The 566,729-nt window shown below is 37.2% G+C and overlaps 5 protein-coding genes, 3 long non-coding RNA genes and 2 pseudogenes across 47 annotated transcripts, besides 20 other annotated features; 6 read left to right on the forward strand and 4 right to left on the reverse strand.

Moving 5' to 3' along the window:
- On the forward strand, positions 14,159-241,623 carry UNC80 (unc-80 subunit of NALCN channel complex). Of its 3 annotated transcripts, NM_001371986.1 has the most exons (65): positions 14,159-14,491; positions 15,421-15,469; positions 18,216-18,372; positions 19,585-19,886; positions 28,393-28,516; positions 31,859-31,932; positions 36,047-36,186; positions 55,907-56,168; positions 57,584-57,718; positions 59,236-59,452; positions 60,139-60,279; positions 61,320-61,588; positions 62,638-63,006; positions 68,234-68,380; positions 71,559-71,706; positions 73,770-73,918; positions 76,329-76,495; positions 77,239-77,337; positions 81,549-81,757; positions 82,869-82,975; positions 84,677-84,773; positions 91,778-91,950; positions 115,085-115,297; positions 120,281-120,416; positions 123,288-123,421; positions 130,422-130,587; positions 136,490-136,693; positions 138,640-138,740; positions 147,092-147,292; positions 154,887-154,994; positions 156,129-156,267; positions 160,104-160,285; positions 160,859-160,990; positions 163,827-164,013; positions 164,579-164,710; positions 169,170-169,313; positions 172,198-172,298; positions 173,295-173,381; positions 176,149-176,332; positions 178,041-178,135; positions 179,171-179,260; positions 179,856-179,957; positions 181,799-181,979; positions 183,548-183,816; positions 185,707-185,841; positions 187,378-187,516; positions 188,174-188,270; positions 196,427-196,597; positions 199,971-200,063; positions 201,446-201,481; positions 201,816-202,034; positions 209,764-209,964; positions 212,095-212,218; positions 213,159-213,284; positions 214,528-214,651; positions 215,391-215,597; positions 218,446-218,630; positions 219,240-219,405; positions 220,856-221,035; positions 224,506-224,644; positions 227,183-227,239; positions 234,493-234,574; positions 235,642-235,753; positions 236,392-236,591; positions 237,656-241,623. In NM_001371986.1, the coding sequence occupies exons 1-65, from the start codon at positions 14,400-14,402 to the stop codon at positions 237,920-237,922; spliced, it is 9,975 nt and encodes a 3,324-aa protein (NP_001358915.1). In that variant the 5' UTR covers positions 14,159-14,399; the 3' UTR covers positions 237,923-241,623. The 3 variants fall into 3 exon arrangements, with proteins under 3 accessions (NP_001358915.1, NP_115893.1, NP_872393.3); NM_032504.2 differs by lacking the exon at positions 136,490-136,693 and having other exon boundaries at positions 81,549-81,763; NM_182587.4 differs by lacking the exons at positions 136,490-136,693; positions 227,183-227,239 and having other exon boundaries at positions 68,234-68,365; positions 81,549-81,763.
- Positions 15,718-16,219: an enhancer, noted in NCBI's record as "NANOG hESC enhancer chr2:210638115-210638616 (GRCh37/hg19 assembly coordinates)". NCBI's record gives its function as "activates a minimal SCP1, AML or CMV promoter by ChIP-STARR-seq in naive H9 embryonic stem cells {active_cell/tissue: H9 hESC(naive)}" and the evidence as "EXISTENCE:reporter gene assay evidence [ECO:0000049][PMID:30033119]".
- On the forward strand, positions 51,051-52,751 carry SNAI1P1 (snail family zinc finger 1 pseudogene 1; annotated as a pseudogene).
- Positions 60,212-60,506: a silencer, noted in NCBI's record as "tiled region #8450; K562 Repressive non-DNase unmatched - State 24:Quies". NCBI's record gives its function as "represses a minimal TATA promoter and a strong SV40 promoter by Sharpr-MPRA in K562 cells {active_cell/tissue: K562}" and the evidence as "EXISTENCE:reporter gene assay evidence [ECO:0000049][PMID:27701403]".
- Positions 106,828-107,365: an enhancer, noted in NCBI's record as "OCT4-NANOG-H3K4me1 hESC enhancer chr2:210729225-210729762 (GRCh37/hg19 assembly coordinates)". NCBI's record gives its function as "activates a minimal SCP1, AML or CMV promoter by ChIP-STARR-seq in naive and primed H9 embryonic stem cells {active_cell/tissue: H9 hESC(naive and primed)}" and the evidence as "EXISTENCE:reporter gene assay evidence [ECO:0000049][PMID:30033119]".
- Positions 107,366-107,903: an enhancer, noted in NCBI's record as "OCT4-NANOG-H3K4me1 hESC enhancer chr2:210729763-210730300 (GRCh37/hg19 assembly coordinates)". NCBI's record gives its function as "activates a minimal SCP1, AML or CMV promoter by ChIP-STARR-seq in primed H9 embryonic stem cells {active_cell/tissue: H9 hESC(primed)}" and the evidence as "EXISTENCE:reporter gene assay evidence [ECO:0000049][PMID:30033119]".
- Positions 115,012-115,306: an enhancer, noted in NCBI's record as "tiled region #8902; HepG2 Activating non-DNase unmatched - State 3:PromF". NCBI's record gives its function as "activates a minimal TATA promoter and a strong SV40 promoter by Sharpr-MPRA in HepG2 cells {active_cell/tissue: HepG2}" and the evidence as "EXISTENCE:reporter gene assay evidence [ECO:0000049][PMID:27701403]".
- Positions 160,014-161,213: an enhancer, noted in NCBI's record as "P300/CBP strongly-dependent group 1 enhancer chr2:210782411-210783610 (GRCh37/hg19 assembly coordinates)". NCBI's record gives its function as "activates an origin of replication core promoter dependent on BRD2, BRD4, P300/CBP, MED14 and CDK7 cofactors, with strong dependence on P300/CBP, by STARR-seq in HCT116 cells {active_cell/tissue: HCT116}" and the evidence as "EXISTENCE:reporter gene assay evidence [ECO:0000049][PMID:35650434]".
- Positions 244,965-264,587, forward strand: RPE (ribulose-5-phosphate-3-epimerase). 17 transcript variants are annotated; one of them, NM_001278283.2, is made up of 8 exons: positions 244,965-245,110; positions 245,765-245,795; positions 251,984-252,063; positions 258,300-258,439; positions 258,531-258,584; positions 258,834-258,968; positions 259,800-259,886; positions 261,996-264,587. In NM_001278283.2, exons 4-8 carry the CDS (start codon positions 258,302-258,304, stop codon positions 262,116-262,118), a joined length of 537 nt encoding a protein of 178 aa, NP_001265212.1. In that variant the 5' UTR covers positions 244,965-245,110; positions 245,765-245,795; positions 251,984-252,063; positions 258,300-258,301; the 3' UTR covers positions 262,119-264,587. The 17 variants fall into 17 exon arrangements, 16 of the variants coding, with proteins under 16 accessions (NP_001265212.1, XP_006712740.1, NP_001265211.1 ...); XR_001738880.3 differs by lacking the exons at positions 245,765-245,795; positions 258,531-258,584 and having other exon boundaries at positions 261,996-262,276; positions 263,294-263,903; XM_006712677.5 differs by lacking the exon at positions 258,531-258,584.
- Positions 244,974-245,023: an enhancer, noted in NCBI's record as "active region_17053". NCBI's record gives its function as "activates an Ori minimal core promoter by ATAC-STARR-seq in GM12878 lymphoblastoid cells {active_cell/tissue: GM12878}" and the evidence as "EXISTENCE:reporter gene assay evidence [ECO:0000049][PMID:35858748]".
- Positions 245,064-245,233: an enhancer, noted in NCBI's record as "active region_17054". NCBI's record gives its function as "activates an Ori minimal core promoter by ATAC-STARR-seq in GM12878 lymphoblastoid cells {active_cell/tissue: GM12878}" and the evidence as "EXISTENCE:reporter gene assay evidence [ECO:0000049][PMID:35858748]".
- Positions 263,748-415,087, reverse strand: KANSL1L (KAT8 regulatory NSL complex subunit 1 like). Of its 19 annotated transcripts, none has more exons than XM_047443489.1 (15): positions 413,910-415,087; positions 395,822-396,938; positions 371,358-371,499; positions 346,431-346,628; positions 340,413-340,534; positions 317,879-318,083; positions 286,266-286,431; positions 282,747-282,854; positions 273,748-273,873; positions 272,130-272,245; positions 271,172-271,296; positions 269,623-269,677; positions 267,431-267,543; positions 266,360-266,528; positions 263,748-265,506 (listed from the first exon to the last, which is right to left on the reverse strand). In XM_047443489.1, the coding sequence occupies exons 1-15, from the start codon at positions 413,971-413,973 to the stop codon at positions 265,276-265,278; spliced, it is 3,057 nt and encodes a 1,018-aa protein (XP_047299445.1). In that variant the 5' UTR covers positions 413,974-415,087; the 3' UTR covers positions 263,748-265,275. The 19 variants fall into 19 exon arrangements, with proteins under 19 accessions (XP_047299445.1, NP_689732.2, XP_005246387.1 ...); NM_152519.4 differs by lacking the exon at positions 413,910-415,087 and adding an exon at positions 413,476-413,736; XM_005246330.4 differs by lacking the exon at positions 413,910-415,087 and adding an exon at positions 413,512-413,602.
- Positions 272,249-306,683, forward strand: KANSL1L-AS1 (KANSL1L antisense RNA 1). Its single transcript, NR_110291.1, has 5 exons — positions 272,249-272,325; positions 273,794-273,834; positions 274,490-275,251; positions 277,483-277,571; positions 306,111-306,683. It is a non-coding gene; the product is annotated as a KANSL1L antisense RNA 1 (long non-coding RNA).
- Positions 289,170-289,896: an enhancer, noted in NCBI's record as "NANOG hESC enhancer chr2:210911567-210912293 (GRCh37/hg19 assembly coordinates)". NCBI's record gives its function as "activates a minimal SCP1, AML or CMV promoter by ChIP-STARR-seq in primed H9 embryonic stem cells {active_cell/tissue: H9 hESC(primed)}" and the evidence as "EXISTENCE:reporter gene assay evidence [ECO:0000049][PMID:30033119]".
- Positions 330,553-331,391, forward strand: RPL6P6 (ribosomal protein L6 pseudogene 6; annotated as a pseudogene).
- LOC107985977 (uncharacterized) lies at positions 372,783-382,495 on the reverse strand. Its single transcript, XR_001739866.3, has 2 exons — positions 380,705-382,495; positions 372,783-379,448 (listed from the first exon to the last, which is right to left on the reverse strand). It is a non-coding gene; the product is annotated as an uncharacterized LOC107985977 (long non-coding RNA).
- Positions 412,761-413,395: an enhancer, noted in NCBI's record as "H3K27ac hESC enhancer chr2:211035158-211035792 (GRCh37/hg19 assembly coordinates)". NCBI's record gives its function as "activates a minimal SCP1, AML or CMV promoter by ChIP-STARR-seq in naive H9 embryonic stem cells {active_cell/tissue: H9 hESC(naive)}" and the evidence as "EXISTENCE:reporter gene assay evidence [ECO:0000049][PMID:30033119]".
- Positions 412,761-414,031: a biological region, named in NCBI's record as "H3K27ac hESC enhancers GRCh37_chr2:211035158-211035792 and GRCh37_chr2:211035793-211036428".
- Positions 412,823-413,002: an enhancer, noted in NCBI's record as "active region_17055". NCBI's record gives its function as "activates an Ori minimal core promoter by ATAC-STARR-seq in GM12878 lymphoblastoid cells {active_cell/tissue: GM12878}" and the evidence as "EXISTENCE:reporter gene assay evidence [ECO:0000049][PMID:35858748]".
- Positions 413,193-413,502: a silencer, noted in NCBI's record as "silent region_12292". NCBI's record gives its function as "represses an Ori minimal core promoter by ATAC-STARR-seq in GM12878 lymphoblastoid cells {active_cell/tissue: GM12878}" and the evidence as "EXISTENCE:reporter gene assay evidence [ECO:0000049][PMID:35858748]".
- Positions 413,396-414,031: an enhancer, noted in NCBI's record as "H3K27ac hESC enhancer chr2:211035793-211036428 (GRCh37/hg19 assembly coordinates)". NCBI's record gives its function as "activates a minimal SCP1, AML or CMV promoter by ChIP-STARR-seq in primed H9 embryonic stem cells {active_cell/tissue: H9 hESC(primed)}" and the evidence as "EXISTENCE:reporter gene assay evidence [ECO:0000049][PMID:30033119]".
- Positions 413,623-413,952: a silencer, noted in NCBI's record as "silent region_12293". NCBI's record gives its function as "represses an Ori minimal core promoter by ATAC-STARR-seq in GM12878 lymphoblastoid cells {active_cell/tissue: GM12878}" and the evidence as "EXISTENCE:reporter gene assay evidence [ECO:0000049][PMID:35858748]".
- Positions 414,032-414,665: an enhancer, noted in NCBI's record as "H3K27ac hESC enhancer chr2:211036429-211037062 (GRCh37/hg19 assembly coordinates)". NCBI's record gives its function as "activates a minimal SCP1, AML or CMV promoter by ChIP-STARR-seq in primed H9 embryonic stem cells {active_cell/tissue: H9 hESC(primed)}" and the evidence as "EXISTENCE:reporter gene assay evidence [ECO:0000049][PMID:30033119]".
- Positions 419,714-420,215: an enhancer, noted in NCBI's record as "OCT4-NANOG-H3K27ac hESC enhancer chr2:211042111-211042612 (GRCh37/hg19 assembly coordinates)". NCBI's record gives its function as "activates a minimal SCP1, AML or CMV promoter by ChIP-STARR-seq in naive H9 embryonic stem cells {active_cell/tissue: H9 hESC(naive)}" and the evidence as "EXISTENCE:reporter gene assay evidence [ECO:0000049][PMID:30033119]".
- Positions 420,216-420,715: an enhancer, noted in NCBI's record as "OCT4-NANOG-H3K27ac hESC enhancer chr2:211042613-211043112 (GRCh37/hg19 assembly coordinates)". NCBI's record gives its function as "activates a minimal SCP1, AML or CMV promoter by ChIP-STARR-seq in naive H9 embryonic stem cells {active_cell/tissue: H9 hESC(naive)}" and the evidence as "EXISTENCE:reporter gene assay evidence [ECO:0000049][PMID:30033119]".
- Positions 423,289-423,934: an enhancer, noted in NCBI's record as "OCT4-NANOG-H3K27ac-H3K4me1 hESC enhancer chr2:211045686-211046331 (GRCh37/hg19 assembly coordinates)". NCBI's record gives its function as "activates a minimal SCP1, AML or CMV promoter by ChIP-STARR-seq in primed H9 embryonic stem cells {active_cell/tissue: H9 hESC(primed)}" and the evidence as "EXISTENCE:reporter gene assay evidence [ECO:0000049][PMID:30033119]".
- Positions 430,250-467,774, reverse strand: ACADL (acyl-CoA dehydrogenase long chain). 3 transcript variants are annotated; one of them, NM_001608.4, is made up of 11 exons: positions 467,514-467,774; positions 462,974-463,129; positions 460,292-460,429; positions 458,674-458,838; positions 452,523-452,589; positions 447,959-448,123; positions 446,908-447,009; positions 445,658-445,771; positions 437,538-437,665; positions 435,131-435,217; positions 430,250-431,381 (listed from the first exon to the last, which is right to left on the reverse strand). In NM_001608.4, exons 1-11 carry the CDS (start codon positions 467,588-467,590, stop codon positions 431,288-431,290), a joined length of 1,293 nt encoding a protein of 430 aa, NP_001599.1. In that variant the 5' UTR covers positions 467,591-467,774; the 3' UTR covers positions 430,250-431,287. The 3 variants fall into 3 exon arrangements, with proteins under 3 accessions (NP_001599.1, XP_005246574.1, XP_047300059.1); XM_005246517.5 differs by having other exon boundaries at positions 466,726-467,774; XM_047444103.1 differs by lacking the exon at positions 467,514-467,774 and adding an exon at positions 466,642-467,469.
- LOC124907972 (uncharacterized) lies at positions 470,909-476,305 on the forward strand. Its single transcript, XR_007088064.1, has 2 exons — positions 470,909-471,416; positions 472,610-476,305. It is a non-coding gene; the product is annotated as an uncharacterized LOC124907972 (long non-coding RNA).
- Positions 489,050-489,617: an enhancer, noted in NCBI's record as "OCT4-NANOG hESC enhancer chr2:211111447-211112014 (GRCh37/hg19 assembly coordinates)". NCBI's record gives its function as "activates a minimal SCP1, AML or CMV promoter by ChIP-STARR-seq in naive H9 embryonic stem cells {active_cell/tissue: H9 hESC(naive)}" and the evidence as "EXISTENCE:reporter gene assay evidence [ECO:0000049][PMID:30033119]".
- MYL1 (myosin light chain 1) lies at positions 532,477-557,501 on the reverse strand. 2 transcript variants are annotated; one of them, NM_079420.3, is made up of 7 exons: positions 557,238-557,501; positions 544,815-544,842; positions 540,747-540,890; positions 536,572-536,745; positions 536,050-536,127; positions 533,359-533,401; positions 532,477-532,794 (listed from the first exon to the last, which is right to left on the reverse strand). In NM_079420.3, the coding sequence occupies exons 1-6, from the start codon at positions 557,367-557,369 to the stop codon at positions 533,373-533,375; spliced, it is 585 nt and encodes a 194-aa protein (NP_524144.1). In that variant the 5' UTR covers positions 557,370-557,501; the 3' UTR covers positions 532,477-532,794; positions 533,359-533,372. The 2 variants fall into 2 exon arrangements, with proteins under 2 accessions (NP_524144.1, NP_524146.1); NM_079422.3 differs by lacking the exons at positions 544,815-544,842; positions 557,238-557,501 and adding exons at positions 545,095-545,119; positions 545,869-545,942.
- Positions 557,502-566,729: the final 9,228 nt, after the last annotated feature.

Genomic DNA, 566,729 nt, shown 5'->3' on the forward strand with positions numbered 1-566,729 from the left:
ATCAACAGAACACTCCACCAACAACAGAGTATACATTCTTCTCATCTGCACGTAGCACATACTCTAAAATTGACCTCACACTCATCCATAAAGCAATTCTCAACAAATTTTTTTAAAAATCATACAAACCACACTCTCAGACCACGGCTCAGTAAAAATAGAAATCAATACCAAGATGACATCTCAGAACCATACGATTCCATGGAAATTGAACAACCTGCTCCTGAATGACTTTTGGGCAAACAATAAAATTAAGTCAGAAATCAAGAAGTTCATTGAAACTAACAAAAATGAGGATACAAGACAAAAGAACCTATGGCATACAGCTAAAGCAGTGTTAAGAGGAAAGTTTATAGTGCTAAACACCCACATCAAAAAGTTAGAAAGAACTCAAATTAACAACCTAACATCACTCCTAGAGGAACTAGAAAAACAAGATCAAACCAACCCCAAAGCTAGTAGAAGAAAAGAAATAACCAAAATCAGAGCTGAACTGAACTAAATGGAGAGGTGAAAAACCATGCAAAAGATCAACAAAATCAAAAGTTGTTTTGTTGAATGAATAAATAAGATTGATAGACTGCTAGCTAGACTAATAAACAAAAAAAAGAGAAGATCCAAATAAACACAATCAGAAATGACAAAGGGGACATTATCACTGACCCCATAGAAAAACAAAAAAGCCCTAAAGACTATTATGAACAACTGTATGCACATGAACTAGAAACCCTAGAAGAAATGGAGAGATTTCTGGAAATATACAACCTCCGATGATTGAACCAGGAAGAAATTGAAAACCTGAAAAGACCAATAGCGAGTTCTGAAATTTAACAGTAATAAAAAGTCTACCAACCAGAAAAAGCCCTGGACCAGAATGACTCACAGCCAAATTATACCATATATATAAAGAAGAGCTGGTACCACTCCTACTGAAACTATTCCAAAAACCTGAGGAGGAGGGCCTCCTCCCTAACTCATTCTACGAAGCCAGCAGAATTCTGATACCCAAATTTGGCAGAGATACAACAAAAAAAGAAAACTCCAGGCCAATATCCCTGATGAATATAGATGCAAAAGTCCTCAACAAAATACTAGGAAACTGAATTCAGCAGCACATCAAAGAACTAATCCTCTATGATCAAATAGGCTTTATTCCTGAGATGCAAGTTTGCCTCAATATATGCAAATCAATAAATAGATTCATCATATAAACAGAACTAAAAACAAGAACCACATGATTATCTCAATAGACAGAAAAAAATGCTTTGGATAAAATTCTACATCCCTTCATGTTAAAAACCCTCAACAAACTAGGCTTCAAAGGAACATGCCTCAAAATACTAAGAGCCATCTATGACAAACCCATAGCCAACATCATACTGAATGGGCAAAAGCCGGAAGCATTCCCCTTGAGTACCAGAACAAGACAAGGATGCCCATTCTCACCACTCTTATTCAACATAGAACTGGAAGTCTATGCCAGAGCAATCAGGCAAGAGAAAAATAAGCATCCAAATACAAAGAAAGGAAGTCAAACTATCTCTATTAGCAGATGATATGATTCTATGCCAAGAAAACCCCAGAGTCTCTGCTCAAAGGTTCCTAGACTGATAAATAACTTCAGCAAAGTTTCAGGATACAAAACCAATGTATAAAAATTAGTAGCATTTCTATACACCAATAACATCCAAGCTGAGAACTGAATAAAAAATGCAATTCCATTCACAATAGCCACAAAAAGAATAAAATACCTAGAAGCACAGCTAACCAGATAGATTAGAGTCTCTACAATAAGAATTACACAACACTGCTGAAAGAAATCAGCAATGGCACAAACCAATGGAAACACATTCCATGCTCATGGATAGGAAGTATCAATATTGTTAAAATGACCATACTGCCCAAAGTAATTTACAGATTCAACGCTATTCCTATCAAACTATCACTAATATTTTTCACAGAATTAGAAAATAAAATTCATATGGAACAAAAAAAGCCCGAATAGCCAGAGCAACCCTAAGCAAAAACAATAAAGCCATAGGCATCACACCATCCAACTTCAAACTATACTACAAGGCCACAGTAACCAAAACAGCATGGTACTGTTACAAAAACGGACACATAGACCAATGGAACAGGCTAGAGAACCCAGAGATGAAACCACACACCTATAGCCATCTGACTTTCAACAAAGTGGACAAAAATGAACAATGGGGAAAGGACTTGTTATTCAATAAATGGTGCTGGGATGACTGGCAAGCCATATGCAGAAGATTGAAATTGGACCACTTCCTTTCACCATATACAAAAATCAACTCAAGATGGATTAAAGACTTCAATGTAAAACCTAAAACTATTAAAAGAAAGTTCAGAAGAAAACCTAGTCAATACCATTCTGGACACAGGAACAGGCAAATATTTCATGAAGAAAACTCCAAAAGCAATTTCAGCAAAAACAAAAACTGACAAGTGGGACCTAATTAAACTAAAGAGCTTCTGCACAGCAAAAGAGATTATCAACAGAATATATAGACGAATGACAAAATGGGAAAAAAAGATGTGCAAACTATGCATCTGACAAATGTCTAAGATCCAGAATCTATAAGGAACTTAAACAAATTAACAAGTAAAAAACAAACAATCCCATTGAATAATGGGCAAAGGACATAAACAGACATTTCTTTAAAGAAGATGTACATATTGGAAGGAAAAAAGTATATATACACACACATATATTTACACATAAGATTGTAAAAACAATAGAGAAGAAAACTAGTACTCACAGGTTGAATCAACATCAAAAGCTCCATATCTATGTAAGCATTGAGCACATTCAAAAAATATAATTAAAGTAGGCAAAGTAGATTTTGAATTACTTCTCAAAGGAATCAAAGAACACTGATTATTACACACTATGATACATACTTTGTGTTAGTCCTGTTCCATGTTCAAATGTTAATTAAAGGCTTGATGGTAGAAATTGGTAGACTGTCTGTACTTTGATGGCATCTTTTTCTGCTTTTCCTGGTGAAAAAAAACTCCACTTTCTTGGCTAATCCTTTTTATACAACAGTTAGAATAGTTTACATCTATTTTTCAATTTTTTTATGTAGCCATGTTTTCTATACTAAAATAATAAAAGTCAGATAATTATCATTTTGTTCCTTTAACATATTCAGCATTTACCTTTGGGTGGGGCTACTTACCTGCTTTTTCTACTGCACATTTATTTTGGATTCAGTTGGATTTAGGATGCCATGGTTCATTCTGTTTGCACATTATCATCATCTGCAGAGCTTTGTAAAAATATTCGGAAGCTTGCCCACCCTCCAAAAATTCTGATTTAATTGATCTGGGCTAGAACTCAGATACTCATACTTTTTAAATTCCTCTGGTAAGATTCTAATGACTAGGATTTTGAATCATTAGTTTTGAGAAGCCTACCCAACCTCTTCTAGATACCTAGTTATTCAACATGAAGATTGATATGTGGCTTAGTTCTCATTGACATAAAATAATATTGATCCAGGTGCACACCACTTTGAATCATGAAACAGAAAAAGAGATGGGTCTTGGTATATTGGTAACTCAGAGGTGCCATGTGAAATGGCATTTCACAGAGGGACTTAGGAAAGCTTATGAGATCTTGATTTCATCAATTGGAAGGATAATGCTGAAAAAGCAGAATTAAAGTATTCCAAACCAATTAATATTTACTTGTGTTAGTAATACTTCCCAATCATAATCACTACTGTTACTCACTTTCAATGCCAGGTATCTTCAATTAGTTCTTTGGTTCTATTAATAGTTATTGCTTGCCTCTTTAAAAGAGAAAACACTAACTTTCAGAGTTTGATGATATTTGAAATCAAATTGCAAATGCTTCTGCAGATCAGCTTCCCCTCCTTTGGGGAGAAAGCGCCTCCCATGATTATACTGTTGGATTTTCTGGAAGCAGACTCCTGGATACACTTATGGGTACAAAAAATAATAGTTGTATTCACTGTGGAATGAGAAATTTCTCTCTACTAGGGAGAGGTCAGGGTCTGGGGTCAGCACTGCTGTCCTATGGCTGAGTCATAGACAGAAGCTGCCATTCTGGGAGAGAGCACAAGTGAAGAATGAGGAGTAAAGAGACAAGAGCAGCAGCAAGGACGAAGTGCTTCAGCAAGACCTTCTCTCCCTGTTTCACAAGGCAGCTTAAGCATTACAGGCTCTCTTCACCAATTAAGGTATTTCTGAAATTCCAGCCAGTCACACACAAACAAACATTTCATGAATAGAAATATGTCAATAGAATATTTAAGTGCAAATATTGCATTTCCACATTTTACAAGAATACACTTTCTAAAATAAACTATTTAATTTTTTATAAATTGGCTCCTCTGCAGAAATGGTTTAAAAGCTAGGAAAACATGAATTGCAGCATTTTTTTAACAGGTGGTAGTATAAAGAAAGTTTTTAAAAAATTTTTTTCTATACTTCAGTGCAAAGATTAAATTGAGATGTAGTTTTCTAAAGGGCAGTTTGGCATTTTTCACCTTAATAAAATGAAGCCTCCTCCATTATGACATAATACGAAATGAAAGCTTGAACATTTTCATCACATCATATGACAAATAGTATATATAATAATGAAGGCTCAGGATTAAAAATGTTTCAAACCATATTCGTGTCGAAGGAAAATGAATACTGGGTGACTCAAAAAATATGGCTTCTAGCATCGTGAACCAACTTAAACACTGAAAGATGTGATTGTCTATAAAACAAGAAACAAATTAAGGAGGCTTTGAGATATTGAAGTCTACCTGAAGTACAATATATACATTTCTTTTTGCCTTCTTAAATCTCTGTAGAAGAATAAGATTTTGTATTCCTGAAACAGACTGTGAGACAATTGATAGGAATCAGATATCTGGTATAAATTTTTTTGGTGAAGCCACTGAAATTAAAGTTAAAACAGATATCTGGCCAATTAAAGAACTGACCATTCATGTTTTATGATTTCAAATATGTGAATCCTAAAATGGTGTCAGGAACTAGCATCTACCTCTGTACTGTACAGGCATCAGTGTGTGATGCTGAGTCACTTAACCCTGTGCTTCAGGGATGTGTTGACTAATAAGCCCTAATAAGAAGTCAAGTGAAAAAAAATGTAAGTGCATTGGATTGCAATATTAAGACAAGATGAAAAAAAAACACTGAGCTACAGAAGAGTTCATTTGAAAGGCTAAAATCTATGTCATAATGTGAAAAGAATATTACTAATTACAGAGTAGAACAGGCACTGTTCCAAGTGCTTTATCTATACTGTAGTAATTTTAAAACTTGTCCAAAATTTCTTTGATACTCCTCCTCATTGAGATTTGAGGTTTATATCGCTTTCTCTTGACTCTGGAGCCACCTTAACGACTTGCTTATAACCAATAAACTGCAGCAGAAATGTTGCTATGTGACTTTCGAGACTAGATAAGAAAAGACTGTGCAACTTCCTCCTGGTTCTCTTGGGATGTTCACTCTGAGTGAAGTGAGCTGTAAAAAGTCAAACTACCCTGAGACTGACACTTAGGAGAGGCCCTGTATATTCACTCCAGTGGACAGTCCAAACTGAGCTCCCAGTTGTCAGCCATCATCAACTGTCAACATGTGAGTGATTCATCTGCTGTACATGGCCCATTCAAGTCTTCAAAATAACAACAGCCCCAGCCACATCTTACTGTAATCGCAGGAGAGACTCTAAATGAGAACGTCTTGCTGAGATCTCCCAAATTCCTGACTCATAAATCATGAGCACAACAAAATGGTTGTTTTATGCTGTTAAGATTTAGACTAACGATTTGTTATACAACAATAGTAACCAAAAAATATATTAACTCTAATCCTCATAACAACCTTACAAAATAGCTACTCTTATTCCCATTTCTTGGATAAGGAAATTGATTCCCATTGATATTAAATGGCATTCCCAACGTTACATGGCTTGTGAGCAGCAGTGCTGATATCTGAACCCAGGTAGTCAGCCTCCAGGGTCATTTCTCTTAAGTATCTCGAAATGGATATTGTCGTCTCTGAACTTTTGTGCCATCTCAGATCCTTTTGGCGTCACCTGACTCTGGAGCCAGTCACCACTTCTTTCAGCTGCAGTCACCTCTACAGAGATTAATGCTAAGCGGACTGTTGCCAACTTCATCTTGCCTAATGCCCCTGCTACCTACTGTCAGCTAGGGACCCAGAAATTCCCTGTATTGATGCTAAGACATGACATGCTGTAGTACCCTCTTTGAGCCCACACATATGTGTCTAGGCACTGTGGAAGAGCTAACACCCCATAAGGCAAAATGTACCTCCAGAAAGAACTCTTCTACTTTTCTTCTGTAGACAAACTCTCCTGAGAAGCAGTAGTTTCAAGAAGTGGGCTCCTAGAAGGTAGTCTCCAGATCAAGTAATCAACTGCATTTGATACCAAGTAGCACTCAGTCTGGTAATGCACCATTCTATTAGCTGTGCCTTCTTTCCCACTTCTGATTTCTTCACTCCTGCCCCCTTAGATTGTTCTCACCAATAAGAACTAACACATAGGCCAGTGTTTCCAGCCCTGCTTTCTGAGAAGCTTGGACCAAGATAATGTCCAACCATGTTTTTATTAAATTATTATGCCTATATATACCTAAAATATATAGCATTGTTTTGCATATTTTAAATTAAAATAAATATTATTATACCATAAGATCATTTCACAAGTTGTTCACTCAACACTGTGTTTTGGAAATTTCCCTATGTAGCTATATGGAGCTCTAATTCATATGTGTTAAATGTTAAATATTATGTCATTGTGTGAATATGTTACAGATAATTTATTTCTTCTTCTGTATATGAATATGCATAGGATCCCTAGAATTCACTACTAAAATGTTAGTGTAATGAACAACTACTGTTCTTCTCTTTTTGTGTGTGCATGTGATAAGTCCTTCAGGGGCTACTTAGAGAATTGTTAGATTGAAGTATGCACATGTTTCAATTTTACTAGATATTTTAAAATTTGTTTCTAAATGATTTTATAAAGTAAATCCTTACTGGCACTTCTACAAATTCTTAACAAAGCTCGGTATTATGAGTCTTTTAAAAAAACTCGTTTAATTTTGTGTAATTGGAAAATAGTGAAATTGTTGGTTTTAATTCCCTTTCCCAGATTATTTATGAGATTGAACACGTTGATTATTATTGAGGCTACTGATGAGATATGAGCATGTTATCATTTCTCATTTTTTTCACTTTTTGTCTTTGATTTTTGCTTTTGCAATAATTCTTGATATATTCTGGGTCCTAGATCTCTGTTGATTGAATGTATTGCAAATATCTTTTCCCAGTATAGAATATCTACTTTCATTTATTAGGGGTCTTTCACTGTAGAGACTACTTAATATTTTAAAAGATCTATATTTTCTTATGTAGCTTTAACTTTTTTATCTTTTACAAGAAAAACTCAAATAATTTATAAGAAACCAGGAGTTTAAACAATCTGTTTATCTTTAAAAATTAAGTTTTACTTTTCAAATTTAGGTCTCTAACTCATGTTAAACTTATTATTTGGTACTGTTTCACATAGAAATCTTGTTTTTTTTCTCAATAGATACAACACATCCCACTGTGTCATGTGATTTTCTTAGATTTCATTGTTGGACATTTTATTCTTTTCTACTCGTTAATTTTCTATTCCATGTTATTATCACATTGTCTTAATTACCATACAGCATTATAATTCATCAACTAGTTTCTTCTTTTTCAAACCTATCTTAGCCATTTTTGATTCTGTACTTTTCTATCTGAATTTTAAGAACAGCTTTTTAAGGTTGCATTAAAAATCACAAAAAAAATTAGATTTAAAGAATATCAAAATATGTCTTTACTAAAATGACTCTTCCTCATTTTTGCAAGTCTTTATACCTTTAAACAATTTATTATGTTTTTTTCCACAAAGGTATTAAATAATTTTTGTTAGACTTATTCCTGGTTACCTTATAGACTATTATGCTATTCTCTAGGCTTAACATAGCAAACTTTAAAACAAATAAATATGATATATTCAGAGAATGATGAATTTTATGAAGTAAAACACAGAAGAATGTAATAGAACATTTCTGGAACACGATAGGGTGGACTATTAAGAAAATGTGGCACATATACACCATGGAATACTATGCAGCCATAAAAAATGATAAGTTCATGTCCTTTGTAGGGACATGGATGAAGCTGGAAACCATCATTCTCAGCAAACTATTGCAAGGACATAAAACCAAACACTGCATGTTCTCACTCATAGGTGGGAATTGAACAATGAGAACACACGGAAACAGGAAGGGGAACATCGCACACCAGGGCCTGTTGTGAGGTGGGGGGAGCGGGGAGGAATAGCATTAGGAGATATACCTAATGTTAACGAGTTACTGGGTGCAGCACACCAACATGGCACATGTATACATATGTAACTAACCTGCACGTTGTGCACATGTACCCTAAAACTTAAAGTATAATAAAAAAAAGAAAAAAAAAGAAATAGCCTCATATGAGGTGAAGAGTTATAATTAGGCTGGTGCCAAGCCACATGAAGATATGAAAGAAAAAATGCAATACAATGTCCTCAAGAAGCCAATTTGTATAGAGTAAAATGGAGCAGAAAGAGATGTATGAAATGATGTCAGAGCATGGAGAGCCTTATCAGCTAGTGTAAAGCGTTTACATGAGTATAGGCCATGGAGGCCATGGGCTTTGGAGCTTTATTCTGGCACTGAGATATCACTGAGACTGTCCTCTTCGGACAGATCAGCTATTTGGGCTAAGGATGAACAAGACACATGGGATGTATCCACCTCTGCATAGTGGGAGTGACCCCAAGGTAAGTGTCCCCTTTGTAATCATGCTTCACCTTCAACTTCTAATGGGTTGCCATAGAGTAATCATCATACACTCCTGACTGATGCATGATATAGCAATCATGCTTCACCTTCAACTTCTAATGGGTTGCCATAGAGTAATGGTAATGGTAGGCTTTTTTCAAAAACTGCTTTTATTAACTACTATGACTGTTTATATTATTAGTAGCTTTCATGTACTTACAAAACATTCCAGATTCTGCTTACTATAGCAATATTTTCCAAAACCCAGCCAGAGTTCTCCTCTGCTCAGCCTATCTGCCAAGAGTATTTTTATACACATCTGGCAACTTGGAATCTGGTCACTATGAAAGTGTGCCCTTCCGTTAAAAAAAGAAGATAACCTTGAGGGCTGACATACCTTTAGCTACATCTGTCTAGATCTTACAGTTTCCTTTCACATGCTTCCTAAGTTCCAGTAACCAGTTTTCTCTCCTGGCTCAAGGCCACTACATCATTGGGCACCATCACTGGGAAAGGTTCACATCCAACCCAATGTCTTGCACAGTGAGATGGTAATAACATGCAGTGATTACCATAGAGCTGGTTCATTGACTGTGGTGGTGTAATTTACCAGACCAATTCAGTTCTTAACTTTCCTCCAATAGTGCTTACCTGAATTCAAAATGAGACTTATGACAGAAGGCAATGTAGATAAAGCATTTAGATAGGACATGTTTTTGTTTCACACGTAAAATATTTGGGGGTTTTCAGTGGGTACATGAGAAGTAAACCACAATGGTAATATTGATTCTCCACTGAAAAGTTATTTTAAAAACTGATATTGACAATGCTTATTATTATAGATTTCCCCACAAGACTCACTGCCTCAAGGGAATTTGGGAATGGAAAGGGACATTAGCTCTTTTTTATTTTTTACCATCAATGGAGCGATTCTTTTCTGTCCTTGAGCAGTTTTCATTCACATGACTTACAGCACTTCTTCCAAACCCTCACAACTAACAATAGTCAGTATTACAGTAGAAAGTAGGAAGAGAACTTTGAAGTCAGGCTTCCCAGTTTCCTTCATTTATTGTATAACCTCAAGCAGGTTATATAACCTTGCTATGTGTCAGTTTTCTCCTCTTTAAATATTGTTTTAATCGACTGATGTGCTTAAAACAGACCTTGACATATAACAAGTACTCAATGTAAATTATCTGTACATTATCTATTAATATTTTTCTGAAAAATGCCATACTCCTCTGCCTTCAAATCTCACTCTTAGAAAATTACCTTGTCAATTCCTTCACAGTTTATGTAGGACATTAAGCCTGAACTCTTCTATTCTCATCCTTCCCCTTTTCCTGCTAATTTAGCCTCTACCATTATTACTTTTTAATTTCCCATTGTAGGAATTATTCCTCCAGCCAAGGATGATCGGTCCAACTATACATAAAACATAGTCTCTTTCGGAGTCTTGTTTGTTAATTATTCCCCTCTCTGAATTATTCTTAGCATTCCTTTTCTTAATGACCCTCAATTTCTGGCCCATAAATATGTCCAAGTCTCTTATCTTAAAAAAATATGTGTTAGAGCCATTTGGAAGATATTTTGGCATTTTTTACAAAGCTAATCATAGTCTTAGTATACAATTCAGATATTATGCTACTAGGTGTTTAACCAAATGAGTTGAAAACTCACATTCACACAAAAACCTGCGCATGAATGCTTGTAGCAGATTTATTCATAATTGCCAAAAATTGGAAGCAACTGAGATGTCCTTCAATAGGTGAATGGATAAATAAATGGTGACATATACACATAATGAAATATTATTCAGCAATAAAAATAAATGAGCTATTAAGCTACCAAAAAACATAGAGGAAACTGAAATGCATGTTGCTAAGTGAAGAAGCCTGTCTGAGAAAGCTACATCCAATTGATTCCAATTATATGATATTCTGGAAATGGCAGAATATTGAGATAATAAAAAGATCAGTGGTGGCCAGAAACAGGGAGAGAGGGGGAAAGGGGTGACTTGATGGAGCACAGGAGACTTTTAGGGCAGTGAAACTATGATACCTTCATGATGGATTACATTATTTGGCAAAATTTATAGAATTATATATTACAAAGAGTCAACTCTAACATAAACTATGGACTTTATAATAATAGTGCATCAATATTGCTCAATATGAGCAATATATTGAGCAATATTGCTCAATATAACTCAATAATGATGTTAATAATAATGCATCAATATTGCTCATTAATAATAACAAGCATACTACACCAATGCAAAAATGTTAATAACAGAACAAACTATGGGCTAGAGGAAAGAGAGTGTTTATATACTGCAAACTTAAAGCTGCCCTAAGAAATAAAGTCTATTAATAATAATTTTTAAAAACTCAAGAAGATTCATATATATCATTTCACAGCAGCACCTAGATTAGTATTTGCTTGAGTAATTGGAGGAAGGTGTGTGCATATAACAGGACATGGGAATCTTGGGGGCCGTCTTAGAATTCAGCCTATCCCACTATCTTATTCTATCCTGTCACCCATCAACAGCATTTTTTGTGACAATAAAGTTGATGTCCCCTACACTTCCAAAATGGGGCCTTTCTTTTCTCTTTCCATTTATTTGTCTGGATTATCTACTTCCAAGGTTTCAACTACTTTTTATACAGTGTTAACTACAAAATCAATCTCTTCTACCCAATTAACTCTTCTAAACTGCACACAAATATTTCTAGCTACCTCCATTTCATATTTCCAAAAAAGACTCAAGGAAAACTCATGAATGCCATCGTACGCGCACATAAAATAAGAACACGATTCTTTTTGTCAACTCCTTTTCTTTGAATGAGATCACCACTTACTCAGTTGCCCAAAACAGAAAACTTGGAGCTTTTGCTGACATTTATTGAAAGCTTAGTATAGATCTGAGACTCCCTTAAATTCTTTTTTTAAATTTTTATTTTAAGTTCAGGGGTGCATGTGCAGGTTTGTTACATAGGTAAACTTGTATCATGGGGGTTTGTTGTATGGATTTATGTATGTCATCCCTCAGGTATTAAGCCTAGTACCCATTAGTTATTTTTCCTGATCCTCTCCCTACTCCCAGCCTCCACCCTTTGAAAGACACCAGTGTGTGTTGTTCCCTTGTATGTGTCCATGTGTCCTCTTCATTTACAAGTATTAACATTCAATCCTCACAACATCTCTATAGGGGAAGGTATTCTTTGAAAATCTTAGCAGTTTTTTCACTTTTCTAGGATATTATATTTAGTTAATGGTAGGGCTAGAGCCAAAACTGTCTGGCTCAAGACCTAAGCTCTTAACCAATGTGCTATTTTTCTTTTCCCATACCCACTTGGTCATCATATCCTATTAATTCTACCTCTGCAATATTATTCAAACTCACCCCCTTGTCTGTAGTTCTGCTATTATGATCAGGGTTCAGGATCTCATAAAACATTTCTCTAATCTTCATACTGGGGTTCCTAATACAACTTTTGCCTGTTTCAAATAATCCCTACATTCCTGTCATGTCATTCACACTTAAATGGATATGAAGTTTCTACTTCTCTGCTTAAAGGCCTTCTAGGAAAACTTTCTAGCCTGTCATACAAAGTCTCCATCTGATTCCTACACATAATTTCTGCCTTGACCTTTTGTTCATAACTGAATCTGCATTCGTATCTCCCATGATTCTTTTCTCTTTTCATGTCTGTCTTCTCTTAATATTCAGACTTCCTTGTGAGCAAGAGTCCATATAGCTCCATAGAGCTATGAGTATATAAAATACACTCAATAAATATGCCTTGAGTAAACTGTACTTAGAATCTTTCTTTGTTTCAAGATCCATATTTGAGATCATAAGATCCATATTTTTGAGATTCATAATAAAAGATAACTTCAAGAAAGTAAATGAAGAATTTATTTCTATGGCAAAAAATATTGATATATACTATGCTGTTAATTATATATGAAATATTACATCTGTTGAGATTAGGACCTGGAGTCTGATTCTTCATTTCATGGATTACACCAATATCTTTGCTCTAAAAGATGAGGCCAGGCATGGTGGCTCATGCCTGTAATCCCAGAACTTTGAGAAGCCAAGGTGAAAGGATTGCTTGAGCCCAGGAGTTTGAGACTAGCCTGGGAAACATAGTGTGACCCCCATCTCTACAAAAATAAAAAATTAGCTGGGAGTAGTGGTGCACACCTGTAGTCCCAACTGTTGGGGAGACTGAGCTGAGAGGATCTCTTGAGCCTGGGAGGTCAAGGCTGCAGTGAGTCGTGATCACACGTCTGCACTCCAGCCTGGTTGAAGAGCGAGATTCCGTCAAAGAACAAGAAAGAAGAAAGAAGGAGAAGGAGGAGAAGAGGAGGAGGAGGAGAAGGGGGAGGAGGAGGAGGAAGAAGGAGAAGGAGGAGGGGGAGGAGGAGGAATTGCAGGTAGTTACTATTCCGATTGCTTCACCCCACCTCACCCCCCTCCCCGGCCTACTTGTTTTACTCCTAGATAATATATCTAACAGCAATCCAACTATAAAATATTAATATATGTAACATATAAGCATTTGACTATTACAACTGAAGGAAAATGGTAGCTATCACTGGGGGCGAACAGGATCACCCAAGTGCATTTAATGGACTGTAATAAACCACATTTCCTCACAGCATGATTCAAATGTTCTTCCTCAATTTGCAATTAACTGATATCCACAACTGGTTACTTTGGGAACTTTGTATTCCTGCTTTAGGAAAACAAACAAGGTTTATTTCTTGTGGTTATCATATAAAAATAACTTCTCATATCTAAGATCTTTCAAGCTTCCTCTCACTTGCCAACCTTGCCTCACCTTCCTGGTTTACACTTCTAATAATTTTCATGTGTTCCTCCGGCTAACCCCTGGACTCCTGATCTCCTTGCTGGAGGTGAGAATGATGCCAGGGTTAGCGACTGCTCTGCGGTTCCCCAAAGCTCCTCCTACCCAGACGGCGACAGTTTGGATGCTGAGGTTGGAAAGCAGGACAGGGGACACTCCTGAGTGCAGCTCGGAGCGGGGAAAGCCGAATTCCGGGGGCTGAAGAGGCCGCGCAGGGGACGAGCGCCTGCGATGCGGAGCGTGGACTTCTTGGGCCGTACCCCTGCGGCTCAAGCTGCCCCGGATTCGCTTCTCCGGCCGTGCAGCCCGGCGCGGGCCGCTGTCCACAGTGGGAGGTGCTGAAAGCAGGGAGCGGGTGCGGGGGCGGCGAGGCGGACCGCTGCTCCGAGCGCCCCCCTCCTCGCTCCGCGGCTCCTCCAGCCCTCCCCTCCTCCCGCAGCCATGTTCCACGCGCGGGGAGGGGTGGGGGGAGGGGAGAGGCACGGGGGATCAGGGCGGAGAGAGCCGGCTCTGCCTCGGGGAAGGAGGGGATGAGAGTTGGGAGCAGCGGGAGGAGGCGGCGGCGGCGGCTAGCGAGGAGACAGAGCTGGGTCCTGCAGTAGGACTCCCGGGAGCCACCATTATGGTGAAGAGGAAGAGCTCCGAGGGCCAGGAGCAGGACGGCGGCCGCGGCATCCCCCTGCCCATCCAGACCTTCCTGTGGCGGCAAACCAGGTGAGGGGCGCAGAGGGCGCACCGCGGGCCGCCCTGGGCTGGGGGCGCTCCTGGGGCCGCCCGGGTCGCCGCTGCCGCCGCCGCCGCTGAGGCCGCGCCACAGCCTGCAGCTCCCTCTCTGGGGCTGGAAAACAAGCCCTCTGCACCAGCTTAAAAACACGCATTAAAATATGTATATATATGTATATATTTCAGTGAAGTTTGACGACAAGCAGATTGGCAGTTGTCGCATAAATGTATACATTATTTTAGGGGGTGGGAGGGCAGAGAGCCTGGGAAGAGGGGGCGGGGAGCTAGATAATTATGACTGGTTGTGCTCCTGCGTCCAATTCCCCCTCCATCTCCTGCTGTAATTCTAGCCCAGTGACCTGTTGTTTTTCCAGCTCCTGTTTGGCGAATATCTGCTATGCCCACTTGTTAACCGTTTTGCTCAGATTAATCTCCCCAGTTAAATCTCCTGAGGATTTGTGATAAGGGACCTTCCCCCACAACCCCGGAAAGGCCTGACACCTATTCCAATAAACAGAAAAGGTTTTCTTTATTATTGTTATTTTAGAGATTTATCAGATAAGATATTAGATTCTGGAAATTATGACCCATAAGCCGTGTTCAATTTTCAGTTTTTATTATGACTGTACACGTAAGTAATGCACCACTTCTGACCACTGGCGATTTAAAATCTTAGAAGTCTTCAGATTAAGAGTGGATACCGAAAACCATCGAGATCCACTTCTCTTTCATATATGCAATTACACGTGTAAAAGAAAATGTCATCAGCTGTTCAACACCTGCTCATTAAAAAGCTATAAGGAAGCATGAAATTTGAATTTCATAGCATCCTGTCTTATTCATTGAAAAATACGTCACAAGGATGCTTTAATAATAATTTTACTTATGTTTATTAACAAATATCTCTATTAATTTTTCAGTGCATTTTTGAGGCCCAAACTGGGGAAGCAATATGAAGCTTCTTGTGTGGTATGTGATTTTCACCATTTAATAATTATTTCCCTATTCTGTGTGGTGGTTTGAACCCAAAGACAGATTTTAAATCAAACGGACTATATATATTAATTCACTTGGCAAATATTATTGATCACCCACTCTGTGCCAGGCACAATTCTCTGTGCTGGAATAGAACAATGATAAAAACAAATACAGTGTTTACATCCTAGTAGAAAGGGGACAAGCCACAAACAAATAAGTAAATACATAGTAAGCCAGATGGTGGTAAGCACTATGGAGAAAAATTAAGCAAAAAGAAATACTAGGAAGCACTAGGGAGGGGAGTTTTATAAGAATGGATAGATAAGGCTTATCTACCCATTAATGTGAACCTTGGCCAAAGACACAAGGGGAAGGGAGGGAAGGACAGCTGAGGGAAGAGCAGAGGAAACATGTTAAAGGAAATTAGCACCTACTGGGGAATAAGTGAAAGGGTGGGGCGGGATCGAGTGGTAGAAGAGAAGGCAGAGAGATAACAGGGAACCAGGTGGTGTAGGGTGTTTTTGCCACCTGCAAGTGTGAAGTCGAATCCTTAATCAACAAAACTGAGACTTATAGTGGAAGTTCATATGATGGAGTGCCTGTGAAAGAACTACTTGAACAAAATATATGCATTTCTGCACTTTTATGTCTTGCATATGTTCTCCAATTCTAAAAATGAATAATATAAAATAATTGTGAAAATAATACTGTTAATATTTATACAAAATAAAATGCATTTGTCCTGAGATTCTAAGGGAATCTTATATCCCTACAAATTCTTGTTTCACAAATTGAGAAAATAAGACATGAAATCATGAAGCAAAATTGAAATGGACTTTTCACAGCCTTCATTAATATTTGGAGCTTACCTAAAAGTCTTTACATTGCATATATTATAACCTAAAAATGGAAATCTACCAATTTGGATATTGCCATGCATATTTACAAATAGCTATGTGGATGACCTTGTGGTAAGGAGCTCTGAGATGTGTTAGGGCAAAAAATTCTGATGGAAGCCAACTGGAAAGTTAAACACATACATGCCCACTCACGTAGGAATTTGTTTTGTTGCATCTCCTATCTTTCAATGTTGTCACAAACACATTTTTTAAAATATAACTTTCTTATAAGGACCTTTTAATGGAATTTGTCATTGAATTTAGCTTGTTAGAGTAATTTGACACTTGAAATCTCAGACTTTCTTAACCATGCTGACAATTATACTAGCTTAAAATAATCCTGACTTTCTCTGTTCTTGGCGAAGATATTTTTGGCATTTTTAATGCAGTCACACAATATCAAAAAGTTACGTTAATAGATAGGGATAGATATATATATATCTCAATATAGAAAACAATTTCCCAAGTTTTAAAAAAATTATTAAAAGTTGTATTAGTGACACTTAATGAGAAAATGACATTACCCGGAATACTCTGAGATTATGAAATGCATAACTCATCCTCTACAATATATTCATTAGAGTGTATAAATTCTTTATAATCTTTTAGTGTCTAATATATGCATCCTTTACTTAATGAATACTTAGATATCTGAGGGCTGATGATTTTATAATATTTGTATTTATATCACCAACATATCTAAAGGCCTTTATCTAGTTTCTTAAAGCAAAATACTACATCTCTCATTATGCTCTTTACCAAAACCTCAGTGTGCCCTTCATTATAAAGGTGAATTTCTTATTTTTCTTTTTTTGAATCAAAAAGTAAAAAGTTTTCTTTGGATATCTCTGTAGTAAGCCATATTAGGATACCTGTCTTTCTCACATTATTGGTATCCTAATAATTCCAATAATACAGTTTGAACACTTGGGACTTGTTTATGATTATTATATAGAACATTTATACAATTTTATTGACTGGGGCATCAAGTACCAATCCTGTTCTTACATGCCAAATGTTTATTAAATTTATTCCAATATTTCGTAACTACATTTTCTCCAACACCTTACAGTGATATTCTCTCCTCCCTCAAAAGAAAAAACAATAATTAAGTAGGTCAGAGTTGTTACTTGTTCCGGAGTGCTACACTCTCTGATACTCTCTGAGTATCCCTGGCAAGGATAGAAAATTTAATAACCAGCAAAGTAAAGATGGCTTATTTTCCTCCTCCCTCCCTCCTTCCTGCTCTCCCTTCCTTTCTTTCTTTATTCCACAGATATATTAAGTATCTTTTATTGTTCCAGGCATTAGGTAGAGAGTGTTCTGTGCCGGGTCATTGCTAAGCCATGAGATAAATCAGGGATTCCAAAGTTGTATCTTAACACCAGTTGAAGAAACTGACATAAATTCTATTTCTCAAGACACTTTCACAAAAAACTTATTTTGGTCTGCAGTTGTGACAGTCTTTTGGATGACTCGGCAACATTTTATAAAATATACATCCAAAAATCTCATGAGGTTAAATGTTTTGTTCCTATTTGTTAGAGGAAGCTTATTTTAACAGAAATAAAAATCGTTTTGTTAATTCAAGCCATTTACTTTGGCTCAAAAGCCTGCAAATGGGTAGATAATAGAAAATTATTACTGACCCATTGCACATCAACATATACAAGAAAATGCAATGAGTTCTCCCTAAAGAATTTGGTCCAGTAATTTGCATCTTTTAAGGGGTACAGTACCTTGCTGTTCATTTTTTCACTAACCAGAATCTTCAATTTCTTAGTTTACGTGGTTTTGGATTTTGGCTTTTCTTATTGTTTTTGTTTTTGTATTTACAGTCCTTTGAGCGAGTGTTGGTAGAAAACAAGCTGCATGGCCTCTCTCCAGCTCTCTCTGAAGCCATCCAGAGCATTTCCAGATGGGAACTGGTGCAAGCTGCTTTGCCTCATGTCCTCCACTGCACTGCAACCCTGCTTTCAAACCGAAACAAGCTAGGTTGGTGCCCCGCATTACTTCTTTATTGCATGTGATTGCCCTTTGTGTTCAACACTCATCATAATAACCTGTACTGAGTAGTTTCTGTTTTCTCAAGCACTGTGCATATATTATCTCATTTAATTATCACAAAATCCTCCTCACACTTATACTCATTATTTTCATTTTACCGATAAAGAAACTGGCTGTCTTGTTTTTAATTTTTTAATTTTACAAGTAATATATGAATATATTCTCCTTTTAACATTAAGATAGGCTGGGTGTGGTGGCTCATGCCTGTAATCCCACCACTTTGGGAGGCCGAGGCAGGCTGATCACCTGAGGTCGGGAGTTCGAGACCAGACTAGCCAACATGGTGAAACCCCGTTTCTACTAAAAATACAAAATTACCTGAGCATGGTGGTGCACACCTGTAATCCCAGCTACTCGAGAGGCTGAGGCAGGAGAATCACTTGAACCTGGGAGGCGGAGGTTACAGTTAGCTGGGATCGCACCACTGCATTCCAGCCTAGGTGACAAAGTGAGACTCCGTCTCAAAAACAAACAAACAAAAACAACACAAAAAAATTAAAATATTAGAGGCAAGCTAAGACCTTCACCTGCCCAAGATGAGTCCTAGCCAAGGTCATCCTTTTTGTTCTCTCAGTTCCTAAAGCAACCACTCTCATGAACTGGGCATATTTGCCTCAGACATTTTCCAGCTTTGTAGTACTGTGTATGAGTATGTGTGCACATGTGCATAAGAACTATTTTTTAGAATATTTTACAGATTGCTTTTTTCATCTGGCAATGTGTCCTACCCATGTACCCCACGTTAGCGTACATACTCTTCTCCATCCCATTTCCTCCCCTTGTTTGAGCCTCTGCTCAAATATCACTCCTATAGAGGGACCTTTCTAGGTCACATTGTCTAAAATAGGATTGCTTTTATCTTCAGAGTCTATATTTTTAACCACTACGCTGCCTATTTGGAAATATATTTGGGTACCTAACTGAAGAAAAGTGATTCAGCAGTTTCTGCCCCCATGGCAGCATATCATTCTGCAGAGATTGCGGCCAGTAGGGAAGTCCAAAAAGCAAGAATGAGCCCTGCTAGCAGTGGTTGTAAGAAGTATAGAGAAAGGAGGGATATTCTTCCCAGACCCATTGTTGACATCTATTGCCCTGGTCACAGAGTTTTTCTTAACCTGCCTGTGTAATTGTCCCATGCAGGCCACCAGGATAAATTGGGTGTTGCTGAGACAAAGCTCCTTCACACTCTACACTGGATGCTTCTGGAGGCCCCCCAGGACTGCAACAATGAGCGGTTTGGGGGTACAGACCGAGGCTCCAGCTGGGGTGGAAGCAGCAGTGCTTTCATCCACCAGGTTGAAAACCAGGGTTCTCCAGGGCAGCCTTGCCAAAGCAGCTCTAATGACGAAGAAGAGAACAACCGAAGAAAGATCTTCCAGAACTCCATGGCTACTGTGGAGCTCTTCGTGTTTCTGTTTGCTCCCCTGGTACACAGGATCAAGGTAAGCAGAAACCCAGTGTTAGAGCTGGAGTGGGTGGAGATGTGGTGAGGGTAGACTTCAAATGATATTTCCATATTTGGTTGGGCATGTCTTTGTATGACCTTACAGCAAGTCAAGGCATGGAGAACTTTATTTCTGTGTTAAACTACTGAACATTGCTTCAAAAACACAAATTTCCACAAAGCCTTTACCTACTTAAAAATCTTCAGTGGTTCTCCCTCTGCCTCATGATAATGCCCAACATATTAAGCATAGAATAAAAGGTCAAGCATGATGTAGGGTTTAAATTGCTTTCTTGATTTATAGACTGTTGGTCCCTACTGGCCACCTCATGATCCAGCATTTGAAACCATGACAGCCATTCCCTGAATATGCCCTTGCTGATTGCTCTATTCTCCTTTCCCCGCTCTATTCCTGTCATAGTCCTCAAAATGCAACTTTAATATCATATTTAACATGAAGCTATTCCTTAGACCTCACCATCTAGACTTCATTCCTACCCCCTTTGCATTTTTATAGCATCTTGTAACTACCTCTCTTATAATACAGGGTCTAAGTTTTAGCCAGGCGCGGTGGCTCACACCTGTAATCCCAGAACTTTGGGAGGCAGAGGCAGGTGAATCACTTGAGGTCAGGAGTTCCAGGCCAGCCTGGCCAACATGGCAAAACTCCATCTCTAATGAAAATACAAAAATTAGCCAGGCGTAGTGCACATCTGCAGTCCCAGCTACTCGGGAGGCTGAGGCAGGAGAATCTCTTGAACCTGGGAGGCACAGGCTGCAGTCAACCTAGATCGTGCCACTGTACTCCAGCCTGGGTGACAAAGCGAGACTCTGTCTTAAAATGAAAAAAAAATAAGTTTTAACTTTTTATGTTCTATGGACTTTTAGACAGTAGGGTATAGCCTAAGAATTGCTTTTTAAAATATTTTTAAATGCTTAAAATACAAAACATAGGATTACATGGAAACCAGTTATCTCAAAATACAATCATATCCACTTGGAGGAGACAATATAATTTGAAATCACTGTGCCATCACTTTTTAGCTGTGTGATTTTGTTGATATTACTTAACCCCTCAGTTGCTCTAACACGGGGTGAATATATATGTAAGACACACACTGCAGTTCCAATGCATGAAAAGAAATCAAGAACTATTCGTTACTTCTGTGAATGAATAAATTAACAAATTTCACTTAAGTGCTAAGATAAGAATTGACATGTTCATCTGCTCTTTAATAGAATATTATAACCCAGTGAATGGATCAAGTTAGCAGTGGTTCAAGTTAGTAATATATTTATGAAGGTGGTTGTGAACATTAACAGTCACCATGAAGGGAACAGACTAGTGAGTATTTTCATTCATTTTTAGTTTCCTAAAAAATTCACTTTCCATTAACTCTGTCCATTGCTAGGAGAAATAGATTTGAAACCACCTATAAATTCCCAAAATGCAACACATACACTGGCCACATTGCCCATCAAACATACTAAACTCTTTAGGTGTCAAGTCAAATTAACTTGCCATTTTAAAATCTCTAGCTTCCCATTTTAAAGTATTTTATACAGGTGATACTTAGTAGGAAGCACTGCTTTAATAGGGACTGTCCACCTGGCCTGTGAGCTCTGCAGGACCTACCCCTGTGCACCTCCTGGGCCTCATCTCCCTCTATCTCACTGGCCTTTCTCTCATTCACTAACCATCTTCAGGCTTGTGGGATTCTCACCCTCAAACTTGACAAGTGCATTTTTGTGTTCAGATCCTTACACTGTTTTTTTCAACTTGAAACACTGACCCTACCTTCTACACTCAGATTTTCACATAGCCATGTACTTGTCATTGGTTTACTCAGAACTCAAATGGCAACACTTCAGAAAGTACTTCCCTGGCTACTCTCGAGCAACTAGCATGCTATCCTACATTTTTTTCCTTGTTAGCACTTACAAGTACCTGGAATTATTTATGCATTTGTCTGCATGTTTGTTGCCCTTCACCCTCACTGAACAGAGGTCCTTGAGTGAAGGGAGTCTGCCTGTCCTGGTGACAGCTGTATCTCTAGTGTCTCAAATAGTGTCTGTCATATATGAGACTCTCAATAAATATTTAATGACTGACACACTGAGTAGACTTGTCATTATTGGAAGCTGATCCAAGTGCTAAAAACAGCATTTTTAGAAATGAAGCCTTTAAAATGGAGAGGACAGGAAACAAGTCTTCTTTAAAAGTAGCCCAAAAAAGATGTTTATATGTTGACAAATATCACCTGGAAAAATGTGGGAATATAGGAGTGCCCAGGGTGGATGTAATTTTATTTTTAAGACATAGCTGTGAGTCTAAGTTTTGGAAACAGATAAGCCTGTATTTGAATCCAGTGCCTGCTGTGCTCTACTGTAAGACATTGAGCAAATAATTTATAAGCCTCCATTTTCTCAAGTATAAATTGGACCTAAGAATAAATTTATAGGGCATTGTGAAGATTAAACAAGTTATAGTATTCAACTTGATACAAAGAAATTCATTAACAAATGTTAGTTGTCTTTAGTGTTGGTATTTTATTGCTGCTGGTATTATGTATTATTAGTAGAAAAGGAGCAAGATCTCCCTTCAGGAGTGACTACTCAAATAATTCGAAAAGCTGACTTAAGACCCTCATGTTTAACTTATGGCTTGGGAATGGAGCATTTATAAAGGAGTAAGACAATTCATACAAAATACTACACAGTGATTGATATAAATAAACAATTATAGTTAGTGGTAATAATATATTTATCATTTTTATTATATTATCATTATAGTTTAATCATTTTGTCATTGCTATGGGGAAAGCATTGTTCTTGAAGCTGTAGAGAATAAAAAGCATTCAGTCAGTAATTTTGGCCACAAGGGCTTTTCTGTTTGAGAGATGTCTGGTTTTTTCAAGTTGTTGGGGAATGTACAATCTCTAGATCAGGATTTCTCAGCCTTGGCACTGTTGGCATTTGGGGCCAGATAATTCTTTGTTATGGGACACTGTCCTATGCATTGTAGGATATTTAGTACAATCTCTGGCCTCCATCCATTAGATGCCAGTAACACCCCATTGCTCCTGAGTTGTGCCAACCACAGATGACTCCAGATGTTGCCAAATGTTCACAGGTGGGTGTGTGGGAGGGAATTGGTCCTGATTGAGAGCCACCGCCTTACATCTTTCATTTGCCTGCCGTTATCAGGTTCTGTTGGAGCCTATGGTCTTTCCCTACCCATGTAAACTTCCCCTCACCAGCACCATTAACATCCTTTAATCCCTATGCTTCTTTGCAGTTGCCTTTCATGACTCCAACTCCAGATCAAGACCAAAATTCACATTTTCTATCCCTACCCAGAAATCTGCATGCTGCTGGGGAAACCACACAACCATTCAGACTAATGTTTCTGCAACGCTGTAGTCTCTAAACCCAGTGTGCTGCGCTGCCCAGCTTGTCAGTCCTTTCCTTGATTTTTCCCCTCAGGTTCCCACTCAGCACTTAGTGTTGCAGGATGGGGCTTGTATAAGACATGGTGCTATAGGAGGCATGGGAAGCCAACATGTAATCAAAGCATGAACCCATGCCTCCATATCCTCACCTCCCATTTACTTACTCTTCAATCTCTTATTCTTGCTTCTATTTGCCTCTATTATGTGACAGAAAATTTTCACTGCCATTTCTAATTTTTACAACTACCCACAGGGATGTGTGTATCTTTGTCTCCATTTTACCAAGAGGGAAATTGAGATCCAGAGAGATAATAGTAAAGACTGTGAGTAACCAAGATGGAATTCAAACCCAATCCTATCTGATTTTCTACAAAACTACACTGTTTTTTAGGTTTCTGTACCAGAGTTGTTTTTCTTTTCCACTCAGGTCATGAACAACTTCTGAGTTGTTGAATCTAATCTCTATTTGCAGCCCTCATTTCATTAAACCTCAGCTGCATTTAAAACTATCATCATGCCCTCTTCTTGAAAGGTTCAGTTCTCCTGATGACACCACACCCTTCTGGTTCTTCTTGCATCTCTGACTCTGTCTGTTCTATCTCTATTGAGAGCTCATCTTTGTTGTCTGCCGCTTTAACATTGGGGGTCCCCAGAGATGCATTCTTGACACTTTGTTCTTCTCACTCTCCTTTCTGCTAGGAAGACTTCCTCTGACTTCATTTACCATGTGTATCCTGCAGGCTGAGGTCACCTAATTATATATTTCAAATCCAGGCTCCTATCTTTGCCTCTAGAACAAATTGTCAAATGACTTTTCCAAATAAATAATCCATGGGAAATTCAAACTTCACCTGTAATGAGCCCCGTCCCTAGATTCTATATTTTAGATAATGGATGTATTCACAAAAACTCAAACTACCTTTCACTATCCCTCATCCTTACTTGCACATTCCACTAATCACAGAGTCCCACTCATTTTTTCTCCTAAATATTGCCCAAATTTATTACATATTTTTCATCCCTACTTACTACCTTAACCCAAGCTTGTATCATATCTTACATGGACCCTTTACTTGAGCCACTTTCTAACTAGATTCAGTCTCCTGGCTTGTCTCATAAAATCTAACCTCAACACCAAGGTGACCTATCAAAAATGTAGACAATATCACCAACATACTTAAAATAATTTGTTAATTTCTCGTCATACAGAGAGTACAACTCCAGCTTCTTAGTCTGGTAAACTGGGCCCTCTATGACCTGTCTGACTACTTCTCCTGTCTGTGAACTCCAGATGTTTGAAGTCTCTCCAAGAACATAACATACTTTTTTTCAGATCTTTTCTCATGTTGTTCTTGCTGACCGGAATGCCCTCATACCTCACTTCTCTTTCTAGTAAACTCCTACTTATCCTTTAGGACTTCATTTGAGATCCATCTTTCCCTCTTTCTCTATTTCCATAATATTCTAGGTACAGCTTTATTGTTATACTTTGTTTATTATCATCCCTTTATGTGGCTTTCTCCCCTACTAGATTCTAAATGGTCTGTTTGTAGGAATTATCATTGTACCCGTGGTAGCTAACATAGTATCTGTGTTTAATAGGTATTTAATTAATATTAAGTGAATAAATTAGTTCACTAATTTGTAAATAAATCTAATATAAATGACTCATCCTTTTGTAACACAGTGTATTATTCAATGCATATTTTATATTTTTTAATTTATAATTAGCTCAAATAGTTTATATAAAATTCAGTCTGAAAATCCTGTTTAATATATTATTAATTTTAGACCAAATTTAATTTTATCAGTGAAAAATGACGAATATTTGTTAAACTAAGGCATCTTCTTTAAATATGGTATCAACATTGTCATGATTTTGCCACATTCACTTATTTTTTTTTTTTCAACAAATTCTTATCAAGTGCCTGCTGTATGCTAGCTACTGTTCAATGTGCTGGAGAAACAGCAAGAAATAAAACAAAAAGCAAGCCCTTCAGGGGATTTTAACCAATCCATATGTGTAAAGTAAACAACTTTAAAATGGAACTTAAAATAATAGTTGTTTCTTTAAATCTCTGTAAGCTACTAGTAAATACATTCAGAATTGCTTTATGACATCCTGGAAACAGATTCTCAGTGAAAGCAAGAAAAGCATCTGAAATGTGGGGATATTGCCTCTACGTGTACTTACACTTCTGGTTTTCTCAGGATCCTTCTAGACTACCTGCTTTACAACTGTTTGAATGATAAAGAGTGTCCTCTCCAGTTATTGAGTTTCTGCTTGTGTATGTATACATAGCATTGTGTGTTCCATTAAAAGAAACTCTGGAAGAGACATTAGAGGCCCAGAGTTTATACATTTATCCAAGTTAGGAAGACTTACAAAGGAAGATACCAACACAAGAGAAGGCCACAGGTGCTACAGGCATTCAGGTCTGAAGAGTGATTGGATTTATTTGGAGAAGGTAAAACATGTTCAATTAATGAACATATTAGTTTGGTATTGTACTGATGCTCCAGGAAATGCACAGAAGAAGGAGATCTCAACTTGTATTCAAGAAATATACAATCTACTTGGAGATGTATTTAGTAAAACAAAATGATGACCATGACAGTCAGTGAGTGCTGTGTCATGCTAATAGATCAGATGTTAAAGCCCAGGATTTCAGTATAAGAGAGATCACTCCCTGCTGCAGTTTCCACAGGAGTTTTACTTGTGTTAAGATTTCTCATGAGAAACATGGAAAAGGACTGAACTCAGAAACTAATCAATAAAACCAGGTCAATTGAGGTTTGGCTTCCTGTATTTGTAGAGACAAATCTGATAAGATTTGCTTAATGTTAATTTCCTGCTTCTACATACAATACCATGCAGACCTCCTCGTGTCCATTTCAAGGGAATTTGGGTTACTCTTCTCTTAACTCCACAGCTGTCTGTCTAAGTGCTTACTCGGTATCTCTAGCTTAATGTTCAACAGATATCTCAAACTTAACATGTCTAAAACTAGGCTTCTGAAATCCCCAAACCTGCTCCTCCTTCATCTTACCTATCTTTCTTAATCGTGAAGCCAAAAATCCTTGACAACTTTTTCTCTCACACTCCACTTCCAGACTATTAGCAATTTCTGTAAGCTGTGTCTTCAAAATGCATTGAGAATCTACCACTTCTCATTTTGCCCTCTATTAGTACCCCCATCTAATCATCTTTCACCTATATAACAATAGCTTCCAAAATAGTCTATTCTTTCACTGTTGCCCTTTCTCAAACTATTCTCAACAGCCTGAGTGAACCTATTAAAATATATATCCAGTCATGTCACTCTGCTACTTGAAACCTTCAGTGGCTTCTCATCTTAATAATTGCTAAAGTCCTTATCAAGACCTATCAGGCAGTATATTATTTGACACTCAATGACTTCTCCAATTTTATTTTTTTTTCTGCTTTTCTCACATTCACTTGACTCTGGGCACACAGTCTCTTGGCTGTTTCTGAACACACTAGGCACACTTAGGGCCTTTGTGTTTGCTGATCCTCTTTCATGGAATACTTTTCCTGGAGATAGCTACATGACAGCTCCTTCATTTTGTTCAGAACTTTACTCAAAAGTCACTTTCTCAATAAGGCTTCACCTGATCCTCTGGTCTAAAATGACAACACTTTGTCTGACACAGCCCTTCACTTCCTCTCTGCACTACGAACAGAGATTTTTGTATGCCTTGTTCACTGTTGTATTTAAAACCTAGAATAGTACCGGGTATATGGTAGGTGCTCTATAAATGTTTACAGAATAAATGCAGAATGAATTTAGCCAAATGCTTTATGTGCTTTTCTAATACTTCCACAGGGAATTCTAAAGACTTTCCCATTGTGGGAACCATGTGGCTCTGTTGCCAAGTGGTGTCAGAATCCCAGTCTAGCCTTTAGGTTTCTTTTCACTAGGTACAGAGTTGCTTTTGTTTTTCTATTTTTCCAGTTGCTTCTGAGTTCTTTTCCTTCCATCCCAATGGTTTTCAACCTCAGCTATGTGTGAGAGTCATCAGGGGGATCTTTAGAAAATCTCTCAGGATTCTAATTTAATGGGTCTGGGTAGGAGAGGTAAGTGATACCTGGGCCTCTTAGATTTAAAAGCTCCCCTGGTGATTATAATATGCAAGCTGGGGTTGCAAATCACTGCTCTAAGTGAGTTCCTGGGTCTCAGATGTATTCGTTAATCTGTGATCACATTCTCTGCTTCTATCTTTACATTGTTTTGAGAGACTGAAGTGTTTAAGATATAATCTCAGAATGTCATGTATTTGTACTTATACAATATGATAGCAGAGGATATGCTCTTGAAAGATACTTTAAATCATAGATAAACTGAGTGAGCATGGGTTGTAAAGTCAGCCCTATTCAGCAAGTATTTATTGAGTATCTGTTGTGTACCCAGTTCCTAATGCTATGTTAAACATTGTGATGATGCTCGGGGCTGAGAGGGAAGGAGGATGCTTGATTTATCCTTGCCCTCAAGAAATTAAAGGTTGTTAAGAAGACAACATTACAAAATAATACACTATGAAGGGTCAAATTATATGTGCCTGATTCCATAAAATGTAAGAAAAAAGATGGACTGGACAATAGAATGTCAAAATAGCCAGTATCTGAGTATTTTGCCTTATGAGGGAGAATAAGGACAACTAAAAAATTAAGAGGAATGATAATAATAACCAAAGTGAAGAGATCTGCCAAGGCTCCTGAAATAAACAAGTTTCAATCACTGCAAACACAAAACAATAGTTTGTGTATCCCATGCTTTGCCCAAAGCTATGTTTTGATTGGTCATTAATTTTGGATAAAGCAGACAGCTGGGATTTTCATAGTAATTGCAGTGATAACTTTGGGTCATTGGTTTACTCTAGAAACATTCATCTGACTAATGAGAGAAGGTTTGGCAGATAAATTCACTCTGAAAATAACCTTGTGAGTGATGTTAATCCTTGCATTGATTGGTCCCTTTAAGCAGCTGTTACATGTCAGTTATTGGACATATATCTTCTCCTCCCCCCTAGGAATCTGACCTCACCTTCCGTCTGGCCAGTGGGCTTGTTATATGGCAGCCCATGTGGGAACACAGACAGCCCGGAGTCTCTGGCTTTACCGCACTGGTGAAGCCCATCAGGAACATCATTACAGGTTTGTAACTTGGACACTCAGTAGGACAGTATTAGCAGATTCCCTCACACACAGTAGTTAGAGTGATGGGATAATTTGCCCCTAAGAAGTCAAAAAGAAGCAAATATCTACATGTAGTTATTTAAGTGTCCTGATATAGGGCTTACTCACATGAGGAGAAACTACTCTGAATCAAGAGCATGGACTTTGGGCAATTCATTTAGACTTCCTGTGCCTCAGCTTCCTCATCTGTAAACTGGGAATTTAAATATCATATTAATACTACTTACAAGATTGTTATGAGGAATGGAGCTAATATATGTAAAACTGCTTAGAAGAATGTCTGGCACATAGTAAGTGGCAGCTGCGATTATTATTATTATTATGTTATCATCATCATCATGGTAAATGGAGCAGGGGCTCCTTAACAAAATCATCTTAGTGTTGTATTGTTATCAAAGCATTTCTCTTCAGGAATTATCTAATGAAATAGTCCCACTGTTCAACTGTAGAAAGAACACAACATCATAGATTGAAAAGTGCATAGCAGGCTCACACTGTCTACCTCCAAGTCTCCAAATCTATCTCTTACTATGTATATAACCTAACTTTCCTAAGCATTTCCATTTATGTAAAATTGAGGTGATAATGCCACCTTATAGGGCTTTTTAGTAAGAAGTAAATGAGAGTGCATTAAGTGCCTGCTTTATAGTAAGTGCTTAATAAATTCTAGTCTTCTATTCCCAACTCTATTTTTAGTATTAATAATAAAATTTAAAAAGAAATAAATTATGTGGAAAATCTACAGAAGCATATATATATATATATATATATATATATATATATATATACCTATATATTTTTAAAATACACCACACACATATATATAATTTGCTTAATTCATAAGGGTTTTGTGCAGACAATGGACAATCTTTTTTATTAACATATAAGCTATAATTTAACACATATATAAAAACTACTAAGAAACCAGACTCAGCTTAGACAGCATGGCCAGAAGAAAAAGCAATGGCACATGGTGATCTTGATAAATCACCTTCCTTCTCGGCACCAGTTTACTCACAATTTGAATGAGACATTGCCATCTTAGTTTCCCACTGTTCCTGGTCCTCAGATAAAGATGTAACTGATTTGAATTTTACCTCCAGGATAGCTTTATGTAATAGTTAAAGCACAGACTCTAAAGTTAGTCTGGGCTATAACCTTCATGCAAGGGTCAAGTGACCTTGGGCAAGTTTAACTCACTGTGTCTTAGTTTCTTACCCTGTAAAATTGGCATAATAATATGGTAGTATTATTGAGTTATTTTAAGGGTTAAATGAGTTATAGTTTTGCGCCACATAACAGCATTTTGGTCAATGACTGTGTTTACAACAGTAGTCCCATAAGATCATAATGGAGCTGAAAAACTCCTGTCACCTAGTGGTCTCGTAGCCATGGTAACATAGTGCAAGGCATTACTCATGTGTTTGTGGTGATGCTGGTTTAAACAAACCTACCGCGCTGCCTGTTTTATAAAAGTATAGCCCATACAATTATATACGCACATAATACTTTATAATAATAACCAACAAGTATATAACTGGTTTATGTATTTACTATACCATACTTTTCATTGTTATTTTAGAATATATTTCTTCTACTCCTACTACCTATTTTTATTATTTTTAAAAAGTTAACTGTAAAACAATCTTAGGCAGGTATTTTAGGAGATGTTCCAGAAGAAGGCATTGTTATCATAAAAGATGACAATTCCATGTGTGTTATTGCCCCTGAAGACCTTCCTTTGGGACAAGACATGAAGGTGGAAGACAGTGATACAGATGATCTTGATGCCGGGTAGGCCTAGGCTAATGTGTGTGTTTGTGTCTTGTTTTTAACCAAAAATAGGAATGCCTGGCACATAATGAGTAAGCAGTAGCTGCACTTGTTTTAAAACAAAAAAGTTGGCCGGGCGCGGTGGCTCACGCCTGTAATCCCAGCATTTTGGGAGGCCGAGGTGGGCGGATCACCTGAGGTCAGGAGTTAGAGACCAGCCTGACCCACACGGAGAAACCCCATCTCTATTAAAAATACAAAATTAGCTGGGCTTGGTAGCGCATGCCTATAATCCCAGCTACTTGGGAAGGCTGAGGCAAGAGAATCGCTTGAACCTGGGAGGTGGAGGTTGCGGTGAGCAGAGATCGCACCATTGCACTCCAGCCTGGGCAACAAGAGCAAAACTCCATCTCAAAAAAAAAAAAAGTTTTAAAAAAAAGTATAAAATAAGTACATACGTTTATAAGTATATAAAAAGCATAAAATATACTTTTATACTTTTTAATACATACTATACATACTACATACTAGTATATATAATAATATATACTATAAAATATATTAAAAGTATAAAATATAAAAAATATACAAATAAAAGTAAAATAAATATATAAATTTATAAATATATGACTATATTAAAAAGCTTATAGAATAAAGTTATAAAGAAATCACATATTTTTGTGCAGCTGTATTATGTATTTGTTTTAAGCTAAGCCTATTACAAAAGAGTCAAAAAGTTTAAAAAACTAAAAAGTTTATAAAGTAAAGTTATAGTAAGCTAAAGTTAATTTATTATTAAAGAATAAAAGCTTTTTAAAGATAAATTTAGCATTGCCTTCATATTCACTCACTACTCACTCACTGACTCACCCAGAGCAACACCCATTCCTGCAAGCTCCATTCATGGTAAGTGCTCTATATAGGTGTATAATTTGTTATCTTTTATACTGTATTTTTACTGATATTTTCTATGTTTAGATACACAAATACCATTGTGTTATAAATGCCTACAGGATTCAATACAGTAACATACTGTACAGGTTTGTAGCCTAGAAGCACTAGGCTATGTCATATAGCCTAGATGTGTAGGTGGCCATACCATCTAGGTTTGTGTAAGTAAACTCTATGATGTTTGCACAATGATGAATTTGCCTAACAACACATTTCTCAGAACGTATCTTTGTCCTTAAGTGATGCATGACTGTATATGTAAAATGCTTAGGAACTTTGCATATATTAGGTGCTGAGTAGGTGTTAACTATTATTGTTATTTTCAGTATTGCCAACTTTTTAGCACCTTAACTTACTGAGTCAGACTGAAGAGATGAATATCTACATCAATAACCAAAAAAATGCTAAGATTTTTGAATTGGTTATTTGAATATCTCTTACAATATGCGTTAATGTCTTCTTTTAAAGTAATAATGTTCTATTAAAATAGCTTTTCTATTTGAAAATGAAATGAACTTATGAAATAAAAAGAACTTAAAACCTTACAAAACGATGGAACTTCTTCCGTCTTTTCAGCTAAGAGAAGTTCTCCTATCAACAGTCAAAGCCGGACCTGTGAATCACCAAATCAAGATGCAAGACACTTAGAGGTTAGTTTATTATAATCATAAGAAGAAGGGAGGCAGAAAGTCCTTGGACATAGTGTAGTGTGAAGGGAAAGACATGAGTTCTAGAATCACTACCAGGCTCAAAGCCACTCCTCCTTTCTGAATGTGCAACTTTTAACAGCTTCAGGTTTTTTATCAGTCGTATGAAAATTAATTTTCTGTATCTCCCCAAAGCGTGCAGGTGTGGAAATAAGACCATATACGACTAGTATTTTATCTCGGTGGTTAGTGTGTAATGAGTTGTGCTTTATCTCAATGGCTAACATGTAACACTCAATAAGTGTTAGTTATCATTACATCCCAGATTAAATAACATATCACCTTGTTCTCAATTATTGCATCCCCTAATGCTTGTTAAGTAACTCTAATGTAGGTAGAATAATGCTGCCGGAGGTCAGAAAGAGGGAGTTGGAAGGAGTTATAAGATAGTCCTACCCCTTAAGGAATCTAAAGTTTAATGAGGGGTCAAGACTAACCCACATAAAACGGAAGATGCAAAATATGATATAAGATGCAGAATGTAATTCAGTGCAAATTTGTCATGTTTGATCAAGAAAAGAAAGGAATGAAGTCCGGAGTAATTGAAAGCTACATAGAAATCGATACTACCATTAACTTATGGCATTAAATGACCTGCTTTCACTTTCAATTCAACACGTGCAAAGTGAAACTTGCTGCCTTCCGTCAAAATTGGATCCTCTTTCCAACTGTTATTACTCAGGAAGATTATCACCCTTTTTACCCTCCAACCTGGAAATTTTGGAGTCCTATTACATCTACCATTTAGTGAGCAATTACTAAGTACAGACGCTGTGATTTGTATGCTGTAAGATGTATATATTTTTCACATTTAACATCTTTGAAATTGAGTATGCTTGACAATCTTTGGCCCCTTATGATCTCCCTACTGGTAGCTGTCTTGATATGGTTGTAATTCTTGTGCAGCATGAATTTGGTCATTTCCAGCATCTAAATTTGCATCATCAGGGTCAGTGGATTATAAGCATATGTCAGAGGGAATAGTGGAGCAGTATTTTAAGAGATAACACTCTTGATACAGAGGAGGTTATTCTTTGGAAAAACTCAAGTATTAACAATTCTGGGTTGAAAATTTTAAATGTGAAGGAGTTTTAGGAATACCTACACCAATTTATTTCACTTATACTTTCCTCTTACATAGACACAGGATGGAAATATAATTAAAAAGCTGTGCCTAAATAAATGTAAAATAGCTCTTTCAACTAGTATAAAATAAAAAATCCTCAATGATACAAGTAACATGTCCTAGTTTAATTAACAGGGTATTTTTTTCTTAATGTTACGTAAAATAATGGTATGTCTTCTAAATGATGACATCTTAGATACAATGAAATACATACATCTCATATTATGTTATACTTAATCCTCTCGATTTGATTTCCTGCTAAGTCATATTGTCTTCTTTTCGTTATGTTGCTCAGATGTTTTCTTTATTGTTTATGACCACTACTATCCTCTAAATCCAGGCCCTCATGACTAAATTGCAGCTGAACCTACCTAATTGAGTTTTATACTTCTAGACTTTTCTTCTTTGCATAAATACCACTAATAATTCCTGACTAATTTTCCTAATACATCATTTATTTATTAACTCACCATTCCACATAAGGCATTTTATGCAAATGCCATCTTTTGTCATGTCGCTTTCTCCTTAGGAACCTATAGTGGATCCTATTGACTGTCGCTGCAAGACCAAATTCCTCTCCCTGTTTTTTTTGTGCCTCCCACCACTTGGCACCACCTTTGTTAAGTGACCCTGTCTCTGATTATCCCTTCAGTCAGTTATCTATTATCTCTAACTTATAGTGCCTGCTCATTTTAGCCTCCAAATCCTTGCTCAAATTGTTTCCTCTAACTGGAATCTTCTCTTTCCTTCGTCTAAATTTTATCCTTTTAAGGACCAATTAAGATCTCAATTCAGGCTGAGGCGGGCAGATCACAAGGTCAGGAGATCAAGACCATCCTGGCTAACACGGTGAAACCCTGTCTCTACTAAGAATACAAAAAAATTAGCTGGGTGTGGTGGTGGACACCTGTGTCCCAGCTACTCAGGAGGCTGAGGCAGGAGAATGGCGTGAACCTGGGAGGTGGAGCTTGCAGTGAGCTGAGATCGTGCCACTGCACTCCAGCCTGGGCGACAGAGTGAGACTCCGTCTCAAAAAAAAAAAAAAAAAAAAAAAAAAAAAGATCTCAATTCCCAATTCCCCCTAAACTCTTGTCTTATTAGTCTAAGCCTGCACTGTCCAATATGATAGCCTCTAGGCCCATGTGGCTATTGAACACTTGAAATACAGCTAGTCTGAATTGACACTGTAAAATGTACATCAGATTTTGAAAATATAGTATAAAATAGAATGTAGACTTGGCATGGTGGCTCATACCTGTAATTCCAGCACTTTAGGAGGCTTAGGCAGGCAGATCACTTGAGCCCAGGAGTTTGAGACCAGCCTGGGCAATATGGCAAAACTCTGCTTCTACTAAAAATAGAAAAATGAGCGGGACATAGTGGCACATGCCTTTAGTCCCAGCTATTTGGGAGGCTAAGTGGAGAGGATCACCTGAACCTGGGACATGGAGGTTGCAATGATTCAAGATCACACCACTGCACTCCAGACTGGGTAAGCGAGACCCTGTCTTAAAAGAAAGAAGAAAAAAGTAAACATCTTAATACTTTTTTGTTTTGTTTTGTTTTGCTTTGTTTTTGAGACGGAGTCTCACTCTGTTGCCCAGGCTGGAGTGCAGTGGCGCGATCTTGGCTCACTGAAAGCTCCGCCTCCCGGGTTCATGCCATTCTTCTGCCTCAGCCTCCCGAGTAGCTGGGACTACAGGCGCCCACCACCGCGCCCAGCTAATTTTTTGTATTTTTAGTAGAGATGGGGTTTTACCATGTTAGCCCGGATGGTCTCGATCTCCTGACCTCGTGATCCGCCCACCTCTGCCTCCCAAAGTGCTAGGATTACAGGCATGAGCCACCGCGCCCGGTTCCATCTTAATACTTTTTATATTGATTCTATGTTGAAATGATAATTAGGGGTTAAAAAGAATATATTATTAAAAACAATTTCACCTGTTCCTTTTCACTATTTTTAATGTGGCCTCTACAAAATTTAAAATCAGATATGTGGCTGTTTGTGGCTTGCATTATCTTTCTATTGGACACGCTTCTCTGACCTATACTTACCTGTCTTGAGACATAACTGTAAGCTCATGAGTTTAAGGGTCAGATTCATCTAATTTTTTAAATCTCTAAATCACCTAACATTATGCTAAAGAATTTTATGGTCAACTTCAGAAGACTTAATTCATGAAATTTCTAGCTGTATTTATCTCTCTGTCCATCATGATTGAATAATGCCTTATTTTGTGTGTAAAAATTAAAATCGTAAGGGCTAACCTTCCAGATAGATTGTTGAGGGTCTTTATACTTTAGTAAAGAATTTCACCTATAATGCCTATGGAAAAATATCTCACATCACCTGGGCAGAATTACATTTATCAGCTAAATGTAATTAAAATAAGCTACCTGGTAACAGAACTGCTGAATGTGTACTTATAAATCAGAATAAAGGTCATTGTGTCCGATTAGAAAAGTGTATTGCATCTCTCCACTGATGAATGAAGGAAAAGTTAACCTTGTACTTCTGTTCTCATGTTCTGGCTTCAATCTGATTAGGTACTACTAACCTGGTGCTTCTATTTTAGCCTCATGCTTCTATTCAGTTCACCTCTGTATGATGAATTCTTGATGTGTAACTCTCCTATAGATACTGGGTATGGAGATGAAAAAGAAAATAATTAAGAATAAAATGAAATAAAATATATGAAATTACTTTGCCTGATGCTTGAAATGACACAGGTGATCCCTAGAAATCTGTTTCTATTCTCCCTGAGATGAAGTCAAAATCCCTTGGCCCATAATATCATAATTAACTATAGTGAAAAAAAGCCCATATATGGAACCATGTTGTAATATGGTAGCTAATTCTAGATGATATAGCTACAGGGGAAAACAAAAAACAAAAAACAAAACCTAATCTGCTATCTCTGCCTCCAAAAGGGACTCCAGGTGGTTTGTGAAACATTCCAGTCTGATTCCATCTCACCCAAGGCCACCATTTCAGGCTGTCACCGAGGAAACTCCTTTGATGGAAGTCTGTCCTCCCAAACTTCCCAGGAAAGAGGCCCATCACATTCCAGGTACCTGATTGCAATGTTAGGGACAAAATGTGTCACTGGTCACCAAAAATCAAATATGCATTTTTAACTACTTCGATAGCCTCTGTTCCTTAAAATATGTATTTGCATAATATGTGTATACATATTCTTGGTCAAAGTATAATTAATAATTGTAGAAATATGCTATGAATGGCTCTCCTTTAAACAAACTAGGGCGAAAGTGGAAAAGATGCTTCTGATTTAATGAGATGTCTGAATTAGGTGTTACTTAAAATGTTTAAGTGCAGAACTCAAATGATGCTATCAGAAGATTATGTTGCAGAGATGTTAAAGGATCTGTTTTAATATATAAGAATATTTTATACCGCTAGATCCTTGTATTAAAATTAGTGCTTCTAAATCACATAGGAATTTAAAAGTCTATTCTTTGTAAATATTCTAACCCTACCCTTGTTATTTGGTGCACATAGTGAATTTGCTTATAAACACCTTCTCCAGAAACAAGAAATAGTCTATTTCTTCTTATTACCAGTTGAAATTATGGACACCTGGAGTCATGAGGTTTGACACTCCACCTATGGGGCAAGAGCTCCTGAGACTATCTGTATATCCCTACTTTCAAATAAAATTATAGCCTAGTAATACATAGTATTTTAAAAGGGAACATTTTTAAGACTAGTTTTATTGAGGTGTAACTTACATACTATAAAATTAACCTATTTTAAGTTTACAGTTTTGTATGGTTTGGCTGTGCCCCACTAAATCTCAACTTGAATTGTATCTCCCAGAATTCCCACGTGTTGTGGGAGGGACCCAGGGGGAGGTAATTGAATCATGGGGGCCAGTCTTTCCCATGCTATTCTCGATAGTGAGTAAATCTCATGAGATCTGATGGGTTTATCAGGGGTTTCCACTTTTGTCTCTTCTTCATTTTTCTCTTGCCACCACCATATAAGAAGCACCTTTCACTTCCCACCATGATTCTGAGGCCTTCTCAGCCATGTGGAACTGTAACTCCAATTAAACTTACTTATGTTCCCAGTTTGGGGTATTTATCAGCAGCAAGAAAATGAACTAATATAGTAAATTGGTACCAGTAGAGTGGGGCATTGCTGAAAAGATACCCAAAAGTGTGGAAGCAACTTTGGAACTGGGTAACAGGCAGAGATTGGAACAGTTTGAAGAGCTCAGAAGAAGACAGGGAAGTGTGGAAAAGTTTGGAACTTTACCTAGAGACTTGTTGAATGGCTTTGCCCAAAATGCTGATAGCGACATAGACAATAAAACCAGGCTGAGGTGGTCTCAGATGGAGATGAGGAACTTGTAGGGAACTGGAGCAAAGGTGACTCTTGTTATGTTTTAGCAAAGAGACTGGTGGCATTTTGCCCCTGTCCTAGAGATTTGTGGAACTTTGAACTTGAGAGAGATGATTTAGGTTACCTGGCGGAAGAAATTTCTAAACAGCAAAGCATTCAAGAGGTGACTTGGGTACTGTTAAAGGCATTCAGTTTTAAAAGGGAAACAGAGCATAAAAGTTCAGAAAATTTGCAGCCTGACTATGCAACAGAAAAGAAAAACCAATTTTCTGGGGAGAAATTCAAGCCAACTGCAGAAATTTGCATAAGTAAGGAGCAAGGAGCCTAATGTTAATCCCCAAGACCATGGGGAAAATGTCTCCAAGCCATGTCAGAGACCTTCACAGCAGCCCCTCCCATCACAGGCCCAGAGGCCCAGGAGGAAAAAGCAGTTTCGTGGGCTGGGCCCAGGGTCCTCATGCTGTGTGCAGCCGAGGGACTTGGTGCCGTGGGTCCCAACTGCTCCAGCTGTGGCTGAAAGGGGCCAATGTACAGCTCAGGATGTGACTTCAGAGGGTGGAAGCCCCAAGTCTCAGTAGCTTCCATGTGGTGTTGAGCCTGCAGGTGCACAGAAGTCAAGAATTGAGGTTTGGGAACCTCCGCCTATATTTCAGAAGATATATGGAAACTCCTGGATGCCCAGGCAAAAGTTTGCTGCAGGTGCAGGGCCCTCATGGAGAACCTCTGCTAGGGCAGTGCAGAAGGGAAATGTGGGGTTAGAGGCCCCACACAGAGTCCCTAATGGAGTGCTGCCAGGTGGAGCTGTGAGAAGAGGGCCACTGTCCTCCAGACCCCAGAATGGTAGTTCCACTGACAGCTTGGATCATGCACCTGGAAAAGCCGCAGACACTCAACACCAGCCTGTGAAAGCAGCCGAGAGGGAGGCTGTACCCTCCAAAGCCACAGGGTGGAGCTGCCCAAGACCATGGGAACCCACCTCTTGCATCAGTGTAACCTGGATGTGAGGCCTGGAGTTAAAGAAGATCATTTTGGAGCTTTAAAGTTTGACTGTCCTGCTGGACTTTGGACTTGCATGCCCCCTGTAGCCCCTTTGTTTTGGCCAATTTCTCCCATTTGAAACGGCTGTGTTTACCCAATACCTGTACCCCCATTGTATCTAGGAAGTAACTAACTTGCTTTTGATTTTACAGGCTCATAAGCGCAGGGACTTGCCTTGTCTCAGATGAGACTTTGGACTGTGGACTTTTGGGTTAATGCTGAAATGAGTTAAGACTCTGGGAGACTATTGGGAAGGCATGGTTGGTTTTGAAATGTGAGGATATGAGACTTGGAGGCGCAAGGGGTGGAATGATATGGTTTGGCTGTGTCCCCACTAAATCTCAGCTTGAATGTTATCTCCCAGAATTCTCATGTATTGTGGGAGGGACCCATGGGGAGATTATAAAATCATGGGGGCCAGTCTTTCCTGTACTATTCTCATGATAAGTCTCAGTGAATAAGTCTCACGAGATCTGATGGGTTTATCAGGGGTTTCTTCTTTTGCTGCTTCTTCATTTTTCTCTTGCTGCCACCATGTAAGAAGTGCCTTTCACATCCTGCCATGATTCTGAGGCCTCCCCAGCCATGTGGAACTGTAAGTCCAATTAAACCTGTTTATATTCCCAGTTTCAGGTATTTCTTTATCAACAGCGTGAAAACGAACTAATACACAGTTTAATGATTTTTAGTAAATTTACAGAATTGTGCAACTACCACTACAATCCAATTTAAGAACATTTTCATCACCCGAAAATGTCCCTTGTGCCCATCCCTTGTGTCACTCCCATTCCCACACCCAGCCCCAGATAACCACTAATATACTTTTTATTTCTATTGGGTTGCATTTCTAGACATTTCATATAAATGAATTCATACAGTCTGTGGCCTTTTGAATCTGGCTTCTTTCACTTAGCATAATGTTTTTGAGATTTATCCACATTATAGCATGTATTAGTAATTCATTCCTTTGTATTGTTAAACAATATTCTTTTTTTTCCTTTATTTCTTCTAAAGAAACAAACAAACAAAAAAAATGAGACACGTGCAGAACATGCAGGTTTGTTACATAGGTATATGAGTGCCATGATGGTTTGCTGCACCTATTGACCTGTCCCCTAAGTTCCCTCACCTCACCCCCAACCCCACCACAGGCCCTGGTGTGTGTTGTTCCTCCTCTGTATCCATGTGTTCTCAATGTTCAACTCCCACTTATGAGTGAGAACATGTGGTGTTTGGTTTTCTGTTCCTGTGTTAGTTTGCTGAGGATGATGGCTTCCAGCTTCATCCATGTCCCTGCAAAGCACACGATCTCTTTCCTTTCTGTGGTTGCATACTATTCCATGGTATATATGTACCACATTTTCTTTATCCAGTCTATCATTGATGGGTGTTTGGGTTGGTTCCGTGTCTTTGCTATTGTAAATAGTGCTGCAATAAACATATGTGTGCATGTGTCTTTATGTTCCTCTGGGTATATACCCAGTAATAGGATTGCTTGGTCAAATGGTATTTCTGGTTTCTAGATCTTTGAGGAATCGACATGCTATCTTCCACAACGGTTGAACTAATTTACATTCCCACCAACAGTGTAAAAGCATTCCTATTTCTCCACAGCCTCACCAGCATCTATTGTTTACTGATTTTTTGAAAATCGCCATTCTGACTGGCATGAGATGGTATCTCATTGTGGTTTTTATTTGCATTTCTTTGATGATCAGTGATGTTGAGCTTTTTTTCATATGTTTGTCAGCTGTGTAAATGTCTTCTTTTGAGAAATGACTGTTCATATCCTTTGCCCACTTTTTGATGGACTTGTCTGTTTTTTTCTTGTAAATATGTTTAACTTCCTTGTAAATTCTGGATATTAGACTTTTGTCAGATGGGTAGATTGGAAAAATTTTCTCCCATTCTGTAGGCTGCCTGTTCACTCTGATGATAGTTTATTTTGCTATGCAGAAGCCCTTTAGTTTAATTAAATCCCATTTGTCAATTGTGGCTTCTGTTGCAATTGCTTTTTGCATTTTAGTCATGAAGTCTTTGCCCATGCATGTGTCCTGAATGCTACTGCCTAGGTTTTCTTCTAGGGTTCTTATGGTTTTGGGTTTTACATTTAAGTCTTTAATCCATCTGGAGTTAATTTTTGTATAAGGTATAAGAAAGGAGTCCAGTTTCAGTTTTCTACCTATGGCTAGCCAGTTTTGCCAGCACCATTTACTGAATAGGAGATCTTTTCCCCATTGCTTGTTTTTGTCAGGTTTGTCAAAGATCAGATGGTTGTAGATGTGTGATGTTATTTCTGAGGTCTCTGTTCTGTTTCACTGCTCTATATGTCTGTTTTGGTACCAATACCATGCTGTTTTGGTTACTGTAGCCTTGTAGTATAGTTTGAAGTCAGATAGTGTGATGCCTCCAGCTTTGTTGTTTTTGCATAAGATTGTCTTGGCTATACGGCTCTCCTTTATTTTTATTTTTATTTTTTTATTTTTATTATTATTATTTTTTTGAGATGGAGTCTTGCTCTGTCACCCAGGCTGGAATGCAGTGGTGTGATCTTGGCTCACTGAAAGCTCCACCTCCCAGGTTCACGCCATTCTCCTGCCTCAGCCTGCCGAGTAGCTGGGACTACAGGCGCCCACCACCAAGCCTGGCTAATTTTTTTTTTTTTTTTTTCTTAGTAGAGACAGGGTTTCACTGTGTTAGCCAGGATGGTCTTGATCTCCTGACCTTGTGATCCGCCCACCTCGGCCTCCCAAAGTGCTGGGATTACAGGCGCGATCCACCGTGCCCAGCCTATGGGTCTCCTTTGATAGTTCTTTGATACCATATACAATTTAAAATAAATTTTAAATTTAATTTATTTTAAATTCATTATTTTAAAAAAATAAAATAAGTGTTTTTTTTTTTTCTAATTCTGTGAAGAATGTCAATGGTAGTTTGATGGGAATAGCATTTAATCTATAAATTACTTTGGGCAGTGTGGCCATTTTCACAATATTGATTCTTCCTATTCAGGAAGATGGAATGTTTTTCCATTTGTTTGTGTCCTCTTATTTCCCTGAGCAGTGGTTTGTAGTTCTCCTTGAAAAGGTCCTTCATATCCCTTGTTAGCTGTATTTCTAGGTATTGTATTATCTTTGTAGCAATTGTGAATGGGAGTTCATTCATGATTTGGCTCGCTGCTTACCTATTGTTGGTGTAAAGGAATGCTTGTGATTTTTGCACATTGATTTTGTATACTGAGACTGCTGAAGTTGCTTAGCAGTTCAAGAAGTTTTTGGGCTGAGATGATGGGGTTTTCTATATAAAAATTATGTTGTCTGGACACTTGAGACAACTTGAGTTCCTCTCTTCCTATTTTAATACCCTTTATTCCTTTCTCTTGCCTTATTGCCCTGGCCATAACTTCCAATACTGTGTTGAATAGGAGTGGTAAGAGAGGGCATCCTTATCTTGTACCAGTTTTCAAAGGGAATGCTTCCAGCTTTTGCCCATTCAATAGGATATTGGCTATGGTTTGTCATAAACAGCTCTTATTATTTTGAGATATGTTCCATCATTACCTAGGTATTGAGAATTTTTAACATGAAGGGATGTTGGGTTTTATCAAAGGTCTTTTCTGTGTCTATTGAGATAATCATGTGCCTTTTGTCTTTCGTTCTGTTTATGTGATGAATTACGTTTATTGATTTGCATATGTTGAACCAACCTTGCTTCCCAGTGATGAAGCCAACTTGGTCATGGTGGACATCTTTTTTGATGTGCTGCTGCATTTGGTTTGCCAGTATTTTATTGAGGATTTTTGCATCAATGTTCATCAGAGATATTAGCCTGAAATTTTTTTTGTTGTGTCTCTTCCTGGTGTTGGTATCAGGATGATGCTGGCTTCATAAATGAGTTAGGGAGGAATCCCTCCTTTTTAATTGTTTGGAATAGTTTCAGAAGGAATGGTACCAGCTCTTCTTTGTATTTCTGGCAGCTGTGAATCCATCTGGTCCTGGGCTTTTTTTGGTTGGTAGGCTATTAATTACTGCATCAATTTCAGAGCTTGCTATTGGGCTATTCGGGGATTCAAATTCTTCCTGGTTTAGTCTTGGTAGGGTGTATGCATCCAGGAATTTATCCCTTTCTTCTAGATTTTCTAATTTATTTGCATAGAGGTGTTTATAGTATTCTCTGATGGTAGTTTGCATTTCTGTGGGGTCATTGGTGATATCCCCTTTATCATTTTTTACTGTGTCTATTTGATTCTTCTCTCTCTTCTTTATTAGTCTAGCTAGTGGTCTATTTGTTTTGTTATTTAAAAAAAAAAAAACAGCTCCTGGATTTGTTGATTTTTTGTAAGGTTTTTCATGTCCCTATCTTCTTCAGTTCTTCCCTGATCTTAGTTATTTCTTGTCTTCTGCTAGCTTTTGGATTAGTTTATTCTTGCCTTTCTAGCTCTTTTAATTGTGATGTTAGCAGGTCAATTTTAGATCTTTTTAGCTTTCTGATATGGACATTTAGTGCTATAAATCTCCCTCTAAACACTGCTTTAGCTGTGTCCCAAAGATTCTGGTACGTTGTCTCTTTGTTCTCATTGGTTTCAAATAACTTCTTGATTTCTGCCTTAATTTCATTATTTACCCAGGAGTCATTCAGGAGCAAGTTGTTCAATTTTCATGAAATCATGTGGTTTTGAGTTTCTTAATCCCAATTTCTAATTTGATTACACTGTGGTCTGTGAGACTGTTTGTTATGATTTCAGTTCTATTGCATTTGCTGAGGAGTGTTCTACTTCCAATTATGTAGTCGATTTTAGAATAAGTGCCAAGTGACACTGAGAAGAATGAATATTCTGTTGACTTGGGGTAGAGAGTTCTGTAAACGTCTACTAAGTCTGCTTGATCTAGAGCTTAGTTCAAGCCCTGAATATCCTTGTTAATTTTCTGTCTCATTGATCTGTGTAATACTGACATTGGGGTGTTAAAGTCTCCCACTATTACTGTTTGGGAGTCTAAGTCTCTTTTTAGGTCTCTAAGAACTTGTTTTATGAATCTGGGTGCTCCTGTATTGGGTACATATATATTTAAAATAGCTCTTCCTATTGAATTGTTCCCTTCACCATTATGTAATGCCTTTCTTTGCCTTTTTTGATCTTTGCTGGTTTAAAGTCTGTTTTGTCAGAGACTAGGATTGCAACCCCTGCTTTTTTTTTTTTTTTTTTTTTTTTTGACGGAATCTTCCTCTGTTGTCCAGGCTGAAGTGCAGTGGCACAATCTCGGCTCACTGCAATCTCTGCCTCTTGGATTCAAGCGATTCTCCTGCCTCAGCCTCCCGAGTAGCTGGGATTACAGGTGCCTGCTACCACGCCTGACTAATTTTTGTATTTTTAGTAGAGATGGGGTTTCACCATGTAGGCCAGGCTGGTCTTGAACTCCAGACCTTGTGATCCACCCACCTCGGCCTCCCAAAGTGCTGGGATTACAGGTGTGATCTACCATGCCCGGCCAACCCCTGCTTTTTTTTTTTTTTTTTGCTTTTTATCTGACTTACCTTTTCATTTGATAATTTTTAAATGATCTACCTCCAACTGGCACTAGAATCAGGCTACATGGGTGCATTGTTTTTGAAAGATTTCTTAGAATTGTTTAAAGCACAGTCATATTAATACAATTTTTTAACCAAAATACTACTATCTTGCGCTTTAAAAAAATAATATGTAAATAATGTATATGTCTTTGTGTCTTTCTTTGGACTTTAAAAGCAAGTGGCCTAGTTGAATAATCTTCTGCTGGTAGAGAATATGAAATTTTGATAGCAATTTTGGTTGTGTAAACAGGGTTGTTTGTATTTATCCACTGATTTACTGTCCCAGGTCAATGGCGATAAGCATTTAAAATTATATAATATACATGGAATCTTAAAAAGTGTTGAACTTGTAGAAGTAGAGTAGAATGGTAGTTATCAGAAGCTGGGAGAGGGGGATGGATGGGGAAAGGGAGATGTTGATCAAAGGGTATAAAATTTCAGTTAGATGAGAGGAAGGAGCTTTAGTGATCTGTTGCACAGAGTGGTGACTATAATAAACAATAAAGCATTGTTTATTTCAAAATTATTAAAAGAGCAGGTTTTAAATATTTTTACCACAAAAAAAGTATGTGAGATGATGATGAATCTGTAACTTAGTTTGAGTTAATCATGCCATAATATGAACATATATTAAAACATCACATTGTACTTCATAAATATATAATATTATCCATCAATTTAAAACAAAAATTTGAAAGTTAAAAATTTTAAAAGTAATATGGAAGGAACTCTGTGAGGATAATCAATCCCATCTCCTATAACTTAGCTAATGTACTAACAACTTTAAGCAATGATCAATTTAGTGCTCCCTCTTGAAGTTTGTTTTAGTTTTAGGTAGCTCTGTTTAGTGGAATGTCCTTCTTATACATCATCAAAATTTGTTTTTCTGTAGTTTCTGTCTATGGTTCTTGCATTTTTTTTAACTTCTCTGTAACACACATTTATTATCTTTCGATTTTAGGGGAAAACCCAGGCACAAGTTAGTTGAGTTCTCTGCTTCAGGGTCTTACCAAGCTGAAATCTAGGTGTTGGCATGGACTGCAGTTGCCTCACAGGCTTAACTGGGGAAATATCCAGTTACAGTTTCTCTCAGGTTGTTGACAGAATTCATTTCCTTGCAGTTCTAGGACTAAGGTCCTTGTTTTCTTGCTGGATATTGGCTGGTGACTGGTCTTAGTTTCTGAAGCCTGCCCACAGTTATTTTCCACATGGCCCTCTTCATAAGCTACCTCAAAATATGGTAGCTGATTTGTTCAAAACCAGCAAGGGAGAGAAATCCTCTCTAATTCCAGTCTGCTAATACAGTGTTTACAATGTGACACAACCACAGGAGTGATGTCTCATTACCTTTGTCATATAAGGTAACCTAATTATGGGAGTGACATCCCTTTACCTTTTCCATATTTTATTGGTCATAAATACATCACAGTTCCTGCCTGCACTCAAGAGAAGATGATAAAGGGTGTGAACACCATCAGATGGGAATCAAGGGCGTTTCTCCTAAAATCTGGCTACACAGTTCTTTTGAAGATGTACAAACTCTTCCTATATTAGCCTTCCACTGACTCAAAAGTAACCATTATGACCACCAGCACCTCCACAAGGGTTTCATTTTATTTGATGACAACAAAGTTATCAATGACATAATTAAATCAGATTTGGGGAAAGGTAGTTACTTAGGACACAGACTAAGAGAATAACAATAAGAACTACCTTTTTGGATATCTATGTGTACAAAATTGTACTAGAGTCTCTACATTTATTGTATTATTTAAATATTCATATATTCATTTATTTCTATGTCAGTATATGCCACCATTATTGGCCTAGATATTCTAGTCAAAAATATGAGGTTCACTCCACATCAAGTCCTTTACATTCTGCCTTCTTAATGTCTGTCAAATCTTTTTTCTCCAACCTCATAGTCACTGGCTTGGTTCATATCCTTATCATTTCTTACTTGGATTTCTTTTTTTAATTTAATTTTTTAGAGACAGGGTCTCACTCTGCCACTGAGACTGGAGTGCAGTGGCATGATGACAGCTCACTGTAACCTCAGACTCCTAGGCTTAAGCAATTCTTCTGCCACAGCCTCCCAAGTGGATAAGAATACAATGTGCACCATCAAGTCCCACTATTTTTAAAAACATTTTTTTTGTAGAGACGTGGTCTTGCTATGTTGCCCAGGCTGGTCTTGAACCCCTGGCCTCAAGTGATCCTCCTGCCTCAGCCTTTCACAGTGCTGGGATTACAGGTGTGAGCTGCCATTCCCAGCCTTTATTTAGATTTCTGCAACTGCTTCCAAACAAGTATTTCTACATTAATCATTACTTCCTACTCATCTATTACCTATGAGATGTTACCAAAGTGATTTAAAATACCTGTGGACTAAAGAGATATGGTTATCTGCACCAAACACGCCCAACATACAGTGGTAAAATAGGCATAGGATACCTGCTCTGGACATGTATAATCAAAGAGAGAAAATGAGAGGCACTCGTCCTTATTAGTTTTGAAATTAAGGTGGAAAAATATTGGAAGGTCCTTGATTAAAACTCAGTGCTATTCCTGCCCATGGTTCTTGGCTCCACCCTCTGGGCTATTAATTCTATCCTCCAAATCAGCTTTCCTTTTTCAAAAAAGATTGCATGTGTTTACAGCTGAGTAGTTTCCTCAGCTTGCTTCCTGCCAGTAAAGTTTTGGGAGTCTAATAGCCTCTTTTTTCCTCTTGTACTGTCTCTGGAAGTGTTTTTGCTGATACAATTATTTTTAAAACTTTGTGGGTTCACTGTGAATCTTTTTAGGGTCCACTAGAATGGAAAAAATCCACATCTACAAATCTCTGAGATAATCTCATTTCTATTTTGTGCTTCTGTTGAACCTCTAAGAAACTTAAGTGCCCTTAAGTTTCTTAGAAGTTATATATATATATATGTAAAAAAGTTATAAATATTTGGATTTGAATCACACTCTCAACATTTAATTTAGAGAGTTTTTTTTTTGTTTTGTTTTGTTTTTTTTTTGAGACAAAGTCTCGCTCTGTCACCCAGGCTGGAGTGTAGTGGCGCAATCTCGGCTCACTGCAAGCTCCGAAAGGGCCTTTTATCTAATGGAACGGTATTCTTGGGTATGGCCTGAGATCATTCTGAAGTCAACAAATGACTGTGCAACTCCCACCCTTGGCTTCATCTTTAGACCACATTTTTCCAAAAGTTCTTTATATTTGATGTATTATCAGAAGCCATTTCTTAATTTTAGCATTATTTCCCATCTGGAGAAGCTGAGATTTTTCAAAATCAAGTTCCAGCTCATTAGTCTTTAACAGTTCTTCCTTTAGTTCATAACTTTTCTCCCTCAACTTACTATAAGAGCAAGAAGAAATTAGAAGGCACCTTCAACATTTTATTTGGAAGTCTCCTTTGTTAGATCACCCAGTTTGTTAGGCACTTATTTTTTAACTTTCCACATCACAGCTAAGCAACTTTCTGTTACTACATAACAAGGATTCTCCTTCTCCAGTTCCCAATAGTACACTCCTTACTTCTTGTTAAGAAACAATTTTCAAAATTAGGGTTTTATCTTGGTTCCAAAATCTGTATTAGCTGTCAATTTCTATGTAACAAATTATCCCAAATCCTAGCAGTTTAAAACAAAGGACGTTTATTTTTTTGCATAGTTTCTGAGGATCATGAATGCTGAAACAGCTTAGCTGAGTGATTGTGGCACAGAGTCTCTCAAGCTGTTGGCCAGGCCTGCAGGTATCTGAAGGCTTGACTGGTCTGAAGGCTTTGCTTTCAAGCTCACTCAGATGGCCATTGGCCAGAGGACACAATTCCTCACCATCTGTGTCTCTCCATAGGGCTGCTCATAACATAGAATCTGGTTTCCCCAAAACAAATTATTCAAGAAAGAAAGGGAGCATCAAAAATGGATGCTTTTATAACCTAATCTTCTATAACCTAATCTTCTATAACCTAATCTTTTATAACCTAATCTTTTATAACCTAATCTTTTACAACCTAATCTCTGAAATGACATACCATCAATTCTGCTATACTCTTTGGATCACACCAACTAATTTTAGTGCAGAGTGGGAAGGGACCACAATAGAATGTGAATAGCAGGAGGCAGGGATCATCGGGGGCTATGTTGGAGGCTGGCTGTAATAATGATAATGTCACCATCATTTAATATATTAAAATTTTTGTGGCTATTTCTGTACATATTTTTTCACATCAATTGTTGAGCATTCCTTGTCCACTAATTCTGTTTTATACAAATTCCAAAAAGTTTAACTTAATTTCAAATAAGAGTAAGTAATCTTTTACTTCAAATGCTACGCTTCTGTCTGACTTTTAAACATATCATAAAAACCAAGAACAGTGTAAAATCCTGAGGTCATAAAAATATTCATTAGCTTATATTTCTTATATAATCTTTCTCATCCATAATAAGCATAGAAATTTACAAATATAGACATGTAGACAGTAAATGATGTTTCTTTTCTCTGACAAAATCAAGTGTTAATGGTTCCATTCTGATTTGCCAGTAAAAACAAAAGCCAGCTATAATGTTCAAGACTACTATTTGTGAACAGATATTTTTTTCTTATTCTCTGATATGTCAATACTCAAGCTCTCTCTCTATATATATATTTATATGCATTCCCTGACATATATGTGCGTAGTCGCCCACAGCAACGTACACCCACATGTGTTAATTAGACATGAATCAGTGGCACTTTGGAAAAATGAATGAGGTTTTCTCTCTGCCCAGCTGCAGTGGTTGGTTGCCATGGAAATGATGCAAAGTAAAACTTTCAGAAAATACAAATGTTCATGTGTCTTTATTGGAAGAGCTCATGCATTAATCAGAAAAGAAGAGAACTTTAATAACAAAACAATGCCAATATCCTAGTAACAAAAGCTGTCTGCATGTATCAAATACAATTCATTATCTCTTTTGCTCTGAACTTAAGTGAACTGCACATCAGTCTTCTCTGCACTCTGCAATAAGTAAACAGGTAGCTAGTTTTTAAATTAATGTTAGATTTCATCTTTAATTACTATATGCAGAGAGTTGATTTATGCTTCAGTAAATACTGCATAGAGTCAAGACTGACAGTTCTTTGCTTCCATAGATTGTTATTTCCGGAGTGCTTATCTGCCTTCAATACTTTCTGCTATCAGGTCTCAACCCTAATTAATGATAACTTGACTTTCCAAAGCCATAGTTGCTTGGAAAGTAGACTAAAGAAATTCTTGCCAGTTTTGAAATTCTTTTCTGTCATAACATGTTGTTTATTCTTATGCATATAATTTTGTATAGGGTCAATTACAGAAAAAATGTAAACACATACAATATTTTTAAAATAAGTGAAAATCATCCATGAGCCATCAGGTAGCTATAAACATTAATAACTTTTTATATATGTGCTTTTCTTCATTATTTTTACATATATCATTTAGAAGAAAAGTTGTATTCATATTATTTTATAACATTTTCATTTTTAATTTTTTCCAGGAAATAACTTTTAGATTCAGAGGATATTAGAGTTGAAAAGAACTTTTCTATCACATGATCTAAGAAGCTTCCCTCATGTCATTTTTTTTTTTTTTTTTTGAGACGGAGTCTTGCTGTGTCGCCCAGGCTGGAGTGCAGTGGTGCTGTCTCGGCTCACTGCAAGCTCTGCCTCCTGGGTTCACGCCATTCTTCTGCCTCAGCCTCCCAAGTAGCTGGGACTATAGGCGCCCACCACCACGCCCAGCTATTTTTTGTATTTTTAGTAGAAACGGGGTTTCACCGTGTTAGCCAGGATGGTCTCGATCTCCTGACCTCGTGATCCGCCTGCCTCAGCCTCCCAAAGTGCTCAGATTACAGGCATGAGCCACCACACCTGGCCTCCCTCATGTCATTTTTATCCAGTTGTGAAAATTTATTTCTCACATGTTAGTCTGCTGGTTAATTAAAATGACTTTTATTGGATGGTGATACTTTGATCGTACCTGATAATACTATCTTAAATGAAATAAAAATATTTATTGATAGTTCTTGCTTTTTATTGAATATTAAGTGCAGTACAGCTCACACATTAAGTCAAATAAACTAGTGATTGGATAACACCTTAAAGGGAGGTACTTAAATATTTGCTACTGAACGTCTTGTTAATTTATTGATATTTTCAAATGGAGTCTCTTTCAATATCAATCAATTGAAATGTGATTTTACTTAACAAATTTTGATTACATAAGATACGGATATGTTTCTAGTCTCTGATCACAGCCTTATGTTGTTGGAGTCTTGCTGTTCTGCAGCCCATCATCTGCTGAACTAACATGCCCTGTTAGAAAATAGTTAATGCTTATGGGACTCAACTGTACAGTTGGTAATTACTTTCAAACAATACATTTTGTATATAGAGAAAGATACCAATTTAGTCATCTGTTGCCCTCAGGGACAACACCGTCAGCGTATCTTCTCAGTTACGGTGATTCCATATAGGATTATTAAGAGTGTTCAAGGCTGGGCGTGGTGGTTCACGCCTGTAATCCTAGCACTTTGGGAAGCCGAGGCGAGTGGGTCACCTGAGGTCAGATGTTCGAGACCAGCCTGGCCAACATGGAGAAACCTCCTCTCTACTAAAAATACAAAAATTAGCCAGGCGTCGTGGCGGGCACCTGTAATCTCAGCTACTCAGGAGATTGAGGCAGGAGAATCACTTGAACCCGGAAGCGGAGGTTGTAGTGAGCCGATATCGCGCCACTAAAAAAAAAAAAAAAAAAAGTAAGGCGGGCCCAGGCTGCTACTGCGCGAGCCCAGCCAGGCCCGGCCCACTTGCTCAGAGCGTGGCCTTAGGGGGAGGCACGCCTCCAATTGGCGCGAAAGTGATAAAGAGGCGTGGCCGGAAAGGTCCCACCCTGCTCCCCTGGAGTACTTAAGGGAGTTGGCGGAGCGGCTGCACTCATTGCTCCAAGGCTCGGCCTAGTGAGTGGGTCGCCTGCGCTACTTCTGCGCTACTCAGCGACCTCGTTGCCTCTGCCACCATGCCGCGCTCTTTCCTCGTCAGGAAGCTCCCTGACCCTGATCGGAAGCCCAACTACAGCAAACTGCCGGACTCGAATCCAGAGTTTACCTTCCAGCAGCAGCCCTACCACCAGGCCCACCTTAACTCCACTGCTTTGCTGCCAACACTCATCTGGGACGCCTTCCTGGCGCTCCAAGCACAACCAACTGCCAGGGCCTCCCTCCAACTGAGACTCCCCCAAGAGAGTTTCAAGGCGGCAGAACTGACCTCACTGTCGGATGAGGACAGCGGGAAAGGCTCCCAGTCCCCCAGCCCACGTTCACAGCCTTCTTCGTCTTTCTCCTCCACTTCAGCTTCTTCCTTGGAGGCGGAGGCCGATACCACCTTCCCAGGCTTGGGCCAAGTGTGCAAGCAGCTGGCCCAGGTCTCTGAGGCCAAGGATTCCCAGTTTCAAAAAGCCTTCAACTGCCAATACTGCAATAAGGAATGCCTCAGCCTGGGTGCCCTCAAGAAACACATCCGAAGCCACACGCTGCCCTTCGCCTGCGAAACCTGCGGGAAGGCCTTCTCCAGACCCTGGCTGCTGCGGGGCCATGTCCGGACCCACACTGGTGAGAAGCCCTTCTCCTGTACCCACTGCAGCCGTGCCTTCGCCGACCGCTCCAACCTGCGGGCCCACCTCCAGACCCACTTGGACGTCAAGAAGTACCAGTGCCAGGCGTGCGCTCGAACCTTCTCCCGAATGGCCCTGCTCCACAAGCACCAAGAGTCGGGCTGCTCAGGGGGCCCTCGCTGACCCTAGAGGCTCCCTCTTCCTCTCCCTACCAGACACCCTGCCCCCGCCAACCAACAGCCTCCCCAAGCTCCAGAAGGAAGGAGTACACCATGTCCTCATGCCACAGAATTCCCTCCTGAGCGCCCCCATTTCTGGATGCATCAGCCGCACGGGACTTTGATGAAAACCATTTTCCGGTTCTGTTTCCTCTGCTGGATCCTTCAGTGGACTCTGAAAGAGGCCTTCCCGTGGCCATGTCTGTGGATGGCTGGCGGGAGGGCAGCTGGCAGCCCCAGCTTGGGGGCATTCTTGAACTGGCTTTTCTGCATGTGTTTGTGTATTTAGAACTGTTTGGATACAGCTGTTTGAGCTACAGGACAAGAGCTGACAGACAGTGTCCACCCCAGTCAGGGGACCCTCCCCACTCCTTCCCCGAAGGAGCCCTCAGGCCACCCTCCGCGAGGTTTGACTATGCAATAATCCACCCCCAGTTTCAGCCATGGGGCCTTCGAAGGCGGTGGCTGACACCAGGACGTGTCAGAGCCTAAGATGCTCTGGGCCTGAGCAGCTATTTCAGCTTCCTGTTTGGTGTGGTTGGCACCTGTTTCCCAGGCAATTTAACAATGTCTCAAGAGGGACTGTAAGTAATGGTTGTCACTTGTCGGTGGCCTAAGTGGGGTGCTCTGGTCTGCCCAATGTATCTCCCAGAACTATTTTGGGAACCCAACAGGTAGGCCTGGGAGGAAGATGTTTACATTTTTAAAAGTACATTGGTACTTATATTTCATACATTTTGTATCAAGGAAACGTTTTGTATAGTTAATGTGTGCAGTTTATTGATATCCAATAAAGCAATTTGTGTATTTTTTAAAAAGAGTATTCAAGGAGTACCTGAGAATGTTGTTTAAAATAAAGATTCCTGGACCTCATCCTCTGAAATTCTGGTTTAGGAAGTCTGGGGCAAGACCTGGTGCCTGCGTTTTTAACAACCTCCCTCCTTCGTATCCTTCTTGGAAGGAAGGATTCTCATGAACGTGGTTCATGGTTATCTCATATGGAGCACTGCTCTAGGGATTTGAAGTAATTTATGGAACTCCCTAATCTAATTTACTAACTAGAAACATTTGGGGACTTTAAAGTGTGGGGCAGAGGGTAACGGGTGAAGAACAACTACCAGCTATTCCAATGGGGAGGAAATAATTTGGTCGAACTAATAATAACTGTCTTAACCACAGCAGACTAGTCAAGAAAACAACAGTTTCACAGGCTCTTATAATAAATCAAATGATTTTCACAAAGCCTTGAGGACCTAAAATTACCCAGCTGGTAGCCAGCCAACCCTATACTTTGTCTTTTGTTTATAAATCCAAGATTACAGCATGGGGGTGGGGGGAAGGAAATCCTGTCATCTGAGGTATAAATGATAGGCTGAGAGGAGTGGGTTGCGTGCGTCATTCATCTTTAAGAAGGAGAAATGGGATGGGTGGGCGAAGGGAGAGCAGTGAAAGCCTTTTAGGAAATGGGTAGAAATGAAAATCAAAGTTTTTAGTTTCCTTCAAACTGGGTCTCAGGATACACAAGTGGCACTCAGGGTCTCAGGAGTAATCAAGTGGCATGCTGGACAATTTGAGAAAATATTAAAACAGGGCTTTTTACCCAAAAATGTATTTGGGGCTGAGAGGCAATAAATCAATAACTGGCACACCAGGGCAAGCATAATAGAGAATGAGTTTGGAATGGTAAACCCAGCCAGACTATTCAGGCCTGGTTCACTACTGTAAGGGAGCTTGCATTTTATTCTAAGGGGATTGAATAATATATTGAAAGGATTTGAGCCAGGGAGTGGAGGAATAAGAGGAAAAACTAGTAGATTAATAGGAAGTAATTGCAATAAGCCTGATGAGAGATGTTAGTGGCTAGAACTAGGGTGGTGTCTGTGGAACTGATGAGAAGTGGTTGGAAGGAGATTCTGTAAGACTTTATGATAGATTAAAAGTTGTCACAAAACGGATGTCCAAAGAATATTCTAGGTCTCTGGAAAAAGGATAAACTCTGGCATAGCATATACGGGAATTTAGGGATTGTAGAAGGCTTCTTTTCATATGACTGCCAACTCACTTCTGTGTTTGAACTTCAGTTTATATTTATTTCCTACTTGTCAAAATATTCAAGAATATTAGACTGTAAGATAGCATTGAAATTCAAAACCATTGTGTACACAGGCAATTGTACCTCAATCCATCAGACAATGCTATTAACAAGAGAAAAAATAATAAAGTATGGTATGTGCTTCGATAGGGAAGTAGAAGAGCTGTAAAAATAATTTGCAGGGCACAGATACGGTTTGGATTTGTATTTTTGAACTTTTTACTGAAACCCACAGTCAGAAATGTATTTTACCAATGACTCAAAACAAATGGTCATTAAGTGAGACAAAAGTTTCACCAAACATCCAAGTCCTTACTCCATAGTATTTTTGTTTTTGTTTTTGTTCTGTTTTGTTTTTTTGAGATGGAGTCTCGCTCCGTAGCCCAGGCTGGAGTGCAGTGGCGCTATCTCGGCTCACTGCAAGCTCCGCCTCCCGGGTTCACGCCATTCTCCTGCCTCAGCCTCCGGAGTAGCTGAGACTACAGGCGCCCGCCACCAAGAGCGGCTAATTTTTTTTTTTTTTTTTCTATTTTTAGTAGAGACGGGGTTTCACCGTGTTAGCCAGGATGGTGTCGACCTCCTGACCCCGTGATCCGTCCGCCTCGGCCTCCCAAAGTGCTGGGATTACAGGCGTGAGCCACCGCGCCTGGCACCATAGTTTTTATTCTAGTTAATAGGTTAAAATAGTAGCTGTGTCCTATGGAATTATTTTCTTGAACCACTAGTGAGCCGTAGATTTTTTAATTAAAAAAATATGAGCCTAAGAAGTTTAGGAAAATCCCTACTCACTCTCTGTGGCTGCGTTTTTTGTGAGAGCACTTTGTATGTGGGTAGCATCATTTGCTAGTTCATGGTAGGGTACAAACATCTCTCTTTTGCATCACCTAAATCAGAAGGAAATTGTGCTTGGGAGTTAAGTTTAGATTTTAGATTTAAGATACCATCTTGGATCCCGGAAGTTCTAAGTTTATATTTTGTCACTTATTGTCTGTCTTTCTTACCAGACCACATGTTCAAGGTGAGAAAGTTAAACTTACCTTTAAATCTGAATTTTGTGGGACACAAACATTCAATTTGTTGAACCTAAGATACATAGGATGGTGTATTAATCTGAGTAATTTCTTAAAACTACTTTGTAGTAGAATTAAATTGAACACTAGGTAATGAATATATTATGTGTTCAAATTGAATAATAGAATCCCAGGAACTTGAGATTTTTAAAAAATTAGTCTTGCTCTCTTGCAAGGATATATAACTTTAGAATTTTCAAACTTATTTTATTTATTTTCCTCATAGCAAAACTTCTGTTTCTTAGCATTTTGTAGCTTTTCCTTAGTTATTTTACATAATATTTTCACAACTGAAATTAAAATAGCTCAATGAAGTAGGCAAGGCAAATATCATTTCTGTTTCTATCAGGGTAAAAGTCAAACCTGATCTTAGCATAAAGGAAGCATTTTAATCTGAACCTCATCTATTTCTATAGCTCTCACTCTCATCATTGTCCATCACCCAAATTACTCACCAATTACTTAGGGTCTCCCCTTCAAACTCGTGGTTTTTAAAATTCATGCCTTTGTAGGCATTGTTCCCTCTGACAGAAATGCTAATCCTCCCTCCTGCCCAAACCTCAACTTTGCCTTGCTAATTCCTATCCATCCTTCAAAACTCTCTCAATATCTCTACTTTCAGGAGATGTTTAGTGAAAGTGGAATGAGAGAGACCAGTTGGAAGGATATTAGAGTAAACTACGTAAGAAACAAGTAAATGAATAACTAAACAAATGAGAAAAGTAGAGCTATAAGCCATGCTGTGCTGCCCCTCTGAAAGCTTGATTGTCAGTATAATTATCTTCTTTCTGCCATGGAACAGGGCCTCTCTTGTGATACCTCCGTGCCAAAGGTCCCGCTATGCCACCTACTTTGACGTTGCTGTTCTGCGCTGCCTACTTCAGCCCCATTGGTCTGAGGAAGGCACTCAGTGGTCTCTGATGTACTATCTACAAAGGCTGCGACACATGTTGGAAGAGAAGCCAGAAAAGCCTCCGGAGCCAGATATTCCTCTCCTGCCCAGACCCAGGAGTAGCTCCATGGTGGCAGCAGCTCCCTCACTAGTGAACACCCACAAAACCCAAGTAAGAAAAACCCGGTTCATTGTCATTCAAACCAGCAACTTTGCCATAATGGATTCTTTTTTTCTCTGTGCATCCAGCTCTTAGGTACTCTAGTGCTGACTTTTTGGTTGGTGGGTTACACTGTTTCTATTATCTTTTCCCTTCCATCTTGCATGCTTGACCCTTTGCTGGCTTTAGCACTTAATCATTTGAAGAAGTGCACCTCTTGCACATGCTAATTTAGTATAAGTCTTTGTTTATCTGGAATAGTGGAAAATTGGGTCTTCTGGATAATCAAAGTAGTAATTAATAGAGAGTTCTGACATTAAATCTGTTGATTACCAATATCATAAAATCTGTAACATAGGATTTTACTAAACGTGATGTAACCTCTTTTGCATAACTCAACATTTCCAGTGTCTTTTTTTTTTTTGAGATGAAGTCTCGCTCTGTCGCCCAGGCTGGGGTGCAGTGGCACGATCTTGGCTCACTGCAAGCTCCGCCTACCGGGTTCACGCCATTCTCCTGCCTCAGCCTCCTGAGTAGCTGGGACTGCAGGACTACAGGCGCCCGCCACCACACCCGGCTAATTTTTTTGTATTTTTTCAGTAGAGACAGGGTTTCACCGTGTTAGCCAGGATTGTCTCGATCTCCTGACCTCGTGATCCACCTGCTTTAGCCTCCCAAAGTGCTGGGATTACAGGCATGAGCCACCGCGCCTGGCCAACATTTTCCAGTGTCTTAATGTCATCATTAGGAATATTGCATTTTGATAGTCTTGCTATTTATTATAAATGTTTAGAGAAGTAAACTGAATGTGTACTGATATGGTGATATCTTCATGGCAATTGCTTTTTGGTAAATGAATGACCTAATACCAGCTTGAACACTTGTTCTTGCCCTCTTTCTCGTCAACACCAGGTGTTGAAAATGTAGAGAAAAATGTGACTTGTAGTGTGTTCCAGTTGTTTGGATTTACTTAAATGTGAATTGGCTGAGTCTGAAATTTTTTTCTGCATATTCTGAAAACAAACATGAGCAATAGCAGAGTTAAAAGGAAATATAATCTGTTTTAGTAGTAGATATTCTGCCTAAGTGGATATCTGCTTTACTGAATCATTCAATGGAAAAAACAAAACAAAACACTCTTTTTAATTAAAAAAAAAAGAGAGATCCATCTTCTCTCTATTTTCTTAGCATTCTAAATCTGGGGCTACATGACCTCACTACTGAAAACTTCAAACAGAAATTACAATTAATATGAAATATATATTCTCACTAGCAGAATTTGGATTCCAGAAGTCCAGACATACAAGTTCAATTGTTCAAAGATGTCAAAGCTATAGGCGCATCCCTATTAAAAATGTGACATTTCAATAAGAACAGTATTTGGATGTAAAGTCCTAAGTCCTTGATCACTGTCTACCTTTATTAAGGATCTCACCATGAAGTGTAACGAGGAGGAAAAATCTCTTAGCTCTGAGGCCTTTTCCAAGGTTTCACTGACCAATCTGCGTAGATCTGCAGTCCCAGATCTTTCTTCAGACCTGGGCATGAATATTTTTAAAAAGGTGAGTAGAAATGCTTATGCTCTTTGATATTTTGGTAAATAAAAAATGTCAGTGGGACATGAGATGTTTCTGATGATACTGCAGTATGGGGTGAGGTGGGAAAGGGAACTTAGAAACCGAAGTCAGCTCCTAGATGTGACACTGACTTGCAGCATACCCCTGTGCAAGTCCCTCTGTGTGAATGAGTGAACTTCCTATTCTAAATGCTCCACAGGGTTGTCATGAAGCTCAATTCTGATCATATGCATAAAGCAGTGTAAAGTAGTGTGGTGGTGGAAGTAGTTGTGGTAACGATGATGGTAACTTTCAACTCATTTTTGGTTCAACTCATTTTTATCAAGTACTTTATATAAATAGTTCTCATTTAATCCAATGACATCCTTATTCTCCTCATTTTGCAGGTAAGAAATTGACCCTTAGAAATTTTAGGTAGTTTGCCCAAGATTGAGTCCAAACTCAAAAGTAGGTCTTCTAGTTAAATACGTTATATTTTTCTGCCATTACTCTGCCTCTCTTTTTTGTAAGTAATTGGAGATAAACAGAAAATAATATGTGTAGACCTGTGTATATGTATATATATAGTGGTTTGCTTTCTCTTTTTCAAAACTGTTAGTTTAGTTATGCCAACAAAGAACACAGAACACGATATTAACTTATTATGAGCTGAAAGTGTTGCTAAGTAAGCAGTTTTCTGCCTTTGTTAATGATGCAACAAAAGACAATGGCTATCAATTTTCTTAAAACATTGATCATTTGAAAGGAAAAAAGTGGTTTTCAATACAGGCTGCATATGATAATTTTTAAGGAGCTTTAAAAAATACATCTTCAGATTCAATCCCAGACCAATTAAACCAGAATTGCTGAAGGTAGGCTAAGGAATTGTTATATTTTAAAAGCTTCCCTAGCAGTTCTAAACTTTTAGTTGCACTTGGTTTTGAACTTGTTTGGTAGGAATGATGGGTTTGTGGCAATGTATGGTCTGTATCTTCTTTGACTCTTCTTACGAACAGTGGCGCACATTTAAAGTTGGCTAACTGAAACAATGGATCACCATCATGAAAAATGAAACAGAAAAAGAGAGGCTGGTTCAAGTAGTGACTCTAACCTTGTGATTTGCAAACTTTAGTGTGCATCAGAATTACCTACCAGACTTGTTAAGACACACATTGCTGGACCTCAGCTTCTGAGGGTCTAATATAATATGTCTGAGAATTTGCATTTCTAATAAGTTCCCAAGTGATGCTGATGCTGCTGGTCCAGGGACCACACTTTGCAAACCACTAGTCTAACCAAACCCAGGAGAAAGGCCCACGGAATACATGGCCTTTTACTTAGTTTCTTTCACTCTTTTAATGTGAAATTTCTCCCATTTTTATTGGATGATATTCAGTGACTTTCTGGGTCTTCTCTTCCTGGCACATTTCTTGTATTTTACTGCAGATCATGGAGCCCCTTGGGAAGCAGATTGTAACCTTTTCTTTGCCCTGTGCCTAATTCTACACCTCTCATCACTGTAGTTCAAGAGCCGCAAAGAAGACCGAGAGAGGAAAGGCTCCATTCCATTCCACCACACAGGCAAGAGGAGGCCACGGAGAATGGGAGTGCCCTTCCTGCTTCACGAGGACCACCTGGATGTGTCCCCCACGCGCAGCACATTCTCCTTTGGAAGTTTCTCTGGGCTGGGAGAAGACAGGCGAGGAATTGAGAAAGGAGGCTGGCAAACCACCATTTTAGGTGACCACAAGGCCTTCCAAAATAGGGCAGAGTTTAAGTGACCTGTTTAGAACTGGATCTAGGGCTTCTGGGCAAATCTGAATCTTTCTTGAACAATTCAGCCAAGAAATTTGGGGCTCAAATTCAGGTTCTCCAGTACCAAAATAATGCTGTGTTTTCACAGCCAAATAAATCCAGATAATTGACGTAATTATGCAAGAGTTCTGTGAAATTGGACAGGTAACAATCTTATTTCTTAGATCATTCTAGACAAAGAAACATGGCCTTAGGGTGCTCTGTGCATTAATTTCCATTGTGAATCTACACAGCAGATTTTTATTAAACTTGGATTTTTTTTGAAAAAAGCAAAGCAAAGGAAAAAAAATATATATATTATATATATTTTCTTTCTGGATTGCATACTAAATAGGCCAATTTAAAATTGGGAGCTGACAGCTAGCTGGGCCACAACAGACGGTTTCTGACATTTGGCTAAGATTGGGGCTGACCTTATCACAGGCAGCTTCATCAATCATCCTGACCCTGAATATCCCCATGGCAAGTTCAGTTCTTGCTTTTTTTGTCTGTGTTTCACACTTTTCCTAACAGCCCCACACTCTCCCTGCTGTCCTTGGGAAAGACAATATCTTGGCAGAATAACTTTCAGATTTTAAAACCCTCTTGTGGGGTGCTCTTATTCATCCCAGGGAAATTGACCCGGCGAGGCAGTTCAGATGCAGCCACTGAGATGGAGAGTCTGAGCGCCAGGCATTCCCACTCCCATCACACCCTGGTAAGCGACCTGCCGGACCCCTCCAACAGCCATGGAGAAAACACCGTCAAGGAAGGTGGGTAGGAGGTGGGGCCTACGGGCAGGAGTTCAGAGTTCTTTTTTTGTTTTCTGTCCTTACACCATGTTACTTTCCCATTGTAATCCGCTTCCTGTGTTTTCTGAAAACTGGCATTCTTGTGCTGAATTGCTTTTGTTAGCCATTCTTAGCATATCCTTAGTAGCAAGAACTATTTAACACCGCACTGTAAACACCATACCTCTCACAGGGAGAGCAAGGACAAGCCATTCATATTTCTTTTCAAAAGCTCATAGACCCACAGGGCTGAAAGAGACCTTGGAAGACATCTAGATTCAGTGCTTCGATTCCCTCTATGAGATCTCTCTGAAGGGCTTGTATACCTTCAGCGGGAGGAAAGTCACTGCCTTCCAAGGCCACCAATTTTTTTTTTTTTTGAGACAGCTTCTATTTTAGATAAGTTCTTGTGTGTTTTGTGTGCAGCAAACATGTGTCTCTGGGTATAATCCAAGACAGGTTCTCATTCTGTACTTTTAACAGAATAATTGATTTTTTTCTTATGTTCTCATAGAAGCATAAATTTAGTCCCTCTTTGATCTGCACTGTATTTCAGGTATTCAATGATATCTGTTAGTTACCACCACAAATTTATTTTCAGTTACTTTTAGCCAAAGGAGAAAAAAATTATTCATGTTTGTTGTTCCTTAATATACTGGATAAAAATGCTATAAACAAATAGTTTATATCAGTATGATCTATCATCTAACAATGGGTAAAATTCATCCATTCTGATCAACTAAACTAAGTCAGTGTTAGACAGAAGTTAAATCCTAATCTCAGCCTTAAGGAAGCCAGTTATAATTCACATTTTCTACAATCTTTAATATTTTCCACACATCATATGGCCTTAGTAGCTTCAGTAGTCCCATGAGAGCTGAGACTAGCTTTGAGACTATAAGTTAAATATTTTCAAAAACTACAGCTGTTATTGTGGTCATGATTGAAGTAATAGTATAACTGTCTAACTGGTATTGTAGGTTAATGTAGGGAGAACTAAGACATTGCTTTCATTTTATTAGTGCGATCTCAGATCTCCACCATCACAGTTGCGACCTTCAATACCACTTTGGCGTCATTCAACGTAGGCTATGCAGACTTTTTCAATGAGCATATGAGGAAACTCTGCAACCAGGTGCCTATCCCGGAGATGCCACATGAACCTCTGGCATGTGCTAACCTACCTCGAAGCCTCACAGACTCCTGCATAAACTACAGCTACCTAGAGGACACAGAACATATTGACGGGACCAATAACTTTGTCCACAAGAATGGAATGCTTGATCTTTCTGTAAGAAGCAAGAATTTTTCTTACCAAAGTTAGACAGATATTAATTATTTGGTGCATTTTTGCAATGTTATATAAAATGGGCATATAGATTCTTAGAAATATCAAACCTTGAAATGAAAAAGCCACCCACTGAAAAAAATTCACCAATGTTTCAACCATCATAGGTGCACCTTACTTTTTTTTCAAGCATTGCATTAGATTTGATCTGATCTCAGAATATTTTTATAATCCAAAACCATTAGTGAATCCTGAATATACATATATAAATACACATACGTGTGTGTTTAATAAGTCTGTTATGTCTAGAATGAGGGCAAAAAAATTCTTCACTTATTTTATTTTGGTATTAACAAGACTACAAACCTCCTGTGTAACCAGAAAAAAATGAATAGAAATTCTTAAAAGTTTTAAGCTTGCATTCTCAAGAGTGCCTGTCTCAAGTATAGTTATTAGCAAATGAAGGGGTTGTTGTATTTTACAATTATATTTCACAAAATTTTATTGCACATTAGGAATCCTGGCTTAGCAAATAATTTACAATATTAAAACCAATAAAGGAACATAATTTAAACATGCAAATATTTTGTACTTTAAATGAAATATGAATAATGATACAGTCATGAACGAGCAAAAGGAAATCATTGTTCTTTATCCATTATTAGTAATGAATGAAAGACAGGAGATTAAAACATTTTTATTTTAAAAAATCAATAGAACAAGTTTCCATTTGGACAAATAGTTACTCTCTCATTAACTCACTGTGCTTCAATATCCCCATTAACTGTTGATATCATAGCATGTTTTGGAAGATGTACATGAGATAATACATGTATATATTTTTAATACTTTGGGTGACTTACACGCTCTATTAAGTAAATACACAAGATTCCACAGCAACTTTTATAGGAAAATTTGACAGTTGTCTAAATTATTTCTACCCAATTTCATAGACTAGCCTAAGGAAATGGGTTAAACAGAATAATCAGATCTCTTTAGGAAGAGGGAGTGCAGGTAACTTAATCATGCTGTGTTTATCTTGTTTTCCTCAGGTAGTTCTGAAGGCTGTTTATCTTGTCCTTAATCATGACATCAGCTCTCGTATCTGTGACGTGGCGCTAAACATTGTGGAATGCTTGCTTCAACTTGGTGTGGTGCCCTGTGTAGAAAAGAATAGAAAGAAGAGTGAAAACAAGGAAAATGAGACCTTGGAAAAGAGGCCAAGTGAGGGAGCTTTCCAATTCAAAGGAGTATCTGGAAGTTCCACCTGTGGATTCGGAGGCCCTGCTGTTAGTGGAGCTGGAGATGGTGGAGGAGAAGAAGGAGGAGGTGGAGATGGAGGAGGTGGAGGAGGTGATGGAGGAGGAGGTGGAGGAGGTGGAGGCGGCCCTTATGAGAAGAATGATAAGAACCAAGAGAAGGTATGACTGAACCACCTTATGTGTCCTCATGAAATGTCATACCTAATTTCTTTCTAAAGCTTGCTTGCCAGCAGTTTATTGAATCTGAACAGCACCTAGTCACTAGAGCAAAAAAGTGGAGAGTGGAGAAATCTCTTCATTAGGTTCTCAGTAGGCATTAGCAGAAACAGTTGAATGCAACTGTACTCTAAATCCAATATCTATTGCCATCCAAGCAGTGTTAGAGCTAATTCTCTAGTCGTTATTTCTGCAAGAGAACATTTCAGTTATGCTATGTTGCCATAATTCTCAGTCTGACGCCAAGTATAACCTTTCTGAAAACTTTCAGACTCTGACCTAATTGAAGAATGTCTTAGTCTCCTCAAGCTGCCATAACAAAATACCATAGACTGAGTGGCTTAAACAATAGAAATTTATTTCTCATGGTTCTGGAGGCTGGGAAGTCCAAGTGCTGTCAGGTTTAGTTTTATTCTGAAGCCTCTTCTCTTGCCTTGTAGGTGACCACTGTCTTATTGTGTTCTCATGTGGCCTCTTCTTTGTGCATGCAGAGAAAGCAAAAGAGAGAGAGCAAAAGAGCTTCCTTGTGTTTCTTCTTATATGGGCCCAATCCCACTAGACCAGGCCCCACCATCATGACCTCACTTAACCCTAATTACCTCCCAAAGACCCATCTTCAAATACCATCGGATTGAGGGATTACAGCTTCAATATGTGAATTTTGCTAATACACAAATATTCAGCCCATAACAAGCAATATAATTTTTCCTCAATGTAAAATTATTTCTTTTAAGTAACACATTTTTGGCAGCCAGCTTCAACCACAGTTAAGGGGAAAGCAAGAGAAGAATTTTGCTTGATTAGTTTGTGTTGGTTTGAAGTGGGACTAACTCTCCTAGCCTCATTCAGCCCTCTCATGTCTCAATGTGGCACATCCCCATGGCTTTAGTCTTTCTATTATTAATTGTTCCTAAATTTAATTCCCTCTGCCTTGTCAACATCTGGTATATGATTTCTTAACATCAAGAATTGGTTTTCTTTTTTAATTTTAAATACAAATTACTACAGCTTAAATTCACATAACTTACACTAATCTCAATTTATGGTTTCAGCTAGGAAATGATATTCAGAAATTGAAATCAACAAGAGATTTTAATCTCTAACAAATACTCTACACATCATGTCAAGTGTTTACACATGTGAAGTTATACTGTGTAGAGTTCTAGATATATACCATCTAGATATATATTGTATAAACTATAAATTGTCCATTTTTCTTACATGTTATCATATTTTCACATCTGAGCAAGCGTTGCAATACTCCTTCCTCTTTCACAATTTCTTCCTCATTTCTTTCGAGTCCCACTTGACACATGTTTAATATGCATTTATCATCTGGTTTCTTCATTTTATTGTTTACTCTTTTCTTCCCAATATTTGTGGACTCTGATCCAAATATCCTTGCTCCGATAATCTTGGTTGCTGAGCCTTTTCTATACGATTTTCTTCTCTTGCCTTGAATGTATTAATCATAAGGCAATTCTAACAAACTATTGGATTTTAAGTTTCCCAACACCTTAGCACCTTATCTATCACTGAGGACAATGCAAGGAACTTCAGATCTGACTGTAAATGAAAATTATCTAAATAATGGTATAGATCACAAGAGATTTGATTGCATATGCTAAGATCTAAAGAATCATTCAGTGATCAGTTACTTAGGAATTAACAAACAAATACAAGTTATAAGGCCCAAATTTATAAACACAGAAACTGGTGAGATTCTTACTGAATTTCCATTTTTTACATATCAACTCTGTCTGGACAAAGAGATTAGAAGTGGTGTTTTGCCCATTATAATATTCAAGGGAAATTAGAAACCAAAAAAAAGAGAATATTATGAAATATTGATAAGCTTTTATCAGCAAAGCTTAGATGTTCCAACTAAACTGATAGGTTTTGTATGTATGCTAAAGATCTCTGAGGTTTATAATTAGTGTTTTGTTTTCATTTTTGCTTTTCCTTTTTTAGCTTTGAAATTTTATCCAAGTGGCATTTTAACCACATTTTTATTGAAAACCTACAAGTATCTTGACTATTTAGCACCTAGGTATTATCTAGACTATATAGCTTGATGTAATAGATGTTATTTTGACCAGAGTTATCACTTTTGATCAGTATGGGATTTTTAAAGTCAGATTATGTGGTCTCCAATACAGCCACCAAGATAGATATGTTTTATAGTTAGTTACCAAAATAATATTCTTTTTAGTACAAATAATTTATAAAATAAAACCTGATGGTGGGTCAAATGCCTTCTTTCTGTGATTCACACTGGTTTGTTCTGCCCCAAACCCATCTGTTATCTTCAGTGGAATCAGAAGGTTTATCTAATTTTGCAACTTAGTAATAACAGAAGCATAGGAATTGATTAAGATAGAAAGGAAGATCTAATTTCCATTTCTATATTTGCCACAACTTGTACTGAGAGCTTGGAATGTTATTTAATATCTTCAATTTTTTTGCCTGTAAGTTGCTACATCTTTCTGAATGTCTCCTATGAAAGCAACCTGAATCCCAAGGACATCTGAAGGTCTAAAGAAATAAAAACCTGAATAGATATTTACAAAGAGCTTCCAGAGCTAGAAAAGTTTTAAAGGAGCTTATAATAATTTTAAAATATGTGTAAACCAGTCTTCCAAATAAGCCCTTGCTCAGGATGACCTTTTCTGAGGCACTGCTGCATAAGGCTTTGTAGCCTTTACAGAGCCCTCTACACAAAGGCCCTTGACGAAGGAAGCCAGTGAGGATTGAAATCCAGTCCAACCTCTGCTTTCGGAACCACTCACCAAAGGATTACTACCATTCAGAGGGTTCATCTTCTTCTAATTCTCCACCTAGAGGGGTGCCTTTTCTAATTTGCATAAAGGTGCTCCAGAGGAAAGCAGCGCCCCACACATAAAAATAATTAATTTTATCATTATTTTAATTAATAATTATTTTTGCTATTATTAATAATAATAATTAGTTTTTCTATTATTATATGCCTTTCATGTTTTGACTCTAATTCTCACAACTCTATGAAATAGATATTATGATTCCAATTTTGTAAGGCACAGGTAGGTTAAGTAGTTTGTCCAAGGTTATATAGTTAGTAAATGTTGAAGCTAAAATCGGAATTCAAACTAAAAATCCAAAAATCTGAAATCTAAAATGCTCCAAGATCTGAAACTTTTTGAGCTCCAACATGAAGCCACAAGTAGAAAATTCCATACCTGACCTCATGTGACAAGTCACAGATAAAATGCAGTCAAAACTTTATTTCATGCACAAAATTATTAAATTATATAAAATTATCTTCAGCTTGTGTATATAAGGCCTATGTGAAGCATACATGAATTTTGTGTTTAGACTTGGGTCCTATTCCCATCTCATTATATATATGCAAATATTCGAAAATCTGAAAAAATCTGAAATCCAAAATACTTCTAGTCCAAGCATTTTGAATAAGGATAGTCAACCTATATACATACAGTTCTGTTGATAAGTTTGAGTCTTCTGTTTGCAACCTTCTGAGCTGTCTTAAGTAGGGGTCCCTGGAAACAGGCTCCAATATGAAGATATGCGTGCAGGCAATTTACTGGAGTGTCTTCTCAGCATTAACCTCTGTTAGGTATGAAGAAGCAGCATGGGGCATAGGGAGAAATTGAACTGCAGTGTAGTTGTAATAGAGGCCTAAGCTAATCACAGAGGGCTTTGAAGCTGGGATGGCTCTTTAAGTAGTCCCCAGGTGAGGCAAAGAGACCTTTTTAGCAAACACACCCCAGGTCCCTTTATGGCCCTGTCCAGTCATTAGAGGTAGACTGCCTCCAGGAGGAGAGTATAATGTTGGGTGAGGCAGCTCTCTAGCTGTGGCCTTCAGAGGCACTCATCTGAGGGCAGTGAGCCATCAGCACTTGGAATAGCTCAGAGAATGAATGCTGCAGTGCCAAGGGGAATATCTGGAGTTCAGCACCACCTCCACTACAAGAGCTTACAGATAAGAAAAGGGGGACCAACTCGATAACATTAGGGGAGGAGAAAGTCAACCTTATCATAGTAAGGCCCATGCTAATGTATAGATAAGCCCCTATTCCTTCCATACCATGCGCACATTTGAGTACTTATATCTGGTTCCAAAGTTTATGCGTCAACCCAATCATGTGGCTATGGAAAAGTCCCTTACAATTTGCAGAACAATTCTCATCCATTATTTAATTTGCTCTGCATAGTAAACCTATGAAGTAGGAAGGGCAGCTATTAGAATCCTAAATTCACAGGTAAGGAAACAAAAACACAAAGAGATTAGTTAACTTATCTAACATCATATGTGGTTAAGGAACAGACACTGGAATCCCAGGTTTGTGGTGTGTGTGCTGATGGTGGAATGTGGTAGAAGGACTGAGACAGGCTGCAGCTTCCCAAAGAAAGTGACTCTTCCACACTGGGCTCTGCATCATTCCTTAGCAACTGCTTCCTTATGCTTCTTTGGAAATAATTCAAGGAAGTTCCTTTTTTGGAAGCCATGTTTTCCACTAACAACAAAGATTAAATTGGGCAAAAGATAGGATGATATCAATTCTCATGATTCATCTCAGGGGGCCTTCCTATTTAGCCTTAAGGGAAGAATCAAGCTGAACGTGTTTATAAAGTTCTGTATATTCTCACCTTGTTTGTGCATATGTATTATAATACAGTGAAAGTATACAATTAGAAATAAAAGCCCTCAAAAATGTCAGAAGTTGCCATGAAATTTCGAAGCTCCAGACTTTGATCAGTTGCAGAAACTTGGCAGTAATCCTTTCCTGGTGTATCAGAAGCCTACTGATGAGGGTAGTTTCTAATAAAACTTATTCGCTTTCATCACTGATAGTCTGCACTGTCTCTCTTTAGGTGGTTGTCTAACAGCAGTCAAGGATATAAAAGCATGTCTTCTAACAGAGAAGTCTATACTTATATTCTCTAGCAACAGAGGGTGTTCAAAATACGTAGATTTTTTTCTTTTAAATCATAGACTAAATTTTAGAAAACTGAGCGTGTTTGTTGAGCCCGTTACAATTCTGTTTTCCAAATTGCAGGTGCTCCCTGTAAAACATATAAACTTGATTTAATCATACAATAGAATCTTAGCAAAAGGACCTCAGTGACAAAGTAAACAGACTTTTCTTTCTTTCTCATTCGTGGGTACCAGGATGAAAGTACACCTGTAAGCAACCATAGGCTTGCTCTAACAATGCTCATCAAAATAGTGAAGTCTTTGGGATGTGCCTATGGTTGTGGTGAAGGACACCGAGGGCTCTCTGGAGATCGTCTGAGACACCAGGTATTCCGAGAGAATGTAAGAGAATTAAAGTAGATTCCATTTCCTCTCCCTCTTCCTTCCCTTCTGTTTAAGAATGAGTCCTTTGACAATGAGGGTCAGTGTTCCCTGAAAAATATTGTATTTTGTAGGAATAATTAATGCTGTTTTGGTGTGAGGAGATTCTCATGAGATATCTCAAGCCATCTAAAACCCAGGCTTAGGAAAGTTTAATTGGGAAAACATTTCTGCCTCCTGCCTAGGGCAGACCAACTCCCAATTAGTGAAAATATATATAATTGGAATGTGTGAATTGCAGCTTGAAAGAACTTTTGCACAGATGAATACATTTAGCAAGCTTTTGATGGCCTGTAACAAATGACTTTTTAATCATCTGCCTGGGTACTGTAGAAACATATTGCATATTGGAGAAAGGGGTCAAAGTTTTAGGACCTGGTTTGTTGTCCTGCCTAAGATATGGAAAATGGCCCTTATTGGGACAAAAGAGGACTGTAAAAGTAACCAGTCATTTTCTGGCTGCTTTATTTGAGAATGAACCTTGCCTTCTGAATATTTGAGATCATGTCCTTGTCAACTGTGTGAAACTTGAAACTCTGCATTTGGGCTTGCCAAACGTAATTCTGTACTGGAAATGGTCTTCCAGCTCATTTTTATTTGCCTCTGCTGACTGTTAATTTTCTTTTTCAATTTGAACAATAACCTACTTCCACAGTCTGAGCTGGGATGGTTGCTTCATATGTATGTTTGAATTGAAATCATACGAAAATATTCTCTTAAAAAAAAGGAGTTTGATGCAAAGTTGAGTTCCAGAAATCCTTTGGCATATCTTGACAGAGTTTTAGGGTCATGTCAAAATCTAATGCCAGCCCATTTTTCCTTGATATTAGGTTTTGTCATGAAATGTTCACACAGTATTAGCATGCTGGGTTTCTTGCTTAATGCATCATCTCTCATCTATCTATCTATCTATCCTTTTCTGTTTTGCTGTTTTATATTATATTGTGTTGCGTTATTTTAGTTTATTATGTTTATATGGGGGTTATATTTGCACTATTAGCTTCTAAATTTTGAAACTTGAAACTTTTGACCAAGATCTAGATTTTGAGGCCAAAATTTGAAAATAATAATTAATAAGGCTATAGAAAGCTGGCATCTCCCCCATCTTTGCACATGTGTATATGATTTTTTATCTTTGATTTTAAATTGTATTACAGTATGAATAAATGCCTTCAAAGACAAATAAACCACATCACTCCCCATGCAGAAGACCAATTTCATGACATGAAACACTAAAACATAATAAACAAACATAATAAAAAGCGTCATGCTTTAGTTGGAAGTATAAACTGGCTCCGATAACCAAGATTTGTCTTTCTGGATTCACAGAAAGCAGGGTGAGTTGGATCGGAAGCCATTTGAGGAGCTGTTGTTATCACTTAGTTCATCATACTTTCCTCCCCAGGAGCACCGAACACTTCCTATGAGGGCATCCAGCCAGTGTTCTGCCTGTCTAATCAATTTGACTTATGGGATAATTCCTCTATTATCTCCTTCTGTTTAATGCTCATTATTGATATTATATTTGCTTATTTAGTTCAGTAAACACATTGTCCAAGAGATATAAATATGGGAAATTTTCCTTGAGAAATATCCAGTTCCAGAAGCTAAACATTTTCAGATTTCTCTACCATTGGCCTTTCAGAAACTACTTAAAATACTAAGAATATTTCTCACCTTTACCAGACAAGGTCCTTTCCCTAGCCTTTTTTCTTCCAAGAAACAGAAGGTTATTCTAACGATATTTGTCAAACTGCCCAGCAATTTCATCATTTAATGCCTCAGCGTATCTTAGAGTATTAATCTAATCATTAGCTGGTAGTCTCCAATTATTGAAAAGGAATTCATTTCTTAAAAGTTTTATATCTTTTGAAGAAATTCAGGATATTCATTCAGAATTTAAGTATTTAAAGTTTGATATTCTTAGGCTTGCTTAAACTTCCCACTGAACTCATACAGATGATACAAACATTTTAATATCCTCTAAAGAGAAGATTTGAAATTATGCCTTTTTTGGTGTATTTTATAGAAAACACAGAATAATTTGTACTTCAGGACCTGCCAACTCAGGGTTTTAAAGAGCTTTATAAATGCTGCAATAAACATCTTCACAAATTCTTTATAGAATGACAATTAAATACTTCTTTATGCAAAATATATTTTACCTAAGTGCTTTGCAAACTTCATTTTATAGCTAGCAGCATTTATTTTGCAATAAAAATGAGTTTGTTCAATATCTGGAAACTTGTAAACTCCCTGGGAATAAAAATACCTAATTTCAAATCTAGGACATAATAAAGGAAAAATGAAAAATGTATCAATCCATCTGACTTTGCAATACAGATGGAGAGATTATAACAAAGTTATACCAAGAAGCCTATTGCTAATTCCAAGTTTCAGTCTTTTATAATCTTTTTTTTTTCTCTCTCAAAATTTCCAAGAATTTTTTCCTGGGCCTTGATTTGTCAAAATGATGATATAACTAAATTTTCTTCTGGGCCACAATTAAGGACACTAATACAATCCCAATTCTCAGGAATTGCCTTCCCTAATCTGACTTCAATGCCTGTGCCTGGTTGTCCAGAGTTCTTCATCCATAATTAAGGTGGCCCTCACTCAGCCACCCCTTCTTTCTTGATCCTTATCCCTTTTCCCCTCAACCCAGAGACTTCGGTCATTGTCCCATTTCATTCCACTGTATAGACATTCTTTTGTCTCTTTTATTCAGATATAGTGTGGCATGCATCTTCCCATTGCACACAAAGCCTTTGAGGTTTTCTAAACATGGATTGTCAATTCTATCACTTATCTAAATTTCAAACTTTTTTTTTCATTAAGATCTTAAAATCTCTATCTTGGTGAAAATACTGAACTCTTTCTGAGACCAGCATTAGACCTTAGCTTTGAGCTTTGGGGTTTTTCCTATGGAGCAGTTGTTCTCAATGTAAACACCCTCAGACTTCTCAGTCTGTCTGTGCTCACATCTTACTCAGACAAGAGGGGCTAGCAGGGTTGCCTGTCACCAGCGAGTGGGGATGGTTGGAAACCCTTGCCTTCTGAAGGCTTCTGTCTCAGACTACCAGTATCCATAGCTTAAGCTGGTACTTGTGACTTTTTCACTTTTCTTCCTTCATTGCAGGCCCAGAACTGCCTCACTAAGCTATACAAGCTAGATAAGATGCAGTTCCGACAAACCATGAGGGACTATGTGAACAAGGACTCTCTCAATAATGTAGTGGACTTCTTGCATGCTTTGCTAGGATTTTGTATGGAGCCGGTCACTGACAGTAAGTAAAGCTGCACCCAAGTTCTAGGAGAAGTCGTTGTGAGGTGAATCAGGTAGTGTTTCAAGGGGACACTAAATTTGTGGAGGTAGAATTTAGAGGAAAAGATACGTATGTGTCCATGCATGTGTGTGGGTGTGTGTATAGAGTATAAACAAGAAAAGCTTGCACATTATCTCTGATGACACATTTTGGAGGCTTTCTGAGGACAACTTACCACAGTAAATGAAAGTTTGGTAAAGCTTGTGGAGTTCTCACCTAGCCCTTCAATTTTTATACTACCACTTATGGGACTCCTCTCTCTCATATAACATTCTGTTATATGACCTCTGAGGCAGTGATCATGTTCATTAGTTCAACGGATGTGAAATGAGTATCTATAACGTACAGGCATTATAGTGGCACAGTGCCTGACAATTTTTTCACAAAGTAAAATGGGAGAAAAAACCTTACGATTGCAGTAAACATAGTAGTAACACAATTTTGACACACACATACTTAATTTTTTTTAAAAAGGCAAATGGATGCACAGATAAACCTACAAGCTATTTTATAACTTAATGGCTTTCAGAAAACTCTAGTATGAAGGCCTAAGTTACAGGGGGAGACCAATAAGTGTTAACTGCATTTATAGTAAACCAAAGACTGGCAGTCCAGTGTGAATGCAAATGCAGCAATGCAAGGAAAATAATGCATGAAGCCTGAGTTGAATAAAATACACATTTTAATTAGAGTCTGGGAAGGATAGCTTTGTAGTATAGGCTTTTATTGTTTATATAACAAATGTATGATCACAGTTGATTAGTTTATAATGAAAATATATTTGCTAGATTTAGAAGCAGTTTTCCTGGTTGTAACCCAGGAATATTGTTTGGTTTCACATTAAAATAAAATATTGCTCCTCTATAGAACCCCTCAAACAATCTATTAGCAGAGTTGTTTTAAACCAAACACAATATAAATTAAAAAGACAATAAATTAGGATGGCAGTTGAGACAATGCTAGAGAAATTCTTGATTGCAAATGATTTTTTTCTCCTTTTTAAACTATTTGAGATAGAAATTATAAGCATAGACTAACAGAAATCTTTCATCAATGTGAAATCTAGAGATCATCCCCTGTCAATTGGCATAGACAGTGAGAGGTTGGTAATAAAGTATATTACTTTAAGGTGATAAATTCCTCCTGCGTTGCTTGAGATGTGGGAGTGGATCACAGTGAATCAGCCAGGCAGACATAGGTCCCCATCTGGTGAATATTGGAGCTGCCCATGCCCTTTGTCACATTTCACAGGTAGTTCACAGGCCATGAGAAATCCTCTGGCACGGGCACAGGATACCTATGAAAGATCCAGTTTTCTGTGAAAAACTGGCATAAAATGCCACGGAGGTCGAAGGCTTCCATTCACGGGCATTTCACATGTGTGTGAGCAAGAAGGAGGTGGCTCTGAGGAAGAGGGGAGGTTTCCCCTCTCCACCTGCCCAAGAAATTTCTGGGAGAACTCTGCAGTTCTTGGCAGGACTCTGTCTTTCCCAGGGCCTTTGAGAGCTTCCCTGCAGGGCTCCTGCCTGACTCTTTCTTCTCCCTTCCCAGCTACCTGGTTGGCCCCACCTTATTCCACTTTAGACAGACTGAACAATTTCCTTTGAGAAAGTAGCATTTCTCACCACCAGAAAGCTTGAAAATGAATTCTCCATTGAGGGGTTATTTAGGAGCTTTTTTTTTTTCTTTTTTTTTCTGTAAGTGATCACCTATTTAAAAACTACTCTAAGCCTAAAAATCTTTCCTAAACTTAAGAGTTGGTTTCCTTTCCTTTGCTAAGATTTATCAATAAAACCATTCCGGAAATGCAATTGGTTTTATCACAGTAAAGGCTCTGAAGGAGACTATGACTCATTCATTTCCACATCTGCCTAGAGATTATTAAACCTGGGGCATCTTTAATTCCTTGTTTCTGTATTTCACATAGCACTTCACTAATTCCTGGGTGCCAAGTACTGCCTTACTCCTACCCATTGTGTAGCTTAAAGGAAACATTGTCTTTAATTTGTGCCTTTGCATTCCAGACAAGGCTGGGTTTGGAAATAACTTCACCACAGTGGACAACAAATCCACAGCCCAAAATGTGGAAGGCATTATCGTCAGCGCCATGTTTAAATCCCTCATCACACGCTGCGCTTCAACCACACATGAATTGCACAGCCCTGAGAATCTGGTGAGAAGCTCTCCTCTCTTCCCACAGGAGCTCTCAGTCTCTGCCCTGAGAAAAGTACTCATTGTCGTGGCCATGAGTAAGAGAAGCTGAAATCTAAAAGTCTACACTTTAAAGTTTAAATATCTATTTTCCCCGGTGTCACCAGTAAGTCATAATGGAGCCTTAACAACACTTTTCTTCTCCTTGTTACTCATTATCCTATTTGCAAATTCAGCTATCTTCCTCTCCCATCTCAAAGGTTATAGAGTGTTTGGTGAAATAATTGTAAAGTATGCTGAGCCCTTCAGAAAGTTTCTAGAGCACAGCTTGTTGGCTCGTAAAATACTAAAGAATGTTATCCCAAGTATTATTTGAAGCCATATTTACTTTAAAAATTAATGCAAATATGTTGCTGAAATTGGTTTTGTTTTCTTTTATTAAGTACTGTCTGTAATCTTTTAGCTACTTGTCTTGAAAGACTGTTAATTAAACCACTGAAGTCACAATAGGATAGGGAAGAACCAGGTTATAAAAGGCTAGTGCTAAAGGCATTAAGAATGACACAGTAGACTTTGAGGACTCAGGGGGAGGGTGGAAAGGAGTTGAGGGATAAAAGACCACAAATCGAGTTCAGTGTATACTGCTTGGGGGATGGGTGCACTAAAATCTCACAAATTACCGCTAACGAACTTACTCATGTAACCAAATATCATCTGTTCCCCAAAACCTATAGAAATAAAAAAATTAAAAGGCTAGTGCTTAATTACCACCAAGAAGATTGTGGTTTTGGATACGAAAATGTAGATTAAGGCTGAAAAATCTAACATGAATAGGTGAATTCAGGTATCTTTGGGAGGCAAAGAAGCATTTCTCTATCCTACCAGTCTGTTAGATATTATGACTCCTATGCGGAAATCATTCCATTTGCACATGTGGACCCTATCAGCTAATGTACTCAAATCAAGGAAATTATTTTAAGCTATTATAACTATTGAAACAATTCACTTAACTTGAGATAAAATCCCAAACTAAAGGAGTTGAACTTTGCTGACAGCCAAAGCCAACCCAGCAATTTTCTTGGAGCTTGAGTGTAGCACAGGTACCATCCATGCATACAATTTGGTCATAGCAAAAGTAATTTAACAGGTTGGTTATAATATACACGACTGCTTATACATCTTTTTTTACAAACTCATGTATAGAAAAATACTATATTAAAAAAGAAATCTTGAGTTTGACTTTGAACTCCCATCCCATAAGAACAGTGGGACATCAAACTTCTGTCATTTTTGGGGTTCCCCACTTCACAGTGTTGTGTAAAGACCCCCAAGTCTTAGGAAGCATCTAGAGCCTGGGGAGGTTCCACAGGTCTCAATGATTAGCCTACACCTCTGATTTCACATAGTACTCTTTGCTGTGTGCTTAGGGCTGGGCACTCTCTGGTGAGTTTGGAATCTTTCCTTTTTGGAGTCTTGCCCCATTCCTAGAGGAACTACTGCAGAGCAGAGTGAGGGGCACAGCGCCCTGCTTCCCACAGAACCCAAAGCGTTCTCCATCCGTGTTTTCTCCAAGGGTCCTACCTTCTACTTTCCTAAAAATTATGGACATAATTGTCCCAGTGGTCTCAGGTTTTGAAAACCAAAACTATGAAGGTAAGTGTTCTTTAGGCTTCTGCATTCTGCCTTGCCATGAACTTTTCCTAAGGCAAAAAAAAAAAAAAAAAAAATACAGTAACTACCTTCTTCATGAGCAGAGAGAGAGGGGAAATGCTGGATCCAAAGCTTAATTTCTCAAGTAAAAGTCCAGCATATATTTTTAAATATTGATTCACCAATATATTGGTTTTAATAGCCCTACGTCACCTTCAGTTTGTAGTCGAGTTCATGTTCAAATGGGCTACAACATATATGTACTTTGCTAAATCTGTCCAGCAAAACACATCATCCTTTGAATAATCTGTCTTTGGTAGAAGTGTCTGGAGGACTTAACATATTTTGTCATAATGTTGCAGAAAATTTGGAGAAGCTGAACAGGGACCAAAATCTCTAATGTAAACAAATTTTTGACTACCTTTTTCTTTGCAGGCATCTCTTCAGAAGTTACAATTAAAAGAGAAAATTAAAGCTTGGGCATCCAATAGTTTAAAATGTAAATTAATGTCTTTCTAATGATGCAGCCAACTTTCTGAATGAAGCACGATAACCATCCTTTTTTATACCAAGGATGACCAGCAAAGGCCTTGGTAATGTTCTTCTATAGGAACATTGTAGAGGGAGTATACCACCAGTTTCATCAATAGTAAACTGTCCTGTCTTAATGATTCCAATGCTCATCTAAGCCTAAGGAATTACTTTCTTCCTCTCTACCTGGAAAAACTATTTAATCACACAGCTATCTTTCTTTCTCCAACTTCCTTCTTGCCTCCAAACAGGGACTGTATTGTGACATTCGTCAGCTGGTCCAGTTTATCAAAGAGGCTCATGGGAATGTCTTCAGGAGAGTGGCCCTCAGCGCTCTGCTTGACAGTGCCGAGAAGTTAGCACCAGGGAAAAAGGTGGAGGAGAATGAACAGGAATCTAAGCCTGCAGGCAGTAAAAGGTTGGAAGCTTGAACTCTCTGAATATTACTGTTTGCCTTAAGTCAGTAGAATAAAATCTGTTGTACTGTTTGTGTGGTTCCTGTGCTGAAATGTCAGCATAGGAATGGTAAAATTATCTTGCGTAAGTGGTTTCACTGGTGTGGTGTAGCTGCAGCTTAGAAAATGAATGAATTTACTGTCAAATAAATGCTGCCTCTAATATGAATTAGAGCTCAGTTGTTCTTAAATTTTCTTGTACTTGAACTACACGTCATAGCTCTTAATTAAATGGTAAAACGCTACCTGTTTTAGTCTCTTCTGTACATAATTTACACTTTTATTCAGAAAGGCAAAGCAATTACTGATGCCATATGATCCTGTTCAGTAAATTCTACTCTAAATGTGGTAAAAGACAAATGATTAAGTAATAGCCTGTTGTTTTTCCTTCTAGTAAACATATATTTATTTTATGCCTATTGTATATTAAATGCCACTTAAAAATTAAAATAAACTCCTAAACTTAAAATCCTGCTTGCAGTTAATGACTCTGTTTGCAATAATGGTGATATTGTGAAGCAAAAAGGCTGCTAAGTCATGAGTTAATGGTGCGGTATAAATTCTAAACAACATAGACTCCTGGTGACATAAAGTTCACAAGCTGCAAAGTTGTCTACAACAGAGTGTTTTGTTTTATGAAGTGTATGAAGTATTAAGACTTGCTATCCTGCTCTGCTGTAATTGTTGGAATGCACCATTTGCATAGGTCAGAGGCGGGAAGCATTGTGGATAAAGGCCAGGTATCCTCTGCACCTGAGGAATGTCGCAGCTTCATGTCTGGTCGCCCCTCACAGACTCCAGAGCAGTAAGTAGCGTTGGTTTTGTCTCCAGTGCAGACGGCTATGCACTTCACTCTGGAAGAATTTCTATTTTCCAAACTGCTATTTGTTTGTTTTTCATCTCCTTTGAATTTTGCCTTGTTTCTACCCTTTACATTTCATTCCCAATGCCACTAACTCTCCAGGCCAAATCACAAATAACCAGTCTGTGCCTATGAGAAGCCTCCCTAACTACATTTCCCATCTCCAGTCTCTCCCTCACTTCTGCTTTTCATGCACACTACTGAAGATACACCTTGAAAAATGGCATATATACCAGGTGGGCTGGGAGTGTCCTCCAGTTTCTTGCTTAAAATCACTTATAATTTTTTAAAAACTTAAATGTATGAATGGCTGTCAATATACTTAATGAAGCTTTTCCCAAAATAAGTATCAAAAACTTCTCCAGTTCTCACCTTTAGCTGAAACATAGACTGTACCACATTGTACCTTGGTCCTCTCTTGAGATCCATTCCAGTGTCCTCCGACATCAGTTAATCTACACTTTTCATAATGGAAAAATCAAAAACATCTTTAAATTAGTGCCCCCAGAAAATATAAGGGTTATCATAGACACTAATTGTACAGCCTAGTTCTATGCAAGTTTTATTTGTATTTTTTCTCTTTTTGAGAACTACTAATCCACAAGTGGAGTGTAAACATGTACTTCGTTTTAGGTATACCATTCTGCTTCCCCAAACCTTACTCAGTATTAAGTGATTTTTCTTCCAGGAATCCTGCAGAATATTCTAGGTATTATGGTATCCTTTCTTCACAGTCAGGGAAATCAAAGTGAGAAGCACACAGCTATCAGATAGGACCTTGGTAATTCATAGCAAGCGAACAAAATCTTCAAAGAAAAAATGCCCACAGAGTTCTTGTAGCACTTCAAAATCTTAGAAATTTTGTAGTAAACACAAATTTGTGATAAACACAATTTTGTGTTTATTTAGTGTTCAAGTAGATCAATTCCATGGGCTCAGGGAACATGTGAGTTTTTGCATATGGCTATAGCCCCAGTATGGAGACTAGGCTTGCTCATACTAGGCACTTAATCTATATTTCATGAATGAATGAATGATTCAATCAATCAATGAAAGGATAAAAGTGTCAGATTATTATTAAGCTTTTGTTTTCTTTAGCTTCCTTTCTTAAAATTCAGTTTTAGTTTTCCCTTTAAGGTAGTCTTTAAGTACATTTAAGTAAAAATTCAAACATAAGCTCTAAGGAAAAATAATCAACGTGAAAGACAAAGTTCTGTGACTAGCCATGAGACTAGTTAAAAGGCTTTATACTCAGAAAGTCTGCCCAAAAAAGAAGAGATTTTTTTTTTCTTTTCAAATAACACCAGCAACTATTGAGCTAATCTGATCAATGAGAATGATCGAATAGCCAAATTGGACTTAAAAAATAAAGCCATTCACTGTATATTTCTAGGTTATTAAGTTTTCTAAATTCCAAAATATTCTTTTTGTTCAGTGTTCTGTAAACACCACCTAATTTCTTAGCATTTAGCACATCTATTCTTTCTTCTTATGTGAAGATACATGTTTCAATATGCCTCTACATAAATATTTCCACTTAGAGAGATGTCATAAAATGTCAAACATGGAACTTTTTCATGATCCCAATAGGCCTAGAAGGTAAGCATGTCAAATGTCCCCTAGTTAGCACTGGAGAAAGATGGGTGGTTACTTCAGATGACACTGGCTCCTCCTCTAGCTTCTCTGTCTCTTTCCTTCCCTCCCCTTCTGGCCCTGTGTCCTCTTCCTTCTTAAATAATAGTCACATTCACTGAGTCATATTAAAGCAGTTTTATGCACTAATTTCTTTGAAACTCAATATTGATACACACCATTGGACAAAGCCGATGTAACATTTTATTGAGGAAATTGAGAAATTATAGCCTCCCCAGATGTTTTTCCAGCCAGACTACATAGTCATACACGTATCATGCCATGCATTTACCAAAAGTGAGAAATGCTTCATACCCTGTAATCATTTGGTAAAAAGTAACTGAGAAATCAAATTTTAGAAAACTGATTTAAATTCATACCATATTTGGTAAACAGAATACCCTATTTTTTAAAAAAAGAACTTAAAAATATTCAGTACTCTGATGAGATTTTAAGAAATTCTGGATACCCATATAAATATCTGTAGAAAATAATTGCTTTACACAGTACTGTCAAATTTTGGGTTGATTCAGCCCCAAAACTTGTAAGCAAATCAATAGCTAAAACCCCATAAATAAGTTTCATCAAATATTATGTATTTTCTCTACCTTGTACTTTCCAAATTACTGCAGTAATATATGTTGCTCAAGCTGACAAATGTAGAAAACACAGAAAAACATAAAGGGAAAGTAGTTTAAAAATGGAAATACCACCAACTAGAGATAACCTCTGTAAACTCTTGGTGTATTATGTTGGAGACATTTTTGAGCATGTGTGCACACAAAACCACACTCAGACATGTGGCCACATGTGTACTTTTTTCCCCCAATTAACCTGGTGATGTTCTTTTTAAACCATTTGATTGTTACCTTTTCACTTTGCAGTATATAGTGAATATTTTTCATATAATAGTCCTCTAAAATAAAATTATAATGACTACAGAGTATACCACCATATGGAAATCCCATAATCTATTCAACTGTTTCCGTGGTGTTGAACATTTAGATTGTTTCCTCCTTTTTAAAGTTGACCAATAAAAACTCAGTGAGTTTTTGACCTTCTTGTACCTACATCTTTTTTTTTTTTTTTTGAGACGGAGTCTCGCTCTTTCGCCCAGGCCAGAGTGCAGTGGCGCTATCTCGGCTCACTGCAAGCTCCTCCTCCTGGGTTCACACCATTCTCCTGCCTCAGCCTCCTGAGTAGCTGGGACTACAGGCGCCCGCCACCGCACCCTGCTAATTTTTTGTATTTTTAGTAGAGACGGGGTTTCGCCGTGTTAGCCAGAATGGTCTCGATCTCCTGACCTCATGATCCGCCTGCCTCGGCCTCCCAAAGTGCTGGGATTACAGGTGTGAGCCACTGCGCCCGGCCTTGTACCTACATCTTAGTACGTTGTCCCATAATTTCCATGAGATTACTTTCTGGAAATTGAATTTCTCTGTCAAGGGCGGTGATATAAGCTTTGGATATCGTATTGCCACATTACTTTAAAGAGAGGTTGGATCATTTTACCTCCCCACTGGGAGTATAATAGTAACCATTGTTTTCTCTCCTCCCCACCCCCCACCCCGCACCCCTCATGAACTCCCTTAATCACTGCTAATTTATTGAGTAAAAATAAAGATCTTACTTCAGCTGCCTATGTTTTTTAATTTCTGGTGAGATTAAATTCTGCATATTATTGGCCACTGGTCTTTTTCCTGTTGTGGAATGCCCTACTCAAAAATCCCCTTGCAGGTATTTCTATTTGTCCTACTGAGTTGTACTTATTTTTTACTTGCAAGCCCTACCTAAGTTTCTTTGACTTACTGGTTGTAGGATAATGCATTTCCCGGGTGTGGTGTGATGGCATTCCATGCATTTAAATATTTTTTTAAGAGTATTTGGTGTTCAAGTATGATACTATACTGGGGTGATGCGTGGGGAATGAGGAACAGTGCTGCACAAGCCTTAGGGATCTTTAATAAAAAGTTAAATATTGGCTGGGCACGGTGGCTCATGCCTGTAATCCCAGCACTTTGGCAGGCTGAGGCAGACGGATCACGAGGTCAGGAGATTGAGACCATCCTGGCTAACACGGTGAAACCCCATCTCTACTAAAAATACAAAAAATTAGCCGGGTGTGGTGGCATACGCCTGTAGTCCCAGCTACTCCGGAGGCTGAGGCAGGAGAATCACTTGAACCTGGGAGGCGGAGGTTGCAGTGAAATTGTAAGTGCTTCTGGTATTATGACTCACACCTGCAGATGAATACCTGCAATAATATTTAATGTTTTTATTAAAGTTGAAAAAACCTGACCACCTCATGTCATAGCAGAGACATGACTATTTTCAAGAAGAGCTCAGAAGATGAACCTTGATCTCTTTCCTCCCACTTCAATGCCCACTCTTCCCACATTTCAGCCCATCAAAGATCATTTTGCATGATTTGCCTAAATATCATTGACAGGAAGATGAAAGAAATTTAGGAGAATTTCTCAAGTGTTGTCAGAAGTTTAACCCTATCCTCTGCTTGCCTACAGCGATGAACAAATGCAAGGAGCCAACTTGGGGCGGAAAGATTTCTGGCGTAAGATGTTCAAGTCCCAGAGTGCAGCAAGTGACACCAGCAGCCAGTCTGAACAGGACACTTCAGAATGCACGACTGCCCACTCAGGGACCACCTCTGACCGACGTGCCCGCTCACGATCCCGCAGAATTTCCCTCCGAAAGAAGCTTAAACTCCCCATAGGTAAAAGTATGTCTGTATTTGTTTATGGATTATCTTATTACCAACCATGTCCTCAGATCAACTCAGTGATGCATAGTAGGGCCGAAAAAGAAGACCTTCAAGTCATAAGACCTAGACTGACTTCATTCATTCATTCATTTAATTTTTCCCACAGTATTTTTCAATACCCTACTATGTGCCTCTTCTGTGTGCAATCACTACACTAGCCATCAAGGATTAAATAGCAAGCAAATACACACAGCCTCCTAACTTTGCTAAACTTGTAATATAGTAGGAGCCCCAGTCATTAAAGCGGATAATCATACAACTAAGTGTAATTGCAAACTATGAATTTTATGAAGGAAATATACATAGTTCTACGAAAGCATGCAACAATGAGACCTGACCTGAATGTGGGGGAGGAGGCAGAAATCAGGGAAGGCTTCCTAGTGGTAGTGGCATTAAGATCTCCGGGATACTTGGGAGAAGGAAGGAGAGCACTCCAGGTAGCCATTATTTGCAAAGATATTAGGAGGCTGAAGGGAAGTGAAGGAACTGAAACAAGGGGACAAGTGGCGGTATGACTATAGTAGAATGATAGGGGCCAGATCAGGTTGACTCTTCATTCTAGATCCCTAGATAGCCAAGATGGGATGTTGAACAGGAGAGTAACTCAAGCAAGTAAACTTTTTGCAAAACTTCACTGCATGGAAATCATACTGGAGGGAGCATAAGTAGATAAGGGAGACCAGAAGGAAAGTTAGCTAGTAGGTGAGGTATAAGTAAATGGAAGCTTGGACTGGGTGGTGGCCATGTAGGCAGAGATAAATGAACACATTTGAGAAGTATTTAAGAGGTAAAATTCACAGGCTTTAATGAGAGATGTGAAGCTGGATAGATGATGGTTTCCTTTCAACCCAGATTCTTTTCGTCTTGGTCCCACATGCTTATGCAATTTTATAGTCTAACACTGAACATTTTTATTCAAAGCATGTACATTGAAAACAATTTGTTTTTCTATTTATACCAAGCCATGTAACTTTCATCGCTTGTTGGGCTTATGTTGACATTTCTGTTTAATTGATTGGATAGAAAATGCTACATTGATCTAAGTGATTTAACTATTAAATAGGGAACTGGCTGAAGAGATCATCCCTCTCAGGCCTGGCAGATGGTGTGGAGGACCTCCTGGACATTAGCTCTGTGGACCGACTCTCTTTCATCAGGCAAAGCTCCAAGGTAAACAGGACATAACTTGTGTAAGTGACTGTTGAAGTCGCTGATACAAACATGTGAAGGCTGAGAAATAGCAAACACCTGCAGGGGCCAAATAAGGAAAAGCTGAAGAAACTCTCCAGATGAGCTAACTTTGGAAACTTAGATAAGCAATGGAAACTAAATTGTTTAAGTAGTAGGCTATCATAGGAAGGGAAAAAGAAAAGTGTGGTCAAAAAATTATATAAAATTATAATGCAGATATAGGGATGTATATAGACATTATTTCCCAGCTATTTTTAACTTTTAACACACCTATGAAATGACTGACATCTCAAACTCCTGTCCAAGGATCTGGTAATTTTACAGTGATCCCTTTTACATATTAAGACACACATAATTCATCCTTTTCCCACTACTTTTGGCACCATGTGAACCACTGTCTGTATTGAAAAGAAGAAAGAATCTCGGGATGACCTTTTTCACTACACTCCTCCTTCGTAATACTGTGAAGCACTGGAGTAACGTAAGGTTTCTTCTGAGAGTCCACCCTGTGGTTGCTTCATGGCCTGGTCATTTGTATGCCTAATTTTCAGCATATGATAAGAGTTATGTTTCCTTTTATGTGTACAAATTATTTGCTTGCATTCTTTTGTTTTCTAATCTCACTAAAACCAGGGTTGTTTTTGTTTTGTTTTGTTCCTTGTGGGTTTTTGTTGTTGTTGTTGTTGTTTTTGTTTTGTTTTGTTTTTGATGGAGACTCGATCTGTGGCCAGGCTGGAGTGCAGTAGCACAATCTCGGCTCACTGCAACCTCCGCCTTCTGGGTTCAAATGATTCTCCTGCCTCAGCCTCCCGAGTAGCTGGGACTAGTGCGTGCCACCATGCCCAGCTAATTTTATATTTTTAGTAGAGACGGGGTTTCACCATGTTGGCCAGGATGGTCTCGATCTCTTGATCTCGTGATCCACCTGCCTCGGCCTCCCAAAGTGCTGGGATTACAGGTGTGAGCCACCACGCCCAGCCAAACCAGTTTTCTTTTATCTAGTCTGTTTTAAAAGTGATATTTTGAAATTACACAAATAATATGCAAGACTATAGCATATTTAGAAAATATATGTATCATTCCTTCCTTACCTTCTATTTGCTAAAAAACATAAGTCATGTATTTGAGTTTGTGTGGCCCATAGCTTCCTTGCTGTGCGAAAAATTTTGAGTACTGCTGAGCTAAAAGCAAGATGAAGAACATATTTTAATTCTTAGAAAGAGAAACATGTTATTACATTTTTATTATAGTACACTCTATAAATTACCTTATACTGATTCTTTCACAGAGATTTAAAGTATTCTATTTAGCTATCTTTCACTTTGGTCTGATTCTCAATTGTGGTATTTGTAAAGAATGACTATGTCTCGCTATTCATTAATTTCAGTTTGGACTTTATCAGATTTAAACTCTAAGAATATCTCAATTATTTTTATAGCACCTGATTATTTAGCTTTTAATCTGGGACCTGGTTCCTCCTTTTAGTTACAGTGATGTCTTTTTTGGCACATGGGAATGAACTACACTGATGACCAAACTAACCAGATGTGGAAGCCAGAAGAGCAAAGTAATAGTATGAAAATGAGTAAACAACTCATTTTCAAGTCAAGAGTTGATCTAACCACAAAGATTTACCTTTGAATCTTATCTCTCTACTTTCCTTTTTTTTTCTTTTTTCAGGTCAAATTCACTAGTGCTGTGAAGCTTTCTGAAGGTGGGCCAGGAAGTGGCATGGAAAATGGAAGAGATGAAGAGGAGAATTTCTTCAAGCGTCTTGGTAAATGTCATGCATCCTAAGAATTCTATTCAACTTTTATCACACAGAACAAAAACTTGATTAGATTAAGTGGTCCATTTTCTATTTTCATTGGTTTTTCATTCATTTCTTTCTCATACATGCCTTTTACCACTGTCTATAGCTTCTGTTTTTGCAATTTGATTCAACAGACATTTATGGAAGCCTTACTGTGTTCCTCACTCCATGATGGGCACTGGGTTTTCAAAGAGTAAGATCCAGCCTCTTCTGCTGTTCTATCCTTTATTAAAATCTGAGAACTTTACAAAACTTCCAGAGATCCTTTTATCCACCCACCTATCTACTTACAAATTCTGCTCAGTATATCCCTGAAAGGTGGCCAGCCACCCTCTGCACACTTCCACTGAGGGGGAGTTTATAACTTTACAAAGCAACCTGTTCTAGAGCAAGACAGCCTTAATTATTAGAGAATTTTTCCTTACATTCTGAAGACATACTTATCCACAAATTTGCTTCATTTGTCCTAGTTATGATGTCTGTACCAAGATGCACACACATACACATCACATACACTCTCACACACACATATCATGCAAGCTCCATATGTTATCCATTTCGTGTTCTCTCTTTTGATCTCACTGCTGCTAGTTAGAAACATCTTTGATTTCTTTACTTTTCCTTATGTGGAAGTGTCTCTAGATCCATCACCATTCTGATTCCTTTTTATTATGTATTTTAGTTAGATGATATGCTTTTCTACAAAATGTGGAACTTAGGATGGAATGCAATATGCCATATTTAAAATTAATTAGTATAGTAGATAGTGTAACTATTAAGCTTGAGGACTACATGAAGTATATGAACACAATTTAAAATTACATTTTCTGTTTTCATATCACATAATTGGTTTGTATTGATTAATTTTTGCTAGCTTTTTTTCACATGGATGAATATCATGGTATACTTTAATATAGCCATTATTTGTTCTTCATTTCAAAAATGATGAAAATTTATTATTTCATTAACTTAGGAGGTAGTTAAGTCACTCCCCCAGGAAGGAAATTAAGAGACAGAATCAATAATTTTGAGGAGAATCCATTTTCAATCCTTTTACACTCTTTCCACTCCTCTTTGAGATTAAAATATAAATAAATAAGCAAATGAATGAATGAATGAATGAAAAGAGAATCAAAACTAAATTGAACTCTGTCTTTTCTTCTTTGTACTATAAAGATCTGTCTGCAGAGACATGCACATTCCCCTGTTCTCACCCAAGTTGTTCATATTATTACTGAACAGGACAAATGCAAAGATGTAACTCTAAGAATACTTCTACTTGACTTTGATTAATTAATAATTTGTGGGTACAGATTTTTAGTGAACCATACAGTTAATTTTCTAGTGATCAGAGAACTTTCCCATATCACTACAGAAACATCACCAGAATTTAGCAAAACATGCCTATGATATCCTTACAACTCTATCAAAAAGAACATGACTTAGTTCAGCATAATGAAGTTACAGTGATTCCTATGATACTTCTCTTTTGAAAATGTTCCTATCTATTTAATTATCTCTTAAAGAATTTGGCGAGGGCAAACATCAAGTTTATTAGTCTCTGTGGTTTTAAGAATCTTCCTAATAACCAGGACATTTGTCATTTTCAATCCTTTTACACTCTTTCCACTCCTCACGATATTTTGGAGACAATATGTCTCACGGTCAGACGTCAGTATTATAAAGAAATTTTCTTGTGCTTTTTTGAGAATGAAGTGTGGAACTAAAGTGTGTTCTCCAGGTATGTGTCATGCTAACTGGATGTCATTTGACTGGAGCTGCAATCACATCTTTAAGTTCTCTTTATGCACTAAAGTATAACTGAGGCTTAAACTCAAAGAATGTAGGGTCTCTCACATTTGGTGAATATTTCTTCTTTTTTCAAAATTCCTTCCTTCCTTCCTTCTCTTCTCTCCTTCCTTCCTTTCCTTCTCTCTTTCTTTCTCTTTCTCTTTTCTTGCTCTTTTCTTTTCTTTCTTTCTTTCTTTCTTTCTTTCCTTCCTTCCTTCCTTCCTTCCTTCCTTCCTTCCTTCCTTCCTTCCTTCCTTCCTTCCTTCCTTCCTTCCTTTTTCTTTCCAAATCTCCTTCTTTCTTTCTTTCTTTCCTTTCTTCCTTCTTTCTTTTTGAGACAGGGTCTTCCCCTGTCACCCATGCTGGAGTGCAATGGTACAATCATAGTCCACTGCCGCCTCAAACTCCCAGGCTCAAATGATCGTCCTGCCTCAGCCTTGCAAGTAGCTAGGATTATGGACATGCACCACCATGCCCCACTAAATTTGTTTTACATTTTTTGTAGAGATGGGGGTGGGGGGATCTTGCTATGTTGCCCAGGCTGGTCTTGAACTCCTGGCCTCAAGTGATCCTCCTACCTCAGTGTCCCAAAGTGCTGGGATTACAGGCATGAACCACCATGCCTGCCCTAATATTTCTTCTTAAGTGAACTTTTTCTGTCTGCTGCGAACTGAATGTGTATATCCTCCAAAAATTTGTCTTGAAGCTCTAATCCCCAAAGTGATAGTATTTACAGGTGGAGGCTTTAGGAGGTGATTAGGTTTAGATAAGGTCATAAGGGGAGCACTTGTGATGCGATTTTAATGCCCTTCTTAAAAAAAAAAAAAAAGGAGGAGACATAAGGTCTCTCTGCATGCATACACCAAGGAAAAGCCACATGAGGACATAACCAGGAAGAGAGCCATCACCAAGAACCCGAACATGCGGACACCCTGATCTCAGACTTCCAGCCTTCAGAACCGTGAGACATAAATGTTTGTTGTTTTAAGTCACCCAGTCTATGGCATTTCATTGTAGCTGACCTGATTATGGCACTATGCTTCCCCGTTTGTAGATTTTTCTCCTTGGTGGAAAAGATAAAAGCATAATTGACTTGTTTACACTCTCCTTTTAATTCTCCTACATTCTCTTCTTATTCATGTTCCAAACACATTATCATTACCATTTCTTACAAATGTTAGTTCATTCTGGACTTTGTGTTTTTATTACCACGATTCCTACGGATTTTAGCCATTGCTTCGTATATTCTTTGTATTCCATTCACAGATTCAAAAGATCTGATATGGAATATTCATAGAGCCAGATTCTACAATGAGTTTGTGTCAACAATACCTGAAATGCAGTTTATTTTTGCATGTCTAGAAAACAAAGCCATAATATTTGAGATTGTTATCTGGAATATTTTATGTGCTTTGGGCTGGCAAGAGAATATAGCTTGTATATCACTATTCTTTGCCTATGTTCTCTTGCTTTTTAAAAATTATAAAAAAGATATTCCTTTGGAATTGCTTGCAGAAAATGAGTATCTCCAGCTTAAACAACATTATCTGCTTATCTAAGTACATTGTATTTTGCAACAACTACTGCCCTTTATTGCGCAAACATCATTCTATTTTTGAGCCTGCTTTTTTCCTTACTTCCTTTTCTGATTCCTTCCTTTCTTTCCTTCTCTCTTTTCTTTCTCTTGATTTCTTTCTTGCTCTCTCTCTTCTTTCTTTTCTTTCTTCCCTTCTTTCCTTGTTTTTCTTTCTTTCCTTTGCAATCTATGTGTATAAATGATTCGTACCCAACCATGATAGATGTGTTGTCTTTTCTCATCTAAATTATCTTAATTACAGAATTTCTTTGTTTCTTTCTTTAAAGTTGTTAAAGAGAACAAACATCAAACCTTCTTACCCTCAGTTTAAATGCAGTACTTTAACTTCACTGATTTGAGATGAAATGCCAATAGAATTTCTTTAAAATTTAAAAGTTATTCAATAAATAAAAACTGTATCTGGTGAACATGAAATAGAATTGAAATTACATTCAGAAATCAGCTTTTTCTTTTGTGTTTTCATATTCACTGAAATTATTTCATTTTAAAAATCATGTTGTCTCTATTTGAGGGAAGGTGTTTGATCAATTAAAACAATTTTTTTCAAGTAATCAACACGTTTACTGCACATCTTGTATGTTCTCAGCTGTGCCATCAACACAATGGGAAATGCTGCTTAAGGAAATACTAGATTTCATATGTCTGAAACTTTGTACCCATAAGTGTATATGATAATGATTTGCCAACTAAAAATAATATTAAAAAACAAGTAGGATATTTTTATACATCCCTTATTGGATTTAAAAGCTTATAAAAATGCATTCTACGTAAATAGAATTATAATTACACCTCAATATACACCTCAACATAAAAAATAAATATTAAACAAATGCAGCTAAAATATACTGAGGCTAAAAAAGTAATCGTTATGTCTAAGGAAGCCAAGAGGCATTCTTACATCCTAGTGTATTGCTATAAAAAATTGATTAAAAAATACATTTTGCAGCCAAATTACTTTTTGACATTTCTTTTAGTAGTACAATATGGAATGCCAGCAGGATACAATTTTATCATCAGTGTATCATTAAAAATACAGGAGAAAACCCAAGAAATATAATATGTACAATGAGGAATTATTTCTTACATTAAGTTTTTCTAACATGATCACTACCTTCAGCAGAGTATAAAAGTCTGACCTTCTTCCATATAAACATTTGGTATTTTAGAGATTACATTGTGGCATTGTGGTAAGAGTGCAGGTTTGTGCACTCTCAGTGGATCTGAATTTAAATCTTGCCTTTATAACTGTCCATTGTATAAACAGATTGGGCTACTTAACCTGTTCCTTCACCTGTTCCTTCTCTCTTTATCTCTCTGTCTCTGTCCACCACTCTCTCCTCACCAACAGACCCATACACCCCAAAAATACATTCTCTTTTAAAATAATTTTAAAAACTTATCTTATAGGGCTATGGCAAAAAATAAAGAAAATTAATTATAAAATATTTCATACAGTACTTGGGATATACTAAGTGCTCAAAAATAGTACCAAAATATATCAAAAATATATTCTTATCTATTAATGCTATATAAATACAATGCTATATAAATACAATGGAAAATGTCCATTATAATTAGCTTTTATTAATAACATGATTCTTACGTCCTGTGCTTATAGGATTCTGCTGATCTTCTGACCTGTAATAAATATATATTATTCTGTGAAGCAAAGAATATAGGTTCTTGCTGTCAGTGAATGTTTTGATGACTTCTCTCTTCATTATTTTACCTACATCCCTTAACTGCATTATTTCTGAAATTCTTGCAATTAAAATGGCATTTCTTTTAGTAGTATTGAATACAATTCTTTTGAAATTGGTAATCTTGTCAAATAAAAATTGAAGAAATTTGTGAAATACATATTCTTCATGCTTCCTTAAATAAAATGATCTCAACTGTTCTTAATAAATTTGATAAATAAGAATAACTTCATTGATCATCTATCTGGTCTTATATATTAATTCCATTACAAATTTTAGGCAGTTATTACCTAATGTATTTTAAATCTTAATTATAGCAACAAATAATAAAACAACTGGATTCACAAAAAAGAAAAATCTTATTATTTGAAATGTCTCTTTAATTCAAAGTTTAAGGGACTGTTTATACTTTTTAACAGATGAGAATCCTTTGGTATACATATTAGTATACTTTATATACTATTAAAGGGGTATATATAAATGATTAATAAAGTGACATATAGTTATAAAAAATAACAGGAATTTACCTGTTCTAGTAGCTTTGGTAATGTCCAGTGAGGAAATAGAGTAGCATTTTGAAAGGGAGCTGCTTGAAAACAAGGCTCTCCTGGAATTGTTTGTTCCTCGTCTATAGCTTTTCTTCTTTGTATCATTTGAGATTTTGTCTTTTGAATTTTTTCCACCATCAGATTCTTCTCATGGTAGTTCCTTTTGCATATGATAAAAAATATGCTATACTAACTGGAAAAAAACACTGAAGGTATTGAATTTTGAACTTTTGAATATGGAATATTTGCATCTGGAAAAGAAACATAACCATAAAGAATGAAATATAGGAAATTTCAATAATGATACTTTATCTTCTGAGCCATTTTTGAGCTTATGAAAGTGTTCAAACGTAGGCAAAAAGTAAAGAGAATGGTTCAATGGATGCAAAATATTCATCACACTTGCAAAAATAATTTAGAAATGGCCATATTTGCTTCATCTATCTTTCATGCTCTTTTAAATGTATTGTACAACAAATCACAGACATCATGTTATTTCATACTGACATACGTCAATACGATTGAGTCATTGTGAAAGTTGTAGACCAAGATTGGTAATTATTTTTATGCCTTGCCATAATTTTTAAATCTGGTGGTAATAAAGTCTAAATGAATCTGTGTCCCAGGCTTAAACTGCTTCCAAAGGATGTGTCCCCTGATAGAGTAGGTTCCCGCATTTTTCCATTAGTGGATATAGTGGTTGACATCCTTGTATGTGGTGCACTGTCATGGTAAACCCAGGCCCATAACTGTAAACACCCCCTTTTATCTACTATGAATGCAAATTGTTAGAGTGGTAACCCTAACTCTGGACCTCCAGTAGCCAGTGATTCTTTGCACTGTAACTGAGAAAAGGTTTTTCCTTTCACCACAGTGCTGTACCAATTTGTACAGCATGCTGTACCCAATGTACACATTATACACAATGCTGTACCAATGCTGTATCAATTTGTTGTAACAGATCTGAAATTGCACAGTGATTGCAACTTCCATAAAAACAGAAGTTGTTGATTACAGGAAGAATAATTTTAAATACACCAAAAGCTCTTACTAGTATTCAAAAGAAGACCTGCAAGTAAAATGATCAAACACTGTATTTAAATATTTAGGTAAAATCTTACATTTTCATATGTCATGTGTCACCAGATTCCCAAAAGTCAGGATGTGTTTAAATCAAACATTAGGGTGGAGAGCAAGGAAGTGGAGTGAAGGAGAAAGTTTTCTGGCCAACACTGTAGAAAACACACTGTTATATCTTTGAAACTCTTTTTAAACCTGTGATCCTTTACGTTCTCTCTCTTTCATTCCTCCACCATGGCACCACCTTTACAGGTTGCCACAGTTTTGATGATCATCTCTCTCCCAACCAAGATGGTGGAAAAAGCAAAAACGTGGTGAATCTTGGAGCAATCCGACAAGGCATGAAACGCTTCCAATTTCTGTTAAACTGCTGTGAGCCAGGGACAATTCCTGATGCCTCCATCCTAGCAGCTGCCTTGGATCTAGTAAGTTGGTGAAAGAATTTTCCCACCCTGCCCCCCATCCCAAGTAGCACTATTAACAGAGGTAAGCATGATTCCCCAATTGTAATCCTCCTGTGTTTGTTTGTTTGCTTTTTCAGAATTAGTGATAAAAGGGGGAAGAAAGATGGTGAAAAAGGGAGAAAAATCTTAATTAATATGCCCTGGGAAATAGACTGTCTAAATATGTGAAGGCTCTGGAATCAGACTGACTGAGTTAAAATCACTCTGACATTTACCACCTGAACCTCTGTAAAATGAGTGTAAGAGCAATAACAATACTATAGCTTCCTCCTCGGGCTAGTGCGAAAACTAAATGAGATATTAGATATAAAGCCCTCATCACAGTGCCTGAAATACAGGAACTACACAATAAAGTGGGCCATTATTATTATATTATTGGTCTTATGTCTGCCATGTATTAGTCCTTTAAGCTCACCAAGCCTTGATTTCATTATCCATCAATTGGAGGAAAAATATGAAGCAAGATCAATTGAAATGAATTGCACAAACACTTTGAACATTGTGTGCTATTATACACGTGTAAAGGATTAAAGAGTATGAAGTGGATCTTGGTTAGAAAGTGTTTTTATCAGGTAAATTAGGCCCACATGTGAGTTTTGAACTCAGCCTCTCAATTTATTTATCTTTATTTATAAAGTCTTCATATGATGCATAAACACTGGGTACAAAATACCAAGTAAACATCAGGAAAAAAAGTATTTTATTTTAACTTTTAAAGAAGACAAACTGAAATAGATTTTTATTAGAACAAAAAACTTTAAGCCTGCCAATAAATGATCCTTTTTTCGGGTTTTATGACACATGAATAAGTGACCAGTGGTCACTCATATTTTACCTTGGAAAATAATCCAAGCCTTATAATGTAATTCATGAAATTTCTCTGTGACATTTGCAGCTTTTGCTCTAAGGATATTTAGTGACCAGCAAGGTATGTGGCTTCACTTAAGGCTGAAATATTAATACCACTTATAATCACCCAAAATGATTGCTTTCCGTTATATAAGATTTTTTTCAGTCAGTTTCTCATTATTGGGTAGTGACCTTTGAGAATTTTTTAAAAATTGCATCATGTTCAATGTGTGTTGATATGTGCCATGGTGACTGTAAAATGTAGAAAATCACAGGTCTCCAGGAGAGCTGGGGTTTGTGGCAATTAAACAATCAAAGTACAGTGAGATGTCTGTCTAAAGCAGGAGAGCTTGACAAGGCAAGGAGCCAATCCCCTGTTTTCTAGGTGGGATAGTGGAAACTTAGCTGTCACTCTTTTGAGTCCTGCATGGTTTGTCTTAATCACATCTTGCTCTGTTCCCAAAGGAGCAGATTAAAATAAATAAATGCAACAAATTCATTAGAAAAGAACAAACAAACACTTAAACAATGGAAAAGTATATGAACAGCCAGTCACCAAAAATACTAATAGTCAGTAAACTACACTTCATCTTACTTGAACTTAAGAAATGCTCTGTTAATTTACAAGTTAAAAAAAAGGAAAAAGAAATACCTATTAAAATAGCCACAGATTCCTACTTTATAGCTCTCAGGTTGGCAATGATTTGAAAGTGCTGATATGAGTGGAAGATATCAGACACCACGTGCAGTGTCACTACTGGTGTAAGCAGCAGGATTTGATTAGGGGACAGAAGGAATTCTTGGACTAACTGGTTAATAATGAGAGCAGTGATGGTGAGTGGAGCACTCCTCAGCTCCTCCCTGAGTAGTAAGTAATTTTGGACTGTATATAATCGGGGAGGGAGAGTAGCAGTTCTTTACATATCAAATACATCAAATGGAAAGGGTGGTGGTATTTAGAAGCCCAGAGTCAATGTGAGTTATAAGATACTCACCATATAATAATTAATTAACTCAGCAAATGTCTTTTGAGGGATTCCTATGTGACAGGCATGGTTCTCTTAGTGATAACACAACAAAACTCAACTGGAGGGCTGCACCTATTTTTCCCTTTTTCCAATGAAGATTGTGTTTGTATAGTGATTTTTTTTCCGGATGTCTTAGTGTACAGCATTCTAAGGTTGATTGATGAATGATTAGTATTTATTGTATGCCCACCGTGTTGCCAAAGGAAAACACTGAAGCTCAGAAAGACCGATTAATAGGCAGGACTACAAAGTCAGCAAAGGATGGAGCCAGACTGGAACCCGGGTCTATCTTCCAAGCCCTTCAGTTTTGTATTCTACCATACTGACTCTCTTATTAAAATATTATGTGAGACCATTTACTTTAAAGCATGCAATAATAATAAATTCCATATTTTATACCCAATAGCTTAAACGTGGTTAGGAAAGTGAAGGTGACAGAGGCTGGTTGATCTCATAAGTCTCATGGTAAGAAAGAAAATGAAGGAGCGCTGGAGCTTATAAGCAGTGTCTTTTGAGCCATCAAGTAAAGAGGCATTTTCTCATTAGCATATGTGTCCACTGACTGAGTAGCCTGCATCTGGAAGTAATGAGGTCTTTGCCACTAGACTGGATCCAGTAGGGGTGAATGTACAGGAGGATCAAGCAGTGTGTGGGTAGTAGGAGTTCCTTTCATACCTGACAGTCTTTGATTCAAGGTCAAGGTCAAGCTGTGTGTAGTGTTCAGAGGTCCAAATTCCAGAGGTCAGAATCAATCAAGGGTTAAAGGAGCTCAGTAGTTCCCATTATGAGGCAAAAAGAGAGAGAATCTGGGTAGACATGATTGGTTGGATAAAAGGCATAGGTGATGATGGTGGTGGTGGTGGTTGGCAGAGGTGTTGGTAGAGAATAATACTCATAACATTTTCATTATGCTTGATGGTTTATAAAGCACCTTCACATTCATTGTCTTATTTGTTGGTATGAGAGCAAAAGAATTAAGCCAAGAGATGAACCCCAAATAAGGACACACTTACAATCAGTTTCTCAGCTATGGAAAGTGAAGGAACTAAAGGGGCTGGTGAATTCTGACAGACTGAGAGGAAGGTAATGCAGCTATATGTCGTACGTGCTTGAATCAAAGCAGCATTTGGTGTTTACTGTCATTTGTACAGATGTGATAACTGCAATTGTTCATACCTATTGATCTGGGTTAGGGGTTCCTCAGGGTTATGCTAACTTTCACTGATGTTTTCTGCTAAAGGTATTTTTAGCTTTTGTTTCCTTTGTATTTGGTTTCATCCAATATGTGATTCACCAACTTCCAATCTTTCAAGAATGCCTCAGTTTTTAAGTATGTTTTACGTGTTTTTCAATGCATTGTGGTTTTATTTAGATATATGTATATAATATAAATAGATGTAAATATAGAAATAAACATAGATGTAGATATGTTAGGTAGATATGCAAATGAGGTACACATGTGGATCTAGATATAGGCACAGATACAGATATAGATATAGATAGATATACATATACAGAGATAGATATACATATACACAGATAGATAGAGACATAGTTATAGATTCCGCCATTTCATCAAATAGAATTTGGAGGAGGAGGGGAAAAATGAATGTGCTCAATTCATCATCATATTTCAATCTTGCATTTTCTCCCACCTCTCTTTTATTGTTTTGCTTTGTTACATTTATTTTTTAAGTGCAGCTTAAATACAATTTTTGCATTTTGACATAATTTTATATTAGAATAGTTTCATTGTTTTATGTCCTTAAAAATAGAATTTAAATGTGATTTTTTTAAGATTGTAATTTTCTTCAGAATTAAAAAGAATTGTTAGATGAAAGAAATACTAGAAATGTCAGTGTTCAAAGTTTTGCTGACCTGTTTTTTTTGTTGGTTCTAAACAATGCTACTTTTATTATTGCTATGACCACTAAATGTAGGGATAATTGATTCAATTTTAAGTCCAGTACAGCTTTTCCTCACAATCTTTCTCTTTAGGGTTAATTTAGCAGATGCAACTGTAAGGCATTTTTTAAAAGACATATTTTAGAAAGGATTGATTTCATCTCTAGATTTATATAATCTGCAAGTACAAAACTAAAAAGAAAATAAAAAGAAAAATTAAACAGTTCAAGCAAAAGGTATGTCTACTTCCTATATTTTTCAAGTGAAATAGTCTTTTCTTATTTATCCAGTTGAATTTGTAACATGCACAAGCAGTGATTTCTAATTTTTTGGTAATTTATTAGCATGAATAACACTAATACCAATGCCAGTTTGCTTTAGGAACAATTCCATAAGTATAAGACCATCCATAGGATCATAGAATTCTCCCTAGTCTGTGAGTGGAGGAAATCTAATGTTAAATTATTGAGCCTCATAAGTAGACAGTTTTAGAAGGAGTGCATATATAATTCTTTTTCAAAATAGGACACTTTCAAGAGTGAAAGAGTTATCAATAATTATGTGAGGAAAAGAGACATAAACCAGGACTCTCCCAGGAAAAGACCTTCAGTTACCATAGGTCTAATTCACACTTACTTCCAGGCTTATTGCATCAAATATAATTCATATTGGGGCTTAACATCACAAGATATTTAATGATCAATGCAAATTAGGTCCTTTCAAGGAGATAGGAATGCATGAAAGAGGAAATATCTTATGATTCTCGTTTGAATCATAAGAAAATTAGAAATAATTTAGTAATAACAAAACTAAACTATCAAATTGTCCTCTTAATCTAGTGGTAATGAATTTTTTAAAAAGAGTCTAACTATGAAATGTAGCATAAAAAAATGCTTGAATAGTATTTCATTGTTTTGTATATGCCACATTTTCTTTATTCATTCACCTATTGATGGATACTTGGGTTGAATCTATGTCTTGGCTATTATGAATGGTGCTGCAATGGACATGAGAGTGCAGATTTTAAAAATGAATATACAGCAAAAGAAACTATCATCAGAATGAACAGACAACCTACTGAATGGGAGAAAATTTTTGCAATCTATCCATATGACAAAAGTCTAATATCCAGAATCTACAAGGAACTTAAACAAATTTACAAGAAAAAAAACATTAAAAAGTGGGCAAAGGATATGAATGAACCCTTCTCAAAAGAAAACATTTATGTGGCCAATAAACAAATGAAAAAAAAGCTCAACATCATTGATCATCAGAGAAATACAAATCAAAACTACAATGAGATACCATCTCACACCAGTCGGAATGGTGATTATTAAAAACTCAAGAAACAACAGATGCTGGTGAGGCTGTGGAGAAACAGGAATGCTTTTACGTTGTTGGTGGGAATGCAAATTAGTTCAACTACTGTGGAAGACAGTGTGGTGATTCCTTAAAGACCTGGAACCAGAAATACCATTTGACCCAGCAATCCCATTACTGGGTATATACCCAAAGGACTATAAGTCATTCTACTGTAAAAACACATGCACACGTATGTTTATTGCAGCACTATTTACAATAGCAAAGACATGAATCAACCCAAATGCCCATCAATAATAGACCGGATAAAGAAAATGTGGTACACATACAACATAGAATACTATGCAGCCATAAAAAGGAATGAGATCATGTCTTTTGCAGGGACTTGAATAGGGCTGGAAGCCATTATCCTCAGCAAACTAATGCAGGAACAGAAAACCAAACACCACATGTTCTCACTTATAAGTGGGAGCTGAACAATGAGAACACATGGACACATGGACACAGGGGAACAACACACACTGGGGCCTGTCAGCAGGGTTAGGGGGGCAGGGGAAGGGAGAGCATCAGGACAAATAGCTAATGCATGCTGGACTTAATACCTAGATGATGAGTTGATAGGTACAGCAAACCACCATGGCACAAGTTTACCTATGTAACAAACCTGCACATCCTGGGCATGTACCCAAGAACTTATAAAATAAAATAAAATAAAATGAAACAAAATGAATATATATCATAAGTACATAGAATTTAAAGAAAAAAATCTAAAAATCACATATCCATGACACAAAACATTTCCAGTTTCTGTGTTCCCTTACCTAATCACACACCTTTACCTCTGAGAAGATACTGCTCTTCTGAACTTTATTTTAATATCTTTCTTGTGCTTTATTTTACCACATTGGTATGTGTCTTTAGAGAATATATTATTTTATTTTGTTTTCATTTGTTTTGTCTGGTTTTGAAATTAACTTATAGGAAGTCATGCTATCCTCTTTCTTATTTGTTTAACATTATGTTTGAGTTCCTCCTTGTTGATGCATTTAGTGTTAATATGTTAATGTTTACTCATGAATGGTATTCATTTGTTTGAACATACCACAATTTATATGTCCACTCTATGTTAGGTGAACATTTTAATTTTTTTCAAAATTCTGGCTAATTTTAGCAATGCCCTTATTAATATTTTTCTGTATGGGTCTCTATTCATATATAGTTTCCTAAATAAACCTATGAGTAAAATTATTGAGTTACAATTTTACTATATGATACCAAATTGTATTTCAAAGTAGTTTCAAAAATTCCAAATAAGTGCCAACGATATAATGAAAACTCCTGTTTCTCTATGTTCTTGCCAACACTGTATTGTCCAATATTTTTATTTTTAACAATGTGGTGCTTTAAAGTAATAACCTTTAATCTATATTTTAACCTAAAGCTTAAGAAGTCTTGTCATCAGTTTATTTACTATTTCTGTTTCTGCTTTGGTAAAATATTTCATTTGTGTCTTTTGTTCATTCTCTTATTGGAAGATTATCTTTTATTGCTGATATTTAAAAGATTATAGGTGATGTCAATATTAATCTTTTTTCTGTTCATTACATTGCATCATCTCCCAGTGTTCAGCTTGTTTTCTTCTTCAATTTTTTCATACATTTTAATGAAGAGATTTTAATTTAATATAATTCATAAAAATTATCCTTCATGGCTAGCACTTCTGTCTTGAAATTCCAAGGTAGCAAAGACATTCTTATATTTTTCTCTAAAAGTATTAAAGATTAACTTTCACAATTAAGTCTTTATGTTTTATGTGAATAGTATAGGATAGGAATTCATTTTCTTTATTTTCTTTCATTCTCGTGGAAAAATAATTATCCTAGCACAATATATTGACTAGTTAATGCATTCTTCTCAGATGTGCATTTCCATCTTAATCAAATGTCAGGTGTCCTTATAAGCATGATGTAATTCTGGGTTTTGGTTTTTTTGTTTACTTATTTATTTATTTATTTATTTATTTATTTATTTTTTCGTTTTTGAGATGGAGGCTTGCTCTGTTGCCCAGGCTGGAGTGCAGTGGCATGATCTCAGCTCACTGCAACCTCCACCTCCCAGGTTCGAGTAATTCTTCTGTCTCTCAGCCTCCCAAGTAGCTGGGACTACAGGCACCCGCCACCATGCCTGGCTAAGTTTTGTATTTTTAGTAGAGAAGGGGTTTCACCATATTGGTCAGGCTGATCTAGAACTCCTGACCTTAGGTAATCCACCCACCTTGCCTTCCCAAAGTGCTGGGATTACAGGTGTAAGCCACCACGCCTGGCCTGGGTTTTGTTTTATTCCATTTTCCATGTATCCTGAGTCAACCTACTCTGTATTAATAGTTAGAACTTAAACATCACTTAGGCTAGTCGAGGCTCTTCGTTCTTCCACATGAAATTTTATAGTTAGCTTATCAGAGTCCATGAAAAATCATTTGATTTATACTTGGAATTGCATTGAGTCCACGGATATATTTAGAGATGATCGAAATTGAAATCTGAATTGATTATTGAAAAGTTCTATTTCTTCCTGAGACAGTTTAAGTAATTTTAATTTTTTCAGTAGTTTATCAATGTAATCTATATTTTAAGGTTTGTTGGCATAAAATTGCTGAGAATACATTCTTATTAGTTCTAATCTTTGCAGTATCTGTAGTTACCTATTTCTATTTCTAAAATTGTTTCCAGTTTTTTAACTAGATGTACCAGTCATTTGTCTATTTCATTTTTTTAATCTTTCTATTGTATGTTCTCTAATTTATTAATGCTTGCTCTTATTTTTATTATTTTCTCTCATGCTTTGGGCTAATTGCATTATTCTTTAGTTAAGTTGATTACTTAGTTCATTGATATTCTTTTCTCTATTGTAAACTAAGAACTTAGCTATTAATTTTCCTCTAAGTACTACTTTAACTGCATACCATAAATTTTGATAAGCAGTATTTTTGTTTTAATTTACTTTTAAGTACTTTCTAATTTCTTTAACTATTTCCTTTTTGACTCATAGGTATCTATATATGTGTGTGTTTTAATTTATAAAATCCAGGGTTTTGTTAGAAATCAATTTGTGTTGTTAATTTCTAAGTTACTGATTCTTCAGAATTAATTTAGACTTCCTTTATGACCTAAAATATTATCAGTTTTTATAAATGTTCCATGTGTTGTCAAAAAGAATTTGTATTCGCCACTTGTAGAACACAGTGATTGATATACGTACGATCAAACTCATTAATTGGGTTATTTGAATCTACTTTCTGATTGTTTTCTCACTGTTTGATCTATCAATTACTGTTAGTTGTGTTGAAATCCCTCACAATGATGACAAATACGTTCATTTGTATTTACAGTGATGACATTTTTTGTTTTATTTATTTGGAAGCAAACAGGTTTAGAAATATTACGATTTCTAATGATTTGAACCATTTATTACTATCAAGTGGCACGCTGATTTTTAGTAATACTTTCTACCTTAAGATATGTTTTTCTACAAGGCTAATAGATAGCTACAACAATTTCATTAGGTTAGTATTGGCTGGGCATGTCTTTTTGCCAATCCTTTACTTTCAACTTTTCTATCTGTTTGTTACTTAGGTGTATGTCTTATTAAAAGCATGTATTTGGGCCGAGCATGGTGGCTCACACCTGTAATCACAGCACTTTGGGAGGCCAAGGTGGGCGGATCACTTGAGGTCAGGAGTTCAAGACCAGCCTGGCCAACATAGCGAAACCCTGTCTCTACTAAAAATACAAAAATTAGCCATGCCTGTAATCCCAGCTTCTTGGGAGGCAGAGGCACAAGAATAGCTTGAACCCAGGAAACAGAGGTCGCAGTGAGCCCAGATCACACAACCGCACCCTGGTCTCGGCCACAGAATGAAACCCTGTTTCCAAAAAAAAAAAAAGAAAGAAAAAAAGAAAAAAGGTTTATATTTAATTTTTTTCATCATTTAAACAATTTTTTTCTAGAAAATTTAGTCTATTTGTGCAGATTGTGATTACTGACATATTTAGATTCACTTCTGTCATTTTTGCTTATTTATTACACTTTTTATTTTTTCATTGTGTGTGCATGTGTGTGTTTGTTTCAATTTCATGCCTCCTTTTAGATTGTGTTAGGGTTTATTTCTCTTGCTTTGGTATAGTTTCACATTTTAAAAGTTATTTTCCTTTACTGGTTTGTAGATTATTATATTCCCTTTATGTTTATAGAAATCACATACATATTTAACTAAAAGTCTAAAATCAATGAATTTCTTTTTTTTAAATTTTTTTCTAAAAAAGAAGGATACATGTGCAGAATGTACAGATGTGTTACATAGGTATATGTGTGCCATGGTGGTTTGCTGCACCTATTGACTCATCCTCTAAGTTTCCTCTCCTCACTCTCCATCCCCCAACAGGCCCTGGTGTGTGCTGCTTACCTCTCTGTGCCCATGTGTCCTCATTGTTCAACTCCCACTTATGAGTGAGAACATGCAGTGTTTGATTATCTGTTCCTGTGTTAGTTTGCTGAGGATGATGGCTGCCAGCTTCATCCATATCCCTGCAAAGGACGTTATCTCATTTTTTATGGCTACATACTATTCCATGGTGTATATGTACCACCTTTTCTTTATCAAGTCTATCAGTGGTGGGCATTTGGGTTGGTTCCATGTCTTTGCTATTGTAAATAGTGCTGCAATAAATATACGTGTGCATGTGTCTTTATAGTAGAATGATTTATATTCCTTTGGGTATACCCAGTAATGTAAATCCTGGGTCAAATGATATTTCTGGTTCTAGATCCTTGAGGAATCACCATACTGTCTTCCACAATGGTTGAACTAATTTACATTCCCATTGACAGTGTCAAAGTGTTCCTATTTCTCCACAGCCTCACCAGCATCTATTGTTTCCTGACTTTTTAATAATCTCCACTCTGACCAGCATGAGATGGTATCTGATTGTGTTTCCGATTTGCATTTCTCTGATGATCAGTGATGTTGAGCTTTTTTTCATGTTTGTTGGCTGCATAATGTCTCCTTTTGAAAAGTGTCTGTTCATATCCTTTTCTCACTTTTTGATAGGGTTGTTTTTTCCTGTAAATTTGTTTAAGTTCCTTGTAAATTCTGGAAATTAGACCTTTGTCAAATGGGTAGATTGCAAAAATTTTCTCCCATTCTGTAGGTGGCTTGTTCACTCTGATGATAGTTTCTTTTGCTGTGCAGAAGCTCTTTAGTTTAATTATATCCCATTTGTCGATTTTTGCTTTTGTTGCAATTGCTTTTGGCATTTTTGTCATGAAGTATTTTTTGTCATGAAGCCTGTGTCCTGAATGGTATTGCCTAGGTTTTCTTCTAGGATTTTTATGGTTTGGGGTTTTACATTTAAGTCTTTAATCCATCTCGAGTTAATTTTTATATAAGGTGTAAGGAAGGCGTCCAGTTTCAGTTCTCTGCATATGGCTAGCCAGTATTCCCAGCACCATTTACCGAATAGGAAATCCTTTCCCCATCGCTTGTTTTTGGCAGGTTTGTTGAAGATTATATGGTTGTAGATGTGTGGTGTTATTTCCGAGGTCTCTGTTCTGCTCCATTGGTCTATAAGTCTGTTTTAGTACCAGTACCATGCTGTTTTGGTTATTGTAGCCTTGTAGTTTGAAGTCAGTCAGCATTGTAGTTTGAAGTCAGGTAGCATGATGCCTCCAGCTTTGTTCTTTTTGCTTAGGATTGTCTTGGCTATATGGGGTCTCCTTTGATTCCACATAAAATTTAGAATAGTTTTTTCTAATTCTGTGAAGAATGTCAATGGTTATTTGATGGGAATAGCATTGAATCTATAAATTACTTTGGGCAGTATGGCCATTTTCATGATATTGATTCTTCTTATCCATGAGGATAGAATGTTTTTCCATTTGTTTGTGTCCTCTCTTATTTCCTTGAGCAGTGGTTTGTAGTTCTCCTTGAAGAGGTTCTTCACATCCCTTGTTAGCTGCATTCCTATGAATTTTATTCTCTTTGTAGCGATTGTGAATTGGAGTTCATTCATGATTTGGCTCTCTGCTTGTCTATCGCTGCTGTAAAGGAATGTTTGTGATTTTTGCACATTGATTTTCTATCCTGAGACTTGGCTGAAATAACTTATCAGTTTAAGGAGTTTTGGTGCTGAGTTGATGGTGTTTTCTACGTATAAAATCATGTCGTCTGCAAACAATGACAAGCTGACTTCCTCTCTTCCTATTTTAATACCCCTTATTTCTTTATTTGCCTGATGGCCCTGGCCAGAACTTCCAATACTATGTTGACTAGGAGTGGTGAGAGAGGGCATCCCTGTCTTGTACTGGTTTTCAAAGGGAATGCTTCCAGCTTTTGCCCATTCAGTATGATATTGGCTGTGGGTTTGTCATCGATAGCTCTTATTATTTTGAGATATGTTCCATCAATACCTAGTTTATTGAGAGTTTTTAACATAAAGGGATGATGAATTTTATCAAAGGCCTTTCTGCACCTATTGAGATAATCATGTGGTTTTGGTCTTTGGTTCTGTTTATGTGATGGATTACATTTATTGATTTGCATATGTTTAACCAGTCTTGCATCCCAGGGATGAAGCAGACTTGATCGTGATGGATAAGTTTTTTGATGTGCTGCTGGATTTGGTTTGCCAGTATTTTATTGAGGATTTTCACACAGATGTTCATCAGGCTCATTCTTTTTATATTGTGTCTCTTCCAGGTTTTGGTATCAGGATGATGCTGGCTTTATAAAATGAGTTAGGGAGAAGTCCCTCCTTCTCAATTGTTTGGAATAGTTTCAGAAGAAATGGTACCAGCTCCTCTTTATATTTCTGGTAGAATTCAGCTGTGAATCCAACTGGTCCTGGGCTTTTTTTGGTTGGTAGGCTATTAATAGTGCTGCAATTTCAGAACTTGTTATCGTTCTATACAGGGATTCAACTTCTTAGTGGTTTAGTCTTGGGAGGGCATATGCGTCCAGGAATGTATCTGTTTCTTCTAGATTTTCTAGTTTATTTGCATAGAGGGGTTTATAGTATTCTCTGATGGTAGTTTGTATTTCCGTGGGGTCAGTGGAGATATCCCCTTTATCATTTTTTATTGTGTCTATTTGATTCTTCTCTCTCTTCTTCTTTATTAATCTAGCTAGTGGTCTATCTATTTTGCTTATTTTTTCAAAACACCAGCTCCTGGATTCATTGATTCTTTTGGAGCATTTTTCATGTCTTTATCTCCTTCAATTCTTCTCTGATCTTACTTATTGCTTGTCTTCTGCTAGCTTTTGGATTAGTTTATTCTTGCCTCTCTAGCTCTTTTAATTGTGATGTTAGGGTGTCGATTTGAGATCTTCCTAGCTTTCTGATGTGGGCATTTAGTGCTATAAATTTCCCTGTTAACACTGCTTTAGCTCTGTCCCAGATATTCTGGTACATTGTCTCTTTGTTCTCATTGGCTTCAAATAACTTCTTGCTATGTGGTGCGGAGAAGAATGTATGTTCTGTTGATTTGGGATGGAGAGTTCTGTAGATATCTATTAGGTCTGCTTGGTCCAGAGCTGAGTTCAAGTCCTGAATATTCTCGTTAATTTTCTGTCTCATTGATCTGTCTAATATTGACAGTGGGGTGTTAAAGTCTCCCACTATTATTGTTTGAGAGTTTAGTCTCTTTGTAGATCTCTAAGAACTTGCTTTATGAATCTGAGTGCTCCTGTATTGGGGGCATATATATTTAGGATAGTTAGCTCTTCTTGTTGAATTGTTCTGTTTACCATTATGTAATGCCCTTCTTTGTCTTTTTTGATCTTTGTTGGTTTAAAGTCTGTTTTGTCAGAGACTAGGATTGCAACCTCTGCTTTTTTTTTTTTTTTTTTTGCTTTCCATTTGCTTGGTAAATTTTCTACCATCTCTTTATTTTGAGCCTATGTGTGTCTTTGCAAGTGAGATGGGTCTCCTGAATACAGGACACTGATGGGTTTTGACTTTTTATTCAATTTGCCAGTCTGTGTTTTTTAATTGGGACCTTTAGCCCATTTACCTTTAAGGTTAGTTATTGTTATTTGTGAATTTGATCCTCTCATCATGAGGTTATTTGGTTTATTTGGACACTAGTTGATGCAGTTTCTTCATAGTGTCATTGGTCTTTATATTTTAGTGTGTTTTTGCAGTGGCTGGTACCAGCTTTTCCTTTCCATATTTAGTGCTTCTTTCAGGAGCTCTTGCAGGGCAGGCCCGGTGGTAATGAAATTCCTCAGCATTTGCTTGTTTGGAAAGGATTTTATTTCTCCTTTGCTTATAAAGCTTCATTTGGCTGGATATGAAATTCTGGGTTGAAAATTCTTTTTCTTAAGAATGTTGAATATGGCCCCCAATCTCTTCCGGCTTGTAGAGTTTCTGCTGAGAGGCCTGCTGTTAGTCTGATGGGCTTCCCTTTGTAGGTGACCTGGCCTTTCACTCTGGCTGCCCTTGACAGTTCTTCCTTCATTTCCACCTTGGAGAATCTGATGATTATGTGTCTTGAGGTTGATCTTCTCATGGAATATCTTAATGGTGTTCTCTGTATTTCCTGAATTTGCATGTTGGCCTGTCTTGCTAGGTTGGGGAGGTTCTCCCGCATAATATCCGGAAGTGTGTTTTCCAGCTTGTTTCCATTCTTCTCATCTCCTTCTGGTACTCCAGTCAATCGTAGGTTCAGTCTTTTTATGAAGTCCCATATTTCTTGGAGGCTTTGTTCATTCCTTTTCATTCTTTTTTTCTGTAGTCTTGTCTGCATTCCTTATTTCAGCAAGGTGGTCTTCAAACTTTGATATCCTTTCTTCTGCTTGGTCGATTCAGCTATTGATACTTGTGTGTGCTTCACGAAGTTCTCATACTGTGTTTTTCAGCTCCATCAAGTCATTTATGTTCCTCTCTAAACTGGTTATTCTAGTTAGCAATTCCTCTAACCTTTTATCAAGGTTCTTAGCTTCTTTTCATTCCATTATAACATGCTCCTTTAGCTCAGTGTGGTTTTCTATTACCCATCTTCTGAAGCCTACTTCTGTCAATTTGTCCATGTGATCTCGGTCCAGTTCTGTGCCCTTGATGGAGAGACGCTGCGATCATTTGGAGAAGAGGCACCCTGACATTTCGGGTCTTCAGCATTTTTTCGTTGATTCTTTCTCATCTTCGTGAGTTTGTCTAGTTTCAGTCTTTGAGGCTGCTGACCCTTGGATGGGGTTTTTGTGGGGGCTTTTGTGTTGTTGTTGATGATGATGCTGTTGTTGTTGCCTTCTGCTTGTTTATTTTTATTTCAATGGTCAGGTTCCTCCTCTGTAGAGCTGCTGCAGTTTGCTGGGGCTTCATTTCAGGCCCTATTCATCTGATTCACTCCTGTGCCTGGAGATGTCACTCAAGGAGGCTGGAGAGCAGCAAAGATGGGTGTCTGCTCCTTCTGGGACCTCTGACCTCGAGGGGCACCAACCTGAATGCCAGTAGGATCACCCCTTTATAGGGTGTCTGACAACCCCTGTTGGAGGGTTTCACCTAGTTGGGTGGCACGAGGAACAGGACCCATTTAATGAAGCACTTTGTCCTTTGGTGGAGGGGGTGTGCCTTGCTGTGGGGAAACCCACCCGTCTGGGCTGCCCGGATTCCTCAGAGCTATCTCAGGGATTCCTCAGAGGAAAGGCTAAGTCTGCTGGCCCGAAGAAGAGACTGAGGCCACCCCTTCCCCAGGGTCTCAGGCCCAGGGGGATCCAGATTCTGTTCCTGAGCCTCTGGCTGGAGTTATTGGAGTTCCTGCAGGGAAACCCCACCCCATTAGAAAAGAGGGGTCAGGGTCAGTCCTGAAGAGGCACTCTGGCCGCAGACTGCCACAGCTGGTGTGTTGGGCTGTGGGGGACTTGTCTTGGGACCAAGCTGTGCAGCTTCCCTGGCACCAACAGGGGAAAAGCACAGCCTTGGGCTATAGAGATGGGTGCCACCCTTCCCCTGCCCAGGGAGCTTAGCATGTTAGGTCATTGCGAGTCCCACTGCTGGCTGCTGCCCCTCCCACAAGGAGTTCAAATGGCTTAAACAGCAGGCAGCCAGTGCTGGTCGCTTCTCCCACCGGGAGTTCAGTAGGCTTAAGCAGATTCCAGCTGAGAGGCTGTTAAGAGTCTGCGCATTCTGGGGTTGCGATGCTAGGCTCTGGTGGCGTGAGTTCGTGAGGGGCATCTTCGGATCTGTGGGTTGCACAATTCCATGTTAAAAGCACGGCTTCTCTGCCTTTGTAGCATGCTCACTCACTGCCTCCCTTGGCTTGGGGGAGGACACTCCCTGGCCCTTTGTGGCTCCCAGGTGCGCTGCCGCACCACACTGCTTTTCTTTCTCTCCACGGGTCACGGCAGCCTCTTAGTTCTGACGAGAGAACCTGGATACCTTGGTTGCCGGTGAAGGATTCACACGTTTATTATGTTTTTTTTTTCAATGGGAGCCTCCGAACGCTGCTGTTTCTAGTCCATCAATGAATTCCTTTACTCTTCCCTCAAAAAATAAGAGGGTTTCGGCCGGTCGCGATGGCTCATGCCTGTAATCCCAGCACTTTGGGAGGCCAAGGCAGGCGGATCGCGAGGTCAGGAGATCGAGACCATCCTGGCTAACACGGTGAAACCCCATCTCTACTAAAAATACAAAAAATTAGCCAGGCGTTGTGGCGGACGCCTGTAGTCCCAGCTCCTCGGGAGGCTGAGGCAGGAGAATGGCGTGAACCCGGGAGGCGGAGCTTGCAGTGAGCCGAGATCCCGCCACTGCACTCCAGCTCCGTCTCAGAAAAAAAAAAAAAAAGAGGGCTTCAACCCCAATTGTTGTTCCTGTTGTTCAAGATTTAGTTCTATCTTGCTTTTGCATTAATATTCACAAATTAGACATTATTTGTATTGATTTTTAGGTAAATGAGTTTTAAATTTACTCCCCAAATTTAACATATTCTTTGTTCACCATTTTCCTTGCATCTTAGATATTCCTCCTAAGATTATTTCAGAAGTGTCTTTAGTGACAATCAATTGGCAGTAGATCTCTCAATTACAATTTAATTGAAAATCTCTTTATTTTGATCTCAACTTGAAGATACTTTTGCTAGAATTGTATTTATAGGCTGACATTTTCTTTCTACACTTCAAAGATATTATCTCATTCCTTTCTGGCTTAATTGACAATCCTTTATAGGTAATCTGCCCTCCTCCCACTGTAGTCACTTTGAATATCTTCTCTTTATTGTTTATATTTTGCAGTTTTACTAAAACGTTCTTAGCATTTTTCTTATTTGAGGTTCATTAGGTACTTGAATTATGTAATTGAAATACGATATTTATTCTAAAAATTCTCAACTTATCTTTTCAATATTGTGTCGTTCACATTTTCTTTAATCTTTCCTTCTGTAAATTGAAAATATATAAGATAGATCTTTTCATTTTATTTTCTGTTTTTGATAACCTCTCTTTCATATTTTTCATCTCTTTGTCTCTATGCTAAACTCTGGATAATTTTATCAGATATATTTTCCACTTCACCTTTTCTCTTTTCAACTGTGTCTGATCCCTTGGTTCTCAACAAGGGGCAGTTTTGCCCATCAGGGAACATTTGACAATGTCTGGAGGAATTTTCAGTTGTCACAACTTGGGGATTGGGTAAATACCAAAGATGCTGATAAACATTCCATAATACAAAATGCACCCCCACACACACACACACACACACACACACACACACACACACACACAGAGAGAGAGAGAGAGAGAGAGAGAGAGAGAGAATCATCTGACCCAAATAGTCAATAGTATTGCAGTTGGAAAAACCTGATATAACCTGTGTTTTAGTCTATCCATTGAGTTTTAACTGTGTTTTAGTCTATCCATTGAGTTTTAAGTTTCAAGTACTACATTTTTATTTGTAAAAATTCTATTTAAATTTTGTTTTAAAATTTCCTAATCAACTTTCATCATCTAATTCCTTCATCATACTTTCGATACTCACATTTATCTTTAAATGTGTTTGATACACTACGATTCCAATCGCTGTAGTCTTTGTGAACTTCATTCTGTACTTTATTTCTTCTGACTCTTGTTCACAGTGGATTATTTTATGTTGTACTTTTTATTGACACATAATAGTTGTGCACATTTATGGAATACTTGTGATATTTTGATATATGTATACAATGTGTAATGATTAAATCAGGATAACTGGAATATCCAACACCTCAAACATTTATCATTTATTTGTGTTGGGAATGTTCCAAATCTTCTCTTCTAGTTATTTTGAAATATAATGTAGCTCATTCCTTGGCACTTTATCTGTAGGAATTATTTAAGACCTGTGTTAGAAGTAGTGTTTTTCAGTGGACCAGCAACATCAGCATCACTTGTGAGCATGTGAGAAATGCAAATTTCCAGGCCCTACAATGGATCTACTGAATCAGAATATCTGGGGATGGAGCTAAGGAATTTATTTTATCCATCTTCCTAAGTGACGCCTAGGCTCAAATATGAAGGTTTGAGAAGTGCTGGTTTGAAGTATTTCTCCAGAGAGAATTTCCATTTATTTTGTCAGACACCTGGAAACATTATCAATCTAAGAACATTTTAAAAATTATTTTTGGGGGCTGGGGGGCATGGAATTAGCCCATTCTCGGTGCTCCAAACTTGTATGAGAATGTGGGATTTTGTTAAGCATTCTCGTAAAAGACTTTTTCCTTTTGTTTCTCCCCCTCTGTCCTACCCAGAGCCAAACCTTGTCAGGCAAACCAACTTCTTTGGGGCAGATTTTTTCTTATTCATCCACTGAGGGTGGCTCCTTCCTGAGATCCTGGCTTTATGTCAGAGGAGTACATGTCCTGACCACCGACCCACTTGTGCCAACTTTTAACTTGTGGCCCATTGGAAACCCATCCGGTCTCTCTATAGTCAGCAGAAACCTTCAGGACAAATATTTCTATCTAGTTTATCCCTACCCCCACCCTCAGAATTGCACTTTCTTGTAATTTCTACTCTCCAGTTGTCTTCGATCTCACTTTAGAAACAAAAGCAAAATAAAAATAGACATTTTTGGATATTTTACCCACCATTTCAGGTGTTCTAAATCAAATGAATTCTTCACTCTTACTTGATCATATTGTCAGAAACAGAAGTCCTCATTTGGTTTTTAAAATACCCAAAATATTAGCATGATCTGAGTAAGTGCTAAAATGACTAGCCTTCCAGACCATGTGCTAACCTGTAATGTTGGTCTTCAGCCTACCCACAGCTACTGTAGAAATAGGCAGGGATGGAGGCAGCCTGTTAGCTAGTGAGTCAGTTATTTATTGATCTCAGTCTGGCAGAGAATTCAATACAGCTAAGTAATAAATACTGACTCAGAAGTATATGCCCCCTAGCAAAGAACTTTGGAATGCCTACTAAGACCCCAAATAACTGCTTATTTCCATTGGTTGTAGATAAACAGGTATCCTGCACCAGCAACAGCTTTATATTTTATTTTGTAAGGCAATAAAAAATATGTAATTCCCTAGGGGCCCACATAAAATATTTAGTCTTTAAAAACAGTTAGTTTCTATCTAGTGTTATATGAGTTTTCAGGATCAGTCAAGATTTCTTCGCACATTGTAAGCTTAGATATAGTCCTCCAGGGAAAGGAAGGCATTGCAATTATAAGCTTCAATTAACCATCATATCTTGGCAACAATATTTTTTAGGTCCCCAGGCAAAATAAAGCACAGCTATCGAAATTAGTATCTCAATTCTCTGCCTCACTTTCATAAAGGAAGTATTCAATATACATAATGATCTTATAAAATTCAAGGAAAAAATGGCAAAGAAGTCAAGGAAAGTAGCCAGACTCCTGATGTTTTCTACCTGTAGACTGTAAGAGACTCCCATGCTGTGCAATGACATTCATTAGACTTTTTGTAGTTTCAACTGGACAACCCTGTAACCCATGCAGAGAACACCTCATACAAGATTGAACTATATGAAATTGCTGATACGACTATTTTTGACCTTCGAATTTAGAAATTTCATAGGTTCAATCTAATATTTTGCCTTCCCAGTTAAAATCGATTCTTGCTTGTCTGGAAACTACGAAGTTATAATATAATGGAATAGAAGCCTCTCTGTGACATTATGGAGCATAAAAAGGGATCTGGGCAGACATGTTAATAAGAAAGAAGAAATTTAAATATGCCTACTTTTCTTTTAGGACCACCAGCAAATTCTCTGTGGTATGCCAGTGGTGTCAAATTTTGTTTAGATGTTCACCTGTAACTGTGCCTCTGATACTCTGTGGTTCTTTTCAGCTATGCGGCATTCTTCTGATTCATTTTTCTCCATTTGTGCTGTTTTTCTCTGTGATGTGAATCCATCCCTATCCATTATGTCATGCCTCCATCTTTTGCTGCTTCTTCAGATTGCACTGAGCCATAAGAGGTAAGCTCCATCAAAAGAGGGAAAATTGACTTTCCTTTATGCTCAGGAAGAATCCTTTGTCCAAGGTATTCCATAACCCTGCCCCTGAAATCAATACTCTCTAAACTACCTTTTAAAAGGAACTGAATGAAAACAATTCCTCATAGCCACACTCACACCAGAATTCCTTGAATGCTGTTGCACACACATTGCAAACTCAGCAAACTTAATTAGCTGTTGCTTACTAATGATCTTGGACATTATTGCCCGTAGATTTGTACCTTAGCATCACCCTCAATTTTCAGTATAGTAATATATATACTAAAATACCCCAGAAATTGGTATTATTTACTGCCATCTTAAATATAGAATTTCTAAGCCTGCCATCATCCACCAGGCTAATAATGATTATAATAAAAAGGCAATATTTGAGTGACTCTATGTCATCATCCTTGATGGAAACAGTGACATTTCCAAACATGAATGGGTTTGGCTATTTACATGCATAAAATTCATCAGATAATTACCAACCTCCCCCTTATGTTTTACCATATAGTTAATGAGAATTATTTTCATATTGATCTCAATTGCATTTCCAAACTTGGATTAGAATTTCCCACAGCCTGTAACTGATAATATCTCAGTTTTATCCTGAGAAGTTTTTGAGCACAGGAGAATTGAAATTGGTTTTGATTCAAAAATGCCTTGGGCTTCTTAAGCAACTAAAGTAATTTTTCAGCAATATATTTTTAAGAATTCTTGTATCTAAAGAAGGCAAGCTAATCCATATAAGAAGCCTTACATATCACTATTTAGATTGTTCATTCATCTATTGTTAATCCTCTCAGTTGCCATCTAACACTTAGAGGCAATAAAATGATCCTCTACCCCATACATATGGTCCACGTTAAGTTTCAACCTTGTTAATCCTGAAGGAGCCAGGGTTCACAATATAATGCTATTTCAGCAGTGTTACCTATGTCTTTCTGTCATTAAGCTTTGAATCCACATTGCTTTATATTGGCAATGTGTCATATTGTGACAGGCTAAGAATAAATTTGCATCACTTGCCTGACCTCTAAACTGACATTCTGTTTTAGAGACAAACGTTCCAACCTTTACCAGACACAGATTTGCATATCTGAACTGTTTAGTGAAATGAATACTTAATACAAGAAAGAATGTAGATATTTAGTCTATATGGCATGGCACTGCAATACTGCTGGGTTTAATGCAGAAGATCATCTGACTCCTTGCAATCTCAAGTTTTTCTATCCCTGTGACCTGCTTCCTAGTCTTGACCCCATGCATTGATGAGATAGATTCTCATCATTAGTATCCACCTTTTGTTAAGGATAGATACTCACTATTAGTGTTCATCTTGCATTCTGTCTTTCACATAGGTTAATTTTTCATGTTGTGGTAATACATAATATTCTTTGTAAAATTAAGTACCTACATAAATATATTTTCATTGTAATTTTTGATGGCTGCATTTAAGACATATACAATGAAGAAAGGCTTAAGGAACTAACTTACTTGAATCATCCAGTGTGTTTGGGATACTTTGGTACCCAAAAATGTAAAGTAACCAGCTCTGCCTGTCCAGGGAAGGGATTTAAGAAGGGTTCTCAGAGGAGGTAACTAACTGAATCCTGAATCTTAAAAATGGGAATTTTCTGGATAGAAAAGGAGTTTCAAGGCTCTGCAAGCCGTGAGACAACATGTGGAATGGCAGAAGATGTCATATTTGGGAGATAGCAACTAAGTTGACATAATTGGACCATAAAGCACTTGAGATGGGCATAGAAAAGGAGATGACCCAAATCACAAAGCTTGGATATCTTTATTTGTTTTATGGTTGAGGTGGATGGAGGCTATAATAGATATCAAATGGGGAAATGATATGTTTATATATTTATGTTTTAGAAAACAATAGTACATGGGACTAATATCCCACTTTAAGTATTAATAGTTAATTTCTACTTGCACTCTACAAATTATCTTTTACTAAGATTTATGGGAGTATAAATTAAGACAATGTAAATGCCAAAGAGAAACTAGCATAGGACCAGCATCAATGAGACCTGGGTTGAATTTTATGTTCCTATATTCACCCCTTTCATGCTATATGATAGTGAAAAATTATACCTCATTTTAAAAAATCTTAAATGGGGGACATTATTTATAGATCACAGGGATGTTATATATTATAATTCTAAAAGTTAACTGACATGTAATTGACAGTCTATGTTAGCCTCTATTTTAACTTTATGGATTGATACATTGTTAAGAATACTACTGCTTACCATTATTAAAAATTATTTCAATTTGAAAATCTGTGGTTACTGAGTAACCTATGGTTATTAGTAACCCTAAAATGATAAATAATATTGTGATGTATTTTTTAAAAAACTGACACAAGTCAAAATACACATGAATAGTTGATATATATTTTCTTATGATCTATTGACCTTCTATGGAAAACTTCTCATTACTTCTTTCCTTAACTTTTTTTAAAAAATCTTTCAAAGATTTCAGTAGAGTATTTGATTCTTACCAGATTCTGGATATCAGCTAAAAGATGTTTCTTCTTTTTTCTTTTTTTTTTTTCAAGCACATTTTGACATGACAAGGTGGAGCCATGTCTTTCTGAAGAAATGCTCTATCATTTATCAATTAATCTCCTCTTTATCAAACATTTTCAATTAAAACCATGCCTATTTAAGTATAATCCAGTCAGTTATTTATGACAAAATAAAAAAAAAAAGACTAACTCAGCAAGATTGAGCTTCCTTTTCTTTTTTGAGGTGGAGTCTCACTCTGTCTCCCAGGCTGGAGTGCAGTGGCGCGATCTCAGCTAACTGCAACTTACACCTCCCAGGTTCAAGCCTCAGCCTCCTGAGTAGCTGGGACTACAAGCACGCTCCACCATGCCTGACTAATTTTTTGTATTTTTAGTGGAGATGAAGTTTCATCATGTTGGCCAGGCTGGTCTTGAACTTCTTTTTTTAATAGCCAAAATGTGCAGAACCAATTTTACCTCTTTGGAACATATGGATGGTTATAGACAAAAGACTATTGCTGGTACAAAATTACTTCTGACGCTCTTGGTTAAAATAAGACTGGTTCTAGAAATGGAATATTTGTTTGCTTCATGTAAAATTTAGGGTTCAAAAAAAGATTCATCTTTAAGACCTCACTAAAAGCTCTTTCACTCTACACTCAAATCGCTGTCACCCTTAAATATACAAAGTTGGAGACATGTAATTACTTGAGATTCTTGAGAAGAAGGAGAAAGCAACACAGAAACCTACCTAAAATGTCTAATCCTTCAAGATCCACATTTTTGGGGGGGATTTTGCTTTCCAGATTTCTCACTACTGTGTTGGCCATACTGACACCACCCTGGGAAATATGGCCAATATAAATCAAAACATGAAGAGGAAAATAAACTAAAAATACACAGTAATTCCCTTTAAGACCAATTTAAAGTTATTGTTCATTAATCCCACATTATTCTTTCCTAAACAACCCTACACAGGAAGCCCCTGTGGTGGCCAGAGCAGCCTTGTTCCTGGAATGTGCTCGTTTTGTTCACCGCTGCAACCGTGGCAACTGGCCAGAGTGGATGAAAGGGCACCACGTGAACATCACCAAGAAAGGACTTTCCCGGGGACGCTCTCCCATTGTGGGCAACAAGCGAAACCAGAAGCTGCAGTGGAATGCAGCCAAGCTCTTCTACCAATGGGGAGACGTGAGCTTTCGGTTTTCTTCTATAACAATTAGGTTGCTTAAGTGAAGTGGAGTCATTTTTTGATTGATTGTGTTTGTTTTGAAGACAATTTATTGAGTGTTTGTTATGTACCAGGTACTGAAGGAAACACTTTGGGAAAAAATAAGCAACTCATTTAATCGTCCCAATAAATCTATGAGGTTAGACATTACTATCTCTGTTTTACAGTTAAGAGAACTGAAGTTTATACAGGTCAAGCGACCTACCAAATTTTACATATCTATTAATAGTAAGTAGAGGAACCACTATTCCATCTCACAGATTAGATTTCAAAGCCTTGCTTCTAATTGCTATATTCATCAAGAATTATCTTTTTGAAAGTCATTGTTATAATTGTAAAATACACCCTTATTTCAGTTTCTATTCTAATTTATATTTTGTAAGGCATGATTTTTTCTAATTTCTTAGTGAAATTTTCTCTTTTGTTGATGTGCCTCCTTTAAGTTGCCTGAAAGCCTTTGGAAATTGCACTCACATAAACACATATTTATGTATGCATATGAGTAAGTGAATAAATTTAAAAGTGAATGAATGAAACTTCTTTAGGAATTCTAACAAAATGGACCCTTAAAATAACTACAACTTCTTTACCATAGAAGGAAAAAAGGTGAAGAATAAAAGGAAATTCAAGAGGACCAAGTTTCTGCTAATTTTAGACAGAGCTGAACATAAACACACATAAAGAGGTTCCATATATTCCTCTTTTCTTAAAGATTACTTGGAATAACTGTTACAATTTCCGTTAATAATTCAGCTGAATGTGTCTACCAATGTGCTTACCAACTAAGGTATTCTTCCTCCAGTTTTACCCATATCTTTTTTGCAAAGTGCCAAAGTTATTCAAAAGGCATGAATTGTATTTAGTATGTGTGCAGTCTTTCTGTATCAGTCTTTCCTTCTTTATTTGCTGTTCTTTGGATTTTCTTTCCTATATAAAAACATCCTGTTTAAAAAGATACACGTATGTATGTGTGTGTGTGTGTGTGTGTATGATATGTTGGAGTAGAACACTTTATTAATGCTAATGTCAATGATCAACACTTAGCACTGCCCTTTTCAGGCTTCGATTGCACATTATATATGAGAAGACACAGTTTCTCCTATGTAATATCTATTTTTGTAAATCGTTGAGATAAGTTATTATGTGATTCCATTGTACTTATCCTTCATTTAATTATATTCGGTTTTAACCTTATGAAGGTTTATACAAGTCAAGCAGTGTCAATGAAATGCATATCATGAGATACATAGAGGCACCAGTAATCTCTTTAATGTGGAGAGATGTTCCAACCCCCCATTTATTACCTGTCTCATTCAAGGAAGGTCTTATTGAGAGGCTTCTCTGAAACAACAGTCACAATTGATAATCCCATTGGCTTCCTACAGGAGAGGAAAACCATTAAGTGCTACACATTTGAGAGTTTCAGGTTTATAGGGAGATTGTCACCAAGAGATTTCACAAACAAGTGTTTTCAGGCCAAGAGTCTTCTGACTTTCTTGCAGCATTTGACACTGCCAACTGCACATACCTCTGTCTTTTGTCCTTTGTCTTTTTGAAACCATCATGCTTCAGAGTTTCCTTGCACCTCTGTGCCTAATTCTCTGTCTCCTTTCCTGGTCCTCTGTCTCCTCCCTCGTCATAAACAGATATTCTCCAGGATCTCTCTTAATTTCTTCCAATATAACTTACTTCAGGGTTACATTTATTCTTATATTTCCAACTGTAACCTGTAAGTACAGACTTCCCTAACCATAGCAGTTTTCAGATCCCAGACCTACATTGCCAGCTGCACTTTGGAAACATTCATTTAATATCCTAGAACTCAATCTTCCAAAATAAAACCCTTCTCCTCAAGTAAACACATTGCCACCTACAACCCTTCTGAGCTTTCTATTCTTATTGATACCACCGTCATCTGAGATGCCAACCTTTGAGCATATCCCAATCTCCTCCCCTATTGATCCCACCTCTTTCATGTCACTGAAGCCCCTTAGGCCAGATCCCCATGACTTCTCATCTCGATGATTAAACTTTTTTCCTATTTGGTCTTCTCCTCACAGTCTCCTCTCATTTAATGCATCCTACACACTGTCAGTGAAAAGATCTTCCTACAGCCCAGCCCACCCAAGATATGACATTCATCCTCATCTCCCAGCCTCCAGACTTGCACCCTCTAATTCATTCTCCAAACTGCTCTCAGAGTGATTAGGCTACAATGCAAATTAGAGTGTGTTTCTTATCCACTTAAAATGCTTTCAGTGGCCCTCCTTTTCCCTCAGGATAAAACCCAAACTGCTTAGCCTGCCATCACTGCCCTCTCCACGACCTTTGCTCAGACCATTCCAAGATTATGAGTGATGAACTGAAATGAGCTAATGTACCTAAAGAATATGTATTTAAATACTTTCCTCCTAATGTATGTTCAATAATAATCAGTTCTGACATGAATTTTTGAAAGCAGAGTCCATGCTTGTCTCAGCATTCCTGGGTAGCTAGTACAACATCCCTGGCATAAGTGATCAGGTTACTTCTCCCACTCAGAAACTACCTTTCATCCTTCTCAAGAATGTGAAATGAAGTTCAACTTCAAGAACTGTAGGATCTGATCCAAATCTACCTTTTCAGCCTTCCTGTACATTATTTCCTCTCACAAAATTGAACTTCAATTATGTGGCCCCTCTGTCAGTCTCTCAGCACATAGTGCATTTCCATGAACATAAATCTTTCAGGACCGTCCCCTCGAATGTCTGCTCTCCCCATTCTCCATCAGTCAAAACACCAATTTGTCAAAGTCTACAAACTTTGAGACCTTCTGTGAGATTTTCTGTGATCCTCTGAACTAAATTTTCTCTTTATTTCTTTATTTTTTTATTTCAGTGGCTTTTGGGGTACAAGCAGTTTTTGACCACATAGATGAATTAATTTTATAGCAGTGAATTCTGAGATTTTAATGCATCCATCATCCGAGTAGGGCACGTTGTACCCAAAATGTAGTTTTCCAGTCCCACAGCTCCCCGACCCTCTCCCTCTCTGAGCTGAATTTAATCTATCTTATGAGCTAATAAAGTGTTTCTAGTCTCTTTAGCCAGTTAATGAGTTGTTTCGTTATGTTATTACATCCCTCAATAGACTGTAAGCTCGTTGAGAGGAAGAACACAGACATAGACAGTCAGACATCCTATGTTTGAATCCTGCTGAGCAACCTTGGGCAAACCTCCTAGCCCCTCTAAACTTCCTATTTGCCAAACAGTAATCTTTCTTATGTGGGCTTATAATCTACCAAGGCACATTAAACAAAGGTACTAGTGTACTATAACAACTTACTCAACTTTATGTTCTATTTAAAACCTAACAAATTACCTCACTTAATAAATATTTGATGAATGAAGGAAGAGACGAATAAACATAGCCCTGAGGCATTTTTCTAGCTTTGGGTGAGACATAGAGATCTAAATTATTATTTAGACATATAGTATTACACCAGACAAGTTCATTTTTTGAGCAGCCCTTTAAGCTTTATAAACTGTGGACTTAATTTAAGTTGCTTAGTTACAACATCCTGGAATGGTCAATGTAGATATTTTTCCCTTTTGAGTCTCACTATTTAGTTTGTTGGCTCCATTCCAGACTCATAATTGTATGTCACCTCCTTAACAGAGGATCTCCAAAATAGCAGCACCAAGATAAGTCTTTTTGTTGTGGTGGTGGTTTTGTTTTTACGATTTGTATCATTTGCTTAAAACTTACCCGGTTAGCAGCTAAAATTTTAGAATCCCACATACTGCATTCTCCTTGGTATAGTTTTTGCTTCCTGGTTTTTAGCTCCTCACTTAATTCCAGAGTTTAGGGAGACCTTTCGGTTTCCAGATATCTAAGACACTCAAAAATGTCTTTTCATTTAAAGAGTATGAGCATAATCTTCACTTAGAGAGCTTGAGCATGTTGGTTTTCAGTAGTAAGTATATTTTCTTACTTGCTGAGAATTTAGTAACTTTTCTAAATATTTGCAAAGTATGATACAGAAAGAAAGAAGAAACTTAGCTGGAATTTTGCTCTTACTTAAACACAGAGTATCCAAACTGTCAAACCCCAAGTTCAGTGATCTGTTTAACTTTTTCTCTCTCACTCCTGAGCCTGTGTCTCTTCTATTGTTGCATGCAGTATATAATTGGAAATAAAATGAATTAGATAGAGATAGTGTTTTTTGTCTCTTCTTGTGGCAAATTCCTTTGATAAACCAGACAATAGTGCCTGATGATTCAATAACAGATAGCAAGGATGTTAGTTCTAAGAATACCGTGTAAAAACCAATATTATCCACGTGCTGAGTTATTAAAACTCATATTTCTAATGTTGTTGGGCACTCTACCAAAAGAAAAGTTAGCATTTCTTACTAATTCATAGAGTATTATGGAAAGAGGAAAAAGGTCTATAAAAGAAGCCAATAAGTACATATATAATGACAGATAGAAAAAAATTGCAGCAACAGAATTCTTGCCAACTTCTAAACTCATTAGCATGACAGTGACATTCTCATTAAAAATAGCATAATCAGAAGCACTCTGAGGAACTGTGCCTTCTGATGTTTTACTGCAACAAAATCCTCCATTAAAAGCAATTGTGTACTCCCTTGTATCATATCTATAAAATAAATAACCTTTGAGTAAATGGAAATATTTTCAGAAAAACTTTTGTACAAATATACAAAGGTGTCATTCCAGTTTTTACAAGTCTTTAGACTGAATGACCTTGGGGATAGCTGTTTCTTCCATTTCTGGTTTCCATACTGGCAAATATGGTGGAAACAACACTGTGGCATACAGAAGAGGCTTATGCTGGAAATAATTCTCATTAATTGGTTGCTTATGTCTGATGTAATGTGAGAGCCTATTTTAGAGTTTGACTTAGTTTGTGCTGTTTCATTGTTTTCCTTCCCATTTTAGGCAATTGGCGTCCGATTGAATGAGCTGTGCCACGGGGAAAGTGAGAGCCCAGCCAACCTGCTGGGTCTCATTTACGATGAAGAGACCAAGAGGAGACTTAGAAAGGAGGATGAGGAGGAAGACTTTTTAGATGACAGTAAGGAGACTCCCTTTACTACAAGAACCCCTGCTTGTAAGAACCTCTGCTTTAGGAGCACTTAATACTTCTCTTTTCTCCTTCATATTCTTACCACCTCCCCATGTCTTTCCACTGCTCCTTCTCCCCTTTTCCCTGTGCATGGGTGTAAAGCATGTGCATAAAGCCACACAGAGACAAGGCAAGAACCAGAAAGAGAAGACAGAGAGGGGCAAGGAGCTGCAGGCAAGATGGAACATTTATTCTTTTCTTGTCTTTGACAAAACAAATATTGGTATTAGACTTCTCTGAGAAAATATCTCTGAGGCACTATAGTTGTGGAAAATTTACTGTCCTAGAAGAGATTTTGTCAGGTTTTGTGTTTTTTATATTGCTCCAGGAAACAAAATCAGACCAAATAAAATTGAATGTGAAATATTTTCCAAATCACTAAAATATTGAAAATTTTAAACAGAGTATATTATAGTATTTAACATGACACTTAAATATTAAAATATTCAGAGGTTGCTAGAACTGTGAATGTCTGCTGTACTGTACCTATTTATTAAATTTATAATAGAATTTCATCATAGAAAAGTAGAGACAAAAAGATTCCTATTACATCCTTCTTCAACATCATTTTGTGCATACGTGTGTTCTATACCATACAAGCTTTTGTGTATATGTACCACTGCCTTTTATGGAATACAAAATTCCAGTTATAGTTATGGAATTCGTATCTTTATATGATGAACATAGTGAGATCTCTTCCTCCTGACCTTCCCCTGTGGTTTGAAATTCAAGCTCCCTGACTACATGTTAAGAGTTGTCCTTCATTAGATGATTCAGACCTACTGCATTGTTGCAGTCATGAAATGTAAAAGAATGGATGGGGCGTAACATTAGGCAGGACTAAATAAGAATCAAAGAAAACTCTTATGATCTTCCTTTCCACGTTCCTTCCAAAGTTTTTTTTTTTTTGCATTTTTAAATCATGTTACCCCTTCTAAGACCTTATCAAATCAGAGCAAATCTTCTTGACGTAGCCATTGACAAAACACCAAATTATTATGTCAGTCTTTCAACCTAATAATGAAGGTTGGCCCCAAAGATATCTAAAGTAGCCTAGACTATCTTAGAATGAGGTTTATCCAACAATCACGGAACCTAGGGAAGGCCCACCATAAGACCCATCTAGCCAGAAGGCATTCTAAGCCATCCTGGAACTTCCAGGGGCCCTTCAGAACAGAGAGAAGTTGAAGCAACATTAAATGCGTGCATCCTCCTAGGCCAAAACAACTTGAATCTCCATTAGACTGCATAAGTGTCATTTACCAATATGTTCTGCCTAGAATATTAGTTTTTTGTTGAGACTAGGTAGAACTCAATCCTTGTTTATTATAACAGGATATTTAATATGATAGCCCTGAAAGAGCCTAGACTAAGACTAAGCTCATTGTCTGCAGGACTGGTAAGAAAAGCCTGGATGATAACCTTAGGAGTGAAACGGCAGACCCAAAAGTCTATACTGAATGTCTAGTGTTCAATTATTTTTTAAAAAGTGTTGCATATCCACACAATATTTAGTCAAATAGCCCCTATAAGACACATATAAGATTGATATGTCTGATTTTTAGTTCCACTTTCAAGTCAATACACAGCTCATCTTGCATTTAAAAGCTGATTATGGTGCAAGCAACTTTCGGGCTGGAAATTCTACAGAAGCTTGTCTTTTCCATTCTTGATGAGAGGCAAAGTCCCCGGCAACAAATTAACTCAGGAGAGAAAATGGTTTTCCTGAAAAAAACGATAGCTTAAATATCTACAGAAAGACCGTAATTTCCACCTATTTTCAAATGAAATCGTGAAGTATGTATTCTATTCAATTAAGAAAGCCTAACACCCAGGAAACATTTTAGAGATATTTTTAGGACTGTTCATATGTAATGATATTGTGATTGCTTGATGACTTGATTCATTTAAAATGGATAACCATTTCCTTTCTTTTATAAGAGAAAGAATTCTACATGGCTTTGATTTTTTCTGAACACGTAAATAATATATTTCTACATCATCCTGTGTCATCAGTTGTGATGACACATATCTGAGAACTAATTCTGAGAATTAAAAAAATCACTATGGTGTTACCATGGCCATTATCTGTCTTTAGAGCAAAATCTATTAGCTGGCTTCTAGTGGATACAATGCTTTATTAATTCAAAGGTCAATATTCTGCAGAGCAAAAGAGAATATTTGTACATTTCTAGTATAGCTATGCCTTAATTTGACAGGCTAGCTTGCACAAACTGTATGATATATGTGATCCAGTAAGTATGTCTTGTCTGTGTTGCAGAAACACATTTGGACTAGAGCTGAAACAACTTCACTGCCCTCAAAACAGCAAGACAGACATCCCTCATAAAATGAACTGACAGAATTTTTATAGCTCCAAATCTAGTTCACTGCCATATACATAGTCTAAATCTGATTGAATAGCAGCGTAGAAATCTTGCGAAATTACTTCCCATTTCTGTTTTCGTTAAAAGGTATTCTAGTCTAGTTGGAGCTGCATTTTGTTACTCTATGATGCTTTAAGGAAAATAATTTAGTTCTGCTTGTTCAATATTTTAATACTGAAGCACTCTGTAGAATTTGCAAAATGGAGGGAGAGAGATGCTTATGTTAGTGCATAAGTCATGCTAAAGGAATAGGTAAATTGAACTTACATAGATATAGATGAAGTCCTCATATGTAATTGGATGTTGGACATATATAGGTAACATTCTCATATGCAATTTGATTCTATACATGTGTAGCTATGTCCATCAAACTATGCATTTCTGTATTTTTTGTTGATTTGTCTCCTTATGAAAGAACACTTTCATTTCCTAGGTACTGTGAACCCCTCTAAATGCGGTTGCCCCTTTGCCTTGAAGATGGCAGCATGTCAGCTTCTTCTGGAGATTACCACCTTCCTGCGAGAGACCTTTTCTTGCCTGCCCAGACCTCGCACTGAGCCTCTGGTGGTAAGTTAAAGCATGCAAGTTAATAATCAGGTTACTCGGAGAGGCCAGGCGTGTGTCTGGGTTTCCAAGATTCACAGTTTTCTTAAATGTTCCATGGCTAGTGTATCACATAATTTTAAAAATTCAACCAAGGGATTTTGAAACATAAAAAGAAATGCTCTTTTCCTCATTACAAATAATAATAACTCCAAAGTCAATCTAGAAATCAGTGAAGGTTTTCCTACTGGATACAATGTTTATTTGATCACTATCAATTATGCTGGGAATATCTAGGAGCCTTTAGCTTCCTTTACTCTGAAAATATGAGGAGTTTTATGGCTAATGTTTTCCAGAACTCACCAACAAATTTTTTTATACCAACTGCTCATAAATCTGTATAGAAATTTGCTTCTTAATGAGTGTTCTCTTTCAAATTATGGTTGAAAGTACTCCAGTATTTAGTGTCTAAAATCCCCAAACGTACATTGTTATTTCTGTAGCATTTCCTAGAGATTATGGATAGACAGAAATAAGACCATGCATGTGTGCATGCACACACACACACACACACACACACATGCGTGCATGCATATACACTCCTGTGTGGTATACCATGAAGGCCTGATTTGTTTAACCAATGATATAAATATAAATACTATGCAAGAACCAGGCATGTTCACAGAGTGTGTGGCACGGGGCACACCTTGGAGTCAATTTTCCTTCACTCCTAGTTCTCTAATGGGCACCAAGTTTCCAGTGGTTCTTTCATCACAGGCATCATCCAGCTGGAGCTGAGGAACCAGACTATCTCCCAGAGCAATCGTTACATAAACAATCTATGTGTTTCCATTTAAGCAAATTTTACAATCCACAATCCACCACCTCTCCTTCTTTTTTTTTTTTTTTTTTTTGAGACGGAGTCTTGCTCTGTTGCCCAGGCTGGAGAGCAATGGCGCGATCTCTGCTCACTGCAAGCTCTGCCTTCCCAGTTCACACCATTCTCCTGCCACAGCCTCCCGAGTAGCTGGGACTACAGGCGCGTGCCACCATGCCTGGCTAATTTTTTGTATTTTCAGTAGAGACGGGGTTTCACCATGTTAGCCGGGATGGTCTCGATCTCCTGACCTCATGATCTGCCTGCCTTGGCCTCCCAAAGTGCTAGGATTAAGGTGTGAGCCACCGCGCCTGGCCACGTTTCCTCCTTTTTAAACCAAACTCGGCATGAGCAAGGCCGTGTCCCAAGCAAGGCCAGGCGGTGTGGGGAGAGGAGTGAAAGAATGGGGGTTCCGGTGTCACTGCATGACACCTCTGCCTCTGGTTTTCCGGAGTTCTAGGAAGACCATTCATTGCTTCACACTCTAGAACAGAAAGTGGATATTTTCAAGTTAGAAATATTTATGAGTAAACTGTCTGCTCTCAAGAGAAACACCCACATTTGGACTGTGACACTACCATTTGGATATTGAAAAGAGAAGTTTCTTCTACTGCCCTTATGTAATTTCATAATAACCTGAATCTTTAATTTTCTGAATTGTCACTTTCACTATTATATTGAGACTACTCTGTAAAATCAAATCAAGGCCACCACTCAGCACTTCTATAGGCCTCTATCAGTATTATCCCTATCAGCATTCTAATGATGTTGAAGTCTTCATAAAAGCACAAAGTACATCTACTTTTAAGTTTTCAGATTGTTATTGGTCACCATTTTGATCCACTGTAATAAAAAAAATAAGAATCCTAAAGTTTGACTAGGTTATTTTTGTTTTCCCTATCAATTCTATAAAACTAGAGTTTAATGGTCCTTATTATTGTAACAAATTTATTTTTAAAAGATCAATCAAATCTTCTAAATTTGATTAATATAATTTGACTAACCTACAGTTAGTTAGCAAGAGGAAAATTTTTACTTTATGTCACCTTTAATTGGGCCTCTGAAATCTTTTATTCATTACACTAGGATTTTCATTGTTAATGTGTACGTTTGTGTATTGTGTCGAGATGTGGCCTTTATAACATAAAGAGGGAAAGGACCTTTTTCTCACATTTCAGCTATCTAACCCTAGTTGGTAGTAAAGAAAACTCAAGCCACATTCTAACTTATTGAAATGTTTTACCAACACAGAAATTCTTACAATTGTTTTCTATTTTTAAATTGTGGTAAGAGCACCTACCATTGGATTTCTCCTCTTGATGAATTTTTAAGTGTATAATATGTTATTGTTGACTGTAGCTATAATGTTGAACAGCACATCTATGGAGCATCTTCCTTGACTGAAATTTTATGCCTTTCTATTAAGTAATTCCCCCATTTTGCCCTCCCACCAAGTCCCTGGCAACCACCATTCCACTCTTTTTTTTTTTTTTTTTTTTTTGAGATGGAGTCTTGCTCTGTTGCCCAGGCTGGAGTGCAGTGGTATAATCTCGGCTCACTGCAAGCTCTGCCTCCCAGGTTCACACCATTCTCCTGCCTCAGCCTCCCAAGTAGCTGGGACTACAGACGCCCACCACCATGCCCAGCTAATTTTTTTTATTTTTTTTAGTAGAGATGGGGTTTCACCATGTTAGCCAAGATGGTCTTGATTTCCTGACCTCATGATCCGCCTGCCTTGGCCTCCCAAAGTGCTGGGATTACAGGCGTGAGCCACAGCATCTGGCCCCCACTCTTTGATTCTATAAATTTGACTATTTTACGTACTTACTCATATAAGTGGAATCATGCAGTATTTGTCTTTCTGTGACTGTGTTATTTCACTTAGGATAATGTCTTCAGAGTTCATCCATGTTGTCACATATGTCAGAATTTCCTTCTTTTTTAAGGCTATATGGTTTTTTAAGAAATGGCACTGAACAGTAAATCCACAGAGTAAGCATAAATACAGCCAAAATGACATTTTTTCACCAGATAGATCCTTAAATGTAACTTAATTAGTGTGCTTCCCCCCCTCCCCCACAAAGAAACAACTTCTGGTAGCATTTTGTAAACCGTGCAATTAAATTATGTCTAAAGAAAGGGAAGGGCAGCATTTTTATAAGATTTATAGTCTAAAACAGCATAAGCAAATTTTTTCTAAATATTATCTTCTAAACTTGAGAACAACAAAGGAATATTTTTTAAACAAAATTTTGTTTATAAAACTGCTGGTCTACTAAAATGTTTCCCAGTTGAATTAGTGAGACCAATCGATGATGACTAAGCAACATGTAATGAAAACAGTAATTCCCATCAAATGCATAGATGAGTCTATAATAATAAAGAGGAAGGTGGTAAGGAGGTCTCTGTATGTCTACATTCGTTTGTTACAGAAAACAGCATATTGGGTCCTTTTGTGCAATATTGTGCTAGAGGCTGTACCAACCATGCCAACGGAATTTAACAAATCAGGTTATAAAAAAATATACTGCTGAAACTTGCTTAGCCATATGCAGAAAATTGAAATAGGACCCTTTCCTTACACCTTATACAAAAATTAACTCAAGATGGGTTAAAGACAAATGATTTTATCATAAAGATACATACATGTGTATGTTCATTGCAACACTATTCACAGTAGCAAAGACATGGAATCAACCCAAATACCCATCAATAATAGACTGGATAAAGAAAATGTTGTACATATACACCATGGAATACTATGCAGCCATAAAAAGGAATGAGATTATCTCCTTTGCAGGGACATGGATGGATCTGGAAGCTATTATCCTCAGCAAACTAACGAAGGAACAGAAAACCAAACACCGCATGTTCTCACTTATAAGTGGGAGCTGAACAATGAGAACACATGGAAACAGGGAGGGGAACAACACACACTGGGGTCTGGTGGTGTGGGGGTGGGGGTTGGGAGAGCATCGGGATAAATAGCTAATGCATGCAGGGCTCAATACTTCAGTGAGGGGTTGACAGGTGCAGCAGACCACCATGGCACACGTTTGCCTATGTAACAAACCTGCACGCCCTGCACATGTATCCTGAAACTTAAAATTAAATTAAATTAATTCTTTTTAAAAAAAGAAAAAAAAAACACTGGATTTCAAAGGTTTCTAAAGTTAAAAAAATCAGAAGCAAAATACAATTCATAGCTACCAAGACAAAACTAATGAATATTTATTGAGAATAAAGTATGAGCAAGGTGGTGTGATGGTTGCAGGGGTGGGGATGAAGGTGATACAGAAATAACTATACTGTAACAGGAGAACCAACATACAAAAAATTACTTTCTGAAGCAAAATGTAAGAGGGTCCCTGAGAAAGTAGCAGAGAGCCACGGCTAGCCAAAGAAGGGGCTGAACAGCTCTGATGAACCTTCTTGGAAGAGGGCACATTTGAATATAGCTTTGAAAGACTACGTAGGATTTGGACAAGCAGATAAAAGAAGAAATTGGAAGGGAGAACTACTTTTGTGAATCAGAATTATTATATGATTGCTTCTTATCCCAACTAAGAAATTTCCCTCATTAGATTTGGCTACCACAGTGGAAGGTAGATTAGGTTATTTTTTTTTCTCAAAGGGATTAATTTCAGGGAAGCACTTACATTTATAGAATATTCTTGATGATGGTAAAATAGATTCCATGTAGTTCCTATATTTTTCTGGGTGTGATATAATTTTCTGAGTCAAAATGTAACTTCTGTTCTTAAGCCAAAAGGACAAGAAACAAAATGTAGAGTCTAAAATGTTAACTTTTTTTTTTTTTTTTTTGAGATGGAGTTTCACTCTTGTTGCCCAGGCTGGAGTGCAGTGGTGTGATCTTGGCTCACTGCAACCTCCACCTTCCAGTTTTAAGTGATTCTCCTGATTCTCCTGCCTCAACCTCCTGCATAGCTGGGACTACAGGCACCTGCCATCACGCCCACCTAATTTTTGTATTTTTAGTAGGGACGGGGTTTCACCATATTGGCCAGGCTGGTCTCAAACTCCTGGCCTCGTGATCGGCCTGCCTTGGCCTCTCAAACTGCTGGGATTACAGGTGTGAGCCACTGTGCCCAGCCTAAAATTTTATCTTATTGATGAGAATCAAAAGCATAAGATTTTAATCTTGGTGCAAACTTTTTAAAAATCTTTTAAAAAATTACAAAATATTTTTATTTTTTATATTTATTTGAATCTAAGGGTTTATTATGTCATAATTAGAAAAATACAGTATAAAAATAAAATTAGAATTTTATATATATTTTTAGGTACTCCAAAAGTGCTTTATAAGTTAATAATTACATATGATCTTGACCAGGCACAGTGGCTCATGGCTGCAATCCCAACACTTTGGGAGGCTGAGGTGGGAGGATCACTTGAGGTCCAGAGTTTGAGACTAGCCTGGACAACATAGCAAGACCCCATATCTACAAAAAAATTAAAAAATTAGAAAATTAAAAATAAAAAAGAATAAATATGATCTCTAGGATAAACAAATCTCTATTCACAGGACAAGTCAAATTCTCAATTTGGGGCCTCAGAGACCAAACTTCTATTAAGTAATTACTTTCCTCGAGGCTTACTTTATTATATGAGATCATTGTGTTCAGCCTCAGATGGTGATGGAACTCCTGTCATACTTATATCCTCTTAGAAGGGAGTAAGAAATTCCCCCAATGTGTGATACTGCTTTGAGCCTCTGGCCTTCATGCATGAGGTTTCTTAAGGCTGAACTGCCTTTCCCCACTTGTTTGCCAAACTATCTTTACTTAATCCTCAAGACTTAACTCAAACATCAACTCTTTATTCATTTTATATTTCTGCTGTGACAAACTACCAGAAATTTAGCTGTTTATAGCAGCACAAACATGTCACAGTTCTGGAGGACAGAAATCCAAGGCAGGTATTGCTGGGCTAAAATCAAGGCATTGGCAAGGCTGCATCCATTCCTAGGGCTCTAGGGAAGAATCTGTTTCCTCACCCTTTATTCATCATCTAGAGGCCACCCACATTTCTTGGCTTATAGCCCTTTCCTTCGTCTTTTTATTATTATTATTTTTTATTTATTTTTTGACAGAGTTTCCCTCTTGTTGCCCAGGCTGGAGTGCAATGGTGCAATCTCAGCTCACCACAACCTCCATCTCCCAGGTTCAAGCAATTCTCCTGCCTCAGCCTCCTGAGTAGCTAGGATTACAGGCATGCGCCACCTCGCCCGGCTAATTTTGTATTTTTAGTATAGACGGGGTTTTTTCTCGATGTTGGTCAGGCTGGTCTCAAACTGCCGACTTCAGGTGTTCTGCCCGCCTCAGCCTCCCAAAGTGCTGGGATTACAGGTGTGAGCCACCGAGCCCGGCCCCTCCATCTTTATAGCTAGAAACATCGCATCTCTCTCATCTTTCTTTCATAGCCACAGCTTCCTCTGACTACAGCCTGGAAAGGCTCTCCACTTTTAAGGATTTGTGATTGGGCCCATTTAGCTAGCCCAGAATAATCTCCCAATCTTAAGGTCCTTAGCCTTAATCACATCTACAAAATCCTTGTTGCCATGTAAGGCAACATATTCACAGGTCCCAGGGATTAGGGCATCTTTGTGGGGCTGTTATTCTGTCGAGCACAGTTCCGAGTCTGATTTCCGAGCTCCTACTCTCAGTCTTAAAATTTATCACTTGTTTGCCTTCTCAGTTTCTATCTTGGGATTCTGAACTCCTTTAGAGATTAAAAAAAGTTCCTTATTTATCCTTCAGTACCTAACACATCCATGCTTGATGCATGATTTTTAAATAAGAGATAAAGGCCAAAGATGCAGCCAAAACTGTGGACAAAGAGTTAGAAGGTAAGGAAGATAGTTTTGGATTTGGATCAAGGCCTATGCTTTTGGAAGGTAAAGCATGTGAGGAAAAGGGGAAAAATACTATGAATTAGGAAAGATTTTATTTATTTTTTAAGTCAAGAATAGATTTGCATGGTCACAATCTAAAATTAGCGTCAGATAAAGGAATCTGGCTGTTTAAACGCAGTTGTGTATAATTCAAAATGGTGGGAGGCTTGCCGCGAGACCAATGCAGTGCTGGGGAGATGCCAGCACTCATGTGCTCCTCACTGGCATTTTAGGACTTGGAGAGCTGCAGACTTCGTTTGGATCCCGAGTTGGACCGGCACAGATATGAGAGGAAGATCAGCTTTGCTGGGGTCCTGGACGAAAATGAAGACTCAAAAGATTCTCTCCACAGCAGCAGCCACACTCTCAAATCAGATGCAGGAGTCGAGGAGAAGAAAGGTATGGAAACACAAAGGTTCCTTCATGTTTCAGGGTTTCTTGTTTCTCATAGGATATTTGCACTAGGGTCTAAACTACAAAATTGTGTACCCAAATTGTTGACTTCCTACAATACTGACTGTGTAGGCTTTATGATGGAAAATCATGCTTGTTAGAAGTTGGTCTCTGCAGTCAGAGAGGCCTGGCTTCCAATTCCAGCTCAGAAACTCTCCATATTCCATTACAGCTATAAGATGAACCATTATTTGATTTACCAATAAGGAAAGAAAAATACTCCCAATTGAACTTTTACATAATGCTCTCTTATCACTTAGCTTGTCTTTTATTGGTTTTTTTTGTTTGTTTGTTGCTTTTTTATTTGTTTGCTTTTTGTGAGACAGAGTCTCACTCTGTCTCCCAGGCTGGAGTGCAGTGGCACAATCTCGGCCCACTGCAACTTCCGCCTCCCAGGTTCCAGTGATTCTCCTGCCTCAGCCTCCCTAGTAGCTGGGATTACAGGTGCCCGCCACCACGCCCGGCTAATTTTTGTATTTTTTTTCTTTTCTTAATATGCTTTTATTAAAATGTAAAACATAATAAAATGAGAAAAAATAATATTATGTTTCTCAATTATCTTAACATCAATGGCATCTATTCGCACGAAATTCTTGGGGACCATTACTTAATGTGAAACTAATTTGGTAAATAGAATCTCGTTTTAAAAACTACACCTCTGCTAAACACTTGTAGGGCTAATCTCATCAATTAATAAAGCACTAGGCTTATTTAATCATTTTTGTGAAACTATGAAGACAGAAAGAACAGCTACAGTCTTTCTGCATTGCTAAATGCACATTAAACAAGTTCCCTAACCATGGAATAGACCAGATATTAACCAGATATGAAGTTTTTATATTTGATTTTTTAAATGGGAGACTACTTTATGAGTCTTCAAGTAATATACTCAGCCTACAGGTTGCTTGTAATTTTTTCAATAGATAAGAATGACCTAGAAAAGTTATTTATGGAACCATGTTATTTAAGAAAGATAAAAGTGTTACAGCGTTTACAGAATTTCTTTTGGCCTGGCTAAGGATGTTTTCTAGACAGTGGTATTTTAAAAATAGTTCAGTATTTTCCATCTGTACATATCATTTCCATTATAATTAACTTAAATTCACCCACTTGTATGCACATACACACCTTGGCCTAATTTGGTCATTCATGTTTCTGTCCCTCTGTCCCTAGGTCTTTTTATTTTTATTTTTTATACTTTAAGCTCTGGGATACATGTGCAGAACGTGCATGTTTGTTACATAGGTATAGACGTGCTGTGGTGGTTTGCTGCACCCATCAACCTGTCATCTACATTAGGTGTTTCTCCTAATGCAATCACTCCCATAGCCCGCCACCCACGGACAGGCCCCGGTGAGTGATGTTCCCCTCCCTATGTTCATGTTTCTCATTGCTCAACTCCCACTTATGAGTGAGAACATGCAGTGTTTGTTTTCTGTTCCTGTGTTAGTTTGCTGAGAATGATGGTTTCCAGCTTCATCCATGTCCCTGCAAAGGACATGAACTCATCCTTTTTTATAGCTGCATAGTATTCCATGGTGTATATGTGCCACATTTTCTTAATTTTTGTATTGTTAGTAGAGATGAGGTTTCACCACTTTAGCAAGGCTGGTCTCAAACTCCTGACCTCAGGTGATCCACCTGCCTCGGCCTCCCAACAGGTGTGAGCCAACGTGCCCAGCTACTTGTCTTTTATTCTTATTGAAAAAGGACATTCAGACCTAATTAGAAGTAGTTTACTATTATTATTATTATATATCATTCTTGTGCAATCCTATATGTATATATATAAATAAAATTAACTGGTTAAGGTTTTTGTAAACTATCTTCAACTCAGAGTTTAAATGTCTTAATTACTTTTCAACTCACAGTTATCTAATATGTCTATGTTTCTATGTGTGATAATGTCCTCTGTGGCATCACAATGTTAGTGATGCATCATTTCTTAAATGGATTCATAAAAAAAGTAAAGTTTTTTGTGCTAATTACTTAAGCCAACTTGCACCCATATGAAGTTAGCCCACCTTTAGTCCCTCTTCAGCAATGTTGCTAAACACATCTGACTTACCCACCTCACCCACCCACCTACCCCTCACTATCACTTGATTCCTTAGGGTTAAAAGATCTTGTCACTCATTCTGTTTAACTTTTTGCTGGTGCTTTACATTTTCACACAGACAAGCAATAACAAAGGTGTCACAACTGCTACCTGGTGCAAGTGATCATAAGATGTCATCTCTTGCATGACAAATACCAATTTCCAGATATGTTAAAATGTGAACAAGTTGTGCATCTTAAAATGGGTGATATATAGTAACTCACTATGTGGCCTTGTCCAAGTTATTTACCTTCTAAGCCACAGTTCCCTTTTCTGTAAAACTGGGTTAACACCTACTGCATTGCGATGTTGAAAACTTTTAATAAGACAATGCAAGTGAAGTGTAAACTTAATACCTGGTGAATTGTAGGTACACAATAAATAGCTATTGTTGTTGGGTTTTTAAATATACATAATAAGCATCTAGATTAGAATCCACATAGAAAATCCTAATTATGAACTAAAGATTGCAAAGTTTTAAGTTGCCCTCTAGAGCCTCCTTTAAACTGCCAACTTCACTATTTGATTTTGCCATTTTAAAAATTCCATTACCTTTCCATGTTTTTCCAATGAATTTCAATTAAAAGAACATCTGCACATTTGCTAGAAGAGTCAAAAATGATTTTATGTGTTGAAGTATTTTCTAGCATCCTATAGACAATGACTCAATAAATTTTGGATAACAACAAATGAACGATTCTTAGAAGGAATAGCCCTGTATAGAGAAAACACACAATATTTAAAAGGGAATAGATATACATTGGGAAAAGTTTGAATAGTTCAAGATCAAAACGTTTTCACAACATTTTTAAAATACAGATAATCATATATCATATTCTATTGAATTTATGGCCAAAAGAGGCCATGTTGCAGGAAGGATAAGTCAAGTCTTGAGCAATTTTTGAATATGAAGAAGTATCAAATGAATATTTTTTTCAAATATTACTTACTTCAGACAATTATACTGCATATGATGAGAAGCTTCCCTCTTTTAAACATATCCCAAAGAGATTTTAATTTAGAAGGCAGTCTTTTCTTTCCTTATTCAAAGTTATTATGCTAATTATATTTAAGATAGTAGATAATTCCTAATATTACACAATTAAACTTCAGCAGAGTAAAATTTACACCATTTTATAAAATAAAATATCTGATTAATTTTAAGAACTTTAATTTGATGTGATTATTATTTATGTAAATTGGCTTTAATATTTCAACACTCAAATGCTGAATATTTTTTCTACACACAGAATGGTTATGTTAACATATGAAAGTTGTTTAATAAACAATGGAAAACTGCAGTTATAAGTTAAATGAGAATATATCCATAAAATGTCCTTAATCAGTTGACGAAAATCTTCCCAAAGATTCCTAAATATTCCTTAATCCATTTGACAAGCTGTCAGCTACTAAAGCCAATATGAAAATGAAGACAATAGAGACACTGCTAATTACAGTTTTTAAAATTTTATACCATTTGGTTTTGTAAAACCTTAAGATGCCAGTTCTTGAAATAAACACGCTGAGGACAATTCAGATTCTACCAGGAAAAATTCAAGTGAAATAATCATTTAGAATAGTAGGAGATGGGTTGGAAATGTATGCAAAGGGCAAACAGGGTCTGGTAGATGTGGTTAGAAATTTAATTTTGTTTTAAGTGCATTAGAGTTGTTGGTAGGTTTTACCAGAAATGTGATATAAGGTGTGTATTTATGATTTATGCATTTAAAAGATGACTTAATCTATGGGAGTAGAGGGAAAGGTGAAGCAGTTATGCAGTTACATTAGTCCAGGGAAAAGGGGATGGAGCTGTCAAAATCCTATGATATTTTGAAATGTACAGCCAGCAGGACTTGCTAATTGATACAAAGTGAGGTGAAAGAAAAGGCCAAAGATGTTTTATCCAATTTAGATGGATTTGTTTCACTTTTGTACTAGTTCTTGTTGTCATGGAGATAAAGGCTAAAATTCAGTGCTGCACAATCTCAACTGATGTTTTTCATGTACAATACCAAATATAAATTCTAACTGCTGTGCTCCTTGTAAATAACCAGTGCCATAATTCTGAACTGTAATTTTTCAGTGCTATAGGATATCTCCAACTATCCTTTTTGGTGGAACAAGCTCTCAAAATTAAATTTCTTTCTGATTACATTAATTTGAGTTTATTTTGCTGCATCTGTAGGCCAAAAAGTGTCATAAAATTGGGCAAAGAATATTAGCGTGTGCCTCTGTAAAAATCTAAGAATTATCTGTTTAATATTTTCTGTGCTTCCGAATCTACTTAGACATGAAATTGCACTCGTAGTCATTACAAAATTTTAATTATTTTCTGTTTCAAACATATTTCAGATAGGTGATAAAGTCTTAATTAAACATAAAAATAATATTGAAAAGTATAGTGTGTGAGTTTTGTGCTATAATTAAAATGCAGCTTTATGGTTCATAGCCTTTGTGGGATTTGTCTAACTGTGCTGCAAGAAATTCCATCCAGATGTGAAATTCTACTCAGATGTGTTCAGGGAGCTCCATGGGGCCTTTACCAGCTGCATGGTGATAATTTTAATCTTTCTCCATCACAACAGTAAATCAGAACTTTCACATTATTCAGCAGGAATTCTTCTGACCTCCTTTAAATGGCATTAAAAGTATACATTTAGCTAATGTTTTCGTTATACAAGTTCTATCACAGTCACATTAACTCTCTCATGAATGAGAAACCTGAAACTAACATGCAAACTTTCTGATTGGGAATTTTAAAATATTAATAACTGTGCCTTAAATAATTAGTAAGAAATCTTGTTCATGTCTTAAGAAGGTAAGCTTATAAAATTGGCCCCTTCCTGGTAATGGACTTTAAACCCTGAAAACTTACTTTATCCCACCTTTATAAAATCAGTGTGTGAAAACACCAAATCTTGAAAAGGAAGGAGGTGTGTATATGACTATGGAAAATAAGGATGCTGTTGATTTAAAGAAAGATAGGTTCAAGTTTAAATGCATTTCTTTTACCCGTTTATTTTCCTCACTGATTACTATTTCTTCCAGAACACTAAAGATGAATAATGCATATTCTTCTTGGTATGCATAGACTGTTTTAAGTTTGGCTCGGGGGGGTTGCACCATTTGGAATCACATCTCACCCAGCCTTTTGACTGAGAGGAGGATAGTATGAAGTCATTAAGTGCATTGAAAATGGAGCCATTTCACACTCATGCTCACCCAAAGCACCCCAGTGAAGACAGATTGTTTAGTGCCTTTTCTGAGGAGCAGAGTGGAAGCCACTGCTGACTATTGGAGAGAGAAGCACCTTTGGTTCTTATTTCTGAATGAGGTATTCCAAAATGAAGGGGTTTACGTGACAGCTTACAGAAGTCTGTAAGTCCCATTTCGAAAGGAAAGCAAAAACAAATGGTTTGTGGTTCTCTTGAATCAAGGAATCCCATGATAAAAGTGTACTAATAGTCCTAGTTGATGCTGCCCCAAAAGCACACTCATGCTAGTGAAACCTGGGCCAGAAAGAGAGCAGGTTGTTCCCAGTTCCGATGAGCTTTGTGTCCAAGAAATAAGCTGCACCAGCCCTTCCTGGTGGTTCCTGCAGGACTGGGGGCTTGGGAGAAGCTCCTTGTCCAGAGTGCTCATCCAGGCCAGCAGAGGAGGCTGATCAGGGACAAGTTGGGGAGAGATGGATATAACACTGGCTGGGGAACACTAGGGGGGAAAAAGCCCTATTTTATTCTTTTAATACAGTTCCCAGCAGGAAGATCAGGATAGGAGGTTCTCGCCTGCTCCAGATTAAAGGAACCCGCAGTTTCCAGGTGAAGAAGGGGGGTTCCTTGTCCAGCATTCGCCGGGTCGGCAGCTTAAAGAGCAGCAAGTTATCACGGCAGGACTCAGAGTCTGAGGCTGAGGAGCTGCAGCTGTCCCAGAGCAGGGACACTGTCACTGACCTAGGTAACATAGAGGAGTGGGGTGTGCAGGGACGTGGGGGGTAGGAAGACAGGGCCCAAGTCCCAAAAGAGCTGAAGTCCATTTTCTTACACATAAATAGATGGAGGGCAGAGCCATAGGATAGACAACCTGTTCAGCCTGAAAACCATACTACCCTTGGTAGAGCAAGGCAGCTCAAGCCTTGATGTGCATATGGGTCACTGGAGAGGCTTGTTAAAATGCAGATTCTGATTCAGCAGATCTGGGGTGGGGATCTGAGATTCTACATGTTTAACAAGCTTTCTGGTGGAGCCGATGCTGCTGATTTCAAGGACGACACTTTGAGCAGCAAGGATGTGGAGTATTCATTAGGGAAAGAAAACACTTTAATGAAAAGGACAGTCTTTGAAATTCCGATGCTTGTGTATTCATTCTTTTGATCAGAACATTCAATGTCAAATGTAATTCCCTTGGGGAGGACTACCTAAAGATTCTCTATATTTTAAAGTCTCTATTTACCAGTATGAACAACCAAAATCTCAGAGAGTAAAGATTGTCTAGACCTGACAATGAGTGATCTTCAACAAGTCATTTAGGTTCTCAGGGATTTGTTTTCTCTGACTACACAGTGAGAATAATTCTTGCCTACAATGCAAGGATGCTCTAAAGATAAATTAGAAGATGACCATACAATGTGTTAAACACCTGAGAATGAAATCAGTGTACAGTCAAAGCATGAGAGTTATAGATTGTCATTGTAGGCTCTAAAGAGATTTCAAATACCAAAATATGGCAGTCCAAAATATGGGCCCTAATTAGTATCTTAATAGACAAGCAAAAGATTAAGTAGGCATGAAAGTAGAACTCACCAGCTGCCTAACATTAAATATTAGGTAAAAGTTGAAGCACATTCACTTTGCCATTCAGTCTCTGTATGCAAGGCAAAATAGAAAGCTCTCCTTACTAGGTAAGTAGTTTCAAAAGTCAGCAAGAAGTGTGGATAAATTATCGATCAAGTCTGCTGAAATAAAAGCTGAGTATATTTAATCAAAGAAGGTTTAAAATAGAAAATGCTTCTGTATCCACCCACCCTCGCCTTTGAAAATAGCTGATTTATGCATTACTTAAGATTCAGCTTATTTCTTAAGGAGACTTTTTTTTAAAGTATATATGACTTCTTTTTTTACAAGTCTGAAGCTAGAGCATTATCATCAGTTAATTTGGGGAAAAATTATTGCAATTAATTATTTAAATTGATCGATTTATCCTGACCAATTGAGTCAAAATAGCCAGGTTGAAAACATTGTTTTGTCATTAAAAAGATCTATAAAAGATTTTAGATTTGAGGGGAAAGCTTTGTTGTGTAGTCTACCAAGTAGGGAATTCTTGAGAGATATTTCCTTTATACTTTCACACAGAGAGGAGTTTGGACACAAGGGCTGTCCACAGTTGGACATAATTGCTTCCAAATTTCCTTAGGTTTTCAGAGGTACCTGCCCATCTTTGAAATAGCTCTGGTAGCAAAGCCTGGTGGCTAGAGCAATAGCACTAGCTGCAGTCACAGAACAGTGGAGGCAGCAGTCACTGTGAGGCAGGTTAGTTGCTGTCCCTCCTTAAATACACCTGCAAGGTCTGGTCAGTCTGGAATGGATTTGGGCGCACTCAATCAATAACTGGCTCATCTCAGCAATTCAAGGACTTGACTCTGTTTTTTTTTCTCTGCTCCCATCTCTCAAAATGGAAGCCACCATAACAGAGATCATAAATGTCTTTGAAATTGCCAGTTCAGCTGGTGGTGAAGGGGACAGCTCCTGTTAATATTCCTCCAACAAAGTCAATGCTATGCCCTGTAACCCACTGGGCCATGGTAGTCTGCCCTAGGATTCAGAAGCATGGACAACTGTACCATACCAACATGCTCTCCAGGGAGACCGAACACTGAAACCTTTCTTGGTATTTTTCTTTTGAAGAAGGGAGTCCTTGGAGTGCAAGCGAGCCCAGCATTGAGCCAGAGGGAATGAGTAATGCCGGCGCGGAGGAGAATTACCACAGAAACATGTCGTGGCTTCATGTAAGTAGGAATCTCAGAAACAGCCCTGAGATCAATTTCTTTTGGCACTGGGGAAGATCCAAGGAGGGAGGACAAGAGATTATACTAAATCATCAATCCGATCTAGCCTCCAAGAGAAAGCAGGGGCTTATGTTTTACCTGAATATCTCAACACTCTCTAGAATTGGTATTCTGCTGGATTGTACTCATCTTAAGCTTAACTAAGACCAAGTTTTTTTGGTTATGGCTGGCTTGCAGGTCACCATAAATCAGGGAAAATCATGAGGCCAGGTTGGTGGTCAAGATAACCTGAGTGACACAGCGTAGGTATCACCATCAGTTTTAAACAGGTTACTGCGAATTTTGAGAGCACGGTCATGGTGTTGCTCTTGGGTGTGTATTAGATCAAATTTTAAACTGGGGCAAGGACACTCTAAGATGGTGAATGTCGTATGTCCGAGGGTGAGCCAGAGGGCACAGGCAGGAGGTGATCCCAGGGAAACTCTGGGCACGGGGTGGAGTCCAAGACTTGAGCTGAGCATGAAGAAAGAAGTAAGGAGAAAGGTAAGGGAATGTAACCTCAGTTGTACAAGTGGCAGGGTATCCCCAGGACCATCACGGGGGTCACCATTCACCCTGATTTTAATCTGACTTCCTGGAAAAGTCAGATGAGCACTAGCTGGTGCATAATGGTCCTCGGATATATGGTGGCTCACCTTCACTATGGAAGCAGTCACCAGAACTGACTGATTTGAGAATCTCTGAGGCAGCTGTTTTTTTAAGGTAAACTTTTTAGTGAACTCTAACCTACCCACTGAAAAGCATACTAAACCTATGTATACAGCTCAATACATTTTTATGAAGTAAATACACCTGTGTAACCACTGCCAGGTTGAGAAAACATTATCAACACCTAAGAAATCCTACGCAGGTCCTCTACCAGACGCTACTCTTCCCTGACGGTAACCACTGTTCTACCTTCTAACACCATAGATTCATTTTGTCTGTTTTTGAAATGCATGTAATTGGCATCATATACTACTACTCTGTTGTGTCTGGTTCCTTTTCCTCATATAAATGTAGGTCCTCCAATTTTGTTGTTCTTCTCCTTCACAATGGCCTGGTCTACTCTTGGCTAGACTCACATCCATTTAGAATCACCCTGACGATTTTAATTAATTTAAAAAAAAACTTCCAAAGCAGCCTTGAGTGTAATACATAGATGAATTTAAATGAATCATATCTTTATGATATTGAATCTTCCAATGTTTAAAATGGTCGCTCCACTAATGTCTGTTTCTCCATTTATTAGAGCTTCTTTAAATGTCTTTCAATAATGCCTTTTAGTTTTCTGTGTAGTGTTCCATAAATAAACACCTCTGCAAGCATTGTGTAAGAACAGTGCTATTTCTTCTTTAAATATTTGGAAGAAATCACTGGCCACGCCTTTTAAACCTAAAAATTTCTTTATGGGAGAGTTTTAAATTACAGATTCAGTTTATGTAATACAGCTAAGACCATTTAGATTTTATATTTCTTCTGGGAGTAATTCAGGTAAACTGATATTTTTTGCTAAGATTTTTTCATTTAATATCAATATTCAAATTTATCAGCAAAAAGATTGTTTATAATATTCTGTTAAGATCATTTTAAATTCTGTAGGATCTACAGTGATTTACATTTATTGTTTTTGATATTGGTGGATTGTCTTCTCTTCTTTTTTAAATAGTGTCTTTCTAAGAGTTTTTCAATTTTGTCTTTTAAAAGACCCAGAACCAGATTTTCATTTTGTCATTTTTAGAATGTTGAATTTTTGTTTTACTAATATTTTCTATTATCTTTATTACTTTCTTCTACTTTTTTTGAGTTTAATTTGTTTTTGTTTTTTTCTTAACTTCTTGACACGGATACTCAGATGATTGATTTGCAACCACTTTGCTAACATGAATTTAAAGCTATAAATATTATCTAGAAGCAGTTTTAGCTGCATCATGCAAGGTTGGATATATGTTCATATCATTCAGTTAAAATATTTTAAAATTTCCATTGTGATGTATTCATAATTGATCACAGATTTTTTAAAAAAAATTATTTTTAATTTTTGGGGGTACATAGTGTGTATATTTGTGGGGTACATGAGGTGTTTTGATACAGGCATGTAATATGAAATAATCACATCAAGAAGAATGGTGTATCCATCTCCTCAAGCATTTATCGTTTGTGTTACAGACAATCCAATTACATTCTTTTAGTTATTTTTAAATGTACAGTTATTATTGACTATAGTCACCCTATTGTGCTATCAAATAGTAAGTCTTACTCATTCTATTTTTTTGTATTCATTAACTTTCCCCACCTCTCCCTCAACCCCCTACTACCCTTGCCAGCCTCTGGTAACCATCTTTCTAACTCTCTATGTCCATGAGTTCAATTGTTTTGATTTTTAGATCATCCCACAAGTAAGTGAGAACATGTGATGTTTGTCTTTCTGTGGCTGGCTTATTTCACTTAACATAATGATCTCCAGTTCTATCCATGTTGTTGCAAATGACAGGATCTCATTCTTCTTTATGGCTGAGTAGTACTCTATTGTGTATATGTACCACATTTTCTTTGTTCATTCGTCTGTTGATGGACATTTAGGTTGCTTCCAAATATTAGTTATTGTGAACAGTGCCACAACAAACATGGGAGTGCAGATATCATGATCAAGTCCACAGCTGATAACTTCAATATATGAATCTATTTTCTTTACTCTTCTTGGTCCTGCTCCTAAAATGCCTTGTAATTATATTGACTAAACATGGTGTATAAAAAAAATTATAGAGGTGCAGTGGTAGATACATGTCATTATACATTTGTTAAAATTCACAGAATGTACAAAGCAAAGCGTGGACCCTAATGTAAACTGTTGACTTTGGGTGATAATGGTGTGTCAATATAAGTTCATTGATTGTAATAAGTGTACCACTCTGAGGCAAGGTGTTGATAGTAGGAGAGGTTGTCATGTATGCAGACAGTGTATATGTGGGAATTATCTGTACTTTCTGCTCAATTGTAATGTGAAGCCAAAACTGCTCTAAAACATAAAGTTTATTAATTTAAAAAAAAGCACCGGGGCTCTAGTTGATGTTTTCTCTTTCCAGAGAGGATTCACCCTGTCCTCTGGCAGACAACAAAGAAGCAGATCACCTCAGTCCAGTCAGGGACTATACTAGCTGGACTTGGACTATTTCTAGCCTGTCCTTCCACACCCTCTACACACACCTTTTAATATGAAGATGTCCAAGACTCCCAGTGAGAGTCTGGGGTATGTCACAGGGCCTCTCATTCTTGATGAGTCAGGAACTACAATTTGTGTTTCCCCATCACAATGAAATTTCCAAAGTCTCTACTCTGTTTGTCAGCTGGTCTTTGCTTCTCTTCTTAGCTACTCAATCAGCCAATGCCTAGAAGGGAAAACTGTCATCCAGTGTCAGTCGGACTTATTTGGACCTCATTTCTCTACAGGGACTAGACTATTCAGTTTCTCCCTTCTTTGGTAATTCCAAATTCTAATTTTTACCTCCTAGCCCCCATGAGATTGCCTAAGGCTCTGCCTAGCTTCTTGGCCAGTTATGCCTAAGATGTAGCAAATGTCTCAAGGAGAAATGTGATGTGTCCTCACATTGTCCTCACCTCAGCGAATATCCTTTCTCTCCACATCATACCCTTCATCCTGACTGCCTCACTGTCTTATGCATTCAAATATGTATATTTATGTATCATGTCTGTGTGTATACAGGCATACCTCATTTTATTGTACTTTACTCTACTGTGCTTTGGAGATATCGCATTTTTTACAGACTATAGGTTTGTGGCAACCCTGCATTGAGCAAGTCTGTTGGTGCTGTTTTTCTAATAGCATGTGCTTACTTTGTGTCTCTGTGGCACATTTTGGTAGTTTTCACAATATTTCAGGCTTTTTCATGATTGTCGTTTTTTATGGTGATCTGTGATCAGTGATCCTTGATGATATTATTGTCGTTGTTTTGGGACACCATGAACCACACCCATATTGATGTTGAACTTAATCAATAAATGTGTGTGTTCTCATTGCTCCATGGACCAGCTGCTTCTTGTGTCTCTCCCTCTTCTAGGGCCTCCCTATTCCCTGAGACACAGCAATATTGAAATTAGGCTGATTAATAACCCTACAATGGCCTGTAAGTGTTCAAGTGAAGGAAGAGTTGTGTGTCTCTCACTTTAAATCAAATGCCATAAATGATTAAGCTTAGTGAAGAAGATATGTTGAAAGCCAAGATGCACTGAAAGTTAGGCCTCTTGTACCAAAAAGCCAAGTTGTGATTTCAAAGGAAAAGTTCTTGAAGGAAATCAAAAGTGCTACTCCAGTGAACACACAAACAATAAGAAAGTGAAACAGTGTAATTGCCGATATGGAGAAAGTTTTAGTGGTCTGGACAGAAGATCAAACCAGCCACAATATTCTCTTAAACCCAAAGCCCAATTCAGAGACTAGGTTTTAACTCTTTTCAGTTCTGTGAGGGCTGAGAAAGGGGAAGAAGCTGTATAAGAAAAGTCTGAAGTTAGCAGAGGTTGCTTCATGAGGTTGAAAGAAAGAAGCCATCTCCATAACATAAAAGTGCAAGGTGAAGCAGCAAGTACTGATGTAGAAGTTGCAGCAAGTTATCCAGAAGATCTAGCCAGGATCATTGATGTAGGTGGCTATACTATAAAATGATTTTTAATGTAGAAGAGCCTTTTGTTAGAAGAAAATGCCATCTGGGACTTTCGTAGCTAGAGAGAAGTCAATACCTGGCTTCAAAACTTAAAAGAACAGGCTGATTCTCTTGTTAGGGGTTAATGCATCTGGCAGCTTGAAGTTTCAGTCAGTGCTCATTTGCCATTCTGAAATTCTAGAGCCCTTAAGAATTATGCTAAATTTACTCTTCCTGAGCTCTATAAATGGAAAAATAAAGCCCGGATGACAGCCCATCTGTTTCACAGCATGGTTTCCTGAGTATGTTAAGTCCACTGTTGAGATCTACTGTTCAGGAAAAAAAACAAAAAAAAATTTCTTTCAATAGATTGCTGCTTATTGACAATGTGGCTGGTCACTCAAGAGCTCTGATGGAAGTGTGCAAGAAGATTAATGTTGCTTTCATGCCTGCTAATGCAGCATCCATTCTGGAGCCCACAGATCAAGGTGTATTTTGACTTTCAAGTCTTATGATTTAAGAAGTTCATTTTGTGGCCAGGTGTGGTGGTTCACACCTGTAATCCCAGCACTTTGGGAGGCCGAGACAGGCGGATCACGAGGTCAGGAGATCAAGACCATCCTGGCTAACACGGTGAAACCCCGTCTCTACTAAAAATACAAAATAAAATTAGCCGGGCGTGGTGACGGGCACCTGTAGTCCCAGATACTCGAGAGGCCGAGGCAGGAGAATGGCATGAACCCGGGAGGCGAAGCTTGCAGTGAGCCGAGATCGCGCCACTGCACTCCAGCCTGGGCAACACAGCAAGACTCTGTCTCAAAAAAAAAAAAAAGTACATTTTGCAGGGGTATAGCTGCCACCACAGACAGTTATAGGGATTCCTGTGATGGATCTTGGCAAAGTAAATTGAAAGCTTCTGGAAATGACTCACCATTCTAGATGTCATTAAGAACATTTGTGATTCATAAGAGGAGATCAAATATCAACATTAACAGGAGTTTGGAAGTAGTTGATGCCAACCCTAATGGAAGACTTTGAGGAATTCAAGACTTCAGTGGAGGAAGTAACTGCAGATAAGGTGGAACTAGCAAGAGAACTAGAATTAGAAGTGGAGCCTGAAGATGTGACTAAATTGCTGCAATCTTATGATAAAACTTGAGTGGGTGAGGAAGTACCTCTATGGATGAGCAAAGAAAGTAATTTCTTGAGATGGAATCTACTTCTGGTAAGGATGTTATGAACATTATTGCAATGACAACAGATAATTTAGAATATTACATAAACTAAGTTGATAAGGCAGCAGCAGGGTTGTTGAGGGTTGATCGCAATTTTGAAAGAAGTTCTACTGTGAGTAAAATGCTATCAAACAGTATCACATGCTAGAGAAAAACCTTTCATGAAAAGAACAGTCAATTAATGGGCCAAACTTCTTCATTGTCTAATTTAAGAAATTGCCACAGCCACCCCAACCTTCAGCAACCACTTCTCTCTCTCATCAGTCAGCAGCCCTCAATATCAAGACCCTCCACCAGCAAAATAAAAATTATAACTTGCCAAAGGCTCAGGTGATTGTTAGCATATTTTAGCAATAAAGCATTTTTAATTAAGGTATGTACATTGGTTTTTTAGACATGATGTTATTGCACACCTAATAGACTATGGTATAGTGTAAACATGATTTTTATATGCACTGGGAAATAGAAAGATTGTGTGACTCACTTAAATGCAACATTTGCTTTATTTTGGTGGTCTGGAACTGAACTCTCAATATCTCCAAGGTATGCCTGTATACACGTGTGTGTGTGTGTGTGTGTGTGTGTGTGTGTGTGTGTGTACAGTCATCCCTTGGTATCCATGGGGATTGGTTCCAGGGCCTCCCATGAATACCAGGATACACAGATGAGCAAGCCCCTGGTATAAAATGGTATAGTATTTGCATATAAACTATGCACATCCTCCCACATACTCCAAATCATTTCCAGATTACTTATAATACCTAATACAATGTAAATTCCATATAAGTAGTTATTATACTGTATTGATAATGATTCCCAAAAATGTCTGTGCATTTTAGTAAAAACAAAATTTTGGGGGGATATTTTGGAATATTTTTGATCTGCAGTTGGTTGAATCCACGGATACAGAAACCATGGATATGGAGAGCTGACTTATGTGTGTGTGTGTATATACAATATATATATTATATTATATGTGTGTGTGTGTGTGTGTGTGTGTGTGTGTGGACAGTGTGGACTCCCTGCAGGAAATTGTGTATATATATTTATATATATATTATATATATACACATTATATATATTTATATATATACACATTATATATATTTATATATACATTATATATATAGTATATATGTAATATATATATTATATATAGTATATATGTAATATATATACTATATATATTATATATAGTATATATGTAATATATATATACTATATATATAGTATATATGTAATATATATATACTATATATATAGTATATATGTAATATATATATACTATATATATAGTATATATGTAATATATATATACTATATATACACACATGGTTAGAGGGGGAATGTATTAATTTTCTAGTGCTGCATACAAATTACCACAAATTTAGTGGCTTAAAACAATACACATTTATTAGCTTATAGTCTTTATGGGTCAGGAATTCTGGCACAGCTTAGCTAGGTCCTCTGCTTTAGGATCTCCCACATGGCTGCAATCAACATATTGGCCTTGCCCACATCATCTTGCTTTGTGCTCTCTTTGTGTTCAATATGGAACACAGTCCCTCACCGGTTAGTTGTTAAGGTGGGAACTATTATAGTTTCATGAAGGATGGAAGCATTCAGAAGATACTCTACACACTATTGACTGACCTTGTGGCTCTGCATATGCTATTGCCTTTTAAGAAAAGCTCCTTAAGAAGTTCCAAATGCAAGGGCCTTTATTCCTTATCTTAAAATAACCATATCCTTTAAATCAAATGAATTCCCTTCTGTAATTTTAATGGGAGAATTATAGGAGATGTGAGGATTTGATTTTGATTTAGCTACAAGAGAAGAGCTAGGATGTTCTAAAAGCCAGAGGAAAAATATCACTTTGCAGAGAGTGGAAATGAAACTGTACAGTAAGGTTCAAGTTCTAGTTGAAGATGATTGGCCAGAGGAGAAGAAGTGGAAATGTTTTCAAGTCCCACATGGGTGGGCTGGCATTAAAGGTGTCCCACAGCTGTCAAAGGTCAGCCAGATCCTCTGGGACAGAATTTCTCACCAGTCTATGCCCTTTCATATGGTTCCTTCCCCAATATAAGAGCTGGAAAAAAATTTAGTTTTAAGTTCAGAATCTCCATTTGAGAATATTTGGAAACCATACACTCCACAATAATTGTTTTAAGTTTTTGAAGACCTGTTAACCTTTTAATGTTTCAAAGAGATCCTTCTATCAAGTATGAATGGGGGGAGAACAAAAGGCCATGTGGATAAAGAACCCTTTGTCCTCCTTTGGGAATTATTGGACCATTGCGATTTCAAGACACATCCAGGGAAGCTGACATTCTGACTTCCCATCTTCCACCCCATAGATATGTTCAGTTTATCTGTACCCTGGTTGCCTGGCTGAGTCTCAGGAATGTTTGTATTCCAGGTGATGATCTTGCTGTGCAATCAGCAGAGTTTCATCTGCACTCACGTTGACTACTGCCATCCCCACTGCTACCTGCACCACAGCCGCTCCTGTGCCCGACTGGTCAGAGCCATCAAGCTACTCTATGGAGACAGTGTGGACTCCCTGAGGGAAAGCAGCAACATCAGCAGTGTGGCTCTCCGGGGCAAGAAACAGAAAGAAGTAAGTAAATGACCATTGAATGATATTCTAATACTAGAAACATGATGTCATAACAATTTCTTCTCTGGAAATAAGAATTTTCAAGCAAATGCAATTGTAACAATCAGGTCTGTGTGCATCTAAACATAAGCAGAAGAGATGTACAAGAAAGACAAATGTTTTGTCTTTCTTGTCCATGAGTAAACATGGAATCTTTCCTCAGGTTTTGTCTTATTCTGTAAATAAATATGACTGCATAGGGATGATGACGATGACGAATAAGTTATTGTGTTAGGCAGAATAATGCCTCTCCCACAAAGACATTCACATCCTAATCTCTGGAAATTGTGAATATCTTCACATGGCAGAAGAGGTTTTGCAGATGTGATTGAAAATTTTACAGTGGGCATCCAGCTGTGCTTGATGTCATCATAAGGGTCCTTATAAGTGGAAAAAGGAGTCAGGAGGGTCAGAGCCAGAGAAGGAAATGTCTTGAGAAAAGCAGAGGTCAGTATGATGCGGGGCCATGAGCCAAGGAATACTGGCAGCCTCTAGAAGCTAGATAAGACAAGGAAATGGATTATCTCCTAGAGCCTTCAGAAGCAACCACAGCCCCGCCAATCCGTTTTAGATTTCTGACCTCCAGAATTGTAAAATAATAAATTTGTGTCATTTTAAGCTATGAAGGTTGTGGTCACTTGTTACAGCAGCAACAGGAAACTAATACAACTATGTACTAAAAAATATGCATAAATAGGCCCACTGTTCACAGCCAAGTAAAAGAGTCATCTAGGTCAAATCAGACTAAAGGAAATTGCTTCAAGCAACTATTACATTTTTCAAGTATTCAGCTGCCCTCTTCTGAAAACTACCCTGAGCAGCTGAGCTGGCAGGAGATGAAGACAGTGACCAGGGCTGCTGTGCTTCTGCCAGGGAAGGCCTAAATTTTCCACCTGCCCCTGAACAGGCGTCACAGCCAAGATGCCTGACTGAATGTTGTGGCTGCCCCTGCAGCTGCTTTTCCTAAGTGGTTTTGCAAAGAGATTTTTATATAACACCTATTCATTTCAACGGGCATTTATTATGTGTCCTCTGTTGGCACAATATTAGGCTAGATATTCTGTTAAGGAAAAAAAAACTAGAAGCAGAAAATCTTTCTAAGGAATTTGCAAACCAGGTTTGGCCTGGGGAGGGGGTAAGAGATAATATGTACATCAAACAATGAGAGAACATGAGCAATAACAACAAAAATCCAGTTGAGTCGTGTAGCAATTTGTTATACCTTAGTGCTCACAAAGGGATTTTTTTAATTACAACTTTTTTATTATGAAAGCAATACATGTTCATTGAAGAAATTTTTAATAATACAAAATATTCTTTAAAAATTATATATCTGATGTACCTCTTAAGTGTGCAAGTTCATCCTATGGGGTATGATCTTTTAGTTTTTTTCTAAATGTATGTGTGAGGGTATAAAGTAAGTACATTTCATTGACAAGTGCCTTTTGATTCTTAAAAACCATTGCAAGAGTTATTTTATCCCCATTTTACAGGTTTTTCAACTGTGGGGGCTCAGAAAGTTGAGATTATCCACACTTTATATCTATAATGTATTTAGCTAGACTTTAACCTTAGAAATATGGAACATCAGAGTCAGGGCTTTTTAAACTAGACTGTTTTGCATTTCATGTTATGCAAATAATACAAATTCTGAGGGGAATGAAGGTGGAGAATAGACCAATGTGGGGTACAAATAAACTACTAAATAATGACATAAAAAGAAAAAAAGTAAATACGTTTGTGTGTGCATACATGTATATGTATATACATTGTATATATATTTCAAACATAAATGACACTGCATTTAAAGAAAATCTATTTTTATTTATGTAAATTCTTTCTTACTATAAAAACTCCCTTAGCTTTAGGTTAAAACCATATATGTTGAAAGTTTCAAAAATATGTGAGCCTAAATTATTGATCATTGTTCTCCATACACACTTCAGAATTTCTTACTGCTATATTTTTTGCTGGCACTAGGCCTCTAATCTAACATAGCCCAACCCAAACATTCTTTAAGATCCAACTTAAATGCCATCTCCTCCATGAAACTTTTTTGATTCTTCAAGTGTTAAGCACAGGGCCTACTGCAGATGGACACTAAATGTTATTTTCCTTACTTCCTTCTTCAACTAAATTATAATTGTATTTTACTCATGTTTTCTCATTCTTCTTTCAATTATCCATCCATCCATCCAGCCAGCCAGCCGTTCATCTATTCAACAGGCTTTTAAAGAACCTGTGGACCATGCTGAGCCCATACTTTGCGCTGGGTACAATAATGGGCAAAAAAAAAAAAAAAAAAAATACAGTTTGTACCCCCATATACTGCACATAATCTAGTCCAAGACAGACATTGATCAAATAAAACTCCCAAATTGATGTAAAATTACATCTGCAATAAGTGAAATAATGGAGAGCTACACCGTGCTAAGAGAGCTTATGAATGAGGCTTTGGTCTTGTAGGGGAAAATAAAAGACAGCCTTTCCAATAAAGTGACAGGTGAGCTTTAACTAAAGGATGCATAGATGTTAATTGGATACAGATTTGCCAACCAGCGAGAAGAGGTGAGTATGAAGGGCCATGGCTGGAGCACAGAGGACTGTGATGCATGATGAAGCTGCACAGGCGGCTCGAGACCAGACCATGTGGGACCATGGGAAGGCTTTCATTTTATCCTGCGAGCAGTGGCATGTTCTTACACTTAATTATAAGCTTTTTGAGAACTGAGGAAGTCTTTCACATTTTGTATCCTGCATGATAACCTAACAGAGTACTCACTTATGTAATAGTAGAGCAGTTATTAATATTAAGTGAGTGAGTAGAGCTGTAGTCCTAGGGTGTTTCATGAGTGCCCTCCACTCTGCCTCAACCAGGCCCCTGGCCTGAAGCAGTAGAAAAAGCTTACCAACCTTCTGCTATTGCTTACATTTCTGAAAAGGAAAGGGAAAGTAAAGCATGAATAAGTGCTTCTAACTTTAACATATTGTAATTAGTCATTCAGGTAGAGAGCTAAAAAGATGAATTGACTCCTCTGTGATAAACATTTTATTTGCAAAATGCTAGCCTCCTCCACAAGCTCTTTGCTTTCTCTCATGATACTTTTCATTTGCCTGTTGTGAATCTGCCAGATAAATGAACAGTGCCCACATTTCCAGATGAAAAATGAAAACAGAGTGGGCAATGAAGCAAGAGTAAAAGCAGTATTCTGAATAAAATCGTGTCTTATGAGCAATTGATATTTCATTCCTGTTTTCTTTTTAATTGGTTTTTTATGGCAGAGTATATTTGTGGCAGCTAGTACATTTTGTAACCCATCTAATTCTGATCAATTTGCTAATCTACATTTCAATGCTGAGGGACTCACTGTACAATCTGTTAGTCTATTTTAGTGTACTTCCAAAATTGAGGGTTTTTAAAAAACAAAATGTCATTCTACATGTATATATCACCTTTACCAAAGAATTCTGAGATTTTTCCTCTATGTCTGTACTTTGTCCAAAGCTATGTTATAAATAGGATAAATGTTTAATTAATGCTTGTTAATTTAAAAAAGGAGCAGATTAAATTCTTTCCTCTTTCAACCAAAAAGGAGAGAGGAACAAATTGTGATACATGCTCAAAAAAATAAAGGACACAGTGTGGGTAAATTCCATAAAGCAAATTCCAGTGCAAATGTCAAGAGGTCAACTGACTTCCTGCAGAACCAACATTTTTCCTAAAGCTATCTATGAGCAACATTATTGTAAGGCCAAGACCAGGCCCTGGATCTTAATTTCATGGGCCAGGATGACTGTCCACTATAACTTACATAATTCATGTGTTAAAGCCGTATGAGGCATAAAGAGTCTAGGTTACCTTTTGAGAAATACTGCATTTCTGTTGGCATAAACTTCTTCCCAGAAACGAGGAAATCCCTTTCTCAGAGAGCCCAGTAGGCTGACTTCAATTTCCACAAATTTTAAACACCTTATTACAGTGTTACAATTCTTTTAGAATTAAAAAAAGAAGAAGAAATATATAAATACCTTGTTATTTCCACACTGAGTCCTCCTTCATGCATGCATTTCCTTTTCTATTTATCTTGACTTTTCATTTGTTTACTTGTTTGTCATCTGTCTTTCCTACACTTCTCTAGGAGTGCAGGCACCTACTCCAGAAGTTAGTCTAGTTTCTGGCATATGGTTAACTCAAAAAATATTCTTGAATTATTCAATGAATAGGCAAAATTTTATTTAAAACCATTATTATTCCTCTCTAGTCAATAATTTTTGTTGTAAGGAACAGAAGATTGAACTTGTTCAAACAATTAGGGAGATTCTTCAAAGGATACAGTAGAATCTCATGAAACTAGGGACAGGAAAAGAAACAGCTAAGCCTCAGGGAAATGAGAACCAAAGCTGCTGTCCATTTCAGGATGAACATAGTCTTTCATCTCTGCTTCTTTCCGCATCATCTCCATCTGCACAGACATTTTATCCCCTGGCCAGCTCCTATTGCTGTACTCATCTTGTACATAGACTGAAAATTTCAAGATGGCATCATTATTTTTCTGCACAGCAACCATCACTAAATGATTCAGACTGTTTCTCTTAATTCCCTAGGACAGGAATTTGAGGGGGCCATCTCTTCCTCTTTTGGGCCAAACACCACAAGTGATAAATCCTTAGCCAGTCAAAAAATTGGTTTTGCATTGGTAATCTAATCAAAAGTGGTCAGGATGCCGAGAGGAGTCACAGAGTCAACTAGGATGGATTTTTCTAAGACATATACATAGGAAAAAATGTCATTGGTCCAAGTTCTACCCTATCCCATAGCAGGGATTCCCAAGTATCCCTGACAGAGCATGAGGCTGCATAACTGCCTCCCATTGAACACAGCTCCCTCTGGTAGAACCACCTCAACAATGACTGAGTAGAGGAATTAATCACTAATTTATCAATACCAAAGGACAGAATTTATCCCTAATCTCTATTTATCACTAATAGAGGCATCTACTAGTGGTCCTTTGAAGAGTTTGAATTTCACTGAACTGCAAGATACACATAGTGGTTGAAATTACACATCAAGCAGGGAACTGTAGAGAAACTCAAGACTAGTAACCCAAGACCAAAGGACAGAATTTATCACTCTTGTTTCCAGAATTTATCACTATTCTGTCCTTTGGTCTTGGGTTGCTAATCTTGAGTTTCTCTACAGATCCCTGCTTGATGTGTCATTTCAACCACTAGGTGCATCTTGTAGTCCAGTGAAATCTCTAACTCTTCAAAGGACCACTAGTAGATGCCTTTGGAACTAGTCTCCTGCTCCTTCCAGTAGTCTGAGTTAGGAGTCACACCAATAGAGGGACTTTAAGACCTTTACAAGAGTGTACCCAAACCCATCACACATATACCCCCATCTCTGTGATATCTATCTTCTAATCAAGTCATTAAAAAAGAGTTACTAGCTTATCACCTTGATGTGAAAGCCCTTGCAGCTTCCTTCCTTTTCCACTAAAACAAGCACCCTAAGTGTCATGAGGCCACCAGAACACACCATGCTTCCTAAGGTAACATGGTAGGATATTAAATATTTGAGGAACTTGACTTATACTTTGGTAGGCAGAAACACAGGGTATCAGGGACAAATATAAATGCTCATCTTTTTTTTTTTTTTTTTTTTTGGTGTGCTGAGTATTTTCCTGTATCTGCCTGGTTAAAATTCCTGTAATTTAATCAAGAAATATTATTCAAAAGAATTCCTGGAGAAAAAATGTCCAACCAAAAGAGAAAGTGGTAAAATATTTGCAAAATTTAAGAATCATATTTTCAAATAATTGTAATGGAAAAATACTCTTTATAAAATCATAGTAAAATGAATCATTTAAAATTGTGTGCCACACATAGCATCATCACAGTTGTGCTAAGATGCATGGGGGAAAAGGCTGAAAGGAACCTAATAATGGCTATCATTGGGTTGGGGATTGTATTAGTCTGTTCTCATGCTGCTATAAAGAAATACCCTAGACTGGGTAATTTATAAAGGAAAGAGGCTTAATTAACTCACAGTTCCTCAAGGCTAGTAAGGCCTTGGGAAACTTACAATCATGGTGGAAGGCAGCCCTTCACAGGGCGGCAGGAGAGAGAATGAGTGCAAGCAGGGGTACATTTATTATTTTATAAATATAAATAATAAAACAGAGAGGTGCCAGTTTTTAGTATCTTGACTCTTTTGCAAGGGTCAGATACACCTCCATATTAATGTGGAAAACTATTGCTATATATGATTTTAGAACAGTCTTCAAGTTATATAAAATGGGCATGCTATTTATGCTATATATTGCTTTCACATTCACAGGGGAAAAAAGCAAAGCAATAGTTATCTCCCCAAATAATATGTGTTCCCACATATGCACCTCCATGATTTTTTCTTTAGAAAGCACAACAAGAGCCCTGATTCACTTGTTTTGAAGTAGGTTCATTTTAAAAGTTGGTTCTATACTCGTCACATAATAGATGCATTTTCTTGGGTCGTTTTGTCAGAGTTTTGAAAGACTTTCTTGGAATATCCATGCACTTTTAGATTTGCCTTTTCTTTCAAAATATCTTTATCCATAACACTATGAAGCTCTGTTCAAAAATTCTTAAGAAGTTCAGTTTTTTTTCCCTTGGCTAGAGGGAGAAAGTGTTTCACTGACATGGCACTGGAAAAACAAATGAGCATTTATTCTGTTTGAGGAGAACGATTCCCTCTTTGCACAGCCTGGAGTGCAAAAATAGGAAGAATCAGGACTCTGGATAAATAAGCCTGCCTTCGTTAGGTTCAGTCCTTCTCCCAGCTGCATTATTCAGTCCATCCCTTGGCATTTAAGGAGTTAGAGGAAGAAATTGTCTTATTCGTCCTTATGTAGATGAATCTCCTGGTTGAGGAGACAATTTTTAAGAAGAGCTGCTGCCTCTTACAGAAGAGTATGGTTTTTGAAAAGAAATCATTTTACCTGTACAACTCAGTCCTTGATAATGGATACTATGAACTCATGCTTCCTTGATGGGTCCTGTATTTGACCTTTAACTTCCTAACACTTCTCTATGAAATGTTTTCTCTCCTTTATGACCAAGTCATTCAACTTGCAGCATCCAACCCTATGAAGGGACTATTGGATAGAGTGGATTTTATCTGACTAAATATTTTAAAAGATTTGTGTTTTTTAACTGCTTGATGAAATATAATTAGCCCTGAAATGGAAATGGGGAGATCCTTGTCCTTTCCTTTTTCTGCTGATAACTAGCTTTGCAACTCAGTCAAGTTCCTCCACCTCTCCAGATCCCAGTTTCCTCAAAGGTCAAAGAGGAATTCATTACTCAATATCTCTAAGCTAATTTTTTATTATAAAATTAACTGCTTTTATAAATAAACTGCTTTTATAAATTTTAGAAAATGTGGACCCACAAAAAGGCCTTTAATTATCGCTTCCACTAGAAGATGGTTGCCTGGAGAATTGCGGGGACATATAGCACTGTTGGGTTTTTAGAAAACACATCACTCTTCATTACATATCCCTGGTCTTTTCAGTGCTCAGATAAGTCATGCCTGAGGACACCTTCTCTAAAGAAGAGAGTTTCAGATGCCAATCTGGAAGGAAAAAAAGATTCCGGAATGCTGAAGTACATCAGACTTCAGGTATTGTTACCTGGATCAGAAGGATTCATGGAACTTTTAACAGGGAGGGGACTCCAGACAGCCTATTTACTAATGTTTGGGACATACAACATCAGTTGGTACAGTGTTGGCATAAAGCCCCTTCAGTTGGTGAGCAAGAGTGCCACCAAGTGTGCCAGGAAAAAAGAAATCTCTTCTTGCTATATAGCCAGCTTCCACAGACAAGGCTTGGGAACTTCGGTTCGAACCACAGCTCTCCCCACTGTCTTCACTGCAGGAGAGCTAACTTCCCACATGTGTGTAACAGTGACACTTACGGGTTTTGGAATGAGACAGTCTGGGTTCATATCCCATGTCTGCTGCTCTGGCTCTGGGACCTTGGGCAAGTTATTTAATTTCTCTTGATCTTAGTCACCTCATTTATAAAATGGGGGTTACAACACTAGACCTGTCCCAAGGAATTATGGCATGGATTAAAGAAAATGGTTCATGTACCTACTTATCCAGTGCTTGACACATTGTTATATTGTTATTACAACATGAGCTCTAAATCATTATGTTCTCCCCCCCAAAAAAATTGTTCATATTTTTCTGGAATGTGAAATGATGATGACTTGTCTAGAACCTATATTTGTCACCCAAATTGTCAGAAATAATGGATAAAGGATTTTGTGGTTTAATCTGGGGCAATAACCACAATGTATTATGTATTTCAAAGGGAAATGCCATGCATGTTCACAATGGGCTTTTTCATCAGTTACAGGCTGCTTATAGTTTTTGGTGGAAATCTACTATTAGGAAGGAAAACAGGATCCTTTAAAAATCTATGAAGACTTTTAACACAAAGATGTATTTCCTGGAGTCTTTCTTTTCTTGTGGAGTTGTACTCAATATATAGTTTACTCCTTGGTCGCAAAGCAATTTTGTGGTGAAAACGTCATAAAATTAGTGTATTTTTTTCTAATTATGCTTCAGTTATAAGGTATAAAGCTTATCTATCATATGCCATGTCAACTAAATATGCTCCCATTTTAGAAAGCATTTTAAGGTCACTTAAGGCAAGCAGAGAGAGGGGACGTGGCTTTTAAGTTTCAAGAGAAGTGCAGTATTCACTGTCTTAAAAGATTTTAAAACATGATTTCCATCTTTTCCCAGGTGATGAGCTTGTCGCCTGCTCCCTTATCTCTGTTAATCAAGGCAGCACCAATTCTGACAGAGGAGATGTACGGAGACATCCAGCCAGCTGCCTGGGAGCTCCTGCTCAGCATGGATGAGCACATGGCAGGGGCAGCAGGTAAAGAAAGACCACCTGGAACCCTGTGCCTGCTGCCACTGCTGTTACTGATCCAAGTGTTTAAATAAGAGAGGTGTTTCCATTCTATTTTTGCTCCTAGGTCAAGTTAATGGCAATTGCTATAACTGTAGACTCTAGAGCTGTGTGCTATAGGAAGGTAGACCCAGGGTTTGTGTGCTCCCTTCCAATTTCACCATATGGTCTGCACCATAGCATATGTCTCTCTCAGGGTGTTACCAAATTATAGAGAATGATTTTCCCCAGATCCTGCACTTTCACTATATTTCACAAGAGACAAAATTCTTTTTTGTGTCATCTCCTAGATTTAACATGCACCACTGTAATTTACTTTATCAAATCTTATGTGAGTAATGTTCTGTGTCCAAAAGGTAATATCAAAGCAAATGTATTAAAATGTAAGTGATTTGTCCAAGGCCACATAGCTAGTTAGTGATAGAGGCAAAATGTGTATTCTTCATTTTTCCACTTTTTATACAGATCGCTAAATTTGTATCTGGTTATTTTAATTTCAAAATACACGTGATAAAAATTCAAGTAATACAAAATTGTATGAAGCTAAAAGTATTGCCCTCTCTCCTATGACCCGCCCCCCTCTCCCCATCCCCCAGCCCCCTTCCCCCTCCCAGCACCATTCCTTTCCCCAGAGGCAACAATTTTTAAGTTTCTCAGGAATCCTTCTAGGGTAAACTGTGTGTGTGTGTGTGTGTGTGTGTGTGTGTGTATATAAATACACACATATATGTATGTATATATGTAAGTTGTGTATTGAATGTTTTGTTTTTCATGCAAATGGGACATGCTGTAAGTGCACTTTGAATTTTTTCATTTATATCTAGAAGACTGTTTTTAAATATCAGTTTATAGTTTTACCTCTTCTCTTTTTAATGGCTACAAAATGTTCCACTGAATGAATTGACATATTGTAATTTATTTAAACAAGATCTATTGATGAAAATTTAGGTGGAGTTCAGCCTTTTGCTCTTTTATACCATACTGCAATAAATATCTTGGTAAAATATCTTTGTTCACATTAAAGCTTAGGTTTTTGCTTCTCAGAGAGCGCTGTAGGAGTTCAGGGAATGGCACACTCCCCAAATGTGGGATAGTCATGGAAACTTCCATGGAAAATATAAACAGGTGGACGGGGCTTTAAAGAACACCTAGAAGTTAGCCAGGAAGGGAAGATGGTGTGTGCAAAACTGGGAGGCCGAGGCGGGCGGATCACGAGGTCAGGAGATCAAGACCATCCTGGCTAACATGGTGAAACCCATCTCTACTAAAAATACAAAAAAAATTAGCCGGGCATGGTGGCAGGCACCTGTAGTCCCAGCTACTCGGGAGGCTGAGGCAGGAGAGTGGCATGAACCCGGGAGGCGGAACTTGCAGTGAGCCGAGATTGTGCCACTGCACTCCAGCCTGGGCGACAGAGTGAGACTCTGTCTCAAAAAAAAAAAAAAAAAAAACAAAAACTGGGTGAATGTGGACGTGCACTGGGCTTTTTGGAAAGCCTGAGGAGACTGAAAACTAACATGGCTAGCATGGCTTTTGTAGAGGGGTCACAAGTCCATAATATTAGAAAGGTGAGTGGGACTCAGCTTGTAACCGACTTTGAATGACAGGCTTATGATTGTGGACCTTCCACTGAATTGTGAAAAACCAGTGGTGGTTTCTGAGCCATACAGCAATGTTGTATACAGAGTGTGAATTGTTACTAAGTTTGATACTGCAGCAATATGTGGAATACTTTGGTTTTAAAAATAGTGTTTTGTTGTAGAGGAAGGATGAGGAGAAGTTGGCTAATGGGTACGAACCTACAGTTACATAAAAGGAATAAGTCCTAATGTTCAAAAGCATAGTAGTGTGACTATCGTTAATAACAAAGTATTGTATATTTTAAAATAGCTAGAAGACAGGACTTGAAATGTTTCCAACACATGGAAATAATAAGTACTCAAGGTGGTGGATATTTTAAGTACTCTGACTTGATCATTACATTCTATTCATATAACAAAATACCACATGTACTCCATGTGTACAAATATTAAGTGCATATTTTTAAAATAAATTTTTAATTTTTTTCAAAAAGAAATAGTAATTTTTAGATGAAGGAGAGTTGGTAATATATGATTGGTGACATGACACTGAAACTAAAGAGGAAGGCCAAAGTTAGAGGTAAACATGGGGAACAAGTTGGTATACATGGCAGCTGAAATAGTGAGAGTAGATGGGCTCTCTGGGAGAGGGTCAGTAGAGAAGAAAGAGATGAGGAGTGACCACTAAGCCACTGGTCTTCTCCACATCTAGAGGACCAGAGGAAGAAGCCCAGCCAGAAAAAGTGATCAGAAAAGTACAGAACTCAAATAATCTCAAGCTGTGGAAGCAAAGGAAAATAATTCTTCAAGGAGATTATGAAGGTATTAAAAACTGAAAGGAAACAAATGGTATACAAATACCATTGGATCTGAGGATTCGTGAGCATTACAAGAAAACTTTTTCAGTAGAGATTATGATAGAACTCTGCAGTGACTTAAATAATGAGCCTAGTGTTTAAAAATTGAGGCAGGGTGGGTTTCATTTTAAAGAAAAGCAAGGAAAGGAGAAAGAGTGGAGACTTAAACACCTAGTAGGCTAAAGAAAAGTATTATCAAAAGATAATGATTACAATAACTAGCATTTGTTATAGAACTAGATCATATGCATTATCTTATTGATAAACCATTCTATAGATGAGCAAACTTGAGTCAGATAATTGAAAGGACTTATCTAAGTTCACACAGCTCAAAGGGCAAGGAAACCAAACCCAGATTTTCTGACTGCACAGATAGATGCCCTTCCCATTACAACTACATTGCCTCTATTTTTAAAAAACAATATACTTTAGAAATGCGTTGTACTTTTCACTTCACAAAGCACTTTCTCATATATTCTTTTATTTTATTCTAAAAACAACTTTGGAAGCAGGTATTAGTATTATCATTATTGTTCTTATTGGGAGGTTCACCAGTAAAGAAAATCGCAAGCTAAGAGAAGTTAAGAGGCTTGCACAAGATCTCATGGCAGAGAAGTATCAGAGCTACTAGGATTTAACCCCATTTCTTCTGGCACAACTGCCTAAGCACATTGTTAGGATCTGTGAAAGAGAACATGAGAGATTCATGACATACTCATGTAGGGTATGTTTTTATAACTGCCACTGGCTCCTCTATCTGTGTTATAAAGTGTATTTATAAAGCTCATTATTCATTAGCTTTATAACCTATCATGGAACCTGGCCTTTCACTTACTGATATTTGGCTTTTCACAATAATTTTTCATGGTATTATGACTCATTAAATCTCTTTTGGTTTCTCAACCTCTTCTATCTCTGGGAAGGATATATGTTTCTAATAGAGCCTATGATGTGGAATTTTTAAAGTGTAGCTAATGTAAATGAGGTAGTTTTTAAAGGATAACTTTATTTATTGTCCTCGGGTTACTAAGAGATGACTCTGGCTATCTCCTAAAAAACATATTTCAGGATGTACTTTTTTAATTTCATTTGCTTCCTCTGGCATTCACTTTTCACTGTGAGTCAAAGGAAACTTTGCTTAGAGTGAGTGATTCTACTGAAATGTCATGTTGTTGCTGCCCTCGCACCAGCTATTGGAAGGTTGTGGGTGGTACAAAGAAGGTTTGCTTTTGCCAGTGCTGGTAGCCTAGCTCCATATAGCTCAGGAGTCATTTTCAGAAGATAGAAGCAGTTTCCACTTCTCCCCAACCCCAGGAACTAAGCAATATTTTAAAAGCATAGCTGATGAATTGTTGACTGTCTCTAGCTGCCATGTTCCTGCTGTGTGCAGTGAAGGTGCCTGAGGCCGTGTCCGACATGCTGATGTCAGAGTTCCACCACCCGGAGACTGTGCAGAGGCTGAACGCTGTCCTCAAGTTCCACACGCTCTGGAGGTTTCGCTATCAGGTCTGGCCCCGGATGGAGGAAGGGGCACAGCAGATTTTTAAGGTGAGGGATACTTCTCACAGAGGAGTTACATTAGCAAACCCAACCCAAGGTTTGTTTAAACCGTTGAACCTCAAAGTCACAGTATGTGGCCAAAGATATTCTTCTTTTTTCTCTCTGATCATATAAGTAAACCTAACATACATGAATGCATTCCTACTGTTAAAAAATTAAAATATAGAAGAATATAGAGTAAGAAAATCAAGTCTCTATAAACCTCAAAATCTCACCAGCATTCCCAGAGGTAAGCATATGAAAGTCTGGGGAATTATCTTCTAAACATTTTGCTATATATAAACTTACAGGTATGTTTTGGAGGATGGGTTGATAAACTCAAATAGAGATCATTTGATTGAAAGCCTTTAATGAATTAGTAAACTGAGGCCCAGATAGGTTCATCTTGTGCTCTATAACAGAAAATCTTGGCAAATAGCCCTTTTCTAAAATTCTTGTTCATTCTGTGTGAAGTCACTTGGATGATTAACACTTCCTGAGACAGATTGTGTCATCATTATACTTCAGCCTCATTCTAGCTTATATTCCCTCTCACCTAATTTTTCTGATGTCAACTAACAGATTCCGCCTCCCAGTATCAATTTCACCCTTCCCTCGCCGGTGCTTGGAATGCCATCCGTCCCAATGTTTGACCCACCGTGGGTTCCTCAGTGCAGCGGGAGTGTCCAGGACCCCATTAATGAAGACCAGTCTGTGAGTAACAGACACTTCCAGGTTCCATGGTGTACGTGTAAAAGAGAACAATTAATATTTGTGGTAATTTGTTCATTCTCATCATAAGAATGTAATAATAACACAGAAAGTCAGCACAAAAGATCTTTGTCCTTGTGAATATAATAGAGAGAATAATATCGAGTAGTGAGTACTTGCAGATCTCAAAAAAAAAGTCTTGTTTTATAATCAAAGCAGAAGCCACCTTTAAAGCTACTAAAAGCATTAGGCATTGATTTCTTGGCCAAAGGTGGCCCTTTTGCCTCTATTTATTACAAACGAACATACTTATTTAACCAATAATACACAAGCCAAGTTAAGGACCCTGGCCCTGAAAAAAATAAGAAAAAGAAGAGAGTTGGCAGCTATTTACTTGTTTGAACCTTAGTTTATTCTTCATTTTGTTGATTATCAGTGTCATCATCACAGACATCACTCTGACACCCCTGCTCTTATTACTGCTATATGTAATATAACTCATAAACGGTCAGATTTAGAACACAGTCCATTTATAGACAAAAAACAAGAATATGCACCTTTTGAAAAAAATTCATCTTCAGAATATGCCTTTTTCACCTGTTTAATAGTATTTTTCTAAATTACAAGAGTAATGTAGAAAATTTGGAAAATAAAGCAAAAATAGAAAAAAGAACACCTCTTTGCACAAATTTATCATTGTTTCCTTGCATAAATTCCTATGGGATTTATGGCAATAATAAAATAATAACCATTAAAGGTTTTTGACGCATCTCACAAAATATCCCCAGAAAAGTTATATCACTTTGTCCTTATAGAATAGAATTGAAAAGTATCTTATTAACTAGTGTTATTATTTTAATTGCCACTTTGAATGGCCAAAACAACTTACTGTTTATTTTATTCATACTTCTTTGAAAAATTTAGTTGAATATATGAAATTAGTTTGAACATCTTTGCATATTACTCATAGTATTTCTAGGCATTTGTCGCTTTCTTTGGAGAACTGTTTTTTAAACTCTTTCCCATCACAATATACCTATTTTATTTTAATTCTACCTTCATATCTGATGGTACCTTGCCAAAGAGAAATACACACCTGGTTCTTCTCCCATATGTGCAGTAATTTCAGCATCTGAACCACCAACATAAAGTTATCTTTGATTTTTCTCCTGAAGAGGTGGTGGGTTCATCTGAGCCAGCCACAATCTGTATCCCAAGCTCACTGTGGATTTGAAATCAAGTACCTTGATTTTATATCCAGTTATCTTTCTCATTCCACAGTTCTTACCTTATGCCTTAATATAATAAACCAGCTTAGCTATCTGGCTCTGAAAATGGATTGTACTAAAAGTTCAAAAATTAGCTGGGCATGGTGGCAGGCACCTGTAAACCCAGCTACTCAGCAGGCTGAGACAGGAGAATCACTTGAACCCAGGAGGTGGAGGTTGCAATGAGCTGAGATTGTGCCATTGTACTCCAGCCTGGGTGACAAGAGCGAAACTCCATCTCAAAAAGAAAAAAAAATGCTCTTAATTGCTACTCTACCTTTCAACATAGGAAACCTTTAGTCTTATGTTAAGATCCTCCATAAAGGGATTATCTACAAATGCAGCCCTGTAGAAGAGTAATCAACATCCCCTGCCTGTCTCTTGAACCCTGTGTGACTATAAGCCAACAAAGAGTTCTGGAATTGCCATTGTGCATAAACATTACTTCAAGTGGATAGAGAAGAACTCCAGTGATCACTTCCCTGCTCAGAGGCCACTGACTCTGTCTCCAAAGCTCTTGGAGCTTGTCTGGGCATAAGCATCATAATTAAGACATGAATAGAATAGCTGTTGTACAGTGAATCTTCTTTTCTTCATTGTTCCTGATCCTTCATCTATGGAGGAGTGAGTTTTTCTTGGTATTTTTCCAGTATGCCTTGGCTACTGTTAAATAGAGTCAGATTTTACATTCAACCTTAGTAACACTATCAGCTCTCATATTTTTCATTCCATAACTTTGTTTCCACAAATATTATTAAGTGTTTATAGTGTGACAAATACTTGAGCTACAGAAATGAAATAAGCCATATAACTAACTGGCTTATATGAGAGATCTCTCTTTCTTTGTCCTTTCCATGATTCTGACTTTCAATTTTATTAACCTTATGAAATAAATGTTCTTCTTTTTTTTTTTTTTTGAGACAGGGTCTCGCTCTGTTGCCCAGGCTGGAGCGCAGTGGTGTGATCCCGGCTCACTGCAACCTCTGCCTCCTGTGTTCAAGCAATTCTCATGCCTCAGCCTCCTGAGTAGCTGGGATTACAGGCTTGCGCCACCACGCCCAGCTAATTTTTGTATTTTTAGTAGAGATGGGGTTTCACCATGTTGCTCAGGCTGGTCTCGAACTCCTCACCTCAAGTGATCCACCCGCCTCAGCCTTCCAAAGTGCTAGGATTACAGACGTGAGCCACCACACCTGGCCTGAAATAAATGTCCATTTAAAAACAGTTCAAAACATTCTAGAAAGAAATAGAGTACTTAAAAATTTTATTTGATCATAATATTTAAAGAGCAAATCATTGATATCCCTGCAAATCCTGAGATGAAATAGGATTCCTTCCAGAAATTATGTGTTCATGAAGAATCATTCTGATTGAATGAAAAAAAAATAGCTTAACCATACACAGCTTGGAAATTTGGTAAAAGGACAAATATCCATGAAACTGGATCATGGGTATCCTAACATTTCCTGAGGACAAACTACTACGTTTGTGTCATTCATTGGAACACTCTTTATGCCTGTGACCTTGCAGAAGAATTGCTATTAAATGAACTTGCCTTTATGTCTCCACAGAAATCCTTTTCAGCCCGGGCTGTGTCCCGCTCCCATCAAAGGGCAGAACACATCTTAAAGAACTTGCAGCAGGAGGAAGAAAAGAAACGACTTGGTAGAGAAGCCAGCCTCATCACTGCCATCCCCATCACCCAGGAGGCTTGCTATGAGCCCACATGCACGCCCAACTCAGAACCGGAAGAAGAAGGTGCCCTCTGCACACAGGACTTCTTGGGGGGCTGAGTCTCAGGGAAATAACGTGCTCTGAAATTAACATTGACAATTTTATGTGACATGAGGTGATATGCCCCCTTCCATCTCTCTCTCACTTCCTGACGCTAACCAAAGAAAGAGAAAAGTTGTTTTCTGAAGTTTAGAGTTAGCCATTTTCAGAGGAGGACATTAGTTACATTAAATGAATGATTCAGGGAACTGCTGAATCCAGTATGTGTATTAAAGTAAATGCAACCAATCTTTCATTAACTACTTTCAACCTTCACAAGTGCAGTTTGTCAGTTGGTATCAAAAATGATTAATTAATCATTCTGAATTGAGTGATTCTCTGTCCTGCTTTTGTAAAAACTTCGGGGGATATTTTCTGTCTTTCCTCTGTAGGGCTTTTTTAATTTTTATTTTTCCTTTTCTAAGTACACTCAAAATTATTTAAGCCTTATGGTCTGAGAGCAGTATGCATTTGTGATACAACAACAATGTGATAATAATAACTCTTTTGTTATAAAGCCAAAGTTCACATTCCCCATTTTGTTTGCCAGTAGAAGAAGTCACCAATCTGGCATCCCGTCGACTGTCTGTGAGTCCATCCTGCACCTCCAGCACTTCCCACAGGAATTATTCCTTCCGCCGCGGGTCAGTCTGGTCAGTGCGTTCAGCCGTCAGTGCTGAAGGTGTGTCCTCTTGCATACGTTTTATTTCTCCTGACTTATGTGTTTTGAAACACTTTCCAGTTAATATCATGATCTCACTTGATTACATTGTCTTCATTAAATAACTTGTCTCATGACTTGACATTCTAAAAAAAATTAGCATGGCATCCTTTAAAAAAAAATTGTTGATTTACCTCAGCAATTGTTATTTTTAAGTTGGCTCTATTTTAATTACATTGCATGTAATCATATTGCTGAGGGTTCAGAATACATCATTCTAGACAGTTAATAGTTCTCCACCTAGCTACAGTACATTACAACCAACTGGGAAGCTTAAAAAGAAAGTTCCTAAGACCAAATCAAAATCTCTGAGGGTAGGACTCATCAGTGTTTTTAAAACCTCCTCAGCTGATTTCAGTGTGTGTCACTAGTTTTTGTTTTTGTTTTTGTTTTTGTTTTTGTTTTTATTCATCCCTGTGGGTATAAAGTGGTAACTCAATGTGATTTTTATTTGCACTTCCCTAATGACAAATGGTATGGAGCATCTTTTCATATGCTTATTGACCATATGTATATCTTCTTTGTAAAAGTATTCATTCAAATCTTTTGCCCACTTTAAATTGGGCAATTTGTCTTTTAACTGTTAAATTATAAGAACTATTTATACATTCTGGATATAAGTCACTTATCAGATATATGATTTGCAAATATTTTCTCCCATTTCGTAGTTTGTCTTTTTACTTTCTTCACTTGATCTTAGCCAAAAGGCTGAGAAGCGAGTGTCTTTTTTATTTTCTTAAAGGTAACTTTGAGGCACAAAATTTTTTATTTTAATTAGGTCCAATGTGTGTGTTTTTCTTTTGTCATTTGTGCTTTTAGTGTCATATCTAAGAAACAATTGTCTAATCCAAGGTCGCAATTTGTCTAATCCAAGGTCACAATTTGTCTAATCCAAGGTCACAAAGATTTACTCCTATGTTTTCTTCTAAGAGTTTTAGCATTTATATTTAGGTGTGTAATCAACTTTGAGTTAATATGTGTTATGTTATGAGTTAGAATTTTGCATTTAGATAACTAGTTGTCCCAGCACTATTCATAGAAAAGACCATTTTCTCCATTGAATTTTCTTGGCACCTTTGTCAAAAAGCAATTGAACATAAATGTAGTAGTATATTTATGGTTTTTCAGTTCTGTTCTACTGATCTGTATGTCAATCCTTCTCTCAGTACCATGAAATCTTGATATGCAGATATTTGTATAATTGTTGTGTCTTTCTCATTGATTATTTTGTCATTATAACATGCTCTGTTTTGCCTGTGGTAAAAATTTTTCACTTACAGTATACTTTGTCTGATGTTAACATAGATACTCCACATCATTTTTTATTGCTATCTGTATGGCATATCTTCTTTCATCCTTTTCTTTCATCTTATTTGTGTCCTTGAAACTAAATTACGTCTCTTAAACATAACAGTTGATTCATATTTGTTTGTTTTTATCCATTCTGCTAATTTTGCCTTTTGATTAGTCAGTTTACATTTATTGCAGTTTTGGATAAGGTAAGATATGTGCCTGCCGTTTTAAAATATAAGATATGCCATGTGAAAGACACAGTTTTATTTATATCTTTATCTTATAATAACTTTATAAGATAATATGTTTTATATAACATAACATTATATTAAAATAAAACATTTATAATAGCTGACAAAATCTTTGTCTAGTAAGTCCAACATTTAAGCTTCCTCAGGGTTAGTTTATGTTGACTGCTTTTATTTCTGTATATGGGCAATATTTTCCGGGTTTCTTATATGTCTCATAAGTTTTTATTGAAAAATGGACAATTTAAATTATATAATGTGGAAACTCTGCAAATCAAATGTCCCCCTTTCCTCATCAGGATTTTTTATTATTGTGTTGCTATTTGTTTGTTTAGTAACTTTCCTTGACTAATTTGTAAAGTCCATAATAAGCCTTTGTTGAGTGTGAGCACTGAAATCCCTGCTCAGTTACATTAGTGGTCAGGTAATGATTAGACAGAGATTTTCTTAAGTGCCTTGAACTAATAAGTCTTCCAGCCTTTACTGAGGACCACTTTGGGTGTGTTGAGGCACATCTTCAGTGTTCCAGTAGTTTAAAACTCTGCCCTTCATTTTTGTACTTTCTGCTTGTGTAGAGCTTCAAGGTTAGCCAAACATGAGAGATGACGAATTTCTCAGGTCTTTCCTGGGCATGTGCACAACCTTGTACATATGTACAGCCATCTAGATAACCAGGAATATGTCAGTGATTTGCAAGCCCCCTAGAAATCTCATTCTCCAGATTTGCCTTTTAAGATTTTTGTCAGCCTCCAGCTTCTCCCAACTCATATGAGCACCTCAGACAGCTACAATGTTAAATAATTGTTGCTGATTTTTTTTTTTTTTTGGAAAATGCCCTGGGGATAAAGCTGTTTGCACTAAGCTTTAAGTCAAGCTAAATAAAGACAAACCTTGTGAACAGGGATTTTCCATGGGGTTCTAGATAGGTCAAGTAGTGACAATTCTCTGGTGTTGAGGCTTTTAGGGGGCTCCAAAACTGCTCTGCCCATCCAGTGGCTGCTAGGCTGCTGGTTTTAACAGCTACCATGGTTGCAAGGTTGTCAATTTTCAAGGCTCCTAAGGACCTAGGAAGACAGGGAGGTGAGTAGGACAAGTTAAAAAGCCAGAAATACCACTGGTCTTTTTTCCTTTTTTTTTTTGTTGTTTTTTTAATACATGCTCCTCAAATAGTTCCAAGCTTTTGGTAAATTTTGAAAGCTCCGAAAAAAGTGTATTTCACAGTATTCTCATTGCTTTTACGGAAGAACAGATTTCAGGGATCTATACTCCACTGTTGCAGAAGTGCTTGGTCCACTATATATATATACATTTTTAAAGATTTCCACATGCATCTACTACGAAGCTGTGTCCAGAATTTATTCCTTCCAGCGGGTTCTTGGTCTCGCTGACTTCAAGAATGAAGCCGCGGACCTTCACAGTGAGTGTTACAGCTCATAAAGGTAATGCGGACCCAAAGAGTGAGCAGCAGCAAGATTTATTGTGAAGAGCAAAAGAACAAAGCTTCTGCAATGTGGAAGGGGACCCAAGCGGGTTGCCGCTACTGGCTTGGGTGGCCAGCTTTTATTCCCTTATTTTATTTTATTCCAGCTTTTATTCCCTTATTTGGCCCCTCCCACATCCATTGGTCCCTTTTACAGAGCGCTGATTGGTCCATTTTACAGAGTGCTGATTGGTGCGTTTACAATCCTTTAGCTAGACACAGAGCACTGACTGGTGCGATTTTACAGAGTGCTGGTTGGTGCATTTACAATCCTTTAGCTAGACACAGAGCCCTGATTGGTGCATTTACAATCCTTTAGCTAGACACAAAAGTTCTCCAAGTCCACATCCAACCCAGAAGATCAGCTGGCTTCACCTCTCAAAGCCCAGACTGAGAATGACAGTATAAGTCTCTTAACCCTCTAGTCCTTCATAGGCCTTCTAAAATCCCAAATAGTCATGTAAGTTTTAATCTGAGAATCAAACACTCACAATTCTTTAGTGCTTTAGAAAAGTGACATGTATATTTTCATATTAATAAGCTGTTAAATACCTTTTCTACCTTCCTTGCCTACTAAATCTAACCTTTTTCCTTTATTCCTATATGCAATTATATTTATTTTTAATTTGTTATTGTATTTATCAATGAGGATGAAAACATTAATATGGGTGGGCTATGTCATTCTTATCCTAAATGCATGTGTGTTTTCTTCTACCCCATATTACTGCTTACTATCTCTCACACACTCACATGCACACAACCAGTTGCATCTATGAAAAATGTCTTAGTCTCCGCTTAGAATTTTATCTTCATTAATTTAATATTGTGAACCGATCCACTTGTCCCAGAATGTCTGTGCTTCGCTTCTCTACCAAACAAGAATAATAGTACTCGGAAAGTGGGCTGGTTTTTTTTATTTGTTATAAAATGAAGAGGCACTTTGTGTAACGTAATCTTTTTTAAGATGTTGGCATTTTCTCATTGCTAGGATTATGCTTTTAAATAAGTATGCCTTGAACTGAGAAATGTTGCATTAAAATTATATTACTGAGGCCAGATGCAGTGGCTTATGCCTGTAATTTCAGCACTTTGGGAGGTGGAGGTGGGAGGATTGCTTGAGCCCGGTAGTTCAAGACCGACTGGGGCAACACAGTGAGGACTCATCCTACAAAAAATAAAAAAATTAGTCAGATGTGGTGGCACACCTATGTGGTCCCAGCTACTCTGGAGGCTGAGACAGGAGGATCTCTTGAGCCCAAGAAGTCGAGGCTGCAGTGAGCAGTGATCATGCCACTGTACTCCAGCCTGGGTGACAGAGTGAGACCCTATCTCAAAACAACAGTAGCAACAAAGAATTACGTTACTGAGAAAAGCACCCTGATTTTGTCTCCCATTTTAGATGAGGAACATACCACTGAACACACGCCGAACCACCATGTGCCTCAGCCCCCACAAGCAGTGTTCCCAGCATGCATCTGTGCAGCAGTACTTCCCATTGTTCATCTGATGGAGGATGGTGAGGTGCGGGAAGATGGAGTAGCAGGTACAGTTTTGAACAGTCAGATCATCAGTGACATTCTTAAGCTGTTTATCTGATAGAAGACAGTAGGTTGCTCTTAAACACATTATCTACTGGCCACATGTTGAACTGTTTTATGCACATATTATAATTACAGATTTGTAACATACTGCGCTAACAGTATCACTCTCTCCACCTCCTTCTCCCTCTACCTTTATGGCCAAAAAAATTGCATTTAAAATAGGTAATTGGGTCCAGGAGCATTGTTCGTGACCAGAGAACAGAACAACACAATAATTATTTAGCCACATAGAAATCAAACCTTAGAAATCTTAGCTATTAGCTTGACACCACTAATACCATCTCTCTTACGTGATTACCTTTCCTGACGTGCTAACTACCTAAAAAGAATAATTGCAAAATGAAACGATAAACTAAGGGAAAAGATGAGTAACATTTGTGACAGACAAAGGTTAATTTCTTAACGTTACATTTTAAAAAGCTCTTATAACTCACTAATAATTTTTTAAAACCCCATTAGAAAACTGGGCAAAGGATATCAGCAGGCAATCCAATGGCCAGTAACACCTGGAGACAACATCGTTGTTTAAAACTGTAATAAATCTTACATTTCAGCCAGAAAGTCGGCAAATATTACTTTAAATGAAAATATCTATTGCTGGTGAAAAAGCAGGGGAAAGAGCATCCTCATACTTTGCTGATGAAGTATAAAACTCTGTACAAGCATTCTAGAACAGAGTTTCATGATATGTATCAAAAACCTTAAAAGTGTGAAAAGCTTTTGACACAGATTTGGCTTCTAGCAATTTCCTAAGACAATCATGAGGGCTGTATAAAGGACATTGTACACTGATCATTATTTAAAATAAAAAATATTTAGAAAGACTTTAAATCCCTAACAATAAGCAATTAGTTAATCATAGTACCTCCATATGATAACATTCTGTGAATGCTGGAATTGCATTCTAGATGAATATTAATATAAAAAGTGTTAATACATTGCTAAGTAAAAAACCGAATACCAGAGAATATTTTCTATATATAGTACTATTTTAAAATACATGTAAGTAGACTGGGCACGGTGGCTCATGCTTGTAATCCCAGCACTTTGGAAGGCTGAGGCAGGCAGATCACTTGAGATCAGGAGTTCGAGACCAGCCTGGCCAACGTGGCGAAACCCTGTCTCTACTAAAAATACAAAAATTAGCCAGGCGTGGTGGCACGTGCCTGTAATCCCAGCTACTCATGAGGCTGAGGCAGGAGAATTGCTTGAACCTGGAAGGCAGAGGTTGCAGTGAGCCGAAACCGCACCACTGCACTTCAGCCTGGGCAACAGAGTGAGACTCCATCTCAAAAATAAAAATAAAATAAAATAATGCACGTAAATATATATTTCATGTATGTGAAATGACATACTCCAAACTGTTAATAGTTGTTTCTGTGATGAGTGGACTTCCCAGTCTTATTTTTCTCTTTGCATTTTTTTGTATTTTTCATGTTTTAAGCATGAAACTGCCTTACTTAAGCAATTAAAATAAAAATAACATGAACATTTTTAAAGTTTTAATTGACACATAATAATTGTACATATTTATGGGGTACAGTGATATTTCAGTACCTGTATACAATGTGTAATGATCAAATCATGGTAATTAGCATATCCTTCACCTCAAACAGTATTTCTTTGTGTTAGGAACACTCAAAATTCTCTCTTCTAGCTATTTGAGAATATAGAATAAATTATTGTTACCTATAGTCACCCTACAGTGCTAAAGAACACTGAAACTTATTCCTGCTATCTAGCTGTAATTTCTTATCCATTAACCAACCTTTCCCATGCCTCCCTCCCGCCTCCCCTTCCTAGCCTCTAGTTAGCACTATTCTACTGTCCACTTCCGAGAGATCAACTTATTTAGCTTCTACAAATGAGTGAAAACATGCAATATTTGTTTTCCTGTGCCTGGCTTATTTCACATGTAAAGATATTTTTGCAATCAATATCAACCTGAGAAAAACTCACACCTATTTTAATTAGTTATAGAGACACATGAAAGCTACAGCTCTGGATTTATATTTTTGTTAATATTATTTATATGTCCTTTAACTTTAACTGTATGGCTTGTTTCTGAATCAAAATTTGGTATCATTTATTTGAAATAAATTTATGCTAAATTCTGTATTCCTACTTTTGAAAACCAATGGAATTGGGAAACACGTTGAAACTAAAGACCATTCAGTGCTTACTGGCCCTGTTTTTTACCCACTTGCTTTCTTAGTCTGGGTACTTCTAGACAATCTTAGCCTGACCGCTTTCCCCACAGAAATAGCACTTTCTTTCTCATTAGGATTAATTATTTATTCTTAAGACTTCTTCGTTAGAAGTGAGAACCTAATTGTTACTGGCTCAACTACTTTATCTTGCTGAAGGAGATACTGTTTGAAGCACTCATGTGGACAGAAAAAAAAATCCCTAATTCATATGCATTCTAAACCAAAACATATTTTCAAAATCCAAATAGTCTTTCATAGTTTCTCCATAAAATAAACAATAAAATATGACTGTAATTTAATAAGTGCTGACTGCTGCTATTATTGGGGTGACTTCCACAACAAAGACAATTGCATATATTCACAGAGATATTCTTTGCAAAAGCATTGCTGATACCTGAAGACAACTCCTACACTTTTTGGTAACCTGTTCTTTACATGTGAAAATGTTCAGAGACAACAACGAAGAGAACAAACACCTACGTTGCAAAAGAAAAAAGAGTTCACAGAGCCTTTTAAGGCAAAAAGCAGAGACTAAAGCTTGTAAATTGTCAAATACTTTATCTCATAGACTTAACTCCATTAAAGACAAATGTTCAACTTTCTTTCTCTTCTGAAGTGAGTGCTGTGGCTCAACAAGTCTTATGGAACTGTCTAATTGAAGATCCATCAACGGTTCTTCGACATTTTCTGGAAAAACTGACCATCAGCAATAGACAAGTAAATTCCTCTTCCTTTTTAGTGTAGCTCTGTGGCTACAAGTGTGAACACTGTTAAAATCATGCAAAGAACTTTATAGTGCAGTGCATGCAACTCAATGCCCTCCAATACACAACCAATAAGTACTTTTTAAATAATGATAATGATGAGCAATACTTAACTTTGCTGTTTTTAATTTCTCCATTAATTCATGTTTCTATATATATATATATTACATTGCTAGTGAGGATCCTAAAATACTGCAAGATTAAATTAAGTATAATGTTCTTACTATTGAGTACCTTCATTGAATTCTGAATGCTTGGCAGTCTGATGCAGGTATGATTATTAGAATATGTTAAAATTTTTCATTAACCAAAAACCTGATTTGTCAGACCACCTTGTAAGAAGATCATGCCAAATAAAAGTAGTCTTTCAAGCAGTGGCAAAATACAGCGATGATTAAAAATTATTTGTTCATTTCTATGCTATAGTCATATTCACTGGAAGGTTAAGTTTAGTTTCTGAAAGGTAAAGTTAATTATAGACATTTCAATCTAGTCTCTTGTAACCTCTCTTTTTCTCTTTGACTCAAAACCTAGAAAGCAGAATTAAGACATTCACAAAAACATGGTTTGTTTAATGATTTTTCAACATAGGTCCTCCTCATAGTCCCGTCATATCAGGCTACCATGGCCAATAGAGTTAACTAAATATACAGCTTTCCTGTGACTTGCCTGTGACCTACACACACAGTGTCAATTTAAAAAGAACAAAGTCGTTTACTGCTCAGTGATTTTTATGTGTTAGCTCCTAGGAGAAAGGTGTTCCAGATGGTTTAAATACTACTTAACAAGTATCACATATACTATATTAAAATGTTGAACATAATTGAAATCAATATGTGGGCAAAAGTAAAAAAAATCCCTCACCCAATCCCGAATTTTCAAGAAGTTAATTTTATTTTCTACAGCATGGCAGCTGAAGGAAACATTAAAAATTCTGTTCTTCTTTCAGGATGAGTTAATGTACATGCTGCGCAAACTTCTCTTGAATATTGGAGACTTTCCTGCTCAGACATCTCACATCCTATTCAACTATTTGGTGAGTTATAAATGTTCATTTCCAATTACGAAGCAGCACCATGATGAAAAGGTCTTAGAAGATTTTTTTCAATAAATTTCCATTAATTACATTACTAAAGGCAAATCCTGGTCAACTAAATTCTGTGTAGGGAAGCCCCTGCCTGGCATACTCTTTGACATATGGAGGACAGTCAATATAAATGTCAGTTCCTCTCTGTCTTCCTTTAGCAATATATAACTTTCTTATGTTTGTTGTTTATTTTTGTTTTCTGTTGAGAAAACATGTGTTCTTTTAGTATTTTTTCCTCTTTTCCTATCTCTATGTTTAAACACACACACACACACACACACACACACACACACACACACACACACACACACAGATGCAACTGTTGTCCTAGATGGAAAGTTTTTGTGTATATATTTTTGCATGGCAACTGTCTATGACAGTTTTAACTGCCCTGGCAGTTCTTTTCTGATCCTCTGAGACTTACCAATTTCTTCACATTCTTTTTTTAAACCCCAGATGAATATGCAGTTTGGGGACTAGAACCTGATGACTACACCTTGAAACTGCCCCTTAATCCAGGCAGACAAATAGCCAAATTAATGTCTGTGCTGAGCATACTCCTTCAGTTATCCATATGCATATGCATCCCTAGCAGGGTGATAAATTTAACTCCCACCACAACCCCCATGTGCAGAGAACATTTGTAATTCCTTTCTCTTGTCTAAGACTAATTTGGTCATCTTTCTTCCGAGTGCCTACTTGCTGGTTGGCAAAGGAAAAAAATATGAATAAATGTCCAATCCAGATTTAAGTTCAGACCGGTACCAAAACATAAACAGTACATTTTGGTGGTTTTCAGTCTCTCTTGGATAAAAATGCATAGTCTCTAGGAATTCTCCCTCCTTCACACTGCTTTTGTCTCTATAGCTATGTGGAGTTGGGAAGAAAAAAGACCTGTGTTCCACATCTCACCCCTTGCATTTTATCTGGGTCCTTCATTTGTGAGACCATGTTCTTAAGTCTGGCTGGTTGCTGGATATCTGGATGGGCACAAACTCAAGCCCATGGCTGCTGTCACTCAAAGCCTGTCTGCTCCTGGCACTGTTTGCCAGGAGACTCAACCTCCCCTTAGCTTCTGTGGGTGCTTTAGACCCCCTGAGTTCTTGCCATGAGTCCCATAGGGCTCTAACATAGGAAGTCCACCAGCTACAGCATCCTGCTCAGTGACAACAGCCTATGGCCGTTCTATCTGGAAAGCTTTCCAGCCAAGCATCCACTACTTCTGGGTTCTGTCTACACCACACGAAAACCAAAGGTGGATTTGGAAAGCCAAATGTCAGGGCCTCCCTCAGTTTAGGTGTGTGCCCTGCCAAATTTACACTCCATCCAGGCTGGTGTGGAAAGAGCCCAAAGAGGGACTGGAGATGAGAGCGCCTTCAGTGTTTCTTTCGCTTGCCTGTGTACCTGCCCCTTCCCCAGGTCACTGAATAGGAGAAATGCTTGCCCAGACCATTGCTCTCCTCCATCCTTTAGCTCCGCAACAAAAATATTTTTAAGGGAGCTTGATGCCCAGATAGTTTTAAAAGAAATAAATCTCCAAATACTCAACTTAACAGATATGCACTAACACTTGTTGAGTAAGTCTGCCATCTCAACCATTATTCTAGTGCACACAAGGAAGACCCAACCCATCATCCCAGAGATTACCAGGCTGCACTGACAGGCATGTAGGTTGGAGAAAGAATCTGAATTCTATGTTATTAGTAGTTTTAAGAAATCATCTTTTCTGATTGATCAATGCACTTTAACCCATAGGACTTTCTATCTGGTCCTATGTTTTATAAATTTCTATTAAGGGTGAGGGTTGGCCCTCCTTAGGGTGTCCAGCATTTAGAACACCAAAACAGATTAGGTTTGCGACACTGATTCTTTCAACATAACTACAAAGTTTTCCAGGACTACAAAATTTTTGAAGAAACAATGGTTAAAACCCACAAGAAAAAAAAATTTACACTATTTCTTTCTGAATATTTGCACATTATTGAATAGGATAATTGAAAGTTATTTCATCAAATATTCCAATTATAGTCAGTCCTCATCTTATTTCAATGTATAGAATGCTGAACATATTCTACCTCCTATTAACAAAAAATAAACTTGAATGAGGCATTTTAGATGTCAACTTTAAAAGGTGCAAAAGAGCACACAGTTTTTCAAAATTACATTAGAAGATATGCAAACAACCCAGCTGATAAAATAATGTAAGGTTTGTCACAACAAACCTCATGACACACATTTACCTATGTAACAAACCTACACGTGTACCCCTGAATTTAGAAACAAAAAAAAAGAAGACACACAAAAATTTTGAAGTTCATCAACTTAGCCAAGCAGTGTGCTCTTAGGTTTGAGACTATTAGACATAATCCAAGCTGCAAATAGTGCTTGGACAAACTTCTTATACAGATGAATTTTAGATGGCCCAAGTACCTAGCTACCAAGTGACATGATGCCTGGGTGGGGGGAGGGGGGAATGATCTGCTTTTTTCTTAAGAATTCGCCATTTTAATGATATATAAAAATGTACAGCAGCCTGTGTGGTCAGTTTTCCAGTTATGCCCTCTCCTGGTAACATTGAAAGTGTTAGAGAAGCATCTGAACAGAGAATATGAAGGCACAGAAGAAGGTCGAGTTTAAAACAAGAAAAGCTAAGGAAATGAGAATGTGAGCTCGGGATTATTGTAGCTTTGTGAACTCTTCTTATACTGACTTCTAGGTAGGATTAATCATGTACTTTGTGCGGACCCCCTGCGAGTGGGGGATGGATGCCATTTCAGCCACCCTGACATTCCTGTGGGAGGTGGTGGGTTACGTGGAGGGCCTCTTCTTCAAGGATCTCAAGCAGACGATGAAGAAGGAGCAGTGTGAGGTGAAGCTCCTGGTGACCGCTTCAATGCCAGGTAAGCCACTACTACTTTTTAGTAACATAACTTTAAAAAAAAATTATAAATAGCCCTTTGAAAGACTAAGAGTCTCTTTCATTCATGAGAAAATTTTCAGAGTTCTAACCCCCAGTATTGAGTGCTTCAAAGAATTTTTGTTTAATATAATCAGAGGAAATACAATAGACCCTTTAAAAAGTCAGCGGTTGCCAGCTGAAAAGGGAGACTCAGAACTGAGATCCGCATGAATCAGTCCTTGAAGGGCTGCCAAGGTTGAAGATTTATTTAAGTCTATTGCAGAGAGCCAGCTGAACTGAAAGCTTGTTTGAGTGAATTTTTGGCAGTGCAAGAATAATATTGTTTGTATGGCATGGACTCCAGTCTTTTGTAAACTCCATGAGTGAGGGCTTTATGAAAAATTGGAAAAGGGGAAAGCAGGAAGAAGGAGCATTACAAAAGAACATGAAGCGTGATGTAAACTCAAGATACGGTTCCTTTTCACTTCGGATAGCTTGTTTTGCCTTAAGACAAAGATTTGGACAATTCTTTATCCTTGTGCAGTGACTAAGAAAATTTGAGATGATACATGTATTGAAATAGAAGTGAAAGACAGAATTATGTAGAGATGAGAACACAGGTTCTCGCAGCAAAAAAGCCTGTGTTTAAATCATAGCACTGTCATTTATTAGTCACATAACTAGTATTAACTGTGAAGAAGTACATTATTTCTCAAAGCTTTCTTTCTTTGTGTATAAAATAGGGATATAATTCATACTTCACAATTGTGAGGAATAAATGAGTTGAGATATGTGAAATACTTGCTGCCATACCTGGCTCATGATAAGCATTCGATGAATGGGAATTGTGTATGTATAGGTTCTGTAGATTATCCAAAAAAAGTGATCAGTTTTTATTACAGCAAAGAAACTCCTATTTTTAACATACTTAAAAACAACTCACTAAAAATTGAGGTATATCATAATGTTCACAAAGATTTGTAATTAATGAATGAAGTAGAATAAATATTGTCTCCATCAGCCAAGAAGAATACAGAAAATGTAGCTTTCAGCTACATTTCAAGTACATGTTTTGGTTTTGCTAATATCCCTGTTTATATTTTCTTAACTTTTATTGCCTGGTCACCTCATCTAGAAAACAGGGATGTACTACTTGTTGAAATGCTTGAGGTTTGAATTCTAACTCTTCCACTAAATAAATATGTCTCTTAAGTTATTCCATTTCTCTTTTTCCTCATTTGTAAGATAAAAAATCATAACACCCACATCATGGGGTGGCTATGAGATTTAAATACAATTATGCATGTAAAAGACAGGTAGAAGTATTGAGAACTTGGCCTAGCGCGGTGGCTCACTCCTGTAATCTCCGCACTTTGGGAGGCCGAGGCAGGTGGATTGCTTGAGGTCAGGAGTTTGAGACCAGCTTGGACAACATGGCGAAACCTCGTCTCTACTAAAAATAAAAATTTTTTAAAAGTATTGGGAACTCCATACCTATCACTTTTAATAAGTGAATATATTTAAAATATATGTATATTAATCTTAAATTTCCAGGTTAAAAATAAATAAAATATATATGTAACTATGAATTAAGAATTGTAATTAACAGTAAAAACATCAGCTTATTGATAATATTTTAATATTTTATGCTTTAAAATACAAATTTTCTATAGTAAAAGTCAGTTTGTTATTATTTTTATCATCTGTAGGTACTAAAACCTTGGTAGTTCATGGACAGAATGAGTGCGATATCCCAACCCAGTTACCAGTCCATGAAGACACTCAATTTGAAGCCCTGTTGAAGGTAGGAATGACTTTTAACAGAAACAATTTTTAAGGACAATGCTATGGCCACCTCACTGAAGATCCATTTTAGAATAAAATGGCATTTTTCTGTCTTTAAATGGATGTATGCATTTCTTTACTCTTCTAAAATCTGCCCCACTATTATTTCCTTATGCTATTTCCTTCCATAATTTTCCCCACTTCTACTGACTTTAGTCAGTAAACTTTTAGTAATCTGATTTTCAGGAACATAGTTCTGGGCCCAGATGTAAGTAGAAGAGACCTTTGGAAAAAAAATCAACTTTTCCAAACTCGTGCATCTTATTTCAGTAGAAAGGGACATTACTACTCCTTTTGTCCTCATTCAGACATCTCCAGAGAATTTCTAAGGCCCAACTTCAACAAATACTCCATTTTTATACTCACGATGAATGGTAGGATAGCAGGAAGGCAAACAGAGTATATTCAAACGCTGCCTTCACCACAACCAGTGTGACCTAAATCAAGTGATAAGACTTCTCTAGTCTCAGTTTCATTTTCAACAGTACTGAGATACTAGTTCAGGTTATACAAGTTATCTATGCCTAGTATATAGTATATAATGTGCACAGTGCATGATAGTTTATATTATTCTTAAGTGTTTCTCAAACATGCTTTCTTCCTGATGCTGAGACCAGTAGGTGCCACTGTTCCTCCACAGTCCATCACTCAGTCTGAATTATAATTGTACATCTTTGGGCACTATGAGATCAGATGGTCCATATCACATTATCAGTCTTTATCGTACCATTCTTTGGATAGCTCTGTGTGGGTATATATGCAGCCATGGTATGTGTGTATATATATGTGTATATATATATGTGTGTGTGTATGTGTATACACATATACACACACACATATCTAACGTATACAGTTTACATAAGACATCAATATATACAGATAATTCTCGTAAGAGGTTACCTTGTTTTTTCAAAATTTGTATCTGTCACCTTACTACCTAGCACATAATATCTTCCTGATAAACATTTATTAAAATTTGTTGCTATTGTTCTAGGAGTGTCTGGAGTTTTTTAATATCCCAGAATCCCAGTCAACACATTATTTTCTTATGGATAAACGATGGAACCTTATCCACTACAATAAGGTGAGACACCAGTAGTGACATCCCCGTTGAGTTGTGCCAAAGGCTTATCATGCCTACCTGAGGGTGGCTCACAGTCAGGGAGGCATCGCTGTTTAGAAGGTAATAGTATGGCCACCTGGGTCACACCATCTTACTATCAATGGGGCTTTTGACTGGCGACTTCACCTTTCTACCCTTTGGTTTTCTTGTGTGTAAAATGAAGGTAATGATAATGGTATCCATGCTAGAGCAGTTGTAATAGTTAAATGAGATAAGCTAGATAAGACACTTAGGTATTGATCATTATTACATGAAAAATTACGTTGCCCGTATAATACCTGTGTGTGTCTATTTGGAATTTGAATGCTGTTTTGCATCTCTTTTCTACCATGTTAAACAAGACCATGCTGATCTGATCTAATGAGCAGAAGGGCCTCAGGATGCTCGCTGACATCACTTTACAGTGATCTTCCAGAGTGTTGTTTAGTACATTGCCTTTAGCTGCTTTTCTCCTGGCATAGCATCCTAGTGCTTAGATCTTTGGGTAAAGAAGAAATGAGAAAAGATGTTTAATCTTTTGAACTCTTTTTTTTGTCTCTTTATGTAATCCACACAGACCTATGTTCGAGATATTTATCCTTTCCGGAGGTCAGTATCTCCCCAGCTGAATCTTGTACATATGCATCCAGAGAAGGGACAGGAGCTCATTCAGAAACAGGTGACAGACCACGTCAGTTTTATTCCATGGTTTTGTCATGTTGTTGGAGTAGATATCTGTTCATACTTTGCCAACTTTGAGATTTTATGATTCCATTTTGACCCTCTCTGGAGACAGTAGTTGGCCCTCACTCAACAAATTATTCCCCTAAATAGTGTAAGATTTACAAATTGGATCATTGCTTAAAGGTAGTAAGAAACACTCACTTGGAGTAGTGTAATGATGAATTATTGAGTATAAATAATAGAAATCTCCTAATTATTTACCTATTATTTTCTATATGTAGATTTTCATTTCACATTTCTGTAAAATTGGATTGGAAATACACATAATGTAGCTATGTAAATTATCCCAGTGGTTTACACTAGCTGGCTACACAGTAAAAGGGGTCACTCTAGTATGCTTGAAAAAAAAAGCATTAAACTAAAGTTCAAAGATTTGGACTTCATCCCAGTTCTGCCTCTGACCAGGGATCTGACCTTGGGCATGTTATTAATTTCTCTTGAAACAGGAAGAGATATAGTCTAGCAGCTGTACTTAGGTTTAAGGTTGAAGAACAGAATAATATTCACATTTAATCTCAAATCAAACTTTGAGCTTAAGGAAAGTCACTATTCTGCATGCAAAATATAGCTTTAGTACACAATTCTAAAAATGATACAATTTTAATATTGCATATTTATTACATTCATTTTTAAATAAAATCTTTAAAGAATTTCAGGATACTTGATCATTTCAATTTTCTGTACATATCAAGGATAATAATTTGCCTTCAAAATATCCAAAAATATCTTCATGAAATGGGTGAGCATCGCATAGAATTAGACCACTTAAGTAATTAAAAATATAGCTACAATTAACTACCGACATTCTATTTAAAAGAAAGAAAATACTAAATGTGTTGCAAGGTGTGAGATGTTGGGCAAAACTATTAGATCTTAAATATAAACAATTCCTAAAACAATTCTCCTCAAATTACCCCAGCCCATGATTTTGGGGTAAGATAATTGAAACCCTAATCAATAATGGTGCTTGCCTAGTCTCTGTCTCTCTCTCTCTCTCTCTCTCTCTCTCTCTCTCTGTGTGTGTGTGTGTGTGTGTGTGTGTCTATTCATCATGTTTAAGAACAAGTTTTCAAAGAATGCCATCAAATGGAGTTCTTGCTCTGATGTACACTTCAAGTTAGAGCCTTAAGACTTCTAAGTTCCTCAGGGAGATTATAACATGGAGGCCTATGAGTCTGGCTCAGAAGTTTCCTCAGTAGCTACTCACTGCATATAAACTTCCTAATCATCAAGAGAAAAGGACCTAAGAACCAAGAGCCCCATGTGTATGCCCTCTAAACTCAGAGCACCAATCAAGGACCTATGAGCTTCTGTCCCAAGATAGGGTTTTCCTGGATCTCACATCAGTCTTTGTTTTTTTAAAGACAAACCCGGAACTCCCAGGAAACAGCTTCAGGCATTGGTGGCAATGGAACTGACTGACTCACTGACCCTGTTAGTGAAGGTCTTCCATATTATAGCATCCAAACAAATGGGCTCTATTTAATATTGAACTAATCTTGACAATGCTTGCCTTATGCTCCTCTCCAGCCTAAAACTCCATAAGGAACATTTCCTTCTGTAAAGCAGGCAGAAGGAAGTAAGAGGCAATTGAGAATTGTTTGCTCTTGCTTGTGGTAAAGGATAAAAACACATGTCTCCCTCATTTCACTTTTTCCCCTTTTCCGACTTTATCAACCCAGTTTGCCATTAAAGGTTTTCCTTTAGTTTTTTCAGTCTATAAATCTGGAGTTTCTAATACTCCTTTTTGTCTGCTCCTGCTTTTGTTTTCTCCAGGTGTTCACCCGAAAGCTGGAAGAAGTAGGGCGGGTGTTGTTTCTCATCTCCCTAACCCAGAAGATCCCCACAGCCCACAAACAGTCCCACGTCTCCATGCTTCAGGAAGACCTCCTCCGCCTGCCCTCATTCCCTCGTAGTGCTATTGATGCTGAGTTTTCACTCTTCAGTGATCCTCAAGGTATCAAACAAAGAAACATTGCCTCTCTGGGGCTTTTTCTAACACACTTGTTGTTTTTTTTTAAAATTTTATTATTATTATACTTTAAGTTTTAGGGTACATGTGCTCAACGTGCAGGTTTGTTACATATGTATACATGTGCCATGTTGGTGTGCTGCACCCATTAACTCGTCATTTAGCATTAGGTATATCTCCTAAACGCACTTGTTTTGTTCTCAAATGGAGAGCATCTGAATCAGCAGACAGTGCTGTAAAACCAGTGCTTCTCAGACCTGAGTGTGCACAAGAGACCCCTGAAGGACTTGTTGAAACACAGATTGCGGGGCCCCACGCTCCACCTCCGGGTTTCAGGATGGGGCTCAAGAGTTTGCATTTCTATTAAGTTCTCAGGTGATGCTGATGCTGCTATCCCAAGCACCACATTTTGAGAACCACTGCTCTAAGCTAGTCATCAGCAGTTGAAGCGTGGGTAGGATGGTGTTGTTAGGGTATGAGAATACTTGACTAAACAAAGACCGGGTATTTGTGTGAAGTTCAAAAAGAGGCAAAATTCATCTAGAATGACAGAAATCAGAATGGTGGTTGCCTCTGGATTTGGAGGGAATGAATTTCCTGGAAAGGGGCAGAAGGGTGATGAAAATGGTCTGTATATTGATGGAATGTTGTCTACATGAGTGCATAGTGCATATTTTTGTCAAAATTCAATGAACTCTAAAGATCTGTGCATTTTACTCTAAATAATACCTCAATTGAGAGAAAGAGAGACACAGAAGGAGACCCACTTTGGAGCCTCGCTCTGTTACTCAGTTATTAATTTGAGACAATTTACTTAAATTAGCATCTCTATGTTTTATCGCCCTCATCCAGAAGCTTCAGACAGGCTGGGCAAGGTGACTCATGCCTGTAATCCCAGGCCTTTGGGAGGCCCAGGGAGGCAGATCACTTGAGGTCAGGAGTTTGAGACTACCCTGGCCAACATGGCGAAACCCTGTCTCTACTAAAAATACAAAAAAAATTAGCTGGGCATGGTGGCGGGTGCCTGTAATCCCAGCTACTCAGGGGTCTGAAGCATGAGAATCACATGAACCCAGGAGATGGAGGTTGCAGTGAGCCGAGATTGCGCCATTGCACTCCAGACAGAACGACAGAGCGAGACTCCATCTCAAAAAAACAAAAAACAAAAAACAAAACGCTTCAGCTTCAGCAGTAGATAGAGCTCTAGCCTCTGACCATTAATTAAAAGACCAAGCAGTAGTCCCATCCCTGCTATTTTCTAGCTGAAATAATTTATTTTTCTCCAACAGATGTTTATTTAGCAGTAAAACACTGCCAATGCCTGCTCTGCCTTACCCACAGTTAGTTAAAGAGGTGATGATGAAAGTTCATGGAGAAAAGGAAGTGCTGTATCAAGGCCAGTAATATTGTGCTGGAAAACATTTCAGCAGTAGATCTTCACATCCTGGAGCTGGAACAAACGGAGAACAGCAGCGCCTTGGGTTTGATCACCTCTCATGCTGACAGGATTGGTGTGGGGCTAATTCTGTCTCTGCTGTTTCATGTTCTCACAGCTGGAAAGGAACTGTTTGGCCTCGACACTCTTCAGAAAAGCTTGTGGATCCAGCTGCTGGAGGAAATGTTCCTGGGCATGCCGAGCGAGTTTCCATGGGGAGACGAAATCATGCTTTTCCTCAACGTTTTTAACGGGGCTCTGATCCTCCACCCGGAAGACAGTGCCCTGCTCAGGCAGTATGCTGCCACCGTCATCAACACCGCGGTGCACTTCAACCACCTCTTCTCTCTCAGCGGCTACCAGTGGATTCTCCCCACCATGCTGCAGGTGCCCAGAACCTCCTCTCCCAACCAGAAAATTAACATGAGTACTGCTCATATCTAGCCGTTCAACTAGATCTATACTGAAACTTTTTAATGATGGTGTTATCATCTTCTTTTGTGACAACAGAAGGCAACAAATGAAATCCCCCCATAAATTTGCAAGAGTTCACAATGTTCCTTTCTACTCTGAGAGCCCCAGACTTGGGATATGCTTTCCCATTTCGTCTAGGACAGTGGTTCTTAAGTTGTAGTCCCTGGGCCAGCAGCATCAGCATCAACTGGAAACTTGTTGGAAATGTACATTCTGGTCAGGTGTGGTGGCTCACGCCTGTAATGCCAGCACTTTGGGAGGCCAAGGTGGGAGAATCTCTTGAAGTGAGGAGCTTAAGACTAGCTTGGGGAACACAGCAAGACCACATCTCTAAAACAAAAAAAAGTTTTAAAGAAAGAGAAATGCACATTCTTGGAGCCCATCCAGGTCTACTGAATCAGAAACTCAGGGATCAGGGCCCAGTAGTTTGTGTTTTTAACAAGACCTTCAAATGGTTTTGATGCCCTAGAACAGGAATCCTCTACCTCCGGGCCAGGGACCAGTACTGGTCTGTGGCCTGTAAGGAACCCCCACCCCTAGATTTTCATAGGAGCTGGAACCCTATTGTGAACTGTGCATGCAAGGGATCTAGGTTCCATGCTCCTGAATCTAATGCCTGATGATCTGAGGTGGAACAGTTTCATTCCGAAACCATCCCCCGCACTCACCCTGGTCCATGAAAAAATTGTCTTCCATGAAACCAGTCCCTGATGCCAAAAAGGTTGGGGACCACTGCCCTAGAAAGTTTGAGAACTTCTGTTCTTGAGTCACATGTATGGCAAGTGTTTAGCTGATGTTTCTCCCGAGAGATTCCCTGACCTCTAACTGAATAGAGATTTTCATTCCCAGTAAATGTGGTGTGTTGGGATTGGAGAAGGTAATTTAGCAGGAACAATTTTTATTTACTCGTGTCTAATGTATAGCTGGCTACATTTAGGAGTACTAAATAAAATCAGGCAGGGCCCAGGGGCTCATCCTAGTTCTCTATTTTTGAGGAAGTTTTGATAAAAATTATGATCACAACACATACAAAGTTAAGTTTGCTCAACCTATGGGGGCAAGAAAGTTACTATCACAGGACTCTCTTCCTCATTTTTAGATAGTTGCAATTTTCTCTATTTTTTTAGTAAGTATTTTTTTTTTACTGATTACCAAAAGCGATTATGTTCATTACAAAATTCAAAAGATGGAGAAAGTTTAAAGAAAAGATAAGGCTCACTTAAAATCCTTTCTCCCAGGTAATCATTGTTTATACTTACAAATCCTGGCACTCTTTCCTACACACACACACACACACACACACACACTCCAGAATTATATATTTTCAAGTTTGTAACCTAGTTTTTTCATATAACACTAAGAATATCATAGGCATTTTATATAGCTATATTTAGCCTTACAGCATTTTTAAAATTACTGCACAGCATTCTATGATTTGTATATACCATAATTCACTTAACCAAGATATATTTATGAATAATTTGTCTCATATTTTCCACTGTTATAGCCAGTCTTGCAGCAGGCCTTCTTATGTATGCATGTTTATACATGTGTCTAGTCCTTTCCTTGAGATAAATTCCTAGTCACAAACTTCCTGGAAAGAAAGTATGTTTAGATTTTCAGCATTTTGAGGTGTGTTACTAAATTTATCTAGAGAAAGTTTATGCCATTTTACATTCCTCTCTACCAGTTTACAAAGTTAGCCATTTCCCTCCAAGCTTCCCATGACCATGAGTTTTAAAAGCGAGTACAACTTTGATACTTCATTAAGGCATTTTTTGAATATCTGGCATTTTTCCATAGGTGTACTCCGACTATGAAAGCAATCCCCAGCTGCGTCAAGCCATCGAATTTGCCTGTCACCAGTTCTATATTCTACACCGGAAGCCCTTTGTGCTCCAGCTGTTTGCTAGTGTGGCCCCTCTCCTGGAATTTCCTGTAAGTAAGCTCTGTGGGAAAAAAAAATGAAGACCAACAAAATGAGAAAAGCAAAGGTTATTTATTAGAGCTTACTATGGCAAGGGAGTTGGCTACCATCACTTGTGTTTTGGCAGAGATGCAAAGGCAGGCAGAGGAGTCGAAAAACTGTATAGTGAAAAAAGGAGAAGCTTCAGGTATGTCCTGATTGGAGCTATTGGCCTGGGGAAGCTGCAGGTGAACTAACTAGTAGTTGGGCATCTTATATGATGGGTTAGGGGTGTATATTGGGCTTTCTCTGGTTGGTCCTAAGTTGGAAGCAGGGACAAAAATTAGGAAAGCTCTCAGTTATTATGCCAGTCCTGGTTACTTTGGGCCAGTTGTTACAGAGGTTATTGTTTGGTTACCACTGGAGGTAGTGGCCTGACTTCCTACAAGCCTGACTTAGGCTGGCTTCCTGAGCTGGTTATTGTAGACAATGGGTTGGTTTCCTGAGCAGGTTGTTGCAGGTTGTGGGTCAAAGTTCTATCTTTATATATGATTTAGTCATTGACAGTTTGTATATTCAGTCTCTGAGCTCTCTTTCTTTAACCAATGAGACATGCATACCATAAATAATATTTCTTTCAACAAGCATATCATTTCTCTTCAACATTCCTCTTCAGCTTTCATCTCAGCTCCTAACACATAAATAGACCAACTCTACAGTTTTTTAAATATTCAATTCATAAAAGAGATGGAAAGTAGAAAACGGTAAAAGGAAGGTTTCCCAATTTTCATTCCTTTTTGTCACTCTCTACCACCTACCCTGCTTTGTTTTTCTTTTTCTTCAGAGATTTTACCACCATATCACATGTTATATCTATTTGTTTCATTAACATGAATTTCTACGACACTCAACCAGCAGAATTTAATCTTCATGAAAGCAAGACCTTTGTATGCTTTTGTCTTTGCTTGTTTGTTTGGTTTTAGTTATTGTTGTATCGTTGTTTTATTTGCATTTTGTTTTTGGTTTTCTATAACCTCAGTGTGTAGCCTGGTGCTTGGCACAGAAGAACATCATAAGGATTTGTTGTTTCAGTGAATTATTTAAAGCCATTTTAAATAGATTTAAAATTGTAAGTATCTCCATGTGGAGATACATTATCAAAGAAGACCTGTGAAATTCCCAGCGTTGTTAGTTAAAATAAGCATACATTCCGCAAACATATTTGTAGTATTCAACCAATCAATTATAGAAATTTTCTTAGTTCTGCCATCTTCAATTAAAGGAACCATTGATATGAACTTTTTGGAAGTTCATATATCGCTGTATTTTTGTGAGCTTTTACAAATATCTCTTTTGTTCTATATTAGAATTTAATAGATCCCTTAAAAGTCAGGTGTACCACTCCAAAATCATACCACAGCATTGCGGGATCCAGAATTATGTAAGCTGAATTCCAGGTAGATGTTGTACTTGTTACTGGTAATAGCATTTATAAAATTTGAATTCCTGTCAAGTTATAGTTTTACTGTGGTGGGAGTCAATAAACAAAAATTGTTTTTCTTTATCAGGATGCTGCCAATAATGGGCCCAGCAAAGGTGTGTCAGCTCAGTGCCTGTTTGACTTGCTGCAGTCCCTAGAGGGAGAGACCACCGACATATTAGACATCTTAGAGCTGGTCAAAGCTGAGAAGCCTCTCAAGTCATTAGGTAAAAGCAAAACTTGCTTTGACATTCTTTTTCTCACTGCAGTTGTTAAATATAAATATATGTATTATACACACATACACGTATATTTATATGTGTGTGTATATATAACTAAATCAAAGTAGCAAAAATAAATGGAACAGTAGTAGAAATTGAATGAGTACATTTTTTTTCTTAAATTTCTTATGAATCCTAAAGAGTAAGGAATTCTCTGCCATGAAAACTATATTAAAATGATGCTCAGTAGACCACTGCTGTAGCACTGCAGTTTTCAGAAAGTTGGGTTATCTTGGGTAATTCTAAGTGAATAACTCTCCAAAATGGTCTTTTATTATCATGGAATGTGTAGAACTAGAGATAACTCCAGGGTAAAGCCTCAACCTTAGGCAATTTAAATGCCCTTCAGTGTCTTCTATTATCTGAGATTTTTTTAAACACTCCAGAAAAGTATTTTTATTTTACATCTGATTGTTCAAAACTAGAAAACAGAATTTCGTTCCCTTGAGATGAAGAAATTAATAGTTTTCACAGCGTAGGAATAAAATTTAACAAGAAAAGGCTACAGTATATACTGGAATGATAACATTAGGAGTAATAGGTGCTTCTTTATCTCCTGCAAAATCCACTCTGATAGTTTGCCTTTACTTTTTGTTCCTTCAGATTTCTGCTATGGAAACGAAGATCTGACATTTTCTATCAGTGAAGCCATTAAGCTCTGTGTCACTGTGGTGGCGTATGCTCCCGAATCATTCAGAAGGTATCTGCAGCCCTTTATTCTGTGCCTTGTGATAAGTAAATATGGCAGAGAAAATAAAATTGAATGAATACAAAGGTTATGCTGATTAATATCAGACTAACATTCTGACAAGTAAGCTTTTAGAAACTAAATTTAGGCCAGGTGTGGTGGCTCACACCTATAATCCCAGCACTTTGGAAGGCTGAGGCAAGAGGATTCCTTTAGCCCAGGAGTTTGAGACCAACCTGGGCAACATAGTGAGACCCTGTCTCTACAAAAATTTTAAAAAATTAAAAATTAGCCAGGTGTGGTGTTGCACACCTGTAGTCCCAACTTTTTGGGAGGCTTGAGGCAGGAGGATTGCTTAATCCCAGGCGGTCAAGGCTGCAGTGAGCTGTGATTGTCCCATTGCACTCTGGCCTAGGCAACAGAGTAAGACTTTGTCAGAAAAAAAAAAAAAGAAAGAAAGAAAAAAGAAAAGGAAAGAAGAAACAAAGTTTAGGAAACATAGCATAGGTTCTGGAAAACAATAGTAAATCTTCATTCATTTGAAATCCCTTAATTTGAATTTTGTGCAGATGCTAAGGTATTTAGTCTTGTTAGAAAATATTTTTCCTCACAAGTAATGTGAATTAGTAGCAAACAAAATTTCATAACAGATATTTATTTAAGAAAACTCCTTTCAAGGGGCAATAAGAATTTCTGTAACACAAAGGGCAAGAATATCAATCTTGCCTTCATTTTGCCAAGTACAGAGAATTCAAAGACTCACATGAAGAATGAGTCATCCCAATTCAAAGATGTTGGCTCTGGTCTGAGATTTAAATCTGATCTATTAAAAGTTGTACTCTGTTGACAAGCTCTTCCAGGAAGAAGGAAGGAGCCAAGCTGATTATGCCCAATATATCTTTATATATTTGCCCTGCACCTTAAGCCTGTTTCTCTCTCCCATAAGAGAATGAATAAGGGCCAGGAGGAGCGGGATTTATATTAATTGAACTCTTTTTACTGGAGGGACACATGAGGAATGAGTAAGAAGTGTTTTCCCCAATATTCTCGAATTTTTGTCTTCTGGAGCAATGGGGAGAAAAACAGTATGCCTGTGGTCAGGCACGGATGTGGCTGTGGCCTTCAGGAGAACAAAGCTGCAGGATGGTCTCATTTCTGATCTCAGGGTATGGAGGGGATTTCCTACTCCCATTTTCTTGCTGTTCCTATAATACCACTGATCTACAAAAAGTTCCAGAATGGATCAAATCCTGCATTAAGTTAACTCCAAATCCATTCTATACGTGATTGTAAACATCTTCTCTCTACTCTATTTGCCATTCCAAGTGTGTTCAGCTACGTTGTTAACCAGATATGTCAGATATTCTGCAATTGAGACACTGCAATAATAAAATGCATACAGATTCTCCAATATTCCTGCAACATAGAGAACACCTAAGTTTGACTAAAAAGTTCTCCCATTTCAAATTTTACCAAATTTCCATTGAGTCATAAAATTCTCTTTCAAGTCAAAATTCAAACACATTGAAATCAAAAGGTGTTAGAGTTCACAATCAAATTCCCTTGTCATTGTGAGTTAAAAGCCAAAGTCTAATATTGTTAAGTTAAATTAGAATTTTTTTTAATCCTCCTAATTTTCCATTCTGTCAGTTTAAACCAGATGACATCTTGATGTCTCAGTAAGGTCAGGGTTTCTTAAGTAGTGGTTCCCTGGGATATCTCTCATGGGAATAAGTAACATACCTATAGGACTTCAACATTTGTAACAGCAAGTCTCTGTTGTACTTAATTTTTTTTAAAAGTATTTTATTTAAGTGTAACATTCACATAAAACACTAAAAAAATCATAATTTTACAGTTCCATGAATGTTCATAATGTTATCACATCTACATAACTACCACTCAGATTGAAAAATCAGATAGAGGCACTACTATCCTGATTTCTAATATGATAAATCAGTTTTGCCTATTTCTGAAATCTGTTTAACTGAAATAGTATAGTAGCTACTTTTTAATGTCTGACTTCTGTCATTCAGTATTATTTCATGAGATTCATTCATATAAATGTGTGTAACAGTAGTTGATTCTTTTTCATTCACTTATAATAGTCATAATAATTGTATGACTATGTTACAATTTATTTATTTCTTCTCTTGTTATCAGGCATTTGTGTTGTATCTAGTTTGAAGGTATTATAAATAAAGCTGCAATGAATGTTTTTGTATATGTCTTTGTACACAAATATTTATGCATTTCTATGGATGGAACTGCTGGGCTAAGTCATGGACTATGAGTATTTCTTGCTTTAGTAGATACTACCAAAAAGTTTTCCAAGGTGGTTTCAATTTTCATTCCCACCAACAGTATGTAAATGTTCTAGTACCCTATGGCCTCATCAACACTTGTTATCTTCGGTCTTTTTATTTTAGCTATTTTGTTGGGTTGTAGTGACATCCATTATCATTTTAATTTCCATTTTCCTCTTTCAAATTAAAAGGTTTGGAAGCTTTTCAGATAAATGTTTATCAAAATTTGGACATCTCCTTTTGCAAAGTGCCTACTGAAGTCTTCTGCCCATTTTTAAATGAAGTTATCAGTATTTTTTATTTTATATGTGTGATTTCTTAGTGTTTTCTATTTAATTAATTATGTCATCTGCAAATCATGAGAGTTGTATTTTATCCTTTCAAATTCTTGTACACATTATTCCTTTCTCTGTCCTTAATGCACTGGCTAGAACCTTAATACAAAATGGAATAGAAGTGATGATGGTGATGATGGTGGGATCTTTGTTTCATTTCTGATCCCGGGGTATGGAGGGGATTTCCAATATTTCATCACTAAGAATAGTATTTGCTAAAGGATTTTGTTGTAATATACCTGTAAAGATTAAGGAAGTAATTTTATTACTCATTAAGAAATTAATTATTAAGGAGTCTGCCTTCTATTCTTAGTTTAGTTTGAGTTTTCTTATTGATGGATAATGAATATTACCAAATGTTCCTCTCTATTTATAGAGATGATTATATGATTTTTATTCTTTATTTTCTAAGTGTGATAGGTTACACTGATTTATTTTCAAAATTAAAACTTTCCTGTCTCCTTAAAAATAAACTGTAACTGGGTTGTATAATTATCATTTTTCAGTATTGCTAGATTTGGTTTGCAATTATTTTAGCATTTTTACAACTATGTTAATGAGAGCTATGTCTGTAATTTTTATTCTTTAAAAAGGTCTTATCTAATGAATTTTATTGCTAGGATCACAGGGAAGTTAGGAGTAGAAGAGATATTCTAGGTAGCTCTATGTCATTCAAGATAAACCAATTCTGGATACTTAAAAAAGTTACAAGTGCTTAAACAAAAAGGATGTCTTGCTTAGCTACTACTTTATTAACTACCCACTGGTAAACGTTTTAGCAGGTGTATTTGTAACCCTCCATTATTATAAAGTCCTTGTCAGGCTATAGTATCAAGGATATGAAGATTAAGCTGGACTCATAAGATGAAATGGAAAGTGTCTCTCCTACCCACCCCCCGCTTTTTAATTTTCTTTTATTTTTGAGACAGAGTCTTGCTCTTGTTGCCCAGGCTGGAGTGCAATGGCATAATCTTGGCTCACTGCAACCTCTGCCTCCTGGGTTCAAGCAATTCTCCTGCCTCTGCCTCCCGAGTAGCTGGGATTACAGGCACCCGCCACCACACCCAGCTAATTTTTGTATTTTTAGTAGACATGGGGTTTCACCATGTTGACCAGGCTGGTCTTAAACTCCTGACCTCAGGCGATCCACCCGCCTTGGCCTTCCAAAGTGCTGGGATTACAGGCATGAGCCACTGCGCCCAGCCCCCCACCCCTTTTTAAAAACTCCTATTCTCTGTAGAAATTTGGTATGGATTAGCTTTTTTTTATTTTTGAAACAGGGTCTTGTTCTGTTGCCAAGGTTGGAGTGCAGTGTCACAATCATGGCCCACTGCAGCCTTGATCTCCCAGACTCGAGCAATCCTCCCACCTCAGCCTTCCAAGTAGCCGGCACTACAGGCGGGTGCCTTCACACCCTGCTAAGTTTTTTGATTTTTTGAGAGATAAAGAAAGTCTCACTGTGTTGCCCAGGCTGGTCTCAAACTCCTGAGCTCAAGTGTTCCTCCCACCTCAGCCTCCCAAAGTGCTGGGATTACAGGCAGAGGAACTGTGCCTGCCTCAGATGAGCATTTTGTCTTCCCAAAATATTGAGTAGAATTTATACACAAAACTGTAAGTAATGTGGTTTCTTGTGGGAACATTTTAAAATTAAGATTCTTTATCCTGGTGGTGGCTTTGGTAAGTCACATTTTTCTAGGAATTTTTCTATTTAATTTAAGTACCTAAATTTATTGACAGAAATTTGTTCCTGATATGCTTTTTTTAAAAAAAAAATTTTAATGACTATGAGGTTTTTATTGAGTTCACTTTTTTATTTCTAATACTGGGAATTTTTGCTCCCTCCCTTTTTTTATTATTCTTTTCAGGAGTTTATCAATAGTTTTCCCTTTACGAATAACCAGTATTTGGGGCTTTGTTGATTTTTGCTATTGTAGTTTTATTGTCTGCCTTTTCTTTCCTTTTTTATCTTTATTATTTTCTACCTTTGGCTTTTTTTTTTTTTTTAACGGAGTTTTCGTTCTTGTTGCCCAGGCTGGAGTGCAATGGCACAATCTCGGCTCACAGCGACCTCCACCTCCCGGATTCAAGCGATTCTCCTGCCTCAGCCTCCCGAGTAGCTGGGATTACAGGCATGTGCCACCACACCTGGCTAATTTTGTACTTTTAGTAGAGACAGAGTTTCTCCATGTTGGTCAGGTTGGTCTTGAACTCCTGACCTCAGGTGATCCACCCGTCTCAGCCTCCCAAAGTGCTGGGATTATAAGCATGAGCCACCGCACCCAGCTGGATTTTTTTTTTTAATTTAAAGAAAATATTCAGGCCAGGTGCAGTGGCTCACGCCTGGAATCCCAGCACTTTGGGAGGCCAAAGCATGTGGATTGCATGATTTCAGGAGTTTGAGACCAACCTGGGCAACATGGCAAAACCCCGTCCCTACAAAAAATACAAAAATTAGCGGGGCATGGTGGTGCATGCCTGTGATCCCAGCTACTCAAGAGGCTAAGGTGGGAGGATTGCTTGAGCCCAAGTTGAGGCTGCAGTGAGCTGAGATTGCACCACCACACTCCAACCTGGTCAACAGAGCAAGACCTGTCTCAAATAAATTAATTAACTAATAAAATAAAATAAAAAAGAAAATATTCCATTTTCTACTGACTTATCATATCTGTTGAAAAATCAGCATTAGATCTTATTGCACATTTGAATTTAACGTGTCCTTTTTTTTTCTCTCTCTCTCTCTTTTGAGATGGAATCTCACTCTGTCGCCCAGGCTGGAGTGCAGTGGCACCATCTCAGCTCACTGCAACCTCCGCCTCCCGGGTTCAAGCAGTTCTCCTCCCTCAGCCTCCCAAATAGCTGGGACTACAGGCATGCACCACCACACCCAGCTAATTTTTTATATTTTTAGTAGAGATGAGATTTCACCGTATTGGCCAGGCTGGTCTCAAACTCCTGACCTCGTGATCTGCCCGCCTCAGCCTCCCAAAGTGCTGGGATTACAGGTGTGAGCCGCCGTGCCCTGCCCTAATGTGTCTTTTTCTCTGGCTACTTTTAAGATTTTCTCTTTGCTTTGGGTTTTAAGCAGTTTGACTGTGGTGTGCCTAGTTGTGATTTTTCTTTGTGTTTATACTTCTTGGGATTCATAGTGTTTCCTGAATATAAAGCTTGATAGCTTTCAATAATTTTAGAAAATTTGACTAATAACTCTTCACATATTACCTCTATCCCATTTTCCCTCCCCTCTCCATTTATGTATATGTATTTTTTCCTCCTTAACCACATGCTCTATATATGTCTCTTATGTTCTTTCCTGCATTTCCTATCATTTCTCCCCTCTGTTCTGTCTTGATGTTTTCCATTGTTCTTTATTCCAGTTCACACTCATCTCTTCCTGTGTCTAATCTACTATTAACACTTACCTTTCAGGTTTCTAATTTCAAATATTTTAGTGTTCAGTTCTAGAATTTCCACTTTTTTAATAGATTTCAGAGTTTTGATGAAATTCTCCATTTTGTTATCTCTTATTTAACATTTTAGTCATTGTTTCATAAAAGTCTGTGTCTGATAACTTTAGTATGTAGATCACTTGTGGCTCTGTTTATATCATCTGTTCCTTTCCTTGGATTTGATCATTTGGTTTTAGCAGGACTGGGTAATTTTGACTAGTGAATATTGCATTAAAAAAATTAGAAATGCTTTGAGGATCTACCCGATGTTATCTTCCTCCAAAAATGATTCATTTTTACTCTCTGACTAGCAATTGTGGTAGGGCAGATCATTTTAATTCAGTGTGTGATTGATTTGATTTAAAGTTGGGTTTCAGTCTTTGTAAGGGCTGTTCTATTTATTTCACACTGCTAGGATCAGCCTTCCATGGGCCTAACTCCTCTTTGGAAGTCCCTGAACTCCAATATATATTTCCTCGCAATTATGAGGCTACTGAAAATCCTGCTTAGCTTCATAGCTCTTAGCTGACATTTCTGCTTGGATTTCTCCTTAGCCTTTTGGCCCTAAGCAATTTACAAACGAGCAGATGCCTGGAAAAAAAAGAGTGCTGCACAATGGCTGGATGAACTGAAGAAGCTTTCTTTCTCCCAGAAGTCTGGTACCTCCAAAAGATATCTGCTAGCCTTAGCTTCTACCTGGTACCTTCGATGTGTTTTAAAAATTTTGTCCACCCTTTCTAGTAAGACAATTAGTCTGCAGCAAGGTACTTTTTATTGTTACAGAAAGCAGAACCGACTTCTTGCCTCCTTTTTCAAGTTGCCAAAAAAATAGGAGAACTCAAAAGAGTATCATAGTTCTTTCTCCGTACCCATGAAATTCTGATAATTGCCATTTCCTGCTTATAGAGCACATATTATAGGCAAAATTATATTACCAAAAACCAGTATTCAGTATTATAAAGAGCATAGCAAAAACTCATTGGTATCTGTAAGAAAAAGAATAGATCAAAGAAAATCTTGATTTCAGATTCTTTGGGATATCAACTCATCACTGCTGTTTTCTAGAACCCACAATCTTTAAACTTTAACACAATTGGGGAATCTCTAAACAAAAGATGGCAGGGTGCGGTGGTTCATGCCTGTAATCCCAGATCTTTGGGAGGCTGAGGCGGGAAGATTGCGTGAGGCCAAGAGTTTGAGACCAGCCTGGCCAACATAGTGAAACCCTGTCTCTACTAAAAATACAAAAATTATCCGGGCATTGTAGTGAATGCCTATAATCCCAGCTACTGGGGAGGCTGAGGTAGGAGAATCACTTGAACCCAGGCAGAGGTTGTAGTGAGCCGAAATCATGCCACTGCACTGCAGCCTGGGTGACTGACAGAGCAAGACTCTGTCAAAAAAAAAAAAAAAAAAAAAAAAAAGATTTATGTTGGTGGTGTTATACACTTACAACTTTAGAGGGGAAAACCCACTTTGCATAATAACTACTTAATCTCCATGTCCCCTTCAAGGTGTTTCTGGCACCCCAATACTAAATTGAGTGTGGGCCCTATCCAGTGAGTGGTGTTCACTCACGTTGGTAAGCAGGCATTGTCAGACTTCATCATAATGGCTGTTTCCAACATTTGTTGCTATTTATTTTTTTAAGTTCAGGAAGCCAGCCTCCCATGAAAGGGTTTTATGTTGTCTCAAAATTGTTGCAGCTGGAAAATCACTCTCAGCAAACTCCTGAATTGAATTTTTGTTCTGAAGCCTGTTTCTCTAGATGGACTATATAGCTCCACCTATTATCATTCTGTTATTCTTTCAACCATTTATTTGTATATATGGCTAATTCCCCCGACTAGATCACATGTTTCCTTAAGGCAAGATTCATCGCCTTTTAGCAGGTGGTTAGTGAATTAATAATTGTTGGTCAACATTTCCAGCAGCTTTAACTGCTTTTGATTAGGAGTGGCAAGGGGCCTTAGAATTCATATATCTCTAGATGCTTTTCATTGTTCTATGCTCTTAAGTGTGACACAACCAACAAAAGTAGAATGTAAAAGGTGACTCGGTTTTCTTTCTGTCGCTTAAAGTCTTCAGATGCTGATGGTCTTAGAAGCCTTAGTTCCATGTTACCTACAAAAGCTAAAGAGGCAGACATCACAGGTGGAGACAGTACCTGCTGCCCGAGAGGAGATTGCGGCCACTGCTGCTCTTGCGACGTCCCTACAGGCCCTTTTGTACAGTGTAGAGGTCCTCACCAGGTAATCCCATTGGCAGAAATAGCTACAGCCTTACATCATATGTTTCCACTGAAAAAAAAAAAATAAGAAAAAAATGTGATGGATAAAAATCTAAAACCCAATCTTTATTTACAGATACCTCCTAAACTCAGCCCTTTATGCCTTATAACTGTGAACAGTTCGTGAGTTATTTGAATAAATAATGTTAAGCATTCTGATTAGTAGTAGTATAATAATAGTAATAATATTCTTACTATCATTGCTAAACACACATTTGCATATAGCTTGCTGAGCTTCTCCAGCAGTTATAACCCAGTGGTAAACACATCTTGTGTAAGAGGGCCAATTTAGTGAATTTAAAGATGTAATCTACATTTTTATTAGTTATTATAGTATTTTATGAGACATGGAATGCCTACAATTCCAACTAAGTATTCTTTTATTATTTTACTGTTTGTGAAGTGTTGTGTTTTTAACTATAATTTCAGAAACTACATAACCAATATAAACAGCAGAATGTTATCCTACTGCTTGAATTAATAGATTCTCTGTGGGACAGGATTAAATAATGCGGAGAGAGGATTGAGAAATTTGGGAATGGTAAGGTAAATTGGCACCAGAGTTCAGCCCTAAACAAAGTTCAAGCAGTTAGTCCTGTCGCAAGATGCTTGGGTGCCGAAGCAGAGTCACTAAGCTGCCATGTGGCAGGAAAGGGGCAGGCAGGGAGCCCTGGATGAGACAAAAAAATAAAATGCAAGTGGGGAAGGTGGATGCAGGACACTATGCGTATGATGGGCTTTTCTGCTCTGTTCCCATCTAAATTAGCTGCCAGGAAATATTCTTCCCCAGGATAGGGATGGGGAAGCCTTCTTCCTGGGTTTAGTGTCTTTGCTCCTCCATTCCATTCTGCCATGCTGTGTGTCCAATCTAAAGTGCCAGATCCTTAGTGTGAAATTGTCTACGCCTCCACCAAAAGGCACCAACTCCCCCAGCCCCATCTTGCTGTGCTGGTAAGGGGGAAGCCCTTTAGTCCAGGAAGGACTTTTTCAGCATGCATCAGCAAGAAAAAGAGAGAGTGGGATTGTAATTCATTAGCAGCAACAGATGTTTAGTTTCTAATCATGAGCTACATTGCCAAACTAGGCAAGCAGAATATTGCCCAAAAGCCTTCTGTAGACTATCATCCTGAAATGTTCATATGCACCTAAACTAAGGAAATGGGAAGAGTTGGCACAGACAGCCATGACAAATTATCTCTTCCAAGGAGAAATAGTTTTCTATGCTATTGCTGATGGTTTCATGAAAGTCCCAGAAGAATATCCTAAAGAGAAATGAAAGACTTACACTCTTCCTTCTGTACCCATCTGGTTATGTCACTGGCCTTTTCCTACAACTAGAAGAAAGAAAAGCAGTCAATTGTTCCCAAATGCCACTGTATTTCTAATATATATATATATATATATATATATATATATATATATATATATATACACACACACACACACACACAGAGAGAGACTGACTCACTCTGTCACCCAGGCTGGAGTTCAGTGGCATAATCTTGGCTCACTGCAACCTCCGCCTCCCGGGTTTAAGCAATTCTCATGCCTCAGCCTCCCAAAAAGCTGGGATTATAGGCATGCACCACCAGGCCCCGATAATTTTTGTATTTTCAGTAGAGACGGTGTTTCCCCATGTTGGCCAGGCTGGTCTCGAACTCCTGGCCTCAAGTGATCCACCCACCTCGGCCTCCTAAAGTGCTGGGATTACAGGTGTAAGCCACCATACTCAGCCTATTTCTCCTCATATTACGTAATGTTAAAGCTTTCCTCATTTCTATACCTTTTTATAAGGATAAGTCAATTAACTTATCCAAAATTGACTTACTCGAAGTGTCACAAAGAGTTATGGATGGAGCTCTGGCATTTAAAATTATGTGGCTTTAAATATTCCAGTGCATTTAATATTCTTTTGGCAGAGAAGACTAGCTTCATTATTTGGTAGTAGTTACTCAAACCAAAATTGGCTTCACTGTATTTACAAAAAGAAGATAAGAATTCTCTGCTCAGGGTTTCTCAAGGTGGAAGTCAAGTTGTCAGCTAGTCTGAACTTTTATCTGAAGGCACTGGGGAAGAATGAACTTCCAAGCTCATTCAATTTTTTGGCAGAATCTAGTTCCATGCGGCTTTAGGTCTGAGGTCCCATTTCCTGGCTGGCTGTCAGCCAGGCACCACTCTGCATTGAGAAGGCACCTGCATTTCTTCTCACATGCTCCCCCTCTACCTTCCAACCAGCAATAGCATCTTGAATCCTTTTTTTTTTAAATTTTTTAATTTTTTTTAAATTATACTTTAAGTTTTAGGGTACATGTGCACATTGTGCAGGTTAGTTACATATGTATACATGTGCAGCGCACCAGCATAGCATCTTGAATCCTTATGCTTCAAATCTCTCTGCCCTAGCCAGAGAAGACTCTCTGCTTTTGAAGGGCTGGTGTGACTAGATTAGGCCTATGCAGATACTCCCCCTTTTTGCCGTATAATGTAACATAATCACTAGAGTAACACCAACGGGCAAAGATACTGGGAGCCATCTCTAAATTGTGTCTATCACAACAGGCACAGGAAGAGGAGATCTGGTGTGATCGTTAAAAGCTTACTTTCTAGCCATCCCCAGCAGACAGAAAGTGAGCAACAAAGAAGCAAACCTTGATGATTTCATAAAAGCAGTTGCTTTAAAAAAAACTGCATTATGCCTTTTTCGTCCTAGATGCCAATACAGAGGCAAATTTTACCTATTATTTGAAGTAAATCTGGCAGATATAAAATGAGATGATTCAAATCTATTACTAACGATCTAAATTACTGACTTATAAGATACTAACTTACTCACTTTCCTGGGTAGCCTTAGGTGTGATGTGACTAGGAGAATTCTTTTATTCTTTGATAGTTTCTCAGAAAAAATAGAGTAGTTGATAATGGTGTAGGTGGCCAAAGTGGTACATACATCCTTGCCTTTTACTTATTATCTAGAATGGTGAACTACCCAGTAGAACTGAAGAATGACCTCTTTACTCTCAACTGGTACAGACTTAGAAGTCTGTAGATATTTCATAAATGTCTTGTTGGAAGAGTCATTTTGACGAGTCTATTACTCAGAACAAAGAAGTGGAAGAACTTAAATCATGATGAGCTTATAAACCCCTGGGAATCAATGTTCTTTTAAAGTGCCTCTCAGAACAAACAGAAAAGCCCAAAGCTAGACAGCCTGTCTTTTGAAGACTCTAAAACTAACTTAAAACTTATGTGTGCTTCAGTAACTTGAGGATTTAATAAATGTTTCCATTTCTGTTGTTGTTGTTGTTTTGCTGTGGTGATTACTGTCATTGTTACAGGCCCATGACAGCCCCACAGATGAGCAGGTGTGACCAAGGTCATAAGGGAACCACCACAGCCAATCACACCATGTCGTCTGGGGTGAACACCAGGTAATTCACTGCGCCTTATTCTTCTATGGTCTCTCAATTTCATACAACCCGAATGTCAGCTGTTGAGAATGAAAGGAACCCTGAACATAGTCAATATTGAGTGTGAAAACCTCCAAGGAAAAGAAAAGAAGGTGAGAGTTTAGAGTTACAAGAAAATACCAAGGCTTCTTTTGAAATTGTCAAAGAGAAATCTAAACCAACTTCATAAATAGGCATTTGTGTTGTTTTGTTTGCTTGAGCATTCTAGATGTTCTCTGCCTCCTGGGTGGTCTTTGAACTATTCCAGTGTTGTTTCATTTACCTTCAACAAAAGGCAAATAAACAATAATAATCAGGAGGTGGTTTATCATTCCCAGGGCACTCAGAGTCAACTTACTTTCATCTGGACAGATTTTCTGCAGACATTTCATCCAAACTTTGACATATGCCCTCAAATGGTGCTTTTCATGGTTGTTAACTTAATCTCCTTCTCTTGTTGTGGTGTAACTCAGATACTGGCTATACTAGTTAATATTTTACCCGTTTCATTCCATCTGTGTTAGCTTTAAATATTCCGACATACACAAAAAGCCTAATTAGCTTCCTCCTACAAGGAAGATTTAAGATAGGGCAAACCCAAAATCAGCTTAAGAAAAAGTTCTTTTCCCAGTATGGAATAGTTGGCCTGGAAATCATAAGGAGAAATTCAATAATTTTTCACTCTCTCTGAAGCCTATTTTTAAGTGTGTATCATTATTCATGTAAAGTTAATTCCCTGCTCATCATATATATTCATATTAAAAATAAAACAAAAATAAATTCCAAACCCAGCTATAAATTGCCTGGTGTGATGGTTAACTTATGCCTCAATTTCCTATATTAAGGGAAAATGATATACTATAGCTTAAGTGATATTTAGGGACTTCTCTAGGCTCACTGGATTAAATGAGGGCTTCTAAAGAAGAAAGAGGGCTTCTAAAGTCTTAGTATCCATGAATCATAAAGCAATAAGTCTCCAGAACTGAAAGGAAGTCAGCCATGATTCTCCTTCCTGTCACTTAAGACAGAGCACATGGTATTAAAACTATAACTTAAATTTCAAAATGTCCAAAAATTTCTCTCATTTGGCTATATTCTATGAGTTTGTATATATTTTTATAATAGTCGTCTTTACCCAAATCACGCAACAATAAAACAACTTTTGCAGCAGCTATAATTGCAATATATGTGTTAGCCAAATGAAAGATAAAGCCTTTATGTTTTAGGAGTAATATATGTATATTTGTGAGCTTATCAAAATGTATAGCTTCAAGGGCTTTTCATATGAAAGTCGATAAGAAGCCCCAACCAAAGGACCCCGTTCTTGCTCTAATAGTTATGTAGACTGTTTTTCTGACTCCCAGGTACCAGGAACAAGGAGCCAAACTGCACTTTATCAGGTACAGAAAGACTTGCTCTAATTTCATACCAGTTCTGACATCTTGAGATGATTGCCTTTTAAGCTGGTTTATGGCTCTATTAGATTTCATTTGATGCATAACATACTATTTCTGGGTAAACCCCCAAAAGTGGGTTTACTACAGTTTGGGATGACAGTCTCTTCTAGGCTGCTAAGCTTTCTTTATCCTTCGGATGAGGTTCTCCTTGGCCTCACCCTACTGATTCATTAACTCATTAGGAATCTTATATTTTTCTTCAGTGTGATACCCTCTTCTCACAGCTGCTACATGAATACATTTTCAGACCCCTAGTTAATCTTTCACAATTTCCCAGGGAAAACCTTCATTTACTGGAGGAAGGGCAAGGCATTCCCAGAGAGGAACTGGATGAACGAATTGCTCGGGAAGAGTTCAGAAGACCCCGGGAGTCCTTACTGAATATTTGCACTGAGTTCTATAAGCACTGTGGGCCACGGCTGAAGATCTTGCAAAATCTGGCTGGGGAGCCTCGGGTCATTGCCTTGGAACTGCTGGATGTGAAGTCTCACATGAGGTACTGGCCTCGCTTTCCCTGCCCCAAGTGTGAACACAGCTTGGCCCATGTGTCTGAATGTGTGTGTTGGGTTGAGAGTGGGGGTTCTCCAGGAAAAACTCTTAATATAGAATGATTTGTTTCCGGTGACTTAGGTACACATCATACAGAACCCTCTGCTAAAGTGTGCATTAAGTCCATCAAACAGGATCTTAGCGTGGACAAGGGGAAAATGTTCTTAAGATAGAAAAGCACAGTTTATATATGTGCTTCTCAATAAAAGAGAAAGAAAGGGAAATTTTATCACCTGAATTCTTAGAAAAGTAGCCTTCTTCTCACTACTATTTACTGCCCAGATTCGAATTTTTCACAAGAATTGAATGTTTCTTCTCTGTTATTTTACATGAGGAATGCACAACTACTTTCTGCTTCTAGGGTCCCTAAAAAGCCAGTAATGAGCCCTGCAGGGAAGTAAGCAGTTTTAACTCAGCCAACTTGGCTTGGGCCTGAAATCCCCTTTATATAAACAGCCTTCCAACCGTTAAAAAAATGTGTCCTGGTAAAAATTCTGAACTAGATGAGGCCAGTCGTCATTTACATGTTTTACTCTTAGTGTGCTAGGGAAAGGCCCCAGAATTACTTCCCTGTGCACTCGTATTTCGTCTTCCTACAGAGATGCCATTTCACTTGAAATTCATGCTAAAGGCCGTATTTGTGTTTCAAAAGGAACGTGATTCCAGAGGACCTTCTATTCAGATTTGTAATTGTTTGTTAAGGGTGATAAAAATCCCTTCAAAGAAAAATGTCATGGGTAACAAAAGATTCACTTGGAAATTTTAACGTATCTATAAAGGTAAAAGTAGAGTTAGGTTCAGCCACTTCCAAATAACGTTGCAATTTCACAAAACTCACAGTTTCCTGGTTATTGCCTTTTTTTAAATTTAGAAAGTACTAAATGGAGGAAAATGAGAAGACAGAAATGTACAGTGAGCATAGATTCTTTTTCTTCCAGTGTAATTTCACATTCTTTGAATTGTGGGCACACACCCAGTACTGCCCTGGAGAACCCCAGAGCCTCACTGGAGTTCACACTCCCTGCTGTGCAGTAATGGGGAAGAGCTTATTTCACACTGAGAAGTTCAGCTCCTAGATGGGAGCCTTCAGAGAAAGGGGAGGGACATTTGGAGTGTTAAGGTACTGCTGTCATAGCAACTTAGGAATCTATTCAGCCCCTCCACTTCCTTTCCCGCTGGTCTTCTCTAGCTGACCTAAGCAATTCTGTGAACAGAGAAACATCACATTCCCAGAGTCAGAAAATCATTATGACCAATGGCCATTTTGTGAGAGAAAGGGAAAAATATTCCTAAAAGATGGATGTGTGTGTGTGTGTATGTGTGTGTGAGAGAGAGGGAGAGAGAGAGAGAGAGACTATGAGATAGTGACTGTCCCATAACCTGACTGTATTTATACTCTTCTTAGGGCATTTGGAGGGAGGGGACAGCAAGAGTCAGAGAGGCCTGGCGCTCCCTCTAGAGGCCAATACCTATTAAAGGTTAAATGAACTGGAAATGATTTAGCTCTGTGCCTGGCACAGATCTGGACACAATAGATACTAATGCTAATGAGAATGGTTCAAATACTATGTTAAACACTGGGGATGTAAACTAAGGTCCTGGTCTTCAAGATTATCACGGTTCAATGCAAGAGGCACATAAGAAAATAACTATGATACAAAGTTGTAAGTACTATAATCACATTTACATTTATGTATTATTATATAAAGGATTTGAGGAAACTCAGAAAATATTTGAAGGGAGAGTGTATACAAATTATAGAGTCAGGATAATGTGAAAGATTTTCAAGGAGTTAATTATTTTTATGATAAGATTAGCACGGGAAATCAATATAAGATCATATTAGATATTATTCATGAACCATAAATTTGACTTTCTTAGTTATCAAAGCAAAGAATGAAAAAAAGATTAATTACAAAATCATAATATAAATAAGTTAAAAACAAAACAGTTGCTCGGTGAAACAATACTTTTTTAAAATACGAAGAACAAGAAAAATCTTGTAGGGGCCAAGGGAAAATTTCCCCTTCACTCTCTGAAGGTTTGCTGAAAGTCAACTGATAAAAGGCAGATCATAATCAAAAAGCATGAAAATGTATTTGATCATAGTTTTACCTGACACAGGAGCCTTCAGGATGAAGACCCAAAAATACAGGGGAAGCTCTCCATTTTTGTTTAAGTTTAACAAAGTATGGATAGCCATGTATAAATATGACTGGACAAAAAGGGTATGATCCCATTCTAATAGACCAAGTGAGGAAACCCAGCATGGCCTGTATGTTTGGATTCTTCTTGGCCTCTCTGGTTAGCATTCCTTCCTTCTGGGAATGGGGCAAGACCCTTTCTGGAAAGGGGGCGTTGTTATGACCTACAATCAAACAAGATGGGTCAGGTAATTTCTTTATGGCTAGTTTTTACACAGAAAGATGGGGGAAATTTAGTGTAATATTTTTAAGTTTTATGGCTGGCTTCAGGAAAAAAGGTTCTGGTTTCAATGACTTGCTTTGAGGAAAAGGGTCTCCAGTTTCCATGGCTAGCCTTGGAAAAGAATGAGAGGCCACAGAGAGGAGGGCAGGAGAAGATCAGTGAAAAACCTTGGCTTCTGAGGTCTTCATTTTGGCGTATTGCTTTCTGAGCTTCAACAGTCTCCTGGTTGGTGTTTGTTAAAAGGGAAGAGTAGTATGATGAACAGAGTCCTCAACAACATCCCCATAGTAGATAAAGTGCTGGTTGTACATGGCTGGATGCCTGTTAGTATATAAAGTTGGCACAATGTCATAATGCAGTTCAGCAAGAGCAATTGATCTGAAGCCAGGATAATGTCATTCAAGAGCACAGCTATTTCATGGCCTGGATCAATAGGAGGGCAACATTTTTATTGCTCAGGGAATATTTAGACTAAATGCCCTTTATTAACGCAATTTCTCACAACAAGCTTTTGAAAAAGACAGGCCTGCCATAGTCTCTGACCAAATAGAGACATTCTGTGTTGCTGATTAGGGGCAGATCCAGATGCTTTGAACTTATACTAAGCAAAGGATGTAATTAAGGCTCTCCTATAAGTTAAGTGCGCACTTGAATATGTGTAAAAGTTGGAGCTTAATATATAAATTTGCGAATTGAGGGTAGTATTAAATCGTTCTTAAATTATAAGAATAGATAATGTCACCCAAGGATGAAAAGTTGATTTTTAAAAAGAGAAAGAGAAATGGGATGATATAAAAAATGCAAATGTTTGCCAAAATAATTTGAATCAAACCAACAAGTTAAGAAACATTGCTAAGGCAATCTATACTTCTGAATTTGCAGAATGTATGGTTGATTACAAGGCTCTTGAAGAAAATATTCTTGATTAGAGTCTCTGCCCTACAGAAATGTATTGCTTCATTTGTCCAACCCAGTGCTGCCAAAGCAGCTGGATAATAGAATCTGCAAATTCTCTCTCTTTTTCTCTCTCTTTCTCTGTCTGTCTCTCTCTCGTGTGTGGTCTCTATCTCTCTCATTCTCTTTCTCTCTTTCTCTTTTCCTCTCTCCCTCACCCTCTCAATGGGAAAATCTCTTGTGTTCCCACTGGGAAAGAACCATAGGAAAGTTTTTTGATTATACATGTGATAGTACAGCAAAGACTGTGGGAAAGGGAAATTTTGTTTTATGCACAAAGCAAATTTATTTTGTCACATGACCAGGAATTAGAGAAATTCAGGTAGTAATCCATAAAATGGCTCTTAAATTCAGCTCTACGTAGTCTTTGGAAGCTCAAAATAGACAGATTGATTATCTCACAAGCACTTCTCAATGTTATCTTTAAAATAATAAGAGAAAAGAAATAAGTGCATATAGATATACTCTTATTTGTCACACAAATAACCTGAGAAGTAAAGAATTATTTTCTGTATATCAAATTCATGAGAAAGAGATAAACAAAAGAATGTATAAGCTGTTTAAAATGATTTCTTTAAAACACCCACATTCACACAGAATTCCAGGACAATGTGAATATGTTCAGTTTGGAGAGAAGACAATGGGAATTAAGAGACAATAACTATTTCTTGATAATGAAGGGTCATGATGGAGAAGATGGATTGGATTTATGCTTTCAGAATTAAGCCTAGTAGGAAGAAATGAAAGGGAATTTGGAGGCCTAACATGAAAGGAACCTCTCACAGTGTGGACCTCCAAAGATGAAATAAGTTGCCTTGTACAGTAGTGAATTTTCTATCCATGGAGCCAGTCACATAAAGCAATTGTAGAACAATCTAAATAATCAGAGAGGTAGTGGCCTTGGCTGTGATTCCTAAACCAGGATGCCTATCAAAATCAGCTGAGGAGCTCTTACCCTCTAGATCCTTTCAAACAGTTATTCACTCTTCAGTTCTCTTGGAGTAATCACAATTTCTCTTTATTACAATGCTATAGTTAATATGTGAGACAAAGAATTACATGATATTACCACTGCACTACTCCTAATGCATCAGTGGATCTGTGCAGTGACTAAGAACAACTAATATAAAAAGAGTGACAACTAGGAATCCTGTACCTCCTGGCGGAAGTACACACCACATACACCACCTGCTAAGTACTCTTGCCAAAAATTCAAAACTGAGTCTGCAGATGTAGGCCCTGGATTTAACTTCCAATCGAATTAAATACAAAGGCAGTAGGATAGATTAAATTACACCGTGGAGATTCAATCAGCAAAATTCAGAGTGTTGCTACAGAGAATTTCTTTAATAAATAACAAGATAAGGCCGGGCGCGGTTGTTCACGCCTGTAATCCCAGCACTTTGGGAGGACGAGTTGGGCAGATCACAAGGTCAAGAGATCGAGACCATCCTGGCCAACATAGTGAAACCCTCGTCTCTACTAAAAATACAAAAATTAGCTGGGCGTGGTGGCATGCGCCTGTAGTCCCAGCTACTCAGGAGGCTGAGGCAGGAGAATCGCTTGTACCGGGAGGCAGAGGTTGCAGTGAGCCGAGATCGCACCACTGCACTCCAGCCTGGTGACAGAGTGAGACTCTGTCTCAAAAAAAAAAAAAAAAAGACAAGTACAGAAGGGGGGAAATCGACATATTAAAAGAGACTTAAGGACATATCAACAAATTGAAATTTATGGGCCTTATTTTTTCCTAATTTGTTAAAAAAAAGTAATTATGAGATAATGTGTGAATGTTGAAAACTGACTGAATATTTGGGTTTTTTAAAAAAGAATTATTTTTAATTTGTTAAATGTCATACTGTGTTGTGTTTAATTTTTCTGAGTCCATAAATTTGGAGACACATACTGAAATATGTCTGGGTAAATGATGTGATGCTTGGAATTTACTTTAAAATAGTCTAGGGTAGGGAAAAGGGGGAGTGTTTGGGGGTATAAGTAAAACAAGAGTCACTGTAGGCCAAGTACAGTGGCTCACACCTGTAATCCCAGCACTTTTGGGAGGCTGAGGCAGGCAGATTGCTTGAGTCCAGGAGCTCAAAACCAGCCTGGGCAACATAGCAAAACCCCATCTCTACAAAAACTACAAAAATTAGCCGGGCATGGGGCTGTGCACCTGTAGTCCCAGCTACTTGGAAGGCTGAGGTTGAGAGATGGGTATTTTGGGGCTTACTATATACTGATCTCTCTACCTTTTTATATGTTTGAGATTTTCCAAAATAAAAGTTAAAAATATACAGATTTCTGGGCCCAGACCAGACCTTAGAAGTTTTTTGTTTTTTTTTTTTTAGACAGAGTCTTGCTCTGTCACCCAGGCTAGAGTGCAGTGGCACAATCTCCTCAGCCTCCCGAGTAGTTGGGATTACGGGTGCCCACCACCACGCCCAGCTAATTTTTTTGTATTTTTGGTAGAGACAGGGTTTCACCATCTTGGCCAGGCTGGTCTTGAACTCCTGACCTCGTGATCCACCTGCCTCGGCCTCCCAAAGTGCTGGGATTACAGGCGTGAGCCAACACACCCGGCCAGAAGGTCTTATTTATGAGATTTTTGGAGGTCCTGGGAAACTGTATTTTTTCGTTTTCCTTTTAAGCTGTATTAGAAAAATAATAATAATAAGAGGTGCCAGTGTGAACCTGACTGCCTACAGGATATTATGACTATTATGGGCTCTTTCAACCCTAAGATTCCATGACTCAGAGAAGATTATCTTCAGAGCTTTTCCAGTACAAACTTGTCTCAAAAAAAAAAAAAAAAATCTTATTTTTCCATTTATCTCAAATCTCCTCCTCTCTTTAGTAACAATCCTGAAAACTTTCCATGTATGGCTGCCCCTGCTGATGCCATCCACACATGCATTCCTAGGTAACATTAGGCCTCTCTGCTACCCTCGTCCATCAGGAATCCTCTGTCCTACATTCCAGTTCCATAGGATCCTTTTCCTGCCTAACTCAACATGTACTGATTCAAGCCAAAGATTCAAATAATGGGTGGTAGTAACTTAATGTATTACCCTTCCTAAAGAAATTTGTTTTCAAATGAATTTTCACTATCTTGACAAAGAATATGAACATTTCAGCCACTGTGTCTTAGGAGTATTTTTTAGAATATAAGCTTTTTTTTGAGGAAAAAAATCAAGCTCGAATCATACAGAATAGTTGTAAGATATTTTTATGAATGAGTATACATTACCTCTTAATATTATCTTGTACACATTCTGCATCTACTCGGTATATTTTATCAGGAGCCACTGTAAAATGTTTAAATACTTTCTCCTTCATACAAAATTAAATTAAGTTGGCTTTAAGGCTATGTACATCATTGTATTTGTATTATTTGGAAATTGGTAATCCATATCTAGTTCTGAAGATTATTTCATTAACTATTACATTTACTAGAAACCTCATTTTCCCAATTAATCTATTTGGCCAATTCTCCTTCAGAAAATCTGACACTTAGGACATCAACACTTGGGTCTGGTGACTGCAAGCCTGGGCCAACCTTGAGAGAAGCACAACTTTCCCTCTGGCAGTTCCTGTATGGAACCGAGTTGGGAAATCTAAGAAGTAGAGGCGACCAAAACCAATGTCATTCAGACAGTACAACTGGGTCTATTATATGAAGAATCTCAACAGAGAGAAAGGATCCATGTATAAGATAACAAGAGAGGAGGAGGCTTTAAAGGAGAGGGATGGAAATGGAGCCTGAAGAACCCCTTGGGTTGCAACAAAAACCAAGAGCACTTTTTATAGGGTGGCTTTGACCTTGACTGTGGGTACTGAGGGAGTTCTGAAGCCATGAAATTTACAAGGACGTTTGATATTAGTAATTTTATTGTTCATTAAAGTTAGTTCTCTTTTATATGCATATATGTCATATTTATAATATACATGTATTTGTGTGTTTATATGCCTGTATATATACACATGCACATTCTCAGAAATGACATTCTCTAAATATATTTGGCCTATCCTTAATCTCTCTGGATTTTAGTTTCCTCATCAGATGCTCTTTACATGTTGTCTCTGAAGCATTCTATGATTCTCTATTAATATGCATATGTAGGTATCACTGTTCTGATGTGTGGGAGAGCAGAGGGATAGAGGATGTTGGGAAGAATGTTCTTAGTTCAGGGAGTTGGTGGTCTGGAAGGGGTGATTAACATGTTGCTGTGTAAAAAAATTCCTGTTGTGTAATTCTAAGCTTATACTTTAAAATATATATACATATATATATATTTTAGGTTGGCAGAAATTGCACACTCCCTTCTGAAGCTGGCACCATATGACACTCAGACAATGGAGAGTCGTGGGCTTCGGCGCTACATCATGGAGATGCTACCCATTACTGACTGGACAGCTGAGGCAGTGAGGCCGGCCCTCATCCTCATTTTAAAAAGATTGGATAGAATGTTCAACAAAATTCATAAGATGCCTACTTTGAGGTGAGAATGCCTCCGAGTTAGCTGTTGCTATCACAAATGTCAAAGTTAAGATTTGTCATTTTTTAAGATGGTGGATCATTCTGGAGTTGAATGGATGACTTGAAAGTTTTCTTTGGTATATGTGCATAGTTAATAGGGTCTATGAATGCCTAAGTAGCAAAGCCTACATTTTGAGAAAAATAACATTTTCTTTAAAAGTATATGTGCTCATCTTGAAAAAAATCTATCCATTTCTTAGCTATCATGCTCCTCATCTGACACATATAAAAATTTCAATTAGTACCCTTTAATCCCTTTTAAAATAAGGGAGGGTTGGCCTTATAAATGAAACAACTAATGAGAAAAGAAAAGGAATTTTATGTTCAAAATACTATATTTAACATAGCTAGTTAACATATTTAGGTACCAGTTTAGAGAAATTCCAAGCTTTACAATAATCGCCAAGCAGAAGCTTAAAAATTCGCAGGATTGAAAACAAACACCTAGTTTTCACTTTTTTACCTAATTCAGTGTGGTACTAAATGAACACTATTAATGCTTGATCTTTGTTCAGTGACCTGGGAAATATTAATTGGTAGCCTACATATTAGCAGATGTTTTTGAACCACTCTACTTAGAGATGTGAGCCGAGTTTGGAAACTGTAGTGATAGTGAGCAGATAGTTCAACAGATTAACACTGGTAAACCCACTTACTCGGAAATTTCAAGTTTAGGTTAGTGAGAAAATTTTCTGTCCTTTTAAACTAAACCCAAAAATCAGTGTGACTCCTTCCCAAGAATTTATAGCACTTAATGTTCAATTCATCAGAATTTTTCAGGTATTAGTCCATAATCTCCTTCACACTAATCCAGCTTTCAGGAGTCATTAAAAAAACAAATGGAAAAGTTTTATTCTAATAATTGATTATTTGTTTTTATATTCTTTTATACCGTGGTGATGACTACCTATACATTATTTCAAGGTTATTTATTTCAATGGCATGGAAATGCTTGTTTTAAAACACTATTTCTTTAGTGATCCCAATAGAACATTTGTGTCTATCAGCAAATGGCTTATCAAAGATTTATAACTGTCTCACAAGGGTGCGTCAAAATAAATTCCTTTCTTAAATACTTCATATCTAAAGACGTTAAACATCTCCAAAAATGACCCATTTATGCTTCCCGAAAGTAGATTTCTGGATTAGTACATAGGCTTGGTCAGTTATAGGCAATTTTCTCGGGAGATAGGCTATGAATATGGAGTTGGCTTGGATTTAAATTCATTAGGTGATCTCAGTTCAACACAAGAAATGTTGACTGAACCTGACCTGCATATTACCTTCAGTGTCGGAGATGTCACATAGCCTCATTTATGAATACATTTCCATTTGTCATTGCAGATTCCATTTCGCTAGAAAATATAAGCTTAGAAAGTATTGCCAGGAAAATATAAGGAAATACTGTTAATATCAGTAAAGCCCAAGCTGTTTATTTTGGGGCCACAGGGATGAATCAGTACTAGAAGAATTATGAAATGGATTGACTTTTATTACAGAAAATCCCATATTCATTTAATTGGGTTATGTATACAGTAACACCATTTATACTACCATAGAAAGTAGCCAAAAAATACATATCATGTCTTGGGAGGCCAAGAAAGAACATTGTTTAAATAAACTATTTTCTTCTAATGTGATCTTCTTGGCAGGAGTTAAGCTATATAAATCAAATTAGTGGTAGTCTGGTGTAAAAACTGATGGGCGTGTGTAATCTGATAAACAGGTTTCAGAAATGTAGCTGGGGTCAGATTAGTTCTATTGGGAGTAATTACCCCTGTGATCAGTTTTCTATGATGGTAGTCTTAGGACCCTCTGTCAAAGCTAAAACCAGGGAAATTAAAATGCAACCCATTCATCATCTCTGTTTTTTCTTCAATAGATTTAGTCGAGTGGGGCAGGCCTGCCTCTGCTACGTTTTCAGTATCTTCTTCCCCTCCCAGTATGCTCTGTGCTTTTGGAACAATATGGGTAAACTTCATCCCAGAGACACATCCTGTCTTAGATGGCATCAGAATCACTGTCTCATTCACTTGTTTCAGACTCTCCAGAAGGGAGCCAAGACGCTAATGGCGCCTATATTGTATTCCAGGCGACAGGTTGAGTGGGAGCCTGCCAGCAATTTGATTGAAGGGGTTTGTTTGACACTTCAGAGGCAGCCAATCATATCCTTCCTGCCTCACCTTAGGTCACTGATCAATGTCTGTGTCAATCTGGTGAGTAGCCAAGTGGCAATCTTATGAAACTTTGCACAATGTAACTCTGCTATTGACTTCTCTGAATTGAAGATTTACAGGTCAACCACTTTGTGCCCCTATCTGCCCATGAAAACAGACGGCTCAGGTGACACTGAAAATAGTGAGGTACATTTCAAGGTGGTGTGTGGGGAGATCCAGGAACCCATCCCTACACAGAAGGGATTTTGGTGTGCTGCTTCCCATGCACTACTTTGACAATTCACCTCTTCAAGTTGCGCTGAGAGTTGAGGGCTGCCAGTTGGAGAGTGGGGTGGCGGAGCCTGCACAATTGGCTAGAAGTTGAGGTAGTCTGGGGTGGGGAACTTAAAATGCAAAGAGGATATTTTTCTCTTATGGTGCAAAATGACACTATGAGTTGGCCAGTCTAGGATTTATGTGAAGAAAAAAAAATTTAATTGTTTATGTAATATCTAGAGTCTGGTCCTGACAAGGTTTTGTAAAATGTGTGGAAACCATCTTAGAGCATCTCATTAAATAGGACCTGCTGCTTCACTAGTTGAGCAATAAGTCTGTAGTTGGAATGCCTAGTGCAAATAGAGCTGTTGCCATCATCATTGTTGTCAGTATTTGCTCCATCAAGGAATGTTGACCGCATTCCTTTGAATTCACAACTAAGTGTCCAATCTCCTGATTAGAATAGCTTTTTGGTTCATCTCTCATTATTTACATAGTTAACTATAAACAACATTCTACAAAACCTTGGCTGAATTCAGTGTAATGTTCGATCTGACTCCAGACATTACATGCCTTCAGAAGGCAACAAGAAAGAAAAGATTGAAAGTAACATGTCCAACCTTCAATTTATCATTTTTATTATCATCATCATTGAGACTCCTTTACTACGGTTGCATGAAATTGCAATAGTCAAGGCTGGTCATGTGCTCTGTTTGTATTTCAGGTGATGGGAGTGGTAGGACCTTCCAGTGTTGCTGATGGATTACCCCTTCTTCATCTCAGCCCTTATCTCTCACCACCTCTGCCCTTCAGCACAGCTGTTGTCCGGCTTGTAGCATTGCAGATACAGGTGTGACTGCCTTACCTGTTTGTCACGCTCATTAAGTTGCTGGTTGAGGCACCAGATCATGGTGTTCTCGTTTTTTTCTGCAAAGGCTGGGCAAAATCTGTGAAACAAAAGTGTAAACATCTCTAAACTTTTATAGATTTGGAGCTTCAGCCCTGAGCTTGGCCCTAAGTTGTGCTTCTGTAATTCTTCTTGAGATCTCAAATATAGCAGAGTCATTTAGTCCTGCCACAACTTCAGGAACCACTTCAGTCATTGAAAATGTGTGCAAAATAATGGTTCACAGATAATCAGCTCACAATTGTTAATTAAAAGGCAGTAATATTCACAATCTGGTTTTAAATTATTTTCAGAAAGAATTGCAATATAAAATTCTTTCAAATGTTATCACTAGACTTTGAATATCTTAATTTTCTTTAATGATTGTGGGTTGAATATTATGAGTGCTTTTTTAAAGAAAGTTCTCCCCCTTTATTTATTTCTTAAAATTAAAATAATCATTCCCAAGGCAAAAAAAAAAAAAAAAAATTGCAGAATCCCGTCTCCTGAGTATTTCTGTGTGTCACCCAGTTTTAGAGAATGGTAAATCACTGGAAAGCTCCATAATCAATGGAAAGTACACAACTGATGTAAATGGATAACTGACCCATCCGTCGTTTGACAACCAAGCTTGATGGCTCATCATCCAGAGAATGGGTAGATGGTAGAAAAGAGATCAAGTAAGAGCTGTGGCTACTGTGCAGAAGAGAAACAGTGACATCCCTAAAGTGATACACTTTAATAACTTGCGTACAAAGATCACATATTTCTTTGTATATTGCATATTGTTTCCTGGCTTGAAGAAGGCCTTTCATGGCAGGGGCCAGAGGAATAACTACCAAAAGGAGCAAGTGAGAAGTTCTGATTTTCTTCCTTCTCCTTTGTTGTTAAAATATTTATTGGTAGAAAAATAGAGAAAATTAATGGGGACATGAAGTTGTTTTTGTACCTGACCATAAGTATTCTAATTTTTCATTTAATATTCAAGATGTTACTATCTTTTTAGGTGTATAGCTCTCAATTATATCAAGACAATGGTAAAGTATCAGTTTTGAGTGAAGCTTGTATGCTGTACAGACAACAATTGAACTCATAGTTTACAGGAGCAGCCAGCAGGGAGTCACCGTCTCCATCATACTGTGTAAAAACAAACATACTAAATGGGTGTGGTGGTCAATTAATCTTTTCTTCTATTATTGCTGCACAGGCTTTAAAAGAAGATTTTCCTTTAAGCCATGTGATCTCCCCATTCACCAATCAAGAGCGAAGGGAGGGGATGCTTTTAAATCTGCTCATCCCATTTGTGCTCACAGTAGGATCTGGAAGCAAAGGTCTGATTAATTTAACTAAAGGAAATTTATCATTGTTGTTGTGTTCTCTTAAATGTCAGGCTGTTATTTCTTTTTCCTGTTCCCATGAAGGCTATCACTGAAGTCAGTCTGAATGATTTAAATAGGGTCATCTTAGGAAATAAGAGTTTTTCTTTCTTTTCAGTTTAGCTACCTGGGACCAGAGTTTCTCTGCTCTACTTCTTAGGAGATACGTCCTATTTAAAGTCATTTCAGTACAGCAAAAATCAGGGGAACAGTCATTCAATTCAGTTGAGAAAATGGTATTCGTTGAAGTACAATATAAGAATTGACAGGTGAACAAACTTGTACAACCTACGTGGACACTGGGTTTAGCAGAAATCCTGCCACTGTCATTAAATTCCAATGTATTTTCATTACTCTTTCTTCTTAGGGGTAGAGGGATTCTTTTAGGAAAAGTTTGTCTCAAATGTAAGTACAGTGCATCATGAGTATTTGCAAAAAGAAAGGAGATTGAAATGGTAAGCGAGACATTTGGCTAAGACCACAGGTTGTTGGGTACCCACTATGGAGAAAATACTCAGGTGCCAGGAACACTGTTTCTGTCCATTGGTGAAGCTGTACTTGATGGGAAACACCTGAATTTCTAGGGTGTTGTAGTTTGGACTTGGAAAGAGCTGAGTTTTTCTGTATCTACTGTGGACAGTCTACCTTGTGATGTTTTTCTTTCCACTTCCGTCTTCCAAATTCTGCCCCTCAGATAGCCCATGGCTGGAGCAGCCTGAGGTGCAGCTGCTGCTGCAGACAGTCATCAATGTACTCCTCCCACCGCGGATCATCAGCACATCCAGGAGCAAGAACTTCATGTTAGAGAGCTCCCCAGCCCACTGCTCCACCCCTGGGGATGCGGGGAAAGACTTGCGCAGGGAAGGGCTGGCTGAGTCCACCAGCCAAGCAGCATACTTGGGTTGGTACTTTCTCTCTCTCTCTCTCTGTTTGTGCATGTGTATGTATATGTATGTGAAAATATATGTGTAGATAGATAGATAAATAAATAAATAGATGTACTTAGTTAAGTTCCAACTTAACTCAGAAAGAATTTAGAGAGACCTCAAACCAGAATGTATTTAAAGAGACCTCAATCCAGAATGTATTTAAAGAAGCCACTTGAACAAGAAACATTACCCTTGCAAAAAAAGTCTGGTTTCCTTCAGTAAACATATGCCAAAAAACAACGTGGTTTCACATCTGCCATGCCTAAATTACTTGGCTGTTTTATATATGAGTGTCTGGGCTTGTAAGGAAGGCATCTGCAGTAAAGATTCTTCCATGCTGATTAAGTACCAGATCACTAGTGAGGTTCAGTAGCTGTTATAAGATCTAAACTCAGTCTAGTATACAAAGACACAGCATTGCACAACATGTGGGGCTCATTGATCTGTCACCTATATAAATGGAGTTCTGTATTTGGGCAGTCTACATCCTATGCTGCAAGATTTGGTGACCTTGCAATATGCTATGCCCCTACTAGCTCTTTTTCCTCCCTTAACATGTCTTTAATCTCCATTTTGATCATTACTCTAGTGAGGCCAGTCCAGTCCTGCTCCCATAGGCTTCCCAATCCCTTTCCCTCTTTGACTCCTACTTTCCCGTTATCCTATGCTGCCTTTAACCTGGTCGTGACCCGGGGAGCAATGGAAAGCCACTCTTTGGCCCTGAATGAACTGGGCCAGCAGGAAAAGACCACTCTTGCCATAGCGCTGAGAATAAGTGGCACTGGCAGTGGGGAATTTCAAAATGAGAAAGTCTTGCCTGATATTTTTCAATTCACCAAAGCAGATATTGGTGAGAAGTATAAGATGAACACAAACACACTGATGAAAATGAGTCCTTGGAGTTTGGAGTATGGAGGGGTGTTTGAACTGCCTTATAATGGGATGTGTTTGAAAATGAGGGGATTGACAATGAAAATGAAAAAGGAGAAAAAGACACAAGGAATGCATGTACCTAGGACTAACCCATATGGATGCTCAGTTGGCCAAGGTATACAAAAGTAGAATTCAAATCTAAGCTCTATCATAGAGCCCTACATGAAGTTTAGGATTGCACAGAGGATGATGGAGGAAAGGGGCTCACCATGTACAGGAAGGATATGAGAAGACACTTGATGAGTTTCTGTCCTCTCCACTGTCTGCCTTTTCAGTAAAGAGTTGTTTTTACTTTGTTACATGGCCAGGCTACTGAACCTGTATTTTAAGTTTGTTTTTACATTTATTTTGAGCACTTACTGTGCACCAAGCAGTTTTCTGTGCTTTACACTATTACCACATTGAATCCTCTCATCTTCTCAATAACTCTAAGAAGTTAGTGTTATTCTCATTTTAGGAGTGAAGAGGCTGGGGCCCAGAAAGGTTGAGTAACTTGCCTGAAGGCATATATCTTAATAAGTGACAGAGCTAGAATGAGTCTCTGTTCTTGAGTCACTTTTATACACTGCTATGTCTTAGGCTGATGGAGGTTTAGGTGGAAAGTAGAATGGCAGAAAGCCAAAGTCAGCCAACAGGCCTAGTAACAGTGAAAACGTCATCAGAATTATGGTAGAGAAAGAGGAGTGTTGTTTTTTATTTGTTTGTTTGTTTGTTTAGTTGAGGGAAAGGAATTGAGATAAGCAATTGCTGTGAAAAGTGAGACTTTGAGGAGGAATATGGGTAAGAAGGAATCTTGCAATCTCTCTCTCTGTGTTACATGGCATGGTTCTCTCCTGGAAACATCCTAAAGATGGTAAAGGCATATGTGACTCTTGAGGATTTTAGAGAATTGGATTTCTGTGTGCATTTAGTCACTCAATGCACTTAAGAAAGATTTTTGTGTTTTCCTAATCAGAATCAAAATGTGTTTAGTATACACATTTTTTAGATGCTGAGATTCATGGGCCTTAAGAATGATCAAGAAGACCCAGGTCACTTGACTGCCCCATGGCAGACTCCATGGTAAAAGCTGTAGTGGCAGAGGGAGCTCCCGTCATAATCTTTGATGTCTTCACAATACTCTGGTTTGTCCTGACACACGGTTTGGGAAATCTGCTTCCTGAAAAATAAAAATAAATGTAGATTGTGAAGGGCTGCTGGAATCTGAGAGGAAAGAGATATGGACAAATAAATCCAGTAGGGTTTAGTAACAGACGTAGTGTGTGATGAAGGAAGGTGTTTTTTATTTTTGGAAAGATACCCTGCACGCATTTACTGGTTACCTCTGGGGAGCAGTTTAGTGTGGGGTCAGGAAGGGAACTGGGAAGGAAAAGGACTTAATATTTTTTAACTTTGTGCACTTCTTCATGGTTTTATTTTACTTTTAGTAACACAAATATTTATTTTTATGGTTAAAAGAAAAAAGGAAAAGATTTTTAAGATCCATGTTTTAGCTAAGAATGTGAGTGATATGTCCGTATTACCATAAAGTTATTATGATAAAACTTTTGGAAGGTAAAACGTTAGCCACACATCATGTTTATGAAACATTTTCCTTTCAATTCAGTGGACCACATTGCTCTATATTTTCCAAGATAGTAGTTCTTAAGATGCACTTAAGAAAGATACTTGAGTAATCTTCATCAGAATCAAAACACTTAGCATACACGTTTTTGTCTCGATGTACAGAATACTCTTGCTCGGGAATACATACGAAGTTTTTAGAAACATGGAGAGAGCTTAGAAATTTAGAAAATTTCTAAAGGTGCATAAAGGGCTCTGGATGTAGGTTGGGTTCCTCGGAAGCACACGTCCGCAGGCTCATTTTTCTCTTTTCCCGGTGTGAAGCGCTGAAGGTGATTCTCGTCTGCTTTGAGAGGCAGCTCGGAAGCCAGTGGTACTGGCTGAGCCTCCAGGTGAAGGAGATGGCTCTGCGGAAGGTGGGAGGCCTGGCCCTTTGGGATTTCCTCGACTTCATCGTGCGGACCCGAATACCCATCTTTGTGCTTTTGCGCCCTTTCATCCAGTGCAAGGTGTGGTGTGTGCTTCTCCTCCTGAAAGTGGCAAGCTCAAATGAATGTGTGGCTCTCTACTGAGGCAGGAATATGGCAGGAGTGCTCATGGTACCTACTGTTGCCAGTTAGTAGGGCCTGTTAATACCATGCTTGATGAGAAAACCGCCCAAAAATATATTCCAGAGGATAAAAATTTCACACTAGAAATGCCTTCACAGTAAGAGCTTTGTTGGAGTCTGTAAAACTTTGCCCGCTCCCTACTAATCATCCCCCACTCTACCCACCCAAAAGATTGGTCCAGTGGAATAGTTTGGAGAATCTTCTATCTTCAGTGACATGACTGAGATCTGATTTTAAATAAACATAAGAAAAACATAGGATACTTAACGTATGTTTTTCCTCCAAGACCCTCGGTACCCATCTACACTTGGTCTTTTCATGCCTCAGTTTCTTAGGGCAGTGATTTAAAACGATGTAATTATTAAGCACTTCCTGTGTAAAGTGCCGTTCTAGGAACATCACATGCATTACCTTATTTATTCCTCACAACAATGAAATAGGTACAGCAATTAGCCCATTTTATGGATGGAAAATTGAGGCCCTGAGAATGTTATGCCTTCCTTTCAGCTGCTGGCCCAACCAGCAGAGAATCATGAAGAGCTTTCCGCCCGGCAACATATTGCCGACCAGCTGGAGCGGCGCTTCATACCACGCCCTTTGTGTAAGAGCTCGCTCATTGCTGAGTTCAACAGTGAACTAAAAATTCTAAAAGAGGCAGTTCATAGTGGATCAGGTGAGTGTGCATGAGAGTGTTGTGAATTTGTTTGACTAATGGAACTCACAGCCTACAAAGAATCCCTCTGTCCAGGTCACCACACTTTTTGGAACTATGAATATGTTAGCCATTTTGGTACACTGTTAGATTTGACCATTTCTAATAAGTTAGCCATTTGACCACCACTAGATTTGACTTCCTCTTTTGTCAGTAACAAAATAGAAATCAAAAGGATATCATAAGAATTTAGTTTTCCTTTTCTATATATTTTTTAATCTTCATTTTAGTAGTTAATCTCTTTCTTGAGTATTTAATTGGAAGAAAAATGGTTTAAATCATTACCTTTATTTCCTTTTGGAAAAAGAGAAGGGGGACATTCATTTATTGAGCTTCTATTTTATGGTAGATTATTTCCTTTAATCTATACAAATACCTTCAAGGTATATAATTGAAAGTCCCTGTAAAAAATGAGGAAACAGACACAGTAGAAAATAGATAAATAATTTACAAGTAAATAACTTACTACTGTCACATAGAAAGTGATTATTGTAAGGGGATTTTTCAGCCAGATCTCTGTGATTGATTTATAAAGCCTTTAACTTTAACTTTTCACACATTGGAAGGGGAAGGATTCCCTTAGAGCTGGCAAACTAGGAGGTACTTTCTTTACATTATTCTAAAGGTATTCTTTGAGAGTACATTGCTTTCTTTCTTATAACTATGTATTAGCAGCAAATTACTGAGGAAGGAAAATAAATCATTATTTGCCATTAGAGGGCAGTCATTACCCACAAGTAAAATGTAATATGTGATAGGTTTTCTTTTTTGTGGGAGGGAAGGGTTATTTGCTTTCTTTTGAAAGCTTTTATTGTTCTTTGCAGACAATGTGGTAAAAACAAAAAATTGACAGGTATAATCCTGGTGAAGTTTACACATTATCATTCAAATATTCTACTTTGTAATAAAATAACCTGACATAGAACTGAGGGATATTTTATAGGTTGTAATTTCCAGAAAATGAGAATAAGAACAGTTTTGATTATGCATCGCGGGGTTCACATCAGACAACTTATTTATTACTTTGATATGCTTGTGTCAGATAAGATATATTTCTTAGTAAAAATTGCCAAGTTGGAAGCTACAATTCAGGTCAAATTTAATTTGCATCCTACCAACCTTGGAAAATAAAATAGAAAACCAATAAGAAAGGCAACAATGTCAAAGCATTTAATATTGTTACAGATGTTATGTTCTGGCAAGGGAACTATTTAATTATATCAGTGGCCAATATTGATTCTTTAAAATAAAAAATCCCCACTTTCATTTGCAACTTTGTTATAAAGATCATTTGTCTGGGACACATTATTTAACTAACCTTTCCTAAAAAATACAAGTGGTCAGGGAGGACTTTGAAGTGGACATTTAAGATTCTCACCATGCATTTCCTTTGGTCTCTCGCATCCTCTAGCCTACCAAGGCAAGACATCCATCAGTACCGTGGGCACCTCCACCTCTGCTTACCGCCTGAGCTTGGCCACCATGTCCCGCTCTAACACGGGCACGGGCACTGTCTGGGAGCAGGACAGTGAGCCATCCCAGCAGGCTTCGCAGGACACCCTGAGTCGGACTGATGAGGAAGATGAGGAAAGTAGGTCATTCCAGAGAATCTGGGCAGTAGACATGGCCTGGCCATACGAGCAGGGGCTTGGGAAGGATTACTGCCCTTCTGACCTTTTCCGCTTCTGATCCCCTAGTCATTTTTACAAAAGGAGTTCTAGGGGAAATGTGACTGATTCCATGATTCCTAATGCCTGCATTTCTATAAATTCCTTGATACCCTTTGGTCATTTAAAAAGAATTCAGGGAAAAAGTAAATATGAATTTGAATACATTAATTTCTGCTTCTGGCTGGGCACGGTGGCTCATGCCTGTAGTCCCAGCACTTTGGGAGGCCGAGGCGGGTGGATCACCTGAGGTCAGGAGTTCAAGACCAGCCTGGCCAACATGATGAAATCCCATCTCTACTAAAAATACAAAAACTAGCTGAGTGTGTTGGTGTGCACCTCCAGTCCCAGCTACTCTGGAGGCTGAGGCATGGGAACCACTTGAACCCGGGAGGCAGAGGTTGCAGTGAGCCAAGATCGCGCCAATGCACTCCAGCCTGGGCAACAGAGCGAGCCTCTGTCTCAAAAACAACAACTCCTATCTAAAAACTCCTAAATTTTCTTTAAACCTATATAGTCAACTTTTTCCACTAACTCCCATTTAAATTGTGGATAACTAACCAAGGAAAGCACTTATTCTCCTTTTTCCTGGACATCTTGCTTAGAGGGTTGATTGGAACTTAAATGGCCTCATTAAGCAAGGAAAAGTGAGCCGTGTATATGCCTAGGACTCAGAAAAGACCAGTTGGCTCTACCAGCCGGTATGTAAACCAGCAGGCTGTCTTGAGGGAAAGTACTCCAAATTTGAGTTAAGAGAATCCCCAGTGACTAGGTCAGCCCAGAAACTTCTAAGGCATGTGCTAGAGATTTGGTGTTATGACATGAGGAGAAATACTACATATGTATGCTTCACAGGAGGTTATAAAAAGTAAAATTAGGGTGAAAGATTCCATTAAAATGCTACTGTCATTTCAGGGGTCTTAATATTGCATTAATTATTTTCCACTTGTGTGTTAAGATACTCTGATATAACGTTTATAGCAAAGTTGTGTTGTCAATGCCATATGAATGAGAACAAAATTTAGATCTTCACTCAGAGGCTCTCCATACCAAACAACAACAAAAAGCTCTACTCTGAACTAAATTAAGTAGAAGAAACGAGAGTTGAGGTTAGAATTTTAATTAACTAAGATGAATAAAAGTGTTTTAATGTCCTACAACAGTTGGGAATGTAAGAGAAGAGAAAAAATAAATGCTTTGTCAGTACTTACCAGTAATATTTGCAGTTAGCTTCAGCATTGGTCAGACAAGGGAAAAATCATATTGTCCTGTGCCTGGCCTATAGACACATTTCTGTCTAAATCACCCTGGTGACTGCTCATGAAAATACACCTAAAGTTGTAATTAGGGAAATCTTGACTGAGAAAACACCATGAAAGAGAAAAGGATCAGCAGTTTAAATATCCACTAAGTATGGGTAAAACTTAAAGAAAATCAATTTTTTCTTTAATGCTTGAAGTAGCCTCTCCCAGCAATTCTTATTAATTATAGGAAATGATATCACCTATTTTTGTAGAGCTAAATATATTTTGCAGGTAACCTTATAAATAATAGATGACCTAACCTGTAGGAAGGAGCAAGGAAAGAAAAGTAAGTAAGACTTAAACAGGGATATCACTGGCCAAAAGCCAACACTAACATACTGATGAGGCAGCAGGGGGACTGGGGAGCCATGCAATTTTTTGCTTATATCTCTGATCACAGACATCGTAACCATCCCAATGAAAGCAAGATTGCTAACAAATGGTATTGTGTGTTTGTGATATGGGTGTGTAGTAATTTAAATAGGGAGGGGTATGAAAACCAGATTGTTGTTTTGAATTAAACTTTCTTACATTCAATAATCAGACTTGTATTAAGGCCTATCGGGTATAAGATAAGGAAGAAGGAAGTATGAGAAAGATACATTCTCTGCTTTCTAAGATCTTATAATAGATATAGTTATGTAGAGGAGATGAGAGACATTTACAATAAAGAACACCTAACAAAAGAGTTACTGGTAGACAGCACATGATTCATCACCAAACAAATACTGGGGACATAAGTGTTAAGTGATATGTGAATACAAATAAGGGGGAATAATCAATAGGATTTGGGAAAGGGCTCTGTAGAAATAGCTGAATCTATCCTACCACATTTTTTATATTTTTAAGACACATTTGTTTATTCTCTTTCCTGTGGACATATCTAAAAAGAAAATATCATTCTATAACAAGAATCAATTTTAAGTCAGTGATTATATAGCAAATTAAAATTGCTAGCACGTTTTATATTCACCTTTTGATTTGAAATAAGTTCAATTAGAAATATGATTACTTTGATATTTTAAATAAATAGTATCAGATGGTCTTACACAGTAGCACACATTCTCCAAAACTCAATATGTTTATCAAAGAATATTAGTGTTCATCAACAAACAACATTAGCTCATTTAGAATTAAGTCACTTTGTCATAGATACTGTGCTAAAGTTAATTTTCATATGAATTTGAATACATTAATTTCTGCTTCTCGCTGGGCACGGTGGCTCATGCCTGTAATCCCAGCACTTTGGGAGGCCGAGGCGGGTGGATCACCTGAGGTCAGGAGTTCAAGACCAGCCTGGCCAACATGATGAAATCCCATCTCTACTAAAAATACAAAAACTAGCTGAGTGTGTTGGTGTGCACCTCCAGTCCCAGCTACTCTGGAGGCTGAGGCATGGGAACCACTTGAACCTGGGAGGCGGAGGTTCAGTGAGCCAAGATCGCGCCAATGCACTCCAGCCTGGGCAACAGAGCGAGCCTCTGTCTCAAAAACAAAAAACAAACAAACCAAAACAAAACAAAAAAAACTCTGCTTCTATGGAGAAAACAAAATCACATACTTAAATTTTAAAATTTCGGTTAAAATCAGCATTTATTTCTTAACTTTATAGCTTTCAAATATTTTTCCTAAAAATATCTGAAATTGTCTTTCCCTCAGCAGTCTAGAAATTATTAACTGTACTGAATGTGGTTTTTGAATGTCAAGGAAATGTATTTGATTCATTCAATAACAAAGTCTCCTGAAGTATTTATGGAATGTTTTTAAAAAATTATGTGCTAGCTTTTCTCAAATCTTAAATTTGCTGATGCCTGTTCACTTTCACAAATAATCTACTTGTAAAAATTTACATTTATTTCATGAAGGATGTTCTAGTGTGGAAGGGTGGGAGATGTATAGACACGAAGAATTATCATTACCCCCAAAGGTCTAAGTTTTTTTATCTGTATGAAGGGACCAATGATAATTTAGATTTACACACAGCCCTAAGTTGTACACAAGCCAAGGACAGAACCCAAGTACAGCTTTGGTTGGGTTTTTCTGATCAGTGTCATAGTTTTTGTAACACTCTATTCCTTTGCCCCTTTTAGATGACTCTATAAGCATGCCCAGCGTGGTAAGTGAACAAGAAGCTTACCTCCTGAGTGCCATTGGAAGGAGGCGATTCTCCAGCCATGTCTCCAGCATGTCTGTACCTCAGGCTGAGGTGGGCATGCTACCCAGCCAGAGGTAAACAGCTATGGTTATACTGTACTCTGCATTTGGGGGCAAAGTTAGAAATTCTGAAAATACACTCCTGTTATTCTACAAAGACAGAAAGAGAAGCAAGCAATGGTAATGTTTTTAGATAGATCATTCCACAAAGGATTTGTCAACTAGGTTCCTGCAGGCAACACTTTGCAGTTTTCTAAGCCAAGCTAGTAGAAGGGATCCCAATTTCCAAGTATTGTCTCTCCTTAAAAATTTTCCATAGACACATGGTCTTCTTTCTGTTGTCAAATGGCATTCTTGTATTTCAGATTTATCATTAGCTAAGCTAATGATGGGTACTTGGCAAGAGTTTGGACCATCTTTATGTTTTTGGTAAAGTTTAGGCTTCTGATATATTATTAGTATTCAGTTGTAGGTAGTGACACTTAACCAAGCAGAAAAGGATCTATGCCACTGAGTGTGACCTTGGGCAGGTCATTTAACCGTAATCCACAGTTCTCCCTCTGTAAAATGAAGAGGTTTGCTAAAATGATCTTTAAGATAACTTCTCATCTATAGTTCTATGATTCCATGACAAAACCCCTTTAAATATTTTGTGTGTTCTCTGTCTCTTAAGAATATAAGTAAAAAAAAACTTCCCATGTATATATATATATACACACACACACACACAATGAAAGTATAATGAAAATGATCTCACATGAGTCAAAACATTTATCTTAAGTAGATAAATGTTTTGGAACCAATGATATTTTCACTTTAGGAATTGAGTTTTTCAAGGAATTGACCTTATGTGATTTTAGTGTGTTGCTTATTTTTAATACCTATAGATTCATTGTAGTACAATTCAGACATGGAAAATAATAAAATTCAGGGCATATTCTGATGTTCACATAAAACCAGTTTATATGTAGGAATAATTACCCTGTACCCAAATCCTTTCGCAAATGGTTCGTGAACTACACAGATGAAATAAAATTTGTGAAATAAAGCCCAAGTTTGGAGAATATCAAAGAATAGGGTAAAATGATAAATCATTAATAAACAAGTTGCATACTTTTTAAGAAGGCAATGTTTTATATAAGTACCATTTAATTATTACGAAGATTAATACTATATAAAGGTTTGTATCATTGTAAGAAATTGTTTTACCTACCATTTGGTAATTTTCCTTTGAAAAGAAAGTCTTATACACAAAAAGTGTGAACAAAATCAAAGCCAAACAATAACATGTCCTAAAAAAGATATAAAGCCACACAAGCAGCTAATATTGGTAGCTATCAGTTATTTTTAATTGCTAGCAATGTGCATGGTTCTATGAAGAATATTTTTAAAAATCAATTATTTGAAAGTTTTATTTAAATTATAGAATTGTAGAAATTTCATAAAGAGGTTTTTCATTGTTATTTACCTAAAATAACCAGGCCATCAATTTCCTTTTTACATATTCATTAAGGGGTCAAGTTGTTTGCAGGGAGAAAATTTGTCCTATTATACATATCTTGATTGTACATTTTCTTGATTTCTAGAAATCAAGAAAAAATAATATAGTTAAATAGTTTGGGCTTCATTCATATTTTGGAAGACTAGCGAAGGTAATAATACTGTCTCTGTACATAAGGGAAAGTGAGTCTCTTCCTAGGGACAGAGGCTGTTTTTATAGTGAACTTTTAGGTGAGCCTCAATTCTTTGGGGCCAGGCACTCCAGTTTTCTAAATGGTTTAGTTCTCTCCAATTTAACGAGTATTTATTGCCTCACAGATGCTTAGCTCAATGCTAGGCACTGAAGGAAGGACAGATAAAGCATGACAGTTTCTGTTCACAAATCTCAGTTCAGCTACATACATATCAATCAATCGATAAACAATTTAATTATTCTCTCACCAACCTGACAGGTTTCTTCTTTTGGCATTTACAATTCAGTCACTAGAGGATGGAGAGTAAGGAGGTAAATGCGAGTTCCATGTGAATTTTCTAAGATATCTTCCTTCCGTTTGTTTACTTGCATTTTCACTGCAAAATTAGCAGGGAAAGTTGTGTTCTTTCTTTACTTTTCTTAATGGCATCAGTTCCAAGAGCTTGGTTGTGGCAGTTCATGGTAAGTGGTTTCTGTGTGCTAATGTTAGAATGCACAAGAAAGAAGCAGGGTCCTGGTCAATGAAACACCATGTACATAAGACAGGTTAAAAATAATCACCACCTAGCCAAATGGTTACCAAAGGAAATGGTAGTTTCATCTTCTACAGATTCATTCTGCAATGTGTTTCAGAGCCTATGGGCCCATTCGGAGTTCATTTTAACTCTTGACCAATAAATAGGTTACTCCTCTGAGAGTTGTATCCATCCAAAGCCCTTCCTCCCCCATTGCCTTGAGTCCTATGTCTTGACAAACCCAGCACAAGGTGAAATGGTTGACTGTCTCCTTTTCCTTCCTTGTTCGGTTAAATCTATTTATTTTTGGTTCTTGGAAGCAGAAAATTGCATGCCTTTTTTCTTTTTTCTTTTTTTTTTTCATTTTCTTTCCCTAAATGCTTCATCTCCCTACCCCTCCTGCAGTGAACCTAATGTCCTCGATGACTCCCAGGGCCTGGCCGCCGAGGGCAGCCTCTCTAGGTACAGTGTCAATGCTACCTGTCTATTGGTGTCTGTGCTGGGAAACTAGCTGTTCCCTGTCTCCTCTGTCTCTCTGTCTTCTCTGTCTCTTCTCGCCCCGTCTTAATATCTATTTCCATTCCTTGCCCTTTGTTGTTCATGAACATATGAGCCTGGAAGTCAAAGGTGTAGCAAACCCTCCTTCATTTTCAGCTTCAGAGCTCAATGTCAATCAAGTAAGCCTGAAAAGCTTACTTTAAAAAAATTATAGAATTCTTTATGGGGCATTTCCCACGGATGTCTAAAAAGTCTGGTATGCCAAATGTTAAATTTATCCCATCTAATTATTCCCTCCCACACTGATATTTATTAAGAATTGTTTTTCAGAGGCCCTTTAATACATCATCAAGAAGCCCCTTATTAAATCAAGACAGGTCTTTTAGCTAATACCATTGATTGTAAGAAAATAGACAATGATGTTATAAAAAGAATAGTAATGTGGATACAATTTATATACTATAATTCCTTCTCTTTGATGCATGCTATTGGGCAGACTTCTATAGTAGCTTGTTCCAGCAACACTTATACAAAGAATGTCTGTTCTAGCACAAAGGTGACTCCAAAACTTGCATGAAATATCAGACACAAACAGTTCTTGGTAAGTAAGAGAAGTCTTATGATGCAAATAATGTAATGTCTTGGCTATTGGTTTAAAGCTTCAGAAAAGGGGACTGCACCTTTAACACTCAGATAAACCACGTCAAACATTCCTAATCTTGTGCTGTTGATTCACACCTCTCAACTAATCCTCATTAGGGGTAAGGCTTCTTGTTCATCCTTAGAGTATCTTTGTGCCATCTCAAGAGATAACATTCCCTTTCAGGTTTGCACTATCTAGTGAGTACAATACACCCGTGTTTATTGCTTTATCACAAAGATGAGGAAATGTTGAGAGGCTGTTCCTGTGAAAGGTTGTCTTTTGTTTTCTTTGCATCTTGTTCAGATTTCACATTTTCTTTTGCAATTGAAAATGGGAAATTTAGTCCATCATCGGGTGTATTTTTTTTTTAACCAGACCCATAATTCATGACATTCGTGTTTGCCAGCCCTTGCCTTGACAGATCAGTCTCTTATTGGTGGTAAATGTGGAAGTGCTGCAGAATGCAGACTTAATTCCATTAGCAGGAGCTTTGGGGGCAAGGAGGAAGTTGAGAAACAAAACAGTCCTCAAGAGGGCTTCCCTTTATTCACGGTGTTGGAAGAGATCTGAACCAAGTCTAGCAGAGTGTTCATTCTTTCAAAGAAAGCAGGTATTTAATGTTTAAAATTACATGTGTGATGGGAACCTTGATTAGAAGACAATTTCAGTGGCCTACTGAGAGTAGAGAGTATTGAATCAGACTTCCACTTAGCTAGCTTTGTGCTGGGGCTTTTCTAATTAGGCCAAATTCTACTCTTGATGAGTAAGGATTGGTGAGAGAAGGCAGGAGTTTGAGATTGTTTTTATGAACTCTCCCAAGTATTTGGCCCTCTCTGGTAGGCTCAGGGTTCAGAGGACCTATTTGTAGTTTTCTAAACCAATTCAGTGTGTCCTGGTTCCAGTGTCAATGGAAATATACACAAAGTTTTTGGTAGGTGAGACTGGTTCAGAGCCAAAGCTATTGATTTGTCTACAGCTGAATTAGTCAGTCATGGTAGTACTTTGATGACTGTCTTAGATCAACTGCCGTTGATCCGTTGTTTCTGTGACCATTGTGTTTTAGTTCTGGGTGTGAGTCACCCAGACCCAGTTGTGGTCATTAAGAAATGGGAAGATGAGGCATTCACTTTGGCTTCTGAAATAATTCTAATAGCACAGAGGCTTTCTACCAACCAGTAGCACATCCACCTTTGCCATACCCTGCAAATTGTATCTCTTGAACTACATCACGTCACCAAGTTCTCTTTGGAGGAGAGGAACTTTTGGCATTTACTAGGAGGTTGGTTTACAAAATAGGATATATACTTTTTATATTTAGTTTCCAGACTTTCTTATTTTTGGCATGAACTTCCTTTAAGCTGCAGACTCTTAAAATCCTGAAGTAGTAAGGCATTAACCAGGTAATGACGCTTAACATACACTCCAACACTGAGGACCTAAAATACACCCAAAGTAGTCCTGATGAAAATCTGGCCTTAAAGCTTAGAGAATATCAGGAAGCATATCTAAGGGAAAATAATAAACTCTGCTGCTCCCATGCTCTTACAACATTTTACCAAACTTGCATGAGAATTTCCTTTTGAAAGGACATTTGTTTTAGACAAAAGGGGTAAGTTGGATGGAGTGGGCTAAATAAGGAAGAGACCAAGATAACCTGATGAATAGGTGGAAATCAATAAAAATTTGCCATACCTATAGAAAATTACTTCTAGGATTTTTTTTTAAATGTGCTAACTGGTTTCTTTTAGATTCATCCCCAGAAATAGCCTATTAGAAACACTATGCTTTGCAGAAAAGATTCTTTGTATTGGAAATTAATAAGATGAAATCATATTCCATGGGAGAATTCTCTTCTCTAGAGACTGTTGCTCTTAGAGATATAGAAATTCATTGTAGATGTTCCTTCTCTGTCTCTGCCGTGAAACACGCACACATATCCATGGACATGTTTTCTCTCCAGAAGAATAGAGACATACAGAGGCTATTCAAGAACTTATGGCCAGATGTTTACACCAAAGAATTAGATTTTGGTTGGACATGTTAGAACATTTTGAAAGGCAGAAATTGACAGTCAACTCTAATTTTTTTTTAAAAAAAGATTATAATGCTACTTGAATTTGCAAGGATACTTTTAATCACAGTGAAAAATAAAAATGTTTGAACAAGACTATATAGTCTAGGTGAAAAGAAAGAAAAATAACCTATATAGTGGAACCCATCTCATGATTATACACACTTTCAAAGCATAAAAACTTGGCAAGTACTCTCAAAATACCAAAAAATAAAAAAAAATAAAAAAACCTTTTTAAGTAGCTGAGAATTAATGACTAAGAAAATATGTTGTGATACACAGATATCTACTTTGCCATTGCTAAATCAATTCTCACAGGATATCTAAGATCCAGATTATTCCCCCTTTCAATGTGATTTTTAGCCTGTAATCTCTAAATTATGTGGCACTTAAGATATAGTTTCTCAGATGTTGTTGAGGTTAAGTAAATTTTAAACAATAATCTTTTATTGAGAAAAGGGGAAGTAGGATTTAGTCTACTGCGTATTTCCCTGCTCTCTACAGATACCTTATCGCTCCCGTGAAGTGCTGGCTTCATGCATTCCTATCACAAGGCAATCACTCAGGGTAAACGATGATGCTGCATGTCTTTTGTGCCACCTCTACATTTCTCTAAACCATATTAAAATTGAAACCAAAAGCACAGATAAAAGCAATGAAAATATGAATTCACTTTTCCATGTGCTGGTCTCACCTAGTGCTTCTACTTAAATTTTTAATTTATGGGAAATATACTTCAATCTATAATTTTTTTGTAATTTTGAAATGAGCGATATGAATTTTTATTGCATTATTGAATGGCCCTTGTTTACCTATCCTTTATACCTTATTTATAAAGTGCATCCTTTATAAAGGATGAAGTGTATATAGTGCATAAAAGATATACTTTATAAAATATATCCTTTATGCACTATATGCCTCCATAGTATCAGGTATATATTTCATTAGGAGATGCATACATATTTATATACTGCAATCCAGGCCATTATACTGATATAGGAGAGAAGAGGTCATCTATGTCAGAATTGTTTTCCTAACATTCTCTAAATTTCCCTAGCTTATAAATTACTTCCTTGCATTTCAAAAAAGATGCTTTTGGTTTTTGTAGATAATATGGGTCACACCAGTTCTGCTGAGCCCCAGTTGCATTTACTTCTCTAAGACCTAGATTATATGGTTTACCATAGTGATATTTTTCATTGACTCAAAAATATAAGAGATTATTTACTCCTAAATATATCGTAAGATGTTAGCTTCAATTTAGAAAACTTTATTTGCTTATATCCTTATTGTTCCACCTTATTACTTGGCCAAAACTATGGAAATCAGTCATATCTCATTCCCAAGATTAAAAATTTTAGGAAACCTGACTGGGCACCGTGGCTCATGCCTGTAATTCCACCACTTTGGGAGGCCGAGGCAGGCAGATTGCTTGAGGCCAGGAGTTTGAGACCAGCCTGGACAACATGGTGAAACCCTGTGTCTACAAAAAATACCAAAAAAAAAAAAAAAAGTATTCAGGTGTGGTGGCACATATCTGTAATCTCAGCTTCTTAGGAGGCTGAGGCATGAGAATTGCTTGAACGCAGGAGGTGGAGGATTCAGTGAGCCAAGATAGTGCCACTTCACTCCAGCCTGGGCAACAGAGCAAGACTCTGTCTCAAAAAAAAAAAAAAATTAGAAAACCAGTTTTCTCTATTGGACAATTATAAGAAGTTGTCCCACTACTCTGACATATCTCGACATATAGTCTCAACTTTTCAGAGCATGAAATACACATTTCACTTATCTGAAAGGATTCAGTTGTCTATTGGAGTATGATATTTTGTGACCATAAAATACAATATAATATTTTAAAATTTGACTATCAAATATAACATAGTATTTCCCTAAAGGGAAAAATAATTTTGATTACTGCAGTTGTAGTACGTAGGGACTATGGTGGGACTGTTTCAAAAAATTTAAATAAAAACTGGACATAACATAGAGAGGTGCTTAGTGAAAACCCCTTAGTCTTCTCCTGGTTCATTCTAGTATTGCACATCTTATAGTCATACATCACAAATCCTGCAGATGACTGAAATATTACATGATGTGGAGAGAAGCTAAACTGAAACTTTTTATATGCAACTTCAATTTGATATAGACCCCAGAAAAAGAAACATGTTCTGTATAAATTATCATTGTGAATTTTTTGGCTGCTTATTCCTAACTGTACAGAGTTAAGCCAGCCTTCGATATTCCAAATATAAACATGTTAGCAATCACATTTTTAGAGCGAGTATAATTTATAAGCTGGGATATTTCCAAGGATATATTTTGTAATTTCATCTTTGATGGGTGCATTCCATGATGAAATGCTGTATCATTTACAGAACAGCTAAATACTAAAGCTATAAACTTGATACGTCTCTTAGATATAAGCCTCTCTATCCATAGAGAAAATTTCGATGCTTATGATCCTCTCCTGGAATAATCATCATGAAATTACCATTATGTTTTGACATTTAACACTCCCTGAGTAACATGCATTTCTTTTCTTTTCTTACACCATTTTTCTCACAATCACAGATTCCTGAATAAAAATGAGACAAGTGGACTGCCTCAATTTCATTTTCTCTGCCCTATTATTTTCAAAACATTTTATTACCTGCTTCCTTTTAGTATTCTAGAAGCAATAAACTCATTACAACATCAAATGTAAAACAAGAAAGCATGCTATGTACCTCACTTTTCATGTTCAAACCATTGTACATCAACTAACTTCTTTTCTCTACCTTAATGGGAGGTAGTTGGTAAGTATTAACCTCCTCTTAATGGCCAAGGGAACTGAGGTAACATTTAGATGTCAATGAAAAATCCATTCCAATGAAAGCTTTGCTTAGTATTAGGAGAAGCTTGTTTCTACTTTTGTGCATATGGTTATTGAATACTCTTTCCAATTTAACAGACATGTTAACATGTATAATTAATAAGGAGATGTCATTTCAAACATGCCAGCAACATTGTCTGGATTGCTTATCAGAATTTATTGCATTGTTCCTTTGGGGTAATTTTCTGTCTTCATGGAAAGGTCGCATCTGTTTCAAGGTTATATATGTATAAGGATAATGCACATGGATATTTTTGAAGTTGACATTCAGGAGAACAAGAAAGTTTAAAAAGCACCTGTTTTGGTACTCTTTATGAATTTCGTTATTGTGAACCCCAAATGGTGTAATTACATCCTTATTTCATAAAAACCGTGATAAACCCTATTTGGGAATCACATTGATTTTTTAGTGGAAGTGTAAGACTTTTAAAAAATGACAAATGTGACTGTGTCAACTTTGTGATGATTAACCAATTATTAACACAAAAGGGGAAACATCTGATTGCCTGTCTCACCACCAGTTTCTCTCCTTACTACTGCAGCTGGGTATTTAAGTAGCTCTTTATTTAAAAAATGGAAATGAACAGATATAGTCTTTCTTTTCCCTGGGCAGTTGCTGACTCTGGATTCCTCTGTGGAATATTATACTCTTAAGAACTATCTGTAGATGACTCTCCTTTTGCAAAGGCAAAGCAGAAATTAATTAACCATTAACCAAATAATCACATTGGCATCATCCACAGAATTGTAATATTCTCTGGGGCACAGGATACTTCTTTTTTCATCCCCACGCCCATTATAAATACCTTTTATACATGCATGCAGAATGAAAAAGGACCATGGGCCCATGTCAGTATTTTCAGCTTCACCCAACACTAAAATAGCAACTATTTCCAGTCATTTTTTGCATACAAAAGACACACATACACAGTAAATTTGGGGGGAGCAGGTTGTTGCTTTTATAAACTGCATGGTATGTTTGAGTGCAGTTACTCGATTTTAAAGCTCCTGAGTTGTAATGATAGCTTAACTATAGCTATACTTTGCCAGCCTTTTAAATCTAAAACCATTTTTAAAAAAACATTTGTTTACCCATGTGACTATTCATTTACTCAGTAGTCACAGAGACTTCAGGCTGCAAACATGTGTTGAATGTGCCCCTTCACCCAAATAAATTCTGTGTCTGATGTGTTCGATATTTGTCCATCTTATTTTCATTTAAATTGAAATTTTAAAAAGATGTTCCCATCCATGTGATAGAGTTGTTTGTGTTTGTTTGTCACCACCGTTTCCCTTCCCCTTGGAAAAAAAATTGAGATTAGAATATGACATCTTATACCTTTTGGTGGCTTCCAAACCAGGGGTGTGATCAAACCAATGTTTTCTGAATGATAGATACGGCATCAGTGATTGAAAACAGAATCTCAATTTTGGCAGCTTGGGGCTACAAGGCCTTGTCCTCCCTCCCAAACATTTGAAAACACCCATCCCAGGGACTCTCCCAACCATCCTTCAAAGATAATGGTATCTTTGAAGTGACTGTATCATACAAGTGATTTTGGCTAACACCCACCAGAGGACAGTCTCCTGTACTCTCTCCGGGGTACACTAACACTGTTGATGCTTGGCAGGGTGGCAAGTATACAGAGTGAACCTGGTCAACAGAACCTCCTTGTTCAGCAGCCGCTGGGGAGGAAGAGGGGCCTGAGGCAGGTAAGTAGACCCTTAAAGCGCAAGAGAACCATCCTACGAATTGGAAGCTCTGTGTGATTTTTAATGCCCATGTATATTAAGATATTTTGCTGCTGGACGTGCCCGGAATCCCAGCTACTGGGGAGGCTGATGTGGGAGGATTGCTTGAGCCCAGGAGTTAGAGTCCAGCCTGGGCAACATAGTAAGACTCTGTCTCTAAAAAACTAACTAAATAAATAAAACAATGTTTTTTTTTTAAAGTTTATATTTTGCATTCACCCTACCTAAAATAAGCAGCACAGAGCAACTTTAAAACGTGGTAAGTACTTAGGCAAGCCAAATGTTTCGATCTTCTATTTTAGCTCTGAATTTTCTTATTAGCAAAGCTGATTATGTGGTAAAGTAAGTGGGGCTATAATTCTATTTGTTCCTTACCCAGAAACTTTCTTTACCAGCCAAACTTATTGATAGAGGAAGATTTGTTATACAGTTGATTTAAGGCCTGTTTCTGCATAAAGGCAAAGAAAAAGAAGTCCTTTCTTTCTCATTTCAAGATTATTTAATTTAAAGCAAACTGAAGTAAAGATCATCTTTAGAGATTTCCTTAGGTGGAGTTCTTTTACATTACTTTCTAAATAAAAGTCTGAAAGCAGCTTATCACTGTTGCTTCCTTAGGAGCTTCCCATTATTGATTCAGGTACCAGGCACTTGGCCAGCATCTGAGGTTTTGAAAATAAACTTCCCCTTTGAAAGCATATGTCCAGCTATAAGTTTTAAATGAGCAAAGGTTGATCAGTAAGCAATAGTTATTCACTTTGCATCCTAAAATTACTGAAATTCTCAAGTTTATGATCTAAATTATGTTAGTCAATGTTCTTGGCATATATAAAGGACTAATAATTGGGAGATGAACTAGCTAAAGGGAATGTCAGAAGAAAATACTTATAGTTAAATATGCAGAAATAAATTTATCAGCTATAAATGTAAGGAACAACCATAAGAATCCACAGAAACATATAAATAAAGAAACAATTTCCTCCTAGGCAGTTAGACCCTCTTGCAAGTTTTATTCTGCCTATTCTCTTTAGCTAAGACGTCCTCTACTATCACGTCAGAAAACTCAGACTGAACCCAGAAATCGCCAAGGGGCTCGGCTGTCAACCACTCGCAGGAGCATTCAACCTAAAACGAAGCCGTCTGGTGAGGCCTCCTGTGTCCCTTCTGACTATACCATTGACATGATGCCATGCAACTCACCCAGGAAGGCTTACAAAAACCAAGCTGATGGAGATAAGCACACCTTTGGGGAGGTGCTAACATAAGGGAAGGAGTTTCCCAGAAAACTGTAGTGTCTTTTTTTTCTTCTTGCCTTCCCCAGTCCCTGTCTGTACCCCCATGAACCTATAAAAAATGGAAGAGCCCAAGGTAAACCACTAATACTGGGAAATTTGACTATAAAAGGATGTGGCTTCTTTACTGAAGCCAAGGACTGGGTTTGCTGTATGTCTCACTGAAGGTAAAGCTATGATGAATAATAGGGACTTTTAAGTCCTGTTGGCAGTTGTTATGAGGAATGATCAACTTCAATTAATATTCTATACAAATGTTATTTTAGGCCATTTACGTGAAAATGATTTTTCTACGTAAGTCTTACTCTTTGTAAGAAGATAAAATCAAACATGCGCAAAATGTTCAAACGTGCTCTCATTTATTAATAAACCAGCAATGTTTTTATTTTAAAAAATCCCCAGGAGACACTGGTTAATACCAACTATTAAGCATTGACGGTCCGTTTCCACCAACTCCTCCCCAATTTACTGTTTCACCTCTACCTGCAGCGGATCAGAAACGATCTGTGACCTTCATTGAGGCTCAGCCAGAGCCAGCAGCTGCCCCAACAGATGCGCTTCCTGCAACAGGCCAACTACAGGGCTGTAGCCCAGCCCCTTCTAGGAAACCAGAAGCAATGGACGAACCAGTCCTCACATCTTCTCCCGCCATAGTTGTTGCGGATCTCCACAGCGTGTCTCCCAAGCAGGTGAGGGCACTAGAGAAACAGGCAAGGCTTGCTCCCTGTGTACTTACTTCTAGCAGCCACTTGGATATGCACATTTATTCCATATAATTAAGTCCAGGTCTGCAATGCTTTGTTATCCAAACAGATACTGCTCCTGCCATCATGAAAGAGAAAAATCTATATAAAGTATAGCCAGGCATATATCTGCTTAAGAAGGACCAAGAAAAGCCTTGCTATTTTTACCTATGAAAAACCTAAGAGGAAATACTTTGCAGCTAAAACAGCTCTTTAAAACAGGTTTATACAGGTTGAGCATCCCTAATACAAAAATCTGAAACTTTTTTTCAGAAAAATTTGAAACTTTGTAAGTGCTGATGTAATATTCAAAGTTCATGCTCAAAGAAAATGCTTATTGGAGCATTTTGGATTTCAGATTTTTGGATTAAGGATGCTCAACCAGGTAAGTATATAATGCAAATATTCCAAAATCAGAATCCAAAGCACTTGTGTTTCCAAGCATTCAGATAAAGGATAGCTGAAAGATAGTTCAATTTAAAAAAATTAAGTTACCAGTTTAGATAAAGCCTCTAAATATAGAACCTCTATGTCCTATAAGATGAAAGGAACTTTTTGTTTTCATCTTTTTCCTCATTGTTTTGCTATTTTTCCTGTTGATATTTTTCTTGTTTTGGTATATTTTTTCTTTTCATTTTTATAAATGAATTCTTAGAGTGTCAGATTCTTCTCATGTGGTATTTAAGGAAAACTAAAGGGCAATGTTACTGTATACATTTGTATAGTCTTTAATGGTTAAAAAACATTTTAACACTAAGCATTATTATCTCATTTGATCCTCACAGTCTACAAGATAAGCAAGACAAAAAATTGTGTTCATGTTACATGTTCAAAAACTGAGGGTTAGAAAGTTGGAAAGGCCTACGTAAGGTCCTACCTATAACAAAGGCTGGAACTGGGACTAGCCATCTGATTCCTTTTCCAATTACCACTAGACAACAACATTTTTTGATGTTCTTCTCTGGTACCCATCCTATCTTTCCATAATGTTATGATCCTTTTGATCACAGAGTGAGAACTTCCCCACTGAAGAAGGAGAAAAGGAGGAGGACACAGAAGCACAAGGTGCTACTGCACACAGTCCACTCTCTGCCCAACTCTCTGACCCTGATGACTTCACAGGCCTCGAGACATCCAGCCTCCTACAGCATGGAGACACTGTCCTTCATATCAGTGAGGAAAATGGCATGGAGAACCCGCTACTATCTAGTCAGTTCACCTTTACTCCCACTGAGCTGGGGAAAACGGATGCAGTATTAGATGAGTCTCATGTTTAATTCTGTATCTTGTAAGCTCTGCAGGTATAGAGAAGACATGAAAGTGATCTCTCTACTACAAGTTCAATACTTTTGCTTGAAAAAGATTAATTACAAAATAGCACTTTACTTCTAATGGGTGGCACAAATCTGAATAGGTTTTGCTGCCAATACACATGATGTTTCATAAACATCTTAAAAGTCAATGGCTAAAAGGATTTAGTTGTGTGAAAATCACAAAACCAGGGAGGAATAAGGGGAAAGAGCCATTTCACTGCACATTGTTTATGATTCAAGAAGCCTTCAGCAGTTAAAAATATATACTATTCATTGCTGCTTTCATAGAAATATTAACAAATGATATGATCTAAAAATAGAATGCAATTTTTTGAGATTACTCACATTATACATCTCATGCAAATATTTATTTTTATAGTTTAAAAAATATCAATTCAGGTTGGCTATACAAGTAGCAATTTACATAAAAAAATAATTAATAGGAAAAATATTACTTTGGGGAGACTAAATAACAAGCCTGCAGCCATTTTTGTTTTGAGTAACAATACAGCCATTTAGAAGAAGAAAAAAATACTATATAGAGAGCTGTGGACTTTTAGATATTTATTTTTCAACTATCATTTTCATTGCATGTTGTAAATCAAAATGCAGATGGCATAAGATCATCCCATTTCATAATCTATCACATTAGAATATTACAGAATATTCTAGAAATCATCAGAAATAATTCTGAATTAAGAACCTAAACAGCCTATACAATTATAAAAACTAAATGTATATATAATCACTTAAAAGAGATGGTATTCCTATTCCTAGCCCTGACTACATCAATACCAAGATTAGAAGCTATTGGAAAATGTGATTAGTAATACTTTTCCTTATAGTATCCTGTGCCTGCCCTGGAGGGCATATTTTCAGATATTAAGGTTAGTGTTGTTAGAATCGGTTTAATAAAATAACATTTTCCTAATAGAAACAATATTCTTATGATACTTGGAACATCTAAGTTTATAAGGAAAAATGTATAAAGTAAGCAATTTCTTCATAGACACCTCCAGTTTATATATTTTGCAAATAGGCCTTTAACTTGAAGTTCAATTACTTCAAGAAAAGTGTAACACTTAGAAGGCTTGTGAGGCCAACACCTAGTGTGTTACTGATCCTATGGTAGGGCTGTGCATCACGTGGTTCACAATTGAATTTCAAAATTTTAACAGTTTACATTAGAAAACTGTTACCTAACAACCAAGCATATACAAACTCATATACATACTTAAATTGGTACGGTGGTGTATGTGTGCGTGCGTGTGTGTGTGTATGTGTTGTAGTCCTCAAGATGAAGTTAAATATAGACTTTAATTACCCTGCAATGAATTTAAAACACATTCTGTATGCTTAAACTTTGAGTGCGTTGGCTGTGAAATGTATACATATATAAAGAGGATACCTACTAAACCCACCTTAATCATAAAGGAAAATTATTTTTTGTTAGAATTGCTTATTAAATAGGCATACTTTATACTGTGGTTTATAATTTCAAATATAACTTGGGGTTATGGTCCTATTCACTAAGAGAATGAAAGATATCCATGAGTTAAAAGAACAAAACTAAAAATTTCAGATCTAACAATTGAAAGAAAATTGAGGCAGTAAATGACCTCTTTTACTCTTTTATGTTTTACAATATTATCATGTTATTTACAGTTAATGCTGAAATAATTCTCAAGTGCAGGAATATAAATGTTAAGTGGTTTTATGATTCCAAGCTGATATATTTCACCTGTTAAAAATTATGCTGCTAAATTAGCATTAGAGGCCTTATGTTTGGTAATTACAAGTGTCTGGGCTATTGGCGCGTCTCTATATATGTGTGTGCTTTGTTCCAGTTTCTTCAAATTATCTATGTATAATTGTATGAAATATTTAAATAGCAAAGAAGTCAAAGAAGATTGTTAAATATTCAACAAGAATCATAAATACCTTTATATGTATTTTAAAAGTATTGGGCTGTTCTGAACATGATTATGCTGGTCTGTCTGTCTTTTAGCCTGACTCCTTCACTCTTGTGTGTGAAGTCTATTAGCAACTTTCAATAAGCTAAGCAATGTTGTAACTTGCAAAAAAGCCTCCACTCTGAGAAACAGGGCCTTATAGAGTAGGAATGTTTTCATACTGGGACTACTGAAATTTTGCAGATGTGTGCATCTGTTCCATTTAAGGTGCCCTTAAATGTGTTGAATGTAATGTGTTGAATGTTTATGTGTAATGGCTAAAGTATCTATATGTATGTGCATAAAACTGTCACAAGATGTATTCTCAGGAATACTGTTACCTGGAGTTTGAAAGGAATAACTATTAAAAAAAAAAGTTGGGGAAGATTAGAAAAAAGCTCAAGATAAATGTTCAAAATATTATTAAGTACATGACTAAAAGCTAATTACTACATATGATAAATGCAGTGTTGGTAATAGTAGATCATTTCTTAAGCCATGATACTTAATGATATTTATCTTATTCAGAGGAAAAACAAAAAAGGTACCCACTTCCCATGTAGAAAAAATTAGACTCAGCAAAGAGGTTGCTTCTTCTGAAATTAGCTTTTGAGAGACCTTGGAATAAACCATGTGTTATCCATGATAGTATGACTCAGATCCAATTAAAACAGTTTAAATTCTGGATATAGGATCTCCTATAGCAAAACATTTTACTTTCATTTTTCAGTATTTGCTGCTTTCTAGAATTCTATTAGATAAGCTATGTCATTTTTCTGAAAAAGAAACTGAGTTATTGAGTGTATTAAGACAAGGCACTGAGAACTACAGTGTCAAAATCAAAGGGCATAAATGGGCATGGCAGTGCTGGTGGAAAAATCTGTGGTACTGGTGATCTGGTTAGGGCCTGTTGCACAGGCTGGGAGTAACTGGTTTGCTGTTTCAAGCCTCCAAGAGTACCTTAAACAAGGTGATAGCTCCTCTCTTCTTTAGCATTATATTCCTTTAGTCAACAAAGAACTTTCTCCACTCTGCTGCCCAGCTCTGAGAGTATCTGAGATGAGAATAGGATGTGTGTGGAGGGGCTTTTAGGGAAGAAAGGGTCATAAATGAATAGAAGTACAGTCTGAAACATGAATTAAATATCCTTCCTCAAGTTATAAAGGATACTTTAATAGAACACAGTCTCCAGAATTCGCTGCTATCACACCAAGTCATGCTGTTGCCCTGTGACCTCACACTTCCCATTCCATGGCCTTGTCTTGGCAGGGAGTAAAAAATCCCACTTCTTTTTACTTTAGTGGGTCTCAACTGCAGCATTTCAGAAACAAATTTTGATTTGACACTCAGGAGAATAAAAACAAGTTGAGGGCAGAATGTATTTGGAAAAGCTTAAGACAAATTTACTGATATTATTTTATGATCATTTAGGATTACAGATCAATTTACCTCCATAAATCTTTGAATTGTCACTGTGACCACAGGATGAAAATCCTTTATTAGCCATTTTATAGGTTAAAACAAAAAATTGACTACACAGCCGACTTCCCTCAGATAACTATGAAGTCTATTATGAGTACTGAATGACCAAAGAACATGGAAAAAATGCATATGAATAAATACTGAAATGTTTATGAAAGATATTTATGAAAGATATTAAGACTTCTGTGTTTAGGTATGCACATATGATAAAATAAATCTAAAAACATTAAAGATGCCTAAGTTTCATTTCTTAATGTAGGTAATAGCTTGACTCCTTCAGGAAGATGTTCATTTTGGATTCCTGGGGTGTGCCTTTGTTAATGCCTTGCTGTCCATCCTCAACCTCCCCAGTCTGGCCTGAGGTCACCATCCAATTAGACACCTCCAATACACTCTCCGTGACCCCTCCCCACAAACTGAGCTCTACTCTACTCATGCTTTGCAAATCTACCTTTAAAAAATAAAAATAAACTTCTCTGCCCAGGCTTTCATCTACTGGAATAACTGGTAGATTTCCCAGTGGGATTGTTAAAGATCTGGTTGCCCTCACAATGTGGCCAGAAATACGTGGTCCTGTGTCAGGAATTGGTGGGTTCTTGGTCTCAATGACTTCAAGAATGAAGCCACGGACCCTTGCGGTGAGTGTTACAGTTCTTAAAGGCAGCGTATCCGGAGTTTGTTCCTTCTGATGTTCAGATGTGTTTGGAGTTTCTTCCTTCTGGTGGGTTCGTGGTCTCGCTGGCTTCAGGAGTGAAGCTGCAGACCTTCGCGGTGAGTGTTACAGCTCTTAAGGCGGTGCGTCTGGAGTTGTTCATTCCTCCCAGTGGGTTCGTGGTCTCGCTGGCTTCAGGAGTGAAGCTGCAAACCTTTGTGGTGAATGTTATAGCTCATAAAGGCAGTGTGGACCCAAAGGTGAGCAGTAGCAAGATTTAGTGCAAAGAGCAAAAGAACAAACATACCACAGCTCAGAAGGGGACCCAAGCCGGTTGCCACTGCTGGCTCAGGCAGCCTTTTCTTCTCTTATCTGGCCCCACCCACACCCTGCTGATTGGTCCATTTTACAGAGAGCCGATTGGTCCGTTTTGACAGGGTGCTGACTGGTGCGTTTACAATCCCTGAGCTAGACACAAAAGTTCTCCTACTAGATTAGCTAGATACAGAGTGTCCATTGGTGTATTTACAAACCCTGAGCTAGACACAGAGTGCTGATTGGTGCATTTACAAACCTTGAGCTAGATACAGAGTGCCAATTGGTGCATTCACAATCCCTTAGCTAGACATAAAGATTCTCCAAGTCCCTGCCAGATTAACTAGATACAGAGTGCCCATTGGTGCATTCACAAACCCTGAGCTAGACACAGGGTGCTGATTGGTGTGTTTACAAACCTTGAGCTAGATACAGAGTGCTGATTGGTGTATTTACAATCCCTCAGCTAGACATAAAGATTCTCCAAGTCCCCACCAGACTCAGGAGCCCAGCTGGCTTCACCCAGTGGATCCCATACTGGGGCGGCAGGTGGAGCTACCTGCCAGTCCCCTACTGTGCGCCGGCACTCCTCAGCCCTTGGGCGGTCGATGGGACTGGGTGCTGTGGAGCAGGGGGCGGCGCTCCTCAGGGACGCTGGGCGCGCAGGAGCCCACGGCATGGAGGGGAGGCTCAGGCATGGTGGGCTGCAGGTCCCGAGCCCTGCCCCGTAGAGGGAGGCAGCTAAGGCCTGGCAAGAAATCCAGCACAGCAGCTGCTGGCCCAGGTGCTAAGCCCCTCACTGCCCGGGGCCAGCAGGCCAGCCGGCCCACCCAAGTGCGGGGCCGCAGAGCCCACGCCCACCTCGAACTCGCGCTGGCCCACAAGTGCCTTGCAGTCCCAGTTCCCGCCTGTGCCTCTCCCTGCATACCTCCCCACAAGCTGAGGGAGCCAGCTCCGGCCTTGGCCAGCCCAGACGGACTCCCACAGTGCAGCGGTGGGCTGAAAGGCTCCTCAAGCGCGGCCAGAGTGGGTGCCAAGGCCAAGAAGGCACCGAGAGTGAGCGAGGGCTGCCAGCACGCTGTCACCTCTCAGTCCAAGTTACCACTTCCGTCTTTTACACAGAGTACAAGTGCTCTATTCTGACCCCTTAAGGATTGCTCTTGCTAAGTCCATTTATCCCCGCCAAGTGGTTTTACTTCTGTCTCTTTTCCTGACCCTAGGCACATTTAGCATCAGGATACTCATCCATTTCTGAACTGTGTGTGAACAGCACACAAACCTATCACAATTTGTGAATGAGCATTGGAGAGGTGTAGGGGCCAAGGGAAAACTTTCCCTTCACCCTCCAAAGGTTTGCTGAAAATCACTGACAGAAAGAAGATTAACAGGAGAAAAGGCATAAAAACTTATTTGATTATAGTTTTACCTGACACAGGAGCCTTCAGAATGAAGACCCAAAGGTACAGGGGTGATTACCCATTTTTATACTTAGGTTCAACAAAGTATAGACAGCCATGTAGAAATACGATTGGACAAAATAGGCGATCTAATGCTAATAGACTGACCTGGCCTTGGCCAGTCTAGTTTAGATTCCTGGCCTCTCTGTGCAGCATTCCCTCCTCCTGGATATGGGATAGAACCTTCTCTAGAAGAGGAGTTTTATAACCTACAGTTGAGATGGGTCAAATAATTTATGGCCAGTTTTTACACAGAAAGGTGGAGGAAAGTTAGAGTAATGCTTTTGGGTTTTGTGTCTGGCTTCAGGGAAAGGGGGTTCCGGTTTCAATGACTCTTCTTAGGGAAGATGGGCTCCAGTTTCTATGACCTGCCTCCTAGAATGAGACTGAGAAGAGAGCAGGGCAGGAAGTCAGAGAAACACTGTTGCGTCTGAGGCCTTCACTTTGGGCTATCATTTTCTGAGCCTCAACAGAGGGAAAAACAAAAAAGGTAAGGAGGAACTGCAAAGGCAGAAAAAGAGGGTAATATAATAATAACTACCATTTTGTACTGAGCACCAGGCATCCTGCTGGGCGCATTACCTGGCTTCACTCATTTAATACAACCCTAAAGCTGGGCACTGTCTTTACAGATGAGAAAACCGAAGTTAAGAAGTGATTTGCCAGGTCACCCAGCTAGTATCTGGCAGAGCCAGGGTTCCTCCAGCTCAAAAGAAGAGCTCTAGGAGAAATACGAGGAAGAAAGGTTTTTAATTGTTGTTTTAAAGGGCCAGCATAGGCGCTGGAGAGGAAAGAAAGGCATATGCAAAGGGTGGAGAAACAAAAAGTGATGTTAAGTCAAGAGCCGAGGAGAGGGAACTGCAGGAGAAGCAAAGTGAAAAAAGGTTAAGAAACGCCTTGAGTACTGCGAGGACGTTAAGATCCAAACAGCACAAGAAGGAAGGTCAAAATCAGGTGTACGAGGCCCGTGTGCCCCGCCCCGCCCCAGGCGGACGGCTGACAGCGCCCCACCCCAGGAGGAGGCGGGACTTCCTCACCGCAGAGTGGCTGCTTCCGGTAGAATCCGGAAGCCTGTACGGAGAAGGGGCGGGGCCAAAACTGCGCGCCCAATCGGGGTGACGCTCTAGCCTTGCCGGGGACTCGTGGGTAACTTGCTTTTGGGAGCCAGCGGTATGGCGTCGGGCTGCAAGATTGGCCCGTCCATCCTCAACAGCGACCTGGCCAATTTAGGGGCCGAGTGCCTCCGGATGCTAGACTCTGGGGCCGATTATCTGCACCTGGACGTAATGGACGGGTAACTCCTCCGGGCTCCGGTCGGGCTTGCCGCGCGGCGGGGCGGATCAGTGCACCTTTATTGACTGCTTGTTGGATGTACCGCGTCCCTGTACCACCGAGCGCCTCACTCTGAACGCGATGCTAGAAGGGGTGTGGGGTAGGAGCCCTGGAGGCTCTAGCAGGAGCAGAACCGACGCGGTATCCTGGGTTGCGGCCGGGTCCCAAACCTCAGTTCCTCCCCTCCCCCCACGTAACGTGTGGTCTTCCATCACTTAGGACCCGGAAGCGACCTAAATCTTTAGGACATTTCTTCACTTTCAGCTAGAGAAACTGAGGCCCAAGGGGAGAAGCATGACTTGCCCAAGCTCATATAGCTAGTTAGTGGCAAAGCTGGGGAAACAGACTTCTCTAACGATTTAAGTTGGCACCTGCGGTTAGGTTCCCGAGTTCTGCCACTTGCTGGGTTACCTTGGACAAGCCACTAACCTCATTGAGCTTCAGTTTCATAATTTGAAAAATGGAACTACTAACAGAACCTACCGCTTAGGCATCTTGGAAGATGAAATGAGCGAGTACATGAGAAGTTTACAGTGCCTGGCGTATATTAAGTTCTCTATAATTGTTAATTACATCATTATTACAATTCTGATTTTCCTGTCTATTTTCTCTTCAGGCACCCTGCTCTTCAGGGAGGTCAGTTTTTTGTAAGTAATTTTTAAGCACCGTAGTTACAGCACATAATATTGTTTGGAGTCAGGATATTAGTTTCTGAAGTTGGTTACAGAATGAGGAAACAACCCCAGAGAAAGCAGTAAGACTCCCTCAAGATTACAGAAGATTGTGACAGACTTGCAACTTGGCTCTTCCTAGGTTTGCCAAGTAGTTCTCTGAGCCCCACTGTTAACTGACTATAAAAATCATAAATACCATTATCTTGAGTGGGGATGGAAAAATAAATTTATTTTAAATAGGTAAAAACCCTGTGTTCCCTCATTCAGTTTGCAAATTGGTGTTATTTTCTAAAGGTGATGATTTCCTTTTCTTTTTAATGTTAATCTGGCTTTGAAGAGTTTTATCTTCCATTGCTCTATGTGGTTAAATGTATTGTTTCTCTTTGGCATTTTACCCAGTTACCTTAGGAGTCCACCCAACTGATAATGACAAAACTTTGACCATAGAGTACTAAAAATAATAGGCCAAATGTGTAAAAAGTTTAGTAAATATTACCTCTCACAAAGGTTGGCTTTTAATTGGCCATTATATGTAATTATACTTATATACTTTATTTTTGACATCTTTGCTTGAAAGCCCTAAACTGTCACAGGTAATAATACCCTGAGTGTCTACCTCAAAGGTAAGTAGCTACATTTTTGTGCCTGAGAAAATACCTAGAGGGTCACAGGATGGAACAGCTATGTGTATATTTGTGAGTCTATTTGAGCAATTTGGTTTTAATTAAACTATGTTTGAGTAAGTTAATGGTTGGGGAAAGTAATTGTTTCGGTTCACCAGTCAGGATTATTAATGATAACCATAGTAGCAATGTTTATGAGCACTTGACTGTTTCTGTTCTGGAGTTTTTTTGTGAATTAACTCAAACAACCGTTTGAAATTGGTGGTGTTATTACCACCAGCATTTGACAGCGAGGAATTGGGCACAGAGAGGTTAAGTCATCTGCCAGTGGTCTCATAACTAGGAAATGGTGGAGCCAGGGTTGGAAGCAATGCAACAGCTTGTGTTGTCTCAAATGAAATGCTTTCTGTGGTTCCTAGGCTTACAGGGAATGACTAAGACATTGTTTGGCCTCAAAAAAGCAACTAATAATTTGTGTATTTATTTCTGTTAACTGTATACTTATTTTTGTTAACTTATTTCATGTCTCTCCTGCTACCCTATAAGCTTCCTGAAAGCCAAGTTTATCTTCTTTTTGCTCACCTATATATTCTTTGCTGGAAAAGCACCATAAGGTGCTTAGTTATTGTTGGCCGAATGAATGAATAGCTTAATCATAATAGGAGAAGTCTCTCAGAAGTCACTTTTGTCCCCTTGCAGCTCTATGGCAGACTGAGCTCAGTAAGGCAAAGTATTTACCATGGATCAGAGTTTTGGGAACAAAAAAATAAAAAATGAAGTATTTGTTTTTTATTGATTCCTCTTCCCCTTTGCCAGGAGATACTTTGGTTTGGAAAAACTGAATTCTGCATACACAATTTTAAAATTATTTCCCTTTTAATCTTCTCTACTTTCTGAGTTAAGAGCTGTTTCTATTCCCCTTTTGCAAAGGAGGAAACCAGTGTAGGGAGATTCAGCTTCTTCCCTGATGTCTCACCAGATTCAGCAGAGCCTGGCAGAGTTGGTGCCAGTGCCCCTACGTGATGTGCTGTGGTGTCTACTAGGCTAGGGCTATGAAAGTGGGCTGTGGACTCCTTTTTGAAATGTGGCCAGCCACAATGTCCCTTCCCTCCCAGGACTGCCTTCGTGTTTTTTTTTTCCTGGCCCCTTTTAAAAATCTCATCCAACATTACACTTTGGATGTGCTTATTGTTTTCTAGTCTCCTCCCCACTAAGACCTCCAATTTCTCCCCTGATTACAACTGAATTTCTTCATTTAGAAAGTCAGAAACCAGTCTGGGGAATACTGTGGAAGGTGGAGCACTAGCATGACTGGATATGTGAAACAAAGGACAAGTGGATTCTCTGGGGGAAAAAAACCCTAGAAAACACATAAATGCATCATGACAGGACAGTGACTAGAATGTGTTCATCCTAACCATGGGAACAGAGCAAAGAATTAATTTCTAAATTCGCTACCAGGATTTAAAACTGGGACGATTTCACATTAATACTGCATTTCTGACTTTTGGGGGAAAAAAAAAAACAGTTCAAAGACTTGCTAGCACTGGGCCCTCAGTCTTACCAGGTGACATGCGCTGGAGCTGACAGGGGCAGCCTCACCTTTAGTCATGTGGGGTGTACTTCATTTGGCCCCTTTCCCTATCTGCTCTGTTTTGCTCTTTGATGTTACCTAACTCTCAGCAGCATTGAGTTTGTGATTCCTGATTCACAGGAAGATTGTGTTCTAGTTACAGTCCTGTACCTTTTATAGCAACTCTAATCCTCCTCTTACCATCTTTGCCTTGTTGGGAGATAGGGTAAATGGCTTGATCTGTCTGCAGTAGATTGTGTTAGAATTACGTAAGTAAAGCTTAGGAGTGATGATGGAACATGAGAGAGAAAATTGTATCCTTGTATTACAAAAAATTATAGTGTAATTCCAGTAAGTCCCTGGAAGAAAGGGATACCTTTTTATTTTATTTTATTTCTTTCACACTTAACTAACTCCAGGAAATAACTTAAAGGAAAAAGAGGCAGAATAAGATAATGATGAAGCAGACTTTTTAGTGAAGTTTCTCTCTGTTAAGTGAAATAATTAAGTGTTTTCCAAGCTGGTCTGTTAACTCCCTCTGGCATTTGTTCAAAATTCAGATTCCCGGTCCTCTTTGGAGTCAGTAGGCTGAGGTAGAGACTGTAAATACATTAGAACTGCTCTCATGGTTACTGTTTGGCAAATTTGGGACACCCTGACTTCGTGCTTAGGATTGTAGCCCCTTTTTGTTATGGCTTAGCGTAGCCTTTGGGTTTTTTTTTGAGACTACTGATGCATTCTTGTTCTTCCAATATACTTCGTGAACCTAGTGCATTGAATTGATTTTCAAAAGCACAAATTAAGTCACGTAACTTTGGGGTTAGTATTTTTATACGTTTTGTTTAGGTTTTCCCAAAAAAGTAAAAGTGTATTTTTTTTGGTTCTTTTATTTACTCGGGAGGTGGTTATTATACTTTTATTTTCATAATAAATGAAACCTACTGTTAAGACAACGAAACTATTTCCCAGACTACACAGCAAATTAAAAGAACAGTATGTGAAATTCAGATCTTTAATTCCAGAATTGTAAAACATTCAATAGGCCTTACTGCCTGCTTCTGTGACCCTTATTTCAAGTTCTAAGTAAACACATGCATCTTATCCACAGCCCTGACAATCATTGCTCAGGCAAATGTTAGAATCACTTTTTTAATGATAGAAATTAAACCTCCAAAGACCAAGGTGTTATTGAGTGAAAGTGTCTGTTCCCATCCACCTTATGTGTCCCTCTCAGATGTGTCCTGAATCCTTACCTCTCTCTCTTGAATCTCTTCTCCGCTAGACTTTTTCCCCTTGTTTGTTTCGTTTGTTGTCATTATAGGGACAGATGAGCATAGTAGTTAAGAGTCTGGACTTTGTAGCCATAGTGCCTATGTTTAATTCCTGCCTCCAGCACTTACTGGTTGTGTGACCTTGGGCCTCTGTTCCTCATCTGTAAAATACAGTTAATAAAAGTACCTACCTCATAGGGTTGTTGTGAGGTTTTAATGATTTAATATACAGAAAGTCTTTAGAACTGTGTGTGGCCCACATATAAGTTTGGTTTTTATTAGCACTCATTCTACCTGTCATCTAACTGTGAGACCTTAAACATAGTTTGTATTTTAACTCCCCTCCCACACACCTAATCATTTAACAGATCCAATCAGTTTTGCCTGTCTTGTCATTCTTAGTGTTCCTTGCCACTTACCAAGTGGCAATTGCAGTCACCTACCCTCTTGTAATTTATTTCCCATCCTATCTTATTTATTAATATTTCTCACTTTAAGATCTTACTTCATATTTACAGCAGGACAAAAGTCCAGACACTGAGCTTGGCATTTGACACCTTTAATGTGATACTACCAACCTCCCATCTTTTTTTTACACTAGCCAAAGTTGGTCAATACCACTCTCCACGTCTTTGACTGTAACTTGCTTATTTCTGCTTTTGCTTCATTTTCAGCCTTTGTTTCTTTTCCCATCTTTATAAATCCTATTTTGTAAATCTCATGAACTTCTTTCTTAACGTTCTCTAATACTTGCTCTTATTTTATGTATGTTTTATCTATAATCACGTTACCTGCCTGTTATTGTATAGCTTTTCTTGTAATCCTCATATAGGATAATACCTGCTGCTTTAACAAAGCCCAGATTTCAGTAGCTTAGCATTCTAGTTTCTCATTCATAAAAGAGTTCAGTGTGAGTGTTATTCCATTCTGTGGCTCTTCCATTCTGTAAGGGCTTTGTTGGCAGAAGGGTAAAGTGGCAATAGGAAAGGAATTCTCCTTAACCTTCTGAGCTCTGCAGTGACACACTACTTGCACTCACAGTCTGGTGGTGAGAGTCACATGAGCCACTTGGATGTAAAGGGAACTGGGAACTGGGATGTAAAGTCACATGGGCCACTTGAATATAAAGGGAACTGGGAATGAAAAGGTTTGACTGAGTTGACATCCCACTGACAACTATACGATAGCAGTAGGGTTGTGAATTCTGGTGAGTCATTCATTAGCTGTCAATCTCTGTCATAGGAACTGTAGCGTATTTCCTTTACAAAACAGTATTCTGAAGCACCTAGTATGGTACTTGCATATAGGGGATTTTTTTTGTTTGTTTTTGTTTTTTTTTTTTTTTTTTTTTGAGATGGAGTCTTGCTCTGTTGCCCAGGCTGGAGTGCAGTGGCGTGATCTCAGCTCACTACAGTCTCCACCTCCTGGGTACAAGCGATCTTCCTGCCTCAGCCTCCTGAGTATCTGGGATTATAGACGCACGCCACCACACCCAGCTAATTTTTATATTTTTAGTAGAGACGGAGTTTCACCATGTTGGCCAGGCTGGTCTTGAACACCTGCCCTTGTGATCTGCCACCTTGTTCTCCCAAAGTGCTGGGATTACAGGTGTGAGCCACCATGCCCGGCCCCGGTTTTGTTAAAGATTTAAGTGAACTAGTGATAGAACAAAAAGATTAACTGGAGTAGGGTAAAGGATAAGTACCGTGGGTCTGGTAGACTTGATTTGTTTTTGTTTTTGTTTTCGTTTTTGAGGTAAGTCTCGCTTTGTCGCCCAGGCTGGAATACAGTGGCACGATCTTGGCTCACTGCACCCTCCACCTCCCAGATTCAAACGATTCTCCTGCCTCAGCCTGCCTAGAAGCTGGGATTACAGGTGCATGCCACCACTCCCAGCTAATTTTTGTATTTTTAGTAGAGACAGGGTTTCACTATGTTGGCCAGGCTGGTCTTGAACTCCTGACCTCAAGTGATCTGCCCGCCTCAGCCTCCCAAAGTATTGGGGTTACAGGCGTGAGCCACTGTGCCTGGCTGGTAGACTTAATTTGAATCCACTTCCACAAATTATTAACTGAGTTACTTAAGGATTTTATTTATCTTGTGCTCTTCAAAGGGGATAATAATAGCATCTACTTTGTAAGGCTGTCGTGAAGATGAAATGAAGTAAATTACGATGCTTGGCATGTAGTAAACCCTCGGTGAAAGGTGGTCGTTACTAATAAACACATCATGTTTCTTTATTAGTCATCTTTAAGAAAGTTTAAAGAAACTGTCATTTAGTGCCTTGTGATAGAAGTGATTAGAAGTAGCCACAGGCCTCCTGAGATAGACTAGGATTCAGGAGATCAATATTAGAGTCCAGAACTTACTAACTAGTGTGTGACTTGGGCAAGTCATAAAGCCTGAGGGTTTCTGATTTTATCATCTCTCCATTTCTACTTGTCATGGGTCGTGAATTACGGAGTCAAATCATTATGAAAATATATGTGACGTGATTTGTTGAAATGTCAAGGAGACATTGCCTAGTAAAACCAAAATGACCCATTATTTTTAGTATTATTTAATACTGATGATTAAGTATTAAATTGAAAAACATTGCAGACAATCCCCTCAACCTGTGTCAGAATTCATATTGAGAGAGATACAGAAACTGAATTGAAAACATTTTCAGAGTAGATTTTGTTTGTCTTGTAGGCATTTTGTTCCCAACATCACCTTTGGTCACCCTGTGGTAGAAAGCCTTCGAAAGCAGCTAGGCCAGGACCCTTTCTTTGGTAAGTGGGTGTTACGCCATCTGAAGCTGGATGTGTTGCTCAAGTAAAGGAAAACTGGATGGTTGATTTTAACTTCCAAGTTCATCTGGCACCCTTTCCCCAACTTTCCTATCCTGGGTCTTCATTGGCCTGACTCCAGTAACAAGCCAAACTTCTTCCTGCCTCTGGGCCTTGGCTAATCTGCATGGAAAGGTAGTAGCTTGGCTGGCTGCCTCATCTTTGGGCCTCAAGTCATTTGTCATTTCCTCAGAGAGGCCTTTTTGAGCGTCCTCTCCCAAATTAACCTTTATCCAATTATCTTATCACCTGTTGATTTTCCTCTGAGAACTTCCTTTGATCTGCGATTACTTTTATTAGACTATAAACTCTCTGAGGGCGGGGATTGAATCCAGTTTGTTTACTGTGGTTTTCCTAAAGCTAAGCATAGACATGATCAGGGCTCAGTGTAATTGTTAAGTGAATTTATGAATCAGTTGATTTATGGTCCAGAAGCCATTTATTTTGTGCAAATTGGAGCTTTCTACAAGTGGTGCCTAAATATTCACTCCAATGTCCTAGTACAATGTAAATTAAGATTTTTAAGATTACTTAGTGGCCTACAAGTGATTTATGTTAAGTTAGCAATGTCTCACCTGCCAGATCTCTTAAACATGAGAAATTTTACACATTTTTATAAATAGTGTTATTTATTTTTTTCTTTTTTTTAAAATAGAGACTGAGTTTCGCCATGTTTCCCGGGCTAGTCTCAAACTCCTGGGCTCAAGCAATCCACCTGCCTTGGCCTCCCAAAGTGCTAGGATTACAGGCTTGAGCCACCAGCCTAGCCATAAATAGTTTTTTTAACGTAGCTTACAATTTAGTAGAACTTAGATTCTTTTTAATCAGCATATTGCTGACCAGTTTTATGAAGGACTCTGTGCTGTTCACTATGGTAGTCATAAGCCACATGTAGCTATTAAAATTAAATAAACTTAAGTTCATGACCAGAATGGCCAACATGGTGAAACCCTGTCTCTACTAAAAATTCAAAAATTAATCAGGCGTGGTGGCAAACACCTATAATCCCAGCTACTCAGGAGGCTGAGGCATGAGAATCACTTGAACCTGGGAGGTGGAGATTGTAGTGAGCTGAGGTCATTCCACTGCACTCCAGCCTGAGTGACAGTGTGACACTCCATGTCAAAAAAAAAAAATTTTTTTTAAATTAAATAACATAAACTTAAAAATTCGGTTTCTTATTCACGTTAATCACATTGCAAGTCTTCAGTAGTCACATATTGTACAGTGCAGCTATGGGACATTTCCAATATCACAGAAAATTCTGTTGAATATAGTCTCCAGCCTCTGTGTAGGATCTATCTACTTTGAGTTCACCAAAGAAAATGTACATTATTACCTCATTTATGTGGCATGAGGAAACAATGTTCCACCAATATATTCACCATTTTGAAATTTCCATATAATGGGATATAGTCCTCTGATTATCTAAACTTTCTTTTAAGCCATGATTAGCTTATATAGCAGATACCGTGACTTTTCCTATGAATTACGGTTGTTCTCATGACCATGAGAGGTAGATGAAATAAATAGCATTGTTTTCTCCCACTGTACAACCAATGGCCAGAATCCTCGCTTCTGGCTTGCTTGTGTGAATTTTTTTAATGCTTGCTTTTTTTCCCCTTTTCGCTCCCTTTTATTTGGGCTCCCATTGTCACACCATACTATTGTCTATATCCCTTCCTGTCAGTGCCTTTCCTTTTAGCAATCCTGTGTTGCTGCCACCACACACAATCTGCTTTTTCTTCTTGTTTTTAATTTGTTGATAAACTTGCTAATTAATCTTTCTAGAATTTGGTCTAAAAGATAAATGAACTCCATTCACTTTAATGTTTGGGTTTTGTGACCCTTGTTTTTTGGTTTTTCGCTTTTTGTTGTTGTTGTTGTTGTTGCTTTAAGAGACAGACTCCGTCTATTACCCAGGCAAGAGTACAGTGGTACAGTCATAGCTCACTGCATCCTTGAACTCCTGGGCTCAAGCAATCCTCCCGCCACAGCTATAGCTAAGACTACAGGTGTGTGCCACCACAACCGGCTATTTTTTTTTTTTTTTTTTTTTTTTACTTTTTGTAGAGATGGGATCTCCCTGTATTGCCCAGGCTAATCTTGAATGCTTGGGCTCAAGCCATCCTCCTGCCTTGGCTTCCCAAAGTGTTGTGATAGTAGGTGTAAGTCACTGAGCCCGACTACCTTTGTTTTTTATATTGAGAAACATTTGTTTAATTCTTGGATTTTGGTTGTTGGATAATTGATACATGAATGTATTCTAGGACCTAGATTACATGTTGTGTTGTATATGTAACGCTAACATTCTTAACTGTTCAGTTTTCATATTGAGTAGAAATAAATGTCTAAGAAATACAGTGATGGGAAAAGTCTGTTCCTGTTATTGTCTAAATCAGTGATCCTCAAGTATGTTGTATAAGGACCCACACAAATCCTTAAGACCCTTTCGGGTCATCCATGAGAGTATATCAAAACTATTTTCATAATCCTAAGAAATTATTTGCCATTATTTCTACTGATGGTACAAAAACATTGATGAGTTAGTTTGCTGGTGCCTTAACCAACTCAAGGCAGGGACTGTATCAGGAGTTATTCTTCATCATCATGCATTTGCAATAAATATCCTTGATGAAGCAGTAGAAATTAATAAATCTTGGTCCCTGAATACATGCCTTTTTAATATTTTGTGTGGCAAAGTAGGAAGTGCATATAAAGTGCTTGTGCTGCATTGCTGCATACTGGAACATAATGGTTTTCTCAAGGAAAACCACTTGCACCATAGAGGTGTGATCTGAACTAGCTGCTTTCCTCCAGAACACTATGTTTGTTTGAAAGAACAACTGACAGATCAACTATGGTTTTTCAGACCTGGCTATTTTAATGACATTTAAAAAATATTAACTAAATGAGGCTGTCTCTTCAAGGAAAGATACCTTGTCAGTTTTTGTTCCCAAAATTAGAATTTTAAAAAACTTGTGTATCTTACCACTCTGGGTTTGATAGCGTCCCAACAGTTAACAAGCTTTTCTGATGAGATCTGTAGTTATTTTACCAAATGTGATTTTGGGGTACTATGGAATGAAATCTGTCACTATTTGTAAGATGTGTGTAACTCAGTAAATCAGTACTTAAAAGACCCATTCAAAATACAAGACAAACAATGGGTTTTAATGTAACAAAGAATGAAAAGCTCATTGATAGGGTTTACAGAGTGCACACTGCAGCTAACCTTTATAAAATTACCACCCAGCACATTTAAGATAGGCTAGGCTAAGCTATGATGTTTGGTGTGTTAGGTATATTAAATGCAGTTAGAGATAACAGTATTTTCAATTTAGATTGAGTTAATTGGGATGTAACCCCATTGTAAGTTACAGAACATCTGTATTACAACAGATTAGATACAGAACAGATGTGAGAATATAGGTGTCTTCTGTTAAGCCAGACACTGAAAACTTGCAAAAATGTAAAACAAATAATACCACTCTTAATTAATAGGTAATAGAGTTATCCTTTTTTTTTTTTTTTTTGAGACAGTCTTGCTCTGTCACCCAGGCTAGAGTGCAGTGGTGGCCTTCATACCTCACTGAAGCCTCAGTCTTGATGGGCTCCAGCAGTCCTCCCACCTCACCTCTCCCCTCCAGTAGCTGGGACTGCAGGGGCACACTACCATGCCTAGCTAATTATTCTGTTGTTGTTGAGAAGGAGTCTTACTATGTTGCCCAGGATGGTCTCAAACTGGGCTCAAGCCATCCTCCCTCCTCAGCCTCCTAAGATTATAGGTGTGAGCCACCAAACCCGCCAAAAATTACATGCTTTAAAATGTCTTAGTTTGAATTTCTCATACATTAAATATCTATAAATATAATCCATATCAACAGAAGTTTCTTGGGGTCTTTAATAATTTTTAAGAGTGTAAACTCCTGGGCTCAAGCAATCCACTTGCCTTGGCCTCCCAAAGTGCCAGGATTACAGGCTTGAGCCACCGCACCTAGCCATATATAGTGTTTTTTTAATGTAACTTAGAATTTAATAGACCTTAGATTCTTTTTAATCAGCATATTGTTGACCAAGTTTATGAATAATAGATTATGATTATAATAGATGATAGAATGATTGGGAATTGCTGATCTAATGTTAACTATGCACAGATTTGCTGAACCATTGACTCCCTGAACACCATAGAACTTCTCCATTGAGGGTTGCTAGTGGTTACTGGATGCTAGAGGTTGAGTAAGGATGACATAGCTAGCAGTCTGGTAACTTAAGGAATGAATAGAGTAGGTTTTTTTGTTTTTTGTTTTTTTTTTGAGATGGAGTCTCGCTCTGTCGCCCAGGCTGGAGTGCAGTGGAGCGATCTCGGCTGACTGCAAGCTCCGCCTCCTGGATTCACGCTGTTCTGCCTCAGCCTCTCGAGTAGCTGGGATTACAGGCGCCCGCCACCACGCCCAGCTAATTTTTTTGTATTTTTAGTAGAGATGGGGTTTCACCGTGTTAGCCAGGATGGTCTCGATCTCCTGACCTCGTGATCCACCCGCCTTGGCCTCCCAAAGTGCTGGGGTTACAGGCGTGAGCCACCGCGCCCGGCCTGGAGTAGGTATTTTAAACCGGCTTGAATTTTCCTTGTTTATGATGCAAAGAATAAGAAACACCAGATTTAATACATTTTTTTAAGAATAAAGTTTTACCTATTAAAATATGTTCTAATTTAGGCCGGGTGTGGTGGCCCATACCTATAATCCCTGCACTTCGGGAAGCCAGCGTCAGAGGATCACTTGTGGCCAGAAGTTCGAGACCAGCCTGGGAAACAGTGAGAACTCATCTCTATTAAAAAAAAAAAAGTTCTCATACAATTACTTTTGCTGGATTAGAAATACAAACGTTAATCTTGACTTTATTAGTCAAGCTTTATACTTTCTTTTTCTGACTTTTTTTTTTCAAGGCTTTATTGTATTTCATAATTGTTCTGAAATGTTAGAATTTTTTTCTTAAATATAGCTTGGCTGTTTCAGAAATGTGCTTCCTCTAGCAAAATAAAAAACTTAAAACCTCTCCTCACTACCATCTATCAAACACAGGATTCTTCACAGTGTTATTTCTTGGTTTAGCTTGTTTTAAGCTGCCCTCTCCTTCTTATGAAATGCTATTATGTTTTAAATCAAGATCTTTAAGAAGGCCATGCCCATTTTCACCTTATGTGTTTATATGAATCAAGCTTTAGAATTAGGATGAATATCAGGTTTCTTGCAGTCAACATGTCCTTCCCCCTAAATTTGTTCTTGCAGTCTTGCCTCTCAATTAATGGCAGTTCCGTTCTTCTAGTTGATAAGGTCAAAATCCTTGATGCCATCTTTATTTTCCTCTCATCTATCTATCCATGGAGGATCCTCTTATCCTCCACATCTCATCTATCCTCAGCTCTCTTTGCTCTTATTTAAGAACATATCCATCCCGAATTGCTGCCATCATTTTTCACCTGGGTTATTGCTATCGTAGCTTCCTCAGTCGATAGTATCTTGTCACTTCACTGTGGTGGTTTTTCCCAGTGGCCTGCAGAATGCTGAAGGGTTTCTCCTCACCACATGCTTCCCTGACCTCTGACTGGTGTATCTCCTTCCCCAGGCACACCAGCCATATTAACTGCCAACCTAGTGTGCATTTTACTTACTTATTTTGTTTATTGTTTGACTCTCGCATTAAGAATGTAATCCCTATGACAGGAGAGTTTCATGTTTTTGCTCTAACCCTAGGACCTAGAATAATTAATGATGCAGCAATAGCTCGATAAATTGAAAGAATAAATGAAAAGGATCACTTAATTTTTCCTAGAGGAAACTAGTTTGCATGGATAGTATGACTTATTCTTTAAGTTTTTTAGAGTGGCATTTCCTGGACCTGGACCTAGATTTCCTGATTTTTAGATGTTAACTTTTTATATACAGCACTGTATGCTTTTTGTGGGAAAATAGTGTTTTTTGTAAATGAATTTAAATAAATCCTTGTCTTCAAAATAAGAGGAAACTACCTATACTGAATTAGAACTATTTAAATAATGATTTGTGTGATGGCCAAAGAGTTCTTATCAGAAGTGGCAAAAACTACATACAGGTTGGCTTCCAATAACATGAGCCAGGTATTTTTCAGTAATATTTTGAAGTGTCTTTTCTTTCTAGACATGCACATGATGGTGTCCAAGCCAGAACAGTGGGTAAAGCCAATGGCTGTAGCAGGAGCCAATCAGTACACCTTTCATCTCGAGGCTACTGAGAACCCAGGGGCTTTGATTAAAGACATTCGGGAGAATGGGATGAAGGTAAGAAATCGTGATGAGAGTGTTTTGTAACATTCACTCTCAGTTGGGAAGATTTGCGGGAAACAGGAAATTTTCTCTTTTTTTGATACAGTCTTGCTCTGTCACCCAGGCTGAAGTGCAGTGGCACAGTCAGGGCCCATTGCAGGTAAAGAATACCTTACTTAAGCAGCTGTTCTTCAGCTATGATGCCAGGATTTAACTTCTTTGTCACATAGCATTTATGTATTCCACTAAAGTTTTCTGAAAGCTACTGCTTGTTGAAAATACTTACATTTAATAGTCTTGTTAACTTTTAAAAAATAAGAACAGATATTTCTACTGGGCCTGCTATGCCACAATAATATAATACAGAAGTAATTGTAAATGTGATATAGCATATTTGTGTCTGTTACAGGTTGGCCTTGCCATCAAACCAGGAACCTCAGTTGAGTATTTGGCACCATGGGCTAATCAGATAGATATGGCCTTGGTTATGACAGTGGAACCGGGGTTTGGAGGGCAGAAATTCATGGAAGATATGATGCCAAAGGTAAAAGAAGTATTTGATTTTGGGGTGAGGCTTTTACAGTGTGTTCATTCAGTAAGCATTTATTGAAAGGCTTGTATATTTAGGCATAACCTGTTCTGAAGGTGAGGAGATGGGGATGCTTACAGATCATTCTAATACAGTATAATAAATGCTGTAATAGATTTCTGATTTGGAAATCAGAGAAGTATTACATCTTTATCTTGAAATTTTCTCTTTCTTTGAGACAAAGTCTTGCTCTGTCACCTGGGCTGGAATGCAGTAATTCAATTAGGGTTCATTGCAGCCTTGACCTCCTGGACTCAAGAGATCCTCCTGCCTCGGCCCCCTGAGTAGCTAGGACTACAGGTGCATACCACCATGCCCGGCTAATTCTTACACATTTTAGTAGAGAGGAGGTCTCACTACGTACCCAGGCTGGTCTTGAACTCCTGGGCTTAAGCTGTCCTCCCACCTTGGTCTGCCAAAGTGTTGGGATTACAGGTGGCAGCCAACCACGCCTGGAAGTCTTGAAATTTCCTTTTGAAACTATTATCTCTAACTTTTAGATCTCTTGGAAGTTGTCATTGACTATTGAGGATTTGTCTGTCTTGTTTACATGACAGTCTCTGCAAAGACAATACAGATTGCTGTTTGCCAAATAGAACAAAGCTTGCTATTAAAAACCAAGTGTTCCCCAGTAATATGTTGTATTGGTATAGTTATTGTGTGAGACAATTGGAGTTTTAATTGCTAATATTTGCTGTTGGATTTTTTTGTTTGATTGTCCCCCACCCCCACCCCCACCAACATACCCACTTTAGGAGTTACTTATTTCCTCATGTATATATCTAGGTTCACTGGTTGAGGACCCAGTTCCCATCTTTGGATATAGAGGTCGATGGTGGAGTAGGTCCTGACACTGTCCATAAATGTGCAGAGGTGAGATTGCTCTTCAACTATGACTAGACCAATTTCCCGTCAAATATGTCTCCAGGACATTGTCTCATGGGCCAGCGATTCCCTCTGTGGTTCCTAAGTTGACTTTCTTTCTTGGAAAAGTATTTTTTGTTCACATGTACAACTAGGAAAATAAACAGCCATAAGTGGATATGCTTTTTTTTTTTTTTTTTTTTTTTCTTTTTCTGAGACAGTCTCTCTTTGTGGCCCAGATTGGAGTGCAGTGGCGTGATCTCTGCTCACTGCAATCTCTGCCTGCCGGGTTCAAGCGATTCTCCTGCCTCAGCCTCCTGAGTAGCTGGGATTACAGGTACCTGCCACCATGCTTGGCTAATTTTTTTATTTTTAGTAGAGACAGGGTTTCACTATGTTGGCCAGGCTGGTCTCAAACTCCTGACCTCAAGTGACCTGCCTGCCTCGGCCTCCCAAAGTGTTGGGATTACAGATGTGAGCCATGGCGTCTGGCCCGTAAGTGGATATTCTAAAATCACATAAATTGTTAAAATTGTAAATCCTGGTTTTCTCAGGAAGGCTGAAGAAAGTTCTTTTTTATAAAAGAATATGTTGAATTTCAGCCCTTTGGAAGATCATTAAGTTTCACGGCCTTGGAAGTGAGAAATTTTTCCAAAATACGGAATTAAAAGGTACTACCAAGGGGGGAAAATAGATAAATCTAATTGACCTAATTATTACATTATTCTTTAGAACCTACATATTATTTAGTTGTTCCTTGTAAGAACTTGCTAGAACCATTTTTGATGAAAATCTAGGCCTGATACCTCTTTGGCTATCTGTATAGAAGTAAAAACTTTTTTTTACTTTTTTTTTTTTTTCAGATAGCTAGTCTAGCATAGTCAGGCTCCTGAGGATGCCAGCCCTTCTGGTAGCACTGCAAGTGATTAAAGCTTACATGACTGCTTTTCTTCCACAGTGTGATGTATCTACTTCCAGGTTCTTGTATAACTGCCACACGTTTCTGCTTGATATATACCTATCAAAAGCTTGACAGTAGTAAATACTTATGCAGGAGGGGCTGGCCAGATGATGAGTGAGCTCATATCCTTTTGATCGCTTGTGGAATTGCTTTGTACTAAACTGTGCTTTGCCAGTATACTATTCCTGCTTTTATGCCAGAGGTAGCAAATTTTTTGTGTGAAAAATCAGACCTTGGCGATGACCTTAAACAGCAGGATATGAAGAACTCCCACAAGCTTAGCGTTCCAATAATGGAACACTAGGCATAAATGGGTTAACTGAAGAGAATATTTGCAGTGTTAACCCTATAAAACTCACCTTTATAATTTCTGTGAGGAATATTGTTAGAAATGTTGTCATACATGAAGTGACACTATCTGTCTGGAAAAATTTTCCTCAGCCTGTGGTTCTCCCACTTCTCCCTCTTTGTTCTAGCAATGAATCACAAAACAGATTGGGTTTCCATCCTTGAATCAGATCCTAGGAAGATCAGAGTTAAATTTGGACCCAATTTTTTAGCTTTTCTTTTTCAATTTCTTTGCTTCCATATTTAAATGTATCTTAAAAACTTTTTTAAAGCCACTTCAAAACCATTCTGAAATGCAATGAAGTATAAAGAGACATTCTATTTTTTGACACAAAAACGAGAACTCACTTAATTTTGCCGTAGTTTATGGATAATTTTACATTTTTAGCAATAATTGTCCTTTCACACTCACAAATTCATATAAATATAATTCAAAGAATAAAAGTGTTTTTTTAGTAACTGTAGAGGCATTGGTGCATATTGGGAAAAACCTTAGTGGACTTGAGGAGTAAAGGCTTTTAAACCTTATCTAAAGGTCGCAAAGATACCATGTAGATTATTAAGAGTTGGTTTACCAGAAAGGTCAATGATTTCTTAGACACATTTAAAAATAGTCTGACATCCTCATCTGTGAACATTTTAAATTTTTCTTATTGAACTAGATTGCTTAAGTCTGCTTAATCTCAAAGTGGCTCTCATATGATTGAAATGTTGACAGATGCAAGGGTAGACACTCTAGTCCAGGAATTCTGTTTTAGGTTTTTCTACATTTTCCTTTGAGGCATAACCTAACTGTTTACTTCTTCCAGGCAGGAGCTAACATGATTGTGTCTGGCAGTGCTATTATGAGGAGTGAAGACCCCAGATCTGTGATCAATCTATTAAGAAATGTTTGCTCAGAAGCTGCTCAGAAACGTTCTCTTGATCGGTGAAACCATAAGGAGCCCAGTGTTCCTGTTCATGAAATCTCCCTTTTACTGGAAAACAGGAATATTGACTACCAAATCACAATGCAATTGAAGCCGTACTGCTTTTTTGAGCAGTTATTCATTCCAGTGATTAAAACTGATTGTGCAGAATATTCTAAGAGGTCAGAAATTGGTGTGTATAACTACATTTTTAGTGATGCAATTTATTGATTAGTGAGTAAGATACTGTTTTTATTGAGAGATTTGATTTTTATAAAGTAAAAATACGGCTGCATTAGGGTTACAAACAGAAAAGTGTCTTAATGTCTAAGGAGGGCATATTAGCTACACTACAAAAACAAATTTTGTCTGTACTTCTGAAAAGAATTTTGTTGTTTCTCAGCTGTTTTCCAAAAGCAAAGGAAGTCTTTATGGTTTTTTTCTATTTCATGTTATTGTGATTTGTTTATAAGTTTGGGTGGGGTGCATACCATATTCTTGGTTCTTAAAATCTATCACTTTTCACCTTACACTTGATGTGTGAAAACTATAAAAACAATGTGTGAAACCCAGGGGTTCTAAAATACAAGCATAGATTTTATCAGGGTGTTTTGTCAAAGCAGGTTATTCAGTGATTCCTCCCCACCATTCTTAAGAACGTTAAATAATGCTGTTGTGTTAGCTCTGAGTAGAAAGGAAAAAGTAAAACCTCTGTTTGGAGGTAATATTGGGTTGAATTCTGACTGCCCCTTTCTAGCTGGACCTTTAACAAATCACCCAATCTTTTTTGTGTTTCTCTAAAGTCATTTATACATTAAATGTAATTATAGCAACTGTGGGGTTCTGTTGAGAATTAAGAGCTAACACTATATATGTAAAGTTTCCAGTACTAGTCCCAGAATTTAGAATATGCTCAACACAAAGTAAACAGCATTATATAAGTTTATATTTTTGTGAGTTATAAAGTACTTTGATATATTCTCATTAAATCTGTAAATCACCTCTATAAGTAAGTGGTAATAATAAAGCAGATATTTTTGTCCCCATTTAAAAAATGAAGAAATTAATGCTTAATAGGGTGGTACCCTGGAAAGGATCTGGGAAGTGGTAGAATTTCTGGTCTGTACTTTTACAAATGGAGCCCTTGGGAGGTGGGTTAGGTAAAAGAAGCTTTTTACTTAACGTTGTCTTATTTCCAGTCTAATTTTACGCTGTAGCAGAACCAGATGGCTGAGAAAATTCTGGAACTATGGATCTTGACCCCAAGGATATATTATTTTATTCCAAGAAAGATCAGGTAGGCGAAAAGATGACAGGATACAGAGTCAATCCATAAACTAAATATTTATAACTGTTCTGAATTATACAGAGTCTAAAAATATGTGTCAGCTACTTCATTCCTGTAAATACTCTTGCTGTGTTATAAATATGGCAAGAAATAAACATGACCAATATCAATAGACTTCTTGAGGCTACTATAAGTTTTGAGAAATAAGGTTCAAAAAATAAGAATGCTAACACTTAAGCACAGACTAGAGCTTGCTTGGGTTTCTTCCTGCATTACAAGGTAAAAATTTGTTAATGTTTGTTTTTATTCAGCTTGGGAAAGCTTTGTGCCATGAATACGTCGCATTTAATAACAAGCAACACACGGCATATAGAAATAACTTTAATTAAAAAACTTACATAGAAGATTATAATATCAGACGTGACAAAGATTTGAGTTTATTTGCCTGGACAACTTGGGTTTGTCTGGCTTTTGTTTTCTTTTTCTTTAAAAATAAATGTACAGTAAAACTACAAGCAAAAGTTTGTCAGTATTGAATTGAATTTTTTACCCCTTAAAAGGACTAGTATAATTTCCAATCTCTAACAAAAACTTAGTGTCAAATCTCACAGATAAGGCCAAATGGCCAATATTTTCAGTTATGTGGGTAGTACAACTTGAGTAACCTTTTTTACATGACAAAAAGTGAGTTATATAAATTGTCCTCAACTTTCACATAGGAAAAAAATGGTTTAATAGCTTCAAAAGGAATTTTCTTTCATGTATACTCTTCAGTATCCAATATTGAAGCTTTGTTCTTTGAAAAATTTTAATTTCCAATCTAGGATGCAAGCAAGAATATATGTTTATTTGAATAGAGTAAGCTATGGCAAAGAATGACCAAATTAGCTAGAAATAGAAATCAGCCAGAATTAACTAATTTCTTGCTAATCTAGAAATACAATCATCTTTTTTTTTTTTTTCAAATTTTATACTGATAGGGCTTTACTGTTTGTGGCTCATTTTAAAACTGGTGTCTTCTCTTCATGAGACACATTAATTGGTAAAACTCAAATTGAGTTTTCAAAGATGTGATAGTATTAAAGTGCACCAATATTTGACTCAAATTTGCTTGCTTTATTTTGTTAGGAGTAAACAGAAAGTAGCCTGTGTTTAGTCCCAAAGATAGCAGTGATTTTGAATAAAGGAGTTTTGTGTTGCCTGGATATATGAATTTCTGTAAATAACTTCTGTTGGTTAAACATGTTAAAACAACAACAACAACAACAAAAAACTTCTGTCTCTATATTCAGGACGTTCAGATGTCTTTTATTAGTGGAAACCTGTGTTTTATCTATTCTGCAGCTTACATTTCATAGGGTAGTTCATACATGCATTTCCAAGGGGAGTGGGTCATTGCCAGTGTTTTAAAAACTACATAGGGGTGTGTGTGTGTGTGTATGTTTATTTTATACACACATATTTGTATATTCTAATATATTACTAAGGCAATTTTAATGAATTACCATGTATATAAAAAAATAGCTGTCACTTGGCACACAGGTTTGTATGTATGTGTATATATATATGTATGTATGTATGGTGTGGGTACATAGTCTTAAAAATTACCCAGTAATGTGATTTGACATCAAGTTGCAGCAATTAATATCTTGGTGTTTGTAAGTAAGTTGCATGATAAACACAAATGACTACCACTTGTCTGTAGATGAAAATCTGGTTACCCTTATGGTTCCAGAAGGAAAAACAGACTTATCTTGCCTGTTTCATAAACAGCATAAAAGATTAATACATGCAGAACATGCTCTTATTCTGGAGGGGATGGGGGATCCAGAACAGGGCTTTATTTCCTCCCATCTTTCCTACATTTACATAGTTTTCTTAACCTGTTCCCTGTCACCTATTTTTTTTAACATTAGTAAGTCCTAGACCAAAGGTTTTGTATTCTTCCATTCCATCTGACTGCTTTTTTGGATGGTGGCCATTCTCTGGTACACTGGTACCGAAGATTTCACCATGGAAAGCTGTGCTTGACCTTTCAACCTGATCCTTTTTTTCATCTTGACATAATAAGGCTGCCATGTCTTCACCCTTCAGTGGAAAAGCCCGTCGTTCCCACCACAAAGACTGAAAGGGGAAAAATTTTCAGTTAAGTTTCAACTAACTTGTTTTGTTTAAATTCATCTAACAAGTAATCTGTACATGTCTATATTGTAATAATTGTTCTGTTCTTTAGCACATAAATGTACAATTTTTCATTTCAACTTAAATAGCAACTCAAAATGGAATATATTGAGAATTGTTGAGTGACTTTTGGGATTTATTTCTTTACTTTGCCTCTGCCAAGAAGAGGAAATGCTGCCATAGGCAGTGGTCTTCATTTCCGACCTAAGAGTACTTTGGGAAAGTGTTCTTAGGTTTGATATACTTCTACAGTATCTTCATTTTCATTATTAAAGGTACCTATTAACTTTTTCTTTCCTGAGCTTTCTGCAACTTGCCTATTAATTCTATAATCTCCATTCCATTCTAGATCTAGTTCTTTTTCAGTATCTATTTAGGAAGAAAGGTGTAAGAACTTTATGGATGCAGTGTTAGAAAGCAGTCCCTTTAAAGTAGGAACTGGGTCTGTGGTGAGGCATGTAAAAATCTTAAGATATGAGGAGAAAGAAATAGCAGCTAACTTTGGCCATGTAGCAGGTGCTATTCTTCATTAATCAGGTTTGTTTCGTAATGAAACTTTGATAGTACTTCCACTCTCTAATAGATAAATAAGTACTTGGAAGTTCGTATTGACTTGTTACACAAGGTGATTATAGTTAGTAGTGGACACAAAATGCTGCAATACAGATCTTCTATACCTAACTTATTGAATTTGTTATGTAATGATGTAATAAACTTAATTTTTTTCAAGTAGTTTCTACAAACAAGTAGTTAAAAGTCAAGGAATGGGAAGTTTAATCATACATATTACACTTACCTTGGTTTCTTGACTTTGATTTAAAGAAGGTAAGCCATATGCACACAGATCCTGGTTCTCTGAAGGAAGCCCAGGAGGACTTGCAGCAGCACATTGCTGACTGCTACTGAAGTTATTAGGGTATTCTTTCAAAAGCAAGTCCTGTCCTTCAACATTTTTACTGTAAGCTCTAGCAAGAAAATCAGGAAAACACAATTATTTTTTATTTTTTGAGGTCTTGAAAATTTATGAACAACCCAAGGTATCACTGAGTCAAGTTAACTTGGTAACTTTAAACAGTTTTGCCCAAAGATTTTTAAAAATTCCCCTGGTGCTATTTATTATTTTCATACTCAGAGGATGAAATAGTACTTTATGAAATATTTTACCGAATTATAACAGTTGTGGGGGGAGGGTTATTCTTGTTTTTTATTTGGGTTTGCTTTTGTCTTTTGTCTGACTAATTAAATGAAAGATGCTCCTTAACTAAAGTGACTACCAGACTTCACACAATCTTGCCTTTTTGAGTTTTGGCTATTTTAAAAATGATCAAATGTATAATAAATATAAAATAGGAATTTTCTCATATATATAATAATTATGTCTGATTTATTTCCCCTTCCCTCAAAGCTCATTTGTGTTTCTAAAAGTATTTTAGACTTTTTGCATTTTAGATTAAACAGGTTTCTTGAGAAATTTTTTATTTTTTTAAAGAAAAACATATTTTGGAAGTAGTGATGTTAAAATGGATTACCTAAACTCCAGTCCCCAGTGTGAGGTCCATTATTAAAGTAGATTGAAATGACCTACTTTATATATACAGAGAATTTTCACATTATTTGTTAGTTAAATCCATTCCTGAGGCTGACAACATAAGAGAGGAAAATACAGAAACTAATTTCATCATTATATAATTAGCTCAAATATATTTTGAATACAAGCTCATTCTATGTAGTATTTTACTTCTGGTGCACAATAGCTGATGTTACAACAGCATGTTTTCCTTTTTACTGGTCTCACCCAAAATTCATGCAGAGGTTTTGTTCATTTCACATGGATTCTATGGCTTGGGGTTTTAAATTTGTAACCTGCCTGCTGTTTCTTCTGTGCCACTTGCTTTGCTCCCATAGTGACCACCTGGCTTGCTCTCTCTCTTCATATTTTTTGTGCCTTAGGGAGAAGACTTCATCAGAAAGATCTTCTATCTGGAATTAGAAATAAAGATTTTTGTTTTAATCAGAAACATTTTGAAATATAAGATCAGGCTGGGCACGGTGGCTCACGCCTGTAATCCCAACACTTTGGAAGGCCGAGGTGGGTGGATCACGAGGTCAGGAGTTCAAGACCAGCCTGGCCAAGATGGTGAAATCCCGTCTCTACTAAAAAATACAAAAATTAGCTGGGCATGGTGGCAGGCGCCTGTAATCACAGCTACTCGGGAGGCTGAGGCAGAGAATTGCTTGAACGCGGGAGGCGGAGGTTGCAGTGAGCCAAGATCGTGCCACTGCACTCCAGCCTGGGTGACAGGGCGAGACTCTGTCTCAAAAAAAGAAATATAAGATCAGGTTTCAAAGAGTTTCTCATGTAGAAAACAGTAGGAAGCAAACTAAAATAAATGCTATCTGTGTAAGTTGAGAGAACAAATGTTATGAGATGAACTCCAAATTCCTGTAAAAGGGGAGTCAAAATTTTTTAAAAATTATTTCATTATTGTTATTTTTAGACACGGGTCTCTGTCGCCCAGGCTGTAGTGAGTGCAGTGGTGCAGTCATAGCTCACTGCAGCCTTGAACTTCTGGGCTCAAGCAATCCTCCCACCTCAAAAAACTTAAAAATACTTGTTTCCTATTGGTTCATATTTGAAGACTTCGGTAGGCTACAGATGAGTTCGTAATACTTTCCATTTGCCATAGCTTAGTACCAGTAGTCTTAATGTTTTATTCATTCAGGAGTTTTTATGGATCGTCCATTGTGGAGTACATACTATTCTAAGAAGATGTTAATATCAGATAAAAGTAAAACTAATAATCTTAGACAAGTCAGCATTAATTTAATGAATGACTTATCTAGGTTTTGAACCTGGAATACTACCTTAGTTAGGGTGTTTAAGAATTTGGGTTTCTTGGCTAGGATCATTCAGAAGTAAGGAAGAATACATTAGAAGAGGAAAGGGCATTAGAAGGTAAATTTTAGTAGTTGAAAAACATGACCACTGGACATAGAAAGATTGTTACTTGACAGAAACCAAGTGTCTTCAACAGTGTCATCTTCTAGAGACCATCACCTTGGAATTAGTTTGGTTATACAGTATTTTTCCCTATAATCTTATCTTGATATAATTTTATCCATACCTATTCACAACCCCTTACCTGCAATTCCAAAATCCAAAAATCTGCAAAAACAAATTTTTCATAATTCATTTGGTGACATAGCCTGATCTGAAATGATGTGAGGCTATTTTTAGTGTTTATCCAACTCAACTATGAATATTTCACTACAGAAACATTAATGTCTGATTACTTTTACGCCCGAGACTCTACAGGTATTACGTGATATGTTTACCACATTACTTTTTTAAAGTCCAAAATTTTCTAAACCGAAGAGCAAATTGGTCCTAAGATTCTGAAAATGGCATTTAAACTTAAATAATGAGTGAGACTAATCTCATGCAGAAAAATATAATTAATACTGACAATGAATGTGGATATTCACGTAAATTCAGTATCTCAAAAACTCATAAACAAATGCTATATTTTCTTTTGGCTTTTTTTTCTTTTTGAAACGGAGTCTTGCTCTGTTGCCCAGGCTGGAGTGCAGTGGTGCGATCTCGGCTCATTGCAAGCTCCGCCTCCCGGGTTCACGCTATTCTCCTGCCTCAGCCTCCCAAGTAGCTGGGACTACAGGTGCCCACCACCACGCCCGACTAATTTTTTTGTATTTTTAGTAGAGACGGGGTTTCACCGTGTTAGCTAGGATGGTCTCCATCTCCTGACCTCGTGATCCGCCCGTCTTGGCCTCCCAAAGTGCTGGGATTACAGGCATTAGCCACCGCGCCCGGCCTTGGCTTTTTAAATTATTGTGTATTTCTATATTATGCTGGTAGTCAAATTTGCACAAAACATTTTTCGAATATTCTTTTAAAAGAACTTCCTTTTCATAAGTGAAAAGAAAAAAATCAGTGTAAGTTAAAGGGCTTATATATTCCTTTAGTTCCCTGAATGTCAAAGTAAGCAGGTTTCATAATACATAATGTGCAATTATCCCATTAAATGAAAGGCAGCTTACCTCTTCTTTGCCTAAATTATATTCATCCAAAGGCTGAAGAACAACCATCCTCCAGCTGTTGAAGATAAAAACCAATTTTAAACAGCTTTTATTTATTTAAATGTGGCAATTTTATACTCAGCACAGCTAAATGTATTAGTGTTTCCTTGGCACTTCCATGGTTCAAATTGTTGTATTTTAATACTTAATTTTTTAAAAGAAAAACATTTGTATTATGAGAAAAGGACAAAAGAGAAAATGAGACTTTATTTTTGGCCTTATGGTGAATAGTCTGTTCTGTATAGCTGCATTTTATACATAATAATTATGTACTGACTGAAGTCAGTGGTACGCTGATAAACTGGCCTGGCCAAAAAGTAACAGAGAAGGAAAAAAACCCTGGTTTGTATGTTTGCCAATTTCTTTGGTGTGAAAATACCTACCATAGCCCCTTTTGAGCCATCAGTAGTTTAATAACTGGCTCACAGAAGTCTTCTATATTTAACTATCTGCTCAGCCAGCTAGCTCCAGCCTACCATTGCAAGTTGAAATATATTTTTGCTATAGAACGTCATAGCCACAAATGTTATTACTTATGCAACAAGTATCCACAGATTGAGTTCTCATATAACTCTTCTAGAATATTATGCTCTTAATACCTCAAAGTAATTATGAAGTAGTAAAAGAAATGAAATTAGAATAGAGATGTATAGCAATTGACTGAAATTGTCACCCACCTGTCTCTGTTTGCAGCCTTTTCTGTCTCTACTTCCTGGTGTCATTTATATTCTTAAGAAGCTGCATTCATGATTTCTAAAAAGTTTGGCTAACGTTACTGCCAGTAGGGAGCAGATCTGTGTATGGCATTCAGGGACCTCCACAAATCTGGACCTAACTTTGTCTCTAGCCTTCCATTATCAATCTGGACCTAACTTTGTTTTTAGCCTTCCATTATCAACCTGCACAAAACAGTATCTGGCTAAGCCTTACACACTTGTCCTGTGCCTTTGTTGTCGTATCCCTATGTAAATACCTTCTCCACCTTCCCATTCCTTCATGGATGACTTCCCAGACCTTCCCACTCATCTTTTGAATGTGTTTATTGCTGACTTGGCAATGCATCAAAATCTTTTTTTTTTTTTTTTTTTTTTGGTCACAGGTATTACTGTCTTACAGTGTGAATACCCCATGAAAACGTAGAACTCTTTGCAACTTATGTCACACCTGTATCTTCAAGGGCAAGGATTATTTGTTGCTATAGTTTTTATGTCACTAAAGTACCTTTTAGTGTCATATACATAGTAGATAACACTGGATAATAATAATAAAAAAGACTAAGAATGCTAAAGTAGTCTAGGAATTCCTAAATCTTAATAAAAACTGAGAAATAAAGTTGTGATACTATATAACACTTAAGGCACGAGTAATTTTTTTTTCACCGTTTCCCCTCCATGGCTATGAAGGAACTGGGAGAAGGATGCTCCTTTCATTAATTAAAATTCTTCACTTTGAAAATTTAAGTTTATTAGGGAAGGAAGGAAGAAAAATATGAAGATGTAAGTATACATACCTTGGAGTAAGTATTTCCTTATATTGGAGTTTCTCTAATTTAGCTGGGGCTACTAATGACATGGGAATCACAATGTTATCTATGTCATAAGAGCTCTCACTTCTCAATCTCCGTCGTGCAGTATTCTGCAAAACAGGATTACAGTAGATTTACAGTACTGTCTAGTTACTTGTAATGATACCCTCCTTTCATCAGTTATGTAAATATGGCAGTACACGTTACATAATTTTTGTAAATACATTGTTATAAAGTCTGACTAAAAAATGTTAAGAAAACCAAAAAATAAAACATTTTTCTATCTTTTGTAAATCAGAACAATCTCTTGGTAGATGTGTAATGTGTATTTATGTGTGCAAGCATACAAGCTTATTTTTAAGACCACAAAAAATAGGTCTTAAATGCAAAACTCTTTATCAGAAAAGACCAACATACATCACCCTAAATGTCAATGAAAATGATCAGTAACCACTTTTTATTAGGAAAGGCAGTGAAACATTTTTGGTCAGCCCTTCAGTATACTCTTCATTTATGCATTCCTGGTTCCTGAGTTTCGGAATTCATTTCTAAACCCTCCCACCTTTTGACCTCTCTATTCCCTGGCCAGATAACAAAAAAACAAACAAACAAACAAAAAACAGGACAAGAACAAGAAAGTCCTGAATTCTCATTAGTAAGACTTTATTTAGCTTAATATGTTAAGGAATAGAGATGATCATGATAATGTTTAAATTTTTAACACATAAAAAGAAGCTATAACCAAATATTAATGAACTTTTAGCTTCATAGTTAAAAATAAGTTGTATGAATCAAATATATTGTTTTCTAACAAGATAGTTATAAATGTCTGTTAATATGTGCTAGTAAGGCTGTTATAGATTAGCAAAATATAAATTATTTTCAAAATCAGGTGTTTTTATTTTTAAAGCTATTTTAGAGTTCAACATATGGAAAAACCTACTCGTGATGAATTCTGGATTCTTGATAAAACGTTGACATTGGAAACAGCAGTAAAATTGCTATGGGATCCTGATTCTGTGTGTTGAAAATCAGATTCTTCAAGTTTAGTTCTTTCTCCTGCCATGGAAAGAACCATTGAATGTTACACATTAAACAAGTCTAATATCATTAGAATTACTTTCCTAATTAGATGACAGGTGATTGATTCCTTGTTTTGTGTGTGTGTGTTTAAATTCGTGTATTAGAAAACAAAAAAGGAAATGAAAAAAGAGGAGCCTTACTTGCAGTCATGCCACAAGTTATTTCCATTTTCTGGGGCTTTGGCAGTTTTTATCGAATATATTTCTTATTGTTCCCTGAATAATCCCTCATCTCATCCCTTTATTCTTGTTTCCTGTGACTCCTATTCATAGTTGAACCACCAGAACTATCTTAATTTTCTTATCTAATCTCATTTTTCATATCTGACTTTTTATCCTAATTTATGTGAGGTATCTGTCCTTGGTCTTCTGAACACTCTTAATTTTTTGAAAAAATTCTGCTATTATAAGTACATGTTTCCGAAAGTACTTGTTCTCTGGTACTCTTTTTTTAAAACAGCATCCTGTTCTTGTTTCATAGATGAAATTTCTCATATCTCTCAGGATATTGATTAGAAGTTTACTTCTGTTAGTATTTTCTGTATATCTTCCAAGTTCTTTTTTTTTTTTTTTCCTGTTTTGGTTCCCAGTTACTGTGTGTGTGTGTGTGTGTAGTAAATATATATATGTATGCGTTTACTTACTGCCCTTATTTTAGTACAAGTGTTTTAAAATGAGAATATTTCCTGCATAATATAAAATCTAATACCCAGTCCATATTTAAATATCTCCATTTGTTAAAAAAAAGTCCTTTATAGCTAGTTTCTTCAGATAAGGATCTATATATAAAAATTGGCCATTGTCTCCTAGGTTTCTTATAGTCTAGAATAAATCATTTTTCATTACATTGACTTTTGACAGGCTGGACCAGATGTCCTACCCTTTTGGAATTGTCTAGTTATTTATTTGTAGTATGACATTTCTTTATTTTATTCCTGTATGTACATCAAACTTGAAGTTAGATCTAAAGTGTCAGTCAATTTAAGTGAAACATTTTATATCTTAGGTAATGTATACTTCATGTTGCATCTTATTAGATGTTTTTAAAGCTTTATATATATATATAAGTTGAATCTTGTTGACTTTCTCAAAATCCTGAGGAATCTGCAGTGCATCAACATCTCCACAGTAGGTACCATAAATGGTTAACAGTTTCTGTAAGGCAACTTTGCACTAGCCTATTTTGAGCATAGAACACAACTTTGAAGATTAAATCCCATCCAGGGACTGATTGGTAGAAGACAACTAGTCAGGGAACATAGGAGGGAAATACTTAATTGCCATAAAGTGGGTAGATACCAGTCCACAAATAATTCTAAATTAACTACGAATATGCTGTTTCATGTTTGTAGACTCATAGATGTTTTGTGTTATTAGTGGCTGTTCTGGATTATAAACTCCCATGAGAGGTTATTTTAAAATCAGAATTTTTAATTTTTAATATTTATCACTACTGCTTATATCCTCACTTTAACCTACCTAATGCTGTTTCACTCAAATGTCTTTTCTTTCTTCCCTGTAACAGTTGTGCAGAAGATTCTGACCTTATTTGAGGCTTACATATAGGTGAATATCCATTTCTCCATTGATTCAGAGTACTATGTACTAAAACAAATGAAAAGGAAATATTAAGTTTTAGTTCCTTAACACAGACAGTGAACATGTCAATCTGTTTTTATTTGTAACTGCAGAATTTTAAGATACCAGTTCAAAATTACAGATAAACATAAATACCAAGACACACAACTCCAACTAAAAACATCCCCAGGAATTTCCAGTTTCTTATATTTTCTCCATTTTTTTGAGGGGGATGAAAAGGGAAGATGATCTGTTCTCAAAGTCTTCCAAATTACAGAAACTTGATAGAGTGAGGATTGGCTCAGATATATAAATCTTGGCGATCAGAATCTTTAAGTTCTTGCTTACCTTTAAATCTGGAAATAAGTTGGGACCAAGTAAGATTCAACATGGTCAGACTAGACTGTGCGAGCAAGAACCAGAATCATTTAATATCTCTGATGCCTTAGTTGCATCATCTGTAAAATAGGGATAATAGCAGCGACCTTGGATAATGATTACATGAGTTTATTCCTGTAGTAGTAAGTAAAAGTGTCTGATGTGATAAGTGTGCAGTAAATGTTAGCGTTATCATGATTGTATATCTGAACCCCCTTATTTCCAGCCTTGGTCTAACAACCAAATTGGCTTCTTTTTTTGAAAGGTTTGGAGATGTGGAAAGGAGTGGAAAAAGAAATATGTAAGCTGAAGTGCCAAACTCACACTGAAATAAAGGGCATGGCCTACCAGCTGACAAGGAGTGTCTGGTTTCAAGATGGCAAATGACCCTAAACATGATAGACAAATACGTTTTACATAGGTACATGCACAGATAGGCACATATAAATCCACATTTGCAAGCAAAAAGTGGAACCTGTAAAGCAGAATTTCTGAGGAATCTCTAAAAGACTAATACTATATGGAATTTGAAGAGGAAACCCAGAGCAGAAGCACATAGTGAAGTACTGCCACAAAGATGTGTGACGCCACTAAAGGTGCTCTAGACCCACAAGAAAGGAAAACTGGGAGCAGGACAACTATCTGGATATTGACTGCACATGCCAATATCTCAGTCAGACTAACAGAATCAGAGCTTTAGGCAGAGAAATGAATGGTTGGAGAGAGAAGGCAATGCCCAGGTGCCCTGCTTTGAAATGTCCCGCCCATCCCCAAATTAGTCTGAAAATTTCAAATGTTGTATAAATTCCCTTCCCATCAAAAGTGTCCCATAAACAGCAGTGGTAGAAGAGTTTTAACTGAGTATCACAGCTTCAATGATGAGTATAGAAAACTCCAAAAATCTGAATACCAACACAATCAAAAAAGAGGTACAAACCACAAGTGGAAGAACCATCTCAAGAAATAATGAAGCATTCATGGAATACAGATTAGCAACTCTTTAAAACAGTATTGCCAAGAGAAACAGGTAAGAGGCCCTCTGGAGAAATGTCAGAAATAGAAAATGTAATTGTTCAAATGTTAAAATCATCACTAGGCTAAGAAACAGAATGGACACAGCTGAAAATCAAAATCAGGGTCTGGAAGAGGAATTCCATAACTTGATGGAACAGAGTGATAGAAAATATGGAGGGAAAAAGACCGCAATGGGGTAACAAGATGAGACTAGAAAGAGTGAAAAGGAGGGAATAGTTGAAGAAGTGATAGCTGAAGTGTTTTCCAGAATCAATATTAAACCCTAAGATTTCAACGATGCACTTGCATGTCAAACAGCAAATGAAAAATCATAAATGCATCACAGATGATAATACCCTGAAAGTTATTAATACAAGAAAACAGCATGGCAGGAGTAATCTAAACGTACTAAAATGGTAACTAGAATTGTGAGAGGTGGATTTTAAAATGTATGTGTGTGTTAAAACGTGTGTAGGTGTTAAAAGTGTCCATTCTTTTAATAACATTTTGCTGTAGCATTTAAGCAAATCATAGACAATTAACGTTTCTCTTATTTTCTACAAGCAATTCTCCACTCTTCTGAAAACATCAAATTTTGTGAAGGAATCAACTTTCACAAAAGTTGATTTTTTTTTTGAGACGGAGTCTCGCTCTGTCTCCCAGGCTGGAGTGCAGTGGCGCGATCTCGGCTCACTGCAAACTCCGCCTCCCGGGTTCACGCCATTCTCCTGCCTCAGCCTCCCGAGTAGCTGGGACTACAGGTGGCTGCCACCACGCCCGGCTATTTTTTTTTTTTTTTTGTATTTTTAGTAGAGACGGGGTTTCACCGTGTTATCCAGGATGGTCTCGATCTCCTCACCTCGTGATCCGCCCGCCTCAGCCTCCCAAAGTGCTGGGATTACAGGCGTGAGCCACCGCGCCCGGCCAAAAGTTGATTTTTAAATTAAATTTTATTCAAATGTTTTTTTCACATTTATTTTCCTTCTAATTCGTTACTGTCTTGTAAGGTTTTCATGGACCCTTGAAACCGTAGGAAATGTATGACAATTCTACACATCCTCTTCACCTGTTCTATTGATAAACCTCCCAGCCTTTCAGTTCTTGCTCTCCCAATCCTCTCCTAGAGTTCATCCTAAGATCACACTTTCATAGCATTTCTCATATATCCTGTCTTTACTTCCTTCCCTTTTATTCATCCAACAACAACTTTACAGAGAACCAATTACATGGCAAGCATTATTCTAAACCCTAGGTAAGCAAAACTAGGATTTGTAGCAGCCCTTGTCGTTTACAGGTGTTAAGGAATGCAATTGTAATGTGATAGGAAAATATTCATTTCAGTTGTGAAACTACATGATGTTACTGAGAATGTATAAGAGTGCTAGTAAGAGCTCTAGGAAAGGCTTCCCCAGATGAAGTGACAGACTCCAAATATGAACAGAAATAGCTGATAGCTAGGGGAAGGAGGAGAATAGCATGTACAATGGCCCAAGGGAACAGGACAAATTTGGGAACTGAACAGCTATGTACTGTAGAGTAAGGAAGCATGGTGAGAAAGAATCATGAGGGAGGAGCCAGCCTATGTAGATAGGGCTTTAAGGTGTTAAGAATATTCCTTCTCGAATGATTTAAAGGGATGGGGTGGGGAGCAGGTGTGACATTAGATTTGCATTTTGAGGAGGTCACTGCCTACAGTGATTAAAGGGAAAAATGGATTAAAAGTCTATTTCAGCAGTATAGATAAGAGATCATGTTGGACTGTGAGAGTAGTCGAAGGCACAAAAGGAACTCAAACACATAAGATCATATTGACAACTTGGCAATTGGTTTAGACCAAGTTGGAGGAAGTGTGGGTGACAAAGACTGAGCTCTATGTTTCTGGCTTGCTTGTGTGGGTTATGGTGCTATTGTTCCTCCTCTTCCATCTATCTGAGACCTAATTTCAGAATTACAGAAAACTTGAAATAGAACAAAAAATTTCTGTATACCCTTTTCTGAAATCCCCCAAATGTTAACATCGTATCACATTTGCTTTACCTCCTTCTTTCAGACCACAAATGAAATTTAGTTGCTGACATGATGCCCCTTTAGCCCTAAATACATCAATGTGTATTTCTCAAAACAAAGGACATTCTCTTATGTAGCCATGCAGTTCAGTACCATTAGCTAATCTATAGACCTTATTCAGATTTCACCAATATCTCTATAATGTTATTTACAGATAATTTCAACTATTCATTGCAGATGGCATTGCAGTTGTCAGATCTCATTAAGGTCTTATATCTGAAACAGTTCCACTGTCTTCCATAACTTTCATAACTTTGAACATTTTGGTAAGTATAAACCCTTAAATTGGTTTTGTCTGGTATTCCTCATGATTAAACTAGTCATCCATTCACTTTTCAACCCACTACAGTTTGGCTTTTCTCTGCTTGTTGCCTGAAATCAGCAATGCCATTGTAAACTGCCAAATCTAATGGACCATACAGGATAAATCCAAGCAAAGATCTGTCTACTGCCTTCACACAACTTACCCTACAGGAATGCCAAGTTATTTGTAGATATTTGTTGTTGTTTGTTTGTTTTGAGATGAAGTCTCACTCTGTTACCCAGGCTGGAGTGCAGTGGCGCCATTTCGGCTCACTACACGTCTGCCTCCTGGGTTCAAGTGATTCTTGTGCCTCAGCCTCCCGAGTAGCTGGGACCACAGGTGTGCACCACCACCCTCAGCTAGCCTTTGTATTTTTAGTACAGACGGGGTTTCACCATGTTGCCAAGGCTGGTCTTAAACTCCTGACCTCAGGTGATCCACCTGCCTCAGCCTCCCAAAGTGGTAGGATTACAGGCGTGAGCCACTGTGCCTGGCCTTATTTATAGATATTTGAATATATCATACTGTGTCATGTCTCCATGACAAGACATATGTTTGTTTTTGTTATTTAAAGACTTGTTACTCAGTATGGGCCAACAGCATCTGAATCACCTGGGACCTTGTTAGAAATGCAGAATTTCAGGTCCCATTCCAGACTTACTAAATCAGACTCTGCATTCTAACAATATCCCCGAAGTAACTTGCTTACATTTTAAAGTTTGAGAAGCACTAATCTGGAACGCTCCACCCTTCTTTCTCTGTAAATTCCAATTAAGTAGTCGAAGCTGCACTTAGGCATCACCAACTTTCTGGAGTTCCTCTCCTTGCCCATTTCTCATCTCCCTGAACCTCTCTTTTTCTGCCTTCTAAGTAGTTACATACTCCTTATTTATATCTTCTTTATATAATTTCTTTTTAAGATAGAGTCTCACTCTGTCACCCAAGCTGGAGTGCAGTGATGCGATCATTGCTCATTGCAGCCTCAAGCTCCTGGGCTCAAGCAATCCTCCTGCTTCAGCCTCCTAAGTCCCTGGGACTACAGGCATGCACCACCATGCCTGCCTAATTTTTATATTTTTTGTAGAGACAGGGTTTTACCATGTTGCCCAGGCTGGTCTTGAACTCCTGGGCTCAAGCGATCCCCCTACCTCAGCCTCCCAAAGTGCTGGGATTACAAGCATGAGCCACCACACTCAGCCTTCAAAGGTATTTATCATCTATGTCCATTATACTATATAATAGTTATTTGTGTCTTCCTCCATTACATTATAATTTTGACTTCCTGTAATTCACCTTTGATTCTTCAGCACTTAATAGTCTGCCTGGCACTAAGTGCTCAATAAATTCTGAACTCAAATCACTAACAGCAAAAGAAAAATTAATGACCAGCTATTTAAGACAGATATATAGGATGAAATTTCTCATTACATTATTTATGCATTCCCCTTAATTGTGTGCCTAACACGTTTAACTGCCTTATTTTATTTTTTTACAAACAGGGTCTCACTTTGTCACCCACCCTGAGGTGCAGTGGTGTAACTATGGCTCACTGCAGCCTCAACCTCCCAGGCTCGGATGATCCTCCTGCCTCAGCCTCCCAAGTAGCTAGGACAACAGGTGCACGCCACCATGCCCAGCTAATTTTTGTATTTTTTGTAGAGATGGGGTTTCACTATATTTCCCAGGCTGGTCTTGAACTCTGGGCTCAAGCGATCCTCCTGCCTCAGCCTCCCTAAGTGCTGGGATTACAGGTGTGGGCCACCGCACCTGACCTGCCTTATTTTTTTTAAATCAAATAGTAGAACAACATTAAAAGAAATATAATTATCTAATCTCTAATAGCATATATTTTCATATTTGCATACTCTTTCAGTCAATAACGTTTTATATTTCATATGTATTTCAAGTATGAAATCATAATTTTAATTAAATGCATACTTATATTTTTATCACATACTCTATTACTTTTTCAGATGGTTATATAACATTCCGTGATTAGAAACAATGTTCTTTAGCTATTTCCTAGCTGTTGGCCATGATACTTATCATCATAATGATAATGCTATTAGAGACATTCTTAAAATAATCATCTTCATGGATGCATTTTTTTCCCTTTTGAAAACAATCTAGTCTCGGGACAAATTCCAACAAGTGAAATCGCATCATTAAAAGGTAACTGCACATAATACTTATATTTTTCTGTATTTCTTTAGGCTTTTCCCCCTAAGCATAGATAACTGTTCTTCATCCTTGGTGCCTTCATCTTTTTTCTCTTTAATTTTTACTGTGGAAAATTTTCAAATAAACACAAAGGAGACTAGAATAATGAACTCCCGTATACCTATCCTTCCGTCTCAGCAGTGAACAACTTATAACCAATCTTGTTTCATCTCTCCCACCAACATTTTTGCTAGAGTATTTAAAAGCAAATCCCAGACATGTCTTTTCATCTACATATATGTTAGTGTGAATCTCTAACAAACTGAAAAAGTACGTCTGGGTTTATGTAACCACAATGCATTATTACAAGTAGCAAAATTAACAATAATTCATTAATATCTAACAGCTAGTCCATGTTCAAATTTCTCTGTTTCAAAAATTATATGTGTGTCTATAAACAGCAGGCTTATTCAAATCAATCTCAACAAGGTCCATACATTGCATTTGATTGATATAACAATAAATATTTCTACACGACTATAATTTTACCAGATATAGAAGTAAAATATTTTTATCCTTTTATATCACAACATTCTTTGATAAGTAGGTTTCCATCCTTATATGAACTTTTAAGATATTTTTTAAGGCTGTATATTCCACTGTAATGTATTTAACCATATCCCTATTATGCTTTTCAAGTTGTTGCTAATTTTTCATTATCACAAAAACATGTTAAGATGAATACAGTTGCGAAAAAAGCTTTCATATTTAGGATTAGACTAGATTCTTGGAAATGGAATAGTTGGGTCAGAATGCAGGGTTAACAGTCCAGTAAACATTTATTGGGAATAGGTACAAAATAAACAAGGGAGTTTTTAAGCCACACTGAACTTATAAAAAAATACGTAGTTTAAACGCCTTGTAATGCATTTTGCAGAGCTCCTCAAAAGGCTTGTATCAATTCTTAATATCCAAGATATTTGAGGGTGCTATTTTTACTATAGTTGTGCCAAAATTGATGATTATAATGTTTAAAATCATTAATGTTGCAGGCAAAAGTAGTAAATATTTGCATAGTGTCTGACTATAAGCTCAGTTAATATTATTTTCATTATTATCATCAAGTACACTTACTTTTTCTTGTTATTCTTTTAAGACATTCATTTTTAACATTTAACTTTTTAATCCAACTGAAATGTATTTTAATGTTCATCCACCTTAAATTTGTTTTAAAGTGCTTTATGAGTTAGTGATATCAGTTTTTAATTCTTCCAAAGAGTCGTTATTTAATGCCTTTGATTACAAAGGAAACTTAGTTATATAGAGCATGGCTCCAAGCCAGACTGCTTGGGTTTGAATTCTGGCTCTTTTATTACTCAACTGTAATTTGGGGAAGATTAGTCAAGGAGAATAGTAATACCTACCTTATAGAATTATACAGACTTAAATAATTAAGTAATATAAAGCCCTTCAATCAGTGCTGACATATAAATGATGCTTCATAAGAATTTGTTGTTGTTGTCATTATTATTTATTGACTAAGCCATTTTATCAACATGGTAGGAAATACCACCTTCTGTCTCTAGGCTTTTTTTAAGCTCCCTTGATCTGCCTTCTATCAGAACCACCATGTTTTAGTGATTATAACTTCATAGTCCTGCTATTAATCTTCTAAAAATGTAATTGGCTATTCAACATTTTCTGTCTGAGATAAACTTCCAGAATAACTTCGTTCCAATAATACCTCTGATTCTGATTAGGATTATATTCTACTTGTAAATTAATTTGGGGAAAATTGACAACTTTAGTTATGATACTGTCTTCTGACAGGAACAGGATATTTCTCTCCATATAGGAATGTCCTCATGTTTCTCACTGAACTTTTGAAGTAGTCCTCATGTAGGTACTCGTTAAGTTTGATTAAAAATACTTTATATTTTCATTGTCAATATGTCTAACAGAATTTATTCCTTTACATAGGCTATCTAGTTACTATTGGTACTTATAAAAGCTGCTGATTTTTATAAATTTATTTTATAATAAGACCCCAGTTCTAACAGGTATTCATTTGACTCGAGTTTTTGAGGTAGATTATTTCATGTAGAAATAATTTATCTTAAATTTATATGACTTTTCTGATGTTTAGATTTTAACTTTGTAGATAATCAAAATATGTTGTTTTCTTTCTTCTTCTAATTGCTTCCAAGCATAGAACTCACCCACATTTACAGAACTCATAAACATTTCATTATAATTTCCTCAAGTTTTATTTTGTAGTTTTAATGTTTTATGTACAATTCTTGGAATTAACTAGAACTTATTCTGATTCATAGCATTAAATGAGTATGTAAAAGAATTTTACTGGGAAAGACTCTCTCCATGAGAACCAATGGTTCTCCACTTTCCCACTAATATACAATTCTTCCCTGATATATAATCAACTATAGAGTTTACTTCATTGATCTATTTTCTTAAATATAAACAAAATAGATTCTACATTATTATAGATTTTTGTCATGTTTCCATATGTGCTTGGGCTAGATTTTCTCTAAACTTTTTATAATAATTCCTTTTATATTTTCCCCTGTTTAGTCTTCCCATTGTGCTTTAGAATTATTTTAAGTTAAACAAATTCTATGAGAACTTCGAGTTACATTACATTAATCATATGAACTATTAGGAAGAATTTATATATTTATTGATCTTACCATACAGAAATGCTGTTTCTCCACATTTATTTAAATTTTTATTATATTTATCAGTAATAGTTCATAATTACAATTCAATAGGTATCGCACATTTCATGTTAAGATTGTTCTTGTATTTTATGTGTACATGAGTTGTAAAAAGTGAGTATTAAAAATTAAGGATTTTCATGTATTCTTTTCTTAGATTTTATTTTTCTTAGAATGCAAAAATAGTAAGTATAAAGACATAAAAAGGCATATAGAGTACAAGAACTGTAAATGTGACATACCAGGTGATGGAGATATGATATATTCATCTACAAATTTATTTTCAGCAAGATTGCCTTTTATTTCAGTCTTTTTTAACAGTGTTTCAAAGTGAAAATGAAGAGGCACATCTGGAAAAATAAAATAAAAAAGGTATTTTCAAATACCACTCTTTGTAATACTAGGATTACAGATTGTAACATTAAAATTGCTTTCTTTCTATAAATAGCACATAAGCTTAAGAAAATAAGCAAAAGTTTGAGATGTAACAACTATCGGAAGTGACAAAATACTCTTTCCAAGCATGTTGGTAGCAGTATTTTAGAAATTACTGGTTAGGTGCACTTAATCAACAAATTAAAAAGCTAACAGAGAAACAACTTCATGAACTTCCTAAAATAGTACATAAGATGAACAGTAATTATAAGTATTAATAAATACTATTCACAGATGAATGGAAACAAATATACCCAAGAAGTCTTTAAGAAAACCTACACCCAAATCTGGCTGACTCTAAATCCATTCCATCCCATCCCTACAAACTTTGCATTTGAAATAATGAAGCTTCCAAAAAATTACATGCTTTTAACGTCTTGGGAGAAAACCACTATAAGTCAGATGCAACCTTTTATGAAAACATCAAAGTTCACATTCCCTTAATTTACCATATTATATATCACAATGAATATACTTTTATAAAGATTAAAACCTATTGACAAGCTAGTTTTGTTTTTAAATAGAGGCTTGGAGACTTTCAATTTACTATGTTTATATTCTGTACTCTCACAACCAAAGAGGAGTTAAGCAATGAAGTAGTTATGCTTCACATTTACTAAAGGTTTTTTCTTTCAGCCAAGAATGAAAAAACAAAATCATCTTAAAAAGCATTTATTAAGAGACACCTAACTTTTCCTTGAGAACATATTTTATAAAGCAGTTGATAATAGTGAAAATTTGGCTACTGAAAGAAGGTACTTTAAGGAAACTCATTTGAATACATAAATGAGGATAGACCCAGAAAGGGCCTAGATTTTATTTTTTATTTGTTTTTATTCTTGAGACAGGGACTGGCTCTGTTGCCCAGGCTGGAGTGCAGTAGCATGATTCTGGCCCACTACATTCTCAATCTCCTGGGCGCAAGCAATCCTCCCACCTCAGCCTCTCAAGTAGCTGAGACTACGGGTGCACAACTCCATGCCTGGCTAATTAGAAAATTCTTTTCTTTAGAGACAAAGTCTTATTATGTTCCCAGACTGGTCTTGAACTCTTGAGCTCAAGCAGTCCTCCCACCTCAGCCTCCCAAAGTGTTGGGATTACAGGCATGAGCCACTGTGCCCACCTGGCTGGGTCTGGATTTTAAACAGAAAAAAATGATCTCTTCTTCAAATAATGTATCTTAGTGGCAGATCCATACTCAGGTGTGGAAAAATATGCAAAACAAAAATTAGTTCATGAGTATCATCATGGAGTTTGTACCAAGGGACAGAGGTAAGATGAGTTTGAATCTTGATATTATGATCATATGAAAATTAGGTGACAAAATGAAAATGGGAATAAAAACTAAATATTCTCCTTTAAAATGCTCCTTAAACATTTCAGGATTCTGATATTTTCCAATTACCTGAACATAAATTTGTTGCATTTGTTTCTCCAAAGCAATATTATACTTATGAGGAGAGTATCACCAATTCTACCACTGTTCTTTGCAATTTGTGGGAAAACATGATCTAACAAGAAAAGGTCCTTGTTCGGTCTATGTGCCTTTCTTAATACCCGCACGTGACCTGTCAGCTTTTGTAAAAATATTTCATTGCTTTGAAACATTACCTTTCAGTTGTTTTAAACTAGAATGCGAGTACCTTGAGGGATTTATTTGTATTTATACTCCTAGCATTTATTTAGTACTTACATATAGTAGGTATTGAGATTTTTATTGAATGTAAGAAGGAATGGATATCATGAAATAGTAGATAAACAATCTAATCTCATTTATTAGAGGGGGCATAAGAGTCTTAGGATAAAGAGTATTTATACCAGCTCTCAGGGTTATGTCATCAGAGAAATATATTTGCTAATAAGAAAACAGGCAGTAAAGTAATGGTGAGTAGTTTGGTTCTGGAGAATGACTACCTCAAATTCTGGCTCATCATTTATTAGCCGAGTAATCTTGGATGAGTAGTATCACGAAGCTTAGTTTTCTCATATGTAAGATGAACAGAACAAAGATATCTATTCTCATGGAGTTGTGGGAATTAAACAAGAAAATGTAATGTGCTTAATATATACAAGGCTCAGTATATGCTAAGACTAAATGTTAGCTACATTATTATTGTTATATGGATTATTATTTTATCATATTATTAAGGTTTCCTCAAATATAGAATAAAATAGTTCTTGTTAAAAACTTAAATCAAGGTAATGGTGTAGCTAAGAAACCACTCTACTACTGATAAAAACTAAATTGAGATTCAGGGCAGGGAGACAGGTTCAAAACATAGTGCTTTACAAATAAATCAGTCCCTTGATTTTGAGAATTTAAAAGACCATCAGAACCATAAGCGGAAAATGGAACAAAAGCTAAGTTGAGATATCCCCCAGTAAAGAAGAACCGGAGATAACCAATGTGAGGGATGTTTTCTTTCTCCCCTAAATATTTACTTTAGTTCCAATATAGACAAGAGTGTAAAGGTTCCACAAAAATCAAGAACTGAAAATTTAAAACCACCTAGAGTAATCCTAGCATTTTTGGGAGGTTGAGGTGGGAGGATCACGTGAGGCTAGAAGTTCAAGACCAGCCTGGGCAATATAGTGAGACCCCATCTCTACAAAAAAATTTAAAAATTAGCTGGGTATGGTGTCATGCACCCAAGTAGTTCCAGCTACTTGGGAGGCTGAGGTGGGAGGATTACTTGAGCCCAGGAGGTCAAGGCTGCAGTGAGCTATGTTCACGCCACTATACTCCAGCCTGTGCAACAGTGCAAGACCCTGTCTCAAAACAAAACAAAACAAAACAAAACACTTTAGAGATGTAAGGATGTATAAGCCTCATTTACTCAGTTATAAAGTACAGATACTCTTGAGGTTGACTATACTTATAGGTACGCAGTTTTCTTCCCTCTGCATTGAGAAATTCAATGCAGATTATAAATGGAGAAATATTTTATGACAGGGAAACCTCCATGTATAACAGCACATTAGAAAAAGAACACTGAATTACCATTACTCAGAAACATTTCAACAGCACAGCCATGTTACCAATAAAATGCTCAAAATTTAACAAGATAAAAACCTAGTAATTTCCCAAAGTAAATCAAGTTGGTTTAGAAGGAATTAAAGAATCAACTTACACAGATAGAACATTAACCGTGCATGTGACTAGATTAATTCCTCTACAACAAATTTAATTGTCAAGGCATTGCTTAGTTCTAATATCTACTGAAAAAAAATTGATAAAATAAGATTTATTAGATTCTCTGTATTTAGAGGATTAGATTTCAGTACAGAAAATATCGTTACTTAGAAATTGTTACAAGGAGGCTTACCTGATGGCAATGATAGAACAGAATGGAAAGAGGAATCTAACTCTGATACATGTTCTCTTAATAGGTAAGACTCCGAATTGTGTTCATAGCTACTCCAAGTTGAAGCTGATTGCAGGCAAGGCATTTGTGTAGTGTTTAAAAATGCTGTTTCTTTTGAAGGCAAAGTCTGCAAGGAAAAACCGTATTAGAATATCACAGCCAAAGCATCCATAAATGGCATATCTCTACATTTATTTAGGTTATCTTTAAATAAAATTTTCCAGTTCTACAAAAAGTTTTACAAATATTTTGCTAGATGTTTTCCCAATTAACTTTAATATTTATTAATTCAATCATAAAAGGGATGTAAAAATATAATTAACTTTTATATATTGAATATTCTACAACTTTGCTATAAACTTTCTTTTTCTAATAATATATAGCTTCTTCTAGTCTTTGATTATCTAAACATACTAGCTGGGAATGATAACTGTAATTTTTTTCCTTCAATCCTACTAGTTTTTTTTTTAGGGAGTTCCAACCATGCTGGATGGGTTCACCAATTCAATAATGAATAAAAATGATCAAAGGAGACATATGTGTTTTGTTCCTGATTGTAATGGGAATGCTTTTAATTTATCACAATAAGAATGATATGGATTGCAGGGTTTGTTTTTTTTTGGGGGGGGTATGGTTCTTTATCAGAATATATTCCTAGCTTGCCAAAAGAACTTGAAAAAAAATATATTAATGTTGAATTTAATCATATGCTTTTTTTGAACCTAATAAAATGATTACATGACTTTTCTTCTGTACTCTATTATAAAGTGACAAATTGCATTAACAGATTTTATTTTTTATTTTATTTTTTTGAGACAGTCTCGCTCTGTTGCTCAGACTAGAGTGCAGTGGCAGGATCTCGGCTCACTGCAACTTCTGCCTCCCGGGTTCAAGCGATTCTCCTGCCTCAGCCTCCTGAGTAACTGGGATTACAGGCACGTGCCACTGCGCCCAGCTACTTTTTGTATTTTTAGTGGAGACAGGGCTTCACCAGTTGGCCAGGCTGGTCTCGAACTCCTGACCTCAAGTGATTCAGCCTGCCTCCATCTCCCAAAGTGCTGGGATTACAGGTGTGAGTCACTGCACCTGGCCACATTAACCGATTTTTAACATGTCAAACCAAGCTAAGGTTATTCTTGAATAATCCTGCTAGGAGTTTATCAAGTTTATTAACCTCTTCAAGGAGCCAGTAACTGGACTTGTTCACTTTCTATATTGTGTGCATGTTTTATATTTCATTGATTCCTACTTTGCTTTAAGATTAATCAAATATTTTCTTAAATTTTTCCCATCTCTTAATTTTAATTTATTTATTCTTTTATTTTCTTTTAGTGGTTTCCATAGAGATTACAATGTGCATCCTTAGCCAGCTGGCCTTTACAGTATAATACAAATTATTCCTTTTACCATTTCCCTGGAAATACTAGGACATTAGAACTCCATTTACTCTCCTGTTTTTGCATTACCATTGTTAGGCATTTTAATTCTATATATATTTATGACCTCACAATATATTGGTGTTATTGTTTGTATCATCAACATTCATGAATACCACCCATATATTTATCTCATCTCATTGCTCATAGCTCTTTCCTACAGTTCCCTACTTCCATGTGGGATCATATTACTTCTCCCTTTGCTACTATCATAGTGTAGGTTTGCTTTCTCCGAATTCTCTCAGTTTTTACTTGTCTGAAACATTTGCATCTTACCACTTTTAAAGATATTTTTATGAATACAGAATTCTGGGTTGGCTATTTTTTTTCAGTACTTTAAGGATACTTTCATTCTTCTGGTTCTCATTATTTCTGGTGATTAGTTAGCTCTAGGTTTTATTACTGCCCCCACTTGAAAGCAATGTGCCTTTTTTGCTCTGGCTGCTTTTAATATTTTCTCTGTGTCTTTACTTTTTTAGCAGGCTTACCATAAGATTCTGTCTTGGTCCATTCAGACTGCTATGACAAAATACCATAGACTAGGTAAATAATAGAAATTTACTTCTCACAGTTCTGGGGACTAAAAAGTACTAGATCAAAGTGCTGGCAGATTTAGTGTCTGACAAAGGTCTACTTTCTCACTGATAAGATGGCTGTAACCTCAAATGATGGAAGGAAGAGCTTTCTGGGGTTCCTTTTATAAGGGCACTAATTCCATTAATGACCTCATGACCTATTAACTTCCCAAAGGCCCTATCCAAATAACATCACATTGGGAATTAGGTTTCTACATATGAGTTTTGGGGGAGACTCATTCAGTCTATAGCATTGCATCCAAGCCCCCCAAAATACATGTCCTTCTCACATGCAAAATATTTCATTCCATCCCAGCAGCCCAAAAATCTTAACTCATTCCAGCATCAACTAAAAAATTCCAAAGTCCAAAATCTCATCTAAATATCATCTAAATCAGATATGGGTGAGACTCAAGGTGTACAATTCATCCTGAGGCTGTGAACCTCTAAAACCAACATATTACATGCTTCCAAAATACTATGGTGGGAGAGGCATAGGATAGATATTCCTATTCCAAAATAAAGGAATAGGAAAGAAGAAAGAAATGACAGGTTTTGAGCAAACCAACCCAACACGGCAAATTCCATTAAACCTGAAGGCTCCAGAATAACCTTCTTCTGCTTGATGCTTTGCCTTCCAGACCCAGTAGGCTATGGTCCCATCTCCACAGCTATTGGCTGCAGTCCCAAGCTTGTGGCTCTTCCAGGTGGTTATTCTGCCTCTGCCATTCAAGGTGACTTGGGGTCAAGGGCCTGTGGCTCTCCTAGGCTAGAATCATGCATGAGTGGCTTTGCCACACATAGCCTAAGCCATGGCTCCCTAAGTGTTGGCAGAGACTGTGTAGACACCACCAAAATCTACCACCTGTGCTGCCTACAGGGTTGGCCATCACAGCCTAAACTATATCAGGCCCACCAGAGCCACACTTTAGAGAAGCCAGTGGTGGGGAGCAGAACCCATAATGTACGGTTCTATTGGGCAGTGCATGCTGAGAGGTCTCACAGGCTCAGGTGGCTCCATATTTGAAACTTCTTTGCCCGAAGGGACTTTGCACTCTGGGCCTATGCTGGGAGGGGCAGCCTCCATTATCTCTAAATTGCCTTCAGGGCCATTCTTCTATTGTCTTGGAGAATATCTCCTGGCTTCTGTAGAGAGGGCTGATTGATACTAATCTCTTTATCAAAAGGCTCCTTGGCCATACCCTCAGTGTTTTCTCCAAAGCAGGCTTTCTCTTTCTTTACAATATGAATAGGCTAAGACTTTTGTAAATCTTTTAAGTTCTGCTTTCTTTTTGATTAACAGTTCCTCTTGTAGTCATTTCTTCTGGCACTCTATCATAAGCAGTCAGAAGGAGGAACCAGGTTGGTCCTTCAGCAATTTTCTAAGAGATTTTTTCAGCCAAATAACCAATTTCATTGCTTGCAATTTCTACCTTCCACAAGACACTAGAACATGAATACAATTTCACCAAGCTCTTTGCCACTTTATAACAAGGATCACTTTTCCTCTAGTTTCCAATAACATGTTCCTCATTTCCATCTGAGGTTTTATCAGAATGGCTTTAATGTCTGTATTTCTACTAACACTCTGTTCAGGATTATTTAGGCATTCTCTAAATAAAATGCATTTAAAGGCATTCCTTTTAAATAATCATTTAATAGTTTTTCCCATCTAAATCCAGTATCAGAATCACTTGAGTATCTGTCTCTATTGTCTGTTTTTCCTCTTGAATTTTGGTCATGTAGTCCTTTTCACCATGCTTACTAATCTTTGATTCAATGACAGATGGTATGTTTTAAAAACCACATAGGTTCCAAAGGATGCGATCTTTCTCTAGTGGGGGTTCTCTATCCCCACTACTAGCTAGATAAAATAGAGACTTCTCTCCTTAATCTGAGAGTATGAGCAGTTAAATCTGGGTTGCAGCCCTAGTATGATTCATACATATGATTTGCCCCTCAAGGTTTTCAACCAAATATTTGATTTATTTTATAGAATTATCCCCAGTCATCCAGACCTCTAATCTTAAGAGTATACTGAACAATGCCACCCTGCTTATAAGGGACTTTTGCCATTTATGTGTTAAGCATCCTGCTCTGTGCAGCCTCAGTATTCATCAAATGTTCTGAGGAAAACATTGGTCAAAAATGCTCTGAAGTGAAAACTGGCCATGTGCTTCATGCCTCCTAAAACATCACCAAAAGCATCCCCATAACTATCATTACTGGCATTTGCATCCAATTTAAAAATTCCTGCCAGAGCTTCAGGGTAATAGTGGTTGCAGAAGCCAGCTTCTGGAGACCTAAGTTAGACTTTCTCCTCTAACCTTTATTTTTATTAATTCTTTTTTCATATTTTCCATTTATTATTTCTCTCTGTGCTGTCTTTTGTGTAATTTTATTAAGCTTGATCTTTCAACGCAATTCTGTCTTTAGCTCTGTCTATACCCTTTTTAATCATATTAGCAATTTTCTGATGTATTTTCCTTAAAAAAAATTAAACTTACTTATTTTTACATTTTGTATGGATAATTCTAATATTTGAAGTTATTTTGTAGGAATATGTGTGTGTATATATGTGTGTATATATATATACACACACACATACATATACACATTTTAGAGAGATTTATTTTGTATATTCATATGCATGCATATATTAATACATACGTGTATGGTTTTGTTTTTGTTTGTTCATTTCTACTGACTCTCATCATGTGGCCTTAGTGTTGTGTGTTCTGTGATTTTTTTTTTCTTATTGGGAATTCATTTTTGTTGAAATTTTGTTCATGGGACATTTGGAAGCTTCTGTTGAGAGTTTATTCCCCTAGAAAGGATGTCTATTTGTCTGAGCCAGCCATCTAGAACTACTGTTCTAACCTATTTTAAAACCCAATTCTTATCTTCAAAACAAAAACAAAAACACTTGAGTAGCATGATTTCAAACTTCAAAAATAAAAGAGGCCTGACTTATTATAAATTCTATGCAGGCACTCTATTTTCCCTTTCCAACCACAGCCCAAGGCTAAGAAAGGCAAGTTCTCTGCATCTCTGTACAGTAGATCTGAGTTCTAGTTCACCCATTCACAAAGTCTATAGCCGGCCATTGGAGACTCTTGGCTTTATGAAGGATTTCTAAAATGACTCCTCACATCTTCCAGGTTTTTGCCTCCAGTCACTCTCAGGAATATAAAATAAAAACTTCTATGGAGTTTAATTGGAAAATATTCATAAGAAAGCTTCAGAATTCAATGGGTCACTTATTTCTCTGGATTCTTAGTATGTTTCTCTTCCACCCCCCCACCCCTCCACCCACCACACTTCTCTTTCCTCTCCCTTTCTCTTATTCTGAGGATTTTTTTTTAACCAGATGATTTATGTATTATACAAAATATTCTTTATATTTTACATTCTATTTTGTGGTACCTGGAGGTTTTTCTATGGTAATGTTCCTACCATACCACTGGAGTCAGAAGTGCAGAATTGGACCTAGCAACTGAAAGGTCACTCTGACCTTTAAAAAATTGTTTCAGGGAGGCTGAGGTGGGAGGATCACTAGAGCCCAGGAGTTTGAGTCCAAAGTGGGCAACATAGTGAGACCCTATTTTTAAAAGAAAAATTTTCTTTCAATAAAATGATTTTGTTGGCTGCCATACTATAGTAGGAAATTAGAAGCTAAAATAAGAAACTAGACATTATAGTGTTTCTCAAGGAATGCAATGTGTGACAGATGATCACAGACACTTTCAAACTTGTTGTGAGAAAAGATATTAAGTAATAGCTACAATTGGAGTTGCTATTAAAAAATCAGTTTTGATAGTAGAAAAGGCATTTTCATTTCTGCCCATGAAGGAGAACAGCTATAGGACTGATGTCAAACAACTGTTTTCAGAACTTGGACAATAGGCAGCACATGAGTGTTATCTCTGGGAAATGAACAACAAATGAGGTGATCCTCTAAATCTACCAGTTTGTTGCATGGTGGTATATACCCAGACTTTGGCACAAAGGAGGTGGCTCAAGTAGGGAGTAGCAGTCTAGCTGACTGGCAGAGACAGATGTTTGAGTTGGGGAAGGACGAGGCAGCTGTCATTTGCAGAACAGAATGCCAGAAAAGAAGTTAAGCCTAGAAAGGCTCCAGAAATCCTCACAGGGTGTCTTTCAATCTTTTGCTAAATAATAATCTATGTATGCATAGAGTGAAACAACACCAGGCAAATTTAAGAACAATTAATTCCAGGGGGCAGAAAAAAGGCATAAGAAAAGAACAAAAAACATGGGAGAAATAAAAAACAAATGGCAAGATGGTCAATTTAAACCTAACCCTATCAAAATTACATCAAGTATAAATGGTCTAAGCACTTCTAATTAAAAGGCAGAAACTTCAGATTGGATAAAAAAGCCACACCCAAATATATAACATCCACAAGAAAACCACTTTAAATATAAAGTAATAGGTAAAAGCAAAAGTATAGAGCAGACATACCACTCAAGCACTAGTCGTTAGATTGCTGAAGCAGCTATATAAATATAGTAGTCTCCCTTATCTGCAGGGGATACAGTGGATGCCTAAAACTTTGAAGAGTGGCAGGTGCGTGGTTCACACCTATAATCCCAGCATTTTGAGAGGCCATGGCAGGAGGATAGCTTGAGCCCAAGGAGTTCAAGACCAGCCTGGGGCAACATAGTGAGACCATCTCTACAGAAAAAAAAAAAAAAAAAAAAAATTAGCTGGGCACAGTGGCACACACCTATATTCCCAGGTACTTGGGAGGCAGAGGTGCAGGATCACTTGAGCCCAGGAGGTTGGGGCTGCAGAGAACTGTGATTGTACCACACTCCACTCCAGGGCTCAAGTGATCCTCCCACCTCAGCCTCCTGAGTAGCTGGGACTATAGGTGCACACCACCACACCCAGCTAATTTTTGTATTTTTTTGTAGAGACAGGGTTTCCCCATGTTTCCCAGGCTGGTCTCAAACTCCTGCGACCAGCCCAAAGTGCTGGGATTACAAGAATGAGCCACCATATCCAGCCCATACACTCTTTTCAAGTGTGCATGGAATGTACATGATGAACATTCCATGGCAGGAGGATCACTTGAGCCTTTAACATATCTTAATATTTAAATCTACATAAATACTATTGCTATGGAGAACTCATTCTGGGCCCATTTGTTTATACTTGAGCTAGTTCCCACATACTTTATAACTGTTAAGTCAGTATCTGGTAGTCCTGTCTACCCTCCTTCCCTTCTCTTCATGGACCTTTATTTGTCCATATTCACTTTTGAATGTTAAGTTTCCAAAATAGACAGCTGGTATTTTGACTAAGATTACCTTAAATTCAGGAAACTGGATGTCTCCCACTTTTAAGTCTTTATATCCTATATAAAAGTTTTAAATTTGTTTCCATAGTAGTCATATATATATATAGTCAATTCTCAGAAAATTGACAGTATGCTTTTGGGAATGTACCTTGTTTTTTAATATATTTTTAATTGGTTATTACTAATGTGGAAAAATAGTATTAGTTCTAATAATTTATTGATTCTGTTGGATTTTCTATGAAATTACTTCATGTGAAAATAATGACAGTTTTATTTCACCCTTACAATCAAAAAAATTTTCCTTCAGAACTTTGGAGACATTATTCTATTTTCATCTGGAGTCATTAATGAGAATTTCAATGGCAATTTCATTCTTACCCATTATAGGTCATAGTTTGCTTTTGTTAGCTGTTTTCCCTTCGAAGCTTTAACATCTTATCTTCTAGATATTCAGAAATTTCATGAGAATCTGTTTAGGAGTGGGCTGTTTATTTAATTCACAATGCTCAAAAGTTTGTGGGCCTTATCAAACTGAAGACATCATGTCTTCTTTTTGGCTGTGGAAATAGTCATGTATAATTTCTCTTTGTGTTCTGGGAGATTTATTTGACTCTATTTTCTAGTTCTTATACTAAAAAATTTTAATTATAGCTATTTTATTTTAAATTTCTTTCTTTCTTCTTTCCTTTTTTTTTTTTTTTTTGAGACAAGGTATTGCTCTGTCACCCACGGTGGAGAGTGGTGGCACAATCTATCAAGACTCACTGCAGCCTCTACTGCCTGGCTCAAGCAATCCTCCCACCTTATCCTCTAGAGTAGCTGGGACTAGAGGTGGATACCACCATACCTGGATCATTTTTAAATTTTCTGTAGAGACAGTATCTCACTATGTTGCCTAGGCTGGTTTTAACTCCTGGGCTTAAGAGATCCTCCTACTTCAGCCTCCCAAAGTGCTGGGGTTACAGGCCTGAGCCACCACACTAGGCCTTATTTTAAATTTCTAAAGGCACTTTTTTTTTGTTTGTTTGTTTCATGATTGTTTCTTTAGTACAACAGGCTGCCCTGGAAGTTATTGTCTGTTCTTTGAATTATTAATTTCTACCAAGGTCAGCTATATTCTCCTTCTTGCTGATGGCTTTTCCTTAATATGTTTAATGACTCAGAAATACTGGAAATGCTTTAACTCTAAATCTCTGTGTGGTTTGTTCCCTCCTCACTTCAATCAAGTCTCTAATCTAACGTCAGTTATTCCAGAAAGGACTTCTGACTCTCCTATCTAAAATAAACTCCTTTTTCCTAGAATTTTCTATCTCCTTACTTTAGTTCTATTTTTTTCCCCAAAGCACAGCATTAGTTAACATTTACACTTTTTCTCTCAATTAAATATAAGTTCTATGAAGGTAGGAACCCTTTCTGTCATGTTCACCACAGTATCTCCAATGCCTAGGCACTGTGTGGCACACGGTAGGTACTTAATATTTCTTTACTAGAAGATAGGAGGAGGGAAGGAAGAAAAGAAAGAAGGAAAGACATAATAAGTAGGCTATTCTAAATAGTTGTATATGCCTCTGCTATTGTACATGAGGCTCTATTTCCTCAATAGGAGTCCTTCCTAAATGGAAAGACAATAAATTTTGCATACATCAGCTTTGCACATATGAACTGGACTTGTCAACTTGGCGGGCTTAACCTGGTGGAATTCTGCATCTCTCAAGTCTCATTCATGTTAAGCAGATGCTAACTAACCTTATGCTCATCAATATGAAAGGGAAGCATGAATGATAGCATACTAAGAACTATAGCCATTTAAATGCAATGTGTATAATGCTTTTATCAGGTAACTTCAAGTTTATTTAAAGGCCTGAAGGGAAGATAATGGTCCATTTTTTTTGGTCATAGGTGAAGTATCATTTGGATTACAATGGACTGTTTTGTCTTTTCAAACTTCTCCTGAACAAGTAATATTGGGCAATAAAATAATCTCTAGTGAAAACAAACAGGCCAGATGTGGTGGCTCATGCCTGTAATCACAACACTTTGGGAGGCCGAGGTGGCCAGATCATTTGAGATCAGGAGTTCGAGACCAGCCTGGCCAACATGGTGAGACCTTGTCTCTACTAAAAATACAAAAATAAGCTAGACATTGTGGCAGGCACCTGTAATCTCAGCTACTTGAGGGGCTGAGGCAGGAGAATTGCTTGAACCTGGGAGGCGAAGGCTACAGTGAGCTGAGATCACACCACTGCACTCTAGCGTGGGAAATAAACCGAGATTCATGTCAACACAAACAAACAGAAAAAAAATACAAGATAATTATTTTGTAACTCAAGAAAAATTTTAAATTCTGACTCAAAACCCAAAAAGTATAATGAAAAGGTTGATAAATTCAATCACATTAAAAAACAAATAACTTCTGCATAGAAAGAAAACATTAATTAAAGAGAAAAGACAAACTGTGAAAAAAAGTCATAAAAAACAAAGGGCAAATTTCCTTAATATATATGTATATATCAGAAAAAATGTAATAAAATATAATTTTCCTAATATAGATAAAGAGCTCCTACAAATCAATATGAAAAAGGCAACAAATCCTCAACAGAAAAATGGGCAAAGGATATAGTTAGTCAGTTTACAGAAAGAAAATATAATGGCTCTTAAACATATGCAAAGATGGTCCAGATCTAACTCATATTAAAATAAATGTAAATTGAAACTAGACGGCCGGGCATGGTGGCTCACACCTGTAATCCCAGCACTTTGGGAGGCCGAGGCCAGTGGATCACAAGGTCAGGAGATTGAGACCATCCTGGCTAACACGGTGAAACCCCATCTCTAATTAAAAAAAAAATACAAAAAATTAGCTGGGCGTGGTGGCGGGCGCCTGTAGTCCCAGCTACTTGGGAGGCTGAGGCAAGAGAATGGCGTGAACTCAGGAGGCGGAGCTTCCAGTGAGCCAAGATCACACCACTGTACTCCAGCCTGGGCAACAGAGCGAGACTCCATCTCAAAAAAAAAAAAAAAAAAATGGTAACTAGACTATAACACCATTTTTTACCTATTGTATTGGCAAAAAAGCCCAAAATTTTAATAATTTACTGTGTTATAAAGATGTTGGCAAACAGGCAGCCTCATGCATTGCTGGTGGGAATGTAATTTGGTTCAATTCTATTGAGGGCAATTTGGCAAAAAAAATTAAAATTTATAAATGTACAAACTCTTTGTCCCAGCAATTCAACTTCTGGGATTCTAAGAGATATACTCACAAACATGTGGACTGAACTTCCTCAACATGATAAAGGGCATGAAAAACTCACAGTTTATATCATACTCAGTGATGAAGACTAAAAGCTCTCCAAGATCTGGTACTGATATTCAACATTGCACTAGAAGTTCTAGCCACAGCAATTAGGCAAGAAAAAGAAATAAAAAGGGAAGAAGGAAGGGTAGGAAAGGGAAAAAGGAGGGGAAAGGAAGGGAAGGGGGAAAGGAAGGGAAATGGGAAAAGGAAAGACAAAAAGGAGAAAGAAGAAGAAGAAAGAAAATACTATTTGTAGACAACATGTTCCTAGATACAGAAAACCCCAAAGAACAAACAAAGTTACTACAGCTATTAAATGAATTCAGAAAAATTGTAGAGTACAAAATCAGTAGTACATAAAAATCAGTTGTGTTTCTATGTATCAGTGATACGGTTTGGCTGTGTCCCCACCCAGATCTCATCTTGAATTGTAGTTCCCATAATCCCCACATGTCATGGGAGGGACCCAGTGGGAGGTAATTGAATCATAGGGGTAGTTACCCCCATGCTGCTGTTCTTGTGAATTCTCACGAGATGGTTTTATAAGGGGCTTTTTCCCCTTTGCTTGGTATTTCTTCTTGCCGCCACGTGAAGAAGTACATGTTTGCTTCCCCTTCTTCCATGATTGTAAGTTTCCTGAAGCCTCCCCAGCCATGCTGAACTGTAAGTCAAACCTCTTTCCTTTATAAAAGACCCAGTCTTGGATATGTCCTTACAGCAGTGTGAGAACGGACTAACACAGTAAATTGGTACTGCAAAGAGTGAGGTGCTGCTATCAGGATGCCGGAAAATGTGGAAGTGACTTTGGAACTGGGTAACAGGAAGAGACTGAAACAGTTTAGAGGGCCCAGAAGAGAACAGAAAAATATGGGTAAGTTTGGAACTTCCTAGAGGCTTGGAGGCTCACAAGACAGGTAGATGTGGGAAAGTTTGGAACTTCCCAGAGAATTGCTGAATGGCTTTCATGAAAATGCTGATAGAGATATGGACAATGAAGTCCAGGCTGAGGTGATCTCAGATGGAGATGAGGAACTTGTTGACAACTGGAATAAAGGTGATTCTTGCCCTGTGTTAGAAAAGAGACTGGCAACATTTTACTCCTGGCCAAGAGATCTGTGGAACTTTGAACTTGAGAAAGATGATCTAGAGTATCTGGTGGAAGAAATTTCTAAGTGGCAAAGCATTCAAGAGGAAGCAGAGCATAAAAGTTTGGAAAATTTGCAGCCTGACAATGCAGTAGAAAAGAAAAACCCATTTACCAGAGAGAAATTCAAGCCTGCTGCAGAAATCTGCATAAGTAACAAGGAGCAGAATGTTAATCACCAAGACAATGGGGAAAATGTTTCCACCTCATGTCAGCAACATTCATGGCAGCCCCTCCCATCACAGGCCTGGAGACTTAGGAGGAAAAATGGTTTCGTGGGCTGCGCCCAGGACCCCCCTGCTCTGTGCAGCCTTGGGGTGTGGTGCCTGCATCCCAGCTGCTTCAGTTCCAGCCATGGCTAAAAGGGGCCAAGGTACAGCTCAGGCCATTACTTCAGAGGGTGCAAGCCCTAAGCCTTGGCAGCTTACGTGTGGTGTTGAGCATGTGGTGTTGAGCCTGTGTAGAAGTCAAGAACTGAGGTTTGGGAACCTTCGCCTAGCCATCGTGCACAGCCTCTCTTAGCTAATTTCTGTTCCTCCATTCTCTCCCCGCTGCAAATTGCACTGTAAAAGGAACCAAATTAATCTTTCAAAAGTAATACTTTTATCATTTCACTCCTCCACACCAAAACCATCACTGATTCCCTGATGTTGTGCTAATCACCGAATCATTATCATCATCAACGTCATTCACATTTGATGAGGATTTATATGCCAGGCACTGAGCTAAATATCTTTTTTTGAGACAGAGTCTCGCTCTGTCACCCAGGCTGGAGTGCAGTGGTATGATCTCGGTTCACTGCAGCCTCTGCCTCCCTGGTTCAAGCAATTCTTGTGCCTCAGCCTCCCAAGTAGCTGGGGTTACAGGCATGCACCACCATGTCCAGCTAATTTTTATATTTTTAGTAGAGATAGAGTTTCACCATGTTGGCCAGGCTGCTCTCGAACTCCTGACCTCAAGTGATCTGCCTGCTTTAGCCTCCCAAAGATTGGATTACAGCCATGAGCCATCGTGCCAGGCCTCAGTTAAGTATCTTTCAAATGTATTTTCTTATTTAATATCAACACACCTCTAGAAGGTAGCCTTTTTCTTCTTTTCTTCATTGCTGATTCAGCTAATGTCTTAATTTAGAGCTGTCCCTGTGTCCCAAAGCAGACGCCAAGGCAAAGATTGTTTAATATCAATGGTCACAAATTTCTTCAATCCCTGTGTGTATGCCCCTTTGCTGAAATTTCCCCTTTGCTGTAAATTCCATCCCTGTGTGTATGCCCCTATTTCTCCATCCCTTTGAATTTGGGCTGACCAAGTCACTTGCTTTGTCCTATAGAATGCAGTGGAAATTATGTTGTTTAAGATCTGGTGGGCTGGGTGTGGTATTTCACACCTGTAATCCCAGCACTTTGTGAGGCCAAGGTGGGCAGATCCCTTGAGGCCAGGAATTCGAGACCAGCCTGGCCAACATGGTGAAATCCCATCTCTACTAAAAATACAAAAATTAGGTGGGCATGGTGGGACTTGCCTGCAATCCCAGCTACTCAAGAGGCTGAAGCATGAGAATCACTTGAACCCTGGAGGCAGAGGTTGCAGTGAGCCAAGATCGTTGACACTGCACTCCAGCCTGGGAGAGAAAGTGAGAGTCTTTCTCAAAAAAACAAACAATAGGGCCGGGCGCTGTGGCTCACGCCTGTAATCCCAGTACTTTGGGAGGCTGAGACAGGCAGATCATGAGGTCAGGAGATTGAGACCATCCTGGGTAACATGGTGAAACCCTGTCTCTACTAAAAATACAAAAAATTAGCCGGGCGTGGTGGCAGGCACATGTAGTCCCAGCTACTCGGGAGGCTGAGGCAGGAAAATGGCATGAACCCGGGTGTTGCGGGAAGCCAGGAACCCTGAATGGAGGGACCGGCTGAAGCCATGGCAGAAGAACGTGGATTGTGAAGATTTCATGGACATTTATTAGTTCCCCAAATTAATACTTTTATAATTTCTTACGCCTGTCTTTACCACAATCTCCGAACATAAATTGTGAAGATTTCATGGACACTTATCACTTCCCCAATCAATACCCTTGTGATTTCCTATGCTTGTCTTTACTTTAATCTCTTAATCCCGTCATCTTCGTAAGCTGAGGAGGATGTACATCACCTCAGGACCCTGTGATGATTGCATTAACTGCACAAATTGTTTGTAGAGCATGTGTGTTTGAACAATATGAAATCTGGGTACCTTGAAAAAAGAACAGGATGACAGCAATGTTCAGGGAACAAGAGAGATAACCTTAAACTCTGACTGCCAGTGAGCCAAGGCGGAACAGAGCCATATTTCTCTTCTTTCAAAAGCAAATGGGAGAAATATCGCTGAATTCTTTTTCTCAGCAAGGAACATCCCTGAGAAAGAGAATGCGTCCCTGAGGGTAGGCCTCTGAAATGGCCGCTTCAGGGGGCGGCTGACTTTTATGGTCGAAGCTGTGGGGATGAAATAAGCCCCAGTCTCCCGTAGCACTCCCAGGCTTATTAGGATGAGGAAATTCCCACCTAATAAATTTTGGTCCGACTGGTTGTCTGCTCTCAAACCCTGTCTCCTGATAAGATGTTATCAATGACAATGCGTGCCCGAAACTTCATTAGCAATTTTAATTTCACCCTGGTCCTGTGGTCCTGTGATCTCGCCCTGCCTCCATTTGCCTTGTGATATCTTATTAGCTTGTGAAGCATGTGATCTCTGTGACCCACACCCTATTCGTACAGTCCCCTCTCCTTTTGAAAATCACTAATAAAAACTTGCTGCTTTTGGCCAGGCGCAGTGGCTCATGCCTGTAATCCCAGCACTTTAGGAGGCTGAGGCAGGTGGATCACGAGGTCAGGAGATCGAGCCCATCCTGGCTAACATGGTGAAACCCCGTCTCTACTAAAAATATTTTTAAAAAATTAGCCGGGCGTGGTGGCGGGCGCCTGTAGTCCCAGCTACTCGGGAGGTTGAGGCAGGAGAATGGTGTGAACCCGGGAGGCGCAATTTGCAGTGAGCTGAGATCGCGCCACTGCACTCCAGCCTGGGAGACAGAGCGAGACTCCGTCTCAAAAAAAAAAAAAAAAAAACCTTGCTGGTTTTACGGCTCAGGGGGCATCACGGAACCTGCCAACATGTGGTATCTCCCCCGGACACCCAGCTTTAAAATTTCTCTCTTTTGTACTCTTTCCCTTTATTTCTCAGACCGGCTGACACTTAGGGAAAACAGAAAAGAACCTACATGAAATATCGGGGGTGAATTTTGCCCAATATCTGGCTGAATTTCCCCCATACCCAGGAGGTGGAGCTTGCAGTGACCTGAGACCACGTCACTGCACTCCAGCCTGGGTGACAGAGCGAGACTCCGTCTCAAAAAAAAAAAAAAAAAAAGATCTGGAGCCTAGGCTTCAAGAGGCATGTAACTTCCTCCTTGTCATATTGGAGCACTGTCCTGAGGTGCCATGGAAGGAAGCCATTCTAGCTAATGCAGCATGAGAGGCCACAATGAGAACTGAGTTGCCCCAACCAACAGCCAGCACCACCTGCCAGAAGAGCAAGTGAGTCCCACTTCCGCCAGCACAGCTGGCCCTCCAGCTGAATGTAGCCATATGATGGTAGTCCTATTTTTATGGATGAGGAAAACAAAGTAGTAAGTAATTTGCACAGTACTGCACACTATTAAGTAGAACAAGGATTACAATCCAGTATGAAACCACTAAAATGTGCTGCTTCCCTACAAAAAATAACTTCTAGACTCTTTAATTTGGTAGCTTCCAAATTTATCTGCAATTATATAAAGCATATTTTCTCACAGGAATATGTTATACATGCTATAAATTTATCTCTCCAGTCAACCTATAGAAGTCCCTGGAGTACAGAATTGTTACAGCAAGGTAAGAAAATCCTCAACTAAGATAATTCCCATTGTCTAAAGCAGATGCTCCAGTAGGTGTGGCATGGAAGAAAGAGTTGGCTTCCCAGCAGCATAAAAATACTACTTAAGTAACTTTTTTTTTTTTTGAGATAGTGCAATGGCATGATCTCAGCTGACTGCAACCTCCACCTCCCGGGTTCAAGCGATTCTCCTGCCTCAGCCTCCCAAATAGCTGGGATTACAGGCACGTGTCACCACGCCTGGCTAATTTTTTGTATTTTTAGTAGAAATGGGGTTTCACCAAGTTAGCCAGGTTGGTCTCGAATTCCTGACCTCAGGTGATCCACCCACCTCGGCCTCCCAAAGTGCTAGGATTACAGGCGTGAGCTATCATGCCCAGCTTCCAGTAAGAATTTAAATTTCTATGAGATGATATCTTTATTTTTCTTTAAAATCTTCTATTATTTGTTCAAAAAAGTGGCCTGCATTCACATAAAGTTTACATACCTAATCATTCACATTTTAAAAAGGAAATGAAAACTTTCAAATGAAATTATTATATGTACCTTAATTCGTACCACTGGATTATTTTATTAAACCACTCAGCATTATGATTTGAGAATCTATGAAATAACAATGATGATACAGACTACAAACACTACTTTTGCAAATCTGCCATAGGAGACAGATAAAAGATCACAGATGAACAAATTAAAATAGGAATAGTTCTGCCTTATTTCATAAAGGTTATAATATTCATTATTAATGTTACTTCAATTTATACATGTTAGGTCACTACAGCTGTTTTCATAAATATGAAATGGCTTGTGGATTACATGCTAAAATTCATAAAAAATGAAAAAATTATCCTGCTCAAAATAGTTTCCCACCCAACATTCCATAATCTTAATAATGTGACCATTTTGAATTTAATTTACTACTTCTGCAAGACCAGCGTCTTGATATGCAAATAGCGTTCTTCAGAGTAACAGTATCATTGGTAAACAGCTTACCAGAGATTAGCAGGTCAACTAGTGACAAAACAGGCCAGTTATATTTGTATGGAAATAAGAAGAGGAAAAGAAAAGAGCTGGGTAATTTGAAGAATACCATGAGAAAACAGGAAGCATACATAACATCACTAGATACCAGAGGGGTGGGAACCACCATGATGGGGATAATACAAGATAAGTGAGTGTCCTGCAAATAAAGTTTCATTCATTTAAAACTTCTGCCCAGTTCATGTTTCTAATATTTATATCACATTGATTTATTTATTATTGCTCAAGGGCTGCAACTATTAATAGAGAAGAAGTAATCACCACTGCTACTCCCCACCCCCAATATGGAGGAGGGTGATTGGGAGCATGACCAAATAAAACTCTGGGCTTTTCCCTACCTTCAACCAACCATTTCTACTTTTATTAATTTCATATAAAATAACCTCTGATCTAAGTGATTGAATACACTTCTTGACTTATTCTTACTCAAACAATTAGGTTTATTAACTAAAATCTTATAATACAATAAGTAGACTGCCCTAACTCAAAATATAATTATTGTAACTATTAGCTTCCTATATAAACAATTTGTATGTCCAATTACCTACAACCCGCTTCTATAGAAAGTGTATTAGGAATTCTAATCTTGGATGCCAGAGGCCTCTGTTCACCATTCCCAGTGGGAAAGAGAACTTCCTTTGCCAGGAGTTAATCAGGGTGGCTTCTGTTGTCTAAGGCTGAGACATCAATAGTATAGGGCCTAACGTTGCACAGCAACTGGGTATAAAGACTATCAAGAAGGAGCTGAAGAAGCATATTATGATCAGATAAACATTTTTAAATTATTAATTGCAAGTGAAATTTTAAAGAATGCTATTAGCTACATTTATATTTTAAGAATTATACTAGAGTATTATTCTGAAAAACATTTTCACATCTAGCTATGCCTACCAGTGTATTTTCTGGATCTAAAGATACATCTATATTCTAGGTAGATAAAGCAACATTATCAAGCACAAAGAAGCATAGATTCTCCAAGCATAAACTAAAGTGTACCAGTAATGAATAAAGTGGCTTAGACAGCAAAAGATATGATTCTCTTAGAATAAGAAAGCCAAACATTCTTAAACAGCCTTAGAAACTACGTGAAGTTTTAACAATTGTTTATATGGGCTAGTCATAGAAAGAAACAGTCTGAAAAACTCATAAAAGATTCAAATCAGATGTAGAAATCAAGCTTATGAAAGATGTAGTGTTAAGATTCGGCATTAACATTTAAGAGAAAACTACCAAATTTGTATTTATATTCATTTAAATAGTGCTAAATATGTGTATCTTCTCATTCCACTTTGTACTTCAGTTTCTCTAAGTAAAATGGGGTATGAATATCAAATTAAAAATATATTTAAAGCATTTAGAAGTTGATATGGTTTAGTTGTGTCCCCACCCAAATCTCATCTTGAATTCCCATGTGTTGTGGGAGGGACCGGGAGATGTAATCGAATCATGGGGGTGGGTCTTTCCTGTGCTGTTCTTGTGATAGTGAATAAGTCTCATGAGATCTGATGGTTTTAAAAAGAGAAGATACCCTGTACAAGCTGTCTTCTCTTGTCTGCTGCCATGTGAGACGCACCTTTCACCTTGTGCGGTGATTGTGAGGCATCACCAGCCACGTGGAACCGTAGTCTATTAAATCTCTTTTTTCCTCCCAGTCTCGGGTATGTCTTTATCAGCAGTGTGAAAACGGATTAATACAGTAAATTGGTATCAATAGAGTAGAGCGCTGCTTAGAAGATACCCAAAAATGTGGAAGCGACTTTGGAACTGGGAGGTTGGAACAGCTTGGAAGGCTCAGAAAACAGAAAAGTGTGGGAAAGTTTGGAACTCCCTAGAGATTTGTTGGATGGCTTTGACCAAAATACTGATCATGATATGGACAATGAAATCCAGGCTGAGGTAGTCTCAGATGGAGATAAGGAACTTGTTGGGAACTGGAGCAAAGGTGACTCATTATGTTTCAGCAAAGAGACTGGTGGCATTTTGTCCCTGCCCTAGAGATCTATAGAACTTTGAACTTGAGAGAGATGATTTAGGGTATCTGGTGGAAGAAATTTCTAAGCAGCAAAGTATTCAAGAGGTGACTTGGGTGCTGTTAAAGGTGTTCAGTTTTAAAAGGGAAACAGCATAAAATTTGGAAACGTTGCAGCCTGACGATACAATAGAAAAATCCTATTTTCTGAGGAGAAATTCAAGCTGGCTGCAGAAAGTTGCATAAGTAATGAGGGGCCAAATGTTAATCCCCAAGACAATGGAGAAAATGTCTCCACTGCATGTCAGAGGTCTTCATAGCAGCCCCTCCCATCACAGGCCCAGAGGCCTAGGAAGAAAAAGTGATTTTGTGGGCTGGGCCCAGGGTCGCTGTGCTGTGTGCAGCCTAGGAACTTGGTGCCCTGTGTCCCAGCTGCTCCAGTCATGGCTGAAAAGGGTCAATGTAGAGCTCAGGCTGTGGCTTCAGAGGGTGCAAGCCCCAAACCTTGGCAGTTTCCATGTGGTGTTGAGCCTGCAAGTGCATAGAAGTCAAGAGGTTTGGGACCTCTGTCTAGATTTCAGAAGATGTATGGAAACGCCTGGATGTCCAGGCAGAAATTTGCTGCAGGGGTAGAGTGCTCATGGAGAACCTCTGCTAGGGGAGTGCAGAAGGGAAATGTGGGGTCAGAGCCCCCACAAACAGCCCCTACTGGGGCACCACCTAGTGGAGCTGTGAGAAGAGGGTCATTGTCCTTCAGACTCTAGAATGGTAGATCTGCAGACAGCTTGCACTGTGTGCCCGGAAAAGCTGCAGACACTAGACGCCAGACTGTGAAAGCAGCCAGGAAGGGGGCTATACTCTGCAAAGCCACAGGAGCCCAAGGCCATGGGAGCCCACCTCTTGCATCAGTGTGACCTGGGTGTGAGACATAGAGTCAAAGAGATCATTCTGGAGCTTTAATATTTGACTGCCCTGCTGGATTTTGGACTTGTATGGGGCCTGTAGCCCCCTTTTTTTTTTGGCCAATTTTTCCCATTTGGAATGGCCATATTTACCCAATGACTGTACCCTCATTGTATCTATGAAGTAACCAACCTGCTTTTGATTTTACAGGCTCATAGGCGAAAGGGAATTGCCTTATTTCGAATGAGACTTTGGACTGTGGACTTCTGAGTTGATGCTGAAATGAGTTAAGACTTTGGGGGACTGCTGGGAAGGCATGATTGGTTTTGAAATGTGAGGACGTGAGATTTGGGAGGGGTTGGGGTGGAATGATATGGTTTGGCTGTGTCCTCACTCAAATCTCATCTTGAATTCCCACATGTTGTGGGAGGGATCGGTGGGAGGTAATTGACTCACGGGGCCAAGTCTTGCTGTTCTTGTGATAGTGAATAAGTCTCACAAGATCTGATGGTTTTAAAAAGAGGAGTTCCCCTGCACAAGTTCTCTCTCTTTGCCTACTGCCATCTACGTTAAGACATGACTTGCTCCTCCTTGCCTTCCACCATGATTGCAAGGTATCCCCAGCCATGTAGAACTGTAAGTCCATTAAATCCTTTTTCCTGTATAAATTACCCAGTTTCAGGTATGTCTTTATCAGCAGCATGAATATGGACTAATACAGAAATTAAAATGATGCCTGACACATAATTGCTTAATAAATATTAGCTATTATTATTTGACATTATCATTAGTGTTGTAAAATGAGCAAAGTCAAGTAAAAATGCATAACAATCTATGCTTTTTATTAATCCTGTCTAGCAAAGGAATCATAACCTCTGCAAATAATTATTCTAAATAATTATTCCTATCAGTTTACCTCTACCTCTTCCATCTTACTGCTCTAGTAGAAAAATTAGGCCAGGGCAGTGGCTCATACCTGTAATCCTAGCACTTTGGAAGGCTAATGCAGGAGGATCATTTTTTGAGCCCAGGAGTTCAAGACAAGCCTAGGCAACATAGAAAGACCCTGTCTCTACAAAAAATTTAAAATTACCTGGGTGTGGCAGTACATGCTTGTACCAGCTACTTGGGAGGCTGAGGTGGGAGGACTGCTTGAGCCTGGGAGGTCGAGGCTGCAGTGAGCTATGATCGTACCACCACACTCCAGGCTGGGTGACACAGTGTGACCTCATCCCTCCCCCACCAAAAAAAAAAAAAAAAAAAAACACAGGAAAAAAAATTAGTGTAACACTTCCTTACAAAAAAGTGGAGTATAGAAGGAGTACATTACGAACTCATAGAGCTAGCTAAGGTTTCTAGGCAGAATGTGCAAAGGGCCAAATGGTTTCATTTAATTGCCTATGATAAAGTATGGATGGTGTAGGATGATCTTAAAAAGAAGCTGTTAGGCCAAGCATGATGGCTTACGTCTGTAATCTCAGCACTTTGGGTAGGTGGATCACCTGAGGTTAGGAGTTCGAGACCAGCATGGCCAACGTGGTGAAACCCCATCTCTACTAAAAATACAAAAACAGCCCTGTGTGGTGGTGGTGCCTGTAATCCTAGCTATTGGGGAGGCTGAGGCAGGAAAATCACTTGACCTCGGAGGCGGAGGTTGCAGTGAGCCGAGATCGCACCACTGTACTCCAGCCTGGATGACAGAGCACGACTCTGTCTCAAAAAAAAAAAAAAAAAAAAAAAAAAGAATCTGTTACATTTTCAAGCAGAAGTTAGAGAAAACAGAGCCAGTACTTCCCCATTCAAAAATAAGACTGTTTCTCATTTCCAGCTACTCCACACACCAAAAGGTTCTCACAGTTAGACATGGTATCAGTAAAAGATCAAATCCAGGGAACTGCCAGTAAAACTGTGGCCTCAGTGTCAAGATCTAAGGATGAGACTGTAAGACCCTTCATTAACACCTCAGAAAGGTTTGTCTACCTCTCAATTGAGGTGCCTGGACATGATTTTTTTTTTTTTTTTTTTTTTTTGATACAGAGTTTTGCTCTGCCATCCAGGCTAGAGTGCAGTGGCATGATCTCGGCTCACGGCAACCTCCGCCTCCCAGGTTCAAGGGATTCTCCTGCCTCAGCCTCCCAAGTAGCTGGGATTACAGATGCGCACCACCACGCCCGGCTAATATTTGTATTTTTAGAAGAGTAGGGGTTTCACCATGTTGGCCAGGCTGGTCTCGAACTCCTGACCTCAGGTGATCCACCTGCCTCAGTCTCCCAAAGTGCTGGGATAACAGGCATTTGAGCCACTGCACCCAGCCATGGACATGATTCTTGATGATGAGTTCCAAGACTTCAAGCCTGAGCCTAATGCCATAATGGGTTGAGACATCAGGGGTCTTGGAAGGAAGGTGTTCAATGGTTTTTACATATGAAAGAGGGAACCAGAGGATGGACTGTAGTAGTTTTCAATTACAGCCCCAATGAACCATGACTCCCAGTATTCTTGCCCTTGTATAGTCCCTCCTAAATTAAATCCTACACTGTATCACTTTAATAAATTAAACAGAAAAACACTGTGCTAGTTGTAGGATTAAGTCTTAAGAAGAACTCCTAGCTTCTATATTTGCATTTTGGGAGGCACAGAGAGTGAAGGAAGCCCAGCTATTCCAGCCCATCCAAGCATCCAGATGGCTAACCCCAGTCACAATCTTACTACAACTGTAGGAGAGACCTTAGGCAAGGCTGAAGAATAACTACTTAGGTAATCCACAGAATCATGAAAGATAATAGAAAATGGTTTTAAATCACTACGTTTGGGGATAGTCTGTCATGCAACAATAGATGGCCAAAACAACGGGGATAGGCTACTCTGAATGTGCAGCATGGGGCACATGCCCACTTCTATGGCAAAGATATACAGCATAATGAATTTTTACATAGGTATATGCCCTGGTAACCACCACCAAGGGTATGACACATTTCCAACTCAAAAACCTACACGGTGTCACTTTGTTGCCTAGGGTGGTCTTGAACTCCTGGGCTCAAGTGATCCTCCCCCATCAGCCTTCCCAAAGTGTTGGGATTACAGGCATCGGCCACCACACCAGGCCTGTTCTCACTTCTTTCACTCAACATATTGTCTGGGAGATACATCTTTGTTGTTTTATCAGTAGTCCATCCTTTTTATTGCTGTATAAATATACCACAATTCTGCTGGTGGCATTTAGATTACTTTGTATTTGGGGCTTTAATGAGTAAAGCTGTTATGAGCCCTGTGATGGTTAATTTTATGTGTCAGGTTGACTAGGTGAATGGATGCCCAGAAAGCTGGTAAAACATTATTTCTAGGTGTGTCTGTGAGGGTGTTTTCCAAACAGATTAACATTTGAATCAGTTGACTGAGTAGAGAAGATCACCCTCACCTAATCTGATGATAGCACGAATAAAACAAAAAGGCAGAGGAAGGGCAAATTCCCTTTCTTCTTAAGCTGGGACATTCATCTTCTCTGGCCTTCAGTGAGACATCAGTGCTCCTGGATCTCTGGCCTTTAGACTCCAGGACTTAATACCAGGCATCCTCCTCCCCCTGGTTCTAGGGCTCCAGCCTTGGACTGAATTACACCACTGGATTTCCTAGTTCTCCAGCTGGCAGACAGCATATTATGAAACTTCTTGGTCTCCATAATCAATCATGTGAGCCAATTCCCATAATAAATCTTCTCTTATATATCTATATATATTCTATTGCTCTCTTTCTCCGGAGAGCCTTTGTGTGTATATGTATTCATTATTCCTGGATGAGTTCCTAAGAGTGGAATTGCTGGATTATAAGAATAGATGTATGTTAGTCTGGGTGCAGTGGTACACGCCTGTAATCCCAGCACTTTGAGAGGCCAAGGTGGGCAGATACTTGAGCTCAGAAGTTTGAGACCAGCCTGGGCAATATGACGAAACCCCATCTCTGCAAAAAATATAAAGGAAAAATTGGCCAGGCATGGGGGCATGTGCCAGTCATCTCAGCTACTCCGGAGGCTGAGGTGGGGGTATTGTTTGAGAGCTTGAGCCCTGGAGGTTGAGGCTGCAGTGAGCTGAGATCACTTAACTGCACTGCACTCCAGCCTGAGTGACAGAGTGAGACCCTGTCTCCAAAAAAAAAAAAAAAAAAAAAAAAAAAATTGATGTAGTATTAATTGCATTTCCTTGATAAGCAATGATTTTAAACACATTTTCATATGTTTATTGGCCATTTGGATATCCTCTTTTACAAAAGATCTGTTCAAGTCTTATGCATATTTTTATTTTATTTTATTTTTATTTATTTATTTAGAGATGGAGTCTTGCTCTGTTGCCCAGGCTGGAGTGCAGTGGCACAATCTCAGCTCACTGCAACCTCCGCCTCCTGGGTTCAAGCAATTTTCCTGCCTCAGCCTCCCAAGTAGCTGGGATTACAGGCGCCTGCCACCACACCCGGCTAATTTTTGTATTTTTAGTAGAGATGAGGTTTCACCATGTTGGCCAGGCTGGTCTCAAACTCCTGACCTCGTGATCCATCTGCCTCAGACTCCCAAAGTGCTGGGATTACAGGCGTGAGCCACCGCGCCCGGCTGCATATTTTTTATTTAAAAAATTTATTGTGGTAAAATACATATAACAAAAGTTACCACTTTACTATTTTAAAGTATGTAACTGTATTTATGCCTATTTTTAATTAAGTTATCTCTTTTTTCTTGTTTTTTTTAGCCATTTAAAAATATATACATATATTCAGGATATAAAATCTTTGTTGAATATATACACACCCACACACACAGAGAATGCAAATCTCTTCAGTCAGTGTGTACTCTATTGTCTTAATGCTGTCTTTGATGAAAATTAGTTCATAATTAACAAAGCCCAAATTAGCAGTATTTTCTGATTAGTGATATTTGTATCCTGTTTAAGAAGTCAGCCACCCCGAGGACATGAAGACATTCTCCTGTGTTTTCTTCTAGAAGTTTATTGTTTTCCTGTCACATTTAGGTCTGATTTACCTTCCTTTTTATTGGCGGGTAATAAGTGTTTGCAACTGAGTTGTTCTATCAGTGCATTTCCTGCCTGTAAAATTTTGGGGGTCTGACAACCTTTTTCATTTTGTCTCGTCTTTGCCCCTTTTGGTTTAAGCTGGTAGTGTTGCTTCAGGTATAAAATTCTCAAAATCTTTGTGGGATTCTCACATATGTCAAGGGAATCCATGTCATTAAGACAGGAGTGTTCTCTCAAAATTCTTTCTGGATAACCTTATCTCTGTTCCTGGCTTCTGCTTAGATGATTGATTGGATCCATGAGTTACATACCTAACCTTCCCAGCAAAAGTTTGTCTCTGCTCTGGGTAATCCCCAGAGCAAGCTATATCACTTTTTGTAATAGCCTGAGAATTTTCCAAATCATCAAAGCTCTGGTTGCTTTTAACCTAACAGCTCCTTACTCACTTTATCTCTTTCCTCTCATATTCTACTCTAAAAAGCAAGGAGAAACCAGATAACAAATCCTACACTTTACTTGGAAATTTCCTCAGCTAAATATCCAAGTTCATTGCTTAAAAGTTCTATTTTCCACCTCACAGTAGAATATAATTCAGCCAAGTTTTCTGCCACTTTATAACAAGGATAGCCTTCCCTCCAGTTTCTAATAACGTGTCCCCCATTTCCTTCTGAAACTTCACTGAAGGCACCTTTAACATTCATGTTTCTAGCAAATTCTGTTCATGATGATATACATATTCTCTAAGATAACAGCAGCTTTGTCTTTCATTTTCCTCATTTCCTTCTGAGCTCTCACAAAACCTAGGCTTTTCCCTATCATGGACCTTAAAATTCTTCCAGCCTTTGCTCATTACCCAGTTCCAAAGCCACTTCCACCATTAAGTATTTGTTACATCAGCACCTTACTTCCTGGCACCAAACTCTGTATAAGTTTCCTAGGACTGCCATAATAAATTACCATAAGGTGAGTGATTTAAAGCAACAGAAATTAATTCTCTCATAGTTGTGAAGGACAAGTATGAAATTGATGTGTTGGCAGGGCTACACTCCCTCTGATGGCTCTAGGGGAGAATCCTTCCTTGACTCATTCAGTTTCTGTGGCTCCTGGCATTCTTTTTTTAAAATTAAATTAAATTTAAATTTTACTTTTTCTGCCAACACCTTGATTTTAACTTATTTATTTATTGCCCCTGACATTCTTTTTTTTTTTTTTTTTTTTTTTTTTTTTTTTTTTTTTTTTTTTTTTTTTTTTTTTTGAGACAGAGTCTCACTCTGTCACCCAGGCTGGAGTGCAGTGGTAGGATCTCTGCTCACGGTAACCTCTGCTTTCTGGGTTCAAGCAATTCTCCTGTCTCAGCCTCCCGAGTAGCTGGGATTACAGGCACCTGCCACCACACCCGGCTAACTTTTGTATTTTTAGTAGAGACAGGGTTTCACCATGTTGGTCAGGCTGGTTTGGAACTCCTGACCTCAAATGATCCGCCTTCCTCAGCCTCCCAAAGTGCTGAGATTACAGGCGTGAGCCACTGTGTCTGCTTGGCCCCTGACATTCTTTAACTTGTGGAAGCATAACTCAAATCTCTGCCTTCATCTTCATATAGCCTTCTCTGTGTCTCAAATCTCTTTCTCCGTTCTTTTTTTTTTTTTTTTTTTTTTTTGAGATGGAGTCTCAATCTGTCACCCAGGCTGGAGTGCAGTGGCGCGATCTCCGCTCACTGCAAGCTCCGCCTCCCGGGTTCATGCCATTCTCCTGCCTCAGCCCCCGAGTAGCTGGGACTACAGGCGCCCGCCACAACGCCCAGCTAATTTTTTGTATTTTTTAGTAGAGATGGGGTTTCACCATGTTAGCCAGGATGGTCTAGATCTCCTGACCTCGTGATCCGCCCGCCTCGGCCTCCCAAAGTGCTGGGATTACAGGCGTGAGCCACTGCGCCCAGCCCTCTCCTTTCTCTTATAAGGACGCCAATCACTGGATTTAGGACCCATTCTAAATTCAAAATGATCTCATTTCAGGATCCTTAATTGCAACTACAAAGACCTTACTAACAAAAATGTCCACTGTATTAGTTTGCTAGGTGTGTCATAACAAAATGCCACAACTGAGTGGCTGAAATAACAGTTCTGGAGGCTGGAAGTCAAATCAAGATGTCAGCAGGATTGGTTTCTTTTAAGGACTAAGAGGAAGACTCTGCTAGGCCTATCCTCTATCTTCTGGTGTTTGCTCTGTTATATGTATATGTAATATGTATTTTACCACAATAAAAATTTTTTTAAATAAAACATATGTAGCCGGGTGCAGTGGCTCACGCCTGTAATCCCAGCACTTTGGGAGGCTGAGGCGGGTGGATCACGAGGTCAGAAGTTTGAGACCAGCCTGGCCAACATGGTGAAACCTCATCTCTACTAAAAATACCAAAATTAGCCGGGTGTGGTGGCGGGCACCTGTAATCCCAGCTACTTGGGAGGCTGAGGCAGGAAAACTGCTTGAACCCGGGAGGCGGAGGTTGCAGTGAGCTGAGATTGTGCCAGTGCACTCCAGCCTGGGCAACAGAGTAACACCAATCTTTGGTGTTCCTTGGCTTGTAGAAGTGTCATTCTGACCTCAACTTTCATGTTTATGTGGCATTCATCCTGTATGCATGCATCTGTGTCTAAATTCCCCCTTTTCATTTTTATTTTTTTAATTATTTATTTAGAGACAGAGTCTCACTCTGTCACCCAGGCTGGAGTGCAGTGGCATGATCTCAGCTCGCTGCAACCTCCGCGTCTCAGGTTCAAGCGATTCTCATGCTTCAGCCTCCTAAGTAGCTGGGACTACAGGCACAAACCATGATGCCTGGCTAATTTTTGTATTTTTTAGTAGAGACGGGATTTTGCCATGTTGGCCAGGCTGGTTTCAAACTCCTGACCTCAGGTGATCCACCCCCCTCGGCCTCCCAAAGTGTTGGGATTACAGGCATGAGCTGCCATGCCCGACCAAAGTTACCCCTTTTTATAAGGACATCAGTCATATTGGATTAGGGCCCACCCTGATTACTTCATCTTAACTAATTGCATCTTTAATGACCCAATTTCCAAATTAGGTCATATTCTAAGGTGCTAGCTGTTAGAACGTCAATATAAGAGTTCTTAGGGACACAGTTCAACCCATAACAGTTACATTCCTAGGAACCAGGAGTTAGGACATAGACATATCTTTCAGGGTGGTGGTGGGGAGACACAATTCTGCCCACTACAGCGTTTGTTTTTGCTTTTCAATATTTTAAATATTTCACTCCCCTCTCTTTTTGGTTGCACATGGCTGGTACCATTCCAGAAGGGAAGTTTATTTATTATATACAATGGATGCCTTAGCCATTTTACCCTTAATATTTCAATGTGTATTTCATAGAATAAGGATATTTTCTTACATAACTGCAAAAACAATAATATTCAGGGAATTCAACATTAATAAAATATTTTGTCTAATCTACCATCAATAGTCTAGTTTCCTCAATTGTCCCAATAATTTTTTTTCCCTTGAAAAGAATTCTGCTCTAGATCATATATTCATTTAGTTGTCATGTATCTTTTTAGTGTCTCTTTCAATCTAAAACAAGTCCTTAGCCTTTCTTGGCTTTCATGACATTGACATTTTTAAAAGAATACTGGCCAGTTGTTTTTTAATACTGTATGTCTGATTTTGGCTTTGTCTGATATTTACTCATGATTAAATTCAGGTTATACATTTCTAGTCAGAATACTACACAGTGTTATCCTCCCTCACAGGTGACAGTAGTTTTGATCACTCAGGCAAAGTATTGTTTGTTTCTGTATATATAGTTACTATATGCCCCCTGGCAACTGGCAGGAGGCACTTTAAGACAGCAGTCCCCAACTTTTTTGGCAACAGGGACCAGTTTCATGTAAAGCAATTTTTCCACAGACAGGAGATTGGGGGTGTAGGAGATGGGGAGATGGTTTCAGGATGAAACTGTTCCACTTCAAATCATCAGGCTTTAGATTCTCATAAGGAGCACACAACCTACATACCTCAGATGCACAGTTCACAATAGGGTTTGAGTTCCCGTGAGTTCCCGCCACTGATCTGACAGGAGGCAGAGCTCAGGCGGTAATGCTCGCTCAGCTGCTGCTCACCTCCTGCTGTGTGACCTATTTCTAACATGCCACGGACCAGTACTGGTCTGTGACCAGGGGACTGGGGACCCCTGCTTTAAGATCATGCAAATCTTGTTCCTCATCAAACCTCTCCTCAATCCTGACCCCAGAGTTATACCCATTAATGATTCTTGTCCAATCAATCTTTACTATGATGATTGCAAAATGATTCTCTAATTTGACTGTTTATTCCACATTTATTAATCAGCATCCTAGCATATGGAAAAGTTTTCCTTTTCACCAATTTATCTATCATCAGTATGGACTCATGAGTTCCTATTTTTTCAATGGTTCAATATTGTCCTTATTTATTTTGATGCCAAATAGTCCTAGATTTGGCCACTAGGGGCCTCTTCAAGCTAGCTTCTGTGTTCTTTCAACATGTCTTTATCATTTTTTTAAACACTTCCTTGCTTTCTGTTAACATTACGATGTTCCAGGATAATCATACCTTTTCTTCCCCAGCCCTGGAGACCAGCCATTTCTCCAGAAATCCCCGATTCCTTTTAGTAGGAAATGGTATTAGAAAACAAAATATGAGTTCCAGACATACTGATTACTTATCAGGATAAGTCTGAGTCTACATCTGTGCTGTCCAGTTTGGTAGCAATTACCCATGTGTGGCTACTTAAATTAAAATAAAAACAAAATAAATTAAATATTCAGGATGGGCACAGTAGCTCACACCTGTAATCCCAGCACTTTGGGAGGCTAAGGCAGGAGGATCACTTGAGCCCAGGAGTTCAAGACCAGCCTGGGCAACATAGCGAGATGTCTAAAAAAAAAAATGGAAAAGAAAAAAAAAACTCAGTTCCTCAATTACATAAGCCATGTTTCATGTGCTCAATAGCTACATGTGTCTAGGAGCTACCATATTGGACAGTATAGATTTATAGAGCATTTGAATCATTACAGAAAGTTCTATGGTTCTCAAGACTTTCCATAAAGAAAAAAAAGAAAGTTCTATGGGATATGGAATATCACTATTCTAGACCACTGCAGTAGGCAAATCTAGGAAACACACAAACACACACACACACACACACACACACACACACAGTTCCAATTCTCTATTGCCTTTTAAATATTTTCCTATGTTCCACTTCGTTAATTCTTTAACACATTAAACAATTATTTACTGAGCACATTCTATCAGACAGGTACTCTTCAAGGCCCTGCAGATCTGGAAATAAAAAGATACAGCCCCTATTCTCTGAAAACATAACACACTTTTTTCTGAAAAGTCAGAAAAGAAATGATTATAAAATAGTATAATAAATTCCAGCTCAGCAAGGTTAAAACAGGGTGCTATAACAATATATATACCATTCTGGGCATGTCAAGGAAGGCTTCCTGAGAGAAATGACATTTAAATTAAGTTTAGAAAGGTAAATAATTATTGGGGTGACAATATGGGAGATAAGCTGAGGGTAACAGAATTTGCTATTCTCCATCACTTTTTTCATCTTTGTTCCAATTATTCACTTAAAATCCTTTCTTTCTCTTCACCATAACCTTCAAAACTCTGCTTGTCTTTCAAAACCCATCTTTTCTATATATTTCCTAATACCTCTAACCTTATAAACCCTGAAATATACTGTCTTTACTGACTTCTGGCTCACAAAAGGTTTGGTTTATTTTTGTTGCTATAAATGTTTATAAAAAGAACATGGGCTTTGGAATCAGATTTACTGCCTCAGCCTCCCTAGTGGATGGGATTACAGGCACCGCCACCACGCTGGGCAAATTTTTGTATTTTTCACGCTGGGCTAATTTTTGTATTTTTAGTAGAGATGGGGTTTCGCCATGTTGGCCAGGCCAGTCTCGAACTCTTGACCTCAAGTGATCCCTCTGCCTTGGCCTCCCAAAGTACTGGGATTACAGGAATAAGCCACCGTGCCGGGCAGGAAAAGTCTTTCAATGAAAGCTAATTTGTCAGAATCCACATTCCTATTTATAACTGGACCCTGATAAAAGAGCTTAAAATTGTTTCCTAATAAAACAAAGCATCTTTATTTTAATAAACATATTTAAATAGATAACGTAATGATAATCAGAAACAATATTAAATAGTAGTATCAATAATTTCTTTCCTTTGATATATTAAGAAATCTAACGTTAATTGTCAGGGGGAAGCATATCCAGCAAGAACTAGAGATAACTTATTTTGCTTTTCATCACAGCTGGTTTAGAAGTACACTAAAGGAAGTATACCCATTATTTTGTTCACACATGAAAAATATGTTTTACAAAATGAATGTTTCTAATGAAGTATACTTAATTTGTAAAAATTGTAAGCATGAGCATCTAAAACTGTATTGCTTATGTTCTAGAAGAAGGAAAAGGAGCACTCAACAAGATTAATAAATATCAAACCTAAAAAGGAAAGCAACGTTACTTCTTCCAAAATAACTGACAGCTGTGCAGATTTTCTTCTTCTGAGCAAACATTTATGGACAAATATGTAGTACATTTGTGTTACCCTCTTATCTTTGACAGTACATTTTAAAAATCATCTTGACATTTCATTTTCTCTCAAATTAGTTTAGGCATAATAGATCTTTAAAAAAACTGGGGATGTGAGAAGTTTCAGAGTACACTGCTTGCAATGTTTAAAAAATTACTAAAGCCCACTTTAGTATTATTAATATCTACTATATCATTTTTAAACTATATTTGTAAGTTTTCTACATGTAATTATTCAAAATAAGTGTTATGCTAAATAACAATCTACATCTTCTCATGCATGAAATATGCTGATGGTGAATCTTTGATCATGTTTTCTTCCCAAAGGCAGCCTTACCTGTGGAGTCCAATAAAAAGTAGGGCTCAATCTGTACAGTTTTCGTTTGTGGAAACTCTGAAGTGGCCTTGTTCGGGCTGATGTACTCATGAAAGTCAAGGATGAAGATTTCAGTCTTGTCCTGTCTTTTCTCTTTTTCTTACTGTGCTTCTGGTTAAGTAACCAGCTACTGGAGGAAGACAGCTCATCTAAATTCTCTGATGCACTGAAATGCCATGAAATAATTAGGGCGTGGGAAGGGAATAAAACAAAACAAAACAAACAAAAAAGACAAAGAAAACTAAATGTAAATTGCCTTGATCTATTATGACAGAAAAGTATTAATTTTAACCAATTTTGTGGTAACAATTGGTAAAATATTTTGTATTAACGGGAAATTACATATTCAAGTTGTGAAAACCATCTTTACATCTATTTTCTCCTGCAAAACAAATATACCATAAGTTAGAAAATGCTCATGAGTTTACTAGTGTAATGTAATTGCTCATTGTAAAACAATAATTCATGTCAATTACAGTATTTTAACTATTTACACAAAATTCTTTTTGTGTATGATGAAAATACATAGATTACAGGTTTTTAAAAGAACTAAAGTCATCACTCCATTATTAGTTTCTGTTTTTTTTGTTTTTTGTTTTTTGTTTTTTTGAGATGGAGTCTCACTCAGCTGCCCAGGCTGGAGTGCAGTGGTGCGATCTCGGTTCACTGCAACCATCGTCTCCTGGTTTCAAGTGATTCTCCTGTCTCAGCTTCCCAAGTATCTAAGATTATAGGCACCTGCCATCATGCCTGCTACCTGCTAGTTTTCATATTTTAGTAGAGATGGGGTTTCACCATGTTGGCCAGGCTGGTCTTGAACTCCTGACCTCAGGTGATCCGCCCATCTTGGCCTCCCAAAGTGCTGGGATTACAGGCATGAGCCACTGCACCTGGCTATTAGTTGCTCTTATATAAGCACTACATATTAATAACATTTCAGTGAATTTTGAAACAGAGCTGTAACCCTACTACATTTTAGCATTTTTTAAAAATTTCCAATGTTACAGAAACAACAACTATAAAATAATGAAATAGATCACCTAAGCTACACATGAAAAGAGCATAATTTTATATTTATTCTTTATATTATTTTTTAAAAATTATATTTAAATATTTCAAATATTTTACAATATCAGAACATCAGGAGGATGATAACCCTCGTTGCCACATAAATTTAACTTCATTTATACTATCATATTATATATACAATAATTAAGCTTTTCAGGCCCTACAAGGTACCAATTTTAACCTTAGTTATGTAGACAAAAGCTAGTCAATTTAGTATTCTAATATTAACAAATGAATCTGCTATTATGTGATACTGCTGTTCAATATATAAGTTCTAAATATGCTATTTGGTTCAAGTAGAATTGGTGTTTACCAGTAAATATAAAATATGGTTTTTCTATAGCAGTATTGTTTTTGAATCATATTTATGGCTACTATAAAATATTATATTAGCTTGTGGATAAAGTAAATAATTCAAGAATGCTTTACATAGTAATAAGAAACCAGAAATAAAGGTGTCTGAATGGCTTGTGTTGGTAAAACTAAATAAAATAATTAAATATGGCATTTGGTGACTATCATACATTCAACAAATACGTAATTGATTATGCACTACTGGCCAGACCAATATAGAAAAAAGGAGTTGATGACAACTACCTCACTTTTAAAATATTAAGTCTCCAGAGAGCTCTAGCAAGAATGCTTTAAGTCTCGGTAAATAAAAGGTTCTAAAAATCTTTCATCATGTTGATGGCTAGGAAAGATTTAGGGTATAATGCTTCTCTCAAATTAACAGGTCCAATCTCACAGCTAGATTTTATTTTCTGTCATATCAAGGGGGAGCAGAAGGCATACAGGAGAGCCAATATGAAGTTAGGCACTGAACAGGCTAAGTGGCTAGCATAGAAGTGAGTCGAGGTCAAGAAGAAGACAGGTTTCAGTAGGTAGCTGGCATTAGAGGCAGTTAAGTCAGGAGATGTAGGATCCAGGAAGTTAGGAGTAGATCCAGCACCAAAAGAGGTTCTTTGTCCAGCAAGTCAGAAGCACATTTAGGCAGAACTTACACTGGCTCTTAAAAGACATTGCTCAAGGATGTGTCTAGGGAAAATTAAAAGCTTATTCCAGAGCCTGAGACCTACTTAACTAACTTTTACCACTATTTACAACTCCAGTTGTTAATGAGATGTTAGCTTTCCCCTCCCCATGGAAGGCTTAGCCCAAAGAAGATGAGCCCTCATCTTATGAAATGAAAGGACACAACTTCTGAACTGGCTAGAGGCTCATAGGCTGGCTTAAAGATAATTGGAAAGCTTATCTTTGTGTCACTAAATGTTATACAGTCATGTGTCACTTAACAATGGGGATACCTTCTGAGAAATGCATCGTTAGGTTATTTTTTATTTGTGTGAACACCATTGAGTGTACTTACACAAACCTAGATGGTAAAGCCTATTACACACCTAGGCTATATGGTATAGCCTCTTGCTCCTAGGCTACAAACCTGTAAAACATGTTACCATACTGAATGCTGTAGGCAACTGTAACATGATAGACATGGTAAGTATTAGTGTATCTAAACATAGAAAAAGTAATGCATTGCTCTACAACATTATCATAGTTACAATGTCACTAGATAATAGAAATTTTTCAGCTTCATTATAATCTTATGGGACCACTGTTGTATATGTGGTCCTTCGTTGACTAGAAACATCATTATGTGGTGCATTACAGTATACAATTTTTAAATTTCTAAGGGGGCTAACATATTACCAGAGGAAAAAAAGTTCAGTTTTATTTCTTTTCTTATGTTCCCATCTGCAGGCAAATTATCCTTAGATTCTAACACTTTCTAATTAATAAGAATTCTTGCAAAGTATCATCAACATCTATCCTCAAATAAATGAATACATGGAAATTTAAAGATGTGAGATATGTTTATTTCACTACTAATCAATGTGCAAACTGCATATTCTCATCAAAGCTAATGTAGTACAAAATCATTTCCATAAATAATGGATGAAGGTTATTGTAAATGGTTATTGTAAACCACTGATAAATTCACTTATTTCACACATTAACAATAATGAGACGGCCCAATCAATTAACCTCATTGAAAGCAAAACATGAGGAAAATCCTGAGAAAATTTTGAGGAAGACAACACAAGCCTGATCCTGTGCCTCTGTAATCTAATGCTTTTTCCCCAGGAGATGATGATTCAGGTAATTAAGTATTGACTAAAATAGGAACCTAATGATATCTGTAAGACAAGGATATCATTAATAAATCAATATAAGAAACCATCATCACACGACATTCTTTTAAAAAAAAATAAGGTTTATCTCTTTTTAAAAATCTTTCTTTCTTTTTTACAGACAGGGTTTCCTTCTGTTGCCCAGGCTGGAAGGCAGTAGAACAATTGTAGCTCACTGCAGCCTCAAACTCCTGGGCTCAAGGGATCCTCCTGCCTCAGCTTTCTGAGTAACTAGGACTACAGGTGTGCACCACAACTCCTGCCTAGATGACAGTCCTTAAAAAATTTTTTTAAAGTCATAATAAGAAGAGGAGAAGGTCCAGAAGAAAAAGAATATTTCAATAAATGATAAAGCTTAGTGTTCCCACTGAGATTAAAGTGTATCTATGAAACCCTAGAAACTGAGGATGCAACAGGCCACCATCAAATATTGTTGTAGAATAATTATCAAAATATAATTATCGGCTGGGCGCAGTGGCTCACACCTGTAATTCCAGCACTTTGGGAGGCCAAGGCGGGAGGATCACTTGAGGTCAGGAGTTCGAGACCAGCCTGGCCAACATAATTAAACCCCATCTCTACTAAAAATACAAAAATTAGCTGGCCCTGGTGGCCCATACCTATAATCCTAGCTACTCTGGAGGCTGAGGCAGGAGAATCGCTTGAACCTGGGAGGCAGAGGTTGCAGTGAGCTGAGATTGAGCCCCTGTAGCCTGGGCAACAGAGTGAGACTCTGTCTCAAAAAAAAAAAATATGTATGTGTATATATATATATATATATATATATATATATATATATATATATATATATATATGTATGTGTGTATATATATATATATATGTATGTGTGTATATATATATATATATATATATATGGTTATCATTGTACTTCTAAAAAAGCAAGCTTACAAGTGGGAGAGAACCAGCTGAAGCAATACATTCCTTTTTTTTTTTTTTAGATTTCTAACTGGAAGCTGGAGAATAATAAAAATCTTCCAAATGATGTAGTTTAGATCCTTTGGGTTGCAGGCATATAACATAACTTGTTCTGAAAAGGAATTAAATAATTGAGGATGGGGAAGTAGTGAGAGTGGGTTTCAGGCTTATACCTTTCTATATTTCCCTGGCCTCCTCCCTAATCCAAGCTATCTTGTACCAGGGTTACTCAATAGCCTTGAAAGTGGTCTCCCTCATCCACATTTTCCCCTCTAGTCCCTTCTATACCAATTATTTGGAAAGAACAATCTGATCCTGTCATACCTGCCCTGCCACCCTACAACACACACACACGCGTGCACACACACACACACACACACACACACACTGCTTAAAATCTTCCAACATCCTCCCATTGCTCTTGAAAGACTTAAATCCTTAATCTTTTAAAAGGCCCTGATAGGTCTGGCCTCTTCCATAGTTCTCTTGCCTCATCTTGCATGATGCTTTCCCTTGTCTCATCTTGCATGATGCTTTCCCTTGTTCTCTGTGTTCTGAGAAAGAAAACAAATTTTTAATCTGAGAAATTCAAGTCCCTTTAAATTACCAGGCCCAGAGAAGCATTAAAATGTGACATGGCATGCCTATAGTTCTGGCTACTCAGCAGGCTGAGGCAGGAGGATCTCTTGAGCCTAGGAGTCTGAATCCAGCCTGGGCAACAAAGCGAGACCTTTTCTACAAAAATAAAAAATAAACAAACAAAAATGTGACAGCAGTCATGTCTTGCTCCCCGCTTGAGCTAAATACCTAACTCTTGAAGCCACTTGCTATGTGGGCTGTAGACTAACTGACACCAAGTAGCCAAAACATACCATACACTAGACACCTTAACAAACTATAGTTCAACAACATATAGCCAATTAGTAATCAATGTTACTTTTGTAAACCAGTAAGAATTCATGTCAAACATAAATTTGTATCAGCCCCTTTTGTGGTCTTAGACAAAGTCCCTTGTCCCTTTTTGCCTTATCTGCTTGTGGCTGGGCATGGTGGCTCATGCCTGTAATCCCAGCACTTTGGGAGGCTGAAGCAGGTGGATCACTTGGGGCCAGGAGTTTGAGACCAGCCTGGCCAACATGGTGAAACCCTGTCTGTACCAAAAATACAAAAATCAGCCAGGCGTGGTGGTGCATGCCTGTAGTCCCAGCTACTTGGGAGCCTGAGGCATGAGAATCGCGTGAACCAGGGAGGTGAAGGTTGCAGTGAGCCAAGACTGTGCCACTGCACTCCAGCCTGGGCAACAGGGTAAGACTGTGTCTCAGAAAAACAAAACAAACAAACAAAAAAACACCTGCTTGTAACAAGGCCAAATGGAGCACTTCCCAATGTTTCCCAGGCTGCAGTCCTCAACCTTGACCCAAATAAAGTCTCTATATTAATTCTGCCTCATTTTCTTTCCTTAGGTTGACATTTCCAACCATACTGCTTCCTTTCTTTATAAATAATTCACACTTCATACTGTATAAGATCTACATGTTATTTTTGCTTCCTAGAATCTTCACACATCCTCTTCACTACATAATTTCCAATAATCATCTAACTCTCAGATCCAAAGTCAGTTCCTTGGGGAAGTTTTCTAGCTCCTGCATGATCTCCCTCCAAAGACTAGGTCAAATTCCCTGAGCTCTGAAAGGTGAGCACTCACTGTTCACCTCTCCTTCCTAGCATTTTCATAGTGATAATTTTATATTTATTTGCATGATTATCTGATTAATCTGTCTTCCTTTCTAGACTGTCAGTAGTGCAGAGACTGTGTCTATTTTGTTTATCCTTGCATCAGAAATTCCTGATATTATGCCTTACATATAGCAGATACACCATGATTATTTGTTGAGGGAATGGAGAAATACTGTACATACACATATGTTGTCAGGTTTATCATTCCAGCCCTGGGTTTAGTACAGCATATGCATAACACACACTACACCTAAATAATTAGTTTGGTGAATAAGTAAATGTTAAACATTTTAGTCTAAGAGCCAAAGAAGCTCTATTAAATAGAAGGCTACAAGACAACTTTAAAAAAAGATATATATTTCCACTGCCTTGAAGTTTCCTTCTAAATCTGACTCTTTGGTTTACAAAGTTAGGGTTTTTTGTTTTTCAGAGAGAATCTCATTCTGTCTCCCAGGCTGGAGTGCATCTGGTATGAACACAGCTCACAGCAGTGTCAACCTTCTTGGCTCAAGTGATGCTCCTGCCTCAGGCCTCTGAGTAGCTGGGACTACAGGTGCATGCCACCATGCCTGGCTAATTTTTTATGTTCCATACAGACAGAGTCTCGTCAAATTTCTTGGATGGTTTGGAACTCCTGGGCTCAAGCGATCCTTCCGTCTCAGCCTCCCAAAGTGCATATTCCATTTTGATGAAATACTGTAATGCTGATAATTTGTAAGGATGCATTTACCATCCAATCAGAAAGATTACAACATGATAGATGACTGCTTTGGAAAATGCTGCTACTTAATGATATGTGATAAAAATGCTTTTAGACATTTGGAATCTAAGACATGTACTAAACTACATTCAGCACTCGATGTCAAGCACAGGAAAAGAAAATTCAAAGATCTTCAGCATAGGAGTGTGAAAGATCCATATCCTTAAGATATCCTCAAAAGCCAGGAATTACTCATAGTAAGAAGGTCATAATTAAAAATTTCCCTTGTATACCAGGACAATGATTAACTGAAGAGCTATACTTTATGGAAAAATAGACGAATACCAGCACATGCTAAACTAATGGCCTCCATCTTTTCATATTACCACTTCATGGTGCATATGTCCTGCCCTTTGCTTCAAAATACACTATGGAGCCAAGGAAACTAAGTTCAAGGAATAGCAGCAAATAGGGACTTATTCAACATACAATTTAAAACTATTGTTTTAAGTCAGTGGTTTCTAACATTTCCCCCACATTCACACCATTCTCAAATTAAACTACTTAAGTAAAAGTAGAAATAAACTCTGAAGAAAATTAGAATGTGCATTCTCACAGAGATTATGATAGTTTCCTAGGTGTCCCCCTCCACCCATAAAACTATACACAAATGCCCACACCCACTAAACTGGGTTGAATAGTGTCTCCTCAAAGCTCATGTCTACCCAGAACCTCAGAATGTAACATTATTTGGAAATACTTGGCAAATGTGATTAGTTAAGATGAGGACACACTGGATGAGGATGAGCCCTAAATCAAATCAGTGATTTCCTTACAAGAAGAGACACACAAAGAATGCCATGTAAAGATAGAGGCAGAGTTTGGAGTGATGTGTGTATGTCTTACAAGGAAAGTCAAGGAACTGCAGGCAACCACCAGAAGCTAGGAAGAGGCAAAGAAGGATTCCCTAGAACCTTCACAGGAAGTATGATCTTGACACCTTAATTTTGAACTTCTAGCCTCCAGAACTGTGTAATAAGAAACACCTGTTATTTTAAGCCACAAAATTAGTGGCTTAAAATACAGCGGCCCTAGGAAACTAATATATCCATAAACATATGCACCTAAGAATCATAGTTATTGCATGACTTGTAATCTCTATTTCAAGTTTCTCCTTTTCCAGTTGGAAGTCCTTTGATGAATTCAACCTATTGTAACTAAGGTAGGCAGCAACCTTTTCCATACTTTCCCTACTACACAAAGTCCTGCCAATATCTGAATTTATTACCTCCTTTATCCTTGATAGTACTGGGAGATACGAATGCATCACATATTCAGATAACCCAATGGCATTTAGGATGGCAGTAATCAAATTTGGGTGGATCACGAGGTTAGGAGATCGAGACCATCCTGGCTAACACGGTGAAACCCCGTCTCTACTAAACATACAAAAAAATTAGCCGGGCGAGGTGGTGGGCATCTGTAGTCCCAGCTACTTGGGAGGCTGAGGCAGGAAAATGGCATGAACCCGGGAGGCAGAGCTTGCAGTGAGCCGAGATCATGCCACTGCACTCCAGCCCTGGGCGACAGAGTGAGACTCCATCTCAAAAAAAAAAAAAAAAAAAAGTAAGAAACTAATAAAAAATAAGACTTAAACTTAATAGGAGGATTATTTATCCTCCAATTGGCAAAAGTAAATACCTCTCTCAAATGATCAAATAGATCAAGATCTGGCATTGCCTGGTATAGAGAAAACAGTTCCTAGACCATTTCCCTTACTCTGGGTAATAAGTAGAGAAACTACATCTCTTACTCAAAAATGGAAGTCTCTTCAACTCTAACAATAAGAAAATGTGTTGTAGTACACTGTAAAATGACATTCTTTAAAAATAAGATGTAGTATCTAAAAAAATTAAGGCTGGGCGCAGTGGCTCATGCCTGTAATCCCAGCACTTTGGGAGGCCGACACAAGCAGATTGCCTGAGGTCAGGAGTTCGAGACCAGCCTGGCCAGCATGGTGAAACCCCGTCTCTACTAAAAATACAAAAATTTGCCAGGTGTGATGGCGGGCACCTGTAATCCTAGCTGTTCAGGAGGCTGAAGCAGGAAAATCGCTTGAACCCAGGAAATGGAGGTTGCAGTGAGCCGAGATCGCACCACTGCACTCCAGTCTGGGCAACAAGAGCGAGACTCCGTCTTAGAAAGAAAAATTAAGATCCATCTTACTGTAGGTACTGAAGTGGGAAATAACTATTTTAAGTATAAAAAGCTTCAGATATAATATTAACTGAAAAAGATATAAAATTACTTCTAATAGATCTAAACTATGAAAAGACTATATTAAAAAGATGGCAAGAAAATATACTCTGAGCAATATAGTGATTTCTTTTTTTTTTCTCTCTCTTTTTTGAGACACAGTCTCACTTTGTCGCCAGGCTGGAGTGCATTGGCACGATCTCGGCTCACTGCAACCTCCGGCTCCCAGGATCAAGCAATTCTCCTGCCTCAGCCTCCCAAGTAGCTGGGACTACAGGTATGTGCCACCACGCCGAGGTAATTTTTGTTTTTAGTAGAGATGGGGTTTCACCATGTTGGCCAGGATGGTCTCGATCTCTTGACCTCATGATCCACCCGCCTCGGCCTCCCAAAGTGCTGGGATTACAGGCATAAGCCACCATGCCCAGCCTTTTTTTTTCTCTTTTATTAGGATGTCTAATACATTTTGAAATGGCTATTGAAAATAAAAGAGACTTAGGAGACATAATAACCAAATGTAATTTATGGACTTCGGATACAGGTTTTAACAAATTAATCATAAAAAGATAATTTTGAGACAAGCAGAAATTTGAATATGGATAGAGAATTTCAAGACTAACAAATTATGGTTAACAGTATTAAATGTGATAATAAAGTGGTAGGTATGTTAAAAGGCTTATCAATGAAATATAAAGAACTATTTATAGTTAAAATAACAATCACTAGAAACTGCTTTACAAATGCCTAGAAAAAGAAAGTGTGTCAGGAAAAGGAATAACAAAAGAATTAGCAAAATTTTGAAAACTGTTAAAGCTGAGAATATGTGGGTTCACTTTACTATGCTTTCTATATGTCTGAAGTTTTCCACAATAAGAGTAGATGGGGGAAAATACCAATTATTACAGAACTATCTGTCATTCTTATCTCTGGCTCTTAACTTAAAGTGGGACTTTTTAACACATAAAGGCAAAGAGACGAGGAAACCAATATGATAGCCATACTTTTCTACCTGATAATTGAGACATAAAGTTTGTCAAATATTTGTCTGATCTGAGGCACTTACAGATAATTTCTATTTTATATTTTAAGGAAAACAAAAATACAAAAAAACTTGAATAAAAGCTGAAATATTTTTCAAAATCCCATCTTCTCAACAGAAATATAGTTTTCATTTATACCCTTCACATCTTTTTTCTATAAAATCATACTGTACTATAATTTTAGTGTCCGCATTTTTCCACTTAATATTTCAATATAAGCATGTTTCCATATGATTATATATTTTCTACATACATAATTTTGTATAGTTACATGATATTAGATCTAGTGGTTGTACCACAATTTATTAATATATTCACTTATATAATATTAGGTTTTAGGCTTATATTAGAGTTATAAAGGAAAAAGTAAACTATGTATATATTTATTGTAATTAAATATTTATTAATAATTATTATATATAATATTGTCATTCACAGGAATCCAAAATTATACTGAAAACATCAACTTAGAATATGCTTCTAACAAACAATGTTTTCTCATAATTGAGAAGTGACTATTGAAAATATTGAGGGTAAAAAATTTACTTTTTATGTGATTAGTTTGCCAGCCTAACTGCAGTTTTTCAATTATGATATCCAATTAAGAAAGGATAGTTGCATGTCACATGAGATAATTATCATTAGTAGAAATAAATAGCATGGCAATAATTCATCGGAATTTAATTTCATGTCATATTCTGGGACTCATTAAAGCAAAAACAAAACAAACAATGACAAAAATCTAGACACTATTTCAAGTAGGAATTCACTTTCTCAAAGATAATACCCCATGGGATAAACAAGGATTAATTTATAACATTTTATCTTCATTTTAGAGTATGAGATCTGAAAACCAAAAACTATCCCTATGATAATAAAATGTAATGCTTCATTTGTTTGAAGACTCAATCTTCTTAGTTGCACAGTTCCTGGTGAGTCATCTGAGACCATACTGCCAAGATTAATAAAGCTAAAAAAAAAAAAAACTCTTGACACTTTTCTAGGCGATATTGTTATTAAATAAAAGATAGGAGTTAGTAATCAATAAATAGCAAGTGTGCAAACATGCCCTGGGAAATAATTAACCAGGTAAGTTTACTTTAAATGCACTGTGAGGACAGATCATTACCATTAATACTTAAAATTATGAAGAATTCATATTTAAGTATGAGTTAATACTTAAATACTTAAGAGAATTATATCAAACAAAAGTTCTATATGATCCACAAAAATTAGTATATAGAATGAGGCTAACCTTTAAAAATTAAAAATTTAAATTTCTTCTAACCTAATTATATACAAGAATTATGATATAATGTGATATAAAGCTATAATAAGCATGCTTTATTAGAAGAACTGTAACATTTCATTTATGAGTTTCCTTATCTGGCAACATCAACTATATATATAGAATGTAGCTGAAATGTTTAAAAGGCCTTTAAATAACAAAAAGAGATCTCAGTAAGTTTATGCATGAAAGTTCACTCCTGTTCCTTTTTTTATTTTTTATTTTATTTTTTTTTTTTTGAGACAGGATCTTGCTCTGTCACCTAGGCTGGAGTGCAGTGGCATGGTCACGGCTCACTGCAGCCCTGACCTCCTGGGACCAAGCAATCCTCCCACCTCAGCGTCCCAAGCAGCTGAGACCACATGCATCAACACATCTGGCTCACTTTTTTAATTTTTGTAGACATGGAGTCTTCCTATGTTGCCCAAGCTGGATTTGAACTGCTGGTGATCCTCCTGCATCAGCCTCTCAAATTATTGGAATTAACAGGCATGAGCCATCATGCCTGGCCATCCTCTTGTTGCTTTTAAGAGAGGCCTTCTCTCTTACAGATTTTTTTAAATATCTCTTATTACAGAGACATCTATGTCATCTATCACATTGGTTATCTGATTTTCTAGTCCAGAGTCAAATTAGGAAGAGAAGCAGAACTGCAGGAGACAGCCACGAAAGCAACAAATAGAATATCAATCTGACTATAGGGAAGAAAAAATACGTTAAGTACAAAATATTCCTTATGAATGCTGAGTATGGGCAAGAAATCATGAACAACATTTCATTCATTCAACAAATATTAATTCATGCCCATGATGTGACTCTCTGATCCAAGTACTAAGGAAAACAACAGTTCAGTAAGATAGACCAAAAAATTCTTACTCTCCTGAAGCTTATGTTCAAGTCCAGGAAGACAGATAATAAGCACGTAAAAAATTAACAAAATAACATCACATTTGTTACCTCATTTGATCTTCACAACACAACCCAGAAAACAGGCTGTTCTCATTCTATCTAATTCAGATTGCCGTGCAGGATCAATACTACCAATTGGTCAATTTGGGATTGAACCGTGATCTAATTCCAAAGTAATATTCTTAACAATAAAAATTTTCTTCATAGCACTTGATCAAGGTTTAAAATTATACATTTGTGTGATCATTTAGGTGGTGTCATTTTTTTTTCACAACTAGACTTTATATCACAAAGATAGAAATTCCATCTGGTTTTGTTCATTATCATATACCTGGTATCCAATCCAAATGCCTGGCACACAGAAGTCACTCAGTAGGTACTAGTTAATTATTCAGTGAATTGTTTTATAGATATACAGCTATTTATCTCAGTAACCCCTGAGAATGTTATCATGGTGGTGAACCTGAGTTATCAAAAAAATTAAGTTCAGCTCTTTCCCATCTTACAAGATGGCAGGTGAAAAAGTTGAGAAGCCGGATACTAAGGAGAAGAAGCCTGAAGGCAAGAAGGCTGACACTAGTGGCAAGGTGAAAAGGGGTAACTTCAAGGCTAAAAATCCAAAGGCCGAAATCCTGTCAATTGTCAGAAGAATTGGCAGATATGCCTGATCTGCTATGTATTCTAGGAAAGACATGCATAAAAGGAAATACTCACCCAATGAATCCAAGATTGAAAACAGAAAGAGGTTCTTGCAGCCATTAGAAAATCAGTTGGCGGTGACAAGAACAGTGGTACCCAGGTGATTAAACTTCACAAATTGCCTTGATATTATCTTAGGGAAGACGTGCCTTGAAAGCTGTTGAGCCACAGCAAATAACTGCAAGCCAGTTAGCATGTGAGAAAACTGCAAGCCAGCTCCCAGGAGCACTCTGATCATCCTCACTGGCCGCCACAGAGGCAAGAAGGTGATTTTCCTGAAGCAGGTGGGCATTGGCTTGTTACCTGTAACTGGATCTCTGGTCCTCAGTCGAGTTCCTCTACGAGGAACACACCAGAAATCTGCCATCGCCACCTCCACAAAAATTGCTCTCAGCAATATGAAATCCTCAAACATCATACTGATGCTTACTTTAAGAAGCAGCAGCTGTGGAAGCCCAGCCATCAGGAAGGTGGGGTTTTCAACACCAAAAAAGAGACATATGAAATTACAGAGTAGTGTAAGGTTGATCAGGAAGCTGTGGACCTGCAAATGTTACCAACAATCAAAGCTATTCCTCAGTTCCAGGGCTACCTGCAATCTGTGTTTGCCCTGATGAATGGAATTTACCCTCACAAATGGGTGTCCTAAATTTCTTAAGCAGAATCTCATTAAATGACTGATACATTTTGGGGAGAAAATTAAGTTCAATACCACCCAAAGAAGGCAATGTGTAATACATTTTATTTAAACAATTCTTCCCAAACAGTTTAATTGAAAAAGTTTTTGGAACTTAAGTGGAATCCACAATCATCTTACTGTCACGGATACCTCTTTCCATATAGTTTCTAGGGTAGGGTTTGAAGTCACTAAGACACATTGAGTACAGTAATTTCTCTCTATTTACCAGTTCTCTTGATTTAGGCTAACAAAATTATTACATCCAAAAGAGCAAAACAGTGATGTTATAAAGATATACATATTAGGTTGGATTGGAACCCTTATGTTTTTACTGTGTATTTGTTTGAAAAAATAGAATTCCTTAAAATAAATATTTAAAATGGAAGAATATTAACACTAGTAACTACTTTAGAAAATACGTTCCATTAAATTTAAAATAAAGAAGTGAGGTGTAAAGAGATTAACACACCTGCCCAAGTCACAAAATGTCTAAGTAAACAAAATATATAAAAGTTGTGTATTCTCATAACTACTTTGCCCTGAAACCACTAAATTATAAAAACACTACAATTGATTAAAAATAAAAAGTTAAAATCTTTTTGGGGGGAGGGGCATGGGGGAGATTAAATGTCCCAAGATGGTCTTTTGAGGAGATAGATTTTTGTATGAGAATAAAACCCAAAGGTGTGTTTATGCTAATTTTTAGAGTGCTTGATTTAGTTACGGAGTCCCAAAGGCAAGTAGACCAAAGGCAAGAAAGAAAACAACTTCCCAAGAGATGACGGAAAAATAGTGCCTCATTGACTTCTAGTAACTGTATAATGAATGTCTTTAGTAACAGCTGGCCTACTGTGCCATCTACACAGTTGTGTGCAAAGGGATACCTACAAATGCCCTCAAATCCTTATCCTAATTCAGGCCACACTAAAGCACTTTTTTTAAAGAGTAAGAATAGCTGAATCAACGACTAGTATACTATCTAAGATAAGAAATAAATAAGACTATATCTAAAAGTTTAATATACTTTATGTCCTCACATTACAATATCAATGGCTAACATTATTAGGCTGTTTCTTATGTGCCAGGTTTTGTTCTGAGTTTTTATAAATGTTTTATAAAAGTTCTGAGTTTCATTTACTTCTCACACAACCATATACTGTCTCCCAATATCTGGTATGCTTACTGTAAGACATACATTTGAACTCTTGGTCAGTGATCTGTTGAGTAGCATACTACATTTTAACAGGCCCAACATTTACCCTTTAAGATAATATTATTGTAGAACTTGGATTAGAGGGGACACTGAGTGATTGTCAAATGTGGGTTAAGACTATAAATTTTTTGGAACAGAGAATATAAATATTTAGGCACCACAATAATTTTTAAAATCATGTAAAACAAAGTATATATTATCACAGTAAATTACCAAATGTCCTGCTTTGTTGTTTTTGGGGGGTTTTTGAGACAGGGTCTCACTCTGTCACCAAGGCTGGAGGGCAAGTGGCATGATCATGGCTCACTGCAGCCTCAACTGTCCTGGCTCAAGAGATCCTCAGCTTCCTGAATAGCTGGGACTACAGGTGTGTACCACCATGCCCAGCTAATTTTAAAAAAATTTTGAAGAGATGGGGTCTCACTATATTGTCTAGGCTGGTCTCAAACTCCCGGGCTCAAGCCATTCTCCTGCCTTAGCCTCCCAAAGTCTTGGGATTACAGGCATGAGCCACCATGCCCAGCCGTGTTATTTTTAAATATATCTTTTTACCTATATCTATAAACATTCTGCAACTTCCTATTATTATATTGCTACTATAATATCTAATGTTTGTATTAATTTACACGTTTCAGCTCAGTGTGTACCTCAAAATTCACAACTAATTTTCAGGTCACAGAGGACAATTAACTGTAGCTATTGGTCCTTTCCTTTAGACATTTTTCATTGCCTTCTAAAAGTATGTAAGATGACTTTTATCAGGAAAGACAGAATAGACATCTGAGATTAAGACAGATTTGACAGATAAAGGGTAAGGATTATTAACTCAACAACTAGATCAGTACCCATCACCAAATTTTAAGGTAACATGAAATAAGATTTAATTCTTTTTGTTTCCATACCAACAAACTAAATATCACATTCCTGTGGGACTAGTCAAATTTTGTTCATAGGTTTAGGATGAATAATGTCATTTAAGTATTTTTTCAGAACTATGAAGGCAAATGTGACCTCCTATGTGACTATTTTCTATTTATCCTTTTTGAAGTATATAGTTTATATCCTATTTTCTTAACCTTTTAAAAAAATGAAATATAAGATACATATGCATAAGTACTTAAAGCATTTATCTCATGTTTAGCTTGTAAATATGAAGCAATAACTCCCCTTACTCTTCCACTTTCCCATAACCACCACTCACAGGTCAAGAAACAGAGCATTAGCACTCAGGAAATGCCCCCTCTTATGTGAAGCTCTTCTATTATACTTAATTTAGGAATAATGAAAGCTAAATCAGTACTTTTTTACTGAGATCCTGAATAATTCAAGCACCTCAGTGCAATCTGAATCGATTTCCTCCTTCTGACCTCTATGTTATTGCTGTTATAGACTTTTTTTAGCCCCACAAAACATATTTTACTACTGTTCACTTACACATGCCCATATGGTTACTTACCATTTTATTTGTTCTTGAACCCTTCTTCATCCCAATTTTCCATCCAGATAATATACTACTGCCCAAAGTATATCCTTTATGTTTAGAGTCTACTAGTCTACTCTCCCAGCCTTGGTTTGTCTCAAAATGTTTGTCCTTCACACTCAGACTTGAAAGATGATTTCTCTGTGTATAGAGTTTCTAGGTAAACAGTTATTTCCTTTCAACATACTAATGGTACCATTCCACTGTACTCTGGCTCCTGTTATTACTATTGAGAAGTCAGCTATCCGTCTAACTATGTTTCAATTAAGATTATGTCTTTCTCCCACTTCTGGTTGCTTTTGGACATTCCATTTATCTTTGTTTTTTCACATTTCCTATATGTCCAGAGGTAGATTTCTTTTTAGTTGTCCTGATCCAAAATCTGTGTTTGGCTTCCTGAATGTGGTGTCTTTCAACAGTTCAAGTAATTTTTCAGTCACTCTCTCTTCAAATATTGCTTCTATTTCTTTCTATAGTGCTTCTTCCACATCTCCAACTAAGTGTCATATTAGACCTTCACACTATATTCTCTACATTTTAAAATGACTCTTCTGTATTTTCCATTGTTTCATATCTTTTGCTACATTTTGGAACTTTTCTTCTAATACTTCTTCTATGTCACACATTCTCTCTTCAACTGTGTCCAGTTTGCTGCAGAAACCACTTACTTAGTTATTATATTCAGTATTTTTCAGAAGTCTTATTTAGCCTTTTTCCAAATGTGCTTATGTAACTTGATATAGTTTGTTCCCTGCTGGCATTTTAAGCCTATCTTTTATTTCTATAATCAGGCTACCATTTTAAAGTCATCAGTGTTTGGTAATTCTAATATCTGAAAACTTTATGATCTTTTTTTGCTGTCTGTTGTGCACTCCTTATTCTTACTCTTCTTGCTCTGTCTCCTTATATGTTTGATTATATTTGCCTGTTTGTTAATCCCTGCCCTTGGCAAATTATTCATGAGGATTTCCCTAGGCTAAAAAAGGTGCCTTCCTCCAGAGGAAATCTGCATTTGCCTCTGCCATTCCAGAACCACTTAAAACTAGGGATCTCTTGGATCACTCATTGATGCAAACTTGGATTGAAAATCCATGTAAAAAGTCTCCACCATGATCAGAACATCTCAAAGATAGGTTTTTTGTTTTTTTTTTTTAATCTTCTGCTCTGCTTAGCCCCAAGGCAAATCTCCCTGTGGTCCCTAGTGGTGGGGAAAGGGAAACAGTTTTACTTCCAATGTACCTTTACTGTAATGGCATAGGCCCTGAAAGAGAATGGTCTCTACTAAATACAAAGATTTTATTTCATCTTCCTGCCATGGGCAGAGCCAAGGGCTTTGACCTATGTTCATTTTTGCTGTTGTTGTTGTTGTTGTTTTTGAGACAGAGTCTCACTCTGTCACCCAGGCTGAAGGGCAGTGGCACGATCTTGGCTCACTGCAACCTCAGCCTCCTGGATTCAGGAGATTCTCGTGCCTCAGCCTCCCAAGTAGTTGGGACTACAGGCATGCACCATCACACCCAGCTAATTTTTGTATTTTTAGTAGAGGCGGGGTTTTGCCACGTTGGCCAGGCTGGTCTTGAACTCGTGGCCTCAAGCCATTTGCCCATCTCGGCCTCCCAAAGTGCTGGGATTACAGGCATGAGGAATCTCAACTGGCCTGATTTATCTTCTTATCATTCCACAATCTATTAAATCTTCAGCTTGATTTTGCTGGATTTGGTTTTAGTTTCTCTCCTCCCTTCCCCCAAAAGATATCAAAACTTCAATTTAATTTTGTCTAAATTTAGCCTCAAAAAAAGCAGACTGCTGTGCTTTGCTTACTTTTTGAGCTCTGGCTTTCTCTCAGCTTTTGGCTTGGCAATTAATATTTGCTAATTTCTAATTTTTGAAATAAACAAAATTTAAAAATAGAATTATCACATAATCCAGCAATTTCACTTCTAGAATACCCAAAACAATTAAAAGCAGGGACTCAAACAGATATTTGTTCATCCATGTTAATAGCAGCCTTATTCACAATAGCCAAGGGACAGAAGCAATCAAATATCTATCCACAGATCAAATGTTGTCTATATAAAAATAGAATATTATTCAGCCTTAAAAAGGGAATTTTAACACACAGGCTATAATGTAGATAAATTTTGATATTATGCTAAGTACAATAAGTTTGTCACAAAAGGACAAACACTATGTGATCCCACTTATACGGTACCTAGAGTAGTCAAATTCATATAGAAGGTAAAGTGGTAGTGGCCAGGAGCTGAAAGCAAGGAAGAATGGGAAGTATTGTTTAGTGGATATAGAGTTTCAGTTTGAGAAAATAAAAAAAATTCTGAAGATGGATGGTGATGATGATTACACAACATTTTGATTGTATTTAATGCCATTAAACTTACATTTAAAAATAGTTAAAATGGTAAATTTTTGTTATGTATGTTTTATAATTTTGAAAAATACTTATGAGTTTTCTTACCTGCCCATTTATTATAAATACATAAATAGTATTTATATGCTTCCGAGAAGTATTTATATGCTTAACAAGGACATCTTCAGAAAGTGCTTTGTGGTTTAAGTGTCAAGTCTGAAATACCATTAAATAGACTAAGCCCTTACTCCTAAAAACCTTTGAATCTGAAAGATGTTTTCTTCATATACAACTATGTGAAGGAAAAATAACAAAGGTATTGGAAAATAGCAAGATATAAGAAATAAAATTAGGCCTCATTTGATATTCTACTCCCAGTGTCAAAAGGCTCATAGAGATCCATTTCACATTACTTCAATCCAGATATCTTTGAATCAAAGCTGTTTCATATAATGCTATAATATAAAATTGTATCTCCGATTAATTTTAAAAATCTATAGTAATATTCTCAAACATGAGTAACATTAAAAAACTAAAATTTGTAGAATTTCACTACTATGTACTTATTTTATAGAAAGTTCAATTAGAGAATATTTTAAAAGTTCAATTCTTAACTAGTTTTATAAGCATTAATTAAGTACTTTTCATTATAAACATATTTATAGTTAAGGGATTAAAAAAAAAAAATTCTTAGAAACCACTAACACCCTTTCCTAGGGGTAGATTACTCAGGCTCCAAAAACAAAGGGGAGAGGAGAGGAGGGGAGGGAAAATGAGAAGGAATAAGGGAAAAGGAAAAATGTTTTACTTGTCAAAGCTCCTCAGGCTCCTTTAACTAGTCTTAACTAGTCTATAATCACCTCAGATTAACTAGTCTATAATCTTAACCAGTCTATAATCACCTCAGAAACAAGTGCATCCACACATATCTTAATCTATTTCATGCTACTCTTAAGGAACAGGCATATTTTTTCCTGTAATAAGATCCCTCCATAACTTTGTGATAAGGTGTTTTCTACATTTCTCACCTGTAGCTCCTTCCTTTCCCTTTATTTTAATAAAGATGCTTAAATTTCCTCCATCTTAAAAACAAAATATTTTCTGTGACTTTGTATGTCCCTTTTATTATAGCCTTTAAAATCAGTGGCCTTGAAGGGTAATCTTGACCCCCTCTCTCTACTTCTTCTCCAATTCTCTTACTAATTCACTCTTACCTCTTTCTCCATCATGCTCTTGTCAAAGTCTCTCTTGCCAAAGTCTCAACACATTACTGACAAAACCAACAGATATTTTCAGTACTCTCTTTGGCATACGAAACAATAGACCACGTTTCCTCAAAATTTGCTACTTTTCCTTCAGTGTTATTATTATTCTTATCTGCAATATAGTCTGGTTTCTATGTTTCTGGTTAAATAGATTTATAGATTTTTTAATACATATTATCACAAATTGTGGAATCTTTACAAAACATTTTAATGAAATCAGGAGTCAGGAGTATCCCCCAAAATCGTTTGTTTTACATGGTAGTTTGCTGGTTATCTGGTAACAAAGCACTTATAAAGAGCTATTAAACTTAAAGATAAATTATGCATTTTAGATAACTATCAACTGTTCTAAATTTGATCACTTTCTCTTTGATAAAAAGTAGAGAAAGTATTACATTATCTAGCAAATGTTAGAAAATAAATACCTTTCCTTCAAGGAAAATATGATATTTTGACAACAAATGGGAAAATAAATGCTTTTTGAAACACACATTATGTACCAACTATTTTAAAAAGAGTTCATTGTTGCCAAAAATGTAATTAATTAAAACACGTATCAGCACACTTCAAAAAACGTGAAGAACAAAATTTTTGTCTGCTTTTAAATCTATCAAAACATTTTCATAGGTTTTGAACTTGTTAAAAACTTTCAAAAGCAAACCTTTTCAATTAGGTTGTAGCAACAACTAATTGACATGAGGAAAGACAGTATTCAGTAGCTGATTCCAACAAAAACCTTTGAACTACTAGTAGACAGAATTAAAAAATGTAATTTAGTAAACATGGCCAATTTTCCATTTCTTTCATTTGGATCTACATATCTTTATGAGGTATCTTTTTCAAGTGTAACAGTTATTAAAAGCCAGTATTCAAACAACTACACACAATTCCATTTTTATTACATAATATTTTATTAAGTAGTTACATGTTTCACCAACCAGACTGTGAGTTATTCACAAGTGAAGACTTCTGTCTTCATATTTGTGTCCCTAGGACTTGACTATGTGGCATACAATAAATAATTATGCAATCAATGCTTTGCAAATGAATGACCAGAAATACAGGCAAGTATATTAAAATGAAAATTCACAAACACATGAACACACACATGTAACTATGTGTGTAACTGTGTAGTACTTGATTAGGTAAACAAAGTATTATCTAAAATGGGATTAGCCCCAAATCACAATGCTTATACACCAATTTGATGTGTTTTATGGGGCAGCTTAAAATACATTCACCTACATTATGACTTTCCTAATTAGGATACGTTCTCATAAATGAAAATATCATAGTTATCCTATACAATATGTAAGAATCTTTACGTTCAACATGTTTTATCACTGATATGAGGAATGAATATAAAGTCGAGAAAAAATAAAGCAAAACCAATAGAACTGTTCCCACAATAGAACAATGGATACATAACTCAACATAAATAAAATAGTAAAAGTATTAAAGATTAGATGTTCAAAATAACCAATTAGAAATAAAAATCAAATGTCAGCTTTTTATTTTTTATTATTTATTTATTTATTTTTTTGGAGACAGAGTCTTGCTCTGTTGCCCAGGCTGGAGTGCAGTGGTGTGATCTTGGCTCACTGCAACCTCCATCTCCCAGGTTCAAGTGATTCTTGTGCCTCAGGCTCTTGAGTAGCTGGTACTACAGGAGCACACCACCACGCCCGGCTAATTTTTTGTATTTTTAGTAGAGACGGGGTTTCTCCATGTTGGCCAGGCTGATCTCGAACTCCTGAGCTCATGAAATCTGCCCACCTCAGCTTTTTATTTTAAGACTTTGTTTACATCCACTAATTTCACAAAGAATTTGATGGCTACTTAGCATAATTTTCACCATGCTATAAATTTTCATTTTATGCTATATTAGAAAGTTATTAAAATAATAAATTATATAATTTTTAACACAAATATTTCCCAAAATTACACTTAGTTCTCTATGGTAATTAAAGCAAAGAAGCCAACATTCCAATTTTATCTGAAAAAAATTAGACAATGCACACATAAAATGATATTCTATTGGTATGTCTTCTAATTTTATCTTCAAAAGGAAAAGTTCTAAGAGAAAAGGAAACAAAGCACAACAAATGCTGTTCCCAAAAAAGGACTAAGATTCATAGTGTATATATTTTTGCTAATATAGATAAATTGTTAATGTTTATAGGAGTTATTAATTATAGTAAAAAAAATTTACCTTATATAAAGCTAAAATACAAAATGATTAAAACTTAAGCTGAATCTAATGGGTGATAGCTACCAATGTTCTGTGCCTAAACTATATCTAGGGTCTTTTTTCCTCAAAATGCACTGCAACGACAGCATGGAGCTCAAGAATACAAAAGGTACAAAGTGGAAGGTATATTAAATAAGGCAGTACTTCTACAGCAAATGTTATCACCACTATTCTTTTTTTAAGAAACATTATGAAACTTCCCAGAAATCTCTCTCCCTCATTCCTAGATTTATCATTACCTTAATTGTGTAAATTTAATATTATCAAAAAATGCATCCATGGTATATTGATTGTACTCTAGTAGCCCCTAATGTACAAAAAAAGTAGCTATAATACTTAAAATATCAAAACAAAATCAAAATAAGATAAAATAGGCAAAGTTGAATTTAAAAGCTAAGCTATTCCATTGATACCTACCTCCTGTAAATGCCATTAGCCAGACATTTATGGCTACAGGATTTGGAAGAGAGGGGTGATGAAGTTGGGGACAAGTTGAGAGGGGCAATCAAACTGTTGATGATCTCAGTCAACTGTGCACTCTGCAAGGAAACAGTCAACCTTTTACTACTGCTAAGCAAGAAATGTGAGTTAAAGCTCAGATGCATAGTGCCAATTAATCCTTAACTTCTCATGACACACATGTTTTTATTTTAGTAAATGTTTTATTTGACAAAGACAATTTATACAACTGATTTTTCCATTTATTACAAATAAATCTATACTTTAAGTACCCATTCTTTTCCATATCCTTTTTTTATTATTGTTCCTTCATCTACCCATCCCATCATCTAACACATTTGAACCCAGCTAACAGCCTTTATATAATATTACCCTTGAGGCAGGAAAATTAATAATTAAAAATCACAGATACAATTTATTAAGTGCCTACTATGTGCCAGGCATTATATTAGGCACCACACATAGAATATTTCAATCTTTACAACTAACCAGCAAAGAAGATAATATTAGAGGTACTGACATCACTATTATTAATAACAGAACAGATGAGTAAATTCTAGCAAAGAAAAAAAGATTAAGTAGCTTGATCAAGGGCTATAAAGCTGGTATGAAATAGAACTAGGATTCAAATTCAGGCCTAAATCTAACAACACACTGTTTCTCAATATTTTTCCTAATTCACAAATATCAGAGTTTTTTTTTTAGCACCTAAGATTTCACTGACATTTGTCCCAGACTTAAATATATGTAATAAATATTAAATTATATAATATGTATAAATATTATTCTCAAAACAATCACAATTATAATAAGCAAAGGCCACATAAAAAGGAATAGTACATTTCTACAAAAGAATGACAACTATTTTCATTACACCTGTAATCCACGTTCATCATAGAAGAACTGGAAAATATAGAGACATTTTAAAAATGAAAAGAGAGTCATCTGTAATCATACTTCAAAGAGAAAACCAGAGCTAACATTTAGGTATATATTTCTCCTTCCACACTGAGTTTTCTGAGTATATGTAAGCATGAGTGTACATTCAACATGAACACATATACTTTTAATTAAATTATGCTACATCAATTTTCTAAAACCTGGTTTTCCCACTTAATATAGTGTGACCAACTTTTTAAAAAATACAGACGTAGTTCAACATTTTCAATACTGCAAGATACTCTATTGTGAAATAAAGGGGTATATGAAATAATTATTTTAGAATGCTTCATTTGTATGAAACTAATAACATGCTATTAGAAGTGAGACTAAATAATAGAATAAAATTAGGCCTAATATTTTATCCCTTCAAAAAATCTTTCATGAGAAAGACCTTGAAATGTTTTCACCATTTATTTTGAAGATAGTATGCACCTAATGATGTCATTTTAAAAATTATTACTCAGTTTTTAGATTAAAGCTCATTTTTAAAATCACCAATAGAAATGGATTCTTTATCCATTTAGCAAGTAATCATTAGTCATGCAAATAAATTCTGAAGTATCTCACATCTTCCGGTTGGAAACACTAAAACATTCCTGTCATTGTTCCACCTCCAAAAAACATCATCTAAAATCTTTTAAGCCACTGGACGTCGCTAATTGGATATATGTGAATAATGGGCCAGGAAGGGGGAAATTACAATCCCTATCTTTACCCTAAGAATCAGCCTATTCTGGCCCCATAAAATCTCACATACCCGAGTCATATGGGGAATAGAAAAGTCACAGAGAAAATGTGAATAAGAAAAGTAAAATTAAGAGAAGCGTAATTTGAACTCTGAAAACAAAAACTAATCAACTGTAAGTTAAAACACTAGCTATTCATAACAAGATTTATAATGTAAATACACCAGTAGCAAATTCATTTTAAATCACCTAAAGTAGAAGTCCCCAACCCCCGGGCTGCTGATGGGTACCTGTCCATGGCCTGTTAGAAACCAGGCTGCACAGCAGGAGGTGGGCAGAGGGCCAGCAAGAATTACCACCTGAGCTCCGCCTCCTGTCAGACCACCCACAGCATTAGATTCTCATAGCAGCGCGAACCATACTGTGAAGTGCACCTGCAAGGGATCTAGGTTGCTGCTCCTTATAAGACTCTAATGCCTGATGATCTGAGGTGGAACAGTTTCATCTCAAAACCATCCCCCCATCCCCACCCTGCGGAAAAATTGTCTTCTACAAAACCAGTACCTCATGCCAAACACGTTGGGAACAGCTGACCTAAAGTACTAAAAACAAGGTATTAATACTTTTCAATTTATGAACTACATATTATCTAACAATGCAAGCATTTATTAATACTATGAATCAATGTTATTTTTTAAATGATAGTCTACAACTCAATAGTGCCTTTATATTTTAACTTCCAACTCTAACAAAACTACTTTAGTCAAGCCAAAAGATTATGAGTGAACAGTTATATATCAGTAGATTATCCTAAGAAAACCATGCATAATAATGGGCTTGCCATACCTACCACTTAACTCACTCCTAGACTATCTTCCTCAACAAGTTTTTTTGTTTGTTTCAGACAGTGTCTCGTTCTGTCATCCAGGCTAGAGTGCAGTGGTGCCATCTGGCTCACTGCAATCTCTGCCACCTGGGCTCAAGTGATCCTTCCACCTCAGCCTCCTGAGTAGCTAGGACTACAGGTGTGTGCCACCAAGGCCAGCTACTTTTTGTATTTTTTGTAGAGACAGGGTCTCCCTGTGTTGCCCAGGCTGGTCTCAAACTCCTGGGCTCAAGCAATCTGCCCACCTTGGTCTCCCAAAGTGCTGGGATTACAGGCATGAGCTACCATGCCCGGCCACCAAGTATTTAAAAACAACTTAAGCTTTTAAAACTTGGCCTATAAAAAGCATTATTACCACATTTCAAGAACAAATGACTTGTTCATAGGCAATTTATTAACAACCTCTACAAGTAATTGCTGCTGCCCTTTCTGCATCTTTTACTTCTGCTCTCTTTACATAGAGCCATTACTGCTCTCACAACTCTTGGTTCCCTATACTATCAAAGGCCCTGACAGTTTCATCAGCAATGAGACCTAAAATGATACCCAGGACCAGCTTCATGGGCATGTAACCTGTGCACCAGGCTGAGCGCAGATGGAGGCTATGCTTGCTTAGTGCTCTGCTGTCACTGTCTTTAAATTCATAACTGTTTTTAACAAAGGGCTCCACAACTTCATTTTACACTAGGATCTGCAAATTAGGCAGTTCTGATGTCATCTCAGGTCCAACCTAAAAAAACTGGGGATATCAAGGAGAAAGGAAAAAGTACAAGAAATCTCTTTTAGAAATGAAAATATCTTAGAATTAATTTAAACAGATTACAATTTCCAATGAATAAGTAGTGACCTAAAGATGGTAAAAGTAGATTTGACTGTGTAAGCAAATGAATTACTCTAGAATGTGAAACAACTAGGATCAAACCGAACAAGGGTTGATCCTATAGGATGAGGGGAGGGAAAAGAAAGAGGAAAGTGGGAATATAGAAATATAACAAAAACTAATTTAAATCAATGCTTATATGGTCAAGTGCATTATAATTTGACATCAGATAATTACCAAACAGCTTTCTAAATTGCAAAATATTCATAAGTGCTTTGATTATGCATTCCAATTAAGAAAAACTCTGGGCAATTATAAATTTAACAAATACAGGGTGGAAGAAATTATACCATATTTTGGTTTATCAGGAATAAGACAGTAACCTGTATTTAGTTACTTCCTTGTATGTCAGAAAAACTCAGGAAAATTAGATGCAAGCAGGCATGAATCTGTATAATTTCCCAGAGGAACAATGTAATGATGCAACTATGGTGAAGAATGGCTCAGCTTTAAAGTAAAAAAGTCCTAGATTCAGCTTTCTACATATGGCTAGCCAGTTTTCCCAGCACCACTTATTAAATAGGGGATCTTTTCCCCATTTCTTGTTTTTGTCAGGTTTGGCAAAGATCAGATGGTTGTAGATGTGTGGTATTATTTCTGAGAGCTCTGTTCTGTTCCACTGGTCTATATCTCTGTTTTGGTACCAGTACCATGCTGTTTAGCCTTGTAGTATAGTTTAAAGTCAGGTAGCGTACTGCCTCCAGCTTTGTTCTTTTGGCTTAGGACTGTCTTGGCAATGCGGGCTCTTTTGTGGTAACTGGATCCCTTCCTTACACCTTATACAAAAATTAATTCAAGATGGATTAAAGACTTAAATATTAGACCTAAAACCATAAAAACCCTAGAAGAAAACCTAGGCAATACCATTCAGGACATAGGCATGGGCAAGGACTTCATGTCTAAAACACCACAAGCAATGGCAACAAAAGCCAAAATTGACAAATGGGATCTAATTAAACTAAAGAGCTTCTGCACAGCAAAAGAAACTACCATCAGAGTGAACAGGCAACCTACAGAATGGGAGAAAATTTTTGCAATCTACCTATCTGACAAAGGGCTAATATCCAAAATCTACAAAGAACTCAAACAAATTTACGAGAAAAAAACAAACAACCCCATCAACAAGTGGGCGAAGGATATGAATAGACACTTCTCAAGAGAAGACATTTATGCAACCAACAGACACGTGAAAAAATGCTCATCATCACTGGCCATCAGAGAAATGCATATCAAAACCACAATGAGATACCATCTCACACCAGTTAGAATGGTGATCATTAACAAGTCAGGAAACAACAGGTGCTAGAGAGGATGTGGAGAAATAGGAACACTTTTACACTGCTGGTGGGACTATAAACTAGTTCAACCATTGTGGAAGACAGTGTGGCGATTCCTCGAGGATCTAGAACTAGAAATACCATTTGACCCAGCCATCCCATTACTGGGTATATACCCAAAGGATTATAAATCATGCTGCTATAAAGACACATGTACACGTATGCTTATTGAGGCACTATTCACAATAGCAAAGACTTGGAACCAACCCAAATGTCCATCAATGATAGACTGGATTAAGAAAATGTGACATATATACACCATGGAATACTATGTAGCCATAAAAAAGGATGAGTTCATGTCCTTTGTAGGGACATGGATGAAGCTGGTAACCATCATTCTGAGCAAACTATCACAAGGACGAAAAACCAAACACCGCATATTCTCACTCATAGGTGGGAAATGAACAATGAGAAGAACACTTGGACACAGGAAGGGGGACATCACACACCGGGGCCTGTCATGGGGTGGGGGAAGGGGGGAGGGATAGCATTAGGAGATAGACCTAATGTAAATGACGAGTTAATGGGTGCAGCACACCAACATGGCACATGTATACATATGTAACAAACCTGCACGTTGTGCACATGTACCCTAGAACTTAAAGTATAATAATAATAAAAAAAAGTCCTAGAAACTGAGTTTGTTTAAGAGCCACTAAAGTCTAAATCAAAATAAATTGTTGGATTTCCAAGGACAGATACAGGATAGACTGGCCAGAATAATTAAGCTTGTGGAGTTATCCACAATAGAATTTAGATACCAAGGAAGGCTTTGGAATCAAAGTAATTGTTAGGAGCTTTCTTGACTTTCCATTTACATAATCATTTTTTATGAACAAATCCATATTCCAATATTATCTTTCACTAAAAATCTTGTTCAATAAATTAGTCAAACAACCATTCAGACATATTAACTGGTACAATTGTTCTCTCTCCTTGAAAAAAATCCAATGATAAACAATTTTGTTAGAAAAAGGATTTTCTAATCCCTGTAAAAATAAATTATCATCCTATAGCCATACCAATTCCATTACTTTACATATTATATTTAAATAATTTAAATTATATTGGTATTATAATGGAGACTGGTCATATGTCAAATATTTTAATTGTATTTAATGCCAGATGGCCTAGTTTAATAACACATATGCCAGGAAGATACACATATAATGATGTTTATTTGAATAGTTTACAAAATCAATGAAAAGTCATTTCATACCACTGATATCCTTACTTTGACTTTACCTGTTTTTCGATGTTTCGAAGAAGTAAAGTAGGGCTGCTTGGTGACATTTCAAAATCTTGTTCCGGTACAGGATCTTGACACTCCTGGGGAACCTGAGGATTCCCTAGAATGTTTAGTGAAGCTGCTTGGTCTGCAAATTGCATTTGTTTTTTCAAAATATCTTTTGGAAGCTGACATTCTTCTAGGACCACTATCCCCTAGACAAAAAACAATGAGAAAGTTGAAATGAAAACAAACTTATTATTAAGCCACCTTTAATGCTACAATGCACTTGAATCTATGCTTCCACTTATCTCTTGGAATTCAGAAAATATAAACTTGATAGTTTAACTCTGTAAAGAACTGGCTGGTTTAAAACACATGTAGCTAAAATAACATGTATGGTTGATAGGTTGGACTTGTAAAATATTTTCTTAACTTAAATACATGCAGTTTTTTTCTAATTGGTTTTAATTATTGGCATTAAAAGCATGACATATTAAAATAAAAAAAGGCATATTATACACAGAACATGGACATTTCAGATTGAAATCTAGAATATTTCCTGATAGAATCTCCTGATATTTTCATCACTAGCATTGCTATTTGTGCTTTACATTTGAGCACTCCCAATTTTATAAATTAAAACACCAAATTTACAAACATCCAAACAACAATCTAACTCTATCCTAACTCCTTTCAGAGCACCCTAAGGAGCCCTGCCCCTGTTGCTGTCAGCCAGCAACCAGGGATAGGACTGCACCACTGAGAAAAAGTACTCTCTAGGCCAATCAAAGTTCCCACTGCTTTCAGGGTAGCTGTGTTAATAATAAAGACACAAGCTTTCAACTTTGATGGGGTATATTCTGAAATGTAAGGAACTGGGGGAATGAATAGGGATCAAGTTGTCTCTGTACTCTCTGCCTCCTACTCACAAACATACTTATTCCTCAACTGGTTTGCTCGGCTTTCTCCTCCATTCCCCAGCTTCCTCACTCCAACTGTTCTCAACTTTAGGTTCCTCAGAGGCAATGGAGACAACAGAGAAAGAGAAAAAAGGAGTGCAAAGGCATGATCTTAATGGTTTCATAATCAGTTCCCACTGTAAAATTTCTTTCCTTCCTATCTATTCTACCACCCTTCCTCCTGAAAATAATACAGTAATATATACCATATATATATTACACATACACAGATATTATGTTATATATATACTGATATTACATATATTATATATTATATACACACACAGGTTTTACATATATAAATATATATATATATTTGAAAAAAAATATATATATATATATTTGAAACATGCTAATAAATTCCTATAGGCTAGTTGGAAAATTATTACACTCCTAATGTGGCTAAAATACTATATTATTGTAATAAAAAATAAACTAACATTAATATTAGTGTGCATTATTTCAAAAATGGAATGAATTAAATGATTGCTGTGGGCCACCTACATCATGCATAAGTCTTATTTATAAGATGGAAATTGCCTATAGATAATAATGTGTTATATATGAGTTTTAGTTTACACTATGTAATTTAGAGAATATATAACTTTAGAATGCACATATTCAGTTATGGTATTAAATGTATATTTTATTATTTTGTAGTAAAATTTTTGGTAAAAGTAGTAAATGCGCTTTTTAAAAAAATCTACATTTTGAATAGTGCTAACATGCTGACTTTTCCAAGGAGAAGGGGAGCCACTTGATCCCAATTACTGTTTTCTTAGAATGAACAAATATGGCCGTCAAGAAATCTGAAGAAACATGCTCAAAAGTTCTTATTTCATTTGGTATTTAAAAAAATAAATTAGATATAATAGATATGGTATCATTAGTCTGAAAAGCTCTTGAGAGTATCCATTCAAAATTTCTACAAGTCTACACACAAAAGGTACAATTTAAAATGTGGAAGCCCCTACTGCAGGATAACAAAAGAAATCTAAGAGAGAAACCATTTGATATAGCCAGTGTTCTCCCAAGAAAAATATTTCAATTTTTTTCTGAAGGTGAGAAGAATCTGTTGTCTTATTAGAAAGTTTGAAGCAGGGAGAAGAGGAAATTTCAAACCTACTCTCACTAGGTTTCTCCACAAGTACCTGCATGTCAAAGAAACACAAGTTCCACCTTATCAATTTAACTGCAATTGTCTTTGGTTTGATTCCAGTTTATAGTATGGGCCAGTCTGTATAGATTAGTCTGATATCAGTCTGTATAGATTAGTCTGATTTCAGAATCCATATTTATAAATCTGCATCTATGGGAAAACTCTACTCTGAATTTCAAAGTTCTATTTCCAAACCTTTAGAATACTACCTTTCTATAAGTACAAAGCCTGCTATAGTTAGTTTAATAAAGAATTATATTTTTAAAATTCAACCAGGGAGGCAGGGCATGGTGGTTTACGCCTGTAATCCTAGCACTTTGGGAGGGTGAGGCAGGTGGATCACTTGAGGCCAGGAGTTCAACACCAGCCTGGCCAACATAGCAAAACCCTGTCTCTACTAACAGTACAAAAATTGGCTGGGCATCATGGCACATGCCTTTGGTCCCAGATACTTGGGAGGCTGAGGCAAAAGAATTGCTTGAACCCAGGAGGAGGAGGTTGCAGTGAGCCGAGATCGCACCACTGCACTCCAGCCTGGGTGACAGAGACTCTGTCAAAAAAAAAAAAAAAAATTAAAATTCAACCAGGGAGACCGTCATAGTCAACTTCATAATCTGTTTTTTCCTCCATAAACTACTACCCTGGACAAAACTGTTGGAGTGTGAGGAGAGTGGCCCATTCTGATCCACCACTGCCAAGAATGGAGAGGAAAGGGTTGAATATTTATATTTAATCCTCTGGGGACACAGCAGAGAGTTTCTGTTCTTAAAAAAATTAGTAAAAGGATATTCTGATATGTAAAACAACATAGATAAGAAAGACAAAAAATATTTTTAGAAAAACGAGTTACAACAACTGAAACAAGTCAAAACTCTAGCATAAGATGAAAGCAAATCAACTGTTTCTGAGAAGAGAAATCCTGACAATGCAGGGTCTTCACAGAGAAAACACTGTGTGAAAAAAGAACTGCCTCAGCAACATCTCTATTATTCACATAAATTCACTAAAGTTAATTTTAAGTAAAACTTTAAATAAAAAATTTAAAACACACAAAAGGTACAATTTAAAATGTGGAAGCCCCTACTGCAGGATAACAAAAGAAATCTAAGAGAGAAACCATTTGATATAGCCAGTGTTCTCCCAAGAAAAATATTTCAATTTTTTTCTGAGGGTGAGAAGAATCTGTTGTCTTATTAGAAAGTTTGAAGCAGGGAGAAGAGGAAATATAGGAATCTGTAATATGTTGACAAAGCTGTCGCAAGAACCACCAAAGGATGTTGCTAATAACTGCTTTCTTCTCCTCAAAAAAAAAATATATATATATATATTTTTTTTTTTTGAGACAGAGTCTTGTTCTATTGCCCAGGCTGGAGTGCAGTGGCGCAATCTTGACTCACTGCAAGCTCTGCCTCCCGGGTTCACGCCATTCTCCTGCCTCAGCCTTCCGAGTAGCTGGGACTACAGGTGCCCGCCACCACGCCCGGCTAATTTTTTAAAAAATATTTTTAGTAGAGATGGGGTTTCACCGTGTTAGCCAGGATGGTCTCAATCTCCTGACCTTGTAATTCGCCTGCCTCGGCCTCCCAAAGTGCTGGGATTACAGGCTTGAGCCACCATGCCTGGCCTTCTCCTCTGAAAATTTAAGCAAAGTTTAGACCATAAGAAGAATGGTAAAGGGGCAAATGATGTGTTTTCTGACTTAAGGCACAAACTAGCACTTATTGAAACAGGATATTTACAAAACAGCATCTCTCAATCTCTTTCCTTTCCCTTTATCTCTAACTTAAGTGAGAACAATTTTTTTTACATTTAAAATACATTAAACAGAAAGTTCTATTTCAAGACAGTACTGGCCATCCTTCTCAATTTTTTTCTTACAATAACTCAAGAAGCTATAAGAGCAAGGAAAGTGATGTTTTTCTTATATAATAACATTTCAACTAAGTTGCATATAAACAACTAAACACTTTGATTAATTCCTAATAAATGTAATGAGAAACTACTAAAATAACAAAAACATTGTATTCTAATAACCTAATTTTGTGGCATGTTCCATAAAATAAACATAATGATATTCTTAAAGGAACAAAGGGCCAGATACACATTTATCCTGAATTAAGAAAAAGGTAAGGTCATATAAGTTATTACAGGGAAGTTTATACGTCTTTCCTTAAAACAATTTATTCCAGTAGATGTTGCAATCAAGCTTTTAAAAGAGTTTAAACAAGAAGTATACAGTACTGCTTAGAAAATATAGAATATTAAAATATCCTTTCTTAAGTTAAAGGATTATGAATCAGACTGTCTAGATTGAAATATAAATCTTATTCATCAATGTAACTGCAAACCCACTTTCTTTGAAATATCTAAATTGTTTTATACTTGACTCATTCTTAGAACTCTATTTGCTATAAAAAACGTGTGAAATTATATCCTTTATGGAAAATGATCAAAGAGGAGAGATTATGCGGTGATCTTGAAACGACTGGGTAATTGTAAACTGAAGGCTCCTGTAAAGATAACAGTGAACAATGAGAAAAAGTAACTAATAAACTTTCATCAGGAAACACTTAGTGAATGTGGTTCCCTCAAATCTCACAGAACTAGTAAGCCTAAGGTTTTATGTCTATCCTTCTTCCTACCTTCCTATAGACACCACCACTAATTGCTACCAAGTATTAAACATACTTCATCACTTCCTAGCTTTTGTTCCTTTTCTTGTATAACACATACTTTCTGCTCCTTTAAATACCATACTACTTTGTCATTCCTGAAAATGATCATGTTGTTTCACACCTTCAAACCTGTAAAAAACGCCTTTTTCTAGTTCCATTGGTTCATCAAAAAATTACTGTTCATCCCCCAAAGTCATACTGAGATGTCACTTTCTTCTCTTAATGTTTTCTCTGACCCTCTGACCCATAAGTATTCTCTCTATGGCCCTTCAAATATCTTAGAAAAACAGGTATTCTACTTAAAGTATAATTTTTTAAAAAAACAGGTATTACCGAATATATTACATATATTGAAACGATTATAGGTTTTATCTCCCTTACCAGAATATAAACTCATGATAGATAGAGCCTAAAATTTATTAATCTTTGTGGATGTGCAGACCCCTAGGAGAGGCTAGGCAAACTACATGGTTCAAGGACTCTGATCCCTTCCCTTCTCAGCTTTTTCCTTTTCAGACCTATCCCTATCAACCTTCAATATTAGATTATCTCCAGGATGTCTACAGTATGACCATATAGAATACTGTTTCCCACAAAAACAAGGTTACAAATAAATATTTAGCAATATTTAGATTGCATAAGAACTCATTTGTATCGCTGATTCTTTGGGAAAAATAGATCACAATGAACATTCCCACTTGGAAATGTAAAGAATAAAGAATATATGTCAGCTATTGGTCTATATTAATGCTAACATTCTGCTGGACCAATATTGTGAGAGCTTCTTACCCTAGGTGTATGGCTTAATTAGGCCCTAATTTGTGCTTCCTATTAAAGGGTTCTTTCTATTCACTGTTCTCTATGGCTCCTGAATCAGCCTGCTTCTTTCTTTTATATTACCTTCCTTGGTAATATAAATTTAAAATTTATATTGGTAATATAAATATAAATATAAAGCTTCTTTCTTTTATATTACCTTCCTTGGCAATATCAGTAAATGTTTTTGACTTCTTTAGGAACTGCAAAGCTCTTAACCTGCTTCTTGTTCATAGAAGGTTGGCGTCCTAAGGACTGGTTTAAGTCTTGGCCAGTAAAAGGCTTTTTATAGGCCAAGCTTGTAATTTCTTTGGTAGAACTCACTCAGAAACTCAGAAGGCTTCCCATCTCTCTGTTTTCAGGCAGTTCCATGTACTGACAATCACACCCACAGTTCTCTGATGCATTCTCAAAGGATATTTCTTTCACCCTCTAACCCCTATACCTACCTACATACTCCTTTCTCCCGTTCCTCTTTCTCTGCTTCCTTGTGGGGATTCTCATAAGCTATTAAGTTCTGATGGAAAATCCACATTCTTAATCTTCCTCCACTGCACTAAGTGTAATTTTATCCAGCTCAAAGGTTTTGCAGAGGATGGTATCCTTAGTCTGATATTTAGCTCCAAATCACTTTGGTCCTTTATTATTCAAAGGTTTTCTCAATCCTATCTCTTATCATATAAAGTGTAGAGAGAGGCAGTTTTGCTAACTTCGTAAGGCCTTGAATTTCTAGAAACCTATTCCTTTTCATTTATGTTTTTAAACAGGTTTGAAAATGACCTAATTAGAAATTATCAATAAAAAGCATTATCACAAAGTAAAAGCCAATGTAAAAGCCAATATACAGGACAAAGTCTAAGCAGAATATGGTCAAAGACAGAATTAGCAAATTAAAAGACAGTAAAGAATTCCTTGTGGTACAGAGAGACAAATGAGATTAAAAAATTAAAGAGTGGTTAAGAGACATGAAAAATTTGTTTGAACCTCTCAATCTATGAGAATTTCACAAAAATGGAAGAGAAAAAAATTGACAAACATACAATATTTGGATGATAGTAGCAGAGAATATGCTAGACTTGAAGAAAGATGTAACACCTTGGACTAAACATGGACTCTGGGCTGGGTGCAGTGGCTTATACCTGTAATCTCAGCACTTTAAGAGGCTGAGGCTAAGAAGCTGAGGCAGGTGGATAGCTTGAGCCCAGGAGCTTGAGACCAGCCTGGGCAACATGGCGAAACCCCAAACCCACCAAAAATACAAAAATTAGCCAGGTGCGCTGGTGCATTCTTGTAGTCCCATCTACCCAGGAAGCTGAGGCGGGAGGATCGCTTGAGCCTGGGAGGTCAAGGCTGCAGTGAGCCGTAATCATGCCACTGCACTCCAGCCTGGCCAACAGAGCAAGGCCCTGTCTCAAAAATATAAAAGAAATTAAAACAAATGAATGTGGACTCTGAAAAAAAAAAACATGTCTACACTAAAACTTATAGATGAATATATATAGCAGCATTATTCATAATAGCCAAAAACTAAAACAACCTAAATTTCCATGACCTAGGAAACAGATAAACAAATTATAGTACAATCCTACAATGGAATACTGCTCAACAATAAAAAAGAAAAAATTACTTATATATACAGCAACAAAGATGAACCTAAAAGCATTATGCTAAGTGAAAGAGCAAAATAGAGATTAATGTTTTATTATTTGACTTATATGAAATTCTAGAAAAGGCAAAACTATAGCAATAGAAAACAGATTAGTGGTTGCCAGAGAAAAGAGCCTGAAGGAAAGAGATTGACCGCAAAGAGGAAGGAATGACATTTTTGAAGGTTATAGAAATGTCCTACATTATGATCATAGTGATGGTTACAAGAGTAGATATTTGTCAAAATTCAGTGAACTGTATAGTTAAAAATGTGTACTCTGAGTACTAAGCAACATAAAGACAATCCTTTGATACCTGTTAGTAAGAATGCAGAACATCAAATAAACAAGAACATCTTTTTTTTTCTTTTTTTTAACTTTTTTTAAAAAATTTTATTATTATTATACTTTAAGTTTTAGGGTACATGTGCACAACGTGCAGGTTTGTTACATATGTATACATGCGCCATGTTGGTGTGCTGCACCCATTAACTCATCATTTAGCATTAGGTATACCTCCTAAAGCTCTCGCTGCCCCCTCCCCCCACCCCACAACAGTCCCTGGTGTGTGATGTTCCCCTTCCTGTGTTCATGTGTTCTCATTGTTCAATTCCCACCTATGAGTGAGAACATGCGGTGTTTGGTTTTTTGTCCTTGTGATAGTTTGCTGAGAATGATGGTTTCCAGCTTCATCCATGTCCCTACAAAGGACATGAACTCATCATTTTTTATGGCTGCATAGTATTCCATGGTGTATATGTGTCACATTTTCTTAATCCAGACTATCGTTGTTGGACATTTAGGTTGGTTCCAAGTCTTTGCTATTGTGAATAGTGCCGCTATAAACATACATGTACATGTGTCTTCATAGCAGCAACCTAACAAAAACAGCAATGGGGAAAGGATTCCCTCTTTAATAAATGGTGCTGGGAAAACTGGCTAGCCATATGTAGAAAACTGAAACTGGATCCCTTCCTTACACCTTATACAACAAGAACATCTTAAAGGTACCAGATAGAAAAGACAGTACCCAGAAAAGAAAAATAATCACATTGACAGTAGACTTCTCCTCAGTATCAAACAAAACAATAAAACACATCTTTAAAGTGCTAAAGAAAAATAACTGTCAAACTAGAATTTAACACCAAAGTAAAATACCATTTAAGAGTGAGGGTAAAATGAAGATATTCTGAGATGTACAAAGACACAAAGTTTAAGTGTCCAGAGACCCAAATGTCAAAAACTCCTTTCAGTGCATGTCTCTTATTTCTTTCTACTTTATTTTTTAATTGACAAATAATAATTGTATATATTTATGGTATATATAATGATATTTCAATACATATGATGTATAGTGATCAGATCAGGGTAATTAGCATATCCATCACCACAAATATTTATCGTTTCTATGTGTTGGAACAGGAACCACCAGGAATCTGTCACCCCACCTAGACACCACCTGCATTGGCAGAATCTGTCTAATGTCATTACTTCAAAAATCTGGAGTTTACTGAAGACTTGCAAGTTCAAAGGGCAGGCTTGGACAGTAAATGTGCAGTTAATTTTCATCAATTTTAGCTCTTAGCACAATAGCAGCTACCCATCCCCACACCTAGTCCCATGGCAGGCAGCCATTCATACATTTCTGAAGCAATCTATATACAGCCTGCATAAGTCAGGGTAGGGGAAAAGGACCCTGTTCTGCAAATATTAGGGATCTGTGTTCTGATCACTGATTGCAACCTTTGATCACAGAGGTACAGACAAAGAGGCAACCATTGTTGTAGTACCTCCCTCCTTTTATTGCAATTCCCTCCTCCTCTGGCAGAAGGCCTTCCTGGGGATTTAAAGGGCCAGCACCCTTTAAAAAAAAATCCTCTCTTCATTTTTCTCTTTTCCCCTTTTGGGAGCCAGACATTAAAAGCAGGACATTTTAAAACAACTGCACCAATGGGGAAAATTAGAAAGCAACTGGGCATTTCCAAGAAAACGTGCAGGCTCAGAAAAAATAAGATTTTAACTATACACTTCAGGCTTATTCTTGCCACACCGACAACCTACAACAATAGAGAAAAACAAAATAATAAACAAAAATGATTTTAAAAGTCCTGCAGAAAGGGAAAGAATCTGATTTCCATTATTAGAGTCAAATGTCCAGTTTCCAAAAACAACAAAAAAAACAAAAAGCATACAATGAAACAGGAAAAATGGAGCATTCAAAGGAAAAAAAAGAATAAACAGAAACTGTCCCTGAAAACAGGATGGAAGATCTATTAGACAAAGACTTTAAAACAACTGTCTTAAAGATGCACAAAAGGCTAAAAAAATGATGTGAAAAAGTCAAGAAAAAGATGTTATGAACAAAATGCAAACATCAATATGGAGATAGAAAACCTGAAAAGAAACCAAACAGAAATTCTAGAGCTGAAAAGTATAATAACTGAAATGAAAAATTCACTAGAGGTATTCAAAGGCAAATGTGAACAGGCAGGAAAAACATCAATGAACTTGAAGCCAGGACAGTAAAAATAATCAAGTGCAAAGCATAAAAAGAAAACAGATTAAAGAAAAGTGAACAAAGTCTAAGGGACACGTGGAACACTATTAAGTGGCCCAACATATAAATGTGGGAGTTCCAGAAAAAGAAGAGAAAGACAGGCAGAGAGAATATTTGAAGAAATAATGGCTAAAAACTTCCCAGATATGATGAAAGACATGATTACAAATATCAAAAGCTGAATGAGCTCCAAATAAGATGAATCCAAAGAGTACTACAAAGAAACATATTATAATCAAACTACTGAATGACAAAAAGAAAGAATCTTGAAAGCGGCAAGAGAGAAGCACATGCAAGGGATCCTCCGTAATACTATCAGTAGCCTCTTATGATAAACTTTGGAGGTCCAAAGGCAGTTAGGTCAACATATTCAAAGCAAAAAACAAACAAAAGAAAACAAGACAAAATAACAACAACAACAACAACAAACCCTGGCCAACCCAAAATCCTATTCTATTCGGGAAAATTGTCCTTCAAAGGTAAAAAAAATTAAGACACTCTCAAGTAAACAAAAGCTGAGAGAGTCATTTACCAGTAGACCTACTCTGCAGAAAATACTTAAAGAAGTCATGCAAGGTGAAATGAAAGACGTAGATAGTAACTTAAAGCTGTATGATGAAAGAAAAATCTCAATGAAGTTAAATACATGCATAATTATAACAGCTAGTATTATTGTAACACTAGTTTGTAACTCCTTGCTTTCTACATGATTTAAATAACTAGTACATTAAAAAAATATAATAGATCCAAAGCTAGACTTGTGGTAACTTTGGTTTGCAGCTCCACATTTTGTTTTCTACATAATTTAAGAAACTAATATATTTAAAATGATTATTAATGTATGCTTTGGGACACATTAGTATAAGGATATAATTTTGTGACATCAACAACCAAAAGGGGTGGGAACAAAGCTGTAAAGGAAATGAGTTTTTATATGTTACTAAAGTTAAACTGGAATAAATTCAAATTATAATGTAATAACTTTATGAGGTTAAATGTAATCCCCATAGGCAACCACAAAGAAAATATCTACAGAATATATATAAAAGGAAATGAGAAAGAAATTTAAACATTTCAGTGTCAAAAAATAATCAACTAAACATAACAGAAGACAGTAGTGCAGGAAATGAAAAACAAAAAAGGTATAAGATATATAGAAAATAGCAAAATGACAGAAGTAAGTCTATCCTTTTTAGTAATTACGTTAAGTGTAAATGGATTAAACTCCCCAAAACACAGAAATTAGAATGGATAAAAACACAGAATCCAACTCTATACTGTCTACAAGAGATTCAACTTAAGTCCAACGACACAAGTAAGTTGAAAGTGGAAGGATTTTTAAAAATTATATACAATATCAGACAAAACAGATTTTAAATTAAAAAAGGTTACGAGAGATAAGGACATTATATATTAATAAGACTCTATAACAAGATATAACAATTATAAACATTTATGAAACCATGCCACAAAGAGTTAAGAAAACCAGTCTAAATTCCTATGTTTATAGGATAACAGATAAGAAAATAAACAACTTGTTGAGATACTGAAACTCAAACTATAACCCAAGGAGTAAGAAGTCAGTAACTAGCAAAAATTCTTGAGTTTGTAGGATAGCAGATAATTAAAGACATAACCCACTGAGACGCCAAAACTCTCTAACCTTGTGAGAACAAGAGTAAACTGGCAAAAATCAGTTAAAACCAAAATGGCTGACAGAAGTTTGCACAGATGACCTTACTGACATCACAGCCTAAATTTACACTGCATGTTTCATATTAACTCCCCCTGAATTTGCACATGCAATCCATGAGTTAGCATGAAGCAATAACTGCACATGCCCAAGAACTTTCCAAAACTTTCCTTTCCTTCTACCAATCACCTGTTAATCCCAATATCTACCCCCAAATCTATTCTAATAAAAATGTTACCATAAAAATAGCATGAGAGAGGGGAGGCAGAACAAGACGGCTGAATAGAAGCCTCCAGCAATTGTACCCCCACTACCTCCCAACATAGGAACACCAGATTGAACACTATCCACATAAAACAGCATCTTTATAAGAGCTAAAAGTCAGATTGGTTACCAGCTTGGCCACAGTGGGGTAAAGCACCAAGCATTTCTGGACCTACCCTGGTCCAGAGGGGAGCCCACTGTCCTGAAGGGAGAGACTCAGGACTGGCAGCATTCACCAAAAGCTGACTGAAGAAGCCTTGGGCCTTTAGTAAACATTGGCCGTAGACAGGCAGTACTTGCTGTGGCCCTGGGGCAGTGGTGGCCATGGGAAGGGACTGCTCTGCTTGAGGAAAGAGGAAGGAAGGGTAGGGAGGACTTTGTCTTGTGACTTGGTCAGCTGCAGTAGAACACAGCACCAGGTGGAGTCCCAAGATGGCATCTCTAGACCCACCCGGGGCTGGGGAGAAAACTTGCCACCCTTAAGGGAAGGACACAAGCCTGGGTGGATTTGCCACCTGCTGATGATAGAACTTTTGGGCCTTGAGGAGACACAGACGATAGCCAGGTAGTGGTCACTGCTGGCCTTAGGTGAGACCAGTGCTGTGCTGTCTTCGGATCTGACCCTGTGCAGTCCCAGTGGTCCTTGTGTCACGCCTCTCCTAGCTCCAAGCAGCTCAGTACAGAGGGTGAGACTGTGTTTCCCTGGGGGAAAGTAAGGGAAGAGAACAGGAGTCTCTGACTGGTAATCCAGAGAATGCTTTTGGATCTTACCCGAGACTACTGAGGTCATACCTCTATGAGTCCACAAAAGATGCAGTGTTACTAAAGTTGGGGATATGACTGCAGTGACCAATGAATTAGATCACAACACCCAAGGGTGTTTCAATATCTAGAAAGCATTCTCAAGAAGGACTGGTACAAATTAGTGCAGATGCAAAGACTAATAAATAACTAACTTTTCAATGTCCAGACACAGACGAACATCTATGAGTATAAAGAACACCCAGGAACACATGGCCTCACCAAATGGACTAAATAGGGCACCAAAGACCAATGCCAGAGAGACAGGGATGTGACCTTTCAGACGCAGAACTGAAAATAGCTGTTTTGAGAAAGCTCAATGAAATCTAAGGTAACACAAGAAGGAATTCAGAATCCTATCAGATAAATTTAATGAAGAAATTGAAACAGTTAAAAAGAAACAAGCAGAAATTCTGGAGCTGAAAAATGCAACTGACATTATGAAGAATGCACAAGATAGAGTCTCTTAACAGCAGGATTAATCAAAAAGAAGAAAATTACTGAGCTTGAAGACAGGCTATGTGAAAATATACCTCAGAAGAGACAAAAGAAAAAAGAATAAAAAGTAATAAAGCACACCTACCAGATCAAAAAAATAGCCTCAAAAGGGCAAACCTAAGATACTGGCCTTTAAGGGGAGGAAGAGAAAGAGATCAGCGTAGAAAGTATATTCAAATGGATAATAACAGAGAACTTCCCAAATCTACAGTAAGATGCCAATATTCAAGTACAAGAAGGTTATAGGGCACCAAGAAAATTTAATCCAAAGAAAAGTACCTCAAGACATTTAATAATCAAACACCCAAAGGGAGGGAATAAAGAAAGGATTCAAAAAGCAGCAAGAGAAAAGAAACAACATACAAAGGAGCTCCAATATGTCTGGTAGCAGACTTCTCAGGGGAAACCTTACAGGTGAGGAGTGAGTGGCATGACATATTTAAAGTGCTGAAAGAAAAAAACTTTTATCCTAGAATAGTATATCCAGCAAATATATCCTTCAAGATGAACTTTTCACTAGACTAAGAAAAAAAACAGGGAAGATTCAAATAAAATTGCAAATAAAAAAGGAGACATTACAATGGATACAACAGAAATACAAAGGATTATAAGAGACTATTATGAAAAAGTATAAACCAACAAGCTGAACAATCTAAAATCAATAAACAAATCTCTTGATTCATACAGCCTAGCAAGACTGTATTATAAAAAAATAGAAAATTTTGGCCAGGCACGACGGCTCATGCCCGTAATCTCAGCACTTTGGGAGGCCGAGACAGGTGGATCACCTGAGGTTGGGAGTTTGAGACTAGCCTGACCAACATGGAGAAACCCCGTCTCTACTAAAAATACAAAAAAATTAGCCGGGTGTGATGGCGCATGCCTGTAATCCCAGCTACTCAGGAGGCTGAGGCAGGAGAATCACTTGAACCCAGGAGGCAGAGGTTGCAGTGAGGTGAGATCACGCCATTGTACTCCAGCCTGGGCAACAAAAGCGAAACTCCATCTCAAAAAAAAAAAAAAGGAGGGGGGCGGGTGCGGTGGCTTATGCCTGTAATCCCAGCACTTTGGGAGGCCGAGGCGGGTGGATCACTTGAGGTCAGGAGTTCAAGACCAGCCTGACCAACATGGAGAAACCTTGTCTCTACTAAAAATATAAAATTAGCCAGGCATGGTGGTACATGCCAGTAATCCCAGCTACTCGGGAGGCTGAGGCAGGATAGTTGCTTGAATCGGGAGGTGGAGGTCGCACTGTGAGCTCAGATCGCACCATTGCACTCCAGCCTGGGCAACAAGAAACTCCATACTCCAACTCAAAAAAAAAAAAAAAAAACAGAAGAAAAAATAGAAAATTTTAACAAACCAAAAATGAGTAAGGAGATTAAATCACTAATAAGTCTTCCATTATACCAAGCATGGTGGCTCGTACCTGTAATCCCAGCACTTTGGAAGGCCAGGGCAGGCAGACTGCTTGAGCTCAGGAGTTTGAGTCCAGCTTGGGTACATGGCAAAACCCCCATCTCTACAGAAAATACAAAATTTAGCCACATGTGGTGGTGTGTGCCTGTGGTCCCAGTTACTAAGGCTGAGGTGGAAGGACTGCTTGAGCCCAGGAGGTTGAGGCTGCAGTGAGTCGAAATTGTGCCACTCCACTCCAGGTTGGGCAACAGAGTAAGACCCTGTCTCAAGAGAAAAAAAAAAAAAAAGTCCTCTATTAAAGAAAAGCCCAGAGCTGGGTGTGGTGGCTCATGCCTGTAATCCCAACACTTAGGGAGGACGAGGCAGGCAGATCACGAGGTCAAGAGATTGAGACTATCCTGGCGAACATGGTGAAACCCTAACATGATGAAACTCTGTCTCTACTAAAAATACAAAAATTAGCTGGGCATGGTGGCGCGCACCTGTAGTTGCAGCTACTCAGGAGGCTGAGGCAGGAGAATCTCTTGAACCTGGGAGGCGGAGGTTGCAGTGAGCCAAGATCGCACCACTGCACTCCAGCCTGGTGACAGAGCGAGGCTCCGTCTCGAAAAAAAAGAAAAAAAAGAAAAAAAAAGAAAAGCCCAGGACCCAATGGCTTCACTGCTGAATTTTACCAAACACTTAAAGAAGAAGTAGTATCAATCCTACTCTAACTAGTCTGAAAAATAGAGGGGAAGGAAATACTTTCAAAGTCATTCTACAAGGACAGTATTACTGTGATATTAAAACTAGCCAAAACCACATTTTTAAAAAAGAGAAAACTATAGGCAAATATCCCTGATTATATTGATGCAGAAGTCCTTAACAAAAAATTAGCAAACCAAATAACAACATATTAAAAATATCATTTGTCATAATCAAGTAGGATGCATTCCAGGGGCGCAAAGATGGTTCAACACACGCAAATTAATCAATCTGATAGATCATATCAACAGAAAGAAGGACAAAATCCATATGGTCATTTCAATTGATGCTGAAACAGTGTTTAAGAAAATTCAACATCCTTCATGATAAAAACCTTCAATAAATTGGGTATAAAGGAACTTACCTCAACACAATAAAAGCCATATATGATAGACCCACAGCTAGTATCTTAATGAATGGGAGAGAAAACTGAAATCTAGAACGTAACAAGGATGCCCACTTTTACCACTGTCATTCAATATAATACTGGAAAGTTGTAGGTAGAGCAATTAGACAAGAGAAAGAAATAGAAGGCAACCCTGAATAACCAAGGCAATCCTAAGCAAAAAGAACAAAGCAGAAGGCATCAGGCTACCCAACTTCAAACTATACTACAGGGCTATTGGAACCAAAACAGCATGGTACTCGAACAAGAACAGACACAAAGACCAACAGAACAGAAAAGGGAACCCAGAAATGAGACCACACACCTACAACTGTCTGATCTTCAACAAACCTGAAAGAAATAAGCAATGGGGAAAGAATTCCCTATTCAGTAAGTGGTGCTGGCCAGGCACGGTGGCTCACACCTGTAATCCTAGCACCATGGGAGGCTCAGGCAGGTGGACTGCCTCAGCTCAGGAGTTCGAGACCAGCCTGGGCAACACAGTGAAACCCCATCTCTACTAAAATACAAAAAAAATTAGCCAGGCATGGTGGCATGTGCCTGTAGTCCCAGCGACTCAGGAGGCTGAGGCAGGAGAATTGCTAGAAGCCAGGAGGCGGAGGTTGCAGTGAGCGGAGATCACGCCACTGTACTCCAGCTTGGGTGACAGGGTGAGACTCCGTCTCCAAAGAAAAAAATAAAAATAAAAAAGTGGTGCTGGGATAACTGGCTAGCCATATGCAAAGATTGAAACTGGACCCCCTCCTTACACCACATACAAAAATTAATTCAAGATGGATTAAAGCCTTAAATGTAAAACCCAAAATTATAAAAATGCTGGAAGACAACCTAAGCAATACCATCCAGGACATAGGCACAGGCAACGATTTCATGACAAAGATGCCAAAAGCAACTGCAACAAAAGCAAAAATTGACAAATGTATACTAACTAAACTAGAGAGTTTCTGCACAGAGAAAGAAACTATCAACAGAGTAAACAGACAATCTAAAGAATGGGAGAAAATTTTTGCAAACTATGCATCTGACAAAGGTCTAATATTCAGCATCTAAAAGGAACTTAAACAAATTTACAAGAAATAAACAAACAACCCCATAAAAAAGTGGGCAAAGGACATGAAAAGACACTTTTCAACAGAAGACATACATGCGGCCAAAAATCATATGAAAAAAAGCTCAACATCATTGATCATTAGAGAAATGCAAATCAAAACCACAATGAGATACCATCTAACTCCAGTCAGATGGCTACTATTAAAAAGTCAAAAAATAACAGATGTTGGCAAGGTTGTGGAGAAAAAGGAATGCTTTTACACCACTGGTGAGAGTGAAATTAGTTCAGCCATTGTGGAAGACAGTGTGGCAATTCCTCAAAGACCTAAAGACAGATATACCATTTGACCCAGCAATCCCATTACTGAGTATACACCCAAAGGAATATATATCATTCTATTATAAAGATACACACATGTGTACGTTTATTGCAGCACTATGCACAATAGCAAAGGCATAGAATCAACCCGAATGCCCATCAATGGTAGACTGCATAAAGCAAATGTGGTACACATACACCATGGAATACTATGCAGCCATAAAAAACAATGAGATCATGTCCTTTGCAGAAACACGAATGAAGCTGGAGGCCATTATCCTTAGCAAACTAACTCAGGAACAGAAAACCAAATATCGCATGTTCTCACTTATAAGTGGGAGCTAAATGATGAGAGAACATGAACACATAGAGGGGAATAACACACACTGGGGCCTTTTGGAGAATGGAGGGTGCGAGGAGGGAGAGGATCAGGAAAAACAACTAATGGGTACTAGGCTTAATACCTGGCTGATGAAATAATCTGAACAACAAACCCCTAAGACACAAGTTTACCCATGTAACACACCCGCACTTGTACCCCTGAACTTAAAATAAAAGTTTAAAAAGAAGAAGAAATAAAACTTTTTGGGGGGCAAATTTTTTAAAAAAGAAAAAGAAATAAAGGGCATCCACATCAGAAAGGAAGAAGTCAAATTATCCTTGTTTGCACGTGATATGATCTTGTTTGGAAAAATCTACAGACTCCACTAAAAAACTATTAAAACTGATAAATAAATTCAGTAAGTTGCAGGATACAAAATCAGCATACAAAAAACAGTAGCATTTCTATATGCCAACAGCATACAATCTAGAGAAGAAATCAAGAAAGTCAACTCATTTACAGTAGATACAAATAAAACAGAATACCTAGGAATTAACCAAAGAACTGAAAGTTCTCAACTATGAAACCTATAAAACATTGATGAAAGAAACTGAAGAGGATACACACAAAAAGGAGATATTCCATTTTTGTGAATTAGAAGAATTAATATTGTTAAAATATCCATAGTACCCAACGAAATCTACAGATTCAATGCAATCTCTATCAAAGTACCACTGACATTCTTCACATAAATAGAAAAAACAACCCTAAAATTTATATGGAACCACAAAAGACCCAGAATAGCTAAAGCTGTCCTGAGCATAAAGAACAAAATTGGAAGAATCACATTAACTGACTTCAAATTATACTACAGAGCTGTATTAATCAAAACGGCACAGTACTGGCATAAAAATAGACACACAGACCAACAAAACAGTACGGAGAACCCAGAAACAAATCCATACATATACAGTTAACTCATTTTCAACAAAGTTGCCAAGAACTTGGGGAAAAAACAGTCTCCAGTAAATGGTGCTGGAAAGACTGTCTATCCATATGCAGAAGAATAAAACTAGACCCCCATTTCTTGCCATATACAAAAATCAAATCAAAATATATTAAAGACTTAAATCTAAGACCTCAAACTATGAAACTACTAAAAGAAAACATTGGAAAAACTCTCCAGGACATTGGACTGGGCAAAGATTTCTTAAGTAATACCCCACAAGCACAGGCAACCAAAGAAAAAATGGACAAATCAAATTAACACGTTAACACATCATGTTAAAAAGCCTCTGCATAGCAAAAGAAATAATCAACAAAGTGAAGACACAACCCACAGAATGGGCAAAAATATTTGCAAACTATCTGTCTGACAAGGGATTAATAACCAGAATACATAAGGTGCTCAAACAAATCAATAGAAAAAAAAAATCTAATAATCTGATTGAAAAATAGGGAAAACATATGAATAGACCTTTCTCAAAAGAAGACATACAAATGGAAAACAGGTATATGAAAAAGTGCTCAACATTGTTTATCATCAGAGAAATGCAAATCAAAACTACAATGAGCTATCATCTCACCCCAGTTAAAATAGCTTCTATCCAAAGGTCAGGGAATAAAACATGCTGGCAAAGTTGTAGAGAAAAAGGAACCACACTGGTGGTGGGAATGTATATTCCCAACCACTTCAGAGAAAAGCTTGGAGCTTCCTTGAAAAACTAAAACTAGAACTATCCTATGATCCAATCTTACTCCTAGGCATATACCCAAAGAAAGGATATCAGTATATTGAACAGGTATCTGCACCCTTATGTTTATGGCAGCAGTATTCACAATAACCAAGATTTGAAAACCTAAGTGTCCATCAACAGACAAATGGATAAAGAAAATGTTGTACATATACAAAATGGAGTACTATACAGTGATAAAAAAGACTGAGATCCTGTCATTTGCAACAACGTGGATGGAACTGAAGGTCATTATGTTAAGTGAAATAAGCCAGGCACAGAAAGACAAATTGTGCATGTTCTCACTTGTTTGTAGGAGCTTAAAAAATTAAAACAATTGAACTCATGGAGATAGTAGAATGATGATTACTAGAGGTTGGGAAGGGTGGGGGAGAATGGGGATGGCTAATGGGTACAAAAATATAATTAGAGAGAATAAATAAGATCTAGTATTTGATAGCACAACAGGGTGACTACAGTCAACAATAACTTATTGTACATTTAAAAATAATTAAGAGTATAATTGGACAGTTTATAACACAAAGAAAGAATAAGTGTTTGAGGTGATGGATGTCCCATTTACCCTGATCTGATTATTATGCATTGTATTCCTGTGTCAAAATATCTCACGTACCCCATAAATATATACATCCACTATGTACCCACAAAAGTATTTTTTAAGTTAAAAAAAAAAAGCACAAGGAGACAGTATTAGAGCTTGACCCTCCAGTCTCCTTGTCAGTCAACTTGCAATATAAAGCTTTTCTTCTTTCAAAAAACTCAGTGTCATAGTATTGGTTTCTAATGCATCAGGCAACATTTACACATCTAATAAGAGACAATTAAAACATATGAAGCAAAATCTGATAGAATTGCAAAGAAAAATCAATAATTCTAAAATAATAGTTGGATACTTCTATAACTCACTCTTGTTAAGGGACACAACAACTAGATGGAAGATAAGTAAGGAAACAGACAACTTAAACTACACAATAAACCAACTAGATTTAACAGATATCTAAAGAACATTCTACCCAACAACAACCACATACAAATTTTTCTCAAGTGTACATGGAGCATTTTCCCAGATGGACCATATGTTAGGCCAAATATTATATCTCAACAGATATAAAAAGAAAGATATAAAAATTATCTTTTCCAACCACAATGAAATGAAGTGAGAAATCATTAACAGAAAACTGGAAAATGCACAAATTTGTGTATATTAACACATTTTAAAACAACCAATAGATCAAAGTAGAAATTACAAGAAAAATTAGAAAACAGTTAGAAATAAACGAAAATGAAAACAAAACATACCAAAATTTATGAGATGCAGTGAAGGCAGTGCTAAGGGGGGAGTTTATAGTTATAAATGCTTGACATTTAAAAAAAACAAAAAAGATCTCGAAATAACAACCTAATTTTACAAATTAAGAAACTAGAAAAAGAAGAACAATTTAAACCAAAAGCTAGCAGAAGAAAGGAAATAATAAAGATTAGGGTAGAGCTAAAACGAATATGAGGATAGAAAAACTAGAAAAATTATCAAAACTAAAAGTGGATTCTTTGAAAGCATCAACAAAATCGACAAACCTTTAGCTAGATGAACTAAGAAAACAAAGAAAAAAGACTCAAAATACTAAAATCAGAAATAAAGCTGGGGATGTTATTGCTGAATCTAAAGAAATAAAACAGATGACAAGAGAGTATTATTAATAATACTATACCAACAAATTAAATAACCTAGATTACATGAACAAATTCCTAGAAACACAACACAACTTAAGAAGACTAAATCTCAAAGAAATAGAAAATTTGGGCTGGGTGTGGTGGCTCACATCTGTAATCCCAGCACTTAGGGAGGCCAAGGCAAGTGGAACACCTGAGGTCAGGAGTTTGAGACCAGCCTGGACAACATGGTGAAATCCCGTCTCTACTAAAAATACAAAAATTAGCTGGATGTGGTGGCGGGTGCCTGTAATCCCAGCTACTCAGGGGGCTGAGGCAGGAGAATTGCCTGAACCCAGGAGGCAGAGGTTGCAGTGAGCCGAGATTGCGCCACGGCACTCCAGCCTGGGCAACAAGAGCAAAACTCCAACTCAAAAGAAAAGAAAAGAAAAGAAAATTTGAATAGGCCTATATAACTAGTAAGGAAATTAAATTAGTAATCAAAAATCTCTTGATAAAGTAAAGCCCTGAATCTGATGACTTCAATGCTGAATTCTACTAAATTTTTAAAGAAGACCAAATAGCAATCCTTCTCAAACTTTTCCAAAAAATCAAAGAGGAAGGAACACTTCTTAATTCATTCTGTGAGGCCAGCATTATCCTGATGCCAAAGCCAGGCAAAGACACTATAAGAAAATAAACTACAGATCAATATCCCTTGTAAATACTGATACAGAAGTGATCAACCAAAAATTAGCAAGCCAAATTCATCACCATATTAACAGGTTTACAATCCATGACTGAGTGAGATTTATTCCAAGTGAGATTTATTCTTAGAATGAAAGGATGGTTCAGTATTAAAACCGATTAATGTAATACACAACATTAACAGAATGAAGGAGAAAGAAAACCCTATCATCATTTTAATTGAAGAAAAGGCATTTGAAAAAATTGTACATCTTTTCATGATAAAAACAGTCAGCAAGGTAGGAATCAAAGAAAACTACCTAAACATAATAAAAGCCACATATGAAAACCCCCTGAAAATCACACTCAAGGGTTAAAGACTGAACCATTTCTCCTCTTAAGATCAGGAACAAGGCAAAAATGCTCACTTTCACCACTTCTATTCAACACAGTATTGGAAGTTCTAGACAAAGCAATTAAGCAAGAAAAAGAAATAAATGGCATCCAAACTGTAAAAGAAGTTAAATGATTTGTTTTAAGATGATATAATCTTATATGTAGAAAACACTAAAAATTCCTTCAAAAATATGTTCAAATTAATAAATTCAGCAGAGTAGCAAGATCACACAGAAGTCAGGTGCGTTTTTTATACACCAACAATGAACAATCTGCAAAGAAAGTCACAAAAACAATTCCACTTACAACAGCATCAAAAAGAATAAAACACTTCAGAATATAATAGATAGATAACCAAGGAGTTGATAGACTTGTATAAACTACAAAACATTGCTGAAAGAAATTAAAGAAGATATAAATAAATGGAAACAAATCCCATATTCATGGATTGGAAGACTTAATGTTGTTAAGCTATCAAAACTACTCAAAGAAATCTAGAGTTTCAGTGCATCCCTATCTAAATCTCCACAACTCTTTTTATAGACAGAAAAAAAACTTATCCTAAAGGTCATACAAAATCTCATGAGACCTCAAAGCCAACACAATCTCTAAAAAAACACAAATCTAGAGTTGGGCTCGGTGGCCCACACCTGTAATCCCAGCATTTTGGGAAGCCAAGGCAGGCAGATCACTCTGAGGCCAGGAGTTCAAGACTAACCTGGCCAACATGGCAAAATCCCGTCTCTACTAAAAATACAAAAATTTTAGCTGGGCTTGGTGGCACATGCCTGTAATCCCAGCTACTCAGGAGGCTGAGGCATGAGAATCACTTGAGCCTGGAAGGTGGAGGTTGCAGTGAGCTGATATCGTGCCATTGCACTCCAGCCTTGGCAACATACTGAGACTCTGTCTCAAAAATATATATAAATAAATAACAAATCTGGAAGACTCACGTCCTGATTTCAAAAATTATTACAAAACTACAGAAATCAAAATAATGTGATACTGGCCAGGCATAGTGGCTCATGCCTATAATCCTAGCACTTTGGGAGGCTGAGGTGAGAGGATGGCTTGAGCCCAGGAGTTCAAGACCAGCCTGGTCTTGAATATAGTGAAACTCTGTCTCTTTTTAAAAAAAAAGAAGAAAAGAAATTAAAAACAAAAACAAAAAAACCCAATGTGGTACTGGCATAAAGACAGACCTATATTCCAATGGGATAGAATAGAGAACCCAGAAATAAACCCTAACATATATGGTCAAATGTTTTTTGACAAACTTTTCAAGGCCATTCAATGGAAAAACAGTCTTTTCAACCAGGTAAAACTGAATATCTGAATGAAAACAAATGAAACTGGACCCTTACCTAACACCACACACAAAAATTAACACAAAACGGATCAAAGCTCTCAATGTAAAACCTAAAACTATAAAACTCTAAGAAGAAATATAGGGTAAGTGCTTCATGACATTAGATTTAGCAATGATTTCTTAGCTATGACACCAAAGGCACAGGTAATAAAAGAAAAAGTAGACAAATGGGACTTCAGAAAAATTTTGAAAATTTGGGCAGGAAAAGATAATATCAACAGAGTAAAAATGCAATGAACAAGGCTGAGCACAGGGGCTCACATTTGTCATACCAGCACTTTTTGAGAGGCCAAGATCAGGGGATCATTTAAGTCTAGGAGTTCGAGACCAGCCTGGGCAATAGAGGGAGATCCCATCTCTACAAAAAATCAAAAACTTAGCCAGGCATGGTGGCACGAGCCTCTAGTCTCAGCTACTTGGGAGTCTGAGGTGGAAGGATTGCTTGAGCCCGGGAGGTCAAGGCTGCAGTGAGCAGTGATCACACTACTGCACTCCAGCCTGGGTGACAGAACAAGACTCTGCCTCAAAAAAAAAAAAAAAAAAAAAAAGCAACACATAGAATAGGAAAAAATATTTATAAATCATATATCTGATAAGAAATTAATATCTACTATATATTGAATTAAAACGCAACAAGAAAAAAACAAGCAAGCAACCCAATTCAAAAATGGGCAAAGGACTTGAATAAGTACTTCTCCAAAGAAGATATCCAAAAGCCAAGCCAGTAGCACATGAAATGATGTTCAACATCATTAATCATTAGGCAAATGCAAATCAAAACTAAAATAAGATACCATCTCACACTCATTAGGGAGGTTACTATAAAATAAACAGAAAATAAATGTTAGCGAGAATCTGGAGAAATCTGAACCTTGTGTACTGCTGGTGGGAATGTTAACTGGTATAGCCACTGTGAAAAACAGTATGGTAGATCCACAAAAAAATTAAAAATAAAGTTCCCATATGATCCAGCAATTCAACTTGTGGGTGTTTACCCCAAAGAATTGAAAACAGGGTCTCAAAGAGATATTTTTATATCCATGTTCATAGCATACTCACAATAGCTAAAAACTGGAAGCAACCCAAGTGTCCATCAACGGATGAATGAATAAACAAAATGTGGTATATACATACAATAAATTATTAGTCTTAAAAAGGAAAGAAATTCTAATATGCTACAATATTTATGAAACTTGAGAACATTATGCTAGTGAAATAAGCTAGCCACAAAAAGACAAAAACTTATGATTCTGCTCATATGAGGTACTTAAAATAGTCAAAATCATAAGAGACAGACATAGTTGCCAGGGGTTGAGGAGAGAGGAAAGTGGACAGTTATTATTTAATGGGTTTAGAGCTTCAGTTATAAAAGGTAAAAAGAGTTATGGAGATGGATAGCGACAGATGCACAACATTACAAATGTATTTAATAACACAACTATACACTCAAAAATGGTTAAGATGTTAAGGTTTTTATGTATTTTATGATTTAGAAATTTGAAAACACGTTTATCACTTATATTAACTGGAATCCAATAAGGAAGTTCTGAATTGCTCAAAAAGTATGATAAAATGATCTTAAAATACAAAAAGGCATTACAAAAATAGCTTCAATTTATAATAATATATCAAAAATTTTAACATAAACTGGCTACATTTTTATAAAACCTTGTAACAATTATTTTTGTGATCAAATGAGAAGGAATGAAAACATTAACAATTTTTAACAAAAGTAGAAGAACACAGACAGACAATACCTTGGAGGCACGAATTTGCCTGTGAATGTCTGTTAGTTGTTGGATTTTGCATTCTAGGTCTGAAATCTGAGCTTGAAGCCAAGTCCATCGGCTGCCAACTCGTGCTCTGTCTACAAGCCACTTCCATTCAGTACTACAGTTACTGTGAACAAAACAAACACTGTTACTCAAAGCACAAAGGCAATCAAGTTTCACAAACACTGCTTAATAACTTCCTTAACTCCCATCATAAAAGCAAATTTCCTTTCTACAACATGTAATTACAGGAAGAGAGAATGGCAGATTGACTTCTTATCAAAGAAAAAGATATAATTTTCCTACCTTTCCACCCCACAAATACCTGTTTTCATTAAATATTACATACCCTGTAGTAGGATAATTCCTCTGCTATTCAATTCTTTATCAGTGCAGAAGGTCTTAAACAGAGATAAACCAGCAAAGAAAAGGAAACATGAATGACAATGCAAACACCATGTAAAAACTGTTACATAAAACTTTTATACGTAAGTAGATGTCAAGTACCAGACAATCCATTTGAATGGTGCTAAATCTAAATCCATGTAATAAACTGTAGCATATTCGATTTTACTATAAGTAATTTTTATTTGTTAAAATAGGCATCGTTATTAGCTAATTATTTAAATCATTTTTTAAAAGCTATCAAAAATTATAAAAAATATAAATGCTCTGCTACATTTCAAATAAGCATACCAAATATATAGACCTTAAAATATTTAAGATAAACTGTTCCTTAAAAACCTGATTCCTAGGATTCACAACCTACAGATCACAAAGAATTTACATAAAGCCTTTCTTTCATGCATATTTAAAAATAAGGGTTGATTCCTAGCTCCTCCTAGTACCTCTTGTCATTTGGCAAGAGCACTACAGCTAGAGAAAAATTATTGGGGATTACGGGTGGTATATGTGTGTGATATTTAATTAGGAGATGCAGATTGCAAAAAAAAAAAAAAACTGACAGAAACTGAAGATATAACTGTAGGACAACAATGACTTAATGACAACATGTAAACTTTATAAAAAACTTATCTAAAAATTCATTTATTGTCAAAACCCGCTGACTGTAGAACGCCAAGAGTGAACCCTAATGTAAATGATGATCTCTGGGTGACAATGACGTGTTAATGTAGGTTCATCAATTGTAACAAATACACCACTCTGTTGTGGGATATTAACACTGGGAAAGGTTATGCATTTGTAGCATGTAGGAACAGGGGATATGTGGGAACTCTTTGTACTTTCCATTCAGTTTTGCTGTGAACCTAAAACTGCTCTAAAAAATAGTTTATTAATTTTTTAAAATGCACTGGACCATAATGGAATATCTTTCAAATAATCTTTAAACAGAGAAAATATTTATTCTAAGAGATCATTTGCTGTCAGATAAACAGAACACAATTATTATGGCTTTGCTATATAGAATTTATTCATTATAACAGGATTTTACATTATATCAATGTTTCTGAAAGGCCACTGTTTTTAAGGATTCTAACTGCATACAATGTGATTAAAGACACCATATGATTTAGGATTTCTCTTGGTATTATTATTTATTGTTTATAGTCATTACTGTGGTTTCATAAATTTGACACTTAAAAATCACATTTTCCTAACTGTGGACAAAATAAAATACCTATTCAAAATATACTATTCATAGTTAACAGTTAGCAACACTAAATGCCAATCACAAAATCAGAGAAGGCAAGCATGCTAGCGCGTAGCATTTTACACAGGTGAGGATAAAATGTTTGGATTTTAAAACAAAGTGGAAACTACTGGCAAGGTGGTAACAATTTTTTTTTTTTTTTCAAGAACTTTGGCTACTAGGTGGAGAAAGCACTGCAGTAGGAAATGAAAAAAAAGTCAGGAAAACAACTAAGATGTTATCTGTAATAATCTGGGTGTAGTACAGATCATTGTGATCTCTAAATATTTCACGTACCGCCCTACACTTCCCAGGCTTATGCATTTATGTTGGAGCCATTTGACTAGTTCTGAGCAAATGCGCTGTAAGCAAAAGTGACATTGTCATTTCCAGTTCACCTGAGGATCTTCAAAACCAGTAGTGCAGAGAGTATAGCTACAAGATGGAGGAGGAGAATAGCCCAGATCACACTGGACTTTATGTAAGCCGCAGTACACCTCTGCTGTGTGAAACCATTGAGATTAGGATGCTAATTTGTAACTCTAAATATAGCCTATTCTGACTAAAACACTGAATATAAAAATGGCTTTGACTGGGAAGGAGAGGGGAGACAAAGATATGTAGATAAAAGAATGGATTCAAGGTTCATTTTAAAGTTGATAGGACTTGCAGAAGTATGGCATAGAAGTGAGCTTAGGGCAATCAAAGATGATCTTAAACATTCTTTAAGTTTTGCTCCAGTTGGAAAATTCCCCTATAATATGCAATTTGGTTTGGCTATAATATTGATGATTAGTGAATAATGAAATATAACAGAAAAAAATGCCATAGAACTCATATTATTGTACTTCTGGTAAAGATATTCTGATACTCAAGTTAGGATTACAAAAATCATTGTTATGATGTTCATATACTAGACTAAATTATACTAATATAGAAAAATAGCAATACCAGATTAAATTTAAGTAAACCAAATCGCATCGGACGCTTTGTGATATATGAAATAAATTTTCTTTTTTTTTTTTTTTAGTTTTGCTGTGTCGTCCAGGCTGGAGTGCAGCGGTGCGATCTCTCCTCATTGCAACCTCCACCTCCCAGGTTCAACGGATTCTTGTCCCTCAGCCTCCTGAGTAGCTGGGATTACAGGCATGTACCACCACACCCAGTTAATTGTATTTTTAGTAGACACGGGGTTTCACTACGTTGGCTAAGCTGGGCTTCAACTCCTTTCCTCAAGTGATCTACCCGCCTCGGCCTCCCAAAGTGCTGGGATTACAGGCATAAGCCAGAAAGCCCGGCCTGAAATAAATTTTCTGTAGAGGGTAACTTATCCTACATTTTAACAGGAGTGAATAAAACATGTTTGCTATGCTTATAAGTGGTAAACAAAAATGTTTGCTTCCTAGAAAACATGTTTTTCTAAAAAAAATAAGATTGTTAATAATTAAGATGTTACAGATAAATATATGGCTAACTTGCTCAAACAAGATCAACATGTTATACCCCAAAGTCAAACATTTTATGTAAACAACTTATATAATCAATGTTAATGGTTTACATAACTTACAGTGTAACCAAATAGCATATAACTAATGCACCAGCATACTCAGAGTGTCCCAACTCCCCAGTTAGCATATAAGCCTGGTCTGCCACTGACTCCCTGAATCTTTCTAGAGTGTGCAAAACTGATCACAGACCACCACATGCTGACCATAATGTGGGTTCCCTATCTCTAGTAAAGATCAAAGACATTGGTGAGTGGAGACCACCTGGACAGTGACAGAGATCACTCATTCCCCAGAAAGGTAGCATTATGACTTCAATTCCCATCCTTGCTTGCTTGCAGCCACCACTTAACTTTTGCTAAAAGAAATGAGTACAAGCTGTTTAAACTTAAGTGGTTTTGAATGCAATTTCTCTTGGTACTAACTGTCAACATCACAAACTTACATCTTTGTTTTGACCTCCTGGTATGAACTCATTTGGTCATGATGAATTTTTACTGTTTGCTAGACCCTATTTGTTATTTCATTTAGGATTTTTCTTTGCATCTATAGTCAAAGAAGATATGGATCTGCTGTTCTCTTGTCATATTTGGTTTTGGAATCAAGCTAATGCTACCCTCATAAAACGAGAAGTCTTCTCTCCTCCTTGATTTTCTGAAGGAATTTATGTAGGACTGGAATGGTTTATTCCTTGAGTTTCAATGAAATTAATCAGTGAAGCCATCTGAGCCACAAGTTTTCTATGTGGGAAAGTTTATAATTATTAATTTTTCTTTTTAACGTAAGGTTTTTCAGGTTTTCTATTTCTCATTGTGTCAGTTTGGTCATTTGTGTCTTTTAAGCGATTAGCCTATTTAGCTTAAATTGTTGAATTTATTGACATGTACTTGTTCATAATACAGTCATCCCTTAGTATAAGGATTGGTTCCAGGACCCCCTGAGGATACCAAAATCTGCGGAAATGGTCAAGTCCCTTATATAAAATGATGTACATGTGCATATAAGCTACATACACTCCATTGTATACTTTAATTTCTAGATTGCTTATAATATCTAATACAATGTAAATATTGCTTATAATACATAATACAAAGTTATTATACTCTTTTTAATTCATATTTTTTATTATTGCATTATTTTATATTTTTCTTGGCTATTTCCATTTATAGTTAGTTGATACACAGATACAGAACCTGGGAATACAGAGAATGGTTTGTATCCCCCAATTATTCCACAATGCCAGAACATCTATAGTGATATTTTTCCTTCTTCCTGCTATTAGTATTCTTCTAAATAATCTTGCTAGAAGTTTATAATTCTCTCCATTGTTTTCATGTTTTATATTCTGTGAATATCCACTCTTTATCATCACCTTTTCCTTCTATTTGCTTTGGGTTTAATTTAGTATTATTTTTATTGCTTTTTAAGTAGGAGACTTAGACCACAGACTACACTATTCTCCTTTCCTAATACAAACATGTATAGCCATACAGCATTGCTTCAGTAATTTAGTAGCTGCATCCCTCAAATTCTGATATGTCATGTTTCTAATATTATTCAGTTCAAAACATTTTATAGTTTCTCTTGTGACTTCTTCATCCACGAGTTATTTGGAAATGTGTGATTTAATTTCTACATATTTCAGACCCACATATTTACCATTTCTTAACATTTCTTTTTTCCTTTATGTAAATCTGTTTTTACCCAGTATGATTTTCCTTCAGCCTGAAGATCATCTTTTAAAATTTCTTTAGTGCGTGTATACTGACAACTTCTCTCTATTTTTGCTTATCTGGAAATGTCATTTTGTCTCTGTTTTTTAAAATGTTTCACTGGGCAGAGAATTTTAGACTGACTTTTTTTCCCCACCTTTCAGCACTTTAAATATATCATTCCATTTTTCTGGCTTACATACCTTCTAGTGAGAAGTTAGCAGTGATTTTTATTTATTAACCACTTCTTCTGAATGACTATTCCCTTGTTAGCTGAAGTCGTTTTACATTTCAGATATTTTTAGCTTCTGAACGTTCAATGGTTCTTTATATGTTCAATTTCTTTCATTATGTTCACATTTTCCTTTTAAGTCCTTGAGCATATTTACAATAGATATTTTAAGCTCTTTGCCAACTACTTTCATGATCATTATCATTTCCACATCAGTTTCCATTAATAATTTTTCTCCGCTTCTTTGCATGCCTAATAGTTGAATACACACATGTGCACATACATACACACATGTCTAGTAGGTTTTATATAAATACATATTTTAAGGGTACTATGATTATGTTGTTAATGTGTGGATTTTGTGGTCTTCCTTAAAGAGTGATGAATTCTGTTCTGACAGGTTATTATATTACTTGCTGTTCAACTTCATAAATTTCAGCTTACTTTAAAGCTTTGTTAGAGCATGTGTAGAGTAGCCACTACACTAAGGCAGTTATCAAATTGAGGGAGAGGTGGATAGTCTGAGGAAAATAACTAGTAAATTAATAAGTGCATAGGCTTAACAACTATGACAAAATGAGATCTTTGGCTGTGGTATTTTCACATATAACTGACAGGAAGAAAAAGAGAATGGAAACCTACATTTCGGAGGGAACTCGACTAGGAAATACTACCATAAGCCTAACAAAGACTATCCCTGGGAGCCAAATCTGCACCAATAGAAAGCAGGGTGAGAATGCAGTGGTGTCTCCAATAAGAGTACACTAACACCCATGTTAGATACAGTCACAAAGAATCATAGACCAAGAGTAATTCCCAAAGAGCAAGGTCAGGGACTATGAAGGACAAATGACAAGGGAGCTTATCTCAGAAAGCAAAATTAAGGTCCTAGCAAGACCTTACTCCACTGCCAGAGCAAGAAGTCTATTATTGTAAGGAACAGGAACTATCATATATGGCCCATTCTTTTTTTTCCCATTGGGAATTTTCCTTGTCCTTTATACCATCATACAAGAAGCAAGAGGTCAAGAAAATTAGGAAACTTGTCTCTTAGTTTATTGGTCACCACATCATGATGAACCACACAGAAACCCGATATAGAGGACTTTACCCAATGAATGTGACTTTGGGTTATCATCCTTGAGAAGATGGTATGTTTTATGAATGAGAAAGAGGTACATGGACATTTGGGTAGCCAAAGAGGCAAACTGAATAGACTTCTTGTTTTCCCCTAATATCCATCCTCCTATACTTTTTGGATAATAGAGCTCCTTGGGTTTCAGCTGAGCCCTCAGCAGCTCAGCTTAGAGACCTTATTTCCCAGCCTTACTTGCAGTTAGGTCTGACTATACAACAAAGTCCTTGAAAATAAAACGTGAGCCAAAATTATGTGCACAACTTCTAGGTCTGGCCATTATAAATGATTGGGTTTATCATTAAAAATGACTGAATATGGAAATGAAATGAAGTACCAGTGACTCTCAACAATGCAGGCAAGGGCAGCATCCTAAGGAACAGCAAAGCTAAAAGGTCTCTGCTAAACCCTGTAAAGCATATCTAATTCTTGACCGTTAAATGAGAGAAAAATAAATTCTATATATTTATGTTGACTTCTCCTTGTTATAAAAGCTTAACATATACCTTAAATAACATATTCCTCCCTCGAAAATATTTCATGCTATTAGGATCATTTGGGCTAACAAGTTCTCATTTAAAATGTTCATTGTCTTTAAGATGAGCCTTACTGACATACAAGTTAATAACTTACATACTCTATCATCAAGTTGTACACACACAATATAGACACATATATGCACACATTCATGAAGTAAACAACAAACAAAAACAAAAAAATAAATATACAGTTGTGACCTCTAGAAATTCTGGCATGAAGATAAACCACATTAAAAAGTGCAGTTTAGGATGTCCAAGGACTATCTGAGGTTGGAACTTAAAAAGGGTTCCAAAAAGGAAGAATAAATGGAGTAAACACATCTTGAGATCTTATGCAATTCTGCCTAGAACTCTGGCAGAACCTAGTGTCAACTGCCTAAACTGAAAATTTCAGTATTAATTAAAAATAATTCATATATGGGATGGGCAAATTTAGTCTTCTTCTCTTATTATCTATCCTCCCACCCCTCAAAGAAAAAAAAGAAAAAAAAGGAGAGATTGGGAAATATTTATGCATTCTATCGCTACCACGCCTCTTCTCTTGTATGGAAAGAATTTTCAAAGTTATAGCCTGTAAAATAGTCTTAAATATGTTTGTAAAATCTTTGTGTAACATCAAACATTGACAAATAAGGACATATTTTTAAAAGGGAAATACTGTAAATAAATGTTAAACTAATCAAAACATTTATTTGCTAAAGAAACAATTTCACTGTTCAATAAGCATTGTGTGTATGTGTGTGCATGTCTCACTTTTGTTCAGGAAGCCAGGCAACCATGTAATGTTTTCAAACTGAACTGTACACGGGCCTGGATGAAGATGCAAGTAAAATCCAGCAAGAGTTCTGTACTCCAAACCCTGCAATTACAAACCTACATCTGCTCAGTGGAAGGAAAATCTTTTCCTAATGCACACAAATGAGTTAGTAATGGGCCTGCGAAACACTATAATGGGCCCTGAAAAGAAATAGGATAAAAATTAAAACTACCTTTATTAATCAAAAAAATGACTACCACTAAGCCAGAATCAAGTACAGGCATTCCTGCTCTAACACAATATATGCACTTCTGTATAACCTCATGTTCTGCAAAATAAAAATAGTTAGACTTATTGTGAAGATAGTGCCAGACCACACAATACCTAAGGAACTTTTAAATCTGAGCCCTAACAAAACAATAATGATTATTATAAAAATGGAAAGTTTCCACTGGCATTTGTACCTAAAATAAAGCAGTCCACATTTAAAGCTTCATATCCTGGGTCTCTTCTTTTTTTGATGTGCATCCTTGAAGACATTAGTTCTAATAGAAACCAGTTTAATAAAAATTAAAAATATCTTCTAGAGACAGCATTTTTCATTAGTCAATTTCTTTTTAACACAAGCAAAATATCTTTAAAGCTTAGTCAACACAGAAAAATGTATAGCCAATAAACCAGCAACTTACTGAGCTACAGGAGGATATTTCTATAGGACTTTTAGCATTTTGTTTAGATCTTCAGCTACTGCTAAGAATTCCTCTTTAGTTGAGAAAAGCTTGACCTTGATCATTTCAAAATGCTAACAAGTTTGAAGTAATCTGGAAACAACCCACATTGTGGATACACACACAAAGTGTGTAAAAATCTACATTATATTGACATCATTCCCCTAAATGCCAAATACGTCACAAATTTACATTTTAAAATGCTGTAACAGAATGAATTACATACATTTTTAAAATATTACTAGACATTAAATGAAAAATATTTCTGACAATCTTAAATATATTATGCAACATATTATTTTAAATGATCCTGATGCTTACATGCATAAATTTGAAATATTGCATTTCCTCAGTGCTAAAGATGCCATAAAATTTAAATACAATCAATTTCATAACATAATTCCCTGGGGTGGGAAAATAATATAATATTAATTCTATACATCTGGCCAGGCACAGTGGCTCATGCCTGTAATACCAGCACTTTGGTAGGCCGAGGCAGGCAGATCATTTGAGCTGAGGAGTTTGAGACCAGACTAAGCAGCACAGCAAAAACCTGTCTCTACAAAAAACAGAAAAATTAGCCAGGCATGGTGGTGCATACCTGTAGTCCCAGATACTTGGGAGGCTGAGTTAAGAAAATCACTTGAGCCCAGGAGGTTGAGGCTGCAATGAGCCATCATTGTGCCACTGCACTCCACCCTGGGCAACAGAGCAAGACTCTGACTCAAAAAAAAAATTGTACATATCTATATAAGGTACATCTATTAGAAACATTAAAATGTGATAAAAATGTGCATTTTGGAATCCAAGAAGCATGTTACATCGAAAGTACAAATTTTCATGAGCTGTGATTTTTTTTTTACAACTATGAAAATTTATTTTATTTTTAAAAACAGTGCTAATCACAGAAACAGAAAACCAAATACTGCATGTTCTCACTTATAAGTGGGGGCTAAATATTGGGTAAACATAGACATAAAGATGGCAACGATAGACACTGGGGACTAATGGAGGGGAGAGGAAGGGGGTGGGTAAGGGTTGAAAAGCTAACTATTGTATATTATGCTCACTACCTGGACAATGGGATCAATCAGACCCCAAACTTCAGTATCATGGAATATACACATGTAACAAGCCTGCATACATACCCTGTAAATCTAAAATAAAAGATGGCAGTGTTAAAAAAAGTTAATGATATCAATTCTATAAAAAAAACTTTTAGAAATAATATTTGCAGTGTTTAGATTTGTCTAAGGAAGCTTAACATTGGGACTTACGCTTTTTAAAAATCTTTTTTAGCTTTATTAAGATTCAAATGACAAAAATATTACATATTTATGGTGTACATATTTATATATTAACACAATGCTGTCCTATATGTACACATTGTATAAGATTAAACCATGCTAATTAACATATCCATCATCTCATATACTTTTTCTATGGTGGGAACATTTAACATTTTTTATGGTAACAACATTGAAAATATCATAAGTCGAAATGCATTGAATTGGCCAGGTGCAGTGGCTCACACCTGTATTCCCATCACTTTGGGAGGCTGAGGCAGATGGATCACCTAAGGTCAGGAGTTCAAGACCAGCCTGGACAACATGGCGAAACCCCGCCTCTACTAAAAATACAAAAAATAGCCAGGTGTGGTGGCAGGTGTCTGTAATCCCAGCTACTGGGGAGGCTGAGGCAGGAGGATTGCTCGAACCTGGGAGGTAGAGGTTGCAGGGAGCCAAGATCGCACCACTGCACTCCAGCCTGGGCAACAAAGCAAGACTCCATCTCAAAACAAAACAAAACAAAACAAAAAGAAATGCATTCAATTATGTCTCAATAAACTCACCTTAAAGTTGAAAAATTGTAAGTTGAGCCATCATAAGTCAGGGACTCAACACGGTATGTTATTATTAACTACAGTCACTATGCTGACCATCTCCAGAACTTATTCCTCCTAACTGACATCCATACCTACACACACTACATTTTCCTTATCCATTCATCTGTCAATGGTCAGTTTGATTGCATACTTTGGCCACTGTAAATGAGTATCAACATGAGAGTGCAGGTATCAACTCAACATACTGATTTAATTTCCTTTTGACATATACCCAGAAGTAGGATTATTGGGTCATATGGTAATTCTATTTTAAATTTCCAGAGAAACCTCCTTACTATTTTCTGTAATATCTGTGCTTGTTTACATTCCCACAGTGTACAAGAGTTTCCTTTTATCTGTATCCTCTCCAACATTTGTTATTCTTTTTCTTGTAATAGCCATTTTAACAGGTGTGAGACGGTATCTCATTATAGTTTTAATTGGTATTTCCCTGATGATTAGTGATGTTGAGCACTTTCTCATCTATGTGTTGGCCATTTGTATATCTTCTTTGGAAAAAGAAATTGTCTATTCAGGTCCTTTGCCCATTTCCTTTTTTTTTTTTTTTTTGAGACAGGGTCTCTTTCTGTCACCAAGGCTGGAGTGCAGAGGCGCAATCTTGGCTCACTGCAACCTCAACCTCCTGGGCTCGAGTGATCTTCCCATCTCAGTCTCCTGAGTGGCTGGAACTGCAGGTGCACACCACCATGCCTGGCTAACTTTTGTATTTTTTTGTAAAGACAAGGTTTTGACATGTTACCCAAGCTGGTCTCAAATTCCTGAGCTCAAGCGATCCACCGGGCTACACCTCCTTGGCCACTTTGCCCATTTTTTAATCAGGTTATTTGTTTTCTTACTATTGAGTAATTTAACTTCCATATGTACTTTGGAAATCCTCCCTTTTCAGACGTATAGTTTGCAAATATTTTCTCCCATTTCATAGGTTGTCTCTTCACTCTGCTGTTTCTTTTGCTGTGTCAAACCTTTTTAGTTTGATGCAATTTCATTTGTCTATTTTTGCTTTTGTTACCTGTGCTTTGGAGTGCATATCCAAAAAATATTTGCCAACATCAATGTCGAGAAGCTTTTTCTGTTTTATTCAGGTCTTATGTTGAAGTCTTTAATCACCTTAAGTTGATGTGGGAATAAGGAGTAAGATAAGGGTCCAATTTCATCCTTTGATATGTAGATAACCCATTTTCCCAACACTGTTGAAAAGACTATCCCTTCCTCATTGTGTGCCCGTGGCATCTTTATTAAAGAATAATTGGCCATAAATGCATGGATTTATTTCTAGGCTCTCTATTCTGTTTCATAGGCATATGTGTGTTTTTAATTCCAGTGGCATGCTGTTTTGACTATTATAGTTTTCTCAATGTATTTTGAAGTCAGGTAATGTGGTGCCTCCAGCTTTGTTCTTTTTGCTCAAGATTGCTTTGGCTCATGGGGTCTTGCTTGGTTTTACATAAATTTTTGAATTTTTTCCCATTTCTATGGAAAATGCCAGTGGAATTTTGATAACAATGATATGGAATTTGTAGATTGCTTTGGGTTGTATGGACATTTTAACAACTCTTCCAATCCGTGAACACAGGATGTTTTTCCATTTGTTTCTTTTTCCATTTTTTCATTCATGTTTAGTTGTTGGTGTACATATCTTTCACCACCATGGTTAAATTTATTCCTAAGTATGTTAGCATTTTAAGTAGGATGGTTTTCTTTTGGACAGCTTAATATTAGTGTATAGAAATAATACAGATCTTTGTAGATTGATTTTATATCCTGAAACGCTAATTAATTTATTTCTAACATTGTTTTGATGGGGTCTTTACACTTTTCTTATCTCTAAGATGTCATCAGCAAAGAAAATTTAACTTCTTTCCCTGATTTGGATACTTTTTTAAAATTTCTTTTCTTTCCTCTCTTCCCCTCACTCCCTCCTTCCTTCCTCCCTTCCCTTCCCCACTCCTCTCTGTTTTCTTTCTTTTCTTTCTCTCCCTTTCTCTTTTTCTTTTTTCTTTTCTTTCCTTTTTCTCTTTTATTTATTTATTTTTATGCCTAATGAACCTGGCTAGCAATTCCAGTATATGTTGAATAGATTGGTCAGAGTAGGTGGTATCATCTGAACACTGTGTCCTCAAAATTCATATGTTAAAACCTAATTCCCAATGTGATGGCCTTAAGAGGGTGAGCCTTTGGAGATGATTAGGTGATTAGGCTCCACCTTTATCATGAGATTAATACTCTTATAAAAGAGGCCTGAGGAAGCTTGTTCTCCCTATCTACCATGTGAGAACAGAGGTAGAAGATGCCAACATGAAGGAAAGAACAAGCCCTCACCTAACACTGAATCCGCTGACAACTTGGCCTTGGACTTCCCAGCCTCCAGACTGTAAAATAATTTCTGTTGTTAATAAGTTACTGAGTCTAAGGTATTTTCTTACAATAGCCCAAGCAGATGAAATGGTCGAGGAAAAGGTATCAAGTTTTTGCCACTAAATTGGATGTTAACTGTGAGCTTATCATATATGGCCTTTATTGGTAGAGGTACATTCCTTCGATACCTAATCTGTTGAGAGTCTGAATTCTGTCAAATCCTTCTTCTGCAAATGTATTAAGAATGTTTTTTGTCCTTCATTCTGTTAATGTGGTGTATCCTACTTATTGATTTGTATATGTGGAACCATCCTTGCATCCCAGGGATAAATTCCACTTGACTGTGGTGAATGATCCTTTTAATGTGTAGTTAATTCAGTTTGTTAGTATTTTGGCAAGGATAGTGACAAAGGACATTGGCCTATAATCTTTTTTTTTTTTTTTCTTATAGTGTCCTTCTCTGGCTTTGGTATCAGAGTAATGCTGGTCTCATAAAATGAGTTTGAAAGTATTCCCTCCTCCTCTTCAATTTTTTTTTTAAGAGTTTGAGTACAGTGAAGTCATCAGGTGCTGGGCTTTCCTTTGATGGGGGACTTTATTACTGTTTTAATCTCTTTACTTGCTATTGGTTAGTTCCAATTTTCTATTTCTTCATGATTCATGTTAGATTCTATGTGTCTAGGAATTTATACATTTTTAGGTTATCCAATTTGTTGGCATAGAGATGTTGCATAATAGTCTCTTATGATCCATTATATTTCTGTGGTATCAGCTGTAATGTCTCCTTTTTCATTTCTGATGTTATATATTTGGGTCTTTTTTCATTTCTTAATCTAGCTAAGGTTTGTCAATTCTGCTTATCTTTTCAAAAAAACCAACTCTTGGTTTCATCAATCTTTTCTATTGTTTTTCTAATATCTTCTGCTTTGATCTTCATTATTTCCTTTCTTGTACTAATTTTGGGATTAGTTTGTTCTTTTTCTGCTTCCTTGAAGTATAATGTTGTTTGAGATGACTTTTTCAATGTAGGTGTTTATTGTTACAAAATTTCCTTATTAGAACTCCTTTTGCTGCACCCCATAGTTTTGTAAACTGTGTTTCCATTTTCATTTCTCTCAAGATATTTTAAAATTTCTCTTTAAATTTAGTCATTAATCCATTGGCTTTTCTTGATTTCCACATATTTGTGAATTTTCCAAAATTCCTCCTGTTACTGATTTCTAATTTCATATGATTTTGGCTGGAAAAAATACTTGATATGATTTCAATCATTTTGGTTAAGATTTGTCATGTGGCCTAACATATGATCAATCCTGAAGAATGTTCCCTTACACTTGAAAACAATGTGTATTACAATGTTGGATGGAATGTTCTATATATCTCTGTTAGGTCCATTTGGCCTAAACTATAGTTCCAGCCCAATGCTTCCTTTTGATTTTGTCTGGATGATTTATCCATTATTGAAAGTGGGGTATTAAAGTCCCCTACTATTATTGTATTGCAGTCTATTTTTTCCTTCACATCTATTAATATTTGCTTTATATATTTAGATTCTCTGATATTGGTTACATATGTTTATAATGTAGTATCCTCTTAATAAACTGGCCTCTTTATCAATTATATACTTACCTTTTTGTCTTTTTTTACATGTTTTGGCCTAAAGTGCATTTTTTTTCTGATATACATGTAGCTACCCCTGCTCTCTTTTGGTTTCCATTTGCATGGAATACCATATTTTATTCCTTCACTTTTAGTCTGTGTGTGTCCTTATACTGGAAGTGAGTCTCTCACAGGGCACATACAGCTAGCTGGGTCTTAAAAAAAATCCATTCACTGACTATATATGTTTTTAAATTGGATAATTTAATCCATTTATATCCGAGGCAATTGTTGATAGGTAAAGGTTTATTATTGCCTTTGTGTTCACTGTTTTCTGTTTTCGTTTTGTTTTTAATGCAGATCCTTTGTTCCTTTCTTCCTCTCTTGCTGTCTTCCTTTGTGATTTGGTGATTTTCTGTAATTATATGCCTGGATTCCTTTCTCTTCATCTTTTGTATATCTACTATAGGTTTTTGCTTTGTGGTTACCATTAGGCTTAAGAAAGAACAATTCATAGTTATTAGGAGTCTATTTCAAGCTGATAATAACTTCAATCTCATATACAAACTCTCTATACTTTTATTCCTCCTATTCTATGCTTTTGATATCACAATTTACATCTTTTCATATTGTACATCCTATGACAAATTATTGTAGCTATTATTTTAATAGCTTTGTCTTTTAATTATAATAAAAACAAGTGATTTATACACCACCATTATTAGAGTATTCTGAATTGACTATTACCAGTGAGTTTTACACTTTCATATGTTTTCATGTTCCTAATTAGCATTCTTTTTCTTTTCAGCCTGAAGAATTCCCTTTACCATTTCTTGTAAGGCAGATCTAGTGATGATGAACTTTCTCAGATTTTGTATGTCTGGAAAAGTCTTCTCTCTCCCTTTCTGAAGGACAGTTTTGCTGGGTTTGGTTTTTTGGTTGGCAGGTTTCTTTCTTATTTTCAGCACTTTGAATATATCATCCCACACTTTCCTGGCCTACTAAGTTTCTGCTTAGAAATGTGCAGATAACTTCCTGAGGGTTCCCTTGTATGTGAAGATTTTCTCTTGCTGTTTTCAATAGTCTCTCTGTGATTTTTGACAGTTTGACTATAATATGTTGTAGTGTGGTCTTTGGTTTGAAAATGACTGGAGAACTTTGACTCTCCTTTACCCCGATGTGACTATCTCTCCCCAGATTTGTGACGTTTTCAATCATTATTTCTTTAAAAATACTTTCTACCCCTTCTCTCTTCTACTTCCTTAATTGCTATAATGTGAACATTAGCTCTGTTGAGGATATCCCATAAATCACACAGGCTTTCTTCACTCCTTTTCATTATTTTTCCTTCTCTGACTGGATATTTTCAAATAACCTGTATTTGAGTTCACAGATTCTTTCTTCTGTTTGATCAATTCTGCTCTGATGCTCTCTATTGCCATTTTTCACTTTGTTCAGTTTATATTCAGCTCCAGAATTTCTGCCTAGTTACCTTTTTTTAAATAATTTCAATCATTCTGTTAAACTCCTCATTTTATTTGTGTATTGTTTTCCTGATTTTGTTGAATTGCCCCTCTGTGTTCTCTGGTAGTTTACTGAGCCACCTTAAAAGAATCATTTTGAATTATCTGCCAAGATATTCATAGATCTTCTATTTCTTTAGGATTAGTTCCTGGAAAAGTATCATGTTCTTTGGTGGTTTTATGATTCTTTGGCTTTTCACGTTGCTTGTTACTTTGCATTAATGTCTGCATAGTTGATGAAGCAGTCACCTCCTTCTGACTTCATATACTGGTTTCAGTGGAGAAAAAAACTTCTCCTTCAGGTGGGTGTGAGGACACCAGCTGGGTGCAGTGTGACAGTTCTGACTCCAGTAAGGGCATAGCAGCATAATCTCTGTACAGCTCTATCAACTGATGTTAGCACTGTCAAAGATTACAAGGATCCTCAGCAGCCACTGTCCACAGCAGCGGCAAGGGTTATTGGGTGCTCCAGTCACGAAGACTGGTGGGGTCGGTCCTCCTCATCTCTTTTTCTCCTGCCAGGAAAGTTGTGGCCAGTGGAATCCCTCTTGGCACTGGGTCTGACTTGCAGGTGCATTTGCAGTGGTGGCAGCAATGGTATCTCATATGAGGCATCCATGAAACAGCCAACAATTTGGGTTCTGGAGCATGAGCATGTGTAGGAACCATGGCTCCAGGGTCTAGGGCTGAGGTGGCACCCATATTCAGAGTGCAGGTTCCACCATTCCCATGTTAGTAACAATGTGCAAGATGTGACTGCTTTTAGATCAGCCAGGGGGCTGAGATCCAAAGCAGCAGCACACACACAGCTACAATGTTTCTGGGGTCTGAGGCATGGACTCACTCACTGTGGTAGAAGTAGTTTCATAGACACAGAAACCACAGCTCCAGGGCGCAGGATACAGATTATTCCATAAAGGCAGTGGTTCTTGTTTCTGAGGCATGGGCACACAGGGAATTACAAAGGTTCTGGGGTCCAAGGAGTGGTCTAGTATATTGTGAAGATGTCAGATGTCAGATGTCTGAGGCACAGATGTTGAAAGAGTAGCAATGCAGCCAATGTTCATAGCAAAGCAACCTGGGCTCCAAGGCTTGGGTTGAGGCTAGTCCACAGCCATGATGGTTCTTGTGTTTGAGGTGAGAGTATGCATAGTGGGACAGAGTCTGCAATGTGGGTATGCGGCCATGGAGCCAAGGCCTGGTGTGTGGACATGTATGGGGCAGTGGAAGCTCTGGAGTCTGGGGCTCATGTCAGGATTGGGAGGGTGGTGGTCCCAGTCCTGGAAAGGCAGCTCCTTCTTGGTGGTGGTGGTGGGGGTAGAGGGTGCAACCACATCCTCCTCTTTGGGGATCCACAGTGGTGATGACTGTTGATCACCTCAATGGCAAAAGATACTGATGTTGTGGTCAGTGGTGACTATGGTAGCACCTACCATTTGCCTGATACCGGTAGCCCCCACCCTTCTTTGTTTCTAGCCATCTCCAGATGTCTCAGGTATGCCAGTCTCCCCAGCTATCCTTTCTGTGCAGTTATCCTCTGGATTTTTGTTTGTTCACTCCACTATGTTGCTACAAATTCATACTTAAACATTTGAGCCCTCCCAAGGCTACTTTCATTCATGGAAAGATATCTAGTTCTTGTTTTTTGTTCGGGAGTGAAGACTGGTATCTCCTACTCGACTATCTTGCTTCTATCACTCAGCTTAGCTGTGCTTTCTTGTCAAAATTAGGAAAACAAAGGTGATCGTTTCCGATGATAAATACAATTAACACTTGCATAACTTCTGCAAAAGGGCTTTACTATTCTGGTTTCTCCATATAGGACATAAATGCCAGTTTGTTTCATCTATGAAGGTGGTTTATTTTTAAATAAAGGTTATGTAGAACTTTTAAGTGACACATATTATATAGAAGTCTCGAAGAAAATTATGTTATGATCACCTGTAGAGTTTTCTAAGCAATATGGTCCAAGAGGATGAGTTTCTCCACCTGATTCTGTGAGAATCAAGGCAATCAAAACAGTTATTTACTTGATCATCCTCAGATGTGTTGGGGTGAAGAAGAGAGGATTGTGATTCACTGATTTATAGCAAGATTTAAAGAAATTCATACATATACAAGCAATCTGATGCTTTTTTCATTAAAAACTTCAACTTTATAATAATATCTTAATTTTTCCTTTGAAAACAAAACAGCTTTTTTTTCTTTTCGTTACGTGGATGTTGAAAATGACTCAGTCAATTTAACTTTGGCCTAAGCCAGCTAAAGTCTGTAGATATAGAAGTACAGCTTAAATGGGAGTTAAAGGATCTGGGCTAAAATCCCAGCTTTGCCATTAACTAACAACACTGAGAGAAAATCTAGTAAACACATAGTCTTTTAAACATCACGTTGCTCAAAAAAAAGCCTTTTTAAAAACAAATGAGCTTATTTTAATTGAAGTACTACTTCCCTCAAAGATGTCCACATGCCACAGTAGACAATATTTCTTGCTTGGGCATGGTCGCTCATGCTGTGATACCAGCAATTTGGGAGGCCAAGGCAGGAAGATAGCTTAAGGCCAGGAATTCAAGACCATCCTGGGCAACATAGCTAAACCTTGTCTCTACAAAAAAATTTTAATACTTAGCCAAACATGATGGCACATATCTGTAGTCCTAGCTACTCAGGCAGGAAGGATCCCTTGAGCTGAAGAGTTCAGACTGCAGTGAGCTATGACTATGCCACTGTACTCCAGCCTGGGCAACAGAGTGAGACCTTTTCCCTAAAAATAAAAATAAAAATAAAATATTTCTTTACCATTTTTAGCTACTAGTCTGTTCACAATTACACTTTTGAATTTCTGCCCTTTACTTCCATTCCACTTCTCCCACAGAAAGGAAAAGGTTCTTCATTTAAGTATAATTTGCAAATTCCCTAGAATTCACTCAACTTTTTGTTTTCCTTATAAACAAAACAAAATTCAACTTCTCTCATCTATGTCAGACATGCAGGGAATAAAAAAAGATAACAAATAGAAAAACAACCTGCAAACTCCACATTATACAAATATTAAGTTACTCTTGTTTGCAATTAATAATGAAATGTTTTCAGTCTCTTTGCCCTTTGAATCTTGGCACTGAGTTTCTACTCCTATTTATCCAGTTCCTCAAAGGGAAATACTGGATCACCTTGCTTTTCAGTTCTTTTCCTTTCCATTGGCAAAGCAGGAAAGCAAGCACAAAACCATGAGTATTCATTTCTATGGGTCTGCAAAAACTTAATTATTTTCTATTTTTTAATCTGGAGTCACCCAACAGCCCTTACTAAACATCAACAATTCCCCTTTTTTCTTTGGTGAATGCCTTAATCTGTTGAAAAGAATTCCCTTAATCAAGTCTGCTTATTTACATATCTAAGTAAAAACTTAAAGAAAATTTGAATATATGCTGACCAATTTAGGGAAATAGTGGGATTTTTTTTCCCCAACATTTGAAACAATTGTGTGATCTGGAAGATATTGGTAGGTTTCCTGGAATAAGACAAGCAGCATTATTTCTTCCTTTTCCACAACCCTTGGAGAATTAAAACATGTCTGTGTCAAAATCTGTGTTTCCCCAAAATGCAGCCTGGAAAAATGTAACTGATCATCATTCCCCAGGAAAAGAAGAAAAGAAATGCTAGAATTCTATGGCTCTACCACCAGATGAGAAATAACGTAACTGTAGCCAACTTTTGTCAGCGACTCACCCACATCCCCTCACATTTAACCAGTTCAGTGTTCATGGACCTGACTGGGCTCCTTCACCAAATAAAAAGAACATTGGAGGCAAAAATCCATTCATCTTACAGTGGAAGGACTATATCTTAAATCTACAAAAAACATAAAGTCCCTCTATTATGCTTTCCAAAGGAAAAGTGACTTTCTTTTACTTCAAATGCATACTAGCCTCTCAACCAAAAGTTATTATTAAAGTCCGTTAGTAATATCATTATGAATTAAAGTCAATTAGTAATATCATTATGAACTAATTTATTGCCTACTACATTTTTGGAGGAAAAGTAACAAAGTCAAGCGAAATATATATTTAAAACAAGAATGGTAATTGTAATGACTAATGTGAATACTTTCCAATTTTCTAAAACAATTATATTCCTTCACAGCTAACTTCCTGATCAATTTTTCCTATCAGGGCTACTAACTCAAAGAAAAATAGAAGGCATATAATATTAATATAATCTAAAATTTTAAGGTAAATATAATGCATTTTACTTATCAACTTTAAAAATTACAAACACTGAAAATTATAATAAAATCATTACTTTTAAATGTCCATATTTTGGTATATTTCATTTATTCAGTCATTGAACATTCATGGGGGGAGGGGGTCTATGACGTACAAGATACATCTTGTGGCCCATTTAATATTAGAAACAAAGGAAGGAATGGAAAAAACATCAAGTAAACACAATGCAACTCCACAATGAAATTTTTAAAAACCATATATAGAAGAGAGAAATTTCAGATTGCTAGCCTCAATGTTTATGTCTTTACAACTACATATACAAACACAGAAATAGTCATTCACTCACTCAACAAATACCAAGCAATCATTAAACAGAAGACAATACTAGCCTATACGATAAAAGAGTAGTACACTAATACTCATGTTGCTTAAAATTAAGTTGAAGTCAACTTTAGTATTTACTACTCTGGACTTATAATTTAAGGTAAGAAATCAACATATTCAATAAAGACAATGAAAATTTGTGTTAGCACTTATTAAAAATTTAGAACCAAAAAATGCATCTGTTTATTTGGTATTTTATGTTTAAAGTTTCACTCTGAACTTTATACATTAAAAATACTCATCTAGATTTGAAAAATCTTTTCACAAACGTAGAGAAGAAAATAACAAAAATAAACTTAAAATAAACTTATAAGGATATTTTAAATTTAAAAATGTATTTAATGACCTAAGATAGAACTGATTAATTCTAATTTTAAAAAGCAGAAACTGTTTTTATATTCACACCAAAAGATACAAATAAAGTTATGTCATTTGCTCTCAATATTTAGTCAATTTCAAAATTAATATAATGTTGAGTACAGTCTTTCCCACAAGAAATCTATTAGTGTTAGCAAAAATATTCAAAACAACATTTTGTATTTAATGTATGGGAAGATATATGAAATCAAGAAATGTTGAATAGATTTCAAGTATTAAAGAAAAACCAAAAAAAAAAACCAAAACAATTATCAAATAATTCAGTGAAATAAAAAATATAAAGAGCTGTTACATAAATTTAGTATTATTGATTTGTATAGATCAGATGAGTTTAACCTTAAAACAAAGTTTATGTGACCTCTAAAATGCAGGTGGGGCTTTAATAACCAAGGCATTAATCATAATATTAAGAGGCCAATAATGCAAGAGGCCAGAAGCCTACCTTAATGAACTGATATTAAATTTCTTAGATACATTATTTTCTTAAAATTTATGTCTACAGTCTCTGAATCCCCTCTAGCTGATTATGGGAAAAAGAAAGACAGCAGGAGAAATAAACTTTTCAAACCAGAACCCAATTTTTTCCAGGTTACTTTCCTTCAGTTTACCTCAATAAACTGGCAGAGTTGGTGAAAAATAGGAGGTACGTTATTTAGTAAAAAAAAATTTTTTTTCTATCATTTGAATTTCACCATTTCTGTATATGTTTTACACAAATTTCTAAACTTAGTGTTTCCTCACTAAATTCAAGAAATAAATGTAAATCTTAAAATGTTTTGAAAAATCAAAATTGACATGCCTTTGAGAAGAAATTATCAGAAAGTTGGCTGGGTGCGGTGGCTCATGCCTGTAATCCCAGCACTTTGGGAGGCCAAGGTCAGCAGATTACCTGAGGTCAAGAGCTTGAGACCAGCTTGACCAACATGGAGAAACCCTATCTCTACTAAAAATACAAAATTAGCTGGGCGTGGTGGTGCACACCTGTAATCCCAGCTACTTGGGAGGCTGAAGCAGGAGAATCGCTTGAACCCAGGACGTGGAGGTTGCAGTGAGCCGAGATCGTGCCATTGCACTCCAGCGTGGGCAACAAGAGCAAAACTCCATCTTAAAAAAAAAAAAAAAGAAAAAAGAAAAAGAAAAAAAGAAATTATCAGAAAGTGCAAAGTGTGGTATCTACCCTTAATAGGGGTTGGTTGGTTAAGACTAACAGATATATTAGCCAACTGCATAGGACAAAACACAATTTAATGACAAACTGTATGGCAGACTAAGCATTATAGGAAATCAATGAAGAGACTACTAATGAAAATAACATAGTTCAAAACAGTCTGAAAAGACAAAATTTTCTTCCTTTTTTTGATATGAGTTTTACTCCCGTCACACAGACTGGAGTGCAAGGGGGTGATACGGGCTCACTGCAACCTCCACCTCCTGGGTTCAAGCAATTCTCCTGCCTTAGCCTCCCAGGTAGCTGGGACTACAGGTGCACACCACCATGCCGGGCTAATTTTTGTATTATATTTTTTGTATAGATGAGGTTTTGCCATGTTGCCCAGGCTGGTCTCGAACTTCTGGGTTCAAGCAATCTGGCCACCTGGGCCTCCGAAAGTGCTGGGATTACAGGCGTGAGCCACCAAGCCCTGCCCAAAAGTTTCTTATTCTTGTTTCTAGCTTAAAAAAGACAAATCTTTCCATTAGCTCTTCTCAACAACAAAAAAATTTACTGAATGTGCCCACTACATTTTATTTAAATACTTCACAAGCATTGTATATACAAAAATTGGTAAATTTTCAGACTTCTTTCAGAACACATGTACCTAATAATTCTTGTAGCTCTAAGTATCAGTGATGCAATGTTGAGAAAACAGCATATTACAAGAGAATAAGTATGTGTTTAGAGTCATATATATGAGCAAAATCCTGTTTCTGCCCCTTACTTGGCTTTTTAACCATTGGTAAATTATTTAACCCATGCTGAGTCTGTTTCTTCTTAAGTGAAATAAGGATAACAACTACCTGCTAGGGTTGTTGAAAGAATTAAATGAGATATCATATGTTAAATAACTAGCACAATGCCAGCCAGAAAAATAATCTGCGCTTATTAACTACTATAAATTCCACATGCAAACAAATTTCAATTACAGTGATATCAGAACACTAGAAGACCCGAATGCTTACTTTGCTTTATATTTTATTTCTCACTATAAAAACTAATATACTGATCTTCTATTTCATAGTAAATATCAATGTGTTTGGCTTCTAATTCTGTAATTCTCATTTATTTTTGAGAATTTGAAAAAGTTTATTTTTAACTTTTAAGTTCAGGGGTACAAGTGCAGGTTTGTTACATAGATAAATCTGTGTCATGCAGGTTTGTTATACAGATTATTTCATCACCCAGGTTTTAAGCCTAGTGCCCATTAGTTATTTTTCCTGATCCTCTCCCTCCTCCCACCCTGCACCCTTTAAAAAGCCCCAGTGAGTGTTGTGCCCCTGTATGTATCCATGTGTGACAGACTTCTTTCCCCCAAAATGCTATATATACAAACAATAATTCACATCAATTTGGGGACAGTAATAGATCCCCTGAAAACTAAATTAAAAATTATGCTTTATCTGACCATTTCAACTAAAATTTAGTCAATTAAATAAAATTAAAATCTCATTTCCTTAGTATCACTGGCCAAATCTTAAGTGTTAAATATCCACATAAGTCTAGTGCCTATTAGATGGCATAGACATAAAAGATTTCCAACATCTCAGAAGTTTCTATTGGACAGAGTTGGTCTGTAGTGTTATCACGGTGTGATAACTGAAACTATTTTTCTCTGCTTTTTATTATTCAATATCGAGATACCTCTCTCTCAAGTACATGCCCCAAAAGGCAGAGGTTGTGAATATGTTGCTCACAACTGAATCTTAGTGTCTAGCACATAATAAGCATTCAATAGATATCTTACAGCTGACATTATAGTTTTGTTTTAGTTATACTAAGCTAGCAAAAACTAACTGAATTGTTAAAGGTCAGTTCTGAAAGCTATGAGTACGAGTAGAGAGTTAAGGAAAAAAAGTAGTAAGTCAACTTACATGTACTCTCAACTGATACACTCCCAAAGACAATGAGGGCTCCCTATGTGCAGACTAAAGTTTTTTAGTTAGATACACATATTAACTAGATCACTTAAACAAAGATTAGGCCTTGTCCACAGCCTATTCAAGAATAGAAAATATGCTTATTTATAGCTCAATAATTTCATTATTCCTGTATGGGTTTTTCCTAGATAGAAAAGTTGAGTAAATTTATTTTTAAATAGTATGTATATACTCACACACAATAATTTAACAAACAAAACATTAAAAAAATTCAACAAAAGTTTTATAACATAAAAGATTATGGTGGCTGGATGTGGTGGCTCACGCCTCTAATCCCAGCACTTTGGGAGGCCGAGGCGGGTGGATCACAAGGTCAGGAGTTCGAGACCAGCCTGACCAACATGGTGAAACCTTGCCTCTACGAAAAATACAAAAATTAGCTGGGTGTGGTGGCACACACCTGTAATCCCAGCTACTCAGGAAGCTAAAGCAGGAAAATTGTTTGAACCCGGGAGGCGGAGGTTGCAGTGAGCCAGGATTGCACCACTACACTCCAGCCTGGGCGACAGAGCGAGACTCTGTCTCAAAAATAAAAATTAAAAAAAAAAAAAAAGATTATAGCATTAAGATTTTAGAAAATCTATTTCTTGTCAACATACCTGGAAACTAAGATAATTGCTGCTATATATGGAACAGAAAATAGTCTAATAATAATTTTGCACTTACACTGCCACATTTTTTCTAAGGGTATATTCATCCAAATCGTCATCAGAGCTGCTATCAGTTGCATCGGAATCCAAACCCTCTTCAACATGAGACAACAGCCCTGTAGCAGAAAATGCAAATCTTTGGATTTCCGCAGCTGTACACCGTGCAAAGCCATTTTTTGCATCATCCCACAATTTATTCTCTGCAGTCAATGTGTTAACTTCTGGCTTAATTTCAGTGCATTTAGGTAAACTATTACCCAAAATTGTGGTAGGTTCATGAAATGTCTTCATTTTGGGGAGTTGATGTTTCATAGACAATTTCATCTGCTGACCATAGTGCTTAACAACATGCTTTGCCAGGAGCATCTGCAAATGTTTCTGAGTTCTTCTAGCCTGGCTAAGTAAAATTTTCTGTTTGCTTACACAATGAAGTAAACGAGCATGTACTTCCTCCTCTTTTTCAGCAGCTGAAGAACTAACAGGCACATTTGAGTGGCCAGGTACAATTTTCTTTTGAGTACAGTGCAATAAACCCTTTTTAATCTCAGCATCAGTAACTTTATCCAAAAGTGCATTCTCTTGATACCATTTACAGTTTTGTAGTTGTACTTTATCTACATTAGTGTCTTTGGTTATATTTGAATCCAGAATAATTTGTACATCTTTCATGCACTGGCTCGTGGTATCTGATAGAGGCTCCTTTTTGATGAACTCTTCAGAATGAGAAAGACAGATTTTACTGAGCTGAATGTTGCTGCCATTATACAGTATGTTTTTCAGCTTATTGCAACTGGGCTCCCCTAATTTCTTTTGTTTATAATTCTCATTGTGTTTATTTAATGTAGAATTAGATCTCATTAAAAAAACAGTCTGGTAATGTTTTGAAGACTGAGGGGAGCCAAAATGTTTTAAATTCACAAAATTAGTATTAAGAGTAGGTTCAGGAGTTGGAAATCCAAGCATCTGAGAAAAGGTGTCTCCCTTTAGCTTTTCATCTACAGTTCTGGGACTTTCCATGTAGAGCATCTTGTCAGACTCCATGGTACTTGGCAAAGATGAAAAGCTGATACCCTTTGCTGTTGCCTCCCTCAGAGCTGGGGTCATGGCGATTCCTGTAGATAAGTATTGGAAACCTACAATAATGTAAAAATAAATGGTCAAATATCTAGAAAAAAATTTTATGCTTATACTTTTTTCTAAGGGCAACATGTTCAATGTTTCTGATTAGAACATGAAGGAACAAAACTCCTCCTTCATCTCCCAACTCCCAACATTATTTCAACAAAGATTAAGCTATTCTTCCCTCTGACTGGGGGCCTAATAGCTAAAACCCCAATTAAAGCTACACATTGCTAGCACATAATAGGTGTTCAACAAATATTTGTGGATGTAATTACATCTCAGAATTCTATTTTTTGACAACATTTAATTACAGTCAAAAGAAAAAAAAAAATCCAGCCTATAATCTGGTAATAACAATAGAAAATGTGACTCAATTGTGTACTTTCAGCCAAAAATAAGAATTGCTTATCTTTATAAAATATAATAAATTTATCTAAACTTCTATTCCTGAAATTAATCATCACAGCCTGAACGGTATTAATAACAAGAACTAAAATATAATAAATAATGTGTAAGAAGACCTAAGTGAGGCCGGACGTGGTGGCTCACACCTGTAATCCCAGTACTTTGGGGTGCCGAGGTAGGCGGATCACCTGAGATCAGGAGTTCGAGATCAGCATGGCCAACATGGTGAAACTCTGTCTCTACTAAAAATATAAAAATTAGCCGGGCATGGTGGTGGGCAACTGTAATCCCAGCTACTTAGGAGGCTGAGGCAGGAGAATCACTTCAACCCAGGAGGCAGAGGTTGCAGTAAGCAGAGATCACGCCAATGCACTCCAGCCTGCATGACAGAGTAAGACTCTGTCTCAAAGAAAAGAAAAAGATGACCTAAGTGAACAGAACTAAAAACATATAACTTCACAGCTGTTAAAAATATGTGATAGTAAAAACTTGCCTAATGCAATGTCTCCTCTAAACGTATCTGCAATTTTACCCTTTTCACAAATGAATATGCATCAGAATATGCATTTACTCCTGCCTAGAAAATAGCGGAGACAGTGTCAGATAACCGCTAAAGATTTATCCCATAATTAAACAAATTTCATTGCATATTATCAAAAGTATAAATCCATATATTGATTCGCAGAAAAAGGCAACCCAGTACCCTTAAACATTATGAAGGCTGAATAGTTTGTAAAATAATTTTATGTCATTAACAATTATAAGCTTTTAAAGATACCTAGTATTTTGTAACCTGATATGCCAAAATTTTTGTTTCAACACATAATAGTTGATAGTCATTTAAATGGCACACTCTCATAGTGTATGTCCCCAGGTGCTAGTTATAACTCTACTTCCTTTATTCCTACTTAAAAACACAAAACCAAAAGCTGATTCTTTACAAAGTCCAACAAAAATGATCAAGAAGAAAATAAAAGCACAACAATTTCTATGTAATTAAAAAAACGGTTACTAGCAAAATGACAGACTAGGAGAAAATATTTGCAACATATATATCAGACAAATATTAGTTATCTAGACTATAGGAGGAATTCCTACAAATGAGCAAAAGATAGAGCAGTCAGGTACTTCACAGATGATGACATCCAAATGGTCATTAAACACAGACTTAATCATACTAGTAATGAGAGGAATATAGATTAACAAAACAAGAGCCTAGTTTTCCAATCACCAAACTGATAAAAATTTTTTTTTTCTGAAAACATCACATACATATCATGAGATGTAAGACTTCTCATATCTATTGGGATCATAAATTGGTTCAGTAATTTGACCACAATGTAGAAAATGTGTTTGTCAAACACATTTTTACCAAAGGGTAATGTTCATAATGGCAAAACATCCTTTCAAAACAATCTAGATGTCTAACAATAACAAAACAGAGAATAAAATGTGATGGAATACTATATTGCCATTAAAAAGGAATGACTTAAAGTATCAATACAGAAAGACCTTAAAAACAGTATCAAGTTAAAAATAAAAAAGAACACTGTAAAATATATATATAGTATAGTACCATATAAATATAACACAAACACAAAACCATACCATATATACGTATACATTTGTGTCTGTTTGCAAGAATAAAAAGTGAACCAGAAAAATACCTACCAAACTTGTACTAGTAGTTGCATCAAGTTAAGTTCCATGAAACAGAACTAAAAGTGATAGTTCAAGGGGATTTGCATTTTAACTACAAAATCTTATTACTTGAGGGGAAAAGACTAAATGCAAAATGAATAAATGTTAATGGTTAATACTGAGTGAAAAAAATTATAGATGTTTGCCTTTTTATGTATACACTTTATTGTATAATGTCTCAAAATGTAATTTCTATATGAGTTTCTGTATGTCTCAAAATTTATACACTTTTATATAATGCCTCAAAAATAAGCAAATAGATTCCCATTTATCCTAAATGCAAAAAAAAAAAGAAAAAAAAGATGGTTTTTTTCAGTTTATACTCTTTTATGGAAATAGAAAAACAATTCTAAAACAAGCTAGCATTAGGAAATTTCTTCCAAGATTCAAGTTGTTACTTGACCAACTCAAAGACCTATGTCTTCTAATCAATAAACACCCACAATAGTATTTAGTGTCTACATTGTTCTCTGAGGGAAACTGCTTTAATCACGCTTCTTGTTGATGTTACAGCACTCCTCAAAAGATACTAAACTTTATCTCCCACACCACACACCTGTCCCTCTCAAAAATCTGAACAGCGTACTATGAATATAACCAAACTAGCGAGCAGCAGAGACAGAAGGTGAAATATCACAAGGCAGGAAAATTCATCTTAGTCTCTGGATAAAGATACGGAAAAGCTAAATATAACAAGTAGAGAAAAGACGTGGGTGCAGTGGCTCATGCCTGTAATACAAGCACTTTGGGAAGTCAAGGTGAAGGATTGCTGGAGCCCTGGAGTTCGAGACCAGCCTGGGCAACATAAGGAGACTTCTCTACAAATACTAAAAAATGTCCTAGGTGTGGCGACATGTGCCAGTGGTCCCAGCTACTTGAGAGGCTAAGGCAGGAAGATCACTTGAGCCTGGACGTTGAAGCTGCAGTGAGCTGTGATTGCACCACTGCCCTCCAGCCTGAGCAACAGAGCAAAACACTGTCACAGAAAAAAAAAAAAAAAAAAAAAAAAAAAAAGATACACATGGCTGGGCACAGTGGCTCATGCCTATAATCCCAGCACTCTGGGAGGCCTAAGAGGTGGATCGTTTGAGCCCAGGACTTCCAGACCAGCCTGGGCAACATGATGAAATCCAGGCTCTGCAAAAAAATGATAGTGCCATTGCACTCCAGCTTGAGTGACAGAGCAAGACCCTGTCAAAAAAAAAGAAAGCAGATTAGTATTTAAGAAATACAATTCGTAGCAAAAAGAGAAAGGGAAAAAATGCAAAGATTAAAAGTGGCTAAGGCCCATTTATGGTAGAGAACTAGAATAAAACATATATACAAAATCTCTGGGTGAGATCTCTAGGGCTTACCGGTAGGACAGGTAGCTTCCAAAATAACCTTAATAATCCCCACCCTCTTCGTATTCATGCCCTTGTTTAATCCTCTCCTAGAACAGGGACTGGATTTAGTAACTCACTTTTAATGAAAATGTAGCAGAGGTGATAAGATGACTTCTGAGATTAGGTAACAAAGAGACTGTGGCTTCCATCTGGCCACCCTCTCTTATTCAGGGAAGCCAGCTGCCATGTTATGAGCTAGAAAGACCCACATGGTATAGAAATGATGTCTCCAACCAACATATAGCAAAGAATCTGAGGCCTGCTAACAGCCATGTGAGTGATCTGAGAAACAGATCCTTCCCAGTAATGCCTTTAGATGACTGTTGCCCTAGCCAACACCTTGATTAACAACAGCCTTATGAGAGACCTTGAGCCAGAGGCACCCAGCTAAGCTTACATGCCTACATTCTTGACCCACAGCAATTATGAAATAACACGTAATTTAAGCCACTAAATTTGGGGGTAATATACTACACAGTAATAAATAATGAATACACTTGGATATGAAGACTTTTAAGCTCTAGTCTATGAAAGTCCGGGACATATCATAGCTCTTATTCAGGGATTTCCATTAAGTCCTTCTGTATTCTATTCCCAAGTGTATCCTTATAAAAAAAAAAAAAAACCTAGCCTAAGTAAGTCTCTCTACTTTGCAACCAAAAGAAACTAATGAAAATAGCTATGTCTCCTATAAATAAAAAAGATTAAATTATGTTCAGTATAGTTTTAGCACAAAATATAAGTACATTTCTTCCAATTATTTAAATTATCTAGATATATAATCATTTTACATAACAATGTTTCCCAACTGAATATTCTAAACTACCACTTCTGACGACCTCCATATTATATAAACAACTACACTTATCACTAACACTTCTAAGCTCTATTAAAGGCTTGGATTTTTGAACAGTTTTGTTAACTACTGTATCCTCAACATGCAAATCTATTTGACATACAGAAGATGCGCAACAAATAACCTGGTGAGAAAATGAGTGGTTGCCAGTATATTTAAAATCCAAAGTTGTCCTTACGATAGCCTACAAAATTGGTATTATCAGGTTCCTGACTACTTTGCCTTCTACAACTCTTTCCATGAATTACTGCACTCCAGAAACACCGGCCTCTATGCTGTATTTGAAACACACCAAGCAAGTCTCTTGACACAGTGACTTTGTGTTTGCTATTCTCTCAGCCTGAAACAATTTTTTACAAATAAGATGGCTGGCTCCCTCACTTCATTTACTTCTGCTCTAAGGTCACCTCATCAGAGTCCTTCCCTGACCAATATATTTTAAATAGCTTCAGCCTCTTGGTTCATGACTCTCCATTCCCTTACACTGCTTTATTGCTCTTCATAGCACTATTGCCACCTGACATTATATTACATTCTAGGAAAGAATGTAGTTTAAGTGCAAGAACTCAATGATCTAATCTCCAGCACTAGAATAATGCCTGGCACACAGTAATTATCATGTATTTGTTGACTAAATTCATAAATTAATTGATCATGATATTTAAAGGCATTTCAGGATTTTGGTACTCACAAGTAGTAACAACACCTATTTCAATTACTATTTTTTAATTGTACAAAACAACAAAATATAGAAAGGATACTATGTTCAAGTATGGCTTATTTCATGAACACAAGACTGGTTCAACATTAAAGAAAACAACAGGCCGGGCGCGGTGGCTCACGCCTATAATCCCAGCACTTTGGGAGGCCGAGGCAGGCGGATCGAGACCATCCTGACTAAAAAGGTGAAACCCCGTCTCTACTAAAAATACAAAAAAAATAGCTGGGTGTGGCGGTGGGCACCTGTAGTCCCAGCTATTCGGGAGGCTGAGGCAGGAGAATGGTGTGAACCCGGGAGGTGGAGCTTGCAGTGAGCCGAGATCACGCCACTGCACTCCAGCCTGGGTGACAGAGCGAGACTCCGTCTCAAAAAAAAGAAAACAATAACTAAAATTCACCATATCAATAGACTAAAGAGAAACCATATGATGTCAATAAATGGAGAAAAAGCATTTGACAAAATTCAATATCCATTCATGAGAAAAACTCAGCAAATTAGGAAGGAGAGGGAATGTCTTTAATCTGATAAAAAGCATGTACACAAATGCCTATAGCTCACATCATAATTAATGGTGAAAGACTGAATGTTTCTGCCCTAAGACTGGGAATGAGGCAAGGTAGACATTTCTCACCACTCATACTCAATGTTGTACTGGAGGACCTAGTTAGTGCTGTAGAGCAAGAAAAAAAAAAGAAATAAAAAGCACAGATTAGAAAGTAAGTAAAACTGTCTCTATTCACAGATGACGTGATTTTCTACATAGAAAATCCCAAGGGATTGAACTCCTCGACTAATGAATTTAATAAGGCAGCAAACACAAGGTCAACCTACAAAACTCATTTATATTTCTATATGCTAGAAATAAAAAACTAGAAATAGAAATTTTTAAACAGTAATAATTCCAACACCTGCAAAAATGCTTTGGTATAAATCTAAACACAAGATGATGCACATGGTCTTTATACTGAAAAATACAAAACACCCATAAAAATATCAAGACCTAAATAGTGCATTACACTATGTTCACAGATAAAACTATTCAATATTGTTATGATGCTAATTCTCCTCAAACTGATTTATAAGTTTAGATACAAAATCTTGGCAGGACATTTTGCTGATATCTACAAGCTAATTCAAAGATTTATATGAAAGTTAAAGGAACCAGAATAGCCAAAACAATTTGGAAAAGAACAAAGTTGAAGGATTCACACAACTTACCAATTTCTAGTAGACAAGACAGTGTGGCATTAGCAAAAGGATGAACACATATATGGAAAAAAACAGAGCTCAGGAACAGACCCACGCACATACGGCCAATTTTTTTTTTTTTTTTTTTTTGAGACGGAGTTTCACTCTGTCGCCCAGGCTGGAGTGCAATGGCGTGATCTCGGCTCACCGCAACCTCCGCCTCCCAGGTTGAAGTGATTCTCCCGCCTCAGCCTCCCAAGTAGCTGGGATTACAGGTACCCGCCATCATGCCCGGCTAATTTTTGTATTTTTGTAGAGATGGGGTTTCACCATGTTGGCCAGGCTGGTCTTAAACTCCTGACCTCAGGTGATCTGCCTACCTCAGCCTCCCAAAGTGCTAGGATTACAGGGGTGAGCCACTGCGCCTGGCCTGATTATTTTGACAAAGATAGCAAGGCAATTAAATGTAGAAACCTTGTTTCTTAAATCATATCATTCTAAACTAATTGGACATCCATAGGGAAAAAAAAATGAAACTGAATACGTATTTCATACCTTATATAAAAATGGTCAGACCTATCAGAATGAATCATGAGCCTAAATGTAAAACCTGTAACTATACAACTTCTAGAAAAAATGTTTGTGACACTGCTTTAGGCAAAGCTTTTTTTAGATATGACACCAAAAGCATTATTCACAAAAAGTTGCTAAATTGGACTTCCTAAAAATTAAATACTAAATAAACTTTTTAAAATAATTATTTAAAATAGAACTGTTGGGAACCTCTGACATATATATTCAGAAGATAATGTGTTCAAGAGTTCGTAGAAATTAGATGTACATATTACTGAAAGTCACTGAGTTTATCATTCAGATTAATGCTGAATAGTGGTTTTGACCATGACATAGCTTTAAATTTTATTTATTTTTTTAGGTATTATTTCATTTATACAGATAGTAAACAATTTGTTCAAGGCAAAATGAGTAAGGAGGAATACTGATTTGAAAAGCATAAAAATTTTTTAAAATTTTTATTTTAAAGTTTGTGGGTACAAAGATGGTGTATATATTTATGGGGTAGATGATGGGTATGCATGGTGGCTCATGCCTGTGATCCTAGTATTTTGGGAGGCCAAGGCGGGAGGATCACTTGAGCCCAGGAGTTTGAGACCAGCCTGCGTAATATGGTGAGACCCTGTCTCTATTTAAAAAAAAAAAAAATATATATATATACACACACACACATATATTTTTATCCAAAACTAATTGGACGTATCCAGCTGATATGAAGAATTGGTCTTCATATCCAAGTGTATTCATTATTTATTACTGTCTAATATATTACCCCCAAATTTAGTGGTTCAGGTATATATATATATATATATATGTATATCAATAAAAATTAAAAAATTAAAGAACTTGTTTCAAGACAGAGTCAACAATGCTTGACAAAGACTTAACAGGAATTAAGGGAAAGGAAGGAATCAAGGATGACTCCTAGGTTTTTAGCTTGAGCAACTGGGTGGTCAGTGGTGCTATTTTCTGACCTAAGGGAGCAGACTTGGGGAGGAAGAAAGTTGAAGAAGAAAAAAATAAAAATTTCTGTTTTGGATATGTTACTTTTTAAGTGTCTTTTAAACATTCAAGTGGAAACAGCTATAAAAACAAGTCTGGAGTTCAAGCAAGAATTCATAATTAGAGAGATTATTTTGCAGAGTCACTGGCATATAAATAGTATTTACCCTAGGGAGTGGGTATAAGCAAAGAGAAAGGAGCCCAGGACAAAACGTGGGGGTTTACTCACATTTACTTGAGCAAAGGAAGAGGAGCTATAAAAGAGGAAGGACGCTAAAAGAAAACTGAAAAGATCATCGAGATAGGAGGAAATCCAGAAGTGTATGAAATCAAGATACCAACGTGTTTAGAAGTGTATAACATGGTCAGTTCTGTCAAATGCTAAACAGGTCAAGCAGATGAAGATAGCAAAGCCGATATTACTTTTTAAGGAATGTATTGCTTTTAAAAGGTTACATATTAACTAAATATCCAACTCCAGCAGCCTCTAGCCATTCTATCCTACCTAAGCAGGGAAAAACTGAGAAGCACTAGTGAAGTTCACAGCCCAGGGCACAGGCTCATTGAAAGACAGACCTTATCACTGGAATACAGAACATCTTTTCTATCCTTACATCTTATTAAAAGCCTATTTACTAGAGTTCCTTTTACTCAGCACATCATGTTCAGCTTTCAAGAGAAAACGACAAGGCACACTAAAGGGCAAACAACATAGTTTGAAGAGACAGCAAGCATCAGAACCAGATTTAGATATGGCAAGAATGATGGAATTACTAGACCAGGAATTTAAAACAACTATGATTAATATGCTAAGGCCTCTAATGGAAAAAACAGACAACATGCAACAAATGACAGGTAATGTAAGAAGAGAGATGGAAATTCTAAAAAGAGAATAAAAATGAAATGCTAGAAATCAAAAACACTGCAACAAAAATAATGTCTTTGATGGGCTTAGTAGCAGACTGGATGTGGTGGAAGAAAGTAGCACTAAGCTTGAAGATACAGCAATAGAAACCTCCAAAACTAAAAAGGAAAGAGAACAAAGATGGCAGGGGGTTTGAGGAAGAAGAGACTATCCAACCAAGAACTGTGGGACAATTACAAATGGTGTAACATATGCATAATGGGAATACCAGAAGGAGAAGAGAAAAAGAAAAGAAAATTGAAACAATAATGACTAAGAATTTCTCCAAATTAATGTCAGACACCAAACCACATATCCAGGAAGCTCAGAGAACACCAAACTATCACTTAATAAATGAAGAAATATATAAAATTATATTACATGAAATTTTATATACAATAGTATACTTATAACAAATGATCCATTTAAAAATTTTTACTAGAAATTACTTCATCACATATTTTCCCCAAATAGATCAAAAGCTACATGAAGGCAGGTGTTATGTGTTCACTCATCATCGTATTCTAGAATATTTTATGGCACATAGCAGGCTCATAATAAATATTTCTTGAACAAATACTATCCAAAATGGTAAAATTATTTTAAAATTTCAAGGAAGAAGGTTCATGAGATATATTTTATTGTGAAGGAGTCTCAAGGCAAAAAAATTAGGAAACATTAGTATAGAATGTAACTGTCCAATAGAAATATGAAGTGGCTACATATGTAATTTTAAACTTGCTACTACTAGACATATTTTTAAAAGAAACATGAAAAATTAAATTTAATGTCATCATATATATAAAGTATCATATATCAACATGTAATCAATACATAAACATCTTGATAAGCTATTTTCTATTCCTCTGTATGTGTGCCAAGTCTTGTAACCAGGGATCAACTATCGACTACTATATTTCAGTCCCCCAATTTTTTGGCCAAATCTATTGTTTAATATTTTTAGGCACCTATAGTATTCTAGGCTTTATGGAAAGTTTATGGAAAATAAATCCTCAAATAGCTTTCTAAAAAGCACCTGGATCTTCCTATAAATACTCAGTTTCTAATTATTTAGGTTTCCAATTATACACATAATTGGGCAGGAGTATTTGGATCCTTGCTAAATCTAAGAAATGTCTTTACAACTACTAAAATACTTTATTATATTACTCTAGGCACCACCATCATCTTTGATGATTATTTCTTTCATATACACCCAAGATACTTAGGAACAAGAGGTCCCTTTTCTAAAAGAATTTAGTCTAATGATGCAGAACTTCGAAGAACCTAGAAGGAAGAAAACTGGAAAAAAGAATTAAACTTTTTGTCACAACACACAGAAATGAAAATATCAAACTTACAGAATTTAAGAAGCAAAACTAAGTTATGAAAATATATCAGTCCTCTTTCAAAGAAAGCAACTAGATACATAATCTTGATTCTGTCAATAGGTAACAGTTCTAGATAATCCAAAAACCAACTATGTTTCTTGGGTATAAATTTTACTTTTATTTTTTCTGTTTTTTTTTTTTTGTTTTTTTTTGTTTTGAGATGGAGTCTCGCCCCGCCACCTAGGCTGGAGTGCAATGGCACAATCTCAGCTCACTGCAACTTCCGCTTCCTGGGTTCAAGCGATTCTCCTGCCCCAGCCTCCCAAGTAGCTGGGATTACAGATGCATGCCACCATGCCCAGCTAATTTTTTGTATCTTTAGTAGAGATGGGGTTTCACCATGTTGGCCAGGCTGGTCTCGAACTCCTGACCTCGTGATCTGCCCACCAAAGCACTGGCATACTTTTACGTTTTTACAACAGAATTTTCAACTTACATTCCAATTTTACTAAAAAAAAAACCAAAAAACAAAAAACAAAAAAAATTCCTTAGCACATCAGCAGCCCAGAAATGTTATGGATGGCAAAACAAAACAAAAACCAGTCTGTTATAAAACTGTTACAGATAGTCTATCAAGTAAATAATCCTCCAGTAAGCAATTCCAAACTCAGTGTATCTCCGGTTTTTTTAAGAAGTCTTATTAAAAAACACCAGAGAGAATTTCAGTAAGACAAGACAAAGCTTATGTTTTTAAATAATAAACATTTTTTAAAACTAGAAAGAATCAATTTTTTTGTTTTTGGTTATATTAAATTTGTTATAAATAAAATTAATCTAATAAAAACAAGGGGGGATTGTAAAGTTAAATCTACACCATAAATTCTAATTTTTAGACTACAATTTAATCCAAAGAACAATCACTGTGAATTAAGGCATTAGTTGCTATTAGTTGCTCTGAAATTATTATAAATAAAATTAAGTTAATCTGATAAAAACAATAGGTAGACTGTAAAGTTAAATCTATACCATAAATTCTAATTTTGGGTCTACAATTTAATCCAAAGAACGTTCATTGTGAGTTAAGGAAAGCATGAGTTACTATTAGTTGTTCTGAAATTGTGTAACAGTAGTCTCCCCTTATCAGCTGTTTCACTTCCATGGTTCGAGTAACCTGTGGTCAACTGCAGTCCAAAAACAGGTGAGTACAGTAAGGTAAGATATTTTGAGAGCGAGCAAGAAGAGCACATTCACATAACTTTTATGTATAGTTATAACTGTTCTACTACTGTTGTTGCTAATCTTTTACTATGCCTAATTCATAAATTCAACTTGATCATATGTATGTATGGTTAGAAAAAAATAAAGTATATATAGGGTTAAGTACTGTCTGCGATTTCAGGTACCACTGGGGATCTGAAACATATACCCCAAAAATAAAGATGGACTACTGTACTACAAATAAAAGGTCTTGCCCTGTTGTCTCCAGACTTTCCATTAGGAGTTTAATCTATATTTTTTAAGATTTCTAAACCATACATATTTATGAATTTAGCATTAATTAAATGCAATCTGATCCCTTGGACATCATGAAATACAGTAAAAGCCATCATCCTCAAAAGGTGCATGTACACAGTGAGATAATTACCAAGTCAATAGTTACTGAGTTGGTCCAGACAGTTAATAATCAGACCTTTACAAATTAATACATAGGTCACATATTTCAAAAAATTTTTGACAAACTTTCTAAAGAAAAATAAAAAATTTGCTAATCTAATCTCAACGCTCAGAGTTGAAACTGATAATCTATATAAGAACCACTCTTCCTCCTGAGAATGTGCATTAAAGATTAAAGGCCAAATCTGAATTCCTATCCCCTAAAATACTGCTCCAGATTCTGATTTATATTCTAGAATGCATACATATATTCCATATATGCCATGGAAAATATCCTATCCAAATCTGCCCCTGAACATTAAATTTATTCTTTTAACTGGAATCTGGATAATCCCAGCTCTCTTAAATGCAGAGCAAAGAAACAAACTAGGAAAACATTATCAGAAAGACAGCAGATTTATACTTGATGCTTAAATAAAGTGAAAAGACTACCAACAGTATTTTGAGAGAGGGGAGAACCCTGAAGTAGGGTCAAATAATAAATTATTTCCACACTTGTGACCTAAATGTTTCATATAGCTAACCTAGGCCAATTACAGAAAGAAAGAGTAGAAAAAAGACAAATTCTTTTAGCAAAATATGAGAAGTTTTTAAACATTATCTCTAGACTATAAGGAGACTAGAGGAGTACAGTCGTGCCACTGCATTTCAGCCTGGGTGACAGAGAGACACTGTCTCTACAAAAATTTAAAAATAAATAAATAAAAAATATATGAGGATTCAAAGTTACTGAATTGTAGCAGGGAAAAGTCCAATTAAACAAACAAAAAAAGAATGAGCTCACACTGGTACAGTTTTATTCCTCAAAAATACAGGAATTAATGGAAAGTAGGAATACAAAATACAGTGTTGTTTTCAAGATTTCTTCATGCCACTTTACAGGAATTCTCAATTTACTGCAGTAAACACTGCAATAACTGGCATAACTAGGATTCAGTCAGCTCAGTACTTTATATTCAATGATGTTTTATAAGCAAGAACTTCTTCCACTTTGAAAACTATGCCTAAAAAGGAATTCTCTTTGAAGACTAAAGGAATTTAATTAAAGATAAAGCCACTTGGGTGGCTACATAACACATCAAACAGATCATACTTCAAGCAGAATTATTACTTTTCACTTGTAAGTGCATGACTCATAGTCATTTTTTTCTGTGTATATCGATTTGGATCCAAAAATCTACATGTAGAAGTACACTATCACATTTGCTCAGTCTATATACTTTAGCTTCAATTTAACTTCACATGAATAAACACTGATTAATGACCTACTGCTGAATAAAAATTTGTTTAAATAAAAACAACACACTTGAGAATTGTCTTGGACTGGAAACAAAGCCTCAATATTATATAAAATAAACAAAAAGTTCATAAATATTTTTAGAATATTAACAAAGTCTCAATATTATTAATGAATTTTCACGTCCATACAGAAATGTTTCTAAGAACCTAAAAATAACATCAAGTATTTAAAATTTCCATTATGAATAGTCTTTGGATTTTTATTATAGACTATCTACTGGCAAGTTTAATAGTACCGTTTTTATTAACATTTGCTGGGTGTTTATCCCACATGATTAGGGAATAAGGAGTACAATTCAGTGAAAAGTCCCCATAAAACAACATTTAAAAGAAAAAGAAAGGTAGAAATCTCTTGGAAATTATATATCTTCCTTGCCTTTCTAAATGGAACATACTAAAAGTAATGTAAGATTGTATTTATGATTCAGGGTCATCATGATGTAAATTATTCCATTAAAGTACTATAATGCAGTATCAGCTTTAAGGATAGCGATATGAGAGATATGCTTTAAAATTAGTAAATTAGTTGCTAATTGTCCAATAAATGTCACTCCTGCTGCAAGCAGCCCCATTCCTTTCTGTTTGTATCTTGATGAACCCAATCAGTAAACAACCCTAAGCATAATTCTATACCTGAAGAAAGCAGCTCTCTGCCTCCTTCAACTACCATCTAATACTATATAGACAAAATAAGGGTATGGAGAGATTATCTGAATACATGAAAAACATCATGAAAACAAGGATTACATATTATTTATAAGATTTATGTGGTAGATTAAAGGGCATAAAGGATCCTATAGGCAATAAGAAGTGAGCTACCAAGAACCATCTCAATAATAAAGGAACTTCAGATAGCAGGCATCATTTTTTGTCAAACACAGTAAAAGCTACAAGTGAAACTACATTGATCAGTGAAACCTTTACGTTAATTTCATAGAAGACAGATGAATGAGTAAAGGAAATGAAATAATCTAAGGTATCATGATAAATGGCATCAAAATTGGATGAAGTTCTTGGATAATGCAGCAGTTGGGCTATGAGAAGTTAATTGACCTTCTGGTAGACAACTGTGATCAGATCACTGAGGCCTCACCTGAATGAAAAAGTAGTAAAAGTTATGAATCCAACAATAATAGTATATTACTAACAATGTACTAGTAAACTGAGTAAAACAAAAAGCAAAAGACAATTTCCTGATCTTCCATAGATAAAAAAGATAAATATTAGCCCACTGGCAAGTATTTATTGAGCACCCACTAAGTGATCTGCAGCATGTCAAACATGAAATATATTTCTTTCTCTCAAGCACTTTACAATAAGTTAAAAAATAAAAGATACATCACAGATTAGAGTGAAAAAATTTAAAATGCAAATTAAAGCAAGGTTTTTAGTTTTAAAGCCTAATACTAGGTGATAAACAAAGACATAATGGGAGGCACACACATACCACTAGATCACTGTAAATCAATACAACATTCTGTAATTTGGTGATGACATAAGAGCCTTAAAAAACACACACACAAACAAACAACAAAAACAGACTCTTTGGCCCAGTAATTCCTCTTCTACAAATCTAAGGGGGGGAAATTTCAAAGGTTTATGTAAAAGGATATTGTCTGTAGTGAAATATACACTAGCAAAACCAGAAACATCCCACATACGTGCCAACAGAAAAAATTTAAAATATGATAGTTACATGGCGAAATGTTAAGCAGCTATTAAAAATATTTTTCAAAGAATAATGATATGCGAATGTCTGAGTTAAATGAAAATACCATGTGGTCTCAGTTTTAGGAAAAATACACATATATGCAGACAGAAATATTTAAAGTACAAAATATTTATAGTTTTCTTATTTGCACTCATCTATTTTCCAATTACTTTATAATAATAAGATTTAACAAAATAATCGATTGTTATTTGCAAAGGCGCATCATGAAACAAAATTAAAATGTAAATGTTAAAAGTCAATGTGAGAGAATTGGCCTGGATTAAGAAGTTTCACATAAAAAATTACTCCAGACAGTTTGCGGGAGAGAATAATCTATGTAGATTAAAACCATGAGGAAATGGTTGCAGACGCTGACACTGATCTAAGTAGGTGGAAACTGAGGGAGAACCAAAGATAATGGTTACAACAGATTTTAAAGATACTCAAATATATTCTATTTCATGATTAATTCATTGTTTATATTTCCCCAACATGTGGGCTTTTAAAAAATTCACTTTTGTTATAAAAATAACACTACTTGGCAATTGGTAGAGATTAGGAATCACTTTTCCTAATACAAGGCATTTCTTCTTTCTTACAATCTCTTAAGACAGAGACCATATTATGAAACTTTACAAAAACGAAACAAGTTTGACATCAGAGAGGTGACTAACCCAAAGAAATGGCTAGTTATTAAGAACGGGAAAGGCAGAGACCACTCACTGTTAAGCCTCTTTCTCAATACTGAATTATTTTTAGAGTCATTTTTTCCTAGTCAGAAATTGCCAGTTTTGTCTGCAGTGCTCACTTCACTTAGGTTTTGTGGCTAACAAACCTGCCCCATCCAGCAATATTTAAAATTATTACTGACCCAAACTCAGATGAAGTTAAGCAAACTGGCTAAAGACGAAGGAAGTTTGTCTCCTAAACCTCGCCAGAACATGAATGTCCTGAAGTTTGGGGAATCAAAAACGGAATGTGCTTACCACAGTTCAAACAAAAAAACAAACAAAAACGGACTCTCCCAGAGTAAGAAAACATTACAAGAACGTCCATCCAGTGCCTGCCCTCCCGACTGCAAAGCCAGCCTCTTTCCTTTCCTGTGGTTTCTGAAACGGCCAGGATACCGCCTGGTATTTCTTGCTACCAAACACCACGCAATCTGACTTTTTCCAGCAAGACCGGTCCCTTCCTCAGCACACCGGTGACACAAACTTGGAAGCACCGTCCCTCAAAAATCCCCTAGATTCTGCTCTATCCCATCTAACTCTAAAGCCCAAATCTACGTTTTCCTGAAAGAAAGTGTGAAATAAATAAAATAGGGGTCTCATCAAATCCAGTGGGCTCCGCCTCAGAGCCGCCTCAAAAGAGCCGTCACCACACCCCCAATGGGTGAGGCTCAGCCGATGAGGCAAGAGGCGGGTCCAGGAAACCACGTGTTCTGCCTTCTGCGCACGCGCCAGCCAAAACAAAAGGGAGGTCTGCCAAGCCCCACCCCCCACGTGACCGGCGTCCAGGTCCGCCCCCACCCCTCCCTAGACCCCTTCCCTCCCCAGCTGCCAAGGCTGTTAGGTTTAGCCGTTTAAATTTGGCTGCGGTCAGACCCCCGCCCTAGAGCGCGATCCCGTGCCGAGACCAGAGTCCAGCAGCCCAGAGGATTCGGGGGGCGAAGGGGCTGCCGGTCGGTCGCCTGACCCGCAAGTCCACCCGGCAGTCTTCTCCCCTCCCCGCGCTGCCGCCGTCCCCAAGAGGGAAGACCCACCCCCGTCATCCCGCCGCTGAGACGCCGGCCACTCGCCTGCTGGGGCGCCCTGGCTCCCCTCCGCCGCCGCACCTTCGGTCCGGCCGTGGTGGGGGCTGCTGAGGTGATCTCTAGCTGCCCGCCCGCCTCCCCCACCCGGGGCGCCGCTGACTCGTCTCCAGAGCGCGCCCCGCTCCCGCCCCGGCCGCCGCCGCCGCCGCCGCCGCCGCCGCCGCCGCCGCCGCCGCCGCGGTTTAACAGTCCGCCCGCTGCCCGCAGCTCCGTGCGGCTCGGGGGGACGGAACCCTGCCGCGGTCTGGGAGCAGTGGGCGGGGCCCGGCGCTAGCCAATGGCAACGGGGGAGGGGCAGCGCCATGCAAATGAAGCGGGTGGCGGGGAAACCCCGGCAGGGGGCGGGGCCTGCAGAAGCGGCTCGGAGTGTTCTGGAAGTGGCAGGAGCACGACTCCCTTAACTCTGGTGCAGGGTTTACCTCGGCTCCCTCGGGACGGGTTCCGTGCAGCTCCTGCTTCCTCCCTTCTCTTTCCCAGTGCCATCCCTGGCGAGGGGGAAAAAAAAAAACACGGCCAGGAGACTTCCCACCCCTGCTTTGCTATTTTTGTACCTCCGTGACAGAAAAACAAAACCCTGAGGAAAAGTCAGGCGACTTCATTCCCTGCCGTCCGCGCCGGGGCCTCGACTACTGCTGGCGTCCGCGGCTTTCGCCCGCCGCTCCACAGGCGAGTTTTAAGAGATTTCTCACAATTGTCAAGTCCGCAAGTCTCCGTGCGTTTGCTTTTATTTGGGCCGTGCGTTCAAATGCGCTCATAATTCTTTCTGACCCTCAGAGGGGCCCTGAAGTAGGTGACAAATTTGCCTTGGATCCAACTGGGTGGTTTTATGATTAAAAAAAAAAAAACAGACAAAGCAGTTTTAAGTCTCTACAAATCTGGTTTGAGTGGCGCTGGACCTAACTCCCCTCTGCAGTAACGCTGTCAAATAAACAAACGGAGTTTATGTGGAGATAGTTGGCCAGCGACACCCAAAAACACTTCTGAGCGTCTTGCACCTGGCCCCGCGAACCGCTCACCACAAAACAAACCTGCACCTGGGCACTTCCCCAGCCAAGAACTCGATTTTTTTAAAACTGAACTCTAAATGTAGCTTCTTAGATGTTGTATCACAGTCTTTCCTAAGCACCGAATTTACACATGAAATGATTTAAGGAACGAAGAGCACTAGGCTTTTTAAGCCAGAAGGATAATAGCCATTATTTTAACCTTATCAATTGGATAAGATCCCGGGGGCGGAAGAGGGGAGAAATCCAAGGAATTGCAGTCATAACAAAGCGTAATCCGTAACATAGATAACTGGAATTGGAAAATTAGCTACTCGTTCCTGGTTCTTCTAGTAGATTGTGATATTACTGAAATAATTTTTATGACCAGCTGCATTTATTGGAGCTATATTTTTTTAATTACTGAATAATTGCACCTCGATATGGGGCAAGGGAAGAATTTTAGGAAATTGATTTACTTTCATTGTAATAAAAATTGTAAGCTAATGATGTGTTGTGAAAAATAATTAAATCAGTAAGTATTTATTGGATATTTACCATATTCAAAGGACTGTCCTAGTCCCTGGGGACAGAAATGCAAAAATGAATAAAGTATTTTTTAAAGTTTTGTTTTTTTAATTAGCAGTTTGAGACATCTAATAAGCATGTGTTAAGATAGATCAAAGGAAGATTCTGGATTTGAGTTGGACGTTTAAAAGACTTAAGAGAGAGGAGGAAGGCATCAATAGTTCAGGAGATAGTGTCCTTGGGTGGTTTGAGGAGATGTTGTGTGAATATTTGGGGGGCAGAAAAGTACATTGTCAACTAGATTGAGTAAATCTTGAATGACAGGAATTCAGATTTTAACCTGAAGGAACTGTAGAGACATCAAATCATTTAATGGTAGTTTTCTCCTGTGAAATAATTTTTTGCTACCAAACAAAATATTTATATATTTGCCAAATGTTTATTGAACACATGTTTTGTGATGGCTAATGAAGATATATTAGTAAACAAATTCCCTGTCCTCATGGAGTTTATAGAGGATGACAAAGGGATTAAGCTTTGTAACTACACAAATAGTGATTCATACAGCATTTCTACATATATTATGTAATTTGTTCATCACATAGCCGTGGGAGGTAGGCTGTTTCCAATACTCTAGATTAATTTTTTTTTTTTTTTTGAGACGGAGTCTCACACTGTCTCCCAGGCTGGAGTGCAGTGGTGCGATCTCGCCTCACTGCAAGCTCCGCCTCCCGGGTTCATGCCATTCTCCTGCCTCAGCCTCCCGAGTAGCTGGGACTACAGGCGCCCGCCACCAAGACCGGCTAATTTTTTTTTTTTTTTTTTGTATTTTTAGTAGAGACGGAGTTTCACTATGTTAGCCAGGATGGTCTAGATCTCCTGACCTGGTGATCTGCCCGCCTCGGCCTCCCAAAATGCTGGGATTACAGGCGTGAGCCACAACACCCGGCCGCTCCAGATTAATTCTTTTATCTTCTAGTCAGCCCTGCCGCCTGCTAAATGTTACAGACCTTAAATAAATATTTCAATCTATCAAGCTATCATACATGTACATTTTCCCTATTTTATATTCGGTTTAATAGGAATGTGGGGAGATGATTAACAAAATAATACAGGTTTGATATAAAATATATAGGAAAGCACAAAGAAGAAAACCACAATCATATGCAAAGTCTGTTGTATTTTATATGTATGACACTGTGCATACTGGTTTTTTATCCCATTTAGCTACATGTTAAGCACACTATCCCTTGACACTGAATATTGTTCTAAAGCATGATTTTATTATTTGTAGCATATACATGCGAGTTTTCCAGACACTATAGAATATCAGTTCTCCTTATTACAAAAATTGATATACTGAATCATTTGTCAAATTATTTTCTATATTACTCAGCAACAGCCTGAAAAGTGCATGTAGTTAATGTTTTTTTAAAATCAAGGACATATCATTTAGAAGGTACATTAAAAGCATTCTGATTTCCAAGAAAAAATATAACAGTGGTAAGAATAGAACACTTTAAAATCCAGCAAGAACAAGGAGAAGTAAAGGGCACCATTCTTGCTGACATAATAATTACCTATCTGGAAGCTTTAAAAAATGTCCAGGTAAGCAGTATTACAATGATTTCATGAGATAAACTTCTCTCTTCAACACTGGTTTTTATTCAGTCATTCCTTTCACTCAAGAAACATTCATGCAACACTTAGTATAGCTGACACTGTGATAAATGCTAGAGATAAAGGAGAAAGATCAATCTTTAATTTCAAGCAACTCACAGCCAAGAAGGGGCTTTTCTATCCCCCTTTGTTACTTTGTTTTTCTCCATTGCACTTATCAGCATGTAATGTAACATAGATTTTGATTTTTTTACTTTTGTAGTCTATCGCCCTAAATTAGACCATAAGCTCCATGAAGTCAGGCACTTTTGCTGGTTCGCTCATTGCTGTATCCCTAGAGCCTAGGACAGGGCCTGACACATGTGGATTCTCAATGCATATTTAATGTCTGGATAAATTAATTTTCACATCCCAGAAAGTGAATGTTATATTCATTTTCCAGGTGAAAAAAATATGAAGCTCAGTGAGATTAATGTACCTAGATTCTTATGCTAATAAATGGCCCATTTCGAAGACAGACCTGACTGGGTCCAAAGCCAGAGTTCTTTCCTCACTACCTCTCACAGAATAGAAAGCCTATTCTATTCTATTCTATTCTATCCTATTCTATTCTATTCTATCCTATCCTATTCTATTCTATTCTATTCTATTCTATTCTATTCTATTCTATTCTATTCTATTCCATTCCATTCCACGCCATGCCACGCCACGCCATGCCACGCCACCCCACCCCACCCCACCCCACCCTACCCTACCCTACCCTACCCTACTCTATTCGAGGTTGTCCTATTTATTTCTCCACATTTCTATGCCCTGAGAAACTGTCCCCCACTGTTATATTCCAGTATATTTAATTCTTCTTTTATGATCAGGTTTAGAGAGGGAAATAGAAGCAGAACGGCTAAACATGATAATCCCTACTCAGGACAGATTTAGCTTTAACTAACCAGTATCTATAAACAAGCAGACAAAAGGTAGAGGTAGGTAGCAAGACCTATAAGAATCTTCGAACCAGGGCTAAGTATAACAGAGAACAGAACTGGCCCATGACTACAGGGGAACAAAATGATTCCCTGTGTATATGAATATCCATGGCACTTTTATTCACAACAGCCTCAAACTGGAAACAGCCCTAAGATCCATCACCTTTGAAAGGATAAAGAGCTGGGCACGGTGGCTCACGCCTGTAATCCCAACACTTTGGGAGGCCGAGGCGGGCAGATCACCTGAAGTCAGGATTTCCAGATCAGCCTGACCAACATGGTGAAACCCCATCTCTACTAAAAATACAGAATTACCCGGGCATGATGGCACATGCCTGTAATCCCAGCTACTTGGGAGGCTGAGGCACGATAATCACTTGAACCCAGGGGGCAGAGGTTGCAGTGAGTGGAGATCATGCCATTGCACTCCAGCCTGGGCAGCAAGAGCAAAACTCCATCTCAAAAAAAAAAAAAAAAATGAAAGGGTAAAGAAATTATGGTACATTTTTCTTTGTATTCTATTATAGTGGTATAATAGAATACCACTCAGAAATAAAAAGAAGAAACTACTGATATATAAAACAACAAGGATGAGTCTCAAACAGTATGCTGAGTGAAAGAAGCCAGACACAGAATCATAAATATTGGATGATTCCATTTATATAAAGCTCTAGAGAAAGACAAATCTAACCAATAATGACAGAAAACAGATCAGTGGTTTCTTAGGGTTGGGGTGGGGAGAATTGACTGGGATGGGATTAAAGGGTGACAAAAAAGTTCTATATCTTGACCATGGTGGAAGTCAAATGGGTGCATGCATTTGTCAAAACTCATCAAAATATACTTAAAATGGGAACTCCCTAATGAAAGTGGACTAAGAAACCTCAAGAAGTTCTCAGTCTAAAATTAAAAACTAGGAAAATAGGTTGTGTATAATGTATGAGAAAACTCAAAATAATGATAGCTTTAAAACAGAAGGGTTAATCCTTTAACATATTTTATTGATTCTAAGACACCTTTTTTCCACACTTTAACATTTCAGAGATCAGAATAACTTCACAGTTCATGCAATAAGAAAGTATTGTATGAGTTTGATTGGCAGTGTTTTTTTAATGATACATAAATAGTGCATCTTAAGAATCAATAAAATGCAGTAAAATTAGTCTACAGATTAATTATTCCAGAACTGTTATAACAGCTCCACAAAGTCACCAGAGACCCAGGCTCCTTTCTATTATTTTATCTTCTCCATTCTCAGCCCTGGCTTCCATTTTCAAAGCAATCTCATGGTCCCAGATGGCTGGTGGAACCCCAATCATAACTATCCATTTCCCAGGCAGCAGGAAGAAAGAAGAGCGGGAAAGCAAACAGAGCCTTTAAGGTGACTTTCCTGAGTCCCTCTCAACAATTCTACAACTTCATCAGGTGGATAAGTTAATCTTTTATTTTACTTGTAGCTATTGTAAATGGTTTTACTTTCTTGATTTCTTCTCTAGATTGTATGCTGTTGGCATATAGAAATGCTACTGATTTTTGTATGTTGATTTTGTATCCTGCAACTTACTGAATTTATCAGTTTTAGTAGTTTTTTTGGTGGACTTCTTCCTTTCCAATGTGGATGCCCTTTATTTCTTTTGCTATTTTTACAAATTTGCCCTGAAAAAGTTTTATTTCTTCTTCTTTTTAAACATTTTAAGTTCAGGGGTACAAATGCAGGTATGTTACATAGGTAAACTTGTGTCATGGGGGTTTGTGTCCAGATTGTTTCATCAGCCAGGTATTAAGCCTAGTATCCATTAGTTGTTTTTCCTGATCCTCTCCCTCCTCCCACCCTCCATCCTCCAAAAGGCCCCAGTGTGTGTTGTTCCCCTCTATGTATTCATGTTTTCTCATCATTTAGCTCCCACTTATAAGTGAGAACATGCGGTATTTGGTTTTCTGTTCCTGAGTTAGCTAAGGATAATGGCCTCCAGCTCCATCCATGTCCCTCCAATGGACATGCAATGGACATCTCATCTTTTATATGGCTGCATAGTATTCCATGGTGTATATGTACCACATTTTCTTTATCCAGTCTGAAAAGATACTCTTTTCAATAAGTAGTGTTGGAACAGTTAGATATTTAGATGCAAAAAAAGTAAGCCTTAACATGAAACTTCATGCTTTATAAAAAAATTACTAAAGGGAATATAGATCTAAATGAACAATATAAAATATAACCTTCTTAGAAGAAAACATAGAAAACCTTATGATTTGGGTTTGGGTAAAGAGTTCTTAGACATGACACCAAATGCATGACCCACAAAATAAAAAAGTGGTAAACTGAAATTCGTCAAAATTAAAAAACTTTTGTTCTGAGAAATCAACTGTTAAAAGAATGAACTAGCTACAGTGAGAAAATATTTGCAAACCACATATCTAACAATGGACTTGTATCTATAGCGGAACAGCTCTGCAGCGGCTGACAACCTTGCATAGGCCACATAAGCAAGGCTTGAATGGCAGCTGAATCTTGGCAGAATGCTTTGTGATCCTCCTGGAATAGGAAAGCATGGGGGCTTGTGAGGTAGTGCTACATGCCATTGCTTACTGGCTTCCCTGTATACCAAGGAGGCTGCCAAAGACCCTTTGTCATTATCTCATGGTTTCTGATGAGGTACAAGGCTTCCTGTCTTGCTACCCTTAAGGCACAAATGCAGCTATTAAAAAAAACTGCTTAGCAGTATCATGGAAATGGGCTCCTCAGCAACAGGGAATCCTATCATTCTTGTTGTGGTCATGTGGCTTCTTTTGTTTCACTGTCTCCCTATACAAAGGTAACGAAGAGCTGGATCCTTTAGCTACTCTTCTTTTTACTCTCTATGTAAGCAATAAACTGAGTCTAAAAAGGTCTTGTTTTTTTGCAGCTGAATCTGTTAGCCTAGCTTTGCCTTGTACTTGACAGTATCCAGAATATATAAAGAATTTTCAAAACTCACCATAAAGAAAACAAACAACACAATTAAAAAATGGGCAAAAGAAAGGTAATATGTGAAAGGCAAGTAAGCACATGATATATTGTTCTGCATGATTAGACATAAAGGAAATTCAAATTAAAACCATGGTGACATGCTACTACATACCTATTAGAATGGCAAAAATTAAAAAAACAAAGTGCTGGAGAAGATTCAAAGTAACTGGAACTCTTACATTGCTGGTTGGTCAGCAAAGTGGTACAGGCACTTTGGAAAAACAGTTTGGCAGTTTCTTATAAGTTTAAACACACACTTACCATGTGACACAACAAGTCCTCTCCAGGATATTTAACCTTAACAAGATATTAAGATTTAATCTTAACCAACGTGTCTGTAAACAGGTGAATGAATAAACTGTGGTACATGCCTACAGTTAGCACCAAAAAAGGAAGAAGCTATTGACTCATGCAACATGGATGGATCATAAATATATTTTGCTAAGAGAAAGAAATTATTCTCGAAAGATAACATACTATAGTAATAGGTGTGGAGAGGGTGTGACTATAAAGGGCAGAATTTTTTGAGGTGAAAAGACTGTTGAGGGAGTTTTTTGGGGGTGATAAGACTGTTCTGTATATCCTAACTGTGGTGGTGATCACATCAATCTATAAATGCTAAAACTCTCAGAACCAAAAAAGGCAATTTTACTGTTACGTATGAATACCAAAAAAGGGAAAATATGCTATATGTTAACTTTTAAAATGAAATTTATAAAGAGAAAGGAAAAAGAGAAAAGGGAGGACTGCTATTTAAAAAAGGAGAGAGACAGAGAGAGAGAGACCAAATACAATTTGTGGACCTTGTTCAGATCCTTATTTGAATAAACTAACTATAAAAGGCATTTTTGATGCAGTCAAGGAAAATGTAATGTGAACTTGGACTTATATATTAAATTTAGGTTTTTTAAAGTATGATAATAACCTTGTGGCCATGTAAAAATATCTTCACCAGTTAGATACATATTCTGAAATACATTTGTGTTTGTGAAGTAGCATTAAATCTGGGATTTGCCCTATAATATGTGAGGAAAAAAGTGGAGGAGATTGGCAAATGTTGAAGCTGGAGGTTCATTATATTGTACTCTATTTTTTAGTAAGTTTGAAGTTTTCCATAAGTTTTTTCTTAAAAATGACATTTTAAAAATTATAGTAGAATTTCTTTTCCTCATTTATTGTAAAGCAGCAGACATAGACCTACAGTTGGTTTCAATCTCAGTGTCAAATCTTTCCAATGACTCCAAATAAATAAATGCTGTGTGTGCCAAAAATAATACTGACATGAGAAAAATTCTGCTAGAAATCTTATACTTTGAGTAATAAGCTACTAGAATTACTAGATTAGTAAAAATTTGAAGAGTTAGATTTTAAAATAGCAAATCAAAACAGTTTTCAATGACACCATCAAAGAAACAAAGGGCAAGAGTAATTTTAAAGCAATCATGATCCTAAAACTCTTAGCCAAAAAACAAAATTACTCAGGCTTTTAAACTCTCATTTATATTTACACAATGTTTCTTTCTTGCTGTGTTGGTCCAGCCTGTTCTTTTAAGCATTATTATTATTTATCATTTCTTGAGCACTCAGCACTGCATGAGATACAGATAAGTTCCCTCCCTAGGAGACAACAATCAAAGCCACACAAGCAAAACATAAAGATAAGCTGTTTAAGAAATGAAAACCAAATGAAAGATTAAGAAGCACATTGTGAATTCCCTTTTTTTGTTTGTTTCAGCTTTAAGCCCATGATACAAAACATGCTTCTTTTGGGGGTGTAAAACAAGACTGTAGTTGTTAAGATAAAGCCACTGGCTTAGAATAGAAAATATCCCAGAGATCATTGTAAGAAAACATCCTACCTTAGAAATCTTTTCACTTTCTGCTATACATAAATTACTAGAAACTATTCCTAGCTCTAGAGGACTGTAATCACTATGTATGTGTGCACGTGTGTGTGTGAGAAAGAGGAATAGAAGGAGAGAGATTTAGGTCTGCCCAGCAGCCTTTTTTGTTCCCTTTCTTTTGATAATACCACACTGCTTCAGAGACTGCTTCTCCCAGTCCACATATTCCTGATGGAACTGTCAATCATAGTCCATTTCTTCCCTACCTTATAATGACAGATGCAGGCCTGAAGCAGCACAAGGTGATTTTTACAGGGCTCATAATGAAGGTCTTCTACAGGGTTCATTAGGCCAATTTGCAAAGAAAAGTAGTAATAAATGGATATAGCATAAATGCTGGCAGTTCTAAGCTCCAGAATCAGGCCCTTGAAACTCCAGTTCCTACAGGTCTTTATATGAGCTGCTCTGCAATACTTTTAAGCAACTAAACTTAAGTTCTTGCCTAGGGTGGTTTCAGTTGGGTTTCTTTTGTCATTTGCACCTGACAAAATCTTGGGAAGGTAAACAACATACCCAAGGTTGAGCGGCTCCTAAATGGCAGTCATTCAAACCTAACTCTGTCCATCTCTACACAACAGACTTTTCCTACTGTGCTAATTTACTTTTTAAACCTACAGATGTTTCATTCCTAAAATCTAGTTTTCTTCAAGATTGGGAATGGAAGGAAAAGAGGCTGCAGTGAAGTGGGGCAGTGTGGAAGGGGTCCGTCTAGTCCTCTGTCACTTTCTGGCAGTAGGAGAAAAGTGAAAGCCACAAATACAGTAAAATCTAATAAAAAATTATATTAATCCACTTTGCATATGAGAAAGATCCTAAGCTGGCAACTATACAAACTTCTGCCTAAGAGCAAATCAAAGCTGTATAGTTCTAGGAAAGAATGGTATAGGTATAGGGTGATTTCTGCATTTCCAACTGAGGTACCCAACTCATCTCACTGGGACTCGTTAGACAGTGGGTGCAGCCCATGGAAGGTGAGCCAAAACAGGGTGGGGTGTTGCCTCACCCAGGAAGTGCAAGGGGTCAGGGAACTCCCTCCCCTAGCCAAGGGAAGCCAGGAGGGACTGTACTGTGAGGAACTGTACATTCTGGCCCAGATACTACATTTTCCCCATGGTCTTTGCAACCTGCAGACCAGGAGATTCCCTCGGATGCCTACACCACCAGGGCCCTGGGTTTCAAGCACAAAACTGGGCAGCCATTTGGGCAGACACTGAGCTATCTGCAGTTTTTTTTTTTTTCACACCCCAGTGGTGCCTGAAACACCAGCAGGACAGAACCGTTCACTCCCCTGGAAAAGAGGCTGAAGCCAGGAAGCCAAGTGGTCTAGCTCAGCAGATCCCACCCCCACAGAGCCCAGCAAGCTAAGATCCACTGGCTTGAAATTCTCACTCCCAGCACAGCAGTCTGAAGTCAACCTGGATGCTCGAGCTTGGTCGGGGGAGGGGCATTCGCCATTACTGAGGCTTGAGTAGGCGGTTTCCCCCTCACAGTGTAAACAAAGCCACCTGGAAGTTTGAACTAGGCAGAGCCAACCGCAGCTCTGCAAAGCTGCTGTAGCCAGACTGCCTCTCTAGATTCCTCCTCTCTGGGCAGGCCATCTCTGAAAGAAAGGCAGCAGCCCCAGTCGTGTTTATAGATAAAACTCCCATCTCGCTGGGACAGAGCACCTGGAATAAGGGGTGGCTGGGAGCGCAGCGTCAAGACTTAAACATTCCTGCCTGCTGGCTGTGAAGAGAGCAGTGAATCTCCCAGCACAGTGCTCAAGCTCTGCTAAGGGACAGACCGCCTCCTCAAGTGGGTACCTGACCCCGCTGCCTCCTGACTGGGAGACACCCCCCAGCAGGGGTCGACAAACACCTCATACAGGAGAGCTCTGGCTAGCATCTGGCAGGTGCCCCTCTGGGACAAAGCTTCCACAGGAAGGAACAGGCAGCAATCTTTGCTATGCTGCAGCCTTCGATGGTGATACCCAGGCAAACAGGGTCTGGAGTGGACCTCCAGCAAACTCCAGGAGACCTGCAGCAGAGGGGTCTGTTAGAAGGAAAACTAACAAACAGAAAGGAATAGCATCAACATCAACAAAAAGGACGTCCACACAGAAACCCCAATCAAAGTTCAACAACATCAAAGACCAAAGGTAGATAAATCCATGAAGATAAGGAAAAACCAGCACAAAAAGGCTGAAAATTCCAAACACCAGAACGTCAATTCTCCTCCAAAGGATCACAACTCCTTGCCAGCAAGGGAACAAAACTGGACAGAGAATGGGTTTGAGGAATTGACAGAACTAGACTTCAGAAGGTGGGTAATAACAAATTTCTCCAAGCTAAAGGAGCATGTTCTAACCCAATGCAAGGAAGCTAAGAATCTTGAAAAAAAGGTTAGAAGCATTGCTAACTAGAATAACCAGTTTAGAGAAGAACATAAATAGCCTGATGGAGCTGAAAAATACAGCACCAGAACTTAGTGAAGCATACACAAGTATCAATAGCCGAATCAATCAAGCAGAAGAAAGGATATCAGAGATTAAAGATCAACTTAATGAAATAAAGCATGAAGACAAGATTAGAGAAAAAGTAATGAAAAGGAATGAATAAAGCCTCCAAGAGATATGGGACTATGTGAAAGGACCAAATCTACATTTGATTGGTGTACCTGAAAGTGATGGGGAGAATGGAACCAAGTTGGAAAATACTCTTCAGGGTATTATCCAGGAGAACTTCCCCAACCTAGCAAGATAGGTCAACATTCAAATTCAGAAAATACAGAGAACACCACAAAGATACTCCTCAAGAAGAGCAACCCCAAGACACATAATCATCAGAATCACCAAGGTTGAAATGAAGGAAAAAATGTTAAGGGCAGCCAGAGAGAAAGGTCGGTTTACCCACAAAGGGAAGCCTATCAGATTAACAGCAGATCTCCCTGCAGAAACCCTACAAGCCAGAAGAGAATGGGGGCCAATATTCAACATTCTTAAAGAAAAGAATTTTCAACCCAGAATTTCATATCCAGTCAAACTAAGCTTCATAAGCAAAGGAGAAATAAAATCCTTTACAGACAAGCAAATGCTGAGAGATTTTGTCATCACCAGGCCTGCATTACAAGAGCTCCTGAAGGAAGCACTAAATATGGAAAGGAACAACCAGTACCAGCCACTGCAAAGACGTACTAAATTGTAAAGGCCACTGATACTATGAAGAAAATGCATCAACTAACGGGTAAAATAACCAGCTAGCCTCATAATGACAGGATCAAATTCAGACATAACAATATTAACCTTAAATGTAAATGGGCTAAATGCCCCAATTAAAAGACACAGACTGGCAAATTGGATAAAGAGTCAAGACCCATTGGTGTGCTATATTCAGGAGACCTATCTCTTGTGCAAAACACACATAGGCTCAAAATAAAGGGATGGAAGAATATCTACCAAGCAAATGGAGATCCAAAAAAAAGCAGGGGTTTCAATCCTAGTCTCTCTAAAAACAGACTTTAAACCAACAAAGATCAAAAAAGACAAAGAAGGGCATTACAGGGATCAATGCAACAAGAAACACTAACTATCCTAAATATATATGCACCCAATACAGGAGCACCCAGATTCATAAAGAAAGTTCTTAGAGGCCTACAAAGAGAATTAGACTCCCACACAATAATAGTGGGAGACTTTAACACCCCACTGTGAATATTAGATCAATGAGACAGAAAATTAAGAAGATATTCAGGATTTGAACTCAGCTCTGGACCAAGTGAGCCTAATAGACATCTACAGAACTCTCCACCCCAAATCAACAGAATATACATTCTTCTCAGCACCACATTGCACTTATTCTAAAATTGACCACATAATTGGAAGTAAAGCACTCCTCAGCAAATGCAAAAGAACAGAAACCACAACAAACAGTCTCTCAGACCACAGTACAATCAAATTAGAACTCAGGATTAAGAAACTCACTCAAAACCGCACAACTACATGGAAACTGAACACCACCTGCTCCTGAATGACTACTGGCTAAATAATGAAATTAAGGCAGAAATCAAGATGTTCTTTGAAATGAATGAGAGCAAAGAGACAATGTACCAGAATCTCTGGGACTCAGCTAAAGCAGTATTTAGAGGGAAATTAATAGCACTAAATGCCCACAGGAGAAAGCAGGAAAGATCTAAAATCAGCACCCTAACATCACAATTAAAATAACTAGAACAGCAAGAGCAAACAAATTCAAAAGCTAGCAGAAGACAAGAAATATCTAAGATCAGAGCAGAACTGAAGGAGTTAGAAACATGAAAAAGCCTTCAAAAAATCAATGAATCCAGAGGCTGTTTTTTTGAAAAGATTAACAAAATAGATAGACTGATAGCCAGTCTAATAAAGAAGAAATGAGAGAAGAATCAAATAGACATGATAAAAAACTGATAAAGTGGATATCACCACTGATCCCACAAAAATACAAACTACCACCAGAGAATACTGTAAACATCTCTATGCAAATAAACTAGAAAATCTAGAAGAAATGGATAAATTCCTGGACAAATACACCCTCCCAAGACTAAACAAGGAAGAGGTCCAATCCCTGAACAGACCAATAACAGGCTCTGAAATTGAGGCAGGAATTAATAGCCTACCAAGCAAAAAAAGCCCAGGACCACACAGATTCATAGCCATCTTCTGTTGCAGGTACAAAGAGGAGCTGGTACCATTCCTTCTGAAACTATTCCAAACAATAAAAAAAGAGGGAATCCTCCCTAACTCATTTCATGAGGCCAGCATCATCCTGATACCAAAACCTGGCAGACACACACACACACACACACACACACACACACACACACACACACACACAAAAACATTCAGGCCAATATCCCTGATGAAAATCGATGCAAAAATCCTCAATAAAATACTGGCAAAGCATATCCAGCAGCACCTCGAAAAGCTTATCCACCACGATCAAGTTGGCTTCATCCCTGGAATGCAAGGCTGGTTCAACATACACAAATGAATACACTTAATCCATCACATAAACAGAACCAATGACAAAAACCACATGATTATCTCAATAGATGCAGAAAAGGCCTCCGATAAAAATCAGCACCCCTTCATGGTAAAAACTCTCAATAAACTAGGTATTGATGGAATGTATCTCAAAATAATAAGAGCTATTTATGACAAACCCACAGCCAATATCATACTGAATGGGCAAAAACTGGAAGCACTCCCTTTGAAAACTGGCACAAGATAAGGATGCCCTGTCTCACCACTCCTATTCCACATAGTATTGGAAGTTCTGGCCTGGGCAGTCAGGCAAGAGAAAGAAATAAAGGTATTCAAATAAGAAGAGAGGAAGTCAGATTTTCTCTGCAGATGGCATGGTTGTATATTTAGAAAACCCCATCATCTCAGCCAAAAAAATCTCCTTAAGCTGATAAGTAACTTCAACAAAGTCTGAGGATACAAAATCAATGTGCAAAAACTACAAGCATTCTTATACACCAATAGTAGACAAACAGCCAAATCATGAATAAACTCCCGTTCACAATTGCTACAAAGAGAATAAAATACCTAGGAGTCCAACTCACAAGGGATGTGAAGGACCTCTTCAAGGAAAACTACAAACCGCTGCTCAAGGAAATCAGAGAGGACACAAACAAATGGAAAAACATTCCATGCTCATGGATAGGAAGAATCAATATCGTGAAAATGGCCATAATGCCCAAAGTAATTTATAGATTCAGTGCTATCCCCATTAAGCTACCATTGACTTTCTTCACAGAATTAGAAAAAACTACTTTAAATTTCATATGGAACCACAAAAGAGACAATATAGCCAATTAAATCTTAAGCTAAAAGAGCAAAGCTAGAGGCATCATGCTACCTGACTTCAAACTATACTACAAGGCTACAGTAACCAAAACAGCATGATACTGGTACCAAAACAGATATATAGACCAATGGAACAGAACAGAGGCCTCAGAAATTACCCCACACATCTACTACCATATGATCTTTGACAAACCTGACAAAAACAAGCAATGGGGAAATGATTCCCTATTTAATAGTGTTGGGAAAACTGGCTAGCCATATGCAGAAAATTGAAACTGCACCCCTTCCTTATGACTTATACAAAAATTAACTCAAGATGGATTAAAGATGTAAATGTAAGATCTAAAAACCATAAAAACCCTAGAAGAAAACCTAGGCAATACCATTCAGGACATAGGCATGGGCCAAGACTTCATGACTAAAACACCAAAAGCAACTGCAACAAAGCCAAAATTGACAAATGGGATCTAATTAAGCTAAAGAGCTTCTGCACATCAAAAGAAACTATCATCAGCGTGAACAGGCAACCAACAGAATGGGAGAATATTTTTGCAATCTATCCATCTGATGAAGGGCTAATATCCAGAGTATACAAGGAATTTAAACAAATTTAGAAGATAAAAAACAACTCCAACAAAAAGTGGGTGAGGGAGATGAACAGACACTTCTCAAAAGAAGACATTTATGTGGCCAACAAACATATGAAAAAAAGCTCATCATCACTGGTCATTAGAGAAATGCAAATCTAAACCACAATAAGATACCATCTCACGCCAGTTAGAATACCAATCATTAAAACGTCAGAAAACAACAGATGCTGGAGAAGATGTTGAGAAATAGGAACGCTTTTACACTGTTGGTGGGGGTGTAAATTAGTTCAACCATTGTGGCGATTCCTCAAGGATCTAGAACCAGAAATACCATTTGACCCAGCAATCTCATTACTGGGTATATACCCAAAGGATTATAAATCACTCTACTATAAAGACACATGCACACGTATGTTTATTGCAGCACTGTTCACAATAGCAAAGACTTGGAACCAACACAAATGCCCATTAATGATAGACTGGATAAAGAAAATGTGGCACATATACACCATGGAATACTATGCAGCCATAAAAAGGATGCGTTCATGTTCTTTGTGGGGATATGGATGAAGCTGGAAACCATCATTCTCAGCAAACTAACACAGGAACAGAAAACCAAACACTGCATGTTCTCATTCATAAGTGAGAGTTGAAAAATGAGAACACATGGATACGGGGAAGGGAACATCACACACCAGGGCCTGTGGAGGGTAGGGGGGTAGGGGAGGGATAGCATTAGGAGAAAATACCCAATGTAGATGACGGGTTGATGGGTGCAGCAAACCACCATGGCATGTGTATACCTATGTAACAAACCTGCATGTTCTGCACATATATCCCAGAGCTTAAAGTATAATAAAAAGGCCGGGTGCAGTGGCTCACACCTGTAATCACAGCACTTTGGGAGGCCGAGGTGGGCAGAACACGAGGCCAAGAGTTCGAGACCAGCCTGACCAACGTGGCGAAACCCCATCTCTACTAAAAATACAAAAATTAGCCAGGTGTGGTGGTGCGTGCCTGTAATCCCAGCTACTCAGGAGGCTGAGACAGGAGAATTGCTTGAACCTGGGAGGCGGAGGTTGCTGTGAGCAGAGATCACGCCATTGCACTCCTTGAATGACAGAGCGAGACTCCATCTTAAAAAATAAAGTACAATAAAAAAAATTTTAAAAAGACTGGTATCAAAATATTTTTTCTTCCCTCTCCTCTCTCCAGTTGTAATGGTTGTATTAAAAAACAATGTTTAATATCAACAATACCAAATAAAATGTTTGTGTTCTAAGTTGAGTAAGAATACATCTGTTTCCATGTTAAAGCTACTTTAAATTAATGGTTTATTTTTTGTAATTACTTTTAAGTCTTAAATCAAATGTCATTTCCTCACTTTTGAATTTTAAATGCTTACTTTATTATTTACATTGCACTTATGCTTGAAATTATCTCTTTTACATATTTACTTCTTACCTTATTTTACTACTTATTTGTTTATTCACTTATTTTTTAGTGATCTTGCCAGTTTTGTTTGTCATCATTGTATTAACAGCCTGGTTTATAGAAGACATAAAGTAATTATTAAGTTAATAAATACATTAACTGTTGCAAAAGAAAAGCCATTGCTTTGATACCTATAAAATGTACCAATATCTTGAAATTAAAAATGATGGATTATTCTGTGTTCTCAGATGTCAGCAATTGACAGAACCAAGGCATTCCCTGGTCAGGGTTAGGCAAATACTTAGCTGAGTCCTAGGGGTTTCAAGGCAGTAAGGTATGATGGCTTCCAGCTTCAATGAAAGCAGTTCTCACTCAGCAGCGTTTCACAGAGATGTTCTGCATAAGCTTTTGTTTGAAGAAAGAGTTCCATTGCTTAAAAACGGGGTTGGAGTACAGTGGTAAAAACCACTGTTCTAGGGAATTTGGAGCAAATGGTAGCCGAAATGAGTTTACATGCTAAGTTATATTTACTTTTCCCTTTAAAAGTCAATGTGCTATCTTATTAATGTTTTTATACTATAGCGACATAAAATTATTTCTGCCTTGGTTTGAAGATTTGAATGATTTATGCTTTTTAGAATTTTAGAGATAAATGAAACACCTAGGCAAGATTCAGAAAACCGTTTACCTTTGGCTACATAAAAAACTGTAAGTTAAACCTTATATTGGAAAACTAGAATTTTGGCTTCAAAGATTTGTCCTTCCACTGTGTTAATCTTATATTTATATTTTATTTCCTTCTCTATAGAGAGAGCAGGTAAAAACATGTTTAGTGTTTCCTCGCTTTCCAAGTTACATTTTATCTTGAGCAGATTTAAAACGAGATTAGCTGTAATAGGACTCCAGGATGTGGGCAGATGTCTACTTGTCAAAGACAATCTCTCTTGCAATCAGCTCCTTCATTATTTCATTTGTACCACCATAGATTGGCTGAACTCTGGCATCCACATAAGCTCTGGATAAATCAGATGATTGAATGAATAAATAAAATATATTAGAAACTGTAAATTTTGTCTTACCAGGTAACTCATAAACTATTCAATTAGTGAAGTACAAACAATAAAAGTCCTTCATAAATTACTTATTTTTTCAATATGGCATTCATCCTAAATTGGAATAATAGTAAAAAAAACTATTAAGATGTTAATAATCTGTATAGCTTTGTATTAATTTGATTAAAGAGATTACAAATTCAAAATAAAAATAATGAGTATGTTTCATCTGATTTAATTTTGTAAAATTCAGCACATATGATAACACTCTTAAAAAGTCTGTTTTAGATTAGGAAATGCACAGGATGTCTTAGTTTCTTTTTATCTTTAATGTTTCCTAAAAAGTTGAAATCCACTGGTTTTATAGAAAACAAAAGAAAAAAGATACATATTTTCTAGCATTCCCACAACCACTATCACTATCAGGAATATAAACTAATGCTTTAGCAAATATTATTTCCCAGAAAGTTAACAAGTAACTTGTTTTTTGGAAATGGTTAATAGTCACTTCAGCAATGTGTGGAGTTAAAATACTAAGTGGCTGAGTCCATTGCTATACCCACACCAAAGAAAAAAAAAACCCAAATATCATAAGTTCACTTTTGATAGTCATGATAACAACCGTACCACTGTACAGTTGTTTTTATCTTTTCTCATCTCATTTTATCCTCTCAGCTCTGGGATTGGGGAGGGATAAATGTTAATACTGTTTCCCTGGTAAAGGAACTAAAGTAGAGAGAAGTTAATATATTTCCTAATTAATGGTTGCTATTTAATGGTCACCAACAACACATCATTGGCAGACTGGAATGAGGATGTAGGTATTCTGCCTCTTTTTCAAATATCTTTTTTGTATATTGCAACACTTTCATTGGCCAAAGCACTTAGAGCTAGTTATTGAACTTTGGACTTTCCTGGTAGACACACTCAAAGGCTTTTCTTTTTTTTTTCTCAAGTATAATCTTGGTGTTTTGTTTTGTTTAAATTTGATTTTTAAGACAAATTAAATGTGCCAGCTCTCTAGGAACATACCACTTTTGGACTTATTCTTCTCCATATTCATCAGGGTTCCTTACAAAGAAATGGACACTCAGTAAATATTTACTGATATGATTTACGGTGTTACAAAGGAAATTTACAATCTCAGAACTTTCTGCTGAAAGCTTTAAAAGCTTGAGATATTTATGTTTTCAAACATTTTTTTCTGAACGGATTTTGCTATTCTCTACAAAATCTAGCACCTGCATTTTGAGCACTTACCTACTGTAAGCCTACTTCAGCAGTCCCAATGCGTTTAGATATATATATATATATTTGTAAATGGGCTAGGCTTCTTTTTACATTAAAGAAGTTCCAATGGAGTAAAGCAGAGATTAGTAGACCTTTTATATGTTACTAATTAAATTTAGTCATCAACTAAAATTAACAGTGAAAGGCGGCAGCAGAAATGTTTAACCACACTGCAGTGAAGTTCTACATCTAAGGCAGCTCTTCCCAGCATGGCAGAGAAATCTTAAAATGACAAGGCTTAAATCTCACTCCTCACGGGCTCGAGCCTAATGAGTAAGACTTATTAAATAAACCCACATGCTGAAGACCAGTTATTAAAGAAGACAAAAACAAAAAAACAAAATAAAAAAGCAGAGAAAACACCTCTTATCTATGAAACCAACCCTCAGCAACATATATATAAACTAATGTAGTTTAGTCTGGGGGATATAAGAAACACAATTAGAAGATTTTTCTTTTTTTATCAAATCAAAATCTATACATTACATCCACATATTGCCAATGTGTCTATGTGGCTTTTTTGTTGTTGTTGTTGTTGTTTGTTTTTTTTTTTTTGAGACAGTCTCACTCTGTCGCCCAGGCTGGAGTGCAGTGGCGCAATCTCGACTCACTGCAACCTCCGCCTCTCGGGTTAGAGCGATTCTCATGCCTCTGGAGTAGCTGGGACTACAGGCACCTGCAACCACGCCTAGCTAATTTTTTTGTATTTTTAGTAGAAATGGTGTTTCGCCATTTTGCCCAGGCTGGTCTTGAACTCTTGACCTCAGGTGATCCACCCGCTTTGGCATCCCAAAGTGCTGGGATTACAGGAGTGAGCCACCGCACGTGGCCTCAGTGGCTTTTTTGATATTAGGCGATATATGGGAAGAGAAATAGCAGTCTAGTTTAAAAATTGATACAATCTTTGAACTAACAAACTGGCCAAGAAAGGTGATTATTGTTTCTTAAAGAGAATATAAGTCTCTCAAACTGAAACCAGAGATTTCAAATAAGCCATCAATCTACATTGTTTGCTTGGTACCAACTTGAAGGAGTTGACTCCGAGAAAACAGAGACCAAGGCTTATGCCACGCTCTAATCTTAAGCCATTTAGATGATTGCCTTCTCCCCACCTAATAGGCCTTTCTTAAATGTGAACTAAACCACACAAACATTGAGCCACTACATAGCTTCTGTTCTTAATGTAATTTTAGTAAAATATTTTTTCTAAGGACTATAAGCATATTAAATGTTTCCAATTATACTTACCAAAAAGATAAATTTGAAATCATTAGGCTGCCAGTTTGAATGTAGGTTTCATAATTTTTCCCTTTAGATACTTTATATTAAGATAATCTTAAAACATTTTTAGAAGCCTATAGCATTCTTACTCTCAGATTCAGAACAAACTGAACTTTTCTGTATAAATAAAAAATTTCCTTGGGAAAATTTTCTAAACCAAAATCATTGCTAAATAATCAGAAAAATATATTTTCTAGGGTGATGAGGAAAAAAAGCTATGGGGAGACTTCTGAGGCAAAAGACTGTTAGGAGAAAAGGAAATTCTGGAGATTGAGGAAGAAATATGAATGGGGACACTGCCTATTTACAAATTAGTACTGCTTCAAACTGATAAGAATATTCATATATGATAAAAAGATATATTTGATTTCTTTCAATTTGAAGGAAATAAATCTATTTAGAAAGAAGATTTTTAATTTTTTTAGAACAAAACAAATAATCAGATATTTAAGATATGTGACAACTTAGATCCTTTTCATATGCCAGTTAATTTTTCTGTATTGCTTTTTTTTTTTTTTGGTTTTAAAAAAAAAGTAGTATTTGGCCGGATGCAGTGGCTCACGCCTGTAATCCCAGTACTTTGGGATGCCAAGGCAGGCAGATCACTTGAGGCCAGGGGTTTGAGACCAGCCTGGCCAACATGGCAAAACCACACCTCTACTAAAAATACAAAAAAATTAGCCAGGTGTCATGGCACGCACCTGTTAATTCCAGCTACTCTGGAGACTGAGGCACAAGAATTATTTGAACCTGGAAGGTGGAGGTTGCAGTGAACCCAGATCATGCCACTGTACTCCAACCTGGGTGACAGAGCGAGACTGTCTCAAAATAAAATAAAAAATAAAAAAATTAAAAAATTTTTGAAAATACTATTTGTCCTTCTACATAAGGATTCAAATAAAGCCAAGGATCAAGCTTTTGTTTATTGGTCTCTTTACTTTATTTAAGAAAAATAAAATCCTAGTAGGGAGTTGATAAAAAAAAAGCTGTTTCCATTTGCTTGAATACATTTTGTCTGTATTCAGCTGAAAAATTCAAAAGATTGCACACCTCCTTTCCCTCTACATTTGATGTACAAAGTAAAGAAATTTTCCTTTTTCTTCACATCATAAAGAAGAGTGTATCAGAAAACTATACTTACTTTGCAATTGGGTACTCCCACATGTATCCCCAACCTCCATGGAGCTGTACACAGTCGTAAGCTACACTATTTTGTAACTCAGATGCCCTAAATGACCAAAATAAAAGGCAGAAAAGAAATGTTTGAAATGGATTTTCATGAGGTGCTTCAAAACCAGAAAACTAATTATTTACAATTGTTTAAATGTGCACATTTATTAAGCAATTAGAACGGCATATTAGCTAAGCAAAGAAGATAAAAATTACATATGAAATATATTTCAAGAGAATTTTCATATAAGAGTACCTTTTTCATTAATTATATTTCTTGCTAGGTTTTTGTTAGGCTAGAAACAAAAGGTAGAAAACTCAGATGATTAGATTTTGGCTATTTGAGGCTAGAAAAACATGCAGTAAAGACTTGAATATGTTCTAATTTATTTGGATTCTCTATATGATCTAAATTACTCAGCCACCTAGTTCTTTTTGCCCTTGTAATATGCATTTTTTCTCCAATGATGTCACTTTCTACTTGAAGATCACGATTCTGAATTTCAGTATAAAAAAGCAATTTTTTAGGGTTCTGACTTTTCAGAAATAAATTGAAGATAAAAGTGAAAACCTAAGAGGGCAGACTAACAAAGTATATGCTATCATATAGGAAACATTAGAAAATTATATAGAGATTATTATTCCTGAAGTGTATGTATTAGTATTATATATAATGTTTGTATACATAAACATGCAGTGCTTGAGAAAAATTCTTTTCTGATAATATCACAATTCTATCATTAAAATTCATGATAGAGATTTTATTCACCTTAACATAAAAATACATTAGTTCAAAATTCTTTTCTACTTATTTTTCTTTTCTTTCTTTCTTTTTGTTTGTGAGTCTGTTTTAGTGATGGAGTCTCACCCACTCTAGGGCCTAGGTTGGGATACAGTGGCACAATCATAGCTCATTACAGTCTTGAACTCCAGGGCTCAAAGGATCCTCTCACCTCAGCTTCTCAAGTAGGAGTTACTACAGTGGCAAGCTACAGCACCCCACTACTTATTTTTCAATAGTGGGAAGCATAAAGCAAAAATAAGGGTAGATACTTCTTTTTATTTAAAATAATTTAAAACTCAGACCATACGACAGGTGAGGATATTTCTAAGCAATATATTAACAATATAATTATTAATAGACAAGACTTTGGGGACAATAATATTTGGATTTCTCTAATTTTTTATATTTGGCAAGTATTTTAGTGAAATATTTACTGGGCTATAACTAGTTGCCTCCTGTGTTTCAGTGTGAAATATGAGCATGTGTATAAACCTGAGGTTTTCAAATAACAAGGTCAATGGCTATCCAAACTTCTCTTTTTCCAAAAATATGTAAATTTTTTTTACACTTTTTGCCACTAGTCAAAGAACTTCTTGTAAATGTAAATATAAAAAGTCTCCTCAAAAGTGCAAGTTTCTGAAAAGTAATTCCACATTATTTTTCAACCTGGCAATTTTGTTATTATGGGATCATTATATAAAGCACAAAATATTTCCCCTGTTCTACCTGTGATTGAACTGAACACAAGTTAATGAATAATGACAGGAATTTATTCTAAGTTACTCTTGGGCTAATGATATGGGAGAATGTTTGTTTTTAAAAAGAGGAAACCAAATCTACTTCCAGAATCTGATTTAGACTGTATATTCTAAAATCTTAAAATATACAAAAGTCTGACATACAGGGATGTTTTTTCATTCAACTCATCTTTAACACCATTGCTAATAATCTTTAATTCAAATCGAAGTCTTTCTAAACTTAATAGGATTTTTATTCTCCTTTCACTTAATAGAGCCTGTGAAACTTTGATTGGACAGCCAGTTCTTCCTGAATTTTTTCTTAAAATTGGAAAGCACCTTAAATAGAAAAATCCTGTCCAACTTAGTCATTTCACAGATAACAAAAACATTTTCCTGGATGGAATTAAGTTTAATTATAGTTATTTAATAAAAGAATTTGGACTCTATCTCAAGACTCCTAAGTTTTACTGTTCCCTTTCAGCCTCACTATACTGCCACTCTTCAGATAATTTGAAATTAAACTATTACTTGAATGAATGAATCAGTCATCCTATCAATATCACTCTTCATTTTCCCACTCTTAATATTTTATTTTCAATAGCAAGTTAAGAATTAAATACTAACTTTGCTTGCCTATTAGGATAAAAAAATTAAATACCAACTTGAAACATTTTTAGCACATTATACATATGCTTAATGGAACTTTTTAGCATTTTTTTTTAAAGTGGAGTCTCACTTTTATTTTTCATTTCACAGATTTCTTCCTTTAAGACCCTCAAGGCTGAGCTTAAAATTGGCAGAATTCCATATCAGTCTGAGCACACACCGCACTCTAATTACTGTAGCATGCATACCAATATTTCGCCATGCAAGCAGTGGCGGAGTCCAAACGTTTCGCTTCATGCAGCTGGAGACAGTTGTCCACAAATGCTCGGGTTACACATATATGTGTTTTTAATTCTGCTAATTTATGTTGCACTGTCTTGAATTTAAAGGAAATAAAAGAAAAAAGTGAGCATGGTAGAAATATAAACTTCAACCCACTTAACATATCAGAAATTATACAATAAAAGATCTTTAGGGCAAACAAAAGTGGAATTGTTGGTTTTTTCCTCCATAAAAATGGCATTTGTTACCAAATCAGCTTAAATTTAAAACTCACTATATTTCAGTGCTAAGGAAATTTGTACTAAAAGATGCAAAAATAGTTTAAAACATAAACAATGTCTTGTTTCAGATTGTAAAATTTAGACGAGGCAAAATTCTTGAAAAACAGCATGACTTTAATGTGTGAGCACCATCTTGTGGTACAGTTATTTAGGTACAGCCGTTGAAAACACCTGTTGCTTTTTCCTCCAGAGATTAAATCCTTGAAGATTTTTTTCTTTATTAATGAAATTAAGTATACAGATTTTGCTACTCTGCTTCTAACATCTGGAGGGACAAGGGGTTTCTATATATGTTCATAAACATCAAAATATAAGGTATTATTTAATATTGCACAGTATTTAATCTAGATCTGTAGAAAGCAATAGAATAAAATCAGAGTACTAAAGAGATCAAAATCCAGTACCCTCATCCTCTTTCATCCCTTCACATTATCCCTTCTGATATGGTTTGGCTCTGTCCCTACCCAAATCTTATCTTGAATTGTAGCTCCCATAATCCCCACATGTTGTGGGAGGGACGTGGTGGGAGATAATTGAATCATGGGGGTGGGTTTGTCCCATGATGTTCTTGTGATAGTGAGTAAGTCTCATGAGATCTGATGGTTTTATAAAGAGTGGTTCCCCTGCACACGCTGTTTTGCCTGCTACCATGTAAGATGTGCTGTTGTTCCTCCTTCACCTTCCGCCATGATTATGAGGCCTCCCCAGCCATGTGGAACTGTGAGTCCATTAAACCTCTTTTTTTTTTTTTAATAAATTACCCAGTCTCAGGTATTTCTTCATAGCAGTATGAAAATGGATGAATACACCTCCCGTACCTCTCAATAGCTTGTTTAGCAGTCTCTAGCTTGGACTGAATGGTCTGGGATTATCAATGTTAATATAGCTATGTACCTACCTCCTCCTACTGGCCATGGACAACCCATTAGCATTTTTGGAAATCATTCTATTTAGACCATTCTCAATTGTTGCTGACTGTCCTTGCTTCAATCAAGCTTTATTTCATTCCTGACTCTAGGCTCTCACACTCTGAACTTGGAGTGTATATCTGTTCTCTTTGGCACTGACTCTTGAGCCTCCCTCAGGAAATTGGCTTGAACTTGAAATACTGGGTTCCCACTTTGGGTAGCTCCAAAAGTATACTCCATTCTAGTTGATTTCTTAGGTCCAAGGCCCAGATATGGTCAGCTGGCCTATCTTCTTTGTGAAAATTCAGATAGAAACAGTTCTGATCATTCTGCTGTGAAATGAGTAAGAACTTCACTGTGGCTAATAGCATATACATGGAAAGTTACAGGCAAAGGTGGTGCAGTGAAACTCAAACTAGAAATTAAACACATCCCACCTAGGTACTACCAAGTCCAAAGCCACAGCTGTGTTCTCAAAGGAGGGTGGTGGGACACATTCTCAGAAGATACATGGTCTGCTTTTAATGCTGGCTACAGCAATTCTCAAGTTATAAAACTGATTCTTTCACTGTCATTGTTGGTTGGGACAGTTTTGATACTTACCATTTCTGGAAAAGAGTAGAATGGGAGTGTAAAAAGACCCAGGACCAAGCAAGACCAGGGTGTATCAGGTGGAGTAAAGCTCTGAGGGGCAGATTCCTTACAGGTATATCAACATAACTACTGTGCTGATGAAAACTCCAACTGACTGTCTTTCCCCTGGTTTTATTTCACCCTGTTCTAGAAACAGAGAATGTAACTGGCATCGAATGATTCCAAAACTAAGCAATGAGAAGGTTGGCACCCCACTCCTTCCATCTCTGTATTCTGGCCTCTAGTTCTGAACATGCTGGGTCACATCAAAACTTTCTTCCCCGCTTATTGTTTCCCTTAATTTTTTCTATCTCCATTTCTATTCATCATATATTTAATTAGGTCAAATATCTACCCTTTAATCAGCACAAAGTTTCCCACTCCCAACCCACACATTGAAGTTTACTCTTAGACAATATAAAGATGGAACAAAAAAAGAAAAAAATAGGCAAATAATCTATATATCGAAAACAGATGAGTATTCCATGAAAATCCCTGAAGATGGTTTCTAAGCCTACTCCTAGTTTAGTTCAATGACACTATGTATGACACTTTATTTGGAAAATAAGGGTGGATCCAACAAGTCTCAAGATATTTTTTTGCCTACATGATGCCACATTTGGGAATTTATGCACTGTCTTTACAATATGAAAGAGTAAAGATATCTAAGCCTGATTCTCTCATACAAGAGTCATTCCTTTGTAAATGCTGGAAACTTCTAGAAGCTGAAGTAAAACTTCAAACCAGAATGGAATGATTTAGAATTCTTGCATCAGTGCATTCAGTGAAGTCCAGAGGTCTGAGAGAATAATGTCTCCAAGAGTACATAATTTACTCTCTGAGGATAAAAAGATTAAATATTTACATATTCTTGCCATTGGGTTGAGCGTTACTAAACAGATTTGGTCTTTGCTTTTCACTGCAGACACTGCATTATGCTTTCTGAAATCATCCTCTAATCAAAGGCAACTAAAAATTAGACCACACATTACTAGTCAAGTGCTCTTAGTGAATGATCGACAAGGTCATAGCAGTATTTTTAAGTCATTTATATTTGTTAATAAATAATACTGCAGCTAGCATTAAAAATTATTCTGAAGTTACTAAGTGGGCTGGATGGAGTCTTTTTCAGAGTTCTGAATGACAGAATTCTTAGAATTATGGAAATGGAGAACACCTTGGAGAGGTTATCTAGCCCAGTATTCATTTAAACAACAGCATCAGTTGCTCTCACATATTATGGTTAAAATATAAAATGAAACACACTAGGTTTGCTATTTGATAGTTAATTAGTCCCATGCTCAAGGTCTTAAAAACTGGATATTCCCATTTTAGACACATGTCAAGAAGAAGTATTATTTTTTTCCTCTCTATTCCTCTCCCTAATTCTTTATGCCCTTAGAATTAAGAACACATACCACACAGGAAATGACTAACCAAGAGCTCTCATTAGATTAGAAAAAACATTCCATTTTCACTTCGTTGCCCACTGAGTGAAGGAAATAGGAAAAGAAAAAAGGCCCATCTGCTTTGCACTTCTGGGCAGTAATAACAGTATATAGGTAAAGAGTGTAGGTTCTGGAATTAGAATATATGTGTAATTTGGGGCAAGTTACTTAACCTCTCTATACCTTAATTTCCTTAACTGTAAAATAAAAATAATTAAAATACTTATATAGATTTGTGAAGAAAAAGAATGAGACCATTCACTTAGCAGTGTCTGGCAGATAGGGAGCAGTCAAGCAATAATATCCATTATTATTTAACATCTGGATTTTACTGTTTTATTGTCTATTCCGCAAAAAACCATAAGATCGACATAAACTATGGAGAGCATAGATTTTAAAAATCCTAATAATTATTGCTACATCCATACGTAGGTTTCTATTCTAAAAAGAAAATAAATTTTGTGACATGCATTTCAACTGGTCAGAAAGCCCCAAAATGTCCAAAATTCAAGGATAACAAAGAGAATGGAAACTGAATAGTTATATAGTTATAAAATGACATGTGGCCAAGTATATTGTAACATTTAAAGCTCTTCTATTTCAATTGAATAACTAGATCCATAGTGTACCCAGCTCTTGAATACAAGGTATAGGTATGTACAGTATCGGTTATTCATCATCTCTGAATATACTCCTAGCTTGAAATATGAAAATATTATTCAAATATATTTATTTAGATAAAATAGGAAGATCAGAAGACATATCTCAGAAATCTCAGAACATATAAACTTACTTGGAAAACAATACTACTAGCTATCAATAATGTGACCTGTGGAAGTAGAATGCTACTGCCACCTACTGAAAGTTTAGGGAACTAACTTTGAAAGAAGGCAACAATAAAATGATACTTCTTTAAAAAGGAATGATTAAAGTTATTTATTTTTTGCTATTAAAATACAATAAATATATATTTTAAAAGAATATTTTTCCCCTATGAGAAAACAATATGGACCACTTTCCTATTTCCTTCATGGTTAAATGTCAAATTACATGCCTTCTGAGCCATTCAGGCAATCTGGGTAATAATATAGTCATCCTTGTTGTAATCTAGTATTAAGTTCATAAACACAGGAAATGTAGATTTCCAAAGGAATGGAAACATGTCTTTTGGTTCAACTGTTATACCTTTAGCCAAAATAAGGCTAAAGGTATATTTTTGTTTTTGTATTCATTTTTGTGGGGAGCAGGGAGACAGGGTCTTGCTATGTCACTCAGGCTAGAGTACAATAGTGAGATCTCAGCTCACTGCAACATCTGCCTCCAGGGCTCAAGCGATCCTCCCACCTTAGCCTCTTGAGTAGCTGAGACTACAGACACACACCACCACACCTGGCTAATTTTTGTATTTTTTGTAGAGATGAGGTTTTGCCACGTTGTCCAGGTTGGTCTCAAAGTCCTGGGCTCAAGCAATCTGCCTGCCTAGGCCTCCCAACGTGCTGGGATTACAGGTGTGAGCCACTATGCCTGGCCTTGGTATAAGTGTTTTAGTAAACATTTTTGATGTTTAAGTGGTGGTGGTTGGATTTCAGAAGCAAATGATACTCATTCCACTTTGGGTACAGTTGAGAAAATCAGAGTGATATCAAGTGGTAACACTTCCTTCATATTGCCAGGAGCGTAGTATGTGTTTCTAGAGTTACACCCATCAAATTACAGTTGAACACATTACCCTTAGGAGGCAATCAATATATATTTGTTCAGTGAACCAAAAAGGAAAAAATCATATATGTCAGTTTTTCTCAATGGGAAATTATTGATATTTTGAGTGACACAATTAGTTGTAATCCAAATGTGAATTACAGGACATTTAACAACACTGTCCTCCAGGGCACTATACAAGTTATACCTCCAGTCAACTGTGCACACCCACCTCCACCTCATTCCTGACATTTCTAAACACCTGAGTGAAAGGGCATTCACTGAGAACCTCTGATACGTGTAAATCAGTGATCCATAAATGAAAGGGAATATAAAGTATAACATCCTTGCTCTTAAGGAAATCAGAATTTAATCAAGTCAAGTCATACTGTTTTGTTAAATGTTTTCTTGATTGAGTGTACCTCATTTTTAGAGATTCAGAACAACTGTTTTAGGTTTGTTATGTCAATAAGAAAAGTTAGGATGTAAAGACTTTTTTTCAGGATGGAAAAAGTTAATTTGATGACAATACCGGTAGCAAACAGTTCCCAAAACGACAAAGAGAGGGTCTAGATCAAGAGCAAGAGGAAGTAGATGGTAAAAAGGTCTCCCATATTGAAACAAAATGGAGCAAGGCATTATGTAAGGAATAAAATAAGGATAACAGCTAATTTTAATGTGGGCTTACTTTGCCAGGCAATATTCCAAGCGCTTTATGTATATTACCCCATCTAATTGATAGAGACAGGAGACAGCCGAGGGTCTCTGGTGAAACCCTGCCTTCAAGCCTAAACAGCCTAAAGGCTGAAAAACCCGACTGCTGGTCCCAGATGAAGCCTGCCCTTTCCCAACTGATCCTTTCTGAATAATGCCCACCTGTGCACTGGGAGGACGGGGTGGAGCCTCGGGAAGTTCACACTGTTTGCAGAGGAGAGGAGCCTAGCCTCTCCTGTTCCTGTGTGATGACCTAGGATTCAATCTGTGAGGCAGGAGAACTGCTCGCAGGACTTTCTTTCACTTTGCTGAGAGTTCCTTTCTCCTTTTCATTTAATAAACCCTGCCCTACTCAATCTACAATGTGTCTGCGTGCCCAAATTATCCTGGTCCTGTGACAAGAACCCAGTTTTTTCTACAACATAATCCTCACAACAACGCTATGAGGCAGTCTCTGATATTCACAAGTAGGAAAATATTTTATAAATATTTACAAACGTTATAAATTTTAAAGATTTATAGTCAAAATTTTACAATTTTGCAAATCAAATACATTTTATATATTTACAAATAGGAAACTATTTTTGAGAGAGAGAACACGACTAGACTACGGAGATTCAAGTAGCTGTGTTAGGACATAAACCACACTTGAACATAATTTCTAGAATGCTGGTTCTGAAAAGCCACCAAGTTGTTTCATTTCTACCTTTCCCTTCACAAAGCCTTTCAGCCAGTCATTCTACTTAAAAATTTTTAAGTCAAATCCCAACTCCAGGTTTTTTGCTGGTGAGATGTTTTGCCAATTTGATGACCACATGAAGGAATTATAAACTATTCCTTCATTTAAAAAGAAACTATAGGGTCTAAAATTTAATTAGCATATTTAGTGACTGCGGCCACTATATACTGAGTTCTTTTGCAAAAACCCTCAAGTTCCTGGGAAAACTCAATCCTAGGTAAACACAATCATCTGTCTTTTCTCTATGTTTGTACCTGGGAAGCTAAACTCTTATCATAAAGCTGATTGATACACAAAAAGCAGAAAGTAGTTTAGTTTCTCATTCTGAAGAAGATATTTCATACCTCCCTCACCCTTCTGCAACACCTCCATGCCTCCTTCACTCACCTGTCTTTCAAGGACTTTCTCTATTGTTATTTATTTATTTATTTGTTTATTTTTGAGATGGAGTCTTGTTCTGTAGCCCAGGCTGGATGGAGTGCAGTGGTGCGATCTTGGCTCACTGCAACCTCTACCTCCTGGGTTCAAGTGATTCTCCTGCCTCAGCCTCCCGAGTAGCTGGGATTAGAGGTGTGCACCACCATGCCTGGCTAATTTTTGTATTTTTAGTAGAGACAGGGTTTCACCATGTTGGCCACGCTAGTCTCGAACTCCTGACCTCAAGTGATCTGCCTGCCTCAACTTCCCAAAGTGCTGAGATTACAGGCGTGAGTCAGTGTGCCTGGCCACGTTATTTAAAGAAATAGAAGTCTTCTATAAAGAACTTTTGTAGTTTTCTACCAACAGAGTGATGTATCTGTCTGAACTCATAGATGTCCTTTGCTCCTTTCTTCCTGTGCAAATGAAGGAATCCCTCTCCTGTTGATGGGAAGGCCTATCTTTCCATGTGTCAGCATCCACAAACTCACCCTTTCTCAAAGACCTTACGCAGTTGATTATTTCCTTCCTATCTACAACCTTTCCCTCTTTATTAAATCCTTTCTTTATATACAGGTATTAAAATATGCACCCGCATTCCCATCCTAAAAATAACGACAAAAAATTAATAACTCCCAAATATCTCCCTTGAATCTCAAATCTCCTTCCCCTCCCCTCTTCGCTTACCACCCTTTCTCTCAACTACCATTCACAGCCAAACTCAGGAAAGAGTTGCCTACCATCAGTATTGTTTTACGTCCTCATTTCTATCTACTCATCGGGTGTGTCACCCTCCACCTCCATTAATGGCTCTTACTAAATAATCTCCATATCATTGTATTCAATGAACACTCTTTGCCCTTCGTCTTATTTTTCCCCTAAGCAGCAATTGATCCCACTCCCTACTCCATGAAGCCCTCTTTCCTTCCAGCTTCTGTGACAAAGCTCTCCTGATTTGCTTTCTCCTTTCTGTTTATTCATTCTCAGTCATCTTACAGGCTCCTCCTTTTCAGACAATATGAATTCCAAATATGAATTCTACCTTTAAATCTTGTAGTCTTCCTCAAGGACTGTGTCCTAAGACCACTCCTGTCTTACTCTCTACTATCTCTCCTTAGTGATCTCATCCACTTCCATGGTTTCTAATATCACCTTACATGAAAATAACTCCAAACTTCTATTTACCCCAGGCCATTTCAGATTAGTAAACTGATACCATCTAATACTAAACCACAGTGACAAGCTTACCTGTAGGTGAGCAACTGTTTTGCCAAAAGCTTTTCTTTGTTTAACATAGTTCCTGGTTTCTTCAAACATGAATTCACTAGCTGAAATTGCCACATCAGCAATTAACAGCCTTTCCTATAACACAAAAATTAGGTCTTAAACATTACTCTAATTATGCAAGTGATTTTCACACAATTTCAATTACGATAAATCCTATAAATTATCTTTATAATAAACTCATAAAGATTAATTTATATCTTAACTCCTTATAAGAAAACAGATTTATGAGATTCTTTTGACATATCTCTAATCACTTTCTAAAGCAAATCCTTTATTTTTATGAATGACTACCTTTATTTTTTTATAATCTTTTTAAATTTTTAAGAGACAAAGTCTCACTCTGTTGCCAAAAATGGAGTACAGTTGCACAATCATAGTTCATTACATCCTGGAATTCCAGGGCTCAAGTGATCCTCCCACCTCAGCCTTCCGAGTAGCTGGGACAACAGTCACATAACACCATGCCCATGAATGACTGTCTTCATTATATATATGCAATTTAATTTTTCTTCTCTTTACTCACATGTGAGTTAAAAACAATCCCCAGTTGCTTATTTCAATTTATTAATCTCTGCACACTGTATGACTCAATATATCTGTGGAAATAAACATCTTAAAGCACATAAGTTAAATTCTACCTATTAATGTAAAAGTAGCCTTAGTCAGTTTGATTCCATCATGCTGGTGTTTTTCATGGCAGTCACTAGGCAGGAGTACCCCCTTACACTGGCATCTGAGGCTCAATAATCACTTGTCAACCATACTTTAAAACCATAGCTGTTTAGGGACTGACCCTATGTGGCTAAAACTTTTCAGTCTGAATTTTATACTTTTCCCTTTGATTCACAGTTATTATTTAAAAACTGGCAAACTATCAAATGTTTTGCAAGACATTTCCTTACAAAGAGCTAAAAGTTTTTGAATTGTAGTTAAGAAGCTAAAATCATTCTAAGAAGGAATCACAGAACTGAAATATCTGTTTTTCCTACTTACTTTATAAGCTTTGATTGGATATTACTGAGTTCAGTTATTTACTTAACTACCCTATAAAACTCATACTTTTATTACAACTTTAATACTCAAATGATTAGCTATTTCACAAGTTTTGCATGTATAAATTTGAATGCATAATATAGAAATAACATGTTTCTATATTATTCTATTCCAATTCATTATTCAGTCAAAAGATGGAATCTTTAAACACTTCTGACCTGTGGAAGCTCTTTCATGATGTAATAGAAGCCTTTATTCTCTTCTCCAAGTAGGGCACTAGCTGGCAACCGTATATCTTCAAAGAATAGTTCTGCGGTATCCTAAGAGACCATACAAAAAATGTAGAGAATGGTCTCATTTAAATCTTCCAATAACCCAGTGAATATTGAAGTGAATATTATTTTTTCCAAAAAAACAAAACACAAATTGGAAGCCAAGTTGGAGTAGTTAATGAACATAACTAGTAAGTGGTAAACCAGGGATTTGAACCCACAGCCATCTGATTCTAAACCTTGTGGCTTTCCTACTGCAATACACTATCATTCCAGCTCTAATACTGTCCAGTTCTCAAGGTACTTGGAACTAAGGATTTCTAATACATATTAAGCAAAACATGCATTTTTGGTAATGTATAGAAAGAACATTTTCTGGGTTTTTTTTGTTTGTTTGTTTTATTTTTTTTGAGACAGAGTCTCATTCTGTTGCCCAGGCTGGAGTGCAGTGGCGTGATCTTGGCTCACTGCAACCTCTGCCTCCTGGGTTCAAGTGATTCTCCTGCCTCAGCCTCCCGAGTAGCTGAGACTACAGGTGCCTGCCACCACACCCAGCTAATTTTTTATTATTAGTAGAGATGGGGTTTCACCATATTGACCAGGCTGGTCTTGAACTCCTGACCTCAGGTGATCCGCTGGCCTCAGCCTCCCAAAGTGCTGGGATTACAGGTGTGAGCCACTGTGCCTGGCCACACTTTATTTTTATTTCATATTTTTCTTTAATGCATTTTACAAATAGATGGCTTGTTACCATGCAGTTAATTTTGCCATTTCTAAAACAGATATTCAAAATACCTTGATTCATTTCTATTGCTGACCATCAGAAAGATAGAGTGGTATAAATGAGAATAAATCTCATTACCACATCAGAAAAGCATATTTTAGGAATTCAGCATAGGAAATAAAATTGTGCCACATGTAATCCTCTATGTAAGTCTCCTATCTGATTAACAGTAAACTCAATTAGTATCTGAATATGATTTACATTATCACTCACCTGGGCTTTTAATCCCATTTTATGTAGCTTTCGTCCCTTGATAAATCCTTTCATTCCATTTTCCACCAGAAAAAGGCTAATACCATGGGCAGGGGAGGGAGCTTCATGATTTGTGACCGCAACTACAATCACAACATCACTTAATGACCCATTACTGATGAACACCTGCAAAACCCCAAGTACATTATTAATGCACCATGATAATTCAATTCTATGTGCAAGTTATGATTGGGAGAAAGTATATTACAGAAAACTAAAACAGACAAGACATGCTTGATACCTCTCTCTGTACCCTACCCAAATATCTGCAAAGTTGATTATTCACACATGATGTTATCAAGGATCAGGGGAAAAATTACTTAATGCTTCAAAGAATGAAACCTATAGATTTTCTTTTCACTATTAATATTATACATAATAATAATAAACAGAGATTATTATGTTCTTTAAAAATGAAACCAAATTGTCTATTATGATGATAAATTGTATTTTAGAAGGAAGCCACTGATAAGAAAAGAAAATCTGGCCGGGCCCGGTGGCTCACACCTGTAACCCCAGCACTTTGGGAGGCCGAGGCAAGAGGATCATTTGAGCTCAGGAGTTCAAGACCAGCCTTGCCAAAATAGTAGAGACAAAAAAATTAAAAATTAGCTGATGTGGTAGTGTGCACCTATATATAGTCCAAGCTACTCAGGAAGCTGAGGCAGGAGGATCGCTTGAGTCCAGGAGTTTGAGGTTACAGTGAGTTATGATTGTACCACTGCACCCCAACCTGGGTGACAGAGTGAGACCCTGTCTCTAGAAAAAAAGAAAAGAAAATAAAAGAAAAATAAAAAGAAAGAAAATCTGCTGTAAATGGCACTATATTATTTATTCTCAGATTTATCAGTTTTTGAAAAGGACTATTTTTGATTTTTGTAATTGATATCCTGCTTCCTTTAAAATGGTCTAAATAGGAAACTATGATTAAGGAGGGAAAAATGACAAGCCAAATGAGAGGGATTATCAGATGATATTGATACAGAAAACAGTATACTCAGAGCAAATATTAATAATTATCTTCTCATTCTGCATCTTTCCTGGTTCATCTCAATCATTTTCACGGCTTGAGTCACCCTCTACATGCTGATGTCTCCAAATCTTTATTTAAGCCATGTTTCTTTTCTTTTTTTTAGAGACAGGGTCTCTCTCACCCAGGCTGGAGTGCAGTGGTGTGACCATAGCTCTTTGCAGCCTCAAACTCCTGGTAAGCCACATTTCTTGATAGGACCTGGACCTGAATAAGTACTTGCTTCTGGATAGTTCCACCTGATGACTCATGGGCAGGACATATTCCTTCCCACCCCTACTCCTATCCAATCCTGATTATCAACCTATTTCCCTATCTCAATGAATGCTTCAATAAATTACATTATCATCCTGCTTCATATTCAATTCAGCATCTAGTTTTTTCTAACCCATCTTAATACTTTTGGAATTTATTCACTTCCTTTCAAGTCTATTGTAATTACCTTATTTCCAGCCCTCATCATTTCTTAAGTTCCTACAACTGATCTCTCTACAGCTGTATCATTCATCATGATGTCAAAGAGATTTTTCTAAATGCAATCTGATCATATCACCTTCACACTTAAAAATTTTTGAATAGCTCCTAATAGGCTTCAGGATAAATTCAAAACCTTTAGCAGGAAATAGAAAACTTATCACAAACTGGCACTAGCTTACCTCTCCTTACCTGGCTTATTGCTTGTCCCACTTTCCCCAATTTCCTCTTCTTCAGTCAGCTCTACTAAACTACTTGCTGTCCATCACGTTGCGAGGTCTTCCTGACCTATGAGTCTTTGAAAATCTTGTTTCTGCTACTTGGGAAAGGCCCTTTCCCAACTCTGCTGCAATGAATTGTACTCATCCTGGGTGGTTTAGACATCAGATTGGCCAAAAGGTCTCAAATTCTCCAGGCTGGGTTAAGCGGTCCTACAACACCTCAAATTTACCAAAATGATCTGTTTTTATCTCTCTCTCTTTGAAATAGTAGGGGTATAAAATGATGTTGGTTACTCCCATCACCTAAAATGCACAGCACTGATACATACAAATAATGAAAAATGGGCAAATAATGTTAGTGTTGTCTACACAACAGCAAATGAATATAGTGGTGGCAGTATGGTTATAGGTGACACAATAATAAAAGATCATCAACGTGCCTCCTTACTAGGAGCTCATAGCCATTTCCTATTCATATATCTATCTTAAGTGCTTAGAATTCTTTTTGGCACAGAGGAGGCCAAAGGATGTTTTAAAAATATATTTTGAAAAAGATGTTCCTCAAAAAAATTCTATACAACTTGGCAAAAATATTTTTTCAACAGTATTGCTCCATTACACGACTCCCTTGCTCAAAAACCTTATAAGTCTACCAAGCTCCTACCTTTCTGTCTAGTTCCTAATGTCTGTATAGCTGCCACAGTTGAAATGCTATGAGTGCTTTTTTGTTTGTTTTGCATCACACAGCATCCAGGAATTAGTATCTACAGTATGCTCTCAAATGGTCTCATACATGTTTTAACTACAGATAATAAATAAACAATGGAATAGAAAGGAAGGGAGGAGAAATTCATTGGGCAAAAACTATTCATTTTAATATGCTGAGCTCAATTTGGTAAATCAAGTGGAGTTCTCCAGAAGTTCTTATTGGAAGTAATTATAGCAAAGGATTAATAAAATCTGAACCATTTCTACAACAGTGCGACCTAAAGTGAGTTTAAACACCATGGTGGATCCCCCTTTCTAATAGAGTTATATGAGAATTTTCCTTGCAAGTGGACTTTCTCAGTTTGTTTCCTAATTATGACACTCCAAAGTTTGAATAGGGCTGAAATTATCCCTAATGAGGGCCAACATTTTTGGGTGGTAGGAGGATATTAAATGCTTATAAAATAACAGAAAATCATTGCAGATATTGTATAGAGAATGTAAAGTTCAAAAGAAAAAGGAAAATATAATTCTCCATAAGTACATAATACAACTATCATTGATAATTTCCTTTCTCATATTTTTAAATTTTAATATAGTAAAAATGTTCCTATACTTGCATTCTATATCCTGTTTTTTCACTTAATGTATAATTATTTCCTGTACTGTTAAAAACTTTGTGTTGCTAGTGTTAATGGCTGCACATTCGTTCAGATGCACCGTATTTGCTTACCCATTCCTTTACTTTTACTTGCTTTCAGTTTTTTGCTATTTCTAATAGAGTTTTTGAAACAGAGTCAGTGGTACTTTTCCTGTGTGGTTCCCACAAAACCCTATGGCTGAGCAGACGAGGTCTGCTTAGAGAGCTAGAGGCATAAGAGAATGTGGTTCCCATTTCACTTCTGACCAAATATCCCACTCCCCTTTCAAAACAAGCCTTCTATATGTGAGGAGTTAACTGATTATATGTTGGAGCTATCATCCGTTTAATTATAATTCTTAGGAGAAATTATTTAAACAAATATTTATTAAAGTATATTTGAAGAACACCAGTGATTCAATTTTGTAAATACAGAGATAATAGCCCAAACTTATAAAAACTAATTCTTCAACAGACCTTGGCACATATTTTCAGAAAGATTGTTTTAGAACAGTAAATAAAATGAACATCTTTCCTTCACGTAACACTCAGTCAACAACAAATATTTACTGAGTATATACCAGATACCATTTCAGGTGGGCAATATCACTTGCCCTCAGTGATATCAAATGCATTTGCCCTCATTGATATCAGAGATCCTGAGCCCATTTGTAACCTTAATTGGAAGCGCTCTCCAATTCTACCAGTGAGTTGATTAATTTAGTAGAACTGAATGGTTCTCAAATGGCTCTCAAATTCTATCACTGTATCACTGATATCTTTTTCTCCTAGGATCTTTTTTTTTTTTCTTTGAGAGGGGGTCTTACTCTGTCTCAACCTCCTTGGCTCAAGTGATTCTCCCTCTTCAGCCTCCTGAGTGAGTAGCTGGGACCAAAGGGCACACCACCATGCCCAGCTAATTTTTTTAGTTTTTACTTTTATAGAGACAGGGTCTCACTTTGTTGCCTAGGTTGGTCTCAAACTTCTGGGCTCAAGCAATCTCTTGCTTCAGCCTCCCAAAGTGCTGCGATTACAGGTGTGAGCCACTGTGCCTGGCCTTCTCCTAGAATCTTTTGAAATTCTTCTTGATCTATATGAGAAAGCTTTTCCCCCAATCTTTTATCAACATAAAGTTTAAGTATTATTAATATTTGTCCCACATTTGGGCAATGTGAGCCTCACCTTGTCTTTTTCTGGTTTAATAAGGGCTGTTTGGAAGCTAAAACAACCTTTGCCATATTAGTGAGGGGGCATGCAAAATGAAATATAGAAGAAGCTACCACAGATCTTAAGTAATATATGTTGTAAATTTACTGTCTCCAAAACAACTTAGATAAATTCAATTCCTGCCTGAGTCCCTAGATTTAATAGAATTAATGAGTTGTCTTTGAGACATTGTTACCCATGGCATGACTCTGAAAAGAAGGGCTATAGAAGTCCTTTTTTACACACCTTGCTTCCATTGAGAATCCAGTCACTTCCATCCTTTTTAGCATTTGTTTTTATTCCCTGTAAGTCACTGTAATTGAAAGAAAAGATAAAAAATTCATCAAATGATAAAAATTAAATTATACAAATGATATAAGTATGTATGTAAATTAGATTATTCAAACTGGCTACACCATTATAAAATTGCTGAGTATTAAGAATGTTCACACAATTGCACTGAAAAACCATGCTGATCTATTATATTCTAAAGCACTTATACAAATAAATATATGATTAAGATTTATTATATAAATTAGCCAGGTTTTATACAGTAGTATAACAAAGCCCAACTAACATTCGAGACCCCAGTGGGACTCACATAACATTTCAAACCTCACTGTATCCCTGAGATTACGTGTCACCATGTACTTTGCTGCCTTTAAACACCTTGGTTCCTTCCCCTGTCTCTATTGATCAAAAATTTAGCTATTAGGCAGGGCATGGTGGCTCATGCCTATAATCCCAGCACCTTGGGATACTGAGGCTGGAGGACTGCTTGAGCCCGGGAGTTTGAGACCAGCCTGGGCAACAAAGCTAGACTCTATCTCTACAAAAAGTTAAAAAATTAGTTGGGTGTGGTGGCACACGCCTGTGGTCTCAGCTACTTGGGAGGCAGAAGTGAGAGGATCACTTGGGCCTGAGAGGTTGAAGCTGCAGTGAGGCATGATCAGGCCACTGCACTCTAGTCTGGGTAACACAGTGAGAATTTGTCTAAAAAAAAAAGAGTATGTCTCAAATGCCATTTTTTTCTAACAAACCTGCTCTAAGTGTAGAATAGATTATTTTTCTAAATATAAGAGAAACAAATATTAGTAAATAAAATATTAAGAACACAGCAGTCCAAAGGAGAAAAATAATTTTAAAAATAATTTTATCTCCTGGAATGAACATTTTAAAGGTATATCTTTCCAATATTTTTCTATGGACATAACTATACATATATATGCATTTTTATAAAACTGGAACCATATAATATGATTTTGATCTGTTAACAATATCTAATGACTTCTTATTAGCTGAATAGAGCATCATCATGGATTTACCATAATTTTAAGAAATAATCCCCTATTGTTAAAACACTTAGGTCCCAATTTTTATTAATATCCTATAATAAACAGCAGAGTGTATAAACAGTCCACATTACTTGTGTAATTTTTCCAATTTGTCTTCTTTATGTGGGTGATATGGTTTGGCTCTGTGTCCCTACCCAAATCTCATGTTCAATTATGATCTTCAGTGTTGGAGGAGGGGGCCTGGTGGGCTGATTGGATCATGGGGAAGGACTTTCCCCTTGCTGTTCTTGTGACAGTGAGTTACTTATCATGAGATTTGGTTGTTTAAAAGTGTGTATGTAGCACATCTCCCTTCTCTCTCTTCCTCCTTCTCTGGCCATGTAGGACATGACTGCTTCCCCTCTGCCTTCTGCCATGACTGTAAGTTTCCTGAGGCCTCCCAAGCCATGCTTCCTATACAGCTGGTGGAACTGTGAACCACTTAAACCTCTTTTCTTTATAAATTACCCAGTTTCAGGTATTTTTTATAGCAATGCAAAAACTGAGTAATAAATACAGTGGTGTTTTTATTTTATGCCCCTCAGCATTTTTTTTTTTTTTTTTGAGACCGAGTTTTTCTCTTGTTGCCCAGGCTGGAGTGCAATGGCACAATCTTGGTTCATTGCAACCTCTGCCTCCCCAGTTCAAGTGATTCTCCTGCCTCAGCCTCCCCAGTATCTGGGATTACAGGCGTATGCCACCATGCCTGGCTAAGTTTTTTGTATTATTAGTAGAGACATGGTTTCACCATGTTGGCCAGGCTGGTCTTGAACTCCTGACCTCAGTTGATCTGCACACCTTGGCCTCCGAAAGTGTTGGGATTACAGGCGTGAGCCACCGCACCTGGTTGCATTTTTTTTTTTTTTAAATCACTCTCTGTATTAGGCTGAATAATGACCCTAAAGATATCAGGTCCTATACCCTAGAGGCTGTTGTACCTTACATGGAAAAAGAATCTTGCAGATGTGATTAATTTAAGGATGTTGTGATAGAGAGACTATCATGAATTATCTGGATGAGCCCTAAATGCAAACATGAATGTCCTTATAAAAGAGAGGTAAAGAGAGATTTCATAGACAGAAGAGAAGGCAATGTGACCACAAAGGCAAAGACTGCAGTGACGAGGCAACAAGGCAAGGAACGCCAACAGCCACCAAGAAATAGAAGAGGAAAGGAGTGGATCCTCCCCTATAACCTCTGTAGAAAGTGTGGCCCTCCTGATACCTTGATTTGGGCCCAACAATACTGATTCTGGACTTTTAGCCTTCAGAACTGTAAGAGAATAAATTTCTGTGTCTCAAGCCACCAAGTCTCTGCTAATTTGTCACAGACGCCATAAAGCAACAAATATACTCTCTTAGAGCCATTTACTTTGAATTTCAATTATAATAAAAAGGAATTATCTTTCCCACCTACCACACTTATCTGACTCAAGTTTTTTGAGAACATGTGGTGTATCAAGATCATATTTATATGCTTGGTGCCTAGCATGCTGCTTTGTACATAACGGGCACTCAATAAACATTTGTTAAATTATATTATTAAAATGCCAAGTATACAGAAAAGAATTAATATAGCAGGCCTGAGACTGCTATCCTTAGAAAGGCCTGTTACAACATTGTCCGTGGCTAACATCTGAGAATCTGGATTTCAGGAGAGTTCCCACCATTCCCAGTACTCATAAGAGTGGCTTACTGTCTGAACTGTTTGCGCAAACAATTTGGCTTATGCTGAATACCTGCTTTCCTTTTAGGGATCTGAACTTTTGGTACATGCCAGGCAGAGGGTGCCTATATGACCGACCTCCACTATAAACAAGAGACTGTGCCCAGCCTGAATGCTATTGTATTCTAACATCATATTTTTCATCATAAGTATGTATAAAGTATCGGTAACTAATGTCTGTACATAGTTTATTAAAACAATTCTTCTATAGCTGGGTGTGGTGGCTCATGCCTGTAATCCCAGCACTTTGGGAGGCCAAGACAGGCGGATCACCTGAGGTCAGGAGTCCAAGACCAGCCTGGCCAACCTGCTGAATCCCTGTCTCTACTACAAATACAAAAATTAGCTGGGCATGGTGGCGGGCGCCTGTAATCCCAGTTACTTGGGAGGCTGAGGCAGGAGAATAGCTTGAGCCTAGGAGGTGGAGGTTGCAGTGAGCCGAGATCGCGCCATTGCACTCCAGCCTGGGTGACAAGAGCGAGACTGTTTAAAAAAAAAAAATTCTTCTATACAGGGACATATCAAAGGAAATAAAGGTAATGACATAGCTCAGTTTGTAAATTTTTCCTAAATTTTTGAATGTTATATATGAAATATTAAAAATGAAAACGTATACTACTTAGTAAAGCCAACAAGTTAGACCCTCACAATAATCTTCTTCAGTATCATTTTCTCAATTTCATTGATAAGAGACATTGAAGCTCAGAGATTTTTACCCAAGATCACACAGCTGGTGTCAGAACACTCTGGCTCCAAAGATGTCAACAATTTGCTCTATGAACTTGGTCAAAATACTTCATTTATTATTTTCTGTTTCCTTCTTATACAGAAATCATATCTCTATATTCCATATATCTTATTATAATAGCCATATAATAAAATCAACATGAGATCAGGTGCAGTGGCTCACACCTATAATCTTAGCATGTTGAGAGGCTGAGGCAGGAGGAATGCTTGAGTCCATGAGTTTCAGACCAGCCTGGGAAATATAGCGAGACCCCATCTCTATTTCTTTAAAAAATAATAAAATAAACATGAAAGCATTTATAAAATGCTAAAGTAATACAACATACAAAGATACATAATTATATATAATGAAGCTTTCCTCCATGGAAGGGGAAAGGGCCAGTGAAACTCTGGATGTTTTTCAACAATTGCAACATTTTTTTCTGTGGAGGCCAAATCAAACCAAAAATATAGACAGTGCTCAATCCATCTCTGAGGGCAGGCAAAATGAACCATATTCCATCTTCTATCTTCTTTTCTTCCCACGTGTTTTTCCCTATTTCATGCCAATTTCATGCCATAATTCCGTAATTCCTCAACACTCTATTACTCTTCTTCATCTGTGGCTTTTCTCTGTTCTTATATTCTCTTACCCACATGGGCTCTTTGCTCATCTCTCTAAATACCTGACTTATTTACTATATCCTCTCATGACTTTCAATGACCTTCCAAAAAAGAAAGAAAGAAAGAAAGAAAGAAAGAAAGAAAGAAAGAAAAAGAAAGAAAGAAAGAAAGAAATCTGCTTATTTTCTCCATCTTCATTCTCAGGTTTCCTTCTTAATTATATACACTTAACCACAGATAAGGCCAGAGACTTTAAACAAAAATCACATGAACCTTTGTTTGCATGTATAAATTAGAGATAAATCAAGATTTCATTTATTCTATAGCCTCTTTTTGAGAGCTAATATGCAATGAGCTGGAAGTGGAACATGCTAACCACAGAGCTAATACAACTCAATCTGAATATTGGCAGTCAGTCAGGTAGTTATCTTAGAGAATGAAATTAAAAGCAAATTTTAAGGAACAAGGTTAAATTTCTACTTGTTTAGATCACACTTGTAGGCAACAGAAGTGAACAGAAACCTTTAATCTTTGACAAAATTGTTAGTATTGACCTATAATTAGGGATTTATATCTTAAAAAGATAAATACAATGTAAACATATTGCAAGTCATGCTATAGAATATTAAGAGATTTAAAAATAAATAACACTGTCAGAAAAGAAAATCTTACAATAAAAAAGGAGGGCCTGACCTCCGCAAAAACAATTCCTGGATTTTCACTTACACTTCTTTGGCATCTTTAAGTTCTTTCTTTGCACTATTTGCTTTCTGTTGACCCACAAGTTGCTGCTGTCTTTAACATAAATAATTTCCCTTACCAGTTAGCCTCAAACCACTGCCCCCTCTCTACATTTCCTTTTACCACTCAGCTCTGAGAAAGATTACTTTGTGTTCTCTGCCTCTGTTTTCTCAACAACCACCTCACTCCCATAAAAGGTAACTTCTGCCCCTCCACCCCACTGAAATCACAAAGGATCATCAGGCCTGCCAAAACCTCTTCTCCATTCTCAACATCACGGTGGCCTTGACATTACTAACTTCTTTCTCCTTTCCTACAGCCTTTCCAACTGACTTCTCTTCCTACTCATGTCTAGATTTCTTTAAAACTCTCAATCCTTCTGTCTCTCTTGCTCCATCTTCTTTTGTACAGTTCCAAATGAAATATAATGCCCAGATTTTCCTCCTTGGTCCCTTTTTTGTGTTTCATTTTTCCTCTTGAGGATCAGGTCCCACTCTGTGGAAGCTCTTTCTCCCATTCTTATAAAACTGGTTTCTTCTCATTTGTCAAATCTCAGTTTAAATACAACCACTTTTTATAGGCCTTTGTTAGCATTCACATCTAAATTCGTTTTTCCCTATCCCACCAAACACAAACATACCATTAGTCTACAGCACACTACTTTGTTTCCTTCACAGTACTTCATTTCCTTCACAGTACTTATCATAATTTATAGCTACAAATATATATACTTGCTTATTTCTTGCCCTTGCCCTTCTCCTCAATAAGCACAGAGGCCACATCTGTTTTGTTCACTACTGTATACCTGGCACACTGAAGACACTTATGAAATAACCAGCAAATAACTGAATATGTGATCTTATTCATTCCTATTGTATCAACTCTTATAAATGAAAGACTTTTAAAACCTATTGCTACTCCATCCTTGTCTCCAGAATTCCAAATATACCTCTGTAACAAACTGCTTGGCATTTACATGTGAATCTCATCCTACACCTAAAATTCATTATGGTGAAAATTCAACTTACACACTACCATTTTCTTTGCATAAAACTATGTTAATATCTCAAACATAGCTTACATTATAATCCGCTTTATTGTTATTTTCCGACTTGAGGTCATGAATTATCCCGTGTTCATCTTTGCCTTCCTCCTAGCATATAGCTCAGTCTATGTATTAACCAAGTACTAAGAAAATGTTAAGGCACTGCTTCCAAGAATCCAAAGCCAACTAAATATTAACTTACCTTCCAGCTCCAGGCTCTGTCATTGCTATTGCACCAATACATTTGCCTGCAGTCATCTGGGGAATAAAGTGCTTAATCTGTTCTTCTGAGCCATGGTTTGTAATATAGGACATGACAATACCTGAATGAATACTAAAACCTGGGCCTGAACAATTTGAATAAGCTCTTAGAATGAAAAAAGAAGAAAAATTAGAGCATAAAATAGCAATAAAAAACGACTATTATAACAACAATGTATTAAGGTCCTATCAAATTGTTTGGTAGTGGCCTATCTCATCACAAACCTATGACATTCCTGAGTGTTTTCTCTTTTTGTTTTTACTAATTTTAAAATTTCTGGTTCCAACACAATAACAGTGGTCTACCAGAGTTCAATGAACACTTATTTAATTGAGAGATAAAATATTTTAAAATATGAATCACCTGCAGTTGTATTCCTCTAACACAGTGGAATAATAACTGTATTCCTCTAATTACCTTTGCCATAAGGATATATTCTAATAAGACGGAGTCTTGGTAAAACAAAGAAACAAAAGAACAAAAATAAAAAATAAAAAAGCAAAAAATAGAAAAAAAGAAAAAAAAGGACCAAAAAACAAAACAAAACAAAACATGGAGTCATGGAGTGAATTTTGTACTTTGCTATTTTCTTTTAAAATTATGACACACATACACACACACAAATAAAAATTTAAAATTTAAAAATAAATTATATGACACAACAAAATCCTATTTTTTTTACATATATTTTAATCTTAAATAGCTGCAAAATATTCCAAGTTGTTTATGTACCATAATTTACTTATCCATTCTCCCACTGCTGGACATTTAGATTGCTTCAGCATTTGGAGAACTGTGACCTAACATGACAATGATTTCTGAACACAGCATCTATTTTTCCTATTAAATTATTTCCTTAGGATAAATTCCCCAAAGTGGCATTCTATGTCAAAGAGCAGGAACATATTTTTTAAAATATGTTTTCACCTTTTTAATCCCCCCAAAATTTATTGTTCTAATTTATAATGCCACCAATAGTGTATGTCACTTTCACTGCAATCTTGTCAGCACTGGGTATTAGGATTTTTCATTTTCACTAATTTTATAGATGCTCAAAATGATACTTCCAGATCAGTTTAATTTGCATTTGATTGTTACTAAGGATGAACTTTTCTCATTTAAAAAAACATATTTGCATTTCTTTTTTGATGAATTATTGCTTCAAATTCTTTGCCCATTTTTCAACTGCAATCTTTATTTGTTCTTGTATATTAAATTTCTAATATATTTGATGGAAGTATATTTCTACTCTGCTGTTCTCTTTCAAATATCTTTTCTAAGGGGGAAAAGTAACCATAAGCATTGACAGGAAAAAAAAACTATCTCTTTAATTTTCAATAGCACCTATTTCAGCAACTTAAAAGGATTTTCTTATTATCCCACATTCAAAAAATGTGCAAGAGTGCATGAGCGGTATAATCTTTTACATTTTACACTGAATTTTCAATCTTCCAAGATTAGAAAACATTTGTTTGTTTGTTTGTTTGTTTGGTCATTTCAGAAAGGTGAGTGGTGTGTTTACAAAACAAGACTCAACCTTAAAAGTCTCCATACTTACTGCTCCTCCCAGACAATAGCTGCGGAGTACAGATCCCCTCCAATTCCACCAAGATGCTCTGCAATATTGACACCAAGCAGTCCTTGTTTTCCAGCTTTTTCCCAAACCTCCCTACTTACTTCTCCAGCTTTCTCCCATCTGCAAATAACAAATATTTTAAATTCAGATAATTTTTAAATATTATTTAAATGGCCACAACTTTGAACTTATGAATGATTTTGTGTAGAAATGCATTCTTAATTTAAGGTAGTTATTTACATTAGCCATATGCTTCTATTTGCCTCTGACTCTTTTATCACTTCTGTTCCTCCTTTTTTCTGCTTTTTTTTTTTTTTTTTTTTGAGACAGGACTGTCACCCAGGCTGGTGTGCAGTGGCACAATCATGGATCACTGCAGCCTCAAAATCCTGGGTTCAAGCAATCCTCCCACCTCAGCCTCTTGAGCAGCTAAGACTTCAGGTACCTGCCACAAGGCCAGGCTAATTAAAAAAAAATTTTTTTTTGTAGAGACGGGGTCTTATTATGTTGCCCATGCTGGTCGTGAACTCTTGGCCTCAAGCAGTCCTCAAACCTTAGCCTCCCAAAGCGCTAGGATTACAGGTATGAGCCACTGCACCCAGCCCTCTCCTCTTATTTATATTTGCCATTGTCTTCCCCCATCTTGACTATTTATTGGACTTGAAAATTATACCCACTGATATTCATTGATGTAGTTTTGCTCAGCAGGTACTCTTACATACAAGCTTAGTTATGGCATGTTGTCATGGGAATTTGCCTAACCTGTATTGTAAAAGGCAATTCTCCTTGGCATATTTCCTTAAAGTGCTGAACTTATGGTACAAGCATACAAAAGCTGACAAAGTAGGGAACCTCATTACAGTTTAAATAGGAAGAACAGGAGAGCAGAAGCACCTTACACCATGGCTCTATATCAAATTAACTTCTGAAAAAATTAGATATTTGTGTAAGGTAGGCAACCTCAGCTTTTCTTCTTTAAAAATGAGAATGGCAGAATGAGGAAACAGATGGCTAGTTGGAGATAGTGAAAAAATATCTGAGAATTTTTGTATTTTTAAGTGGATTATAGTGAGATATGGGGTATTTGAAGATACTGACACTACAAAAATTTTTAAGACTTGGATTATCATGTGTGTTTTGAATACAGTTCTTGCTTAAAGTAGCTTTGGAAATATTTTTATTATTGACTTAAAATTTGTCAGCTCCTATTATTTTATTTCAAAGCCTTCTTAACATTTTTTCTGGAATAAAATTTAAAAGCAGTGAGAAATAAACAAGAGATCCTACCAGAGCAAAGTGTACAATGTCTCTTTTGTCTTTAAGAAGCTAGTTGAAGCCCGATGTGGTGGTTCACACCTGTAATCCCAGCACTTTGGGAGGCTAAGGCAGGAGGATCGCTTGAGCCCAGAAGTTCAAGGCTGCAGTGAGCTATGATCATGCCCCTGCACTCCAGCCTTGGCAACAGAGTGAGACCATGTCTTAAAAAACACACAAACACACAAACAAACAAACAAGTCCTCAAAAAACAGAAGCTAGTTGCTTTTCACCGAAGACTAGTCATGGCTTCTGGCTTCTGAGTTTAGCTTATTTTGGTCATTCTTACCAAGAAGGTATTAGTAAAAACCTAATGGAAGTTACTTTTAATGCTATTTAAAAACCATTCTAAATGTTTTAAAGTACGGATGTCTCTGTACTTTATGACAGTTCAACTTACAATTTTTTTACTTATGATGGTGCAAAAGCAATACACATTCAGTCGAAAACATGCTTACTTCAAGTATCCATATAACCATTTTGTTTTTCACTTTAACATATATTAAATATATTTAATATATTACATGAGTTATTTAATACTTTACTACAAAGTAGACATTGTGTTAGATGATTTTGCCTAACTGTAGGCTTATGTAATTGTTTTGAGCATGTTTAATGTAGGCTGGCCTAAACTATGGGGTTTAGTAGGCTAGGTGTGTAAAACCTCACAAACCTATGATGTTCCTGAACCATTTCTCTCTTCATTTTACTAATCTTCTAATTTCTGCTTCTAACATAATAACGGTGCCGAGAATTTTTTTGTTTTTATAATAACATAGTAACAGTGTTAACATAATAACAATGCATTTTTGACTTATGATATTTTCAACTTGTAACCCCATACTAAATTGAGGAGCATCTGTACTAGCATTGAGTGAATTTTGGAAATGAAGCAAAATCTTATTGTAATAGAAATAGATAAGTTTCTGGTCAATAAAATAATAATAATTAGTTAATCAAGAACTATCCAGAGGTAACCAATTGCTTACCAAGGTTTGCATTGTGCTGACTTTTTGGGTTTTTACAGTTTAATTAATTCATGAAGCAGAAAAAGAAAGACTATGAAATTGACTAGTATTTTGTTACCACTTACCCATGGTTTTCAAAAACACTACTCTTAGACTAAGTTGTAAATTTTCAAATTTTCTTATTTGTGTATAGTACATTTTAAAATTCATTTAAAAAGCTCTAAGAATCCTGGGATCTTATAGTACTACAGTGAAGAGCAGTAAAAATGTTAATAAAGCCCTGAACATACTATGTTTTCTGTATAGCAATATATGGCATTCTAGGAAATGGTCCTATAATACCCCTAGTATACATTACATTAGAGGAAAATGTGCCACTTACTCTGAGTGATGAGGAATCACTTCTTCTTGGAAAAACTTCCTTACACTTTTCCGGAAAATGTCATGCTCTGGAGAAAAGATTCTTCGAATTCCTATATCTGTTAATTTTTTAGCAGAAGGAGTTTCTAGACGTTCTTCCCCTCCGGAATGAGAACATCTTAAAAATATATATATGCAATAGGAAAAGTAAGTGAATTGTTACTCTTCATATCCAAATTAGTGCCACTGAACAACATGGATTTCTTTCACAGAGAAACTTGAGAGGCAAGTAGAAAGAGTTTGAATTATGACAAAGCTGGGTTCAAATTTGGGCGCCACCACTTTTGATGGGATCTACCTCATGTAGCTGGAATTAAGAAGTACCTTATCATTATTCAACTCGGTCTCCATCTCCAAATCCTTAAAGAAGATGATGCCTAGAACTAACCACAGGTCTGACTTGAGGTGAAATGTAGTATTGTCAGGTGACATATGGATCACATTATGTAAAATTCAAATAGTACGGTAGAGTAATACTGATAAATTTTCATATCATATACAATGTTTAAAATAATGCAAAGCCTCCAAAATTAGTATTTTAACCAGAATCACACAATTTCAAATTGCAGGTGTATAAGATGCAAACCATGTTGATGTAATCGCCACATTACAAAGCCAATCTGGGTGGAGATAAAAATACCCATCAATCTCTGATAAAGATTCTGTAAAATGGAATTATTTAAGACCTACTCCCATCCCTCCCACACCAAGCTTCAAATGAGACAGTTTTGTAGCTCCTTTAGTTCAGTGGTCTTCAGCCTTTTTTACCCTTGAAGTACCCCTGAAAGAAATTTTGAAAATCTATGCATCATTTTGTACATTTTCAAGTTCACATCTAAAAAACTTATCATATATTCAAATCTTGCCAAAGGATGCTTTTTCTATTTTGCATTAAATTCTAATTTAGTGTATTTCTTCCTTAGTTGGACTCTGCCTTTTCTTTTCTAGTCCTTATCCAGAAAAGATCTATTTCATGTAATTAATCAAAGTAGACTTAAAGGGTTTTTAAAAAAATAACTTTTTACTATTACATGTTTCTTTCCTTTTTTTTTTTTTTTGTTTGAGATGGAGTCTGGCTCTGTCGCCCAGGCTGGAATGCAGTGATGCAATCTTGGCTCACTGCAACCTTCGCCTTCCCGGTTCAAGCCATTCTTCTGCCTCAGCCTCTGTAGTAGCTGAGATTGCAGGCGCCTGCCACACATACCCAGCTAAGTTTTGTATTTTTAGTAGAGACGGGGTTTCACCATGTTGACCAGGTTGGTTTTGAACTCCTGACCTCAAGTGATACACCCATCTCAGCTTCCAAAGGGCTGAGACTACAGGCATGAGCTATTGTGCCCAGTCGCTATTACAACCTATTTCTAAGTTTTCCCTAAGTATCATTTTTTTTGTGGCTTATTCATTCATTTAGTTAGCAAATATTTACTGAGTGCCAATTCTGTGCCAGGCACTGTTCTAGTAACTTGGGATACAATAACGAACAAAGGACTAAGATGAGGACAAAGATCTTGGCTTTTAAGCTTACATTCTAACAAAGGGAAACTGAATAAACAATAAACTATAAATATGCAAATTGTATAATACCTTAGAAGGTGGTAAGTATTATGGAGAAAGAAAAGTAGAGAAGGGATCAGGAGTATGTGCCTGGGGGGAGGCAGAGACAGAGGTTGCCGTATGAAATAATGTAGTAGGCGGGGCTTGGTGGCTCACACCTGTAATCCCAGCACTTTGGGAGGCCGAGGCCTGAGGATTGCTTGAGCTGAGGAGTTTGAAACCAGTCTGGGCAACATAGTGAGCCTTGTCACTAAAAACAAACAAACAAACAAAAAAAAAAAAAAAAGGAAAAGAAAAAAAAGTGCTGCAGTCAGGGTAGGTTAAACCAGAAAGGTGAGATTTGAGCAAACCCTTGAAGGTGATAGAGTTAGCCAGGCATACCTCTAGAATAAAAGAATTTTAGGACAAAAGAACAACTAGAGCAAAGGCTGTATGTCTGAATGGTGTCTGATGTGTTCTAGAAAGAGCAAGGAGGCAATTGTAGCCAGAGTGGGCTGAGAAGAGTAGATGAGGCCAGAGATTCTAGGAAGAAGAGATAACAGGGGACCAGGACATGCAGGGGACCTTGACCATTGTCCTGTTGCATCAAATAAACTAACATCTACTTTATCCCTATAATGGAAATGATCGGCTCCTTTTTCTTGCTAGTAGAGATAAAATTATAAAGCACGTATTTGTCCATATAGATTTTCCATACTTGAGAGTTTCCCTCAGGAAAAAAATATGCTGAGATTAGGAAACTGGGGCTGTAAGACACCGAATCATTTGTCAACATAATGAGTAAACAATAGAGCCAGAATTTAAAATCGAGTCTTACTGGATCTTAAAATTGAATAGCCTGTACTGTGTTAAGGAAATCTCTGCAATATTTTTAAGTAAAATATATAAAGACATAGGAAAGCAAAAGAAATGCCAAACGAATAAAGACTTTCAGGTCAGTCAAAGGTGGTCAAGAGAGAATATGCAGAGGGAAGAAAATCAAAACACTTGGCAGCAAGTTTATTGCAACATGTATTTCTCAGTCTAAAGATGAAGAAATCTGTAATGGAAAAATTGGCATTTTTTTCTCTAAGGCAATAAACTGCAACTAATCTTATTGGCTAGGCTATTATTGTTTTTTTAAAGTCTCCTACATTTTAAAAGGGAGACAATCTCCACCAGCACCTTCCACACACCTAGAAGCTGGTTATAAATACACAATCTCAGGCCCCATCCCAGACCCACTGAATCAGAAGCTGTATTTTAACAAGATTCCCAGGTGATTCCTTTGCACATTAAAGGTAAAAAAGCTGTTACAACAAAACTGTAGCCCCCCAGCCCATTCAGAGGGTCTCTCAGGTCTCCCTTTTTCCAGTGTTCTCTATTTGAGGGTAGATTTTCTTGCCATGCTTCAATCAAACTAACTTACGCCAATGGATAAAACAGAAGCAGATATAGTTATCTGGTTATCTTCTATTATGCCAGACATTAAGGGAGTTGTAAAAATGTAAAACAATGTCACTCTTTTCACTTTTTTTCTGTTTAGGAAAAGTTATTTTTCATAAAAACTGTTATTTATGTTAACATGTAATGAGCTTCTTATTGTAACTTTTAAATAAACTAAATATCTGTAAAGTTTCTCAGTTATGTAGATACCTTTCGATAACGACAGACGGATAGATATAACCTACATAAACAAAAGTCCTTTGAGGTCCTGTTTAAGAGCATAAGGGAGCCCTGTTATCAAAAAGTTTTGAGGCAGCACTTTGGGAGACCGAGGCGGGCAGATCACGAGGTCAGGAGTTTGAGCCCAGCCTGGTCAATATGGTGAAACCCCCGTCTCTACTAAAAAGATCAGCCGGGTGTGGTGGTGCGTGCCTGTAGTCCCAGCTACTCAGGAAAGCTGAGGCAGGAGAATTGCTTGAACACGGGAGGCGGAGGTTGCAGCAGTGAGCCAAGATCGCGCCACTGCACTCCAGCCTGGGCGACAGAGTGAGACTCTGTCTCAAAAAAAAAAAAAAAAAAAAAAAAGTTTGAGGATCACTGTCTTATAATGTTCCAAGGAAGAGTTAAGTATGTATCCTAAAGAAAAGTCACCTTCTCAGTGACGTCTTCCCAAATCTCCCCAGGAAAAGTAGGCATTTTGTTTCATAGCTCTCAAATAAAATTAGAGTAGCTTACACCAATGCTGTCATTCGCAAATTTGCCAGTTCCTTCACCCTTATTAAATAATGAATTCTCCATGCTTCCAATTTGTTTACCCAGTGAATAGATTTTATGCATCAGACAGTATCTGAAACTTTTGATCATATTATAAACACCACCTTAGTAGTCACTGAACTACTTAGACTCTGTCTTCATTAATCCTCTGTATTTAGTTAGATTTGTTGATATATCTAAAGCTAATTTCCTTGTTTGATGGAACCCTCGCCAGGTCATTTCTAGCCCAGTTTGTCCTGGACAATTCTGGTCCGCGCCGCAGCCCGGGCACTGAGTCCGGGTCCCAAGTTCACTACCGCGCGGCGAGTCTAAGCCGTGGGGAACGCCGGGTTCACAGCTCGAACTGGGACACAGATCGCAGCCCGCGCTCCTGCAGCCGGGCCCAGGGGGTGACCACCTCCTCCCAAAACGCAGGCTCCCGGGTCCCACTGCAGGCCGCTGAACTAGACGGGTTGGATTGGGGCTCCGGAATGAACTTCTGGAGAAATCTTTCGGCTTTCCCCGACGTGGGCTCGGCGGTCTGTTCTCGGGGCGGCACGGCTGACACCCCTTTTTCCTCCGCCCAGATGCTGGTTGCACCCAGTCCGCGGGATCCAGGAAAGGAGGCCAGCTCTAGCCCGGCGCCGGAGTTGGGGAGCACTCCCAGCCGCGCGCGCACCGCCCTGCTTCAAGCCAGCGACAGGAGTGACTCGCTGCCCCACCCCACAGCCTCCCGGCCTGCAGCCGCGGAAGTCCCGGCTGGCACTCACCGCGCGGCGGGCAGCTGGCGCGGCGCACGGTGGCCGCCCAGGACGCGTAGGGACCCTCGGAGAAGGCGTGCGGCCATGTCCGAAACACAGGGGCGGCGGGGCGACGGAGGCGACTCTGCGGCTACTCGGCGACTCGGGGCAGGGTCCCCGGGAGGGAGGACGATCAGCTGAGGCGTCCACCTGTGGTGTCCTCCCAAAAAAGCGCTCGCGCGCGCCCTTCCGGAGCCCCAACCACGCCACAGGCTGGTCGCGAGGGAATACGCCCGTCTTGGCTGTCAGCAATAGGATTTTACAGCGAAACTGCTGCCTTTGCTTGCAGCATTCTTTCTTGTTTATCGAAGCAGCTCTGAGCCTTTTTAGCGTCCTGAAGCGCTTTGAGTAACGGATGAAAGCTATGGAGCCCCCAAATACGCGCAAATACCTAACCATAAAAATGTACGTGAAGTTTATTTTGTAACCTTGGAAATTGATTTACTTAAAGTAGGCTGAATAGTTTGAGCAAACCCTTGAAGGTGATAGAGTTAGCCAGGCATAGCTCTGGGAGCCCATGCTATTTATTGGTAATAGCAAGTAGAACGAATTAATCCGACACAGGATTTAGTAGAGACAGGATTTCACCGTGTTAGCCAGAAAGGTCTCGGTCTCCTGACCTCGTGATCCTCCCGCCTCGGCCTCCCAAAGTGCTGGGATTACAGGCGTGAGCCACTGCGCCCAGCCCGTTCTGTTAATTCTTAAATGTCCAAGTTCAAGTACATCCGTTGAACAATTACTCTCGCCCTCAGTGACATTTCAACTAATAAAAGCATGCCCTGTAGAACTCTCAGGTAAAAGATGTGAAATATCCCTCAAGGGAAACATAAATGGCTCAAAGGGTTCATGAAATCCTGGGTGATTGGCTTAAACTATCTGGGTAGTTTGCTTGACTTTTCATTTAATTTTAGCACAGCTAACTCTACATTCATAAACATATTTGTTCTTACTTCACAAAAGGAAACTCAGTAGAAAAAAACTGATAAACATGCTAACCAAATGTGATTCAAATTAACTTCACCAAGAATGGAACAAACTAGCATTAGAGACACCTGTATTGAAAGGAACACCACATTATTTATATACTGTTGGGAAAAAAGGCTGAGGGTTGGGAAGAAAGCTGAGGCAGGGCTTGCATGACTGACATAATGTCCTCTGGAATGTGTCTAGACTTGCTGGCTCCTTGCTTTTAGCCCTCCTAGGCTCCTATTCCCATTATCTCAAGTAGCAGAACATGTTCCATACAAATGTAAACCTCCATTTACTCACCTGTAAATGAAGAATAACAATATCTATGTCATAGGGTTGTTGGAAAGATTTTTCAGATAACGGAGGTCAGGTGGTTGGCACAAAGACAGGAATACAATAAACATTCGATAAATGGTAATTATTATTGTCATCATTGAGAAATACTCATATTTTGTAGTAGATAAAAGAAAGAACAAATCCTTTAAAAAAACCCTCTACTTTGTGTATTCCAATGCCTATTCAATTAGAAGGCAAATGTTCAAGAAAAGGAACTGCTTATGCTTTTCCTCTGATACCTGGTAGTAAATGTCATGGACTACACGGTCCTTTCTAAACCCCATGAAAATGCCAGCTTCTTTAACCCAAATAACTGCCTGTGTCTGTATCTGTATCTGTATCTGCCTGTTTATAAATGTATAAAAAGTGAGTGATTAGAAATTATATATATATTTTTATATTTGGTTTGAAGAATACCTTGATGACATAATTGAGAAACTGAAATTGGCATCTGTTAAATGTGTCTGAAATATTTTCTTTTCCCTTATAGAGGACAATGGTCTCAAAACTAGTTACTGTTTTATGTTTTGGAACATTTTCTTTAAAAAAATAAATAGCAATTTAAGTATCTGTAACCAACAATTTTGACAGTAAACTTTATTGTCAGGATTAAGAATGGATTTGTTTAAGCTTCCAACTTCAAACCCTAATCTGCTTCTAAATTGCTTCTCTATGAGCCATACCTATAATATAATATGACCAAAATATTAATCATACACATTTATAAGGAAAAACTGCTCAAAGTAAAAGAAAAGTTATAAAATTTATCTTCTAGGGCTCTCCTTTTTTTTTTTTTTATAGTCATTGTATACAGAGCTCATTAGAAAAAGTATTTATTTATTTCCCCTGGTGCAAAGCAAAACTTATCTAATCAAATATAGAAGTGTTGCATAAGTTTTAGTGCATTACAGTCTTAGACTAAAGAAATCTAAGCATCTGTAATTCTGTAATATAGATCTTGGACAATGTCACAAGGATGATTGCTAAACCATTTTGCTTGCATAATACAGAATTATTCCTCTTCATAGCTGATTTGTATTTAGGGTAAGATAAGCCTTCATGGGAAGATTTTGCTGGCAATACATGCCCTTTGCCATAGTAATTCCACCTGGTCTCCATTTAACAATCTTTTAAGGCCAGACACGGTGGCTCACTCCTGTAATCCCAATACTTTGGGAGGCCAAAGCAGGTGGATTGCTTGAGTCCAGAAGTTCTAGGCCAGGCTCTGGGAAACATGGCAAAACCCTATATCTACCAAAAATTAGCCAGGCTTGGTGGCCTATGCCTGCAGTCCCCGCTACTCAGGAGGCTGAGGTGCAAAGATCACCTGAGCCCAGGAGGTCAAGGCTGCTGTGAGCCGAGATTGCGCCATTGCAGTCCAGCCTGGGTGACAGAGTGAGACCCTGTCTCAGAAACAAACAAACAGAAAAAAACAAAACACAACACTTTTAGCTTTATTTGAGTACATAGGTTTAACATTATTTCCATAGAAACCTGAATGTATTTGCTTAAACTCCACATGAAACTGAAAGTTATTACTTCTGTAAAGTACATTCCTTGGGTGATAGGTGTCTTTATCAAAGGGAAAATATTTAGTCAAATTAATCTATAATTTAATGTTAATATTGTTGAGTGTCAGCTTATGAACTAAAACTATGTGGGCCATGAATCACATTTTTAATTCAAGAGCTTTATTTATTTTCTTTCAAAACTAGCCATCCTGTGCTTATCTCAATTTGCTGCAAACTTCTTCAACTTCCCATCTCCTCTCTCAAATATATCTACATGCCCATCCTTCCTTTCTTTCAATCAAGAGAAAGAAGCATCTGCTCTGCGCAACCTCCACCTCCTGGGTTCAAGAGATTCTTCTGCCACAACCTCTGGCGTAGCTGGGATTACAGGCATGCGCCACCACGCCCAGCTAATTTTGTATTTTTAGTAGACACTGGGTTTCTCCATGTTGGTCAGGCTGGTCTTGAACTCCCGACCTCGGGTGATCCGCCCACCTAGGTCTCCCAAAGTGCTGGGATTGCTGGTGTGAGCCACTGCGCCTGGCCAACTCCACCTTTTAATACCCTTGATGAGACGGGACAGTGCTCTTGACCCCCTTTGCAGGCAGGAACTGGAGTGGCTCGTTTCATTCAACCCATCGCTGGCCACTCCTTGTGGGAGAGAGTATGCAAGCAACCAAGTGTGGAAACTTGAGTGAACTGAATGCTGGAATCCGCTGGGCATTCCTCTCTGGTGGGAGCAGGCTCCGTGCGAACCCTGTAGTGGTGTTCAAGTGTATTCAACCAATGCTCTTTCAGCTCTGCATCCAGGATGGCCAAGTGCCAACCAGCTTAGTGGAGGGTCAGGGTGGCAGCCCCTGCCCTCTCGGCACCTGGGTTCTTGCCCAGCATCCAGGAAGAATCAGGTCACATGAACTGTTTGAAAGGTGATGAATATGGAAGACTTTATTGAGCGGTGCCGGCTCTCAGTGGAAAGGGAAACTGGAAAGGGGATGGAAAGATGATCACTCCCTGAAGCCCAGCCATCTTCAGCTGGTCCCCTCTCTGAAGCCACAAGGTCTGAAGTTAGTCATGTCTACCTGTAGTCTCTGACACTCAGTTGTTTCTCTATTTGCTCCTCAGCCACTTGTATTATTGACGCTCAGCCACTTATATCACTGATGCTCAGCTGCTTGTGTTGCCATGCCAGCTGAAGTCTTTCATGGGCATAAGATAGAGGCAGGGGCAAGCCAAAAAGGCAACATTTGGGCAGAAAAACAGGGTCAGTTGTCTTCACTTAGGGTTGAGGTTTCAAGCTTAAGGGTGGGGTTTACCCAGGAGTCCAGCCCTTCTGTATCATTGGGAGTTAGGGTTTCTCAACATATGAATTTTCAGGGGGACATAAACATTCAGTTCATTGCAATAATCCATGTTTTCTGCTGATTTAAAATATGAACTCTATCATTTGCATTCCCTTATGTATTTAGGTCTATTTGTAGACTTTTCTATTTCACTCATCTGCTTGTCCGTTAATTCATTCAACAAGTATTTATTGAAAGCCTTATACATGCCTACATGCCAGGCGATCTTCCAGATATTATAAACAGAAATGAACAAAGCCCCCCCTTTTTTCTAGACGGAGTTTCGCTCTTTCGCTCAGGCTGGAGTGAAGTGGCACCATCTTGGCTCACTGCAACCACCACCCTCCCGGTTGAAGCGATTCTCCATTGCCTCAGCCTCCCAAGTAGCTGGGGTTGTAGGTGCCTGCCACCACACCTGGCTAATTTTTGTATTTTTTTAAGTAGAGACGGAGTTTCACCATGTTGGCCAGGCTGGTCTCAAACACAGCATATTTTTTAAACCTGTGGAACTTGTCTGTGGAGACGGACAAAAGCACATAAATATAAATCAGGTGCTTAGAGTGCAATGGAGCTAAGCCTGTATCTATTCACAAGCTAATTACCCACTGTTTTCATTATTTTGAACTTTGATCTAGAAAATGAGAGTTGGAAACACGGAGGAAAAGACAGAGAGAGAGTGAGGAAGGGAATTTTGGGGTGGGGGTGGAGGTGGGGAGAGTAAATGGGCTCAATCAACCAGATAATATTAGTATAATCCTGAACAAGTTGCTTATCTCAGATCTCAGATTTCTCAACTGAGAAATGGCAATACCTCACAAGATTGTTGTAAGGATAAAAGAAATGTTTGTAAAACACCCCACTCATAACAAACACTATTATCCTTAATATTTTTTTCCTTCTTATATTTTAGGTGGATAAAACCTTGTATGCATCAACTACCTCTCTTTCAAGATGGAATTTTCAGAACACATGGTCTGGGATTGGAGCTGGAGCTTGGAAATATTGAGTGGGTGAGAAAGACTTCATTGTTTTGTGACAGGTTATTGTGAAAACAGCCCACTTCTGCCTGAAGATCCAAGCCCAAGGCCTTCCTGGCCCCAGGGATTTTGGGATTCTTAAGAGCAAAAGAAGGAAAGAAAACATGAGAGACTTTGGTACTGGGTACGAGCATGAAAAGAGAAGGATTGGTAAAAAATATCTCTTGGGAGCTCCTGCTGTGATGCGAGGGTTAGTCCTGCCATCCCAGGGCAAACTTCATAAAAGAGGTCAGATCCAAAGATTGCAGAAGCCAGAAGAGACACTGCATCCTTCCTGGTTAGGCCTGGTTATGCCAGCTTCCTGGACTCTGCTGGCTGGTTGCCTCAATCCATGCCTCAGATTGGGTGGAGTCTACAGATTGAGGGCAAATCCCACCTCCTCCCAACCCCCACCACTAGGCCTATCTGGAAGACAGAAAAGAGCAGCAAGAAATCTCAGGGATTTTCTTTGATTACTCAGAGGGAAATAGTTTTCATACTCAGAGACTGATAGGCAGTCAATAACATTTGCTTTGTGAATTTTCACCCAGCTACTTCTGGATGAGATAATCACCTTTGCTGCTAAAGAAAATCTTAGCTCATTTTCTTCTTGGGGTGATGGTATAAGAGTTGATAAACAATTTGTAAGTATTTATCATCTGGCATATTTAACAAAATATCTTTGTGATCCATAAAGCAAGGCATAAATTACATTTGAAAGTGCATTCCATTAAACAAGAACATTAGAGAGAAAGAGAGAGAGAGAGACACTTTGGACCTTGATCTGTTCCAATGACATAGAAACTTGCTTTACAGATTGGCTTTCTCCTAGTGCACTATTGCAAAATTAGAGCTATACTAGAAACATCCTTAGAGTTTGATAATTGAATTACAGTGGAGAAAAATAAGGTTTATATTTCTTAACTATACCTTTGAATTTCTTACTACTACAGAGGATAATTTTCCTGGTCCCTGGGGTTAGTGGTGAAAAACTAATTGTTTTATTAAATTCATGCCTCATTCTTGTGACCCCAGATTTTCGAATTTGAATAGGAATGCAGTCAAGGGGTGAATTCTGACATCTTCATTCTTTACTTAGCTCTTAAAAGCCAAGATACTTTATATTACTTGTTTATACTAATCTTTGATCACAATATATTTACATTGCTGGCAAGTAAAGTCTCTTAATAATATAGCAGCAAATATTAGCTCTTCATTCAAAATTGTTATTATTCGGGAGTACTATACATGGTCTCTTACATTAGGATTTATGAAAGTAGGAATTAATTATGTTTATTTAATTCAAACAAGTGTTTTTCTCAAAGTAATGAGTGTTATGAAGGGAACTTATTTGACCACATACAACCCTGAGATTCTTATCTTTTTGGCAAATAGCACTAACTGTGGAAAAGCTTAAGATCAGTGGGGTTGTCGGTTTCCCCACACGTTGAGTTGATGATAGGTTATAATAAAAATATCAGACCAAATTCTGCCACTTATATAGGCATGTATTAAACATGTATTTGTAAGCAAGTATACAACAGTTCATAGAATAAGATAAAAACCTAGCTCTCTGTCCTCTTTAGTGCTCTAATGACTTCAAGCTGGCTCAACAATATTCCAGAGGCAAGATTCTATTACTCTTATAGTTAGCATCGGAAATCCAATGGATGGACACTGGATTCTTTGAGGATCAAGCTTGAGGTGCCAAGCATGGGATGCATTTCTGAAATATTTGAGTTTAATCGTATATCTTGAATACCACTTATTATTCCAGTGAGATCTGATTGATGATTAACTTATTGAACAAGTCACTAATTTTACCAATGAAAATATATTTCTGATGTTTACTTTGCTAATTAGCAAGACATCTGGGTTTGGTATACACATCTGGTGAGAGATGAAGGGCAGAAATTGAGGCACAGAAACAATAAGTGGTTTCCCTTAAGATCAGATAGCTAGTAAGTGTCTCAGCTTGTTTGTGCATCCCACAGTGAGGAGCCTGTGTTTTTTTAAATCTCTCTGGATTAGTTGTGCTGGTAAGTTCTCTAGAAGCAACTTGACTCCACTGTTTTGAGGGCAGAAATAAAATGAACAGGCTATAATTGAGGTTGTAGAAGAGATAAAAGAAAATCTGTGATGCAAGTAACTACACAGAGTCCTGTCTGTGAAATGCAGGAGGCTGTCCATAACTAAAGGCATCTACCTTTAGAAAGGCAGTATCAGATTGTCACTTATCTTGATGGTCATGAGATAGGGATGTTCTGGTTAATAAAATATTCTAGTTAGTAGAGATTCTCAGTAGACTCTATACTCTAATTTCTCATTTAAAAGAAATTGGACTCTTACAAAATAAACATGATATGAACCCAGAATTTAACTTACTATTTTCTTACTGTTATCCCAAAGACATTACATGATATTGAACACTTTGAGGTAATTATGGTACTGGGGGAGCATAATTGTTCCTACTAATAGAAACAAAATACTAAGGATTTTTCTAGAAACTCTTAAGAGCCATTTACCTGGCTAAGGATTTTTCTAGAAACTGTCCTTTCAAGAGCCATTTACCTGGAATAAAAGTGATGTGTATGATAAACAGTTGGCTATACAGACCCAAGATGAAATTCAAAATATGACTTCTGAAAATTCTGAATTCAAAATCAAGTTTTTGATACTTTAGGATCAGCTAGATGATCATCATAAATTTGTCTCCTTTCCACTTCAATTTTTTTTCATCTTCACCAATCTACACTATATTCAAGCCAACTTACCATTTCCCTTACTCCGTTTTCCCTGCAACTTCCCTAAGCTGTTAGTGTTATTGTACTACTCTTCTTTATGCCACTTAGGCTTGAATTCTTGGCCCAATTTCTCTCACTTCTGCATGAAGTCACCAAATGCCAGTGATTCTGCTTCTAACATATTTCAGACATCATTTCTGTCCATTCCCACTACCAGAAAGAAACTCTGTGTTAGTTTTTCTTTTACCTTTATTGACTTTTTATAATAGCATTTATGGCGTGTTGAATTGTGGCCCCCCAAAAATATGTCCAAGTCTTAACCCTGGTGCCTATAAATGTGACCTTATTTGGGAAAAGAGTCTCACAGATGAAATTAAGTTAAAGATCTTACCCTGGATTAACCAGGTAGATGCTAAATCGAATAAAAAAGTGTCTGTACAGGAAGAGAAGAGGAGAATCACAGAGAAGAAAGCCATGTGAAGATGGTAACAGACACTGGAGTCTGTAACCCCAAGTGTAATGCGACGGGTTCTCCACCAGGTTACTTAAGGGTGTATGTCCACTGCTTGAGCCCTGAAGACTGGGTGGTGAGCCAAGGTCATGGTGCTCAGCCAAGGAACACCATGTGCTGTGTTCCCTGAGAACACAAACATTTGGGAGAGTACCTGGGGACATACCAAGAAAAACACTCATCACACACAGAGAAGAAAAGCCAGAAAATTAGCTTAAAAGCAGCTTGAAGATGGGTGGGGTAAGGGGGTGTGTGGGGCAAATCTCCAGAGTTGTCCTGCTACCACCTAGGAATGCCCTGTATGTTAAGTCCTAATAAACTCACCTACTCATCAAGTTGGATTTGCCCAAGTCATTCTATAGTCTCTAGGCTCCTTCCCAGTTTGGGGGGTTGCATTAGTCCATTTTCACACTGCTATAAAAAAATACCTGAGACTGGGTAATTTATAAAGGAAAGAGGTTTAATTGACTCACTGTTCCACATGGCTGGGGAGGCCTCAGGAAACTTACAATCATGGTGGAACGTGAAGGGGAAGCAAGGCACGTCTTACATGGCGGCAGGAGGGAGAGAAGTAAGAGTGGAGGAAAAACTGCCACTTTTAAAACCATCAGATCTTGTGAGAACTTCCTTACTCTCACGAGAACAGCATGGGGGAAACCACCCTCAATGATCCAATCATCTCCCACCAGGTCCCTCCCTCAACATGTGGGGATTACAATTTGAGATAAGATTTTGGTGGGGACACAAAGCCATACCATATTGGGTGGTGGGGGACATTATATTTCCAAGCTTTTCTTTCAATACCCAAGCCAAGGAGTGCCTGGGGCCACCAGAAGCTAGAAGAGGCAAAATGTGGAGGAATCATTGCCCTGCTGACACTTTGATTTCAGATCTCTGGCCTCTCAACCTGTGACAGAATAAATTTCTATTGTTTTAAGCCACCTAGTTTATGGTAATTTGTTATAATCAGAAGCTGAAAGAGGCAAAATGTGGAGGAATCATTGCCCTGTTGACATTTTGATTTCAGATTTCTGGCCTCTCAACCTGTGACCGAATACATTTCTATTGTTTTAAGCCACCCCCAGTTTATGGTAATTTGTTATAGTAGCTCTGAGAAAGTAATATAGCATCTATTTTCAGATACCCTGCTTTTCCCTGAAGTCTGTCAGTCAGAAGTGGCCATCTGTTGCCTTACTAAACAGAGCCTATTTCCACTTTTTCTATTAACTGCAGCCACTTTTTCCTTGGAGAAACATTCTCTTCCCACTCTACCCATGGATGTGGTAGACTACATCAACAGTTGCAGTTCTTTACCCTTCTCTGTGCCACACTCTTTAGTATATACCTTCAGAGTTCCTCCCATAAAGTTGGAATTTATTTCTCCAACACATTTGATTTTCTTTGACCAATAGAGTTAGGCAAAAGTGAACCAAGTCCTCAAGAAGCTTTGCATGTTACTGATTATTCTTTTGTGTTCCTGCCACGCCGTGAGAAGGCAATGAGAAGAACCAGAGCCTTCCTAGCAAAATCTCAGCAGACTTAGGCATGTGAGCAATAAATGCTTATCACCGTAGGCCATTGAACTTCTGTGATTTTGGGTTATGCAGCACTGCTGCAGCAAAAGGTAACGGATATAATGGGGCTGCTATATTCTTCCAGCTGAAAGTTTGTGACTTGCACACTGTGATTATTTTAGAGCTGTACATGTTAATCATGTCCTCTGAAAATAAACTCAATTCTGAGGCTGGAAAGAGAATGTCTTCCCCTGGACTTGATGCCAAGAAAGCAAGAGTGAGCAGATCTAAAATCTAAAGGGGGACTTTAGTGGCCAGGCCTGGAAGTGGCGTATGCTCTTTTGACGTATGTGCCATAGGCTGTAACTCATCATGTGATCACACGTGGACTCCCTTGGCTCCATCTAGATGTGAGGGGTCTAAAAAATATTGTCTTCCTTTATGCTCAGGAGGAGAAAGAAATGCTTGGTGACCATGTGGCCTTGACCTTGCCATATCTGTCGTCTGCATCTGGTAAAATCCTCTGAATATAATGTGACTTTTTTCATATTATCATCTTAAAAATTTGATTTGCAGAGTGAATTTTTTTTGTGTTTACTTTATTCCCCATCCAGGTTGATTCAGTCAATCAGGCACACACAGAAGCACGTATTTATCAAGTTCTACAGGTACAAAGATGAATATGATCTGGTTTTTGCCCTCAAGAGCTTGCCGTCTTGGGAGAGAAATAGGCATAGACATTATAAGCTGATGTAAAAGTCACAGTTATAGTGGTATTTACACATTGCTAATGAAGCACAGATGAAATAGTTTCTTGATGGTAGGGACTATCTCTTATTTGTCTGTGTATCCCCACAAGTACAAAGGATGTGCAAGGGGAGTCTTATGTGTGCCAAATACTCAAAAATATTTGATGAGTGGATACAAACAGGCAAGTGAGCCATTACGGAAATGACAGATGATTCCTAAGGATTTTGAGATATACAAAATTAGAGTGTAGAGGGACCTATGCAGATGGAGATTTTGGTTTTCTTAATTAAATATCAAACAAAAAACATACAAAAAAGATTTGGTGACAGTTTTAGGCATGTACAGAAGGTAAAATGCTGAAAAGTCTTAAAGAATATTGGCAAAGTGCCTCTATCTGTAATTTATGAAGTGGTAAGTTTGTGAGAAGGTAAAAACCTATTCACAAAATTGTACTTTTGGCAATTATGACTTTGTACCCAACCTATTTAGTTACAATGTTTGAGTTAGTAGGGGGATTTAATAACTTGAGAAAATTATAAATACTTACCAGGATGTAATGAAATGTAGTTTTTGCTTAGAAGGCCTATTTCTTGCATGAAATTTTGAATTCTGATCTCTCATTTACCTACTGAAAGCTTTCATTCAACTGTGAGTGAATATTGGATTCACCTGAGGAACATTTTTAAAATACCTGCTCCCACATCTGATTTTGTGAATCAGTGACTGGAAGGCAGAGTCCTAGTTGAGAATCGCTAGTTTACTGCATTCACCTCTTAAGAATTCTGTCTTCCTGTATCGACTTCTTATTGCTGCTGTAACAAATTGCCACATATTTGATGTCTTAAAAGAACACTAATTTATTATCTTACAGTTCTGGAGGTCGGGAGTCTGGAAAAGGAACCTATTCCATTAGGGCATCAACTAAAAATATGAAGAAAAATTATAATCTGGTACTTTCTAGAGGATTATTGTAGCCAAGAAATAATGATTTAATCTGTACTCAAAAAGTAAAGACCGAAATCTAGTATTAAGTGTTACACTTTACCCTTGAAACAATTTATTTAGCTGCCTTTTTTTATTAAAGAGAAAATTATAGCAGGGCCAACTTGTGTACAAGGGGAGTTTTAGGCTTATTATGCTTGCCTGATTGTCTGCATAAAATGCAGCAAGAATTGATTGGCTATAAAGACTCCTTTTGAGTTAGTTTTGCTGCAACTTTACCTAAAAAGAGGCTATTTTAGTTTCAGCCTTGGTAAAATAAATAATGTCTCCAACTGTTTTTAAAAAACCCATTATTGAACTTATGCAGACAACTCTATTGTCTGAAATCACTTTCATTGGGCTAAAATCAAAGCGTTCCTTTTGGATCCTCTAGGGAAGTATCCATTTCCTTGTCTTTTTCTTTTCTAGAAGTTGCTTGCATTTCTTGGCTCCTGGCCCCTTTGTTGACTCTTATTTGGAAAGAGTGTTGTTCAGATACAATCAGTTAAGAATAGAGTAGACTCATAATCCACTATGACTGGTGTCCTTATAAGAAGGGAAAATTTGGAGACAGACATACATAGAAGGAAGATGATGTGAAGCGACAGGGAAAAAAATGGCCAACTACAGGCCAAGGAGGAAGGCTTGGAACAGATTCTTCCCTCATGTTCCTCAGAAGGAACCAATCCTGTTGATATTATTTCAGACTTCTGGGCTCCAGAACTGTGAGACAATAAATTTCTCTTATTTAGCTACTCAATTTGTGATACTTTGTTACAGTATCCCTAGAAAATTAATATACCCACTATAACAGCTCTTATATCATAGGCCAAGATACAAATGTGAGAGTTCTGAAAAATTCCATGTATGTCTGTTTCCATTGTACATTTAGGGAATGACCAGTGGTGTGTCCATGGACCTAGTGGATCCACTGTGAAGCAAATCTGGGCTAGGACTCCACTTATTTTCTGGATTCCATATATTACCACACTGTCATGGGTGCCATGATAATACTTTGGGTTTCTAGTATATATGTTAACAGTTCTCTGTCATCTGAGTAAATGGCCATAGATCCTTTTGGGAAGATGAGGGAACTATCATTGTGTACTTTTGCTGTGGTGTTTCAGGATTGTTTCTCCAGTTTCTCTTCAGTCTGAAAAGGGTTCTGGGTCTGAAAAGTAGCTCACGTCTGAAAATTGAGCAGGAGGTCACTGTGACTTTATTTTGTAGCAACTGCCCTCAAGCTCCTGATCATCCTGTCTTGGTTTGTTTAGATTTTATAGGCTGAGCAATACCTTGCTGGCTACCCATCTGTTTTGCTCCTAGTTATGCTATGTTCTTTTAATTATCTCCATAGGTCTCTCTCTTTGCAGGTCAGGTCTCTCTGGTTAATCCCTCAACCTTACTGATTATTACAATATTTGTGCTCATCTTGCTTCTCATCGGTAAGTACCCCCATCTGGCCTCTATTAGTCTAGGAGCCTATGATGTCAATTCTTATGAAAGAGCTCAGCTCTGTAATAGCTGTCAACCCTGGCCTCTGGGAGATAGAAACCAATGAATTTAATGATGCTGATGCCTCTCTTAGAACTCCTTATTTATTATTTTTGTAGACAGAGTGTCCTTCAACATACTCCTCTATTGGGTTTTTCAGACTTACATAATATGTCCATTTTAGCATGCCAGCTTCTAAGGGTCTTTTGATTCCTTTTCCCGCTGTCTGCCATGTCAGTTCTAGTATTTCTATTTCACTTCTGTGGACAAATGCTTTCTCCACACTGTCTGAAAATATCCTTGCAGCATAATATCACCATTTACAGAAGTCCTTTATAGGGTGTTAAATATTATATCATTGGAGAGTGCTCCCATATTGTCAACCTCTCCTTATTTATTATTTTTTTGAGACAGAGCCTTGCTCTGTGAGCAGGCCGAAATGCATGCTCTTGGCTCACTGCAACCTCCGCCTCCTGGGTTCAAGCAATTCCCTTGCTTCATCCTCCTGAGGAGCTGGGATTACAGGTGTGTACTGCCACGCCAGGCTAATTTTTGTAATTTTAGTAGAGACAGGCTTTTGCCATGTTGGCCAGGCTGGTCTTGAACTTCTGGCCTCAAGTAATCTGCTCACCTTGGCCTCCCAAAGTGCTGGGATTATAGGCATGAGCCACCACACCTGGCCTACCTCTCTTTATTTAACTTTACTTTCAATTCTTCTTGGTCCATCACTGTAAAGATCCAATCTCATACCCACTCTCATCCCTCCTGCCAGTACATGTTGGCTAGTTCCTGCGGCTCATTTGAGATAGAATTCTATTCCTATATTAGTAGGCTCAGCACTTCCTCTACCAGACTATATTGTGACAACGTGAGTTATTGTTCTTGTGGCCAGAAGAGAGGGAATGAGAATAGATCTTGAAGGATGTACATATTGCTTTGCAAGACAGAGCCTCTTCACCTGAGTCATTAGAGAGTACTAGTCTTTAACAGGGAGGAGTGGGCCACCTTTGCGGACCCTGAGGATTTAGGAGGACCTGAGATTCAAGATTCTTGATTGTCTCAAACCAAAGTCCTCATCCTATGTTTTAGGGTCTCAGTACTTTCCAATTAGTGAACCCTCAAACTTGCCAAGATTGAGAATTCAATTTTCTCTGGAGCACTGATGTCTTTGAAATCAAATCCTGGGCATGATCCTCAGCCGTTCCTCTGCCTGAAATGAGAGAGATGAGAATCTCTTTACATCTTTTCAAGAATGTCCGAGTTTATACATCTATGCTTTAATTGAGAATTAAATTAAATTTAATTTGCCTATATCCTCTCATTTTTCCCTAACACATATCTCCCTCACCTCTGAGTTGAATTGTGTTCCCCAAAATTCATGTCTTCTTTCTCTCCCTTCCTTCCTCTCTTTTTCTCTTTTCTTTCTTTCTTTCCTTCTCTTCTCTTCTTTCTTTCTTTCTTTCTTTCTTTCTTTCTTTCTTTCTTTCTTTCTTTTTTCTTTTTCTTTCTTTCCTTCTTTCTTCCTTCCTTTCTCTCTCTTTTCTTTTCTTGTCTTTTCTTTCTTTTCTTTCTTTCTTTTTCTTTCTCTCTCTCTCTCTCTCTGCCTCTCTCCCTCCCTCCCTCCCTCCCTCCCTTCCTTCTTTCCTTTCTTTTTTTTCTTTTTTTGATGTAGTCTCACTCTGTTGCCCAGGCTGGAGTGCAATGGCATGATCTCGGCTCACTGCAACCTCCGCCTCCGAGGTTAAAGTGATTCTCCAGCCTCAGCCTCCCGAGTAGCTGGGATTACAGGCGTGCACCACCATCCCGGCTAATTTTTGTATTTTTAGTAGAGACAGGGTTTCACCATGTTGGCCAGGCTGTTCTCAAACTCCTGACCTCATGATACGCCTGCCTCAGCCTCCCTAAGTGCTGGGATTACAGGCGTGAACCACCATGCCCAACCAATATGTTTATGTGCTAAACCCCATTACCTCAGGTTGTGACTGTGTTTGGAGATAAGGTATTTGCATATGTAATCACCTAAGTTAAGATAAGGTTATTGGTGTTTGACCTAATTCAATATGATTTATATTCTTATAAAAAAGGAGAAATTTGGACATGAAGGGAGCATGCCAAGTGAAGGCAGAGATGAAGGTGGTGCTTCTGCAAGCCAAGAAACATGAAACATTGCTGCAAAACCACCAGAAGCTAGGTGAGAGCCATAGGACAGGTTCTCTCTCATAGTTTTTAGATGGAAACAATCCTGCTGACATTTTGATCTTAGACTTCTAGTCTTCAGAGGTGAGACAGTAAATTATTGTTGTTTGTGCTACTTTGAGAAAGTGATTCTAGCAAACTAGTATATTCCCCAAGGTCATCTAATACCATAGGCCTAATATTTACTCCTTCCTCTGAATTTCTCAGATGCCTCAGATTTGGTTCATTTCAGTGCACTGACTTTGATCTACATCTCATCTGAGCTTATTACTCATGATAGTCTTAACAATTGCATTGGTACATCTTGCTCGGGGATATTCATGTTCTTTCTACCTCCAGTGATGGAATCCTCATTGCCAATGGTGACGTGATCCAGCTCCAAAAGTCTTATTTTAGAATTTGCCTCTTGAGTCCACATATCGAACCAGTGGTCTTAGGCTGTGTCCCTAGAAAAGACTTTGAGATGGAAATGTGCCTGTAGAAAGTTTATTGAGGAGTGGTCTTAGATCAATACCTGTGAAGAGAAAAGAAAATAGGATTAGTCAGGAGTAGGAATTAAACTGTAATGTTGTAGCAACAAGGGCCTCAGCCAATCCCACAGGGAGCTCTAAAGATAGGATAACCCTTCAGAGTTGTGAATTGAGACAAGAGTGCCAGGCCTTTATAGACCAGCATCAACCTGGTGAATGTGGGCTGCCATTGGAGGTTGGGCTAAAAGCTGTCAGTCCACCACACTCCCAGAGCTGGGGATGAGGGCCACCTTTCTGAAGTGGGGAATATGGCCAGTTCATAGCATCCGTTGCTCTTTCCATTATGAAACATGTAGACATACTAGATAAAGTGTAATAAATGACCTCTGTATCCATAGGAGGCTTTTGGTATGTACCTGACTACTTGAGCCAACATGTTTCTTTCTACTCATAAAAATTATTTAAAAAGCAACTCTAACAACTTACAAACAACAACTTATAAACTCCATTTGTAACAATTTACAAGCTCAATATTCTCCTGAATTAGGAGATGAGAATATTTTACAGAGTTTAACATAAATACAGTCTTCACAAACCACCCATGAACTGATAAAAACCTCAAAAGAAGTGAAAAAAAAGTACATACAAAAATGAGAAGGCCCAGTCTTGATGGATGTAAGAAACTGCTTGCAGAAAAGGCTCTCCTGAAATGCAAAAGACATAACCCTCCTTTGCAACCACCAAGAGCAGGATGCTACTGGGCAAAAGCCACAAAAATATGCTTCATGAAAGTAAGGAACTCGCCCTTAAGTATAAAAAGTTTCTCCTGCATTTGCAAAAATATGTGGGAAATGATGTGAGTAGGGCTGAAATTGAGCAGAAGCCTACAGGAAAAAGTGAAAAGAAGCACAGAGGATGGTTAAAGCACCAGTGGCAGCAGTTTTCAGAAAGTCCAGGAAAAAATACACTTTCTAAAGGTGAGGGGCTCACTCTGAATTGCAAAAGCAATATTTATTTATAAAAAAAATGGGTTGGCAGGCCAGACATGGTGGCTCATGCCTGTAATCCCAGCACTTTGGGAGGCCAAGGCGGGCGGATCACCTGAGGTCAGGAGTTTGAGACCAGCCTGGCCAACATGGTGACACCCCATCTCTACTAATAATACAAAAATTAGCTGGGTGTGGTGGCAGGTGCCTGTAATCCCAGCTACTGAGGAGGCTGAGGCAGGAGAATCACTTGAACCTGGGAGGTGGAGGTTGCAATGAGCTGAGATCATACCATTGCACTCCAGCTTGGGCAACAGAGCAAAACTCCATCTCAAAATAGAAAATAAAAAAAATAAAAAATAAAAAATGGGTTGGCAGCTGAACTGTTGGCAGAAGGCCTGCATACAGTGTGATTTGTTTTTGTATCTTTAAAATAGACTTTATTTTTTAGAGCAGCTTTAGGTTCATAGCAAAATTGAGCAGAAAGTACAGGGAATTCCCATATGTTGCCTGCCCTGCTCAGGTATACCTCCCCACTATCAATGTCTGTGCACCAGAGTGGTACAGTTGTTAAGATGATGAACCTACATTGACACATCATTATCACCCAAAGTCCATAGTTTACATTAGAGCCAACTCTTGGTGTTTGTACATTCTATGGGTTTTGAAAAATGTATAATAATATGTGTCTACCATTATAGTATTATATCTAAGAAAAATAATTAAATAATAGAATAAAAATCCTCTGTGCTCTGCCTATTCATTCCCTCCTCCTTGCTCATCCCTAAGCAACTACTGATCTTTTCACTATCTCTATAGTTTTGCCTTTTCCAGAATGTCATGTAGTTGGACTTATACAGCATGTAGCCTTTTCAGATTGGCTTATTTCACTTAGTGGTTTGTATTTAAGGTCCTCCCATGTCTTTTTCTGGCTCGATTGTCTATTTCTTTTTAGTGCTGAGTAACATTTCACTGTTTGGTTGTACAACTGTTCATTTATCTGTTTGCCTACTAAAGGATATCTTGGTTGCTTCCAAGTTTCAACAATTATGAATAAAGCCTCTATAAACACGCAGGTATAGGTTTTTGTAAGACATAAGTTTTCAATTCATTGGGGATAACTACTGAGGAATGTGAATGCTTATCATATGGTAAGAGCATGTGTAGTTTTGTAAGAACCCAGCAAGCTGTCTTCCAAAGTAACTGTATCTTTTTACTTTCCCATCAGAAATGAGAGTTCCTATTGCTCTGCATTCTTGTCAGCATTTGGTATTGTCAGAGTTTTGGATTTTGTTCATTCAAAAACATTCCCAGTGGCTAGTAGTATCTCATTGTTGTTTTAATTTACATTTCCCTGATAACATATGTGGAGCATCTTTTCATATGCTTATTTCCATCTGCATATCTTCTTTTATGAGGGGTCTGTTAAAGCCTTTGGCCCATTTTTAAATCAGGTTTTAAACCTGCTTTCTCCTTACTGAGTTTTAAGAATTGTTTGTATATTTTAGATAACAGTTCCTTATCAGATACACTTTTTGCAAGTATTTTTCTCAGTCTGTGCCTTTTGCAGAGCAGAAGTTTTAAATTTTAATGAAGTCCAGCTTATCAGTTGTTTCTTTCATGGATTGTGCCTTTGGCGTTATGTCTAAAAAGTCATTGTGATAACCAAGGTTATCTGGGTTTTCTCCTATGTCATCTTCTAACAGTTTTGTTCATTTCCATTTTCTGTTTCTGTCTATGATCTATTTTGAATTTTTGTAAAAGGTGTAAAGTCTGTTTCTAGATTCATTTTTTAAAATGTGGATGTGTAGTTGTTGTAATGCCACTGGTTGAGAATCTTTGCTTCATCGCATTGCCTTTGCTCCTTTGTCAAATATTAGTTGACTCTGTTTTTGTGGGTCTGAATTCTCTGTTCTATTTCATTGATCTGTTTGTCTATTCTTTCACTGTCTTGATTACTGTAGTTTAATAGCAAGTCTTAAAGTCAGGTAGTATCAGACTTCTGACTTTGTTCTTCTCCTTCAATACGGTGTTGGCTATTCTGGGTCTTTTGCTTTTCCATGTAGATTTTAGAGTCCAGTTAGTTGATATCTGCAAAATAACTTACTGAGAATTTGATTGGGATTGCACTGAATCTATTGATCAAATTGGGAAAACCTGACATTTTGACAATGTCACAGTCTTCCTATCAATGAACATGGAATATCTCTCCATTTATTTAGTTCTTTGATAAAAATAAATCAGAGTTTTGTACTTTTCCTCATATAGATCTTGCACATTTTTTTTAGATTTATACATATGTGTTTCATTTCTTGGGTGTTAATGTAAATGGTATTATGTTTTAAATTCCAAATTCCACTTATGCATTGCTCATATATAGGGAAATAATTTACTATATAGGAAAATAATTTACTTTTGTATGTTAACCTTGTATCCTATAATCTTGCTATAATCACTTTTTAGTTTCAGGACATTTTGTCGATTCTTTTGGATTTTATACATTAACCACATCATCTGTGAACAAAGACAGCTTTATTTCTTCCTTCTAATTTACATACTTTTTATTTTTTTCTTGTCTTATTGCATTAACTAGGACTTCCAATAAATGTTGACAAAGAGTGGTGAGAAGGGACATCCTTACTTTCTTCCTGACTTAGTAAGAAAGCTTTCAGATTATCAAAGTAAGTGAAATGTTAGCTGTAGTTTTTTTTTTTGTAGGTGTTCTTTATCAAGTTGAGAAAATTCTCTTCTACTCCTAAGTTTGCAGGGAATTCTTATCACGAATGAGTATTGGACTGCATGCAGTTTTGATTAGGGAATCATGTTTAATAGTACAAAGGAAAACAACTAGAAGAATAATGTTATTCACCAAAAATGAATGGTGAAAGAGAAAGGTTAAGGGACAGGTAATGAAACAGACTAATTTTATCATTGTTCATAGGAGAGAGTTAATAGAGGATCAATGGGTTTTACATTAAGACATCATTCTAAAATTGTCCCTAGAACAAAAGTGTAAAATTTCTTAGGTAACAAAAGAATGATATAGAAAAATTGCTTCTACATGTGAAAAAAATAAGAAAAATATCAAAATATGACAAAAGACCAAATATATAAAAATATTTTTAGATTAAAGAGCAAAATTAACCCTTTGTGTTGTAATGAATGTATTATTTGAATGTTTGTGATCTACTGAAATTAGAAAACCTGGGGTGGGACCCCCCAGTCTTTGTTTTAACCAGTCCTCCATGTGATTCTGAAACACACTCTTTGAAACCACCAGTCTAGAAAAAACACACATCTGCCCACAAAAGGACATCTATAAGTGTATTGCAGAATTATTTGTAGTCATACACAAATTAGAAGTATCCTAAGTCTTTATTAGTAGGCAGAATATATAAATAAATTCTGTCATAGTCTACAATAGAATGCTATACTGGAGTTAAAATGGTAATATGGATAAATCTAAAAAATAGAACACTAAATTGGCTGGGTGTGGTGGCTCACGCCTCTAATCCCACCACTTTGGGAGGCCAAGGTGGATGGATCACTTGAGGTCAGGAGTTCGAGAGCAGCCTGGCCAACGTGGTGAAACGTGTCTCTGTTACAAATACAAAAAATAGCCTGGTGTGGTGGTGGGTGCCTATAATCCCAGATACTGGGGAGGCTGAGGCAGGAGAATTGCTTGAACCTGGGAGGCAGAGTTTGCAGTGAGCTGAGATCATGCCACTGCACTCCAGCCTGGGTGACAGAGCAAGACCCAGTTTCAAAACAAAAAGCAAAAACAAAAAACCAAAATATAACACTAAGTTAAAAAATCAGGGCACAGACTTTTTTTTTTTTTGAGATGGAGTCTAGCTCTGTCACCCAGGCTGGAGTGCAGTGGTGCGATCTCAGCTCACTGCAAGCTCTGCCTCCCGGATTCACGCTATTCTCCTGCCTCAGCCTCCCAAGTAGCTGGGACTACAGGTGCCCACCACCACGCCCAGCTATTTTTTTCTATTTTTCAGTAGAGACGGGATTTCACTGTGTTAGCCTGGATGGTCTTGATCTCCTGACCTCGTGATCTGCCTGCCTCGGCCTCCTGAAGTGCTAGGATTACAGGCGTGAGCCACTGCGCCTGGCCCAGACTTTCTATAATAAGATACTCTTTATACGTATTAATCTGTTCTCATGCTGCTAATAAAGATATACCCGAGACTGGGTAATTTATAAAGGAAAGAGGTTTAATTGACTCACAGTTCCACATGGCTGGGGAGGCCTCACAATCATGGCAGAAGGCAAAGGAGGAGTAAAGTCATATCTTACATGGTGGCAGGCAAGAGTGTGTGCAGGGAAACTGTGCTTTATAAAACCATTAGATCTCATGAGACTTATTCACTATCAGGACAACAGCACAGGGAAGACCTACCCGCATGATTCAGTTAACTCCCACCAGGTCCCTCCCATGGCACATGGGAATTATGGGAGCTACAATTCAAGATGAGATGGGTGGGGACACACCCAAAGCATATCATTATAAAAAGTTTAAAAAATAGTATACTGAGTTTATGAATATTCACATTTGTCATCAAAGTATAAAATATGCATGTGAATAATAATATTGGGGGAACCAGCCCCCAATATTTCAACGTAGGTTCTTTTCTATTTTCCCTAAGTGTTGGCCAGTCTGAGAAATAAAGAGGAAGAGTACAAAGAGAGAAATTTTACAGCTGGGCCTCTGGGGGCGACATCACATATCAGCAGCTTCCGTGATGCCCACCTGAGCCGCAAAACCAGCAAGTTTTTATTAGGGATTTTAAAAGGGGAGGGGTGTACGAATAAGGAGTAGGTCACAGAGATTACATGCTTCAAAGGGCAATAAGAGATCACAAGGGCAGAGCAACATCACAAGGCAAGGGCGAAATTAGAATTACTGATGAGGGTCCATGTCCTGCTGGGCATGCATTGTCTTGATAAACATCTTAACAGGAAACAGGGTTCAAGAGCAGACAACCTGTCTGATTAGAATTCACCAGGCTGGAATTTTCCAATCTTAGTAAGCCTGAGGGCACTGCAGGAGACCAGGGCGTATTTCATCCCTTCTCTCAACTGCATAAGACAGACACTCCCAGAGTGGTCGTCTATAGGCCTACCCCTGGGAATGCATTCCTTCCCCAGGGTTATTCCTTGCTGGGAAAAGAATTCAGTGATATTTCTCTTATTCGCTTTCTGCAAGAAGAAAAATACGACTCTGTTCTGCCTGGCCCCGCAGGCAGTCAGACCTTATGGTTATCTTCCCTTGTTCCCTGAAGATCGCTGTTATTCTGTTCTTTTTTCAGGGTGCACTGATTTCATATTGTTCAAACACCCATGTTTTACAATCAGATTTCATATTGTTCAAACACACATGCTTTACAAACAATTTGTACAGTTAACGCAATCATCACAGGGTCCTGAGGTGACATATATCCTCAGTTTATGAAGATAACAGGATTAAGAGATTAAAGACCGTCATAAGAAATTATAAGAGTTTTGATTTTGCGAACTAATAAATGTCCATGAAATCTTCACAATTTATGTTCTTCTGCCACAGCTTCAGCTGGTCCCTCCATTCGGGGTCCCTGACTTCCTGCAACATAATAAGAACTAAATCAGAATAGCAGTTACTTCATGATGGGGAGGGCAGGAATGGGATCACGGGAGAGTTTTACAAAATAGTTCATTTCTATTTGTAAACTTATATTTGAAAACCTTTGTGGTGAGTACTCAGGTGGTTGTTATATTATTGTATAATATTTTTATGCTTGAAACATTCTATTAAAGAGAGAATAATTTTACATACAAAAATAGATTATATAGGGATATCTAGTGGGGACTAAGGCAAACTGAGAATCCATGCCCCATCCAAAGAGGACAAAGTCTACTCAGCGCCAGCCCATTTGTTACCATTTAGCAGTGCTCATCCAGTTGCAGATCTTTCCATTTTTCAAGCATAATAAAAAACTAGGATTGTTATATAAATACCTTAATATTTGAAAGTTTGTAAGTAATTGAAAAGAAATCCACAATGCAGATTGAACAAAGTGGGATTTAGCTAGCTTCAGTTAGTGGGTTACCAGTTTGCTGCTTCCTCTTTTATAGATATGTCAACTCTAAGGCATTAAAAGTTCAGGATAATTTCATCTGATTTCGTATTTGTCCTGTTCTACAGATATATTTGGGTTTATTAAATTGTATCAATGCTATAGTGTTTTAATGAACAATATTCTCCAACTTGTATGCAGGTGACTACAAAGTTTCAATGATGTCGGACATTAAATTCAAAGGGAACAATGGCAGGGCATAAGAGTAGAAGGGTGTAGACAAGGGCTGGATATTGTATTCTTGTATTACTTCACATGACTGTTCAAAGAGTCATATATTCTGAAAGAAGTGCTTCATATAACTTTAAGGAATATACACATATATACACACATATATATATATTTATTTGTGTAATGATAAACTCTGGCTGCCATATGTCTGTGGAACATCTGGATGACTTTGAATAAATGTTTTACTTTCCTTAAGGCTCTAGGTTTTCCCTGTGGAATGAGCCACATCTTGGCTCTCCTCCCACAGGCACTCAGCTCAATCCTAGATTCATTAATATTTGTTTAATTAATACATGAATTAACAAATGAGTAAATTATATATAAAGCAAAGAGCTTAGTCCAAAGGTATGCAAAGTTCACATTCTGTGATACATAATGCTATGAAAATATTTCTTCCCTATCTGTACAACCAGATCAACATTTATAAAATGCATTTTATAATAAAACCAGAAGATGGCAATAGAGTAACATAAATCTAAACACTACAGGCACTTCATAGTTTTATACAGCCTTTGTCCTTCAATATACTTGTATTGACTACTCTAACCCTTTGTCTCCAATTCCTATAAATACCTTACTATGAAAGTGGGCTGAAACATACACTTTCCTTAAAAAAAAAAAAATCAATAACAAAAACCCACATAGTAAAAGCATTCTCTTGCTGTGTGCAAAAGAATAGCAGGAGACTTTCTCACACAGGTAAGTTCTCAATTTAAGAAGTTTGTGAGAACACAAAATGAAGACTATCCAGAGAAATTGCCACACCCCAGATTAATTAAGATACATGTAATTGCTTTCAGCTCTAATTTCCGATATATAATATAACACAGTGGTTAAGTACTTGAGCTTATGCTGAAAGATTTGTTTATTTATTTGAGACAGCGTTTCACACTTGTTGCCCAGGCTGGAGTGCAATGGCGTGATCTCGTCTCACTGCAACCTCCGCCTCCCGGGTGCAGGCGATTCTCCTGCCTCCACCTCCCAAGTAGCTGGGACTACATACATATGCCACCATATATATGTTTTTTTTTCTTTTCTTTTCTTTCTTTCTTTTTTTTTTTTTTTTTGAGACTGATCTCACTCTGTCACCCAGGCTGGAGTGCAGTGGCACGATCTCGGCTCACTGCAAGCTCCGCCTCCCGGGTTCACACCATTCTCCTGCCTCGGCCTCCCGAGCAGCTGGGACTACAGGCACCTGCCACCACGCCCGGCTAATTTTTTGTATTTTTAGTAGAGACGGGGTTTCATCTTGTTAGCCAGGATGGTCTCGATCTCCTGACCTCGTGATCCACCTGCCTCAGGCTCCCAAAGTGCTGGGATTATAGGCGTGAGCCACCGTACCTGGCCTAATTTTGTATTTTTAATAGAGATGGGGTTTCACCATGTTAGTCAGGCTGGTCTCGAACTCCTGACCTCAGGTGTTCCACCACCTTGGGCTCCCAAAGTGCTGGGATTACAGGCATGAGCCACCGTGCCCAGCGTTTGCTGAAAAGATTTGGGTTTAATTCTGGTTTTTCCATTTACAGGCTCTGTGACCGTGGGCAAGTTTTTCTGACAATTTCCCCTTCTGTAAACTAGGATAATAATAATAGCTGTTATCTTGTGGTGACATGATAAGGATTAAATGAAATGACACATTTAGCTCAGTGTCTGACAAGTAATAGGAAGCTAAAAAATGTTAGCTATTATCCTTGACACTAAATTTGGATGAAAGAAAGTTGTTTTGTATTAATTTCGAAGGAAGGCTAAACATTGAGTGGTTTCAGAATAATTTTTGAAGTTTGTAAAGTAAATAATTGAAGCAAAGTAAAAGAGAACAATTTCCAGGAGCAGGTTGCAAGTTTCTATTCACTGTGGATGTTAACCAAGTACTACTTTTATATAAGAGCTAAGCAGACTGGTGTTTCATTTAGTTTCCCTTTCTTTGCCAAAGATTATTATTATCCTTAACACTCTGCATTCAATCTCCCCTAATCAGTTTATTAAGTAAATACAGGCCCAGTTCCATTTATTGATGATGTGGTTGGAGACTTAGCAGAACTATGTGAAGTGATCTTATTTGTGACTGCGATGGTGTTAAAAATATCAATAAACGGAGATCTTTCTATTGCTCAACCTGAGATATCCGGTATTCAATAGTAACATGGTTGTTATGCTTATGAAATTTTGCATTTTAACTTGCATAAAATAAAAACTGCATTCAGATGAGTAAAGGGGTTCCAATCTCTAACTTGAGAGAGAAATGTCATTAAGGATAACTTACCTTCTCAGAAGTCTGTGAGCTTGTAGAGAAAAACCAGCACCATAATTGACAACTTCTTTTATACCAGCTGAAGCAGACATGAGAGTCAGTGAAGTATAGTACACAGAATGATCACATTCACTGCCTTAGTAGACGTGACATTTCCTGGTCTACTGTCATTTTTTTCTCTTTGAAATCTAGACAGTATGAGTAATTGATGCTAAGTACTTGCATTTGAATACTAAAGTTCTACCAAGCCAGCACTTCTTATCTCTGGCTGCATATTAGTAACACCCAAGAGTTTTACAAATGTCAAAGCCAAGGGTCTCATTCCAGAGCTCTTAAATCAGAATTTCTGGAGGAAGGAACATAAATTATTTTTAAAAAATGTTTCCTAGGTATAGGCTGGGCACAGTGGCTCATGACTGTAATCCCAGAACTTTGGGAAGCTGAGATGGGCAGATCACTTGAGGTCAGGAGTTCGAGACCAGCCAGCCTGGCCAACATGGCAAAACCCTGTCTCTACTTAAAAAAAAAAAAAAAAAGAAAATTAGCCGGGCATGGTGGCACATGCCTGTAATCCCAGCTACTTGGGAGAATGAAGCAGGAGAATCGCTTGAACCGGGGAGGCAGACATTGCAGTGAGCTGAGATCATGCTACCGCACTCCAGCCTGGACCACGGAGAGAGACTCCATCACAAAAAGAAAAGTTTCCTAGGTGATTTTAATATTCTCCTCAGCTTCCCTTCCACACCTTTCAGAAGACAACCCCCTACTTTAGCAAATCAACTTCATCTAATGGGATTGCCTTAGTTTTCTACCGCTGTATTTCCTAATGAGCCTTTACTTTACAGATCCAGTTCTCTCTACTTGTCTCGAAGGCTGAAATGTCTTCACCACCACACTCCCCTACCCAAGGCTTTCTCCTCCACCTTAAACATACCTACCTCTTTCAGGATTGTGTTCCTTCAATTATCCTCTCTCATTTTGAGTTTTCAGTTCAGGCTTAACAAACTATTGAATGCCTCATAAGTGCCAGATGCGAGGACTACAAAAGAGAATGAGATAGTCAAGGAGGAGTCAAGAAAGGGACACAGAAATACAGACCTAATTATACTGTGTTATGATTTGGGCAACAAAGGAAACATGTAAAGAACATAGAAGTAGCAAAAAGGAAGGCGATTGCCAAATCTTTCTGTACCTAATTCCTTTTATACTGGAAAAAAAAATTAGTTTTGTTTATCCCAAATGGCAATAACCTTCCTTTGATTCTTAAATTAATTGTCCTATTTCCCATTTTTGCATTCATTTCCAAATTTCTTCAAAGGGTGACTTATATTTCATGCCTTCAGTTTCCCACACATTTCTTAACCTTCTCCATTCTGACATCTGTTTGTTCTGCTAATATTTTCTGGTGCTCACCTTTTTTGAAAATCTCATCAAATTATCACTTTCATCTAGAAAAGCAATATAAGTATGGATTTAGTATCTTGAAAATGAAAACAGTATCTTATTTTTTTTTAAATCCGCAGTGCTAAGTATGTTTTTAAAACCTCTAATGTTAGATTGATGCTTCTAATACGCTTAGATGTTAGATCACTTCAGTTTAACAATCTCCTAACTTTCAGTCTGTATTTCTAGTGGTCTGCTGATTATCTCTTCATGCTCTCAAAAATTAATTTTGTCCTAAACTATTTTTTCATTTATTCTCCTGAATTAATCCATTCATGTTTTCAACAAATATTGGCCGAATGACCACCAGCCACCAGGCACCACGCTAGTCACTAGGAATTCATTGGCAAATAAAGATGACGTAGTCCCCTTTTTCATAAAGATTACCCTCTAAGGAGGTTCTTGATTTATTATAGTATCACTACATTTTAGATATTTAGGCCTAAAATTTTAAAATAATAACTGACTTCTCATTCATTCAACAAATCCTTTATAGTTTATCTTCTCAATGGCTCAATACAGCTGAATCATTGTGATATTCTTCCAGAGCTCTTAAATCAGAATTTCTGGAGGAAGGAACATAAATTATTTTAAAAAAAATGTTTCCTAGGTGTAGGCTGGGCACAGTGGCTCAATTCAGTTCCTCTTCAATTTCTTAATTTTCTAAAAATATTCTTAGAGCCTCACTTTGAGCTCTTTACTTTTCTGTTCAAATAACTTCAGTAGTTTCATTTCACTTCTCTGTTTAAACACTTTCAAAGGGTTCAAAACCCATAGGCTGAAACTCAGGGTCCTTTTCAATCAGGCCCTACCACATTTGTCTGAAGTCTCTGTGCTGTTCTCTTACATGTACATTTCCACTCTGACCATACTAGTCTCCTTGTGGCTCCCTGAGCACACATTTCACATTCTTGTCTCTGGGTCTTTCTCTCGGCCTGGTTCTTAAGATAGCCCCCTCCTCTCCTTTTCTTATTCATTGGAACCCAAGCCACCCTTATCAGTTCAGCTCAAATTCTTCCTCCATTTTTCACCCCCCTTTCTCCTCACTCTGCATACTCTTCTTTACCTGGGAATTGCTATAAGGATTTGTTGTTGCATTGGCTTGTTTGTTTGTTTTATTCCTAAGAGCTTTGTGATAATCTATTGCCTCTATCACTGTATGGTAGACTTACGTGACAGCAATCTCTTAATTAAGCATACCCTGAGAATGACCCTGTGTAACAGACACACCTGAAAGCAATAACTTAACTGAAGAAATAAGTGTTGCCACGTGGAAGTTGCTGGCTGGTGGGGGCGGTTGCTAACCGAAAGTGCTGTATAAACTGCATGCTTTTTTGCAAGCAGTGACCGGTTCTCCTGTTCAGACTGCTACCACTGGACTGCCCTGGTATGTGAGTTCTCTCAAATGAAACCCCATGTCTTATTTGCTGTATGTGGGTCTCTTCTTCGGCCTTTTAAACCTGGTGCCATCCCTGCTGAGGTTAATAGGGGTCCAGCATGACAATAACATACAATTTGCATTCATTTTTCTAGTAGAAATATTACTAATAAACAAGACCAGTAGCTCCAATTCAAGCTACTTTTTCTATAGGACGTGTCATTTTTTGGCCCAAGCTCACCAAGTTATACTACTAGGTGTTTCTATGCTCTTTTATGAGCGGAATAAAGAACATACTTATTAAGCAACTGAGAACTTAGTATATGTGTTATTTTATTCTTAACACAATCAGAAAGAATTGTATTGTGGGCTTATATTTTATGTTAGTCAGCTAATGGTATTTTAGATTACTTATTCCCATTTGAAATTAGTAGACATTAAGAAATCAGTATTACATTGAAATATTCAGGAATAAGAGGGCATGATGTCTGCAACGTACTCCCTTGTATAAGCGTGTGTTTTGGGCTGGTACGGATTCCAAAGAAAGAAGCAGTAAATGCCAGGGTGATCAGGCCAAAGCATTTATTAGGGGAAGTTACTTACAGAGTGCTGCAGCAATCCTCATGACAGAGAAAAGAGGTGTTCTTGCTAAGTGTGTCGCCAGTGAGGGGGTCAGGGTATGAAGTTTGTTTAAGATTTTAAGGAATTTGGCTCAGGGCAGGGACAGTTTGCTTCAGTGTTTTGGGCAATGTCTTAGATACCTGGGAATGTTTAGGCCCCAGTTTTGGTTCAAGCCTGCTGGGAAAGGCCTGCAGCTGGCTGGGTCACAGAGTGGTCAAGGCACTTCATGATTTTTGGTCAGAATACAGAAAGACAGTTGGGGGAGAACTGGGGACCCTACAACATGAGAGAGGACAATAGAGCAAATGTGGAAACATTGTACTTGTCTTGTATCATATAAAAATGGTTGTGAATCTAGTGAAAGATACATGGAAGTTCTTTGTACTACTTAACAATTTTTCTGTGAGCCAGAAATTGTTTCATAAAAATATTGTTTTAAAAATCTGAGATGTAAATATCTTTAGTTCTATTTGGGTTGAGGGTAATACCAAAATAAGTTTCCTTGAATATCAATAAATGTAATTTTAAAGGTTTTAAATGCTCAAAATTAAGAAACTATTTAAAACTCTTTCCATTAAAAACCTAACTCAAAAGAACAACAAAACATCTGTTTTCATTTTTAAAGATAATTAGTATAACTATATTTTGTATCAGAAATATTTTCCAAGAATTCTTATTGAGTACCTACTTTGTGTGAGGAACTGTTCAAGGTGCTGTATACAAAGACTCTGCTCTTATGCAGCTTACATTCTGCTGGTGGTGGTAGTAGTGGTGAAGATATTAAATAAACAAATAATGGCATATCTGAAAGCGATAAAGTCTAAAAAGATATAAATGAAGCAGAATGAGATGAATAGCTGGTTAGGGTCAATGATAAGTTACATCTAGAGATTCAGGAAGTGAGGGAGGGAGCCAAGAGGGTAACTTGGAGGAGCTGTCCAGGCAGGAAAATAACAGGGTTAAAGGCCTTGTGTACTCACCATGCTCAAGAAGCAGCGAGACTAGAGTAGCAAGAAGAGAATGTAAAAGAGGGAGAATAATGGATGAAATGAGAGATGTAGTGAGAGCTAGATAATGTAAGACCTTGTAGAACATTATAAGGTCTTTGGCTTTTACCCTGAGTGAGCAGAAAATGCACTGAGGGTTTTGATCAGGGGAGTGAGATAATCTGATTTAATTTTAAAAGGATAATTGTGGCTGTGTTGTGGAGGATGGACTGTAAGACAGATGATGATAGAAGTAGGAAGATGAATCTAAAGGCTGTTGCTATAATCCAACTGAGTTATGGTAGCTTGAGAACCAGAGTGCTGGTAGTAGAGGAAGATGCAGAATGGTCAAAACTTGCACCTATTCTGCAGCTAGAGTTGAAGGATTTGTTAATAGATTGGAAGTGAGGAGTGAGAGAAATTGATGAATCAGGAATTATTTCAAGGTTTTTCACTAAGAGGAGAAAAACTATATGAAGAGGAGGCTTTGGAAGGGCAAACTGGCATTTCATTTTTGGATATCTCATGCTTGAGATAACTATGAAACATCCAAAAGAAGAGGTTGACCAGACACTCTGTTGTATGAGTCTGGAGTTCAGGGAGATAGCTAGGCTACAGAATTAATTTGAGAGTTGTCAGCATATAAATGGTACCTGAAGTTATGAGACTGAATGGGATCCCCTAGGAAGTGAGTGAAGAGAAAACCAGATAGTTGAAGTTAGGAAAACAAAAGAACTTTCAGGAGACAGGAGGACAACCAGGAAAGCATAGGGATCTGAAGACAGTACTTCAAGGAGAAGGGAGTGATCAATTTTGTCAAATGCAACTGACAGGTCAATTAAGTTTAGGTCTGAGAATTCAATTAAAAAATGGGAGTACATTATTGCTTTGATCAGAGCAGTTTTGATGGAGTGGTGGGCATAAAACCCTAGCAGATTCAAAAAGAGGAATTGAAGACAATAAGTAGAGATGTTTTCAAGGAGTGTTACTGTAAGGGAGAGCAGAGAATAGGGGTAAGAGATAGAGGGGAAAGTGGAATTAAGGTTTCTTAAAACATGGGTGATATTACAAGTATGTATATTGATGGAAATGATTGAATAGAGGGACAAGTAACAATTCCTTGGAGGGATGAGGGGGACAGAATTCCAGAAGTTATGTTCTTGAGAAAGCAGAAGATGGACAAGTGAACTGGGTGGTCACAGTCAGCTATTCCATAGTAACTGGAGGAAATGCAGACCGTATGGGTAGAGATGCATGTAGGTGGGTAGAGAGGTGGAGAGAGCTTATGGCGGCTCTTCTAGTTTCTTCTCTCAGTAAAATAGGAAGCAAGACATTTTTGCTTGCAGAGAAAACAGTTCTCAGGGAAAGGCTATATTTTAGTTAAAGTAAGATGAAATGAACTTAAGAAATTGAGAGTGCACTTTTATTTCTTCTCTCTATCTTTAACTATTCAGGGCATTTTCCTTTAAGAGATTAACAGTTGTCTATTCTGCCATAAACTAATTTAAGAATATTGCTGCCCATCATGACTACATTAACTGGAGATGAAATACTTATAATTTCTATTTTCCTTATGAAGCATATTTTTGGTAATAATTTTATTAGAATGCTCGAATGAAGTATAATCTAAGATATATTGGACCAATTAATCTAGAAGAATGATGGAAGAACAAGATCTTTTTTTGTGGTTAGTCATATGTTCTGAACATAATTATCTGATCAAAGAAACAGTATTAAGGCAGGAATAGTTTCTTTTGCTGTTCAGAAGCTCTTCAGTTAAATTAGATCCTGTTTGTCAATTTTGGCTTTTGTTGCCACTGCTTTTGGTGTTTTAGACATGAAGTCCTTGCCCATCCTATGTCCTGAATGGTATTGCCTAGGTTTTCTTCTAGGGTTTTTATGGTTTTAGGTCTAACATGTAAGTCTTTAATCCATCTTGAATTAATTTTTGTATAAGGTGTAAGGAAGGGATCCAGTTTCAGCTTTCTACATATGGCTAGCCAGTTTTCCCAGCACCATTTATTATATAGGGAATCCTTTCCCCATTTCTTGTTTTTGTCAGGTTTGTCAAAGATCAGATAGTTATAGATATGTGGCATTATTTCTGAGGGCTCTGTTCTGTTCCATTGGTCTAGATCTCTGTTTTGGTACTGGTACCATGCTGTTTTGGTTACTGTAGTCTTGTAGTATAGTTTGAAGTCAGGTAGCATGGTGCCTCCAGCTTTGTTCTTTTGGCTTAGGATTGACTTGGCAATGCGGGCTCTTTTTTGGTTCCATGTGAACTTTAGTTTTTTCCAATTCTGTGAAGAAAGTCATTGGTAGCTTGATGGGGATGGCATTGAATCTATAAATTACCTTGGGCAGTATGGCCATTTTCACAATATTGATTCTTCCTACCCATGAGCATGGAATGTTCTTCCATTTGTTTGTATCCTCTTTTATTTCATTGAGCAGTGGTTTGTAGTTCTCCTTGAAGAGGTCTTTCACATCCCTTGTAAGTTGGATTCCTAGGTATTTTATTCTCTTTGAAGCAATTGTGAATGGGAGTTCACTCATGATTTGGCTTTCTCATCTGACAAAGTAGATGCAATCTACTCATCTGACAAAGGGCTAATATCCAGAATCTACAATGAACTCAAACAAATTTACAAGAAAAAAACAACCCCATCAACAAGTGGGTGAAAGATATGAACAGACACTTCTCAAAAGAAGACATTTATGCAGCCAAAAGACACATGAAAAAATGCTCATCATCACTGGCCATCAGAGAAATGCAAATCTAAACCACAATGAGATACCATCTCACACCAGTTAGAATGGTGATCATTAAAAAGTCAGGAAACAACAGGTGCTAGAGAGGATGTGGAGAAATAGGAACACTTTTACACTGTTGGTGGGACTGTAAACTAGTTCAACCATTGTGGAAGTCAGTGTGGCGATTCCTCAGGGATCTAGAACTAGAAATACCATTTGACCCAGCCATTCCATTACTGGGTATATACCCAAAGGATTATAAATCATGCTGCTATGAAGACACATGCACACATATATTTATTGTGGCACTATTCACAATAGCAAAGACTTGGAACCAAACAAAATGTCCAACAATGATAGACTGGATTAAAAAAATGTGGCACACATACACCATGGAATACTATGCAGCCATAAAAAGGGATGAGTTCATGTCCTTTGTAGGGATATGGATGAAGCTGGAAACCATCATTCTCAGCAAACTATCGCAAGGACAAAAAACCAAACACCGCATGTTCTCACTCATAGGTGGGAATTGAACAATGAGAACACATGGACACAGGAAGGGGAACATCACACACCAGGGCCTGTTGTGGGGTGGGAGGAGCGGGGAGGGATAGTATTAGGAGATATAGCTAATGTTAAATGACGAGTTAATGGGTGCAGCACACCGACATGGCACATGTATACATATGTAACAAACCTGCACGTTGTGCACATGTACCCTAAAACTTAAAGTATAATAATAATAATAAAAAAGACAGGAATAGTAGGAGATCCTACTGAAAATACTTGCCTCACTTAAAAGTAAATCAGTTTTTCTTTCACACCAAATGAGGATGAATATTTAGAGTTTCATGGATTGACTTTCAAATGAGACATGTGAAGAACGATGACTTCTTTTAGATTTTAACAACCCAGTTTGATAAACACAACTTGAATGGACCTCGAGCAAATTATTCTGAATGCAAAAAAAGCCAATCATGAATGATTGTTTTTATGAAATTCTTTTTTTAACATTTAAATTTTTATTGCTGTATAACATGCATACAAGAAATGCATGTGCAAGGCATTCATGTAAAGGTAAATGAATTATGATATTCTTGAAATAACACAATTATAGAGATAGAGAACAAATTAAGGGTTAGGGATTTGGGAGGAAGGGTGTGGCTGTAAAAAGGTAACAAGAGGGAGCCTTGGGGTTATGCAATATTTCTGTATCTTCATTTTGGTGGCAATTGCATGAAGCTACACATGTGATAAAATTTCATAGGACTACAAACATATACGCACATGTACAAATGAATGTATGTGTAACTAGTGACATCTGAATAGGCTCTGTGGATTAATACTGATGTCAAATTCCTGCTTTTGTTATTGTACAATAATTATGCAAGACGTCCATATTGGGGGAGGAAGGATGAAAGATTCATGGGACTTCCTATATGTTTTCTTTTAACTTGTGAATTTACAAAAATAAAGTTTCAAAAAGTCCTACTAGATACCCTAAGAAATAAAGAAAACAAAAATCACAGGAATCAATGTGTGCATCATTTTAAAACGCCATGGTCAATTGTGGAAGAAAAATAGTATGAAATTTAAAAGTGATGCAAACCTCTCCTGTTTTTATGCTTTGACACCATTGACTGGTACTCCAATTGACCTTCCAACAGTTAACAGACTAGAAAATTACTTTTAATACTGTTCACATATTTGTCTTAACCCATTAGCTTTTTTAAAAGCTACATTCTAGACGTAGTTTCCCTTAGAAATGGGTTCTATAAACTAAATATGTGTATGCAGTCAAATTGTTAATACTTCCTTTTAGAAAACAGTGATGGTGATGTAGTCCATCATTTTCATTTTTGCTTTGACTCTTTGAAAGTTCAGAGCTAATAATCAGAAAAACACAAAAAGATTTACACACAAGCAAAAGGAATTACTTTCATACATGAATAGATAAGTGGGACAAAGATTTTTAAAATGTAGATGTGAAAGAGGAGTATTCTGTCACTTAGCCTGTCTGTAGTTCTTCTGTGGCCCTCTCTGTTTCAGTTTTTCAGTAATGAACCTGACATGATTACCACATCTAATGCCCATTTAACTTCAGTCAGCTTATTTGTTTCTCAGAGCAGCCTGCTTATACTCTGCCTTCTTCCAACTACCAAAGCATCTCTGTTCCAGAACAATTTCTATCTCTTTAGTTTCACTAACCACCTATAGCAGATACTAGGAAATAACCTAGGTTTTCTTAAGGGAATGTAGTGTTCTATCTGTGGGCAAGACTGTGTTCCAATAGTTAAATTGCTTCCGTTTATTTAAATTCTTAAAATCTTAGGATCCAGAAGGAAATACTTGAAGAGACACAGCCTGCTCAAATTCAACAGCCAGTAAGAAATGTGTGCAGGGCTCCACATTCCCTGTCCAGTGCTCCTTCCACATATATCCTGAGGTTGGGAGAGGAGGTATGCATATAAATGATTGATGACATTAGCAAGTTAAATAATAATTTTTAATAAAAGGAATAATTATACTTTGAAATTTAATTGGCAGTAAAAGTACTTGAAAAATGTGATAAACAGGAGAAATATAGTTTCTATTTATGTGTTTTTAAAATATCACATTTAAATAGGCATCATTATATAAAGTTTTTAATTATAAAAATATTTCTAGGTCTTTGTGGCTAGCAGATGATAGTGATGACTTACATTTGTCCAGTGCTTTTATCATTCCTCAATTCTTTTCATTTGATACTTGTAACGATCATGTAAAATAAGTGGAATTGGTTTTGCCATCATTTTACGGCCTAGAAAATTGGACTGTGGCCAGAGCCAGTGGAAATAATAGAATTCACATCTTCTGATGTTAAATTTAGTGCTTGTTTGACTAAATAAAAGTCCTTCTCAAGTCTGCAAATGTCACTTAAAGATCTGTGCAGGAACAAGCTGTATCTCCATGCTTGCTATGATCATTCCATAGAGAACTTGCCCTTTTTTTTTTTTTTTTTTAGACAGAGTCTCGCTCTGTCACCCAGGCTGGAGTGCATTGGCACGATCTCGGCTCACTGCAGGCTCTGCCTCCCGGGTTCACACCATTCTCCTGCCTCAGCCTTCCGAGTAGCTGGGACTACAGGCGTCCGCCACCACACTTGGCTCATTTTTTGTATTTTTAGTAGAGATGGGGTTTCACTGTGTTAGCCAGGATGGTCTTGATCTCTTGACCTCATGATCCACCCGCCTCGGCCTCCCAAAGTGCTGGGATTACAGGTGTGAGCCACCATCCCAGCCGAACTTGCCTATCTTAAGGGCAGGACACTGCAGCCCAAGGTGAATGTGAACCCTGGAAGTATAGTTAATTTTCTTCAGTTTACGGAACAAGGTGTTCCTCAAAATATAAAATATTATGACAGAAAAGATTTCATGAAAAATCACATCAAGCATTCAGACACTGCACAGAACTATTTAATGATAGTAGGAGTCTAGCTTCAGTCTAAGGGGTACTATCTATATTTGGTCATCTTTGATCAAACATATTTGAGAGAGCTTTTGAGAAGCTCCTTTGCAAGGAGGACCCAGGAGCCTTCTGCGAAAATTTGTTGAGGAAAGATGAAGATGTGCACAATATATTTGAAGTAAGAAAGCCTTAGTTCTTGGTTCTTGGGGGTGGGTGAATAGACAGAAGCATGATTCTAAATACAACATGGTGGCTGTCACTTGGTTTGGGTCCTCACTCCAGCCCCACTAAATGAATGTGTGTGCCCCAGCCTGCTGCCAGTCTTCGTAGCACTGTTGCGCAAACCAGAATAAGATGCCTGCTTTGGGCAGATGCAGCCCCAGGAGCACAAGACTCTGGCTTAGCAAGATGATGCTTCCTTTGTGGAAAGAAAAAGTCTTCTCATCTTTCAAGGAGATATAGGCTCTCACCAATGGCTTACCCAGCAGTACATTGGCTAACAGGCCCTACTCAACTCTTCATCTGGGCACAAATTGTATATCCTTACACAGTGTCCTGTTCATGGTACAAAATCATACTTTAACTGAAACAAATTTCTTTTAAACTGTAAATATTGATCATAGCAGTAGCATTGTGTAGGGACCCTTTAATAGAATTTAACATAAGGGTAAAGTGGCATTATCTTTTATTCTAAACAGAAGACTGTTATTTTGACATCTTAAGAGTTTTCAGTGGCTCAATAGGGGTAGGAGATAGTTGTGCCCAATGAACATGGCCAAATGCAGCAGATGCACATTGGCAAATTGTGGGTATCCAAAAAATATTCTGGTGACCAATGGATGCCTGTGGAAAATGGCAAGTACCCAGCAGATTTGGTAGTACACAGCAGGTGCCACCAAGCAAAGGCACATGGTGGTTCAGTATGGGTGCTCAGTATGATTGGCAGGAAGGATGTGCATGAATATCTGGGGATTCTTGGAAACACTGGGAGCAGAGTGACGGGAGTGAGTGTCCTTTGTAAGAGCCTGAATGTCTTGTCTCAATAAATTCGGGGATGGGAAACAGAACATTAGTGAAATTTGGCTTTTTGCTGTTATTGTCAGCCCATCTGTTCCCACAATCTGGGAAAGCCTAGAATAACTCAGGTTACACAAATAAAACATTACAGATAAACTGCTTAATGTAGCCCATCCTTCGTATTTTGTTTAAGGTCAATTATTAAAAGGATTTTGAGAAAAAAGTGAAATAAAATGTGATTGGCTTTTGCTATTTTTTTTCAGAGTAGCAAATTATCCTACATCCAAATTGTTCTATGATAAATTCTTAACATAAAAAGGATGTCTTTTAATATAAAAAGAAATAATCCTCCATAAATAACTTTAATAAAAGCTGAACAGGTGCAAGTTGACAAGGAGGTGATTGTGTGATGGTCATTGCATAGGTAATATGCAAATAATGGATTTTAGAATTTAACTGGTCAAAATCAATAAAGAAGAAAATGACATTTTGGGAGTTAAGAAAATCACTTGGAAAAGGCTTTTTTTTTTTTTTGAGACAGAGTCTCTCTCTGTCACCCAGGCTGGAGTGCAGTGGTGCAACCTCTGCTCACTGCAGCCTCCGCCTCCCAGGTTTAAGTGATTCTCGTGCCTCAGCCTCCCAAGTAGTTGGGATTACAGGCATGTGCCACCACACCTGGCTAATTTTTGTATTTTTAGTAGAGATGGGGTTTCACCATGTTGGCCAGGCTGGTCTCAAATTCCTGACCTCAAGTGATCAACCTGCCTCGGCCTCCCAAAGCGCTGGGATTTCAGGCGTGAGCCACCACGCCTGGCCAGAAAAGTTCTTCTGATATTTGATTTAATAATTAATTCTGCAGAGGATGGTATGATGCAGTATAAAGACAGTGGTGTAGCTACACAGCCATCATTGCCTTTTTATTTGAAAGAGGCAAGATAAAAAGGAATTGTATTTCAATAATAACTGTTGTTGAGTGGGCTGAAGTTGAGGGGGTAAAAGCCAAGAAACAGCTTTATTCAGCCTCACTACTCCCCTTAAGGTTCTCTCTGTTGATATCTTCCCTCTTGGTCAAAATCCTCCATCATTTACAGTAAATTTTCTACTCTTACACCATAAAAAACACTCCTGGGCCCACTGCAGTGGCTCACATCCATAATCCCAGCACTTTGGAGGCCGAGATAGGAGGATTGCTTAAGTCCAGGAATTCAAGTCTAGCCTGGGCAATATGGCAAGACCCTGTCTCTATAAAAAAATTAAAAAATTAGCTGGGTGTGGTGGCAGCACCTGTGGTCCCAGCTACTTGGGGGGCTGAGGCAAGATGGTCACTTGATCTCAGCAATTTGAGGTTGCAGTGAGCTATGATCTTGCCTCTGATTTCCAGCCTTAGTGAGAGACTCTGTCTCTAAAAAACAAAACAAAACAAAAAACCAAAACCCATTCCTGTTACTTTCAGTCAAAAGAAAAATTTTATCTTAGTAATTAAAATGTTCAATTCATTGTAATGACTCCAAATCCCGTGCAAAATGTCTCCCTTACCTCCAACTCACGCCTGGACAGCTGTAGTGAGAAATGGGCTCAGCCTCTTCTATCTTCCTTACTTCCTGTGGACCTTCTCCCTAGCTGCTTTTTCTTAGCCTTGATGGACAGGTCTGGTAAGTGGGTTGGGGAGAGGATTCAGATAAAAGGAAAACAACTTTCAGTGGCTGGTGTGGTGTGGTAGAGCAGTGGTTTCCCTCTGGCTGTGGGGAATGCACATTTCATGCCTGTGGACGGCCATCTCCTCTGGCTCATCCTGCTGAGCTCTCAACCTCGAACTTCCAAGTCTGCCTGACACAGGCACTTTTTGAGTCTCAGAGGCCCTCCAGGCAGTGCTCTGGAGTGGGATTCAAAGTGATCCCAGATGACTACCTCCACAGGTCCACCTGGCCCAAGGCAAAACTCTGCCCTCTTGCCCTGCGCAGGAGGCAGTACAGTTTCCTCCTATGTACCCTTTTTCTCTTCCTATTGCTGCCTTAGATGCATCTCTAGGCAGAGACTTTTAAGGCCATTCAGACATTTTCAGAAGTCTAGATGGAAGACCTTAAGATTTCCTAACTTCAGGGGCCTGTGTCAAGTTCTTTGAGTGGCTCTCTTGCCAGTCCTCTTACTTGGTTTGATGTCAGTGGGTTGAAGGGTGCATGCACCCTGACAACTCTCTTCCATTTTCCAACACAGACTCATTTATTTATTTTGGGAGACTGGGGATTATTGCTGCTGGCTGAACTGTTTCATAATGGCATAGCAAGTCCTGCAGAGGTTGTGGGATACTCGCCATGCTGTGCATGAGAAGGGAAGTTTTAGGGAAGTTTCTGTAGTCTCTATTTGTGTTAACAATAGGAGGTCATAATGAAGGTTGATTTGATGAGGACCATGATGATAAGTTTTCAAGAAAACACTGTTCAGCATTCTATTAAGAAAGTACCCCAGTTAGTTTCTGTGGGCCTCTCTGAATCCATTCTCTGACCTTTCCTGCTTTGCTCTGTGGCCAGGGTCTCTAATATTTACAGACTCTAATACCTACACTCCCTTGTCCCTTGGCTTCTGGTTGGATTTTGTCAATAGAAGGCACTTGCAGCAGATTGAAATATGGGAAGCAAGAGAAGAAGGAGCATTCTCTTTTGGGATCTAAGGTAGTAATGGCTTCCTATTGTTGCCAGTCCCTGGATACTTTATTCTCTTGGTGTTTTTTTTTTTTAAACTATTTTCTCCTCAATTATTCCTTTTGAGTATCCATCTGAGAACCTATATATAATATATATTTATTTATAAGACATATATAAATGATATTTTATGTATGTCTTATAAAAATATTTTTCCATACAAAAGAGCTACAATTTAAAAAATTGAAAACATTTGAGGTGGTTTAGGGGATGAATGAGGGAGTCATCCTGGACCTTCTGGGCATTGCAGCTCTGCTATTTCCCAGTTGTATAATGCTGAGTAAGTTAGTTTATCTCCCTGAGCTTTGACTTTCTTATATTTAAAATGGAAATAATAATACTATGTACTAGTAGCTCATAGGGTGATTTTAATCAGTAAACAACCAAATATATGTAAACTGCTTAGTAAATTAACATTATAGCCTTTTCGGTTATTATTTAGAACTATTTTTATTTATTTATTTATTTATTTTTGAGAGGGAGTCTCACCCTGTCACCCAGGCTGGAGTGCAATGGCGTGATCTCAGCTCACTGCAACCTCTGCTTCCTGGGTTCAAATGATTCTCCTGCCTCAGCCTCCCGAGTAGCTGGGATTACAGACAACTACCACCATGTCCAGCTAATTTTTGTATTTTTAGTAGAGATGGGGGTTTCACCATGTTGGCCAGGCTGGTCTTGAACTCCTGACCTTGTGATCTGCCCACCTTGGCCTCCCAAAGTGTTGGGATTACAGACATGAGCCACTGTGCCTAGCCTAGAACTATGTATTTTTAAAACAGTAGAGGTCAGGCATGATGGCTCATACCTGTAATCCTAGCACTGAGAGGCCAAGGCAGGAGGATTGCTTGAAGCCAAAGTTTGAGATGACCCTGGTTGACACGGTAAGACCCCATCTCTTAAAAAAAAAAAAAAAAAAAGCTGGGTGTGTTGGTGAAACCAAGGCCTCATGCAAAATCAAATACTCAAAAAGTTTCTAGGCTGGTCTGAAGGTGGTGAGTTAGCTCAGTTGATTGGTCACAGTCAGTTAAAGATCCAGTTCCTTGTTCTGCTCTTTCCCTCTTCTTACTATTGTACTTGACTAGTCTAAAAAAAGGTGCTATTGGAGGTTTCTAGACCCGCAAGCCATACAATCTGATTGGCTTCCTTTAGAATAAATGAAAATTAATGGAGGAATATGGAGAGGCTTCCAGGTCACAGGGAAGTTTGGAGGACCAGGCTTGAAACAGAATTGTGGTGATTCCCAAATGAAGATGATCCCTAGAACATTTATCCCTGATACATTTTTACCTGACTGTTGCTCTAGAACGAATGTCCTCTAATAATTTATTCTGTCATGGAATCACTTTGCTGAAGAATTCAGACACTAGAAGAAACTGTCCTGTTAGTATTGAGGTCACATGCTTACCTGTGATAGTTAACTTTATGTGTCAACTAGGCTAGACTATCGTAACAGTTGTTTGGTTAAACACTATTCTAGATGTGGCTGAAGAGGTGTTTTCTGGATGTGATTTACATTTATAATCAGTTGCCTTTAAGTAAAGCAGATTAACTCCTGTAATGTGGGTGAGAATTATCCAATCAGTTGAAGGTCTTAAGAGCAAAAATGAGGACACTTGTGGAGGAAGTAATTCTTCCTTCAGACTGCAACATAGAAATTCTGCCTAAGCTTCCAGCCTTTGGACTCAAAACTGTGGCATCAACTTTACTCAAATCTCCAGCCTCCTGGCTTGCCCTATGCATTTCAGACTTGCTAGTCCCCACAATTGCATGAACCAATTCGTTAACTTCTATCTCTCTATCTATCTAGCTACCTACCAATATATAGAGATAGATAGACAAATGGATGTGTGTATATCTACCTATCTAGGTATCTATCTATGTAGGTAAATAGGTATCTATCTCCCATTGGCTCTATTTCTCTGGAGAACTCTGACTGCTACATCGTGCTTCACATCTTATCTGGACCACAGGAGAAAAGCTGTAGAGAAGGACCCAAGTCCCCTTTGGTGGGAGAAGAGAAGGCAACTCTATTTACTGTCCCACCAAGGTGAATGCAATGGGGGTGGAGGTAATTCCTCAAAGAAAATTAGGATGTGGTTAAGAAGAAGGAACAGATACTGGAAAGTCAAAATCCCCCATATCCTCTATAGACATTATCTCTGCCTTACAAGAATCTATGTCTTAGCTAAAATAGCATATTACTAATCTAGTCATGAGATAGAATCTCAACAGCTATTGCCATATAACAGAGGCAGAAGGATGTGCTGAAGAGAACCCTAAGCAAAGTAAGGATGTACGAGTTCTGATCCTTATCTTGCCTTTAGCAAACTTGAACAAGTCTTTTAATAATTTCTGCCTTTAATTTCCTGTCCATATAAAATTGCAGATTCTAGAGAGCTTACATACTCTCTAGCATCTTATAAAAATTGCTTTATCTGGCATTTTTGTATAAATAAACATCCATGAGAATCTCCTTTCTAAAATTTATAAGCAAATCTTAGGAAAACTTTTCTGAATTTCTTAAACCACTCAAAACCACAAACATCCCACAACATGCTGAAACTCAGTTTACCTTGTAATTATTTATGTCTGGGTCTATTTCCCTATCCAGACTGTGAGCTCCTTAAGAATAAGACCATTTTTTACTGACCTTGGGATTCAAGACCCAATAGTTGACATATAAGAGATGTCTCGTAAATGTCTGATGGTAGAAGAGGGAAAAGGAGATAGAGTAAAAAACAATTCCCACTAATATTTTGACAAAATTTTTCCCCCATGCTGATTATCTATCAGAAAAGTAAGTAAGTTTATTTTAGTAAATCAGTTCATTCCTGTTGACCAAGATTTATTAATCATTACCTTTGGGTTACATTGTCAGCTATCGTTAACTATGTAATATGTGTTCTAAACAGAGCCACAAACCATTGGGGAAGAACAGAAACTAACACACTGCCAATATAAGTGCTGTAAAAGCACAGAGATGTTTTGGGTGTGGGGAAGGAATAGGTTACAGACATCTTCAACTAAAAGGGCATGAATAACTTGAATATTGAAGGATAAATGGATTTATCCCTATAGAGAAGTGGGGAAAGGACACACCTGATGGATGAAACAATAGGAACAAACGTATGGAAGTAAAAGTTTGGATCTTCTGTAGTCCTTACAATGATGATAACAATGGCCAGTATCTAGTGACAGCTAGACACTATGCTAACTGCCTCTTGTGAATCATCTCAAATATCATAACTCTGTTAGGTAGAAATTTTTGTGCTCATTATTGTTATTCCTATATTACAGCTGAGGAATCTGGAGTTGAGTTTAAGTTAAGTAACTTGCCCAAGTTCATAGAACTAGTAAGACGTAGAATTTGGATTTAAACCCAGGCAGACACAATAATCCACTCTTAACTACTACACTCTAATATGGATGTGTTAAAATAGTTTGAGACTTGTATGTGTTATCATTAGTAATAGCATAGGTCTGTTGCCAGCTCATCTGCCTCTTTCACTATCCTGAAAGAACCCACTTGTAATATGAGGAAGTCATTTAGAAACTTCTGGAGACTTCATAGAGAAAGCAAGAAGAGTCTCTATATTATATGTCCTATAGCAAATAGCTTCATAATCCCCTTCAGACTGACTCTCTTTGAAAGCCCCTCTTGCCTGTCAACACTCTCCATCAATCTCTGTCACACTCTCTGATGACAGAAGTTGTAATAGAACTAATGCAGTTCTATTACGTGGGCCAAATTTGCATGTCATGCTTATCTTTGTGCTCAACAAAACAAACACCAAAAACAAAAATCTGAAATTAGTTGGATCTACCTTCCTTAGAAGGCAGTTCAGTAACTTTGGGATTGGACTCCACATTACATGCAGCACACTAAAGCATTTCTTAAAATCATATACAATACTATTCCCAAGAACAGTTCTATTCTAATACGTTTCTTTATCTTATTAATCAAGCATGATTGGTAGAATTAAATGAAAAAGGAGATTGGAAATTGTGAAAAATGCTTTCATTTGTTGGCATTGTTTCCTGTCTGATGGAATATGCATTGGATTAGAGGAGTCTTCCTGAGACCATCTCCAGTTATAAATTATTTAATGGTTGTCCTGTACCAAAATAGCACCATTAAAAGAGAACCACCAAAGCATTTGCTTTACATAATTAGAGCTTGCAAGGTGAGATAAGTGTCAGTAATTAAAGTAAATTGAAACTTTTTCTTTGGAGGAGAAGTACTTTTTCCTGCTTTTTGAAACATGTTGATCCCATTCCACTTCCCCCTACTTCAAAGGCTTGGGTCCTTGTAATGACGTTCTCAGCACTGCCTGCTGCTCCTCCAGCAGGCTCAGCGCTCCTTTATTGGCTCTGCCAAAGGGAGTCACTAGAGACTAACTGGCATGCCTCCTATCCTTAGGCAGGCGGTTTTTCAGGGCTTTCTAGGTATTTGTGAAGAGACCAATTCTTGTATTTTCCTTTCCAAAATTATTTTATCCATGACAACATGGTATCATATATTTTTAGAATGACAGACAACCAGGTGACTCCCTAATTGTGGGTAAATCATTTATGTGAGTCAAAGTGTTAGTAGTTTACTCCCAATTTGTTTTATATTAAATTCCGAAGGGATCTTTGTGAGAGAATTAACCACAAATATGTAAGTTCTTTTATTAAAGTTAACCAGAGACATCAGATGTTTTATATAATTATATATCTATATACATACAGTATGTACATACACACACACACACACACACACACGAACACACAGTAGCTGAAGCAAAACTAATAACACAGAGCAGTAAGTTACATATGGTCATCACAGTAGTAGCAAACACTTACAGAATAACTACTATATATGACAAACGCAGGCTATTTCACCTAATGCACATAGCTGGGAAGGTAGCATTATCCCCGTTTTTACAAAAAAGGAAACAAATTCAGTGGGACTAAGTGGCCTGCCTATAATTTCTTATCTAAATCTTTTTGGCTTTCTAGTCCATAACCTTCTATCACAACACTCTACTCAAAGAGCAGAACAAATGCAAGTAACTTTCCTCGGTACTTTAAAAAACAGTAACTGAGCTGTCATTTGTTCAATAAACATTTAATTGCAAATTGTATCTTTCTCTTCATTCCAAAAAGGATGAGGAACCTTATCAAAGCATCAAGTAAGCTCAATAGTTCACAAAAGAGAAAAGCAAACTAGATGAATTAAGGGGGATAAAGTTACTATAAAGTGTTTATAAAAGCTGTACTGCAAAGTGACCCAAAGACGTATACTAAAGAAAATCTTCCTTGACTTTTAATCTCAAGTATTAGATAATACATTTCCAGTATTTCACATTTTAAAATTGTGTTCTTTTATTTCATAATTGAATATCCAGTCAACCAACACACTGAGTATGGTATTAGGGCTGATTTAATGCTTTATTGTACTTAATTTTTATCTTTCTCATTTTATTTTTCATTAATTGTTTATGGACTATCCACTTCTTATCCATACCATAAGCACCTTTAATTTTCAATTTTGAACTTTTTTATAGGATATATACAAAATTCAATATCACATTAAAATAATTCTGGAAAGACAACAGTAGGGCAAATTCACTGCACAAACCCAGATAATTTTGCTGGCCAAAGATGAACTATTACTTTGTAGGAAATGACACTGAGACAGGTGAAAACAGTCATTTGACTGGAGGTTTAAAAAGGTTAATTTACCATATGAAACATGGCTGAAGGATGTTATTGAATAGTTTTCAAAAGAGTAAATTGTACAAAAGTTAAACCTCAAAGACTTATACACAGGAATTCATGTTATAGAGTCTTGCATAGATGCTGGAGATGAGTTGCAACCATCATGGCAAAGAGAAATAATTATTACAAGGTTTACAATATCATGAAATTGGAAAGAGACCCATTGTTTAGGACAACTTTTTCTGGTTCTGCGAGAGATTTTTTTGAAGGGAAAACATGTAATGTAAATACTTAATTTCTCTTTCTTTAAAAATCAAGAAGTGGCCACTGGGGAAAAATGTCTTTAGTGTATGCTTTTGTTTCCTGTTTTCCACAATATCTCTAATAAAGTTGGGACAGAAATTCATCAAATGACAAGATTGACTTCTAAGCCTATCCAGGATTCTGGTAGTAAGCTTGTATTATGTACAGATTTTTTTTTGGTTTGCATTTAAGCTTAGCATAGTACAAGAGAAAACACACAAAAGGCTGTGATGGCACAGTAATCAAGAATGGAATGGGATTTTAATTTCAATTATGGTTACAAACAGGTATTATGAAGGAGTTTTCATATGCAAGTTTGGTCACTGAAGTAAGGAAACCCACAATAAAGGAGTTCATTTTATTATTAGTTCCTTGCAGGTCTTTATATTTTCTATTATGTTATTATAATAGTTCTCAATTTTGACCTTTTTCAGTTATAACAGAAAAACTATAATTTTGTTGGTTTAGAAAACTTCAGTTAATTCCCTTTCTATCTGGGTTTAGCAAAGTCAGCAAATAATGTGCTAGGTTCAATCTAAAGCCATGTAAATTTCAAGGGAAATTAAATCTATTTCTGATTCAGTTATACATTACTCATTGAAATATTATTTGGTGGAAAATGTTTGATGTCCAGAAACCTTATGATCCATTTTATTATCTTTTTTATTTGATGCAGGAAGTTGATTTTCATGGGTAGTAAATAAAGTTTATATCCAGAAAGATGAAGCCATGTAGTCTAACAATATGCTTATTATAATTTACACCACCAATATTTCCAAACAGATTTGATATGACTTACAGTAAAAGAATTTTCAATAGGACAGTTCAAAATAAAGGTAAAAATTGAGATGAAAAGATGTAGAGGAAATAAAAAAATAACTATATGGGGAGATTTGTAAAATATATTAAATTTGTTCTGATCTTCCTGACTGCCAAGGCAAAAGGCAAACCAAATGATTTTACTTGGAAGCCAACTCTGCTGCTTTGCTTTACCATCGTCATGGATAGTACACACATCACATTACAAATGCACAGGCTCAGCAAAGAAATCAGTAAACCAGGAACATTGTCCAGCTATATGTATTTGTCTGTTCTCACGCTGCTATGAAGATACTACCTGAAACTGGGTAATTTATAAAGGAAAGAGGTTTAATTGACTTACAGTTCTGCATGGCTGGGGAAGCCTCAGGAAACTTACAATCATGGCAGAAGGTGAAAAGGAAGCAAAGCACATCTTACGCGGTGGCAGGAGAGAGAGAGAGTGCAGGGGAAAATGTCACTTTTGAACCATCAGATCTCCTGAGAACTCCCTCACTATCATTAGAAAAGCATAGAAGAAAAACTGCTCTCATGATCCAATCACCTCTCACCTGGTCCCTCCCTTGACACATGGGAATTACATTTTTTTTTTTTTTTTTTTTTGAGACGGAGTCTTGCTCTGTCATCAGGCTGGAGTGCAGTGGCGTCATCTCGGCTCACTGCAACTTCTGCCTCCCGGGTTCAAGCAATTCTCTTGCCTCAGCCTCCCGGGTAGGTGGGACTGCAGGCACGTGCCACCATGCCCGGCTAATTTTTGTATTTTTTTAAGTAGAGACGGGGTTTCACCATGTTGGCCAGGATGGTCTCAAACTCCTGACCTTGTGATCTGCCCGTGTCGGCCTCCCAAAGTGCTGGGATTACAGGTGTGAGCCACCGCACCCGGCCAGCAATTACAATTTGAGATGAGATTTGGGTGGAGACACAGAGCCAAACCATATCACTATAGTTCCCAAAGTAAATGAAAACTCAAGTCTTCTTGCCAAGTAATTCCTAACAGAAATACCTTCATTCCTGTATTTTGAAATCATGTGAGAAAATTGCTGGGTTTTTTTTTTTTTCCCACTGTGAACAACTAAATGAAAACTAGGTAACTTTGGTAATTGTGTGGAATTTTTCATTAAATATCTATTTAATTTTTATTTTTCATTAAATATATGTTAATTTTTATGTAATTTGAGGTTTTTTAAGTACCTAAAATTCCTTGCATTCTTTTGTTCTCATTGTTGCAAGTACTAAAAAAAATTTAAAAAACCCCAAAACAATAACAATAAAAAAGAAAAGAGCCATCACTGAATCTTCCTTTGACCCAATTCTATTACCATTATGAGTTTTAAAGATTAAATGCAGCTTTTATTTTGTTTTTGTTAACTGCAAAAGTAATACACCCCAAATTTTAAAAAAGCCAAAAATGCCTACATAAAGAAAACATGCAAACAAACAAAAACCTTACAATTTTACCTGTCTATAGATAACCATTAATGATAGCAAGGTATATCTCTTAATTTTTGGAGTGTGTGGTTATGTTTTGGAGCATAAAGTTTTATTGTACTTTATTCACCAAAAGTAATGAAACCTGAATTTGGATTATTGAGACAAAAGCCAACTGCAGAAAAGCACTGGTTTTACTAGATTAAATATTGGTAAGTTTTTTTTTTCTGTATTATGTTCAGGAACTACAACATAATGAATCTGACAGATATTCTAAACTTATATATGGTAAGGAAATATACCAATGATTTTGAATTACTTATCTATGCAGAAGAAACAGTTTTTAGAATTAAGACCACGTGAAAGAAACTGGGTTAACCTATTTCAGTTTTTTCTCAACTTCTCAACTTGCTCTTCACTGGTCTTTTTTTCCCCCCTAGCTGTCCCCTTCTTTTTGCACTCCATATTCTCTCTCCACTACTTTGTATTTTCCTATAGCACTATTATGTGATAATTGCCTATATAACTTATTTAATTATCTATTTTCCCACCAACAGAATATAAATTGATGAGGGCTGCTGTTTTTTAATGTTTTATTCATTGATGTGTAGATTGAGCAGGAACCAAAGGAATACTTTCAAAATGTGGATAAGTTTAATGTTGTCCTTATAATATTTGACGTTAATAGACTAATTGATGAAGAGAATTCTCTAGATTATCAGGAGCAGCAATTTAATGACATGCATGCCCTTAGTTTCTCCCACATCTTATGTCAGATATCACAATATTCACAATTCTTTCAATTCTAATCAACATGCTTTTATATTGAACTTGGGCACAGTCACGTAATCCTGGTTAAAATAGTGTTCCACCGATTTTAAGTGGTTTCTCCACTTAAGTGAGGAAAGGTCAACTGAAGAGATGATACCTACAAGATGTCAAATCGTTCTCTGAATAGAAATTTTTATAACAATTTCTTTTTTTATGTGCAAAGAATGCTTTTTTTATGTTCTGGGATACATGTGCAGTACATGCAGGTTAATTACATAAGTATACATTTGTCATGGTGGTTTGCTTCACTTATCAACCTGTCATCTAGGTTTTAAGCCCCACATGCATTAGGTATTTGTCCTAATGCTTTCCCTCCCCTTGTCCCCCATCCCCCGACAGGACCCAGTGTGTGACGTTCCCCTCTCTGTGTCCATGTGTTCTCATTGTTCAACTCTTACTTATGAGGGAGAACATGAGGTGTTTGCTTTTCTGTTCCCATGTTAGTTTGCTGAGGATGATGGCTTCCAGCTTCATCCAAGTCCTGCAAAGGATATGAACTCATTCTTTTTTATGGCTGCATAGTATTCCATGGTGTTATGTGCCACATTTTCTTCATCCAGTCTATCATTGATGGACATTTGGATTGGTTCCAAGTCTTTGCTATTGTAAATAGTTCTGCAATAAACATACATGTGCATGTGTCTTTATAGTAGAATGATTTATAATCCTCTGGGTATATACCCAGTAATGGGATTGCTGAGTCAAATGGTATTTCTGGTTCTAGATCCTTGAGGAATCACCACACTATCTTCCATAGTGGTTGAACTAATTTACACTCCCACCAACAGTGTAAAGGCGTTCCTATTTCTCCACATCCTCACCAGCATCTGTTGTTTCCTGACTTTTTAATAATTGCCATTCTAACTAGTGTGAGATGGTATCTCATTGTGGTTTTGATTTGCATTTCTCTAATGACCAGTGATGAGCTTGTTTTTCTTATGTTTGTTGGCTGCATCAGTATCTTCTTTTGAGAAGTGTCTGTTCGTATCCTTTGCCCACTTTTTGATGGGGTTGTTTTTTTCTTGTACATGGAAGTTCCTTGTAGATTCTGGATATTAGACCTTTGTCAGATGGGTAGATTGCAAAAATGTTCTCCCATTCTGTAGGCTGCCTGTCCACTCTGATGATAGTTTATTTTGCTGTGCAGAAGCTCTTTAGTTTAATTAGATCCCATTTGTCAATTTTGGCTTTTGTTGCAATTGTTTTCAGTTTTAGTCATGAAGTCTTTGCCCATGCCTATGTCCTGAATGGTATAGCCTACATTTTCTTCTAGGTTTTTATGGTTTTGGGTTTTACATTTAAGTCTTTAATCTATCTTGAGTCAATTTTTTTATAAGGTGTAAAGGAGGGGTCCAGTTTCTGTTTTCTGCATATGGCTAGCCAGTTTTCCCAGCCCCGTTTATTAGAGAATCCTTTCCCCATTGCTTGTTTTTGTCAGATTTGTGGAAGATCAGATGGTTGTAGATGTGTGGTGTTATTTCTAAGGCCTCTATTCTGTTCCATTGGTCTATATATCTGTTTTGGTACAAGCATCATGCTGTTTTGGTTACTGTAGGCTTGTAGTATAGTTTGAAGTCAGATAGCCTGATGCCTCCAGCTTTGTTCTTTTTGCTTAGGATTGTCTTGGCCCTATGGGCTCTTTTTTGGTCCCGTATGAGATTTAAAATAGTTTTTTCTAATTCTGCCTAGAAAGTCAATGGTAGCTTGGGGGAATACTTTGGGCAGTATGGCCATTTTCATGATATTGATTCTTCCTATCTATGAGCATGGAATTTTTTTTTCCATTTGTTTTTGTCCTCTCTTATTTCCTTGAGCAGTGGTTTGTAGTTCCCCTTGAAGAGGGCCTTCACATCCCTTGTAAGTTGTATTCCTAGGTATTTTATTCTTTTTGTAGCAATTGTGAATGGGAGTTCACTCATGATTTGGCTCTCTGCTTGTCTATTATTGGTGTATAGGAATGCTTGTGATTTTTGCACATTGATTTTGTATCCTGAGACTTTGCCGAAGTTGCTTATCAGCCTAAGAAGTTTTTGGGCTGAGGAAATGGGGTTTTCTAAAAACACAATTATGTCATCTGCAAAGAGACAATTTGACTTCCTTTCTTCCTATTTGAATACCCTTTATTTCTTTCTCTTGCCTGATTGTCCTGGCCAGAACTTCCAATACTGTGTTGACTAGGAGTGGTGAGAGAGGGCATCCTTGTCTTGTGCCGGTTTTCAAAGGAAATGCTTCCAGCTTTTGCCCATTTACTATGATATTGGCTATGGAAATAAAACATTTGTAAAAATTTTGTTTTCCCATTGCTGAGTTACTGGGACATGAAAAATTGAATATCAAATATAATATTCTCTTGAAAGGTGTAATAGTGAAGAAAAGTAGTAGAAACCAGAAAAGCAGTGAACAAGACTCCATGCCTGTCTTCAAGGATCTTATTTAATTTAATCATATCTATATTAATATTGTGTGTTTATATTCAATATCTAATATGGGATATAGATAATAAAAAGTCCAGGCAGTGAAAATCTAGGATAATACATGCTGTGGTGGGTTAGAACAGAATGTTACAGAAAAACAGAGGGGAGATATCCAATTTTAGGCTAGAGGACTTCAGAACTTTAGCTGAGCTGTGAAGGCTAAGCAGGAGTTAGTCAGATGAAGTTGTAGAAGGAGGAAGTATAATACCTTTGAAGAGAAGGTGCAGCATTTGAAAATTTCCAGAAATGAGTAAGTGTTGGGAGTTTGAGCAGCTGTCAGGAATTCAGCATCACTAACATGTATAGTGTGAGAATAGGAGTGAGGAGTAGTGAAAGATGAGGCTTGGAGAGTATGAAGAGATCAATCACGGCTGGGCGTGGTGGCTCACACTTGTAATCCTAGCACTTTGGGATGCCAAGGTGGGCGGATCATGAGGTCAGGAGATCGAGACCATCCTGGCCAACATAGTGAAACCCCATCTCTATGAAAATACAAAAAAAAAAAATTAGCCGGGTGTGGTGGTGCACACCTGTAATCCCAGCTACTAGGGAGGCTGAGGCAGGGGAATTGCTCGGACCTAGCGGCAGAGATTGCAGTGAGCCAAGATCATGCTACTGCACTCCAGCCCAGCAACAGAACAAACCTCAGTCTTTAAAAAAAAAAAAAAAGAGAGAGAGAGATCAATCATTAGAAGTTTTGCAAGCTGGGTAGAGAGTATCTGGAACTTATCCTGGGACCAATAGCGCTCTTAAAGTGATTAAAGCAGGAGAGTGACATCATCAGATTTACATTTTAGAAAGATGACTCTGGTTGAATGATGAGACTAGGTTGGAATGGAGTTGGGGATGAAGGTAGTAAGATGGGAGTCAAAGTAGGCTGCAAAACAGTAGGCTGCAGTGATCATCCAGGGAGAGGTTGATGGTTGTGTGAACAAAGGCAATGACAATCAAAAAGTAGAGAGTTAGATTGGTTAAAACATATTGAAGAGATAGATTATTGATTGATTGTGAGGGACAGGGATGACGTAGAGGGTAAAGTCAGATATGACATTGTGAATTAGTTGGAAGAAATTATGAGAGTTCTCTTTTGGATATTTGATTTTAAGATGATTTTGAGATGTCAGTGTGCCATGTCCAGGAAGTTGTTGAATACACAGTCTTGAAGCTCATGGGAGAAATTTTACCTTGCATAAGATAAAGATTTGGAATTAGGAGCATATAGATGAGAATGTAACACATGGAGAGATTGAGATTGCCCAGGAGGGATGTATAGTGTGAGAAGAAAAGAGGGCTGAGGACAGAACCCTGAGCAGCAAAACGATTTAAGAGATGAACAGAGAAAGCAGCAGCAAGAAAGGAAAAAAAAGCAAAAGTGTAGCATCCCAGGAGCTCATAAACCAAGGAACAGAGTGTTTTAAGGAGAGTGGATAAATAATACTACATGTCTCAGAGAGATAAAACAAGAGAAAAACTAAATGGAACTCTCTAATTCTATAATAAATTGTTTTGGGGGAGGGCATTGTTAATTTCTGTCTGTTATTTCTTGCTTAGTTTGAATGAGTAGATTTCTCTGTAGTTTGAACTTGATCTTTGAATGAGTAATATACAAATAAAGTATATCCAATACTGTGACACATTCATAAACCCAGAGGAATGTACCAGAAAAAGAGAAGAAAAATATGAGTGCTTCCCACATGCCAAATAATTCACATTTTAAAATTATTATTTTTAACTGAAACGTAATTATATTTATGGGGTAAAATGTGATAGTTTGATACTTGTGCACAATGAGTAACAGTCATATCAGTAATTAGCATATCCATAACATCAAACATTTATCATTTCTTTGTGTTGCGAACATTCAAAATCCACTCTCCTAGCTGCTTGAAAATATATGACAAATTGTTATAGTCACCATACAATACTATACAAGACAAGAACTTATTCCTTCTGTCTAGCTGTATTTTTGTAGTATGTGTTAACCAACCTATGATTATTCCTCCACCCCTGCCCTACCCTACCTCTAGTAACCACTAGTCTACTTTCTGCTTCTATGAGATCAACTTCTAAAGCTTTCACATATGAGTGAGAAGATGCAGTGTTTCTCTTTCTGTGCCTGGCTTATTTCACTGAACATGATGTCCTCCAAGCTCATCCATGTTGCTGTGAATGACAGAATTTTGTTCTTTTTTTATGGCTAAAATCCCATTCTGTGTATATACCACATTTTCTTTATCCATTTATTGATGGACACTTAGGTTTACTCCATATCTTGTTTGTTGTAAATAGTGCTGAGATAAATATGCAAGTGCAGATATCCCTTTGATATACTGATTTCCTTTCCTTTGGCAATTGTATTAGTCTGTTCTTATGCTGCTAATAAAGACATACTCGAGGCCTGGTAATTTATAAAGAGAAAGAAGTTTAATGGACTCACAGTTCCACATGGCTAGGGAGGCCTCACAATGATGGCGGAAGGAAAAGGAGGAGCAAAGTAACATCTTACATGGTGGCAGGAAAGAGAGCATGTGCAGGGGAACTGCCCTTTGTGAAACCATCAGATCTCATGAGACTTATTCACTATCATGGGAACAGCACAGGAAAAACCCACCCCTGTGATTCAGTTACCTCCTACCAGGTCCCTCCCATGACACATGGGAATTATGGGAGCTACAGATCAAGATAAGATTTGGGTAGGGGCACAGCCAGACCATATCAGCTATATACCCAGTAGTGGTATTGCTGGATCATGCAGTAGTTCTATTTTTAGTTTTCTTGCAAAACCTTCATACTGTTTTCCATAGTGGCTAGCCTAATTTACATTTCTACCAACAGTGTACAAGAATTCCACTTTCCCCACGTCTTCTCTAGCATCCATCATTCCCTGTCTTTTTGATAAAAGCTGTTTTAACTGGAGTGAGATAAATCTCATTGTGGTTTTGATTTTCATTTCTCTGTTAATTAGTGATGTCGAACATTTTTTTCATATACCTTTTGACCATTTTTATGTCTTTTTTTGAGAGATGTCGATTCAGCTCATTTGCCCAATTTAAAATTGGATTATAATTATAATTAATATTGCTGTTGAGTTCTTTGTATATTTTGGATATTAATCTCTTGTCAGATGAATACTTTGCAAATATTTTCTCCCATTCTGCAGCTTGTCTCTTTGTTGATTTTTTTTTTTTTTTGAGACAGAGTCTTCCTCTTGTCCGCCGGGCTGGAGTGCAATGGCACGATCTCAGTTCACTGCAACTTCTGCTTCCTGGCTTCAAGTGATTCTCCTGCTTCAGCCTGCTGAGTAGCTGGAATTACAGGTGCCTGCCACTATGCCTGGCTTGTTTGTGTATTTTTAGTAGAGACAGGGTTTTGCCACGTTGGCCAGGCTGGTCTCGAACTCTGGACCTTGTGATCTGCCTGCCTTGGCCTCCCAAAGTGCTGGGATTACAGGTGTGAGCCACTGCACTGGCCTGATTTTTATTTTTATTTTTGCTGGGCAGAAACTTTTTAGTTTGATATTATCCCATTTGTCTATTTTTGTTTTGGTTGCTTGTGCTTTTGAGGTCTTCTCCATTAAATCTTTGCAGTGTCCTAAAGCATTTTCCCTATGTTTCTTCTAATTTTTCATATATATTTAAGTTTTCTTTAATTCATTTTGAGTTGATCTTTATGTATGGTGAGAGATGGGGTCAGTTTCATTCTTCTGCATACGGATATTCAGTTTTCCCAGCACCATTTATTGAACAGACTGTTCTTCCTCAATGAATCTTCTTGGTGCCTTTGTGTGAAAAATCGATTGGTTGTAAATATGTGGATTTATTTCTGGGTTTCCTATTTTGTTCCATTGGTCTGTTTTTATTCCAATAGCATGCTATTTTGGCTAATATAGCTTTGTGTATATATATATTTCTTGATTTTTTTTTCTATTTTGTTGTTGATGTATAGAAACACTACTAATTTTTGCATGTTGATTTTGTATCCTGCAACTTTACTAAATTCATAATCAGTTCTATAGTGGACCGTTTAGGGCTTTATATATATAAGATTATATTGTTTGCAAACAGATACAATTTGACTTCCTCTTTTCTTATTTATGTAATATAACTTTGAAGTCTAATATTGTGATGCCTCCAGTTTTGTTAGTTTTGTTTAGGATTGCCTTGGCTGTTTGATGTCTTTGTGAATCCATGTAAATTTAGAATTTTTTTTTCCGTTTCTGTGAAGAATGTCATTGATATTTTGATAAGCATTGCATTGAATCTATAGATCACTTTTGGTTGTATGGTCATTTCCACAATATTCCTTCCTTCCTTCTTTTTTTTTTTTTTTTTTTGGAGACAGAGTCTCACTCTGTCACCCAGGCTGGAGTTCAGTGGCCCGATCTCCACTCACTGCAAGCTCCGCCTTTCAGGTTCACGCCATTCTCCTTCCTCAGCCTCCCAAGTAGCTGGGACTATAGGCGCCCGCCACCATGCCCAGCTAATTTTTTGTATTTTTAGTAGAGACGGGGTTTCGCCATGTTAGGCAGGATGGTCTCGATCTCCTGACCTCGTGATCCACCCGCCTTGGCCTCCCAAAGTGCTGGGAGCCACCGTGCCCGGCCACACAATATTTTTTCAATTCATGAACTGGAATATCTTTCAATTTTTTTGTATCCTCTTAAACTTTTCTCATCAGTGTTTTATACTTTTCCTTGTAGAAATCCTTCACCTCCTCAGTTAAATTTATTTCTAGGTATTGTTTTCTGTAGCTATTGTAAATGGGATTGCTTTCTTGATTTTTTTTTCTATTTTGTTTTCGATATATAGAAACACTACTAATTTTTGCGTGTTGATTTTTGCATCCTGCAACCTTAGTAAATTCATAATCAGTTCTATAGTGGAGAGTTTAGGGCTTTATATATATAAAATTATATTGTTTGCAAACAGGTACAATTTGACTTCCTCTTTTCTAATTTGGATGTCCTTTCTTTCTTTCTCTTGCTTAATTGCTCTGTCAAGGGCTTCTAGTACTGTGTTGAATAAAAGTGGTGAATGTGGGCATCCTTGTCTTGTTTCAAGTCTTAGAGGAAAATCTTTAAAAATTTCCCTTTTCAGTGTGTTATTGGCTGTAGGTTTGGACATATAAAACTTACTAAAGGCCATATATGGCCTTTACTGTGTTGAGGTATGTTTCTTCTATAACTAACTTGTGGAGAATTTTTGTCATGAAGGGATGTTGAATTAGATCAAATGCTTTTTTTCTGCATCTATTGAAATGGTATATATTTTCAAGTGGATCTGTTCCACTTGATCATGGTGAATAATCTTTTTAATGTGTTGGTGAATTTGGTTTGCTAGCATTTTGAGAATTTTTGGATCCATGTTCATCAGGGATATTGATCTATAGTTTTCTTTTCTTGTGTCCTTGTCTGGTTTTGGTATCAGGGCAATGCCGACATCATAGAATGAGTTTGGAAGAATTCTCTCCTCTTCAGTTTTTTGGTAGAATTTGCGAAGAATTGGACTTAGTTCGTCTTTAAATTTTTGATAGAATTCAGCATGGAAGTGATTAGGTCCTGGGCTTTTCTTTGATGGAAGACTTTTTATTATAGATTCCATCTTGACACTTATAATTGATCTGTTCAGGTTTTTTATTTTTTCTTGGTTCAATATTAGTAGGTTGTATATGTCCAGGAATTTATCCATTTTTCTCTAGGTTTTCTAACTTGTTGGCATATAATTGTTTGTAATAGTCTCTAATGATCTTCTATATTTCTGTGGTATCAGCTGTAATGTCTCCCTTCTCATTTCTAATTATATTTTTACCTTAGTCCAGCTAATGTGTTGTTGATTTTGTTTATCTTTTCCAAAAATAAACTTTTTACCTTATTGATAATTTGTATTTTTTTAGTTTCAATTTCATTTATTTCTGCTCTGATCTTTGTTATTTCTTTCCTTCTGTTAATTTGGGGTTTGGTTTATTCTTTTCTAGTTCTTTGAGACACATTGTTAGTTTTTTTATTTGAAACTTTTCTACTTTTTTTTTTCCTTTTGAGACAGGACCTTTTCTGTCACCCAGGCTGGAGTGTAGCAGCATGATCATAGTTCAATGCAGCCTTGATCTCCCAGGCTGAAGAGATCCTCCCACCTCAGCCTTCCAAGCAGCTGGGACTAAGGGTGCATGCCACCACTCCCAGCTAGCATTTTTTAAATTTCAAGTAGAGATGAGGTCTCCCTGTCTTGCTCAGGCTGGTCTTGAACTCTTGAGCTCAAGCTGTCTTCCTGCCTTTCCCTCTCAGTGTTGGGATTACAAACATGAGCCATCAGGTCTGGCCTCTTTGTACTTTTTTGATTAGGTGCTTATTGCTATAAACTTCCCTCTTAATACTGCTTTTGCTGCATCCCATAAGTTTTGGTATGTTGTATTTCTATTTTCATTTGCTTCAAGAAATTTTTAAATTTTCTCTTAAATTCTTCATTGGCCCTTTGGTTATTTAGAAGCATGTTGTTTAATTTCCATGTATTTGTACAACTTTGAAAATTTCACTTGTTATTGATTTCTAGTTTTATTCCATTGTGGTCAGAAAAGATACTTGATATGATTTTAATATTTTTAAATTTGTTGAGACTTGTTCTCTGTCCTATAATGTGGTCTATCCTTGAAAATATCTGTGTGCTGATGAAAAGAAGAATGTGTACTCTGAGCATTTGGGTGAAATGTTCTATAAATGTCTGGTAGGTCCATTCAGTCTAAACTGCAGTTTAAATCCAATGTTTATTTGTTGATTTTCTGTCTATGTAATTTGTCCAATGCTGAGAGAGGAAAGTTGAAGTTTCTAAGTATTATTGTATTGGAGTCTATCTCTCCCTTCAACTCTAATAATATTTGCTTTTTATATCTGGGTGTTCCAGTGTTGGGTCCATATATATTTATAATTGTTATTTTTTTTGCTGAACATTTATTATTATGTAATGATCTTTCTTGTCTTTTTTTCTCCAAAATTTTTGATGTGAACTGTATTATCTAACATAAGTATACGCCTGCTTGCTTTCAGTTTCTGTGTGCATAGAATACCTTTTTTCATCCCTTCACTTTCAACTCATATAGTCTTTACAGGTAAAGTCAGTTTCTTGTAGGCAGCATATAGTTGGGTTATGTTTTTAATCCAGTCAACCAGTCTGTTTTTTAAGTGGGAAATTTAATCTGTTTACATTCAAGGTTATTATGGGTAAGTGAGGACTTATTCTTGTCATTTTGTTGTTTTCTGGTTGTTCTGTATATCCATTGTTTCTTTCTTCCTCTCTTATTGTTTTATCATTGTCATTTGGCGGTTTTCTGTAGTGACAAACTTTGATTCTTTTCTTTTTATCCTTTGTGTATCCGCTCCACCAGTGAGTTTCATACTTTTGCATGTTTTCATGATAGTAATTATCATTTTTTGCTTCCGGATGTAGGACATTCTTGAGCACTTCTTGTAAGGCCAGTCTGGTGGTGATGAATTCCTTCATTAGTTGCTTAAGAAAGACTATTTCTTCCTCATTTCTGAAGGATAGCTTTACTAGATATAATATTTTTGTTTAGAAATTTTCTTCTTTCAGCACTTTGAATATATTATCCCATTCTCTCCTGGCCTGTAAAATTTCTGTGAAGAAATTTGCTGTTAGTGTAATGGGGATTCCCTTATATGTGACTTGATGCTTTTCTCTTGATGTTTTTGGAATTTTCTCTTTGTCTTTTGACAATTTGACTATATTGTCCTTCTTCCAAACTTTCTAGAGTAACTTTTATAAAGAAAAGCTTTCATCTGTAGGTGGGTTTTACTGTACCAGTTGAGAAGGGCATTGCGATTGTTTCTGAATAGGTGCAGTGGTATAGTCTCCGTGCAGCTGCTTCAGTTGCATTCAATATCAGGAATAACTGTGAGTGCCTCAGTGGCTTAGGCTGTAGAGGTTTGTGGCAGTGGCAGTGATGACATAAATTGTTAATGTCATAGGTGTCAAGGGTTTTTGGAGACCTCCTATTCTAATTTTCTCCACAGTGGGGAGACATAACTGAGGAGACCCATCTTGGTGTCAGGTCTGACACAGCCTACAGGCAGTTGTAGTGACACCAGGTTCCAGATACTGGTTTTCAGAGTGGCTGTGGGGATGGGGTCCTAGGTTCAAGGTCTTACAAGTCTATTATAGTACCTGGGTCTTGGGGTGCATGTTGGTACTCTGTGACGGGGTTGAATGGAGGTTGTCCACAGAGGTAGGATCTGTGATTCAGGAACCCCCTAGCAGCTTGGGCCCAGAGGGCCAGGTTGTAGCTGTAGCTATGAGTCTACCCCCGGAGGGCAAGGCATAGCACTGGCCCAACTCTGGGGAAGAAAGGGTAGTCTGGAAATTTGTACCCATGGAGCAAGGTATGACTAAAATTTAGGCACCTGAGCCAATAGGTTGGTTTAGAGATGACCCTGGGATGGTTGGGCTTGGCAATATCTCAGACCCCGTGAAGCCAGATGCAGCATTAGCAGCAAGTACCCCAGAATGGCAGAGCTAAGTTGTCCCTGGGCCCCCAGGGGACAAGGGCCCAGCACAGCAATGACTCCACTTCACAGGGAAAGAGGTATCTCAACATCTCAGACTCTAGGTGGCCAGCTCCAAAGAAACAAGGTATTAGAGCTGTTTGGCCTATAGGGAAGAGTGCCTCAGCCTAGCCACTGCTCTGTTTCCCCATGATGTGAGGTACTATGTCATCTCAGCCCTAGGATGCATGGATGCTCGGCATGGCCAGGGCAGTGATTCTCCAGGGGTGATATGCTGCTTCAGCCCAGGCCTGGGGATCATGACTATTCTTGGTGGTTTGAACACTATTTCCCTGGGATGTGGAGTGCCACTTCAGCTTAGGTACTAGGGTGCATGTCCACTGTGGGTGGCCAAGGCACTGTTTTGTGGGATGAAAGGCACTGCTTCACCCTTGGTCCTGGGAAGGCATGACTATTCTGAGTGGTCAAAATACTGTTTTCCCAGGAGACAGGGTACTGCTTCAACTCTGGCCAGAGTAGTTGGGGATAGGGTTAGGTGGAGCAGCTCCACCTCTGCATGGCCCCAGTGGGGAAGAATGTAAGAGCTGTGCACAGCTCAGCTCAGGGATCTTGGGCCACTGGGCTGTGGTGCCTTGGTAGTGGTGCCTTGGTAGTGGCTTTACTGGGATAAAATGGAGCCATAGCTACTCACCCCTCGAATGAGACACACTCCAGCCATAGTCCCAGTTCCAAAATGGTGTAGCACAGTAGCTACTTGAGCCACAGGGGATAGAGCACAGTGTCAGCTTCTTCTCTGAGGGAGCACACAACTGTGTGGACTCCAGTTGGCTCCCTCAGTGGAGCTTAGTGCCTGTGAGGGCTGCAGGGGACCCCAGTCGTGAGGTCTGTAGGTGTCCAAGGTGTTGATGGGGGTTGTTGGGGTCCTGTGACTTTACCGTCTTTCTGTAGGAAGTTGCTCCTGGTTCCAAGCTGATCCCAGTTGGGGATGGGGTGGTGGAGGCCTGGTGTTTCCTTCTGTTTTCTATGTGACCATCCTGAGTTTTTGTGCTCACCAGGATTTCTGTTGCTCCTCTGATGCACTTGGGTGCTCTCCTTCAGTTATTTTCACTAAATGCAGTTTATTTGTTATTCTGGCTGTCTTTGTGAGGGGGATGAGTACTAGGGTCTTCTAGTAAGCCATCTTGCTTTACTTAAATAAATTCTTAATAAATTTTTAAATAAATACTTTAACTTAATATTTTATATTTTATAAATAATTTAATAAACAATAAATTCTTAAATACATTTACTTAAATAAATTCTTAATTTATTTTAATTCACAAAACAACTCTTTTACATTCCATTTTGTAAAAGATGACCTTGAAATTGACCACAATTAATTTCCTGTGGTCATACAGCTCAGAAGTGATAGCAGCAGAATTCAAACCTAAGCCTGACTCTGAATCATCCACTCTTTAGGGCATGTACTGATTCCTCTGAAGAAGTCTAACAGATGAAGGTGGAAAAGTAAAGAGAAGAAAATATGTTTTACATTTGGACATTTTTGCTGAATTATAGCTCAAATTGAACTTCACCAGTTGTCATCAAATGATTACCATGAAGTATATTTTTATACATATTATGTGTTGAACATCTAACATAGTTCTTAAAAAGTATAAAAATATTTTTCCCCAAATACGCTTTTACTTATTACTTTAAATTTATACTTTTTTATTGTGCCACCAAGCATTATTGATTACTTACTACTCTGCTAGTAGCATTGCACTTATTCTCATCTTATACAGACTATTATGAGATAAGTTGATTTTCCTCTTTCACACTTTGAAAGAAGACAATAGGAAAGGACAACCTTTTCTGTCTTTTCAAGAATAGAAAGAAAAATCTAACCTTTGTGCTACTAAAATTCTTCTTTGTTAACTACATGATTACTGACTAAGGAGTCTGCTATCATTTTTTAAAAGTTCAAAGAAACTAAGAGTATTTCTGGGCAATTTCAATATCTGTCCCTGAAAAGTCTGAACTTTATTCCTTCCCAGAAGGTCCACCCCTACATTTATTAGGCCTTTGGCAAAAGTACAAATAGAAATACACACCATAAATTTAAATATTTGTTATCAATCAAACTGTTAAATAATACATACTCTTATGTCTTCCCTTGACAAATATAGCTTTATAATAACTTAGATGACCATGTTAGAACTTCTGGACTCCTTGGTCATCTGCCCCAGAATACAGTGGCCTGACCTCTTTCAATTCCTATCTTTAGCTGCATCCTACACTGCAGGGGTCTTTTAGGCAACTCATCCTTAAACAAAACAAAACAAAAACAGCTGGCTTTGGCACATCTTGCTCTTAGGATTGAAAACACTAGAGGCAATCTTCCCTGGGGGATGGACCTAGGAAGAATCCTACCCAAGTCCTGGAAGAGAGCTTAGAGCCAGCCATTCAAGCAAGGTAGTCTGGAATCCTGGGAATTTAAACTGTGGTCTAGGAATGGGGCCACCAGCTCTGGAGCCCTATGTTCTATTTCTGCATAGATTCCTTGGCTTTGTGGGTATGTGGCTGGAAGAGGGCTGGAGTGGCTTCCTCTAAAATATAAGATCCAGGGCATCAGCCACATTTGCCCTTGTCTGAGAACAGTACTGCTTTTTGGTTTTGCATGGCCATGGTGGAGGCAGAGTAGCTCTGGATAATCACATTGCTGGCAGATGAAGGCCAAAGAAAGGTATAGCTAGTATTCCTTCTTACCAACTATTAATGATCAACTAAAAAAAAAATCTATCTTGGTGTGAAATTGCTGAAAAGATTCCCAGCAGGTCCTTGGAACCTCATCACCCTTCCCTTTTGCACTGACTTCTCTTAGCCTGGGGCTCACTCATGGAACTGTAAAGTTAAGATCATTTCTGAATTTCTTCATTTTGTTCTTCATTAGCTTCAGTTATCTTGATAATTCAAGTGAGCATAATTCTTTGGACTCCAAATAATTGGTGTTTAATCTCCTCTTTTCTTTTGGAATATAGAGGTGGTTTATGAAATATATCTATAGATTCATGACTTCCTCTAGACTTAGAACTTAAATGAAGATATTTTTTTCTCTGTTCTATTAAATTTCAAGTTATATTTGCCACCACAGAAAAAGAAATGTAGATAGAATTCAAGAAAGACACATTATGAATTCTTTCCTATATAATGTTTCTTGAATTTTTGCTGTGAAATCTAAAAATTAAATTTTTTCCCCAATTTAATAATAATTGTTTATTTTGTTCATAGAGAATAAATTAAGTTCCTGTGCACTCTTTAAGTTTCAAATATAATTTTCTGCAAAAATCAGTGTATATTATTACATTTTGTCAGGAAGGTAACTCGAAGATAGCTAAAAAATAAACTTGAAAATATTTGCTTATGCTGTGTAGGCTTCTCAAAAGTTATTTTTAAAGACTGAGGAATTAGGCACCTGTCATTTTTGCCAGCTGGTGTAGATGTTAAAAATTACTGTCACTCTTCCGCCTGCTACTTTATTTTGCACCTGCTGTTACTTGAGTTACAGGCATTTCACACATGGTAATTTAATAAGGTTAGTTCCCATGACAATGTACTAGATATTATCCCATTGAGGGTTAAAGTGGTTTTATAAGGTCTTGAGGGAGAATCACTAAATATAAAACTTGAGATTAAAAATTTAATACCTTGCAGACATCACATTTTTCTAATTAAAAATTTTTAAAGGAGTATAGAAGAAATGACATTTAGTCACATATCCCAAAACAAAAATGAGACTTTTATGATTGAATTATTTGTACCAGTCAACTTCTCTACATAGTGTCATTTGTAATTAAAACAAACATTTTTAATTGCCTGGTATAACACCTGCAGATAAATATATATTAAGAGCTGTGAACAGTGGTTCAATATAGTAGTCAAGAGACATGTTACTATTTAAATTCGAATTTAAATTAATTAAAAGGAAACAATTAAAATTCAATTCCTCCATCACATGGGCCACGTTTCAGATGTTCAATTGCTGCATGTGGCTAGTAGTTACCATATAAGACAGAGCAGATATAGATTTTCCTTTTCACAGAAAGTTCTACTGGATGAGGCTGTGATATTTCCAATTCCTGGTCTTAGGTAAACTTGGCCTTAAAGATCATGAAACTATAGTGCATTTTCCTTAAAAGAGTGATTTCAATGTCGCAACATCATCTTGACTACAAAAGCAGAGGTTGAAGTTAAAGTTCTGCCACTGAAATCTGAGTGACCCTTTGCCAGACAGAAGGAACACATTGATTTGAAGCTCCCAATATCAGGAGAAAGTTGTTTCAGCTTCCAAAGATCTATAGGCAGGCAGGTGCTTTTCAAATATTTTATAATACTATATATTAAAATTATCTTTTTAGGGGGGTATGGAGAAGTATTTACCACTCATCTCTTCTAAACAGTCAATTTTTTCACCCTCAGAATGTGTTCTAAAGAAAAAGTGACAGGTGATAGCATTCTGAAATAAAGTTTACACTATGAATGTTTCTGTTAATTTGTCTTACCACTTTTGACATCTATTAAAAGATTGAACTAATATTTTGGGACATGGACATGCAAAGGGGAGGGAATCATAGTTGGAGAGAGAATATTAATAAACAGGATCTTGAGTTCTTAAGCAACAATCCCATCCCAGAGGGTTTTTTAAAAAGTTATAGCTGAAAGGTCACTTTAAATCTTATCCTTGAAGACATTAAGTGAGAAGGATCAAGGGCTTGCTAGACTTTTCTAATAGGCCAGATTGTCACTAGAAGTGAAATAGATCAAGCCATGAACAAAATGATTTACACAAATCCGAAGAAACCTGTTTTCGCTTTAAATTACCTGCATAGTTTTTATAAAATGTCTCTTATCCAGTTTGAATTTCCTCAGATTTCTATTTTACTTTTTCAGTAACATATGATTATCTTTATTATTCAATTTGTTATTGCTATGTAGACTTCAGTGATTTCTTCTTTTAAAAGTTTATAATTTGTCAATATTCTCTACATTTAACAAAATAATTGAAGTTTTAAAAATTATTTTCATTAAGAAAATAAAAATGCAATGTGACTTGAACATTCCAGACTGACCAAAATTGTTTATTGATTTATTGTTTTAAGAATGTTTGTTGATTCATGGTAGATAATAAAGAATGGTGCTTGGATTTGAGATTGTCAATATTTTATTCTTCTCATCTAGAGCAGCAGACACTTTGTTTGTGTGGTATGAATTCAATTCAGAGAAAAACTGAAGATGTATAAAAATTCAGGGAGTTGCTCAGTCTTGAACCGTCCAGATTGCTTTGTTTTCCTGAATGATGGTAAACAGATCTGGAGAGTTTGTCATGGGTGTGATTAAAATAAGTTTCCAGCCAGTCTTCCTAAACAATGCTTGTTCTGTAAAGAAAAAGGGAAAATGAATTAGATATTGATTGCATCTTTTCAGAAAGAAAACTCAGGAGGAAATAATGTGAAGTGTAAGACAATAAAAAGCGCAAAGTGAACCAGCACTTACAAGATGAGCCAATTCCTAGTTGTAAGAACCTGGTTGCAAGTGCTTGAATTTGGACTGTTATAACACGGTTTTCTAGAGCAGAAACTGTTAAAAACTACTTTGGTTATCCAAAAAACGTTTGCCTGTGCTTTTATTAGTGTTCTGTTCCAATTAAATTAATTAACTAGTCTCTGGTTTGTTGAGTCTCCACTGCATAATTGCAGTACAGTCACAAAGATAGAATTTATGAATGGAAGCAAAAACCTCATAGGTTTTTGCTTATATCTCGTACAAAAATGCTCTATTTCTGAATAACCCATTTCAAGGCATTAATATTTTCTAATTAATATAAATATCTCGTAATTAAGAACCAATATTAATCTATAGCATATAAACTGAAGCTGTCAAGTTTTAAAAAACACAATATCAAGAAATCCTTAAATATTAAAGAGGGAACTGGTATATACCTTGAGAGCTCCATTCAGATAGACATGATGTGCTTGACAAAAGCTGTAGGAGCAAAATAGACAAAATAGACAATTTAGAGTTAGGAAACAGTCAAATTTAATAAAAGAGAGGTTTAATGAGTTAGCTCAATCCTATTTTTAGCTGTAACAATAGTTTCTTTTCTTTTGTATTTAAGGTGTGTATAGCTCATAATTCTTAGTAGTGGATTTATGACCTTTGCCCTGATTTTGCAAATTAATTTTTTGAATAAGTGGTACATTCACATACATTTTTATTTTTAACATAGGGTCTCATTGTGTTGTCAAGGCTTGACTCAAACTCCTGGGCTCAAGCAATCCTCCTGCTTTAGCCTCCCAAGCAGCTGGGACTACGGGCACATGTCACTGTGCCCAGCTATGGTTAAAATATTTTCTTTAACGTATGAAAGGGTATATAACAACAAAATGTTTCCCATCACTGTCTGCTAGGCAACTGGTTCCCCTTTTTACTGCTAAATTGACAGAGCTGTTTATGCATATACAAGACCACATAAATATGTTTCTAAAAATCTTTTTACACAAAAAATGGCATACTCTATACATTGTTTTGTATTCCTTTTTTCAATTAATAATTTATCTTACAGATATTATAACTGTACACAAGAGTGTCCCTATTTTTTAGGGCTGCAGAGAATTTCACATTGATACATTGATAGACATTCGATTGTTTTCACATTGATACATTGATGAAATTATACTTTGATGGACATTAAATTGTTAAAAAAATTTGGCAGTTATGAACAGCACAGTAATGAATAACCATCTATATATGGTCATCTCATTTGAGTGAAAGTATATCTAGAGACTAAGTCTCTCCAGAAGTAGATTTGCTGCAATTAGTAGTACCACACCATAACCTAGGGGTTTTAACAACATGCATTCCCATCAGTGATACATGAAATTGCCTGTTTCCACACCCTCTCCTCAGCCCAAAGTGTGCCCAAACATTTAATCTTTGGCAATCAGCTTATTGAAAAATGATATCTCAGTGTAGTTTTATATTATTATTATTATTTGAGATGGAGTCTTGCTCTGCCACCCAGGCTGGAGTGCAGTAACGCGATCTTCACTCACTGCAAACTCCACCTCCCGGGTTCAAGCGATTCTCGTGCCTCAGCCTTCTGAGTAGCTGGGACTACAGGCTACTGTGTGCCATCACGCCCAGCTAATTTTTGTATTTTTAGTAGAGACAGGGTTTCACCATGCTGGCCAGTCTGGTCTGGAACTCCTGACTTCAAGTGATCTACCTACCTGGGCCTCCCAAACTGCTGGATTTACAGGCGTGAGCCACCACGCCCAGCTGTCAGTGTAGTTTTAATTTGCTTTTTAAAAATTATTAATGTAGTTTGTCATCTTATTTTATTCATTTTATTTCCTATGAATTGTCTGTTCATGTACTTGCTAATTTTCTATTGGATATGATCTTTTATTAATTTGTAGTAGTTCTTTTTTATTAGGAAAATTAGCTCTTTCTGGTATTAATTGAATTTTTTTTTTTTCTGGTTTGCTGTCTTTTGACTTTGCTTTGGTGGCTTTTGCCATATAGATTTTTTAAAGTATGTGATTAAATTTGTCAAGATTTTCAATGCCGTCTGGTTTTTGTGTCACTGTTAGAAAAAACGTAACCACTCCAAAGTTATAAAATTAATTCTTCTGTGATTTTTGTGCTCTTTATGTTTTTAGCTTTTACATTTCACATGTAAATTATTTGAAATTTGTCTTGGCATAAAATTCAGATTTGACTTTATTTTCTAGATGACTGTCCACTTGTTCAAACAGTATTTATTGAATGATTCTCTATGGAGTGTATTTACGGTAATAGCCAAATGTGAAGAATTGTCGACGGGGAAAAAAGTGAAGTTTAATCAAGATTGTCAGTGAAGATATGCTTGGCTAAGCCCTTTCTTTTTGTCCTCTTCTCCCTCCTTTCCTTTCTTCTCCTTTCTTCCCCTCTCATTCTCTTCTCTTCTTTGTTTTTCTCTTTTTGTCTTTATTTATATGTAACTTGATTCATTCTCTTTGGGGATAGAAACATTTTTAAATTTTCTTACAAATTAAAAAATTTTTAAATTTGTAAATTATATTATGCATCTTTGTTTTCTGTAGTGCATTGCTTTCACACCCTCTGGGTGAAGCTGCTGTAAATTGGTAGTAGGAATTAAACAATTGGCAACTGTGGGCTGACTTTCATGTAAGCAAGAACACTAGACAAGGAAAAGAAGTAAATTTTACCACCAGCCTGGCCATTAGTGATTTGACCTTCACCAAGTAACTAAACCTATTTGGCCCGAAGTTTCATTTTCATAATTGCTTCATATTAGTAAATGACTTTGAGATTTCTTCAAGTTTAATATTCTATTAAATTTGATTCTGACATCAGCCCTGTCTAACTCATAGGGATGTTCTGAAGATCTAACAAAAAATATATGTGAAAACACATTTTTAGCTTTAAAACAATGCACAGTATTGCTAAAACACACTGGAATAAATGTTATTTATATGTTCAGATCCTCACATATCTTTTTAGAGTTATGCAATTGATTGTCATATGTATGTCAATAAGGAAGGAAGAGGAAAAGAAGCTCAAAAGGAGCCCATCATCAATCTGATCAGTTAAGAGTTGCTGTAACCACCAGTGAGCATTGATTCTACCTTCGTAGTTGATGCAGCCATTGGAGTCTTCTTGACCTGCCATCAGGGCTTCCACTTCTTCCTCTTTCATCTTTTCACCTGATGAAACAAAACTCTCCTTTCAGAAAGAAGGCCATGTGTTATTTTCAAAATCCACCATAGGTCATCAGTCAAGGGCTCTGGAGACTAAACTCTTGACATATAGGAACTGTGACTTTCCCATTCTTTTGGTACTTAATATATTGTCAACTAATTGGTTTTTGAATGAGTTAATTAAATACACATTATCTGTTGTCATACAAAGTGTCCTGTAAGAACTACCATGCTTTCCTTTACTTATTCATTACCAATATTTTAAGTTAACATTTTCACCAAACTCACTGCCACTGAGGCCAATTGAAATGGTCATTAACTTTTGACTATTTTTTTTTCCCATTTTCCCTTTGTAGTCTTTCCTCCTATTTTGGTAGTGACATGATTCTCCTGTCATGTTCTTTTCTATATATTCTGTCTCACTAAGTCCACTGAAATAAATTCCCTTACCCAGGGTGGCTAGAACATGGCGGAGTTCAGCACCCATGACTGTGCCATTGCCTTCCTTGTCAAAGACACGCAGACCCTCAACAAAGTCTTCATAGGTGGCCTGGTCCTTGTTGTTGGAAATGGCTTGCATCATAGGCAGAAATTGTTCAAACTCAATTTTCTTGGCATTCAGCTCTGTAAGAAATTGCAATTTTGAGGGTTATTAGCTACCATAATACTAACTCTGAGTCACAATTTAAACTTGAAAAGTTATTCTAGGTTATCTGAAAAACCTTCACACAGCTTAAATTTCAGCTGGTAAATTGCTAAAATATCAAGAATATGGTAATAGTTAATGGCATGAGGTCTGGAATTGCAGTTCCTGAGCTTTTATTCCCAGTCTACCATTTGCAACTCTGACAGTGCTCTAGTTAACCTTTTTGTGCCTCAAGTTATCATCTGTAAAATAGAGATAACTAATAGTGTTATTGTGAGAACTAAATGAGCTAATGAATGCAAAGTTTAATAGAATATCTAGTATAAACTGAGTGCTTAATAAGTGTTAGCTTTTTTTTAGTATTGTCCATTTAATATTTCCCATAAATACTTGCAAGCAATAGAAAAATGCACTGAGATACAACAAACTCATTAGTGGATTAATACAGTAAAACTTAGCTTTAGTATATATTCCACCTTTGTCCCCAGCTTTTTGAGGGCCTTCCCGTTCTTTAAATCCTTTCTTTAAATTTTAAGTAATTTAAGCAGTTTACAAGGAGAGAGTGTGTGTCAAATATTTTGTGATCTTCTGACTTCTTTGTACCTTAGAGGCCAGGAGATGATAGGACTTTATTATCTTCTGACAAGGTAAATCTTATTCATGGAAAATCTGGACAGTCTATTTTATACTATCCAGTTGTATACAAATGGGTAAAGTTATGTATTCACCAAATCAAATTTTTTTTACTACTTGTCTATATTTCTATTACACGCAATTTATATTTTTACACTGAAATTACATTGAGTAATATTTAAAAAATTAAATTTGAATGCTGAATAAATGAGTATTTTACCAAATAATTGTATTAAAGATAGATGTTGCTAAGTTGGAAAGTGACATTTAAAGGTTTCAGCCAGGTGCAGTGGCTCACACCTGTAACATCACCACTTTGGGAAGCCGAGGCAGGTGGACTCCTTGAGCTCAGGAGTTTGAGACCAGCCTGGGCAACATGGCAAGACCCCATCCCTACAAAAAAAACAAAAACAAAACCAAAAAAGGCCAGGCATGGTGATACATGCCTGTAGTCCCCAGCTACTTGGGAAGCTGAGGTGGGAGGATTGCTTGAGCCTGGGAGGTGGAGGTTGTTGTGAGCCAAGATCATGCCACTGCACTCTAGCCTGGAGGACAGTGTGAGACCCTATCGCAAATAAATCAATTAAAAAAATTAAAATTAGGTTTGGCTGGGTGTGGTGGCTCACGCCTATAATCCCAGCACTTTGGGAGGCTAAGGCAGGATTGCTTGAGCCTGGGAGGTTAAGGCTTGCAGTGGGCTATGATCATGCCACTGCATTCCCACCTGGGTGACAGAGTGAGACCCTGCCTCAGAAAAAAAAAAAAAAAAAGAAAGAAAGAAAAAATAAAAATAGGGTTTGCCCTATTGCTTGCTCACTTTATCTCATGCTCTTGGCTTTTCTACATGATGTAATTGGAAATTTCCTTCCAAAGAAAATGAAGTAAGCAGGCTGATTTTGAGTTTTCCTGAAATCAAGTTTTCTTCTAACAAAGGAAGGTCACCAAAGAATTTTCAACTGTCAAGGGAAAGAAAAAGATTATTTGTTATCTCATACCCCTCTCTCTGTTTCCTAATGGCAAAGATAAACAGCCTGAATATCTACTTGAAAAACTTCAGTTTTGTATCTCTTTCAAAAATTATTTTCGATTGACACATACTAATTGTATGTATTTACGGGGTAAAGTGTGATATTTGGATACATGTGTATAATGTGTAATGATCAAATAAGGATAAATAGCATACTGATCATCTCAAACACTTATCATTTCTTTGTATTGGGAACATTCAAGATCAACTCTTTCAGCTATTTGAAAATGAATTGTTGCTAGTATAGTCATCCTATAGTGCTTTAGAACACTAGAACTATTCCTCCAATCTAGTTATAATTTTGTATTCATTTACTGACCTCTGGCTATGTCTTATTCCCTCCTCTCTTCGTTAAAGATAGATGTTTGGTAAGTTGGGAAGTGGCATTTAAAAATAAGGTTTCTGTTGGGCGCAGTGGCTCACGCTTATAAACCCAGCACTTTGGGAGGCCGAGGCGGGCAGATGCTTGAGCTCAGGAGTTCGAGACCAGCCTGGGCAACATGGCAAGGTCCTATCTCTACAAAACAAACTAAAACAAAACAAAAAGTAGCTGGGTGTGGTGGTGCACATCTGTAGTCTTAGTTACTCAGGAGGGACTAGAGCACTAGAATTTATTCAGAACCCTGGAATTTATTCATCCAATCTAGCTATACTTTGGTATTTATTAACCAACTTCTGGCTATCTCTTATTCCTTCCACCCTTTCCTGTCTCTAGAAAGCACTACTTTCCACTTCTCCAGATCAAAATTTTTTAGATTCTACATATGAGTGAGAACATGTAGACTTATCTTTCCATCCCTGGCTCATTTTACTTAACATGATGTCTTCCAAGCTCATCCATCTTGCAGCAAATAATAAAATTTCATTTTTTATGGTTAAATAGTATTCCATTGTGTGTGTGTGTGTGTGTGTGTGTACATATATATATATATATATACATATATATAAAATATTTTCTTTATCCATTCATCTGTTGATGGACATTTATGTTGATTCCATATCTTGGGCATCGTAAATAGTGTTGCAGTAAGCATGAGAATACAGACTTTTTTTGACATGTTGATTTCCTTTTCTTTAGAAATATACCCAGTGATGGGATTGCTGGATCATATAATAGTTCTATTTTTAGTTTTTTGATAAACCGTACTATTTTCCACAATGGTTGCACTTACATTCTCAGCAACAGTATATAAAAGTTCCCCTTTCTCTGCATCTTCCACAGCATTTATTTTTTGTCTTTTTAATAATGACCATTCTAAGTGGGTAAGATGGCGTTTCATTGTGGTTTTTAATTTGCATTTCCCTGGTAATTAGTGATATTGAGCATTTTAAAATACATCTGTTGGCCATTTGTATATCTTCTTTTGAAGGATGTCTATTCAGTTCATTTGCCCATTTTTTTATTGGATTATTCGTGGGTTTTTTTTTTTGGCTGTTGAGTTTCTTACATATTTTGGATATTAATCCCTTGTCAAACAACTTGCAAATGTGTCTTGTCTTTTTTGTTTGTTTTGAGTATCATTTTCCATTAGACTATTATACTTTTCAATAAAACCATTGGGATTAAAAATAATTTCCTTATTCTAGAATAATGACTGGATTTCTGGATTGAGTAAATGACTTCTGCAATTTTGCCACTAACATTTATCACTGATTTTTTTCCTAGGATTATCCTTGTGCTCTGTCCTTTGACACCCTGCTTCTGTCCACTCATAGAAGCAGTGTGTCAAAGGACAGAGCACATGGCAGTCAGCATGTATTTTTCAGTTGCTTGACAAAGTTGCAATTTCATTTCCACAGCTTTTATCAGAGGAGAACTTCTCTAGAACTGTGCCACTGGAATTTACTCAGAATTGTTTATAAAGTGTTTTAAATCATATTTAACATCTTTGCCAAAATGTGTTTTTGCCTTTGAAGATTTGAAGTCTGAAAAAATGTGCAGATTTGGATATTATTTCATTACATTAGCCTTTAATTATGAACATTCGAAATGATATTAGCATTAGGTATTATTTCTAATATCTAATGCTTAACATTAGATATTAGCATGACATTTTACCACGCTTGCAAATTCTCAAAGGAAGTTTAACTTATTTTATAAAGCAAAAAGCTGAGACTTTCTATGGCCAAGAGGCACACTTACCACAATCAAGAATAAACTGAGCCCTATTATGTGAAACATTTTTAAATCAATCTTTCTCTCTCTCACACACACACATACTACACACACACACATACTACACACACACACACACACACACACACACTGCTACACACTTCCCTATACTTCCACACTTCTTGGAAAAATTGATGGGTTACCTTCATTGCTGGGGTTTCCCAGAACTTTCCTGACCTCTGCATTGGTGGGATTTGTGCCCAGAGCTCGAAGGACATCACCGACCTGGCTTAAGGTGATCTTGGAATCACCTGTTCTGTCAAACAGGAGAAATGCCTCCTTGAATTCTGCAAAAAGCAAGAAGCATTAGAGTGCTCTTTTCTTCCTCTAACCTATTAATTAAACCTAACCTTATCAAAAATTCAGTTCAAACTCTTCAGTTTTACAACTTCTGCCAACTATGCAAGTTGTTATCCTGGATTCTCTTTTTGTATCTCCAAATATCATTGGCAAAAACTTAGCATTTCTTTTCAGGGTTATTTTAAAACAGCATTTCCAACTTTAAGTTGCCTGTTATTGTTAATCAGATATGGAAATTGGAGCTCCTAGTCATATTCATATTTCCTTTACCTGCCTGGAAACCTGGATTGGGTTAAAAAATTCTAAGGCCTTGAGAAACTTTAATAATCTCTCATATAATTAACAAGATTAACAAAATTTCAGAAAGAACAAATTTTCAATCAGGCTCATGGTATGTGAGGTTAACTCAAACTTTTCAAATTATGTAGAAAAACCTCCTCTTGGGTACAAATTTCCTAGGTTATCCCTTTAACCAGCTTTCTCCAGGAATAACTTTATTTTTCAGGAAAAATTTAGAAAGGTGAGACAAATCTATACATTCTATAGTTTATTAACTAATGTGTGACTCTATTAGGCTCCTCGTATAATCAGTTCAGAAGGAGAAATATTTGTTTTGGTATGTTGCTGTGATAATCTCTTTATACTTTACCCTTTTATCAAATAATACATATGACATATGTTGCTATATCAGCTTTAGAATTTCGCTATGCCTTGTAATTACAATTTTATGGAGAAAATTGTAGATTCACATGCAGTTCTAAGAAATGATACAGAAAGATCTCTTGTATGCTCTGCCCGGTATCTTCCAGTAGTAACATTTTGCAAAATTATATTATCATAACCAAGATATTCACATTGGTAGACGCCATCAATTTTAGTCACATTTTCCCAGTTTGCTCGATTCATTGTGTGTACGTGTATGTATTAAGTATACACAGCCATTCCCATTCTTTTATGAATACATATTTTAAAGTGTTCTCTATTCTAATTATAATCATTGTATTGATGACTTTCTCTAAATTTAATCATTCTCTTTTGATAGAACTGGTTTGACTTTCAAAATTATAGTGACAAAAAATTTAGAAATGTATATCAAAGACAGAAAGGGTGTCTTTGGTGGATCTGGGGGCCAGTACAACCATTTTAATTAGAACTTATAAACTAGATTACATTTTCTGGGAAACCCAAAAGTACTGCTGATGACTTCCAGTTAATATCAACAATACTCAAAAAATCATTTGTGAATAAATTGGTAGAAGTGAAAGCATTTTTTTAGGCTATCAGTGGTTTCAGATCAAAAGGTGCTGTCTAGATAGATTACTCAGCAAAGTATTCCATCTTGCTATTCCTCCCTCCCCTAATCTAACATCGCACTGACATTATATTCACAATTCACTACAGATCATGTTACCATTATTTGTTAAAACTTCCCCCTCGAATTCTATGCAATTTGACTACAGATCAATTCCCTAAGCTAAAAAACTTGCTGCAGGCACTGAGAAGTCATTAGTCAAATATTATTTTTCATCTTTCTAAGGGACATGTGAAACTGAACTATTCTTGTTACTGGCTTCAGGCTTTCATGGACAGACTGCTCAGCAGGCTCACTATTACCCTGGTCAGATGCCGAAGTAGAAATAGGATTTTATGGGCTGTAATAGAATCACTGTGACATTAACACTTTTGGTGATTTAAAGGCAGAGACCAGAAAGACACTATTTTATTACCCCAGATTTTTAACCCAAAGTTTAGTTATTCTCTTGAAGAATTAATACCAGGGCTGGTTATACTATTTTCCAGGGGCTGGTTGCCTGTTTCTTTTTAATAAAATTTGATTCGGATACAGCCATTCCCATTCTTTTATGAATTGTCTATGGCTTTCTTCACACCTCAGTGACAGAGTGGAGTTGTTTTTACAGAGTCTATACTGGCAGCAAAGCCTAACGTATTTACTATTTGGCCTTTTAAGAAAAAGTTCGCTAACTTCTGGTCTATAACAGTATTGTTCTAGAACTTTTTGGTAATAATGGAATTGTTGTCATTCTGGGCTGCCCAAAAAGGTGGCTATTAACTGTTGCTCTTGAACACTAAAATGTGACTAGTGCAAGTGAGGAAAATGGATTTTAAATTTTATTTTTAATTAATTAAAGTTTAAATAGCCACATGTGGCTAGTGTCTACTGGAGAGCACAAGACTTAGACCTTTAGAATGTTGTCATTTTCCAGTTTTTGCACCCTTTCCTTCAATCCTGTGATAGATTCCAATAGAGCAGCCATGAACAAAATTCTTTAACCACTAAACAAGGAAACAAACTAAAGAATGCTTTCATTTAAGAAACTATAGTTTTTCCACATAATTTAAAATGCTTACATTTGTTTTCCTGCCACAAAGAAAACAGTATACTACACCCATGTTTGCTGAACTTCTGTGTCTAAAATCTATTTCACAGATGGAATAAAAGGTTTAATGCTCAACGTTAAATCATTGAGTCCTTGCAAGGGTTTTTAAGTCTTCCATTGCTTGATCCTACAATAGTTTTGTCACAACAATTGTAAATTAGCTATTTGAGAGGACTGGGATGCAGTAGGTGACAATGTAGCAGCATCACTAGTTAAAATGCATTAAAAATCAAACAAATTATGGTAGAATCACCAACTGTTTTCAATGAGAAAAAAGTCCTTCATAGTATAATTTCAAATAATCTTGAGTTATGGGTCACCATATCATCTAATCTGTCTACATGAGGCCATCAACCATGATACAGATGCATGTGAGTCTGTACTACAGTAAATATCCCTTTTTCTCAATTTATGTTCAAATATGAACTATTTCAGATGCAGAAATAGACTTGAAGAATGTGGAATCCTTTAGGTAGAGAACTGAGTATTTGAATAGGTTCTTATTAATCACCTATAATTATAATTATTTATATTTTCATATCTAATATATGTAATATAGACATACTACTTATGACCAATATTCTAATTTATACAATATTTTGAAGCTAATTTTTTCTCCTCCTTCCATCTATAGGTTTATTTGTGTCTCAGTTCACTTAGATATGTGACTCTTTCACTCCATAAAACATTCCTCCCTGCACTTGCTAATGAAAACATCAAGCTCCTGTGGAGTATGGGATCTGTTGGATCCAAAGACCCAAAGGTGAAAAGGTTGACTTTTTAGGGAAACTATTCAGATTCTCTTGAATCTTAAGAGTTTGGAGTCTCCTAGCTAGTAATTGTTTTTATAAAATAAATTTGTAATCAACTTAAACTAATGTCAGATTTTGCTCCTATCACTAATTCTTTGAGTCATTGAGAAAGTCCTGTCACCTCTCTGGAGTCTGTCTTGCATATCTCAGGGAGGGGTTAAACCAGGAGACATTTAATGTTCCTTCTACAGTTCTATGATAAATTAATCCTTCTTCTTTGTTTCTGAATTCATTTTTGTTCTACAACTCACTATGTTATCCATTGAAATGATATAGGTTTAGTAATTGGGCAGTTTTGTAATCAATTTTGTTTTTCAAATTGACAATTCAGACTTGTCAAATCTCTCTTTAAGGATTATATTAGCAATTTAGCCATCTAAAATCTACATCTTTTTGGGATATATATATATATGTATGGTATTATCTATTGTATCAAATTGGTTTTATTTAGATATCAGCAAATATAAGGGCCTATTTGTGGTGCTTATCTTTTGTTTGTTAAACCTTTGATTACTGAGTATCAGCAAGGGTTTCAGATTGAGCTAATTTATATTTAGAGTGATCGAGAGCAATTTATATTCAGAATGGCAACACCAGTGGGGATAATTAGGAAGAGCTAAACTCATCCCAAGGGAGTTGGTTTTCACACATGCCATCTTTATGAGTGTGCACATTTAAGAACCATAGCTTTTAAACTTACCATCCTGCTGTTCCTTAGAGAACTCGATCTGTTAGAAAGAAATTGACCACAAAGAATGTTTTAACCAAACAAAAATGTGCTGATTTTTAGTTGTATCCAGCTCATTCCCTGAGTAATCTTCAAAGTAAGCTCCAAAAGTCAGCCTACTTTTCAGAGTTCAGGCGTAGCTTGGACACTAACAGGTTAAGCCATAGTGTAACATGCCTTGAAGATAAGTAATATTGCAGAAACTAGGCAGTGCTGTGCCTACATCTGTAGCAGACAAACTCAATTCACTTACCAGCAATCTGGTCAGCACTGAAGGACTGCAGTGGCGAAGAAGAGAAAGAAAGAAAAAAAACTAGTACTCTTTCAAATGCATTGACAGAAGAATGAGTGCTGGTTGCTCTGAGATTTTTAGGAAGCTATGTAGGTGTCTTGGCATTAGAAGGTTGCCTTAGGATACTTTTGAATCTAGGAACATAAAAAGCTATTGCAAAAGATAATTAGGGAATATCTTTCTGCATCTTAATGATTTAACTAAATGCTACATTTAATACTTCCTAGAAAAATAATCTATAGTATATTTAAGATATGTCTAATAAGATACACGGTGTTAAAGTACAGATATACACATTAAAAAGACTACCTTAAGTCTGTCTTCTATTTAACCAGTGCTTAAAAAAATAGTACACAAAACCCAATGCATCAAAAGCAGTTTACTTAGTTTTAGCTATCAGCATCACTGGATTGTATTTTAATGTATAATATTTTGCTGTAGCTACAGGTTTTTTTCTTCTAAATTTAGATATAATGAATCTTATGTGATACAGCAAGAGTTGGTGAAGCATAAAGCACAGCTCTTGGAAGATGTATTTTTCCAGCTGATAAACAGCTCTAATTATTTTCTCCTATCTTTAATGGATCTCAACAAAACCCAAAAGTAGATACTAAAGACTCATATTGAATATGTTCTCTCCTCAGTTCCATTTTTGCCTATCTTTCTTCTCAATAAGATCATATCCTCTATCTATTTTCTCCTATAAATGACAAATTATTGTCTCATAGGACCCACCATGATGGAGCGGCTGGGCTGCAACACAGCAGGGAAGCTGAAGAGTGAGTTGAGGGCTGCTCCGGTCCCTGAGTGGGGTCATCCCTGGCTGAGGCTTCCTTTTATTTCTGGGCAAGCTTTGACCTCACAGCTAGCATCAGGTTTCAGAGATAAGTTGCCACACCCCTTGGAGAGTTCTTTAGCTTTCTTAGGGCAAAGGGAAAGATGGATCTGTACCCTGAGAGCTATTTTTAGATGACCAGAACCTTGGAGTAGACAGCCATAGTGAGATGGAAGCCTGCCGGTACTTTTATGGTCTTTATTTCCAAGATGTTCTCTTGGAGCATCTTCCTTTAAGAAGCTTCCTATTTGTTTGATGGCAGAAGAGCTTAGAATTTCTTTAAGGTCTTGGGCCAGACCCTTCTCTTGATGACAGTGGACTTTACAAACTTCTAGTCAGCAAGTTTTGGTATTAATGCAAGTTTTTGGATGGGACTGGTTTGGGGTTTCAAATGGCAACTGCTATAGCAGGAGCATCCTCTGAAGTGTACTGTCCTTTATGGTAAAGTTCAGAGGACTTGAAAAGGCCATGCACATTCTGCATGTTTCTTAGAGCGCACCCAAGTGACAATCTGGTCAGGTCTTTCAATCTCCAATTAAAGATCACTCTTTTGCAAGCATAATCTAAGCCAGGAATAGTTTTGATCTCCGCTTTTCATCATTCTCCTTTAGTCTCCTTACGTTAGGTCTGGTTATTTTCTTCCCTCCTTGTTATCTTTATAATGGCTGAGTAGTCATTTTTTTTATTTTCAGAAGTTTTTCTAGGCAGGAAAGCTGATAGATCATTTTTACATTCTTTTACTCTCATCCTATACATTTTTTTTAACTACACATAAGTTCTTACTAGATCATGCTGTTTCTATTTCTACTTCTGCCTTGGCAAACACTCTATGGCTCAGTCCCTAGACCAAGAAGCCAAAAGAATGCATGGCAGAGCTTGTGGAATACAAAATTGTACTTTATTTTATTTTATTATTTTTGAGACAGAGTCTTGCTCTGTCACCCTGGCTGGAGTGCAATGGCACAATCACAGCTCACTGCAGCCTTGAACTCCTGGGCTCAAGTGATCTTCCCACCCCAGACTCCTGAGTAGGTAGGACTGCAGGCATGTGCCACTGCACCTGACTAATTTTTATTTTGACTTTTTGTAGATACAGGGTCTCGTTATGTTGCCCAGGCTAGTTTGGACTCTTGGCCTCAAGCCATCATCCTGCCCATTGTTGAGATTACAGGCATGAGTCACCTTGTCCAACCAAAACTGTATTTTAGAATTTTAAAGGTATCTAGGGGATTGGCCAGCAATGGGTTTTCATGGTAGCTTACCTGAAAATAGCGGGCAACTCCCTTCTGGAAATGGTACTGGGAAAAGTGGTACAGGAAAAGATCCTCCTAGGATGTCCACTAAAGTTCACACAAAATATTTATCAGTTTTCTACATGTTTAAAGCAGCTCACAGGCATAATGTATATTGGAGATTAATTGTAACTTGAGTACTGCTTCAGCAACTGTTTTTAGGGGGATGGTCACAAAAAACATGAAGTCTTCCCTTCTAGAAAGACATATACTTTGTAACTTCTCCTGAAACCATTTCAGAAGAAATCAGCATTTAATATGCATATCACTTTTGGCTCTAAGTTTATAAGTAGGAAAAAATATCTCATAGAATCTTGAGTTCCAAAATGAAGATTGAAAATACAATTTTAAAATTATTAGTACACAGGTAAACATTTTCGTAAATAGCTTGACATTTTGAAAGGTTATTGGGAAATGAAATTTAATAGAAAAATAAAAAATGCTTTGAATCATTGGGGGAAATGGAAGGGAAAGACAAAGGTGGAAATGTGTAACTTTGAATATTACAAGATTTGGAATCTTATAATTTTTGACATAAATGAAAGCATCAGAGCCTACCATGTTATCTTTGTGTTCTTTTTTAGTTTTGTAATTATATTTATGTAATTATGTTATTAAATTTGAATCATCTTATGATTATTGAGAACTAGCATATATCATTAGTTGAGCTAATAACTATAAATAATACAAAATTAACCATCAAAATTGCCCTACTAAACATAATTATTTTCATATTTAATAATTTTTTTCAGGTAAAAAAGTGTCCTTGCCTAGATATAAAATATGGTTAATTTATGTAAAATCTATTGAGTAAACTGGAAAGTAAGTTTAAAAGTTGTATTTAGGGCTGGGTGTGGTGGCTCATGCCTGTAATCCTAGCACTTTGGGAGGCCGAGGCGGGCGGATCACCTGAGGTTGGGGGTTCAAGACCAGCCTGACCAATATGGAGAAACCCTGTCTCTACTAAAAATACAAAATTAGCCAGCAGTGGTGGAGCATGCCTGTAATCCCAGCTACTGGGGAGGCTGAGGAAGGAGAATTGCTTAAACTCTGGAGGTGGACGTTGCGGTGAGCTGAGATCGTGCCATTGCACTCCAACCTGGGCAGCAAGAATGAAACTCCCTCACAAAAAAAAAATAAATTAAAAAAATGAAAGTTGTATTTATGCCAGGTGTGGTGGCTCATGCGTGTAATCCCAGCACTTTGGGAGGCCTAGGTGGGCAGATTACTTGAGACCAGGAGTTTGAGACCAGCCTGGCCAACATGGTGAAACCCCACCTCTACTAAAAATACAAGAATTATCTGAGCCTGGTGACATACGCCCATAGTCGCAGCTACTCAGGAGGCTGAGGCAAGAGAATCACTTGAATCCGGGAGGTGGAGGTTGCAGTGAGCTGAGATCGCGCCATTGTACCCCAGCCTGGGCTACAGAGCAAGACTCCATCTCAAAAAAAAAAAAAAAAAGTTGAATTTATGTTATGAATAAGCTATTTCTAATGACTTGGATACTATAAAGTTTGTTATTATTATAATAGAAGCAGTTAAGTGGTATGCAGTTGTTAACTGTTTCACCCTAGTCTTTCTCCATACCTTTATCACATAGAGAATGCATTTAGATTTTTTTGGTACTTACTGAGAATCAACATAAATATTTGAGCACTTTATGTGACAACAGTAGGGAAGGCTACAGTATAGTCTAGAGAAAAAACTGTAGTTTAAAAACTAGAAGACCTAGATTCTGTGCTCATAGAATAAATGGGAAATCCAATTTTTTTCCTCTGGCACACTTTTTTTTTTTTTTGAGATGGAGTTTCGCTCTTGTTGCCCAGGCTGGAGTAAAATGGCGTGATCTCGGCTCACTGCAACCTCTGCCTCCCAGGTTCAAGCGATTCTTCTGTCTGGCTTACTTTTATAAATGACAAAACTTATCTTCTCTCTCTTCCTTGGGGTTATCATGATGGGGTAATCAGTCCTTTGAACAAAGGTAAATTAATTGTATAATATGAATACACAATGTCAGCTGGTTTTGGCTTCAGTTCTCTATGTCATCAATTAGTTTTAAAGATCAGATTTACCTTTCTTCTCTCTGGAATGCTCTCCTCTCATTGCTTCTTTTTAGAAATTAAATATGCAACAAGCCCTGATAACATTTGTTTCCCTTGAAAGAAACGTTTTCTCTCTGTTTCCCCCAGTATTCAACATCACCCAGCTCTTCATCCCACTGAAAATTTTTTAACCTTCCTGATTGTAAACTGGGAAGCGTAGGCCATTCCCGAAGTCATTTGTTCCTGATGTGGACCTGGATGTGAGCCTACCCCAACCTGTCTCCGATAGAGCACTTCCCTTGCCTTATTCTTACGGTTTATCCCTCTGTAACTCTCTATAGAATACCTTGCCTATATTTGAAGCTCAATAGATTTTCATTAAGTTAAAATTATTAGAACATGTATATCCTAAGCTCCCCCTTCAAATATAAACTTCTCCTCTAGAATGTTGTGTACCCTGAGGGAAAAGACTTCACCTGCTCAAAGTTAGCATGTTCATTTTGAATTATTGTTTATGTACCTTTATATTTGTAGCACCTTCCTTTAGATTTTATATCAATGTTTTTGACCTGGACTTCTAATTTTCCAATCCCCAATTTGTTCTTTTTAAGGCTCTTTTATATTCTAGCCTACATATTTGCTTAGACTCTTAGTAAACTAGTTACATTCCACGTTTTTATGATTCGTGCTATCAATTGATGTCGGATTTAGGTAACAGTAGTCTACAACATACTGCTACTAAAAATTTTTTATTACAATGTTTACAAATTCTTTTTTACTTTGAGAAGCATCTTTCTAATAGTAATAATGAGATTAAATTAACTAATTAAACATCAGATAATGTATATATTAGGTTGGTGCAAAAGTAATTGCGGCTTTGCCATTACTTTTGTACCAACCTAACAAAGAATTGAGTTATAGAAAAAATATTAAAACGCTGTTAATCAAACAGGCTCTGGAACTGATGTAGGTTAAGCCTTAGTAAAAGAAGAAGAGCTATAATTAAAGATAATTGGGGAGACATGTAATGTCGAATACTGGGGGAAAATGCCCTGGGAAGGAACATGGACTACATTCTTCAAAGAACTTGATGGTCCTTGCAACATACAATGGGGATTAATGACTAGAAAGGCTAAATAAAGAAGCTAATATAATCAGGGCCAGTTTTCAATCAAAGAAAACACTGCTGTGTGCTCTCTGATTTAACGCCTGGCAGAGAGACCAAAGACCTGGATGTATATAAATCCTTAAACTTTACCTAATTTTCACTCCAATCTCACAGAGTTTCTAGGAACCACCATAAAAGGCCAGGAAAAGCACTATTTTGGAAGTCTTAGGAGTTCTGTGCTTCAGAATAACTCAAGTCGAAGGAAATAAATATTTTTGCATTTTTGACTTCAACATAGGATATACTTAGGCTAATATATATATATATATATATATATATATATATATATATATATTCTAGTCACTATAATATGGTATAAACAGGGGAAATTAAGAGTATTGAGAATATGGTACCAGCCCAGTTTCTGCAATATAAGAGAGATTAGGTGGTTAGATTGCATAAATTGATCTGGTCTGAGATAAAATCCTTAATTTTGTGCTATGAAGTCCTAGATCAGTCAACTGAATTCAGTCACATAAGAGCAAAAACTCAACTATTAAAACAAAACAATTCAGACCTACAGGAACTAAGAGAGGTCTAAGTGAATTTTAATAAAAATCTAGAAGCACAACCTGTTATACTTTTTCAGTTTTCTCATTAGCTTTCTCATGATTAATAATTGGTAAAGAAATTTAAAGTTTCTTGAGAGCTGGCCATACTTTTGTCTCCTTTGTGCATTTGTTTGCATGTAATTTCTTAAAAACCTACGTTGTGTTTTTGTTCATTATTTTAAAAAATTCTTTGTGTGTGTGTTTTAAGACATAAATATCTGCTTCTTCCTATTTGTCTGGAATAAAAGTTCCTTTTGTGACCGCAGGGATAAGAATATTGGCATTGCTGTCCTGGAGACTTCAAGAACTTGTGGAAAGAGAGCCAGATTGGGAATTTTGTTTTAGCTTTCTTATCATAAATCATGTGTCTTTTGATGAAATAACTTCTCTCATCTAGGCTATAGTTTCTTCAGTAGAAAATATTCTACTGCACGATTTCTAGGATTCCTTATGTTTCTACAATGTTGTGAGTTTTCTATCCTTTTGTCAGTAGAATCTACTTCAACTCACTCATTTTAATGGGAAAGGAAGGATGCCTAAAAATTCAAAGGTAATATTAGTCTGAAGTAATTTAGATAAACAAAACATAACTTCATAACACCATGTTCAAGCCAGTTGGATTTTTTTATAAACAGGAGACATATGCCACGGGGCATTTACTAGGTACTTTATCACAGTGAAAGGAAGAGTATAAAGTTGATAAGATGTAGTTATATCTTTAGGGATACTTTTCTTCTCTGGCTTCACTTCACTGTTATTAATTTGTGACCAGAATAGCCAGAATTTATCATCCATATAATATACCTTTTAACTAGTATAATTGAAGCCATTTCTACTTTTATATTGTAATTTTTGCCCTTCAAATTCTGCTTTGAGGTAAGAAACAAGCTGTAGAAGTTGATATAGAAACAAATCACAGAAGATCTTGTTTTTATATGAAAAGTATTTCAGTCTGAAGAGCAGCAGAAGAAAGTGTAGTATCAGCAGACTAAATATAATCCTTTCCACCATGAGTCAGATGGTGCTTAATACTAGGTAATTATGGAATGAGTTCTAAAAACAACTTGCCAGGGGTTCATTTGCAGCACTAAAATGCCGAGAGCTAAATTTGGCACAGTCACTTTATGGTCTCTTTGTCTTGCAAATATTTAGTTTTACTTAAAAGTGTTATTCACTATTAATTGGTGAACATATCTCTTCTTTTCAAAGCTGCATTTTCCTTTCAAAGACATTATCCATCAAAATATAATTCTAGAGAAAATTACAAAATGCCCTTTAATATTTTCCCACTTCTCTCCACCTGTTCTCTTCTGTTACAGCATAGACAGACATTTGAAAGAGGAAATGTGATACTGATACCTAGTGATAGTGTCAAGTAATTTCTGATTTGCTCCTGAGGTTATATTTACACTGCAAATGGATTAATATTGCAATTGGCTAACATTACAGTTGTATTAAAAATTAATTTGAACTATTAAAAGGCCAGAGTAAAAGAAAACAAACTTTTAAGATTATGTAAAGAAAAGTTAGAAACAACCTATACATATTTTTACCTGTGTTTTTCGAATTAGAAATTGATTACATGTGTTCTTTTACTCAGAGTAGTTAGGGTTAAGGTTTTATCATATTGTACATGTGGCATTGTATTTCTGCATACCATCCCAAAGAATATAGGTTGGGATTTCCAGTTTAAATAATGCTGTTTATTTGTAAACAAAATAGAGATCTCATACCCTCCTTAGAATATTAGCCTGATAGCAAAAATTGAAGGTCATATTTGATGTATGTGTGTTTAATTAAACAAAACCAAAATTACTAAAAAAACTCAGTTTCATTATATCTAATAGCATTTGAAAAATATCCATTTTCCATTTACAACATCTTATAGGAAGACGGAACAAAATGGGCAGGAATATTTCTAGATTCCTGATATTTCACCCTCCTTCTGCAGAACAAAACACCCAAGTTGTCAGGTGCTAAGATAGGGAAAAGCTATGGAGAACAGAATAGTAGTGAACAGTCAAGGTCAAAAGTCTTGGTGAACTTGCTCTGATGTGTCTGTCATCCCCTCTTCTGGTTACACAGGACTGTGCAGGGCAATATAAAAACCACTCTACCTCATACCCTTAAGAGTAAAAAGGGCTCCTTTACACATTCTTAGAAACAGCAACTTACTTTTTATAAATAAGGGTGGTAGTTTTGGATATGGTTAACACAGTTGACTCTGGATTTTGCTTGCTAAGTTAAACCCTAGGTCCATCACTTAACTACTTATTTGATCATATGTATAGCACTTACCCTCTTTTAAGCTCAGTTTCTTTACTTCTAAATTGTGGATACAATAACTTCAGTGTAATATTGTGAGGATTAAATAAGATAACATGGCAAAGAGCAAATTCACAATGAATATTGGTTATTGTTACAAAAAGCTTTATAGATTTCAGAGCCTTTCGTGGAGCATGACTTCATTTGATTTTTCTCAGAAATTCTTCTAAAGGAAACTGGATTTATATTAGCTTTGTTGGAAATGAGAAAAAAGAACTTACAGATGAACAAAAGTAATCCTATACCTGGGCCAAAACAAATTGGGTGCCACAATGCGTATAAAACTATCTGCCTCCACTGAATACCCATCAGTAAGTAAATGTATTTGGGAACATTAGATTTCTACCTTACATATTAAATTGAAAGTTTAAATCTTCCCAGGCATGTGGTCAATTGTTGATGCAAAATTCGTTATTTGATAGTTTCTGTCAATGCATTCTGTACCTTTACCACGTTTTATAATATCGCTCACAATATCTAGTCACGGCTGACCTGATTAAGTGGTGAATACGAGAATTAAAACTCAAACAGCACAGTGAGAGACATGATTCACAATCCTATCACCTCACAGCAATACTGACATATAATGCATGCATCATGCAGAAAATTCACTTACACATTGAAGATCTACAATCTAGGTACATGGTTATGTTATTACTTTCATTATTTTGCTTGGTTGCAGTTTTGAGCAATGCATATTCTTGTTTTTGAACCTACAACCATACTTATGCTGTGTTTTAATTCCTGTAACTGTGATTCTCTTAGGCTGTGTTCTTTTGTTCTGGATTACTGGGAGTATTAGCTCTCTGAAGGCAAAGAGTGCTTAGAACCACCAAGGACAATAACTTTAGTGTTCAAATATCAACAGTATTTTGTTGTTGAAAAGGGTACTCATAGAAAATCCATTAGGATTGGACATCAAGTAAGCATTCCTTCAGAGAGTATCATAAAATTTGTGTCAGAACAATTGAAGAAATGTTGTAAACTAATAACTAACAAACCAGGAAATCAGATTGGAAAGCACATTTAAGCAGTTGATAAAACTAATTAATTATATTCAAGATTATTCAAGATTTATGGGGGAATCAAATATATGGCTATTAAATGTAGTATATTACAATATGAAACATAGATATTAGCTGGGAATACTATGGAGAAATTAAATTTTACCATGGCTATGACTATAGTACTACACAAAGGCAGTTATGATTAAACTACAGCATTACTCAAAGTCTAGAGGACAGCTAAGTTTCTAATCTTTTTTGATTTATGAAAGAAAGTTTATAATCCAATTAAGTTTTGTTCTTTATTGAATTTTCAGAAAGTTAATGAATACATATAACAGCTCTATTAATTTCTTTAAAGTTCATTTTCTCTGCTTGAAAAAATTGTATAGCTTTTATGAGGTAATATATCTAGAAACATTATTAAGTGATTAAAAACATCATAATATAAAATGTTTTAATGTATGTTTTAATTAGGCCTGTTACCTCCTGGGATAAAATTAAAGTTTATAAAATTCTTGAGTTGTATCACTTTCTTTGGCCATGCTAGAATACATCTAAATATGCACTGATTTATTTCATATTAATGAATGCAAAGCATTGAAGATATTTACATTTCTTTACAAAAGTGTGTTAGTTTCCATTTGTTTCTCTTTTTTTTCTCTGTTGCAAATGGGCCTTCTGGATGGAAGATAAAGGTTATTTTTTTTCCTGTTTCTTCCAGATTCATTTAACTTCTTTTTGATTTGTGTCCCTTACTAGAATCCATCACATCTCTTGTTCTGCAATGAAATAATAAAGATGGAGCATACCCAATTCTCATAGAGACACTCCAGGGGTATTTCCTTCTTTTGCTTAGTTGTATAAGCTTATATTGTATCCTCACAATATTACACAATATTAAGCTTGTACAACTCAATTTAACATATTGACAGACGAATGTCAATATGTCAATTTAACATATTGACAGAATAATAAACAAATTTTCAAGATTCTGAAAAGTGTTGCTTCTCTGCTGACTATGAACAAGTAATTGGCTTAATTTCTGGATTAGAAAAGAGATGTTTTGTCTTTTCTTGGAGATCTCTCACCTGCCAAACAATTTTTATTTATGTACTCATTCTTACACAGTTCCTCAGGGAAGAAAATTAATGCCTGTTTTCATTAGTTAGATACTTCATTTGCTTCTTAGGTAAAGAGGTACATTTTCTTTTCTTTACAGAAGTTTGTAATACCAGATACAAACAGGTAACATTGTCTTATAAATCACAATAAATAAAGGACTAGCTTTGACACTGATTCATATCTCTTATGTTACTACAGAGTGCAGAGTTAAAGATGAGGGACAATCAGAATTACTATCATGGCTATGATCTCACTTATTGTGTAATGTAGACAGTATGCATCTATAAAGGATACATTAACTAGGATTGCTGGAGATGAAAAATTTGGTTTCCTCTTAAAGAACTGTATGCATGCAGTCCTCAAGTTAGAAAAACATTTATCAGAAGACCTGACATGCATTTTTTTGTCCTCCTAAATGGATATCCATTAAGAATAGTTCTTAATATTATATTCCATGACCAATTTTTTTCAAATACTTCAAATACCTACAAACTAAAGATTAAATATTCGTGATAATTTACTTATACTTTAAACAAAATTTCATGTTTAATTGGAATGTTATATAAATTATAAATATATTTAACTTCATTACATAATGTCTAAGGGTGATCTAACTAAATATTTTTGGGACTTAAAAAATTCTATAGTTATATTAAATGGTCAATGAAATGTTTGTTTATGGGTCAGCATCATAGTTACAAGTAAACAATGGTAAATTGGCAAAATTGAGATTTATTACATATACAACTTTTGGCTTAAGTGAAAAGTTCACCTCATGGGTACTATTGCTCATTGATTTTCCATATAAGGCAGGTTTCCTTAGATAAAAATTTTCAAGTTGTAATATGAGCCAATCAGAACTCAGTGAATGAAGAGAAGGTGCACATTTAATGAGTCACATCACTGGAAGTTAACAGACGTACCTATTTTTCCAAAAGCAGATAATCTTTTGGCAATTGAGAACTTTGATCACAGCAAAGTGTTAACACAATAATTAATCACATTTTTCTTAGTCCAAGATCAGTAGGCAAATACTCTAAGACATAAGCTAAAAGCCATGTAAATAACAAATTTTATAATTATTTTTGTTAGTTTCATTTAGAAGAAACTCACAAATTCTGAATTAAATACTGTGTATAAATAAACAAGATGACAGTTACAGTCACTGAAACACTTGAGTGCATAATTTTCTGCACTGAGATCTCATTTAGTGTTGTATCAAATTTTATTAGGCAAAGCTGAAGGGAGAATTAACTTGAATTGCAAAAAATCTTCTTTTTCAGAAGAAGGAAAGTAACTGTCAAATACATAAAGGACAACCGGGCCATCAGCTGTTTTTAAACTTCTGGAAATAAGTAGGGGCTAAAACGTTCCTTTTGATGTAATTTGTAAGTAAGGGATCTGGTTTCCAGAGAGATTTTATTTAAACCCAAACACTGGTTTAAATATTCTTAAATGCAACACTGTTAAGCATATATACTTTTCTCCTAAACAGTATAAGTGCAATTTAGGAGAAAATGGAAACTTGAGAATAAAAAATAGAGCAAGCACAGGCTTCACATATGATACCATACTCTAATAATTTTTGAAATTATATGCTGGCATTCATTTTTTAAAGCAGGATTCTCTTCTTCATAATCTACCAGCTCACTAAATAATGCTATTCCTCTCAATGAAAAATACACGCCTTTGCAAGTTCCTAGAGATCCTTACTATTGAAAGATGTTTCAGTGACCAAACAGTTCATCCATTTAGTTACCTTAATGGCAGAGAGGTCAATTTTTTCTTCTTTGGGTTTGGCTGGGGCAGGGGCAGGTGCAGGTGCCGGTGCCGGGGCTGGGGCAGCCGCAGCCGCAGCCACAGGTTTCTTCACGTCTTTCTTTGGTGCCATTTTTTTTTTTAAAAGGGTGGGTTAAAAAGAGAAGGAGTTCCTCCAAAAGAACCTGTCAAAATGATTCTTGGAAGAGGAGTGGTGGTTGGGTTGATCCACAGCCCAGTGTCTTGAAGATGGACCCAGAGTGTTAAACGGCATAAGGGCATGCATATATATTTCACTTAGTGCCTAATAGAATCTTGACACATGCGGCTGGATTGGACAGTTCTCTAGTCAAGGGGGATGGCATTCCGGCTCAGACTATAAATGGAATCTAAAGGGTCAGGGCTTCATCAATTTTTTTTAACTCTCTTTCCTTTTTTTCTCCCCCCCCCACCTCCATATATAAAGGAGAAAGATATATGACAAAGCCAGCTTCAGATCCTTTGGTGACAGTGAGGTAGATTGACTGTACTTTTTCTTGGTAGAATTACAGTTCTGCTGAAGTTGTAAATCTTTTTTTCCCACCTTGCCTAAGAGACTTTACTGAAGGATTCCATTTCAACTTGGAATTTTGGCAGGGAGTATCACCAACTTTCACACAGCTCCTTTGCTCATGCTCCTCCCCCCTTGCCATAATTTGCAAGGAAATGTTGGTCAGCAAAGAGGTGGTGGTGGTTAAAAATAAAAAAGCAGACGTATAAGGAAAGCCCATCATGTCTTAAAGTGGCTTCCCTTCTAGGGAGCACAGACTCTGGCACTCTTTCTCTCCTTTAATTGTAGTGAATTCTATGCCAAAAAACTTCAACATGACTTCCTATAATTTAATTTTCTTTGTATAATTTAATGAAGCATATCAAATGGATGGAAATGACAGCAAGATTTACCTTCTTGCAAAACAACTTTTCTAATAGTAAAGTAGCTTCCAAGAAAAGTAGATACTTATAGATATTTATTTTCTAAATGGTGTAAAGTCTAATTATTTATCACATAAATCTTTTGTCCATACTAGAGAGACAAAATACATTTTTAGAGACATAAAGAGAGAGAAGAACTTTAATTATCAACACTGTGCAAGTTGTGGTAACTTGAAAGTTTTTCCTTTTCTGTCCTTGGTTTCCTCAGTTTGCAAGGCTAGACTCATATCGAGAAATTTAAGACCACCAATGGGCACTTTATAACTTTGTATGTGGTAAATTCTGCCAGAGAGGGGGTTACAATTAGTAATCAGTTATTTCTCAGTCCCACTCTCATCTCTGTTGTTTTAACTTGTGAGATATTTAATTAATGAGTAGTTATTAACCAGTTTAAAAAAATAGTTTGGGTTTTAAAAGAGCACATTTATACATTTTATATATATAAAGGATATATATACAAACACACATATGTTTACTGTATGTGTATATATACATATATACATTTACTGTATGTGTGTATATATACATCCATACATGTGTACAAATGTATGTGTAAATACACACATATTCTAATTGTTAAATATAGTTGTGTTTAAAGATACAGATTAATTAGCCACTTTCTTGGGTCTGATATAAAAGCATTCACCAACTTGGAGAAGGTCACTATTTCTGTCCATATATTACAACTAAGCAAGATTAAGACTCTCAGATCAGAAATAATTCACCTAAGTTACAATTGACCCACAGTTAATCAGTCTCCTTTTTCACATGGTGGCACGATCTACTGAATTATATTATCCATGTATATTACAGGAAAAACATTTTGATAGCTCCCTCCTTTGTTTCCCCATATCAAGGACTCAATCATTATCTAAATTTAGCTGCTGATACTCATTTTTTACATACAGGACAGTCAGAAGAATCTGAACATATTTTACCTAGAATACTGTCTCATATTTAAATAATCAGGATAGATTTTTAAAATAATGCTATGTTTATAACAGAAATACCTTCATAAATAGCAGAAATTTGTTCACCAGTTTTCCTTTGGATCATTCAAAGATAGATTGGGATTTTCTGCAATTACTGAGAGATAGATATATCTTGCTTTAACTCATAGTTTTTATCAATACTTTGTTTCATGTGCACAAATCCCTTAAAATCTGTGACAAGGTTAAACAGATAAAGGAGATTTATGTGTTCTGGGCAAAAATATTTTTGTCTTCCTTGCATTTGGAAAATAAATTAAAACAATATAAAATATATTAATCCATATGTTTTATCCACTCACTCAACATATGTTTTACATTACTAATGTCACCAATGATCTTGGTTTTAAAAACTCAAATACCCCGAATTGAAATAGGAACACTTTATTTCATAACATGAAGGGAAATTGTCTGATTCTACTATATACCTAAATCCCTTTGTGTTATTAACTATATATATTACTGATATATGAATGCACAGAGGAAAATATGTTGGTATAGAATTTTTTTCTCAAAGTAGAAATCACAAAGGCAAAGTACCATTCTTAACATATCAAGGGTACCTGCTCTTAGCATAGCATGACATTGCTTTGATATTAACCTTGACTCTGTGGTTGAGGTAGTCTTTGACCACCAAAAACCCATAGCCCAGTCTAATCATGAAGAAAAGCACCCACTAAATCCAAATTGTGGGAATATTCCACAAAATTTCTGACAATAACTTCTAAAAATTGTCAATGTTACCAAAATAAGGACTGTTTGAGAAGATTTTACTGCCTTGAAAAGCCTAAGGAAACATCGTGAGTATTCGTAATGTAGTATCCTAGATGGAATCCTGAAAAGAAAGGGTCATTAGTGGCCGGGCGCCGTGGCTCACGCCTGTAATCCCAGGACTTTGGGAGGCCGAGGCGGGCAGATCACAAGGTCAGAAGATCAAGAACATCTTGGCCAACATGGCGAAACCCCATCTCTACTAAAAATACAAAAATTAGCCGGGCGTGCTGACACACCTGTAGTCCCAGCTACTTGGGAGGCTGAGGCAGGAGAGTTGCTTGAACCCGGGAGGTGGAGGTTGCCGTGAGCCGAGATCGCACCACTGCACTCCAGCCTGGGCGACAAGAGTGAAACTCCGTCTCAAAAAAAAAAAAAAAAAAAAAAAAGGAAAAAAAAAGAAAAAAGAAAGGGGCATAGGTAAAAACTAAACACATCTGAATAAAACATAGACTTTTGCTAATTAATGATGTATCAGTATTGGCTCATTAGTTATGACAAATGTAACATATACTGTAAGATGGTAACAATAGAGAAAACTTGGTGTGGGATACTTAGGAACTCTCTGAACTCTCCTCTCAACTATTCTGCAAATCTAAAAGTATTCTAAAATAAAAAGTTTATTTTAGAAAAAACAACCAAGAACTAAAACAAACGACAACAACAACAAAAATGTAGAAAATCTGAAACTTCAAAGAAAAGAGGTGTAAGATCTTATTCCTAATCAACGTTCTTTGTGTTTTGGGTCAGGTATATTATAGAAGGAAAGTCTAAAAATATTCACAATTTATAGCACTGAGGTCTTTTTGAAATGGTTGATCCTATTGGGCACAATGTATATGTATGTCACATAGGCATTATTAGTTACATAGAAATTACATGTGGAGAACAAATTTAGAGGTGTTCTGAAGCTATGATCATGAGTAACTTAATATGATAATCAGAACAAAATGAAATTTCTCTTGACATGCCCCCTCCTTTTTATAGTGCTGTGTGACAGGACTTACTTGTAAGGAGAAAAAAGGGCAACAGCTGAGGATTCATGTTCTTGGTGACAGCTGACATGCTCTGTGTCCGGATCTTCCAAGTATTCCTCATACTTAACTGTACCATTTGCTGTATAAGTTTTTTCAGATACCAAAGTGCAGGGAATGGCAAAAGGAAAAAAAAATTGCTAAAAGTGGTCTATTATAGTCTATCTCTAATCCATTGTGCTTCTTTTGCCACGTAGCCAAGCTTTGCCACGTTATTAACCTGTTTCTTGAATGATGGTATAAGTTTTTAGGTTCTTTGGGCTAAGATAAAATAATTATTTTCTATTTGGAAATGTTGGGCCTGGGAAATGAGAGCGACCAATATTTTTCCTTCATTTCACTGACCAGGCAACCACAGGCATTTACTCATTCCACACATATTTCTCACCTACTATATGCTAGGCATTAGGATTACTGGTTGAACAAGATGAATTTGGTTCTTGTTCTCTTGGAGAACTGAGATATTTGAAAGAGGATATAAACTGGGAATATGCAAACACGGGAGTTGGAATAACTGACTTGTAGGCATTGGCAAAGGTCTCCTTAAGGAAGGGATAATTGGGTTGGGAACCACAGGAAGAGAGGAATTTATAGGCGAAGGGGCAGGGGGAAGAGAATTTCAAGCAAAAGAAGCAGCAGTGTACAAGGCACCTTACAGTATTAAGGAGATATTAAACCAAGTTAGAAAAAAAAATGTAAAAGAGCATAAAATTACAAAGTAGGTTAAAAGTGGCTGCATCAATTGTCCTTCCTGCCACCCCACAAAAAGATTGATCTCTCTCTAGATATATAAAATTTAAAAATTCATCTTCTGTGTCTGCAAACTATAGTAGAAATTCCTTCTATCCAGAGGACTGCAATAGCAAGTAGGTGACAGCAAACTTTACAAAATATTGAGAGAGCAAAGTGCATAATGAAATTTATCTGCTTTTATAATACTCTTATGAAGAAGGAGGAGTTAGGAAATGTTGCCACTTTGTAATGGAAACACTGAAGAGAGACATTGATCAGAAATTCAATGTGTATTTCTTGCTTTCTATCAATCATTTTGCCCAAGTTGAAATTTTTGTGTGCTCCTTGCAGGAATAATTCCTTAAAAACATAGATACTTATTTTATATTTTCTTAAATATTGGAACAATTAAAAGTGTTTAATAAAGTCTTGTTGAATTAGAATTGAATTTGTTGCCATAAGGCCTTTATACATTCCTGAAGAAAAGGGAATGCTGGGTAATTAAGTACTTAGCACAATAATTGTGAAATTTTGAAGTTTGTAGTATGAAATGGCTTTTTCATTTTTGTGAGTTTTTTTGATATAATGAGGTACTATATTAGGTTTAAAGGCTTGTATTAATTCACTTTGTCATAGAGCAAAATAAGAATTTAAGTGTGTGAATTAACATGTGTGTGTCTGTGTGTGCATACTTGTGTTAATAGTTATTTCTGAGTGGTAGAATTATGAGTTAATTTTATTTGCTAATCTATATTTTTATTTTTCTTCTGTGACTACACTTTGCTTATACAATAAATAAATAATAAAATAAAAAAGTTAAAAAGCCAACAATAAAGATTAAATATGAGCACAACCATATGTAAAAGCCAACTTGTCAAACCTTCAATTAAGACTCAGGATTTTTTCCCCTTACATTTACATAAATCAGTTCATGTGTGTATGATATCTACTTGAAAACTTTCCAATAGTAAGCAGTTGAAGTAAGTGGCTTTCACATTATTTAACGACACCACAGTTCCTCCTCTAGATTTGGGCCCTAAGTTGACACATCCACTATCTCCAATAATTTGCTTACCAAAGTTCTTCGGTCAGCTAAGGTTTATTTCCTCCCCTGAGCTGTCTGTAAGTCACAATCCACATTTGGTGGATGAGATCTATATAGAAACTATGTCTTCTTATTGGCTTTTTCCCCCTTAACAAATTGAGTAAAAAGTAGAGTTCATGGTTCTGAATCTCCCAAGCCCTAATAAGTAGCATTTATTAGACCACACATTTTTCCAATTTCAACTTGCCTCAAGAATCAGGCTGCATTTGTGATTGATTCAGAGAATAATTATGGAGTTCATAAAGCCCAACCTCAAAGCTAAAGCAAATAGTAGGTGGTTGAATTATTTTTCTATTAGTATATTGATTTAGTGAGATCTGGTTTACGTCTAGCTACTAGCTGTGTGACTACTGACAATTATTTTAGCTTCAGAGAGGCTTAAATACAAAATTAGAGGAATGGATAGGGTAAGATCCCAGCATCTCATTTTTACTGCAAAGTTCTATGGTTTTTGCTTTTTGAAAAGTATATTATTAGTGGCCATCTGTTGAGGGTTAACGTATTCCATGTCCTTTAATCCCCACAACAATTCTGAGGTAGGTATTATTTCACTTTATGGATAAAAAGACTCAGAGGTAAAGTTACATGCTAGTTACCCACAGTAAAAGTGTTAAAAACAAGCCAGCCGTGGTGTGCACACCCATAGTCCCAGCTACTTGAAGGGAGGCTGAGGCAAGAGGATCGCTTGAGCTTAGGAGTTGGAGGCTGCAGTGAGTCACGATTGTTCCACTGCAGTCTAGCCTGGGCAACAGAGTGAGACCCTGTCTCAAAAAACAAACAAAAACACCCATAAAACAAAAAAAAGTGTCAAAAACAGAAGTAGAACCCGGTTTTAATGAAATCTAAACCCTACTGCTTCCTAATGACTAAGGGAAGGATAATGACATGTGAAAAACAACAAGGATCACACCTCAGCTATTCAGTTGTAGTAGAATTAAATTTTGCCTTGTTAAAAAAAAATGATCCAGCCAGGCACAGTGGCTTATGCCTGTAATCCCAGCACTTTAGGAGGCCAAGGCAGGTGGATCATGAGGTCAGGAGTTTGAGACCAGCCTGGCTAACATGGTGAAACCCTGTTTCTACTAAAATATGAAAAATTAGTTGGGCGTGGTGGCAGGTGCCTGTAATCCCAGCTACTTTGGAGGCTGAGGCAGGAGAATCATTTGAACCCAGGAAGCAGAGGTTGCAGTGAGCTGAGATTGCACCATTGTACTCCATCCTGGGTGACAGGGTGAGACTCTGTCTCAAAAATAAATTTTAAAAAAAAGATCCAACTGAAGGTTATGTTTCAGAAGAAGAGGGCCTCAAAGAAGCAAAAGAATTACTGGAATGTTAGCAATGCCAAAGGCAGGGAGATCTTGGGTATACTGTAAATCACAAATTGGAAGAATGCACAATAACTGATCATAAGCCTAGCACTTATCTGAGAAAAGTTTATGTATGTCATTATTCATTAATGGAATCATCACATTTGGAACTTACAAGATGAACTCCTAACAATGGCCAACAAGGCTGGATTTGATCTAGTCTCCACCTGTCTCCCTGAACTCCTCTCAGAGTTCTCTCCACCTTTTTGGTTATATTCTGGCCATTCTGACCTTCTCTCCTAAGGGCCTGACATTGCTGTACTATTTTCTCAGAACACTTTTTCTATATATTCTTTCATGGCTACTACCTAAGATCACTTCGATTTTAATCCAGATGTTACTTTCTCTGAAAGACCTAATGGAATCATGCTATATTAAGTAACCCCTCCTCTGGTTATTACTTAGTCTAGCATCTGTTTTTATTATTCTCATGGACTTTATAATTTTTGAATTTTTATTTGTTTTCTAATACATTTAGGAAGTGAGCTTTATCAGATCAGGGACTCATCTTTCTTGTTCTCCAATGACTCTCCAGCTCCCAACTCACAGTAAGCTGAAAACATTTTTTTAATGGAATGGATGAATAAATGAATGAAAGAATGTTACGGGTTTTGGTGTTGGCAGATATACTTAAATGATTCAAGACAGTTTGGAGCCCCAAAATCTGAGCAAGAGAAAGAATTTGAATATTTGAATAGTTAGAAGAGAGAATGAGGATGAACAAAATTGACTATTAGAACCCATTCTGAAAAGTTAATGGCTTTGGCAGTACTTAGTTGAAGGAAGAAAAAGGTGGCTTAAAAGCAATTTTAATTAATAAAATGTTGCTATTAAGAGAATAGTCGTCAGCTGTTCTTTATATGAAACTAACAGGGATGAGTGAAATAATTTTCGGTTAAAAATAAATAACTTTCTAACTGGGGATTATGAGGTACTCCAAAAATATTTTAAAATGTAAACTGTTTCCTTTTAAGAATAAATGGGTGTTTAAGTGCAAACTTGATAAAGGACTGGGACTGGATAATAAAGATGATTTTTTAAAATGTTTACACTCCTTTCGTCACTAAGTTTTTAACTAGTATTGTTTCTTTAACAGTTAATAAATCCAATACTTGTGTAAGTGAAGACTGGTATTTTTCTTCTTTTGCTCTCAGAGTTACCTTGTTAGAGGTCATGATATATCCAGGGCCAAGCTGGAACCAGTGCTCCGGAATCTTGTTTTATGAAGCAGATAGTAAGTCATGTAGAAATTGAGTCAGCGTGATTCTTTACATGGTTAACATGCTGCTTCCCCTGGAGGTGGGGGTGTAGGATTTCTCAAGGAAGGACATTTATAGTGATTAAAATTGCTCAGAGATTGCTTCACTGGGTAATTCTGATGCTGTAGTATGTGATTCTGGCAAGAGAGAGGGAGTATGAAAGGGACAGAAAATCCCAGACCATGGCAAGAAAGGGCACACGATGCAGAGACTACCTCAAGAAAAGGGGCTGTGGCAGTAAGAAAACAGTAACCGAATGGTCAGACTATTGATCAGAAATCCTTCTTGGTTGCCTCCTGAGAAGGAATTGAGAGCATAAATGTCCAAGGGCAATGACTGCCCATTAACTCACCATCATCCTACAATATTTAGCATAGTTCCAAGAACAAACTGGCAAAAGAGATTTTGGCAGCTGATATTTTTCTGGGAAATTAAGTGGAAAGCACCCTCCAGGACAAAAAGGCCAAGAATAAATACTAAACATGTGCATATCTTAAAAGCCAACAATTTCACTCATAGTCATGTGTCCCCCACAAATGTGTATGTATATGCATAAAGATGTACATAGGTTGGGCACGGTGGCTCACGCCTGTAATCCCAGCACTTTGGGAGGCTGAGGTGGGTGGATCACCTGAGGTCAGGAGTTCGAGGTCAGCCTGACCAACATGGCAAAACCCTGTCTCTATTAAAAATACAAAAATTTAGCGAGGTGTGGTGGTGGGCACCTATAATCCCAGCTACTTGGGAGGCTGAGGCAGGAGAATTGCTTGAACCCGGGAGGCAGAAGTCACAGTGAGCTGAGATCACACCATTGCACTCCAGCCTGGGCAACAAGAGCAAGACTCTGTCTCAAAAAAAATGTACATAAACATTTTTAGCAATGATATTCATAATTGCACAAAACTGGAAACAACCCAAATGCCCATTAGCAATAAAATGGATAGAATATCATATATCCTTGTGATGGAACACTACACAGCAATAAGAATGAACAAACTACAGGTACATGTAATAAGATAGATCAGTGTCACACAGTGTTATGGTTCCATTTATATAAAGTTCAAGACCAAGAGAAACTACCTGATGGTATTCGAAGACAGGATAGTAGTAGAGAGGAGTGTTGGGTAGTGGAGAGGAAGGTCAGGTAGTGAAGGAGCTGGTGTTTACATGAATTTGTTGAAGGAGCTGGTGGTTACATGAATTTGTTCACTTTGTGATAATTCATCAAGTTGTACACTTAAGATTTCTGCATTTTTCCAAATGT

This window comes from Homo sapiens, chromosome 2 (genome assembly GCF_000001405.40).
Source record: "Homo sapiens chromosome 2, GRCh38.p14 Primary Assembly".
Taxonomy (NCBI): Eukaryota; Metazoa; Chordata; class Mammalia; order Primates; family Hominidae; genus Homo; species Homo sapiens.

What these genes read in the sequence shown, in the direction of transcription:
- ACADL (NM_001608.4), bottom strand. Translation starts at nt 467,590, where the DNA reads ATGGCCGCACGCCTTCTCCGAGGGTCCCTACGCGTCCTGGGCGGCCAC. An exon ending in ACAGAGCCTGGAGCTGGAAG is followed by an intron (nt 452,590 to 458,673) that starts GTAAGTTAATAT and finishes TTTCAATTACAG; the next exon opens with TGACTTACAGGGAATAAAAA. An exon ending in GCTTGCATGGCGAAATATTG is followed by an intron (nt 435,218 to 437,537) that starts GTATGCATGCTA and finishes TTGGTCATTTAG; the next exon opens with GGCATCTGAGTTACAAAATA.
- RPE (NM_001318926.2), top strand. Translation starts at nt 244,989, where the DNA reads ATGGCGTCGGGCTGCAAGATTGGCCCGTCCATCCTCAACAGCGACCTG. An exon ending in ACAGTCAGGGCCCATTGCAG is followed by an intron (nt 258,585 to 258,833) that starts GTAAAGAATACC and finishes TGTCTGTTACAG; the next exon opens with GTTGGCCTTGCCATCAAACC. An exon ending in TGGAAGATATGATGCCAAAG is followed by an intron (nt 258,969 to 259,799) that starts GTAAAAGAAGTA and finishes GTATATATCTAG; the next exon opens with GTTCACTGGTTGAGGACCCA.
- KANSL1L (XM_005246328.5), bottom strand. Translation starts at nt 412,733, where the DNA reads ATGGACGTTCTTGTAATGTTTTCTTACTCTGGGAGAGTCCGTTTTTGT. An exon ending in TTCGAAACATCGAAAAACAG is followed by an intron (nt 340,535 to 346,430) that starts GTAAAGTCAAAG and finishes GTTTCCTTGCAG; the next exon opens with AGTGCACAGTTGACTGAGAT. An exon ending in GCTAATGGCATTTACAGGAG is followed by an intron (nt 318,084 to 340,412) that starts GTAGGTATCAAT and finishes ATGGCATTTCAG; the next exon opens with TGCATCAGAGAATTTAGATG.
- UNC80 (NM_001371986.1), top strand. Translation starts at nt 14,400, where the DNA reads ATGGTGAAGAGGAAGAGCTCCGAGGGCCAGGAGCAGGACGGCGGCCGC. An exon ending in ATGGAATGCTTGATCTTTCT is followed by an intron (nt 61,589 to 62,637) that starts GTAAGAAGCAAG and finishes TGTTTTCCTCAG; the next exon opens with GTAGTTCTGAAGGCTGTTTA. An exon ending in ACATCCTATTCAACTATTTG is followed by an intron (nt 173,382 to 176,148) that starts GTGAGTTATAAA and finishes ACTGACTTCTAG; the next exon opens with GTAGGATTAATCATGTACTT.
- MYL1 (NM_079420.3), bottom strand. Translation starts at nt 557,369, where the DNA reads ATGGCACCAAAGAAAGACGTGAAGAAACCTGTGGCTGCGGCTGCGGCT. An exon ending in CTCTAAGGAACAGCAGGATG is followed by an intron (nt 540,891 to 544,814) that starts GTAAGTTTAAAA and finishes TGCTTTTTGCAG; the next exon opens with AATTCAAGGAGGCATTTCTC. An exon ending in GGGAAACCCCAGCAATGAAG is followed by an intron (nt 536,746 to 540,746) that starts GTAACCCATCAA and finishes AATTTCTTACAG; the next exon opens with AGCTGAATGCCAAGAAAATT.